Source organism: Atractosteus spatula, chromosome 5 (assembly GCF_055471065.1).
Source record: "Atractosteus spatula isolate fAtrSpa1 chromosome 5, fAtrSpa1.hap1, whole genome shotgun sequence".
In the NCBI taxonomy this organism is placed as follows: domain Eukaryota; kingdom Metazoa; phylum Chordata; class Actinopteri; order Semionotiformes; family Lepisosteidae; genus Atractosteus; species Atractosteus spatula.
This window is the reverse complement of record NC_142710.1, coordinates 55,806,850-56,311,977: the sequence shown is the minus strand read 5'-3', so window position 1 is coordinate 56,311,977 and position 505,128 is coordinate 55,806,850. Positions and strand designations below refer to the sequence as shown.

General features: G+C 39.1%; 20 protein-coding genes across 41 annotated transcripts; 16 read left to right on the top strand and 4 right to left on the bottom strand.

Moving 5' to 3' along the window:
• The first annotated feature begins 362 nt into the window (after nt 1-362).
• Nucleotides 363-6,732, top strand: rpp14 (ribonuclease P/MRP 14 subunit). The gene is made up of 6 exons (XM_088917861.1): nt 363-421; nt 987-1,089; nt 1,991-2,075; nt 2,620-2,696; nt 2,955-3,033; nt 5,320-6,732. The coding sequence occupies exons 2-6, from the start codon at nt 995-997 to the stop codon at nt 5,374-5,376; spliced, it is 393 nt and encodes a 130-aa protein (XP_088773987.1). The 5' UTR covers nt 363-421; nt 987-994; the 3' UTR covers nt 5,377-6,732.
• LOC148835310 (hydroxyacyl-thioester dehydratase type 2, mitochondrial-like) lies at nt 5,416-6,732 on the top strand. Its single transcript, XM_088917860.1, has one exon. The coding sequence runs from the start codon at nt 5,416-5,418 to the stop codon at nt 5,953-5,955; it is 540 nt and encodes a 179-aa protein (XP_088773986.1). The 3' UTR covers nt 5,956-6,732.
• A 781-nt stretch (nt 6,733-7,513) lies between these two features.
• pxk (PX domain containing serine/threonine kinase) lies at nt 7,514-31,690 on the top strand. Of its 4 annotated transcripts, none has more exons than XM_088917324.1 (19): nt 7,595-7,816; nt 10,328-10,378; nt 11,137-11,184; nt 11,543-11,729; nt 12,213-12,290; nt 12,940-13,013; nt 13,372-13,446; nt 16,111-16,215; nt 17,173-17,274; nt 19,068-19,229; nt 20,194-20,311; nt 20,854-20,932; nt 21,655-21,703; nt 21,949-22,026; nt 22,211-22,297; nt 22,608-22,677; nt 24,610-24,669; nt 26,141-26,168; nt 28,663-31,690. In XM_088917324.1, the coding sequence occupies exons 1-18, from the start codon at nt 7,715-7,717 to the stop codon at nt 26,155-26,157; spliced, it is 1,542 nt and encodes a 513-aa protein (XP_088773450.1). In that variant the 5' UTR covers nt 7,595-7,714; the 3' UTR covers nt 26,158-26,168; nt 28,663-31,690. The 4 variants fall into 4 exon arrangements, with proteins under 4 accessions (XP_088773446.1, XP_088773450.1, XP_088773448.1 ...); XM_088917322.1 differs by having other exon boundaries at nt 26,138-26,168; nt 28,663-28,690; XM_088917320.1 differs by lacking the exon at nt 26,141-26,168 and having other exon boundaries at nt 7,514-7,816.
• A 1,593-nt stretch (nt 31,691-33,283) lies between these two features.
• Nucleotides 33,284-38,233, top strand: pdhb (pyruvate dehydrogenase E1 subunit beta). The gene is made up of 10 exons (XM_088915371.1): nt 33,284-33,354; nt 33,449-33,508; nt 34,548-34,655; nt 34,756-34,818; nt 34,906-34,941; nt 35,271-35,556; nt 35,948-36,058; nt 36,431-36,522; nt 36,965-37,106; nt 37,759-38,233. Exons 1-10 carry the CDS (start codon nt 33,319-33,321, stop codon nt 37,902-37,904), a joined length of 1,080 nt encoding a protein of 359 aa, XP_088771497.1. The 5' UTR covers nt 33,284-33,318; the 3' UTR covers nt 37,905-38,233.
• A 1,239-nt stretch (nt 38,234-39,472) lies between these two features.
• Nucleotides 39,473-49,154, top strand: LOC148835307 (BTB/POZ domain-containing protein KCTD6). Of its 2 annotated transcripts, none has more exons than XM_088917345.1 (3): nt 39,473-40,032; nt 40,701-40,823; nt 46,943-49,154. In XM_088917345.1, the coding sequence occupies exons 2-3, from the start codon at nt 40,797-40,799 to the stop codon at nt 47,627-47,629; spliced, it is 714 nt and encodes a 237-aa protein (XP_088773471.1). In that variant the 5' UTR covers nt 39,473-40,032; nt 40,701-40,796; the 3' UTR covers nt 47,630-49,154. The 2 variants fall into 2 exon arrangements, with proteins under 2 accessions (XP_088773471.1, XP_088773472.1); XM_088917346.1 differs by having other exon boundaries at nt 39,991-40,089.
• Nucleotides 49,155-50,983: 1,829 nt separating this feature from the next.
• ccdc71 (coiled-coil domain containing 71) lies at nt 50,984-61,815 on the top strand. Of its 4 annotated transcripts, none has more exons than XM_088917603.1 (3): nt 50,994-51,221; nt 55,381-55,475; nt 56,867-61,815. In XM_088917603.1, the coding sequence occupies exon 3, from the start codon at nt 56,926-56,928 to the stop codon at nt 58,078-58,080; it is 1,155 nt and encodes a 384-aa protein (XP_088773729.1). In that variant the 5' UTR covers nt 50,994-51,221; nt 55,381-55,475; nt 56,867-56,925; the 3' UTR covers nt 58,081-61,815. The 4 variants fall into 4 exon arrangements, with proteins under 4 accessions (XP_088773726.1, XP_088773729.1, XP_088773728.1 ...); XM_088917602.1 differs by having other exon boundaries at nt 50,994-51,232; XM_088917600.1 differs by lacking the exon at nt 55,381-55,475 and having other exon boundaries at nt 50,984-51,221.
• A 31,149-nt stretch (nt 61,816-92,964) lies between these two features.
• LOC148835305 (phosphatidylinositol 4,5-bisphosphate 3-kinase catalytic subunit gamma isoform) lies at nt 92,965-117,360 on the top strand. Its single transcript, XM_088916608.1, has 11 exons — nt 92,965-93,016; nt 94,180-96,147; nt 100,876-100,941; nt 102,999-103,224; nt 103,357-103,451; nt 104,468-104,614; nt 105,335-105,425; nt 106,842-106,972; nt 110,136-110,247; nt 113,859-114,016; nt 116,208-117,360. Exons 2-11 carry the CDS (start codon nt 94,219-94,221, stop codon nt 116,469-116,471), a joined length of 3,219 nt encoding a protein of 1,072 aa, XP_088772734.1. The 5' UTR covers nt 92,965-93,016; nt 94,180-94,218; the 3' UTR covers nt 116,472-117,360.
• A 5,740-nt stretch (nt 117,361-123,100) lies between these two features.
• On the top strand, nt 123,101-130,939 carry LOC148835304 (uncharacterized). 3 transcript variants are annotated; one of them, XM_088917740.1, is made up of 6 exons: nt 123,101-123,152; nt 124,481-124,592; nt 127,459-127,636; nt 128,654-128,751; nt 129,679-129,764; nt 130,448-130,939. In XM_088917740.1, the coding sequence occupies exons 3-6, from the start codon at nt 127,488-127,490 to the stop codon at nt 130,769-130,771; spliced, it is 657 nt and encodes a 218-aa protein (XP_088773866.1). In that variant the 5' UTR covers nt 123,101-123,152; nt 124,481-124,592; nt 127,459-127,487; the 3' UTR covers nt 130,772-130,939. The 3 variants fall into 3 exon arrangements, with proteins under 3 accessions (XP_088773866.1, XP_088773868.1, XP_088773869.1); XM_088917742.1 differs by lacking the exon at nt 123,101-123,152 and having other exon boundaries at nt 124,434-124,592; XM_088917743.1 differs by lacking the exons at nt 123,101-123,152; nt 124,481-124,592 and having other exon boundaries at nt 127,307-127,636.
• Nucleotides 130,940-136,475: 5,536 nt separating this feature from the next.
• Nucleotides 136,476-204,305, top strand: lamb2l (laminin, beta 2-like). 3 transcript variants are annotated; one of them, XM_088916769.1, is made up of 35 exons: nt 136,476-136,780; nt 152,990-153,061; nt 164,708-164,877; nt 169,346-169,481; nt 169,925-169,998; nt 170,846-171,034; nt 171,126-171,189; nt 172,249-172,451; nt 172,634-172,754; nt 173,472-173,660; nt 174,290-174,469; nt 175,457-175,569; nt 175,949-176,028; nt 176,458-176,614; nt 181,512-181,652; nt 182,923-183,084; nt 183,691-183,812; nt 185,580-185,700; nt 186,576-186,768; nt 188,767-188,910; nt 189,079-189,310; nt 189,637-189,800; nt 190,535-190,762; nt 191,148-191,362; nt 192,152-192,248; nt 192,719-193,091; nt 193,765-193,949; nt 194,276-194,523; nt 195,269-195,475; nt 195,954-196,098; nt 196,279-196,477; nt 197,069-197,210; nt 197,747-197,923; nt 199,097-199,262; nt 200,713-204,305. In XM_088916769.1, exons 2-35 carry the CDS (start codon nt 152,998-153,000, stop codon nt 200,850-200,852), a joined length of 5,541 nt encoding a protein of 1,846 aa, XP_088772895.1. In that variant the 5' UTR covers nt 136,476-136,780; nt 152,990-152,997; the 3' UTR covers nt 200,853-204,305. The 3 variants fall into 3 exon arrangements, with proteins under 3 accessions (XP_088772895.1, XP_088772894.1, XP_088772896.1); XM_088916768.1 differs by lacking the exon at nt 136,476-136,780 and adding an exon at nt 137,110-137,174; XM_088916770.1 differs by lacking the exons at nt 136,476-136,780; nt 197,747-197,923; nt 199,097-199,262; nt 200,713-204,305 and adding an exon at nt 137,110-137,174 and having other exon boundaries at nt 197,064-197,165.
• Nucleotides 204,306-206,610: 2,305 nt separating this feature from the next.
• On the top strand, nt 206,611-256,529 carry lamb2 (laminin, beta 2 (laminin S)). 2 transcript variants are annotated; one of them, XM_088916847.1, is made up of 35 exons: nt 206,611-206,751; nt 207,015-207,098; nt 221,336-221,505; nt 222,153-222,288; nt 225,779-225,852; nt 226,240-226,428; nt 226,636-226,699; nt 229,561-229,763; nt 230,482-230,602; nt 231,559-231,747; nt 232,789-232,968; nt 234,275-234,387; nt 235,542-235,621; nt 236,752-236,887; nt 237,449-237,607; nt 237,972-238,099; nt 239,818-239,938; nt 240,373-240,565; nt 241,007-241,150; nt 241,692-241,923; nt 242,502-242,665; nt 244,301-244,333; nt 246,348-246,572; nt 247,219-247,436; nt 248,080-248,176; nt 248,753-249,125; nt 249,660-249,844; nt 250,104-250,345; nt 250,469-250,672; nt 251,364-251,508; nt 251,718-251,925; nt 252,511-252,652; nt 253,364-253,540; nt 255,680-255,839; nt 256,062-256,529. In XM_088916847.1, the coding sequence occupies exons 2-35, from the start codon at nt 207,068-207,070 to the stop codon at nt 256,196-256,198; spliced, it is 5,373 nt and encodes a 1,790-aa protein (XP_088772973.1). In that variant the 5' UTR covers nt 206,611-206,751; nt 207,015-207,067; the 3' UTR covers nt 256,199-256,529. The 2 variants fall into 2 exon arrangements, with proteins under 2 accessions (XP_088772973.1, XP_088772974.1); XM_088916848.1 differs by lacking the exon at nt 244,301-244,333.
• Nucleotides 256,530-259,131: 2,602 nt separating this feature from the next.
• Nucleotides 259,132-265,715, bottom strand: trappc6b (trafficking protein particle complex subunit 6B). Its single transcript, XM_088916805.1, has 6 exons — nt 265,231-265,715; nt 264,630-264,697; nt 263,065-263,182; nt 262,802-262,885; nt 261,532-261,625; nt 259,132-260,696 (listed from the first exon to the last, which is right to left on the bottom strand). Exons 1-6 carry the CDS (start codon nt 265,309-265,311, stop codon nt 260,665-260,667), a joined length of 477 nt encoding a protein of 158 aa, XP_088772931.1. The 5' UTR covers nt 265,312-265,715; the 3' UTR covers nt 259,132-260,664.
• Nucleotides 265,716-266,670: 955 nt separating this feature from the next.
• On the top strand, nt 266,671-303,472 carry usp19 (ubiquitin specific peptidase 19). Of its 8 annotated transcripts, none has more exons than XM_088916384.1 (26): nt 266,671-266,996; nt 270,671-270,948; nt 275,696-275,824; nt 276,239-276,375; nt 276,846-277,325; nt 278,138-278,498; nt 278,870-279,026; nt 280,188-280,259; nt 280,794-280,909; nt 281,813-282,021; nt 283,343-283,532; nt 283,744-283,877; nt 284,690-284,848; nt 285,237-285,347; nt 285,947-286,057; nt 286,431-286,532; nt 286,827-286,967; nt 287,137-287,255; nt 287,820-287,963; nt 289,009-289,331; nt 292,687-292,797; nt 292,892-293,108; nt 294,037-294,189; nt 295,064-295,227; nt 295,710-295,879; nt 302,155-303,472. In XM_088916384.1, the coding sequence occupies exons 2-26, from the start codon at nt 270,807-270,809 to the stop codon at nt 302,293-302,295; spliced, it is 4,293 nt and encodes a 1,430-aa protein (XP_088772510.1). In that variant the 5' UTR covers nt 266,671-266,996; nt 270,671-270,806; the 3' UTR covers nt 302,296-303,472. The 8 variants fall into 8 exon arrangements, with proteins under 8 accessions (XP_088772510.1, XP_088772509.1, XP_088772508.1 ...); XM_088916383.1 differs by having other exon boundaries at nt 281,813-282,033; XM_088916382.1 differs by having other exon boundaries at nt 281,807-282,033.
• Nucleotides 303,473-304,802: 1,330 nt separating this feature from the next.
• On the top strand, nt 304,803-314,018 carry LOC148835299 (uncharacterized). Its single transcript, XM_088917788.1, has 5 exons — nt 304,803-305,756; nt 306,725-307,113; nt 311,410-311,570; nt 312,096-312,228; nt 313,186-314,018. Exons 1-5 carry the CDS (start codon nt 305,498-305,500, stop codon nt 313,360-313,362), a joined length of 1,119 nt encoding a protein of 372 aa, XP_088773914.1. The 5' UTR covers nt 304,803-305,497; the 3' UTR covers nt 313,363-314,018.
• Nucleotides 314,019-331,274: 17,256 nt separating this feature from the next.
• On the top strand, nt 331,275-408,199 carry klhdc8b (kelch domain containing 8B). Its single transcript, XM_088917115.1, has 5 exons — nt 331,275-331,659; nt 372,253-372,417; nt 381,570-381,794; nt 400,468-400,569; nt 408,003-408,199. The coding sequence occupies exons 1-5, from the start codon at nt 331,284-331,286 to the stop codon at nt 408,197-408,199; spliced, it is 1,065 nt and encodes a 354-aa protein (XP_088773241.1). The 5' UTR covers nt 331,275-331,283.
• A 10,293-nt stretch (nt 408,200-418,492) lies between these two features.
• LOC148835297 (ciliary microtubule inner protein 7-like) lies at nt 418,493-426,459 on the bottom strand. The gene is made up of 4 exons (XM_088917595.1): nt 426,418-426,459; nt 422,279-422,392; nt 420,008-420,085; nt 418,493-418,937 (listed from the first exon to the last, which is right to left on the bottom strand). Exons 1-4 carry the CDS (start codon nt 426,442-426,444, stop codon nt 418,506-418,508), a joined length of 651 nt encoding a protein of 216 aa, XP_088773721.1. The 5' UTR covers nt 426,445-426,459; the 3' UTR covers nt 418,493-418,505.
• Nucleotides 426,460-429,006: 2,547 nt separating this feature from the next.
• Nucleotides 429,007-435,478, top strand: iho1 (interactor of HORMAD1 1). Its single transcript, XM_088915586.1, has 7 exons — nt 429,007-429,062; nt 429,287-429,458; nt 430,039-430,202; nt 430,514-430,562; nt 430,749-430,836; nt 431,714-431,808; nt 434,207-435,478. The coding sequence occupies exons 1-7, from the start codon at nt 429,007-429,009 to the stop codon at nt 435,476-435,478; spliced, it is 1,896 nt and encodes a 631-aa protein (XP_088771712.1).
• A 4,309-nt stretch (nt 435,479-439,787) lies between these two features.
• LOC148835295 (NUAK family SNF1-like kinase 1) lies at nt 439,788-466,330 on the bottom strand. Of its 2 annotated transcripts, XM_088916534.1 has the most exons (8): nt 466,144-466,330; nt 465,213-465,554; nt 456,814-456,934; nt 455,577-455,728; nt 446,731-446,796; nt 444,223-444,342; nt 442,310-442,442; nt 439,788-441,649 (listed from the first exon to the last, which is right to left on the bottom strand). In XM_088916534.1, exons 2-8 carry the CDS (start codon nt 465,474-465,476, stop codon nt 440,592-440,594), a joined length of 1,914 nt encoding a protein of 637 aa, XP_088772660.1. In that variant the 5' UTR covers nt 465,477-465,554; nt 466,144-466,330; the 3' UTR covers nt 439,788-440,591. The 2 variants fall into 2 exon arrangements, with proteins under 2 accessions (XP_088772660.1, XP_088772661.1); XM_088916535.1 differs by lacking the exons at nt 455,577-455,728; nt 456,814-456,934; nt 465,213-465,554; nt 466,144-466,330 and adding an exon at nt 454,483-454,770.
• Nucleotides 466,331-472,744: 6,414 nt separating this feature from the next.
• On the top strand, nt 472,745-476,698 carry LOC148835294 (serum amyloid P-component-like). The gene is made up of 2 exons (XM_088917150.1): nt 472,745-472,834; nt 474,606-476,698. The coding sequence occupies exons 1-2, from the start codon at nt 472,777-472,779 to the stop codon at nt 475,262-475,264; spliced, it is 717 nt and encodes a 238-aa protein (XP_088773276.1). The 5' UTR covers nt 472,745-472,776; the 3' UTR covers nt 475,265-476,698.
• A 7,433-nt stretch (nt 476,699-484,131) lies between these two features.
• Nucleotides 484,132-486,033, top strand: LOC148835293 (serum amyloid P-component-like). The gene is made up of 2 exons (XM_088917463.1): nt 484,132-484,223; nt 484,922-486,033. The coding sequence occupies exons 1-2, from the start codon at nt 484,169-484,171 to the stop codon at nt 485,578-485,580; spliced, it is 714 nt and encodes a 237-aa protein (XP_088773589.1). The 5' UTR covers nt 484,132-484,168; the 3' UTR covers nt 485,581-486,033.
• Nucleotides 486,034-486,194: 161 nt separating this feature from the next.
• Nucleotides 486,195-500,863, bottom strand: kbtbd12 (kelch repeat and BTB (POZ) domain containing 12). 2 transcript variants are annotated; one of them, XM_088917796.1, is made up of 6 exons: nt 500,778-500,863; nt 499,083-500,228; nt 498,131-498,401; nt 496,668-496,818; nt 491,038-491,235; nt 486,195-490,242 (listed from the first exon to the last, which is right to left on the bottom strand). In XM_088917796.1, the coding sequence occupies exons 2-6, from the start codon at nt 500,135-500,137 to the stop codon at nt 490,073-490,075; spliced, it is 1,845 nt and encodes a 614-aa protein (XP_088773922.1). In that variant the 5' UTR covers nt 500,138-500,228; nt 500,778-500,863; the 3' UTR covers nt 486,195-490,072. The 2 variants fall into 2 exon arrangements, with proteins under 2 accessions (XP_088773922.1, XP_088773923.1); XM_088917797.1 differs by lacking the exon at nt 500,778-500,863 and adding an exon at nt 500,663-500,672.
• Nucleotides 500,864-505,128: the final 4,265 nt, after the last annotated feature.

Genomic DNA, 505,128 nt, shown 5'->3' with positions numbered 1-505,128 from the left:
GTGCAACAAAAAAGTCTTCTGAAAGAAAGTAATTGTTTTTTTTAATGTTGTAGAAACTGTACTTTTAAGAATAAATATTAAGGTGGAGTAAAGCCGTGTACGAAATTTGGGAGCAGAATTATTGTCTAAATTACCAATCCTTCACAAGTGACCAAACAATTTAGCCGAAATAACGAATCGTAATGCTTTTCCGTGTATTCGATTCCGTGATGCAGAAAGTAAAAATAAATAAATAAAATTACTACTGGAGACGTGGACTAAGATTTGATTTATATTAGGACTTCATATGGACCTTTTGAGGACATTAGGTACAGAACTGTATAAGAGCACAGAGCTTGGTCGGACTGCAAAGGTTGTGGAACAGGAAGTACGACTTGAAACGTGGTTACAGTAGGGAGTTCAATCTGAGTTAAGGTGTCAGGTAATGTGAAGAATTTTTAATCAAACCAACACCAGTCTCTGACCTGTTGGGTACCACAAATCTGTTTACTTTGCTCTGTATCATTAGGAGTCTTTTTCTTAGCTTTTGCCTTGCAACACTGAATCAAAAGCGAATGCTGTCTTGTCTTCTCAGAGAAAACCTGGCAGATATTATTATTTTTATTAATAGAATGATATATTTGCGAAATACTGACAGCATTTCTTTTAGTCTTTTTTCCTATAACATTCGCGAAATTGTGAATTAAGGGTGCAAAAATAAAGTAGCTTTTAGAAACTACTTTCTCGCTACAGAATATAACGGGGTTGACAATTTAAATTTACATCGTTAGGAAACAACTGTGTGAGTTGATCATACCACACATTGTTGCTGTATTGTAATTTTATTTTTGTTATTGCATGGTTACAAAGCTTCTCACTAAAACCCAAAGCAATACGTTATGTTGCTCCTGTAAAGTTAACAAACACAGTGGAATTTTCAGGGCCGTGCAATCTGTGCAGAACATTACTTTCTGCTGTGTGATTAAGGGATTTTTCTCTGTGTTAAGGAAATAGCATGAGACGCTCTGGGAAACAGGAGGAAGAACCTGCAAGTTATGAAAGGCTTGTTTTGAAGAATGCATCAGTGTACCATTATCTGAGGATCTCCCTGTGGGTGTGACGGCATGTTTTTTTTTTTCCACGAGCATTTCTTGGTGTCTCCTACAAGTTGTTTGATCACGCATGAAAGCTCGCCTGGCACCTCATTAAATGTACTGCAGTTAATCTGATAATAGCAACGAGTGTTGTTTCCAGGCTGTTTCAATGTCTTTGATATTTAAAAAAAAATTACGCCATAGCTAGGTTTTACACTAAAATGTGTTCTGGAAATCATTGTTCAACTCTGACCAGTATTGCTCAACTGATGTACGGTGTTGTTGTTTTATTTTAAACCTGAAGATTATTTTTCGAACATCCTACACATCAATATGAACGTGTTCATATTTATTATAAAGCATATATAAATATCTTGGGAGACTTGGTGGATCAGTGATTAGTATTGGTGTCTTGCATCACTGGGGCCATGAGTTTAATTCCAGACCTGGGGTGCTATCTGCATGGAGTTTGTATGTTCTCCCTGTGTTTGTGTGGGTTTTGGCTGGGTGCTTTGGTTTCTTCCCAAGTCCATAGGAGGATTAACTGGTAGGTTATTTGACTTCTGGTAATGTTGGCCCTGGTCTGAGTGTATGCATTTGTCTCTGCCCTGCAATGGACTGGCGTCTGGCCCAGGGTGTATCCTGCCTCACTCTCGTTGCTTGCTGGGATAGGCTCCAGCTCCCCCGTGACCCTGAATTGGATCAAGTGGTTAGAAAACAAATTCCTATAAATGCATTTTTTTTAAATCATCCCTCTTTTTTTTAAAATCAAGCTCTCATGAGAATTCAGCTGTGATTTTGCCGGTGTGAGAAATGCATTACAAAAATGTCTAAGCGACTTTTCTTCAGATGCAGACAGGGCAGAATTTTGTTTTTTCCTTCTCTGTTGGTGGTGAACTCTGGTCTTGTTTTTACAGAGTATTCCAAGACAGTGACAAAAGACTCGGTGAGGCCCAGTTCAAGCAGCTGATCATTTCAGCGCTCAGAGACCTGTATGGAGAGGTATGTAAATGCAAATATTAGTTTGATGTACCAGATATACAGAGCTAGACTCCATCTTGATATACAGACCTAGTTTGGAAATATTTAAATGGACATTTACCCAAATTAACACATTTATTTTGTTAATAATTTGTAATAATTTGTTAACTTTGTTGACAGATGTATCTACAGAATAATACAGTACAGTTCATACAGCCTTTAGGCCATATTTGAGAAGAAACGCATATCTTCTGTTCTATAAGAAATAATAGATGAATGTGGTGTCTTTGCTACTATCAGTCCTTGTGTGTTTTGTACTTGATTTTCAAGCAGCATTTTGCATGGGAACATAACCATAAATACCAGAAAGTAGGTGCTTCAGAAAGGAAAGGGGGGAATGCAAATATCTGTTGCACAGTTATGTTTATCGGCGTTTCATTCAGGGAAGTGTATTGTGAAATAAAGAGAACAGTGTTAGCTTTGCTTGATATGTTTAACGCGTAGTGCAGTTTTGTTTTAATGGGCAACTCCAGAAATAGACACAAATAACAGAGATTTTTTGTAGATTGGAGCCGCCTTTCCTTTCGATGTTCTAAAATTTGAGGAGAACACGCTGAAAGCGATAATACGAGTGTTGAGCAGGTAAAGTAATATTGCTTGACTGTAAAAATGAAAAATGTGGAAGCAAGCATAGTAAAAATAGTCAATGAGTGAAATGTCCAATAGTTCAAAACAATTAGAAGTGTTTTCAACATTTTTATATATTATTGTTTGGTTATACAAATTTATATGTATGATTTATGATTTATTTTGTTAAAATGTATTTTAAAATGTACAGGATCGTTTGGTGTTTGTCCACAGCCCTTCCTCTGAGTCACTATGCAAATATTTTTCTTCCAGTGGCCTTGTGAAACTGTGGAGTGCTCTGACATTACTAGGATCCTATCAAGATGAACCATGCGCCTTTAGGATTACTCAGGTGAGTTAATTCGTTGATATAGCCAGTTTGTTTTTGAATGTACATTATTGCCCATCTTTTAAAGTTACACCATCTAAATGCTCAGTGTTTTGCAAAGTTCTTTTTTTGTGATTTTGTGAATCTTCAATGGACTATTTTGGAAAAAAAAACCAAAGGGAATGAGTATTTTGTCTGCTTTCCAGTATTCATATTTAAATTATTTTAACTTTATTTTCTTACAAACTGTAAGCACACTATGTTGACAGATTTATCTACGTAATAGCCTCAGTACAGTTCATACAGCTTATTTGCCTTTTGTGTGTCTTACAGTCTGATTGTACATTAAATACATAATACATTACATACATTAAATACATGAGACAGAAGATTGTCTTAAGCAGTAGTAACCTAAAGTAGATCAGTGTACAAAACAATACAGTATATATAAATTCAGTAAGGTGTCTTCATTTGTAGACTTAATGTGTCAGCACACATGGGAATTATATACATTAAAAACATATTTCATTTAGGCCTAATTTACACCACCGAAATTCTGTCTTGTTCTTCAAAGACTGCAGAGCAAAAAATGAACAACAGATGGCAGCAATAGATTTGTAGTATTGCCTTGTGACGAATGACTCAACAGAAAAATACACAAAGGGCTGTGTATGTAATAAGATATACAGTTGTGAGAAAAGGTTTGTGAACCTTTTGGAATTAACTGGATTTCTGCATGAATGGCTCCTAAAATGTGATCTGATCTTCATCTAAGTCATAGTAATAAATAAAGACAGTCTTGTTTAACAAACAACCAGCACTGCCATATAAAAAATCACACAATTTTGGTTATCTCCTCTTCACAGTAGAATTCTGTTGAAGTGCAATATGGCCCGATCAGAAGAGGTTTCAGAGGACCTCAGAAGAAGAGCTGTTGAAGCTCATAAGACTGGAAAGGGTTACAAAAGGATTTCTAAAGACTCGGGCATCCATCAGTCCACAGTCAGGCAGATATTCTACAAATGGAAGAAATTCAGCACAGTTGCTACTCTCCCTAGGAGTGGGCGTCCTACAAAGATCAGTGCAAGGGTACGCCGTACAATCCTCAGACAGATGACAAAGAACCCTAGGGTGACAGCTTAGGATCTGCAGGCATCTCTTGCACTTGATAACGTCCGTGTTCATGAGTCTACCATAAGAAAAACACTGAACAAGAAACTGCTCTCCAAAAAAAAATGTTGCTGCCCTTCTCAGTTTACTAAAGACCACCTGTATGTTACACAGCACTACTGGAACAATGTTCTGTGGACAAATGAGACAGAAGTTGAACTTTTTGGTAAATGTACACAGCGTTATGTTTGGAGAAAACAAAACACTGCGTACCAACACGAAAACCTCATCCAAACTGCGAAGCATGGTGGAGGGAGAATCATGGTGTGGGGCTGCTTTGCTGCCTCAGGACCTGGATGGCTTGCAATCATTGAGGGACCAATGAATTCCAAGTTGTTTCAGGAAATTCTACAGCAGAATGTCAGGGGTTCTCTGATCTAAAACTCAAAAGAAGTTGGGTCATGCAACATGACAATGACCCAAAACACAGGGAGTAAATCAACAACAGAACAAATTCCATATTTTAGAATGGCCAAGTCAGAGTCCTGACCTCAATCCCATTGAAATGCTGTGACATGATCTGAAGCAGGCCATTCAATCAAGACATCCCAAAAATATACATGAACTGAAACAGTTTCGTATAAAGGAATGGGCCAAAATACCTCCTAACCGCTGTGCAGGTCTGATCAGCAGCTACAGAAAGAGTTTGGTTGAGGTTATTGACAATAAAGGAGGTTCCACTTGTTACTAAATTTAAGGGTTCACATACTTTTTGCATCAATGACCTTGATTGTTTAAAGCATTTGTTCAATAAAGATATAGCAATGTAATGTGTGTGTTGTTTGTTAAATAAGACCGTCTTTATTTATAATTATGACATGGATCAAGATCACATCACATCTGCATTCATGCAGAAATCCATATAATTCATATAACTATACTGTATAACACACTTTTTCTCACAACTGTACACTTGAATATTTTACTTTAGAGTTGCTTTTGTCGCAGACAAAATCAAATCAGCACATGCTACTTATTTCATCCTCTTAAAGTTAGCTACCAATTATTGTGCGTATTCATATCTTCATATAATTCGTATTCATATTCATACAGACAAAATATTTGCAAGAAATTTGAATGTTATTAATCCATTTCTGGATTCTCCAGAAAAAGCGTTAACCTTGAATCTCAATTTTGCAGGTGTCACCACTCCTGTTAGCTTTGTCTGGAAACAGCAGAGATTTCGAACTGGACTGAAGTGCTCTTGCCGCTTGAGATAAACGGGAATACGTCAAAATGGCATTCGTTTGGAGGGGAAGCATCTTGTCCAGACACTTTAAGCACATCCCCCTTGCTGTCGGCCCCACTGTGACCATGGGGACGAAGGATCCTCGGCAGACTTCTGTCCATCCCAGATTGATCCATGTTGGATCACGAGCCACACTTACAAAGGCATTCACTGCTAGGGATGTGGCTCTGTTTGCCGAGTTAACAGGAGATGTCAACCCCCTCCACCTGGATGTTGACTTCGCTAAAAACACTCCTTTTCAAAGGCCGGTTGTCCATGGCGTTCTGATTAATGGGCTTATATCAGCAGTTTTGGGGACTAAGATGCCTGGCAGTGGGTGCATATTCCTTTCTCAGGAAATTCGCTTTCCCGCGCCTTTGTACATCGGAGAAGAGGTTTTAGCGGAGGCCGAGGTGAAAAGGCTCAAGAAGTCCTTTGCCTGGATTTCCGTTTCCTGCTCGGTAAAAGACAAAGTGGTCATGGAAGGGGAAGTCCTGGTCAGGGTGCCAGAGGTCGCAATTCAGAGCCCACAGTCGGATAATAAGTAACCGAGGACAGAATGTTTTATTGTTCTGTGCTGAAAGAAAGGTTAGCTGTCTGCGTGAACGTGTACAGTCCATAAGCTGGCAGTGCTTACATAAAAGAAAAACATGTTTTGGGAGGCTTTGGTTGAGTCACTGCCTCTTTTGAGTTCTGCCATTGCTGGGAGCTAAATATGGAATCCATTTTTTAAAATAAGTAGTTATGATGATAAGGTTGTTTTACTTTTTAGAAAGAGGAAAATACAATTCCTTAAAAATGACTAGCTTAAAGTGCCCTTTAATTGGTGGATATAAATAAGACTTCCCTGAACATTTTGTAATTGATATTTTTTTGGTGATTTCTCTCAACATTAACTGTTACTGGAGGTTTCTGATCTCACAAAGAATAAACTGGCAAACAGGATTCCTTGAGTTTGTGGGACTGGAGAATAAGAGGATTGCTCTCCATGACTGCAGTTAGGCAGGTTAAGCTACCTTGCTCAAATGTTACATACCTTGTGGTTTCCACCTGCTGCACTGCTGAAACACCTTTATTGGCACAATTCTAACAGAAGCTCTTGGTTTTTCCCCTCTCACTCTTAATGCTAGGAATCTTGTATAAGACTGGGATGTGAGTAAATATCCTGCCAGCACCTGAATGAAAAGCATCTCTGTCCCAAAATGTCCTAGGAAGTACAGTATTTCAGGCATGTATTCCTCAGCTGACCGCATTTTTTAAAAAGACCATCAAAAACGTTTGCTCATTTCTATCCCATGTATATGAAAATAAACTCTTTAACATGGCTTTGTGGATGTGAGTTATTCTGAAGTGTGTATAAGTAAGAAATACCACAGCGAAGCAGATAATTCCTTGTATTTGTATAGAGCTTTTCGTCCTAAAGCGTTTACGACGAAGGCGGGGACCCAGTTTATCCTGGGTCATGTGCAGCACCTCCATTGCAGAGAAGATCAGGACTAGAAGTGAGAAATTGCATCCCTTATCTCTTGAATTGTATTGGAGGGGAACCTGGGGGGGAGACAGATCTACTGGTAGCTGAACACCGTGGTTTGTCTGTTTTGACTCAAGCTAAACTTATTTTTGGCCTTACAGGTGTATGAAAAAAGCTGTCTCAGTACAGTTAAGAAGCATATTAGTGTTATTTTTCCCAGTTCTGTGATCACTAGTGACTGCTGTCTTGTTTTGATCATGTGTGAAGTGATAAACCTGACTGGTGTAAACCACATACTGACATGGCTTAGTTTTTATTTAGTAATGTCCACCCAGTTGTTGAAATCATTGACGTGATTTTCCAGAATTAGGAAATAGCTGAAGCCATGACAATAGCGTACAGTATCTGTAAATGAATAAGTGTAGCGGTACATTATTATCTTATACATCTGTATAAATTACATTCCACTCTTAAACGATATTTCATTGCATTTGCAATTACTACTACATCATTAAGTCACGAAAGCAAAGCCGCAGGCCAGGGCGCAAAAAAAAGTGTATCCCCGTCGTGTTCAGTGATTTCTCACGTAATTGCTTCTTTCGAAACCTACGGAAAGATATTTTGCTACCGGCTGGTTACAGGAACTCATGATGACGGGCACTAGGACAGCAGCAGAGAAGCCCACCTCTCACACAGTGACAAGCAGTTGAACTGTCTAGAGCCGAGCAGAGCCCTACTCCTGACAGTCAGCAGGCAGCTCTTCCTGTAATAATATCCTCGCTTGTACACTTCTGACCCGCTGCTGGAGTTCCCTTCTTGCTCCCTGGACGCTGGGAATGGCGTTCATGGAGAAACCGTCCGCGGGTAAGATCCTGCTGGACGACACCGTGCCGCTGACAGCCGTGATCGAGGCGAGTCAGAGCTTGCAGTCCCACACGGTAAGCGAGCGAAGCGGCGGAAACGGAGAGCGGAGTTCGGGGATACGGAGCCCAGGCCGCCGAGGGCTGGGGCGGTTCTTTAAATTGTTTAACGTACCACCCTCGGTGTCGCGTTTTGTATATGCTGTTAATGAACTTGACAGCACGACTGGCAGAAAACTAACAGTTCAGACAATTACACTTTTAAGCATTCAACAGTGCAGAGTTCCGTAATCTGGATTTAGGGGTGAAGTACAGTAACGTGATGCGCATTTCAAAGTATCAATAATTTCTTAACTCCAGCAAGTCATTCAAACGAATTCTGGTTATATTATCAGATAATTTAGTTGCTTCAGTCATCACTTACTATTCTAGATTATGTACCTTCACTGGAAACTATTTTTAAATTTGCTTTGATGGGTTTATTTTGCCAGATTTATTTGCTGTATCTTTTAATTTTAGGTTTAGTATTCGTACCTAGCTTCGACGTAACATTAGTATAAACCACGCATACTGGAACGATTCCAGTTCCCTACTGGGAATCGCTAGTTATCACTTTTTGGTTAAATATTTATCATCTTAAGATGCAGAAACTATATCATACTGATTCAGAATTAAACTGCTAAGAGGAACTGCGGGCTCATTCTGGTGTCTGCCTGGCCGTTGACTGTTTTTCTTGCTTTCTTGGAGTTTTTACATCTGTGCTGTTCTTTCCGGTACAATTCTCAAAAGCAAAGTGAAATCCTTTGCAGTCTAGAAAGAGTTTTATTATGCTATTCTTTCAACGCTGATTTGGAAAAACAGGGAAATCGGGAAAATGGGCCTCTTAGTACTCTGCTAACCTGAACAGTCAAACCTGTTTCTGATGTCAACTGCAAACACCAGTTCTGTACAGAGAAGGAATTTCTGTTGTTATAAAGACTTGAATCGGGATTTACTGGATCTGTTAGGTTTGCACTTGGCAGTAAAGCTTCTTCCTCCTTAAAAATGACTGTAGTTTCACAAATGTTGAGTGATTCAAATCTAGGTCTTTTAGGGTTTTTTTTTTGTCAGTTTTGTCCTGAAATGCATGTTAACATTCATCCCCATACTCTCCTGGAAAGGCAGGGTTGTTGTTAAGTTGTGAGACAAGGAGATCAGAATACTCATTTACAGTTAATGGTGTGAAACATTAACATCTAGTGCTACAGTAATAAGTCTGCTTCAGGCTGATTAAATGATCAGTGCTTTGGGTCGCTGAAACGCAAGTTTGATTTGCACTAGCTCTGATTCATACAGTGATGAATTTTAACCTGGGCTACCATTTGTCAGAAAAATTGATTCTGGTCAGAAAAACTGTGTTTTCTCATTTATTTTGCATTTAAGTCCATTTAGTACATTTAAGTTGTTTTATATGAATGCACATCTCTTTCAAATAACACAGGTGCACAGATGCACAACAGTAAAATTATGGTGCACTCAGTGTTGATTAAACTTTTACGAGCGAGACTAGGAAGACTGGGTTTTGGCTGTGACAACATGATGAACTGTGTTTGAATCAACGTTACAGTGAGGTCCCAGATGTGTTAGACATGGAAAAAACAGAAGTATTGTGTGTAAAATGTCTTTATCATTGCATGTGATTCCCAGGGAGGTGGGTTGATTGACAACTGAAATGGACAAAATCGTGTTAATACTGTCCCTTCACCTTGGCTGGTCATCATCTGTTATTTTGTTTATAAAGCTAAAACGTTATATAGAAAAAGTGCTGCTTTTTTCAAATGGGTGCTTTTGGGGGTACAGAATTTGTTCAGAGGGCTGACTCATTCTTTAGAGTGCATTAACTGAGGTTATAGTTATCTTTTGAGTCAGTAGTGCCCATATTTAACTCTAAAAATGGTCTTAACCTGTGTTTTGTAACATCTGAAATATATGTAAAGCACTCGAAAAGCAAGAATAGTGTAAGATTATTTTTGGAAATGACATGCTATAAAACATCAAGCTATGAATCCTCTTAAAGTTTGGAAAACGTGCTTTTAAGTTGTGTGAGCCTGTACAGTGTTACAGAAGGTTAACAGATCATAGAACTAAAATGATCTCAGGACACTTTAATTTTCCTGCCTTGTTGGGAACTTCCTTTGACACAAGCTTTGTGGCATATGGAGTTCCCAAGACCTCAGCAGAACCTAATCATGTGTCAAATGCTTTTTGTAATGTTTGTTTGCAGGCAACATTGTAAAATGTATTGTATAAGGCAGAAGCAAGCTGATAACACATGTGAAGGCCACTACTTCCTGTAGTTTTGTGACCGAAGAGAAGCAGACATCAGCATGATTCTTGTCACCACATTTTTTATGATCCGAGGTTACGGAGCGCTGGGGTAGCATTTGTAGATACACTGCGTTTCACTAAATGAAACAGTCTAAAGAAGCTTATTTCCACAAATTTGCCTCTTCCCTTTCTAATGCCCGCTTCCTAAAAGCATCACAGAAATTAAGACGTCAGACAGTTGCAGGTCTGATGCTGAGCTTCACCTTTCTTTTTCTTTTCAAGGAGTATATTATTCGTGTACAGAGAGGTGTGTCCACAGAAAACAGCTGGCAGGTAAGCAGAAATGGACTTGGTTAGCATAAGGTGCAGGGAGAAAAGGAGCAGATCCAGCCACTGGCTTGAAGGCCGAAGGATTTGTTTGTTGAATCTTCTAATACTGTGCAGCCAGCTACATTTTACAAGTAAAAACATCCAAAACAAAGATCTTGTACTATTATTTTTATTTGATCCTGGAATACAGTTGCTACGGGTAGATTTGTTTTTTTTAATAACAATATAAAGATATCCTTACTCTTTTATAGTGCTTTTCTGGACAGTGAAGTTGTATTTCCTCATAAATACCCAACAGTATGACCTTAATTCAATTACACAAGAGCCCTCTGCATTTTAGCATATCTTGACCCTCTGAAGTTCCAACAATGAACACATATCAAAGTTCAGTCAGACATAAAAAGACTTTAGTAAGCCCTCCTGAGTCTACTAGATTTAGAATCCCTAAGATTTTACTTTTCGAAATTCCTTTTAATGGTCATAGCCATGATACACTGTCACCCTGTTTATTTCTTTCCATTAGGTCAGCTTACAGATAGTAAATTGCTTTTCTGTGAAAGGCTGTCTGGCTTTGTTTACTGCAAACCCATGGTAGCGCCTTGTGCAATTTTACTGTAATTGGATTTCAAAGGATTACCTTTGTTAAGGGAAAGAATGTCCTTTTTCTATTATTGACAAAGAATAATGCAAAAAAGAAATGTTCTCTTTTTGTAACAGGCTTTTTTTGTCCACAGTACTAAAATGTTTGTGTACTTTCTTAGGTCATAAGAAGATACAGTGATTTTGACATGCTGAACAATAGCTTATTGGTGAGAACTTTTTCAGTTGTATTGTTTTTCACAGTAATTGCTTGGGTTGAATTGTACATCATATAATGTACTGTTGGTGCTATATAATGCTGCTAGAGCAGAATAATACAGGAATGTTTTGTGTTCTTCAAAACCGGAAAGAGATTTTAGATTTATTTTGAGAAAATCTATTTTATTTCTTCTTAATGTTCTTAATTGTTCTCTTGCGGGGACCAGTGAGTGGTCGTATTATTTTGGATAGGTAATATGCCCTAAAGCCTTGGCAAACACATTGCCGCTGTGAGACCTACTGTATGTGAGGTGTCTGCCCCACATTCTTTCTGAATTTTCTCTCACCCTGTTCCCCTTTTGTATACAGATCTCTGGCCTCAGTCTGCCTCTTCCTCCCAAAAAGCTGATCGGGAACATGGACCGAGAGTTCATTGCAGAGAGACAAAAGGGTCTCCAAACCTACTTGAACTTTATAACAACACATCACATCCTGTCCAGCTGCGAGCTGGTCAAGAAGTTTCTGGACACCAGCAATTACTCAGCAAACTACACAGGTGGGCAGAAATACACGTTGCTTGAGGATGAGTGGATGAGTCAATACCCTGCTTATTTTGGCCCAAGAGTGTATTGGTATGCCATGTGTACAGATGCATGTTGGAGTTGGTGTAAAGAGAAGGTGGAGAAGCCAGCAATTCCCAAATCATGTTAATGGCGTACAATCCAAACCTTTTTATTTTAGTACAGTAAATGCGTGGGCTCCACATGTATTTGTATATTGTATATAAGTGTATACATGTGCTAGCAGTTTTTTTGCCATTTTATTTATTCTCCCTTTTATTTAACCATTACTTTCAGGCTGTTCTACTTATAATGGAAAGAAAAATTAATTTGGAGGCCTCTTTGTAATTATTCTGTTGACCACATCTGTCCTATTGGAAAGTTCAGAGTGGTTTTGGTTTGGTGTTCTATAAACGTTTGTCAGTTTCCACTGTGCATAATACCAGAGATACTAATCCTTATTTTTCCCCTGTTTACAGAAATTGCCCTACAGCAGGTTTCCATGTTCTTCAGATCTGACCCTAAGTGGGAGGTGGTAGAACCTTTAAAAGACATAGGTGAGATAGTTTGCAACACTCCTAGATTCCCCCTTTAGTGTTTTATTGTTAATTGTGCTCTTCACTTAAATTATGTTTTGCATAATGCATTTGTGTCTATTTTGGAGGCATATAACAAAAGTAACTGCTGTTTTTTTTACTGTTAGAGAGACCAGATTATTATTATCGGCTGTCGAGTATGACATTATCTTCCTTATCTCTGTGCTGTTGAATTTTAAGTGGGTTGTTTTCCATTGTAACACAACCGTTTTCTTGCCTCATTAAGGTATTTTAAAACATTCTTTTTATGCCTAGACCTCTTCTTTAAGAAAATATGATGAACAACCTTAAAGCAGGATTCAGTGAAGGGAGGCAAATTGTGAAGGAATGAGTGTGGCACACAATCTAGTTTGGGAAAGGAGAAGCAGTTCTTTAGTAAATATTGAGTCTGGAGAGACGAATCATAAGGCTGTTGTAACAGGAATGCCATTGACAAGTGCACAGAACTATATTCGCCATAATTATCAGTCTTATGGCGTGTCAGTTCGGCATGTAGGAAGACATCTTCCCATTCTTATTCTGCTTTCGTTACTCAAAAAGGCTTTTATACTTTTAATTACTGTGTGATTGCATTGTTGTGGGTTGTTAACTCTTGTTCTGTTTTATGAAGGATGGAGGATACGGAAGAGGTATTTCCTAATTAAAAACAAAGATCAGCCCAAGGAACGTCAAGTCCTTAATTGGGTGAGTGACGTGTTTCATACTATATATTCTCTGCAGCTCGCTCTACATTTACAGTGTACATAAGAGAGCTCAGTCGCCAGATGTATAGAGACTGTGTAGTACAAGATTGCCTAGAATTCCTGATTTCAGCTATTGATCTTAGATCAAAGACAGAATTTTAAATAAACAAAATACAAGGTCTTTTTCTTGGGAAGGGGGCCAGTTTTGCTTTTTTCAGTGTTGTATATACTTGACTGGAGATTATATGAAACCTTCAGGTAACAGCACATAACATTCGATAGTCGTTAATTATGGCCTTTCATCTCAAGTGAGGATTAGGAGTTTAAGATAACAGGTTTTGCTGGTCCTTTTCTTGCAGGCTGACCTGGGTCCTGACAAATTTCTGTCTGACAAAGACCTTCAGTCCACAATGAAGCTTCTGCCCACTGTGTCAGTAAGTACAGTACCCCGCATTTGTTAACTATTAAGAAAACGAATACATCTTTACATTCTTGACTCTTTGATTAAACAATTTGCAATGCAGTGATAATGCTATTCTCTCTTAGTAGTTTACGAGTGAGTAGGTTAATAAGACCTGAACAGAATCATAATTCACTGTCATAAATTGCAAATAACCCCGTTTTGTCAGGTGCTCTGTCTTAAAAAAAGTTGCTCTATAGTTTATATTCATTGGCTTCCCAGACCAAATAAAGTCTTTCAAGACTTGTCATGAGACATCGTATTAACTGGGATCATTAAGATTGATTTTAAACTGCATATGAAAGATGACTTTGAAACAGGGAATAATAATAATAACAACAATAATAATAATTCCTTATAATTGTATACAGTAGAACGTTTCTGGACACTCCACTCAAAGTACTTTACAGTTAACGGGGACTCCCCTCCACCACCAGCAATGTGCAGCCCCCACCTGCACTAGTATGCACAAAACACATCAGCTGTCAGTCAAGAGGAGAACAGAGTGATGAAGCCAATTCATTGATGGTTATCATTAGGAGGCCACGACAGGTAAAAGCCAGAGGGAAGTTTAGCCAGGGCATCGGTTACTCTTTTCAAGAAACGCCTTGGGATTTTTAATGATCAAGGAGAGTCAGGTCCTCGTATTTGAGGTATGAAAGATGGCACCTTTTTTACATAATAGTGTCCCCATCACTTAACTGGGGCATTAGGACCCACACAGACTGCAGGGTGAGCACTCCTTACTGGTCTTACTGACACATATTCCAGCTGCAGCCTTAGCTTTCCTAAGAGGTCTGCCATCCTGGTACTGGCCTGCTGAGCTCCAAGTTGTGAGTTGTAGGGTGATATAGCTGCTGACTCCGGAAGTATCCTGTGCCTGTGGAGCAGCATAAAGTTTTGTTTTGCCAGATGGACTTTTCGTTTTAGGCAGCGGTCTTAACTGGAAACAGTCGGAAGCTTAATGTGCTGTGGATTCAAAAGAAAACACTCTGGGCAGCTGAGAAAAGAGACAGTCCTGAAACACAACATTCTAGGGAGAAGCACAAGGGAGAAAACTCATTGAATTGATTCTGACATAACTTTGAAACACTTTCTCTCTGCTTTCAGAATAACCTGATAGATATCACGCTTTAGTTTCCTGCAGGGATATAATCCATTGCTAAGGCATGGATGCCTATCTCATGTTCTGCAAATCCCTCAGAAAAGAAGTGCATTACAGTGTTAACCTTGTGCTGTTGAGGCTTTTGTGTGCTATCCCTCCGGGTTATTGATGGCTTATCATTTAGATTCGCATTTGATGCTGACCTTGAAACAGAACTTTGAAGCAGACAACACTTAAAAAAATCTGTCGCAAATTCATTATAGATGTTTACTGCATTAGTCTGAAAACTGGCGTGTTTTCCTGGTCTCTGATTCACAAAGCCCTGCATTTTTTCAATTTCTCATCTTAGAAAAACTGCTTTAGGGTTAAAAAAAACCAGGAGTGTCTAAGCTGTAGTCCTGTGAATGTCCCATGACTTCACTTGATTATGTTTGTGATTTAGCTTAATATTGTGGATGACATAAACACATGCTGCATACACTATACAGTATGAAGAAAGATTGCATTTTCAGTTGCTGTCCCAGAGAATATGTGATCGAGTAGACTTTTATCTTGTAGAAATAAACTCATTTTAATATATAGATGCTCTGAAATTAAAATCACCACCAAAATATTACAAGCACACTAATACCTTTGATTCAGTACAATAAATGAAAACTTACCTTGGTGTATGAAAGTAAGTTTAAGAGTGGAAATAAAAGTGCTAACTGTCCTGCAAGACCTAATATAGACTGGAAGCAAAATAACAGAAAGTACAGTCTACTGAGGTTCTGAGCTTCGTTCTGGGAACTGGAAGATGACCAGAGTCCAAATGGCTTAAACTTGTCGGCTTTCAAAGTTAAGGTTCACAAGGTTCGGGTAAAAGGTGAAGCCAGGGTTCCTAGCCTGAGAACCTGGACTGATGCCAACATCATCAGCAATCAAACTGATATTGACGCTGTTGTAGAGTTGATAATTAGAAGGTAATGATTAGTATCACTTCAGTCTTGTCAGAATACATATATAAAAATATGAGGGTGCATCCTTTAACAAAATCTAAGCCATGTTACAGGACAGATAGTGCTAGATTAACATTTATGTAGATATTAGTTTCTATTTGTATGCTGATAACACACAACTTTTTTTCATACCTACGAAGAATCTGACCCCATGGTTACCAACAAACCAAAATGAATGGTATTAAGAACAAAGCTCTGCAAGATGTCAGATGTGACACATTTTTGCAAAGAGGAGCACGTTGTTTTCCTCTATGTAGGGGAGTTTTATTAAAACATATTAGTAGGTTAAACACCACTGAAGAAATCCTTGAACTCCTTCTTTGTTGAAATGTTCTGTGTGCTGTAATGTGAAGTGCCTAAGATTCCCTGTCATACAATAATGTGGTTGGAAGTCATACTGCAGAGCCCGCTTGCTTCTTGCAAAGATGGACAGAAGGATGTCTCAAAATTGGATCTCTTGATTTCCGCAGCGCCCGTGGCAATTGGGATACAAGCTAGCACCTAGCAAAATGTTTTATTGATTTTTCTTTTCCAGCATCCCTTCATTTGCCCTGTTACCTTTGCTACAGCGAGCGAGTCCTCGGCACTGGTGATCAGGATGTTCGGCGAGAAAGGCACGCTGAGAGATCACATATGTAAGGTATGCTGCTTCATGCCTCTCTCAGCAGGCTTCAGAGCTTCCCACCAGCTTGCCCTGCTTTTCACACTAATGCATTTTCTCATCTTGCATTTGTCGTTTGTCAGTGGCAAAATTGCGTCGTAAAACTTTCTTTTGTCAAGATGATTATTATTTTTTATTGTTTTCATTCAATTCCCTGGTATGTAAAGGTGCTTGATGACATTTTTGGAATTACATTGAGTCCGGTGTAGGTACCAGAACCTGGGATTCATTTAATTCTTTGAAATATCGACTCTATGAAATGTTTCCCCTTGTTAGCCTCAAACACTTTTTTCATTAAGAATTTTTGACTGAGTTCCATGAGAGTTTACATTTCTTATATTATTGCAGAGCCAATGCTATATAATAATATATGTGACGTATCATACTAAGTACTCGTCATTTCATAAAAAAGCAATTATGAATTGAGAGAAACAAAAACACTCATTTTTGGTGCACCTCTAATTCACTAGTGCTTTGAGTCATAACAGAGAATCTAGAAGAACTGATTTTATATGACAAGGTGTGAGAATAGGAGATTTCATTCCATGAACAAAATGCATACATTTTATTGGTCTTTATTTGTGAATTTTCATAGAGTATGGTCAACCTGCTTCCTTCATTCTTATTTCTTGCTTCTTTTTTATTTTCATGACTTCTGCCACCCTTCCTTCCATTTCGAAATGCACCCTGATGTGATTTGGCTGAGCATCACACTTGTTTACAGCAGTGCCAGAAGCAGCCAGTGCTGAGATAAATTGCCATCTAATCCAATCCTTGTCTGTTATTAAATGTAGAAGAATATCCAGAATGCTTAGTAAATCCGTGCAGCTGATACACTGGAATCATAAAATGAAAGATTGTTTTAGATTGGTTAGTGTTTAGTATGCAATTTAAAAGCAAGTCTTCAGTGATTCTGTCTGTTGTCTTTCTTTAAAGGCGAAACCAAAAGAGCCTTTCTTGAAGAAGTACTGTAATCCCAAGAAAATCCAGGGCCTGGAACTCCAGCAAATTAGGACATTTGGGAGACAGATACTAGAGGTACAGTATAAATATGTCCGCTTGCATTTAATTATTGTCCTTCAGTTTATTGCATGGTTTTGCCCTTGAGAAAAATACTTTCTGATGTTCTGACTAAGACATAGTATTCGATGCAACCAAAACAAAGTTTATTTTCAAAACAAGTTTGTAATTGTATATACGTCTGTTATCATGCAGTACATCAGTCAAGGTTAATACTGAAAAAATGGGTACATAGAATTCTTCTGGTTAAACCCATGATCTGTGCTGTTCTAAGATTGACTTATGGTTTTGATGTGTCAATTAGATCTGGATTTCAAGAGCATAGGAAGATCTTGTGAGTTATGGGGAACAAGCTTATTAGTGTGACTGGACATGATCACATCTGAAAGAATTACACATCAGCATTGAGTTATTTAAGGATGAACTATTAAATCTCTATAGTCTGGTAGTATTTTCCCAGTTATACTTAAAATAATCAATGGATACCACATTTCACCTTTCACTTACGATGGGATCTACTGTGTACTCACAGCTTGGAGAATTATGAATGTAAAATCAATTCATAAAAAAAACAGACACAAGATTGAACCACGAAACTTCTGTATAGTCCAGACCATCGGGTCTTATTTCTGTTACCAGGAAAGTTTAGAAACAATAGTTAGGGCAAAATAAGAATACAGTACTTATAAAACAGAGGCATGCAGGGGAAAGCCAAAATGGCTTTGGAAAAGGAAGTTAAGTATAAAAGATAGCTAACTATTTTTTGATTACGGTCTATTAAAGGTTAATTCTCAAAATTAAAAGCCATAAGAGCGTCATCATAGAGCATCATCTTAAGGGTCGTAACCTGTATGGAGGTAATGTAAGCTGTGGATCTCTGAGTCTGTGGTTTACATTCTGACCTAGTTTGCCGACTAGTTAAATCTACAGGTGATAAACAATAGGGGTGTGGAAAACAGAAATATCAGAATTAATTTTGAATTCACTGAATTTATTTTGTTACCGAGATTTATGAACTAGTCTGAGAAATTGGAACTGCACTTCCCCTTTAATTAAGGGACATTATGCTTAAATTTGCCCTGTCTAGCATTACAGAAATTGTGAGGCAATTCCAGGTACGTAAGTGTCTGAGTATGTAATATCCTAAGGGGTCTAAACAGGGCCAACCAAGGTGAGTATTTCCAGATCAGCAGCAAAATGAGGACTCCGGGTCACAAAAAAACTAAAAGATTTCATTTACTAGGGAAATCGGAGACAGTTCTTTACATAAAAAGTTGGAGATATCTGGAATACGCTTTCCACCTAGGTGATTAATGCCCAAGCTCTAGGCTCCTTCAGGAAGTGACTAGACAACACTTTAGATTCACTTAGCTACTAAACTGCCAAAATAAACAAAAGGACCTCCTCTTGTTGGCAGCCTTTCTTCGTATGTTCTTGTTTTTTTAATAACAGCCTCCAGCCTGTCTTTTAGAGTCATTAAGAACGTGGCCAGAGCAAACCGTCTTCATGTTGTAGGCAGAGGGGGAATGCCCTTTTCACAGTTCCGATGACGACTGACTTGCACACATGCACGTGACCTCTGTGCTCATTACAGAATGCGTTCCTAAAGGCCTCTGGCGTTCGTGTGGGGTGGTGTGTGCTTGTCAGAGGTGCTTTTCATCGTTGCCCATTATTTTCAGTGCTCTCAAAGTAGAAGTACAGTGAATATAAAGTGTGCCTCACACCCCTATCTCCTGTTTTCTAGCTAAAAAAATGTAACTGTTTTATGTTGTTCCTTACATTCATCTTTCTTATTTTTTTTCTGCTTGTAGGTCCTTAAATTTCTTCATGACAAGGGATTTCCATACGGTCACCTCCACGCATCTAATATCTTGTTAGATGGAGACACCTGCAAGTTGCTAGACATAGAAAATACTTTGCTTGGACTTCCTTCTTACTACAGACCTTATGCAACGCAGTTCAGGAAAATCAATGTAAGGACAGAAAAGTACTTTTTGTGCTCTTGCTCTATTGCTCTATGCTCCATTTTTTGTGTATCTTATTAGAATCCTATCCTGTGCCCTTTTGTTATAGAAGACTTTTTTTTCATACATGAAGATGTGAAGTTTTATCTCCACATTATTGTGGAGGTGTAGTGACTTATACACATTATCTTGCAAAGTCTTCTCCAAACAAGCTGAATAGATGTGTGGAAATGAAAACGACGTGTGTTGAAAGCAAAGTTTTTTTTTATTTAAAGTATTTTTTTATTGAACAGTTCTCGGTCGAGCTGCAGAATTTGTAATAAGAAAATAACAGGTGCAGATGTTTTTCTATATTGCATTACACATATCGGCTAAGCTGTGCCTTGCTCAAGAAAATGATTTAAATTAAAGAGGAGTGTAGGAGGTGCAAGGTCTGAGTCAACAGAGAGTTTCATCATAGCTATAACAGTTGAAAACGGAGGCTAAAGAAATTTTAGCAGTACCATGCACAGAGTAACGACAATACTGCACCTCTTACAAGGTATCTATTGCTATTAGTTGCTACCCTTTGAATGAGAAGTTAATTTGAGGTTCTGACTGCTTGGTCATTAAAAATCAGTAGTTCGAAAGAGGTAGGGGTATGATCCCCAATGTCTTGGCTAAATTCCACACAATCTGGCCTTGCTTAAATCTCCTATTTATTTCAATTGCTGTATTCTCACTACTCACTTAACCATCTGATCTGCTGTGTAGTGGGGCCGCAGGTGCAGAGCAGTTGTTTGTCGTTTATCCAGGTGGTCGCTGCACTGCACTGGTGAATAAAGCGAGCCTCTTCCTATGTCTACAGTATTTTCAGATGTTTTGGGATGAAAATTGCTACACACGTGCAAAAAAAGTGTTATATTAGCCATTTTTATTGAGTTTGTTCCTTGAATGTTGAATGTTTGAATGTGCCGTTTTTAATATTTTTTAGACAACGGAAGACATTGACGTTTACTCTTTTGGGCACTTGCTGTATGAAATGACCTATGGGAGACCTCCAGATGCTGTTCCAGTAGACTGTTTTCCACCTGCTCCCTCCACGTCCATAGGTCAGTCCAGAAAAGGCCTTACTGTTATATAGCCTGCTTTGCCAACACACAATTCACAGGTATTTCCTTTCCAGCAGTTAGGGAACCTGAACTGGATTAATCACTTCTGCAGTCATGTGTGCTTTGTATATTCTTCTATATCTTTGGTAAAGAAATCAGTTGTGTGGAAATATAATGGAAGTAGGTAAATGTCAAACCAGATTTAAACAGGATAGTAAAGCATCATTGAAAACACATGGCCTCTCTGTGTATTAGTGTCCCTCCAGTGAGTGGATAAGTACATCTAAACAAGGAGCTTTACTGTGTGAGTCCTGTTTATCTTCAAGCTGTCAAAAACAGCACAAAAATGGCATGCAAGTTCTTCTATCCCAAACTCTTATGTAGCGTAGCATAATAAACAAAACACAATTTGCAAAGGCAGTATATGGAAATTTCGGTAATACAGCCATGTCTCAGATGTATTCATTTCTGTGCTGCCCCTTTGGGTGATGTTAATGTCTGTAACTCCCATCTGTGAAATTGAATTTCCGGTTGTCTTACAGTGTCTGTGTTGCAATCCATCCTCTCCACCGAAGCCTGCAAAGCTGGAATGCCAGCTGTTTCCCAGCTCTTGCAAAATCCGTAAGTTAGCCTGAGGTATTTCTTAGAAATTAGGATGTGACTGTAAGGTCACTAGTTCTGTTTAAGTCCTAGCTTGATCCATGGACCATCTACAGCAGTGGTTCCCAGCTCTTTTCCTAGAGCACTGCAATCTTAAGTTTTCAGTCCAGCACGACTCTTAACCTGCTTGAATTATTGGCGTAATTGGAGAAGTTGATCAGATTTTCATAGAGACCTAGAAAACCTGCAGAAAAGTGTTCCTCCGAGACTGGAGAGGGAATCCCTGATCTCCAAACTTGAGTACTCACAGCCTGACTTTGTTCTAGAGGTTAATTTGTATGTGCAATAGCTAGGGAGCTGCATAAATTACTTTTTCTATATATCAAAGGACTAAGTGACTAATGACTAGGGGAAAGTATCAAATAGAATTTTACTGTTTGATCTATAGTGTAGAAAATCTTTTTCTAATGAAATCTAGAGACAAATTGCAACATGTACAGTATGCTGCTTAAATATTTATGGCAGGTAAATCTATAAAGTTCCAAGAAAAAAGGGTTATATACTGTTATACATTTAAGCTCCAAACATGGGTGTGACAGTGTTACAGGTATTTCCTCAATAAAAAGCCTAAAGAATTGTTTATCATGTGCATTATATAGATTGACCCTTTTTTATCCTTGTTTTTGGATATACTGTATATACATTCTGTAATACCACAGAACGTTTTTTTTTTCTTTTTCTAGGCTTTTTAGTGATGTTCTGTTATTCAACTCGGAGAAACCCCAATTCAAGGTGAGAAGGAATTGCTTTTATCTGAATGAGCCGCATGGTATCAAAAACAAAATTCACATAATGTGCAGGACATTTACTCCTGCATCTTTAATACCTATGTATATATAACCTGTTATAGAATGTGCAATGCCTTTTTCTTACAAACAGTCCACAGGATCTTATAATGACCAACTAGTATTGAAACTTTGTTAACATCCCACTGTATTCAACTGCATCATATAATTCTTTTGTCAATGAAATTGCAGATTTCAACTAAATTAAAGGATGCCTTGAAGAGTGCTAAAGAAAACCTGGAAAGAAGACTGCAGGAAGAACAAAAAATGGTGAGCTCAGTCCCCCCCACCCTGTTAGCTGTGGGGGATTTGAAACCAGAGCCTCAGGAGTATGTTTTTGTAATTTTGTTAAATATGTCCGAGGCTCATGGCAGCATGAGCGTATCTTGTTGCCAGAAAGTTGTGACAGAGCATATTCAGCAATCACATTAGCATGTTTCATTTTCTCTCTCAGATTCACCAGCACAGGAGACTAACCAGGGCGCAGTCTCATCATGGCTCAGAAGAGGAGAAGAAGAAAAGAAAGATTTTGGCAAGAAAGGCAAGAAAGTTTTAGTTAACTGGATAACACAGTAGTAACGATCCAATGGCAAAATCATCTTTTGTTTTTATAAAGCTGTCCTTTTTTGGACCCCAGCTGTCAACCTTTAGAAGTTTAGCTGCTTGTGCCTTTAAACAGGTCCAGGATTTGAAAAAGCAAGACTGGAACTGGTTTCGTTTTTGTTTTGTTAGTGATTGGCACGAGATCATTTGACATGCTTGTACGTCTAATCCTTCCGTTTCTGACTGTTTTGAAAGAATTTATTAGAGGTCAAAGAAAAAAACAGCATGTCCTGTTTCTTCTTTGACAGAAATCTCGACAGTCGGCATATGAAAATGAGGAAGATCTCTCTATGAAATGTAACAACTCAAACAATTCTGGTACGTAATGATCGATTCTTTAAAGTTGCAAAGTTTGAAACCATTGTTATAAGGAGTATTTTTTATAAATGAACATGATTATTAAAGGTGAATGTTAATATATCAGACAGCTTTGTTGTTAATTTTAATGTCTGCGTATGATGAAAACTGTGAAGCACAGTTGTCCCATTGTGTATACACACCTATGCGACACCCTTCAAAGTTATGTCCATCGATTAAAAACTTGTTCTGTGTTCATGTGGAGAATATAAGCAAGTTGGTAAACAAGAAAAGGCCATTGGGCTAATATGTTTAATTTGATAATAGCTTATACTATAGCTTGATACCACACTCTCATACTGTACAACCATTTCTTGAAACAAATGATGGTGTCAGTTTTACTGTAGAATCTTAAGCAATGGAGTGAACTTGATCTTGAAGAATTTGAATGCTGTAATCGGGTCCCCAGTACAGTTCTCTTGCTGTTGAAGACTACAATGATGCAGTTATTTTGGCCTGCCTTTTAGCCTGGAGATGTATCCGATTGCTGGACTGAGCATGATAATCAAACCTGTACATTGTATTCAGTTTGGGGTCTTACTTGTGCATTGTACATTTTTAATATAACATTCTCCCATTTAAATTTTTAATACACTTTTTAATTATATATTCTAACTATTTTATTACTACACCATATTATCTAGAAGGCTTAAGTGATCTGTCAGCTTTGCCACCTGAGTGCCTCTCGCTCTGTATCGTATATTTGTTCTGCATTATTTATTATTTATTGTTACATGTGATGTTTTTTCTAACTGTACTGTATGCAACACCATGTACTTGGCATTTAATGGACGAATCTGCTCAGGGTTGAATCCTATTGAAATAATTTGGAATTTCCTTAAAATTTTAAACAGACTAGAGCCTATTCAAAATCTGAATATGTATTTTTGTTTTGCCTGTATTGGTTGTAGCATATTATAATTTAAGTAAATTAGGATTAGGACCACATTCAACTAAGGAGGAAGAGGCTCCCCCTGATGGTGTTATGCCACAGTGGAGATCTCTATATACTTACTGTAATTAAATATAAGCAACCTACCATAAAGAAAATAAGTTCACTGCAGTTGAAAAAAATCCAAGCTTAAGTTGAATTTTGTTAACATCAAAGATGTGTTCTACATCTTGGAACAAAGGACAAAATTTCATCCATCCTCTCATAATCATCATCATAGCCATCCTCATTCGTACAGTATGTTGACAAGTATAAACCTGTAAAGTGTTATTTCATTTAGGTTGATTCTGAAAACCTGTGCTGTGCTTGATATATTTTTTCAAAATATTTCTTCCAGATTTTAATTTAATTTGTCATTAAACTGACAAGTATGTTTCATTACAGTTTAAACTTCTGGCAGCAATTGCAATTGGTTACAGAATGCTAAAGTGTTATATATGCAATATATGCAAAATATACAATAAATAAATCAAGGGTGTCCTGCTGTGATCACGACAGGTTTACAGATCTCTAATGAGTTTTAACCTTGTGATAAGGTGTGTGTTTGGGTTTTTTTTTTCCAGCTGAGCCCTCAGTTGCACCTTTAAACTCTTAACTTAATAATAATAATAATAAGAAGAAGAATTTGAACTGTCTGTTCCCGGCTCTTATACATGTTTGTTTGTCATTGAAATAAAATGCCTGAAAGAAAATGCAGATATTCCAGTGAAGACACTTCTTAGATAAAGGCTTCAGTGTTCTAATGAGGGCAGGATGGAATGAAAACCCAGGACCAGGATTGGGAACTGCTGGTTTAAGCAGAGATGCCATTCAGCGATGAACTGCGAAGTTTACATGAAAGAAATGAAACGGTGTATGCATCAAGAACGAAATCTTAGAAGAACTCTGCATTTTGTTTGGCCCAGCAGCTGTGTGAACTTGTGTCTCATTCTTCTGTGCAGGCTCAGGAGCCAGCTCTCCCCTGACATCTCCCTCCTCTCCCACTCCACCGCCCACAGCAGGTAATACCCAGGCTGTCCTGCTTCAAACACTTGGACTCACACTCTCAGTTCATCTGTTAGAATTGCACTACCAGGTCATTGTGTGTACAGTATCTCGAGGCTTAATTCAGGAAGTGCATTGTACAGTACGTGTTTTCCTTTTTTAATTCCAGTGTTTTTGACCATCTGTTGCTTGTGTGATGTTAACAATGACCTTAATTTGCCGATTCATAACCGAACAAAGTTTCTTTTAATAGCCACAGTTAGATTATAGTATAAAAGTAATTTTACTTGAATAGTATGTCTTTAGTTACATCAGGACTAACTTTTAAATTGTGAACTAGTCAGGACATGTGTAAGTAGCATTGAGTTGTTGGTTAAACAAAGTTTGATAGAATAAAGGGATCATTTGTTTAGATATCATTTTACATGCAGGGGCTACAATATCTGCAGAACAGTTTCTAATTCATATTTTCACAGGATGTACATTGTGACACTGTTGCTGTTAGGTGCAATAAAACAGCTATCAAATACAGTGTGTGAAAATCAAACCACAAAACAAAGCCTAGGCTCCTCTTTGAGCTCCTAACCCAACTTCTTCTATTCCTTCACCATACACAGCGGGCAGCTAAGTCTCTATCAGAGATGTCTGCCAGAACTCAGGGTTCCACCTAGGATCCATCCATCAACTTTCGGCCAGTAGCTTCTTAGTCGCTTCTTCCTCTGCTTCCTGGTTTTTAAATCACCTGACCAATTATCTTCTCCCCAATGGTCAGGTGTCTCGTTGTTAGCAGCTCATTCTTTACAGCATACTGGGGAATGTGCTTTAGACAAAGATCTCCATCTTGTCTGAACCTACCAAACCCTTATAATGTGGATAACTACTGTAATATGTAGTGCTACTGTATATGCAGTATATATGTCTTTGCATGAAGGGCATCAAACTTGTGAGCTAACTGAAAGGCTTATTTAAACTCAAACCATATCATACAGAATACAGATACAGCTCTAAAGATTTAATCCAGGTTTCCATCCATTTATAGCTATTTATAATATTTTGTATATAAAATAAACCATTTTTAGTTTAACAACTCAGAATTACACCACTGCAGGTCCTAATAAGTCCGCCTGTGTGAAATTCTTTTCATTGTGGGCATTCTTTTTTAAAATGCCTCAAATATGTATTTTGCTAACATGTATATACAGTACAGTATACTAACAATTATTTAAAAAATAAAAGCCCCGTGATTCCTAAAATACTCTTTCAAAATTCAAGGTTTCGAATCCCATTGAATTCCCTTAATAATGGGCAACCATAACCATAAAACCATAAAATGTGCATCTTTTCCCTTTGACACCTCTATCAAACTTTGATTTCACCGCAGAACTAATCTAATAGTCAACTTTGTTGTGTGTTCTGATTCTGTTCAAGCTGTAATGAACAATAACGTTTTCTTGCCTCTCTTTTCCTCCTGTGCTGTCTTCAAAGTAGAGCATGCTCCATTTTGAACATGTGTGGGGTAAAGTAATTTCATACTGATTCCTTTGCATTTTAAAGCTGCAATATCCCTGACTCAGTTGCCTGTATAATGGATTGGCCCAATTTCTTGCCTCAATCTGTTTTGAGCTCCTGTCTTTAAAAAGAGAAATGAAAACATAAAACCATGTAAACATTGATCTATATTCAAGTTAGAATTCTTGTTTCTAGATATTCATTACTGAATGATATGCACACTTCAGTTTCTTTACTAATTGCTGTTCTTGACAGAGATTTGGAGATTTATGTTCTTAAAAGGAAGCATAGGGAAGTAACTGCATGGCATTTTTTAAAGCTTTACAAAATAATTTTAAGTTGGAATATCTTTTTTAGCAGGTAAAACCATGGTAAAATATATGTACATGTAAGAGTTTAAGCAGTCCCTTATTCGCAATTTTTTTTGGAGTCCTGGGACATTTGGATGTGTAGCAGCAGATTGTAGAGACAGGCACATTTCCATTGGAAGTATTACAATATATGCAGTTGTCTCAATTCAGTAGGTCTTATACTGTAGCTCGCCCTAATTCTCCTGTTTCTAAAGATCAGGAAAATTAGAAAATTATTGATCAATTAAGAGAATAATGTGCTCAATTAAGGAACTCTGGTTCCTGGGAACTGTTCATTTATTTTCTAAATTATTTTAAATGACTTGACAAATCACCCCTTTAGGTGATCACAATTAAATTGTTCCAAGACTTTATAAATTGATGATTTCACGGTGGCCTGTAAAAGCTGCTGGTGTGTTACTCTCCAGGAGCATGGTTAGGAAATCCAGTTGGGATGGAAGGAAACACTTGTTCATTCTGATATTTCAGAGCCTGGGTCAATATCCCTTTTCATCCCATTGACGGATTATTTTAAATGAGGAATTTATGAATGAATCAAAAAACTGTAGTATTGTAAACATGATCCTCTTGTACATTTCCCTTTCTCCATTTAAAAAGCAGGAGCCAGTTACAGTCGTACCTTCAGAAGAAACTCTAGTGTATTTGGCCTTAAGATATGACATTTAAACAGAATTTAATACTTGTGGTCAGAAGGGATTATGCGCCTTTAAAACGTGTCGCAATCAGCAAGGTGATCAACTTAAGACACACATTTGTCATGCTGGAATGCATTATAAATCCAGTTTTAATTCAGTTCAATTCAATTCAACTTTATTGTCATTAAACTTACACAGGTGCATAGTATAATGAAAAGTGTTTCTCATTAGTCACTCAGGTGCAGTATATAAATAGGACAGAAGATAAGACAATAGACAGTTACACAATAGCAATAACAGTAACCTGTAATAACATAACATAAATAACATGTAATCAAGTAATCAAAACTGTGCAATTACTGCAATATTTGGAAATACCCAATTGAAGACATACACAAGAAGGATATAACATCTCACAAGTGCCTTAATGGTGTGTTCTGAGGTTTGTGATCACATTGTGTTGTCTGTGACACCTGAATGGTTTTTGTTCAGGGGGGTTTGCAAAAAGGAAAGATTTTCCCTTTACCATATTATTAGCTTTTAGCTTTATTTAAATTTGGTACTATTGTCTTATGTACTAGAATTGAGAAACCAAGGTTTGTTTGCCATTTATCCTTGTTGATTTGTCCAGGAAAAGGCAGTAACAGCAGATTATGCTCCTAATAGTATATTAAGAATTTAAGAGAGTTCCCAGGCTTTTGATTTTAGAAATACGCGAAACAGCTTGGTGTAGGTGTGCGTTTTTATACAATCTAATCTTTTCCTGTTTAATTTCTTAGTAATAGTTGGCTGCTGGATTGCAATCTACAGCTGTTTCTGCTGAAATTTCTGTTTCAGTGAAACCCCTGTTAGGCGTATTTCAGTGTACAGTCATCCACCCAGGCACTGCCCGCAGATTGAGCAAAGCTTTGCAACTTTTGTGAAATTGCTTTCAAGGAACAGTTAACAGTAGTTTTACATTAAAGTATGTTTATTTATATGAGTATTATTCACTAATAAGTAAGCAATAAGGTCTGGGAATATGAAACAGGATGAAGGGAAGTGACTTGGATTTAGCACTTCCATCCATGAGATTCTTCAAGAAGAAAGCAACAAGGATAAATGGCTCTATCATTCCTCAATATTCACTCATTCCCATTTTGATTTGTAAAAGCATGAAAAAGCACACCTGTTTTTGCTAACCCCCTAAAATGATATTATACTGTGTTTCTTATTCAATACTCGTTGATTGACTTGCATTTTTTTATTTCATCACTATTAATAAAAACAATTCATAAAAAAGGAATAAAAACTTATGTCGAGATCAGGTTTATTAAAAAAGGTACCTCATCTCTATTTTTCAATGACCCTGACGCAGTCTCCACCTCTGAGTGACAGTGCCCTTTTCAGACCTGAACGAAAAGTAAATCATTCCGTAACACGGGTTTTTAAATCAAGCCTCTACCTCTCTCCCGTATGTTCTGCATTGTAATGCTTGCTTCTCCGATTTAAACAGGAGTGCCGCCAGCACCCCCTCCCCCTCCTCCTCGTCAAATGAATGAGCCAGGCCCGTGCCAGTCACCCCTCTTGCCTGTGAGTGACCCAGGCCGGGGGGCCCTGCTGGGTTCCATTCAGAACTTCGCCAAAGGAAGACTGAGGAAAGCCGAAATCAACGACCGCAGTAACCCCCTCATCTGACAGGCTTACACACTGCCCATGTGGTTCTCACTCTGCTGTTTGCGTTTCTCTCTTCTGGTAATTGTTGTTCTGTTGACCAACCACTTTTTCCTAGTTTTTTTTTGTAAAGAGTGTAATTACAAAACGTTACTTTTGATCAACTTGAATACACTTGTGCCACCGGGGGAAGTTAGGTTACTCTTGGTGAGAAGTTAAGGAACACTAGCCCATTGACTGTACTTTACTGTGTGGTTTAGCTGGAGCGCTTTGTGTATGTGCAGCTTCCAGCGAGAGTGCTTGAGAATGTGGCCATTTGGGAGTACTTGAAGCAGTGGATGTCTATACAAGCTCTCAGCTAAGGTATAGCTGCAAATTAAAGAGGGTGAAACTGAAGTCTCTGTGCTCATAGTCACATTGAATTTTATTAACCCCTGTTCCATTTTTTCCTCATCATTGAATTTCTAAGAAAGCTGATGTCCTTAGTACACATATGTTTTATATTAGACATCCCGTACCACCTCTGAAGGCACTGAGCCCCCTTTTCTTTGCCCTGACAGTGATTTATGCTAAAGGAGAATGGCTTGTTTTTCATTGTTACATTTCATTCTTATCACAAAGGAAAGAAGGCTGCATATTGTAAAGGGTTCCTGGGTTTTACCAGAGCCGTGTCAGGCTGAGTGCCAGTTTTTATTGCCACCATGAGAAAAAATAGTGTACCTGTTTCTGGATTTAATTCTGGCTTCTCTTGGTGAAGTGTGATAAATGCATCTTTAAAGATCTCAGCTCAAAGATAGGTCAGAGAAAGAAAGGCCTACTGGGATGATCCGGCACATATATGTTTAATTGGAGTTATTTTCAGCACTTCTGTGTTTTATCGATGTAACCTGGTCACTTCAATGTATACACATTCAGATAAGCAAAACCCTATTTTGTGCTAAAATAATTTTAAATACATGAACACAGCATGTCCTCTTTAAAATGCAAATTAATTAAAAAAACAACACAAACAGGCCTTGTCAACACCTTAGTGAAAAATGAATTTAAACTGCTGTTGTTCATCCCTTATTTTCACTGCTGTGCCAAGGGGCTTTTAAAACCAGCACTTTAAAATATAGGAAATGAAGGGTCCCAGAGGAGTAGAGTTTGAACTGAACTAGCACAATCCCATACTCTTCTGTCTCCTTACAGACAATTGAGTACCAGTAGAATCCAATCTTTCACACCACCTTTTCAAATATATTATACACTGCTGACAGACACTCGCATGTCAAAAGCAGTCTGCTGCTTCTTAGATCAAGATAGTTTTTTTTTATTTATTGCAACCTGGTTTTGTTAAATTATTGAATGGTTGCATATACATGTTGCATATTCCGTGTTTTAATTCATACGATACAAGGCAAAAATGCTTTGTTTACCAATTAAAAATGTTTTGTTTTTCCCATGGGAAGTTCATTTTTTAGAAAATTGGAAGGTGTCTTGATATCTGCCCCATTGTGATTATAGTAATCATATTGGAAAAACTGTGCAACAAGAACATCATTCATTTTAGATTCAGTTATAGCATGTTTCACAAAATGTATGTCCAATACAAAAATGGAAAAGCTTAATACTGGGAATTTTCACCAACTTAGCTCTTCTTGATTTTAATTTCAGCATGTTGTTCAGCTACTTCCACCATTATTGCTTTTCCTGACTGTTTTACTTGAATAAATACGAAAGCATCTGTGATTGGTTTTGACAGATTTACAGGTGTTATTTTCTGATTTGATTGATGTTCCGTGTGTTGAAAGAAAATAAACGAACAAATTCAAAATCTTATTAAGAGTCTCGCCGTGTAGAGGCAATTAGGGGCAGGTAACCAAACTCCAAATGACCCGTCTAATCTACGTCTGACAATTTGGCATTGTGCATCATGCAAGCATCATGCAGAAGACTGACATTTATATCACCAATAGATGTACTTTGCTAAAAATGGACATTTACAGTTTTGAGGTTGCTCTATTCAATGACTGTACTCTACAATTCATGAATCTAACCATTTGGTCCATGCATTTTAAGACAGATCTTATTGTACTTTATGTCTGAAAAGCAGAGATCATCATTGCTTCAAGTACGTGTACTGTGTGAGTGCAGAGCTACAGTATCTAGTTGCAGGCCAGTATACACATGCTCTGTTTTGGTGTATTGAGGTAATAAAATTTAGAGCTCTGTAGTAATGTGTTTACGATTTAATTTGCGGACTACTTTCATGCTAGGCTTGTGTTGTGCATCTGTAAGCATGACTCCCTAGTGTTTTGTATTTGCAAGAGAGTAAGTGAATGATTCAGTTTTTACACAAAAAGTAAAGCCTTAGACTTATAAAGAGATGCCCACAAGTGTTAGTTCTGGGATTTCCATTCATTGGCATCATTGGGAAGCCTTAAAAAATGCATGTTAGTCTTGATATTTTTCTGACCTACTGTATAAGCAACTTTTTTAATTGATTTTTTTATATTTTGCTTTGGAGTTGTGCACATGGCAAAACAAGCCATTCTCTTACAGCATACATTCGGACTGTGGTTCAATTAAGAGTTTACCTTCTAACTTTTCTTGGGTAAATGTAACAAAAAGTGCATAAAAATGCCATTTTTGCAAACCTTTTTGTGATGTATTTTTGTCACAAGTGCTTAAGATATTTTTCTTCCTTAGAATTAAACATTTTATCTATAATTATATAGAGATTATCATTGTGATGTATATATGTAAAAATCTTTCATGTACCTGTGAAAAACAAATCTGTCAGACTATTTTATTAAAATAATGGATGAACCTTCTTTGCCTTGTTTTTTGCATAAGCCTCATAACACACACTAGAGAAAAAAAAGAAACTGAAAAAGAGAATTAATCAAGAAGAGGTTCATGAATGCCAAATTTCTTCACTGTCACAGTAATTATATGAAACATCTTAAGTATAATTAGTGTAAATACAGTACCTCGCATGATTTGGACATAAGAACTACTCTTAATATGAAATGAAGTTGAACTCTTTACTTCATTTTGGAAAACAGCTGTTTTCCAAAGTGAAATTCTGCTGTTAACAATTATATTTATTTATAGCAAAAGATACACTAAAAATAATTCCTTACATGTATATAGCACTTTTCGGGACACTCCACTCGAAGCGCATTACGGGTAATGGGGACTCCCCTCCACCACCACCCACCTGGATGATGCAACAGCAGTCAGTGCGCCAGAACACTCACCACACACCAGCTCTCAGTGGGGAGGAGAACAGAGTGATGAAGCCAATTCATAGATGGGGATTATTAGGAGGCCGTGATTGGTAAAGGCCAATGGTAAATTTGGCCAGGATGCCAGCGTAACACCCCTATTCTTTTTTAAAAATGCCCTGGGATTTTTAATGACCACAGTCAGGACCTCAGTTTTACATTTTATCCGAAAGATGGTACCTTTTTACTTTATAGTGTCCACTGGGACAGACTGCACGGTGAGCACCCCCTACTGGCCCCACTAGTATAACCTCTTCCAACAGCAACCTTAGCTTTCCCAGGAGGTCTCCCATCCAGATACTGGCCAGGCTCACACCTGTTTAGTTTCAGTGGGTTGCCAGTTGTGAGTTGTAGGGTGATATAGCTGCTGGCCAAATGTGGTGCAATGTTTGTTTGTTGTTTCAGGATTAAGACAAGTTCACCCATTATTCAATACTATATTAATCCACTTTCAGTTCTGACAGTTCTGTGACCCACTTCCCACAAGGCAACCTATAAATGTAGTAACCTGTTTTACTACAATCAGGAGCATCACAGAGGCTGGCCTTGGAACTATTGTGTCTTGAAATTGTAAGTGGTGTTGGTTACATGCAGTGTCATATACTTCACTGCAAAATATCAGCTGAAACCAAAAACTGCATAAATTCTGTGGCCAATGAAATTTCAAGCAGGTGGATGAATTAGGCAATAATTAATACAATTAAACTGATTAAAGTCTGGGTTAATTAAGAGATAAGATAAGAAGACTTTATTGATCCCGTAGGGAAATTGATGATTACCTTGAATATAAAAAAGACTACTATTTTTTCAAACATTTGCGCAACATTTCATGGACACATGTTGGTAGCCTATTTGAATAATGCCACAAAATTGTAATTGCACACTGTGCAAATACGGTGTATTTTAAACATAGATATAGAGTAATATTACAGATTAAAGTAATAATATGCATAGATCAATTGTTGTCTCAAACAACTCAGGGAGAAGAAATGTATTGCTCCCAAAACCGAACCAGCCAGCCTTAATCAAAACGGTGGCTCACATTGTCCTTGGAATGAATTCAATCTTTTGCTGTCACAAATTGACACTTCCGCTTCCTTTACCGAAAGAAGGGCAGTGATTGGTTCTCTGATTTTCCTCTCTTCCAATTGACGCCAGTATCGCGCTCTGTTATTGGTTTAAAAGAGGGATCCAGGGCACTGCTGAAGTTAGAGGACAGGTTCAAGATGGCGTTGTTTAGGAGCTTGGTTCAGTCTGGCAGGGTAAGGGCTTCTCTAAGGTTTTGTTATTGTTATTTGGTTATTTGAGTCGTTGCTTCAACTTGCGGTGTGTTTTTGTTTTCTCTGCCCTCAATAGAGTGTAGTCTCTGTGACACTGAGGAGGGAGTTTCACAGGACGTCGCCGGCTTCTTTGCAGGTACTTTTCTCCTTTATCCGAAGCCGCAGGACTGACGGGAGAAGGTTAATTCGCACAGTATATTCTATGCTTCCCACTTCTGGTTGAAGCTAAGCTAACCTACATTTTGTAATGCAGGTCTACGCCTTTTGCCAGGTTTTCTTGTGCGCTGTCACGGATAACTTTGACTTTGAGGGACCTCTGAATTTGTGGGTGGTGCCTTTGTTGTGAGTAGGCGATAGGCTGCTTCAGTACGAGGAATCTTGAAACGCCTAATGTAATAGTACGTAAGCCGGTAATTGAGGAATTCGAATGCCAGACGAGTATCAACTATGTATTGTACCATAAATAGCGTCTTCAATATGCAGTGTTATTTGCGTTTAACATGCTTAATTCAAGCCTTCTGATGCCACTCGCTGTTTTGAGCAGGTGAGTGCTAGCTTAGGTGCTTGTAAAACCTGTGGGGGTTTCATTAGATTTTTCCTAAAGCTTAAGTAGGGTATGAGGCTTTACTAAATACCCTTTTTGTTGGCCTAAGGTTTTGTGATTTCCCCAGTTAAGCAATGTCCAATTATGGAACTGGTTGACCTGGTTTTCATTTAATATTTGAGCTTTGCCTTCTCTAGATGTCAATCTTGAGGCAACTGTAATATTGGCTTTACAAATTAATATCTCCCCCCCCCCCCCCCCCTTGATTCTAGTGTCTCTTGCAGTGTTGGGCATCTAGCAAATGCCTATTGCTGTTAAATGAAACATGTGCATGTGCTTTGAATGCCCCTTCCCTGCAAGGCAGGCTTGAGGTGCCTTCAGGAGGATATGGATGTGTGCATGAAGATCTGCCACCAACTGGGCCAAATGGCCTCCTTGTTTGTAGGCAGAAATACTTGGCATGGTTCTTTGCTTACTTTCTGGCAAGTGACTATCTTAATTTGGCAAATTTCTTTGCTTTCTAACTTGTAAGTAGAACCTTAACTTGAGTTTGAAGTCTTTTAAGTTAAACTGGTATCTGGGAGACTTTCCTCTTGCATCATCTCAACCTAAGTAACCCTTCACCTTCAAGGTGACCGTTCGTGATGCTTTGAACCAAGCAATGGATGAAGAGCTGGAGAGGGATGAACGTGTGTTTCTGCTGGGTGAGGAAGTAGCACAGTATGATGGTGCTTATAAGGTAGGCTAACATCCAAAACCAGTTTGTGGAAATAAATTTTGTAAAGGACTTGTGCCACATGGGTGTTGGACTTAATTGCCATTGTTACTGATTTTTATAGGTTAGCAGAGGACTGTGGAAGAAATATGGGGACAAACGTATAATTGACACTCCCATTACTGAGGTGAGCATTCTTTACTTAAATGCTGATGGGGATTTTCTTAACCAGTTGCTGTTCATTATGATAATGTGGCATGTTACTGTCTTCTAGATGGGTTTTGCTGGCATTGCAGTTGGTGCTGCTATGGTGAGTTGACTTCTTTTCATTAGAAGTCCATATGATTTAAGCATTACTGTCATGTCTCTCCAACCCCCCCTCATGCCTTGCTAGCCATGAACCCCTTGTCAACTTCCATTTTCTCAGTGAAGAACAAATGGTGTCCTTAATGTTGCGTTCTGTAAAACATCTGCATCCATCTGTACCTCTACAAACTGGATGTTGGCCATAGACCTGTTTCTGATTTACTATTGCTAACCACATGTCTAAGACCAGCTTTGGCTGTCTGACCTCAGTGTTGAGGAAATGTGACAACTGTCAAATGTTGACATGATGCAAACTTATTGATTTCTTTCCAGGCTGGCTTGAGGCCTATTTGTGAGTTCATGACCTTCAACTTCTCAATGCAAGCCATTGATCAAGTGATAAACTCAGCTGCCAAAACCTACTACATGTCTTCTGGTATGCAGCCTGTCTCCATTGTGTTCCGTGGGCCTAATGGAGCTGCTGCTGGGGTGGCAGCCCAGCATTCCCAGTGTTTTGCAGCTTGGTATGGGCACTGCCCTGGTCTGAAGGTGCTCAGCCCTTGGAATGCTGAGGATGCCAAGGGTCTACTGAAATCGGCTATTCGAGATGATAATCCAGGTACTATAGCCCTAGGGCATTAATGTTTTGTCCTCTTTACTCCCTTATTGGGCAGACTTTTTTAGAATTTTAATACTATGTTGACATGCTGTAAAAAAAAAAGGTTGGGTTTATACCCTTTAGAATTTGATATTAAGGTAATTTTTAGACTTATTTCCAAATGAAACCATGTTAAAGTTGGCTAAGGAAATCTAAATCTCATTATGGTCATCTGGAGGGGTGGTTTATACCCCCTCCCCCAAACTGAATACAATGAGGGAAGGAATAGTCAATTTTAAAAGTGGCCCACAGAAAAATCAAAGTACTGATCTTTACAACACCCAAAGGTCTGCTTGCCTCAAGCACATGGATGTGGAATCTAAAATTGACTTGTGCCTTTCCTCTCCATCAGTGGTGTTCTTGGAAAATGAGATGATGTATAGTGTACCATTTGAGATGTCTGAAGAAGCCCAGTCCAAGGACTTCCTCATACCCATTGGAAAGGCTAAAATAGAAAGACAAGGTGGGTGCAAATGAAAATGCTAATTCTTGCTCTATAGGGAGATATAAAATCTCTCTCCAGGTGGAGGGATAATCTAGTAGTTGGAGAACATTCAACTTTTTAATACAAATTGAACTGTAATATGGGTTAAAACCTGGTTAGCAGAAGCTCCAGGGTTTGAGTTGGAGGCTCTCAATCCTGGTGTTGGAGGACTATGGTCTCTAGACTTTTCTAGGTTTCTTTTAAAGTCCTTGAGTGAAGCTGAGAAGTAAGCTCTAAAACTGGTCTAATTGCATGTTCTAAAGTTTAATAGAACTGGCAGTCCTGTGTTCCTTCCCCAGGGTTTGAAGATTGTTTGGTAGACTGAATTTATTTATGGTTTTTATTCCTCAGGATCTAACATTACACTAGTTTCGCACTCTCGGTATGTGGGTCATTGTTTGGAAGCTGCAGCTGTTTTGGCGAAAGAAGGCATTGAGTGTGAGGTAAGCCTTCCATGCTTTGACTACATGAAAGCCAGTAAGGACTGTATGCAGTTAAGACTAGACTTGATGGTGTTCTACAAACATCTCCTGCCATTTCAAGGTTTCCTCTGTGAAATGTGGAACTCAACTTAGTGGTGGATTTAAAGATCTACTTAATTCCAAATTTCATGTTGCACTCTAAAGCCTAGGGAAGATGTGGCCATTGCTGAGCACTAGTCCTCAGCTGTAATATGCTCATGGAGTTCAAGATGGTCTTGGTGTCTGCCTCTTGTAAGGCATGGTGGTGCTTTGACCAGTGGGTATGAAAAGAGCAGATGTACAGGTGTTGTGGCAAAGCGTCTCCAGCCCCCTCCCTGCCCCAAAAAAGGAACTTGGTGGGGAGCAATTACTGAAGCTACATGTTAAGAGAACAGTAAGTGAGCTACTGTAATGGTCTCTCCAGGTCATTAACCTTCGCAGCATTAGACCTCTGGATATGGAAGCTGTTGAAAACAGTGTGAAGAAGACCAGCCATCTAGTGACTGTAGAGGGGGGATGGCCACAGTTTGGAGTGGGAGCTGAAGTTTGTGCCAGGATCATGGAAGGTAACTTGCCCATTCATTCCTGCAATGCAAAACATGGTGTGGCTGTTTAATTTCTCTATAGGGATCCTAAAAGTAGCATGTGAGATTTGATGACTCTAAATGTGGGGCTACATGTCCTAAGTAAACCCAGAACTGCAGTTTCAATTTCTGTAAACTTGATCCACCCTTATCCTAGAAGGGAGTCACTTGGCAAGCATTAGCATGGTGTAGATTGCAAGTTGCAAACAATACTTGGGTATGGCCATTATGTGCCAGATGCACACTCCAGCTAAAGGCAAGTTGAGACTCTCTCCCCTGGCTAATGTCTGAAACAACAAGTTGCCAAATTGCTTTTTGGAAGCATGAATGAATCTTGTGCAATATTGCCATCCTAAAGATGTTGCCACCTTAGATCCAGTAGTGATCAAATTTAATTCCAAAATGGGTATGCTGCTTTTAGTGGATGGATGGCTTGGTGAGGGGAAAGGCCCTCAGTTGAGGGGTTTTGAAGCCGGAGAGTTGGTACCATGGGAATTATGCTTCAAGCAGATTTGTAGTTTTACTTGGGCTTTGAAGATGAGTCCAGCATTGTGTAGCTATGTTAACTTTAACTTAATCAAAGTTGCCAGGTGCAGAATTCTGTATAATTGAATATGCTTTTTTTTTCCTTCAGGTCCAGCCTTCAACTACTTGGATGCTCCTGCCAGCCGAGTAACAGGGGTAGACATCCCCATGCCCTATGCCAAGATCTTGGAGGACCACAGTGTACCTCAGATAAAGGACATAATATTTGCAGTAAAAAAGACCCTGAATGTCTAAGTACGGTGACAGACTTCATCTTTGCATTGTTTTGGTGACACTAGCACTTAGTACATCTTGTTCTTCTGTTTGACTTTCAGAAAGAACATTTTGTAATATGCAGAAAGGACTGTTTTAAACAGTCCTGATATGTCCTTTTGTATGGATTCAATCTGTACTCTTGCTTCTGTGCCATTTTGGGTTCAAAACCTGAAGTCTTCAGTGTTTTCTTGCACCATATCTATTTTTTTTCCTTAAACTATTTAAGCGCACGGGTTAAAGGTGTGGTGCTGGCAAACGAAAGTCTTGAACAATATGGGGAAAAATCAAATTAAAAGGTGTTAATGCTCCACATGGTTTCCTTTTGTTTTATTAAGTGGGTCCAGTGGTACCTGAGAACAAGGCCTAGAATATCAATGTTTGTTCTGAAAATGCTTCAAGGTGTGCCTTGGGGAGGGGGGAAGGTTCTTTCAACAAGCTATTTCACCCCTATTGTGAAGGTTTAACTACAAAGGCAAGTGTTGCAATTTCTAGCCAGAACTCTACAAAGCATAATGGTAAAATGTGGTAGTGCAATAGAAACATGTGCCTTTTTTTTGGGGGGGGGTGCAATTTTCATTTTGGGTCCAAGTTCCTGGAAGGTATTGGCTTTGCACAAGTGAGGCAAAGGTGTTTTAGCCTGCAGCATGTGTACATGTTCAAGCAGGCACTAGTGTGTGTGACTTAACCTGGATTTTAAAAGTAATCCAGGTTCTATAGACTTCTTGTAATTAGTGAAATACTAGGAGATAAACAACTTGTAAAGGATGTTGGCTGGGTTAGCCTCAGTACTTGTGGCTCTAAAAAGTGTGAATGGGTACTTCATGGCAATATTTCATTCTCATACCATAATGGTGCAAGATTTTCAACAAAATATATGCCCCTAATAAACACTTCACTGATCCTGGCACTAATTCTTATCCTTGTGGCAGGTGTAATAGTAATCCTTCTGCAATGGTTTGAGAGACTTCTAAAGGTTTAAATGAATTGCATTCACAGGTGACTGTCAATTCTATTTAGCTTAATGTACTTACATGTTCAAGCACAAAAGTGCTTGTTACTTTCACTTTAAAGCCTTATATTGTGTCCAAACTACAAGTGCTCTATTGGAGTCCTTTTTTTAATAAAGCACCCAAGTACTCTATGCATGTGTTGTACAAGGTGTAGTGAGGCCAACTATATGCTATTGTATTGCCTTGTCAGAAAAAGGCAGCATTGGGGGGAAAACGTCATGAAATGCCCAATGAGTGTTAAAGTTGCAAGTATATTTTAAGCTGATCTTGGAAAAGGTGGCAGGAAGACAAGTAGACTGAAATGACACCTGAGAAATAGTGGTCCTACCTTGACTGTCATTAAAAGTGGATCTTTGGCCCCGAGAGGGAAAGGATTGAATAAAGGTTGTTGTGAACCATTTCAGTTTTTAATAAGATGGCAAGTGGAAATTTTTTTCACCACGACCAGTAGCTTAAATCATAATGGGGAGATACAACATCCTACCTTCCCAAAGTAAATTCCTCTGACGTTTTCCCAGTAATGTTAACGTTTGCTTAGCTGCTGTGCTGATGAGCTCATTCTGCCTCCTACACAATTTAAGATGAAAGCAGGGACAGATTAAATGGTATGGAGACAAGCTACGTTACGAATTCAACGCTTTTTTTCACAAATCATGCTAATGAAAAATAGTACTTTTGTTAATGCATAGGAAATAAAAAGCGAAATTTGTTTACTCCTTTTTTTTGTTAAACACGTTTAGCCTCCAACGCTCCTACTTAAATGTGCATTTTCATCAGAACTTCTCTGTAGCCTAGGAAGTGGAAGAGTATTCGTGGTGACGTGCTGCACAAAACAGACACCACGTTTCCGGTTCCTTCCGTACCTTATATATTGCTTGGCGAACTAGAGAACGCCAATCGCCAAAAAAGCGTTTGGAATGTGCTTGGATTTTCTTTTTTTTTATGAGTAAGACTTCTTGAGCTCCCTCTGGAAGCAGAAGAATACCTGATAAAAGACGGAGAGAAAGTAACTGGTCGTCCCTCTTCTGTTGCTGCAGTGGAACAGGCGGAGTTACACTGCTTCATTCAGGCTTGCAAGTCCAACTTCACGGAGATCGGTATGAAGTGTCGTTTTCCTTATTTTGGGAGGACAAATATAACGGGTTAACAAACGGGTAAGGGTGGAAACGCAGCTCTGCGTTAACGTTTCGCCTGTTTAATTGACAGAGTGAGATGAAAAGACCTGTGCGATTCCCTTGCTTAATGGCTTAATGATTTGCTTTGCAGCTGTCCCTGCGGAGGTTACGTTACATCGGCATTTTCAGTTTTCAAAAGTAGTCTGCAGAGCAAAACCAAATCAATGAAGTATTCACTATTACATTGCATTATGCGATTAAACGATTATTTTAATATGTCCGGATCCGAGTATCTTTTATTGTCCATGTCGTGTCACATCCAGTATAGACTTCGAATACCCTTAGCTGTATTTGTGATTTCAGACAACTTTCACCATGTCCGCGCTTAATAATTATTCATGCAATATTCCAGTTTACTTTTGCATGGCAGGGCGATAGATTCCTAACCCATTCTCCCATTTTAATGTCTTATAGTATTTGCGCGTTTGCCTACACATTGCAGGTAATGTCTGTTAACAGGATAAAAGAACAGACGATCGTCTGTATGTGAATCATCCATTCCATTTAACCTATGCATGAATAATCGAGAGGGATAAAAATTCCAGTAAGAATCGACTTTAGTCGAGTAATTACGTTTTTCGCTGGTGCAGGCGAACAGCACAAGGACGGAGGCATTAGGCGGGGGAAACCAAAAATATTCAGCCCGACATCTCCGTCCCTGGGGAAGGAGCCAAGCGTTAGAGCAGATGGATAATGGAGACTGGGGGTACATGGTGAGTGACTGATTAATTCTGAATGTTCCTCGGTTATGGTTAAGTGTGAGAATTATATTAAAGTCCACCGTGGCTAGAACTGGAGTCAATCCTGATTTCTATAGTGTAAACAGAGGGCACGTTCCCTGGATGGATACAGGTTAGCTTCCCAGAAGAGTATGTTGTGCAAGGGTGCAAGTACCTGCAACGGGACTTTGAATGCGAGCTCCATGTTGCCTGCCCTTAAGGACAAAGGAGAAGTTATACCACATAGTATGGTTCCATCGGAGGCTCACTAGCATTCAATGTTTGCCATTTCTGGTGTCCTCTGTGTTACTTTTTCAGAAAAGAAATCTTTTTGAAGCAGAGAAAACCAAGTCCAACGCAGCTGTATTTCTTTAAAAAAGAAGGCTGCAATTGAAGAGTGACATGATGGAGATATAATGAAGCTTTCAATTATTGCACAGCAACAGATTGGTCTGATTGGGCTTGGATTGATTTCTGAATTGAAAAGAATTTGCCCTTTAAGCACCGAATTTTTAAAAACATATTTTGAGCACTGACCAGGCTCAACTGTTTGGACTTTGGTGCTGCTCTTTCTTCTCCGTTCTGCTTTGAGTTTTCAGGGCCGGTGAACGGGTTTTAAAACAGCAGATCAGAGAGTCTAGTCGGCGCCTTTGATGTATGCAAATCTGTTACTTATCAGACCTTAAAGCTAATAAAGCTCTTCATTACAGTATGCCTCAGGGCTTACCCGTAGCCTCATGGCCAGAAAGGCTAAAACAATCCTTTGTAATCTATTGACCTGTAACGCGACAAAGCGAAGGAAAGCAGTGTTGTGAAAGTAAATGATCCAGTGTTTTGCAGCACAGATGCCTACTTTGGGAATTTAAGTCCTATTGTATTGAATTTCCCCGTGATTATTAATGTCATTCCGTCTGTTATACAATTGTATTTGGATTCATGACTATTCCGTATGGTGAAGTCCTTGCTTTACCATCTTAGTGTCTGGATATTCAAGTACTCATGCTTGAGTTACATTTTTAGCAAAGGAATCATGCACACTTTTTATTGTGACAGTTTGTATGACAATTCGCCCTTTTGGTCAGTTGGTAATACTTGATTATATTTCTAAGTAACATTTTAGACTGATTATGTATTAATTATTATTTATGGGTGTGATGTATCACCCAAACTGCTTCAACAAACTCACCTGCAAAATTGTAAGGGTATCCAATGTTCATATGCAGCAATGCTAAATAATAGATGGTTAAAAACGTATGCCATGTAAATTTATTACAATTAATTTCTCGTTTCTCCACCTGGCTTCTAATACATAATTGCCTCTATGGGTCATCTGGGTGAGTTTTACACTGAACAGGTGGATGGAGGTATAATATACTTTACATGTTTTTCATTAGTATTATATATAGACATAGCGAAATGGTAGAAACATATTATACCTGAGAAGTTTTGGTTTAGAGCCTATGCAATAAATCTACGATCCCTCCTTGCATCTGTGAGAGGGTTTGAATTGTTGTGCAGTCATCCCTGATGAACAACTGGATGTGAGGACTATCAAATGACACCAGTAACTATTTTGTTAACCGGGAAAAATATTGGTAGCAAACGCATATTGCCAATTTTAAAAAGGTACTTCCAAGGCTTCTCACAGTCTATGCTTAAATTTGTGTTTTAGAAAGGAGCTATTTTGATCAACTAAACTGAAAGTTTGCTGTATAGTTTTGAGGCTTTATGAAGCTATGAAAGAAAAGAAGATAAATAGTCCTGGTCTTCCACTGGTGTTTTCGCTGATCTTAGTGGTGCTGGTGTTATGGGTTATCGCTGCGTTCTTTTCTTGCGGTCATCACAGCAGACTAACCCAAACCTTATAAAACAATCTCGCTGAAGGCACGGCAGGGCTTTGGTCCAGAATCATGCTGCCATAGCATGTCCATTCCTTTGAGAAATCTTTCAATGTATACTCGCATGTGGACAAATAAATAGAGTGAATTCTGGCTCACAAACAGTTTTGTACTTGAATATCTCTGCTGGCGTATGCTGGTATTTTTTGTTATGAACACATTAAACGTGCTTCAGCGTTAATTATTCCATGTGGGCGTTTTAATCTTTCTACTCATTTACAGTGTGTTAAATCATCAATTGAGTGTTACCATGTCTTTCTCTTCCATAATATATTACTTTGAAATTGTAGTGATTTTTTTGAGTAGACATGGAAAAAAATAGCAATTCCTGATGTTTCAAATACTTCTAAAATTAATAGTGTCTCTAATGTTTAGTTAATCTACAGTGTAGTCCAGATTGATTGAAAGAAACTTAATTCTTCTGCACAGCAATGTTGTATGCTCTGAGTAATTTCCAGAGTTGTGTGAGGGAATAAAATAGACTTCTGCTGTACTCATTGAGTTTGGATGTTCAGCCCTCTGGTGTTCTGGCACTTGTGCATACAACAGTGCTCATTCTCCAGATGTAGCTGTAGGGTCTGCGCATGATTGCAGCTGTGTAACTTGAGCGGCTGCCTTGTTCTGATGTGGCTTTAACAAAAAAAAAGGGCTTTCCCAAAAAACATTGCTGTTTATATTTAGAAACCCAGATTAAGAGCAGTAAATTGCTACTTTATAATATGTAACGCTGTATGTCAATGATGCGCTGTGGAGTATATTTGAAAAGCTAAATACAGGGCTCGGCTGAAAATATGCAAGTCGTGGGAGAGCCAGACAGTCTGTGGGGATGCCAGTTGGTCCAGGTGGGTGTGAAGACACAGAGCTCTCTTTTGTAGAAAATTAGACACTACTTGGGCAAGACAGCCTCAGATCAAAACCATAAATAGCTGACACCTATGACCTTTCTTGCACTGAAATCAGCATGAGGAGGTAACCATGGTGGCACCGTGGTTAGCACTGCTGTATCACAGCGCTGGGGTCTTGCGTTCAATTCCTGGGGTGCTAACTGCGCGAAGTTTGTAGGTTTTTCCCGTGTTCTTGTGGTTTTCCACCCTCAATCCAAAAACCCAACCCGGTAGGTCGATTCTGGCAGAACTGGCCCTGGTGCGAGTTTGTCTGTGCCCTGCGATGCACTTGCATCCCGTCCAAGGTGTGCCCTGCCCTGCGCCCGCTGCTTGCTGGGATAGGCTCCGGCTGCCCCGCCACCTTGTGTTGGGGGGGAAAAAGGGGTCAGAAAATGGAAGGATGGAGGTAATGTAAGTAGCAGACCGCTCAACGGAAGTATGGAGACACTCTGTGTCTGGAGTACTGCCTGTGGCCACTTTGAAGGGAATGGCAAGACTGACAGCAACAGACATAGCAACGGGGACAATCTGAAGGGTCAAACGTAAGGGGTCACCCAGGAGGGAAGAGCCAGAATGGCAGCACATAAAACCGCTTTAGGACCGCTTTTTCAAATGCGCTGAGGTCTGACAGTGCTGTAGGCTTTGCTCAGCTCAGTCTAGGAGGTCATTGTTGGGCATTATAACCAAATGCAGACCAACACCTGAAGAAAAGGGTAAAAGTCTTAGCAGCAGTGTTCTAACAGTTTTTACGCACTGGAGTGTCCCGTGAGCTCAAATGTCAATGCTGTATTTGGGGGTAAATGTGTTATGCGAATGTCTGTCTTGCAGCCTGTTATTATTTCATTTACAGTGGCATAACAGCATTTCCACTTCCTCATCACAGTGTACAGAGGAGCTAGCTATTTGAATTCAGTAATTGTTTCCAGTAAATGATTCAGTAATTAAATGCAGTCGTTTTTGCCCAGATCCTACATTTGTTTTGTATTCTGCTTGTAGAAGGTCATATTTTATACAATGCCACAGAATACCATATTTAGAGAATAATTACTGAAACAAGGGTTAATCATTGGCAAAACTAAATAGGAAATAAGATGTTATGTAAGATTGGTTGTCTGTAATTGGTAGTTTTCCTTCTACCATGTGGATATTGCATGTAGTTTGAGAGACAAGATTATATTTTTATGAAAATCCTAGAGGAATTGTGGACCTTGTAAGTGTTTAACCTGTTTGTTACTGTCATTTGCAGGGTTAACACAATTTTTATTTATAAACCTCTCTGAAGTTGAGGCAAAAATAAATCATTGATAAATAACTAATAGTAAACGATAACGGTAACATGACAATTTTAAAGTCTTATTTCTGAGCACACCAGTTCAAATCTGTTATCAGTTAATTCTTTAAAGTGGAATGATAGAAAACTAATTAAATAACAACAGGATATCACATTTTGTTATTTACCTACTCTAGGGCATATTTTCGTTCACAGCTGGGGATGTGATAATGTATACATTACAGAGACTTTAAAACAGGCAAAGCATGCATTTGTCATGTATCCAGAGTTTATTATTGTTGTTGTCTGATATAATTTAGGAATTTTTGGAAAGTTAAATCAATAAAGCCTTCTTCATTCAGAAAAATATGTTCTTTATACACAGCCCTGAAATCCTCCTACTTCATTAATACAAGGGCCAAGTGTGTTTTAGTGGGTTTGACAGTTTATAAATGCTTAAAATGTACTGTATTTAATTCAGCTCAAATTTCCAAGTTCCTCCTTCTGTTCTCTGGACACTGAACCATTTTCTGTGTTGACTGGCATTGCTCAATGATTCGTCTCACTGAGCCGAAGGACTTGGGGAATCAAATGAATGATTCATCCAGGGACTTGTTGTTAGTGGGATTCACTGAAACGATTCGTTCAAAAAGAAGGAATCGATCATAAAACTGCCTGGCTCTGTTTTCCAGCATGATCTGTGGATAATTGAAGCTGTTACTTAATTACACACAAATATTCTGGTTTGCATCCTCTAAAATTTACACTATATTTAAAGGGTTCTTTGGCTTCTGTTTGACTTGCAGTTCTCAATGAAAGTCTCTCCCTCCTGATTGATTTCCTCACCTTATTGGGCAGTTGTTACACAGGTTTTAGGCATTGTCTTTTCATTGCATTCTTCAGTCTTGATAATGGCTTGCTCACACATCAGGATTGCTGTAAGCTCTAACGTTTTAGCCTCTTCAGTAGGCCACAGGTATCCAAAGTATGTGTATATTTCCTGACTGCTAGAAAAGGCTTTGTTTTCCTTTGGTTAATACTGTGCTAATGATAGCAATCAAAACATTTTCATATAAACATCCCATTATTAAAAAACTGTATTTGCTTATTATTTAAGATTGCATTTTTTTGCAATATTTTGCCTTTTTGTTTCAGATGTTTGATTTAGTTTAATGATATTTTATAAATTAGCAAAAATCTCAGGGCTCTGCGTAAAGGCAGTGAGCTGATTTGATCCATGTGGCTGTCTCACCAGGTAAATGATAATAGATGTTCAGAATGATAATGGTATCTTCACCACTGGCTGTTTGGGTTCACAAATGGTGTAGTGGAATACATTATATGGAATGTAAAATATGTATCGGGCTGATAACCCTCCTATTCTTCTGCACCAGACAGAAAATTCCTGATTGCTTTGAATATTTGTGCCAGGAAAGAAAAGGCTTGCACAAGTTCTACGAATAAGTGACAGAACTTCTCAGTGTTTTCTGTATTTGGGCACCCCAGTTGAATGAGTTTGTAGTGATGGGGGAATAAACACGACCACATTGAGCATGTTTAAGTAACAGAGCACTTACAGCACTTTTCTCACAAGTACAAATATGTCTTTGGTTGTATAGACACTGGCTTAAGCACTTAATCAACCTACTGAAAATTATATAACTGAAGAAAATTTGCTTTAAATTTATGTTTACACCGTATTATTTATTTTACTGTGTTTGATCACAAACAAAAGCCCTGTTCCTTCGTTAATGGCAACTCAGGATGTGAATCCCAGAATATGACACTGGTTTTGCCCATGTAGACACAGAACAAAGGTTACTCTTAACACCGTGTACTTAACGCCTTATGACCTCTTTGTTGAGCTCTTGCTGGTTTCCCCCGATGGCCCTTTCATGACTGTATTTTTGTTTTCTGTTCAGACACTTGTCATTCCCTTGCAATGGCAGACCATGAAGAGTTCTACCTTGGGAAGCCCCTGACAGGTGTAAGGTGTATTGTATTGTAAACAGGGCCAGTGTTTTAGCCTGCTGCAGCTCACTGCCTTACCTCTTTCTGCAGATGACCGATCCAATCACTCTGAATGTGGGTGGCCACCTCTACACCACCTCCCTCTCCACCCTCAGCCGCTACCCTGACTCCATGCTGGGGGCTATGTTCAGTGGTGACTTCCCCTCCACCCGGGATTCGCAGGGAAACTACTTCATAGACAGGGACGGGCCCCTCTTCAGGTACGTGCTTAACTTCCTGCGCACGTCGGAGCTGACTCTGCCTGTGGACTTCAAGGAGATTGATCTGCTGCGCAAGGAGGCCGACTTCTATCAGATCGAGCCCTTGATCCAGTGCCTGAATGACCCCAAGCCCCTTTACCCCCTGGACACGTTTGAGCAGGTGGTGGAGCTGTCCAGCACGCGCAAGCTCTCCAAGTATTCCAACCCTGTGGCCGTCATCATCACTCAGCTCACCATCACCACTAAGGTGCACTCCTTGTTGGAGGGCATCTCCAATAACTTCACCAAGTGGAACAAACACATGATGGACACCCGGGACTGCCAGGTGTCTTTCACCTTTGGACCATGCGACTACCATCAGGAGGTCTCCCTGAGGGTGCACCTGATGGAGTACATCACAAAGCAGGGCTTCACAATCAGGAACACAAGAGTGCACCACATGAGTGAGCGTGCCAATGAAAACACTGTGGAGCATCACTGGACTTTTTGCAGACTGGCACGAAAGATTGAAGACTGATGTGCTGTTATTGCTGCCATTGTGTTATTGTCATTATGAACTTGCAACGCTAAGCATATCTTTGGCCTGTAAAAGCCTGGGATTCATTAATAATCTTAAAAGAACCTTGTTTAAAAAAACACAAGTGTAACTCTTAGATTTACTTAAAGCATGTTTTAAAAATTGTTTTATAATAAACAATAATGGAACACAGTAATGAAATGGAGATTTTTTTTTAAACCATAATGTTTTGTATTTCATTGAGAGTGCTGGCCGATTACATATTGCTAATCGGTCCGTTCTCAACATGTTATTGGATTTATCTGCTTAGCAAACGCCCTCTGTTGCTAGCGTTACTCTGCGTTGGTTGACAGCAAGAAGCTGTACTGAAACCCTTTCTGCTTTGTGTGATAGAAGGCTGTTGTGCACCTCTGGGAGTTCCAGTGTCCACCAGGACTAGGTGCCCATTTAGTTCCTCTGCTGTGTATAGTCTTCTAGTGTAGCATGGCTGTTGATCATCCTCCAGGAATGTGCTGCACTCCAGCATTGGAAGCTCTTCACTACACAAAACATTGGGGAGTTCTTGCACAAACTACCAAACCCTCTTGTCCAAGCCGATACCATGGCTTTTGTCATGAAATCTCTGTATGAGATCCATGGATCAACTAGCTACAATTGACCAAATGAGCTAGATCACCTGAATGGCCTGACACTTGGTTGCAAATTTTCTTAAGTGACATTCCTTAAACCCTTAGGCACTTGGGATTCATTCATTCATTCTATACAAATGCAAGGAACCAATGACAGTGATGAGTGTGGTACAGATTGTATTGTATTCTTTGTATCTGATAAGACTGCTGTTGTGCAAATTGTAGACATGCTTTCTCAAGCTAGATTCATATACACACCTTAATCCGAGCAATAAATATCAGTGCTGCTGTCGCTATTTTAATATTATTCCTCCACATGTACGTGTGCACATTCCTGTAGCCAATGACTACAGTGGATAGACTGCTTTTGTTTATTTTTTTTCTTGACAGCTGTAGCTTTTATCTCAGGAGCGTGTTTCTACATCTTCGTTTTACAGCTTTGTTAATTTTGTGGGGGAATCAAAATGCTTAACCTTTAAGATGTTCATGTGACTAGAAAACAGTAGTGTTATGATTTCAAAATTTTAAAAGGGTCTTAAAAACCCACCACAGTATAGAGACTTGAATGTATGAATCATGCAAGTCAGGGAAATCAAAAAATGTTCTGCCATCTTCAATGCTGCTTAAACATTCAGGATCTCTCCAAAAGCGAAACATGAATAAAAACAATGTTTTTTTGGTGTTTTTCTGCCAAGAATCCCAGTAGCCAATGGCGTGTTGCTTTAGCCAGCCACTTTCTATGCTTGTTTTGACATTGATTGATTAATTAATTACACTAAATTTCTGTATAATGTGGTATATGTGTCTAAATTTTATTGCATATCTTAAATACCTGGTAGTTATGATGATAGTGTTAGTGATTGTAATATTGACAATAATAAAGTATACTATGGAAAGATGGAGTGTGTGCTTCCTGCTGGTTTAAATATCTCTTTCTGGGAGTATAATACTAATATAATAATTAAAGTGTGTTTATATGATTATCCATCCATTCATGTTCTAACTGATTTATCCATACAGGATCATGGGAGAGCCAGAGCTCATCCTGGTAAATGACTGGAAGGCATGATAGACCCTGGATGGGATATGCAGGGCATATAAGATTATCTAGAATAACTCAATTCTTTTTTCTATTATTTCTTTTGTTCAGTAGTGCTGATGTGTAGTATTCTAGTATCACATATTCCTGTGAATCGAGGACACTTGAGACACTTGAGACAGTGATGGCAGCTGCAAAAATGAACAGAGATGTATAGGGGCAGCTACTGTACGACCTTGAAGAAAAGCTTTTATCATGGAGTGATGACTTCATGAATGTCTTGGAGTTCACCAGGTCTGATGTATCGCTAGGAATAAGAGGCACCCTATGGAGGTCTTGGATATTGATGAAATGTAATCCAGACCCGTAGGTCACAAATCCAAAATCTTCAAGTGAAAACCACACAGTTGGCTACCCTAGGTGTGGAGTACTAAGAAAAGCAACACTTGCATTGGTTTTGTAGCTTCTGTTGCAGAAATGTACAATCTTGAGCATACTTTTGTGTTTGTGCTTAAGTTTTCAACCTGGGTTGATCACTGCCTCCCAAGTCAAGATCTTAGAGCCCTGCGACCTTTCAGGGTTGTGTTCAACTCAGGGTGAAAATGACAATGTCGGTTAATCAAAAAGCATCATTGACATTTATCATGAAACACTGGCTAAATTACGTATTACTCTTATTAAGGGACACTGTACTTTTTTTCTGACCCAGAAAATCAGGGGTAGGTAGCAGCAGCCAGACATACAATTGTTAAGTGCAATAATGATGCCTGACTCCGCTGGTGATTTTAGGGGTAAATTTCCCCTCCCCCACCCCACAGATTGCAAAACAGAAGGGGTTTGAAACAGAGAGGAGGACTGTTTGCCTATTTTCCTCTTTTGATATGCAATACTGTAATTAGTCAATTAATCTAGTTCTTGAATGATACCGGATAAAAATAAAAAAAACACCCGTTTTGCTGGGCATGGATTTTTTTAAAAAACATTACTTTTTTAAAAAGAAATATCTCTGATTTCCTGTCCAGAAGCAATATTTTGAATGCAGTTCTGAAAACACTGTATATGTGGTGCCAAGACGGACACACAGATATGATAGCATGCACCGTGCTGCTGACGTGATTCACAGTGAAAGACTATTACTAGCTAGAAACACTGGGAAATCAGCTAAGCCTCGACAATCAAGAATAACAGAAAATATATTAAATTGCATCAATTTTCTGAAAATTCCGGATACTGCCCCCGCTTCACTTACAGTAATTAATATGCCCCTCCTCATTCTATTGTGATGTAAAACCCCACCCTGTCAGGCTCCTCCCCCATTCCCATCCCCCCTCCGTCAATCAGCGTTTATCCCCGCCCAGGTATTCATCTGTACCCTCCCTTCTTGTGTTTTACATCCAATAAGATGCTTTAACCACGCCCATCCCGCAGATCCCTCCCACGTTCAACCCACTTATGGTGTAACCACGCCTCCGCCCCGCCCCTCTGTGATGCCTAAAATGTAGCTGAATTAGCACTCCCCGCCTCTTTCACATGCGAAGCCACCTCCCATGGGACGGCTCTTGCTTCCTTTTTTAGACACTGAACCCGTTTCCTGGGTGGTCCTACTGTTTGTACCCACCTACTTCGAATAATTCCCGCCCCTCTTTTCTGCCTGTTATCTTTATCTGCAACTCCCCCTACTGTGAGGTGGCAGCCATCTTAACTCGGTCTGGCTCTCTTCAGGGAGATACGAGCTAGCACTTGAGACGCCGATAGGTGCTAATAAAAAGTGAGACCGAGAGAGGTGCCGAGTCGCATTCTCTTGTTTCTTTGTTTTGTGAGACGCAGACAGTTTCTCAACAAGGAAGAACTTGACTTTCGCTTCTGCGTTTCAACACTAGTTCTGTACTACGGAGCTTGAAGACCTATCCCTCCACCATTGAAGGTAATACCCGGGTGAGAAAGAAATAGATTTTTTTAAATAATAATTTTCTTTGCACTAGGCGTAATGTATTGTGGCTTGTGATGTATGCGTTTCTTTTTTTTTCCGGATCTTTGTTGGTATTTTTATTTCATCACGAAGAAATCGGGGCCAGCTGGTCAGTGTAACAATAACTGAGAGTAGACGGGAGAATTGGTTTTGTCAGAGAATTTAAAGAGGTATTACTAGCCGTGACGAATGACATCTCTTGAACAAAGGGTGTAAAAATGAAGTTTTCCCCTTTTTCTATGATGAGGATGCATTCTTAGGAGTTGTTGCCTGGCTGGTAGTGCATATTGGCTAATGACGTGAAGTTCAATTCATGCTGAGCTTGTGCCTGTCTTCTAGTTTCATTTGAGCTGTGAGCTGAAGGTAACTTTTGGAGACGTCCGTGCTGAGCTATAAGTGCCCTACGAAATGCATCTGGACCAGCAAAACAACATAACTTTACTGCTGAAGTGTCTCATGTCGCCGTGATTCGTGTAGCTCACCATTTAGGCATTTATAGAAAGTCGCGGAGCGTTTTGTCAAAAAAAAAAACAGAAGTTGAGCACAGTGTTTTTGAGTTCTTTGCATCGTGTTTTTAAATAATAGGCGTTAAACTAAGTAGTGCCTTCCTCCCACGAGCACTGCAACTGAGGATACGCGTCGTAAACGCAAAAAACCGAACTTGGTCATGTGTGTTTGAGAGGTCTGTGCAGTGCACCTTTCTAATTTGGAGGTGAAAACTCCCCGAGAAGCCTATGTGAAGTGCCTGCTTGTTTTACGATTTACATGAATCGTGTTATTTGGGGTTCGCGAAAAACAGCAGAGAGGTTTTGACAAGTAGTATCCGGTTCGAAGTGGCTGGTCCACATTTTTTGTTTAAACGAACATGTAAATGTGGCTTCCAATGGCTTTGTGCTCGGCTTTTTGTACATCAAAGAGTAACGGCGGTTTTCATGTGTTTTCTAATTGTGAGGAATGACTTAGTTGTTTGAATACTGTATCTTGAAAATCGTGGCTCTGATGAATTCGACATTTAAAGGATTCCCAAATTGTGTAGATGTTAATCCAGGACGTATACCTTGAACGCCATTAACTTGGTAACATTCGCTGTTTTATTTTATGACGGCATGTCCGATTGGCGATCTACGTTCATTTAATTTTAACTCGAGTTCTACCTGTAAGAGAAGACGCCAAGGGTACTGTGGACTACCACGCCGTGACGCTTGCGAGAGAGCACAGATAGTATCGTCCTTAAATAAGGAGACATGAGCGACCTCTACTGGTGTGAAGTGGCGGTGCATTGGTTTTGCACCAATCTGCGCTGCTTCCTCTACGTGCCTGTTCTGCTCGCCCCGCCCCTTTACGCGTCTAGGTAAATCTGCACAACCCCGGTCTCCTGCTCCGCCGCATTTTGAACCATATTTCGATTTTGCTGGTTCTGAGATGGGAGAGCCTACAGCAGCAAATGAAGTGAGAAGTCCTGAATTTCAGGTAGTCAAGAAAAACCTAGGGCCCCCATTCATAGTGATGTATTCCTCAACACTAATGAAATGAAGTCCAGCACCGTAAAACAAAAGGATGCTTGTTTTATACATGACCCACATCTGTGTTTTCAGAAGAAGCTAGGTTTTCCAGTCTCTCTACATCCCTATCCTCAACTATGGCCAGCAGCTTTGGGTAGAGACTGGAAGAAGGAGACTGTGGGTAAAAGTGGCAGGAAAGAGGTATTTCTCTGTAGGGCTGCTGGGATTACTCTCCGTGACGGGGTTAGGAGCTCGGCAGTCTGGGAGGATTTTGGAGTCAAGTTGCTGCTCCCCCGTAGCTCGGGCATCTGATAAGCACGCCCCCGCCTTCACCCCCGGTATCTCCCACTGGGACACCCCTCTGGGAAGAGATCCCAGGACACGCTGGAGGAATTATATCAGCTGGCCTGGGAACTCCTGGCAATCCCCTTGGAGTTGCTGGAGACTGTTGCTGGGGAAAGGGAGGTCTGATCTGCTCAGCCTGTTGCCGGTGTGACCCTCACCAGGAAACGGATGGACTGACTTGCATAGGAGTGTAGAAAATAGCCTTGACGCTTGAAAATGCAACAAGAAGCAGCAGTCCACTGCTCTGCACAAGCTTCTGGTGTAGATAGCACCACTGACCACAAGGAGCATGTATCCGAAAAGGCAGGCAGATGGTAGATGCTCGTAAAAAAAACAAGAACAATTCTAGTGTAGATCATAGTCTTATGAGCTTCAAAGCTAGCACTAGAGTGAAACAATGACTGGGGAGCAAAATGTGACTTTAACAACAGAGCCTTATACCGCTTTAAAGATGTAGGATATTCCTTCTTAAAGTATACATTTTAAGTCAGTTAAAATAGCTTAAAGTGTGTTTAAAGGAGCTCAGTGATTTATTCACTTGAGATATCTTTTACACAGAAGTGATACCATACTTCTCACATTTTGATCTGAGGCAATGTTGAATCCATTGTTCTTAAATGAGTGAAGTGAGGCGGTTGTTGTAACAGAAAGAATAAGGTTCTGGATCCTGAGATGAAGTTAAAACAGATGAGTTTATTGCAAGCAAGGAACAATAAAGCCAAAGTCTTGTTTCCCGCAAGAAACAATAAAAACCGAAATATTGTTCAAAGTGCTGGTACGAACTAGGTTTATATATCCTTTCATTTCCGCTTTTGACGTCACTGTTATTATGGTAAAGGGGGGAGGTCACGTGTTTGGCCAGTTTACAGTTTTGTGGCCAAATGGTCAGGGATTAAGTCCCCAGGGGGTTTCCTAGCTCTCCTAGTTCACATCTGGAATCCTTATCAGTTCTCCCTTTCCTGCCATAAACTCCTGTTACTTAGAAGTCTAATCTTCATGCAGAAAGGACTTAAAATTAACCCCGTCTTCACATCTTACTTCACGGTTATGGTACTGATAAGCTCCCACTAGCTGCTGAGGAAAAGAAAAACCTTGTCCCACAGAAAGTAGTCTGGTGTCACCTGTTGTCCTGCGTCTTGCTGTGACAGGCGGGCCCTCGTCTGAAAGCAATGGGCTACCACATTTAGTGCAAGAGCACAGCACATTTGTGACTGTCATTAAAAGCTCTGGCTTAGTGATGGTGACCCAAATATACAAATGGGCATTAAAAATGCAATATGCATGCAATTATGTGTTGCGTTCTACATTCCTTGCCACTGATCCTTGAGAACACCAGTGGCCTTGGAATCTTGTGCAACCTTCGGACATCATTCCAAATTCCAAAACCTCTGATCATCAATAAAGCAGTGTGATGCAGACATGCTTTTGATATCTTAAGTCCCTTTTCCTGCCATCAGCAAGTTGACTGATTCTAGAATTCTGACAAAGAGGGGATGTGACCTTAGTGGCCTCTGGTAAGAGGTAGTTGTGTGCCTGTGTTCTGTACTTTATTATGGGTGGGGTTCTAGAAGGTTCTTGACTTAAATTGCTTTAAATGCATACAAAAAAAAATCCCCGTTAGAATTGTCAGTTGTGCGTTTTGGCTAGAAACCCTGCTTGGGCAGTCGGGGTCAGTCAGCTAGTATTGAAACCCAACCTCAAAGCTTCACGGTTAAGTTCAGTTTTAGCATAACGCAGACCTTGTAGAGAGTTGGTTGTAGGGAACTGTGGTTTTGGCTTACATTCAAAGAGGTTCTGTGACTAGGGAATTTTCTAAGGCACTGAAAAAAGTGCATAAAATGCCTTGATACAGAACAACTGAATAAAAGAGTGATGAAGCCCATCTAAACAGTATATATGTTAATCATTCATGTCTTTCTCAAGGGTGTGTGTTTTGTAAATGGAAGTAACAGGCCCATAGCTAGCATTGACTGCAAAGTCTGACAAAATCCCCCTTGTCCACTTGTTGGATTGGAAACAAATCAGGCTGATGAGCTGGCCATAGGAGGAGTGAAATTCTGTTGCCGATGCAGAACTTTTGTACTGGAGCACGACCCAAGCCATGAAGTTGAACGAACTATGACTGGGTTAGGAGCATTGCCCCTGTGTTTTGTTCCTGCCATACTACCTGTCTCCTTTGAATGCATATTCTGCTGTCCAAGAGCATTACGGAATTGCCTCCAAAATGCATCCTTCTCCAATTGTTACTCTGTTCTTTTCCATCACAGCACTGTTACATTAAAACCGGATCCATCCGAATTTGTAGATGAGACTGTAAATGCTGTCTGCACCACTGGAGTTGTCACCCTGATGCTGAAGAATTGTATGTATTGATGGTCTGTGGGGACAAATGCAGTGTTCTGGAACTTTCTGATGGCTATTTGTGGAGGGATTCTTTGCTTTTCAGTCAATAAGTTTTAATTTACGTGACTGATTGGGAATTTAGAGCAAAAGAGCATGTGTGGAAAGACTGATAAATGAAAGATGAAGTTAGTCATGGATATGCAGTTTTATTTTAGCCTCACGTTAAGAAATTGGAAGTTGTGGTTGGCTGTCTCCCAGTGCTGCAGAAAATCACAGATGGATGTTGTGCAAAGTTGATACACATTTGATTTCAAGCACTCAGAATTTTCACCTGCCATCCAGATGGGCTTTGTGTAAAAGATTGGAGCCATCATGGACTTATAACTGCCAATACCAAGGGGGCAAGCTTTGTTTTCTGCTTAGGCAAATTTTGGATAAGCCCATTCTTTGCAGCTAGGCTGATTTTAAAAATGAAACCTGCAAAAAACATCCACACCGTATCCCCTTATTTTTCATCTTAATTTTTAAATTTAATTAGTTCAATTAAACAATTTATTTGATAATGTTTGGTACTGGACTTGCTTTTTAGTGACTATCATTTTATTTGTGGTTCTTGATCTTTGTCTGGCTTTAGTGTTCCATATGCTTTAACACAGAACAAGGTTGGTTTGAAACTTAACCATTCATTAATGCATCATTAAACCTTTTACAGTGTTGCAAACAAGAAGCCGTTATTTACCCTGTTCTGCTCGTCAGCAGCTCACTAGTTCAATAATCTGAACTTTTTTTGTTTGCCGCACGCCTACTATGCACTGTCAACAGATTAAAGAATTTTTTTTATCTAAAATGTCAAAGAACTGAATCTTGGGGGATTTAAGGAATTACAATTTGTGATGTTTATTCCTGATTTATGGGGAAATTCAAAACCTGTCTTTTCCAGACTGAATCTGATTAAAAAAACTGATAACAGAAGTCTGGCAAATGTATGTTGTCTAACAGCCCATGTTAAACCTAAACTTAAAACCAGTTTCTGGTTTACAAATATCAATCTTTAAGGCTTCCATTGGTACAAAAGCTTCCATCAAGCATTGTTAAAGATTAGAAAAAGAGACTGGGGAGCCTTGTATGGATCCCTGTGGTACTCCTGTTTTTCTGTTTACTAGTTTTCTTTTCCTAATCCACTGTTATTTATGGATTCTTAAAGCTTTTAATTCATGAGTCAATGTACTTGGTTCTTCATCTGTCACTTCGAGCTGTCGCTATACTTCTGTGATTACTTTACCCATTGGTTAGGACATCCCACTTTGAAATTTTGAAACCAACAAATTTTGATACTCAGAAACATTCTTGAAATAATAAAACCATCATGTGAGTGAGTCTTAATATTTTTAATCTTTTTTTTTTTTTCAGGGCTGATCTCAACAATTGACTTTTGAGGATTTTATGTAGCTCGGCCATTGGCTTATGCCATGAATAGTAAAGACGATATTGTGGAGAAGAAGGCGGTTCATTCTTGGTCCAGAATTACATCGGCTGGACAGACAGCTCTCTTGGAAGCCTTAAGAGTATTCAGTCCTATGTCCAAGGACCTTCTGGATACTGAGACGCAGCTTGTATCTTTCCTTCAGGGACTCAAAGACGAGGGTCATAAGGCCACTGTTCTGAAGAGCAAAGACGTTTATGGTTACGAGTCGTGCACAGCAGAAACACCCTCAGTGGAAAAGATGTCAAAGCCTTTAGATACTACTGGTAAGGTTACAAAAGTATTAAAACCTGTAAAGAAAAGAGCCAGAAAAACTGTTGCCAAGAAAAAAGAAATCAATTATGCTTTGTTGAGTGCTGCAGCTAAGTTAGTATTAAAGAATCAACCCAAGATCCTGTTGACTAACCTTTCACAAGAGTCTCTGAAGCGAACAGTTGCAGTGCTTTCCAAACCATCGGCTTCCACCGTTCACGTGGTTAATTCTACAAAGATGCAGCCGTGCCTGAAATTGACCAAACTAACGGCACCCTCAGGGAGCCCTACAGCAAGGCTACAGATCCATTCGGAATTGGGGTCGCTGGGGATTTCTGTGCCCAATTCTAACTGGGCGCCAAAGCCAACAGGGACATCGGCGCAACCTTTGGAAAACTCTGGTAAAACATCAAAGGGACCACAGACTGACAAAATGCGAGTAAGTTCCTGCCCAGTGAAAATGGCGGTGGCCCTAGTGGGTGATTCTACAACAGTCACATGTCAAAATGACAGGGTGTTGAAAGAAAGTAATAGCTACAAAATGGTTCCCGTCAGGATTGGCAAAACAAACGCACCAAGTGACAAACGAGGATGGAGTGATAAAGATTCTGTCAGGGTGCTGAACTGTCAACCAGATGTGGAGGTGAGGAAAAGAAAAAGACTAGAGGAACCAGAAGACCCGACTGCGAAGACAAGACCTAGGAATGGGTCGTGGGTGGGGAATGGTCAGGATGAGTCTGGGCTAAACGAGAACAATCTCAGGTTCAAGGTGATCAAAGTTGATGACTCGATTACAGACGAAGAAGTGAGACGAAAAGCCCAAAAGATCTTACAAGTTAATCTTTCTCCTGTGATCGAAATACGACCGCTTATAGCTCAACCTTTTTAAAACACAGTGGCGTTTTCATAGAACCTCTCTGCATGATACCTAGAACTGCTTTGTTATTCTTAAGGTATCAGTGAGCCCTTGTTTTATGGATCTGTGTGGCATTTGTTTTTTTAATTCCTCGAAAATTAAAGCTCTTTATCCTTTAGTGTCAGCAATTGAAATATCAAAAAAAAAAATTGGGGAAATTCCTGGGCATATGCATCTTGTCCAAAAAAAAAAAGCAAGTTTGTTTGTTACTCCTCCTGTAAAACTTGAACATGAAAGTTGTGTATTTCTTGAGCTTGTCTTTGTATAATTCATTGGTCATGAACAGTCTGCCATTGTATGGTGAGGTAGATCACCCAGCAAGGAAAAGGGGAAAACAAACCTAAATTAAAAGGGCAGGGTATGTGCCGCTTGCAGCTGGTGATCTCTTGGAGTGCCAGTAAAAAGCCTATGGTGAAGGATGATGTTGATGACGCTGGCTGGAAGTTCAGTTGGTATTTTCCATTGTAATATAGTGTGAATGTAGAGCATCACACATGAAGTATGTAAACCAACAGTTCCGTATGTCTTTCACTTTTTTCTGAATTGTGAAAATGACGATTTGGGACTATTTACACCTTTGGCACCTCTTGAGTGCTGTGCATAATCTAAAGGTTCAGTAACTGGGGCAGGCTGCCCTGGTCTCGGAGGGCCTAGTTTGTCTGGATTTCATTCCATCTCGGACCTTAGTGACTTAATTGAACCAGTGAAGAGAAGAAGTTAGCTGCGTTTTGGGGGTCTTGATCAAAATGGTGCCTTTTAAAACCTGCAGGAACCTGGCTTCCGAGAGCCAGGGTTGCTAAACCCTGCTGAAATATATTCCACATGCCCAATAATATTAATGATTGAGGGAACTCGATGGCGGAGTGGGCAGCCAGCAAATGAGTGAATAGATGTAATATTTTAGTAACACTAGCGGGTTCTTCCACTTGTTTCTGGGTGAGCTCCCCAGCCATACGATGGTATGCCTTTGAGGAGGGCTTTATGTGAGAGGGGTCGCACACTCCACTGAGCTCAATTGCTTACTGTGGACCTTGCATCCCCAAATGTGAAATTTCATGATAAGCGATGACGAGAGTATCCCATTGAGCCTAACCTTCTTGCCTCTGGGCAATGGGAGGAAATCGGAGTGTCCCATAAAAACCCACAAACCCAGGAACATGCAAACTCCAAAAACATGAAATTGAGATGTTTGAACCAAAGACTTTTTTTTTTTTGTCGACACAAAAATGAAAGAAGCTTTCACTTGATTTCCAGTGTTACTATTTTTTAAATGGGAACAAAAAAATTGAAAGGGATACTGTAATTATAATTTTTTGGGGGCAGAACACCTCTTCTGGATAGGCTACAATGTGGATATCATTGCTAAAGATGCATACTCCCATTCGATGGCACACAATCATCTAATAAACGATGAAAGCTCTGTTTGACAAATGCCCAGTGCTTTTGGACCACGGATGTTCTAGGGATCAGCAAAGGGATGAATAAACTTGGATGCAGTGAGGTCCTCTGTAAAAACCCACATGGTTTTTCACAACCCTTCAAATATGGTGCAATTTTAAACTGAAATGTACAGTTATTTTGTTTTTTGTAAAATATTGCACTGTGATATTTTGGTATACATTTTTTATTTGATTATTTTTTAACTTCCATTGTAAAGGAACAAAAAATGCTTAATAGATAAGCCATGCCATCTTTTTACTATGCAGTATCCATAGGAAATGTTTTTTTTTCTATTACTAGGAGGCATAAAATCTGGTATTTTTTTAATGGGGTGAACTTTCTAACTTTATTATTTTGATTTTAACGTACCTTTTAAGGTGCCATATTTCAAGTACCATATTTGGTAGAGATGTATGGCAATATGTTTAGCTGTATTCACATTTCAAAGTTGTTTTTTTTCCTTGATTTTTCTTTGACAATGTAAGGAGTATTATAAGGATCACTTGATTTTGAAAGTTATGGCTTATTCTGGAGTTTTTTTTCTTCCTATTTTAAGTGATCCCTTCTTCAAAGTCTGAGGGTCTTAAGTTTAATGTCTTTATTTCAAACTTTTCCCAGTTTTCTTAGTCTGCTGAATGTAAGCGCCTTTTGATACAGAACACAAAGATTGCCCTTCTGTTTGTTTAAGGCAAAGTGGAATTGCTCTGCTTCTCGTCTAGAATGACAAATTGTCTGACGTTATCGTGCACCAGAAATGGATGCTTGCCTTTTATTGCCAAAGTGAAACAAGTGAGTTGTGTCTTCTTGCTGAAGGGACCTTTTGCCCCGATAGAAGAGGTTACATTTATTTGGCTTTCCACAAACGGATATTGCAGCAATTAGCCTTTTGTGGAAAAGCTTTGAGAGAGACGTGCTGTGAAATATAGCCAGAGTGTCCAAAGTAGCTTAGAAACCGATGCAAAACTTTTCTTCCCTCTACTTTCCAAATAACCCTCAGCAAAGCCACAGTTAACTTCGAGTAGTAGAAACAGAACTGCAGTTGAAATCTGCATTGCGTTTTAAAGATGGTTTTATGGTCTTTTCATTTCTGGTACACTACCTATGGTTTTGTTTATAAAGGCTGAGCTGTTTTTGTGAACACATTCTGTTTCTCCTCTTTAACATGTATATACAACTGATATTCAACAAAGCTGAACCTGTACCAAGACTGTAGGCACAAAAACATCCTCAGAGTTGCCCCGGTGATTCTCGCACTCTTAATTTCGAGGCTGTACAACACCGATTCGTGTCCAGTTCAGGCCTGACTGCAGTGGTTTCCCAATAAGTCGGAGGATTCGGTGGCAACAGGGATATCTTTCATTGGTCAGATTGGTGATGCATATCTGAGTTGTGCTGCAATCAGTCTCATCTCTGCTTTCCAAGGCTGCACGAGCATGCTCTAAGTTTAAGGATAAATCCAGCTGCCTGTGGTTATTGTTTTACAGGAGCAGTTGTGTTGCAGTGTCCATTCCTTTTTTTTTGCTCACCTGGAAGTATACAGGTTATACAGGAAGTATATAGGTTATTTTGCCATGATGCATTGTCATTGTTATAATTTGGACTGTACTAGATTAACATCTTTTTTTTTTTCCCCCAGCATAAATTGCTTGACATCATTTTGGGTTTGAAAATCCACACAGGGTTGCCAAGCTGTTCTGATTTTGTAACGGCTTTAATCAGATGAAAACTGCAAACCTGTGTTGCGGGAATGTCAGTTGATTAAATGGAAATTTGTCACTTCCACAGCACTTGGTGCAAAGTTATCTTTAACGCTCTTCTAATGTTCCTGCGTTCAATTATTGAACTGCGTGCAATATCGGAAATGTCTTTTAGTTTGTATTTATTCATCTAAAGCTAAATTGCAAGAACCACGAATAGATCTTTCAAAAGAAACTCTGCTGTTTTGCACTTTTTTTTTTAGATTCTGCATTTTATCGGAACACATTTTTCCTTGGTTCAAACGGACTATTTTTTTAAATAAAACATTAACAGTTAGTGGTTAAGAAGACTAATTTCATATAAAATATAATCTCTCACGATTGAAAGGATGGCTTTGCTATATAGGAAAATTCCTCTTAATCGTTTGACGAAGACTATTTTTCTTGTTCTTAACTCCAGTGATTCTCTGTGAATAATGTTAGATTTTGTTGAAAAGGATGTACTGTCAGTGTTGAATATTTGGTATTACTGTTCAGAAATTGTGAAAATAAAAATTTGTTTAAAAAACTATCCAGTTTGTTTTGAATGGTTACTGCATAACATGTTTTGTCACTTCTTTGATGTACCAAGGTATTGAGTATGTGATGTAAGCTTAAGGGACTTTGGGGGAAATCCCCAGTTTCCATTCCTGTTTCAGCGTATGCTTGTTCTCGGAAATCGACAAGGAAGTCTACTGCTTCTGAGGAAATAAAGCAGCAGTCCAAGGTTCAAAAGGTGAAGCCAGGTGCAAGCAGCGAGGTGTATGCAGCCAGCAAGGTAAACGGGCAGCCAAATGCACAAATGGAAGGACATGGTAAAGAAAGGCGAAGTAAAAAAAACCCCGGATCATTACAGTGCAAAGGCGCACAAAAGGAACATCAATGATGGGGTTTAGGTAAACGAGTAAAGTTTATCGACTAGGCCGCAAGCGGAGAGCATCTAGGAGACGTAGTCAGGGCGAAGCAAGAGCCAGGAATCGGGATTAGCTGCTGTAACTGGCTACAGGTGGAACAGGCTTCCTGTCTGTGTATCCTTGGCAACTGGTACTGACTGACAGGTGAGTAGAGGCATGGCCGGCTGCCACGGTAACACTAGCTTAATCCACAGCACTCTAGCTGGGGTGAGCACGACGGAAATAAGTTGGGTGTTGAATAGCAGTTTGCGTGGATAATGTTAAAGGGGAACTGCAGTCCCGATCTCTCGGACTAGCTGTTAAATATCGGTCACAAAATTGATGTTCTAGAAAAATTCATGGAAAAATATGGTGTTCTTAAAGGTTTCTGTAGCTCTGGTTTTACGATTTATCCTGGGGAAAAATAGAAACACAGCAGGCCACATTTGTTAGTAGCATTTCCCGTCGGTGGACTGCTCCTATGATGCCGTGGTACCAATGATATAGTTTTTAATCTTTCCTCTGGACGCATAAAGGCACAATTGCCAGTAAACTTTAATGGAGGCTGGGGAGCGGGGGTTGATTGCAATACGACACAAGTCTCTGCACTTGTTACATTTCAGAGCTACAGTGTACCCCTATTCAGAATGCAAAGATGCTGCTGTGGAACAAAACCATGGTGAGGGGTTACCCTGGCCTTCCAGAATCTGTAATTGAGACCCATCTTTGTTTTCGAATTGTCATCCTATATCAATGTTGGGTCCTTCTTGAGTGGTGCATGTGCTGGAGAATGTTGTTGCGTCCAGGTTCGATAATACTGCGGGCTCGAGCTGCAGTGGAGGAGTGTGTCAATCTTTGGCTCGAGAATAATTGCTTGCACGGGGCGCATGAACAAAAGAAGGCGCGTGGGGCGGTGAGCCATTGTTCCGCCATTTGCCTTTTTCCTGACAAATGCCAAAATGGATGAAACAAAGCATGGACTTTTCAGATGTTTTATCAACCTGAGTGCAAGTTTACAGCAATTCATGTCTTCATTAATTTCTTTATCTTGTGTCTCATATCTGAGGATGGGCATTTCCTAGTGGGACCTTGTTCAGTAAAGGCATGACCTGATGTGCTGTTCTCTGGTCTGTTAATGAAGGAGCCACCTCACAGTGCTGTTTCTAATCTATTTTTGTCTTTTACACTGAATTGTGATCTACCTTTGCTGTGGCTTAATGACTAATGACTTAAAGATTTATCAGAAATCGGTTTAGTCCAAGCTACAAATTAGCTTAGACAATTGCTGAGCCATCCTGCCTGCATCAAAGGTAAGAAATGCTTCATTGTCTTAGGTTAAAGAATGTGGTACTGTGAGCTGAAGTTCAGTATTCAGAAGTGTTCCAAAAAAATGTTAAATCCTTCTATAGTTCTTAATTATCTTTAAGTGTAGATTTAGGAGAAATGTTGAATTCTGAACGATGAATCTAAAGATTCTTGGAGTCCCTGAGTTGTATTATGATTGTTGGTTGTATTTTCACTTTTTTTAGATCATACTTCTTTCTAAAGCAACTTACATTTTGTACGGCAAGCCATTTATTTGAACAACCTCTGTGAAGCACCTTGCTCAAGGACACAACTGCAGCACTCACCTGGGATTTCAACTCCCAATTTTCCAGTTCAGTCCAGAGCCCTAACCGCTATTCCCCAATGTGCTTTGCTCATATATATCAAATATGCCAAAAGCAAGGTAATAATTCTGAGGGAAAAATGTTTATCTGGCTTCTCACCTCTCAGTGGGTTTCCCGGAACATTCAGATGCAAAGACGCTGGTATACTCTTGATGCGCAGGTCAGAATGTCCTCCAACAGTCAAAGGAAAAAAGAAACATCTCAAAGGTCATGAAAGGATCTCAACAATCTTTGAAGACTGACAAACAAGAAGATAAACATCTTCAAAACCTGTCAGTGAAATATAGGTAGCAACTCAAACCCTCTTGACAGATCAAACAGTGAGAAGATGATTAAATGGTGTGAAACAAGAAGAAAGCCTTGGTTGCCTGGAGACTAATCGCAAAGAGAGGTCAAAAGAGCATAAAGTGAAATGTTGGGCAAAGCTACTTTAATGAAACGGTACTTTGACAAAAACAGTAATTGGTTTAGTAAATCCCATGTATGGGAAATACTGGTATATAATCACCCACTCATGATTTCTAAGGCAGTTATATCACTGTCTTTTATACTGCTCAGTCTTGACTTTGTGCTGAGGACCTGAGAGACACTTCTAATGCGTTCTCCAGCTGTCAGTTTTCAGAGAGTGGTATGACATCATTTTTGTGTGAGAATGGACTGGATCATAATGCCTGCACAAGCCTGGATGACATTTTCAGCCTTTCTACAGATGAAGTCTGTAGTCCCTGTGGAGTTCGGTTTCACAAACAGGGTTAGTAAGGAATGATTGGGCCAGGAACCCCATTACAGTAAATCTTACTGGATGTTTATAAACAAAAATGTGACCTCACAGATCCTACAGGCCTCCAAAACTGACTGAAAAAATAAAAAAATATTAAAAAATGAAAACATTTTTCAACTAATTGTGTTTGTTTTGTTCCTTGTAGCTTATTTATCTGAGAAAGACTTTTAGCTATTATTTTAAGATTTCCAGGGAACTGGCTTTAACAACATGGCTTGGCAGTTTCCAAGACTTGAAACTTCACCTTCAGGCAGATTGTGGACTTTGTTCCACAAGGAGTTATAGCACTTATTCAAGCTGACAGATGTTCTAGAAAAGCATGTAGTCAGTCTTATTTTTTTTACTAAACACTCTTCTTTAGTTTTTATCCCAGAATGTTACCTAGGGATGACATTTATACTTTACAAATAAAGATTGTCACTGCCAGACCAAAACTATTGTATTGAAACATGCACCAGAGGTCACAAATTTGAACTGAGGAAGTGCATGTTAAATCTCTGAACAAAAGGCACTTTCTTTACACTAGGTCTGGTGCAAAGGCAGAATTAGCTATGCATCCATGCTGTTGAAGGCAAAGCCTAACCTTGCTTTCTTTAAAGTAATGGAGGTCAAGATCCTCAGATGAATCGTCTTCTTACTATCCAAGAGCTAGAGTGACAGAATGGCATCCTGTCTGTTTTAAGCCATTCTTGTGTTTATTTCAGTGTTTGTTGCGTTTGAAATATGGTGGTGGGCAGATACTGTACTTGATTAGAGGTAACATATCTATTACTGAGAAGGACGGATTAAGGAATGTATACATAAGAACAATTGCAAATCCGATTAACTCATCTCACCCGTTTGGTAACCTGTTGATAATTGATCCGAGGATTTCCTACAGACATTCCTTGAAAGAATCCACGGTATTAGCTTCAACAACATGGCTGGGTAGCTCGTTCCTTTGGTAAAAAAGTGCTTCCCTTTTTTGAGTTTTAAATTCACATTTTCCATGTTGTCAATGCACTAATTCCACTTTGTTGACCTCTGTAACTCAGATTGCACATACGTTTGTAATATACCTGGTGATTGCAATACTGTTCTAGGACTACCTAGGACTGTTTCATACTTAGATTGCAATACAGCATGCCACAAGATGCTGGATTGTATTGCATGTACAGTATTAGGTATGGGGAAACTCCCATACATTGCAAGTTAGAATCATGGGAAATTGAATGGTTTAATGCTTGTGGATGAAATACAATTCTTTCGTTTTATCCTGATTGTACATTGAAATGGCATACGTTTTTTAAATTCTAATTACTGTAGTAATGCCAAGGCAGTTACAGACTTGGATTGTTATGTGAACTCAGCAATTTCCAGAAATTCCAGTCATTGGGCCTATGGTCATATTTGTTTGTAGCATTTTTTCCTTCTTAGAAACCTTAAAATGATGTTTAATCTCATTAGAATGTTTTTTCTTTCACATTTGGCTTCTTTTACATGACTTTGATGCCATTGGTGTAGAACAGGTTAAGGTATTTAACATGCCAAAGACAGCACATGTGTAGTTTCATTTGAGTGCATTACATTAATATTCTGGTGGTGTTTCCATCCTAAAAATATAATTTCTGGGCATAGATACTATTGGTGTTGGCACAGCAAATGAGGTTTGAAAGCCCATGAAAAGAAAGGGACACTTTGTGTGTGCAATCTGTTTTTACAAGCCATAATTACGTCCTGATGAATGTGGATCATTTGCATTGATTTAGCCAGTTTTAAAAACTGTAACATTTTATTCCTAAAAACTAAAAACTAACTAGAGTACAGTAGTGCTGTACTCTACTGTACATGTAATACACAAAGACAAAAAATGCATTAGACCTACTCTAGACCATCGAGTAATTTATAAGCAAGCAGGAAATTCCTGACACTCTTAGTTTCACAATATCCCATTGCAACTTTACAGATGACAGGAGTTAAGTGCAGAAGTACCATAGAGTAGTTTTAGTTAGCACAAAAGCTGCAAACTTTTGGATATACTGAAGCCTATTGAGTACCTTAGTAGATACCCCTGTAAGTTAGGCATTACGATAATCTAATTGATGATGTGAAAACACGTATTAATATTCCAGCATCAGACACAGATCAAGCATCTTAACTGAGCAATGTTATACAGATACCCTCGTGACATTGTTAAAAATCACCTTCACTGTGTCACAGTTAACTCCACGGTTATGGCCAGCAGCCACATCACCCTGCAACTCACAACTGGCAACCCACTGAAGCACTAAGCAGGTGTGAGCCTGGTCAGTACCTGGATGGGAGACCTCCTGGGAAAAACTAAGATTGCTGCTGGAAGAGGTGTTAGTGGGGCCAGCAGGGGGCGCTCACCCTGCGGTCCATGTGGGTCCTAATGCCCCAGTATAGTGATGGGGACACTATACTGTAAACAGGCGCTGTTCTTCGGATGAGACGTAAAACCGAGGTCCTGACTCTCTGTGGTCATTAAAAATCCCAGGGCATTTCTCGAAAAGAGTAGGGGTGTAACCCCGGCATCCTGGCCGAATTTCCAATTGCCCTTTACCAAGCATGGCCTCCTAATAATCCCCATCTATGAATTGGCTTCATTACTCTGCTCTCCTCCCCACTGATAGCTGATGTGTGGTGAGCGTTCTGGCGCACTATGGCTGCCGTCGCATCATCCAGGTGGATGCTGCACATTGGTGGTGGTGGAGGGGAGTCCCCCTTACCTGTAAAGTGCTTTGAGTGGAGTGTCCAGAAAAGCGCTATATAAGTGTAAGCAATTCTTCTTCTTATTATTATTATCACCTCCAAGGTTTCTAGCTTCCATCCCCAATTTTAGCACCTTCACCAAATACAACTTACCAGTTCTGCAAAAGACATGTTGGGGGTCTATGAGCATAACTGGAGTCATATCGCAGTTAAAATAAAGAAGTTGTTGTTTCTATATCTAATTATTAGGCACCTGTAAAGTACATAAATTGCAATGATATTATCTGAATGGTCTACAAGTCAGTGTCATTAGCACAGCTGATAAACCTAAATCCATGATGTTAAATAATTTGACCAAGAGGTAGCAATGGACCTCTTTGTCAAATTATTTGACTAAAGGTGAAGATCCTAACCCTGAGCCTTGTGGAACACCATAAATAGAACAACATCAGTTTTAAAACACCTAAGATTTATGAATTGGCTCTTATCAGTTGAATAGGCGCCAAACCAACCAAGGCCAATACAACGTATCTCTAGATAATTCTTGATTTGCTCCAGTATGCTGCTGTGATTGACATTATGAAAAGTTGCATTTTAGGCAGGAAGGAGGAGAATATTGAGTGCGCCAGGGTTAGAGGCCATCAGCAATTCATTAACTGCCTTAACAAGGCCTGTTTCAGTATTATGTCTAAAACCTGATTAAAAATGTGGAAGGAAGCAGGATGAGATTGTAATTGAGCTGCCACTGCCTCTTGCAGATTTCTTACATGCAATGTCAAACTGGAAATAAGATGGTAGCTGTGTTTTTAGCGCAGGTGTGAGAGCAGCAGCCTTTTAAGCTATACCATAAGTATGAGCATTCTGGGACACGTTGATGAGGTTAGTAACAAGTGAGCGCTATCTGGCAGGTGTGTCTGATGAAGTGATATGTAGCTGATTTACCATTATCGTAGTACGCTTTATGCTCTTTGCCTATTGGAAACACAGCCAGAATCTCAACCAAGGTGTCTTTGACCATATTCAATTACTTCCGTGCATTTCAAATCCATGAATCCAAAATGCCTTTGTGCCATTTTCTGGGGTTATTTTGTAAAACATATGAGGAAAAAAAGCAATGGATGACACAACAATAACACTGTGATTCCTTCAGTGATCCAACTAACTCCTTGAGTAATTTGTGGACATTTAACCGAGTGGCAGTCAACGGACTTCAGACTGCTTCTAGCTGCAAACAATTCACTTCCTGCCCACTGGACTTGCAAGACAGCCAGTAAAGCCTGCTGAGTCTTATTAGATTCTTTCTATGCAGCAACTGTCTACACTAGTGGCTTCGAAATGTCTTTCTTGGCTGATTATCAACAGTCTTAGAGCAGCGGGATCCTTTCCGAGACAGCAGGAGGTGCTGTCTCCCTCAACCACCACGTGCGCAAGCATTTCTCTACGGATAGGGAGTGAAGCCACTTTTTCTTTGCTCTTGGGCTATCAGCCCTAAACATCATACCGATGTAACCACCAATTAAATATTACATCTCTGCAGTACAAACTCTCTTAAAATCCTCAAACCAGGGAGATCTCTAACAGATCTCTCGGTTCTTCCTCCAACTGTTGAACAATATACCTCATAAAAATAAATCTCCAAACGTTACTGGTTTTCTGACAGTGTTTTTAAGGCTTGGCATTTTGACGTTAGAGGCAGTCACAACCACGCTACCAAGTCCTAGTACTCTGCAGTATGTGATCATACTACTCTCTCGTTGGAACTGTAAAGACGTGGCCCTGAGCTGGAAACTGATGCATCTTTATGGCAGGCTGACGAATCCACTTTCTTGGTCCCGGTGAAGGCAAGAAGAGAGGAGAGAGCTGGGGACGCGTTGGAAAACAGAAGAAGCAGGGGAAGGGCTGTGCAGCTGGGCTGAATGAGAGGGGGGAGGCACGGTTCAGCAGGACTGGGAAGCTGTGCTGTCGCGCAGAGCTGCAGTACAGAGATGCTGCACATTCCCGCAGGTCTGACTGGCTATTAAGGAGTCATGGTAGAAATGGGGCAAACGGGGATCCGGCTGCCTGCACGATTCTGTCTTTAAACTGTGATCATGCAGTCAAATCGTATCGGGCAGATTTCAACTCGTTCTGATGTGCTGGTTAATGCAAACAACATTTTCTTATATCGGAAGGAAGCTCAAAGACAGAGCACCCGACCAATGGCAAAGCAGGGTTTAAGTAACCTGAAGCTGACGTGACAATTGCCGGTTAAAGTGGGAGCAGGTAGCAAGGATGGCCGACCCGTTTGAGTTCTCATGGCACCAGGAGGTGTTTGACTCTGCTTGTGAATGTGGCTGGTTGCTGTGGAGACTGGAGGGCTGCAAGCTCTGGCTCGCTCAGGCATAATCTGTCTTTCTTCCATTTTGGGAAGAACACACGTGTGCATCCCTTCTACACTTTATTAAAATGGGAAAAAAACACTAACCCACTTTCAACACACACCCCTCCTATAGCTTAACTGCCACCTACGAAGATATTTTTATTCAGTACCTGCTGAGCTGCTCTGCATGTGCCAAAAAGCAAATGTTGTTTTAAGCTAATGTTTCAAATATATAGTTTAAAAAATGACTTGCTGTCTTATAGCTGGCTCATAACAGTATCGACAATGGAGGAGATTACTCTGGGGAAAAAAATTACCTTCAGACAAAATAATAAAGACAACTGTAATTTTTCTAACAATTGGCTTGAGCGATGTTTGTTTTTGGACTAAACAGTGAAGCAAAGGACATGAATAATTAAAATGAATGGTCTGCCCAGAATACTGTATGTCCTTCAATTGCTATTGGGATCTTTGAGCAGATCTCAAAAATGTTCATGAGGCAGTAAGAAATGTGGGTTACAGCTACCAATACAAATGAGTGGATAGGCAGTTTTTAATATTATATTTTTATTTGTGCTATGCATTCAAAATTTATTAGAGAATGTTTTGCACATGGTATTGATCGTATCTACGTAGACATAGAATTCTTTTGCAGTTCACAACAAGGAAGGATCAATGAAAAGTTACACTAAGAGGAAGAAAATGATTTACAGAGAATACAAAAGGGACCAAGATGATGGAAAATGGAGAGAACACAGCTTTAAACACAGGTTAAGAAACGTATCAGATGAGCCATAAGAGAGAAAGAAGTATACTGTTGTTGTGGGATTCAAAAACTAAATCCAAGGACTTTTTCAATATTTCACAAGCAAAGGATTAAGAAGGGAAGATTTAAAACTTAGGGATACAAATGATTCTATTATTGAGGTCTGTCAGGGACATGCAAATATTTTTAATTAGATGTTTGCCTTTTAGATAACTTTACACAGGTGTTTACAAAGGAAGAAACAGTTTGTAAAAAGACAAAAGCATTTGTCTCTATCACTTTCCAGGATATCAGAAAATTAAGAGAAATTCAGATAAACAAATTTCCAAACATGGAAAAGACAACAACAACAATTATTATTATTATTATTGTTGTTGTTGTTGTTGTTAAAGCAAAGGGGAACACATTGCATCTCCTGTTTTTGGAAGATTAATTTAGGAATACACATACGTGATGTCAAATAACTCATTATTGTAATTATTAACTATTTAACTTTTGACAAAAATACAAATTATGATACACCCATAGAAAGAAGCATCATTTTTTACTTTTTTTGTATTAATTTGCATATGAGCAACAATAATTTAAGTCCAGTATTAATATCATTGTGTTTTGGGTGATACATTTCTCATAGACTTTAATTCTACATACTGTAGCTGTCCCCATAGACAGTAAAGTGTTTCTCTTATGTGGCAGCCTGTTGACAGAAGAGATTTCAAAGTTTCGGAATTTTCTAATTCTGAGTTTGTTTCTTGGTGGTGTTTCAAGCCTCAACAACAACAGCACCTTGCAGCTTTTGGCAAAAGAGCAAATTTGATCATTTTCTGGCACACGTACAGTGCTAAGCATCCTTATACAGTCCTTATACAGACAGTGCATTTACTGTACTTCACTGTTGCGATGTCACTTATCACAGATAAGTAATGGGAGGTTGGAGTGTGTTGTAGCAGTATTAATTTCAAGGTTAACACAGTCGATTCACTGCATTAGAAGTAGTTTAAAGCTCATACAACTTCATCAAAGCACAACCCATCAAATTACAAAGATTCTTTTGTTGGCATTCCAACAGTACAGTACAATTTTGAGAAATGCTTTTTTCATTGCACATTATATTTAACTGCAAAAAAGGGGGAATTTAGGCTAGGTCTGACAGGTGCCAGCTACAAGCTTTGGGATAAAAGTGGTACAAAGTCAGTGCAATACTTGGGATACTAACTGATGTCAATGCATTCCCATGAGTCAACGTGATAAAATGTGGTAAACCAATGAAATCATAGGAAAATCCATGTTCAGACCATACTAAAACCATGGAAATAGCATGAAAATCCTATGGGAAATTTACCTTGGTAGATTGTCATAAACGGTTACCAATTTAATATACAATTTTTTTCTGGCATTTAGAAATGCTGCAAACTACTGTAAGAAAGCAGACACCATGGTACAAACAATTTTAATTACAGTATTGTCTGATCTTAAGCCCCGGAGTTGAGCTCTGAGTGAGGCTGGCTGAGACTAATTATCAGCACTGATTGTTGGGAACGTCCCTCTGAGAAAACCCCAGTACAAAGGATTACGGTAGGTTGTATCCTACAGCCTACAGAATACAGGAACCATGCATTTGAAAAGAAATGTTTTAAATTTCTCAAAAACATAGCCAAACAAAATAGCACCTTTGCAGTCAGTTAGGTGAAGACAGGGCAGTAGCTCTCACAGAGTGTGTGATCTTTGTGTCTTTTTTCCGTATAATATAATATTAGAGGGATACAATAGCAATATTACCATCCCTCTATAATTAATTTTTCTGAATGGCAGCATGTATCATTTCAAATAGAAGGGAACATAATTTGAACAAGAAAGTCAAATAAAATGCAGTAAGACTTCCATCAATTGACCCTGCTTTAACTCAGGCAGGGATATACAGTAGGGATCTCCACTATTTCTGCCTCTGCAGGAGAAAGACAAGGTAAATGAAGAGACTGGAGAAGACTCTCCACTTTCCCTGATCATAATGAATGTCTGAACTAAATAATTAAGACTAGAAGAAGCAAAATGTGGAGTTTATCGGTGTGGGATCTGAGCGCAGTATCTCACTTGCTGATCTAAATACAGTATCTGGAAAGTGCTGATTGCAGTGGAGTCTCAGGACTGAAAGGCTTTGTCAGTTACCATTTGAATTATAATTCTATCTAGATCTACTTAAGAAAATCACTACGATGTCTAAACACCAAATTTAATTCTTTTCCTTTTAGGTTAACTTCCAATGTAGTAATATTATAACAATTGAGTTGTTGTGCATGTTCTGAAAATGACAACTTGGTGGTCAGTTATTTTGATGCAGGATGCAGGAATTTTCTTTAATAAAGCCTGGAATTGCATCCCATATAATGCAAGGCTAAAAAAAAAATCAATTCCTCTTGAACCAAAATTCTGTCGTTTTGTAGTAGCATAGTGTTCAAAACCACTGGGGAACCCTTGAAAGGTATTAGTACAAATCTACAGAAATTGGCAAGGAGTTCAGATGGTGATATGGATTGTACTCATGCTCCAACCTGGAAAGTTTGTCAAAATGTTCAAACACCATTGTACCATTTGTAAGTCCTGTCTGATATATATTGGACTCTCTCAGGCTTAAAACTGAAGGGATGCATACTACAATTGACTTAATCCTTTTCTTTATACTGTTCTCCTCTTCCTCTTTACATGTCAGTATGAGAATAGGAATGAGAAAACAACAGGAATAAATAATTAAAAAAATTAAGTAAAGCATTGCTTTAAACAAAACAGGTGGTTGACATATAGGTTTATTTCAGTCCAGACAGATTTCTTATATTTCAGGTGAACGTTGTGCCTAAACAAATATAGTACTTGTTATGACAAAAATTGGTAACAGGTCTTAATATCTAACAATAGAAAGAGACCGAATTCCCGCCTGAAAAAGTCCAGAAACTCCTGTGAAGGTTCATCTTTGCCAGAGGGTAGTTGTTTGCCTGTTTTTTTCAACAGATTTCTTCTTCAGCCTCTTGGGTGTTTGCTGCCAGTCATTCAACCATGTTTTTGTCAGATAATTCTTCTCTATTCTGTTGCAGACTAGGAATGTCACTTTTAACACTTTGCTTGCATGTTGTGTTTTATGCCATAAATAAAAGGTTGCAATTACAATCTGTGATAATTTACCAATGATTCAATCAGTTAGTCTAATTTTGATTTTTATCATTTCTAATCTCAGTTCCGTATATATATTGTAGAAAATGCTTTTATAATATTTCTCCTTATGTCATGAGTCCACATGCCTCCCCTTTGGATAATGAATATCAATGTTTGTACTAAAATTTTCAGTTTAAGAGATACCTGAAAATCCAGTTTGAAACAAGCTGTTACGCATGTTTTTCCCGGTAGGAAATGTTTTTATTCAGCATTTTTCACGTCTCCTGGCCTGTGGAAGCCATTGTAAACGTGTTGTCATCATGCAACCTGAAAACCTGAATAGTTTCACGAAAAGCAGACATTTCTCTAGAAATGAAAAAAAAATACATTAGCTTTTTCATGCTTTATTTGCACTCGTTTTGGTCAAATAAAGAGCAAAGCATAGCACAAAATTCTATAGTTGTATAAAATCTTTATTTTGTGAATGGGAGGCAACAATGGTCAATAATACTGCCTCCATACTCCTTGGGAGAAGAAAGAAACATCTTCCTCTCTGTTTCCACATCTGCCTTTGTGCAGAGAAAAGGTCCCAAAGAGTCTAAAGTACAGTACGTAAAGCAATTGAGCGTCACTGGCAGAAGAGCAGATGTTGCCCACTGTTTATGTGTTCTGTGAGAGCTTAGTTGATGTTTCTGTCGATCAGTGGCTCCTCCCTCCAGAGAACAGCTGCAGAAGCAATGCAAAGTCGGCCAGCAGCTTTGACAGCACCTGCCGTGCAAGCTGTCCCTATTGTGTGCCCCTGAGGAACCCGGCAAAGGCTTTATCGTGGTCTTCTACCCAGTCATTGTGAACCCATTTTGAAGTGACATGGCCTGAGTAACACACCTACTCTCTTTGTTAAGCTCCAAGGGATTTATAATGACAATGGAGAGTCAGGACCTTGGCTTTACGAAGGGCGGTGGCAACACAGTATGGTGTTGCCATTGATGTACTGGGGCATTAGGACCCACTCAGACTGCAGGGTGAGCGCCCCCTACTGGTCCCACTAACACCTCTTCCAGCAGCAGCCTTAGCTTTCCCAGGTACTGACCAGGCTCACTCCTGCTGAGCTGCAGTGGTTTGCCAGTTGCAGGGTGATATACTGTAGCTGCTGGTAGCTCTTTTATGGTTCTTAAATACAGTATGTTGATATGACTTGACATTTGGAAGACTGATGGAGTGAACTGTAAATCCAGCCCCAAGAGCCATTGTGTATTATTTTGAGATCTGATTTTACAGAACTTGATAGTCATTGTTCAGTCAGATTAACATTTTTATTAATTCATTATCCCCTTGGTCGTCTAATTGATCATAATTTTTATTCAACAAAGACTGGGCATAACTGGCTTACCAGAACTTCTCTATTGCTAATTATAGTTATACAATAAAATAACAAGAAATCAAATTAAGAGTCTTTTAGAACTTGTTTTTTAAGCCAAAGGGGAGGATGTTTTGTAGCACTTAGTGTTCGTACTTCATAATTTGAGTGCTGATTCACCACTTGCAAGCTCGGAAATGCATAATGTATGGGCAGGAAAAGGAGTGGTAGTAGGGCACTGTTTACGTAATGCTTTGATGAATAATTTGTACTTCAGACATCCAGGTATTGGCAATGTTTTCCAATTTTTCGTCATGTAAGTGTGCTTAATATTTCCCAACATGTTTAAGAAAAAGAGGTACTGTATATACAGGCAACAAAACAAAATTAAGGCAGTGATTTAAAGGAGAATTAATATGCAAACTATTTACCCTGTCTTCTCCAAGAAGGGACTAGATGGGATACTCAGATCAATTAGCTCCTAAAACCCAATTGAACTAGATGGGCCTAATAATCTCTTATTTGGATACATTCTTCTGTTCATATGGTGTGTATAAATCAAGACCATTTAAATATACAGTAAGTGATATACTGTACTGCCAACCATGTAAAACAAACCCCCATAAGTCATTTTAATGAGTTATTTAGGTTTAGCATTAAATGCAACTCTAATTCACAATGTAATTCTCCTTCTCTCTCTGGTGAAATTGTTATATTCTCATTTCACCCCATGTGAGAGATGGGAATGATTTAGCCTACTGCCTGAAGCATTATACTACCCTAGATACACTGCAGACCTCCATGTTTTGGAATCTTTACCTTTCTGGTTGTGAGCTAAAAACAGAAAATAAAGCCAACTGTCTTTTCAATGTGAGCAGTGATCGCTCAGGATGGGCTTTTCTCCTGCTTTCCTCTTATTGTTGGCGACTAAGCTGGTCTAAGCTCCCCTATTATTTTTCCGGTTACAAAAGGAGTCACCTGTTATTTTTTAAAAAAAAGATAGCAATGGATAACACACCCATGGGCTCCTCTGCTGGTTGTCACAGAACTGAGCTACCAACACAGAAAGCTTTTCTTTTGCAGAACAGACACTATGCCATCTGGACTTCAATGCAGTAAGTTCTAGTGAGCACCATTCAAGCTCCATCAGAAATTACACTTCAACCCCTATCTGCCTGTCTGGTGGGATTGCAATTGAAGGCCAAGATGAGTGGGTTCTGTTCATACCTTTAAAATTCACAGATTTGACAGGTGGTATGTTCCCACAGACCTGGATTATATTCTGGAATTATAGTGCTGCATAGAGTGGAAATTGTATGAGAAATGTGGATTTCTTACAGGATTCCTTTGTCAGCATTTACTGGTGCGTCATTTTTATTGAGTTTGTATTCTTGCTAACTTTAATAATGTTCACAAAAATGTTCACATGACATGATGCAGGGTGTTTTTCGTGCTTAGATTTTTTACCTCTTATTTATGCTTGCCTTATCTTCTTTGGTCTTTTGACACCTGATCTCTGGCTTATTCTGTCTATCAAATTACTAGGTATGGGTGATAGGGCCTTATCCTGTTATGCTCCTAATTATGGAATACCCTCCCTATTGAATTCACGATGGCTGAGTCCTTGTCTGGACCTGAAAACCTATTTGTCTGTGTTTACATTGTTTTAAATTGTATTTTCCCTCATTTTTTATGCTTCCTGCACATCGCTTTAAGATATTTTGAAGATAAAAGTTGATTTACAAAATAAACCATATGATTAAGAAAGTGAAAGAAAGAATAAAAGGGGGATTCCTGGGACTCAGCAAAATTCACGGAAAAGGTTCAGCCAAAAATGGAAAAAAAAGGTATTAGGAAAGGGCTGGAATCATCTGGCTGTCAAGATAAGAAAGGAAGGCATGCGTAGCAATATGAAATTTATCATTGGAGACTAAGGGTATCTAATGGTCTTCAGTTTGAAATAGTGCAGTATATCTCTGACACAGGGTGGGACAGCCTATCTCCACTTTAACAAGAAGAGACGGTTGGGTCATTAATCATGCAAGTCTAGTCAAACGCATCCCCCAGGTACAGTACACTCTAAAAGACTGCAACAAGGGGTGTGAGATCTGTGGCACAGAGGCATTGTTTTTTTAAAGACATGAGGCACTTTGTTTCCCTCTTGAGTTTTAATTTCTTTTCACCAGGCTTGACGTTCAACAGGTTAAATCACCTCATCACCTACGCCCAATAAACTCTTAACTAGAGAATTAATTTAGTGTCGTTTAAAGCCGTTTGAGTGTGTCACTGTCAGCCTGAGTGATCAATTAATCAAAAAGAGACCAAAAACACGTAATCAATAAATGTAAAATCCATGCACTTATTTTTCAAACACATACAGTACTTGGAAGAGTGATAAGTTTCTTTTGAGGTTCAGTACAAGACAGTTTATGATTAACTGCAGTATTTTGAATCACTACCCACATCTCCATTACTGCTGCCTATTTAATATCTGTTTGCTTCCCTACATCATACCAATAGGTTTTAATTTTTTATGTGACAGAGACTGAATTTATAGTTTTAATTAAAATATAATTTCTATAAAATGAGGATCAATCTACTGGAGTTGGAGTTGGCTCTTCTTAATAGACTTGATTTTAAAGGGTGCCATAAAACAGAATGTTTTTATTGAAGACGGTTTTGATTTTGTTTTTATCTGAAGCCAAATCAAGCTTTTTTTTTAATTTAAGTGTGAAACCCAAAACATGTATCTTGTTTTTCAAGACTTACCAAGACGCATCAGTGGGGGAAGCCTTAAAGAGAATATGCAATTAAAATTTAATGAGGGAAATGCATGAAGACCTGTTGAATAAAACAAGCAAAGCAGTCCCACTGGAGTTCTGAATCTCAATAGGCTTAATCCAGCACAGACCTATGTCTGGAGCAGCTCTTCCTCAAACAGCAAATATGTTACATTGAATTTACAAAGAATAGTGAATAACTCATTTTTTATTTATTTGGTGAGTGGACACAATAGGATATCAGAAAACAATTATTCCATTGAACATTTTATTTTTGTGCTAAAAGCATTATTTTTTGGGTAGCTTCTTAATTAAACTACAATGCCAGGAGATCTTTCTCCCACATGTACTCTTTTCTTGGGCATACTTCCTCTGGGATTGTGCAGAAGTAGGTTAGACTCCCAGGTTGGCAGTATTTATAGTTTTCTTCACCCCTTGAGAAAACTGCTGGAAAGGTCAGCCCTCATCCTCAAACACTAACTCGGATTTGTCATTAAAATATTTTTCATGCAAACAAATGATTTCTCTATAACAAGTAAAGGGGAGAAAATTTGGAAAAATATGTAGAATAAGCAGTCTGGGAAATGGCATAGACTGAAACTACTCTTGTACCGTAACTCTTGAAAGTGTTGCAAATTTACATCTTTTCTGAAGAAAAAATGACAATTAAGATATGCTGAGGTATAGGGATGTTTCCCAAGAAAGAATTTAGTTGTGTTAATGTGAGGCCAGTGAACCAACCCAATATCTAAAAGGAATACTATTGTGGAACTTTTGCATTTATATTGTGAGTGTTTTCTCCTTAGAACTTCAGAAGTTGATCATGAATAATAATGACAGGCCTAGTGTACAGTAACAGAGTGCACAATTAAAATGGTAATAATGTATCTGTTTCTTGTATTTAAGAATAGATCTACCATGTTTCAGTTTGTGTGGCAATCAATGTTTATAACACACTGAATAAATAAGGAGCAAGCTGGTTTACAAATGCATTATAATCATTAGAATGCTAACTAAATTGTGATTGATTTGTCTGCTTTGGAGATAATTGATTTGGCTGTGTAAATACTTGTTCTCTCAAAGTCATACAAATACCTTTAGCTATTATCTCTGCAATTGATTGACTCATTCCATAATCTTCTAATTTTTTGAACAACACAGTTCAGACAATACAATCTATATAGTTTTTGCCATGTTGTGTTCTAAGTGTCATCTTGAAAATGCATTTCATTTCAGATATAAGAGCCTCTGAAATGAATATTGCACACATTAGACCCTTGCATGTATCCTTCCCCACACGCCACTAAGAACATGGAATAATTAGTGGAGACTGCACCAATTAAGCATATACACAATCAACAGTAAGACAAGGCACTGGATTTATTTGTGGGATTGCCTCTAGAAAATGAGTTACAATGTGAGCCAATGTATAATTCAAACCATTAGATTAACTATCCCATGAAGAGATCTTTGCAGTCACTAGAAAGAAAAAGACCTTTCTCTTCTCACCATTCAACAAAAGGAGACTTTTGCAGCTCCGAAAAAAAGCCAGAGGTCCAAAGCTGTCTTCTTCAAAAAAGGGAGTTGAACCATCAGTACCAGTGAAAGGGTGGTGGATGTCAGGTGTTTAGGTTGGCAGGCAGTGTGGCATACCTGAGGATTGCCAAAAGAGACACACGAAATGTGGCCATAAGGTAAAATAGTGTATATTACTTTGAAAGAACAGCATGTCTTGGAGTTCTACCTACATCCTTCTGATACATTGCAATACAGAGGCTCTGCTCTCTTCCTAGAAAGCAGAGGTTGACAGTTAACTGCAAGCTTCCCCTTATCTTTGATCAATTGGTGAGGTGAGTTCAGACAAGAACTGCAGCCTTGCACCTACAGCCCTCTTACAGCTGTTTAAACAGTAATAAGATTTTACTGAAGTCCACCCTAGTTCTGCATGATGTGAAAATCATGCTCATGTTTCTTTACATGGATGTCTCCTGTAGGTTAGTGTTGCAAATATCTGTTCTCGGTTGCTGAGAATATTCATGGAGCACCACATAAAGTAAAAAGTACTGAGAATATTTTGATCTGCTGTGCTGTAGGATTTTCTATGTTAGTAGGATTTTCTGTGTGTGTAAGGTTTGCACTGTATGAAGGGTGTTCTTGTGTGAAGGACATGCTGTATAGTCACCTGCTGTTGTCACAAAACCATCTGACAGACCGAACAAGCATACTGTTGTCTCACATACAGTATATGGTCTGTAGAGAGCAGCAAAAGGTTAACTCTAAATATATTGATCCTAGGATACCAGGCTCTCCAATACCTTTGGGGCTCTTGGAGGAGATGTATGAAAGGTGCATGTGAACAACAGGAAGTAGATGAGATAGGGAGGGAATCACTGTCAGTCTGATCTCCAGGAGGTCTCTTTTTGACATAATAGAACTCTTTTTAAATCTTCACTAAACTGCACTGTGACTTGTTGTACTGTGGAACCCATTTATTGACATGAACAAATCAGGCAGACCGTCAGGCAATCAGGCACGTCTGAAAGAAATTACAAGTATGGTTCTAAACTTGACTGAAGCCATAACACATACGCAGCAGGCAATGTTAAACCTCCATGTAGCTTCTCCTGTTCATGCTCCCATGATAGCTCCCCCACAGTTTTGTCTGATTTACCCTATTACTGTACATCACCTTCAAGAGTGGTACCTTACACTCATTCTCTAACACAATTCGGGCCACCATAAATTAAAGCAATCCCAAAACCTTCAGCAAATGAGTGCCCATATCAACACCTCTTGGTCTGCTCCAAAGGCTGAGAAATCTGGACTCAGATCTTTAGCTGGTGGTTACCTGTCATAAATCCATTGTCAGAGCTGGAGTGATCTATTCATGAGAAAAATGCCATAAGGGAATGCCTGATATACTAGATGACTTCATGACCAATTACCACCCATGATGATTAGAAGATTCTAAGTCACTGCACAGCTGTTTTTGCAATGCTATTCAAAACCTGACATTGTGTCTGTGAACTAATGACGTCACTGTGACCTCTGCTGACTGAACTGCAATGTTAACATTCTTAACTGAAGGAACAAGTAATAGGTTTATTCCATGCTAAAAGGAGAAGGAAGAATACGTTTCGGCTGTGGAGCCTTCTTCGGATGTTACCTGTTCCTTTGCGGCCTACACATGCTGCGTCCCACCTGAACTACTTCATTCTTAACTGAAATTATCTTCTGCACTCAGAGACGGCACCTAAAACAAAATTCTGTCCATGACTGCCTGTGCATCAGGTGAAGTTTTGTGACAAGCCCCCAACTGTAATTTTGTCTGATCACCAAAATTTGTTGACACTGATCAATGAATGAATATCCACTGTGGCAGCTTTAAAATACAAGAGAGTGGATTTACAGGAGCCAGTGGACAAGTGTCACTTGTGACTAGCTCCTGATTCTGTGTGTACACTCCGGTGGAAGCCAAATTCAACGCACTAGTGAGCACAAAGCCTGTCCCTCTTCCTGTGCCAAAAGAACACCCTCTGGCATTGAGCCAATGGATGAAGATTGGACAAGCTCCAGCACAGATCCAGCTGTTTTACAAACCTTGTCAGGACTGCATCTGGCCCAGTGTTCTCAATTCTGATAAGTATACATTCAATGCTCATATTTTAATTCTTGAGAATTATACTACTGTTCCAAACAAGTATATGTCTGATAAGGATTGATGCAGGAAAATAACTAATTATTAATCTGTCTTTCAATCTTTTGTGAATTGCTGTTTTTTATGAGACTAATCATTATGAGGTTGACTACACTAAGCCTTACATATTTTAACCTTGTGCTATTACTGTCATATAATCCTTGAGTGATTGATCGTCCATTTTTATGTATTATGACAGATTTATTCATATAAATATACTCTTGCATTTGTTTATTTGAGACATTTTATTACTATATAAATAAAATTGTATGTTTTATTGTTGGTAAATTCCTATTTGTTCCGATTTCTGGTAGTCATAAGGTACTCTCTGTATTTACTGTCCTATCTGCTAACTCTTTGGAGTAAATTAGATACCACACAACGAGTGTATCTGCCATGTTTGAACATAATTCAGTGTCTTCTTTCCTGACTAGTGGTTTATTGTTCATGAATGGCTCTAGATCATGGGGAATGGTCTGTTTACATAAGAGCTGCCTCATGTGAATAAACCAAAGCAGTTACTGTACAGTTTGTGGTGTTCAGATGAGGGAAGTTTGTGATGAAAAGTCATGAAAGGGCAGTTTGTCTTTCTGCCCTGTACAGGTGGGGTATAATTAAAGTGTTCCTTGAACATCATGAAGCCTGGCAGTGCTGTGAGGCTTTCTTGATTTTTTTTACATTACTGGATTAATTTTATTCAAATCTTGCTGCAATGCATGTGTTGCTAGGGAAACTGATCACGTCTGCAGCAGCTGGATAAACAAAAACAAATGCAAAATTAAGAAAACCTAATGAAGTAATGCTGCAGTAAGGCAGATGTTTACAGCAACTGAAGTTTCATTTTTGAGAAAACTGAGATTCAGGGAAACATTGAAATTTTCTCAAGGTTTAGAAAAAATATTTAGATGTTTTTGTGACCCAATATCGTTGATGGAGTCAGTTCTTCAGATGCGTGTTAATTTTTTTTTAGCTCTTTTCTGATCTACTGCTTAATTTGGTTAAGATGGTTTCAGAAAGCTTTCATTTTCTGCTGTACCATTGAATCATTAAGAAATTCCCTGCAGAATTGTGGCACATATGCCACATATAGAAATGGCTGTGAACGCTTATATCGATAATTATAAAATTAGAAAGTATTTGAATGGCCTATAGCGTAAAAAGAAGTCTGGTGTTAAGCCACTATGACCTTTTTATTTTCAGCTAAGCATTGCAGATAATTCAGTTGGTTTAACAAGATGAGATAAATCTAAAATGCCTTTTGTAATTTGTGATTTTCAGTTTGAGCTATCCAGATTTTACACCTCATTTAAGGATGCATGTTATTTGTACTGCTGTCAAAGTCCTTTCAAAAACCAAAGGCTTGTCTTCATCAGTTCTAAAAGACTGTTATTTTACAGAAAACCAGTGCACACTGATGTTAAGTACAAATTAATACTTCAAGAAATTCTAAGCTTGTTAGATGTTTTTATTATTTATTGCAGTTTCTTTTTAATCCCTTCATTTGAAAAAAAAAACAGGCGTTAATGGACCTTTCAAAATAAAAGGCTGTTTGAATTATCTCCATTTTCATTAGAAAACCAAAAGTGATTCGACTGTGAAGCAGTTGAATAGATTTCGTGTTCACAGCTAGTCTGAAACAGTGGTGAATGGGTCAATGTATTTGCAGTTCCCATGGAGACCCTGAAAGCTGAAAAAAATGAATTCGATACCTACTCATACTGCAGTGCTTGGGTACAATAAGTGTAACCAAGTGTAATAATAAGGGTTTGACCTCAAGAATGAAAAAATTAGGGTTTGAAAAATTAAATTGTCTGCTTTACATTTTTGATCCACACTATTTCAATCATTTTAATGCAATTGATTTTAGGCAACCAAGATCTTTAGGTTTCACCTACAAAGCAAACAATAGAAACATTACATTTGCTTAAGGTGTATGTTGTTAATGACAGCCATGTAACACAATTCAGCTATGACATACAATTGGAATAATTGGGGTTTTTAAAGCCTTCTTGTTGAAATGGATTGGCATAAATATACAGTATAGGATCTCTCCTTAGTCATTGAGATGAACAATTATGTACAAAAGACAATAAGGTGTTGTGGCTGTTAGCACAGCTGCTGCACAGCTCCAACCGCACGACAATCTTCCAGTTTCCCCAGTTTTCTTCACTACTGGGTGCTTCATAATCATCCCATTCATATTTATAAGCATTATTCCAAAAGACGTGACAGGTACATGTGGATGGTCATAATAACACAGTAATAACACGTCAAATGAGAGGTCATAGCAAGTGTAAAATCCTAAGTAATAGGGGTTAGGTTAGGGTCATTACAATAATAGTTATATTAATATAACAAAGGTTTTATGCCAGCTACACAAAACCATATTCAAATAATGTGTTATTTGGCAAACGAAGGCTTTAAGAATTTTAATCGGAAATATTTAAATAAGCACATCATTGGGCCCCTACTGACAAGGAATATCCATGGGCCTGATGCATAAATAATCCTACAGGTATATATAAAAATATATTAAATATACAGAACATAATTTTCTAAGCACTTTATGCTGTACAAAATTGTGGGGGAGCCGGAGTACATAGCAGTTAACCTAGCAGTATGTCTGTGGACAGGGAATTAACCAAAGAATATGGGAGAAACCCACATAAACACAGGGAGACCATACAAACTCCAAGCAGATAGTAGCATAGGTCCAGAACAGGACCCAGGACACCAGAGCTTTGACATACTGTACAGCAGCAATGCTAACCATTGCGCAAATGTGCTACCCCTGCTTTCAAACACATACAGTATACAGTATATATTTATTTATTATTTTCTTTAAAATAATTGTTTACACAAATACAGTGAATTATGGGTAAATGTTTAGACTGCAGACCTTCTGTAATAGGTAAGTGCAGATGTTTCCTTTTTAAAACAAACCAGTTCACCTAAAACTGCAATATATTTGCATACTGTGAGATGGCACCTCATTATAAACTAGCCTAGACCAGGGATTGACAACTTTGACATTTCCAGCCCATGCTGTGCCAAGACCTTGATATTCCCAATATATTAATATTGTGAGTAATCTTTAATTGCTTAATTAATCAACAGTAGGTACAGGCAATCATTATAATAATTAAGAATTAGCTTGTAGACACATCCTATAATGCAACACTTGCCTGTGACAGAGATTTGAGTTCTTCTCCTGCCAGTTCTGATATTTTAGGATAAGCAGAATGAACATCCTTACCCACATCTCCCATTGAGGTCAGCACCCCTGTCTTCCAAAAGTTTTCAATAATAATGTGCAGTATAATGAACTGTTATGAAGTATTTATGGGGTTTTGGCTGGCCTGGTGTCCAATTCTCTGAATCTTTTGCCAACCTCTTTTTGGAGTTGCTATCCAGAAAACCAAAGTTTTATTTTTATGTATTTTTTTCTTTTTAATCAAAATTCATATAGGCAATCTTCTACCATTTTATGTGACTAGGGGCTTCCAGGCCCCTTCTTCAGTTCACTAGAGATGCTTGTTCTCATTTAGTCCCCAGTGAAAAGGTGTTTTTAAAGCATATCATTTTGGACTGTCAAGAGATGTTGTGTTGACCATGGTGACATTGGCTTGTATGTAACTAGGCTCTCTTTAAACCTTTGAAGGACAGTTTGGACAGCACATTGTGTGTTTTTCATTTGCTTTGTAAATGCAGCTCAGTAAGTCCCATGAGAGGAGAGAAGCTCTCTATGAGCTCTCTCCCCTTCAGGCAATTTCATACAGCTGAACAATATACCTTTATTGGAAAAATAAATGTGTAACACCATTTGCTGCTGCTGCAGAAGAGAAGCAAGCCTTGAAATTACAGCTATTCAAAAGGTGGCACATTTATATTATGCTCAGAGGGACCTAGCATTAATTAGAACAGATGGATCACATGGATCATTCAATTCTGAATCTTATTTTAATTTGCAACACAGTTTCTCTAACAACGCTTCCATTGATACTCCACAGCAAACAAAATGACATTGGATGTCTCATCACTTAGACTGAGCCTGTATGAAATGCTACATAATCAGAGCTTTTTTGCAGTAGTCTAACACTGTACTATAACAACTGTGTTAAACGGTTTTAATCACACAAGGCTTCTGCTGACAAACCATGAACTTCCAGGTGTAATTCTCTCAGTAAATGTTGTCTGTGCACGGAATCCATATGTTCCTGGGTTTTCATCAAAAGATGGATGAGACCTTAGATAATTGTGTAATCAACATATCATACTCTGCCTTTACCTTTTATTTGTATAATGCCAAATGGACAAAGGGTTTCCTTGAGAAAAATTATCTGATGGAAACCCAGAAGAGCAGGGGGCCATTTCATATGGCTTGAACATGTCTGGAGTAACATTAACACACTTGAAAACTCTAAATTTGTTTGGCTCTATAAAAAGATGTATCAGTATGGCTTTTCTTAGTCTATGATATTCTGATGCATTCAGTGAGGTCTGTTAGTGTGGTGTAATGTGGATTACTCATTAAATGAGTTAGAATAATAGTAATTGTACTTTGTCACTGGAGTATATACATAGAAACATGTCTGTATTTATCAAAAGAGTGTGGGCTCTGTTTAGGATGATCCCAAACTGGGATGTGTTAAAATCCCACAATCAAAACACAAGCCCACCAAGTGTTTAACTGTGGTGTCTCCTTCAGTTTCGGCTTTGGCTGGAATGGGCCTCATTCAGCACATTTGCAGTCTAATCTATCACAGTTTGTCATCCTGGAATGAATTGCATGACTATTCATTTTGAGAGACAGTCTTTCATTTGCTTGGCTCTGAGAGACAGTCCTCACCTCACCACACCTCTTTAAATTGGTCCCTTGTTACTGCTTCTTTTGTCTTTTTCCTTCTGGTATTGAAATTATTTTGCTGTTTTGTCCTTTTCCTTTCATTTCTCTTCTTAGTATTACTATGCTATACAGTTTAAGGCTGCACTGCTTTTAACTGTGAGAAAATATGTCACAGTGAGCTCTTGAAAATGTCTGTTTTATATTTTGAGAAGTTGACAGCTTAGGGTCTGGTTTCTAAATCAGGATGCTCTGCTCTTTTTCAGCTGGTAACACAAAACGATATAAACAAAGATGGATTGTGAAAAGCAAAAGAGCTTCCTGAAGAAGCATTGTACTTAAACATGATCACAAAATGAATGTGACTAAACTTATTCAAATACCTGGTAAAAAAAGTCATAAGAGAATATTCAGATAGTTTCTAAAAAACATGATGTCATAATATGTTTCCCCACTTCACAATTCACTATGCATTCACCCTACATTATTAAAGAGTACAGACCTCCATGTGGTTTTGACATAAAACATGATCCTACCATTGCTGTCCTCTGTGAGACATGTATTCCTGAAATGTCATGTTCAGCATGCAGTACAGTAATTATAGGCTGTGTGCTTTTTTAATGAGATCTCTGTAAGCTGGATGTGTTACATAGTCAACACTCTGTAGTGGTGCTTTCCAGTATAATACTCTGGAAGCATTTTAGCCCACAAAATCATCTGAAGGAACATTTTTTTGATAGTCATTAATACGTTTTGTCAGAATTTGGGGGAGGCTGAGAGCAAATATTTTTCTAAATGCCACAAATGTGCTTGGGTACTTATATCCATTTTTTATGTCCAATCAGTCTGTACAATTGTGCACAAATGTGCTTCTGTACTTCGATTCATTTTTTATGTCCAGTCAGTCTGTGCAAGTTTCACACTGCTTCTAAAGACATTGTGTAGAGCACAAGCTCAAAAAATGCTTTGGCAAGAAACACAATTTAGCTTTACGCTGTTGCTGTCAGGTGATCAGAACCTACACAAGGGACAAAGGGTGTGTTTGTCAGCTAGCTACTGTGGAGAGCTGGAAGAAAAGCCAGTCAACGGAGCCCTTCGAAGTGTTAGCAGTGGTGGTTTTCCCCTAAGGCCAGTGATCTAAAAATAATTTATTTAATGTATGTATCTGTGCTTCAGTTAATCCGCAACTGATATTATACACATTTAAACACATAATGGAATGGAAGATTGGGGAGGAATGGGAAATCATGGTGCGTTCTTCAATAAATGCCCTGCCATGGCAATCTGGCTTGTTGTATTGGCTTCCCACTCATTTAGAAGCATATGAAGGACTCTTTAAAAAACCCTGATCATCTTCTCATTCTCCAAAACACTTATGTGGACATTTGTTCTGTAATTTAACGCATGACTAAATATGCATTTATGAAAGATCCATATATTGATTGTAATTGTATTTTTGTTAATTTGCTGTTTGCCTTCAGCTAAATACAATAATCAGCCTACTGAGTGATCAGTGTCGACAAAGTGTGAAATGATTTCCTTTTCATGCAAACGTCAATGTGCATTTCATGTGTCTTTGATCAATTTCAATAATTCATCGATGAAAGATGTAAGTTAAAAATCCTGAATTGAGATGCATTGGTGAGCTGTCAGAAGCCATCTTAATGTTTTATATCGAATATATCATATATCATGCCTAAGCACGCAGGAACTCGTGGCCCTCAGTTTCCTTGGAAACTGGGCACCTTCCCACAAGGGACCGTATACCAGCTGGAGCAATTCACTTGGTCCGATTATTTGAGCCCCCCTCATCCAATTAATGGTTGCTTCACTAATCAATCATCATTATATAAACCCTGTTATGCCACTGGTACAGTGCTCTGTCATTGAGCTGCTTTTGGGATTACAGCAGTGAACTCTCAGTAATGATCTGCATTTTCAGAAGTTTCTTTATGCCTTAATCTGGCTGAAGACTTTCAAATCAGTCCCGAACCTGACTCGCCTGAGTACATCAGCCCACTGCTCAACACCACACCAGTGGCTCCAACTCTTCAGCCAATTTTCCTCAAGGCAGTGCAGTCTCCCAGTCCATTCCTGTCTTGACGACTGCGCTTGCCATCAACTCTGATCTGTTCACAACTGCTCTTTCTCTTCACCACAGCAGTCCTTCCTTGGTCATCTTCTGTGGTCTCCAAACACCACCTCTTTGCAAATCTCCACCAGCCTCCGGAGATCACGGAGCTCTTGCATTTTTGCATCACAACAGAATATGGACCAAAAGGTTAATTCCACTCTGAAAAGTAGGAAAAAGAAATGCAACATTTCAGCTAAGGATCCTTCTGTGTGAGCCAAAACATTGTGTTTCAACAACTGTCAGCCAATTTAGTTGTCATGTTGCTACAATATTAGCACACAACGTCCTCTTCTGTTTCTGTGTTGACCTAGACATGTAGCTTCAGACTCTTCTTGTTGGGAGACATCTTCAACAGGGATCTAATGAATTTGTCTCATTTCCACTACAGGATTCAGCACTATAGGCTGAAAAAATGAAAACAGGGACTTTGTCGATGGAGAAACCTTGGGATGAGTCTTTCTGATCTGTCAATGATACTGTTCTCATTACCTAGTAATAGAAAAGTCCTGCGCAAAACTCCAGAAGAAAAATCTGGTAAGGCATCTGATCAGAACAAAGATCACAATTTGCATTGGAAGTACCATTATTGAATTTTTATTTCTTAAATAATCTTAGTCATAATTAAAATATTTGACTGCATTTTAACAGTAAGTAAAAAATGGTCATAATAGCATAAAGAATTTCTTGCACTTGTTGTCATGGGAGCCGGTTCCGACTCCCATGAAATGCGTTGTTTAAAGACCCTATGCGAGATGGTATAATCCGGAAGTGACTGGAGGGGGACATCAGGGAAGACACAGCAGGATCAGGTCGGGTAGAAACACTGGGGGTGGTGACGGCAGTGATCTGGTGCATGGGGGGAGCGCAGGCGAACAAGTCCAAAGGAAGTCCAATAGGGAAAATCAGGGCACAGTCCAAGGTCCAGGTGCCGGGAGATCCATCCAAGACGAACTCTGGAAAAGGAACTAGGAACCCGGATAATTAAAAGCTTGAAGGGACAAGGCGCTCCGAGCCCCAGACTCAGTAGGTCAGGATGCCGTGGTGAAGCCTATGCCCTTGTGTCAAAAGGAACAGAATTGTTCTTTTATTGCAATGTAAAACCAGTTGTTGTCCTCCTAGATCTGGGCTGCCCAGCTCCTTACTTATTTCAAAAGCAGGAATCAACAACCCCAGCTGTCACACCGAGTGGGAATGGGCAGGTCAACAATGGACCGATCGAATTGGCTTTACCTCAGGAGGTGCCAGACCAAGTTTCTGGGCGATTCATTGTCATTTGGCTACAGTTTGAGCTTTCATTTCCTGAAGCAGTGTGATCATTTGTGTCTTAGCATTTCAAAGCTCCTCTTCCGGCCAAAAGAGCTCCTAGGATCAACTTAGTCTTTTACATTATCACATGTAGAGGACCTTCAGTAAATCACTGAAGGTTACAAATACTGTATATCACACTAACCAATGTGCTAGAATGAAACCAAGAAGAACCAACACTTTTAAGAACTGAAGGATAATTGTTTTTTGTAAGCTTTTGGTTTTGCCCAAGAACATGGGACAGATGGTTAGTTACATTCAGGAGTTAATCCAATGGCCTCTAGGCTGTAGGTCTTCTTTGCAATCTGGGCTGATGCTTTTAGGGGTTAAAGCCAAGAGGGTCCCTTCTCATTTTTGTTTTTTTTTTGCACAATATATCCCGCATTGGCTCATGTTGTCTGTGTGTCTGCCAGCTTCTCTCCTCAGACTCAGATCCTTGCCTGTGCATTGAATTTTGCCATCTGGATCCCCGCATGTTCCTTTTACTTGAAAGCTCTGGGGAAAGCAATCTGTGAATGTAGGTGTGCACAGAGCTGAAATAAGGGTCAGAGAAATAATCCATCCATGATGGAATACCTTGGAAAAAAAATAGAAAAAACTGCATGGTGAAAATAAGTTAGTTTCAACGTGATTTTTTTGTTATTGTTTTTGTTTTATTTCTTCTGTGTGCATACCGCCTAAAATCTAAGGATGGAAAGGCAAATCTATTCTTCTTGGAAGAATACCAACAAAAGCAAACTAAACATAACACTGTACTCCATATGGATATGTTGTTCCGTTTTTCTGATGGGTTTGTTTACATTTGTTTTACAAGTGAATCATTTTTTTCTGCAGCAGCACAAAAATCCCACCAGTGAACCAAAAATAGTTATACCGTAAGTCAAAGCCAGTGCATTTATTATATATGCAGAAAGAAAAAAAATCAAAATTAAAAGCCTCTTTAGAAGTGTAAATAAATTGATTTATTGATGTTCTGTTTTAGAATGATTTGGTTTCTCAGTTATCTTTGAATTTAAAAAAAAATCACTGGATTCTTCATTATTAGCTGAGTCATCACTTTGTTCACAGCTTGATCATATAAATGAGAGGAAAAATACACAAATATACTTTTTTCTACTTTTCTACTTTCTACTTCTTTTCAGGTATAGTATTTACAGTATTTGGTACCTAATCCACTTATTTTGCTTCATTTTTCATGTATGAAAATAACCTGAAGGATTCTAGGATTCTAAAGCACATTTTCTTTCAATTCTTTACAAAGAAGTATATGTTCTCTTCAGAATGTTTAATGTGCTGTCTCACTATTCTCATTTTTAAAAATCTTCCCGAGTTACAAACGACAGGAAATGGGAACATTAGCAGTATTTGACACAAACAATTTTGAACTGTTAAAAACCTGAGGAAGAACAACTGAAAAGCAATCACTTGTTCTACAGTTAGAAATTCAGAGATTGGGTTGGGTAGAAAGTGTTACATACATAACACGCGTGAAATGAAAAATGACAAGAAAAAATATTTTTTTTATTGTACATTGAGGACATTGTGCTCACCCTTTGCTTCCATTAGTTTGCCAATCATTTTTGCATTTTGAAGGCAGTTACCAGCATCCTTTGTGAGATGACTTTCCTGTTCCTCATTGAGATCGGTATTTAAGTTTGGTTTCCTCTTTTCAACAGCAGCTTTTAAAGCAAACCACAACATATTGGTATGATTCAACTGTACTGTGGGGACTGAGATGGCCTGGCCAACCGCAATCTTACCCTTTTTCCCAAAACTTTTTGTAGACTGTGCAGAACGCTTATGGTTCCTGCTACAGTAGATCCTGCTGGATACAATCACCTAATAAGCCCTGCAACTCTGGGCAATGTGACTACACAGTTTCTAGATACTGTATTCTGCATTACTCACTGATCCTCCTGCAATTCAACAGTTACTAGTGACAGAAGAAAGGTAGAAACAGTACCCATTTCACAAATTATACAATATTTGCAAAAGAAGTGGACAAAACATTTGACAACAAATAGCAAAAGTATTTTCTAGTTTTCTAGAAAATTCCTCACTAATGGTTTTAGTAGGAATAAGACTGAGATAAGATAAGATAAATCCAGCTGCGACAGCTCAGCCCAGATTTTACAAAACAACTACTAACTGCTACATTATGACGGCCATGTTAAATCTCTTAAGCGCCACCCCCGGCTCCTCTTGATGGACAAGTAAGCCTCCATTTAGATCAGAGGTGAATCAGGGTCTGTAACTCAGCACAAAATGGTGGAATAGTTTTGGGGGCATGGAACAAGGACATAACACAGGCTTTACAGGTTTTGCGTCTTCATTTTCACCTATTGATAGTCATCTCATTAAGTTCTCTTTGAATTGTTCCCTTGAATTTCTAGCCAATATTCTTTCTGTTATTGTGTGCAATGGTCTGCTGTAATCTGAGGATTTTGCTGGGCTGCTAAAACAGTTCTTTCACGTTATGTGGCCTTTCCTGGTCTCCCACACTTGGAATTAGTTGAAGTAGATTCTGTTATGTTGTGTTTGTTGATAACTGACAACGCAACACTCTTTGGTTGTACCAAATTATTTAACTATTTTTCTGCCACGTTCTCCATTGTTAAATTGTATTGCTGATGATTTGAGATATTTGCTTTACTTTTTAGATCTCACAGTTTATTTTCATCGATTATTTATTGCACAACAACTATTAAATTTACTTTAAACATAGTTGTCAATAATTAACATTTAGTTTAATACAGGATGTTTGTTTTTTATTCTTTTGTTTAAAGCTGCATCTCTACTTTAATTCGTAGGATAGGGTAATTGCAATTACAGTTAAGTGTAGAGATTACTTCCTTTGTGGTTTTTCCTCTGCCTAAATACATTTGTCTGCAAATACACAGTACCTGTGTATTGGATGCTATTTCTGAATGGCCCTGAACCAACAAAAGTGTGAAGTCCTAAAAATCTTGTATTCTATGACCTTATAACACTGTGCTACAAAAAAGGATTGTTGCAGCTTTTGTATTTGAAGCAATATTCTGTGTAGCTCTCAAGCCCTCACATAGTATATTGTACCATGGAATTGACATTAACCTTTATGCAATATAAAATAAAGGAAGTAGGGAGTTATTTTTCTTCTGTTGAACTAGTCTTTCAGGTAATAATTTACTAGGGAATGAGGAAGTTAAAAAAACTCCATGTGAGTGGCAAACGGGAATGGATCAGCTGACTGGTACTGTACTTCCACTCAGTTGAGCCACAGAAAAGGCATTAGGAAACTACATTTTGCAAGGTAAGCCTGTTGCCTGAAAAATTAGGATCACACAAAAAAATAACCAAAAATTTCATACAGTTTAATTTCTATAAATTAACGAATGTATTATTTTTGCAATGTAATAAGGCATTTACTTAGAATAATTAAGAATTAAGATTTGTTATTTTTTTTTAATCATTCTTTAATGATTATAGAAGAATTACAGTATAACAATATCTATCAATTATGGATCTTATACTATGTGAATTAAATTCTTCAATGGAAGATACTGTGCAATATTAAGTGTGGTTGTGTTACAAAAATATTTTTTGGACTAAAATACTGTATGGAGCTTTATTACAATATGATTAATGTGTTTAGTCCTGATGACTGAAGTCCAAATATAGATAAGCACTTTTAGATAACTGTGAATTGCTTAATGGTGATGATCCTATACTGTATGTATATATTTGTTTAGTAAATTACAATAGAACACTTTTACAAAATCCTTTCGCTATCAACTACACTTTCGAGCATTTATCGAGTTACCTTCAGAGTTTGGGGCCTCAATACCTAAAAACTGGAATAACAGAAGAAATGCTTCCATAAAATGCAACTTAATGTAATTGGTTTTGTATTTCAATCATCTGAAATTGTGTATTTGTTCCGTAGTACATTGAGAAAATCTGGTCAATAAGGTCTAATTCACAAAGAACAGGGAACATTCTACAATAGAGTGCAGAAATAGCTTCCCTTTTATTGAATTATTCTAATAGGCTCTTAGAAGCTGTTCATGTGGGAAATAGTTCATATCATTTTTAATTATCTATGCATGAAAGAATCAAGCTCCATGCACACAGGACGTTGCATACAATATCTTTCATGTAGCAGTTCATGAGTCTACTTCAAACGGGCACAAAAGGATCTTTCATTTGGAAAATTTTTGAAACCAACTTTTCCCCGATACAACTAAAAAAAAAAATTCAAAACAGACCCTGTCTGTTTATGTTTGTTTAAGATATTTACATATGGTATTTTCATTTCTTATCACGGAACATAAATCTTTTTTAAATTCTCTAAAAAAAGGTTGTAAAAATATTTGTTTTTCTTCACGATTCCCTTTAGCTCTAAACAATTCAGAGAGGCAGAAAACAAAGTGTATAAGGAACTCAGATAATGTTTGGGGTCTTCCGCTCTTCCAGGAACGGTTTCCAGGGCTGACCTTTCATCCAGACGTCGAAATGCAGCGAACACTGGATCTTGCAGATGAAAATGATTCTGCTTTTGAGGCAGTCTCCCCACAAGCCTCTGACCCAGATAACATCCTGACTTTTGCCTGTGTTTTGCCAACAAAGAGAGGAATTAATGTCTCCAATGAGGTTCTCATTGTGCAACTGCCAGCTCAAGAGAATGTGCGCCAACTCCGACTTCGCATCTGCGTTCAGGCACAGGAGAAAGGGCATCACCCAGACATCTGCCATGTCCTCGACCCCGAGTGCTACCAACTCCTTTACACAAGAGGACCAGACTGGTGTGAAATTTACGATGACTATCAGATCCTGAGGACCTTAGAGGCGGTCAGATACTGGCACCAACAAGGTATAAAAATGGGTAAAATTTTTGTGAAACCCACTTCTGAAGGTAAAGAGCAAGGCAAAACCTTCCACAGTAACCTTGCCTACTTGATCGGACATGACCTCAACAAGACTGTTGTTGATCGCTTGGATGAGTTGAGTTTTGCCCGAAGGAAATTTGCATCTCCTCGCAAGATAGAACTCCGTAACCGTAACCCCAGGGAATATGTCACTGAGCCTTGGACTGCTTCAGTTCCTCTCCCAAAAGACCAGCAGACCATGCTTAACAGTAGGATACCCATTACTTTCCATTACAATGAAGTGAGCTTGAGTGTGAAGGCAGACCTAAAGGAACGGCCTTCTGCTCTGATTGAAATGTTTATGCAGAAGATGTCTGACAGAGGTTCGGCTATGGAATATGCAGCCTCTGACTTGACGCTTAAGGTTTGCGGGAGAGAAGAATTCTTAACAGGAGAGTGGGCACTGTCTGATTTTCTCTGGGTTCGGCAGTGCCTTAAAACTAAAGAGGGAATTCATCTGTCTGTGCTCCCAGTGCTTTCATTCCAAGAGGATGAGGTTAGAATAGAGGACTGGCCATTAGTGGACAGCTTCACTGGACTTTTCAATAGTCACAGGGATCTCACTCTGGCCAACAAAGAAGTTGATGACATCCTGATGATCTCCCTCTGGGATTGCAATAGGAATTTCAGAGTAAAGTTGCTTGGATTTGACATCCCTCAGTTTCCTGGCAAAGCTCCTCAGTACGTTTACGTCGAAGCTTTCATCCTTCATGGGAAGAACGTGGTGTCATCAGTCCGGTCTGTGCCCAAGGCTTTTGAGGATGAAGTTCTTTGGAATGTGTGGCTGGAGTTTGATATGCTGCTTAAAAACCTGCCACGAGGTTCAAAACTGGGCTTCAGCATCAATGGAATTTATATTGATGGCAATTCGACGAAGGAAAACAAGTCACCCCCACCCGGAGGAAAGTTGTCAGACTACCCAAAGGGCAAGGAAAAGGCTTTGTACTTTGTGAACCTCTTGCTAATTGACCACAGGTGTCTCCTCAGACAAGGGCAACACACTCTCCACATGTGGCCGTTTCCTGAACAAGAAGAGGAAATGTTTACCTTTGAAGCTGACAAGCTTTCTTCCACAACCAATCCAGATCTGGTTAACTCCATGGCTATCACCATCATATTAGACAAATACAGTTTCCCTGTTGTCCTACCACATAGTCGGGACTCACCTCCTTCTTCCTCGTCATCAGTATCATCCTCTCTGACAAAAGATGATGTTTCTTCAAAACCTTCAGCTGTGTCACACAAAGGCATTCTCCAGCGGTTTAGGGAGGAAAGTTCTCAGTATGGGTCCCATCTGCTGCAGTTCCTGAGTACCATTAACTGGTGTGATCCTGACACAGTACGGGACATCCACTGGCTTCTGCACAATTGGGACCCACATGATCTGGATATTTCCGTTGCTCTGGAACTGCTCAGCATTAAATATGCTGATGAGGAGGTCAGGCAAATGGCGATCAAGAAATTGGAGAGACTGACAAACAATGAGCTCCTGAGATACCTGCTCCAGCTCGTACAGGTTAATGCTTTTCCTTTGTATTTGACTTATTTTACAATTATGACAGGTCTCTTCAACAGCCAATCCTGACTTGGCTGACTTCATTATTGTAAAGGCTCAAAGCCAGCGTGTAAAGAACCCAAGATTTTATGTGTATGTATATTCACTGCTGAGGAAAATGCTTCTGTTCTTTTCACACAATGCTTAATCCTTCCTTGTGCAGAAAGAGAAAAATTCTGTTCTGGTGGCCTAATATTGAACCCTTTAGACATTATTTTAAGATGACATTTATTCTTGATAGATCTGTATTTTGTAGTATGAAATTAGTATCCTTTTATCTGTACGAATTTTAGAGGAGTATATTATTTCACTGATGAGGAGTTCCTGACGATTGGATTGATTAATATGATCGGTTAGATAATACAACACTACATATTGGCGGCTCACATATGTTTTGTTAACCAAACAGGTCTGCATCTAATGCTATAGGTTTCACGATCATGTAAGGATCAGTGTATTCTACAGTTATGTTGGAAGACATAAATCGAGGGTTCTTGAAAATATTAAAAGCACATTAACTATGAACTGTGCTGTCTTGTAGGATGTGCCATCCTTTGTTTGAGATGTTAAGCTGAGGTCTTGACTTCTGTGTCTTGAAAGATCTCATGGCACTTTATGAAAGGTAGTGCTAGACCCTATTCTCAGTAAACCACTTTACGGTAAACCAAGCTGGATATTTCTTTACTGTCATAAAGAAAGGAGGACAGACAAAGTTAACAGGTTAACCTCATCTCTCATTCCTTTCCTAAGAACAGCAACAGGCTTTGATGTTTTGATGAGGCTCTTGAAGATGAATTAAATTTTCATACAAAAACATGCATTTATGATTGGTCAGTAGCAGTTTTTTTAATCATATAAGGTATAAACAAGGTCAAAAAGTTGGCAGTTAGGGGCAATTAACCAAGACCCTACAGCTAAGACCCTATTCCCTTTCATGTTGTTAAATCACATGTATTGTAGGATACATGAGTTACACCTCCACTTAAGAGACCTTGAAGAAACCTTGATGAGCCGGGAGTGTACAAAACAGTAAAATAGTTTTTGAGGACCTAATTGTTAAATCCTAACAGTCATAGGTTCCTTCAGTAGGGATGTGATCCTTAATGTCTTGTATGAATTTCACTCTTGGCTTGCACAATACAGCCTACTTAAAGTTCCTTCTTAATTCAGTTAGTAAAGCAGTTTCGTCTCTCCACAACCTGTAGTGGAGCTGCTTGTGTGTAATAGTTACCACATGTCACTTGTGGGGTGGGGGTTGGCTGCATTTCTGTGGTGGGTGCTTTCACCCTTAGGGATGAAAAGGGTGTAGTGGGGAAGATAACTCTCAAGACACAGGAATTTGGAAACTCTTCAACTTTATGCACTGCAGCTGCTGTAGAGACATCTCACACACCCCCTGCCCAAGCTTCACTTGGAGTGATAACTATTCAGTAAACTACCTCCGAACATAAACTTATTAAAATGTGTTGGAGCCACCACAACACGATAGCTTACATACAGTACTCTACTTGTTTACTTGTTTCTGCTAAAGCTATATTTCTTGAGGTACAGTAAATAAGGCAATGAGGTCCATGTCTGGTAATTTTACATCTCCTCAGATCTGATCTCTGACCTTTTCTGGATAATGTTTTGACTCCCAGGAATGCTTGGTTCTGCTATCTGTCTGCGTTTCACATCCCCCTATATTGTTTCTCTTGTAAATCATACATTTGTATTCAAGGGCTATCCAAATGTACAGAAATATTTATTGTTAAATGTCAGTGCCAGTGGAGTTTTCTCCACAACTTGTAGGGTTCTTAAGAAAAAAGTTCATGTTGTTTTACATAAAATTTCTGTGGTTCGATTTCATCACGTTTGCTTTTGTGATTAACATGCATGACAAAGTTTTCAATTCTTGAATATCCCATGGCAACAAACCTGTTCTTTATTGGTTTCATCATAAACTTTTGAAAGATTATTGCGATTTTTATATTCATCTATTATAGAAGCCAATTTTTTCAGCTTGACAGACATTACATTATTTCCTTTCTGCTGGTAACACTCTGACAGTGCCGAATACGAATGTCTGGCAGAGATGTTGAGCTCTTCACTACAGTTTCAGCCCTCAATCAGAAAATCTTCACTGCAGAAATCACAAATACCTTTAGGGAGCTTCTTATCTCTGGTGTCAAAAGAGTATCATAGAATTTTGCCTTGAACAGAATAGAGCAATATTAACAAAAGCATAAACGTGCATTAAGAGAATGTGACTATGGAAATAATTCAGAGAGTTTTATTTTATTGGTTATTCATATTTTCTTTTTATAAAAAATGTCTTGCAGTATTTTTAGATGCATATCTTAAAAAAAAATAACAAAACATTAAAAGGTTTTTTATGACACTCATCTGATTTTTATAAACACTGAATATTTGTTTTGTTAATTTTCTGGTACATTCAGCATACGGTAGGACGCTCTAAAGTGTTTTTGTGCATTTTTACTTATGTACTATGTAACCAAAGCTAAGACATAAATATAACGTATCTAATTCTGAAGTAAAGTAACAAAGGACTCAGCTATTTGTATTTTGATTCAAACAAGTCTTCCTAATAGTATATTATAATAATTCTTTATAGTAGTAATTATGATGGTGATGGTTGTCCATCATGTCCGATGATGACAGCTGTACTTTGTGCAGCTCATCTGTTTTGGAAGATGAGCTGCATGAAGAAACCTGTGCAGGAGAGCGTTTTGAAGTGAGAAAGCAGTTGCACTGGGGCAGTTCCACTCTCTCGACCTCATCCGGGTACTGACCAGGCTCACACCTGCTTAGCTGCAGTGGGTTGACAGAAGTGAGCTGCAGGGTGATATGGCTGCTGGCCAGTATTAATTATAATCCCATTATAACTGGAGGTTTTACACCATGTGGTAAGCACTTAAACAATTAAGACTATCATAACGTTGTCCTGAGGGGCGGCACAGTGACACAGTGATTAGCATTGCTGCCTCGCAGTGCTCGGGCCCTGGGTCCAGTTCTGGACCTGGGGTGCTATCTGCATGGAGTTTGTATGTTCTCCCACAGTCAGAAGACATGTGTGAAAAGGTATTGGCCCTAGCTGTGAGTGAGTGTTGTCCTGTGATAGACTGGTGTTCTGTTGCTTGTGGGGATAGGCTCTGGCTCCCCTGTGACCCTGAATTGAAAGAACTGGTCAGGCGATGGTTGGATGGGTGGATAATATTGTTCTGCTCTGGTTTTATTGCTTTAATTCCTGGCTCTGAGAGAACCCTTTTGTTTTCAAGAAGAATTTGTGATTAGAGGTCTATGGGTTCTTGAGAAAACAAAAGTTCATATTGTTTTGCATATTATTTCTGTGGTTTTATTTCATCAAGAGCAGGGCATCCCAAGAGCCCAGTGTCTTTTGGTTTTTGTTCCAGCTAAGTTCTTCATTATTGAATTGAACCCCAGATCCAACAAATACTTCATGAATATAACTTATGAATTGTTTTCAACCCTGCAACTGTACAAAGTTCTAATTTTACCTTAACTGATTCATAAGCGACTTCCAAATGGCAAATTTTGTGGAGCACAGATCAAATGAAGAAGTGCAGTACATCACACTAGGCAGCGATGCAGAGTAATGATTTAGGGTTCTGTAAAGAAAGGTCATGGGCTTGAAACTGGGGTGGGATGCTGCTGTGGTCAATTTGAGCAAGAAACGTCACTCAAATTGCTCCAGCAAATGCCCTGCTGTATAGATTGGTATTCTCCAGGTCATCATTATTAATGGGAACTTAATGGGACTAAATTGTCATATTTATTTAGATAAAGAATTAAAAAAATAAAGTAGTTCAATGAAGAGGTCTATTAAGCAAAACAAGGGGCAATAAAACCTGGAAGTGAGGACCAAAATAAATAAGGTATTATTTCAGCTTGATGGCAAAAGATTTGTAGCTTTGGGAGGCAAATCTATACTGTATGTACTGTATGTCAAACTTGCCTCACACTGTTCCATCGAATCAGGAGCTAATAAAGAACAAAATGTGCCATATTGCTCATCTATATTTTTCATCAAGTTGCATTCTTGTTCTATTTCAATTGATTCAGCAAAAAAATGTGACAAAATGCACCTTAGATGAAGGTTTTACAAAGTGCTTTAATATTTTTGAGATATTACATTTTTCTAGTTCTTTTTCCAGTGCGTAAGATCACTTTTCAACGAATAGGCTGCTTGAAGTTTCTTAGAATTTTTTTTATCTTTACCACAGCTTTTCAACAGAAGCAACGGGATTGATAAGTTAATAATGCTTTAATCAACACCTTTGTCCTTAGCGGATAAATGACAATTTCAGAGGAATATTCAGAGCTTGTATGGAGCAAATAACAGTAAGAATCTATTTATAAGTCTTATTTCTTACTTATAAATATACTGTTTTTTTAGAGTAGTTTATTGTTGCTTGGTCTGTATTCATAGCTGAAGCTGTAAGAAATATCCAAACCTGAGACTTTTCCACAGACTTCAGTTGCAGGACTGTTTTTCCATTTTTAATTAAGTGGGCTAAATTGAATCAAATTAAGTGTGTGGTAATTTGTGTTATATGGTTTCATTTTAAAATTTTCCTCCAAAGAAATGGAAATGAAAAAGGCAGCAGCTGCCACTCCTGCTGTCTCCTAGAGATGTAGAAGTCATAACACTGTCTTTCTCCTTTTCAGACATTGAAGGTGGAACCATACCATGACAGCTTTCTGGCCAGGTTCCTCATCCAAAGAGCATTAAGAGTAAGTTCAGTCTTGCATGTGTATGTTACTCAGAGTAATCATGTGATCTGGTGTGTGTTTGTTTTCAATCTGTGTTTGTGTTAGGGAGACACAAATACAGTACAAGCATATTCTTGTCTGCAGTGCTTAGTATATAAGATAGTGTGGCATCCCAGCTACAGCCAGGACCTAATTATAAGGTCATGAAATGATCATTCCCAGTGATGCTGACTGACTACTTGACCAGCACGACAACACAGATTTCTGTGCTCGCCATGCAGTCAATCAGTAAGTAGCTGCATCATAGGCTACACAGGTATTCATAGGCTGCAGAGGAACAAGTAAAGGTTTATTCCATGTTGAAAAGAGAAGAAAAGAAACACAATGTTTCGGCTGTGGAGCCTTCTTAGGGTGTTCTTCACAGCCGAAACTTTGTTTCTTTTCTTCTCTTTTCAGCATGCAGTCAATCAGCCTATCATGGGAAATCCATTTTCCACTGTAAAATGCCACACTGTTATTTTGTTCAAAATAGCTATGAAAGTGAACTGAGTGAGAAGAGTCCACTTTGCCTTTCACTTGGCCATGTCAGATGTTGGGCAAATTGTGTTGTACTTCACTTCCCTTTTCTCCCCTACTTGGTTATTTTGTTCCTTTTTTGTAATTTTCTTTATTTGACTTCTGGAGCCATTGAGAGGGGCCGCTGAGATGGACTGTGCTGTTGTTTTTCACAGAAGTGTTTTTTTTTTCATTTCAGCTTTTATATATCTATAGCGACATTTGGTCTTTTCATGGCTGTTTTTGACTTCTAAATGTCTCTGTTCATCTCTTGTGCGTCATGTGGCTTCCACTCTTGCAGGTTTGCAATTTTTGCTACCTTTCTTTTGTGGTCTGTCACCAGCTGCTGTGGCTGCTGCTAAAGTTGGTCTCTTTGTCTACTTTTCTGCTGTGCTTTTGCTGCTTCTAAGTTGAGGTCCTTGCTGCTGGACTGTTTCAGCGTGCTGTGTACTAAGATGTGCCGCTCTGGGGCTCTATTTCTGATCGAGAATATGGCTTTTGCTCAGATGTATATCAGAATTTGGGGGGACGGGATCTGGATATGGGGTTGTCTATAGTAATCTACTTACAATTGTAAGTACTATTCAGTCACATTGTTTTGCAATGGGCAATGCTTGATACATGCATTAGAGACACTTATACTGTACACTCCTGATGTGCTTAGAAACTCCTCCAGCTTTTACCATACACAGTGCTATTGAATTTCTTACAAATTAATCTGTATTTTGTAGCTACCTCAATGTATGTTGGTGCCTGCTTGGTGAAATGTAGCCCGTGTCACAAATTGTTCTTATGAAACAGCAGTCTTACTTCAAGCACATAAGTCATTGTTCTAGAGGCAATACAAGTGTAGTAGGGTGAAATGTATTTCTGCACGAATGAAGCTGGCCACCAGTTTTTGATTTATTGTTAAAATGCAGCCTCTGTAGCCAACTTCTGTTAATTTGAAAATTGTTCAGTCTCTTATGTCTAAAATTCATAACATGATGAGGTGACATTTTCCCTCTAAACCAAAACTACCCCAATACTGCCACTGAATGTTAATAATACAAAGGCACAAATGATTAATCGGCTCAAGGTCAAACTATGTAACTGATCTACTTCAAAATGATCAAGTATCTTTCTGGAAACTTGCTAATTGATTTTAACTGATATAGAAACCTTATTAACACACTGTTACATTACAGGGATTTCACTTGATATTTTATGGTTTTCAAATTGGTAATGAATTTCTGTATTCTTTACTATGAATACCTGCATCTTCTCAATAACTTTCCTCTAGTATTGTATTGCAATGCCACTTATTTGGAATGCCTCAAAACTGCTTGTTTTTGTTTTTAAATGAGAAGGAATTGTGTGACAGGCTATTATACACCCACAATATAGATTGCAGAAGTGCAGTTTCTAAAAGCCTGGAAGCCAAAGGGACCTATACTACTCAGAAACATTGGCATGTTTGTTAACTCATGTATCTATAACTAAGAATATATTAAAATATATTTGTTCTGTCTGTCTTTTAAAAGAGCAAGAGAGTTGGACACTACTTCTTCTGGTACATGCGCAGTGAAGTGACCGGTTCCCTCTATTTCCGTGACCGATTTGCCGTGATTCTCGAGGCCTACCTGATGGGGTGCGGCCAGGCCATGCTGGATGGGTTCCTCAAGCAGGTGCAGATGGTGGACTGCCTTCGCAAAGTGGCAACCGATATCAAGAAGGTCTTTTCAGAAAAGAGTGACCTCCCCCCCACCGGTAGGTCAATGCTAAGGATTTTAAAAAAGAGCACCAAATATGCTTTTCTTTCCATGTTGTTCCGCTTGGAAATGTTTGGAGTTTGCAACATTAGTTTGATGTTTCTCTCTTGATTTTTGCATTTCTCGTCAGCTGCATTAAAATTGCAAGACATGCTGAGAAGCCACGTTCTACCCCAGAACTTCCAGGTCCCTTATGACCCTCGCATTATAGCAGGACAGATTGTGGTATGTTGTTTTGTTTAGATATTATTGTTCTTATTAGTCCACGTCACGGTATATAAATGATGGTTATGCAGATTTCTTCTGGGGTCTTTACTAAGTTTTCAAGAGACAACTAGTAAAGACACTCAGCCCTGAGCAGGTATACATGCTACGATCCAGGTGTCACAGCTAGGGCTACAGTATGTTGTAAGCCAACTTTTCCCAGGATTTTCCCGAATTGTGTTGCACAGTCAGCTGAGTCGAGAACGGAACTGGGAAGGTAGGGTGCTGCTGGTGAAGGCTGGGACTCCTCCAACGAGATATAGCTGGAGAAATATAAGGAATATCTGATTAGTGCTGAACATTCAGCTCAGGACTGTGGTGCCTCGGACATGTTAAATGATGAGTGGCTTGAAGATTGGTGTGTGGGAGGAGGTCTTCTGAAAGTTAAACATGCTTGAATAGTTGAAAGTTTTGAGGTGAAACTATTAGAGAAGACTAAAAAAGACTTCCACTAAGGATTAGTTTGGTTACACCCCACCGAACAATTTATCATCTCTGCACAATAGTCCAGCAATAGATTTTAAGGTATTTTGCCCATCATCTTGTTGCAACTGTGCTAGAGTTACTGTATATGTAGGGTAATGTGCTAAATTGGATCTGTTTCCAGTACTCGCTTTTTTGCTTCTACCTAAGTCATCTAGTTTTTTGGAATAGAACTATTCAAATGTCCAGTTCAAAAACAATTTGTAATGTCCTTGGGCTACTTTAAGCCTTGGCATTTCTTTCATTATATGTTAAAAACACTAGCAAGGAATGTTTTGCCAAAGATATCTTAGGATAGCCATAAAAAATGTAAGAGAACCCCAGCTGATGAACTCATACAGCTTAAAAGGTTGTCCATTTTTTGGTGTACTTCTATCCACTCCTCTCATGGCTGTGAAAGAAATTGTTTTGTTTTTGAGCCAGAGTTTAGTTCAATTGTTTGACCCCGCTCAAGACAGCATCTCACTGTAGCTGTGCTCTTGTTGGAGATACAGCTGGAGAAATGTAAGGTAATGGCCTCCAAGAAGAAGCCCCTGTGGCTGGAGTTCAGTTGCTGGACATCAGAGGAGTCACCCAACCAGACTGTCGGCATCATCTTCAAGCATGGCGACGACCTGCGACAGGACATGCTTGTCATTCAGGTGGGAGAGGCTGCAGGGCTCATGAGCAATCATTTTAATGGGCAAAATCATGATATAGGGGGCAGAATACAATGTTGCCAAGCCAACAGGTCTACATCTGACTAGCATTAATCCTGTGAACTCAAACTCATCATTTTGCTTTTCTAGCAAGGTTTAATACAAGAGCACTTTCATCTCTGATTTCTACTGTATGCACAGATTGCCTATTTTGTCCTATTTATTTGATGCTGATGATCTTGAATAAATAATCTCTCTTTTGAGAGTGCCAGAACATTTTTGTTGCTATGTTAATTTAAAAATAATTCAAGAATTAAACTGACAAAGTTCAAAGTTAGTCCATGGGCAAATATAACCTATTAGAAGCAATTTGCAGTATTCAGGTACAAACAGTACATCCTGGGGACCACTGTGGCTGTGTGTTCCATAATCACAGACTAATTACAATGCAGAGAATAGCCATCTTAAATAGATAGTGTCACAGCAGATTGGATATATTATACTTCTGATGTTTTAACCACTCTCAAACTTCAGCATACTGACGAGGAAATGTATTGCACTGTTATGCAGAATTCAGGTTATGCGTAACTAAATTTGAAATCAAATAAGTTTGGTCATAATGAATGCGTTTCAGTCTTTTTTCAGTTGTAACATGATTTTTTCACAAGTTTTCAGACGCTTTCCGTTATGTCAGTTTTGTGGTAACTCTGTTGCATTTTACAGACCCTGCTAATCATGGACTCTATCTGGCAAGAGAAATCCCTGGATCTGAATCTGGTCCCATATGGATGCATATCCACCGGATACAATATAGGTAATCAATGGATTTTTTTTAGGTGTGCTTTCTCAGCTTCTGTAGCTGCATATTAAAATTCATTGTGCTGCTCTCTGGTTAAGCACTTGCCTTCCAGCTATCTTCCAGTGTTGCTTGATGTAACATGTTTGAAAGATCCCCAAGGTATTAAGTCTCTCTCCCTGGTACCCCATAAAAGACAACATTATAGCATTATTTCTGAAATTCTACAGATCTTGCATTCATCTACCAGATCTTGTGCCTGGTGTTGGTAGTGGATTTCGCAGAGGACCTTCTCCTGTACATCTAACCCATAGACTCCAATGACATTTAAGAGCTCAAGCATAGTCTGCAAATGGAAGAGGACTTTGTATCCTTCACACCTTGCAGTATAAGTGCTTCAGACAGCCTTCCTGACTTGTAGGATAAAGCTGGATTAGAATTTATTTGTGTTAGACAAGCATGAGCTTTGGAAAAGAATACAGTAGGTGTCCCAGATATACAATAATTATGGCAAATGTTCTAAAAGACATTATTTTACTCAGGTGCTCACAAAGGAAGGAGTTAATAACATGCCACAGGTTAACAGACAATCCTATTTTTTTTTCCAATTGATCTCAGCTTAACACAGACTGAAGTTACAAAAGGGTTGGGAGAACCTGGTACCAATAAGTATTTTCTCACTTATACTGAAATTAAAGACTTTATTCATGGATAACTAGGATATTTCCATTAACTCTTACAGCAAGGGCTATGCCTACGGATTTGAAAAGTGCACATGTAATACCCACCAAGGAATAGGGTGAAACTGAGACAGGCAATTAAAGACCAATCAATCTTAGCTCAATTACATGTCATATTCTGAGAAATAAAAACAATAAAAAGCCAAATTAGTAGAGCATAAAATGAAAACTACAGAGGTCTGAGTAGGTAGCTGTGTTAGCATGTGTAGGAACAGGTAAAGGTTTATTCCATGCTGAAAGAAAAAAGCAAAGAGACACGACATTTTGGCTGGGGATCCTTGGAGGGTGGGCTGAGTATATTTCACACAGAGGGCATTTGTTCCCAGCATACAGTACCTAGGACAGGTTATGGGACTATAAAGATAAAGAATCAAATGAGCATCACGAACTGAAAGCACACAGATGGAAGGAGGTGATTCTGATATTGAATTCCTCGTCTCTCAAACTTTTCTAGGGCATCTCTTAACTTGACTTTAATTTTTATTTACTGCCTATGCCGGTTACCCCCTTTCCAGCAGGTATGGATTGACACACGGGCCAAACATGACTCTGTTGGCAGATCCTAAGCATTATTCCTCATGACTGGTATCGAATTTACTGTACACAGCAAACGTACAGGAAATCTGTAACAGATGTGAAAACCACGGTTTTTGCAGCGGTTCACATTTCTGCTGCTGTTCTGTTTTCTGGGCAGGCATGATTGAGATAGTGAGAGACGCCACCACGATCGCAACGATTCAGAGGAATAAAGGTGGCACGACTGGCGCCTTCAAAAACGATGCCCTGTTGGAGTGGCTCAAAGCAAAGTGTGAACGAGAGGAAACCGTAAGCTTGTTACTTTATTTATGAAGGCCAAAAAACAGACTTGGGTCTCCCGATTGCCACTTCTTTGTTGGAAATATAACATTTCCAGCATGTATATTTATACAGTGTACAGTATATACTGTACATCAAATTCTGTCGTGTGTGTGTATCAGAATCAACACCCAAGGAACAAACAGTTGGCATTGAGTCAGAAAGGCGTCGTGAATGTTGACTGAGACAGATGGTTATATTGAAGGCCCTACAACTTTAATGTTTTTTTAAGATTGGTGAATTAAGATAATAATGCTCTTTTCATCATATTCAACAGAAATCATGGACTAAATTAAAAAGTAGTATACATTCTCATCCTACATAACTCCAGTCTGCTTTGTGGTCCTACCATGGACTTTTCTTCCTCATGCATTAATTCAACATGCTATCACTAAAGATGAAGAAGGAAAGAAAAGGATTAAAAACACCCAATCAGCTCTAGAATCTAGCTCAACTGAGCTTAATTAGTCAATGCATGTGTCCACACTCTGTACTGTTCACGGTTATTTTTCTGCTGTTAGCATAAGTATAGTTGATTTCTTTCCTAACTGTAAAATAAATGCAATTCGTAGTGTGGAACATGAAAATATACAATATGGCACAAATACAATTTACGCAGAGCTGCTGTATTTTAATTCCAGAGTTTTTCAGACTTTTTAAATGTTATAATCATGAAATAGAACCTGTAGAAGCAGGATGATGTCAGTTATTTACATGAGGGGAAAGGGAGGTTAAAATAAAAACAGTTTTATTAGATATGATCCAGTGTGAAAGTAATATCAGTCAATCGGGGTTGGAGGAGAGCGAGTGTAGACTGGTAGACTGAAGGGCGATATTGCTTAAAACTTAGCATATAGTTTGTTTAATTCAATGTTTTGTGAGTTTATAAATCGTTATGAAGAGTTCATGTTGACTCACTTTTTTTTAATTAGACAATAAGGGGATGCTATAGAAGAGACAAATGTTTGAATATCTTGGAGTGTGGAATTTAAAACCAAGGAAGTAATTTAAAAACTGTACAAGCCAGCTGGAACATTGTGTACACACACACAAGAAAGATATTGTTGCCCTAGAGGCAGCGCGAGGAAGAACAGCCAGTCCAATTTCTTTTCTGAAGGGAATGTCATCCTTAATAATATAATAATAATAATTGCTTACACTCCCCTCAAAGCGCTTTACAGGTAATGGGGACTCCCCTCCACCACCACCACCAATGTGCAGCATCCACCTGGATGATGCGACGGCAGCCATAGTGCACCAGAACGCTCACCACACATCAGCTATCAGTGAAGAGAAGAGCAGAGTAATGTAGCCAATTCATAGAGGGGGATTATTAGGAGGCCATGATTGGTAAGGGCCAATGGGAAGTTTGGCCAGGACGCCGGGGTTACACCCCTACTCTTTTCAAGAAACACCCTGGGATTTTTAATGACCACAGAGAGTCAGGCCCTCGGTTTTACGTCTTATCCAAAGGACGGCACCTGTTTTTACAGTATAGTGTCCCCGTCACCCCCTGCTGGCCCCACTAGCACCACTAGCACCACTTCCAGCAGCAACCTTTAGTTTTTCCCAGGAGGTCTCCCATCCAGGTACTGACCAGGCTCACACCTGCTTAGCTTCAGTAGGTTGCCAGTTGTGGGTTGCAGGGTGATATGGCTGCTGGATATCCTTGTCGAACTAAGACTAAGAGAACTGAAATTTTTAGCCTAGGGCAGAGAAGATTATGTGTAGAGATGATCCAGATACCTAAAGTTCTGAAAGGCATTTATCAAGTCAATTTGGAGGACTTAGAGACACTTTATGCAGAGTATTGTGTGAGCCTCAGCTCCCACATCATCTTGAAGCTGATTTGGTGGGATCCTTTGAAAAAAATATAGATGGTATTCTTAAATTCTCTTGCACATGACCACAATGGGCTGAGTGACCTCCTTTCATTTGTAACACTTCTTCTATTCTATTACTAATGTCTAGTATCAACCTGCATACAGTATATCTATGTTTATAAGTACTTAATGTTCACACTCTAATTCATTGCGATTGCAACTCCTAAGTAAACCTGGAAAGCTGTTTATTCTAAAGTGTATATACCGTATATATATCGGAGGTCAAAATTAACCAAGTCATACAGAAGAGATTTAATAATAGTGAAACAGCTATTCGTGGCTTAAAAACATTCAGTCTACTGTAGTGTTGTGACTGGACAAAGAGCTAATTAGTAATCCTACACAGAATTCCATATCTGCTGTATGTAGTCTCGTGTATGATTTCAACACAAAAAGTTAAATCTTCTCTTCTTAAATGTGTTGCTGTAGATTAAAATGTGTTTTTCTCTACTAATTATGAAATGTTTGGTGGCAGCAGTAGGGAAAAACGGTTTAGGAGTCATAGTGGATTGATCATTCTCAGCATGCAGAGATAATGAATGGTGAAGCTATTTTGAAAAAGGTGGACACAAACTGTGGAATGGCAGTGCAGAAAGATTTTGAATGATTGAATATCTTTGCCAAATCTCAAGAGGAATACTTTCTTCACTTTTTATTATTAAAATGATGCTGACGGTCTTGAGAAATAGATAGGTTTATTCCAGGAATAATGAGAGCAGCAAAACCTAAATCTGTTTACCCTTAGCACACAGCATGAGCAATGAGGCTACTAAGATTATTCAGAGTTTGTATTTAAAAGATTTAAATAAAATAAACTCCAACAGTTTCTTCAGACTTCCTGACACAAGCATGAGTGTCTTACTGTACATGTGTTAGTGTCAATATTGTGCAGTGAAGGCAGTCATGTCTGTGGTATAGTTTCATATTTCTCATTAATAATCATTGATTATCTTTGGGTGAGTATCCTTCTCATGGACAAAAAGGAGACTATCAGAGCATAAATCATAATTTATGGAAGAGTTTGTGTGTTAATGGAAGAGTGCATTAGATAATTAAAGCAGCCATGCTGAAGTGTGAAAGCCAATCATATTAGTGCAACAACGTTTTTTGGGGTGGATTTTCTTGGTAAAAGCCGTATGTTTGTAAAAAGGCCCAGTCTTGTTTTATTAAGAAATCACCAACATTGTACAGCTTGAGATGCTATTTTTCTCATCCACGTTTCTCATTTCTTTTTGCCATTTGTGCTCCAGCTCTATCAAGCCATGGAGAGGTTTGTCACTTCCTGTGCTGGGTACTGCGTGGCTACCTATGTACTGGGAATTGGTGATCGCCATAACGACAACATCATGATTACAGAACAAGGTAGGGACAGGCTGTGGCATTTTCATTGGGATATAATTATTTGCAATTATACATGATAAAGTTCACATTGTTTTATAAATGTGTTATTTGATTTGATTTTTTACCTGCTTCATGTATTTAAGCTTGACTCTCATTTTCTTGCTGCTTAGATTATTACTGGAAGTTCCTACCATATTAGAATGAGCAAGTTTGTCATTGGGCCAATATGTATGTGATACCAGGTAGAGAATGGAGGACACAAAAACACAGTAGTGTCTGATAATGTGACCTTGTGCAGGGAATGATACCAATGATTTTGTAGAAGACTGATATTTACACAAGAAACACTGTGAAATTCCATTATTTAGCTGAGATCATTTAAAGAACTAAACTAGTCCTAACCATGACTGTACACCTTACTGCACAGTTATACTACAGTAAAACACACAAACACATACTGTACAGTAAAACATAGGAGTTGCTGCTTTTCCCAACATTGAAATCACAAAACATTCAATTTAAGTGTTGTCTATGGAAGAAAAGTTTCCTCATTGTAATGATTATTAAGCAACACTGATAAACTTTCATTTCATTCTATTTATTTGTATGTCCATTCAGATTTTTTATTGCTGGCAGACAGCATTGCAAATAATCTTCTAGGCAGAAACAAAATCAGCATCTCATCTGAGAAACACTTTTCAGTGAGTAATGCAAATGAAATGTGAGAAGCAGTTTTGAAGATTTTTAAAAACATTTTAAAAGCTTATTTGTTTGCTGACAAGAAAAACTGAAATAATAATAGCACTACTATTATAAGAAAGAGCATTGCTGGCATGATGGGAAAAAATACTTAATGTGTTATCTCATTATTATGAGATAGTAAACTATCTTGTAATTACGAGATACTGTAGTAGATTATCCATTAGTTTGTGATGATCACGTGATAGCACAATTGTCATACATTACCTATATTGTCATGAGTTGACTTTCTGTTTTAAGCAGTGGAATCAATTGTATAAGGATAGGTTTAAAGGATACTTTTAAATGTCTTGTTTAAGGGTGTGAGCGTCCTCATGGTTATAATGATTGTGTTCACATTATATACAAATTACAACATTTCATTATGACTAAACCCCAGTCGAAAGTAAGTCCATGCACATTCTGTAGCCCTGGACATTGTCATAAACGCTAAACCTAAAGTTCCAACTGAGCTGCTGGTAGCTCAGGTGCTGTTATTGCACAATGTAATACAGGTTGTCCATACACTCAGATTATCATTCGTATCTTTACGAGACAATTTCCAATCTCATAATTATGAGATACCACATGAAATATTTGTTTCACTGATAGCAACAGTGCGCTTCCATACTATCACATTAATAGGTAATAGCACTAGGTTCTCTAATGTTTTGAAGTCCAGTAGCTCCAGGACATACTCTAAATCTTAAAGGCAAACTGAGAAAGAGATTAGGAGGGCTAGCTATTGTAAAATAATTCCAAATGCTTTTGCTTTTATCAATGTCTGTTGAAAGGACAAAAGATGACTACGGTATCTAGAAATGTGCAATCGAAAGACCTCCTGATAGTTAAAAAGGCATTAGACTTTACTCAGTTGCTATTGTATGACAGGTTCAATACAAAGAGGTAGCTGTACTTAATCAGATTTACAAAAAAACCTAATGAAAATAGCTATCAACACATTACTTGTTTGGTGATTCAAGACCATCTCAAAGTTTTCTCCAAATGGAAAAAGAAACCCAGAGTTTTTCTTTTTCATTCACATGCCACCAAAAGATACATCCTGACCTCAAGCATACTGGAAGGTAATAGAGAAATACACTGGTCAAATTATTTGGAAGTCTTGGTTAAATACTGTTACAAAGCGTCTTTCAGGACCCTATGCAGACAGCAAAATCCGGAAGGGGAGGAGGGCTGGTTGACGAACAGGGGGGTGTGACACCAGGTGCTCGGGGGGGGGGGGGGGGGGCGTGGTCCAGGCAAACAGTCCAAGGGGAGTCCGAAGAGAAATGCAGTGCAGGCTAAAGTCCAGAGCCAGGTGATCCAATCCAAGACAGACATGCCAAAGTTAAAAACCGAAGCGGGATCCGACGAAGGGTCGGGGAGATAAAAGGGGTAACGGGACCAGGGGCTCCAAGTCCCGGACTCAGCTGGTTTGGGATGCCGATAGGAGGCCTATGCCCTCGAGCCGCGGACGTAGGGCGACTCGGTGGTAGGCGGGCCTCCAGGATTCCGTGTTCCAATGTAGAGCCCGGATCAGAGTGAGCATTTGGCTTTTGTAGGGAGGCTGGAACAGGGAGCAGGTGCACAAAATCAACTAAAATGTGAAAGAGCCGGAGCACCCCTAAAGGGGAGGGATTACAATCATGACAAATACATTTCCTCTCTGAGTAGCTGGCTTGCAGAGGATGGCCAGTGAGCTCGTGTAATGAAATGATAAATGCTGATGCAGTTAAAGACATGCTTTGTCAAGGCTTTTAGTGGTCTTTCCTTTGCGTGATATTGGTGTTGTATTTAACTTATACTCAGAAAGATGTGGCACGGGAAGGACTGGAGATTTCCTAACCAAGCATAACTAGTGAATTTAATCCAAGCATATTTTAAAAATTTTAATCCATCTCTTGAAAAAACAATTGACTTAATTGCTTTGAAGACATCTCTTTTTTTCCGTAATAAGCCTCATGTGCACCACTTATAAAAATTGTTATTTTTAACTCTTCCGCTTCTATCTTTTCTCACTTGTGAAGATAATTTTTTTCAGTGCCCTAAAGTTGTAAAAAGCTTGAAAGACCAAAAAGGGGTCTGATTTGTTCAGCTTTTGAGAACTGAAAAAAATCTAAAAGCTGCATGTTCATTGTTCTATGAACAAAAAGAGTTGGTTGCCAAATTATTTTCAAAAGACAGATATAACACCCCTCAGGGGTTAATGAATTGATAGAAGAGAACAGAGCCATCTTGTGGTTCTCTTGTGGAAATAGAACCAGACTTTTGCAGAAAATAATGCTCAAGCCAGACACTGATTTCAGCTGACCTGTTGAAGAGGGAAACAAAGATTGTTGTGAGAGTAAGAGCATTCCTTACTTGTGTAATGACAGTCACTATTGATATGATGTTTGCATTAATGCAAAGAGTGAACAGTGTTAAAGCATTTTTTTATATGAATCGTAACACCAATCATATATGAAAATATACAAGAAACTCATTCGAATGCATGTTAGAAGCTTTATTCTTAAAGTTTTAATTAGTGTTGTCACTTTACATTTCTCTTGATCATTGTCTTATGTTACAATCTGCCTTAATTCACCTTTTTCCTAATCCAAATTTTCTGCCTGCCTTTACCAATGTTTATCATACCTGAAATGCTTGTTGGAGTCTTTAACATGGATTGAGCACTGAATGAGCACCGATTGGGCTTGAATTAGATCTAATGAAAATTAAGAGCTTGTTGAAATGGTAGGATCCTGAATTAAGGTTATTTCCTGTGTACCTGATCAGTGAATGGTGGATGAAGGACATTTCATTCCTTTAATTAAAAAAATGCATCTTGAAAATTATAACTATAACTAAGAGTGCAGTGATTGACACCGATGACTGCACCTTTTTTCCTTTGCAAGGGAACCTGTTTCACATTGATTTTGGGCACATCCTGGGGAATACCAAACGATTCCTGGGTGTGAACAGGGAGAGAGTGCCCTTCGTCCTTACGCCAGACTTCCTGTATGTCATGGGCAGAGTCAACAAGAAGTCCAGCCTCTACTTCATGCGATTCAGGGTGAGGAGCCAATCAGGCTGCTGGTTTCATCTTCATATACTGTATGATAATACTGTAAAACTGTGTGTCTCAGTTAAAATCTGGGTCAAGATGAAAATGAAATGTCATTGATTAACCCCGAAATGGGCTTTTTTCACCTAGAGTTGGCAACACCATCTAGTCCAATGGTGTCCTTTTGATTACATGTGTATTGTACATCACCTAGTTTTTAATCATGGCTTATTAGTTTTAAGTTACATCAAGAATTGGGAATCTAGTGTATGAGACAGGAGTGTCAAGTTAAATACAACAGCACTTCTAACGTAAAATGTGGTAAAAAGGAAGAAAAATGCTTTGTAGTGTTTCATAGCCGTTCAGGGACGCCAAATATGTAATCATAGTGGCTCTCTGAAGGCACCAGTTCTGTAGGGTTTGGGCATTTACTGAGACAATTATTAATTGTAGCAGTAAATCACAAAATTGATTCTTTTGATGGCTTTAGAATCCAACCATGCGATATAACTCAAACAACGCACACACACAGGTACTAATACACGAGGATACATTTATTAATACATAGAATATGCATATAAACCTAACAGATCTTATCGAGAGGGTTATCAGAATACAAAAGGTATATATTCAATCAGTTACGAAGAGTTACACATATCAAGAGGACATACGTTCAGTATATCATTCATTTAGACCGTTTCATAAATGAACTTGGTTATAACTTCTACATTAGATACTTGAAACAAGTACATAACTCTTAGGAATTAAATTGATATCAACTGGTTTGGATAACAATTGAATTCTCGAGCTGTAATGCATTGAAGTTGAATACTCATCCAATCTCTGGGGATTCAGATCTCCTGCGGGCACAAAGAAACAGTTGCAGGCTGTTGCTGTCCAATCCGCGCTCTCTGGCTCGGTGCCAGGTTGTGCTGTGCGGCTTGCGACGGTGCGCTGCTGATGCTCACTGACCGGCTAGTTAGTGTTGGCTTTAACTAGCAAAGTTTGTGCACAGGAGAAAAGATGACTGTGGGTCCCAGCAAGTTAGGAAGAGGACCGGGTCGTTCCTGATGAAGAGCTAGTTCTGAATAGTGATTCAGCTTTCCACAGTTCCGACCTGTTCACGAGGCCTGCTGCTGGTTACTCTCTGGCAACCTCCACTCTAGACTCTTAGAACAAAGGAAAGTTCTGGCACTCGGACACACTGGCCGTTCCGTGGTTGTCCGGGCTGAGTCTCGGGATGGTCAGGAGGCGCGCTGCGAGAATGTCCTGCCCTTGGGAGCCTTCTGCTCCTGGGCCGTCCTGCCCTGGAATTCTCCTTTTGAATTCCCTTTAGAACAGTCCACAGAATCCTCTCCAGAATCTTACTGAATCTTGCGAATCTGAATCTCCAGGCCTGTGTTGCCTGTTTTTACCTGGAGGAACTTCAGCTCGTTGATTGGCTGAAAGTTCCATGGGCATCAGAGTCCCACGTGGGTTACTCAGCCCTACCAGTCCCTGATTGGTTGATCAAGGTGAGATATGAGTCACTTAGTCCTGACACTTAGTAATGCAGTCCAGATGTCCATCCGGCACTCCCTAGACTGATAGGCGCCAGTGGATGACCATTGATCATGATAGCCAGACTTAGCTAAGTGCATCCCCCTTTGGGAGCTGTCCTAGGAAACCTTAAATCACCCTGCACTAATGGTCTCTCTGTGACTGCTCCACAGAGATGAACAGAGAAATGGGGCCTCATTTGGGAAGCTCAGAAACACTTAATTCTGCCTTATTATTAAGCCTCGCCGCTACAGCTTCAAAATTGCAAAAAGGTTTGTTGTCAGGCATGCACAATGTAGCTTATTCCACTGGGACTTGGTACAACTGTTAAATATCCTGAAATGCAATAACCTAGTCAATCCAGAGAACTTCATCCAGAGACATCCAGAGACAGGGAACTCAAAATTAAGAGCTAAGAAAAAAAGGAAATTAAATATACTATTCAAGACTGAAAACTGGAGACAGAGCTTTACACAAAGAATCTTGGAAAGCTTCTTAAAAGCATTGTTCAAACCTGGAATAATTTCAAGAAACTATTCAATGTAGCTTGAGGACTCAGGAATCACTAGCAACCATATGAAGGAGATGGGCCAAGCGGTCTCCTCTGGTTTTGTAACCATCTCATTTTGTTCTGTTCTCGGCTTGACTGTTTCTCCTGCAGGACACGTGTATCCGGGCATACCTGGAGCTTCGTTCGCACTCCAATCTGCTGGTCACTCTCTTCTCTCTCATGACTGTTACGGGCATTCCTGAGCTCTGCTGCTCAGAAGACATCCGCTACCTGACGGAAGCTCTGCAGGTGGGCAGGAATGAGGAGTCAGCACGAGACCACTTCCTCCAGCAGATCAATATCTGCGAGCAGCTGGGCTGGACTGTGCAGGCCAACTGGTGGATCCACTTGCTGGTCGGCATCAAACAGGCCTGAAGAGTAGATTTCAGAGCAGCCTGGGGAAAATGCATTCCCACACAGACTCACAATGGGCTTCTGTCAGACTTATTGGCCATGCAGCAAAGTTCTCTGCTTGGCAGTACAGCTGCTAAGTCATGACACTCAAATCATTCCACTTTAAGACTGCAATCTTGAAAACCAGTGACTCTTTGAAATCCACTTTTTAAGACTGAGAAATGCAGATGCAGACTCTACAAATTGTCTGTATGCTGTAGTGCCATTTTTGACCCTGAAGAATCACTGTACAATATGTACCTTGTGACAGAAAATGTGGGCTGTTCCCAAAGCAGGAATGTAAAGCTTAATGAAGAACATTTGAAGAAGAGGAAGCCAATATACAGTACTGGTTGTCAGATCGATGTTTTAAAATACATTTTTTTTTCATAAAAGCTTCAGTGTTTTGAAAACATGTGGCACTACCCATTGCTTTAACTTTTTACTTTTCTTTTCTAAAAATGGAGCAAGAGAATAGAGAATGGAGCAAAAAGATAAGTCAATATGCTTGGTCATTAGCCATGGTGAGTCAGTTGGTTTACAGTAAATGTTCTGTCTCACACGGTAACAAGCATACACTTCTTAGGACCCCCCACTGACCCCCCATTAAATACTTTTGTCGCTTTTGGATTTTTAAAGAAGATGCCATTTGGTTTGTGAACAAAGTGTTTTGCCTTGAGAGGATCTCCTTATCAATCTCACGATGCCTGTTTCTCAGAAGATACTGTTTTTGAGTAGATATTATCTCTGATTTGCTCCCCATCAATGTAGTAAATCCTGCATACATATATTCCTACAGTGTACAGTATTTGTGTGGATGCCCCATTCTACTCAATTAAAACTCACCTTTGGGGTGAAAATAAACCAGAAACCATTTTTGGATTTCAGTTTACTGTAACGCATATTTTATGGTTATTCTCTCACTGTTCTTTAGGAATTATTATATTTCTAAGTGTAATCTCAGATTTTATACCTGCACTGAAAATAATACAGTACATGCACACACATTCCTGTTCTGTCTGCGAATGAATGGCTTTGCTGCAGAGAGACTCCTCCCTATGGTTGTAAGGCCTTGTGTTTGGTGAAAATCGCTTCCCCCATTAGCCCAGTTGGTGCTTTCCATTTTCTATATTGGGTACTGTGGCATGTCCCACTTTTTATTCATGGAGGGGGAGGAGGTTAAAGGCTGCTTCTTGTAATGCCTGGTCAGTCAGACATTATAAAGATATTGCCTGGGGTCACAAGGCCCCCACTCTGACGTCAAGAGATAAGAGAAACGTATTGCCCCCCCAAAAACAGCAGTACTGTTTACTTTCTAGCAAGTAAGGGTAAATATTTTTTTCAAACGTAAAATACTTTACGAAACAGGTATTTGCAAAAAAAAGAAAAAGAAACTAAATTTATGTCAATACAGACAGCAGATGTGTGTTGCAGATACTGAAACAAGATCTGTAAATTTAATAACATGGGTAAATCTAGAATTTTCCGTTTTATTTAGTTGAGATGAGTTATCAAATATTTTTTTTTCTTGGGAACAGCACCACCTACTGGTCTGCAGACACTGCTTACAGCACCAACCTGATTTTCTGTAAGGTTTTCTCATATCACGTTATTGCTGAAGTGGAACTGATTCATTTGTTTTTGACCACTAAAAGGTCAGGAAAGACCTCATGTATTGTATTTGCATTCTCTTCTATGCTAAGGAATCTGGTCCTTCTTCCCTGTCATAAGGGCAGGAGCTCCTAAGAGGAGTTTACAGTCTACAGGGGACAAATATACATTTTGTATCGTCCAGAAGATGAGTGTACTGTGATTCCAGTAAATATTTGCGCCCCTGGTGTTCGCAGCTACTGTATATTTTACCAATTGAACATTGTTTTTCTCCTCAACTAAAGAAAAGAAAAATTAGCAAGAGGCAGTGTTGTGTGACAGGGATGTGTGCTGGTTTTTGTACCCACTAGGAAAGCAGTTTGTTAAGCAGAAGTTAATGAAGCAGGCGGATGGACTGTAGAGGGGGGTCTGTCTGAGAACTGCTTAGTGTAAGTATTGGACAATTAGGGGGTGATAGATAGGTGGAGTTACGGCCAGTGTGTGAGGGGTAGGAGAGCGCTGAGGGGTGAAAGAATTGTACTCTCCAGCTCCCAAACAGTGCGAGTACGGTCTGAGTGAGCTGCCGAAGGAAATTTGTCAGATACCAGAATACCCACTTGGACTGGAATAGCGTTGTCCTGCCCATGTGTTTCATTTCATTGTAATCGGAGCCTAATACACAGAACAAAGCCTTGTGGTTTCACCCCCTGTTTAAAGGTAAGTGGATGACTGAGCGGCTGTAAATGAACTAACTGCCTAGTGATGCCAGCCTGAGAAAGATGGGTTTGCCAGTTGCAGTGTGTCTTTCAGTCACTGTCTCTGTGCATCTCAAAGAAAGAACATCATGAAATAAAAAAAATAAATAAACGCCTTTTGTTATTTACGGTACCTAAGGGCGTAGCCTGTCTTTCTGAGCCTCATGCCTGTTTTGTCAGGTCCTTGGTCCCAAAACGGGAAAATGTGTTACAGTACATTTGCAGTTTTGCTCTTGTTGTAGAAGTTACTATACTTTTTTTTTCTTTTTGATGTAGCTATGTACAGTAGGTGTGTTGATTCTGGTAGGGTGTACCTGAGTCATGCAGTTCATCACTATGCTTTGTTCAGGATCTGTCTGTGATCAGAAACCAGACAAGACAACCTTATTACAGAAACAATGTTGTAAATTTGCCTAACTGCCTGATCCATATAATAAGGTGACGGTCTTGTCCTGTGCTAGAATCCCTCACTAACCAGACATTATTAGATATGCAGTTGCTCTGAATTGCACTGAATTGTAGTGATTGATAACCTCATTTGACTGACTGTGATTCGTCAGCCTTGTGCTTGCTCTGTTGTGAAGGTTGCTTTTTTTTTTACAGACAAGTTTTTCAGAGATGATCATGGATAGTTGTGATTTTGTGTAGTTGTATTTTGTTGATTTCTAAGAATGACGACAAAAGGAATAAGGAAAACTGGATATATTGTATTATTTCAATGAAGGATTTTAAAACCATTTCATTTGGTATGGACCATCCAGGTGTCTGTCGTTTGAAAGCTATCTGATAAATATCAAACAATTACCAGAAAGAACCACAAAGTTTTGCAAATAATGATTGACACTTTATCATGACATATTACTCTGTCATAGCTTTGAGGAGAACTTTTCTTATAAATACTCGCAGGAGAAGTGCAAGTCAATCCATTATAAGTGTTGTACTACTTCAGTAATTTATCCAAAATAAACAATGTTACAGGTAATGTCTAGATATGGATAACTGTTTTTTTTCCCATGTTTTATAGCAGTGCTTCCCAATATCTTATAACATGTCATAAGATATTTTTTGTTTTTTTTTGTTTCTTGCACTGTATTATGACAGAGTAACATTTCTGTTGGGTGGCTATCTAGCCTGTATAGTTAAAGGGAACCCCACCTTCTGCACAAATGTTTACAGTCAGCCTAATTGGCTTTCATTTCAATAAACATTCAGGATGGGAGTGCTATCTCTGTATCTTACAGCAGCTGGACTGCCTGTGTCAAAGATACTGTAGGTGGACAATAGGATGGCCAGCTGTGATGTTCTTTACCTTTATCGTTGGGCAGCTCACATTGTGGGTGTCCTTCTCACAAAACCAAGGCCTGAGAAAAATGGAAACCAGGAATTCTCCATGACCACGAACATAGATGTTGCAAATGGCTGTTTCATTGTGGAGGGACTCTCACTGTAGAGACACAAATCAATGGTTACCTGGCCCCATTTAGGTGACCAGTTTTTAAGTGTTTAAGTTTAATGTGAATTTCCAGAAGTTAAGTATTCAAATCTCTACAACGATCACTAATGATTTTATTTGCTGTATGTACCCTATCCTGGTTACTTGCTGTTGTAATAGTCCTCAAGGCCTGTCAATATCATCTGTTTTGTGGAAAGACTGTTAACACGCCTAGATCATTTAAAATCCGGTGTGGCCAGCCTTTGAAAGTGGTGTACTATTTTCTTCTGAATATCCACTTCTCTCTGATTGATTTTGCATTGCTGTCTTCACCGTGAATTTCTTGGTGAAGCCTAAGTTAATTCAAAAAATTTTGATTTTGCTCACAGATTTTGTAGGGGCATAAATGCTTTGTTGATCTTTAAAGCTTTCTTTATGTTTGCAGAAGAACTCCACTTCCCAGAAAGCACTGAGATTCCACAAAAACATGTGACAATTATAGTATTTTGAGCCACCTATCAGGTGGCTGATATGTCGACCACACTCTTAGGAAGTACCTGAAAGAAGGCACTGGTTTCCCTTTTCAGAAGGTAAAATGTGGAAATTGTTAGCTAGGGTTAAAAAAGTATGTATGTTTTCTGTACAGGAACTGAGACCATGAAAAACAATGATAGTGTATACAAAGGTTTATTTATATCCTTCACTGGAATTTTTAATTCGTTCTGTTCCTTAAATAATACACAGCAATAATTATACAGTACTAACAGACAGTGCAGTACGATATTTTGGGGAGACAGGAATTAATTTGTGTTTTTCAAATAAATGGATATCTATGCTGGCAGGCTTTTCAAAGATGTCAATTTCAAATCATATTCTCAATAGTCTGCAACAGCACCTGTGCATAATACAGGGTAATGTAATAGTTTTGATCTAGGTAAACCGGAATAAGGGCTCAAGCACTGGCCTACAGCTGTGCTGTGAAGTAATTTGCATTGCAGGCACCGAAGCTGAGATGGAAACTGCTGTGCAGAGGAAAACACGGTGGAAAATACAGCATTGCAGCTGTACACTGAGGCACAACACTCAGGTCAAACCTTCGGCCCTTAATCCATGTGTGTGGGTGTAAATTGAAACTGACTCTGTTTGTCCTCATTTTGATAAATCTGGGTTTACATGTGCTGCTTTTTTGCAGTTGTGGAAATGTGTGTTGTTCGAACAGGGTGTGGTCCGTCTTTTCTTTGTTTTCGGGGATCTCAGTCTTGGCCTTTTTCTCAAATCTGCTCTGTGGCTTCATTAATACTTAATGTTTTGCTGGCAGACATCTTCCTCTGCATTCGATTCTATTGTTTTGGTTTTCAGTCCTAGATCCTGATTTTCCTAACTTAATCTGAGCTGCAGTGCCCAGTCAGGCTGTTTGCCGAACCTATCCAAACTGATTATAGAGCCACAGAAAATCCATTTCTCTCTGAAGTTGAATTGGGCCTGGAATTTTATAGAACCCTCTTATTATTCCATAAATGGTCTTTCTAATATACATATTTTACATCAATGCCATTTATTAAAAGTCAGTAGGACACTTGTCCCTGATTTTTAAATATATTGCCCACTTGCAGAAATGTCACTGTTTTCATTCTTTTTCATCACATTAGATAAAACCAGGTTAGAGCAAAGTCTGAACAAAAAAATAGATGATAAAACAAAATTTATAGTAGAGATGAAAAAGACTACCTTGTTTTTTATAATGAAGTCCACATACGGGAAATATGAACTGAACTATAAGATAGCATAAGGTAGCCTTAAGCTGAATTGCTCATCAAGTCTGATTTCTTGCAAATTCTTTGTACTCTGTTTCCTTTCTGTCCTGTTATAAATGAAATATATTTAACTTTTGGAAAGAATGAAGTTCAGGCTTACATCCTTCAACAATCCAGAAGTGTGGAGTGAGTTTCCCCTCTCGAGAGCTGCCTAGTTGCCCCTCTAAGGCATTGTTCCCTCATTTGCCAGAGATTCTGTGCCACGCTGCAGCACGGAGATTTCTTTTCAGGGCAAACCGCCTGTGGCTAAACTGTTATGACAGGCATTTCTGACCTCCCAGAAAATGAGGAGAAGTTAAGGACAGCGGAAGAATGGGGACACCCTGCAGGAGACTCTCAGAGGCAGCCTTCGACATCCAGAGAGATGCAGCCACAACTCCCTGGAGGTAAAGGTGGGAGTTTATAGACTCACTGTTGTTGCCATGCTGCACTGAGACTCCACCAAAACTCCGAACTAAGAGCAGAACTAATGTTGAATGAAAACATCAGAGCCTTTTTAATGTGTGGTAGACGGGAGATCCCTTTGAGATCATACCTGTACTGTACTTTTGTATGCTATAAGGCATGATTCCTAAATAATTTGCATTTGTACTATTTCTGCAAAAGCCTTTTTGTGTAGGGGATGAGCTTAACATTTTTTTGCTATGAGAATGATTTTTGATTTATCTGTTTTTTTTTCCATTTGCTCCTGTACACCCCTGCTGTGAAGAAGCGTAGTTCATGAATATTGACTTTCTTATATGTCAGAGTGACGTTAGGAGCGAACACATTCAAGCATTCTTGTACATGCAGGTGGTTTTACAGTCCCTAATTTAAGTTAAGAAAAGAGCACGTTCTGATATTGAATGCAAAGTTTTGATTGCAAATTGTACATCTAATGTTTTTAAGGGTCACGGTGAAAGAAACTCATTGCAGCCCATGACCTCAGACCTTTCTCAGGATGACTGATTTCCTTTGGTGTTCAGAGTCTGCTGGAGTTTCTAGCACCATTTGAAATCGGTTATTTTGAAAGGTGTTATGTCACTTAAGTAATCTTGCAGCCAACTTAGAGAGTGCCTTCAGATAGCCTCAGGTAAGTAGAGAAAAGCTGTCAGTAACTTTGAAAATCCTACAAAACAGGTGTCGGCAGCCTACTGCACGCATTCCATTATTGGCATGCAAAGAGACTTTTAACAGCTCGTGCAATAGAAGTCTTATAAACCACAATGAAGTTTAGTTAAGAAATTCTAAAAACTATGCTCCTCTGTTCTGTTACTCTCTATAACATGCTACCCAGTTGGCACAGAAAAAAAAACCCAATTCACTTGGTTTATATACTGATTTATTTTGATCTTGGCCAGTCAGTTCTTTTCACAGGAAAGCTCGCAATCCTTGCTGCTCATAAAATGTTTCACACTTACGTGTAAAGTCAAATATTTTGGACAAAATGATGGGTGCCGAGAAAGCCAAGATAGCGTTTTGAGAGAGAGGAATGTGGCATGCATAACTTAAAGACCGTGCTGTCATTGTCTGTCACACATTAAGAATCCAGTGTCATTTTCAGATAAAACATGACAAACACTTCAAGGATGAGGCAGAAAAAGATTAGTCTATCTAACCATAGCAAAGTACAGAAAACAAAGCAGTGTCTTTACTACTTTCTGTGTGAGTAAAAATCAAGCCACAGAACCAAATTACAAAATCACACAATGTGTTGAGAAATATGGGAACCCATTGACAAATGGGGAATATATACAATAAAAGAAGCTTTTCTTAGTTGTCTTGATGCACAGGCAGTTTCAAATTCTACTTCAAGAGATGGACAGTGTGTGCAAGGACATTCCACTTCACAGCAAGGTTTGTTGGCTAAGCCATGTGATAGTTGCGGCTTGCTTTGTAGGTCTTTCCTGAAAAAAAGGACAAAACTACCTGAAATACGAAATTAAAAGCATGTTGTAAATCTAGTGTTTCTATCTGACATCACTATGCAAATGAATGAACTCAACCTCGGTCTAAAGGGTGCAGATCAAACTGTTATGAGTCTTTGGTAATGTCATTTTTTGCAAAACCTTTTTCCTTGTGAGATTGACACCCCAACTTTCCACTATTTCCAACAATAGTGCAGAGTTTCAAAACATTGCACAATCCATGATGCTGAGTTTGGAGTGTACACGCAGGATTTCCAACGTTTTGGCTGTAGTGCTCAGACTAATGGAACTCAAAGTTCCAGGATCTGCAAAACACACTTGAGGCTACTGAAAGCAATCACTGTGTCTCTATCATGACCTGTTAGAAATCTCAGCCAGTGAAATTTGTCTGTTTGAAGAAAATGACATTGTCCTTGCTCTCAGTATTTGGATCAACATACCTCTGTGCACAGGTATTTTCACAGATGAAGTCAGTTCTTTGTCTTTCTCCTAGCCGGTTAACAACTGAACAGTCAGAGACTTGCATGCTGCTTTAAATGTCAAGCTACGAGCCTGAGACTTTAGAACTCAGCAAGGAAAAGCAAGAGCAAGGATCACTGTAAAGGGTAAGACTTACATTATTAATCAAAATGTGAGTATGGCTAAAAAAGTATCAATGGCACACAAATCTGTGAAAACAAATGCATGAGCTAACTCTTGGCACACCCACTGATAGCTGATGTGTGATGAGTGTTCTGGGTGTAAGTATGAGCGAGTGAGATGATGCTGCTGTCACATCCCCATTACCTGTAAAGAGCTTTGACTGTCCACTATATAAGTGTAAGGAATTGTTCTTAATTAATTACTGCTGAAAAACGCTCTATTCAGGCATGTCAACGAAAGACCAACCGTACTGCTCCGGTGATCAGGCAGACACATGGTGCAGCTGGTCGCAAGGTCCTCCTGCAGGCTAGACCTCGGGCAGAATTCTGTCTTTACGTATGGGCTCACTCTCGAACTCAGTGCTTACCGAAGTTTAGACAACAAGTGTAGCAGGCACGTGGTTCTATTGTCAGTCAGCCAAGGTGGCTCAGTGGAGAGAGGAGCACAGTTAGAGGTGATGCACTGCTTTTTAACTCTAGAAAAATATGGTTGGTGATTGGTCAAGAAGTTACCTGGTGGAGTGGGTTCCCATATCCTACAGGTTCCTGATTGGTTAGTCATCTTGTTGGATGACTGACCACGGACTGAGACTTTTAGGACTATGTCCAGATGTGCCTATGTCAATCTGCCAGACATCCATCTTATAGGAATATTGAGACTAGATATGGACTGTCTTGGGAAAGATCCCTATCCAAAAGATAAGCCCATCTCCCTCACGTGCTCACAAGCAAAGTGTGGCTCAGACCACAAAGAGAGGCCTCTCTCACTACATTCCTGTGACAGGCAACAGGCTGTTTGGTCCAGACACACAGAAATTGTTAGAAATACTTCATATCACTTAATTCTAAGTGTAATAACAGGCCTTGTCCCTACACTATTTTGAAACTTATATTTGGGTACAAAAGTAGCTAATTAAGTCATTTTCGTATTTCAGCATGATTACACATGGCATGTGTAAGTAGGATTTTTTTATAATAAAATCAGGCCACCCAAGTAGAGAGCAAGTTTATTTTACCTTTCGCTTCATAAACCTGAGAAATGTAAATATCATTCTAAAACCTCACAGCAAGTCAATGCAATGTTCCTACCTTTTTAAGTGTTTTGAACTCCGCCTGCTACGCAGAGTTAATGATTATAGACTCTCCCCAAGTCAGTTTGGGATTAAAGGGATGAGTTTTGAGCCCACACTCAGCATGTCAATCATTAAACATGCAATTGGACCATCCCATTCCTCTCCCTGTCTACAAAGACATATCCTCCCTTGGACAGCAGTGTTCACTGCTCAGCGGAGGATTCCTGTCTTTTTTAGCCCAGCAACCCTTTCTCGTAAATTCCTCAGCCTGCCACCACCAGAGCCATACCAGGGCCAAGCCGCAGGGGGATCCACACTCCATGTGGAAAATGGCACAGGAACATACAGTAGTACCTAGGTGAAAATCTCCCTCTAATTTATTGAAGCCTTTGTGGGAAAACCAAGGGTTAAGTGCTGACAAGTCAAGCTTGTCTGGAATCTGAAGTGGGAGGAAAGTGATTTCAAATAGTCTTAAAAGCTTTACTGATGAGAAGGGTTCCATGTTTCTGGCTTCTCATCTGCATTACTTACAAAGGATTATTGCCAGGTAGGATTAAAATAAATGCTCACTTTGGTAACACAATAGAGTTTGAAAATGTTACTAAAACATTTGATATAACATGCAATATATTAAAAGAGCAATAATACAGCGTTAATAGCCTGGTCACAATAGTTACAAACTGTCAAGAAATTCATAGCAACTTTATCAAAAATCATTTGTTGTCTTCAAGCTTAAAGGCTTCGTTAATGGATATTTGAATGGTAGTCGATTGTTACGCATTTATGAAGTGTCATTAGCAGTACAATGCCTAAAAGAGCTTCATCGTTTCAGCTTCAAAAGATGTAATAATGTAAAGTGTAGTGAAATGGTCATTTCAATTTGAATAAAGATGTTAATTTTTGGGATTCATTTGAACACTCCCTCGAAACGGTAAATGCCACTCCGTTTTCATTTAGTGTTATTGTTACACACACTGTTTAGCTCATGTCTTAGAACAGATGCAGATTTTAATTTAGCACTGCCATTAAGAAAACAGTAGTGCTGCTCCAACAGTTGCAACAGTAACAGCCCATTAGAAACAACTGAAGCACTGCCTCACACCATAGTGTGGTCTGTTTATGAGGTTTTGCTTCATTTGTGTGGCTTGTGTCATTTACACCAGTCTATTATTAGATGAATGGCAAAAGCAACACTAATAACATTTTCAGAGACTTTCCCAGCACAGTTTAATCTTCATAGTAGTCTAAGAAGCTTTAATTTCAAGCATTGTGTTAGTCCTGTATATACAGTTTATAAAAGTGTAGAAAAAGTTTCTTAGGCTATTTTTTTGCTGCTTTTAGATTTATGTTGTATATTTTGGACTTCTGAACATCTTTTGGATTATGCTGGGTTCTTTAGCACTAACACAGGTTCAAATTTAGTGATGTTCAGAAAATGTAACAGAAAACCAAGTCCAACATTTTCTAATCTTATGGTTTAGTTGTTAAGAAATTCCCTGGGGGCCACTTTTATTTGTGTTTTAAATTCATGCATTATAGCCCAGAGTAGTTCTGGAGAGCAGCCAAAACATTTGTGCAATGTAATTACTATTTTAGTGGCAGAATTTCACAAATCATAATAATAAGTTGCTAGATGTTCAATCCATCAATTTAGCAGTTTTCTGGTTTCAGCCACAAGGTGCACAGTGCAGTTCATATGATTTAGGGGTGCACTTGTTGACAGAAGTACTGTACATGCCCTGTGTTATTTCTGCCAGATTGTTTTAAAGTTTAGCTGCTGTGAGCCATGGAGAGCCAGCCTCAGGGAGTCTCAGCCAGACTCTGGCTCCAAGACAGTGAAATCTGTGGGAGTGAACGAGAAGTACAGAGCCAGAGGTCTGACAGCCTGCCAGCTGAGCCTGCTGTGGAGCAAGGCTTTGAAAGATGCTTATACAGGTAAAACAGAGCTTGCTTTAAAAGGCATCCTGTGGGATCCTGTGTCATTGAGGAATATTATGAGCTACTAAGCCTTTTGTTCATGTGTGTTGTACTCAGGATGTGTTATTAAAATGTCTCAAAATGAGTTATCCTGGCTTAAGTAGAAGCTGAAGCTTTCTACTAGCATATTTTGGCTATATTGACTTAGATCATTATGTTGGTTATCTATGTACACAGTTGTGCTCCTTATGCACACATGCATAAAGATGTTGATATCTCCCTTGTTTGTTCAATGTATCTTGGTTATTACACATATTATTAGATCGGTTGCTTCACTATAGAGCAAAGAAGTCCAGTCCATGTGTTGGAAGGCTGGTGTGTCTCTGGGTTTTTACTCCAACACTTCCCAAGCTAAACCCACTAGTCACTGGCTTATCTGAACAACTTTATCAGAGTCTTCCAGCTCCTCAGGTGTTTCTTCTTCACATTGACCTAAAAAGCCTACAGAGATGCAGGCCCTCCTGGACCACAACTGGACACCCTCGGTATAAGGCTAATAACATTTTCCAAGTCACTCCTGGCTAGACAGCTCATATCTGGTTACCGGGAACTATGGTGAAAGTGAATGACTTCTGAAGATATGAAAAAATAACAGCAGCAATGCAATAAAGGCTCAGTTCATCAGTTCATTTCGGCTAATCTTCTGGTCTAGGCAGAATCAAAGGTGGACAGCCCCTAGAGGGCACGTACTGTAGGTTACGATTTTTCAAATATTTTTTTTGTTTCACAAAAAAGCTACAAAACAGAATCAGGGATGATTTACACAAGATTGGCAATTCATTTTTTTAGATCACTGATTTGACCAGTCAATCAAATTATACATTATTTTCCAAATGCAGTCAGATTGTGTATTACAGCCTACATCCTACACGAACGGGTGTATTTTTCAGACAAGAGAGCCTAGTGTTGCGCGGTTGCTCACAGTCCAGACGTTTTGTTTAACTGTCTGTCGCTCTTTCTGATTCCTCTCTGCAGGCTGTTTGGACGAGCAACGGCTGAATACTTTCTGAGGCCCTCCCCTCTGGAGATGGTGCCCAGCCCCAGGGTTCTTAGAGTTCTGAAGCAGATGGGAGGTAGTGTGTTTTTTTAAAACTCTGCTCCTAGGGACCCACACACCTGCCATCCTTTATTCCAGCCAAGCTTTCTACTTAATCGAATCCTTAATTAACAAGCTTGGTTAGAACTTTGCAAGTGGTTTTGTACTCAAAGGTTGGTGATCTTCAGTTAAAAGCCAAACTCCAACATGTTTTCAAATTGAAAACAAGTAATGGCTTCAGATCAGTCTTGTGTGAGGTCATTTAAGGGTTCAGTTGTGTAAATAAGAACTCAGGTGGAACAGAACCCAGTGCATGTCAGGGATGAATATCTCTGATCTGTCTTTCTGGTTCGTTTACCTGTCTGATACTGGTCAAGTTGTTTTTGAGCAGTTGTGTATTTTCTTATTATTATTGTGCAACAACCCCATATTTCTTGAGACTGACACTAGAAGTACACTGTTTAAATAGTGTATGCAGAGTTACAAGAGGACTTTATGCTACTGAATAGTATCCATCACCAGTTAAACATTAACGAGCATGAAGAGAAATGAAAGTATTTAAGCTGCTCACTTATTTGTCATAGCAACTGGTCACTGGGGCAACAGCTCGGGCTACTTGGTTCTTTCTACAGTTGACTTCACAAGAAAACGAGAGACGCTGTCCTTTTTCCATTCAATTTGTGGCGTTTGTCAATATTAAACTAAATATTGATTCTTCTTGATTGATTTGGGATTGACCTGTAAAGCACAATACAATTAAACGGATTTTGAGATTTGAGAAGGGAAGATGTTCAGAGTAATTAAAAAGTTTCAAATGAAAAAAATAAGCTTAATTATTGTAGCCCTGAAATTCTTATTCTTAAATTAAATTTGGCACTTTGAGAGGCAATCTGTGTGCATTGAAACAGCAATTGCCTTTCCTGCAGTATACTGTAGTCATGAGCAACACAATGTTCTTTTTCAGATCAGGTGAGTGGAGAAGCACTGTGGAGAGCTCTCAGAGAGCAGTCTAATCTGCAGTTGATGAAAATGGAGCCTCTGTCTTTTCAGGTAACTAAAAAACTAATGAAAAGTACATCTTTATTTTTACCCTTGTACTAAGGGCATTGAGCTGGGGTCTTATCTGATCCAACACGGTTAAGATAAACAGGAAACAGGCTGGGTGATGCATTGTTTCACTGTTAGGCTCACTGTTCATCATACAGTTTATGAGCTTAAATTTACACCTTTTATTTACAAAGCTCTTTCTAATAATTTCATAACTCCCCTAACCTATGTAGTCCAGTCAAAGAACAATAAACCATATGGGAGCAAATTTAAAAAAAAACGTATTAAGTATGCAATCAGTGGATCGTTTTCCAGCTGTTTCAAAATGGTAGGCAAGAAGAAGCACTTCAGGTGTCAGGAAATCTATTGAAAAGCATTTAAAGCAGTACTGTAAATCAAGCATCAAGCCTATGAAAGATAACTAGAAGTAATAATTGCAGATCTTGTGATTTATTACTTGTTGCTTTGTGTCAGGATTTACAACAGTTAGCTATTGGATGTCTTCTTGTCACTTGTGGCAAACCCCAGGGGAAAATGGGCTGATAAATGAAACCAGGGATCACAAGTCTACATTTGTGAGCCGGTGAACTTGACAAGAGATGATAGTGCTTATGCTATTAGTGAACTTGACAAGAGATGATAGTGCTTCTGCTATGAGTGGTGCTGGAGTTTGCTGTTCTGTACAGACACCCTCGGCCGAGAGTCTGAGTGGCAACCACGCCTTGAGGAGGCGCCTGCAGAAGTCGCGTCTGGTCAGCCTGATGTTCCGCTCCTGCCAGCTCAGCCAGGACCGCACCAGCCTCCTCCTTTCCAGCAACCCCCTCCCTGACCTCAGTGACCCCTATGGCAAGGAGGGGCCCCGCAGATACCTCTGGGAGGAGGTTTCTCCACCAGAGCAAGAGCGAGAGGTACAGAGCACGCCAAGAACCGGGTTTGTCCAGGCAAGTGAAACGTACAACCCCAGAAAAATGCCCCTTGGCTCTGTTTGGAGGCGCATCAGCCCCTCATAGAGAAAATCAACAAATGGTCTCTGCAGTACTGCTTCGTCCAATGTGAATAACTGAATGGATTATTTTCTTTTTTAAACCTCATTTTGTACCTTAAATTCGTGTTTCACTGCAAACTCACTCTGAGAAATAGTCAATGGAGATCAAGAGAGATAGTCTGAGAAACAGACAATAAAGCATTTTGCCATCATCTTTGAGTCTACGCCTTTCAATGCAATAAAGACCACAGAAAAATAAGTGACTTGATATCAATATGTATTTCCTGAATGCATGTATATATAAGAATATCAGACAATTATTCATTTTTATTACAAAACCAGAATGCGTTTAATTTTTGTATTGTTATCATTTCATGTTGACCTTATTTTAGACCTTTTTTGTTTGGGTGTACAAACAGAATTTCCAGGACAAGGTACTTTCAATTGTATTTTCTTATCTTTGTGCTTTCTTACATGTTTCTCATTAATTGTGGAAGTTTCTGCTTTGAGTATGTGATTCTTTTTGTGGTCGTTTCTTGGTTGTCACTTTGATGTCGGATTGATGTTGGATCTTTCCTGTGTGTCTTTCCTCTCTCACTACATCTGAGGAGTCTATCTGTGGCTTATTATTAGGAAGCAAATGATTTTCTTATTGAAGTGACGCCCATGACCATTGTCATCTCACTCATTTCAATGAAAAAAGACATTGGTTTCCTACAGAGGAGAAACTGTTTTTAAACATATCACAGAATGGCTTACTCATTTAATGTAACAGCACGTTTCTTGCACTAGAGGGCAATATATCTTAACTGTTTGATTTGGATTTTCTTGTGAACTATTCATGTTCTTTTCTAAATCACAGAAATTTGAAGAAAAAAGCAAGTACTCTTCCTTATTGTATATAGGATTTTGACATAATTTTGCACAGTTGCAGTTTTATGCACTACTTATCCTTTAAATAACTCGTTATATACATAATCAACTTTCCACTTGTGCCAGCAGACTAGTTTTTCTAAAATATTCTGTAATTAAGGACAATTAACAATTATCCACAGGTGCTGTACAATTATCTGCATTCTGCACCTGCGGAGGGTTCTGAAACTGTTCTTTTATGTATTATTAATTTATAGTCTGATGAATATCCCATGCATGTTTTATTGACAGATTAAAGAAATGAATGAATTCCTTTCATAAAAAAGAAGACCAGTAGTTGTATTCACGTGAGAACGTACGGTTAGTAGTTTCTGAGTGATCCATACTTTTTCAAGCCAGTTCTTGAAAGAAGCCAAGATGTCTGCTTCAGCAATTTGAATGGGTTGTAGGAATGTTCCATGCTTCTACCACACTTCCTGTAAAGAAGTGCCTCCGGATGTCAGTATTAAAAACAGTTCCCCGTAGTTTCTGCTTGTGTCTCTGAGTTAGTTTTTCACTGATTCTGAACAAGCCCATTTGGTTGAGAACTTTGAATACTTCAATCAAGTCCCTGAGAGTCTTCTCTGTTCAAGACTAAAATGATTTTCAGTGTAGGACATCCCCTTAAACCTGGGAATGTATCAGGTAGCTTTTCTCTAGACTGGCTCCAGAGCAGCAATATCTTTTTTGTAACATGGTGATCAAAACGATTACAATTATTCCAAATCAGGTCTTACTAGTACAGTGTACAATTTTTACATAAATTACATAAAATATCATTACTTAAACTCAATATTTTAATTATACAGTACATCCTAATCTTCCATTCACCTTTTTAGAACTTTCTCTCCTCCTGTAGATTTGAACATCTAAATTACGTTAACGTACAGTATAAACGTTTTTATAAGCAGCTTCATTAATCTGTGTTTTCCATCTTACATTTATATTTTATTTCTGCTACCTACTATACATGTAACACTCCGCACTTGTCTGCAATAAATGTCATCTACAAGGCATTTATCTAGTCTTGCGCTATTGTCTAAATCATTTCTTCTACAGTGATTGCTGGTCCTCCTTCCTGTCTAGTGTTAACCATAAATGTGTAAATCACAATAAGAAAGTTTTTCTTAAGTGAGTATAATTAGAATGGGCTTTTTCTAATACAGCTTCAGGTGCTAAAAATGTCTGTCTGCCCGGAACCTAAAATATGTAAAGTCTGCATTCCTTTTTCCATTGACCTGTGGCCCTCTGCGTTATTCATGAGCCACTACATTGTCAGTGCTCAGTTCTCACGCTAATCTGCTCTGGTGCGTGGTCTTCACTTGAATTTAACTCCAGCAGAGTAAATGCCTACACAATTCGTATATGAAGCTCTGTGAGGGACAGTTTAAAAGTTTCAATAGTTTTTCAGTTTCCGTCTCAAAACCTTTCAACAGCAATTGAACAGGCTACACCATTAAAACCCAAGCTTTCCCGTATTCACACATTTATCATTTTTTTTGCATAAACTCCTTAGTGTACTTTAAAAAATAAAGGAAAAAAAATGTATCTGAACATATAACAATTTTCTGTATATAACCGAGTTTACAATGAATTACTGGTCATTACAAATCAACTTCTGTTAGCAGAAGTCTCACCCACAAACAATTCTCCAAACTCATGGATCTATGGCAGGAAGAGCTTTCATGTCAATGACTCTCAACTACTTTGTAAAAGCAAGACAGCTGTCTTTCTTTACTTCCAAATGAGGAAACAACTAAAAGTGGTCAGATAGGGCCACAGACTGTCAGTTCCATTTTTATGCTGTACAATCAGCTTTTTCCTCCTTCAATACCTAAAATCAGTTTTATCCAGCATCCTAGGCTGTTTTTTGTAAATGTGTAATTTGGTACAAATCCTGCCATGCACAAGGAATCAAGTTCCTTTTTTTGTTGTTGTTTAATATGTTAGATTCTTGGCTTGTGTATTGTGTTTTTTTTTTTCTGATAGGAGCTTTTATCTTGAGTGGCTGTATCTTTAACAAGTAGTCGACAAAACTATTACAAAATGTTAAAAATGAGGTAAGATCACAGGTTGAGCCTTTTTTTGCCTTCTCTTTCTGTGGGAATATCCCAAGCTTTGTCTCGGCTACCTTCCCTCCACTCAGTTCCATTCAGTCTTCTAATCACCATGTTTCTGTCAATAAATCGCTCTGCAGGTGTTGTTGGTTTCCCTGGTCTTGTCACGAAAGCTTGTGACTCATTGTGTTTGTGTGGCTCTACAATTGTACATGTGAACTTCTTCTTGAGGAGCTATTTTGGATGAGTTTCTCTGCTTTAGATGTACAGTCCATCTATCGCTGGTTACAAAGTGTGCACTGCTCACTGGAATGACAGTGATGCAGACCTTTGTCTTTTTCCATAACACCGTTTTTGTGTGTGCCCTGCGATGGACTGGCATCCCATACATATTGTTTCCTTGAGCTCACTGTCTGCTGGATTAGGCAGACAATGTCTAACATTGGCCTAAACTATCCTTGCAAATATATGGAGAGATAGATGAAATGAATGGTAATTGTGTCCTTTATAGAAAAGTGCCTTTTCAATACAGGACTGTAGACATACATGTAGATCCTGAGCAAGCAGTTGCTATTAATTATGGGAATAATAATTATGGGATAAGGTAAGGCTAAACAGCTGTCCATGACTGTTAGCCTGGATGTTGAACTGTATACATGAGAAGGAATTAGAAGAAAAGTTAAAGAGGTCTGCACAGCAGTATTGTGAAAGGGTGAATGCAAATTCATATTCTTTACTATACTTTAACTCATATTATAAAGTATATATAGCTACATCTCAATAGTTTTGGGTATAGGGAAGTTAGACTGGAGGCTGGGAGGAGAGAGTACCCTTCTGCTGTCCTTTCCTTTAGCTTTGCAGCCTCGAAGCAAGGTGTTTTTCACCAATCAAGGCAGCATTCTATCAACCGGCAACTTGTAATTGGATTCCAGCTGGATCATGTGCTGTAAGTTCATATCGCCCTCTACCAATTGCTGGAGCCAAATATCTCCACCAAGAGTGATTTTATCTTTGAGATCAGAACAAGGGAAATAGAACAGGGAACATAATGGCTTTATAATTAGTATAATTCCATCTATATCTGTGGTTTATCTCAAAATGCAAAATATTTTGTGTTAAAAACAATCTGGTCACGTAATAGGAAGCTGTATATGGTGTGAGTGGTTTGCCATCAGGATGGTCAGGCTGTTTTGCTGTGTTCACCTGTTCCTGTTGCAGAAGCTCATCAGTTTTAAAATAAATGAAAACATACGCATGTCAGGGCAGCACAGTAGCTGTGTGGGTGGAGTTTGCATGTTTTCTCTTGCATTTTTTTCTCCAAATGCTCCAGTTTCTTCTCAAAGACAGTCCAGGTTGTTTCATTGGTGGTTCGTGTTTTTTTTTTGATTGGCAGTTCTTAATCGGCCCTTTGCTCAGGGGAGAATGGTACCACAAAGTGTTTTCCATTTGGGTCACACTCTGACAAAGACACAGCTCTCCAGTCACCCACACAGCAATCCTCTGCTGTTGGCCCAAAACAGTTCATGTCATGATGGCTCTTATCAGCACTTTCCCATAAATTAAAATCTGTAATGTAAAGCCTTGCAGAAGATCTGTATTGCACCTACTGCAGCTATGCGACCTTGTTCCTACCATTGGAAAGATTTTACATTGGAGAAATGAGGGCTCTAGTTCTTGGTTTTCAACCACATACAGTAAATCTCTTATTACTCTAAAAGGTAGAAACTCTGTTGTAGCTCAGCGTCAAAAAGAAATACCCATTAAAATTGTCAGGTAATCCCGTTGTTAAAACATGCCTGTTGAGTTTATAGTTATTTATGACTGGAACATTGTGAATAGAAATAATATGCAAACATTTTGATTTTGTTTTTAAAAATATCTTCTTAACACTGGAAGAACTTGAAATATTTCTTCTTAACACTGGAAGAAATTGAAATATTCTATCAGGTACAATATTAAGATTACTGAGAAATGCTAGCTTTTTGATTTTGATTATTAATGTATTCAGAATAAAATAATAATTCCTTACATTTATATAGAGCTTTTCTGGACACCCCACTCAATGCATTTTACAGCACAGGTAATGAGGACTCCTCTCCACCACCAATGCGTAGCCCCCACCTGGATGATGTGACAGCAGCCAAAGTGCACCAGTACGCTCTCACCACACACCAGCTATCAGTGGGGAGGAGAACAGAGTAATGAAACCAGTTCATAGGTGGGGATTTTTAGGATGCCATGATTGGTAAAGTCAGTGGGGAAATTTGGTCAGGACACTAGGGTAATACAGTATCCCTACTCTTTTTGTGAAACACTCTGGATGTTTGATGACCACAGAGAATCAGGACCTCGGTTTTACATCTCATCCAAAGGGTGGTGCCTTTTTTTTACAGTATATTGTTTCCATCACTTTACTGGTGAGTTAGGTCCATCACAGATTGCAGGGTGAGCACCCCCTACTGGTCTCACACCTTTTTCCCAGGAGGTTTCCCATCAATGTACTAGCCAGGCTCACATTTACTTAGCTTCAGTGGGTTTCCAGTTGTGAGTTGCAGGGTGATATACTGTACAGTAGCTGCTCATATAAACCATATACATCATTTTTCAACCAAATCATACAGTTTCCACACACATAATTCAGCACAACTGTAAGATAAGAAAAAGTAACCACACCTAATGCATTCCTGTAGCAGAAACTAAAGGTATGAAATGGACTGTGAAAAGGTTTTATTATGACTCATAGAAGAGGAGTGGCTCATTAATGTTTAAGAATGGAGAGACTGGTAAGGAAAAGAGACTTTGAACTCCACGGTTAAGTAACGTGTGCTTTCACTTCTACAGTGTGTCGATGAATTTCCGAGCTTTAAAACACAGCATGATTTACATTCAGATATTTTAGTCGATCTGAGCCAGTTCTTGGCATAACTGATGCCTACAGTGGTAGAGTTCCAGCGACGAGGCTCCACCCTCGCGAATAGCTGCTGCAGTGTCGAGGGAAACTTGACCGAGTCCAGACAGGTGAACGAGCCCAGCTGACTAATCGTGTTGCGGGAAACCGTCAACAGGTGAGGTTTCTGCTTGCGGTTGTTAAGCTTTCTCTTTCTGCAGTGACGCATTTGCCTTATAATGTGCATATCGTAGACCCTACTAGCAATTTGCAACATAAGAAACTCGTTTACTGGACAAAAAAAAGTTTTAGTAAACTTGCATCTGTGAGTGTTGCGTCCACCTCTACGTAATTTCGAGGGAAGGATAGGTAATGGCTTTTTGCAACATATTTTCCATGGCTGAGTGGAATTGCCTTGCTTGCGCAGAATGTGCATACACGAATAACTTAAAGTAGAATGTAGAATTTGGCAAAAGTGCATTATTAATTGGGATGGTTGGTTTTCAATATGGAATGTACGGTCCAAACAACGAAATATGCAAAAACAAAACCTGCAGGGAAGACGTTTCGACGTAAGATGTTTTATTATTAATAACACTATTAATAAAATTAACATCGCAAGCTTTATTGCTGAACACCTGACCGCCTACAGTATCTAATAACTAACTCGTACAGACAATTTAATGTTATCAAAACTATTCATGAAGTTGACAAGCCATCATATTTACGGAGACAATAAACGAATGATCGTACAGTATGTGAAAGAGGTACAGTAAGTAAAATTAGGGTTTATCACAGAGCAGACTCATCGGGTCAGATCATTCTCAAGATCATTAACGTTAACGAATACATGAATTCAACCCCTGGATGGAACTGTAATTAATCACAGAAAGATCATCTTTTTATTCTTGGTAATAACAGAGTTCTTATTTCCTGTGATATGGCTCAGTTTGAAGAATAGTTCTTCCAAACGGAGGTTGTTTAAAACGTGGAGATCGATTTTCTTAGGTTAAGTCTCTCTGTGTATTCATTCATCATGCTTTAGTTTACTGTTTTGAAATATTAATTATCCCCTGGTACCTCCGTTCTATGTACTGTATATTGATTTTTTTGTGATAGCGCAGATTGGTGAACTACAGCAATCTGAATGTACAATCACCGTACAAAAGCCTGTGTCCATTTACTTTCAGCCTGCTTTCAATTTTCTAAAACGTGGTTATGTACGGTATCTTTGCTTTCTGACTTTTATGCTTTTACATCATACGAACGAAACACGTAAATTAAACAAGGGCAAAACATGTTGGTGCTAGAAGTGGTTCTGGTATTTTTTAAGAGGTTTTGGACAGACCTGATGTTTTACACTGCTGTAAAAGGTGCATCACCTGTGAGAGGTACATGGGCAAAAATACTGAGAATCTCCAGATTCCAGTGACTTTTACTCAGATTTTATGCTTCATTTAGTTTAAAAATAAATTACAAGTTTGTTTTTGTCATAAACACACAGGGCTGTATGCTTTTGCAATTACTAGTACCAGAAGGTTCAGTCCTTCATACTCTGTTCACCTCACCAAAGGTAAGGGGGATGATCAATAATTTAATTAAAGCATATGGCAGTTATTGGGTGTCTCACGACCTAATTTAGTCATTTTAAGTTGTAACTTAGTAATTTTTTGTGATCAATAACACATTAATACACGTTAAAATGTTTTATACCCACTTAATTTAGTATTGCCTGTGTCTTATTTACATCCTGGCCAACAGCGATAAGTCCTGTACTACACAAGGAGAATCAGAGTGGACAGACAGGATCCACAGAGCTGCCCACACATTGCGACATTCATCCTTTGACATGCTGCAAGAACTTCTAGGAGCTGTTGTCTTACAGAGAGTTTGGAGCACCTTCTCTACTCTAGTAATCACACTCCCAAGGAAAGCTGCCTCATGACGTGATCCAGGCACCAGCTCAGAAATGTTTTTGAAACTTGATTCTGCATCGCCCCATGTTTACAAAGTTAACAGGCATGGATGTAAAATTCCCAGCGCTCCTGATATCACACTATACTGTACTTTATTTCTCAGTAAAGTAACTTTCTAACCACTGAGTTTGGTTTGATATCCCATATGTGAGAGTGAAACTGTTCCTTTCCAGACGCTTATTTCAGTGTTCTCAAGTCAATCAGCTGTAGCTGGCACTGTGGCTTGGAAAGATTAGCACTTCTTAAACCCTTCTCTTGAGCTACCAGGTACAGTCAGTGACTTGTGTCTACATGCAGTGATCTGGGGTGTATTTATCTAAAGTGAGATTTCGTGTGTGTGTGTTTTTGTCAGTGCCACGGGACCTTCCAAGCTATTCCCTGACTTTTTCTTGTACTGTATGAATTTGGCCTTGATTAACCCTAGACAGATATTAATACTTTTCAAAGCATCCTTTAAGACAGTCGTTATTATTTTATAAATTAGGGGGATATTGGATTTTCCTTAAGGACTTCCTTTTGCAGTTACACTACACTACTACACTGTTACACATTCACTCTACTAAAGTTATTGTTACCAATAAAGTATAACAATTATGCAGATAATTAAAAACTTAGATCAACTATGTAAATTGGAAAGTGATTGGAACAAAAATCAGAAAACATCAGACCTCCAGAAACTGTTTGAGACTCCTGGTCTATAATTTTACTTAGGGATTTTATTTTTATCTGTGACTGCAGTCTCTCTGGTTTTCAAGCCTTGTCAGCATTTGTTTCTTTTTAATATTTGTGTGTGGGGGGGGGGTGCAGTTTGAAATGGATTAAAATTTGACTGGTGTTATATTTTTTACAGGAATCCAAAAAAATCTTTTGAATACAGAAAAACCTTAGGCAAGATTGCTAGGAATAGCTGTTCAAATAAGGACAATGATAGATTTTAAGTTGATCATAACTGGAATATGTTCTGTGGTCAGAGAGTTTCCTGAAATAATTTCTTCAGAGTGATGTGTACAGTACAAAATGGAAATGATGAAGAGATATCAATCTACCACCACCTCCACAGATAATTGAATTACAAGTTTTAGCAGCTGCAGGAATCTTGACTCACTTCTTTAATCATCAGATCCTTGAGGCATAATATTCCTTTAGGAGTTCGTCTTGCTGCCAAAAAAACAACCACAGTGATGCTGAATAAAATTGGGATGTTTTTTCTGTGTCAGTCCATAGCACAGAGAGGACTGATTTCCATGTATCAGTTTTATATGCATACTGTATATGCATACACACCAGTGATCTGATAAATGCTGAACAATTGTATGATCACAGCACATCTGTTCAGATTTTTTACCGATGTGACAATCCTTTTTATAAAATGAGTTATAATCCACATTTGTTCAGCTTTAAACAATTACAAAATAATGATTTTCCCTCGTGGAACTTAAAACCTCGTAATATAATGAGACCTTTTAATGATCAAATTGATCCCTGTCTCTCTTTGGAAATTTTAGGTATTTACACAGTTTATTGTGCTTTCAGATATTATTAGAAATCAGAAAAACAGAAGGTTAAACAATGCTATACTCTCCCAATGTGTTTTAAAACTATTGAAGCTAGTGCAGCTAGTTTGTGGGTTGAACATTTTGCCTGTGGAAAATATACAAGCCTGAACATCAGTATGTAGCCTGAGATCCATTGTCAGAGCCAAGCTAGACTGAATGAGTGATTGAACTTAAGATGGAAAAGTGGGACTTCTGCTTTCCTTCAGCAGTCTTGTGAATGTGAGTTTGAAGTATTTCTCAGGTGGAACACATCCAGGACTTACCTGCATTGTCTTGCTAGCATTCTTTGATATTTGAGACCCTTAAGGTCTAATCACAGTGATTTAGAAATTCATGTCCTTGATTATTAAGCAAGCCAGGCAAGTTTTTCTTCACTGAGGTTTCTCAAAATGCACTATCCATTTACCCTTTTTTTTACTCCAAAAATGTGGTGCAGGCGTCTGTGGCTATATCCCTTTAACTGCTGTAGCTTTTCTTTCAGTTGTACAGTATAAGCAATTTATTGCATTTCAGTTCTACATGTATGTACGCAATAGTAGTTTTTTCTCCTTACCTTAATAACTAAACATCAGATTAAAAAAGCTGACACACTGGAATACAGAAGGCAGTGCCATCTCAATCAGGGGTTGTTGTTTTTTTTTAGACCCTGTCTGAAGCAGTAATTTCTGTTAAAACCCCCTGACAGAAATGAAACAGTAATCACAATATTTATTAAGTTTGGAATGCTAAAATGGGATATAGAATTGCAGGTAAAAAGATATGATGAAAATGTTGACAGATAAGAAACCAAACACTACTTAAGTGTTGTTGCGCACTTTATACATTTTACATTGTACATTTGTTTCTGAGCAATGCCTTGTCAGAATCTGAGGTCACTCGGAGGCCTCAAGATTCTTGATTGAAAACTGTTGACCCAGAGAAAGACCATGGCCATGGTTTAAATGAGACCATGTTTAAACAGCTGATGTCTTCAATTGTTTTCTTTTCTAAAACATAAAATTCAGTTTCATGTTTCAGTTTTAGGATTTTAATTGGTGTTTTGATGCCCTTAATTGTGTTTTGCTGCACCGCTATTTAAAAAACCGTCAAACAATGAGTCACTCCTTCAAAAGAAGTCATAATAACTCTGAAAGGAAATTTGTCTGATTACACGTTAGACGTTTTAACCATTTGTTTTTCAGCTTAACTAATTACAGGAAATTCTTTAAGTTTGGCGGTCATGTTTGGCTTCACAAAGATATATACATGTAGTTTTAATTGTATTGACTCTCTGTCAGAGGTCAATTGCATTGGAGTCTTGCCAATTGAAAGATGTTGTCAACCACCTTTTTGTTTTTATAAAAACTGATTATTAAATTCCTTTCAAACTTACCTAAGAAGGACTGGATTGTAATATTTCTGTGTTGCATGTCTGTAGAAATGAGGAACCTGAAATGTCCCCAAACTGAACTCAAACAAGTTCATAATTTTGTTATTTCAAAATGGTTTGCAACAGAAACTAACCACACCAGCCACACTTTTCTTTATCATACATGCTTTGGATCTTCCTCTGATCAAGTTGGTGATTTTGGAAAAGTAATAAAATACTGACAGTCAATAACAATAACAAGAAGAGCTCGCTTTTGATTTATTCACGAAGACTTATTGAAATACATTAATAACATTTAGAATTCCTTCTACTAACTACCGTGGTATGCAAATTTAATACGTTATCAGCCAGGTTGCAAAGCAGGAAGCCTGGAGCAGCAGTTAACTGCAGTGAGCAAGATCAGTTTGCTTTGGTGGTATGTTCTTAGCAGTTCTTATCTACAGAGGTATGGTAATTCAACTCCCACCTTCTTGCAATCCATGGGATTTCAGAACGGTGTCTTAAAGCCAGTCTGCTTTGCTTTATTTGCGGTTCTTTCTCATGATTAATTGAATGTTTATGCTAATGAAAAAGAAGGGACTTGAGACATCTCCTCGGAACCCACCTTTATTTCTGCACAGCTATGAGAACTGTGTTCTGGGGTACTGTCGTAATTGCCTGAAGTACTGTACAATAGGTAGCTCCCACATACAATGTTCTCTCCTGATAAGCTGCTTATTACGTTCATCTTGAGAGCTGAAGAACAGCATTGGTATTTGGCCTTTGAGGAAAGAAGAAGGATTAATTTCTTATGAGACTGCCGACTGTAGATCGGGTTGCTGGAGAATCAAGAGAAAAACGACAGATCTTTTTTTACGATTTGCGATCATTGTGTGCTTTTGTCATTGTTAAGATTAAATGTGAAAGGAAAGCAAGGAAGACTAAATACAACATGCATATCTCAACATATTTCTTATTTGCTTCTAGTCACTTATTTTTGAGACCAAGAAATGCAACAACTACATTTCCTTTCTTATTTGCTGGTACAAGACTTTTTATGTCAGAGGCTTTTGCTAGTCGGGAAGATTGAGGCCATGCATAAAGAAAATGCAACATGCCAGAGAGATTTGTGCCACAGGGGGTACATGGTGTACAGTGCTAAGGTTACAGTCTGCTACTTTACTCCTTCACACCCTGCAGCAGAGAAGCATTTTTTCCCCTTTTCAGAACTATCGGGTGTGGCTGGTTAAAGTTTAATTCCTTATCGGCCTGACTTTACCTTCATCAGAGCAGGAGCTCTAATCATTGCAGGATCTACTCACTGAGGCAGAATCTGATATAAAGTTTTATGGCAGCCTTAGAGGTATGACAGTACCAAAAGAAAATGTATGCACAGGAGGAAAAGCAAGCGCTCATTGGTGTCGGATTACTCGTTCCCCTGCTGTAGATTTTGAATGAATCTGAGGTGTCGTACACTTTGTCAAGTGCATGTTGAGTTCAGTCTCAATCAGTAACATGCTTAGGCTGTAGTAAAAAGTCATTATCACTGCTGCTATGAGTGCCTGGCTGGAGCCAGAGGAGTTTAATTCAAATGCATCTGCAATTGTTCTTGTAATGTTTCCAGATCAAGTCCTTATTACCAGAGGAAACAAATAGTAAATTTTCTAAAGTTCTGTCTTTCTTACACATAGCCTTTGTCTTGGAATGATTGCATGAAGAAAAGAGAGTTTTGCAATTATGAGTACAGTGGTCATGTTCATGGGGGATCTAAGCCAATCAGCTCATCTTCATTGACCGGTGTAACAAATGCAAGAGACAAGTCCTGGACAGCAGTGTCAGAAATGTCTCTGGAATGTGCTCTGAGATTCTGCTGGTGAAGAAAACAAATTCACTAGTAATAAACAACATGCTCTCAATGTGCTTACCATAACTTAGTCCCATCTGGGTTTTGTAGAAAAAATGTAGAAAAAGTTATCTGTAGAATATGAAATCGTAGTCTTTTCCAAATGGTTGGTATTCCTAAAATTAACATTTTAGTGAGGTGTTGCAACCAAGGGTATTTAACTTGTTTAAATCTTGGCTGATATAATTACGTAAATCCCCAAACACGACAGAAATGCACAAACACTGCCTCCCAGATAGTGAAGACTGTTCTGTCATAAAGAAGCTCTGTCATGTTCTTATTCCCAAAAAGAAAATCTATCCTTTTTAATATGTTGAAGGGGTTTGGCTACATGGATATCATGACTAATGCTTCTCCTTATACAGCTTTCCAATGGTATCATAATACCATGACCACCATTTTAAAACCAGCTGCAGCGTCTCACTGAGTAATTCACGCAGCAAACATGTCTGTGTTTTGATAAGGTACCCATTGGTTATTTGGCCAGTAAATGTCCATTTTTTAACTCTCTCTGGACCTCAATTTTTAAGTCATGTTTGGCCCTTTCCACCTCTGAATCCACTGAATCCAAGTAAAGTGGTAACACTGCTGTAAATGCAAATTTTACAGTACATCCACACTTTTTTTGTTCTTGATCCCTTTTGAAATGTTTTTCCTCCTGAGTCATGACCCCGCATGGCTGTCCTCAGCACACATTCAGAATGCTACTGTACCTTTCTCTTTAATCTCTGATAAGCCCCAGCTTTTTTTTTACAAAAGGCTGCAGTGTTTGCACTCAACATGTCTATTGCTAAACATTGTTTTTCATTGAGCTTTCAGGGTATAGCCCCAGACATGCTGCTATGTTTAATTACGTACATTGCTTGTTTTATTTGTTAGTACTTGAGTTGGTGCCCTATTGTACCTATTAATCTTCATTTCCGTATTGCTTATGAAACACAATGCATCCTTTGAAATGCAGTTGTTGGGTGTACTTATGTGCAAATATTTTTGGTCTTTATTATAGTTCACTTGCACTGTCCAATACAATTCTTTTTGGTACTTTTCATGCATGCTTTGATGTATGAATAAGTATGCAAGCAAGGGATGTTATTTTGTTTGTTGTGCTTGAGAAAGGATGTTGGGAATCTACATGATTTAAAAATAATGTTTTTGTGTTCTTCCTTTGAAGGCAAAGTAAACTTTCAGGTAGTGCTGTAATTACCTAAAGCACCTTCAGAAAACAGAACTTGAATCTAGATGGTAATTACAATACCTTTCAGCTTTTTGTTATATGCATTTGTATCACTACTTGATAGCTCTTGAGTGAGGAAGGAGAGTGTTACATGAGTTGTATGTGGGCGTATTTTAACATGAACAAGAGGACAGGAAAAATTAACTTCCAACTGTCAGTGGAGGAGTTGCCACTCATGAGGGGCTGGGCTTTCAGATTTCACAAGGTATAAACAGTCACTTTTTAGACCTGAGTGATTATTGAATATTCAACGGGGAAAAAAAATGCATTGCTGTATTACGATACTTTGTGTTCTTTTTATGAAAATGTTTCATTCGTAAAACCATGAATGCAGAAGAAAAAAAGCTCTCCAACTGATACTAGGATTATCTGTGCATTACCAGAAAGCTTTTGTAAAGACATTTTAGATGCAGTTAATTCAGGTCTTATCTCATCTTGCAGGGTGTTCCGAGGAAAGAAGAGTTTACGTGCCTTTTTGCACTGCCAATTGAATATTAGAGATGTGTAGAATAAGAATGATTCACAATTCTGACTTTGAGAAGTATGACAGCTTTTTGGGGGTGAATGAAGCTATCCCAGCCCGAAGAGATCTTTGCACTGTAGAAAAAGGTTCTTGCTGTGACATGATGGCCACAGAGATCTTAAGCTGTTCCCATGAGATGTTAAGTCATGCCCACAAGAATAGGAAATTGATCTTACTGTGCCATGGAGAACCTTGAGATCATAAGATGTTCCCGAGTCAAATCCTTTTCATTTCGACTGTCTGAATGTTAGAAGAAAGATGAACTGTTCCTCGTTTCCGAGCAGTGAATGAGTAGAACCAGCTGTCCATGTGGCTTTCAGAAGCTCCTACGTTGCTCCCTCTGTTAATGCCACCTCTCAGCCTTGTTCCTTAGATCAGGGGTAGAGTGAATGTCTAATGGTCTGGAACACTGAGATGATGACAGTATGGATGTGAGCAAACAGAAGAGCAGCGAGAGCAACGATTCTGTGCAGCCAGTGCAGTGGTGTGGGTATACAAGTGGGTGTAAAGGTGTCAGACTCCATTATTTTTTGAGGGCCATCTAATTTGTTTTCTAGCTCAGGTCTCGCTGAAGTAGTTTTAATGGCCTTATTGAATTAATTTTGTATTTTCCTCCTGGCTCAAAATAGTATGTGCTTGTCGGGACTCACCAGCATTCTTTATGTTTTCAACCATCAAAAGCTTGCAGGGTCATCAAAGGAGCTTGCTCCTCATGCAGAATCAGCACTTTGATCCAGATGTTGCTTGTTCAAACCTGAGTCATGTCCCCTGCCAGTTGTGATGGATATTCTTCAAGTGCAGATTTGACAATGTGCCATCATGGTCAGTGTTACAACAATTCCTGAGTCTTCTTGGAGACATCATTACGCCTTCCATTAAATCTCTTGTAAGGCGTTGCAGCACTTGCATCATGTGGAAACATGAATGGATGAGGGGGTGGGTTAGAGGAACAGTCATCTCACTCTTGCTGTACAGTACAGAAATTGCTGCTGTCAGTCGAAAAGGAAGAGAAGAAAAACACTGTAAAGACAAAAATAAAAAATTTGATTAACAATCAAATTAAGAAAATTATTGTATTAAATGGTCTTTGTGAACTACTAGAAGCTGGCCCTCCTGCATTGAAGATATTTTCCCATTGTATTTTTACTTTCTCCTTCTCTGTGTTCATTGCATCAGTTGAATGACAGACAAATCATTTCTAAAAATAATTTCAGATTGTTTCAGAATCTTGATACAAAACCTACAAATAACTCTGTTTTTCTCTGACCCCAAATCTCATTAGTGATAATTAATAAATAATTCAGTATTAATGATAATATTTAGTTATTTCATTCTCAATAACTACTTTATAAGATTCAAATCCTGGGTAGGCCTCTGAACTGACTATTCATGTCCCTTGGTCATAATAAAGCCAGCAGGTTCTCCTTTTGTGCATTACTGTTCTCCAATACTTTCTGTGTTCTTCAAGAAAGTGTTTGTCTTGTATAGACCTGGATCCTAAAGTAAAAACCTCTTAGAATGACATGCTGTGATTTCTTGTACATTATATACTGTAAGGTCAGCATAATAAGCCAGTGCTGCTGAAAAAGGCTGTTGACATACTGGAATGTGTATGGTGTTGTCATGTTATATGTTCCTACTGTATGTTAGTTTTTTCTTGCTTGTCATCCATTGAATCTCAGGTGAAAAACATTGCTTCTCAGAACCCGGAGCATTCATTGTTATATTCAGTGAGCTTATGCTTCTCTTAAACTAGGCCAGAAGATTTCTTTCCAGAAACCTGGATGAATAAATTCTCAGTTATGTACTCTAAGGCTTTGTAAGCCTCTATCCTGGTATACCAAGAGAAAGATGCCCCCTCGCTCTGTATGCCCTGAATACGGCTTGATTTAGACAAAGGCAGGACTCTTGCGTGCCTTTGGAGAAATGCATATTGGGCTTGTACCAACCAAACGCAGGCATGTGTTTATTTGTCAGAGTTTTAATCTTTCTTTACCATTGACATACATATTTTTCTGTCCCAAAGAAATAGAATCAGAATAAAAAGTAAACAAAAATAGATTTCTCTTTTAATAGTCTAGAGGCATGCAATGTAAGGTTACTCAAATGGACTTACCTGTATTAGGTCTGGAAATGGGACAACAAATACAATTACTCAATGACAAGGCACAGATACTGCAAACCTGTCTCAACATATGTCTGAAATAGTGCTAAATAAAAAATGTCTTACTTAGAAAATACTATTTAATAGAACTTCCAAATATACTTCTTATTTCACCTGCCATATTCTGCAGGGTGGTGTCTAGCTGTGCTGAAACACAGAAATACAGTTCTAAAATATACAGCATTGTGATAGCTCTGCTGTTTTTTTTTCTTCTACTATTTGCAGTTTTAAATTCATCATTAGTCTGAGGGGCTTTGTTATCTTTTGATAAGTAGTTACAAAGTTATAGACAGACATAGAGCTTGTGTTATACAGTACAGTACACTGCCCAAACCACGACTACTGGGACTCGAATTATACATGACCATGTTCTGTTTATGGCATCTTTTCTTCATTGAGTCCATTAATACAATACCTAACTGGACGCTGCTTACCCTTGTCACTTTGTGCTCCAGCTTACTAAGAGTGGTTTCATACAATGGCTTAATTATGAGGAATTCAGGCTATTCTTGCTGAGGTTTTTTGCAATGGGACCACATGCTGTTGGTAACTGCTTCATCTATTACTGACAACAAAGAAGACCAGTTTCTGGTAAAAATAAATGCTAAAAAGACAAGAACTGGGTTTAGTCTTTTGCCATTCCCTGCCATTCAACACAACAGCAGGACCTGGATGTCCTGGGATCAACAGCTTATTGTTATAATTTGCTTCTGTGCTACTTTCATTATTCCAAGGTCATTCCTTTAATAAAGGATCCTTATTACGTTGTAAGTCATGCAGTCATGCAGTCATGCAACCAGCTCTAAAAGTCCAAAAAAAATCTTTAAAAGGTTGTTTTGGATCCATTTTTGATGAAGAAAGAACAAAATACAAACAATTTAAACATTATGCTTCAAAGCAGCATGCTTGTGTTTGAATTCTTGATTTTCATATATCTTTTTTACTTAAAAGAAGATGGTGTAAGGATTGGCCCCAGCTTAAAATATTAGAATGTTAGTGCTTTTTGCCACTGCTTTAATTTTTTTTCCCTCTAGAAAGCAGAAGGGAGGGAATGTGCCTGTCCAATGTCGTGAAACCTAATAAGTGCTCTTCAGCCTGTTGGGAGGTATTGAGGTATTAAAATTGAGGTGGTGTGTATATGAGTGGGCTCGGGGGAGGGTTCAAGCAGTTTCAGTCAGTAGCACCCACAATAGGGTGAAATGGAGTAAAAGAAACTCGTCGTTCCAAAACAAGAATTAATGGAATTGGTGCTGCTTTGTTGCATAGTCTTTCAATTGTGTGTAATAATGGTGGGAAATATTTTGAATAATTCTGAGGCCTTTAAAGGTAGTTCAATTAAACCAAAAATGAGAAGTGTGTACAGCATTGTGTGGCTTACAGTGTAATGAAACACAAATTTAGTTTTCCTTTTAAACTTGATAGGCTTGAATCTTAAAGTCTGTTCAAAAATGTAATTTTTTTTAAAATGTACTTTATGTCGCAGCTTACTAAAGCTTCCTGAGGGAAGCCGCTTGTCCCTTCCATTTTGCCGACTTCAGTGCGACAGGATTTGTATTCTTTTTTTTTCCCCCTTGTGGCCCTTTTATTCTTCTTTTATCTCAATTCAGCCGGAAGGAGGTGCTGACAGGGGGTGAAGCTGAAAGTGCGTTTGGGTTTTTTTTTCTGGAACAGTAGTCCAAAAGTTTGAAAACTTCAGGGATTAGGGATCTCCCAGCTAGGAGCATACAGCGCTCATTTCCTCACTCCCGCTCCAAACGCAGAAGTCTCTGCTGAAACTCTCTGTTGAGATGCGCAGCCCAAAGAATAGGCCACTACATTCCGTCTGCCTAGAAACCATTTTTCCTTTCATACAGTGCTTTCAGTGTGACAGGCCCATTTGAATAAGAATTGCCGTCCATTCACCCCATTACTCCATTTAAAAGAAAAAATATCTGGGCCAAGCTGATTGGTTCATGTTATTCGGTTTGTTTTTACACTGCAATGGCCAGTTTGCTTACCCGTTTTTTTTTTTTCTTTTACACACACATTAGCAGTGAGACTCGCTCAGAAAAATTCTGTATGAGCTCGGCACAAACTGGACTCTCTCGACAGCTAGCACTGTGAGTAAGCCAGCGTGACATTTTTCTTTCTCTTTGCTTCTGATTGTGAGCTAATCTTGACATTTTCCCTTGTTATCTTATTCATGCAGTCATTTAACATTGTTTTCAAGTTTGGTTATCACAAGTGTACGTGTAGTTAAGTTGCACTTTTTGTTGTTATTATGTTTATTTTCTTTTACTAGTTTCTTCAAGTTTATTATTTCAGCAAATTTTTTTTGCATCCTTTCTTATTCCTTTGCATTACCTCAGGAGTTTTGCACTTAAGTTGTAGAATGACTCCAACTAGATCTGAATTATTTTTGAGAGTTATGCTCCCGGAAGCTAGTGGCCGTTATTTGTAGAAAACATGCTATATGCAATTACTGTTCTCACTCTGTAGAGGTACAGTATTTTATGATGATGCTTGAAGTATTTTTTTTTCTCATTGAAGCGGAAACACAAAATTTGCTCTCTCCTGTTTTGTAATTTCTTTTGTTTTTGTCTCCAATATGAAAATGTTCATCAAGGAAAAAAAGTATTGCTGCTTCTTTCAAGAAACAGCTGGATGAAACTACAAGCATATTTGATAGCTCCCATATAACTGTAATTGAAAGGCAAAAATTGCTACATTAGGACATGAACTTCAAATTGCATTGATGCGTAGCTGGCATGGCAATGAAATTTTTTGTTTTTTCACTGGGAAGAAAAAGAGCCCATGTCTCAATGGTCAGGTCCTAGTATTCTATTGGTGTTTGGTGAAAGCAGCCTGAACTACTACACTGAACTACTACTGAAATCATTTTTGCCATATGTTTTTTATACTCCAGGTCAAATGTTGAACATCAGTACACGTATTTACATCATTGACATGCTGCAAAAGAAGGCAACTCAGGAGCTTAGGAGTGCTTTAATTTTCTTGTGTCTTTGTTTTTTCTCTAACAGATGTCATTATTTTATAACTTTCATGAGTACAGATGACAATATGAGTTTAAAATTAAATACATATATAGTAACTGAAAAAAAATACAATCATGTTTTGGTAACATTTTATTTGAATGTGATCAACATTCATAATGGATTCACATCTGCAGTATATTTATTTAAAAACCACTTCAGGTTCTTAAATATTTGTGAAAACCCTAACAGAAACCCTTGCCTTAGCAAAAGTTATGATCTCTGCTGTAACAAATCTTATACATTGTTACAAACACTTTTACAGGTATTGTTGTACAGTATATGGCCCCAATGAAAGATGCTGGCTACATAAAACTTTATTCCAGATAAAGCTTGACACAGTGTTTATAATAGTGTCTGGTAAGTGAAGTAGGTTAGTTAGTTCATACATTATCTGGAAAGGAAAATCAAAAAGTAACAATCTCGCGTTAAAACCTGTAAGAGCTTTAAGATGTACTCTTTCATATTGTCATGGCATTGTTCAGGGCTGACTGAAATTGTTATGTGAAGCAAAGAAAAACAATTGATTAGTTTATTTTTTAAATTAAAGACTCACCCAGTCTGTTTGAAAACATTGCTGTTATCAATCAATGATTTAAACAGGCGGGCAGTGTGGATTTTCTAAGCTGTCTGCTTTATTTTTCATCACTTTGAATTTGTGGTGCTGATAAACTTTGCAGGAAAAGCTTGTTTCATTGCTTCTTAATAAAGTAAATGGATGACTCAGGCACAGGACTTAGACATCCCAAATACTGTCTTTAAATGGGACTTGTTTCACACTGGTATGGAAAACCTACAGTATGGGGTCTCCTTGTTTGTGTAGATTCTGTACATAGAAACCCTTCCATTCACTGCCCACATCCAGTAACAAATAGATGATCTGAGACCACCAGGTGAAGCAGCAATTTATTCCTTGGGCATTCGGTTGTCTTCTGGACTGATTGATGCATTTAAATGTTTTACTGTTAAATGCATTGGAAACAAATATCCCAAGCCTTTAATGTCACTGCTCGACAGGAGTAGCATTACAAAAGGGGCTGTATAGAGAGAAAAAATGATAGATCTTGCATGTCAAAAGATGAACATTCCTGAGGGCCATGTGCTTGTGTCTCAGAAAGCATACAGCGGCTGCACTTTATCTGTTGCAGAAATGCTGTTTTTACTTGGAGTGACCAGGAATCATCTGATTTGTTTGTCCTTTGGCTCTGAAAAAAAGATTTTGGTTAAATTTCGATCTCAATTTTCTGTGTGTACTAACATATAGAAGTATTGAATGTTTCTTGATCCTTATTCTGTGTCGAAATTCTGTGAATGCAAGTACAGAAGATGTACATCCATTTCTCCATGGACCTTTCAGTCTTGATTGCATTGGTGCCAGCTTGTGCTGAAATGTTTTGGGTTAGTTTCAACTGACAGCTACTGTACATTGGGACCGCAATTTTGTCTGTGGTAATCCAAGTTGGATTTGTGGGAGAAAATCTTAAAAAAACTAGCAGACTCATCAATTGTACCACCTTGTTCTAATGAAAGCAGTGCTGTGGATGTGTGCCCGGGCTAGCAGTAGACGAAAAAGTCACAGGTTGACTCAAGTGTCACTGAACTACTGATTCTTGGATAGGAGCCAGTTGAGACTGTCTTCGGAGTCTGACCAAGATCTGCTTGGATTGGAATCTGAGCAAGGGAATGTCTGTCTTCCCCTCTGTGATTACCCAAGGCACTGGTGATATATAAGTGCACCTTGAGGTGTTTGTATCCAGGACTGTGGGTCTGCATTTGTACTCTTTACTACTGGGGGTAGAGGTTACAGGACAAGGTGTGGTACAGTTGTGCAAAGTTCTGATGAAGTTTCTTTCACATGGAAAATTAAAGGAGTAGTGCATTTATTTAATCCCTTTCTTGTTGCATATTCTCTAGTACTGTAAACAGTATTTGCTTTGTTTTTTTATTGCGTTTGTCTCTGGTTTGAATTTTATTTGCCTTGCCTCTGTCATTGATCTGCAAAGAAAACAGTCTTAATCTAAACTGAATAAAAGTCAGAATGGAAAAAATGTGTTTGGCCCGCGTCTATTGGAGACTGTTACACTAAATGGGTACCAACCACAGGATAGTCTTATAAAAAATATAATATTTGTTTTGTGAAACAGTATCCCCTTTCCTCCTCAGTCACACAATGATCAGTCTCCAGGCCCTCAAAACATACTGTACCTTAAATGCTTTTTCATTCTTTTCAATCTTTAGTTATTTTTCTTGAGTTAACGTAAGATCACCCTAGGTCAGAGTATTCGTTTTTGCTTATGCAAATGTATCAGATGGTAAATATGAAGAAACAAATGTCGGTAAAAATATCTAATGTACACCGTAAAAAGTCACATTATTAAAATATCTATAGTATTATAACTTGAATGATAAGGACATTGGTAATCGGCAGTTCTAATTCCAGTGTGTTGTGTGATGGTCGGCTGAGTGGTAATTGATACATGCTTTCACTTCAAGCACGACTGCACTTCTGTGTGATTAGGCAGTTTTAAGTATCGATCATTGATATGTCACTCAACATGTATATTTAGTTTCTTTTTATCACCACCACCACCACCGCTGCTGCTGCTAACTCCATTTGCAATGTTTCTGATGCACTCTGTACTTTCTTACAGATTCTACAATGGGGACAGGGCACATCCCATCAGTGTACAAGATGACTTACCTGTCTGGCATTTTCATTCTATGTAAGTCTGTTTACAGGCCTATATGCTCTGCCTCACTGTATATCCTAGTCCTGTGTATGGGGACATCAATCATGCTTTCTAAAACTCACTAAATGGAGTTTATAACAAAGTTCAGGAGGGGTGACAACAACCAAGCTCAATCAGACTCGGCTGTCAGTAATTAGCAATCGCTCTTGACAATCCATTCCTCTCCCAAACGCTATAAATACCTACGAGATCCCTATCTCTCTCTCTTGCATGGCTCTTGCATCCCACCTCCACCCCATCTCTACTCCTGCAGCTGCCCCTTGGTCACCCTGCATGGGGGTCCTGGCCTCCTTGTCCTATGGCACAATCTCGCTCCATGACACTTTCATCTTAGGTGTTGTCATTCCTAGTGAATTCACGAAATGACTTGTACAGAGCTTGCACTCTATTTTCAAGGCTAAATGGATTTTAAGCTTTAATGTGGTAGGCTATGCTGCAGAGATAAAAAAGATTAATCTTTCAAAGACACTAGTCTTGCAGTGTTTTTTATTGTAAGGAGCTATTTGTAACTCCATTGTGTTCTCAATAAGATGTGCATAGTATAAAAGCTTCATCTGCTACCACATACTTTCACTTTATCTTTCTCAGTTTATTTAAGTGTAATAATGTTTGAATATGGGGAGAGGTTTCATTAATAAAATACCCAATAAAAGACATTTAACCAGACATTCATTACTCCACATACTACTACCTAATAAACTTATTTTAGTAAACAATAATTATTACTCTTAAATACTGGGTCAATAATTTAATCTCAGCTTCAGGGTCAAAGTATGGTAGAATATAAAACATCTATGACTGCGTGACAAGAAAACTACATTATACTGTATGCTTATGTTACTTTATGTTATTTGTAAATGCCAATCCCTGAATAAAGGAAATTGAAGAACATTATCATGGTTTTCCGATCTTGACAAATCTGTCAACTTAGTGTCAGTACTATTAGTAAATTAACATTAAGATGTAACCTAGCCTGATTCTGGAAGAATATGTATGTGGTGTTCAGACTGATTATTTTGTTGTTCTTAGAAAATATATTATTGATCAAAAATATTTAAATAAAATAATAAAACCAGAAACAAGATTAGAAACAGAAAACGTACAAGAGAGTGGTCTTTGTTTTCTCATTAGTATTACAATTGCTTTGAATACTTCACTTACTACTGGTATCTAGTCCAGTGATTTAAAAAAAAACTCATTACTTTTTTTCCCATGGTTCATTGCTCTTTTTAATTTAATTTAAAAATGTTTTTGATAAATAGAGATTTTAAATGGCATAAAATTGTTAACAGTGTGGCAGTGATTGCAATCTGACAAGTGCTGCAAATTATTACAATTATTAATCAAGTCTATTTGTCTCGCAGGCAGAGTGATGTCAGGTACGGGCATGTGCTACAAGAAGTTTAGTTAAATTTACGAAGCTGTTGCCATGGCGTTCTCTTTTGTTATAAAATTTTATGCTTAATTCATTCTTTTTTTTAACACTTAGTAGAACATTCAATGGTCTGCTTTGAATATCATAGATAAGAATAGAATCTGTTTCCGAGTATACTCCGCAAAATGTCTAGCAGACAAAGAAAGCAAAGAAATGTTATTTTAGCTTGATTTAATGCCATCAGGGCTCAAAATGGATAATACTGTAGACTTCACTTCCATGTAGGCAAAATATATCCCCATTTGGTAAAGATAAATGGGGATATCTTTTAAAATATGAGTTGTAGCAAAACAAAAAGAAAAAGGTAAACAGTAAAATCTATTTAAGTTGCTGTTCAAAATATGAAAACAGAACAGCAGTTAATCGTTTTTTTTTTACTTTAAAACCTGTGCTTTAAAAAAGGAATCTTACTCTTATATTTCTGTTTTCAGAGTGTTGCAGCTTTATCATGATCCAAAATAACATGATATTCTTTAAGGTAAAGGTATTAATAATATACAAGGGACCACTGTTCCTTCTAAGCAGCTCCAAGTTAGAGCTCTGGCTTCAAACACACACAGGGGAGTGTGTTTGAGTGTGAGAGAACAGGTGTTTTGTCTGCTCAAGTGCTCATTAGCAATGTACAGCTGGGCTTTTTGCTAGTGGAAAAGTTAATTAGAGCAATGGCAATGGAAGATGGGAAAAACTGTGGGCAGGAGAATGTTGTCAGAAAGTCGGTCAGGGTCTCCTGCGTAATAGGACAGAGCCTGCAGCTTCTGTGCAATCAAACCTCTCGGTTCCTAGTCAATTAGTTATTACTCTGTGCTTCAAAATGCTAACTTCTTGTTGGGTGAGAGGCCACAGAAATCCCTTAGGCACATACCAGATACCATGTGAGTGTGCACTGGACTTAGGAGACTAACTGAATCCTGCCAAATGTTTTGAAGCAGACTCCATCTCAGCAAGGAGATCCCTACAGTTCTTTCTATAGTATTCCTATATTAATCCAGGAGTTCATTTGAAATCAATCAATTGATATTCTCCTGTAATTTTCATTAAGGTATGTGGTCTATACACTGTTTTTAAATGTGCTTCAGCATCAAGGGCTTTTAATTTACAACTAAGTTCTTTACTAATTTCTCCATTTGGCTTTTGTGAGGTTAACATAACTAGTTAGATGCCCGTCTGAATTGTGAGTATTTATGATAGTTTTACTCAGGTGCAATTTTTAAAAAAAATTGAAGCAAACTATAATCTGTTATTGTAGTACATGTTACTTTTTCATCTACTCATATGCAGCTAAACAGGTCCTTAAGGTCATGAAAAGTGTTGTGGCTCATGTTTTTTTACAGCCAGGTCTTATATAACCATTTAAAATAGATATAGAAGTAATTATTTGTCCTGAAAGTATCACAAAACAAATTTCATTCACAAAACCAAAAATAACATCACCATACGTGGCTTTAGGTTAAGAGGGATTTCACTTAATTCTCTTCATATTAATGGCCAGTCTGTTCATCAATGGCTTTTTTATCTTGTTTTGTCACTGAAAACACTGGCGAGGAGAAAAGATTCAAATCACTGGTGACCACAGCACCAATGTGTAGCACCCACCTGAATCCTGTGATGGCAGCCAAAGTGCACCAGGATCAGCTATCAGTGGGAAGGAGAACAGTGTAATGACACCAATTCAGAGATGGAGATTATTAGGAAGCCATGATTGGAAAAGGCAAGGGGGGAATTTGGCCAGGACAATGGGTTGTGGCTTTACTCTTTTCAAGAAGCACCATGGGATTTTTAATGACCATGGAGAGGCAGGATCTCAATTTAACTTCTCATCTGAAGACTGCATGTTTTTTTACAGTATAGTGTCCTCATCCCTACAGTATATTGGGGCATTAGGACCCACATAGATCACAGGGTGAGCGCTCCCTACTGGTCCCTACTCTTTCAGCAACAACCTTAGATTTCCCAGGAGGTCTCAATCCAGGTACTGGCCAGGCTCACACCTGCTTAGCGTCAGTGGGTTACTGGTTGTGAGTTGCAGGGTGATGTAGTTGCTGTGAACAGCACAAATATACTTGTAGTGAATTGCTTTTACAGTACCCTTGAGTAGTTAGTTTCAATTTGTAACAAAATTAACTAAACTGCTTCATTCCTGAATTAAGTATGAAAACATTCGTGAAAGATGTGGAGAAAGAAAACTTTGGGCTCTTTAACTCATTCACTACACCTTTTTAACCGAATCCGAATGGGCATCTCTGTGTTCCTTTAAATTGTGTCTTACAGGACATTTATAATGACCTACAGCATTGTTGTTCATTCAATTCATGAATTACTTTATGTCACTGGGCTGCCTAGAACAGCTGGAGCTTTTGCCTTGTAACTGAAGTCTGTATCTGAGTTTGCAGTTTATTCTTTGTCCAATATTGTTGTTTTGTTGTTAAAGCATTTTTAATTCAGACAATGCTACAGAGTGAAAAATCCAAATAATTGATATGTATGACAGAAGATACAGTCAAACCCCACAAAACCAATTGAGGAAGAAGTCTGCAATGATATTTTTGCCTTAAACCAGTTTGGTTTTGAGGGACAACTGGCCTGTCAAGGTGGATGCAGAAACATTGTAGAGCACCAGGAGCTGTATTTATTGCTGTATTGGTGATGAAGTATGGGTTTGGTGGATGGGTGGGATTATCTCTGGGAAATAGTGATCGAGAGACCTGTATTCATAGAACCACATATTGTTTGGGACTTCAGCTTGTCCTGCTGAACATGCTCACTATAAATGATAAAAGGTAACTCCAGTTACAATTTACTGTACATTTTGGGATTCACTTTTGAGCAAGCAATGTTTAGAGTCAGGAATTAAATTGCATATTGTGCAATTCAGCTGAACCTCGAAACACATGAATTAAAGAAATGCCATAATAAAACAAATAGTACAATTAACTGTGGAATAAATGTGATGTTTGTGACTTACAGCAGCTGACCAAAAACCCCATTAGCTCTTCTGTATGGTGCTTTTGAAAACCGTGTGTTAGGGTTGCTGTTGTGCTTTAACAGTCTCAAAAGCAGCTGTGGTTTCAGGCCTCTGACCAGTTTTCTATAATGCCAGTACCATATGGTACAGGGTACCAACTTCCCATTGTGTACCAAGGTAATTGAAGACTTTTTAATATGAGGCAATTTGTTCCCCTGACACCGAATGGTGAGAGAATTGAATTTATGGCAGGCCGAGCAGAGGTCAGTGTAAACTACTTGAAAACAACTATGAACTAACAAGACTCACTAGACCTTTTGGCTAATGTGATTTTCTTTCAGCATCTGAAAGGAGCAAGATAACTCCATTGTCTTCTTTGGTTTTGTTATTCATAAATAACCTTGCAATGTGTTATAAGATTGTAGATTTTGTATGCATTTATTGTCAGCTGCAGTTAATTGCAGGTCCTCTGGTACAATTTAATTCCTACTTAATACTATTTAGTTACTGCTGTGCACTTGAAGAAGGCTCCACAGCCGAAACGTTGTGTTTTCTTTCTTCTCTTCTCAGCATGGAATAAACCTTTACTTGTCCCTAAATTCTTAGTGTTGACTATTCAGTGCTTCATCTTTCTTATTTTAAACACACAGCTGCTCCTTCCACCTGAGTAGAGTTTCCCTGGATTCCAGTATTAATCCCATTAAATCTGATTAGCGGATCCTGTGATTTGGGCTGCAGCAGTGTTGGTTAGTCCTGAGGATGTATGTGCTGCAGCCACCACCCAGGACTTGGCACAGCACATTATTAACATTATTTCTCCTGCTCATGGAATCAATTTTCCATTCCAGTTAAAGAGTTGTTAGACTGTGAGACCAAAATGGGGACAAGCAGGTTTGCAAGTGAGAGAGGGAACAATAGTACAGAATCATTGTAATTTTATAGTACCTTTTGTGCTTTCTAGACACGCATATTAAAATCCCTTTGTATGTTTTCAAAACAAAGTAGAGGACTTTGCAGCATGTGCACAGCCATGGTACAAATGTTCTGCACTGTGCAAGTGAGGGCCAGTCCCAATTGCTAAAGCAGACATTCCACAGCGGGAGACACATTGCAGGAAGGGTAAAAGTGTTTCTTAAATTATCATGTTTGACATCAGGTGTTTTTTTTGAACGAATAGTATTTACAGCATTCTTTTCATTCTTGTAAACTGAAACTTAGGTGTTGTTTTTTTTCGTTGCCTGGGTTTCTTCTGTTGTCTTGATGTGCGCTGTGCAGTTTTAAGGCTTTTAAATACAGTATACTGTATGTAAAACACTGGGGTTCATATTTAAGGCTGCCATCCCTTTGAAAGTTTCTTTTAATTTTCCCACATTTAAAGAGGCTGGTGCCCTAAACTGTTTCAGCAAAGTTTAACATCCCCCTTCTGGATTTAGAAAAGACGCAAATGATTAAGAGTTTTACACTCAACCAGCTGGACGGGGAACAATAGTTTGAACTGCAAACACAAAGTCTTTGTTGTTCCTCTAAACAGAAACAACAGAGTGATTTGTATACCACTGCACTGCAACAGACACAAGTCATCGCGACCCCAGTGCTTGATTCTCCCACTTGAACAAAAAAAATGGAACACGTGACAAAGTCACTTCTTTCTACTGCCATCACGTATTTGCTTTTTAATCTAGAAACTGTTAATATTCAATTAAAAAAACTTTACTCATCCCCAAAAGAGGCAATTTATCATTATTCATTCTTCCATATATTATCAATAATATGTAATAATGTGGATCTTGATGAGCTGGATTCCAACTGAACGAACAATTCATATTATTTTTTTATTTTTTTGATTGAAAGATTTATATTTAAATGTTTATAAAAAGAACAATTCTTTGGCCTGGAAAGTGCGGTGTGTTTTTCCAGAGGGTAAACTGTTTTGAATTATTGTTACGGCTCTTTATGTGTATATCCTGACATTTCATGCATTAGAAAATCAATTCCCTTGTCCTGCCCCATCAGTTATATCTTGACTGCTCCCAGCAAGCCCAACTGTCATTTCTTACGGCTCTCCACTGATTCATCACAGCCCTGCAGACACCTGGGCAGAGGTCAGCGCTGCACAGGAAGCTGATAATCATCCAGTCAACCCCAGTGCCCTCATTCCCAGTGCCCGCTGGGCTTGTGTGCAAGATATAGCCTGGATCAGAGCCCACAGGTTTCATCTTGTGTCTTAGACCAAAGTTTTTACCATAAATAGAGCTTTATCTGTGACTGCCCAATTCCAATGCATTTGTGTCATAGTGTAGGATTGCAAAATTGGTACACAAAACATTTGTGCCGGTTAACTGGAGTTAACTACATCTGGGGAAATTTCTGCATTTTTCTTTTTAATTTAGAAAACCTTCAAACAATGAAAGAGCATTCCATCAGGACAGGCCGGCATACCTTTCCTCTCTGCGCCAGTCAGAACATGAAGGGAATATACAGAGTGAGGTGGTTATTTAACACTATGCAGAACACCGAACCAAGGATGGGAAAGCTCAAGGGCCTTGGTGTGTCTTATCAGGAAGGAGAGACAAGGGTCCATATGCACTGTTTTCCAAATAGCTTTAAAAGCTTCTGCTGAATGCTAAAATTAACCATTTCGTGCACCATAACCTGTATGCAGAGCAGTAACAACTGGTATGTACAGTACATTCCTTTGCCAATGCCCATATAAAGTAGCTATATTAAGTGAAAATATATTTATAACATTCACACATGCCTCAAATGTTTCAGCTATAAACTATAACTAGTTTTCAATAATTCATGTATGGAAGAGATAAGTAATACTGGGCTAGACGTACTTACTGCTCTAGTGTGATATTAACTACATAATAGCAGTACAGTAGATACATTTCTCTAAGGTTTCTTTGCTTTTGAGTTTGAATTTTGTTTAAGAATTGGAATGCCATAGGTTAATCACATTCTGGCTTTTGTGTCTGAAAACTCATGTTTATTCAGGGAGGGCTTTTGTACACCTTACATTCCAAGGGTCATGATTTATGAAAACATTACAGTATATGAGTAACTCAGTGTGAACATCCACCTACGTTGTAATATAATGCTTGGATTCCTTTGTTTAATGTATGAATTTGACTGCTCTGTTACAAAAGCAGAAGATTCCTGGCATGTTCCTTTTTCCACTCCTTCTTTAGTTTAGGAAGACAAACTTTTGTTTTTGAGTTCACATCTCTGTTGCAATATAGTATTTTTGTCACTGCTCGCTGTGCCAGTTTCTGCTGTGTACTTGACACATCAGTGTCTGAGGTGGTGGTGTACATCCCTTAAATAAGATTTGACCAGCGCTTTAAGGATGTTACTCATTTCATTTCATAAGTCTCTTCATGCTGGACTGCTGTGTTTAAAGTCAAACACAATCCATAAGGCCCTAATTGGACTAAGAGATAAGACAAAGATAAGACGTCTCAAGTCCCTGGTGAGCACTTCACTGGTAATTGACTCCTTTGTGTCAAAGGCCCATGTCTTAATTTAGATTTAGGCATTGGTAGAGACCCAGTTGAGTGACATACAGTAGCCCCACTATGCAGCATATTTGCTAGAGAACTGAGAAATTATTACACTACTTGAAACAAGGAAGAACAGATCAATGTGTAAGGACCCTCTGTGGTGAAAAATGTCATATACTGTACAGTGCCCTGCAAAACGTTTCAGCCTCTTCCAGTGATGTCCCATTTTGTTGAATTCCAAATCATTTAGACATATATTTCAAAGTTAATATTTTTCATAAAAATTTAAATGTTCCAGCTGAGCACAAAAAATTAAATGTATTGATTGCGTATGTATTCACTCCCTGCCTGCATTTTGTGGGAATCCTAACCCTAACCCTAGCTACGGATTTGGCATAGGTTAGGGTTAAGACTTTCTTCAAAGACTTTCCATAATCTTCCACTGATCTGAGTGGAAAATATACTTTGCTAAATCAAGATATTAGTCAGAAGCCACCTCACCGAACCAAACGGAATGTACAATATCACTAATGGTAAAAGTCCATTTTTGAGAAGTACTCTGTTATGGGAAATTTCATGTTGAATGGTGTTTTCAATGAGCATGGTTTCAGGCTTAACTAGGCTAAGAGTTAGGAATACTCAGTCAGTATTGGCTTCATTTGTGCATTCATACAGTTATACTGTAGGTTTAAGTCTTATTGGATAAGTTTCTATGAGGCTTGCTCACTAGGATGATGCATTTACCATCTGCAAACTTGCTCAAGAACCTGTATGTCAGGTTGGTTAGGGATTGTTGAAAGGCAGCAATTTTCAAGTCTTTCCACAGATTTCCTTTATGTCCTATCAGATTTAAAGACAGGACTTTTAGTGGGATTGGTGAGAAGCAGCCACATAACATATTGCTGTCACTGCCATGCTGTACAGTGTTGATGGTGCTGACTGGCGATACACTATGCTGAGTTTGCATCAGATTAACACTCTGCATTGAGACCAAAAGCTCCAATTTAGTCTCATCCAACCACAAAATCTTTTTACCATTTGCGGTATCAATGAAATGCTTTTTTGCTGTTTTTTTTTTCAGTAGTGGTGTGCTTCTTGCCACTCTGCCAAACAGGCCAGCTTTGTGGAGAGACCGAGATATTGCTGACAAAGTCACTTTCTTCCATCTCAGCTATTGAACTCTATAGTTCTTTCAAATTGGCATCCCTAACCAGTGTTCTTGCCTGGCTGCTCAGCTTGGGGGGGGGGGGGTTAGGGGGGGGTTAATAATTAAGCAGAACAAGAGCCATGAAATCTTGCTGCCCTCTTTCTGTACTGGAACCCCAGAGAGTATGCTATCATGGGAAGGAAGTCACCAGGTGTTTCCATGTGAGGTGAGCCTTGTGACTGAGAAATGGTAGTCATGTTCGTGGTGTCTTTGTGATTGTGGAGACAAAGGTCAAAAGCCATAGAAAAAGTAAATGTTAAATGGCATTGTTCTCTGAACTGCAGTCAGGGTACCCTGCAGTGCTGGGTAAGGTGTCCCACTTTTGACTGTTTTCTGTGATCAATTTGCGTGTTGTCATTTTTTGCATATGTTTTCTTGTCCTTGACCTTAATGGGCTTTAATGACTCATCCATTGATCAAGATAGAGCTGCACCAGTGCTTATTGGCACTCCAGCCTCCTATACTACCTCTTCTGTTTATGGGATATTTTTCTTTCTGGATATCATATTGCCATCTACAGTAGATTATCCCTGCTGCCTGTCATTCCTGGTGATTTCACTCTTAACCTTAAGCTCCTAGTCCTTTTCTTCTTTGGCTGAAATGGATGAGATGGGTACAGGGATCCATTAGTGATCTCACTTCCACTTTTTGCAGCATAATGTCCCTTTCATTTCCTCTGATCTAAACCTTCTGGAAAGAGAGATATTACAGACCACCATTTGATTAATCTATTGGCAGTGAACTCCAACAGCACACCTCTTTTGATATTTTGTGATTATGTTCATTTTTGTAGCTTTTTTATAGTACTTTTACAGTAGGCCGTTTCATACAGTATTTCAAAGTGAATTCTTAAGCATTTACAGCTGTCTGTCTATGGTTTGCGTATAAGCATTTTTTCATAAGGGGATAGTAAATGATTAATTAATAATAAATCATTTCCTTATGGGCAGCTATTAGTGTTACTGAATTTAGAAAAAGCTACCCGGAATAAAAGTTCTTGCTAAGTTAAGCTACAAAATTTTTATTATTTTTTTAATTTCGGATGGTACAAGCTGGGAGTTCAAGCAGTCCTGTTTTTGTAAAGGAAAGGATGTTTAACTTTAATCATCTGTGTTTTTGTGCTCTGTTGTTCATGCTCATCAATGAACAACAAACTGATCTTGATCTGTCATCGCAGTGTTATTTTTGTCTAATGCTAGCTCTGTCAGCTGCATTTCATTCAGAATTTCCCTGGACATATGAAAAACAGGAAAGTAGGAAGTTCATTTTTTAATTACCAGACAACAATTCTTTTATTGTCAGTGACACTGTAAGTAATCACAAACTGAAGTTAATTAGTTAACTTGTGGTTATTCAAACTGTTGCACAGCCTTATTTTAAGAGCAGGTTTTAAGCTGAACGTCAACTCAGTCTTCGATATTTAGCAGAAGTTTCTTTATTTTCAAAGCAAAGTGTTGAAAGTCAGCATCCTGTCCAGGCCCCTAAATTCCCTCTGGCAATGAATCTTAAAAGGCATTGCCAGGAAATAAAATCTGTGCTCTTGATTCTTAGTGGTATTAAAGTGTAGCTCAGTAGAAATGAATGGGATGATGAGTACTCACTGGACACACGCTACAGATCAAAACTTTGAAAGCTGCAAATGTTTTAGAGGGGAACTGAGTATGATAACAATATTGCTCATTCTTTGTCACTCAGACTTACTCATATCCTGGCGCCATAGTGAAAATAACAGTCTCTCCATTAATAATGCTATTAAAGCTGTAATTGAAAAGCTGTAGAACTAGGAAGGATATTTGTCGGATGCTTCCATTTGGTGTTTCTGCAGATGAAGGTCATGACTGTATATACAGTACAGTAGTAACTCAGGTGACTGATGTGAAGAGTTTAAAGTGGGACCATATACTCCAGTTCTTTATGTTATTTGGAACTTCCAAAATTCTGATTTGTAATGTACAGTATCTCATTGAAATAAAGGCTGCATGACACCTGCATGCTTCAGACCAAATTCATTTTGTATCATATATAATGAACCAGAATTATAGACATTAACAGTTATTTCAAGCAACTCGCAGACAATAACCTCCTTAAATTTATTTTGTACAATACAGTACTGTAAAGGAAACTGCCATTTTCAAAGAGCAGTACTTGTAAGTTTTTGGTTTACAAATGCTAATGACTACAAATTCAAAATTCAGAGGTTTAGAAAACAACTTTTATTATAAGACCTTGTTAGAATGTCCTGTCACAAAAGAGAGCTTCAGATTTTTAGTGTCTATGCTTGGCTGTGCCACAGTTCAAAATTCTAAACCTACAAGACACCAAGAATGATGTGTTAATTCTGTTCCTGGGAACCCTGTATATATGTAAAATAAATATTGAATGTTTTCACTGAAAAATAAGCTTGTGAAATGGAAATAGAGACTTACAAGTGAGTGAATTAGTACCTATTTTGTTTTTTAAGGAAGCCTATCGCCATATGTGAACAACCTTTGACCTCTTCTTTCTTTTGCAGTTCTCAGTGTCGTGGCTCAGGAACTGCCATCTGTGCCTCATGGCTGTACAGAGGGAAGCTGTTACCCAGCAACCGGTAACCTGCTCATTGGCCGAGCTAGAGACCTGACAACAACCTCCACCTGTGGCCTGCAGAGCCCAGAGCACTACTGCATCGTCAGCCACCTGCAGGTTAGAGCATCGCTGTTGTTCAGAGCCTGGGGTACACACAGCACCTGTGCCTATGACTGATAGGAGGCATCAGAAGGAAGTTCAGACAAAATGGCAAAAATCCAAAAGATCTGATGGAAGGGTGAAATTCTGTTCGTCTTTTCTCTATGTGCTCCCTAAAACTCTTCTCATCCTCATCAGCAAGGAACAACACTAGGTTTTCGGTCTTTCAAAGGGTTGGCTTTCAATGTCAATAATTAGTTGCAGCCTGCTTCAGGTTACTGGAGATAAATTTGTTTTTATTTTATCTTGGATTTCTCACGGTTTGGAGGTTTGGATGATATGCACTGTATTATCATTACAGTTTTTCTTTCAGAAAGGCAGCCATACTGTGCACCTGACACCCTAGACAACACAAATTAGGGGGGGGGGAATGCTTCTGAAGCAGAGAGCTGTAAAGCTCCTATCTCTGAGAACTATGTAGGTACTGTATGTTTCATCAGAACAGCTTGTGGCTGATAACTTAGTCCAAGTTACTGTGACCGAATGGAATACAGCTTTGGACCACAGACTAATAATACTGAAAGCTACCATAAAAGTTGAATTAAGGCATCATCAACAACAAGAGGACTGGGTTTAACATTATTGTAGAATCTACCACAGCTAAAATGATGATGATGATGGATTCCTACAAGGGCACAAAAGGAGATGTCAAGTTATCGGTTCCCTTTTCTGTGTTTCACTATAGCCTCATATAGCATCGACTGTAGTTACTGTACTGTAGTTGTTTCATTCAGATCTCTGGGATATGTACTGTAGGTCATTGTCTTTCTGTTAGTAGTTCAGGTGGGTAGCTGCGTCAGCATGCGTAGGCTGCAAAGGAACAAGTAATAGGTTTATTCCATGCTGAAAAAAAGAAGAAAGAGAACACAACGTTTCGGCCGTGGAGCCTTCTTCAGGTGTGAGGGTCTTTCTGTGTCTGACATGAAATGGTCCATGCAATTGTGCATTTCTAGTTTAACCTTAAGAATTTCTCATGATTGCCATTGCAGTTTGCTGTAATGTTTTGTGCCTCCTCAGAGCAAACAGCAAAGACTTTAATATAAAGAGCTGCATTCATTGCTCTAAGAGTTTCCTTTCTTTTGCCACATAGGAGGGGCTGTAAAATATTGCATTGAGAAAACCTGAATCTGAAGCGTCCATTTCTGTGTGTTTTAGTCCTATACGTGACATTACCAGGTGCTGTCCTTGCTGTTTGCTTTTCTTCCTCAGTATGTTCAGGCTCTGTAGATGCTTGATATCCGTCACCCCCACAAGTGACTGAGGATTGTGTGCTAAAACTTTAAATCAATTTAAATCAATGCTTCTTTCACAGTGGTCCTGCCTTCCAGCTCCTCATAATATATAGGAAAAAAGACATTTTTATTTTTAATCTCTTGGATATTTTATCTTTCATTCTTAAGTGTAAAAAAATTTGACTTTTCGAACAGTTCAGGTGTGAATTGTCTTTCTGTGTCTGACATGAAATGGTCCATGCAATTGTGCATTTCTAGTTTAACCTTAAGAATTTCTCATGATTGCCATTGCAGTTTGCTGTAATGTTTTGTGCCTCCTCAGAGCAAACAGCAAAGACTTTAATATAAAGAGCTGCATTCATTGCTCTAAGAGTTTCCTTTCTTTTGCCACATAGGAGGGGCTGTAAAATATTGCATTGAGAAAACCTGAATCTGAAGCGTCCATTTCTGTGTGTTTTAGTCCTATACGTGACATTACCAGGTGCTGTCCTTGCTGTTTGCTTTTCTTCCTCAGTATGTTCAGGCTCTGTAGATGCTTGATATCCGTCACCCCCACAAGTGACTGAGGATTGTGTGCTAAAACTTTAAATCAATTTAAATCAATGCTTCTTTCACAGTGGTCCTGCCTTCCAGCTCCTCATAATATATAGGAAAAAAGACATTTTTATTTTTAATCTCTTGGATATTTTATCTTTCATTCTTAAGTGTAAAAAAATTTGACTTTTCGAACAGTTCAGAACAAAACCCTACCAAGATGCTTTCTTTGTTTTTGTTCCACCAACCAAGTTTGTTCAATGAAAGGGACATACTGTACGCATTGAACACCCAACGTGGAGCTCTTTTGTATTTATATGAATGTATGCTTGTTTTACTTTAAAAGAGCAGAAAATCACTGTTCTGGCCACCTAAAAAGCTAAGAGAGAGAGGTAGACAGCAGTACTAGTTTGCTGTAATGCTGTTTGGCTTTTGGCTCTATTAGAATTTTGCTTCTGAAGGAAGTGGGATTTTCTTTCTCTATCCTGGCATCTCATCTGCAGCCTTCAAAAGGATAGTGCATCTTGCAATTAGTCAAATGTAGGGTAAATTGCTCTATACACCTGTGTTGTTCATGTATGATAGCAGATTTTTTATATTGGAACAACAGATGGTTGTAAGTCAAGGCTAACCAACCTTTCAAAACCTTTTTATGTTTCTGATAGAGGAGAATCTTTCGTTTTTTAGACAAGCTTTAATCCTCTTTTTTGTTTCCTCAGTAGATTCACTACAATGCTCCATTTGACTGGTTTTCGAGGTTGTTATGGTTTGCAATGTTTTCCACAGTTTTTGTCCTGCCCTGCTTCTAAAGTTACTCCAAGTAACCTACTAAATCGCTTTATGCAGCTACACTTTAGTAATCTTTTTGTTGACTGCTTCAGTTCAAATAATACAAAGAGGGGTCTTTCTTAGTTTTGTCAAATTCTTAACCCAGTTTATGGGCTGGAACTAAATCTGTAATCACTACTGATCTAAAGTGGTAACTTTGAGGAATTTGTAATAAAGCTTGGTGCTGTATTGTGAACTGAGATTATAATCTTGTTATTTGTGGACTGGTAAAGGATGTAGGCTTTAATTTCACATACTGTATCTTAGAGTACCAGTGATTAATTAGAGCTACAAGCAAACAATATAAACGTAATAAATTATTATCGTATCCCTTAAAAGAACATGTGCTTTAACTCACTCATACTGTGCTGCTTTATTTGTACAGGATTTATTATTTTCAATTTTAGATACATTTTGTGAAAGAAGATTGGAAGAAACTGTTATATATGTGTTAGAAATACTCTCTCGAGAAGTGAGCTTGCATTCTGAAATGATGGCAGTCTATTGAGGTAGTCTATCGAGAGAAACACTCTCTCGAGAAGTGAGCTTGCATTCTGAAATGATGGCAGTCTATTGAGGTAGAGCAGTAAGAGAGGACGTGAGAGGCTTTTGAAGCAGAGCACAACATTTAAACTTCAAATCTCTGTTGATTTCTGCCTTGAACTCTTTGAACTGGGTTGCTATGGGAGACGTCTTTCACATGACAGCAAAGTTTCTCAAATGCTTGGCATTTTTTTCTGTTCCGACCTCCTGTGATTATCCCAGTAATCTGTAGGGCTGAGCTCCCTCTGGCTGGCACAGGCTATGTGTCCAAGTTAACTCTTGACCTCTTAGACTGCATCCTAGATTTTCTTCAAAATGCAAGCTATTAGATTGTTCTTCTTCCTTCATTGATGCAGCAATCTGGACAGATAAAGTCTAAAATAAACTCCTTGATCACTTTCCTGAAAGGTGCATTAGGTAGGTTCTTGGCAGACTCCTATCTCCACAAAGATATCTGTCATTTCCATGTAGTTTTCATCGATTCTACAACAGATGAAGGACATAAGAGCCGTCAGAGTTACAATTACCCCACCATCACCACTACCACAATCCACAGGGAAACAGGAATGTTGATGATGGGTATCCTCAAACTGTTTCCCTTTTTCAATTTTTTCTACTAAAGCTGCACTTAAAATTGAAAGCAATACAATGATTAAGATCATACCAAGATCAGTTCTGATATCACCCGATACTGTAGGTTCTGGGATCAGAAGGTAAAGTCCTGCATTTATAGCTTCCACAAACTCTTATTTGTTGACTACAATGTGTTTTCCATAGCCTTTTTGGAGTTTTCCAAAACCTTGTGCAATTCCATTTACATGCTGAATTAACTCCAGTTCGTGCCCAGTCTAATTTGTTCAGGATACACAGAAATAAAACTACAACATTTAAGAAATGCTTATTCTAGACTCATGGTTTGATTCCACAATGTTAATCTCTGTTGTTAAAGTTGATTTAGGAATGACCTAATTTAATAACTTCTCTTTTATTTTTATATCATGTCTCTTTATTCTTAAACTACATACACCCAATTCTTATATTTAGGTGTCCGTGTTTAAATGGAAAGTAATGCTGTAATCACTGGACCAGCTTTAATTGTTTTTAATCTCTGCCAAGGATCCGTGATGCTTCAAAGACATGGATTTATAGACAAAACTCACTTAATTCAATGAAATCTCTATTTGATCATAACAAAAGTATATGGTGAGGTGAGTCAAGACAGTAGGCAGTTCCGCCTAGTTTGACTTCAGAATTCTGTATCAACTGATGCGGATTTCACCTTCATTTAGGAATCAGACAAGTGTTTCCTGTGTGACTCCCAAAGGCCATACGACCCCATCTGGCACAGGAATAGCCATCGTGTGAGCAACGTCATCTACCTACAGGACCAGAATGGGGATCTCACCTGGTGGCAGTCAGCAAATGGTGAGTGCTTAAACTGTTTCTAAGGAATGACCCCCTAATCAGCAGTGTCAAAATACAATATAGCGGAGATACTGAGGCTGAGGTCTCTGATGTTATTTGTGTCTCTATGCAATGCTTCAGCAGCAGTTGATTGTAATGTAATAGCAGTGCTTATGTACCTATTGAAAGTTATCAGCTCGTGACTCAAATGAAAAATGAGGATCAATGTGCAGAAGACGTTGAACATGCTAGAATGTTTGGTAAAGCTTTATGTTAAATGCTTTTAGATACTGAATTTCCTGGGAGTAATTTTTTTTCTATACAAATTTACAGCAGGTTTTTAAAATATCGAAATTACATGTGGAATGTGAATACCATAGCCATTTCGATTTAAGTAAGCCATCAAAATGGATTTTCCTTTTGTAATCAGAGTAACTGAAGATTTAACTTGTCCTGTCTTCCAGGAGAAGAGAATGTCAGCATCCGATTGAACTTGGAAGCAGAGTTTCACTTCACGCACCTCATAATGAAGTTTAAGGTACGGATTGTGAAAACCCTTACTTGAGGAGAAAGCTGATTGTTGTAGCTCTGGGCAAGTGAATGGGATATACAGGAGCAGACGTCTGTTACCTTATCTGCAGGGGCCTCGTTAAGGAAGCAAGTCACACTGTGAATTTTGCTAATCTTTCTTCTTGGATATTAACTCCTTACACTTATATAGCGGTTTTCTGGACATTCAACTCAAAGAGCTTTACAGGTAATGGGGACTCCCCTCCACCACCATCAATGTGTAGCCCCCACCTGGATGATGTGACGGCAGTCATAGTGTGCCAGTCCTCTAACAACACATCAATTATCAGTGGGGAGGAGAACAAAGTGATGAGCCAATTTATAGATGGGGATTATTATGAGGTCATGATTGGTAAAGGCCAATGGGAAATTTGGCCAGGATGCCGGGGTAGCACCCCTACACTTTAGAAACACCATAGGAGTTTTACTGACCACAGAGAGTCAGGACCCCAGTTTTACGTCACATCTGAAGCGCCTTTTTAGATTTTTTTAAGATTATAGTGTCCCTGTAACTATACTGGGACATTAGGACCCACACAGACAGCAGGGTGAGCACCCCCTACTGCCCCCTGTAATACCTCTTTCAGCAGCAGCCTTAGTTTTCCCCAGGAGTCTCCCATCCAGGTACTGACCAGGCTCACACCTGCTGAGCTTCAGTGGGCTGCTCGTTGTGAGTTGCACGGTGACATGGCTGCTGACTTGTAACGTCTTGTGTAGAAGTATTGAAGAGATTATAAAGCTATTATGCAGAAACATTTAAATAAACCATTATTGAAAGGGCTTGTGAATAATTCCCGTTGTTTGATGCTCTCCAGACATTCCGCCCAGCGGCCATGCTGATTGAGCGGTCGGCGGATTTCGGGCGCACGTGGAAACCGTACCGCTTCTTCTCCTACAACTGCACCAAAATGTTCCCCCGTGTCCCAGCGAGACCCCTGCAGCTCATCGATGATGTCATCTGCGAGGAGCGCTACTCTGATATCGAGCCCTCCACGCTGGGGGAGGTGAGAGAGCGCCTCCGGAGTCCCGCTCCCTCCCTGTGGCCATGAGACGCACACGGTGCTTTCTAAAGTCTTTCTCTCTCTCCCACCACAGGTCATTTATAAAGTGCTCGACCCTGCCATTGACGTCAAAGACCCCTACAGCCTGGAGATTCAAGGTAAGGGAAACCCCTAATACAGATCTTAGCTGAACCCGTCTATCCATCCAACTTCTAACTGCTTTATCTAGAACCGGGGTCACAGGAGGAGCTGGAGCCTATCCCGGCAAACATTGGATGCACGGCAGGATACACCTTGGACAGGACACTAGTTCATCACAGGGCACACACACAGGCACAAATGCTCGCAGACTCACGCCAGAGCCAGTTTTTCCAGAAGCCAATTAACGTACCAGCATGTTCTTGGGCATGTCTTTGGACTGTGGGTGGAAGCCTAAGTACCCAGAAGAAATGGAGGAAGTTCATACGAATTCCACGCAGACAGTACTTCAGGAATTGAGGTAGAGCTACAAGGAAGCAATGCTAAAGACTGAACCACCATTCCGCCTTGAACAAATATACACGATAACTTAATAGTTATGTTCATTGTACTGCCAAGATATTTTACATTGTGAAGGAACTTATTTGTCTTATTTGAGCTTAATTTATAGATTTGCTGAATAGTGGAATTAGCAATGTGTGAGCCAGGCAAGTAATGGTCATAGGGCTTTGTGAATAATGCGCTCAAAATGATCACAGAATAGGTAGATAAATATGCTTACAATTTTGCAATGTATGGGTCATGTGCAAGACTTGCAATCCAATTCAGGGGACTGATCTAGTTAGATCTTCTGCAAGTATCCTGCCTGTATCTATAACATCTTTTGTTAAGAAATCTTTTGGAGACACATAACCCAGACGTAAACATCAAGAACAAGTCTTAACATGAAACCATAAATGTCTGCAGAGAATTAATTCTGTGGATGAATGGCTTATTTCCTAAACTCTCCAGCACAGCTGAGCTGCAGCTGGAGTCAGAAGACTGATGGAAAATACCAGTTAACTCAATTAGAACTTCATACTCTGTGCCATGTCGACAGAGAAACACGCAGTTCTGAGTTGGTGGGTGGTACAATACATATTGAGCACACCTCCGTTGATAGGTATGTTGGAGGTAAAATTGTCTAATACTGTATTAGCCCCAGTTTGCAGTGCCCTCCCACCCTTCTGCCTTTTCAGAGCTCCTTCGGATAACCAACCTGCGGATCAACTTCACCAAACTGCACACACTGGGGGACAACCTCCTGGACAGGCGCACGGAGGTGCTGCAGAAGTATTACTATGCACTCTATGAGCTGGTGGTGCGTGGCAGCTGCTTCTGCTATGGCCATGCCTCGGAGTGTGCCCCCATCGCTGGGATCACTGCCACGGTGCCAGGAATGGTGGGTAAACATTCCTTTGGCCCATCTCTCAGTATTTTAAAGTGGCACACAAAGTGAAAAGACCTATATGTAGCTTAACAGGGGGGGTTCTGTTGAAGTGAAGAAGAATGAACAATGACATTGGAGGTGTGACGTGATGTTTCCTTAAACAGCCAGCTAAGCCACTTTCGGTGTTTTTGCAGATTCATGGCAGATGTGTCTGCAAGCACAACACCGAGGGTTTAAACTGCGAGCGGTGTAAAGACTTCTACAACGATCTTCCCTGGAGTCCGGCTGAGGCAGACAACCCGCACACCTGCAGAGGTGAGGCGCAGGGAAGAGTGCCCACGAGGCCTGGAGATTCGCAAGTGTTCCCTGATGTCAGCAGATGATTGCCCATCAGGGAACAGGGCCGCGGGGGAGACAGAGCCTATCCCGGCAGGCAGTGGGCACAAGGCAGGATCCACTCTGAAAATAAAAAAAATAAGTTACTCATATTATTGTGGTTTTTATGAGAATGTATATGTTTGCAAGGATGACTTCAATTACCAAATAAATAAAATTCAGTAAATTAAGGCTGATACAGTTTAGCTTTAGCATTCAGATGTGATTACACCTGCAAGATTTTTTTATATTCGTGAAGATTTATCTTACTAAATGTTAGCTGAGTTTTCAAATAATGACGTAAAAATGAATTCCACAGAACTATCGCAGAGTAGATATAGTATCAGGGTACATTAAAAAAATACCTCAATTAATCCACCCTTTAGGTTATCCCTTAAATGTTCTTACGGCTGTGGCACAAAGCTGCATACAGCAGCACCCTTAACACAATACAGTACCCTTAGTAAGGGAAGTAGTTTCTTTACTTCATACGTCATACTTTAAGTGAAGGAAGAGCACAATAATGCAGACATGAAAATGTACATCATTGGATAGCCCTGCGTATCAGCCTGTGTATTCCTGTTGTACTCTAGAAACAAAGATTCCTGATTATGTTAGCCTTCCTCTAAATTTTAATCTTTGTTGTTCTGTTCCCAGAATGCAACTGCAATGGTCACTCCAGCCGTTGTCACTTTGACATGGCGGTGTACCAGGCCACAGGGAATGTGAGCGGAGGCGTTTGTGACGACTGCCTCCACAACACCATGGGCCGCAACTGTGAGATGTGCAAACCCTTCTACTACCAGGACCCCCTGAGAGACATCAGAGACCCAGCTGTCTGCATACGTGAGTGCTGGCCCTTGTGAAAACAGCAAGTGTACTGTTTTCTGAACTGAACAACGCACCACTAATCTACATAAAATAAAATAACTGGCAGGGGAGCCCGGTTTTCAAAAGGTAAACTTAGCTTCTCAGGTAAAGGAGTCGTTTTTTGCTGCTTTTCTGGATAATAATAATTGCTTACACTTATATAGCGCTTTTCTGGATACTCCACTCAAGGTGCTTTACAGGTAATGGGGACTGCCCTCCACCACCACCAATGTGCAGCCCCACCTGGGTGATGCAACGGCAGCCATAGTGCGCCAGAACGCTCACCACACACCAGCTCTCAATGGGGAGGAGAACAGAATGATGAAGCCAGTTCATAGATGGGGATTATTAGGAGGTCGTGATTGGTAAAGGCCAATGGGAAATTTGGCCAGGATGCCAGGGTAAATTAAAATTTGCTCAGTGTTAGCCCTCCCCTACCTTTTTAGACACTCTACATGCAGCCACACAAGGTATTTTTTTTGACCAGAGACAAATAGCAGCTTTCTGGGTCACAGATCTTTCATCTGGGGGCACTAAGCTGTGTCCACTTTGTAATCAGCCGTCACTGACTTGTGTGTTGCTTGACGACTCTCTCCCCTCGGCAGCGTGTGACTGTGACCCCGTGGGCTCCCTGGACGGCGGGGTGTGTGACAGCCTCACGGACCTGGACATCGGGATGATTGCTGGCCAGTGCCGCTGCAAGCAGAACGTCAAGGGCACCCGCTGCGACTGCTGCAAGGAGGGCTTCTACGGGCTCAGCCAGAATGACCCCCTGGGGTGCCAGCGTGAGTGAGGGACAGGGCCCTGAGACAAGCCTGTTTGAGACTGAGCTCATTAGCGAAGGAACACACGCTGCTGGATTTAAAAAAAACAAACAAACCACTAAAGAAATGAAAATAATATTGTGATAACATGCAATTATTCCTAGGCAAAGTGAGCACGATATTAAAGGGGAACTGCAGTCCCAATTTCTCAGACTGGTAATTAATTAGTTACAGAAAAAGTTAATAACTTTGTGAAAGTACTGTAAGTCATGTTGTTGCAAACTCGCATTTCATTTCCAACAAATTGTGATGAGATGCTGCCCTTCCTGCTCACTAGTCACTGTAATGCCTAATGTGATGCATGTGCGAATAAGTGCAGGTTGTGCAGCTGATGCAGTTGTGCTGCAGAAATGTTACAAGGTGATCTGCATGCAGAACAAGTAGTCAGCAGTTGTTCGCAAAACTGTCTCGAAAAATCAAGAGCAATATTGCTATTGGATTAATAGAGATGTATTCGAACGCCTGCTTCTTTACAATGTAATACGGTTGCTTCACATCACCGGAAGTTTTTTTGCCTTGTTCTGAACCGAGAGTATGGCATTGCACATACCTGGAAATTTAGTCATTTTGTGATATAAATTGGAGGTTTTACAAGTAACTGTGTACTGTGTTTTACTTTTATTGTGGTTTGAAATGCTCTCATTAATGCTGATTCTTTCTAACCGTGAACTATAAAAATAGCTTTGCACTTCCCTTTTAAGTGGTTTTTGTTTTTGATAATGGCAGACCAAAATGGCTAGAAAGCATCCTTGTTGTTTCATAAGAACTCTAAGTTGCATCAAGTTTCTGAATTGTTTTCAGGTAATGCTGTCATAGTTAATAACTACAACAAATTGAAAGTGTAAACCCTCCAGCATCCCACTCGATTTGTGGACTTGAGTATAAAACTGTAACACTCCTGTACAGAAGTTCTGAAGGTAATTTTGTGTGCTTCATATATATTCCAAGCATGCAACTGTGACCCTCGTGGAATTATAATGGGAGGAGCACCGTGTGACCAGATCAGTGGTGACTGTTCATGTAAGCGGTATGTCACAGGCCGCTACTGCAACCAGTGTCTGGTAAGCTCTATATGCAGTTATATACAGTACTTGATAAGTTTCAGGTTAATGGGAACCAGCTGTGTTTTCCTTCACATTATGTTGACATGGATTGACAATAAGCCCAGGGTATGCCAACTCAGTGATTCTGAATCTGATTCAGTCCAGCGGGACAGGCCTCTGTGTCCACACAGATTTCATATGTCCACTAAAAAGGACAATTATAGGTATAGTCATATACTGTAGGTACAGTCAGGATACAAGCATCTAAAAGAGTGCTCTATACACTCCAGGAACTGATTTTATCCTTTTGCTTGTAGAGTCTGGCTTCAGAGTGAGTTATGTACAGATTGAGATGTAGAGGTACAGAACAGTCATCATCTGCTTTGTAATCTTTTAGCCAGAATACTGGGGCCTCAGTAACGACATTGCAGGCTGCAGGGCTTGTGACTGTGATTTTGGAGGAGCCTACAATAACAGGTACTGTATGTCACATGTAATTAATGACCAGACAAAGCTGAGCAAATATACTGTAGCAGTGCTTTGTGTATAACGTAGCATTGTTAGAAAACAATATCCTGTGATAAAAGTCAATTTGACATGATGATTATAACTACTGATGATTGAATCTGGCTTCTCAGATGAAACCTACAAAAAACACCGTAGGTTAATAAAGCTTTGAAAATAATAATCTCTTAAAAGGAGGTTTGTAAGATAACATCATTAAAATAACAGAAACTGAAGCTCAACAGATGCTTCGTAGAAGTCGTTTTCCTGAGTTTGAACAGCTGAGAGTACAGTGTAGCAGTCACTGGACCTCCTCTTGACCCTGTTGGGAAAAGATAAGCTAACTGTGTTGTCCTTGACGAACATCTAACTGTTCACCTTTCCTGTGTGTTCGGACATTAGGTGCCTGATGGAGAACGGACAGTGTGACTGTCGCCCACACATCATTGGCCGACAGTGTGCGGATGTCCAGCCAGGCTATTTCTGCGCCCCTCTGGATTTTTATACCTACGAAGCAGAGGACGCTGTTCCACACTCTCCTGATGATTCCAAGCTTCCTGTAAGTACCCTGAGACACCGTCCTTCTGTTCTGTACTGCGTATGTATTTTCTTACAATGGAGAAGAGGCTCTGCACTGTGCTTTTTGTGTCTGTTTGAAATTATAGTCTGGTGCTCTTGGGGATTACTGTTGAGTTTCAGTGTGCCAGATAAAATGAAAGTAGCGCTGCTGTAAGATAAGGGTTAATGAAGTGATGAGAGCCGAGAAATATGATATTTGAGCAGGTTGTGTCTGCATGAGTGAATAGTATCCGGTGCATCGGCAGCGATTGGTGCTCTGTGTGGGCCTGTGCCCATATCCTTATGCATTCCACCATGATATACACAAACACGGCCAGCTCCGTTCATACAGATCCATTCACATATATTGCAATCCTATCACTGGTGGGATCAAGCAAACCACTGCATAATCCAGGCCGCAACAATGCTCACATTTGTCTTTCGAATGTCGGTGTTATGTGTACAAGCCTAAACAAAAAAGTATTTGCCGATATGACATTTCTCATTGATAAAGGAGGCCTTCAAACACGGAGCTGCAGGTATTAACAGCCTGAGAGATCAGTGCAGTTTCCAGTTGAAGTCTTACAATTCTTTTTGAGGCCTGAGTTAAGGGGAACAACAGCAAACCTTTTACCTGAACATACCTGAAATTCAAAATGCGTTCAGTGGCTTTAGGTTACTGATTTGAAGTTAGTGAATGTGTCAGAAAATAAATTAAAACAGTTACATAACATCATAAAATTCATTTGAAACTAAACATTGCTGTGTGATATTTTCCGTAAAGATGGTTTATTTAATTTTGATAGACGTAATACAAGAAACCATTGGTTTAGTGGACTAATTGGGGAGAAGAGATGTCCATTTTTGCCAGATGTCCATTAAATCACCAATTATGTTTTTTTCATTTTTGGTCAGCCCCAAAACACACTAATATATGAGAAATATATACTGTATCCATACTTTATACCTGTATGCTTTCTGCCTTTTACAAGAACATAACTATGGTATATATTAATACATAACTGGACTGTACTGTTTATATACTGTACTGTAAATACACTGTTTTGTCTACTGTATTATTTTACAGTATAGTTACCCTCGTTTTATTGGACTAAAATGATATAATTACCAATGAGATATTTTTCGAGCACAAAAACCACACTCATGAGAAAGCAATTATATATACTGTATAAGTTCAGAAAGGTAGCTGCCTCAGCATGTGCAAGCTACAAAAAAACAAGTAAAGGTTTATTCCATGCTGAAAAAGAAGAAAAGAAACACATTTCAGCTGTGGAGCCTTCCGTAGGTGACCTGACAGCTGAAATGTTGTGTTTCGTTTCTTTCCTTTTCGTATTTACTGTACACTGTATATATTTACTGTATGCTTAATGAATATGTTTATACAAATAATATACTGTTGTGTATTACACTGCATTATAAAACAATGCACTGTTTGTCGGCATGATACAATTGGTATAATATGTTTCAGTTTCTTACGGAGCGGTTGTGTCTCTTCAGTGGGTGCACTCAAAGCTTCACCATAGGTGAATAAAAATTCACTCTACCGTGACATTCACAAAAACCCTAAATCCATCACTACCTTTGAAATTCAGTGGGCAGCACGGTGGTGCAGTGGGGACCTGGGTTCACCTCTGGACCTGGGGTGCTGTCTGTGTTGAGTTTGTATTTTCTCTCCATGTTTGCACGGGTTTTGTCACGTATAGTTCTTTCCGGACCCTATGCGGACGACACAATCCGGGTTTAAGTGAGAAAACACAGGGGAAAAAGTCATGCAGGAGACAGGAATGAAGACGGGGGCGTGTCCTTGGTGCGCTGGTGTACGGGGAAGGTGTGGCCGAGGCAAACAATCCAAAGAATAAGTCCATAGGCGAATCCAAGAAACGGGCAAAAGTCCATGGCCAGGTGATCCATCCAAGACACAGGATTAAAAACAGGAACCGTGTCGGAACCGGCGAAGGGAACAGGACAGCCTTAGAAACTTAAAAACATAACAGAGCAAGGCGCAACCAGGTCCCGGGCTCGCACAATATGGAAACCAGATGCAGAGCCTCGACTGAAGTGAGCGCCTGGCTTTTAATGGTGAACTGAAAGGGGGTTGGAATAAGGAAAAGGTGCGGGAATGAGGCAGAACGAGAAACGGCTGGAGCGCCCGGTAGATTAATTGGCTTCTGGGAAAATTGGTCTTGGTGTGAGTGTGCACGTTTGTGTCTGTGGGTGCCCTGGGATGGACTGGTGTCCCAGGCTGTACCCCGCCTTGTTCCTGTTGCTTGCCAGGTTAGGCACTACCTCCTCCTGACCCAGTATTGTACAACCAACTGTACCTACCACTTTAGAAAAGCTTCACTGAGTGGTGTGTCGTGACCCATTACCGTGTTTTCTTGCACAAACAACCTTTCGGTTGTGGCTTCTCCATCATATTTCAGTTTAAACTGCAGCAACCTATCCATCACCTTGAAAAAACCTGAAACTGCTTGCTTTTTGGCCCCACAAGCACCAGCCATGGACACTCCAGACTGTAGTTTATCGATTAATTCTAATTTTTTCAATCACACTCAGAGTTACTTTTTCTCCCACCAAAGTTTGAGGCCATGCTTGTTCACTTCTTTACACTTTTACAGCACGACATCATAACATACAATACTTGTCATGGTACAGTAAATCCATATGGATGCAAGATGATAAATCACACACATAAGCAGAGAGGCAACAAGTAGTAGTCCTTCTGCCAACAAAACCCACCTTTACCAGATATTATCTGTTAAATCTAAAGTCCATTAAAGCAAGGTTTTACTGTACCTTGAAATTATGTCATGTTTCTTATGAAGGTGTATTTTTATATTCTATTTTGTCAATGTATAAAACTGACAGATTTTGGGGAGTATTTGTTTGAATTTATGCTCTTAGTATAATGGAGTTACTGTATTTAAAAATATTTAAAATGTGTCCAGTGATAAATGCTCGATTCCCTTTATAAGACTATCTCATTCCTTTTTATGTTGTATATGTAGTGTTAAATTGCAGACAGTAAATGATAGATAATTGATATTATCATTATAATCCTAGAATGCTACATTGCAACCATTTATAAAAGAGTAGCTTTAGGAATATTTTCAGATTACGAATGGAAATAAAAATAAAGGTTTGTCTTTTTTTCTGACAGGAGTTTTTTAGTGTATGAACTGAAATAACACATTAGACGTAATACAAAGCAAACTTTACTTTCTTAAAAACACAAAGGAGTTATTATATAAGCGGTCCTCTGTCAGCCCTGGTAAATCAAGGCCACAGGGCAGAATGCCTGGAGGTGTTAGTTGGCACATTGTCTGAGGCCCAAAATGCTTACATAGCAGATACAGCACTAACCATACAATCATGACATAATGCTTAGTTTGAAGTGACCCAGAAAAAGATCTAAGAAATACGTAAAGGCTAAACTGTCAAAGAGAATTAATAGAGGCCTCCATACTGCAGTGTTAACTGCATGTCCCAGCTGCTTTGGCAGCACTTTTTAGTATGCATGATGCTGCCTCCAGTCTGTGGCAGTAGTATCACTCAACTACATCACTATACCTACAATATATACTGTACAGATATACTGTATATACAGTAACTATAAAAAGGTCTATATCATTTTATATACAGTATATAGTAATATACAGTACATCACTATACTTTAGGCACCTGAATCACATATTATAGCCCTGTTTTACACTTTTTCAAACCACCTGATCGTTTATAAGGTAGTTTTTAAGATGATTTTGGTAAGTAGTTTGTCCCAGTACTCTCTTTATGGTCCAGTCTTGGGTCTAAAGCTTTCAGGTTTTAGTACCCTCACAGAGATTTCAATACCTTCAAGTTTTCTTTTTACACAGTATTCTTGCAAATGTCACATGACTGCTTTAACTCTGATCGGAGCAAAGGTATACTGAATAGATCCAAGACCACTGTGGGCACATTCTCTTTAATGCATGCCAGTTAAAGTTCACAAGCCTTGGCCTGTTGACAATGAGCAAGAATGCCCTCCTTGTCCAAGTTCTTTTTCAGTGACCTGCCCCTTCTGCAGTTCCTCTCTGCATCAGAACACAGAGCTGGGCAGGGGTGTCGCCACAACAGGACATCTATTAGCAGCTAGTGAAGCATCATATTGCTTGGTCTCCTCCCTCTCTCCACTAGAAATCTATTTTCTTGAGCAAGGTGATCCACACAGGTTCCACAATTGCATTGCTTGACCTGAAAGTCCAATTCGAATCACAGAGGAGAATGACAGCAGTGTCAAGTGTTTGGAAACTCAGGTGGTAATCCAAGCTGCTCACAGTTATCTGCTGTATTAGAGAGTTAGATACAGTAGGCTCGTAAGAGGGAGAGAACACAAACCATTGCTCATCTGTAACGATTGGAAACAAACAAGCAAAGAATAAAATACTAAAAATGCGAGGTGAATACAGGGGGTAATAGTTTGGTAAATGTGTATTCAGCCCATACTGGAGGTCTTAACTCTGTCTTGTTAGTGAAAGAACCCCTGTTGCCATGCTGCTGTCTCTCTCTTTCTTTGTCATTGTTCCCCTCCACCAGTTAAGACCCTTGCTGAGTCCTTTTAATGAAGCAGTATTAACGAGAGAGAACAACACTCCTTCCTCTCAGAATCAATATAATGATGAACCATCATCAATTGACCTTGTTTAAGGGCTTTCGGTCAGTTTTTTAGCATTGGGTTTCGAGGTATGGAGGGATCTGCTTTTAGTAGCTATAGTGAATAAGCTAATATGATATTAGCATTTGAAAAAAAGCACAGAAGATGAAAAGAACAGCCTGCTTTTAAAAGCGCACACTTACACTGTGATCTTCAGTAAGTGTCTTCGTGTTGCCTCTCTCTCTAGGGAAAGCCCAGACCAAAAGCTGAGACTGACTGTGTGGAGCACTTGAACAACCAACTCAGGAGGCACCGCCGCCATCGGAGAATTGCCAACGCCCAGCAGCAGAGGGCAGCACTGAGGAGGATCCGGCAGTTGCAGCAAACGGTAACTTGAGAAAACTGCGGCAGGTTGATCCGCTCTCTGTACTGTAGTGTCAGAACTAAAGCAGTTGCAAAGCATGGTTACCTGACCCTCATAGAAAAAAAATTCCCCTGAACTGAGGCATCAGCCACTTTTTTGTCTCATTGGTTATGTCATATCAGACGTGAACTGCAAAATTTGGACAGGTCAGTTCATACATGAAGTAAAAAAAATACTTTTTGTCTTTATTTGTGGGAGCACCAACAGTTAAAGGATGCATTTCCCATTTTATTTTTATATAAGTGTTTGGTTTTGGCAATGTATAAGATACAATCTTCCCTAACAGAATGAATGACTATACACAGTCAGCCAGCTCAGAAGCCATTGGCTAATTAATTAATGTTAATCACAAATCTTTCTTAGCCTCTGGGCTGACAACAAGAACATCAACACAAATAAGCCATAATAGGGAGGACTGGAGTAGTTATCTAATCATGAGGCCTAAAACTAAATTCCTAAGCATCCATGGTAAACTTGGTAAGCACATACAGTAGGTCTCTGCTGATATAAGACTTGCGCAGAATTTGTAGAGCTTTTTCTTTTAAAAGCATGACTGTATGGATTTGCTCCATACAGGGGCAAATCACACTCCTGAATTTAGTTGGGATTTTTGTATTTAAACTGGTATTATCAAATTCTGCTGCATTTAAAACAGTCAGGATAGCTTTCCCAACAGATGAAATAAATCTGTAATACAGTATATGATAGGATCAGAGAAGTATGTTTTCCTTTTTTAGTTTTGCGGTTTAACCACAGCACATGTATTACTGATGAAAAGAGCAATTTGTTTGGGGGGTGATAGCAGCACTTCTTATTTTAAATTGATTGACAGTGTATCACTTCGTTGCTGACAAAAAGGTAGTAGTGATGTACCTTCAGAAGTAGAATTTAGTACTTAGAAGTATCTCAGAAAGTGTTTTCCATCAATGATTAATGGTTCATTTGGTTTTCTATCATAATTTGCAATGTAAATACATTCCACAGCTCATCTCTCACAGTGTGAAATAACCCAGCAGACAAAGCAGAGTGTAAATAGCAGGATGTCCACTTAACTTCATTCCAGATGATAGTTTCCACTGTTGTCAAGAAAATGCCCATAGTAACGTCAAAACTAAGAATACAGGGGAAGATTTTTTTCGAGGTTGGCCCTCTGGATAGGCTTCTAGGTTGAAGCCAAAACTCAGTTAAATGAGGAGGTATTTGGATGCTTTAGCACATTTTTTGTCACCGCCAGCCCGATGTGAAGATTGTGCACAGGGAAAGATCTCCCGGTCACATGGTCACGTGGACAGGCCCCGGCTTTGCGAGGGTAAAGGATGGAGCAGGCCTAGTGTTCCAAATCAGCAACATCCCTTTCGCGATGGAGTATGACATCATGATACGATATGAGCCAGAAGTAAGTGTAAATTCAAAGTGTAATTTAAAGATGGTGTTTAAAGAAGGCACTCCAGTATCCTCTCATATGCTCAATAAATGAGAGCTGAATGGGCAAAGCTTTAGCAGAATGTGTGATAGCTTAGTCTTTTTTTACAAACAGTAACTACAAAGAAGTCACTCTTTTGCATCATGCATTGTTGGTACTGAATCTTTCTGTATTTACCATATAATGTTGGTATTGTCAGCTCTTTATTGCTTTATTGTTTTGTAATGAACTTGGTTACTAAAGTAAGGATCTGTCTCACAAAGCTATTATTAATGTGCAAACTGAACTAGTGTGAAATGGCACAGTTTGGAGAATATTCCCTTCAAGGATGTCCTTCCTTGGCCTGTGACCATACAGTACATGTCAAATTTAGAGCTTCACACCTTTACCAACCTTACATTATTTGTATGGGGGTATGATAGTTCTTGAACTGCTCTGGTTGGATGGTTCAACACAAAAGAATGTACCTTTATTTGTTACAAATTTATAGAAAGATGAAATAACTTGGCATTAAGTGTGTGTTTCCAGTACATCAGTGTTTTAAGTTTTTCTCCATTTCTCCATTTCCCTTTCTTCCAGTCAACAGAAGATTGGGAAGCCATAGTAAGCATCTCATCTGTCTTGTTACCCACAAGTTCCCGCTGTGGAAATGTGCTTTCTTCTGAACAAATGTATCATGTGACACTCCCTCATCAAACAAGGTACTGAATGTATTCAGGGCATTTGCAGAACAAAGTGATAGCCTCTGTTGTAACATGTAGTACTACTTTAGAGGGCAAGGGCAACTGAAACAAGCCATGGGAGAAATAAATGAAAACCACATCTCAGAAATGTACTTTTTCTCTCTAAAATCATTGGTTTTGTGTTAATAGACCATAAAACGCCTGCAGTAGATGCATTTCTTCATTCAAGAGTTTATTTGCTAGACACAGAGAATGAATCAAATCTACGCCATTAGTTGTCCTATTATTATGTGCTCTGTTGAAGGTTAACACGACGTCCTGGAACATTTACTGCGTTGGAATACCTTAGTGTTTCTGTGTAAATCACAAGTAACAGTAGAAATGAAAACTGCTCTTTTGTGGGAAAATGAAAACGAACTCCAGATAAATTCTGAGCGGACTATTTTTTTGATAGCCATGTTCAAAGTGGTCAGCATAAGATTGAGATGTCTCATAACAGACCAGGACGAGGACCGTTGAATATGAATCCTGCTGTAGTATTGCATCAACCTCTGTAGTCCCTTGTCCTGGCACCAGACCTCTGGGATGGATGTTGAAGTGCATCAAGGTTCTAACTCTGGGCTAGACGCCCCCCACTCCCCTACTGTGTGGGATAATCTTGAACACTGTCTGCCTTTTTATCGAGGGGTAATTGTCTGTGAGCTGCACTCTGGTGCCAAGATTAAACCTAGACATGTCAACATTGGTGATAGGGGCTTCATTCCAACATAAACATATCTAGCAAAGTATTAGAGCCTTGAGCTGATACACTAGGGTTTGGATTTCAATCAACTTATTTCCCTCAGACTAATCAGGTGCCTAGAAAATGGAAAGAAGCATACTAAAAGGAAAAAAAAGAATGATACGGGCATTCTTTTCTAGCATTAAAAATTCTAATAAGAACTTGAAATCTCTTTCAGATCTGGTGCCTTGTTTGCGTTGCTACATTCTAAATGATGATTGAAGAAGAGCAATTAGAAAATGATTTATTATAAGGGAAGGCATATTAAAGGAAGTAAAAAAAAAATCTTAGATTTCATTTAAGGGTGGGGATAGGGATAGGGTGGGCCTGGGTTAAGAGTCTGTCACAAAAAATAAAGGCTGGCAGGGTCTGTGTGTACTTGTGTAGTCGGTGTGCTTCAATTGTCGCACATTGTCCGCGAGCGCCTGAGCGAGTGTGAGCTTTGTGAAGCTTGTGTCATTGAAAAGGCAGGGCGGATCCCAGAGTCTCTCCCAGGGAGAGAATGGAAACTCCTGTCCTTTTTTTTTTTGCCTGACTTCAACCCACTAGTCCCTGAATTAGGGGCTTTAGCAGTCCCACAGCCACACTGTCTTTTGTGGCAGGGGGGATTGAGAGCGTTGTCAAATCTGATCTTGTCAAAGTAAAACTGAAACACCCAGAATGCCCACTACTGGGATAGCAGGCTATACGACAGGACTAAGTGTATGCTCTAAAAAACCTGCAGCAATGGGATGGAAAAATAAACCATGAAAATCCACACTGTGTAGACCTTAATTAATTCTTCCCATAATTGCCAACAAGAAGCTCTTGGTTCCTGTATGATCGTTATCATTTATTCTTTTGAACCGATGTGTCCCTTCACCAAAACGTAAATTTGAAATATCGACTGCAACCACAATAATCTGATCCTGTTACTGCTTCTGTCCTTGCAGTGAATCACACCGAATGATAGATCCCAAAAAGAGTTCTAAATGTTTGCCCAGTAAAAGTTCCATTTTTTACAGATACGTCAAGATGCCCAGACCGTTTTGCTTCGAGTCAAACAACCGCTATGTTGTAGCAATCCGCTTCCAGCGTCACAGAGCCTCCCAGAGACATCTGACAGCTTTCATACTGGTGGACTCTGTAAGTCAACAGTTCCCACTTTAGAAATAACGATGGTGTAGTTGGTTTTATTTATTAGCATTGATTTTAGTGTGTATGTGTCATACCGTGTCAGTGAACCCTGCATGTGTCCTTGGTCGTATTTGCACTTTCTGAAAGTCTCTTGCTGGATAAGTACATAGGCCTGTTTGAGATGATAGAAGGGCGTCATACCCATTTTGTTCACTTAATTGTTTGAGGACACCAGTGTGGATATTAAACAGCATTATATGCACCTGGATTGTAGCTGGAATACTGCCTTAAAGTTTAATGTATCACTTCTGTAAATTAGTGGATGTTCTTTTATAAAAAATCCAAGTAACCCAAGTTGCCTCTGACATTCCTTCATGATGGAATGTTGCTGCATTTACATTTCCCTAAATATTCTTGTTAGCCTAATAAATACGGAGAAATGTAGGTTGGGTACTTTAAATATGGCTCAAAATTAACTTAATAAAGAATTCGCAGGACAAAATGATTTAAGAGGGAAACAGTGCCCTCTGCCGGTTATGTTTAGGAAAACAACTTGAAAACTCATTTTAGTGCGGCTAGGCTTCTTAAAAAAGCATAAAAAATTATGCTTTAATTCCGTCACCTAAATGGCCAAAATTGTTTTTAATTATTATATAGCATATTTCATTATTATCATAGTACTTTTTATTCCATTTCATAGGTGATCAATTTCATTACATTGCCTCATAGCTTCCCATACAGTAGACACCTTGTGATTGTGCCCGAAGATAGAATCATATAGAATTAGCTTATTAGATGTTATCAGGTCAAGCACTAATGGAAGAAACCCCCAAAAGCAAAGTCATGCTGAGTGGCTTATTTCATTCTTCTGCTCTTTTCACCAGTTGGTTCTGATTCCAAAGTATACTGAGCTGCCGGGTTTTAATGGGAACGACCCAGTGTCAGTTCACCACAGGGAGGAGATGGAGCACTACATGTGCCTGGACTCCTTCATGATGGTGCCCAAGCCCATGCTGGCGGAAATGTGCACCAAACTCCTCTGCAGCATCTCGGCCATCCTGCATGATGGGGCATTACGTGAGTACAGAGTGCGGTCTCCTCCACCAGGAGACTGGGTATCTGTAATGACCGCTGTGATGATGGCTGGAGTGAAGCCGTAAGCCGGGTGTCGTGCATTGGATCCAAGAGCAGGTGGGGGAAACCTGGGAGAACAGGCAAGCAAAAGGCCACTGTAGCAAACAGGCAAAACACAATCTAGATTTATGGTTGTAGCAATTCAATTCAAGCTTTATTGTCCCCTAGGGGAAATTTGTTTTATGACACAGTCAAACACAACACAATGACAAATAAACATCATCAAAAGGGAAGAGAATACAGTAGTGTTACAGGTGATAAGAAACAAGAGACAAGGTGGTTACTTTGCATTGTTTAAGAGTGTGATTGCAGTGGGAATGAAAGATTTCCTGAGTCTGTTGGTTTTACACCTGTGGGCACAGAGGCGTCTCCCAGATGGAAGAAGTGTGAATTCACAATGGAGGAGGTGTGACACACACTCCCTGATGCTTTTGGCTTTCTTAGTCACCCTCTTTTTGTAAAGGATACTTAAATTGATTTGATTATTCCCAATTATTTTGCCACTTATAGTCACTAATTTACCCACCCAGCCTATTACAATTACCAGTAGTTGTTATGTAATCGCCAGCAGCCATATCACCCTGCAACTCACAACTGGCAGCCCACTGAAGCTAAGCAGGCCCTTCAGATGAGATGTAAAACCGAGGTCCTGACACTCTGTGGTCATTAAAAATCCCAGGGCGTTTCTCGAAAAGAGTAGGGGTGTAACCCGGGCTTCCTGGCCAAATTTCCCATTGGCCCTTACCAGTCATGGCCTCCTAATAATCCCCATCTATGAATTGGATTCATTACTCTGCTCTCCTCCCCACTGATAGCTGATGTGTGGTGAGCGTTCTGGCGCACTATGGCTGCAGACGCATCATCCACGTGGTGGAGGGGAGTCCCCATTACCTGTAAGCGCTTTGAGTGGAGTGTCCAGAAAAGTGCTATATAAGTGTAAGCATTTATTATAATTATTATTATTATTATGTTGCCAAACCAGCAAGTGAAGCAGTATGTTAAGACACTTTCAATGAATGATTTGTAGAAAGGTGCAAGAATAGTTTTATCTGCCTTAAAGTAGCTGAGTTTCCTAAGAAAGAAGAGTCTCTGTTGGCCTTTTTTATAGATAGTGTCACAACAATTGTCCCATTTTAGGTTTTTGTCAATGACCAGTCCCAAGTACTTATAGTCATCGACAATTTCAACAGGCTGACCATCAATTATAGCGGGTTGAGGGGGTGTGGTATTTTTCCTAAAATCAATAACCGGTTCCTTTGTTTTTGAAACATTTACTGTAACTTTAGGGAGAACTCGTTGCACAAGTTAGTAGTAGCAGGCAGGGTTGAGAGTCAGGTGACCTGAAATAAAAACATTAAAGGTAAATCCAAAAGGCCGGGTTAAGGCAAGCAAGCAAGGTTTATGTCTGAGGGAATTGCAGTTCAGAAGTACAAGGGAATATCTGGAAGATGGAGTCAAAACAAAGCAGGGTCAATAATCCAAGCACAGCACAAAAGAGGGAACAAGGAATCTAGAGAGCTGCAGAACCCGAGAGGCTCAGAGTAAACACTATCACAGAGCCCAGACCACTGTCAGCTCAAGCCTTGAGTCGCTTGCTCCACCTGAGATGGGGGAGGTCATAATTGACCACAAGAAAAACAGATTTCTCATGTGTAACCACGGCAACAGGCACTGACTGACAGGTGAGTAGAGACATGGCCTGCTGCCACGGTAACAATAGCTTAACCCACAGAGCTCCAGTGGAGCCAGGGTACCAGTACCATTTATCCCGTAAATGCAACAAACCGAAAACAAAAAGTTATTATCTAGAAAGTAATAATACAGTAATAATAACAAAAAGAAACTTTATTTCATACAGCACCTTTAAAAGTAACAACGCAAAGCGCTTTACAGTTAAACGAAAAAAGCTTTATTAAAATAACCTTTTTTTTTGCCTTGCAGCCTGTCAGTGTGACCCCCAGGGCTCCCTCAGCACGGTGTGTGAAAAGGTCGGAGGGCAGTGCCACTGCAAGCCCAATGTGATTGGCCTGCACTGTGACCGATGTGCTCCAGGGACATTTGGTTTTGGCCCTTATGGCTGCATAGGTGAGTGCTGCCCGAAATCTAGTATTTGTGAAACTATGTTCAAACAGCAACTGCTGAAAGACTTGGATTCAGAAGTTTGTCGTGAGATCTGATAGAGGCGATGGAACGGATGAATTATTTGAAGTTACTATTTATCCGGGTCTCTTCTGAAATGCTGTCTCTCTCCAGCCTGTGACTGCCATTCTCATGGGTCGGTCAGCAGCCTGTGTGACCCTCTCTCGGGCCAGTGTCGGTGTCATCACGGAGCCACGGGAAGGCAGTGTGCCAACTGCCACCCCGGGCACTGGGGTTTCCCTAACTGCCGGCCTTGCCAGTGCAACGGGCACTCGGAGAGCTGTGACCCGTCCACGGGAGCCTGCATCAGCTGCAGGGACTACACTGCTGGCGAGCAGTGCGAGGGGTACGTGGAACAAGACGCTGGTGGGAGAGGTGGACAATACAAGCGGGTGTGAGGCGCTCTTGCTCTCCTGACTATCACTAAGCCAATCTTAAAGGGGGTTAAAAGATAAAGAGTTTCTTGGTGTCATCTGTCCACAATAAACTAGTTTTTGTTTGTTTTTTAAAAATAATGTGAAGCCCTGGCATTTTACTGGATTGTTTTCTGAGGCAGTTTTGTGTGCTCTGCAGCTCTGCATTGTAAGGTAAAGCCTCAGAAGGCCTAGATGAACAGTGATGATCCATCTCCTGCAGGAGGAGCCCTCTCTTAACTCAATCTGTGCTCTCCAGGTGTATGAAAGGCTTCTATGGAAACCCTGTTCTGGGCTCTGGGGATCACTGCCGGCCGTGTCCCTGTCCAGGAAACCCAGGGAGTGCTCACTCGAACGGGGAATCCTGTTACGCTGACCCTTCGTCCAACCAAGTCATCTGCAATTGCAAACAAGGATACGCAGGTGAGGATGCAGGGAATATGAGGCCGCTCCCAGAGCATGGACGGAAATTACAGAAAAAGGGGAAGTTATAACAGGTGGCGAGGTGGATAGCTCTGCTGTCTCACAGCTTTTGGGTCCTGGGCTGGGGTGCAGCTTCTGTATGGAGTTAGCATGTCCCCTCCTTGTCCAAGAGGGGTTTCTCAGAGTGCTATTGTTTTCTCCTGTAGCATCCCTCCCTCCCACAAAGATATGCTTTCCAGGTTAATTATCATCTCTGAGCGGACACCCTGGCATCCTGTCCAGACTACAGCCCTGCCTCATGCTGGGTGAGGCTGTGGCTCAGTGCAGCTCCTTAAAAGTAAACTGGTTATTGATATAAATTGAAAATGAATGGAAGGGAGCTTATGAGCTCAAGGTGGAAGAAACAACAATTGTGTGCACAGTAGGGAAAATACCTTCTCATCAGGACTGAAGTGTAGCGTCAATAAGAATGAGTAGCATTCAATAAGAGCACTACGTTCTTCCCACATGGGCCTGTGTCGTGAAGAACATTTAACCACCCAATTTGCAAATGAAAAAATGCCTATTATTTGGTTCGTGAATCTCAATATACAAACTGGATTGATTTAAACTGGATTGATGGTTCATTTTCCCTGCCCACTCATCAAAAAAGCCGCTGCTCATGTTTTGCTGATCTGATCTGAAACCTAAACTCGAAAACCTCCCCCAGGCTGAATCTGTTTTCTCTTCCGCAGGCCCCCGCTGTGACCGATGCGCCTCTGGGTATTTTGGGAACCCAGAGAGAGCTGGTGGAGAGTGTCGGCCTTGCCAGTGCAATGGCAACATCGACACTCTGGACCCGGGCTCGTGTGACCCCCGGACGGGCCAGTGTCTGAAGTGTCTCTACAACACAGATGGACCGACCTGCGGGGAGTGTAGGCCCGGTTACTATGGCAACGCCCTGATACCTCAGAACTGCAGGCGTAAGTTGCAGCTTTTTTTCCCCTTGTTTTCTCCCCTCCTCCCCCCCATCTATTTAATTTTAAAATCTCTAGTCACAGGTGGAAAGATGTTGATGTTGTGGTCTTCGCACAATTTACAGTGGGCATTTTTCTTTAACACTGTTCTAGACCGTAGCAAGGGGGCATTTTCTGTCATGTCTGATGATATTTGTACCTGTGCCTCGTCTTCCTCATGCTTTTTAGAAGTGGAAGCATTTGCCTATGTCTCATCAAGGATCACTTGGGGATCTAGATTGCTTTGTTTCTTTTTACCGGGCTATTCCTTTTGTATACTGGTATTGTAGTCTTGTCTGTATTTCCTCATGGATGCATGTGAAACAATGTTAATGTCCCATCTGCCTTCTAGGCTGCACATGTGCTGCTGTGGGCACCCTGCAGTCTCAATGCCAAGGAGACCTGTGCTACTGTGACAAGAAGACAGGGGCGTGCCCCTGCCGGCCCAGCGTCATTGGGCAGAACTGCGATCAGTGTGCCCCCCAGCACTGGAATTTGGGCAGGGACCTTGGCTGTGAGCCCTGTGCCTGCCACCTCCAACACTCCCTGCGTGCTGACTGCAATATGGTAAAGCAACAGGGGATCACTGTCTCTACAGGCTTACTGCCTCAACGATGGGGAAGCTTTCAAAGCTTTCCAAAAATGTTCATGATTTCTACAGTTTGCGGTAAAAAAATTCAAATCTAACAACAGACAGAGCCCACAGGTGTCCCAGCACAATCCTGGCTTATGCTGGTGACCTTCATTCAGAAAGAAAGTAATACGCAGTATTAAGTAAAAAGTGTAGTATTTGTTTAGAACTTATGGAGAGCCTTCTAATGAAAACCTCAGTAATTCAAAGGATACTCGATTTCCCAGATTTACCACTGAAGATTTTTTAAAAAATGACTTACATAATTCTAATGTCCAGTCTTTTCACATGAAAGACAATGATCTTACTAGCTAAGAAGTGTAAACTACTTGTGGAATGAATTAGGGAGTTATGTACATTTTTAAGCCCCTTCGTTCACAAACAGCACAGGAAAATCATAGGAATTAGAAAAAAGAAGGTCCTTAAGCAGGGAAGTCTAGAGAATTTTTGTAATATTTCTGATTATTTTATTTCACGATTGTGCTGCCTTCCATGTTCCATTACCACTGCCTTTTAACTTTAAGCTCCACATTCTCTATTACAAATGTCACCTTTGTTGGTAAAGAGCTGCGCTACAATTTTTTGTCAGTGTTACAGAAAAGGTACTGCTTAGTTAAATACTGTGTATGTTACCCATACAAAATTTAATATAGTTCCCATTTCTGCTATAACGAGATCTATTTTCTTTGTTTTTTGTGTTTCTTGGAATTCCAACCATTCTCCAGTTTTCCGGACAATGTCACTGCCGGCCTGGGTTTGGAGGACGAGTGTGTTCTGAGTGCCAGGAGGATTACTGGGGAGACCCCACCACAGAGTGCAAAGGTACCCCTGGATGCAGCTGCTAACCCATTCATATTCAACAGATACTATCACCGATGGGGATTTTGTTATCATACTGACCTTAACTGTATATCACAAATGCAGAATCGCACAGAGAAACAAAACGCAGTTTAAAAGCATGCCGTGCACTGTTCCTGGTGACATTCAGGTGGAACACTTCCGTATTGAGTGAAGGAGTTCGAAGCCGGGAGTGCTCTTTCACTGCAGGTTGTTTGCTTATCTCCAGTTGCACCAGGAAAGATCCAGTCCGTCTGAAAACATGATCTTAATCATTTCCAGGTCCGATAACTCCAGTGGCCAGTCACTGCTGCAGTAATGACATTTCCCTTTAGTTTTTCCCCTTATAGATGTTCCTTAAGCTCTAGGCTGTTGCACCTGAAGCAGAGTTTGCAATCAAGGAAACTGACCTATCTCTGTCAGTTCTTAGTACAGTTCTTCTCCTCTGTGCCCAGAGTGCAGCTGCGACCCCTTCGGCGCCGAGATCTCCCAGTGCGACCGACAGACAGGGCGCTGCCAGTGTAGGGAGGGGGCGACGGGTCCGCGCTGTGACCAGTGCTCCCGCGGCTTCACTGGGAACTTCCCCAAGTGTGTGCGCTGCCACCCCTGCTTCGACCAGTGGGACGGGGTGGTGTCCCGCATGTGGGCGGAGCTGGAGCGCGTTCGGGAGCAGGTGAAGAAGATCCAGACCACCGGGATCACCTCCAGCCTCAATGACGCCCGCATTCGGGACCTGGAGAAGAAGCTGGAAAACATTCAGAGCCTTATTGATGACAGGGCTGCTGAGAAGATCTACCCCCTGGTCAAGCAGTATGCTGATGACTTGAGGTAAGGCCAGTGCCACCTGGCTTAAGCAGCCTCTGTGGTCTCATCTCTTTGATGTGTGGGCATCGAGAAAGACAGTTGCAAGGGGGAGAGGGAATGATTCTGCATCTCTTCTCTTCTTGTCTTCCTTATTATGTATCATCTCAATATTTTAACACCTTGTGGATTGAACATGGAGTTACTGGAGTTCATGTCCACCCATCCATTTTTGAACCCCTTCTTTTTATAAATAGAAGTTAACTAATTTGAAATGTGAAATTCTGCAATAATTTTGAAAAAAGGTCTGTTTTTGATGTAAAAGTTGATATGTAGTTTCTTGAGTTCTGATACATGGATCTTACAATGATGAAAAATTATTGTATCTTATGGCTGTACAGTATTTATTTCATGATTCTTCTTCTAAAATCAATGGGCTTCCTCTCACATCAAATGCCAACAGTTAAGAAATACTAACTCTATATTAGACCTAATGCTTGTGTATACTAAAAACTTGACAAATGTTAAGAAATAAATCAATTCAGAGTAGAGTAGAGAGAGTATGTCTGGTTGATTTTGCTACCTAAAAATATTATTTTTCATTTTAGTATTGGTTTATTTGCCTGATTCTTTATGAAAAACTCTCAGGTTCTGTAGGTTCTGACTGAAGCTTCACTTGTTTCCCTCTGTCCTTTGCTAGGGCAGCGATAGACAACACAGATGTGAGGTTGATGGGCATTTTTGGAGACCTGAACAGCACCATGCAGAAAGACAGGAAGCAGCTCCAGAGCCTGGATCTCCTGGAGACAGATCTCAGGGATCTCAACAGCACAGTGGCCAAGCTCCGACACAGACTGGAGAGCCTTATCACTGCTGGGATCACTGGTAACTCTCTGATATATGTCTAAGAGCCTGCCCATATGACTAGACTTATCACGGCCTACTCTACCTTCGAATTTTGCTGTTCTGCCTCCAATCTACACAACAAAGCAAGCTACGCTCTTTCCACTTCTTAAAACAACAGAAGCAAAATTGGTGACTTCCATTCTGGTTCCTTTATCTTTTCATCTAGTTCTAACCATTTGCTGTCATCTGAAATGAAAGTGATGTTTCATCTTTATTCTTGGAGTAAAGCTTTTTGCTTTTCCTAACATCTTTAGTCTATGTTTCTCTCTGATAGCTCTAATTTTATTATTTTACTTGCTTCCCAGAGCAATTTGAGGAGGTCCGTAAGTACTACAAGGAGTCTCTGGGTGCAGAGAAAAGATGCAATGGCTCAGTTTCTGGCCCTGGCAGTCCTGTGGGACAGTCACAGGAAACAAGACGACAGGCTGAGGACCTCATGAAGAAACAAGCAGACAAATTCCAGCGCACAATGGCAGCCCATAAAAAATCCCTGAAAGAGCTGCAGGACAAAAGCAAAGACATGAACAAGAAGGTCCATCAACTTAGCCGAAAGGTACTGTATGTTAACACACCATTACTGTGTTAGAAGAAGTATCAGGGGCCCTTCGTTAATAATAAACATCTAAGGACTCCTGCTTGTTTCTTGTAAATATGTAGAATCTATTGGTAAATAAAATCAAATTACTACCAACAGTATGTCATGGACTGAGTCCCCAATTTTGCTATTAAGAGCCTATTCTTGGCCCCAAGATTAATCCTATAGTCCCCAAGACAGTAATGAAGGATACTGTAGGCTGATGTGTCAGTAAGGAAGGGGCAGGTGAGCTCTGAGCAATATGCCCATGAATTCACCACAAACATCGACAAGTGTCTGTGCTGTAACCCCTGCATCAACCAGTGGGGTTAACAGTGGCATGAGCAGGACCCGGTGTAGGACTGCATGAATATGATTCTTCTGATCTGAGACCTTACAGCTTCAATCTTTCCATCATCTAAAATTTGGAGTAGAAGCTGGATAATTTCAGAAGCCTGTCGATGACCAGGGCACTTAGAGAGTTACCCACTGGTCACCCAGTATACATATACAGTAGGTCCCACAGGCTACACTGTCCAAGGGTAATAAAATAATTCTAGTAGAGTGTTCAATTGCAGAAGCAAAGTATAATCAAAATGTACCAAACATTTCATCATATACAAACCCATGCTTCTTGATGATAACATCCATATCATGTTTTCAGATGTGGTGTAGAAATCAAGAAAAAACAATAAGCTAGTTCTTTTAAACTTTCCTCTTACAGGTCTGTGGAAGCACCAGTGGGCAAGAGAGCTGCACAGACAGCATGTGTGGGGGTGCCGGTTGCCGTGACGAGCAGGGTCAGCTGAAGTGCGGTGGGGTTACCTGTAATGGAACTGTGGGCACTTCTGTGAGAACTCTGAAGCTGGTCAATGACATCGCTGCCAACATGTCCACTGCCAGCGATGAGCTTCAGAACGTCGCAAAGAAGGTCTGTTTCCCCTGTTCTGTTTACACACGACGGCCTCTGCAGCATTAATATTGGGCGTACGAAAATCATTTTGGAAACGCTTCTTGAAAAGACTTTTAACCTTCTTGAAAAGCCCTCTGCTTTTCCTAGCCACAATTTCAAAAGGGTTAAGAACAGAAAGCATTTCAGTATTATTGTTACTTCAGCAATCTAAAGATAAATGTGTTCATATGCTTTGGTTGGTCATAAATTAGTTTAACACATGAAGTTTTTCGAAAGACAGAGTAAGCTGCAAATGCATAGCCACCTGTTCTTTCACAAGAACATACTGATCCCAAAATGACATATTGTCCTACAGAAACTCCACATTGGTGGGTACGACAGAAGTCCTGTTGAATCTGATCTCATCACCATGCAGGGTACATACTGTACCTGCAAACTTCATGCTCTTTTTTTTTTGGAGTGAACAGGAACTAAACTGTAGTGCTGATTTCTACAGCTGCAGGACATTGAGATGCTGATGCAGGAAGTAAAAACCCAGGCAAAGGGGGCATTGGAAAAAGCTCGGAAAAATAAGGAGGACTTTGTGAACTCCAATAAGAAGCTTAAAGAATTCATCCAGAAGATCAGAGATTTCCTGACTGGTTAGTGCACCTTCTTGTTTTACATCTACAGTATATGTGAGTGTCGCAGTGTGTTTCAGTGCATTTTTTGAGAATCATTTGTCTGTACTGAGCTGACGTATCAACAGAGAATGAGGAGTATCGAAGCTTGTGCAGGTGCTGCTCAGTGGATTCCTCACATGTCCTTCCTTGGTGCTTCAGAGGAAGGAGCTGATCCAGGGAGCATTGAGCTGGTGGCCCAGCAGGTGCTGGCCATCTCGCTGCCCGTCAATGGAGCCAACATTGCCCGGGAGATCAAGGACAGCATCGCCAACCTGACCAACGTGGAGAGAGTCTTCAACACCACCTCCCAGCAGCTTCGAATCGTGGAGGAGCTCCTGCAAAATGCTCGTGATGCAAAGTAAGAGTACGATCCAGTAGCTACCTTGCTTGTTTGCAGTTTCTTCTCTAATGGGGGTTTGAAAAACACTAGCTCCTTCCATCATTAAAGCAGCAGATTCTTCCTTAAGGTTTTATGGGTGAAAGAATGTGTTTTATTCATCTTGGTTATATGTTTCATGCAAGCTTTTGTTGCTATTAAATGGGAATTGTCATTGAAGAAACTGCAAATGTGAGCATTCAAAAAAGTGGGTTAAATGTGCGTACCCAAACTTTTCCTTAAATATTTTTAATTTGGCGTTGAGTGCCAACCTTTCCTTTTTTAAAAAATCCATTTTGCTGCGCAAACTCACTTTATAAGTTATATGCAGTCAATAGGTCCGTAATGCTAGATTCAAGTGGAATTTTTAAATTATTCAGTGGACTTTACGTGGGTCACTTTGTAAGAAAGATGTCATGCTGTTGGTACTGTCATACTGTTAGACAGGAAGCGGACAGCTCTACACCCACATGTTCCACTCATAACTTGCCAGTTTTCCTTTAAACGCTGGAGTGTCTCCACTCATTCAGAATAAAAATTCCAAGTAGATGTCCTCTTGCTTTCTGAGCACAGGACCCGGGCAGAAGGAGTGAAGGGGCTTGTCAATGAGACGAAGATGACATTAGACGATGCCAAGACAGCAGCAGAGTCAGCAGAGAAAGCTCTCAGAAAGGCCCAGAAGAACATCAACAGTGTACAAAATGCCACAGACTTGGTAAAACATCTGTGTTTTCTCACTAAACTCACTAAAGTGCCACAATTGATTTTAAGTTTTACTACTGGCTTTTGTACAAATTCTACCACTAAAGCAGAAAAAAAATGTGTTTAGCTTCCTTTGAAGCATTATGAAAAATAAGGCAATAAATATGAGATATCTAACACTTATTGCTAGATTATTTATAACAGCCTGCATCTCAAAAACCCCTTTATACCAGGAATCTAATCTCCATTCCCCCATTAGCCTCAGGACTCAGGACTGTTTGGATTGCACCTGAATAGGATTCTCATGGTAGATAATGTCCTTACCTTGAACTTCATAGCCAGCAGCTACTGTATTAGCTTGGTAATGTATTTCATTTGGTAGCTTACCCAACAACAGAAATATTTTCACATCCAAAATTGTGGTGTTATATTCTAAATTCCTTCAAGGCACAGACAAGAAAGGGACATACTCAATATATCTGATTGTCTTTGTACAATAGTTGACAACGCTTGCTCCATTTTCACCACCTTTCTGTCGCACTTTCACAGGTGAAGAATAAGCTCCAAGGCATTGACAGCAACCACATGGATGCCATGACACGACTGCAAGACCTGTCGAAGCAGGTGGAGGCTCTGCAGGAGAAGACAGGGCAGAACCGAGAGCTGGCCCAGAAAGCGAAAGCTCAGTCAGAAAATGCCACACAGACTGCGGAGGGGCTGGACGAGGTGGGTCTGCCAGGACGTTGCTTGCTGTGCAAGCTTCATGACACAGCATGAGCTTTAGCTGGGCAGCACATACCCCAGCATGCCAGTGATGGATTTCAAGGGTTCATATAGTACATCAGCCTTACTGTATTTGATATTTGTTTTCATTTTACAGTACATCACCCTTGTGTGTCTTTTATTTCATTTTCTAGTAGTTCTCACACAATACTTCAGATAGGAACAGTACAGTATGTGGCATTTACCCGTGCTGTTCAGTTGTTTATAATGGTGATTAATTGGACAAATCCCTCTTCCTGAAAAGCACTCTCCCTCGATTACTGAAGGTGCCAAGGCCTTGAGGTCCATTGATGAAGTAGTGCACACTAGAAGCTGTGCTACACTGGTGCGTGGCTGCAGCTGTTTCCCTCAGATTAATCCTTGTACTGTACATGTCAAAATTCATACAGTACTGCACAACAAATAAAAAGTAAAAGATGATATAAATATTGTATTAACATGTCCTTTCCAGTCCTCACTGAAAATATTCTTGCATGAAATCCTCATGGCATCTTTATGCAGCAGAATACCTATTAGCCAGCATTAATTTTCAAATTTAATCCTGTTAACAACATTTCCTCGTTTAATTTTGGTAACAACAGCTTGTATACAGTAGATGCCCTTGAAAAATGCCCATTCATTGTTTTTTTTTCAGATTTGACATTTTCTGTTGTGTGAACACATTGTTAGACAATGGTTAGAGCTAACAAATGTTGAGAAATGTAGAAAAGCCTGTGTATAAAGATGAAACAGCAGTTCTTTGCATCATAAAACTGTTTTCACTAACAAACCCAGATGCCAAATGACAGAATGGCAAGACATTAAACCCTTAGTCCATTATGGGTAGATTTGATTAGCCTGTGGTCTGCTTAGGTTAGCTTGAGCCATTAGCTATCTCTGAGAGTGTTTGTTTTACTTTGGACACAAGCTCATCTGAATGCAGTCCATCAGCACAGGGGGAAATAGAACAGGTGACTGGAGGTAAAAAATTGAGAACTGAAGTTATCCTGGGTCAGAGTGGGGCTGCATTTGGGCATCCGGTTTAAGAAAGACTGAAATCTCCAAACCGATGTGTAAAGGGTGAAAATGATTTCTGAATATGAAGTGACATTAATGTTGTGGTATCGTATCTAACAGGAGATGGAAAATGTGGAGCAGAAATTTAAAGAGCTTCAGAAAAAAGTGGATGGTATGAACGGAGGAAGTGGAGCCATTGATGATATCGACAAGAAACTGAAAGATATCAAGAAAGATGCTGAGGACCTCCTCAATAAAGCCAACAATGGCATGACCGCACTAGATGGTATGTGGACATAATTTTCAGTTCTTAAGAGGGTCAGGTTTTCAAAAATTCAAACTATTGCAGAGAGATGTACAGTAAATACCCAGTTTAAAGAAGTGTCTACACCTTATGGTCATGAGAAGAATTGTGTAGTCTCTTTTACTTAGGCCAGTCGTTGTTCTGTTTGATGTTTCTTTCTGTCTCTTCAGGTATTTCATTCAAGCAGATAATATCTAGGGAAAGTGACAGACGTGTATTAAAAGCTTCAGTTGCCTCTGATGCTTCAGTTTTATTTTGCTGCCGAATACAGAAAAACAAACTCAGAAGCTAAGAAAGTCTGGGTCTGGTCAGTAGTAGATGGGAGAGCACTAAGGACAACTATGTTGTTGCTGTACATGATAGGTGTCATAGGTGACACTCTTCCCTGAAGAGCAGAATGTTGAAGCCAATGGTGACCACTTTGGTGACCAGGGACGACACGAATGTCAGATAACAACCCATTTCTCATTCTGACCTATTGATCTCTTTTTGCTAAAATGTTTAGGACCCATCTTGTCATCATGTTTCTGATTAGCTTGAAGTTCTCTGTGAGTTTCTGTGCAAGCAGCAAAGGTTGTATTGTTAAGCTTGAAGTTCTCTTTGAGTTTCTGTGCAAGTAGCAAAGGTTATATTGTTACAATAATGTACTGTAAAATGTACTGTCTTTTGGATTCAATATTAAACCATGATCCTGTCAAATCAGTCATCAAAGACCCCAAGGTACCGCCTGTAAAAAAAGAGGTATCACCTCTGGTGTCTAGGCTAACATTCACTCTGGGCTTGAACCATTCTAGCCTACCTGAAATTCCTCCTTAATTCAGTTGGTGAAACACCATCTTACTTTAACACTGTGCTGTATGGTGGGACCGCTGATGTACAATGGCCTTCATGCTTCACCCAAATAGGTGGATGAAGTGGATCCCTCTTGTATGTAAAGCCATTTGGGATCCTTTGAGATCAAAAATGTTATGTCCATTATATGAAGTATATTATTAGAAAAAAAAGATCCTGTTTTTAAATGTGCTTAGTGTTTAAATTAACATAACCCCCATCTTGTATATCATGACTTAATGAACTACTTCCTTTTTTGAAGAACATTTCTGCCAGGTAGACTTCAGCATTAAAGCCAGTTATCAGTTATCTGCATACGTTAAGAAAGACAGGTGGATTGAAACACTGGTAGCAGTAAGAAATGTAGACCTGGCAGGTAGCTGTGTAAAAGTTTTGAAAAGTATTGATGATAAAAGGGCCAATGGCCTTAAGGGTCCTATTTTGCAGGCACTTTCACGTGATGCCTTTGCATTCGGGCGGGTTGACACTATGGAGAACGGATGACAGTCTCTCGTATTTCTCTGGTGTGATGTTTCCATGTTTTTAGAACGAGTCACTCTTGGACTTTCACTCAGTGCAGGATTTCTCTTGTTCCACCTAGATCTCGAAAAGAGGTTTCGGAGCAATGAGAAGAGGATGCAGGAGCAAAGGGATGAACTGGCTGATCTGGAGCGGAATGTCACCAACATCAGAGACATTATACGTGAACACGTGACACAGTACAACACCTGCATTTTATAAGTGATCTTCAAATCCGACACTTATTTAGATTTACTGACACTTCTTGAGGTCTTATTTAGACCTCAGCCTCTGATTCTTGTTTAAAGAGCAGCTCCAGAGCTCAAAGGCAAGGCTACTGAGAGGCCTTTTTTTCCCATGTTACTTTTGATTTTCTAGATGTGAAGAAATGTACCTTGAGTATGTATTAAATATGTTCAAAACTGCACGCAAACAAACTACAAATTTGGCCTTTGAAACCAGATTGAATCTCCAGTGAGTTGATTGGGTTTTTTTTGTTAACGAAAGGAACCATCAACACAGTGTCCTCCCTAGATGTGACCTTTAGGATGAAGAAGTAATCTAACCTGCTTCCCCTGATGCCCAGAAAACTGCAGACACGGGCAATGTTGTGGAGATTTGCAAGACAAAATGTATCTTTGTAGCCCTATAACTGTATAAATGTGACACTTATGTTTAAAGAACTAACATAAAAGGGATTTTTATTGTTTTTTGATCACTTATTGACAGTATGATATTGAGTGTAGAATTCCTTTTTATGCTTAAAATGACCATTATTGAGTAGAACATTGTATTAAAGAATATCTCTAAAAAACAAGGATGGAAAAACTTGACAGACAAACAAATCGTGTTCTGCTCAAAAATGTAACAATTGATGAGAGTGATTGTTTGCTAGAGTTAATTTAGACTAAAAGAGTGCTAAAAATCCAAGACTCCCACAGTCAGCACTTATGGCCATAATGAATAATATTTATCGGTTAAAAATAATGGGCTCTGTATTCAAAACACTCAGGGACAGATATACCAATGTATTGAGCCTTTTTTACAAGCCATAAGCCTTTTACAAATGAGTGAAATGTACTGAACAAAAACAATTTTAAGAAACCTTGTGTGAAGATGTTTGGTCTTTGCAGCTAAACCATTAATGACTCATTGATTCTGGATAGTCCCGTTAGAAGTATCAAAAATGTGATTTGTGCAAGTGAGGTTTGTCAAATGAGTAGGTGAGGTGTATTAAAGCTACTGGCAGTTAAAAAAATAATTCAGGTGTTTGTTAAGAACTTTGGAAAGTACTTCTTATCACCATCAGCAAATCTTTAACAACAATGTGGTAAAAAACACTCTTCCCAAAACTTGACCGCTATAATTGTAGAAAGATAACATCATCATCAATGTGAATAATAGGATGAGAATTGAAAGTGTATGTCATATCATACACTTACCATATCCTTTTGTAGTTATACAAAGCCCAGATAAGGAACAGGAGTTGAATGTTCTAAAATACAGCCTGGAGCCTCTAACCCAGAGAAGCTGGGCCATGTTTCTCTCAGTGGCCTGTAGTAGTAGATGTGGAAGTCTGGCACATTCCACTCTGTGTTTCCCTGTGCCTCATCTGCAGCCTCATCTACGATGATGAAGGTGTATATTTCCAGTTTTCCTTTACACAGTTTTCCCTGATTAGTGAGTGCAATGGATGGCACACATGTGCTACTACTCCTCTAGATAATTCTAAGCACATATATAGAATGACCTGCTAGCATGTACTGTAATTTAAAGATAACAATTACAAATGTCATTCATCTTGAGTTACTCCATGACTTATTTATTCCTAAGAATAAGAATAGCTGCATTTCTAACCAGCTGATGGGAGAGACAGAATAGTATGGAATCTCTAGCTACTCTTTAATAAAATTGATTTTTTTCCTTCCTTCCTCATCACTCGTGCCAGTATATGGCTGTGGTGAGACAGACTGGGAGATTGCTCCCTGAACAGTCTTGTTTGTACTCCACACTATAACTACTACTCAAACCCAGACAGGAGCAGAGTAGTAGGCTATGCATGTCAGACCATCCTGGTTACCCACAGGTACCATGATTTATTTGGAGAGCTGGTGCAAAACTCATGCGATGCTTTGTTTGCTAATATGTTGCAACAGATCGGTATATTGAGGCTCTTCTCATTAATAAATGTACTGTAAGTATAGAGGATGTCATGTTTAGTTTTTGAATTGTCATGGCACAAACACAGACTGCACTATGTTTGGTCTGCAAATGGCCCTTAAGTGCTTAGATATTTGAAGCAATACAGTTTTAGCTGCCTAAGTGTTTTGAATATAAGAACTCACTGACTTTATAAAGCTTTGAATAACATATTTTTTCGAGATTTCAAACAAATTGGGACTACATTGGTTGGTTCTGTAACTAATAATCTGTTGATGTAAATGACGTGTGAGATGTGAGAGACTCAGATCTTTCCTGTTTTTGATTCTTTGTTTTGATGCTTATCTAATGCTTAACTACCTATGTACTTGAGATAAAATGCATAAAACTAGCCCATTTGTTGCCTGCTGAAAATATGGTAGGTTTGCTATTAAATATTACTTTTGTGTTCTTCACTGCACTTTTTAAGAAACGAGCATTTTTGAAAATAAAAAAACAAAATCTTTGCTTTCTGCCAGATTTTCAGCATCGTAATGCTGTAATTTTGTACTAGATACTTTTTTAAATGTTTTTTTATTCCAAACAGGTAAATATATTTTAAAATCATTAGAAGATACCTACAGTATAAAGTAGATCAGGGGTCTTAAAGTATGTTTCTATAATTTGAAAATATCCTTGGTCAGTATTTTCAGGCATTTTCTCTATTAAAGTCCATTAACCCCTTACCCATGATAGAAACAATAAATAAGTATCTGCGCCTATTTTAAATGTGCAAATTCCTTCTCACATTACATTATTGCAGTCCTTAATAAACCCAATGGTTTGCACAAAGTGTCTTTCTGCCTTTGGTAAAGTGCAGAAATATATGTCATTTGATGGAATAAGCTCAGGTGTAATAATCATGATACCTTGACAATTATGATACAGAATACTGTATATAATTTAAAAGTTAAATAGATATCTGATAACTAAATATATAGTGTCCTTTAAAACAGCAATTGTATAGTTAGGAGTGAGAGGACGAATTTTGAAGTGCTATATACCATGCCCAAGCCTGTTTAAAATATGTCACAAATTTGGCTTCAGAAATGTATTGCAAAGACCGGAATATAACACCACACTTTTCTGATTGTACTGTTATCTATACCTTTGCTTTTTCCTTTGTCCAAAAGCCTGTGAGTTCATGTTACAAAGCTGCTATTAAGTGATATGGTAGAGGATAGACTGATACTTAGTTCTAAAGAAGAGAGTTTCTCAGTGGTCATTTTGGGGCACTTGATTAGTTTCTGGTGCCAACTTACCCGGTAGAAAATTGGGTACTGCTTTAGCTGTTGAGGACTCTTGAGAAGAGATTGTAGAGCTGTATGAGTGAGATGGAAATGCCTCCAATACAAAGAAAAAGAATCTCAGTTTTGTATATTCTCATATATGTCTGTCTATTACATTTGTGCATGAATCCTCAGTTCTTGTCATTGACAGAGAAACGTATAAACAATAAACATGCATTTGATACAAGGTTTTATTGTTTGGGTTTTCTGCATCATGAAAGATTTTTCTTCTTGGCATTTGTCAAAGTGGTGTGTGCGTTACTGCAGCTGCCTCCCAGCTGCTAGATTTGATTCCAGACAAGGGTACCTTCTGTGTGGAGTTTGCATGGTCCCTCTTAGTTTGCATGCATTTTCTGTAGGTGCTCCAGTTTTCTCCCAAATTTCTAAATTGTTTGTGAGCCCAGCAATTGCCTGCGGCCTAATCTAAGGTGTACTGCAGGATTACAAGTCAAAGATCAAGGTTTAGAGATGAAAAACAAGAAAACTTGTGTGTGCCAGCAGTACAAGACCTGCAAGTTTCATTAATCTAGAAATAACCTTTAGTGGTCTGCTATTGGTGCTGTTTCTTGTTTAGTCCACCAGAGTGCATCAGATACTCTAGCTGTTCAATCAAGAATCAGCAAATTCTCAGTGATGTGTTGAATATAATTCTTTGAAGATTTTTTTAAAAATCAGCTGGTGTAATTTATGGGTTACAGTTCATTCTTCAATTAATTACAGTTAATAACTTCAATTTATTACTTGTGTGTTAATTTTTATGTTAATGTCATATAATTTAGACAATTCAGAGTTGATGGACACTGAGCTGTTTTAATTGTTTGGAAATAACATTGTCAAGTTCTTATAGAACTAGTTTTTTTTTCGTTCTAAGTACAACAGAGCTAAACCGTTCCTAAATAAGTTTTTTGGGATTCTCTATTTCTTTGTAAAAGCAAACCACAGCTTGATTGAGAAACGGATCAGAAGCAAAAGATTGTTTTTAATTTGTGTCTCCAGATAACTTGGTCATGAAATATTATTAAGGTGCATGCCATGTTTCGATTGCTTTCCAGGATAGGATCAGGCTCCCCTGGGATCCTATGCTGGATGAAGTGGTAAGAAAATGGGTGGATTCCTGTGGGCATTGGTTTACTGTAAATGATTATGAATATTGTACAGTACATATTTTACAGTAACAGCTTCTTAAATGCCAGAGGGTGACTGGGGACATGACCAGTTCTGCAATTACACTATTTTGCTGCTGATTAAGTTTGCGTCATACACAAATCCCCCAGGTGAACTAGTGATCCTGTGTGTTTTAGTATTCTGATTTTTTTGATCAACATTTCCGACATCACTAAACGAAGCTGTGCTTTTATAAGACTCAAATCAATGTGATAGAATGTGTGTACACAGTCACTGGCCAAAAAAGAATAGCCAGAAAACCAAAAAAAAAATTAACACCCAGGAACAGCTTTCTTAGCTGTTGAACGCCGATGTTTTTTCTTGGATTTCTGACGGATGTCAACTTGCTAAACCGCTGTCATTGAAAGGTTTCACCATCTCTTTTGCGTGCTATTCCTGATCCACACTATGCAAGCATTGGAAATGCTAATAGTTATTTTAAACCAATTAGAGATTTTCAAAATCAATGTGTGCTGCCTGTGTGCGATATGGGTGGCACAAATAATAGCCTATCGTGTAATACTTACAGTACATACTGATGGGGGAAAGACAGAACGAAGAAAATGTATATTTAACCTATCAGAACTGGATACCTTCAAGCTATTTTTAAGAACATAAACTACGTATGTTTTTGACAGAATAGTTCAATAGGCTGTGTATGGCTGACCCAAATACTGTTTTCTCCCTCTTTAGGCGCTGTACCTGTTACTGGGCAGGAGGTGGGGAACAGCTTATTCATTATGACGATGAAAAGGGAAGGGAGGCGCATTGGTGTTGGAAATGCGGGAGTTCGGAACCCGACAGGAAAGGTAGTTCCGAAATACTGACGTGGAGCTTTTGTAAGCAGACAGAAAACTGAAGACCTAGGGCTCCGTGAAATTGCCTCCCACCCACCTCTGACACATACTGTACAGTACAAACCTGGAATCACATCTATACAAGCATAATATACACATTAAACTGTATGAGAACAAGTTAAATAATCAAAAGTGAAGATTCCCGGATTATCATCACAATGCATCTTGGTTAAACTTCCAATAGAATTTTCCCCAATTCTATTTTCAGAATTTTCAGATTTTCTACAGTCCCTCCCAACATACAGTACGTAATCTGTTTGGTCCCAAAATATATCAATGAGAAAGTAAAACTAACATGTAATGTACTATATAACTGCTTTAATTCATTGCCTGCTTTCCCACTTGCTAGATTTGTACCTTTGAACGAGTGCTGCGCTATTACCCGCAGAACTCTAGGAGCAAATAGTGCAGTTCAGCGTGTGACAGGGAGCACACAAGATCAGTCTCTTTTTAGCGAGGTTCATTCCTGAACAACGCCGCTCCGCTGCACAGTTTCCATGTTGCAAGTTTTGGCTCAGAAGTTTTGTCAAAGAGTTTGACTCACTTCAAGTAACACAGCAATCTGCTTCACTTCAGTACAGATGAAAGTTTGTGAGTTATCACGGCCCCCGGGTAAGTAAAGAAAAGTAACAGTTTTGTACATTACTCTGAATACTAAGCAACGCAGTTATTGCTTTACGGAACAAATTGTGTCTTCTCCCTCTCTAGCTTCCGTAGTCATTTTCCTTTACTTTTTTTTCCCAGTTGTAATACAGAATATTAAATTGCATACTATTTCAATCGAGGGCATAATCTAGAGGTTGAGTACGAATAACAATGAACAATGATGAGCTGTTCTCGCTCTTTCATAATTGATTTGCAACTTTCAATTTCAGGTTGAACAGAGAAAACAAAAGAACGGTTCTGATAACGCATCGCGGAGGTCAGAATGATGAAGCAGATGCTGTTACTTTTGTGTGGTAAGTGATACAATCATCAGAAAAATAAATACTATGCAGTTACAGAATCTTTTTAGATGTTATGCGCCAATTATATATGAGTTCGTTTTTTTACATATTTCCTTGCTTATCGAGAGCAGTCTCTTGATCATGGTATTGTTTTATGCGCATGATGGAAAAAAGTTTTCATCTTGTTGAGCTGCGTGCTTTGATAGTAAGCGCTTGTTCCCACGGCATGCAAGACCTTTTTATATTAGGCTTTGCATACTGTAAGAACGTTAAAGCAGTATTGCTATACGACACCTTTAAAATCTTGCTTTTAGGTCTTGGTAATTTAACGCGGAACAGATCCATTTTCTCTGGTGTCTCAAGTACAACAGTCGCAGCGTTGAAACAGTTGGCACTATGTTAACTTTCACTGTTTCTTAGTTCGCTGTCATATCATCCGCCGTGAGAAACTTGGATTCAATTTATTTTTCAACGGTTTACTCTGACAAATTTTCAGAACTGCCTAATCACAGAGTAATAGGCCATGCAGCAAAACCCTTATCTTACTTAAACAATGGAAGAGTGAATCGCACAGATCTTCTGAAAGCCAGGTGCTTTCTTCGCATGCTGTTTTGTCATAAAATATTTTCAACTGACAGGATTTCCAACAGTGAATTACAATAACAAGTGAGTTTATGGACTAATTCAGGTTATGGTTGTTCTTATAACATTAGGAGAAACAACACTTTTAAAAGGCTTTACTAAATTTGTAAAGACAGGGATCATGAAGAAAGAAGTCAGTCTGCATTAAAAGCCATTTAAACAATTACCCCACAGTTTTTGGTAGAAAAAGACTTTCCTATCCAGACGTCCAGTCTTTTTTATTGCATTAAGTCAGCCTTGTCCCATCTTTGTGTCTTTAAAAGACTGACTGGGATCCAGTTTTCAGAATCCTTGCCTCGTTGTGGAATCTTTTAACCAAGGCTGCCAGATAGCCACCTGTGTGGAAGAATGTGAGCCGTTTTTCAACAAATGCCAGCTCTCTCCCACATAAAAAAAACACTGTTTTTACAAGAACATCAAATGGATACTAGAGTGTGTTACTTCTCCTCAGAGGACAAAAGGAAGTGCTTTAAATAATAATGAAAAGTTTCTGAAAGGCTGCTTACTTCATACTATTCTGATAGCTGGGCTGAACTATTTTTTTCCTTAGTTATTATTAATTTGGCAGTTCACCAGCATGGTCCGTTTTCACTGTCTAGTAAGGGGGGGCGATTGTTGTTTGAACTCCAGAGGGTTTAGAGTTGGCTAGTTCCAGACAGTGCTTTAGTGCTCATTGCCCGTTTACAAGAGCTTGGCTTTACCACAAATAGCATCCCCAGTGTGTTTTATTTTAGTGTTGTCAGTCGTCTGGCAAGAACCTCCTGCTACTTGATATTTTCTGTAGTCCATAAAGCCTTCTTCAGGCATAAAGGACTTCAGTTTAAAGCAGCGGAAAGTGTTGTTGGAGGTTGACACATTGTTTGACAATTGGCCTCGTTATTCTAAATGTCCTGGCCTACCCCGAAGGTCAGAGGTGAGGAATGCAGGTGTAGAGCACTAAAGCTGAGAAATAACTGAGGTGTGAAAGCCGTGCCAGGTTTTTATTTCAATTGTGCTATACACCAACAGCTACAAATACAATGCCACAAATAAAACCCTCAAGAAGCACTTTCTCTAAAGGCACAAACATGTGAAGACATTAAAGACACTCTTGTATAGGATTTGGTTCATATATGCCTGTGGAATTTACGAACTCCCTTCCCTGGAGATGTCTCTCGTGTCAGATTAACAGTGCAGATGGATCTGGAACAGACTAAGGGTTGTTTATGGTGTGTAGGTCCTTTTGTGGCGATGTAGCTGGAAGGACATTAAAAGATTCAGCAATGTAGTGCAACAACGCTGAGCACAACTGAACAGCAAAGCCTTTTGAAAATCGGTAGCACAGGTATGTCTAGAGTAAAGCTGTGGAAAACGAAGAATGTCGTCCACTTTTGTTGCCAAAGTTCAAGATTTCCCATGCTCCCATCTGGAGCTCCCTGTTTTGCTCCTAGTGCACAATAATTTAGGAAAAATCCAAACATGCGGACAGGTCCCTCTGGAAATGTAGAAATAGTGTCCTTTGTGGTTTCCTGAGGGTTTCCAATGTGCATAAATTGTGAACAGGCTTTATGTGACAGACAACAGACAACACTGGGAAGGCTGTGGATTATTGTTGGGAACGTGCTTTTCATTAAGATGTCACTCAGTGCTACTTTTCCTTCTTCTTGCCCCCTCCTTGAGGCCCGTTTTACTCTGTTCCTTCTGAGCCACACTTATCACTCGTGGAGCAGCAGTGCAGGCTAATTCGAAGCAGGCGTACACTGTCGGTATTGAAGGCCATGTGTAGCACTCTCAAAAAGTTTTTTTTTTTACTGCAGCTCTGCTTACTAGCAGTGCTTTTCAGAATTTATTTTTGGCACCTGTAGTAAAGCTGTAGGATTTTTCCATGCTTTACCGCTGAGTGTTTAGAGGATGATTGCAGTATTATTTTAAGAATACAGCACGAAACTGCGGAGGTAATAGAACCCAGTTTCTGTTTCTGTTATTTCATACCCTTTATTTAAACTGAGTTCCTTGCATGCCTCGCGTTGCCTGAGTGATAGGGCTCCGCTGAATGTGCTGTTCCCGAATGGGTTTTCATTGCAGGGAACATTTATTTGCCTAACCAATGGTGTTCTTTAGCAATTTTCCCTTGTGGGGCAATAAAGGCAAAGCAAAAGCGAAAACAAAAACGGCGATAAAATTTTTAAAAGAGAAATCAGTTGAAGGTTTTATTTTTAGATTAAAAGAGAGAAAAATAGCCCTGCAAAAAATAGTCCCTCAGCAGGACTGGAGATGACAAACTACATGTACTTATACGCAGTTGCTGCCGTTACGAGGAATCTGGGAGGCACTGATTTTCATTAATCTCTTCCGGGATTTCGAACAAACACATGTGATTTTGCTTGGCTTGTAAGATGATTTGATGAAAGATGAAAGAGAAGAGGTTGTCTTTTAAAGGCTTTACTATTTCATCCTGGAATTAGGATCCTTTGTGTCCTGTTTTTGGCATCCTTTTTTTTGGTGTTGCGTTGTTCTTAATTCAGTGGTTCAGTTTTGGCATGTGATCTTCGGGTGGCTGGAAGTGGTAACCACCAACCAGTTGCCCACAAACCGCAGAATGCTCTTGGGGCTGGTGAGACATCTGCCAGTCAAAAACAATGGGATATTCCTGCAGGCTACGACAGCAGTCATCTTATGGTGTGGTTGTAAGGTTCCGGAACTGGGGTTACTAGGACAGGCACCCAGAGCCCTGAAACAGAGAAGAGTGAGCACATTTGTTGATGTGCAGGGAGCTGCTGTTACGAACTGCCCTTAAGGCTTGAATTTCTTTGTCTGGAAAGGAGAAGAAAAAGAGCTCAAAGACGAGACTGCTAACAGACAGATATTTCATCCTTGCGGTATTTTTAATGCTTCGGGTCTTTAAGTGTCAGAGAAAGTAGTAGATACGTGTTAGCTCTCTTTGTAAATGATACACCATTTCTGTTAGAGAGCACTGCTGTGTGAAATGATTTAACAAATATTCTGTCAAAATAATCTGTAAGGCATGTTAATGGGCTCTGTTGGCGTTCTACAAATGTGTAGCCCATTGTAATAAAATACATCTTTTAGTTCAAGCACCTTGTCTTTCTTGCAGTCGGTGGCTGTCAGTGTTTTTTAACCATATCTGGATATTTTGCTGTTTGGTTCAACACATTACCTATGATTGTAAGGTTTCATGATCAGTGATAACCCAAATGCTGCATTTTGAACTAAACCCTATATAAAGGACAGTATAATATTTTGACTTTCAGTTATAGCCTTCTTGTCAACCTGAAAAACTACAGTAACGTTTTGACAGCCAAGGGAAATCATGACAGCGGAACAACAGGTGTTATATTGCCCAGACATTAGTTTTTAGAGTATGTGTCTGTTGAAAGAATCTTTGCACTTTTCAGGAGTCCAATGGTGTTTCCCAGTGCGAAACTAACAGTATTGACAAGAAACTCGATGGAGGTCTTCCAACACATTTAGTCTCCCACGTGTTTATGTATTTTTTTACTTTTGTCTTCTCTGGTCCATCCTGAGCATAAAAAGTTGTAATGTTGTAAAACCAATCACCTATTGTTGTATTCAGCTGAATTTATTGTATGTCATTAATGGATTTTATAACAGAAGTTCAGGAGGTGGGTTAAATTTGAATCTCACCTACAGTATGTCTGCTTTTCTATGTGCATACTGTATGTCTATCTCACTTTCCGAACTTAACTTTGTGCGTTTCTCTTGCACTCTATCTACACCCATGTAGCAGCTCCCTGGCTCATTCCTTATGGTAGTGAGGTGGGTTTGGTCAGGCAGCTGTTTTTCAGCTCGTCGAGCTACACCAAATAGCCTCTATATATTCATACCTCTATCCCAATCATTAGGATCTGACGAGACTATTACATTCTTGGAAGGGCTGTGCTTTTATGGTGGAGTCATTATGTTCCAGATTTGCTGTGTTTTGTACATTAAGCACAAACAGAATAATAAGATGAATGAAAGAAAAAGGTCAAATTTGATTTGCTATCAATTAATACTGTATACTGTATGAGTAATGACTGTAGTGTCAGATGAAATGTTAATTTTGTATGACAGTGCTCTCTTTACAGATTCAGAAAACTTGTTTTGATTCTATTACTTTCAAATTTTTTATTTTCTTCTGCATTGTTTGGTCTTAAATAATCCATTTATTTCACAAAACCATCCATGAAGAATTAAATTATGTCCTGGGTTACAATAGGATAATATAACCCTTATTTAGAACAATGCATTCACTGACAGCTTGTGGTCCAGAAAGCTTTATTGCTTGGTTTGGGCTCATTCAATATGTTCACAAATGTGTCAACAAACTATACTGCCATACTCCCATGTGTGAGGCAGTGTTTTCCACATTGTCTGTGCACGTCAATTATGTCTTTGTTTATATTTCACTGGGCTTAAGAGGGGGTCCGTGGACTTCAAAGAGAGTTTTAAGACACTTCACCGCAGTTACAACAAACCCCACATGCAGTGTCAGGGCTTCATGGATATGTGCATCAGTAAGTCTGATTTGTGGCAAATTAATATTTCATTGAAGATGTAGGCTTCTTCAGTTTTAGGACTAACAGGAACACCGAAACAGTAAAAGTTACAGAAATTAGCTAGTACAGTACATAAACTAGGTAATAATTCAAATAAAGTCATTCATGAACTTGCTATCCGATAAGTTTGTGTGCCCTATAAGAGATGCAAAGGCTTGAGGCAAGGGTGACATTAAAATAATATTTCCTGGAATAGACCAATAAGTGTTTATTGTTGGTATTTGCAGTAAATGAGCATTGTAGGCCTATAGGTTTTACTGGTATCTTCATATTCAGCAGGAGTCATGCTGGTGTAGTCAAAGAAGGAAAAGAGTTGTGATTGTGTGATAATCTAGTTAAAAACCCACTCTCTCCTCACAGTGATTTGACGAATAGATTTTCCAGGAAGGAATGAAGTTAGAAATACAGATGTGGTGCACTACACTTAACACAATGCAATCGCTAGACGACATTAAAATCTTAAAATAGATTAGTTAGTGAGAGGTACCCCAGTCACATTTGCTCTGCACTATTCTACAGTGTAAATGGTACTTGTGTTTTTACACAGGTGGGTAATGGGTTTCCTGCTACGTCCTGTAAAACTCCTTAGTGACTTGCTACTCCACGAAAAGAAAGAGGTTCCATCTTTGATTTTATGAGGTCATGGGATTTTCTCCATAAATCCTGGAATCCCAGAGGGACGAAGAGGGAGACCAATATGTTCCCATTTTCCTCAACGTCTCATTCCACAGCAAATTTATGAGTGACATCAGCTTACAGACCTTGCTGAAAGAGCCTGCATTTCTTTGGTGCGAGTGGCTTTTAGAAAATACAGATAGGCTGTTTGTTTCTAATGAGAACATCTTCCTTGGAGTATTGTTCATGAAACCATGTGGAATGACTGGTATCCGCCATCGTTGTGAAAATTGGGATGATTTTATTTGGTTTAGAAGGCTGCTTTTTACGTTATTCCTGCAGGCTGTTTTGACCACAAATATGGACATTTGATTAGGTTCAAAGCATGTCTTTGTTGCAGAAACTAAATACAGATGTATGTTTTCCTTTTGATTTCATGTTAGTTTGATTGCCAAAGTTTTGGCATATTGTTTGTGAATACATGCAACATTTTGTTAATGTCTATAGAGGAATATCTAGAAAAGGCAGTCAATGCACTATGTGTTTCCAAGTATTTTTTTGTGGAATCATTAATGTTCTTGCAATCGTCTGCCAGGCTCATGACCAATACTTTCCCATGTCTGATGAAGCACAGAGTATCAGTACCAGTGTTCAGAGTGCATTGCACTTTGCTCCCACAGCAGTTATTCCCTGAAACCTCACAATTCTTATTGAAATTCAATAAATCGTGGTGCTGGGAAGAGGAGTAGGAGAGGGGTAAGAGCTGAGGTGGACGTGGTGGAATAAACTGACATGACTAAACACATGTAAAAACAAAGTAAAAATCAAATCTTTTTTTCCCTCTGGGTATGATATCATTTTCTTTTATTGGAGATGTCTACTGAATTTTTCAAGGCTTTCTACCCACTATATTCTAATTCATCAAATACTTGAAAATGCAGCCGTGAAAGACTGATACATGATTTATTTCCCCAGTTATCATCAGTGTAGTCTAATCCCTTAACTTGTACAAGGGAAATATTGCTAAGCTATTGGAAGTAGAAGCTTGGCAATGAGTGTGACTTATCTCTGTCCCAGTTTTTATTTCCTTTGCTTATGGAAAAAAAACGCTAAGCCAACATTTGACTCTTGTCAGGTTGATTGCCAACAAAAACACTGTCTTTAAAAAGAATTAGAATCACCAATTATCTTCGTTGTACTGTTCCGGTCCAATGTGGAATAGCCATTTGTGTGTTTTTCACATCTGGGTCTCCAGCTACGAGCCCAGCTCCCACACTCAAGGGTGAATGAGGAAATGTCGGCAGATTGTTCCGATCTGCCCACCTTCACCTCCCTCCCACTTTGAACTCATCACCAGCCAACTAATCCAACCCTGCCCTTGGGGAATCCCAGTGGACTAGTGGCACAATCCAGATTGTAACCCATGTCCATCGATCTCAGCCTGCATTTGGCTGAGGGCCTTTACCAGTTCAGCTACGCAGGAGGCCCCTGAATATAATCAATGCTGATGTCAAACCGATCCCTCTGGGCAATGTGAATTTTCTAATTTTACTGAAGTTAGTCATTTGTGCTCAGCATCTGTGAAGCACAATTCAAAGTTTCTTGGACTACAAGTGGGTTACATATATCCCAGGAGGTCCCTACAGAAGCCAATAGCGCTCATTTCCCAGCACACAGACTCTTTCTGCTGGCTTGTAAAAAAAACTTAGATATGAATAATACTTAAGCGTTTCTTTCCAAATGTATGGGCACCAAGGTCTGAGTAAAAATTGATTTAAAAGTCTCTCAGAAGGTGCCCATTAAACAAAGGAGGCAGAAACGATGCAAACAGGGCAGTAAAGAGTTGCTCTTTTTATCCGAGGTGACGTCCCTGGCTATTTAGGAAGTAAGTGACAGCTAACCAGCTCTCTTCTACAGATTCCCAGCTGGTCTTGAATTTGTCATCCACTTGTCACACTTGTCTGTAAATAACTGGTCTGCAGAAGAACCTTTTTTGGGGGAATGTGAAAACCCAAAGATGTGCAGCATAAAAATGTAACTAACTGGAAGAACATTGGAGAAGTTAAACTCTGTTCATTGATTTTAGTTTTGTAAAGTTTTTCTTAAAATGACACTTGTCATATAGCTGTGCAACATTCAAATGCAGATTATTGGGTCCAGACGTTTTCAAGGGACTAGATTTAAAAGAATGGTAAGAAACGCATTTTGTTGGAAGAAGGCCTGGTCTGTGTTGTTACACAGCAGAGACAGCTGCTCTGCCTTCAGAGTACAGTTGATACAACTCATGCTTCCTTAAATCCCATTCTGTTGATTATGGCCAGGCTGCTTTCTCAGCTTTAATAACCGCACATACCAGAGGGTGAGCCCTCCACAAAGACTGACTCTTTATCATATTTGCAGTGCAAATTCTCACACTGACAGGGAGATTAGCTGGAATATTTGGGAAGACTAGTAGGTTAGGGGAGGGCTCAGTACAGTAATTCGGTTTTGCCCAGTTCCATTTGAAAACTTGTGCTGAGACATTGAAATTTGTTTAAAATCAGATTCACCTCTTGTCTTCTGGACATTCAGATCTGTTCACCAGAGCATTTAATGATGTCTGCCGCAGTCTTTTGATAATAAAATAATAAAATGCAGTTTCCCTGTGGCTGACGAAAAAATTCAGGAAAACAATGTTACTCTGGAATTTTATCGCATACCCAGATATTTAGTTGAGATAACGTATGGGTTGAGGATATATACCTTCTCCAAATCCTCATCCTTCTCATTATATTCAACACTTTTATTGCCAAAGTGGTTAAGAACAGATGGTATGTTGGCCAGTGCTATTACTTTGCCAAGTGAGCGCGGTTTGAAGGTGTTTCTCAGCTGAGCAGAGAGCTGCATACCTCAGCATTTGCCCATTTATGGGTAAAAAGAATACTAACAATTGACTGACTCTGCTTTCTCTTGCTGAACTGTTATACAGGACAAGAAGGAAGAACCATTTGACTGGCTGTTGTACGATATACTGTAGGAGGAATAAAATGAAAAGCAGCTGTTCATGTATCAGTGGACGTGAAGCACTGCGATCTTTTTAGTTCAGTTATTTTGCTTGAAGTGTTACAATATACTATATATCATGAGCTGTAAAATGTGTGACTTGTTTTTTTTTATGTTCAGAGCGGTCTGTCTTCATTTGCAGCCTACAGGCACCTGACACATCCAAGTCTGGCTGCATGGTTCTAGGTTATTTGTGCTTTGTGTGTTATAATGGGACATAGTGAAAATTAATCCAGCAAAAACAGACTTTGGAATAATCATCCCAATGGAGTTAGTAAAGAAATAGAAAGGGGTTTTAAATCGGTGTTAAATTATTAAGCTGTCAAAGCTGCACACCTACAACAGTGAATGAGTAAAGTCCTACTCAGCAGGATGTTTAACAAGCTGGAGTTGAAAAAGCTGGAAAATAAGAATACTGTTGCAACACTCACATTTATTTAAAAAATCTGATAAACAGTTTTTTTTTCATGGACACATTCACTATGATGTGTGTGTGCTATGGGGGGAGGGTATTTGTTTTTTTATTTCTCTTTATCAGCTAGTTAAAAGAACAATGTCTTTGGAAAGGAACTTGATAAGAGTAGCTGTAGGTTTAGAATTGGTGTGCCATCTCTAAAGAAGAAGAGAAACCGGATATACAGTAACAACACAGCACACTGTGCAGGCCCAAATTGCAGCCTTGATTGGCTAAGTAGCAGCTATAATAATAGATATCATGTTGCATCGTGTTTCATTTTTGTCTCAAAGAAAGTGTTCCAAAGACCTGGTGTGCCTAAAGCGGAGCCTAATCTTAAGGAAGGAAGAGATTTACATGCCTTCTGCACAACTCAGGCCATTTAACTTACTTTATTTTTTTAGTACGTATTGTACAGAGAAGCCACAGCAATTAGTAATAATCGTTGAACAAGATTCCTGATTGCACTGTCATTATAGTAATTTGGACTGAACCGAAAATGTCAAGGAAGTATGTTCTAAACAGGAGGGAAACCAAGATAATATTATGGCAGAACTGATAGTTTATCTGTGTATGAGAACTAACATTCACATACTGTATTAGATTGTATGTACTGTATCCGTATGAGCAATCAAAAGACCATTAGAACTGACTGGCAAGTCTTTTGTGAATCTATCTTAAAACAATTTCACTGCACTGTAATTTATTGGGTGAAACTGCCCTGAAGAGTCATGCTCCTCTGAGACGTGTAATCACGGACAATTGAGCTGTGATTGATGTAGTGTAGAGTTGTTGTATTTTTTGTTTCCTTTAAATTGACTTTCTGAAACCCATAAAAGTTGGTCTGCTTAATTATTCTCATTTAATCCTTAGTAACGAGAGGAAAATTAACGGAGAACAAAGCTGGTAAATGTTTCTTAGAAGATCTTCTATTGTTTCGGGATAAGTGCCTTTTCCTTTGTTCTTTTTACTCAGTGGAATGCCAGAGGAAGTCTTCATTGTTGATTTTCCTTTCTTTATTTGATCTTTTGACTAGCAGAACCGAAAAGGAAGAAAAGGGCTGTCTATCTTGATAGCTAAGAAAAGAAGGCAAGTGAAGACAGGTTTTTTATTTGCTTTCAGACTCGACTGGCAGGTCAGGGTACAGACACAGGTACCAGGTCAGCAACACAAAGAGCATTATATGTCTTCTGTTTTGTTTTCTGTGAAAGCGGACCACAGTCTGCGTAAGAGTGCAAGGCACATCAAATACAATATGCTCAAATGTGAAATAAGCAGAGGATTTGAGCTGAAAGCCTAATATGCTCTTAAATGTAAGACTGGTTATACTGTGAGCTTTCCCTTTGGAGAACTCATGGAAAGGTTTCAGAAATTCTCTCAGGAGTCCTTTCTTCTATTGAGCTATCCTGCTTGCTTCCGATTGTCCAGATTGAACATCCTTTTACTTTAGATAGGGTAAAGATCTGGGAAAAGATTGGGTGAAGATCTGCATTGGTCAGTTTTTCATAGAATGTGGCAACTTCACAATAGAAAGCAAAAGATCGTTATGCTCAGGGTTTCTTGTTAAGTCACCTGGCTGAACGTTTCTTTCTTTCGTGCAGAATGAGTTTGCTACTGAAGGAGATCGGATTCCAGTCCAGACTTTGCCCTTCACCAGTTGCCTCTCAGGCTCTGGTGGAGGCTCAGAATTAGTCTGAGGGCCACAGGGGTGAGGGAGGTGGGCGTGTTCTGGGTTGGGTGGGTTATGACTTGGCTGTGCACCAGCAGCTTTTCATTTGTCAGTGACGGTGGTTTGTCAGTGCCGGTGGTTTGTTCTCCCTCTGGTTGGTGTCTGTGCTGTGCCCTTTGAATTCCAGAATACTCGTGATAAAGAAAGCAAATCTGGGAGGATGTGCAGTGGTCAGCTGAGTTGCATATAAAAGGAGGAATGCATTTTCTACATTTTCAGATAAATGTTGGACAATTCAGCGAATTCTGTGTGAAAGGGGTCACAGGCAGGACTTTAGATTTTAGCAACTCAAAAGGCTCAATATAAAAATTCTGGAGAGCAAGACTTTTATGGCTGTTTCTATAATATAGCTAGCATATTGGTTGTTTTTTATCCATCCATCTGTGTTCTAACCACTTCTGACAATTCAGGGTTGCATGAGACACCAGTCCATTACAGGGCAGACAGGCCAAAAAACACTGACAGGCACACACTCATACCAGGGCCAATTTTCCCTGAAGTCAATAACCTACTACTATATCTTTGGACAGTGGGAAAACCTATGCAAACACAAGGAGAATGCACAAACTCCACACAGATAGCAACTTAAGTCTGGAATTAAACCCAGGGCCCCAGTGCCATGAGACAGTGCAAATCACTGCCCCCCCTTTCTTTTTTATTATTCTGTTTAATGCAGATCTTATTTGGCATTAAGTTGTTTCATGCAACATATGGCTTCGTGCCTCAATGTCTTTCCTGCAGTAGGAGAATAAGAATTTGTACTGGACATTCCTTCAATACACTCTGTGAGATCCCTTCATCACATGCTGCTGAGTCCTCAGAGCCTTGCAGTAGACCTACTCTAGTCCTGACTGAATGAGCAACACTCTCTTGCTGACATCTCTGCCAACATGCAAGTTCCAGGCTGCTCCCAGAAATCATTGCTGCTCTGAAACCTGCAGGAAACCCCGGAGGACTAATGGCCATCCAAGTCTGCGTTCGGCCAATCCTGTGCCGTTGTTTGAAGAATCCTCTTCAGGGTTGGCCTGAAGAACACCTTCGCTGGCTGAATCACTTAGGAACCAGAACAGCTAGACCTTTTTTGTTCCTCTTTCCTATTTCAGACTTGTTCCAGCAGGTTCAACGTTAGGAGCACCTGTTACTGTCAGGAACTATGTTAACAAGATATCTCCCTTACCATCCCCTGCCTTCTAACCCTGCTAGACTGCTACACGCCCCAGACCCTTTAAAGAAATGTATTTCAGGATGTAGACTGGAATGCTTAACATCCGCCTAGCACCATAAAAGTTTATTTTAAAACACTCAGGCTGCGGCATTGCTAATCTCTCTAAGGCAGTAAGCTGCTGAGAAAATAAGGATCTGCCGTCTCTTGTCAACTGTAAGGGCAACTTCTGTATTGTATTTTTCTGCAAACCACAATGGTGTGTTTGTCAGAAACCTTCAGTGTTGAATGCCTGTATTCTGTAGAGTTTGCAATAGTATGCTGAGCATCAAAGGAAACTTATCATATGTTTTGAGAAAAATAAACGAGATTGATTAAATATTTTCGGTGTCATTTTATTCAACGATTCATAACTGATTTCATGGTCACTCAAGATATTTTCTAATATTTAATATTTTAATATAAATATTAGGCTTTGTTCCTGTTCTGTGATGAAGCTTTCTGCAGTTGTTAGAGCTCAGGGATGGTTAATTCAACTCTGCCAGTAATAAAGCAAGAATTTTAGCCTTTTTACTTGAGAGTGTCTCTTTCAGTATCATTTGCTTTGAATTTTAATGTTTTTTTTAGTGTTGAATGTGGTCTTCCTATGTCTACAGATCTGATCTCAGATTCAATTTAATTGAACTGGGACCATAATTAAGGGCTTTTTCAAGAGGAACTGATGGGAATGGATGTTTATCATTTACTTAAGTATATAAGTTTAAACCATTAATTATATTAAAACCATTAATTATAATTACACTGTGAACTTATTTATGGTAAATCCTGATATAGCTGTGACTGCACTTGTGTGCTTTTTGTTTTTTTCTCTTCTTTTCCTGAATTTCATTTTTCATTTCTTTCCTCTTCATCTCATTGTTATTCTTGAAAAAATGTAAAAAGTTATGTTTCTATCGTGGCTACCTTGTAATATTTAAGAAACATAATTGAGAAAAAAGTCTTAAATGTTAGTATCATCTTAAGGCACTCCACCTCTCTGCATTGCAAAGAATTGGGGAGGAATGGCTCGGTCTCTGACCCTGTTACTGGCCAGTTGTGGGTTTGAATCCAAGTTGAGGAACTGCTGTTGTGCCCTTGAGCAAAGTGCTTCATTTTCCAATCAACACGCCAAACTGTATAAACAGATACTCTCAGAGTCAACATTGTAAATATTTTTTTTCTCATTTGATTTATCTAATGAAATAAAGATTTGCTATTTGTTTAGTACCTCAACTCCCAGTGTTTCTGAGCAGGAAAGATGGTTATCAGTTGCAAAAAGAGAGAAGTGAGCATGATTTATAGAACATTATGGAAACAAGGTCAGAGTTCATCATTTCCCCTCAATAGGGCACATAACCATTATCTGCCTAACTGAAAGCTGCTTTTTTTTTGTTTGTGAATGATTTCTGTACTGTTAAAGCTAATTTGTAGAATTTGTTTCATTTGTGGCTGGTTATGAATTTGAGTTGCACAGTTGCATCGAAACAACCCCATTGGTTTGCAATAGGAATCCAGTATAGAAAGAATGAGTATGTTCTGCTACCCTTTACATTACACCTTATTACTGTATGTTGTTATAGTTTTCTAAAATGTGTTTTTTTAACCATTGAACTTGTCTGTCTGAAAGTTCATTCAAACATTCAAACAAGTTTATTAACAATTTTTAAATTATACTATATAATATATATATTTAATATACTATATTATACTATATATTATAAAAAACTGTAGCATTATTCTCTTTATTAAGGGACAACAATCTTTGTATATCTAAAGTAGTTAGCACACCTACTTTAGCATTTCTCCCACACAGTCCTCTGCCTGCAATTTTCAAACCACCTAATTTATCTCCATGATTTGAAACTACAAGGTTACAGTATCTGGCTTGTGATTTACTTAGCAGTTTCACATAATCCTGAAATACAGTCATTTCCTATTTCATGTTAGGCACAACAATCCAGTCTGTCTTCCGGGACAGTGGAGGTAATGGTTCTTTTTTTGTTTCAGCCCTGGCCAGCTGTCTTGCCCAGGAGCCTGACCTGGCCCATGGCTGCAGCCATGGCAGCTGTTACCCAGCTACTGGGGACCTGCTGGTGGGCAGGGAGAAGAATCTCAAGGCCTCGTCCACCTGTGGCCTGCGGAGGAAAGAGCCCTACTGCATTGTCAGCCACCTACAGGCAGGTTCACTGGGCCTCACGTCACCTAGGCAACAGCTCTAGTTAAACATCACAGTAGAAGTTACCCTGGAGAACTGAGACTTCCACTTGCTGTTCTGACATATATTCATGAAAGTTACCACAAAGTATCTACGTAATTACAGTATTTTGATTTCCAATATTTTGTTTAATCTTCTTTTTCATTTTGCCTGGAAATTTACACAAGTTTATTGACTGTAAGATTGGATAGTAAAGCTTATGGGACTACTGGCCTTTTATACTAAACATAATTATGCAATTTTTATGAAAAAAATTCCTCGATCCATTGATGCAGTCACTGCTTAATCCTGTGTTCATTCACATCTCACAATAACTGTGAAATTAGGGGGACTAAAACACTGATAATTTAATTTACGTTGAGAGGAATCCTAAACATCAGCTTTATACTCGCAATGAGAAGTGCATGTTCCTTCACAAGACATTTGGAAGGGGCCTGTTACAATCATGAGCAAAAATACTACTATATACTGTATGTACTATATATAGTATGAACTATAATTTGCAAAAACAGATTTGTATATCTAGAAGTTAAAAGCAAACTAGCAGAAGATACTGCATTGGCAAAGGTTTTACCTATAGATTGTCATGTTGTTGTCTTGTGTCTTCAGGATGAGAAGAAGTGTTTCCATTGTGACTCAAGGCGACCCTATGACCCCGTATACAACACTATCAGTCACCGCATTGAGAATGTCATCACCACCTTCAAGCCACATCGCAAGAAGTCCTGGTGGCAGTCTGAGAATGGTCAGCAATTTTGGTTTGTGCGGCTTTTCACACCTGTTGCCAATGAAATGCTTGAGGATTTCTCACATTAAAAAGCCTCGTGTCTAAGCTTTCAGGGGCTGAGTTAGAATTCCCTTCGAGTCTGACGTTTTTACATTTACTGCCTCATTATTCGTGTGTATTTCCACTGACATTGTTATGAGTATGTCAACAGTAATACAGTAAATCTCTTTCCCAGATTTGATTCAATGTTGTACATAATCTAAAAAAACAGCAAAATATCTTACTTATAGTAGACAGAAAATAGATAATAATCTAAAAGAGTAAAATTGAATAAAAACATTAATAAAAATACTCTATTCTTTCAAAGGCACAGTTCTAAACCATGTTTAAAAAACGTTTCAGTGTATTGTTTAATCGTTACAGTTAATTCATATTTAGTTGATTTCAAGAGATTTTCGAGGGATTTTCGGTACATTGACAAATAAATAGAAAGCACAGTGAAGTTAGGAAACTGGAGTGGCTCAACCAATAAAGGTGTTTTGTGATTATGCGTTTGACCCTGGGCTGTATCATTAACCAACTGTGATTCCCCAAGCATTGGCACACAGTTGGCTGAACACTACCAAAGGTAGGGTGGGAATAGTCAGTCAATGTCCCCTTGGCTCTTAGGAACACAGTGACCACTGGTGGCCTCCTGGGCATTTGCATGCATGTAGTGCTGCTGGTGAGGGATGTTATTCTTGTCCCATCAAATCTGCACCCCCAGTACAGTGTGGTGGTACCTGTGATGTATCAAAATATGGTGGTAGTTTTTTAGTGGTAGAAGTTAGTCGGAAGAATCGTTCCATACTTCCTAGTTCTCTTCTGTGCACAGTGGTGAGGACTATTACTGTAAGCATGAAAAAAACACACAAATTGCATGGATATAAAAGAAATAATTGGTGATTCTAAATAAAAAACTGATGAGACAGGGGATGAGAGGATTTTCTTTTGGAGCTGGAGAGCTCAGTAAGTTTGGAGCCTGTCTGGCCCCTGACAGCTCTTCACTGCTGTTCTTGAGCTGCGAACTACAACAGCCCACTATTAAAAGCCCTTGGATTCACTTCAAAGGCACTGTCCCTGGTATCGAACAGAAATGCACCATGTCGTCAATTACTCATGCTGCTGAGCTAACACAGATGTTATTAATTACAGACTAGGCTTCATTTCAGCATTAAGCACAACCTTAAAAAGGGCGTCTTTGAATTGCACTGAACACGAATGCAGTGACAGCATTGCAGGTATACAAGGTTTCTAACAGATATCTCGTCCAAAAGACGCCCATAGAGAAATATTCCGATGTCTCACTGTGGCATATTTATTTGGGTACTTCCCCTTTCCATGTACAGTACTTTGTTTAACATCATTCATGTTCAGATTAGAAAAAAATACAAAACTGTGACATTAAAGCAAAAAGATTTGCTTGCTTTTTTGTTGCTCATGACGGTGCATTTTTTCTCGAAATCCATCCATTTCTTATTTGAAATCTACTTGTCCTGGATAAAAGCAGCAACTCAGCGTCATTCTTAAAAGTATACAAGGTGATTCTGTGAGAATGTGGTAGAATACAAGTTTATCCAGGCACATGGAATAACGCCAGTTGATCAAAGGCGATTGGTAGAGCACCAGTCTATCACAGGGAACCAGGTAGAGCACCAGTTTATCACAGGGAACATGGTAGAACACCAGTTTATCACAGGGCACATGGAAGAACGCCAGTTGATCAAAGGCGATTGGTAGAGCACCAGTCTATCTTACGGCACCAGGTAGAGCACCAGTTTATCACAGGGAACATGGTAAAACACCAGTTTATCACAGGGCACATGGTAGAACACCAGTTTATCACAGGGCATGTGGTAGAACACCAGTTGATCAAAGGGCACCAGGTAGAACACCAGTCTATCAAAGGGCACCGTATAGAACACCAGTTCATTACATGGCACAAAGCTGAACACCAGTCTATTGCACATAAGATCACAGAGGGAAGGATAATTTAGACATATTGATTCCCCCCCCTGTATATTTAATACAATGTAATATGGTTTTCATTGTCAGTTTTAATGGTACTCCTCATGAATCCCACATTCAAACAGGGACTAAAGATGTACAGTAATATCCATGCTAAAGCCCCTCACATTGCGATGAACTGTACTGAACATTATAAAGGTCAGTGCACTGGAAATAGCCACTTTTATTGACTGTTTGATTTAAGTGGTTTCCAAAACGATCTGCTGGTCAGTTACAGAAAAGGCTTTCAGAGCTTGTGACCTCAAGGGTCTTGTTCCGAATGCCACCGCGCCGTGCCCTTGTGGGCAGCTGCCGCGGTGGGGTTTGTTTGCAGAAGCTTCTGCCGCTCTGTCAATGCGGCCTTGTCCTTGTGAGATTCCGCCGTTTCCCTGGCCTCTCCGGGCTGGAGGCACGCTGCCGGGACGAGGTGCCAAGAATGGCAGGGCTGCCCCGAGAGATCAATCCGATCATTGTCTCTCTGTCGGGGAGCTTCGGAACGTAATGACTGTGCTTTTAGGAACATGGGGACTTATAAAGGAGCAACCAGTGGAAAAATAGCGCCATTCATGGGCCTGACTTCCAAAAAAAAGCCAACATTTCCTTCCTGTTTTCTGGTCCCGCATGAGCACATGTTAACCACGGTTCATGGCTCATTATAAAAGCTATAGATTTTTGTAAATGCTGTTTAAAATTTATTCCCTGTCTTTTGAATAATACCAGTGATGCTAAAACGTATAATCCAACAAATTTGTGGGTGAACTAGCAGTCATCCCTACAGTTCCTACTTTGACTAATGTGACCACAGATTGAGAAATTTAGTGATTACAGTATATTCAGTGCAGTCTCTCCTGTCCTCAGATGATGGGTGGCAAGATCTTATCAGATGAATTACATTCCCGTTTGAAGATGCCTTCCAGGCAAATCTTAATAGACAGACATTTCATTTTTTAAAGTATTTACTTAAGATGGATCATAACTCTTAACTGTTCCCATAGCCGGCAGCATAGTTATTAAACGACATTTCAACATGAACACGACATACTGTAGAATCATGCTGTAAATTGTAATGAGCACAGTAAGTGCATGTTCTCTGGAACTCATAAATTCATTCTGTCTACAGCTTTGGACAGTGGGATGAGGAGAAGCTCACTCAAATATACTACAGTATAGAACAGTGCAGAATATTCATGATTGTCTATGCAAACATTTAGCTGTGGATGGATGCTATCAGTAGCTCATGTGCCCAGTGGATGAAATATGTGATAGTCATGGTGTGGGAGTAGGAAAGTTAAGCCAAGTAATCTTTGATGTCAGAATATGATCTTTATTTTATGAAAGAAATGATAACAGTCCTTAGAGCAAAAGGGATAACCAGATGGCTTCCCCATTGTGATTCAGTTAATAATGCTAATTAAAACTTTAAAAGCAGGCTGGCATTCTCATGTCTGGTTTGTGGTTTTAGGTAAGTCTGAAGTCAGTGTCCAGCTGGACCTGGAGGCTGAATTCCACTTCACTCACCTCATCATGACCTTTAAGGTGAGTCTTTGCTCCAGTCACCCTGAGTCTTGTTCCTGCACCTCGTTCTGGAGAATTTAAATCTGCCAATGCAGAGATCTGCCTATCTGTCCTGACACCATTTCCCAGAAAGAGGAAAAGATGCTGCTATTGCTCGGTTATTTCATTGTTGAGGAGTGGTAAACTGTTGCTGTGATGAAGGATACATTATCAAATCAGCTTCTCTCACTGTTTCGTTTCAATGACCATACATGAATAAAATGCTATACACGACACCTAGAGGTCTACTTATACTATGTGTCATGGTGCTGTACAATAATATATATTTTTATAGCAAAGACAGTACTGGAAAACAGCAACAGTTGAAGCAGAAATATTGTGAATCCTGGCCATTCTTTTTTTCGACAGACGTTTCGCCCTGCGGCCATGCTGATCGAACGCTCAGCTGATTTTGGGCGCACCTGGCAGGTGTACCGCTACTTTGCCTATGACTGTGCCAGCGTCTTCCCTGGCATCTCCCAGGGTCCCCAGCGCAAGGTGGATGACGTGATCTGCGAGTCAAGGTACTCAGACATCGAACCTTCTACTGAGGGAGAGGTGAGCAGCACAAATACAGATAGGTGTCTGAAAATTAAATATGGCCTTTTGACAGACTTAAGTCGGCAGTAAGGATGTGGAGAGCTCTGCTGAACTGCACGCCCTGGTCTCATCTTAAAACTTTATTGTTTCTGCATGGAAGCACTGACTAGTACGTTTTCACTGCTCTCCCTTCTAATGAGAAAATCTGTTCTCTTTTTCTTCAAGGTGATTTACAGGGTTTTAGATCCATCCATCCCGATAAAAGACCCCTACAGCCCTAACATTCAGAGTAAGTACAGTCTGAAACAGTGGGGGGGGGGGTGTTGGTTTGCATTGCATCATTGAGAGAAACAAACACAGATCTTAATGGGTATTCTGTGGTCAGAAGGACTCTTTATCTTCTTTAATAAAGTTGCCATCTATGTTTTAACTTAACACAAAACTGAATCATTGTTTAAGCGTTGAAACATTACACTTTTTTTAGAAAATGGAACTCACATTTAGCTGCAATAGCTGCAAACACATTTTACCTAGAAAAATTGAAAAACGAGAGCTGAATTTCAGTATCCTGTGCAGGTTAAAACTGAGTTTGCAGTACAAGCGGGAGTAAGATTTCATTTCATATGCTACAGCAGAGTTTGATGGTTGGATAAAATAAATGGAATCTGCTTGCTTAGTGTACATTGGTGGCTGCAGAACATTAAAAAAAATGTTTTATTGAAGAAAGGCAGTAATTGAGTTTCCAGCTGTACCATTCAAGCCAGGAGAATTGTAGAGATATGTGGAGATTACATTTAGGATGGATTTCTTTTTATTTACACTACCTCCATTTCTTGTTACATGGATTTTTAATGAATTATGGTCTGACATATAGTACAGTTCCAAATATGTAGTTTTTCTGTGTGATTTTGTTGACATTTTTGCAGACATCTTTACCCAGAGTCACATACAGCATGTACTGTACAATAATCATATTATAATTTATATGATGAACCATCACATTTTCCATAGGCAACTGTAACCTAGTTAAACTCAGTTACATAGTTGCTGAGATAGAGCCCTATATTAATATTTTGTTATATCATTAGCTATTGAAGTAAGTCATTTATTACAAGGCACAGAATGAATAACACAGCTGGTGAACAGCAAGATCAAATGCAGCTCTGATGATGAATTGTGGGAGTCAGTGTAGACAGGGTGTACCACTCTCAGGTGCAATATGAAAAGATGAGTTTTAAGGTGGCAAAGGATAATGAACAGATCCATTGTTAGGTTTCACCCTTCTGCTTCTATCAATAACCTTTGCCTGATAACTTTAGTTCTGCTATGGCTGTATGTAAGTACAGTAGCTTTGTTCCACTGTCTCTATTCCTGTCTTATTGTTTTAGCAAGATTTAAGTGAAACTTCCTTATGTGAAGGAAATGAATTGTATTTCCTTTACTCGCGGCCGTGTGGAAACAGTCTAGCCTATGAGAAAGGATATGGGAAGATAAGAAAAGGCGTGTCAATATATTTAATGTTATTGTTTTATTGTTTTTTTATACTTTCTTTATGGCCTGCCCACACAAGGAGTAAATACTCTCATTTTCCACTGTCTTTTTCAGACAGAACTGTGGGTCTCATTTTTAAGGCATTGACTGTGGGGGAATCATAACACGGATAATAACCAATGGGTTTTAGTGTGACAAAACATAAAAGCTAGCTTGATGACCAAATCATTCATTTTAAATTTCCTTGTTCTGTGTGACTGGCTGCTTGAAGGCATCACTTAATATTATATCTATTTTCCAAGCCCTAGATATCCTGGGATATACACTTGTTTTCTGTCTTGTCAAGGTCCTGAAATCGATCTCATAAAATGACAAACGTTGCTCTGATTAATTTGTAATGATAGTGATGTTTGAAGAGTCTTCAATATTCTGTAATATTTTTCATCCGAAGTTTGTCATCTTATTTATTTTTAAATTTTTGTATTATTTGAGTGCACTGGAGTTTTTATCGTTCAAAATTGTGTTCTCTCCTTTTATACAATATACTGCATACACTGTACTGTATACAATGCATACTACTTGCTTTTTATATATACACAGATTTAAATGCCTGTGTTTGTATGTAACAGCTTTTTATTTCAGGTTGTTATATTCAGGTTGTCAAAGCTCATATTTCAGAGAAAGTATCTATTTTTTCATAATTATCTTGATATTACAATTCATATAACTTTTCTGAATAATATATGGAAAATAGATAGACTGTGACAGAACTACTGTAGGCTCTGGTATTTAGATTACGTCCATATTTAAAGTCTTAACAAACAAACAGTAGCCAAGCCACTCTGTTTATGTTTCTTCCCTCGTGATGCTCACATCTGTTTTGTTCTGCCTGGCTCTGCTACCTTCCCCATGTATAGTTAAACTTTGGGCCTGTTATGTTTGGGTGGCTGCCAGTTCCTTCTGCCTGCGGTCTCATTTTGGGTGCTTCCCTCAAGCAGGAAACTCAGTGATTGAGCTGGTAGTGCATGTCTTGTGAACAGAAGTGTGGTTTAGCAGAGGTCAAGGAGATATCTGAACCTTCTCTTCCATAATGCTTGCAGAAGTATCATGGAAATTGTTTTATGTCTTTCTTGGACCACAGCACATTTTGGAAAATACAGATATTATGCATCGTTAGGAAAGAGCTCCTTTTAGGGGGTTAAACCAGTGTGCTATACCGTGCTCAATTGCAAAGCATTTAAGCATGGTTGTCCTTCTGTAGATTCCAAATTTTCTCCCTTTAAATCATACTATGGGGCTCTTTTAATAACCTGTGGTTCATCTGTGTTGTGTTACGTTTAGCGGGTATCTCCGGATTTGACGATAAGGCAATGGGGACAGTTCAAATTTGATACATTAAATGGGGATAACTAAGATATTTGAAACACTTGACCAAGTTTAGAAATGAACATTTTGGCATCATGCATCATGCAAAGGGGGAAACATTTCATGAGCTGGTAGGCACCTTGCAATGAGCTCAGTTTTCTCATCTCCCAGCCGTGTGGGTTCCGGGTGTCACCCCTGTGGAAATGGGCTGCCCGACTGCTTCTCTTCCATGCGAGGAGGGCGGCATGGCACCTTCTCGGGTCTAATCTCCTTTTTCCCGTCCGCTCCCTCCAGACCAGCTGAAGATCACCAACCTGCGCGTGAACTTCACCAAGCTGCACACTCTGGGGGACAACCTGCTGGACTCGCGCGTGGAGATCAAGGAGAAGTATTACTACGCCATTTATGAGCTGGTGGTCCGGGGCAACTGCTTCTGCTACGGCCACGCCTCTGAGTGTGCCCCCATCGATGGCATCAGGGATGACATCGAGGGCATGGTGAGGGCAGTGTGGCGCTCTGCATGTGAAGGCCCTGTGCTGTGCACATAGATTAATCCAGATCCAAATGACACATCACAGACAACAAGGTCTAGCAGTCTGAGCCCATTCAGATTTTATAAGCTGCACGCTCTGTTGTTAACCAGTACCAGGTGTTGGGTATTTGAAGTTTAGTGTTTTGGAGTAAATGTGCATAAAATCACATTGGGAGTTCATGTTAAAGCAAAACCCTGCAGGTTTTAGGTTGTAAAAGCTCTAGTATAGGAAACTGCTGTGCAGTTAGAGTCTTGCTTTCTTTCCCTCTAAATTATATATGAACTGAAAATGAGTATTATTGTGGAATCCTGTGGGTTTTGTGGAGAGCACTTGTTGAAGGTGTCCCTGTGATTCTGTTCACTGAATCACAGGAACACCTTCTGTTCCCTGTGATTCTGTTCACTGGAAGGGGGCGGGTCTGACATTGACTTACAGAAATTGTCCAGAAAACTCTAGTACTGGTGTTGACATGAGATACATACAGTATATGCTGCATGGGAACATCTGATTTTCAATATAGGAATGGCATAAGAACCAGGTTACTCTTCTGCAATCTGGATTGTTAGAATAAAACAAAATAAACAGCAAAATAATAAGAGCTGGTGATAATAAAGCCAAGGAAGGCAATTCGGAAATGTTTGGGGGGGAACCGCAATCGATTCTTGTGGAATGTGTTTCCAAGGTACATGGCAGGTGTGTCTGCAAGCACAACACGAAGGGCCTGAACTGCGAGCAGTGTGAAGACTTCTACAACGACCGGCCCTGGAGGCCTGCTGAGGGCCGGAACACCAACGCCTGTGAGAGTGAGTCTGGACTGCCACCGTGACGTTTCACCTTTATGCTTCCCTTTAAGAAAACAGCACCGTAGAAGTCCGAGGTGTCACACCCCCCTTTCGGGGTCGAAATTTGAAAGTTCCTGTAGTACTTTCTTGAACATTTCTTCTCCATTATCCAAAAGGGCCCTGGATGTGCCTAGCCTGGCAGGCAGTATTTTATTAATATTGATGAATAAGGCCTTTGTTTCCAGGCTTGTGTCCAGGGTCCAACACGGATGAGAAGTCAAGCAGCTCCCAGGCTAATCCAACAACAGCTAAAGCATCAGGAAGTTCAACATCTCTAGCGGAAACTGTATCTCGAGTGAATGTTGCTTTACTCGGATGGGATTTTCCGAAGCTGACAAAACTTAGAAAATTTTGCTAGAAATATGTCAGTTTGCCCTCTTTCCAATAACATTTTTCTATATTCCTAAACAGATCTCTTCAGAAATAAAACATGATCCTCAGAATAAGACTAGTCACTGAAACGCGGACACATTTTAATTTTTTTAGTAGTAGTTAGGAGAATTAAAGAAAAGCTATTTGTCCTTTTGTTTTAATATAAGATAAGATATTAATGCAACACCCCATCCAGTTTGTACTTTCTGATTTTCCATCCTTTATAGAATATACAGTATGAATGGATCTGTAAGAATACATACTAAAGGCTGATCCCAGTGATTACAAGAGATGCTAATAATCCTGTTTCTCAGTGTCTAGTCTCAACAACATTCCTAAGACATTGAGCCTGAACCGAGTAATGTTGTCATCAGCGTTTTCTAGTAGTTGGTTTCACGGACATCTTTTTATGTGAAAATTATAATGTTGAGGTCTTTGAAAGTAATCTTCCGGTGTTCTGTATTTGTAAAGCAGTTCAAAACATCAAAGGTGAAGTGTGGCCACAAGCCAGGCAGGTCTAAGCATGTGCTCTTGTCGCTTTTTAGAATGCAACTGCAACGGTCACTCCAGCCGTTGTCACTTTGACATGGCGGTGTACCAGGCCACAGGGAATGTGAGCGGAGGTGTTTGTGACGACTGCCTCCACAACACCATGGGCCGCAACTGTGAGATGTGCAAACCCTTCTACTACCAGGACCCCTCCCGGGACATCAGAGACCCTGGCGTGTGTGTGGGTAAGTGAAGAAGATGAGCCTTCCTTGGGTTAGTGTCCTTACACAAACTCCCCTACTCTGTCTAGTTCTATAAGCCTTAAAGGGGAACTGCAGTCCCAATTTCTCAGACTGGTTATTTAAAAAAATTCATTGACGTTATAGAAAAAATATACAAATTTCGAATTAAGCACAAAATCGGGATGTTTGTGAAAGAACCGCCATGCTGCCACAAACTTATATTCGAGCTCTCGCGAATTACGACACATTGTGGCCCTTCCTGCTCACTAGTTTCTGTAATGACTAATGTAATGCGATGTACGAGCGAATAAATACAGGCTGTGCAGCAGACGGTTCATTGCAGAAATGTTCCAACGTGATCTGCATGCAGAGTTAACACGTAAGTAGTATTTGTCGGCAAAACCACCTCGAAATCGAAAGCAATATTTCTAGCGGATTAAAAGAGATGTATTCACAAGCCTGCTTGTTTACCATGTCATAGGGCCGCACACATCATCCGAAGTGTTGTTGCCTCGTTTTGAATCGCAGAACATGGTACTGCTCGTACCTGGACATTTTGTCTATTATGTTGTGTAAATTAGAGGTTTTACAAGTTACTGTATAAATTTTACTTTAATTGCAGTTTGAAATGCACTCATCTGTGCTGTTTCTTTCTAACCCAAAAATATGAAAATAGCGTTGCAGTTTCCCTTTAATATAGAGAAAAGCTGGAAATCTTGGAAATCTCCAGTATGTCTTGCTTTGCAAAATCTTCCTAGCTGAGTTTCTACTAACTACTACGTCTTGCAAATGACATTCTCCAGTTCAAAAAAGTACAAGGAATGCCTTGTTTTTGTTGGTACCACGAAGACATTTCATTGCCAGCAACTACTGCTGCACGCTGTATTGCTGTGCATTTGATTAATAAACTTTGATTGGTTGATTGGTTGGTTGCACTTGACATTAATTTGTTTTGCACCATCAGTGCAAGAAAACAATTGGTGCCACGCCAGCGTCTCTCCCTGGTGAGCGCCAGTGTGTCATGGAAGCTCTTCCCGTCCACAGCCTGCGACTGTGACCCAGATGGCTCTCTGAATGGGGGGATCTGTGACGGGCATGACGACTCAGCCCTGGGCATGATCGCTGGCCAGTGCCGCTGCAAGGACCACGTGGAGGGGCCGCGCTGCGACAAGTGCAAGCCGGGCTTCTTCGGACTGAGCGCCGACAACGCGCAGGGCTGCCAGCGTGAGTAAGGGACAGTGCAGGGGAACGGGCAGAGCTGCTGTAGCGATTCAGGGGTTTGGAGCAGTAATACCTTATGGCTACTTGGAATCAATCAATCAGGACAAAGAGCAATGTACAGCACACACACGCATTCAGAGACTATAGTATAGAATTTTATTAATACAATAATCAAGCATGCCAAATAAACCAATACAAGAGAATATATGAATTCATCAGTCAGGATACTTGCATAAGGATGATAAGTCAATCCTGTTTATCAGAGTCCAGTCTCAGCAACATTCCTAAGGAGTTGCCTCGGAGGAGATGAGCAGTTGCGGGACTTTATTCTCACCTCAAGGCCAGAGAAAGATTATTATTACAATCTTTCCAAACACTTACTGTAATTCTAAGGCTTGCCGCAAACCTTGCTGCTATTCCAAGGCCAAATTATTATTTATTTGCTAAGTGGACCCGGACGTCTCACACAGATACTGATCAGTGCAGTAATTGTACAGTAGGGGAATTTAATATGCACAAAAAATAAAATCGAAATAACAAACGCAGTCAATTACCATATCAAAGTCAAAAGAAGGTCTCGATGTGACTTGATCACGAATGATTAAAAACACAGTACTTGACATTGACAGGTTCTTTTTCATAATGCCAGGCTGACATCGCCTTCACATCACCGAAATAAACACTTACCTCTTGGTAGAAAATGTAAAAGGTCACATACTGTTTATTGCCTGCAAGAAGTCCTGAATTCCCATCCTTGCTGTTTTATGTGGTTCTGTACATAATGGGTTGTTTTATCAGAAATGGAGCACTGTAGACATTTTATACATAAGCATGATTTTCTCAGCACAGTCTTTTCTCGTATTATAACTAAAATATAGACAGCTGTGTACAGTATGTGTAGGACATGTGGTGCTTAATTAAACCAGGCAAAAACAAATGTGTGCTGATCTTGGTTTTATTTCTCAAAGCTTGGTATTCTTACTTACTCGTTCTGTTAACAGAAACTAATGATCACATCTGTGTGAATTTAGATGGAAGTCAATTTTAATATCAGTCAAGGAGCCCTTCTTTATTGTTCATTTTCTAGTGTTGAGCTCCTATGGAAAAAAAAATGAGTGAGAAACTTGAAAAGACAGGTGATCCAAACATTAAGTAGCTTTTATTTTTCTGCGAATTTACTAACATCTGTAATATGAGTGCTGTAAGTCTATGTTTAGTAGCATAGAGTGGATGTGTGCTTCGGGTCACCTGTTTGGGCTGTTTGAGTGTAATCTCAACCTTAGAGTGCTTCTCCATGTCTGACCCCCAGCCTGTCAGTGTGACCCCCGGGGCACCGTGTCTGAAGGAGCTCAGTGTGACCCCGTCAGCGGAGACTGCTACTGCAAACGCCTGGTCACCGGCCACAACTGCAACCAGTGTCTGGTAGGAGCTCCAGCTGCCTCTATGCCAGTTTTGAATACCTACTGTACTCTTACAATGGTAATGTGGGGCACAGGTGTTTGCTATGACCTGTTCATCCTGCACACCTGCCGAGGTTACAGTGGGGCTTTGGAGTGTTACAATGAGGCTGTCCAAGCATAAGTTTCTCCTCTCATTTATCTCATAATTTCTTCAATTTGCTCTTATTTGATGAACTTCACTGCCATTTTATGACTGATGATGTGAATCATCTGATTCACACTGCATATTTTAGGGTGAGAAACTGGAAAAGTGGTCGAGGTTTTCAGAAGGCTGTTCAAAGAAAATGCGACGACTGGCCAAGAATCACATTTCACACCTTATCTTCATCTTTTGTTCAGACAAAGTGGAATTTTGGACACATCCAAAGTGCCAGTCCACCTGAAAACAACAATACTTTTGTTCAATCTGAAAAACAAAATACCTGTACAGTCCTCTTTGAGTTTAAAATTGGGTTTAAAGCTTAAAACATGGAAGATCCTTGGTAATTTTATAGGTAGTTTTTATTCAAAGAAAATTCTTCATTTGAAAAATCGGCTTCTCTAAATCCCTTCTGCAAATCCCTCATTTCCTATCTGGGCCAGTAACACTATCCAGGGAAGTTCATTCCATACTGGGGACTTAATCTAATTTTAGTTCAAGGCTTTAGTCCTGTGTCTCTGGAGTCAGCTTACAGGCTAATTGTAATTAGAGTTACTAATACATACTGTAACTAAATTGAATTCAATCTGGCTAACTAAACAAACCCCCTTTTACTTAATGGGCTTCTGAAGTATTATGTACAAGCCTCATACAAAGCCACACTGTTTATCAGAGCATTTGAGAGCCCCACCTGTACAATCTCGTATTCTGCTTGAACTCACCTCTGTTGTCACATGCTCAATTAGTTTACAGTAGGTTGATAGTAGTTTGATTGTATGGCCTTATACTGTAATTTTTAACTTAAACCATGCTTAATTTTGTTATTAAACACTCAATGTCGTAAATCCAATTTCTCTTTGTGAACTAAGAGCCAGTGTTTTTTTACATAGGTATTATTGGATTTGGAAAACAAGAATGGTTGAAGTGACAAAGTAGAATGTGGTTGCTGTTCCTAAACTGTTTGCTCCTTTCTCTAGCCTGAGCACTGGGCGCTGAGTCATGACCTTCATGGCTGCCGAGCATGTGACTGCGATGTGGGTGGAGCCACTGACAACCAGTGAGTGATCCCGCTAAATAGAGTTCCCTGCTTGTGCTAAACTGAAACGCCCACTAAACAGAGAGACCCCGTTAATGAAAGGCTCCCAATAAACAGAGGAACCCCTTTAAGAACAGACTGTCTCTAATCAGAGAGATTCCTATTGATTAGAGGTTCCCTGTAAACAGATAGACCCCATTAAAGAGAGACACCCACTAACACAGAGATATGCCCATTAATGAAAGACTCCCAATAAACAGAGTTAAACAGAGAGTCCTATTAGACACCCCCCACCCCTACTAAACAGAGGCTGGCTTTCACTGCACACTAATTTATCATCTAGATAAATCATGCAGATATGTGAAGGAGCCCTGCTGAAGTAATGTGAAACTTGAGCAGTATGTTTAAATTTGAAAAAGGAATGAGAAAATGTAATGTGAACTGGAGTGCAGTTTCTATATAAAAAAGGCGTACAGCACAGCACAGAAATACATTTAAAAAGCAATGTTTGAATATGGTAAAAAACGGGATTTGTGCAGGATTTTGTGATTTACTCATATTAGCTTTGCTATTTTTACCAGGTTAAGCCTTGAAAAGTAAAGAGATCCTATACATTATATTATTAATATGTCACATACTGTGAATATGGCCTGTGTTAAGTGTGGTTTCATTCAGAGAAGCTATGTACAGTATCTGCAGGCAATTTGATCTAAAACAATCCTCATTTCTTTCCACAGTAAATTGAACATAAATGAATCTGCACTGGGCAGCATGTGCCCCATGCAGCCCTGTAGTCAGGTCCTGGGGTGCTATCTGTGTGGAGTTTTTATCTTCCCCTTGTGTTTGCGTGGATTTCCTCTGAGTGCTCTGCTTTCCTCCAGCAGTCCAAAAACCTGTTTGTGTCTGTATGTCTGCCCTGCAGTGGACTGACGTCCCTTCCAGGGTGTATCCTGCCTTGCACCCGTTGTTGGCTGGGATAGACTCCAGCTCCTCTGCAACCCTGTACTTGCTAAAGTGGTTATAAAATTAGCGATTGGATGGGTGAATCTGCACCTTGTGTAGAAGCGAGGGTACTTCTTCATGACTTCCTGGATGACTTCAGCATTACGATTGGCTGAAAGTCTGAAGGCGACCCCTTGGTCTCTCCTCAGCTGCTCCATGGAGACTGGGCAGTGCCGCTGTCGCAGTCACATGACGGGTCGCCAGTGTTCCCAGGTGGAGTCGGGGTTCTACTTCATGGCTCTGGACCACTTCATCTATGAGGCTGAGGTTTCACACATAGGCCAGGTAAAGCCACTTTTGTCAGGGAGAAGCTTCAAACAGAGGCCCCAAGAACGTTTTGTGGTCTACAGTGTGTTACTTTGGAGAGGAACTCCCATTGACTTGCTTAACTGAAACCTTAACTCTTTTCAGAGCTAAAAAAAATGTTTTTCTGACTTCTGTATTTTCTAATAACCACTGGGAAAGACAAAAGATTGTCTTAAAATTTGGACTTTGACGTGAACTTGGTGATAATTCCAAAATTTGTTAGAATGAGAATCAGATTTTCTTTTCATTGGACGTAAATAATAATTGTACCAGAAAACAATGCCTTTGTAGCTGAGAGTCTCCTCTTTTTTCACGTTTCGCATATACTGAAGAGTAATATAATTTTGCAAGATAACAAGAACTAGAAATGAATGTGAGTCTGCCTTCGTAACACGTCAGACACTTCCAAGGATATCTTGGATGTAACGTTTGCCAAACCTCTGTTACTGTCGTAAGTGTCAGCAAGGATGGCAACTCAGAGGAGCAGTGCAGCGTGTGCATGCTGCAGCTCCAGTGTGCCTGAGTCTGCTGTTTGAACAGGGTTGCTCAGTGGTGGAGAGGGAGCTCCAGCCTGGCCGCCCCCCATCCTGGACTGGTACTGGTTTCGTCAAGGTTCCTGAGGGCAGCACCCTGGAATTCTACATCAGCAACATTCCCTTCTCCATGGAGTACGATATGCTCATCCGGTATGAGCCCCAGGTACGGGTGACTTTTTCTCTCAGGTCTGCCTCAGGCTAATGACTTACAGAATATTACTGCCAGGAGGCTGCACTTGACTTTGAGGCAGGTAGGTAGGCAGAATTGCAGCTATCTTGTCCGCAGTGATGCCAGTGAAATCTCTCTAGACTGGATAGCCCTTATCTGCTTTCGCCATTTGCAAATCTTATGATAAAGAAAGAACACTTCCCCCTACGTTGCTCCAGAAACCAAACAGGAACAAACTGTCTTTCCGTTTCTTAAGGAAAAGGTACGCAAGCTTTTATTTCCAACCCCCTGACCTCTGGACAGGGTGCTGAAGCAGGTGTTGGCGGAGAAGATGATTCTGTAATCGTGTGCGTTTCAGCTGCCGAAGGAGTGGAAGGAGGTGCGAGTGACGCTGGTGAGGCCAGGGCCCATCCCCACCAGCAGCCCCTGTGGGAACACCATCCCCGCGGACGACCTGCTATCCGTCTCCCTCCCCTCTGCATCCAGGTCAGGTGCAGCGCCTTCTCATGATTACAGTCATTGCCTTCATACAGTATATTGACTGTGGCCATGTTTCTCTGAAACTGCCATAAAGAGACATATTTTTTCGGCTTTCTTTTTTGTCACCAGTTTTTTGTATTGATTAACATTTTTCAAGTAGAGAAATAGAACATACTAACACAGCAACAAAGAATTTTCCTCCAACCGCTACTCCTCCCCTCCGCCCCTACCACAATCACAAGCTTTCAGCCTTCCCATCCCATCCCACAAAGGAATGCTAAAAAGACTAAATCAATAAGTGAAAAGTGATATAATAAATATAACAGTGCCCCTGTGTCATCAACTGCTGCCTCCCAAGATTGTAACCTTTCCTGGTGCCATGGATGCAAGAAGTAGATGGTTCAATAATGACCACACAGGAAAGGCCAGGGCCCAACCAAAAGCACCAGGGAAGAGGTGGAGCACAAGCATTACTTTTGTTGTAGCCAGCTACTCTTTTTTTATAGCATCAGTAGGCTAAATGATAACCGATCATTCAATAACAGAACAGGGGAAAACAGAGAACATTCTTTTGAAGAATCGCAGATAGAATTGCAAGGACCTCTTTCCAAAACACAGTTCATACCATAAACATACACTTAGAGGAGTCAGTGATATGCATGAAAGGAACCCCTTCTGGGTTGTGAGGCTTTTTGAACAATTTTAAAATGGATCAACCAGATGAACTGATGGTCAAGGTTTTTAGAAGCCAAATGACTCCAATGGTATCCAGAAAATGCTTCTTTTTTTCACCAACAAAGTCCTTTTTCCAAATATCACTGATCTTTTCAGTGTACTTATAACAGATTGCTAATCTTGTCCTTCCATGTAAGGCAGTAATTTTTAATCATTGGGCTGCAACCTACCAGTGCTCCATGATTTGGAGCTTATAGTACTTATTGAGTGAGACCACCATTATTATTACACAGAAGTATAATCGTAAATGTGATTCTATATATGGGATACAAAACAGAAAATGCAGCATGAATTGAAATCAAACACTATTTTAGTCCCTTAGTGATCTGTGCTAACAAAAATGCTCAACTGGGTTTCAAAGAATATTGCTCATGACTCCTTTTAGCATGTTTGCAGAAGCACGTCTTTACGGTTAGTGTCACTGAATTTTGGAGAACAGAAGTACATTTTTGCTTTTTAGTGATACTTTTCCACAATAACAACAGCAGCTAAGGGTTTCCATGGAGTTTACCTCACCATCAGAGCAGGCAGGCAGGTTTTTGTTGCCTTTCATTCCCACATAACTGTATGAGTCAGGGTTTTCAGTTGTGCCTGTTACAAAAAAAGTAAAAAAAAACAGTAAGGATAAGATGCCACTTTAAATGGTACTCTCCATGCCAGCCTTTCTCAAATTCTCCCCCAGCGTGGTCTGATTATTTCCCAGAAGCAAGCCAAAGTATCTTACTGAGGATAAGCAGTTTATGTGTGATTATTACTGCTGGCAGCTTTGTACTACTGTACGTTCGATTCCAAATAGAGCCACAGCTTGCTCATTCTCAGGTTTTTGCTGTTTATGTTTGATGTGGACCCTGATACTTCAGTGGACCTTGAGGAGTGAAGGAATGAGAAGGTCTCAGGTGAGGTTTATGAGCTACAAGACAGGTTTGTCATGTTACTAGCCGGCACACGTTACATGCATCTCACAGATTGTGGTGGTTGGTCTGTGACAGGTATGTGGTGCTGCCCCAGCCTATCTGTCTGGAGAGAGGAGTGAGTTACACTCTCCGCCTGGAGTTCAGCCGCTACCTCACCAGGGAGAAGGTCCCCAACGCCAGCATCCTCATTGACTCGGTGAGCCTCCAGCGCAGAGAGACACAGATCCCTGCCCTCTTCCCTGGAGCGGTTCATGCTGCTTTGATACACCTACACACCTTATCAGCTCCACACACACCTGACGACAGCTATTCAAACACAAACACCTGAGGAAAGCTCACCTGCCAAATGTTGCATTTTGTACTATTTCTCTTTATTCCTGACAGTGGAATTAACCTCAGAACAAATAATTGTTCCTGTTCTGATGTAGACTTCATCTCAATATCTTCAAAACCAACTGGCCATTTATTATAAACAACATTCCACTCTCTCGTGTACTTTTCACTGACCTGCTCTATCATAATCGTTGCAGTGTTGGTGTTTAAAAAGTTCAAGTTCCACCGCGCAGGATGGAAGTCCGATGTGCTCTGTTTCACTCTTTGCCTTCGGCCCTCGGCCCCGTCTCTCTACAGATAGTCCTGCTCCCTCGTTACTCCTCCCTGGAGATGTTCATCGCCGGCGACCCTGCAGCCATTAGCCGCAAGGAGAGCTTCGAGCGCTACCACTGCCACGACGCGTCAAAGGCCGTGGTCAGGCCACAGCTGAGTGACGTCTGCGCCAAGCTCCTCAACAGCATGTCTGCCATCATCCATGATGGAGCTCTGCGTGAGTGCCCTGGCCGTGTGTGTGTGTGTGTGTGTGTGTGTGTGTGTGTGTGTGTGTGTGTGTGTGTGTGTGTGTGTGCGTGTGTGTGCGCTTTGTGTCCATTAGTAGATTTTATGTTCTTTTTTAGATATCGAACCCTAAAGCATTCTGTGATTGATTAAGAATTTTTGGACAGAAAATACAAATCCTTTAGTGGCCTTCTAATAGTGGCTGCCACAGCTTCAGCATCTTGTGGGAAAAAAAATATAAGTTACCATCAGTACTTTCTTTGTTTTCGTAGTATTGTTGTAATATCCTATTTGTCTGTACTGAATGTAGTCTAGTAGTAGTAGTGTTTTGTCCTGAGCGGTTTTCTCTATTATGTCCTCGCATTGTCTCGACGCCTGACGTGCTGTCTCTGTTTGCCCCCTCCTTCCTGTCTCCCTCCCTCCACCTCTCCAGCATGCCAGTGTGACCCCCAGGGCTCTGTGAGTTCGGAGTGCGACCCGCGAGGAGGGCAGTGCCGATGCAAGCCCAACGTCACAGGCCGCCGATGTGACCAGTGTGCCCCAGGGACCTATGGATTCGGGCCAGCGGGCTGCAAGCGTGAGTGCCAGTGCAGAGCAGATAACTTGCATGCTCCTTAGCAGATCTCTAAAGGTAAACGGGGTCTTGAGTCATTGACTGGGAGAAGAGTTGTATTATTGTAGATAAGGCCTTATAAGCACTATACAGTACAAATTGGATAATTCTGACATTCTGAGGGTTCTGAAGTACTAATAGGGGACAATTAACTATAATTGTGCTTACTTTCTTTCTAATGTTTTTAACTTAAAAGAGCAGCTTTTTTAAATTCATTTTTTTTACCAACATTCCTTAAGCCGTGTACAGTAGTTCAGGTTTTTTCCAGACTTGCCGGGGCAGTCTCCCAGAAGACTTGCTTTCTTTAATGTTTTTGACTTAAAAATGCAGCTTTTTATTTTTTATGCCTTTTTTTATACAAAATTCCTGAAGTAAGCCCCGTAGTTGAGGTGCTGCCGGACCTGCTGGGGCAGTCTCCCGGAAGGCCGCCCCGCTCGGTCGGGCACGCGCCCCGGTTTCTCGCGCCGCATCACACCGCGGGCCGCCGCCTCCCTTTCCCCCGCAGCATGCGAGTGCAGCCAGGAGGGCTCCCGGAGCCGTTTCTGCGAGCAGTACAGCGGGCAGTGCCAGTGCCGCCCGGGAGCCTTCGGCCCCCGCTGCGACCGCTGCCAGCCCGGGTACTGGGGCTTCCCCAACTGCCGGCAGTGCCAGTGTAACGGGCACGCGGAGGACTGCGAGCAGCGGACTGGCAGGTGCTTGGCCTGCCGAGACAACACCTCCGGGGACAAGTGTGAGAGGTGAGGCCTGTGGGAGAACTCGCCCAAATGTACGTGTGCCTTTCCAGTTTTCACCAAACCTTTTTACATTACACACCATCTGTGGCAAACAGCACAGAATTGTAATTAATAATTACAATACTATGTTGTCATAAGGTCTTTTACTACTACTACTGCACTTTTCCTATATATAAAGTGACTTGGGATGACTAATGAAACATCAAATACAAACAATGCTAAAACCATGACATTCCATAAGCATACCCTTTTTTCACACAAGATACTTACTGTAAGTCATACTGTTGATTTTTTTGCACCAACAGACTTTTTTTTGTGGAGTCATTTGTCTGTTTTTACAATGACAACATAATAAGATGTACCCTTTTTCTGACAGAATAAGCCGTGTGGCGTATTCTTACATGTTTTTTGCATCTGTTCCACAAGAAAAAAACATACGTGGAGACTAAAAACATTCTGTGTAGAGCCACTGTGGAGCGGACCAAGCATACAGAAGTGACAGCTGGCAGTATTTGAACGTATTTTTCCGTTGCTGGGACTCAAAGGGCAGTATCGAGCTATAAAGTGGTCATTTTCCACAGATGTATTAATGGTTACTATGGGAACCCCTTGCTGGGCTCTGGAGGGCAGTGCCGCCCATGCCCCTGCCCTGATGGGCCCACCAGTGGGCGGCACTTTGCCGCTTCCTGTTACCAGGACAACCGCAACAGACAGGTGGTCTGCAATTGCAACCAGGGATACACAGGTCAGTGAAACCTTCGCCGTCTGTACCGGTAAGATCTGTCTTCCTAAGGCTATTATTACATTGTGCCAACAGAAGACAAAACAATCTCTTTGAAATACATTGTTTGTAGCAGACGTATCTGTTTCCTGATTTAAACAGCATCTAGCTCAAGGTCAGTGGTTCAGAAGTTTCCATTATTGAATTCGACTAGGTTTTGAACCAGTGGTTGTTCCTGTTATAATGCCAGAGTACTTTTCTCAGATACTTTTCAGATAGCCTGAATCTTTAGTTTGTGTTTGCCCTGTAGAAATACTTAAGGTATGGTAAGTTGTGTGTATACAATGTATACAATTAAAAGTGAGTGAAACTACTGTACATTTCTGCATTTTGAAAGTTTTTAAAAATCACTGGAGTTTCCTTTTTTTGTAACAGCCCAACCTGCATACAATATACAGTAGAGCCAAAACATGGTGTAACAAGAGCTGCTTGATAACGATATTCAGTTTATAATAATTGTGTCTTCAGTAATGCATTGTTGGTCATTGATCACCTGTAATGCATCTGTAGTAGCATTCACAAATTGGACACTGCCCAGGACCTGTCTCAGAACCAGTCATTTATTCTTTCATACAGGACCTTTTGAAAGCTGTAGACACTGGGCTGGAAACTGAAACCTATAAGTTCTGAATTGTAAATGAATGAAAGATAGCTATGAAATATACCAAATAAATTGTCATGTGTTGTTCTCCAGCTTTCCTTTGTATTGTTTTTGGAAAACAAATATCAGGAATACCAAATTGTTTGAAATGTTTTGAGCACAGAGCCATTTCTTTGTAAGTGACTTTGAACCATTTGGGTTTGTTAAAAAAGCTTAGAGAGCAGTGCTCGCACACTCTATTGCTGACAAGACTAGGCTCACTTTTCCCAGCCAAGAAATAATACAATAATAATATCATGCAGTGTACTTGTATGATAGATAAGTCCTATTTGTAACTGTCCTGCATTTTCTGTATACTCCAGCTTTGGCCCAGCAGAGAGTGTGGACAGTTTGGTTATGTGCAGTAAGTTGCTAAGGTTTATTCCATTGTGTAATAGCAGCATGAGAGAAAAAATACAAAAGAGCTGTTAAGCTAGCCCAAGGAATTAAACACAATGGCACAGTGTATTGATTTTAATTCTGATATAAAAAGCAAATACACTGAAGAAACGTTATTTGACTTGTGGTTTTCTGTTGACTGTAGTGTAATTTGTTATAGTTAACAACCTCATGTGTCAAACATTCCCCCATGTCTACAGAGGTTTGACAAAGTACTGAAGTGGTGCATACAAGGTGTTTTGAAAAGCAGAATAGAACCACACATGAATTTAAAAGTTGTGCAGTGATCTCGTTTTTAGAATGCGTCTTTCAGGAAGCAATTCAACTTTCTTGACATTTTGTCGAGTCGTCTCTATTTTGTCTCTGAAGGCATACCTTGGTTGTAGAGTGTGTTTAAAGAAAAATCCAAATTCTATTCATGTGTCAATGTATTTGATTGTGTGTGTGTTTGCTTGGTGAAGTCTACACAAATATAAACCAGCAGGTAAGGTGCACAGGGGAGACAGTGAGATGTCTGACTGAATAATAACTGTTGTTGTTTCCCCCTCCGCACATCACAGGGATGGTTAAGCGTTCAGAGGGGATCTTAATGCGTGAGTAATGGTGACGCCCCCCCACAACCCCCCCGCATGGCTTCAGTTCCTTGCGGTGCTGTGCCACCCCCCCCCACACACATATCCCAGCACAGACAGTGCTTTTAACGTTGGCTTTCCTGGGCTGGCCCACTGTAGGATAGGCAATCACCTGTTGCATATTAATAACAGCTGAGAAAAGCACCAGTGACTGGGAAAGAGCAATCAAACAGAACAATGACTGTGTGGGGGGGGGCGTGTTATCACTGAGGTTTCTAAAACAAAAGCCTAGTCATAAAGCAGTCTGTGTTCTTGAAAAAACACACACACAATTTTGGCAAATCTCTCCTTGTTCTGTGGTTTGTCATCAGAAGTGTTCAGATTTCAGAGTCACCGCAAAACTATTTCAATCACAACCTTGTTTTTTTCTTAGTACTTTTGTTCCTCCAGTATGGATTTAGGTCCAGCCAGAGCCTTCTGCTGCTTTCGCTTTTGCAGATGTGATGTGCTTGCTGTTTTGTAAAAGGATCGAGCAGTTTACACCAGCAGTATTGGGTTTCCCGCTTTTTAGCAGGCAGGACATTTCGAAAACCAGTTGTCTGGCAGCAGGATTACATGTTTAAACTCAGATCATCTGGTTTCTTTTTCACCTCAGATGTCTTTCTTGCTTTTAATATTCTGCATTTCTCATGTTTTTTGCAACTCAGTTTCCCAAACAGCTAAAATATTAATTTTGGTGTCTGTAGCTCACCCCATCCTATCTCACAGACTTAATTAAGATCTTTAGAAGAGAGGTACCCACTAAGGTATCATCAGTAACAGAGGTGACTGTCCAGGTCGTTTCTAAGTAAAGTCACAAAAAGGATATGTCACACACAGTCTCAATGAGACTAATGAAGGTTAGCATTTTAAGAAAGTGTTCATAAAATGAGACAGCATAATGAAATTATTAAAGCTCCTCAGACATTTTCATCCTGCTTTTAAACTGTTCTGCATTTTGTGTAGCCTCTGTTTCATTCATTGAAACAAACACCACTTTTGGCCTGGCAGAGTTTGTGGAGAGTTTGATTATGTGTAGCAAGCTGCTAAGTCAGCTATATTCCATTGTGTAATAGCATCATGAGAGAAAATACACAAAAGAGCTGTTAAGCTAGCCCAAGGATTTGAACCCTGTTTTTACCTGCTTTCTCTTTCAGAGCTCAATACAGAATGTGTTCCCTAAATAGCTGGACTGTAGTTGAATCTACATGTGCCACAAAACACAGTTATTTCAGAAATCTGTCAATTTTTTGTGACCGGTTAAATTCCTCTATTGGCTGAGCCTCTGTAGCACAGTTCAGACACATCAGTCGAAGAACAAAAAGCCATCTGTTTTGTCACCAGATTAGAAAGCAACTCTTAAAGCCAACTGACTGTCATCAGACAGCCTCTGCAGAATTTTATGAAGAATTATTTTTTGGAATGCTGTTCTCTGTGGGAAAGCATGTACTGTAATTTCAGAGTGCCTGCTCAAGAACAGAGTGTAAACACTGAGTAGTGCCTCCTGAGATGTAGGTGGTTTTATTCAAGATTTTAACAAATAGGAGGTTCTTTTGTTTTTGTGTCCTTAATTGTTTAGCTTTTTGTTAACCATTTTTAAAAACGGTTCGCTTTTATTCATTTTACATTCATTTGGTTAATAGTTGTTACTGTCTGCCTGTAGGAGACCCATTATGCCATAAACATATTAAGATATGTTTTGATACATTCTAAAAACAAAAAAAACTCAACGTGATTTCATTAATTTTTTTATTTTCTGTTGCATTTGTGAGTTTTAATGTTTACCCACTAATCCCAAACCTACATATTGTTAGGCCTCATTTTCTGGCCTAGTGGGTAGCATGCCTCTGATCTTCTCTGCCACTCGCAGAGGAGAGAATTATTAAAAGATCAGGTAAAGTATGCATACCCAGGATATGCTTGCCACATTTTCGCCTACATTGACTCACTGATGAGGCTTGTTTTTCTCTTTCACTCCATCTCTGAAATCTGCCAGGCTCCCGTTGCGATGAGTGCGCCCCTGGTTACTACGGCAACCCCATGCAGCCCGGGGGACGCTGCCAGCCATGCCAGTGTCACAACAACATCGACATCACCGACCCCGACTCCTGCGACCGCCGCACGGGGGAGTGCAAGAAATGCCTTTACAACACAGAGGGCCCCAACTGCGAGGTCTGCCGGCCGGGTTATTATGGCGACGCCACACGACGCAACTGCAGGAGTGCGTAAGAAAATGCCAGAGTGACTCCAGTAGAGATCCGGGGAGAGGTTTACCTCAGAGATACTTCAATATCCCGATGCCATTCTGCACAGTTACTATTTAAGGATTTTTATTTGTGGTCTTGAGAATATGCACCTCACTTTTAGAGTAAGAGCTATTTATTTCAATCACATACTGTACATGATAGGTGGAAGTCATGACTGAAGTTTTGAAACTGAAGATGTTAATATGCTTAAGCAGGCATTAGGTGTAAATTTTCAGATCTTTAGGTTTCCCCCTTTCTAATCAGACAGAACAGTACATTTAGAAGAACAAAAATTGTTTGGTAGCAGGATTACATTTTTAAGCTCAAATCATCCACTTCTTTTTCAACTCCATTGTCTTTCTTGCTTTTAATATTCTGCACTTTTCATGTTTGTTTTGCAACCCACTTTCTTAAACAGCTAAAATATCCATTCACAAGACAGCTTGCAAGATAGACCTCTGTCAAGAAAACTAAGATTTGAGATAATTCACCTCTCAATAGTCATATCCGAAAGCTATTTCTTAAAGCATACTCCTTCGTTGTTTGCAATGTGTTGTTCGTGGATTACTGTGCTATCAGCTTCATGGCCCTCAGTAGAAAGAGCTTTGCTGTTCTTTTCAGAATGCACCTGCAACTTTTTGGGCACAGACCGGAGCCAGTGTTCCTCTCGGGACGAATGTACGTGTGACCGCAGGACGGGACAGTGCCAGTGCCTACCCAATGTCATTGGGCAGTCTTGTGACCACTGCGCTGTCAATTGCTGGAACCTGGCCAGTGGGACAGGCTGTGAGACCTGCAACTGTGACCCCAACAATGCCATCACCCCCACCTGCAATGAGGTTTGTTGACCCAGTGCCTGCACAAGCTCTGCAGATCTTCAAAAGGAGTATCTTGAGTTTTTTTTTATTTTGACTTTCTTCACATTGCTATGAAGCCTTCTACAGAATCTTAATACGTAGTATGAAAAGGCAGAGACCTCTGGCAAATGCAAAGGACTTCATTTACAAGATATTTGTGAGCTCAGTTTAAGACTTCCCTTTTTGAAAAAAAAGGATAACAGTATTTCAATTGAAGTCTTTATCTTGTACCTTGTCTCAGAAGCACCCTCTATGGGTTACATAAGGTCTTTCACTGTTGTACAAGCACAATGTTTTTTTTTTTCTCCTCAGAGACACTCCTTAGTTTTAGTTCTGTGTGTTATAAAATTCATCAGATATTTGCTAAATTAAAATATTTCCTCTTTAAATGTTAAGCAATGATATAAGTTGAAGAAAATAGCCCCCACTGAAATGTTGATATTTTATTGCTGGTTTGTTACTTCTATGGGCCATAATGCTACTGTACTTCTCTAGATCTCAAAAGACGTTTCACTGTTAAAAAATATGTCTTTCAGAATTCTTGTGCTATAAGAGTTATAAGCGTCATGTGCTCCTTTTGCTAAGCTGTGTGTCAGAGATTGATTTTCGGGTCCTGTGTTTGCAGTTCACAGGCAAGTGTCAGTGTCGCCCAGGCTTCGGAGGCAAGACTTGCCAGGACTGTCAGGAGAACTACTGGGGTGATCCCAAAGTGCAGTGCAGAGGTCAGTCCCCCTTAGTTGGCTGTTTCTCCCACTCTCCCTGAGTTTCCCTTTCAATGGCTGTGCTAACCAAAGAACAGGGTTTCATTCCAGCATCGATAACTACCAAGAAAATAACTAAATGAAAGACCTCTTCAATCATCTAACACAAGAAACGAATTTCTTTTTTTCCTATGAATCCACAATTTTTCCAATGAATCCAACTCAGACTTGAGTGGCCTTTAAAAGCATAATTGCAAGTTATTCCTGTGACACTGACAGTTTGTAAATTCAGTCATAACAAGAGCTAATAACTGGGACTGGCTTTGAGAAACCTTAAAGTGAAGGTATTTGCTTGGCTTTTACTGCTCCATCAGCCTGGAATGAATGCACTGACATCTCTATTTTGCAGTGAAATGAAATAAAAACACACCGCTACATTTGTGTTCACCTAAAGATCATATCGGATTTCTGTGTCCACATCCCAGAAGCGCACACGTACAATGAAACACCAAATCATCCCAAAGTGCTGAGTAACACTCAATACAAAAGGCACCAGGTCTTCATACTGGAGACTGTGACCCCTTGTCCTCTTTGCAGCCTGTGACTGTGACCCAAGGGGCATCGAGACGTCTCAGTGTAATCGGGTGACGGGGCACTGCGTCTGCCAGCAGGGCGTGTCCGGGGTGCGCTGCGACCAGTGTGCCCGCGGCTTCTCGGGGCAGTTCCCCGACTGCCTGCCCTGCCACCAGTGCTTTGGCGACTGGGACAGGGTGGTGCAGGACCTGGCCGCCCGCACGCGGGCCCTCACCGAGCGCGCCCGTGTGATCCAGCACACGGGCCTGACGGGAGCCTACGAGAAGAACTTCCGGGAGCTGGAGGAGAAGCTGGCGCAGGCGCAGGCCATCGTGAATGCCCACAATGCCACCGCCGAGGCCATCGCTAACCTCATGGCTCTCATCAAGGGTCTCAGGTGGGCACCGCCAGACACACACAGACAAGTCAAGGCTGCAGTCTGAGCAACTCAATGGGAGAAAAAGCTCCTTCTCAAGGATTCACTTCTGGACAAGACCTGTGTTTTTGCCCAGCCATCTATGCTGTTGATTTCATGATTGGATGATATAACAGATTGGAACATTTGGCCTGTCAGGTCCAACAGTAATTTGGCTTTCTCTGTGTAAAACTGTGATTCCGTTTATAACTCACGCCCCAAAGGTTTTACGGCATCTACCATTTACCTTTTCAACAAATATTGTTAACCTGGCTTAACAATAAAGGGCAGTTTATCTGTAAGACTGGCAAAGCCATTTTGGCACAACCTTGACAAATCCGTGCCTGGATTGTCATTTTATTCTGCTCCTTCTCTCTCAAAAGGAAAATTGTGGTGTAAAAAGCACGGAGTCTTCCCATGGGACACTCTCCTTACCGGGTCCGGCGGCTGTCTGTTGTGATCTGTTGTGTCTGTGAATGGCCACCCAGTAGGGCCTGTTCTTCCATCTGTTTTCAGAGCCAAGATCGGCGAGACCACCGATACCCTGAACCAGCTGGAGGGGGAACTGACCAGTGTCCAGGACAGCAACTTTGCGGCCAGCAATCAGCTGAGTGCCCTGGAGAGGGAGGCTCGGGAGCTCAACCTTTCGGCCGGGGAGCTGGGCCGCCAGCTGGACGTGCTGAAGAACTCCAACTTCCTGGGTAAGGCAGGGGCCGGAAGGGTTATTTTCTTCATCTTGCACTAATTCACATTTGTTTCACTATTCTTTCCTGTGTTGCTTTACTACACTTGCACTCTAGTTTACCACTCTTGACTGTGATAATACTGAAATTGATTAAAGTATATATTAATGTGTTGGTATGGGTCTGTATTCACCAGTATATTTCGTATTTTGTACCACCCGCTTAAAAATAATGGAACTATACTGTAAGTGCTGTGATCTTCCATGCATGTCCCCAGGTGCCTACGACAGCATCCGCGGCTCCTTTGATAAATCCCGGGAAGCCGAACGCCGTGCCAACCGATCCACTACCGCTGTCCCCAGCACCGTCAGCCAGTCCGCAGATACCCGCCGTAAGACCGAGCAGCTGATGACCGAGAAGAGGGACGACTTCAACCGCAAGAATGCTGCGAACAAACGTGCCCTGGTCGACTTGAAAGCCAAGACACAGACGCTGGACATGAAAAAAATAAATGAGAAGGTCAGGCTGGGGGGACTCCCCTGAATAGCAAGAAAGGGGTCAGCGCAGAGTTTATCGGGAAGCTCATCAGAATCATTTCACTGACTCTAATGCCCCCCTGCCTCTCTCGCCCTCTTCCCCCAGGTGTGTGGAGCCCCAGGGGATGCCCCGTGTGGAGAAAGCCCATGTGGTGGGGCGGGTTGCCGAGACGACGAAGGAAAAAGGCACTGTGGTGGCCTGAACTGCAACGGTGCCGTGGCAACAGCCGATAATGCCCTGGAGAGGGCCAAGCATGCTGAGAAGGAGCTGAGCAAGGCCATGGGCGAGGTGGAGGAGCTCTTCAAGAAGGTCAGTCTCCCGGCACTGGAGTAACGCCAATAAAGGTTTACTGTAGTATCAACAGGCAGAAACGGTGACTTTTAATAAACTGCGGTAAAATGTTGATAAAATATACTGCATACAAAAAAATAAGTAAAGTATATAGAAGGGAAAAATGGTTAAAATTCAATTTACCTTGATAGTTCACAACTGTGAACTTCCATAAGGCAACTGAAGGACATTTCACATCAGCTGGATCCTCTGAATCCACTTCCTACATTATTAGTTCAGTAAATCCTCAAAAGCCCCACTGTATACACCTATTAAAAGAGGTGCCGATAACCTGAAGTCTACTTAGTTTAAGAAATGATGTATTAAATTGATTACAATTCCTATATTTCCCAGGCCTATATGAAGTTAAAGTAATGTTTCCCAAGCTGGTCCTAGAGAAATAGTATATATATAATTTTTTTTTTACTCCCATCTGAGTATATAAATCCATAGGGCTTATTGATCACTTAATTGATCTGCTTTCTTGTTTAGACATTTCTTTGGTCAGTCCCAAATGTCATGAATAACGCCTGAAGACTGGAGCTGGCAGCCACAAGTATATACTGTTTTGGCGTCTGTGATTTCAACTCAGCGAGACAATTGGATTGAGAATCGCACAGATTTAACTGTCCAACATTACAAATCCTTCTGTTTGTCATTGTCATCTCAGGTGGCAGACGTGAAGACAAAAGCAGAAGAGGCGAAGGTGAGGGCACAGGCTGCCCTTGACAAGGCCAACGACACCAAGACCAAGGTGGAGCGTTCCAACAAGGACCTCCGCGACCTCATCAAGCAGATCCGGGACTTCCTCATGCGTGAGTGGGTGCCGGCTAGAGCTTGTTCGCCGAGCCACTTAGAAATCCCATCCCGAGACTTTCATCCTTGTGATTTCACAGAGGAACACAAACAGGCTGTTCCGGTTCATGCGGGTGTTTGTGTCTGGGTCATCTCCTGTGGGCCAACTTGAAGTTCCTGCTTGTCCCATGTGGTCTGGTGAAATCTCTTTTGCTTTGCTGCCACGCAGAGGAAGGCGCGGATCCGGACAGCATTGAGGTGGTGGCTAGCAAGGTGCTGGAGCTCTCTATCCCTGCCTCACCTGAGCAGATTCGCTACCTGGCAGAGGAGATCAAGGACCGGGTCAACAGCCTGTCCAACGTCGATGCCATCCTGGAGCAGACCAAAGACGATGTGCGTAAGGCAGAGCAGCTCTTGCAGGATGCCAGGAGGGCTAGGTGAGACCCCAGGGCTGGAGAGAATGAAGGGGGACTGTGATGGGAGTGTACTTTCTCACTGTAGAGGTGGGGCAGGGGCGTGTGAGAACTACTGTATGAAAAAGTGTTCTAGAAATGGAGAAAGAAAGGCTTGTATCCGTTATTGTAAAGAGGGTTTGTGTGTTCGAGTGCAGTATAAAGAGTGTTTAAGTGTATGTCAGTGCACAGAACACAGAACCTAATTCATTCAGTGTTTACTTGTGCATGGATGTTACAATCCTTTCTTTCAACATAAGCAAGTTAAAATGAAATATTTTCATATGCATCCTTCATGAAGCCAACTTATTTTGGGCCATATAAATGTACATTTTTAATTTTCCTCTCTGTTCCAAAAACACCTGTACACAGAAGGTCTCAGTGTGGTCTTTAGAAATGCAGCCCACAATCTTTGTATCACTTAAGCAGGGATAGCTGCAAGCGCAGACTGGTTCCTCTGGTAAATGCAGAATAATGTACAACAGTGTGATCTGCCTTTATGGCACTTCACAGCCAGTTATTTGGATTGCAAAACTACAGCAGTGGTTGTGTCCTCTTTATTGCTCTCAGGAATCGAGCAGAGACTGTGAAAAACACAGCTGAGACGGTGAAGAAGGCCTTGGATGATGCCAGCCGGGCACAGGCAGAAGCAGAGAAGGCAATACAGCGTGCCAAGACTGACCTCGGCCAAACTGAGACCCGCCTGGCAGAAGTAAGAAACTTGGAAAAATCCATCGACACAAAGAGATTCTTTACTGTGAACCAGAACAGGGTGGTGATCGTTGTGGGAAATTCTTCAACATAGGAAACAGTCTTGTGCAGATTCAGGTTTTACGGAGCTCTTTATACACATTAATGCTGTGTTAGGTGTGCCCTGCTGAACAGACAAAGGTAAGGTTTTCCCTTTCATACAGTATACCCTCATAGTCCAGGACAGGTTGGTTTGTTTCAGGCTCTGCTTTATGTCCTGTTTGTTGAAGTTGATCACTCTTTCTCTTGACAACCTCGTTAGGAGGTTCAATTACTGTTGCTTTACAACATCAGTTTTTACCGAACTTCAGCACACCTTGAAGCAGTTTGGTGACCAACATAGAGCTGCATAGCTAACACACAGGCATACACTCCACAATACAGTTACACACTAACTCTGTAATCTTGAATATGTGTTGATATACAGTATTTGTCCCACTTCATAGATGGGACACAATATAGGGACAAGCACTTAAAACCTTATTTTAACCCCCATCAGTATGTGTTAAATTGCAGTGTACTGTTTTCCTATCGATGGCTGGTGGTATTTATTAACTGTACTACAGTACATCCTGTCAAGGTTAAGCTTTGTGTTATGCAGGAGTCACATTGAAAGTGTTGATGCTTATCCACTTGTAAAATGTAGCCCATCAAAGCCCACTGTACTTTGCAGATCCAGTCTGAGACTGCTCTCAGCGAGACTAACCTCAAGGATGCCATGGACCGGCTGGGCACCCTAGGCAGGCAGATTGATGCTCTGAAGACCAAGCGTGCCAACAACAGCTTGGTGGCATCCCGGGCCGAGGAGACGGCTACCATGGCAAGGGACAAAGCCAACGAGGCCAAGCAGGTGTGTTTCCTGGAAGGAGGTGTGCTTATTGCTTCAGATCAGTAACTGCATCCTTCAAACCTAACCCTACCTTGTGGCCTGTTAATGGTGCTGTACTTTTGAGGCTGTGATTGTTTATTATATACTGTAGAAATGCATGAGTAGCATGAAAATGAATGAATGAATTTGCTGATCTTTGCTGCTCGTTTGGGCCTCAAAGTCCTCACAGATGATAAAATCTCCAAAAATGTTTACTCCTAACATATACATTATACTGGCTACAAAAAATATTCACCCCGCCTTTGGCATTCTTCACATTTTATTTTCTTACATCATAGAATCAAAATGGATTTATTTGGAAATTCCTACCACTGATCAGCACAAATACTCTGAAATGTCAAATAAATATACTCTAAAGCTCTAAAGCTAATTCCTAAAGAAATTAAAACGTAAAAATGCCAAAGAAGGTGAATACTTTTAATAGCCACTGTATGTGTAAAAATGATACTCCACTGTAAACTCTTGGAGAGGCCTTGAATCAATACTTTAGTGCAGTGGTTCTCAAACTGTGGTACGCGTACCGGGAGTGGTACGCGGAGTGCCGCTAGGTGGTACGCCAAATGACCCTGGAACTGTGTCGTGTGCGCTGAAAAATCGGGACGGGTTTTCATATTTTTTATTTTAATACGTGTCGAATACACAGCCTACGTACTACGATACAGTGCGTGCTAATACTTCAGTGGACACAAGAGATACTCTGTAATTCTATACCACTCTATAGGAATGCGTGCTACGGACACAAGTGACCAATTGTATTTAAAAAAGCTACTGTATCTCCAGCAAATAGGGAGGAAGGAGAATGTGCGTGATTTTGGAACAATGCCAACGTTGTAAACACAGGAATGCATAGAAATACGTGCTACGAACGCTGGTAAGCTTGTGAGCACAGGAAAGCGTGATAGATAACAGAACAATATTTAAGAACTGTTCTAAGTTAATTTGAGAAAAATTAAGTGTTTCGCTCCCATGCGCATGAAATTAAAACTTTAAATAAATACGGAAATAAAAACGGAAACGTGGAAAAATGCAAGCTTGCGGATTGCTAAAGCAGGTAAGCCCCACACTATTTGTGAAGAACTTTGTTTACCGTTGGCAAAAGAGCTGATACGTATAATGTGTGGAGAAAAAGCTTCTAAACAGCTCGACCTGCTGCCCCCCCGAAAGACACAGTCATTCATAGAATTATTGAAATGAAGGATGATATCAAAAGTATGCTGATAGAGCGCGTTAAGATGAGCAGATGTTTTTCACTGCAATTAGATGAGTCTGTAGTCGATTTGGCCAATTTGCTCGTTTACGTTAGATACGGGTTTGAGGGTATGTCCCATGATGACTTTCTGTTCTGTAAGCCGCTACCCACAGGAACTACAGGAGAGCACATATTTCAGCTTCTGGTGAATTTATCGAAGAGAATGGCATCGACTGGATAAAATGTGTTGGAGTTTGTACAGACGGTGCTAGAGTGATGACAAGCCGACATAACGGTGTAGTTGCACCAGAAATGAATGGATGCATTGCAACATCCACCGTGAGACCTTTGCCGTCAAGAAAATGCCTGACGATTTAAAATGTTAGACTCTGTTGTGAATTGTATCAAGGCTCGAAAAAGTAATTCACATCTGCTTTGCTCGACTAAACAGTCTCACCCCTCTCACTGAAATGGTGCATTTTTATTAGTTGTTGTTACTGTTTTTTTCTGTAAAACACTTTGAGAAGCCACCTTTAAAGGCACTATATCAAATAAAATTTATTATTATAATAATATTTATTATATGTATGTGTGAGTGTGTGTGCACGCGCGCTCATGTTGGTCATTGAGAATTTCTGGGGTTCCTATGAGATGATGACTTGTAGGTGGTACAGGATGCTTTGGTTGGATCAGGGGTGATACTTGGTCCAAAAAGTTTGAGAACCACTGCTTTAGTGTTTGCGTACAACTGCAAATGCAAGTTTCTTCACTACAAGACCAGACGATTATTCCATTGTTTTGTTGGCTGAGTTCAGGTGCAGTGTTATTCAGGACCAGTTTCCTCTTCAAGGCCAGCTGAGCTGGCCTCAGGCCATGTCTTTTGCTCACTCTCTGCACTTGGTGCTTTGCAGATTTTAGACGGTGAGTTAAATGATAAGTACAAGACAGTGCAGGACCTGGTGAACATGAAGGGGAAGACTGTCCAGGATGCCAAGAAGAGGGCAGAGATGCTTCGGGATGAGGCCAAACAGCTGCTGAAGGATGCCCAAGACAAACTCCGCAGGCTGGGTGGTAAGAGAGTCAATCATTATGTGTTCTTCATTCACGGCCTCTCAGAAAGGAATGTCCTGAATGAGTCTTTGGGCTGTGTTCACAAAGCACCGACCCACATGGCTCCCCTCCATTAGATTATGTTTTTTTTTCAATAAATCAGGAGGTGGGCCAACAGGCAGTGCTTGAATGCTGAATTTATATGCGGCTCGTTTATTTCCACCTCCTGTGTTTTGCTTGCAGAGCTGGAACAAAATTACGAGAATAATCAGAAAACCCTGGAGAGCAAAGCCAAACAGCTGGATGGCCTGGAGGAGAAGATGAGGTCCATTCTTGATGCCATCAACCAGCAGATTCAGATTTACAACACCTGTCAGTAACGCCCAGGCACTGACTGACTGCGGGTCCTGGTGTCTCCATAGCGGGACTACAGACACTGGCGACTAACACTGCTGTACCTGTAAACCCCCTAGTGGTCACAAATAGCATCTGCTGTAAGCTAATTGACACAGAATTGCCTTCATTCACTCATTTACAGTATTTCATATATACTTTCAGTCAAAAGAGGTTATAATATCCAGTTTGACTCCTACAAAAAGTTTCTGTTGATATGATTTATAAGACAGTCATCCTAGTTAATGTTCAAAAAGTAATTTTATTGTCTGTACAAAAACAATTCACATTGAAAATTAAAAAAATACGTTAAAATTGTATCCTCATTTAATTCAACTCATTCAATGTTTGTGGTGCACAACAATTTAACTCAAGAGTATGTGTTCTGACAGAGACACACTGTCTGAGTGAGTTTGTATTAGTTTAATACGATACCCTGATAAGGCAATTTAGTAGTTCAGTCAATCCCTAATCAAGATGGTGGAGAGGTGTGATTTGAATGGAGAGGTTTTTTGGGGTAAGTTGCTTGGTTGAGGAGAACAAGTACCTGTCTGTAATTACGGGGCTGTTGGAACACCCCCTTTACTGAAGAATGAGCCTGGGAGCTGCTCTGAGGGTGAGGATGTGGTGGAGGAACGGAAGTGAAAACAAAACAGGAGTGCTATTTATATGTCGGTGGGCGGAAGTGGGAGACAGGAGACATTAGCGAAAACCCTACAGTATCTTTCAATAGGAAGCTTTAAAAGGTTTCTTTCACACTCTAAACACAGATCAAGAACTTGGTGTTTGCTGGCAAAGAAGACTGTTTTTTATCAGTTTCTGTTCAGTTACAAGTTTTTGTGGTGTCTCTACAACCCTTTTTATTTCTTAAAGTTTGTGTAGATATGAAGAAGATCATGTGAAGACGTTTTATAACTATATGGTAACTATGAATCCCTACACATCAATCAGCTTCATCACTTTACTTTCACTTTCATTGTATCTACACTGATAGCTGATGTGTGGTGAGAGTACTGGCACACTTTGGCTGCAGTTGCATCGTCCAGGTGGGGCTACACATTAGTGGTGGTGGAGGGGAGTCCCCATTACCTGTAAAGTCCTTTGATTTGTCATTATTATTACTAAGAATCAGATAACAAACTTGTGTGAATTTCGCTGTAATTTCTAACTTTGAATCAACTAAAGGGATGCATGGGTTATAAATATCTGACAATAGAGTCGTGTTTTCTTGTCCATCTGAAATGAAGTTATGGTCATATCATATTTTACAATTGCTGGCAACTTGTGTCCTTGGGTGGTGTTTACAGGTGACAATTAATAAAGTGTAAAGTTTACTGTACCTGCTTCCTTAAATCGTATTCCTTTTGCCTTGTTGTAAATTTGGCTTTAGAAGACTTACACTGCGTTATTTTGTCCAAGATGTAAACTTGAATTACATTTCTCAATTAAAAGAAAATACAAACAGTATTCATTTTCTGTGAATGCTCTTAGACTAACTCAAAAGCCAGCTTATTTTATTCTAAATTTATAGAACCATGACTTTCATATTCTTAAATAAATGCAAGGGAATGATGCTACATTTCCATCCATGTATCATAAGTGAATACGGTTTGGGAGGCTAGAATTGAAAAGGATCAGCTTTTAGTCCATATTTGTTATTCATGTTATTGTAAGCCTATATTTCTCTATTTTCAAAATTAGTGAATTAGTAGCTCCCATTACAAAAGAGCCCATATAACCCCATTAAAGTAAATGTGCATCTGTTGTACAAAAAAAAACTATACATAAAAATATAAAGTGTTATACATTTTGTGATTCATATCAAAAATATTTTTTAAGCTTTAAACTATTAATGATGACCCCTAACAAGCACTGGAGCACTTGGTACATCTAGTTAGTGGTTGCTTTAAGTAAATAAAAGGAGGATGTTTTCTTACCAAATGAATGGTACTTGTTAACAATCATGGCTGCTGTTGGTGTTGTCTCAGGATTTGGTGTGCTGAAAAAACACCATTATTGTCATTGTCTTTTACAGAAGATGTGGGAAATGTGTCATAAACTCCCATGTTTCTGAAAACAAAAAGACTGGGTCTCACTTGCAAAAATGGTATTTCCCTTAATGCTACAAAGTTGCTGTCAAGCAGCTATGTTCTTTTCACACTGCCATTGACTGGACAGTGGTGAAAACTGGTGGTCAAGAAGTATTTATAAAATAACACATAAGGCAGAGCTGAAAAGGCAATTTAAACAATCTTGAATTCTCAAATGTAATTTTACTGGCAGAAATTTTATTTCAGTTTATCATTATTTGTATAGCCACATTAGGTATCTTGCTTAACATTTGCAGGCAACAATGACCCATCACCAAAATAAATACAGTGTATAGCCTATATGGCATGTGAATTTGTTATTGTTTTTTAACTTTACTGAGACACAGCAAGATGAAGTGGTCATTAAAAATGAGATTAGGATTAGTAAGCAACAAAAAACAAGATTTTTCCTTGCTCTAGTAAATGTTCTTTTTTTATAAAATAAAAGCTTTGATCTGGAGTGTCTGTGATTTACGTATTTTCATTCTAGATTGAACACACAGACAAGACCAGGCTCTGGGACACATCCTGTATGACTGTTTTATGCATGCTTATAGGTTTTATTTTAAATTTAAAAATATAGTTTTACGTTTCCATATCTATTGAAAGATGCTGGTTTGCATGTGCCGATATAACAGTACTTGAGTTTTTGTAATGTTGTTTGTTGTCTTACTGAGACCTTGTTCCTCCTGTATCATTCCATCACATTAGATTCAAATGAAGAACAAATTATTAATTAATCTAGCAGGGAATCCAGCTATTGAAAAATATATAATTTGGCTCTATTTTTATGCTAGCATCACAAGAATAAGACCGTATTTAAGGTCACATTTAAGGTATTAACAATAATTTTATTTTATAAAGCACCATTAAAAGAAACATACATGGAAAACAGATCACAAATGCATAATTAAAATGAAGTAAAAATACATAGGAAAATAAACCTTAGAAAACTAAATTTTATACAATAAGTGTAAATAATGACCCGTGCAGTGAAAAAAATAGAGCTCTTCCCACAGGACTATGGGGAAAACCGTTACACTTATAACACTGTGGCCCTCTGGCCAGTGCTGGGCAATAATAAGTCAGCAGTAGTGCTGCCCTTTCAGCTGGGGCTGGAGAAAAATAATAAGTAGGAGAAAACTTTCAGACAAGGGACAGATTTGGACTGTGCTGGCGTGGCAATCTGGGCAATCTGACAGGGATCCCCCTAAGATTCAGCTCCTCGTCAACACCATCTTTTTTCCTACTCGGTGCTCTTTTGATACTGTCTGGGACAGGATGCGCAGCTGATAGCTGATGTCCGGTCAACCAGCCAGTGATTTCCATGCCGCCATCTTGGCCAGGGGGAAGATTTGAAAAAGACAAATCTAGACTGCAGGAAAAGCCACAACTTGTGAGCACATCCCTAACAAAAACCCTATTTCCCCATACTGTTTTGTCTTATAAATACAAAAGATTAGACAGAATGAAACCAAACCATTCAAAGCTTTAAAATCAATAAAATAACTTTTAAATCAAGATTAACAGGAAGCCAGTGGAGAGATTCCAAAACAGAAGTAAGATGAGCATTAAAATAAAATCTAGGCAGGATTAAGGCAGCTGAGATATTAGATGGTTAACTTTAAGTGAGGGATCACTGCAATCAGTAAATTAGTTAATTGCTGTGCTGGCCTTGATTTTACAGCTGTGGTGCATTTGAAGTCCATTTCCTTTACAAATATATATCTATATATAAAGTTGCATCTTGATGACAGGGTCTAAATAAATTTGAATCTTTATATTTATATCACTCAAGTCAATTTCGATCATTCAATCCCTGTGCCATTCAGATACAGTATATGACATACACATGAGTAAAATCAGTTTGACTATAGTCCAGATTACACATGGCGAAAATAAACAGAACTCTAAAAACTGCTGAAATTAAGCAGACCTAATTTATTTTCCACTAGGATAGGGCAAGTTGAATATGATCACTTTATCATTCACCGTGTACATTCCTTATATTTTGATTTCATCTGTTGGATTTTAGTTTTCAGTGACTCCTCTTTATGAGAAAACAGTTTTTGAGCTCACTTACAACACAAATTACCTGAACTTCACAAGGGTGCATGCCTGAATGTTAATTTCTACTTACAATAAGCACGAGAACTTTGTTAATATAGTACTGTGGTCCTTTATTAAGAGTTGTGAATAATAATTTAAACACAGATGCTTTTCAAGGCAATTAAAGTCAGTTAAAGTCATTGTAAAAAGTAAAATAGATATTACACAAAGGTCCTGAATGCCACTATACTGTGTTTGCGTGCAGGAATACTTCATACATTTAAAAAGGCATTAAACTCAACACGAGGATCCTTCTAGATCTTCTGTATCATAACTTGAAATTTGCCTAGGAAGGAAGCAAAGGAAAGCATTAAAACCTTATTCTTGTGTCCTTAAATATAACAGTATATTTTGTGGACATTTGAAAAAAAGAAATGAGCTATATTCATGTTCATGCATAATCCTTCACTTTGCAAATAAGCATTTTTTATCCTTATTGATTTTCAAGGGATCCGTTAGGCTTTTACCTACCTAATACAAAGCTCAAGAATACTGATATAGTTTACAATTTGACACAAATAATTTTAGGAACAAGTAAAAGGTTTATTCCATGCTGAAAAGAGAAGAAAAGAGCCTTCTCCGAGTGTCAAACAAGGAGACACAGCTGAAGAAGGTTCCACAGCTGAAACGTTGTGTTTCCTTTCTTCTCTTTTCAGCATGGAATAAACCTTTTACTTGTTCCTTTGCAGCCTACGCATCCCAACACAACTACCTATTTGAATTACATAAATAATCTTATTTACATTCCCTTGAATTCACTGGTCTATCAAGGTGACTCTGTCCTGCAGTTTCTGCTCTGCTATACTAGAAGAGGAACTGCTTGAAAATAATCTGGTTTCATGACGTTTCATATTACAGTTTCATTTCCACTGAGCAGCTTCTATGTACTGGATATAGACCTGAAATACAAATGGCTTCCATTTTCTACTCCAGTGTGTTTTTCCAAACAGATAATATGATTTGACCAGAATTAAACCACATCTTACAAATGGAAAACTACTTCATTTCTTCCAGGCAGTTTCTCTTAAAGTGGAAGATGACAGATAATGTCCCCGGGTGAGACCAGTACCGAGATATAAAACAGTCTATTAATGAATTGTGTAGAAAGCAAGTGAACTCACATGCAGGCATCACAGAGACTTCTGCCGTGACAATGCTTTTAACACCCAGATTTGACAGTCCTCCTCTCACCAGACCACAGGTGAATGCCAAATACTGAAAAACAACACAGTGTACACTCCTTTTAGGCCTATCGCCTTGAACAGAATAACCCTAATACCTTCCAGTCTCACCTTGCCTCAATCTGTGCAGATAATGAGAAAGTACTGTGCATTAATTAAAAACACAGAGGCTAACTGTATATCATGTTCTGACCTGTTAGATGTGTAGTGGGTTCAATGCCAATGGACAAACTTGGGACCAGATTTTGAAAACCACACCTAATTATGTTAGAGAGATACGCTTCTGTGCAAAAGTCTTTATCTTAGACACCATCAGGGATTACAACATATACCTGTACATAGTACGTACAATTTCCTCAAAGCACCCACTGATATTTTCTACTAATAAAACAGGTTTGCCAGTATTAATACAGCTTAAGAGTGAGAATCCAAAAAGCAATCTTTTTAAATTATGTTGACCAGAATTTTCAAACACCTAATCATAGCTACTCAGGGTAAACAATACATGAATATGAAGTGCTGTTGTAGTTAATCCATCATCTTTAACAATCACATCTAATGGACTCACTGTCAGGTGTTCCTAATCATTAACATCACTTGTTCCTCTACACATCCACAAAGATGAAAGGATGCTTTTTGTTTGTTTTTTGTGTACTTAAAATGAAATGGCTGAAATTTCAACTGATCTGTGTTCACACAGCAGAGAAAAAGGAAACTGAACAATGCAGAAGGCTGAAGGCTGGAATTTCAGTAGAATACGATTTTGGATGCCATGCCTTTTCTTTTTTAAGGATGCCAAAAATGTATCTACAGTGTAATATATATTATCTGCACTCATTTACTCACATGATGCCAGCATTATAGATGGCTTTCCATTGTACCTATACACTCTCTATTTCTATGGAAAACAGCAAATACAAACCCTCATCCTATTTATACCACTAAGTGTAGTGCGTGTGTTTTAGTAATTTCAGGAATTACATTTATCTTATTTTTTAAGTTCTCATTTGAAATTTAAGCTACAACTGATCATATTCTAAGATTGTACTGTGTGATCTTCTATGGAATCATCTGATCTTAAAAATACCTCTCTTTGGCACTGACTTGAATAATCCCAGCTGAAAAACAGCAAACTCAACGACATCTAGGACCCTATTAATGAATATAGTTTGTTCTTTTTTAATTTTGGAAGTATATAGCATTGTCTTACCTTGGGTGCATGCTCTAAATACTGTTTTCCTGCAGAGATCTGTGTCAGCAACCGGAACTTGTTATCCTGTAGCACATAAATTCCCTGCAAAGGTCAATGTGAATTTATTATTAATAATTTATTGACTTAGCAAACACCCTTGTCTGAGATGGCATATTGTTTTACAAAGCTTTGCATTATTTTTTTTGCACTTATTCAGTCAAATTATAATTAAATGTGTAGAGCATAGGATAGTAAAAATAAAGTACAGACAAAAAGATCACCTGATGGTTTGTTCTTAAGTTATCGATTTGCTTTTTGAAAACACAGGTCCAGAAATCTTTACAAATGAACTTCATGACATCCAGTTCATCTTTGAACCGTGCAGTGTCTTTGGTGAACCTGGCAGGAGACAATACAGTAATTTAGTCTTTTATTGATTTTCACTCCCATTACAAGTGGAAAAATCATTCAGAAATACTACTGGTGTTATACAATAACATCATAAACGTTGGTAAACTGGTATTTTATGAATGATTTCCCCCCTAATGAAAGGTAATAAGAACAATACTTTACAGTTCCCTTTCAAACAGTATCCACCAACGTACAAGATTCATAATAATAAAAGGGCATTGTCCTTGGCTAAAGTTAATTACTTGACAGTTTTTCTCCCTGGGAATCTAAGAACACAAGAATGGTTACAGACAAGAGGCCCATATAGCTCTTTCAATTACTAGTAGCTAATTGACTGAAGGATCTCAACTAGCTTTTGTTTTTAATAAAAACCAAGGCTTCGACAACATGGGAATCTCTTCCTGTCCTTCACCCAGAACACTTTGTAATTTAAACCTTGTTGGCAGAAATATTAAAATTACTTTCAGCATCTGGCAAATTGCATGTGTTTCCTTGCCCCTGCTGAGGGTAAGAAAAAGGTATATTGACACAGATACAGTATATGACATTCATCATGGACTGCCAATATAATTATTATTTTGAGGTTTTACTTAACGTGACATACAGTAAGAGTAGGGAGCTGCGTCAGCATGCGTAGGCTGCAAAGGAACAACTAAAGGTTCATTCCATGCTGAAAGGTAAAGAAAGTTTCTTTACCATTACCTTTCTTCTCTGGATGAGACATAAAACTTAGGTCCTGACTCTCCATGGTCATTTAAAATCCCATGGCGTTTCTCAAGAAGAGTAGGGGTGTTAACCCCTGGCGTCCTAGCCAAATTTCCCCCTGGCCTTTACCAATCATGGTCTCCTAATTATCCCCATCTATGAATTGGCTTCATCACTCTGTTCTCCTCCCCACTGATAGCTGGTGTGTGGTGAGCATACTGGCGCACTATGGCTGCTGTCGCTTCATCCAGATGGGGGCTACACATTGGTTGTGGTGGGGGGAGTCCCCATTACCTATAAAGCGCTTTATGTGCAGTGTCCAGAAAAGCGCTATTAAAATGTAAGGAATTAATCTACCTTACATCATGAAATGAAGCTTTACCTGTTCAGTGACATACTGTACAGTATTGTCCATGCTAATGATACAACCGTGAGCAGATCTGTTTCCTATACACCTGTCTCTATCACTATTTTAAGCGTAGAATGAAGTCTTCTGATATTTTCTTGTGAATATGTTTTTCATATCTCATCATTAAGTGGATCTTAAAACTTTTTTTTCAGATTTGTACATTTCAGTACAAATCTGAAAAAAACGTTAGTCAGAACAGGACCCAGTAGCTTGGTAGCTAAGACAGGCTTTTCCAAGGTCCAAATAAATTCCAAATGACACGCTCATAAAGTGAATCAGAGATAATAATAAATAATGATTTAAAAATGTTTTTTAATATACCTTTCTATTAATCCTTGGCCCACTCTAAAGCCCATGTTTTCCAGTCTTGTTATGCATCTCCCATTCTCCTGGAAATAACCAAAAAAAAAAAAACAACAGTAAAACTGATCACATTAAAACTTAACCTGGCTGAGGTATAGAGGCGCACAGAAATGTTAATAAGCACGTTACCACTAATACATAGTTTCTAATCTCCTCTTTGTTGTAGGTTTTTCGTAAACTGAGGCAGGGTAACCCAGTCATCTGACATAACAAGCAGACTTTACATATGGTGCTATACGCTGTACCTTACAGGACGATACCTTCTTCACTGCACTAATTCATTTGAATTAACTGATAGTGCGTACATACATCACTGTCTCCCACTGCCGTCTTTTCAGAGCAACATCCACCAGGTGTCTGAAGCTGTAAGCGTGAACCTCTTTAACAGCCGGTGTGTAAAATGGCAACAACTGGCACTGGAGTATTCACAGAATGTCACTTTTAAATGACTAATTACTTTTTTAAAAAAGTGATTTTGCATCATTTGAAACGGGTCAGAGTTAATGTCGCCACACGATACTGTATGTTCATGATAAAACACGCTGGATGCAATACTTACCATCTCCCCATGCTCAGCCGACTTGTAAACATACTGTATGAGCTCATTGTGGAGGAACTGAAACAGAACTTCATCCGCCATTCTGGCTCAACCCCTGTCCAGCAAATAGCCCTTGCGAATGTATATTTATTTACACCACCCAATAATTTGCTACAATGTATTTTTTTAAATAAAAAAAGAGACGAGAAGACTACTTCAACCCACAACGCCGCCCTGCTAGCAGAACTGAAAACCGCTGTGCACCGGCGCAGCGTGTATCTTACTGTACAATGATAAATATACCTGCGTTCAGTCGTACACACATTCACAATTAAAAACGGGTCGCGCTGTATTTAAAGTGTACTAAAACATCTATTCGTCGAGTAAAAAGAACACCTGTTTACATGTTTTAAATAAATCAAATGTAAGACGGTACTAGACCATTTTAAATATTCCTCTACTCAAGCATTTTACGGGGTCCTTATTCATACAATATGGTCGCCTTCAGAATTGCCTGTATATACACACACTTAGTCACTTGCATTAGAAGTCACTATACGTCCATACTATACCGATAAGACAAAGCAGCAAACAGAGAAATGGACAATGACACTACACTGTTTCCTGACCATATAATACATCTGAATATGTCAAAATATTATACTTATTTCTTTTTCTGCAAATATAACACTGCAGTAACAGTATAATACAATAGCTTTGGATAATTGAAACATTGAGGTTTTAAAAAAGGAAAAAGGAAAACAATTTACATATGATTTCAAAAACCCTTTCAGCAGATTTGTAATGATACAGTAGGTGTTAGGAGATATTGTTTTTAAAACTGGCATGAGCGCTACTAACTTGAGAGACTCGTGAATTTGAGGAGGTGAATCCAGTATCATAGCAATGAGATTTAAATTATTCACACATTTACCATGTTGTGATGGGATCAAAGTATTGTTTATCCTGAGAGGTTGCGTATACAATGATAAAACTAGTCTATTCTACATTTTCGTCCGAGTAACATTTTTGTGTTTCTGTGTATTTATCATCATATAACCTCCTGTGTATAAATATTGTATGTATTTTTTCCAATATGTGTTTTTCCCCCCTTTTTTTCTTTCCAATATGTGTGACTGCTGTTATAACAGGTGGGTAGCTGCGTCAGCATGCGTAGGCTGCAAAGGAACAAGTAATAGGTTTATTCCATGCTGAAAAAAAGAAGAAAGAGAACACAACGTTTCGGCCGTGGAGCCTTCTTCAGGTGTGAGGCTCCACGGCCGAAACGTTGTGTTCTCTTTCTTCTTTTTTTCAGCATGGAATAAACCTATTACTTGTTCCTTTGCTGTTATTACTGTTGACAAAATCAGATGCACCCCTGTCATGTGACGAGAGTCGATGTTCGACTCCTTGTGGCTTCAGGAAGTAGTTGTGTTGAGGGTTTCGGTTTCAGCTGTTTTTGTTCCTAAACAAAGTGCGAGTCACTGCGCTGAGGCCGGCGAGAGAAAGAGTTGGAGAAGAGAGTTTTCAGCCGCGACAGAAAGCGTCCCCCTTCCAGATTCACTATCGAAATATTCAATAAGGTGACACGGGATGGGCCCGGGCTAGAAAATTCTAGATACCGCCGGTGTGCTGAGCTCCAGTTTCGGACAGGGACGGACAGCGGCCCGCTGCCCGCTGCCTAATTGCGGAGCCTCGGGCTGGAGTGTCTTGTCTCGCCGGCTACCGGTCGCAGGAGGAATCAGGAAAAAAAAACACATGAGCAATACCGTCTGCCCCTAAACTCTGTGAGTATAAACCGCTTTATTTATGCTTTGCATTGACATGGATTATGCGTTAGTTGGGAGAAATGATTATCGATGTCTTGTTAAATCGTGAGGTTGGACAGCTCTCTCCCATGGTAACATTAATCACTGTGATAGATGCTGCGCTGCTCGGATGTCTGTCATTAAGTTGGCGATTCGCTACCTCGACGGCTTTGAACACGGTGGAATGCCTCCTTTGGGCTGGATTGATTTCTTACCGTTGAAACTTCAACGCTCCAGAAGAGGCTCCGTTTGGAAAACGTGGTTTTGTTATGCAACCACTGTCACTGCAATGCAAACAATGAGAGAACGGGTTCAATACGGTTTGGCAGTTCCGTAATCCCGAAGACTTCACAGGCTGGCAAGAGTAATCGGGTTTTCATTTATTTGCCCTTGTTTGCGAACAATTCTATGCAAACTACGAAATCAGAAGGGAAAAGGATAAAGCAGTATGAAAGTGGTATTTTGATTCTGTGATTTATTTTTTGGTTGATTATGCACCTGACACTTGGATGTTACAGTAAGCCACCCGATCTGTGCTGAAGCTCCTTTTCGTTGGGAAGGCTTTACGAAAAAGAACAGAACAATGTAGAAAAATGAAAGGATACTAGGCCTCTCTTTGCTTTGCGCACACAATGAAGCCTGGGTCCCCCCTGTCTTGTCAGATTACCGCAAAGCCGGTTTGTATAGATCTCATTCGAAGATTAAAACAATAGTCTTGATAACCATGCTCTTCGTTATTTGTATGTCCTGCCTTAGAAGAGCTGCAGGTGAAAATGTACTGGCCCTTTGGATTTACATCTCGTCGTTTGAATTAAAGAGTTCTGTGTTTTCAGGAGCTGACACTGTCGTTTCTGGCTTCTTAACCTGTCCATCGGGAGAGAAGTCTTGTAATCACGTGGGATTTTTCAGTGAAATATAATTCTGGTTAAATGCAGCATACAGTATCTCATTTACTCTCATTCCCACATTACCCTGTGATTAGGGTAAAAGTTCAACAGCTGCAGTGGTGTAAATATCACATCATACATTTAAGAAATGAAATGATAAGGGATCTTTGATTGCAGGATATTACTTGCAGGTAACAAAAATATAAAATCTTAATATAAGATGGAAGACTTGTGTGGAATGTTGACACATTATCTAGACTGCATGGAAACAAAAATAATGTAAGAATTGTTTTTAAAAGTATATAAATTAAATCTTGAGATATATTTAAATTGTACAATGCGTGAGTAAAGCCCCATTTTTAGGATAGTGTATCGTTTTTTGTTCCCATGTTAAAAAATATTGCTTCTGCAGGATCAGTCCAGGTAAGAGCGATCAGATTAAATCCATTCATTGTCCTACAGAGACAAGCCAGAAGAATTGAATCTTTTTAGACTGTGTCCACTAATTCAGAATTCTCAAGCCCTTTGACAGAGTCAACCCGTTGGACTTCTGCAGAGCCTCCAGTGAAACATAAACAAGAGAATATAAGTGGGAACTATGGGGAAGTGCATTTAAAATTGGGAACAGGAGGCGTGGGTGGTCAGGTGTCTGGAACAAGCTACCCAGCCACGTTGTCAAAGCTGACATCTTGGCTTTTTTCAGTAATCAGTTGGATGAAAACTGAAAACGGTGCATTAAGTACCTTCTCTTGTTCGTACCCTGTCTTATGTTCTTATGTTTGTACCTAAGGTTATTTCAGGTAAGCAAGTCTTATCTTGGTATTCAAAACCATCCCTTAAGTTAAAGTATAATGTCATTGGCTTAGGACATTCTGAATTACTGTAAATGACTGTCAGTTTTCTTTAATAAAAAATGAATTTGCAAATTCTTTTTTTTAAATATTTTTTAAATGGCTAAGTAAAGATGCCTTTTAATGTAAACACCTGAGTGTTAGGCTCATCAATTAATGTTCAGAATATTAGACGAGACACTCTATGTTGACTCCATAATTGCAAGTTTTCTGTCCCTGTTGTGAACTACAGAACAACCGTAGTTTGCGTGTGACACAAAGTTTGTGTTTTACAGTATCAAGCTACATGATTTGTTAACATAGCAGAATCTCCCATGTATTATTCAAATTATCCAAAACTGCAGTAACAAAAGTTCTTTGCAGTATTTCGTTTAAAAATGTATTGAAACAGCAGGCACATTAACTGAGCTTGTTGGATTCTGACATATTGTTATTGCCTGTGATGAATTGGCTCTAAGGCTTCAGTCATGAACATTTCCTGTGTTTCAGTTCTGGAAAAATAAATCTGCTATAAGATGTTGTAAATTCAGTTCCTTAGCATGAACATATTACAGCTGAAGATGTATACCTTAACATTGTACTAAACAATTATTGAGTTAAATTCTCTATTTTGGTGAATCTGTTTTTGTTTACATTTTAAGCAATTGCTTTTTCTATTTGCAATAATGAACTGGTGTTCTTTAAATGTCATTAATCTTGTTTGAGATCCCTGTGAATACTATACAAATTTAAAATAAAAGTAACATTTGGGTTTTTTCTTTATAGTTATAATGTGTATATTTAATAAGTGTACTTCAATAAAGTAATAAGGATAATGTTAAAAAAGTAAAGAACCATAATCTAATCTCCACTGTAGTCAAATCTAATTAATTTAGGAATGATCACCACACTATTGTTTAAATAGCATCATTCACTGCTTTGTTTTTTCTCCTAAGCCATAATAGCTTGTAGGCTGTAAGTGGTCTTTTCCATAACTAGCTCCTGCTTATTAAATGAAAGATGTGTGCAATTTGTAGTAGCATGGTAGACTAGCATTGCACTGAAAGTCTCTGAGCAGGTCATTTTCTAGCGCCTGAGAATGATCTTGGTTCATTAATGTTTTTTAGGATGATGTTAAATATTTCAGATTACCCAAAGGAGGGAGCTGATTCTTTGGAAGTGGTTTGGTGGAAGATGTTTTTATAATTGTGTTAGGGTATGGCAGGGTACAGATTATTGTTAATCTTGCTTCAACCAATGACTATTTTGTGACAATAAAATGGGTAATGCACTACAAAATGAGCCTGCTAGTTACTAATCACATCTGACTAAAGTTTTATTTCAGATTTCATTAGCATGTGTCTTAGTCTGATGATAAGAATGAGTGGTGTATTTTGTAGAACATGTTCCTTGAGCAGGAATCTGTACTTTGTACAAAAATTGCTTAAAACCTGATTATATCCTAGGACTGTCTCTTGGTCAGTCCAAAGATATAAGGTATGCTACAGTAAGTCAATAAGTCAAAACGTGTTTTATTTTGCCCTGATTTTTGTTGGTACCGTAAAGGCTGATGAAAACAGGTAGAAACGTACTGCATCTTGTTCGGGCACATTGAATAACAGATTCAAAAAGAGATTTGAAAACTGCAGAATTTTATACACCTGCAGTACCCAATTGCTTTGTGTAACAATTTGAGCAAACGCCATTCTTCAGATTCTGCTGAAAATGTATGATATTTTTCTTAAGAATGCAGTACTGCTCTTTTGTATAGATTGAATTTTTTAGATTTCCTTTTTGAAGTGATAAAAAGTTATTTTATTTTAAAAAACAGTACTTTCAGGAACTTTTTACAGACTGAAGATTTCTTGTCAAGGTTTATAGGAAAGCTGGAGCTTTGATCAGTCTTTTTTCATTTTCTCATTCCCTTCTCCTTCAGGCCCTTTGTTTTGTTTGGGAGAGTTCTGCCATCTAAAGTCGCCAAAATAGCTGGGCCAGGTAGAAAGCGCCATACCCCTGAACCAGACTCCGCCAGTGAAGCCAGTGGGCAGTCCGCGATCAGCAAGTGGCTCAAGATGGCCAGCACCACTGAGGCCGCTGGCTGCCGGAGACCGTCTCGTGGGCCAGACGACAGCACCAGCAAGAAGAAGCAGAAGGACAAGGCCAACCAGGAGAGCAAAGAGGCTAAGCGGGCCAGCAGCTTAGAAACAAAAAAAGGTACTGTTCTCTGAGCAGCTGGCTCTCCTGCTCAGTGCCTTAGAGCAGCTGCCTTTTCTTTGTCTCATTCACTGTCTGACATTGTTTGTTTTTTTTGTCTTGGTGTTTCCAATAGCTGTGCACAGTAAATGCAAACTTACTTGATGAAGGAAAAGAAGTGTCAGGAAAATTAAGAATCTGCAGCAGCTCCAAGTAGCGCTGCTCAGCTCCGCTGATGCCCAGCCCGAGCCAGGGCTCCTGTGTGTCACTTGAAATACGGGATTTTGCTGCTCAGTGTCATGCTGTCCTTGTAGGGTTTGGACATGTTTGCAATGCTGCTGCAGGCCTCCTGCCACAGTCAGTCAGTGGCACAGCTGTTGCACAGCTGATGCAGCTTGGACTTCCGTGAGCTATTTCCAACCTGTGGGTCTCATCTTGTATTTGCTAAAAGTCACCGTCTGACTTTATCAGTGCATCAGTCGAAGTCCCAAAGATCTATCTGTCCGAACCCAATGTCAATAATAATGCCCAATTATTCTTGTGTACCCTAAATGTGATACACAGCTTCCTGAAAGAAAGAAATATGCATTTTTTACCCATTTGCCTGTAGTTCAATAGTCTTGAATTTAAACAATTATATAATGTATTTAATTACTTGAATATCCTTGTAAGAGTAATGGGCATCATTTTATCAAGTATTGTTTTTAGGTCTGCAGGTTATGTTTAAAATAATTTCCAATTATGCAGTTAACTCTTTTGCTGAGGAAAATAAGAAATTTCTCCTTATTAATAAATATTATTTGGCATATAGTGGGGGAAAAAATTAAATTCTTTGTAGTGCTAGTAAAAAGTATGTATTCGGTTTAATAAGAAACTTAAAATGGACTTCTCTTTAGATGTCACATGATAGGGTTCTATAAACTGTATTTTAGAATCCCTTTTCTCTTTCTCAATTGTTAGAGCTGTCATGCTCTCAAGAGTCACTTGATGAAACAAATTTTGATGGTAAGTTGCTACGTGTTGTGGTTTCTGTACTGCAATGGGTCCTGTATTAACAGATTATAATCTTGCTGTGTGTGGTTCTTGTGGTAGATCTGAGCTACAGAGAGGCTGTTATTATTAACAAAGCTTGAAGAGTAATAAAATATGAAGCTGAGATCACACAAGTCTATAATTTGCCTTTATGAATTGTGCCTTAGACGCAAGCAATTTCTTTTGATGGGAAAGAATGATTACACACAGAACTGTTTGATCAGAATGCTTTGGAACTGCATTTGCTTCTGTTTGTTGTTCAAGCTGGAAAATGCTTGTGGCTTTAATGATGTGTGAAATCCTGAGGCATTCTGACTTTTTACTTTCTGAAAAGACACATTGAAAACTCAATAGTAATATTATAAGAAACACAGATTAACCCAGAGGGTGGATGATCTAAAACAGGTAATTGTTTTACACCACATGAGTCCATGATGACCATATATTCAGGGTCTCTCTTACATTACATAAAATATAATTGAGGTGGGTAGCTGCGTCAGCATGCGTAGGCGGCAAAGGAACAAGTAATAGGTTTATTCCATGCTGAAAAAAAGAAGAAAGAGAACACAACGTTTCGGCCGTGGAGAAGGCTCCACGGCCGAAACGTTGTGTTCTCTTTCTTCTTTTTTTCAGCATGGAATAAACCTATTACTTGTTCCTTAAAATATAATTGGCTTTGTAAATGTATTCATAATTTTCATGTAGGAGAGTGCTGTACAACAGTCAGCTGGCTAAATATGGGTGGGCAGGTTTAATGTGTCTTTTTAGTGTAAAAGTCTAACTGACACTTTTCTTTAACAAAGGTGTGGATAATATCCATGTTATGCAAAATACAAGAAGCAACATGAGTGTAATTTAAGAGTATAGAATCCCTTTGTTTAAGGAGCACTGTAATGTCATTATTATTATGGTATTTAGTGATGGATAAATGGAGCAGATGTGCTGCTAACCCAGAAAAGATCTAAACAGTGGAAAGCCTCTAAAAACAAAGCCATGTTGTTGCTTGGAGATGAAGTAGTGTATCAGCACGCACCGAGTCTCCAGAGGTCTGCTGTGTATGTCAGTCCTCCTCCAGATGAGGAGATATTTGCGTGTGTTAGAAGTGGAGTTAGGAGAAACTGTGGCAAGTTCAGGCTTTGAGAGGTGTGAAATGCTGGCCAATGCTGATTTGCTTGAGCTCCAGAACCTTATTATTTTGACTGGGATAGCAGGAAATTTAATTTTGATCTCCGATAGATGTTATCTAAGGTCATCCTTTGTGAGATGGACTGAAGGTGTTATGGGGAACACTTATAATACTGAATAATCTATTATTAATGTAATGTACAAAAACACCTTTAGTCTTGCGAGAGTGGAAGTGTGAATATAAATTATGCATGCAGGAACAATATGAGGCTGTTTGGCCTTATGAAGTCATACGACTGTCCTGTGCTCACATGTCCCGAAAGGATGAAATACCTCTGGGTCAAATGACTGACCGGAGTGTCACTTGAGTGTGTCCAAATGCCATGATCTTCTCTCCTTTTTTCCATGTGCTGAACTTCAGAAATGTTAGCCTGTGTACAATCATGCTAAGAAAGCTGCTTTGTCAAGGCCGGAGAGCTTTCTAGGATTTGCACTAGGGCTTTACTAATTTTTTTGTACCCCTCTTGATTTTCTCAATCCAAAAACGATTATGTGAATTTTGAAACTTTCTTATATCGTGGTCCACAGCTGCCACATGTATGCCACATGCCACATGATATTTCCTACAGTTCTAATGTGCTGTGCTGTACTGTACCATGCATCTGAAATTAAATAATTGTATGTCTGTCCTTACTTATTTCATTATGGGTGTGAATGGCAGTGGCACGATACATTATAGTGCTGGAGCCAAGGGTTATGTGTTGCTTTTGATCATTAAATGCAGACTGTATGGGAGGCTGTGTAGGAAAGGTGGAAGGACATTTTTTCTGGTTGTGCAGTGCCGTCTTTCTACAGAGCGTCCCAACACACAACACACTCTGATTGCAGTATGTGATTCCTGTTGATAGCAGTTGAAATGAGACTGAAGTACTAATTGTAGCTTGCGTTGCCAGCAATCCTCAGGCCAAGTGCGGTATGACAGAAGATAAAATATTTTTTTTAAGAATTATTCCAAGTGTTTGACTTAATGGAATACTTTTAAGGTTTTTTTTTAATTTTATGTTGCATTTTATGTTTATACATATGTATAAGACTGTAGCTTCTAATGATTTTGGTAGCCCCTTAATTAATGTAATTTTCAATTCAAGAGTTCTGACTAGAGGTCTGCACGGGCATGAAATTGAAGCCCGAACCCGGCCCGGATGGTACTGCTAAATTTGAAACCCGAACCCGAAAGCGGTCACTCTCTTTTCGTTCTCACTGACGCAGTTTTACAATGCTGTGCTCGGCTGCTATCCGCTTGAATTGATAGAAGTGTCGTACGCTGAGAAAAGCTGGTATTTTATAAATCTGTAATAGTTCTGAAGTGGGGAACGGCTGATAACCGTAATAGACCTACTAAAAAACCTAGCGCTATGCAAAGTGAATATGCGCGCAGGCATTACTGGTTTTAGCTACATTCCGCGCTGTTGAGGTCGTAATGTTTCCATAACGAAGCCGTTCCCGACTCTTTCGGCATTTTGAGCAGTTCTCCCTTATTGAGTTTTCGTTTTATGTCATCCATTGCGAACAGTTAGCTAGGTAGGCTCTGTTACACACATACGAGAGAGCGCGCCAAATGAGTTACGAATTTCTTCTAATAAAAATAAATTAAAAACCTGAAATAATAATAATTTATTCCCTAATTCATTTTCACTTATTAGAAAACAAACACGAACCCGGCCCGAAACCCGATACTTTGTTGGGCCCCGTCGGGGTCGGGTAGCAGACCTCTAGTTCTGACTACTTATCAGAATTTGATTTGGTTCAGACAGAGAATGTAAAAGCTTATAAAGTTTTAATATTTACTTTAATATTTTTACATTAAAAATTCTTCATTTATTTTAAGACCTGCTGTTTTAATTGGTGGACTTTTTAGGTGGTCTCTTGAATAGTAACAGAAAAAAAAAATCACTGTTTAGTTTAACTTACCTAATAAGGCCCACTGTATAGCTGAAACACTGCAGGAGAAAGTATGCACCATCGAAATCAAGTGACTACTGAATGATATAACCCCTAATATGGTATTTAGGAATGACACTGGAATGTTTTAATAATTGCTTTGCCAGTTGTCTTACAATCGCTATAATTCTCAGATATTTTTGGGATCAAGTCAGTGACTTAGTTAAATGTGCTGTCTTTGCACTTTTGCACTGGTTTCCTTCATGTGTAGATTTCTTCACATAATGTTAAAATATAATTGTTAACTGTATAGAATAAAATTTGTCAAACTGGAAATTGCTAAAAATAAACTTAACATGAAGGAAGTTTAAACTGGCATTTTGTAACTGGTTTCTTTTATTTACAATCTCAGTTTAAATAATTATTTTTCTTGGAATACTTTTTACCATATGGACTGCTCTTTGCTTGCTTTCCTTAATATGGTTAGATGTGGTATTGAAATCAAAAAGGTCTGGCTATGAATTCCTATTTTTCTGCTTCAGATGTACAATATTTTCAAATATGTGTCTAATCTTTGAGCATATTATGTAACTGCAAGCTTTTGTTAATAAAAAACTCAGCTACAACTTCTTTGGTCTTTAAATCACTGGTTTCTTTGTCTGCTTCCTAGATGTGTTCTATGACTGGAAGCAGAATGCCAATGAGGTCATTGTGAAGCTGAAGCCAGGAGAGGGAGTTATGAAGGTGGAGGATGTGGATGCAGGGTTCTCTGATACAGCCTGTCAGGTCAAGTTCCCAGGTAACTTTTTTTTTAACTGTAATGAGCAGCTTCAGGGGAGCAAGAAACCAGAACTCGCTGTTTAACCAACCTTTACCCTTTACCTGTGATTTGTAAAGCTATATCTACATAGGTATGGAGAAGAGGTAGGCTTAACAAAATGTCAGATTATTTCAAAAGGGAGTAATCAAATTATTCACCTTTTGTCTTCCCTGTAAATAGAAAGAGATAAGGTCTCATTTTTATATATTCCTCAAAGCCAATAGTCGTCATAGATATAGAGTGGTTGAGTATGGAATAGGTTTAAACATATGTGTGTTTTCGTAAAACAAAAGTGACACAATGTTCAGGAAGAAGAGATCTGAGTGAGGACCTTTTTTGAACTATGAGGTACTGTGTACGTGCAGGTTTGTGAGACTGCATGTTTGTGTTTAGATGGACGCCTGTGGAGCTGTCATCTCCATGCTGAGATTGAGAGTTCATGTAGCAAGGTGCAGTACAAGGAGAAGGGCAGCTTCCTGCAGCTAGTCATGCAGAAGAAGATCCCTTTCAATGCCTGGCCGTCTCTGATGGTAAGAGAATACATGCCTTCCTTTAGTGGGTATTAATAGTTATTAATGCTTGATTATTAATAAGTCCATTATAATACATTATTAATGGTTATTAATCATCATTAGAGTTGCCAGGAATTAAGAAGGCAAGCTTTTATTATTGTTTCAACAGGAGATACTAAGCATGTTTTCTGTTGAGGAGCATTGCCAAATATTTATTGTGCCAGAAAAATTAGTCTGCATTTGCATTATGTTAAAAGTTTGTTAAATGTGATATGAAACTAAACAATGAAATCCTGTATATTTTCATAAAGTATTTAATATTCAAAGCCTACATCCCGTGATTTGTTTGGATTAAACAGAATTAAAACATGTATCCCATATCCCATATTAGTTAACACGTCTAAATGAAATTTACTGCAGTGCTCCAGACTATGTATTTATTCTAGAGGATAAATTCATTTAAGTCTACTCTTCTTTTTAATTTTAAGCGGAACAAAAAGAATAAAGATCCAGTTCAGATCCAGACGGAGAGTGGTAAACAGCTTCCCCCAAAGTTAGAGAAACTGGATGCAGAAATGGGAAAGGCTCCTGTGGAGTCAATGGAACAGAAACGTGCAAAAGTAGAGCGGGGATTGAAACGTACAATTAAGACAAAACCTTCCGAAAAGAGTGATCTGGGGGCAAAGATTCCAGAGGCAGCAAAGCCCACCGAGAAAACGGAGCCACCAGTTGAACCCAGTGCTAAGCGGACATTCTGCACTGTAAAAACTGCTAAAGATCCAGGGCTTAGTTCTGGAAGGGACTCCCCTGCCAAGGGATCTGAAAAATCCCAAACTGAGAACAGCTCAGAAGCTGCGTGTTCCCTTAGCTGCAATGGCAGGAGCAAGCACAAAAGGAGTGACCGGGGACCTCCGGCAGCTCTGCTGCAGGAGAGGAGGGCAGACAGCCAGCACATGGGGAAGTCTCAGGTGAGCTTGTGACAAAATCAGCACACATACAGACACACAGAGTTTAAAAGCTCAGTTCTTCTTATTGAATAAAGCAAATTGGCAATCTTCATCAAGACATCTAGTTTAATTATACATCATAAGTGTATCTGTGAGCAGAAGTCTTAGTTTTCACTTTCCCTGTCACTATTCTGCTCTGAAAAATACTTTAGTTGAGTGACGACAACAAATCATACTGTAGATTTGTTTTATTGCTGCACTTTTTTATTTAATTTCTGAATTAGCCTTTTTATTTTTCCCTGCTTCTATCCCAGTGTAAAGATCTAGATTTATCTTAGTACACAGACACAAAACAAACATCCACACTTACTCTTTCAGATATTTATTGTCAAGCCACTTGTGACAGACTCTTAATGCTAACAAAAGGGCAAGTGTGGCACCCACTGCCTTTGGCCTCTCTTCCTGACACCTTGGAGTTACACATGTTTGTTAGCTGGGGATCTCCAAGCCAAATTCTGGTGGCTCTCTTGCGTAGCCACTAGGGACTTGGTGTGCGGTATAACAACTGTTTGATCCACCAACCTTTGCTTCCTGGTGCAGTGGAGCATTTTATGTGATTTACAACAGTTGGACACCTTTTGTATTATGATGTATGAATACAGGAGATGATTTTTAGTCAGCAAGGTAAGGCAAAACTTTCATAGATCTTTGCTTTCTTTGATCTGAGAATTTCTATCAGATTGGAGACTGTCAGCCTCATATGAGTACTGTCTGTATAAAGTTGAGGTGGTGCTCCTGCATTACAGGTGTAACGTTAGTTTCTTGTGTTGAAGGCGGTGGTGCTAGAAGAAAGGAGAGGCCAGTCTGTGGTTACTGAAATCGGCTTGGACGTTCTGGGGCCTCCTTCAGGTGGAACTCTAAATCCTCCCACAGTACCCTGCTCCAGTGGGGACAGTGAGAAGTCGGATTCCTTGGACGGGACTGTTGAGCCAGCAGTGCAAGTGCACAGAGAAACGGCCATGATCCCCGAGGTGGAGAAAACGGTTCCTGAGTTAGGAATGGTTGGGCTTGGTCATGTGGGCGCTGGGGAGCCTGCCTCAATCGCCTTGACTGAGGAGGCAGGTGCTTCTGGAACGAGCACAGAGGAAAAGAGAGACAGGTGCAAAGAGGAGACCTTGGAAAACCAGGCAGAAGGTAATTCATATTCTCTTTATTATAAGACCATACTGTATTTTAATCCGTTTAATCCATTGTTGTGTTGTGTTTTCGTTTTATGGGATAATATTGCGATACAATACAAGTAATACAATGCTTCTTATAAGAAAGTCCAAGCAGTAAAATGTATTGGAAAACCATAGTGTGAGAAGGCCTACAATATTACTTCTTTACTGGATTGGAATTCCATGGCGCTTCCAGCTAGTTGTAAAATTAAGCATCAGTCTCAGGTGGTCTGCATTGTAAATCTCTGGGAACAATAGCTAGGAACCTTTATGTTTGTTCCTTTACAGATTTGAGTGGTGGTTAATTGAATTTATTTTAATTTAACCTCTTATTTTACACTCTAGTCTTGGAGCCCATGGTGAATCTGACGTTTGTGAAGAATGACTCGTATGAGAAAGGGAATGACTTCATGGTAGTTAATGTCTACCTGAAAGGGATCCATAGGGAAACAGTGAAGGTACTTTTCCGGGAGCAGGATTTCACTCTCATCTTCCAGACAAGGTGATCACTGACCTGTTTTTTTATGACTTGAGACACGTTTTTCAGACATCATTTTGTCACAAAGACTCAATGAAGGCATTTTACAAAATAATCTCTGAAATACCTTACACGAGAGTATTTCAACCTCTTCTTCCAAGAACTGTTGTATTCAGATTGTATGTCTGTCATATCTTCCAACTGAATATATATATTACACCTTAAGATCACTTGCCATAAAACTTATTTGAATTTCCTGTAAGCTTCTTGCATGCAGTAGTTCAATACATGGTCCTTGGTTCTGAAGGAATACTACCTGCAGGTTTGATTACAGCTAAGCTCTCAATCTTCAAAGTTAATAGATGCCTTAATTGACCAGCTTGACTTTTAGACTTTTATTTAACTTCTTCCTTCTTTCTTTGGCCAGTGCGGGATGTTAAATACCCTGGTTTAAGAGTACTGTTTACTGTTAAATTCAGCATATAGAAAGTTATTCTGCCCCACCTCTGCCTTTTATGCCTTTGTTATGCTGTCTTTATTTCTGACTAAACAGCTCTTGGTAGTTGATCAATTTATGATGAACAGACACAGGTGGGAATGAAAAGTGTATCAGACTCTCCCCACAATGAGTTTTTTTTTCTTTTGTAGAAATCCAATTTGATTTCAGACCGCATACTTCAATGAGGGCAGATTTGAAACTTGGTACAGGTTGATATCTGTTACAAATCACTTTTGATCTTTTAAAATCTAAAAGCATATTTACAAATAAGCCCAAGATAGAAAACTGAAATAAACTAGCATGTGATTTAGAACTCATCTGCAGCAAAAACCATCAGACAGTGTTTCTCAAGGACCAGGGTTGGAAGCCGCTTTTTTAAGACAGTGAACATTTTCCTTGATAGCTTAAGGGTAAGCACTACTACTCTCACTTTTTAATGAAAAAGAAATGAATTCGCTTGAACTTAATCACTGGCTACTTTGTACAGGTACACTATATTTAGGACCTTTTTACTTCCTCTTTCAGTGAGTGGGTCCAAAGTAGTGTTCTGATAAAATTTATATTATATGTTGGGGATTTTAATGTTACTTTTCAAATTATTGGCATATTCAGTGCTCTTTTAAAATACAGAACAATAGGAAATATTGGTTTTCATGTACTAACTGCTGTGTTTTTTTCTTCTCAAGTGACCCAAGTTTTTTGCGGCTACAGCCGGGCTGTGGACCAAACACTGTCTTTAAGTGGCAGGTGAAACTCAGGTGAGGTGACTTGACATTATTTACTGCTCTTGTTCCATAAGATCTGTGTATCCCAGTGCTTTATATGGCTGCATATTGAGAGTGTTCTTTTTGTTTCTGCTATACTGAAGTATATTGCATTTTGACAATGTATTATTTTTTAATATAGTGCTTAAACAATCATCATATATCATTCCTCTGCTCAGTTTAACAGAGATGCTGAAAAAATACAACATGTAATGAATAGAAGGTAGGTTAGTAGGTATAGATTTCCCTCTTAGATAAATCACATATTGAAGTTTTTATTTGGAGACATTCATAATTCACCTTCCTTCTTCCAGGTGCACAGTGTCTTCAGAATGAGGGTAGAATTTCTTTAATTGTTGAATTGTTAATTCTTTATTCTGTAAAGGGAAACAGTAGACTCTAGCCACATATGCATTAATCCCAGTTAGGAACACTAATAGAACACATTGCTTTTCTTTATGGTTGCTTTCATTTTAAAGCTGTGTACCCTTTTGTGTGCAAAAGCATAGATATTCTCTGTTTCTGCAGGAATCTTATCCACCCCGACCAGTGCACTTATGCTTTCACCCCATCCCGGATTGACATTACCCTGAAGAAGAGACACAGTCAACGCTGGGGAGGCCTGGAGGCACCTGCAACACAAGGTCTGCATCTTGGCCTATACATGGTCTGGAGCCTGTTCCCTTTCCTCTGCCTATTTTCTCCTTACTGGCTGATTTGTTTCATGTTTTTTTGTCATTCACATTTCCTGTCATGGGATTTCCTATTCGCTCTGAAGGGGCTAATGACACACCAAACTGTAGAGTTCACTAATGTATTGTTTCCAGTAGCCTATTTTGGAATAGACACAATACAATACATTAGTGAACTGCTTGGACTCAGCTGGACTACCTGAGATTGAGGCATTTCCACTGGGGCTGAGCTATACCTTGATTAATCCCAAACAGGCTAAAGGCAGTACAGTTTTATATGTTGTGCTTGGTGAGTTTCACCAGGTTAATTCATTGTCTTTTGGAGTGCCTTACAGCAAATGCAACCAAACTCAAAACTGGAAATAAATGTTTGATATTGGGAGTGGGAGAAAATAATGGCACTTTGTCTGATGGACAAAGGGAAAGTACATATAATTCAGAGCCTCTAAGAGGTGTTTTATACACCCTGAATGTACCTAACATGTTTCTGAATTTGTTTTTCTTTGATACAATTTGATCCCAATTAATTTTGGGACTGGGTGACTGAATAAATAAATAATTCTTTAGTTAATTCTAAATTACTTAATGTACTTCTTAACTATTAATAATAAATAATTAGCATAAGTAACTAAAATGATTTTCTTCAAATTTTAGATTTAATTAAAAGGGTTGATTATGCACATCAGGAAATGGGTTCTCAGGACTTGCCCCTTGGCCTATTCATTTCCTCTTCTATACAGTATATCACCTTTTCATTGTAAACACCACTTTGGAGAAAGCTTTTGGTGTGTTTCTTGTCGGAGGAGAAAATATGCTGCTAAACACAAGCTTCATTGTGCTTTTTTTAAGGTGCAGTGGGTGGTGCCAAGGTTGCTGTGCCCACTGGGCCTGCCTCACTTGATAAGAGCCAGCCAGGGAGTAGCCAGCACGCGTTGCCAAGCAAAGAAGAGCCCAGGACTGCAGAGAAGGATAAAGCCCGTGCAGAGGACAGTGCCTTGGATGCTGTAGGAGCCCGAACTGTACCTGAACATGTTCCCATCAAGCAAGAGCCCCTGGTTACTTCAGTAAGTGGAGTGGTATGTTCTGGTATATTACCTGGAAAAGTGATATAAAAATGAGTATTGAAAAGTATCTGGTCTTGAAAATTGACTTGTTAGAAGGGGGTGCCAAACTTTCTATAAGGTGATCAAGAGCGCCTGGCCTTTGGGAAGAATGTGGGTGCTGACTTTCTGGAATCACAGACGAATGCTCATGAATGTGTTTTTGATTCAGGATGCAGTTCGCTTCAAAATGCCTCTTCGTCCATTTTATTCTGTCACTCCCGTAGTTCTTGTCACAGCATGAAAGCGAACATTGAGTAATCAACTCATGGTGTGCATTCCCTGAGTTACGACCAGACTGGTTTCCATGGCAGCCAAATAGCTCATCTTAAAAATAATCACCAGCGATTCTGTGTGCCAGTGCTTTGTTTTGATATAATCATTGAAAAAAGACTGCAGATTCCATTGTTGCTTGGATTTTAGAAGTGAAGGCAAGAAACCAAATGTACTACATATAGCTAAGATGTATTGCATACACTTATATAAATCCTACTGGCCACTCTAGAAATTCTCCTTCAGTTACCCGTAGGAACAGAAAGGCAGGCTGCTGCAATCAACTGCAGATATTTTAGCCAATTTATTAAGTGTAACATATGTCCTTAGAAAGATAACTAATCTAATAAAATAAGGCTTGAGTTTAAGCCTTACGGCTTTGCCCATTTTGATTTTTAATTACACAATACAGCACTATTACTATCAGTTATAATGGTGGAGAGCCTTAAAAATATTGATAGATTAAATAAGTAGGGGTTAATAACACGCTTGTGAGAGCTGTTATATCTGAAGAAGTCTCCATAGCCAAAACATCTGTTTTTGACATTTTTACATAACCTCTTCTTGTTTCTGTACAGTATGGCAATATTTAATCAATATTATTTTCTTTACAAGAATGGTTTAAAGGTGCTGTTTTTTTTCTGGTAAGCTTATCACTGAAAAAGACTCTCCAGGATCAGAACAGTTTTCTATTCAGTGCTGGCAATATTAGTTAACTCTGGGTCTTTACTCTTGATTCTTTAGTCTTGATTGCATTATTCTAAAGAAGATGTCATGACTTTGTTTTATGGTTTATACCTTTTGTGTTGCTCTTCCAAACCATCCTTAAGCCCACCCAAAGGTTAGGATCTGGCTACACCACTACTTGTAGCTCCTCAAAGTTGGCTAGTAACATTGTTGCACTAGCGTGCTGCAGTTTGCTTTAGTAGAAATGGCAAGTAGTGAAAAAGTTCAGCTTAGAGTGGACTGGTACACTGTTTCTGAAGACTGGCTCTTTTTTTTTTCCTCACAGCCCAAACCAACCTGCATGGTGCCACCAATGACTCATGCGTCTGCTGGCAGTGAGCACACCGCTGAGGAAGAGGAGAAGAAGGTTTGTCTGCCTGGTTTCACAGGACTGGTCAACCTGGGCAACACCTGCTTCATGAACAGTGTCATCCAGTCCCTCTCCAACACCCGAGAGCTCCGGGACTACTTTCATGGTGAGTGAGATTGCCAATACCGAGTCAAGGAATGGTCTTCTTGGTTTACGTGGAGCACTTGTTCCATGTTTTGGTATAAATATAGTATATCAGATATAGCAAACCAGAAAAGTGGTTTTTCATAGTCATTTTTACTGGGAATGTCTGAGGGTGTCTTCACATTCCTGTTCTTACGGTAAGTAAATGCTTCTTTATTTGTGCTATTTCACAGATCGAGCTTTTGAGACAGAAATAAACTGCAGCAACCCCCTAGGGACTGGAGGACGTCTCGCAATAGGGTTTGCGGTGCTACTGCGAGCATTATGGAAAGGGACCCACCATGCGTTCCAGCCCTCCAAACTCAAGGTGCCTCCGAACAGGAAGGAAACGAATAAACTGACACATTTCATCTCTGTTTTTTTAAAATATTTTAGTGGTTAACAACAGGGAAAATAAGTTTGATGAGCTCCCACATGCAGTATTAACATAGCTGTGTAGTAGGCATATGTTTCATTAAGAAACCTACACCCCTCATCAATTTAAAGGTCAACTGTCTTGAACACGCTAAAATAAAATTAAAAGGCCTTGTTTAAAACTACTGTTAAATGTCCTTATTAAAAAAAAAGGTCCAAACTTCACTGTATAATATAGCCATGTTTTTTTTCATTTCTACATGGTTGTACAGTATGTATTCAGTTGTGCGCAAATTGACAGGCCAGTTCAAAATGATGTTTTTATCTTCAGGCTCCTGCTGTGCTTGTTTAGAATGAAAGGATTAATATGTTTTTATTCTTTAAAATCATAAGCATTTTTAAGTACTGATAAGCAATAAGCCTCCAACAGGTTACAACAAGAGATTGTTTTTAATTTTTTTCAGGCCAGTGTCGTCTTCTGTTTTTTATTCTGTCTTCTTATTCTATCTTTCTGAAAATTAACATACATGAGGTATTAAGTTTTCCAGTTTGTTGCAGGAGTGTTGTGGTCCCTTAGTCTAAGAGGTTCACCTTTGTTTGAAAGAGCAGGCTGTGTGTGGATGAAGCAAAATATTGGGGTTACCTTAATAATCTGAAATGACACTTGCTGAAAGTAGTATTTTGGGAATCTTGGAAAATGTTTATTATTAGTGGCAGCTTGATATGAATACCTCTCCCATTTCTTTGTTAATTTGCTTCCTGTAGGCGATTGTGGCAAGCAAGGCCAGCCAGTTTACAGGATACGCACAGCATGATGCGCAGGAGTTCATGGCATTCTTATTGGATGGCCTCCATGAAGACCTGAACAGGATCCAGAACAAACCCTACACTGAGACTGTGGATTCAGATGGGAGGCAGGATGAGGTGAGAAATCAAATGACTGAAGACTCACAAACTATATGACTTGCTCTTTTTATGCATTTTCAGAGGATAGATATGGGTGCAAAATATGGGTGTTAAATAACAAATCCTCACTTAAGGAAGAACCTTTTAAAACAGACTGGCCAAATTGCACGCTCAGTGATGGTCTTTGAAGCAGCTCACCCTTCAGTGGACTGTGAACAAGCTGTTCCCCTGTGTTTGTATGTTCTGTTCCTTGGCATCACCTGATTCTTCTGAACACGTTCACTGGGCGTTTTGATTGATGCACAGGCAGGGAATGGTCAGACAAAATAATGAACTTGCGCCTCCAGTGCCTCCAGCATTATGGTTTGTCCTGTTGAGTCAGCTCCGTGTTTACTGTTGGTGACAGGTTGTGGCAGAGGAGGCTTGGCAGCGACACAAGATGAGGAATGATTCCTTCATTGTGGACCTGTTCCAGGGACAGTACAAATCCAAACTGGTCTGCCCTGTCTGCTCAAAGGTGAGCCTAGTGTAGTCCTTTTGAAATGTGTTCCAAGATTGGTAAACCCCAATGACGTTTTAAAGAAGTCTTGTAATCAGTTTTTGTTGTTTTTAATCATCCCTTTTCAATTTTTAAATGAATTGGAATTTAGTAAAATTTAAGTGTATCATAAAGTGTTCACAGATGTAAAAAGACTTTCAATGAAAGAATATTTATTAAAAAAAAATATGTTGTGTAGAACTTCTTTATTGAAAGTCTTTTTACATCTGTTAATAACAACTTTTCCAGCTGAGTAAATGAAATACTTCTGGACTCGGTAGGAAAACTAAGTTACAATTAAGGTCCCGGCTTTAAACAGAAATGGTATGGGCTGGTTTGTTCAGTTGCACTTGCATGAACATATTGACATAATTCATTTATTGGAGCACAAACATTGCAAAAATTATTGATCCAAAATTTTAAAAAATGTATGTATTACAAAATCATAGAAAATATCCATATAATCGTTTACCTGCACTATAAACACAATTAAATCTAGAGTAAGTTTAAAATTTTACTTTACTCTGTATTATATGTCTTATGCGGTATCGGTTCATCAGTATTTCTTTTTCTCCCAGGTTTCTATAACTTTTGACCCCTTCCTGTACCTGCCAGTTCCATTGCCTCAAAAACAGAAGGTCCTCACTGTCTTTTATTTTGGGAAGGAACCTCATAAAAAGCCTGTTAAGGTAAAGCCAGTGAAAGCAAAACAGTTTTTTGTTTTGGGATTTTTTGCTTTGTAAACAATTACTGTACCGTTGTTGCCTGTTTACATCATGTCCCCAGTGTGCTTAAATCATTAAGATTTTTCACTAGTTTTGAGCAATTGGATTGAAGCTTGGACAGAGTTAATGCTGTGTGTATTATTTCTAATGTGACTTGTTTTCTTTTATATTTTCACATCTGTTTTTCTAGGAAAGCTGGGACATTAGCTTATTATCGTCATGACCGTTTTTCCTATGCCTATGAGCTGTACTGCCTGTGGGTGCCAGTGTGATGCTTTCAGATAATGATTGAGTCTTTCTCTCTTTCTCTGGGTCTTTCTCTGTTTGTGTGTGTCAGTTTCTTGTGAGTGTTAGTAAGGAGAATTCCAGCACAGCCGAAGTTCTGGAGTCCATTTCCAGAAGTGTGCGCGTCAAACCTGAGAACCTGCGGCTGGCTGAGGTATGATCACTACTGCATGAGTTTCAGTTTGCAGTTACTATACAACTAATTCCTGTATCAATGATTCATCTTCATCTTATATACCTTTGTAATGGTGTATGTGCCTGGTCCTTTAAATCTGTCATTGTTTGCAGTCTTTCAGCATTAAAGGCACATGCTGAAATAATCTGTCTTCAAAAGGAATGGAGAGAAGTCCACTGTAGTGCCTAGTAATCTATATGTACTTTATAAATAAGGTACTAAATTGATATACATCTTCTTGTTCTTACAGTAAAGGCTTCTTCTCTGTTGCAGGTCATCAAGAGCCGATTTCACAGAATCTTCCTGCCCTCGCACTCTCTAGATGCTGTGTCCCCTTCAGACACACTCTTTTGCTTTGAGGTGCTGTCTAAGGAGCTGGCTAAGGAGAAAGTGCTTGTTTTGCAGGTCCAGCAGGTACGTAGCGCTGTCAGAACTGCTGAATTCAATCTGACAAGGGTCCGATTTAAACATTGATGCCTGAATCGTCACTTACATTGTGCTATATATAAGGGTTTTGTTTTAGATTGTGCTCTAACATGGAACTGTGGTCAGTGCTCTTCTCCTGTCTGTCTTGACTTTGTAGAGACCGCTTGTCCCCAGTATCCCTATCGCTAAATGTGCTGCCTGCCAGAAGCCTCCCCAGTCTCAGGAAGAGAAGGTGAAGCGCTGCACTCGCTGCTACCGGGTGGGGTACTGCAACCAGTAAGTGACTAAGATGAGCTGCTGTGAGGAGGCTGGTGAAATATAGCGTACCGTTTTCAACTGCTGAGAGGATTATTTGCTGACTAGAACAGGTAGTGCTTCTGTCTACATAAAAACAAGAAATAAAAATTGAAGGCTCACACCACACCAAAACGGTGAAGGAGAGGTTTACAGATTGAAACAGTGGAAAGTGACAAATGACAGGTGTGCCCCCTTTTCTGTATATTTGGTTGACAATCTAGAGTAAGTACATACCTTAACTGCCTTTTGCATTGTAAGTCTATTTAACTGCAGAAGCTTAAACGAATTACTTGCTCCCAGCTGAGCAAAACCCAATATTCTCCTGAATGATATGCAGGGTGATTTTATTAGGTATCACACAAAGTCGTGGCATTAAAATTGACATTTGCAGAATCAGGTAAGTTATAAAAAATGTATATTCAACATCAGGTAGCAGGTGACTTCTTAGGGTGTGAAGAAATGAAAGTGCTGCAGATGAATTCAATTTGAAGGGAGGGGGTAGGTGACAAATATTTTTGAAGCTTTTTTTACTTCCTCCAACAGAATTTGTCAGAAGAATCACTGGCCTGATCACAAAACTCAGTGCCGGCCCAACATGGAGAACATCGGCTACCCCTTCTTGATCAGTGTCCCAGAATCCCGGCTCACGTTTAGCCGGCTAACGCAGCTGCTAGAGGGATACTCCAGGTAATGCTGGGCAGGATGGCCAGCACTCAGGGCTTGAGATAAGCAGAGGTTAGGATGGAGTGTGATGTGCTCTTAGCTAACAACACTGTCCACTGAGTGGAATGAGTGTATTTAAAATGAGTAATGGCTCTATTATAATCAGAGCCAATGTCCTTTAGTATTTTAAACTGGTATTGAATGTTAAACTGTACAAAGTAGTACCTAACATTTTGGGTGGTATGCATTTTTCTTTTAATGAAAATGCTTTGTGGAATTCATAGCAAGATGATACAAAATTTGGTTGGTTTATGTTTATGGCAGTAATATGTTAAAAATGTTGGCCCTGTATGTAAATTAATAGATGCAATTGTCAGGCTGCACAAAAGTGCATAGAAAGATACTGCTTTGCAAAACATCTTTGTGAAAAAAAATGCTAACATAACAGTCTTTTAAAACAAACAAATAGTGTTTTCGATACCTGCAGCTTTCACGTACAAATGCAGGCAGGATTTGCATCTCTGATTTTTACAATTAAAATTCATAATGAGAGTGAATATTGAGGTAAATTCAATAAGGTTATATAGCTGGCTGTCCTATTAAGATAGATTAAAAACCGCAATCTTGCTAGATCTTGCAATCAGATGCCTCACACTTAGTGCATGTAACCAAAATAATTTGGTCGAAGCATCCAGTTAGCCTTTTATACACTGCATATGGTCAAATATTGTCTATTATAGCTGTATCACCCAACTGTTTTATCCATTCATTTATGCAGTTTACGTCAATGTTTAAATTGTAAAAATGATACCATATACAGCTGAAGATGAGTTACTGTGTAATAATCATGATAATATCCTGTTTCTAATCCCCCCAGCGGAATGATCAGAAAACTGTTAACCTTGAAGATTGCTCTTTGTTGTACAGAAATCAGAAAAACTTACAGTATAGCTCAGTTGGTTGTAATGAAAAGCCTTTCTAACGTTTGCTGTAATACATCATACATATCTTATAACATTATAGACATCCGGTTCAAACACCCCAAAAAAACGTGCTTCTTATCCTCTAGGTACTCTGTCAGCGTGTTCCAGCCCCCCTTCCAGACAGGCAGAATGTCCCCAGAGGTCAGCCAGTGCCGAGCAGATTTGCCTACTGAGACGCTTGACAGCAGCTGTCACGAAAGTTTCCTAGCTCAAGAGGCAGAAAAAGAGGGGCCCAGCCTGTCCTCTGAGTCCCACACCAACTCCGAGCAGGCCCCGGGGAACTCCGTTGAGGAGCCAGACTCGATGACCTCTTTGACCACTGACTCGGGTTTCTCAGAGCCCGTACCTGAAACCCAGGATTCTGTCTTGGAGAAGGAGACTTCCTGCGAGAAGACTGTGAAACCTGAGGGTGAGAGGGAAATCTCCATTTGTTTGTTAAACAAGCACAACCTTTGTGTTCAAGTTCTGTATTTTTGTAATTATTCATATGAAAGTAACAATGATTAGCACTAGCATTTACCCAAGTGGTAATATGGTCTTAAAAAATCACATTACGTTTGTATGGCAACCTTCATTAATAGTTTAAGATTCCCTGCGCAGCTTGCAGTAAAAACATTTTTAAAGATATTTTAAATACATCTCATTATGTGCATTACCATTCCCTGTGCACAAAGGTAATTATCCAATGTTATTAACTGTTCTGTTTTGTTAGCACTAATGAGCTAGAGCCTTGAGATGAATGTTTATTAGTTATCATGCTAAGTTACACTCTTTTCAATTCCCAAAGTAGGAAGACAATGATACTATGATTATAGAGAAGTGCTAAAATATATTTCTGAAGAATTTGATTGCAGTGTAACAAGGATAAAATGAGTAGATCTTCATTTTAGTTTGGAACAGTTGGGTTTCCATGAAAAACTTACAAAAACGGAGTGGATATTAATCAAATAAGGTTCCTCTAATATTAAAAAGAAATTTGTTTATAAACCTGAAGTTATAGTATAAAAATATAAATGCCTAAAAGGCACGTCTGACCTCTTTCTCAATGAAGAAAAAAATGAAAGAAGCACATAACAACACTGCAGATGTGACAGCTCTAATTGTTTCAGAAAGTTACTGCCACTAGCAACATGTACTATTAAAAGAAGGAGAAAAGGGATATTTTGTTGCCAATTTTGGAAGGAGGAAATAAAATGCATGTACAGTGCCTTGCGAAAGTATTCGGCCCCCTTGAACTTTTCAACCTTTTGCCACATTTCAGGCTTCAAACATAAAGATATAAATTTTTTATTTTATGTGAAGAATCACCAACAAGTGGGACACAATTGTGAAGTGGAACGAAATCTATTGGATTTTTGAAACTTTTTTAACTAATAAAAAAATGAAAAGTGGGGCGTGCAAAATTATTCGGCCCCTTTACTTTCAGTGCAGCAAACTCACTCCAGAAGTTCAGCGAGGATCTCTGAATGATCCAGTGTTGTCCTAAATGACTGATGGTGATAAATAGAATCCACCTGTGTGTAATCAAGTCTCTGTATAAATGCACCTGCTCTGTGATAGTCTCAAGGTTCTGTTGAAAGCGCAGAGAGCATCATGAAGACCAAGGAACACACCAGGCAGGTCCGTAATACTGTTGTGGAGAAGTTTAAAGCCGGATTTGGATACAAAAAGATTTCCCAAGCTTCAAACATCCCAAGGAGCACTGTGCAAGCGATCATCTTGAAATGGAAGGAGTATCAGACCACTGAAAATCTACCAAGACCTGGCCGTCCCTCTAAACTTTCAGCTCAGACAAGGAGAAGACTGATCAGAGATGCAGCCAAGAGGCCCATGATCACTCTGGATGAACTGCAGAGAACTACAGCTGAGGTGGGAGAGTCTGTCCATAGGACAACAATCAGTCTTACACTGCACAAATCTGGCCTTTATGGAAGAGTGGCAAGAAGAAAGCCATTTCTCAAAGATATCCATAAAAAGTCTCGTCTAAAGTTTGCCACAAGCCACCTGGGAGACACCCCAAACATGTGGAAGAAGGTGCTCTGGTCAGATGAAACCAAAATCGAACTTTTTGGCCACAATGCAAAACGATATGTTTGGCGTAAAAGCAACACAGCTCATCACCCTCAACACACCATCCCCACTGTCAAACATGGTGGTGGCAGCATCATGGTTTGGGCCTGCTTTTCTTCAGCAGGGACAGGGAAGATGGTTAAAATTGAGGGGAAGATGGATGCAGCCAAATACAGGACCATTCTGGATGAAAACCTGTTGGAGTCTGCAAAAGACCTGAAACTGGGACGGAGATTTATCTTCCAACAAGACAATGATCCCAAACATACAGGAAAATCTACAAAGGAATGGTTCACAAATAAACGTATCCAGGTGTTTGAATGGCCAAGTCAAAGTCCAGACCTGAATCCAATCGAGAATCTGTGGAAAGAGCTGAAAACTGCTGTTCACAAACGCTCTCCATCCAACCTCACTGAGCTCGAGCTGTTTTGCAAGGAAGAATGGGCAAGAATTTCAGTCTCTCGATGTGCAAAACTGATAGAGACATACCCCAAGTGACTTGCAGCTGTAATCGCAGCAAAAGGTGGCTCTACAAAGTATTAACGCAAGGGGGCCGAATAATTTTGCACGCCCCACTTTTCATTTTTTTATTAGTTAAAAAAGTTTCAAAAATCCAATAGATTTCGTTCCACTTCACAATTGTGTCCCACTTGTTGGTGATTCTTCACATAAAATAAAAAATTTATATCTTTATGTTTGAAGCCTGAAATGTGGCAAAAGGTTGAAAAGTTCAAGGGGGCCGAATACTTTCGCAAGGCACTGTATATACTTAAAAGACAGTTTCACATAATCACAAATATCAAGAGTTATCTAACATTAGGGGAGCCATGGAATTGTGTAATAAAACAGATATTAATAGGTCATTAAATATTTTAATCTACATTATTGTTGTTGATTATAAAAATAAAAGTCTTCTTAAAAAATGTAACCCCATTATAGAATCCCATGTTTAAACCTATAAATATTAATGTGAAAACAAGAACATCTGAAGTTTGAGAGATGCATCATGAACATTTAAGAAAATCTGAATGCCTCAAAATGTATTTCATTATAAATAATGGACATTGTTTCATTCTTGTGATTCTTGTGACTTTGCAAAGATGACAATCTAAAACGAGTGTAAAAGCAGCTAGCTTTAGCACAGTATCTGCATAAACCTTAGCACCATAGGATAAAAAGAAATACTACCATATTTGTTTTACATCGCTGGTGGCATGTGGTCACTCCTCCTGCCTGTTGCCATTTGTTTGCCCACAGTGTCTGCTTATATGACTTCCTGTACAAGGACGACTTGTTATTCCAGATTTCTGAAATTTCTTGTTTCATTGCCATACAGCTCAGCCTGCTGCAAAGTGTTTGCCATTTTGCCACCACCCTGCTCATGATAAGACACCTGTTAACTATAAAAGTATGCATTTTTTTTTGCTGTAAAGGGTAAAAGTACCCTTTTGCTTTACTGCTACTTGTCCTATGTGTAGATTTTTTTATCACTTATGTACGGTCCTATGTTGTCATTTTGACCAGTTGGTGCCCAAACGAGAGCAACTAATTTTATTGTTTCAGTACACAAAGGTTTAATACAATAATTACTGCAAGTTAGCAAAGATGGTGTTTTCTTGAATGGGTTTTCATGTTACTTTTTGTGATTCTTAAAAGAGTTGTGTAGATTTTCATTGTATTGTCTAACTTTACAGCTGCAGTGACGGGCTACCAGCAACCTTCAGAGTCGCAAACCCACTCTGCATCTCAGTTCTACATCTCCCTCATCGATTCTGCGAACAAGGAGCAGAGGCTGGAGGACAAAGGTAAGGCGCCCTGTTGTGCCCTGAACGTGGGCTCTGTTCGCTTTCCAGAATGAGTGAAAAGCAGGGCAACTAACCTGAGGATGCTGTCCTGCAGGAGATGCGGTGCTGGAGATTACCGAGGACTGCTCCCTGGTCCTGGTGTGGAAGAACAATGAGCGGCAGAAGGAGTATGTCCTGATCAAGTCCAAGGAGCTAGAGTTTGTGGAGGACCCAGGCTCAGCTAGTGAGGCAGCCAGGGCCGGGCATTTCACCCTGGAGCAGTGCCTCAACCTCTTCACGAAACCGGAGGTGCTGGCGCCCGAAGAGGCCTGGTATGACACCTATTTCTTTGTGGTACAGTAGATGAATAAACAGACAGCATGATTTTTTGTTACTGTTATACCAAAATAGTGCTGTAGTATCTCTTATGGTAAACAGTGTGGTTATAATTTTCTGAATTAAGACATGCATTTTTGATTTTCGAGATTGTTCTTTTAAGCAGGAACAAAAACTTTTGTTAAACTTTTAAACAATTGTTCATTGTAGAACCTCTTAACAAATGCATATTTCTATAGTTAATTCCATGCTTAAAAGTAGAGGAAAGAAGGTAAGATTTTGGCTGTCGGCTGTTCTTCAGGTGTGTAGTTCCACAGGCTAAATGTTATGTTCTTTCTACTTTTCAGTGTGGAGTTAAATTATTATTGTTACTTTGTAATTCTTGCAGTGACTAAAGCTCTCCTCCTCAGAATTGTTTTGTGACTGGAACTGGGAACTTGTAGGAGTCTTCTTTAATGATCATATCTTCTGTGTAGTTATACTGCATAGTTTTAATTGGTTCCATTTGGAAGGGACCTAGGGCAGCATAATGGCAACATAGTTAGCTCTGCTCCCTGAAATATTTTCGGTCCTGGATTTGATTCTGCACTGGGGCACCTTCCAAATGGGGTTTGCTTGTTCTTCCAGGGTCTGTATGAATTTACTTTGTGTCCTGCAGTGTCTTACCACCTTTCAAAACATGCAGGCAAGGTTAATTGGTAGTTCTATGTTGTCCGTGTGTGTGTACAGGGTCTTGTCAGGCCTTGCTGTGTTGTTGTGACCTTCACCATGAACAAGCAGCTTCCTGATAATGAACGGATGGATGGAAGGAGTTTGAAGATGCTTTACAAAATATGTTAGACAAGACTGATATCGTTATGCATCATCACCTGGTATTTAACTGGATGTGCTTTACCGGACTTGCCCCTGGCTCTCTCCCCCCAGGTATTGTCCCAAATGCAAGCAGCACAGAGAGGCGTCCAAGCAGCTGATGCTGTGGCGCCTGCCGAACGTGCTCATCATCCAGCTCAAGCGCTTCTCATTCCGCAGCTTCATCTGGAGAGACAAGATCAATGACATGGTGGACTTTCCTGTCAGGTGGGCTGTCTTTCTTAGCAAAATAGTTAGTGAATTTAATTCATTCATTTAGTGACATAAGAATAATAAATGCATAAATAAATTAAAATGACAGAACAAATGGAACAAATGAGATGTATAGCTGCGTCATGCTCTGTCCATGCCTAATGTGGAGAAACTAGTTCACACATCTGTCTTCTCCTGAACTGATTACCCAACTTGTTGGGGTTTAGGCAACTACACAGCATCTGGAATTTTAATCATGATCATTCCCAGTTTGAGCCTCATGTAACCCCTGTTCCTGAACTACCGCACTGGCTTCCAGTTGACATTAACATAAATGGCTGGTCTCACCTTTACTTTGCCAGTGTACTGACCGGTTTTATCCTTGTTCAGCCACAGTTTTCAAGGTTTAATGCTGGTCTCCTCTTTGTCTTCCTTGTATCTCTATGCACCAAAGCTTACAAATATTATTAGGGATCCTGAATCTACTTTTCTGTTTCCAATTTTTATGTATATTACTTTATCACTTTTAGTTGGCCTCATGAAGCTGCTTTATAAAATAAAGATGATTACAGTGTTCATACTGTTATATTACATTTGCAGTAAGTGGTTCTCCTGTTCAGTACTGAGTAGGAAAACTTATTCCATTTTCTTCCTCTTTTTCATGAGTTTAACTTTTCTTGGTCTCGGTTATCAAAAAAGAAATATCCTTTTTCTCAGCTCCTGGGCATTCATCTTAGTCTTCAGTCACCAAGCCATATCTGGTACAGCCACAGTATTCGGTCTTTCACAGGTTTAATAACCTGCAGTGGTCAGAAGGTCATTTAAGAATTCCTGACAAGGAATTAAACTAAGTGATACTAAGTTGCTTTGCGGTAATTCATTCCTGCAGGAGCCTCGACCTCAGTAAATTCTGTATTGGGCAGAAGGATGACAGTCAGCCTCCCATTTATGATTTGTATGCTGTGATTAATCACTATGGGGGCATGATTGGAGGACATTACACTGCGTATGCCCGGCTGCCCAATGACAAGAACAGTCAGCGCAGTGATGTGGGTAAGTATTGGCGGTGGCAGGAATGAATGAAATAGTGTTCATGTCATCGAAAGTCTCAGACGTGAAACATCTGTTCTATATTACATTATTTTACTTTCAAATTCATTCTTTTTAGTGCATTTTATCAGCATGCATTGTACAATGTATATTTCTGCTCACCTACAAGAATTAGGCATTTGTTCAAAATCAGTTGTTTTTCTGTTGTCTTTTGGAATTCACACAAACATGGCTGATCTTGGAAGCCCCATATCTGGGGATTAAACAGCAGTAAAAAAACAAAGGAATATGGTTGGAGTCTTCCAACTTTTTAAAATTTTGGACAACAGCAGGTTACTTAAAAAAAGGCATTAATGCACCTAAATCCAGCTAAATGTTTGTGTAGCCTGAAAACAATTAACATTTAGTGCTACTAAACACTGTTTTTTTTAAAGGGTGATGATGTAGTTTTGAGCATCCCCACTCACCGGTTTTTCCCATCTCAGGCTGGCGTCTGTTTGACGACAGCACCGTGACCACTGTGGAGGAGAGTCAAGTGGTGACCCGCTATGCCTACGTGCTGTTTTACCGAAGACGAAACTCCCCCGTGGAGAGACCCACTCGGCTGCCCAGCCCCCAGGAATCCCCAGCAACTGCGGGAGCCTCAGCCAGCCAGGTGAGTAAAATTCCACGTCTGCCTCTCATTCCAAATCAGGCTTCTGAACCACTGGCTGGGCCCAGGCCACCTGTCTCTGGGGCAATGTCAAATGTGATCGCACGGGCAGCAACAACTGGAACAAAGAGTGTCCCTCCTGGGTGTGTGGTGCCAGTCCCCTCTAAAACAACAGCTGCAATGCAAAGAAATATTTTGTATTGCAAAGATACTACAGTTATTCAGCGTATTAAAGTCTTGTAGTGAAGGTTGAGAATAATGGAGACTGTTGGGAAAATAAGTTTTCCTCTTTCACTTATTTTACTCCAAAGCCCATTAAGCACAATGCAAGAAATCAGCCAAAGTTTGTTCTGTCTGTATATTTTACCATTTTAAATGTTTTTGTAAAACTGACAGCATGGATCTTGCATTACACGCATGGTTTCATTGGTTTAGTGCATTTAATTGGTCCCAGGAGTTTCTGAGGTCTCCCCATCCACAAATCTTAGGTTTATCTTGTTAATCCAACCCAAAAGTGCTTTCTGTTTAAAAACAAGTTGATTAAAATCTGTCAGCATTTTATTTCGTGGCTATGATGGTCAGAAATTTTTACAGTAAATATTCATTTTAATTTTGTTCACTAAAAACAGTTATATTTGATCTTCTGTAGACTTGGTCTTGAGCAGAGTCAGGTTTTAGCTGGTATTTATAATTAGATGCATTATACATTAGTGTACTGTGGTCTGTGGCTGTTTAGAAGAGTTTGGCAGAAAATGTTAAAAAAAAAACCTAGAAGTATTGCTTTTGCACAACAGAACATTGTCATGTTGTTTTGTGTTTTTGACAAGCACATCTGTGTTAACAACTGAAACTCATCTTCTAAAAGTTGTTCTAAGAAATAGTTTATTTAAATTCAGAAAATGTTAAATATTTTGCACAGTTAACCTACAACTGACAAGCTAATTTGTGTTTAGAGAGAGCGCTGTCTTTGTTGAATGTCTTTTATTATTTGCTGTTTTTATTAAGTGGAAGGTCTATAGTCTGCAAAAGGGGAACTATTATAATATTCACTGCAAATGTATCTATTCTTGTATCATGGGGAAGCTTGTATGGAAATTCTTATAACTAGAATAAAAGTTAGATTTGTAACAAGAAAAGTAGTGATGCAGTCCTTCTAGTGAAGCAGATGAATGTAACCTTTCACTGCGGCTTGCACTTGTGCTTCTTATTGGAAGGCCTCAGACTTCAGAGAGAAGAAACTTGAGAGTAGTTTTAGCTGGTGCAAAATTCACTCAGGCCTACTGTCTGCATTCTTGTTTTTAAAATCATGTTTTCTGTTTCTTGGGTGTGTCTGTTTCCTCTCATGTCCTGTTAACTACAGAACTACAATGGATTTAATTATTTTCTCAATATGGGTGAAAGATTTAACCTAACACTCAATTCTGCTGTAACACAGCACTTTGGTCCTGCGTTTTAACTGTGGACTGGGAAACGTTTGTGTGTGGTTTGCATTGTCTTCCTGTGCTCATGTGGTTTTCACAAGGTGCTCTGGTTTTCTTCCATCGTTCAAAGGCATGGTGTCTAGGGTAATTGGTGTCTCTAACCTGTCTGTTTCTGTGGATCAGCCCTGTAATGTACTAGTCCAGTCCTAGTCCAGGGTGCTGTCCTGTCTATTGGTAAGCACCCAGTTGCCTAGATATTTGCAAGCACTAAGTGGCTTTCTGATAACGGATGGGATAAGAGTTCATCTGCGCATTCCATTACATTGTGAAAATGATCAGCAAATGTACATGAACAGAAAAGGGTGGATGGGGAGGAATATAGTTTCATAAGCACACCTTCCAGAACCTGACGCGGGTTTCCAAAAATCGCAGGCATCTCTAATATGGCATGAGCTGGAGGAGGAAGAGGAAGGGCAAGAAGACTCCATTGCATCTTCAGGTGGAAGGCTGCGAGGAAGAGTGGAGGCCAGGAGGGGCTGGGGGGAGCTGGACGAGCTCTCCGATTACTCAGATGAAAACTTTGTCAAATATTTTGTGCTGGGCACCCTGGCAGCAGTGCTGGCCTTAGTGCTGAATGTGGTTTATCCACTCATCTCTAAGAGTCATTGGAGCTAGACAAAGTAAAGCAGAAGAAGTCAGTAGAGTCAACCAAGAGCCTGGGCAAACTAACCTTTTCCATCTAGGTCATGTTCAGTGCTCTGTATTGAACATGCATAGAAAATCAGGTGCTGATCTTTCATGAAAAGCCATATTTAAACTTTTTTTGTGTTTTTAGAAAGAGGTTTTATGAAAGTATGTTTTTGAACTCTGAAAGACTGACAGTCTGGGGATGGTAGGTTTGAATTCACGCTTTGGTACATACTGCCATTGAGGTACAGACACCAAGTGGCAAGGCATGACTTCAAGGTATGTGCATTGGCAGGATCTGGGGATGACAAGAACTACTTGGCCTCTCAAATAATTATAGTACCTAGGTGTCTTCCATGCGAGCTGTTTTTCTGTCCTCCACTCCAGACACTTAAATCTCAGGTGTGTCTGTTCACGTTTCACAATATGAAATGCAGCAGCTAGCATAATCACAAATGCCTCTGATTCACCAAAGACTGTGGCCTGAGGGAAAAAAATATATGTGGGTCTAATTTCCATAAAGAACATTATCTGGAATAGCAATGAAATGAGTCTGTATTTTCAAGCATAAATGGTAGGCTTTCTTAAATTAATTGAGAACTTCAATTATTTTAGGGCTTTTAATTGTTTTTAGTTTTGTAGTTGGATTTCCTAGAGACTATACAGTACGTCCATTTTGATTTGTTTAGTTTTATTTAATTTAATAACTGATTTCCAAGGGACCATAAATAACAGTTAATTGCAATAATGACAGTTGTAAAACTATAATCACAGTTTTCATCGTATTATGACGATCATTTTAGATGACTTTGTTGTTGTGATGCCATTTCACAGTAAAGTCTGCCAGAGAGAGGCATTTAACTCAGGTGTATCTTTTGTACAAGGAGTGTTTTGTATATACTGTATAGTTCCATATGTCCTTATGAGTTAGGGTGGATAAAAGTTAATAGTGATGTACAATATGGTGATTAGCACCTCTGTAAACCCAGAGTGGAATGTCCCTGAAGAGTTCCTTTATCCTATCTCCTTTCACAAACCTCAGACTGAACTCACAGGACAGGAACACTCAGTCCTGTTCAGGGTTTTCATCAAGCCTTAAATACTGTTAAAACAGCTTTAAATGTTTGAGAAATTGAGAGTTGATATCTCTCCATATACTTTTCCTGGGTAGAACTATACTACTGAGATAACTAAACTGAGATAAAGGGACCCTTGTAATTTAACACCTGCCCAGTTGTGGCTGCTTTTCAATAAGATATTTTACATGTATTTTCTTAGGGTGATGTGCTTGAAAGGGAATGTAACTGAGAGCTGTTTAAAGGGTTCCAAGACAGCTCTTTAGTGAGTATTGTAAAAGTGCCTGAATATGAAGTATGCATTGTTTTGTCTGTGACTAGAAGAGTGCACCATCCTGTATCTACTGTACTGTGCCTTTTGTGATGGTAAATAGCACATATGTATAGTATAAGGAACAAGTAGAGGTTAATTCCACTCTGAAAAGAAAAAAATAATAACAAACAACGATTTCTAACTTCACAGTTTGCATGTTGGCACACCTTTGCACTCTAACCAATTTATACATATATATAGTTATATTTATATAATATATATATATATGTGCATGAACTCTGAAGTTCATTTGGCTTTTAGCATATTAAAAAACCTGTCATTATGTGTAAAGAATATTTATCAAACACTACTTAAAGAGATGGTCCTGTCAGAGAAATAATTTTACATTGTTTTAGTATGTGTTTACAATTTATATCTGGGTCTTTTTAGTAAAACTATATACAAATATATATAAAAGGGCAGCAAAGTTATTTAAATGGTGTATATACTGTACATTTAATGTTTTTGTGAAACTTCTAATGTGGGGTGTTGTAGGGTTTTTATGAGACCTAAAATACTATATATGTGCCCTGTGCATGTTCAAAGAAAATCGCTGCATACTGTCGTGAGGAACACAAGCATGTGGAAAGAGAACTATGATAATATTGTAAAGTTTCAGAAAGATTACTTCACTCTGACTAGATTATATGAAAGTGATGAGGGGAGCACAGTTGATTTCTTTTTGTAATTTAAGGTAGCACATTGTTTTTCCATTTCTGTATAAGAAATAGTTAAGAAGATGAATTTGCATCCTTCTCATGTCTAGGATATACTGTATGGTGGGTATATCATTAGGATATATGCTCAAACCCTTAGTAAACATCTAATGTACGTATTCCAGTGTCTTTCTCGGAGGCCCTAGATCATACAATTGATTTTAAAAACAAAATAGTTAGAATCACTGTAACAGAATTTTAACTGTGGTAGTTGCTTGGTTTCTTCAAAAAGGGAGATTCTTTCTGTTTCTCACTGGGTTGGTGCTGAGGTACATGTACTGTATATGTTATAGGTGCTGGCCAGTCCTATGTCCTTGGTAAAAGTGCATCAAGATAAATGAGACCAAAGTTTACAGAGCTTCTATTTTCTCTTAGGGGCAACTAATCTTCCAAAAACTTGAATAGTGCAAAAGACAGGCAGTTGACAAATAAAATTAATATGTTGTGTGTAATGTCTGGTTTACATCACATAGTAACAAAGTATTCAAATGAATCTCAGGTATAGTCATAGTGATTATGACTTCTGCTTTGAATTAGTGCACTTCACTTTTATTCACTGTCAATGAAAACTGTCAACTAATTAAATGAAATTGAGGGATGTCATATTTTAAAATTATTCCTTAAGTAGTCTTCATCTATTAAAGACTTCACTCCTGATGTATTTTGTAACATACACTATATTTTTCTCATTCTAAAGTGGACATTTTTTGACAGGAACATGAAGGATGGTACCTAGTATATTTAAATGTTTTAACATTGTGCCTGCAGTTGAATGAACTCTAGATAAAAAAAACTTTATTAAATATAATTTTTAATAGACTGTTTAACCCACATAGTCTGTTGTTTATTAAACTGAAATCAGGTTAACACTAAAGATATATTTTAATGAAATGTACAATGTAATTACATTTAAAATTTTAAATATAAATATGTACACCTAAACATGGGATGTGTTCTGTGCTTTGTGCTTTTAAAAGGGAAAAGCTGGTGAAAAGACTGAAATAATATGTAAACCATCCCACCGATATGTTGTTTTTCCATACAGTCTGACTGCTGCTCTAGGAATTCAGTTATTTGTACTGTCTTATTTAAAATAAAATTTGAACTATGCAGTTGTCTAAATGTTTCTTATTGCATATATGTTAGCAGTATCTTTTGAAAACTGTGGATATGGAGGTGATCCCAAATGTGTTTGTTGATTAACTCATGTCTACATCAATAAGATGTGCTAACAAGCACCGTGAAGCTTTATATCTTCTTGTATACTTTGTGTACGGCCTCAGGCATAAGGACACATGCAATTAACATCACCTTTTGAAATGTGTATGGTCCACGTGCAATAGACAGTGCCTGCTCTAGATTTTAAACAGGACCATCGTTTTGTAGTTGCCCATGATTACAGTTTCTCTTCAAGTTTTTTTCATAATTACTTCTGTAATCCTGTGTATAAATAGAAAAAAAACTGACTGTTCACGTGTTTTTTTGTCTGCCTTACTACTTGTGAACAGTTTTAATTCAGATTATTCGGAGTGCTATTTTGCACCAGAGCACCCAAACTGTTCATCTCTATGTACATCATTCCAGCCCAGGGAAGTATGTAATCTTCTGTTCTTAAAGAGAAAGAATCTAACGTTTTCATAGGCCACTTTGAAACATGAGCCGTCAAATAGCTATGAGTAAAGGTCATGTTTAGGCATCAAGTAAATCGCTTCAATTGAGTAATTTGATTTGTCTTGAGTGAAAAACTGCAGCCTCTTTCCCTTAATGACTACAGGTAGACCCTCCTGAATTAGCAGGATTTGCAGAAAAGCCTTAGAAACCTACCACCTGAGGAGATAAACCATGTACAAAATCTGCCATTCTGGTAACACTGCTTTTCTTATGTTTGTCAGAAATGCTTATCTTAGGTTATTGTGAATATTTTTCCCTCTAGTATTGTAATAATATTTTTAGTTGAATTTCATATTAGGTTAAACTAGTAAATGCGAGATCTCAAAAACAAAGGTGTGACCCAGCCAGTAAAATCTGAGAACGCATTATCTTATAACATTGATTTATTTTACAGGCTTCTAGCCAGGCACTATTCGAGACAGACCTGGATACTGAAGGACCCCCGCAGTTGACCCCAGAAGTGGCCTCAGATCTGTTCCCCCACCCTGGAGACTGCACCTCCCCGTCTTACAGCAACATTAAAGATGTGGATTAGACCTATCATCTCCTCCCTGGACTCTATCTGTGATTATCCAGCCACAGTACTAGGATTAAAACCTCATTGCTTACTAATTGAGTTGAAGGAACAGCATTGGGTACCTACTGTTCCTAAAAAAAGGTGATGAGAAAGCATGTGCACACTGGTAGACTGACACATGTACAGTACACCCCTTTTTTCTGCCATTGAATCCTGCCAGACAACTATACAGTGGCACAAAGATAAGACTTGTATCCCAGTAATATTCTCTTGATTGCACCATGGACCTGCTCTGGGCACCAAATGGAAACGAATTGAAAAAAAAAAATGTTTACAGCATGTGTAGTTGACACTTGGCTTCTTCTGGTGCGTTTTTCAAGTGTACTGGAACCTTCACTCTTCCCTCTTCCCCTTACATGTGTATGCCAGTTCTCTGAGAGCTGTGCCAGTTCACTATGAACACAGTTAAAAAAAAAACTTGGGAGTGGTATTTTTGTTGCAGTGTCTTTTAAAATGTTCTCTGTGTAACAGGCGATGTACAGGTTCAGTAAGTAAAGGTGCTGAATAGTACAAACCAAATTAGAAGCTGGGGCAGTATGGTTGTTGATAACGTTTCTGCTAGGCGAGAAAGAAGTGATCATTGTAAGAAGTTGTATGTTCTTCCTTGGCAAGATGTGGCTGATGGAGATGTAATTTCACAGTTTTCTCCTTTTTAAAACTCCCTTAAAGCATAGCCCAGAGTTGGAGATATTTTGAACCAGGCTTTGACTTTTATTGTTTCCCATGTCCAGGCACTGATGTTCACTTTGTAAAGCTCTTGGGCCAATCCCTGTGGATTCTCTTTTACTGAGCACTTTTATGACTTTGAAAACACACGCATGTTAACACACAGTAGCCCAGTTGTGGAATTTATCACAGTTTTTTTTTTCCCAGTTAAAGATTTCTATTGCTATGTTCTTTCAGTTGTGAGTGGATAGTCTTGGTATTTTGTTTATTCTCGTTTTCTTGTATTGTAACTGCATATACAAGTGGGAGGTGGGGTTGGGGATTATACGAATGCTGCTGTGAATAAAAGTATAAATCGTTAATATAAATAAATTCTTTTTGAGTCGCCGGGGAAAAAAAGAATATGTTTGTATACACAACAAACTCTGATTTAAAAGTAACTTTAAATAAAGTTTCCTGGCAGACAGGGGCTTTGGAATCTATTGTGTTTTATTCTGAGGAGGTACAAGGGTTGTCTTATTTTAAAAACTAGTGGTTTTGACTACTGCAAGTTGTTCTCAGTAAAATTTCAAACACCCTTATAATAATTTGTACAGACGTAAACCCTTTTATTACTCCTTGCTTTTTAAAATGTGTTTTCTGGTAAGGCAGTAAACATGTTATTGCCAAGATAATGTATTGGCTTCAACAATTATACTCCCAAGAAGCTCCTAATACAACCTTAAGATAATCTAATTTTCCTTCACACCAAATTTGTTGTTTGGAGAAAAAAGTACAGCTTGCTAATATTAATTTTTGCCTAGCAAGAGACTGGTTTATGCCATAATGATATATTTTGGTTTTCATTTTTTCTTGTTATGCTTTGGTATGTCAACCCCAAATCTTTGTGTAGGATCTAATTTATGCCAGATAATTTCCTTTGTGTGACAATTTGGCAAAACTAATAGCCAGCTTAAAAAAGCTCTTAATAAATGATCTATTGCATTAAAATGGAAAGATTACAATTGTCCTCAAAAAACAGTTACAAATGTGCCATCCAGAATTTACCAGTATTCTGAAACCTCTTTTTTTAATCCTAACCTTATTCACTTTGAGCTTCTATTTTTCTTCTGAATTATCATTTGGCCTTTTCATTCATAACTCATGAATGATGAGTTAAAAATGAGACGCAAAGCATTATAAAAAATAGATTCAGAATATTAAGAGATTGTTTTCCAGTGATATCGGAGGCACCCGTGACAAACCATGCAAGTGTGAAATAATTTTAGTGTCATTTCAAATGAGAGCGATGTATTTGTTTGATCCTTTAAAATGCAAATTAGACAATCATAAAAGCTATTCTATGGCGCACAGCTCTTCTATCTTCTATTATTTTTAAGATGTGACACTCTTCTTTGTTTTTCAAATTTAATATGTACATTGTATCACTCCACCCACAACACAATTTTTTTACATGGTTTGGAGAGATTTTAAAGATGAAAAGGGTGTTTCAGAATAAAATATCTGATACTTTTAATCATTATTATATGACTAGTTAGTCTCATTATTTACCTGTAATGTCCTTCGGGGCCAATGAGTTTGTTTTTTTTTGGTGCGGCTCTTTTTTTTTGCTGCACACTCTTCACTCACAATCCGCGCACATCAGAGTCCTTTCACGCTTTCGGTGCACATGCGGAGACTCTACTCGTCCAGAGAGGGCGCTAAATTGTACAAGAAACAGTTGCAGTAGTCGTTCGTACCCTCTTTCTCTGCGTCGTTTTCATATTGTTCTAGAAACAAGGAAGTTATTTTATTGTTTCAAACGAGGAAGTAACGTGAGTCATTTAGCAAAAACCGGTATACAGTCTGATAGTGTACGTGAGATAACTTCAAAATTTCATCACCTTATGGTTACTGTGATCCAAACCGCTGGTTCTTGGCTGGAAATAAGGTTTTTGTCTGCGAGAACATATTTCATTTTTGCACTTTCAAGTCCTCTGGATTTCTAATTTTACAAATGTAATCCTTACGCATCTCTCTTGTGTCTGAGCAGAAGACGGTCGGTTTTCCAAAGAAGCCGTCTTAAAAGCCTCTTTCGCTGCCTTCAGTGGACGGAGTGATGTTACGTGTATCGGTGGGCGAAATGTTAATAGTACGAAACGATTTTTTTTTCTTAGGTGATCTACAGTCACTAAAACTTCTATTAAGTGCTAAGTGACAATAGTATGCGTAAAATGTGCGTTGGTATATTTATGACGCTCCTGTAGTTGCACTTTTCTGAGACTTGTAAAGTACAAACGCACTGGCATTTACATGCACTGCATTAGTTTTATATAATTTAAATATACAGTAGGTTGTACGACTCGAATCCGAGTGTATTTATGCATTATTTATAAAGTATTTTTATTCGAGATTTTCACAAGTGGGTCTGATGATTTTATTTGGTTGACTCTTGAACTGGACTGGATACATTGGCACACTGAAGAACGTAAATGTCAAGGGAAGAGACTTGAGAATGCAAAATTTGGATATGTCGAGTGGGGCAGCTCTTAGCAGTGGTTTGCGTAACGGCTCGGACGCTGGTGACGCAGAAGAAGAGGGCTTCTCTCTCTCCGTTCCGCGGACAGTGACAGAGCGGCCCCAGAGAAAACTCATACTTCACCTGGACCTCAACAACACCATCCTCGTCTCTGATGCTGTGACGAAGCAGGGGACTGTAGCAGCTTTGGACTACTTCCTTTCTACGGTCACCTGGGGGAAATTGAGTAAACAAGGTAATAACTGTGCATTGATGTCCATGCACTCCACCTTTAAAAGAGCGAGGTCACTCAAAAAGAGCAGCCTGTTACAGCAGTCAGAATTGTATCCCATGTAAAATGTATGTATAAAGAAATGAATGCCAACATCAGTTATCTGAATACTCCATCTCTAGCGTGAATGTCACAGCTGAAGTAGGTAGACTGAAGACTGTGTTCAATTAGCTCAAATCCCATGATCACTGAATGCACCTGTTTGGCACTGTGGAGAACATGAGGGTGCAGGTGCCAGTTCAAGCTTCCTGAGAATCCTCATCTGTAAACCAGGAAAGAACCATTACACCAGGAAGATCTTCCCTGGGACACATAGCAGGAATCAGTCTTGCTGTGCTAGTGTAGTCCTGTGTAGTGTCAACTCAATATCTTTTTTTAACCTCCAGCTATTGAAGTCGAGACTATATTCTTAATGAGGAAGCACACATAGATTTCATTTCAGTGATACTATCTTGTTAAAGATTGTATAATGCCGTGGACCATAAAATGTGTCAATGAGGAGACTGGGCAGTTTTTTGTGATCGGAGATCCAGATTGGATGGCACTGCTTGTCTAATTACCAGAAAACGCAGAGGAGTTTCAAAGTCTCCTGGCTGTTCAGAGATGTTCTGTCGGTTAGATAGGTCCTCGTTTTAGGCTTTTAGACTTATTTTAAATTGCTTGCCCCTGGGTGTGAGAGAAGAGAGGGGCCTAGCGTGAGTGTCAGGGAGGGCAGTAGCATCTTTAATTCGCAGAGGGTGACAGAAGGAATGGAACGGGTGGAACAGTATTTACACCAGACTCTCATTTCCCCCCTTCACTTTCGTTTGAATCTGCCTGCTTTTAAATAATTTCTTGTGAAGATAGGCCTTGAGTGAATGAGCTACTGAACTAAGCAGCTGCCTAGGTCAGGCCCATGCATCTGGTGTTGATCTTTCTTGGTTTTTTTATAGGCAAATGGGAGTGGGTGAGTGAGGCGCCCTCCCTCCTTCCTCCATGTGAGGGCGCTGTGAGCTACTACTCCCAGTTCGGTCGGGTGCCTGACTTCACGGGCACAGGCCAGGGCCGGCGTTTTCGAGGTGTGCTGGAGGAGCACCTGTCCCTGCTGCAGTGGCCTGGGGAGGAGGACAGGGAGCTGTCTGTGCGGGGCGAGAACGGCCGGCTGTACCACTGGATCCTGCCCTCCTTCTTCCAGCTGCTGCAGGACCTGGCGTCCCTGGGGAGGGACTTCGCCATCGTGTTCCGCACCTTCGGGACCGACCTGCCCCGCGTCCTGCACGCCGTGTGCAAAGCTCTGACAGGGGGTGCCCATCCGCTCTTCCCTGGCCTTCCCCTGCTTTCGGTCAGTTCCAGGTCCAGTTGTGAGATAACGTTTGCGAACCCTTTGGAATTGTCCGTATGGGAGACCTCCTGGGAAAGCTAAGGCTGCTGCTGTAAGAGGTGTTAGTGGAGCCAGCAGGGGGCGCTCACCCTGCAGTCTGTGTGGGTCATAATGCCCCAGTATAGTGACGGGGACACTATACTGTAAAAAGGCGCCGTCCTTCAGTTGAGATGTAAAACCGAGGTCCTGACTCTCTGTGGTCGTTAAAAATCCCAAGGCGTTTCTCGAAAAGAGTAGAGGTGTAACCCCGGCGTCCTGGCCAAATTTCCCATTGGCCCTTTCAAAAGCCTTCTTTAGAACTGTGGAAATAGTAGAGGTGCACTGTGGAAAACTGTGGAAAAAACAGATAACCCATGTAGATATGACTTAGTCAACAAAGCTTAACAGAGCACTGTACTGTATAATTACATGGTATGACAGGTGGCCCTTAATCTGGTAGTCAGTATTCAGTATTGCATTCAGATGTGCTGCGTTGCTTGCATGTAGTTAATGTTCCATCGATAATGGCCTGTTTTTTTCCAAGGAAGCATGACTGTCTACTATTAATAATTCATCTCCTTTTTCATTTGGTGCTTTCAAAAGCCTTCGTTAAAACTGTGGAAATATTAGAGGAGTGCTGTGTGAAAGCAGTGGAAAAATTAGAGGTGTGGGGAATCAATCAATTAGACCTAATGAAAGAAAAGGTGAAATTCCTAGCAGGCCTCTAAGATTCTGTGGTGACTTCTTCACCTTACAAGCTGATACTGTAGGCCCGATACTTATCTGATACTGATACTTACCAATCATGGCCTCCTAATAATCCCCATCTTTGAATTAGCTTCATTACTCTCTTCTCCTCCCCACTGATAGCTGATGTACAGTATGGTGAGTGGACTGGCGCACTATGGCTGCTGTTGCAATGTAAGCAATAAGTGTAAGTGTAAGCAATTATTATTATTTCTGCATTCATTTCTCCTGAGTTGTGTGCTGACCTTCATCTAAGCCATAACAATAGATGACCACAATCTGATTTAACCAATTACACACAAACAATTGTCCTGTTACACACAAACAACTGTTAACATTGTTTAAACGTTCACTGTCTCTGCTGGAAAAAGTATGTGAACCTTTAGTTATATAATAACTTCAACAAAATGTTTCCTGTAGCCACTGATCAGTCCTGCACATCGGTTTGGAGATAGTCTGACCCATTGCTCTTTACAGAACTGTTTCAATTCACTGTTACTTTTGGGATGTCTTTCATCAACAGCTTGCTATTATCTATTGTTATGACTTAGATGAAGATCAGATCTCACTTCAGGAGCAGTAAATGCAGGAATACAGATGATTCGCCAAGGGTTTTCAAACTTTTTGTATCCGTTAAAAAAGTCCATTTTGTTTGACAGCTCAATCCATAATCACATTAAGCTGTTAAATAGTGCAACTTCTGTTTCATCTGGACTGCTCTCAAGGAAGATTATCAAAGGCATCTTACTCAGTACTTAAAAAGAATTTTGCATGACTGATCTGGTGGCCTGTCTCCGATGTCTTTAGGTATTTTAATTCTATTTTTTCTTTTTTTCTAATAGGAATGTTTTTCTACCTTGTTGCTCTGAGTTACTGGTTTATATTGGGAACCTACTGGGATTGAAAACAGTGTTTATAACTGGTCTCCTGGAACACTGAATTGTTCTATTTGACAGATTACACCCCCGTTGAAGCTGTTCAGATACAGACTATTTTCTATATAATAATAATAATAATAATAATTATTGCTTATACTTATATAGCGCTTTTCTGGACACTCCACTCAAAGCGCTTTACAGGTATTGGGGATCCCCTCCACCACCACCAATGTGCAGCCCCACCTGGATGATGGAGGAGGAGGAGAGCAGAGTAATGAAGTCAATTCATAGATTGGGATTATAAGGGGGCCATGATTGGTAAGGGCCAATGGGAAATTTGGCCAGGACGCCGGGGTTACACCCCTACTCTTTTCGAGTAAAGATTTCTCTTTTTAAAAATGGGATTTTTAATGACCACAGAGAGTCAGGATCTCGGTTTTACGTCTCATCCAAAGGACGGCACCTGTTTACAGTGTAGTGTCCCCATCATCATTAGGACCTGCATGGACCACAGGTGTGAGCACCCCCTGCTGGCCCCACTAACACCTCTTCCAGCAGCAACCTTAGTTTTTCCCAGGAGGTCTCCTGTCCAGGTACTGACCCAGCTTACACCTGCTTAGGTTCAGTGGGTTGCCAGTTGTGAGTTGCAGGGTGATATGGCTGCTGGCTATAATATGATAACACTGTGCGGTTGGATTATTTGTTGCTGACCAACAAGCAGTGCTTTAACCACATGTGTGTAGATAGTAGATACCTTGCATTTTTTTTCCATTTTATTTGTCTGTTTTAGACTTCAATCCACAGCTCTCTAATGTAATACTTCAAAGAACGACTTTGAAAAGGCTTTCTTATGTAATACTAACAAAGCTCTTCATTAACTGAACTGCGACATGCTGTAAAGGCAGGTGTCTGTCAACATAATTGTCCTTTTGTTACCAGTATTATTAAAAATTAATTTCATTTTAGTTTTAAAAGCTATCAATGTGCTTTAGGCAAGTGTTCTGTTTGGAAAAGGTAGGAAGCCAGTTTTTGAGAAGGTAAGAGCTAATCCAACTGAAGGCAGGACCTGAAATGCCAAATAAATGCTCCAGTCAATCAAGAAGAATGTTATGTTTCTCAGTATCGAAAACAACAGCGGTCTAGTTGACAAGTCTGTTTTCGGTGCTCTTAAGAGTCTTACACCTGACTGAAGACATTCTGTATCAGGCATTTAGCAGCTGCTGTTTGTGTCAGCTTGGAGGTATGTTGATCTTGGCAAGGAGAACACTTGCTGCAGGCAGTTATGGTGTGACTCCAGTCAGCCTTGCAGTTCTCAAGGAGGGGACATACAGTATTCCTGTAAGGTCAAACAGCACAAACAGATTAACTTACTGGAGCAAAAGACATCGATTTTTCAGGAGGAACTGTGAAGCCACAACAGAATCAAGTAGGATTATGACAAAAATGACCTTTTAAGACAGCCTCCTCTGAAGGACTTTTCATGGACGATCAATGGAAAATAGGGACAAACGTGCTCTACTGACATTTCTCTTTTGAAGGCTTTATCAAAGGCTATGTTCTTACCCTTAAGGATTATATTTCAAAGATACCAGTGTTTGGGCCCTGTTGTGTATCTAAACAAAGACATTGAAAATGAGTGTTCGTTTCTAATGCATGACACTTGTATTTAATCTCAGATGGACTGCAGATAAACCAAGCCATGTCTGGAATGCAAGGCTTCCTTTTAGAGGAGCTCGTCATTTGAAATATGGGGTGTGGGCAGCTTAGATTGCAATGATTAAAATATGATCAGTGGCAGGGGTGTTCAATTCTGGTCATTAAATTCCACTGTCCAGCACGTTTTATTTGTCTGTTTACTGTATATCACAACATACTTATACACAAGGGAAAGTTGTTCAACTTGTCCAGTTAAGCAAATAGTGAGTTCAGTTCGTTAATTAAAGGCTCAGGTGGACAGAAAACTAGAAACTTTCTAATTTTCCCAGGATTGGTGTTGTGCCTTCCTAATCTGCAGGTATTTCACAGAGCAAGAGCTGAGGGAACAATAGCTGAAAAATCTTTAAATATATGGGTACCTAAGTTCAGAAAGGACACTTGATTATACTGGGACTGAATAAAATTGCTATAATAAAATGCAGGTAATGCTTTGTAAGGCATTTGACCTTACAGTGTTTATTTTAACAATTTCTATCTTTCACTCTTCATTCCAACAGAAATTCCTTTTTGGTTTTTGGCCACTTGTGTGTTGTATGTAGGACCTCAGGACAGGATACTGTCTTACATTTAGATTTTACTCATTATCTTTCCCGTAACTTTACAGATTCCTTGTTCTTGACGATCACTCTTATTGATCTCATGCTTTTTAGGATCTATAAGATAATACTTTTCTTATCGTATCACGTTTTTGTGCTTGTAAGAGGCATGCATTTGCCCTGTCTAGTACCCTGAACCGACTCGGAAGTGATATATAGATAAAAGAATAGACAAGGATGCTCCTGCAGGACGCCGGACCTTACAGGCCCGGTGAATGGGCTGGCCATGGCCTGCGTTGTGAACCACTGACTCCTTCTGTGTCAGCATCCCTTCGGATATTTCCCTTGACAAGGTACGTCCTCCGGCATCCTCCTTCCAAAGCTCTCCGCTGGTTTTGCAGCTGCCCCTGAACGAGACCCCCGGGCGGATCCGCTGCAGTAAGAAGGATGTGGTCCTGAGCCGGGGCGTGGAGCGGGTTTCGGCCCGGGACGGCGAGAGGAGCCTGCATCATTACTTCAGCTCGCTCCAGGGCCTGGGCGGGTTCCAGGACCACTTTGACTGGTGAGGGAGTGACCTTTCGGTTCATGAAATCAGACCATCTGCATCCGGTAAAAATGATGCAGATCATGGTGATTAGGAATGACAGATGAACAGTCGCAGGAGGGCCGGCACCGACTTGCAGCTGGAGAGCTACAGGGGATTCGTTCAGTTCAGTCTCACACAGTCCTTCTATATTACGATTTAATGCAGTCGAGAGCTATCAGGCTATTAACTGTCTTTCTGGCTAGCGGGTGGAGGAAGCTATTAGAGTTCCTGGAGCATGGAACAAATCTGAAAAAAAAGTACCGTCTTTAAATTCTCACTGGGCCATTATTTTAATTGCCTTTCCCATGGTTCTCGACACAGTATGGCAATCGGCTTAGTTTTTTTTTTTTAACACAGCACAAGCTCAGAAAGAAATGTTTTCTGCACTTATGTATAGTTCAATCGCGGTTTGTTTCGTATAATTGAGAGATGGAAGGACTGGATAATTGCTTGCTTTTTCCTTTGATATTCCCGTGTTTATTACCAGACGTCTCTTTGCAGGTGGGCTCGCAACACGTACTCCATACATGGGGGGAAACCACTGTGGATTGATCCCTTTGATCCCCAAGTGCAGCACATCTTCATAGATGACAACATTCGCCTGAACGACAGCGACACCATTGTCCATCCAAAGGTGCGCTTTGAGCCCTGGAGTGTGTGTGTGTGCACTTCTTTGGGTCTTAAGAAAAAAAACTTTGGAGTTCTTTGTAATGTCCTCAAATTATTAAGTGTTCTATAACAAAGTGACTCATTTGTTTGTTTTTATGAGGATACAGATGTTTCCTTGACCCAATGTCAGCGAAAAGAAAGAGATTTATGATTTATTTATACACTATTAGGAAGTGACATTTTGAAGCTGCCTTGGAACTTTAGCTTTGTTGTGTGATGTGTGTGTGGTGAATACTTTGACTTGAACTAAAGAGGGGTTGTGATTACTTCGGTTCTATGGTGATACACAAAAATATTTGCGTTTTGTCCAGTACGTCAGAACATAAGAATGCTTTGCAAACAGGGAGGAGGTTATTTCACCCATCAATCTTGTCTGATTATTAGTCGCTAAGTGATCCGAGGATCTCATCCAGCTGTCTCTTGGAGGTAGCCAGCGTATCAGCCTTGACAGCCCAGTACACTTTTAACATACAGATGTACGCAGATGGACCTCATCTTCTCAATTTTCAATGCACTTCCCTGCTGTTTCTATCCTGTGTCCTCTGGCTCATATTTGCCCTGATTCTGGAGGCCCATAGGGTTGACTTTGTCAGTGCCTTGGATGGGACGGTGCCTGGGTGGCAGACAAAGGCTGGAGCAATGAATTGCTACAGATGTGATTCAGGTGGCGCCACTGTTTGGCAGGGTGGGACGGACAGGGTAGTTCCACACTGGCTGTGCAGCACCGTATGAAAACAATGAGAGCAGTACTAGTGGGGAAAGTGTGGTACTACACCTCACCTGTCAGGCCAGCCCTTTTAATGTAGTGCTCCAGGCATCTCATTACCTGTATATTCCCACACGAACTCCTAACTCCCCTTTATGTAGCATAACTCCTCGAAGAACAGAGCCTGGAAAGGGCTAACTCTGGTTTGTTTTGCAGGTTTTTTTGGAGCCCGCAGGCTTGCAGACTCGCACAGCCTCAACCTCTGAGCTCTATGATATCAGCCTGGTTCAGACCGACCTTCTCGGGGCCATTTCTGATCTCGGCTACTTCACCCGTTGCGTTCAGATCTGCGAAGAGAACTACGAGAAGAACCTCGAACAGGCACCACGCTAGAGTCTCCATGCACTGCCGCCATGCACAGACACAGATCGCCACACTTCCTCTTGCTGCAACATGATTGACATACATCTGGAAGAATTAACCATACCAGCACCACTGACAAAGTTTTCCACCTTTTGCTTTAAATCCCCAAAAGTGTTAGTAAGAAAATTCTTCACCATCATCTAAAGACAGTGAAAGTTTAAGCCTTTCTTGTTGGATACTTTTGCAAGATCGACCACTAATTACTAAGTCTTACTTGAATTTGGCCAACATCCATGCATCGAAAGCTGTGAGAACTCCTGACAACTGCTTGGTGCTGTCTAATCTTTAGAATTACAGTCTCTTTATAGAAGCCTGATTAAAATGCAGAAGGTGCACATTTACTGCTTTTCTGAAATGCAAATTTGTAAGTCTAGCTGAGATTTGTGGAGTGACATAATACACACAACGGGTCTTATCTAAGGAAGTGCAGTGGAGTGTTTTTCTACTATTATATAGCATAGACAGTTACAAGAGTGTGCTGGAAGTGCTGATGGCAGAGCTAGTCTGTGAGGCAAAGATAATAAATTGCATTAGGGTCATTGTATAACAGTTGTGAATTCCCGATTGCCTGCAGAAATTTAAGCGAATAAAAATGATAGCAGCTTGTGAGCAGCTACTATTGTATGACATCTGATTTTTGTACACACATATTTATTCAATATATTGGTCAGTGTTTTGGTTTTCTGTGCATAAAACTAGGTAATGGACTACATCCTAGACTATCCACTGTGGGAGACCAGGGGCTTTTGATGGCTAACAGGGTTATTGCACAACAATCGTGCTTACTCAATGCCGTATGGTATCAAATGACTTCATTCATTTCCACTTCAGAGAAGTTTGCAAAAAGCACTAATCACGTATATCAAGAGTATTTGGCCAGGAAAAATTCTCAACGATGCTTTTTTGTCAATTTTCCTTTTAAAGATTCCTTTGTAACACAACACTTCTTCAAGAATAATATCTCTAGGGGCATTTCTGATGATTTATTCCCCCTTGAGCAGTGTTTATTAAAATTACCTAATACTGAATATCCAGTATTAGGTCATTTTAATACTTTGCATTTTGCATTATATGTAATATTGTAATATTTGTAATATTACTACTGTTGTTGACCAGAATTCCAACGTTTGCGGTTGCAGAAAGGACACAAAATGTCCGTTATTTAGCTTTATAGATCTTCAATGCTCAGTCACTATTATCATTTACCTATTGGTTTGGCTTAATCACTCAGATTCTGAGTGATTTAGAAAAAAAGCTTTTAGAATGTTCAACTTTAACGTATAGGGGATAAACAGATGTTTTGCAGTCTCATTTCAGTGACTCAGCCATTTGAGTGAAATTCTGAAGCAAATTTTCTTCAATATTGCTATAGTTTTGACAGATCCTTTTCAAAACTGTAGTTTTCTTCTATGAATACTGTATTCATATAGGAAAAAAAACTGTTGGTGATAAAAATATTTTGTATTGGACATACCTGGCATGTTTGCTTTTTTTTTATAATGCTCTGTGTCACGATTGAATCTCTGACTCTGTGGTTGATCCTAGATTCAGCTTGGCACTGCTGAAGTCTGCTCAAGTCTGTCTTGGTTAATATTTTAGTACCAAAGTAACAGCATGTTAAAGCTGCAGTAATCCACACTCTTTTTCCCTGAGGGTGGTAACTCTGTAAATGTGTTGTGTATTTGGTCCACAGATATAATTTACCATACCAATGTTTTTTTATGTTTCTGTTCTGTTCTTTTTGATGTGGAATCCTAGTATCAAAGCCATCTTATTAACAAGGATGCCCTAGGACAGGAACATGCCTCACAGATAACCCATGTAGATATGACTTAGTCAACAAAGCTTAACAGAGCACTGTACTGTATAATTACATGGTATGACAGGTGGCCCTTAATCTGGTAGTCAGTATTCAGTATTGCATTCAGATGTGCTGCGTTGCTTGCATGTAGTTAATGTTCCATCGATAATGGCCTGTTTTTTTCCAAGGAAGCATGACTGTCTACTATTAATAATTCATCTCCTTTTTCATTTGGTGCTTTCAAAAGCCTTCGTTAAAACTGTGGAAATATTAGAGGAGTGCTGTGTGAAAGCAGTGGAAAAATTAGAGGTGTGGGGAATCAATCAATTAAACCTAATGAAAGCAAAAGGTGAAATTCCTAGCAGGCCTCTAAGATTCTGTGACGACTCCTTCACCTTACCAGCCGATACTGAAAGCTATTTCCCGGGATGAAGCTAATGGCTTCATTCCACAGGATTCCACAAGAGGGCAGTAATGTAATTAGTCTACAGTGTGATCGAAAGATTCACCATTAATTTCCATTGATTCCTTCCTACAGGTAACACATGCTGTTTGCCAAAGAACATGTTCTCATTTAATGACTTGTCCCTGGTTTCTGAACAGATGTTCTGTTCTGTTCTAGAAAAGGTACAGGAGTAGGTGTGGGCCAGTGTTTTTTTGTACTGTAGAACTGCAAATTAGAAAACTCACACTGAGTTTATGATTTTGTAGTTTTTAGAAAATGAAAGACAGATTGCCTAGCATTGTTTAGGTTCTCACAGTTCAGTGATGGTCCTTATTAATTAATGTTCTGCTTAGTTCACATGTATATGACTATACAGATTATCTTCATAGTCTGTCAGTGTACAGTAATTCAAAATGAAAAACAAAACTGTAGACATATTTCAACCTTTTGCAGAATATGGGATTTTTCTCAAATATTCCTGGTACAGAGTAGAAGATATTTATGCATATTTGTGTAGCTGGATGCTTCTCTCCGCTATGTTGTAATGTAGAAAGATGTCTGTGAGTTTTTGGTGTATCGCAAGTGAGAATGTGTACTTCCTCTAATCCTCTACAATAAGGAGGATTATCATCTGCATGGTTGTATTTGCTGCTGATAATTCTGTTTTGTTTATGGAAATTGTTACACACACACAAGCTGCAGGAACGACTTTTTTTTACTAGTGTGAAGCAGGTGGCAGAGAACACATTGTGCTTTGGTAAAAGTATAGAACTGTGTTAATCTTGGCTGTGTCAGAAAGAAGCACTTATTTTGCAATTCTATAACACTAGGAAGATTAACCTCTTAACGTGTTGCTTTAAAAGGACATTTAACTACTTAATTAAAATATGTGGCTTAGTAAACGGTGGAGTTAAAAATCAGTTTCTTAATAGTAGTAGAACTGGTGATGTTTTTGTGTCATCTTTAAGCAATTTATTAATTAATTGATCCTATTTGCCGGACTTTTGGTAAGGTCTTTGGCAAAACCTTACTACAGGATCTAATTCACTAACACTGACTGGATTGTGAACATGCCCTTGTGATGATTTTTTTATAGAAATCTGGCTACGTTCACTTTGCGTTTTCTCATGATTAAATGCATTATTACGTGTCTCGATATTAGCACTGGCACAGAAATATAAATTATTTCCTTGAAGGGTTTCACATGGGCTTGCTGCATTCATCCGTTTCACCTTCATGTTGGTTGAATGTTCTTAAAACGACCGTGAGCCATGAATCACGGAGACTTAAACGTGACCCACATGTGGCCAAGCTGATGAAGTAAGCGGATCTGCTCTAACAGGGGGTGGCAACGTCACATTATTGTGATTTTAGTAAAGACTAAGAGGAACAAATGGTGAAAGGATTCAGCTGGCGTGATTTAGAAAGGAGTAGGAGTGCAGTTCTGCCTTTGATGTCCACCCAATAAGTATGGAGACTGCAGGTGTACAATAGCTGCTGACGCTGTAAGAATGCAGTAAGAGATTAAACTGAGAATAAAATGTTTTTAGCGCACTTTCCAATGAAGGAATTTCAGGTCAAGGCCGATCAGAAAATTCTTAAGGTTCTAGTGCTTCTTTAAATTTAAAATAGGCAACAAAGTTTTAAGTAATGTTCATATGGATATTAAGTGATTACTGTACCTTTTTCATTGTATGCAATTTATAGTTCAGTATTTTGGGGGTTTTGTGTTGTTTGTAGTAGGATGTGACTTCTGCACTGTAATTTGTACAGGTTTTTTTTTCGATTATTAAGTAGAACGTCCCATGCGACCTCAAGCGGTTTTTTTTATCCTGATGCACATAATATTCCTGTTCTCCAGCCCGAGGTCTTCCTTGCGGACATTCATGGCTTCTCCACTAATTGAAGTCTTTTTAATCTCCCATCAGAAGCTTTGGATCCTTGAGCGTCCCGCGTCGAGGTCTTTGAAGTGCTTTTGGTATCTAACAGCAATGCTAACTGCATAAATCAAAGAGAAGCGGGATCTCCCGTCTTCTAAGGTCAGCAATACAGTCTCCAGTGTGATCTGAGTTGTTAAATGTTTATTTCCTTTCAGAATTCCGGAAATCACCCAAGACTAATTATGAGAAAAGTTTTTCCCTCCCTCTCATTATAAAGTCAATTTAAATGTAACGTACTGTACTGTGGTGGATAATGCTAATTATTATTTATCCTGCCCCTCTTGTAATATCTCGGTAAAAAGGAGAATATATTGCACATCACTACAGACCGCATTAAGAAAACTAAAAAGGGTTAAACGATTTGGGTCAGGAACAAATGTCTTGCTATCAATTAAACAGGGCTCAACAGATCTTTAAACACTCAGAGCATTTGCATTAACGACGTGGGATGTTATTTTATTTCTGTTAACTCCCAGTGCCGCTGAGAGGTAGGTACAGAGGTGGGGCATGCGGGGAAAAGAGAAATAACACCGAGAATTTGTTAGAATTACTGGCAACGGCAGGAGAAAGATGGAGAGCGCACACCGCCCAGGAGCGATTTAAAAACCGAAGGAGGGGAGAGATCAATGGTAAACCAATGAAAGCTTTCAAACCCGTGGGTCCCTGCATAGGCAGCTGAGCAGAGGAAGAAGAATTAACAGAAACTCGCACTCTACGAGGAGAAGTGTTTCGCGAAAGGAGTTAATTATGCCTGAAGACTTCGCAAGATCTTGAGAGAATTTCACTTTTATTTTCGAGGATACAAACCGAAGAAAGAAGAAGCAAGGAAGGTATTAGTAAACACTTGCTTTGCAACTTCCATATCTTTAAGTTGCTTAATGCTTTTATTGGACTTTAAAGTTTGCTGTTAGAGAGGCAATGTAGCGTGCAGGTAAGATTGCGTTTCGAGAACACCTGGCTATGCTGTCATTTAAACTCTCCAGGAGGTAAAACCTTAACACACAACACAAATACGGCAGCTCGCCTTTTTAAGACACAAGACATGCATTTCTTTTATTTTGCATGTACAACTAGATAGCGTCATTTCGGTACGTAAATAAACCATCTTCATCTCTGCTAATATTCATCACAATTTCGTATTCTATCGACACCGAGGCACTTACCGTTTAATTGAATTACTATTAGAATGCCAACTCCAGAAACAGTCTTGTATATCATCGAATATCACTCCATGATTATCCCTCAACTCGCTTATTGGGTATACCGAGTATTATCTATAGGTTGTGTATATACTGTACAGTAGTTGTTTGTTCCAGTGAGAAGAACGCGCTGCTGTAAATCGCGCGACTTGACTGTATATCGATGTTCACTGCCCTATCTTTACATATTTATTATTAATTTTTGTTTCATTCTTAAAAGATACGCAGGCTTGTTTACCGGGATGTCGTATTTTTTAATCGGATGCAAGCGAGATCCTGCGTCTGTGGAAAGGCTGCATGCCCCTTACCAGTAATCCGCTTAAAGATCAGCGGTTTTTGAGCAAATTTGCCTCCCCTATAACTGCACTACTTTTGACCCGAGAGGTGCCTTCCTTGTATGTGTGCGCTGTAGCCGAAGGTTCTTGTGGACTGACCTCCCCTAATAGCCGGTCATTATCGGTGATCTTGGAGCGTAATCATGTTGAGCATTTCCGTATTAAGCTACCTGTATCAGTGAGTTTCGGTGGTGAAATTTGATCATGTAAAATAAAGTTTCCAGTCTTCACTTTGTTTCTTCACTGTTAGTTTTCCATCAGTTTTTCTCCATCGCATTAACAAACAGATACAAATCTATAATGATTAATCCTAGTTCCTATTCTTCTGAACAGAGCTGATAACACTTTAAATAGGAATGATAAATAATAATTTGCCTTGCCATTTAACATCATGTTGTGTAAATTCAGCATTGGAAAACTTCACTGTGGTACAACGTGGTAAAAGCAGACTAACGTACTGTGGCACAATGAAAATGTCAAGCAGACAGAACGTAGGGGAAATTAATATCAGAAATGGAAAACCACCGCAGAGCAGTGATCTCAATATTTATAAACACGCTGTGGAAACATTGAAAGTTTATCCTGATAAACTTTCTTAGGGATCATGTCTATGTGTGTGGAAGATTTTTCAAATACCTTAGCCAGTTTAGCATCACATCAAGTTTTATTAGAATGCTTAAAAAGATAAAAATGCTGAGAAGTGAACTTTTATACCTGTTTGTTCAGACAGTGGTGTGCACTTTGAGATGATGATGTTATCTTAAAGGTTTTCTTTATTTAAACTACAAATTTGAAGAAATGAGGGCTTTCCAGTTAATTGGTAGGTGGAACTGATGAATGTAATGAATTTCCATTGAGCTGCTGTGAGGCTTGAGCAATGAGTAAAACAGATGAGCTGCTGTACATAATGATGCATAAATGCTTTCTTCGAGCTGCTCTTCAAAGGCTTCTTATTCAGGAAATTGCTTGAGAGAGACTCAGCACAAAGCCCATCTTTACTGATGGATGTGCTTGAAAGTAGACTTTCAGTCAAGGGTTAGCAAAGCATCTCATAATTCAATTGTTTTTGTTATCTTGAGTCTTCTGAAGCAGATCCATTAGCTTGTTCTGTGCAATCATATTAGGCTTGTTTCCGACCAGAATGCTCTTACGTCTTTGGCTCTGACCTACATTTCCACTGTTTTTTACCTTTTACCCTGAATGTGTACATGGATGTGTCCATCTGTGCAGTATTCCCATGGTGCTCTGAGCACTTTGTGCTCACTTCAGTGAGAACTGACTGAGTGAAGTTCTGCAGGTTAAAAATTAATCTGCTAATAAAACCTCATAACCACATGTGGTACACATATGGTAAGAGTGCATTATCTACAAACAATGCCTTACTCGCTGTTGGCCATCAGCATTTGTGCAATCACCTGTAATGGAAACTGCCACATTACAGTTCTTCCAGTGGTTTGTGACATAGTGTTCAGAATCGACTCCTTTTTGAATTATGCTGTTTTATAGTCCTGAAGAAACTAGGGTAAAAACTGTAGTTTTTCTGTAATCGGCAAAATATTTCTTGTATAATACTGTATATAAATGGGATTTGTACATGCGTGAACTAAATTGCTGTTTGGTATTATGCATAGTTTTGCTGACTCTTAATACACTCTGGCTTCACTTTACTGTAGCTGCATATACGAGAAACTCATTTGTACAGTTTTTTCAGTCTTGGCTAAGAACGAGATTCAGACAACATTTTGCTTTTTCCCTTTCTTTTTTAGTCTCTTTCTTAAACGTTGGCCAGTGATGGCAAGATGTCAGGTACCAATTTAAAACACTGCAGTTTTCACAGTTTACAGTCGGGTTTTACGTGATGATAAATATTGTGGAAATTTCAGAATAATACCAAGAGATGTTAGCATTCTGGTATAATGGATTCCTAGTCTGTAAAGGTTAAAAATGTACCCTTTAAAATTACTTTATGTAAAATCATGACAAGAATACATTACAATACACTTCACACAAAGACGTGTACAGTAAGACATAAAATAAAATATGACAGTACAATGTATGTCACATTGAAACTTGCCAAAATATACTGTGGCATCAGTATATTTTCATTATCATACATTTGATATTTCACGATTCAGACCTTTCTGTAATGTGTTGAAAGGGCAGAGATGATTGCTTGTTGCTTGGAATAGTCACTGATCGTCATGTCTTAACCAGTCCCTGAGGTCAAGTTTTGTTTGGGGCCTATCCACAGTCTCCTCTCCACACATTAACTGACAATCAGGTGCAACAGGAGTTATTTCTGCTCACCTAAGTAACATTCTAAAACAGAATCTTCCTTCAGAAGTAGCCTGAGCTGGGCTTTCCTTTGCAGGTGAGCGGTGAGCTGTTTGATTTCAATATAATATTGTGTATACGGCAAAATACACAAATGGTGAGATAAAGAAGGAGGAACAAAACTCAAGCAGGAATCCAGCACAATAGGAAAGGTGGATCAGAGCCTTTAGAGGCTGACAGAAAATACTGTCGATGAAAGGAACTGAAACTCTTTGCTGGGGAAGAAGGATGTGTGGTGAACCTCTTCAAAAATCCAGTTTCACACTGAAATTAAGATTTTCCTCAGTGCAGCTCTGTGCCACATGGGATTATCAGAATATAATTTGGTGTCCAGAAAGCAATGAAGGCTAGTGAATATCTTTCACAGCCATTGAGAATAATTTCCTGATTAACCTATCCTTACCGCAATGTAGCGAGCCACACACTCTAAAGGATTGTGTGCCTGGAGATAACTGCCATTTGCTTATGTGAAAGAGAATATGGCTGGACTAATTATGGTTCCAGTTTTAATTTCTGTCCTGAAATTTAATTCCAGTTCAAGACTTTGCCATTTTTAACACAGGCCTCTTAAATCCACTTGATTGTTCATGCAGACTAATTCTTCCTCCGTTTTAGATCTTTGTGGTTTGAGTTGTGTCTTTGCTTGAACATTTTGTTTTCGTTAATCAGAGTATCATTTGAAAACTTTTTCCAACAAATCAAATGGCTTATCATGACCTTTTCGCCATGGATTCAATTTAAATTCTTCACCTTCAAATGTAATTGCAATTTGTATCTGTGAATGTGACATTCCTGTTGACAGCTCTTTCTGAAGATACGATCCATTTCTGTAGCTGCTCTTCAATTGAAGTGATGAATTGTTCCATATCCAACTCCCTTAACCCGTGCTGGGCTCTCAATTGTCAATTGCTATCTAATTGTTCTCAATTATGAAGAATAATTGCCTGTTCATACAGTAGGTTGCTGTTGAATTCCTATCCATAAAATTCTGTTGCAAAGTTAATGAGTATGATGGAAGTTAAAACTGAATTGTGTTTTCTGAAGTCATAATATGAGACATGAAAATCCCACAAAATAATTTTCAGACTTTTATGTGAAGTTTATCCGTTTCATTTAGCTCTGCATTGTATTTTCCTACTTGTGTTTTTTAGAGCAATTTCCAATTTTGTCAGTACGAAGGGGAGAGGGAACTGTTCTCAATAACCATTGAAGTCAGGGTAGAAGCTGCAAATATTTATACAAGCTTTGTAGCAGCCCTGACATACAAATGTACAATGCACTGTGGAGCCAAAGCACTGGGGAAATGAAGTGCAGGCATTCTGTTAAACAAGCCTGCATTCCTGAATGAAATGACCTAGTGTTGAAAGTGTAATGGACCGTGTTCATTAAAAGGCATTATTGCCAGGTGTTGCTGTTACCCAGTGAAGAGACACCAGTGTTGATGTGTTTACTTTAAGCCTCCCAGCCTGTTCATGACACCCTGCAGTGTGGGAATAGTGTACTGTTGGGACAGTAACAGAGAGGTGTCAATTCACGTTCGTCCTCTGCCTCTACTGGAGTGGACAAAATCTTCCTGCAGGTGACAGACTTGGGCTGCCTCCTCTATGGCCTCAGCTTTATACTAGTTTTGGTGAAGCCCTGTGTCATTCAAGTCTAGCTAGATTCCTGGACTTGGTCCTGGAGGAACTCTGTTTTGATCCCAGCTGTGTTCTTAATCACAGGCTAATTGATTGTAGTTTTCAGTTTGGGGCACATTTGTAAATTTGCTTTCGGGTCTTAAAGGGTCAAGGGATTTGTAATTGGGATCAAGCCTGTACAGTACCAATTTCTGAGTTTCAGAACTGCCTTCATTCAGGAGTATGGACTGATATGTATTCAACAGGACTTCTGCAGAAAGGTGAAACACTCATTGCGTGTCTTATACAGTGTTATTCCCAGATGAGTTTGTTCATGATTAATTGACCAACGTGTAAGGACTGTTTAGTCAGGAAGCAGGATGAGGAGGGACTGCTTAAAGTTTTGTGTGCTGAAGTTGGAAACAGCACCCTTGCAGTAGGGAATTCTTGACACTCAGGACTGGCAGAAGAAATAAGTTTGATTAAAGTCTAAGTAAGCATGCAGCTCAGCTGCAATGGAAACAACAGACAGTGTTCTCCCAGGACCAGTGTTGGGAACCCCTAAAGTATTACTTTCCTCAGTATAAATGTAGTTTTCATCTGAACCAACACATGCATTACATACACCCTCAGAAATATGAAACAGGCAATGCACATATACTGTAGCTTCCTAACACTCTCAATACAAACACTGGATTTAATACACCAATGACCTGCAAGTCTCACATTTAAAGTACTGACAAGGCTTATCACAGTTTAAATTTGATGACCAGCATCTTCTCATCTCCTGAGTGCAATGATAAGTTTCACCTCATTTCTTATGATGTGTCTTTGCAGGATAATAAATATTTCCAAACACTGGAACATAAAAAAGGCTGCTCCTTGAAAACTGCCATTCTGATTGCACATGTAGCTCTGCTTTAATGTAATGGAAGGCAAATGGATGCCGTGGAAAGCTTTTATCAAAAATTGCAGGTCTCTTTTAACAGTTTTAGGCCTTAAATCAAGCTTATCTGAATGTGTATGTAGTTACTTTGGGAGGATATTAGTGCCATAAATGCCTGGTTCTTCAGTTTTCCTATTTTCTTCTTCAGCTGCATCATTAAAAGGCTACAAGATCAGGCTAGCATGAGACAGATAACTCTTGGCGAGCATCCAGGAGGAATTCCATTAGAGGATCTCTGGAGGATGGGGAGACATAGTTTTAGCTCGACAGGTGTGACTGTGCAAGTTGAACTCCTGGGACTTAGAAGGAACTTGCAGTGCTCTGAGCTAAAACATGACAGTCCTTGGCTTTGCCAAAAGCCTTCTTTCCTGATGATATTTTAACCACTTAAGGAATGTGGTTCTGTATGTACTCCTCTCTAAGGGAGATGGAGTCTGTATGGGAAGTGTGGTGTTCTGTATATCAGAGCGAATGCATGAGCTGAGTGCAAACATCTGACTTCTGCAAGATGTCAGACCAGAAAGGTACAGTACCACAAAACTGTCTCTGTTCACAACCTTTTCTCCTCTAAGTTAACAATCCACATTCCAGCTCAAACACACATGAGCAAAACCCTTTGGTAATTCATAATATATATGAACAGACTGTAAGTAGCACAAATGCATGCCTGAATCTCACAGGACATGAGTTTAGTACACGATCTCAAGTCTAGTTCTGTGCTGCTGGAATTGGATGTTAGGGCCACACTAATTGATCTGTGATTGTTTGCGATTATTGAGAAACTTCCTTTCAACAACCATACAGAAACAGCGGTAACTATATCACTAAGCTTTCTGAGCAAACACTGACCATCTTGGGAATGTGCACAAAATTATCAAAACTAAGGGATTTCATGCTTTCCTTTTCATCACATGCAGCGGTGAATTTATACCTCTCATGTACAAGATCGGTGATGTCTGTCTGCAGGCTTGCAGCCCATTCCTGGTATATAGACTGTGTATGAGGCTGGCCTGAAAAGCTGTTTCCTTGGGATGCTTCTAAACAGTCTGTCAAGGATATCTCAAACATGCTCAATTGATTGCACTTCTAGTGATGAGCCCAGCTGTAACAAGGATTGTGGTTGGCTGTAGTCCCACAGAACTGCTGATCTCATCTGCACAATGTATAAGCACTGTTGCCTTACGTGAAGCGAAGGCACAGCACCATGTAGTGTAAATCAAATTCCTGGTTTGCCAGATCTCTACATGATATATGATTCTAAAGCAAACGGGCACCCTTTTCAAACTTGTCTCAGTAGTTGTCAGGTAAGATATATTATAAAACGTTTACATGATTCCTGCTAAAAAGCAACACGTGGTTTGAAAATAAAAGCGGAAGCCGAAGTATAAATAACGATGTACTGTTTTTAAACAAAGTAGCAACAAGACCTTTTAAGCTCTCTTTTTCTGACGTAAACGCAAATCAAAAAGTAAGGACCGCTGATTGTTAACCATCCACTTTGAAATGATAATCCATCCATCTTCTAACTGCTTTTTTAATGCCGGAGCCTATTCCAACAAGCAAGCAGCAGGCACAAGGCAGGATACGCCTTGGATGGGAAGCCAGTCCATCACAGGGCACACTGGAACACATGCTCCCATCAGGGCCGATTTTCCCAGAAGCCAATCAAACTACCAGTATATTTTTGGACTGTGGGAGGAAACTGGAACACTCACAGGAAACCCAGAACCCCAACACTGCAAAGCAGCAATGCTAAACACTGTGCCACCCTTGTTATTGTTAATAATAATAATGATAATAATAATAATGATACTCTCATTACTATTCCTAAAACATATTAAAAAGGGCCCATATTATCCAACCTTAACATACAGCACCCACCTGGGTGAGATATGTTTTTGAACAAATATTTCAGAGACATAAAACAGAAAATAAAAAGAATTTTCCTTCAAAATACCTCTAAGGAGCCTAGCTTCCTGCTGTTATCTCATTTAAGACAACAAATGCATTTTTTTTACTAATAATTCCATCGAATGAAACTATCTTCTTTTCCACTTCATCGCTCCCCATACCTTGATTGCTTTTAATCCAGGACTCCTCTGTAGATCTTTGAAAGTGTTTTGCATGAGGAGTATTTAAAAAAATGACCAGCTTTCCTTCTTCACTACAGTCAAAGTCTGTAAAGTCATTTTTGTGGGTTGTTTGGGGGTTAAAGCTAGAATGACAGAAAAGGACCATCGTTTTTCTATTTTCCGTAAAGACCAAATAATACTTGCTCTGTTTCTCTGCAGCGTTGCACAGGGGGTATTTTGCCTTGCTTGCTCAGCAAGTTTTGGAAGTAAAGCACTGAAAAATGCAAACTGTTCTTGCCAAGATTGAAACAGCGCATGAGCAGCATGCAGCAGTTATATATCCTGTTTTTTGCTGGGTGGCTTTCAGCTTCATTTTGCACCAGACAGGCTTTTTTGTAGGACACCCAAGCTTCTAACAGTCACCTAATTCCAAGGTTTAGGATTTTCCTTTTTTTTCCAGTAGGAACACCAGTAACCAGTTTTGGGGTACTGTAGCAAACCAGTACATTTCAAAACTGGTTGTTAGATTGATTGTAATGGAGATCAGACAATACATCACCAGCATAATCCACTGCTCTAGAAGCGCAAAACCTGAAATAGGCTATTAATGTTCCTTATTTATCATTTTATTTATGTGATGCTCTCTTAATGCATAATTCATATGACATTCCATCGTATTCTTTCTTCTGAGGTCATTATTCACTGGAAATCCTCCATGGATGTATTATGACTCCTTAAGACATACAGTTTAAGTTTTTAAGTCTCAGCACAGAGAGTCCAATTTAGAGTAAACTTGAATTAAAATGAACATCTGGGTTAAGCACCTGTTTCCTTAATCTGTTTTCAGCAAAATTTGTACATTGTGTTTTGCTCAAAGGCGAACACAATATGTGAATATTTGACTTGTTTTTTTGCTCATATCAATACTATGTACAGGATATACTGAATGTGATTTCTGTAGGTTTGCAGATTGAACTGTATGCAGTTACAAAAAATGTTCAGTCACCTTTTTCTTTCCTGGCACAGAATTTCTCTTCTTAAGAGTCTATTATAAATAAGTCTTACTGAATTAGCTGTATATTTTCTGAATGCCGAAAAAGTGTTATGGATTTTCTGAAACCCTTCATTTATCTGCAAATCTAGTCTAGAAATGTAATTGTAGAGCCGTACAGAACCTGCATTATTGAATTCTTTTAAAAATGTATTTGTGTTTTTCACTTAATACTTAACTAATTTGAAACTGGTAACAATGTTTTTTTATATATCGCGGCTCACAGTGCTGCACAACAAGAACGGGCAGCACATTGTTGCTCCTGGATGAATTCTGGAAATTAGTGGCTTTAGAATTTCATATTGAATGACACTTTATAATTAGCTAATGTAGTCTTATTGATAAATAAGTCTTTGGATGAGTGCTTTTTTGGCCTTTGTAGATGAGGGACAGGATGGTGTTTGAAGAGAGGAGTGGGGGTTAGGATAAAACAAGCATCAGTGACTAAGACCAGTGAGTAAACATGTCTGTGGGATAATTGATTTCATTGTTATTCACTTTAAGCAGTGCTCTGGAATATCAATGTACAGCTTTAGCATGGGTAATTGTCTCATTCCTGTAATAAGAAAAGTGGTGATAGTTAAAAGAACAATTTAAACATTTAAACTCACAGCAGTGTTTCAATACAGTTGTCATGGGGCTCCACAGATAGCCTAGGATTCTTACTTTGTTTGGAGTATCTCAATCTTTGATTATGATTACATTTTATTGTCTCCTCATTGTAGAATCATTTTCAAATTCAGCTGGTCCCCAGAAAAACAGGTTTAATTTAGCAGGTGTGCTCCTGGAGCTGGAAATCACTCAACAATCAACAAATCACTGATGTCCAGATTTGGTGAGGTTCCTGCTCTGCAGTTTTCTGTTCTGACTAGATTATATTGAAATTTTCATTTTAATTCACGTCAAACTTGTTTTCACCATTTTTAGTCTTTATTAGTATGTGTTGGAAGTAAAACTGTGATGCAGATTGGTGAAAAGGCCTGTGCAAAGACCTCTGAAGGTTCATCTGTTCATACAGCTTTAAGATATATTTTCACAATTTTGTTTCTGCTAGAATTGCTGATGAGGATGCACTCATAGCAGTGCAGCATGACCTGGAACAATAAAGAAAGATGGTGAAACAGCAGGACAATGCATTTGATATAAACTAGTCCTTAATGTTATGAATAATATAATGAGCCTAGCGGAAGTCAACAAGCAGTAATTTGTTTCCCTGCTGGCTACAACCATAATAAACGGAGACTGGAGTTATGAAAAGCCATCTTGACATAAGTCAAACTACATTACCTGTAAACACAGAATCTCTTCCAATGTTGGAAGGAGGCTCCAGGGAAACTCCACCTGTACTGATGCATAGTGGGTGAGATTATTGGAATGAGCTGCGTGAGAGAGATTAGAATTTAAGGCAGGTGTTCTTGATATCCTTAAATTACCTTATATTTTAAAGTTCCCTGTTGTAAATGAATATTATGTGGAATGCCACTGAGGGCTCTTTTAATGCACATACCAAGTCAGGATTCTGATTATTTTTCAAGATATTTCCGAAGATATAGTATCTGCATTTGTCTTACACTGTGCCTCATGATTTAAATTCAGCCCTCTTCAAAGGAGAACTGTGTCTCCTTTTGAAGAGATTTGCAAGCCAAGCAGATTTTGCCAACAGAGTTTGAGTGAACTTTATTTTTTCTTCTTGCTTATAACATAGTAGCTCAGTGGTGCAACACTTCTGAGTTCAGTTTCTCTGTCAGATGCATCTGACAGATCAGGGTTTTCATTTTTTGTGTCTTAATTCCAGAGCAGCACTCTGTCTTATAGTATTGAATGCTTTAGAGGCAAACAAGTGGTTTTGCTTCAAAGATTAACTGTGGCAGGCATAGCAAAATGGTTTCTTTTGATTTTGCGATTAGTTACAGAACCTCCCCACTTCTGTGATTCAGTGAATATCTGTTGCCTACCTGTATAAAATATGGTCAGATGTCCTGATGCTTCAGATGTGCCAGCCATTTTTAAGAAAAAACACTGCACTTCCTCATGCTATGAATGTAACCATTTGTATTTCACTTTTTTTTTCAGAAACCCAAGCAGTGAAGACAGCCTGAAAATGCCTGTCAAAAATGAGACATGAGAAACCCCTCTTCCAATCACTGTGCTACATGGATTCTGTCGTACGCTGTGGAACCAAACCGCAGGAAACCTTCAAGAAAGTCAGGCAGAACCCAGCAAACTTAAATACAGTGCTAGTCAAAGTCCCAGCTCCTTGATCTCTCCAGTTTTCTTCTGGCTGAAGATTGAAGACTGGGGATCTGGAAACAGCCTTGGGCAAGAGGGATTTCTCTGTGTGTAGGGCATTGCTTTCTGTTCACCTCTCTGTGCCCCAGAGTCATCATTCCTTGTGTTTTGGATCCAGCCATGTCCAGCACACTCCCGGAGTGCCTCTCTGTGGTCTACTACAGGGCCAGGCCTGCTGTGTTTTTGGGACCCATCACGACCCTCTGCTAAGGCAGGAATCCTCAGAATCCAATTACAGTCACATTTTGATCTTGGATTTCACCTGCTGTTTGTTGTTCAGCTTGTGGGTAAAGCTGACATGGATGATAAACCTTGATCCAGCCTGCACTGCCACAAAAAAAACACCGTCACAGTTTGACGCAGGGATAAAATCCTGCAAAGTTTACTGATCATAGTTTTTCCTAATCATTGCTTTTGAAGGTTTATTAGAGCTAATGCCCCCCAAAATATTCCATTACTATGACCCTAACGTTGTCTCTTTGTAGTACGTAATACTCTGATGCTCCACTGCGGACAAAAAGTGCCTCAGGTCTTTCTTGCCAGCCCCCTGCTGCAAAAATGCGTATGAAACGGATTGCTCAATTAAAATAACTTCCTTTTGGAGTGGTATGAGGAATCTACCTGAACTGAACAGACTGATACTCTGAAGGGAATCTGCAGTGTGGATGTAATATCTCTGAGGTCCTGTCTGTTTTCAAAAGGATTTCTCTTTGCTAACATGGTGACACTTAATAACTCATTCCTTGCCTTAAAGTGTCTATGGAGTGTTAGTTTTCAGCCTCTTCACTGCCATTTTCCCATAGCTATGCGGTGTTCTACTTAGAGGCTCAAAGAGCATACTGACAGGGTTAAGCCATATTGATTATAACCATGGAAGTCCAGTGTTCTAGCAAGTCACATGCAGGTTAATTGCCCTACAAAAGATAACATTGCTTTTGTAAATGTCTGGAAATGTCACTGATTCTGGAATTTAATTTTCTGTTTCAGAGAGTTTGCATCATAGCATCCCTTACCACTGGGACTTTTCCTTTTGGAAAGGTTATTTTGCCAGAGAAGCACTGGCTTTGACTTTGAGTACTGTTTGTCAGCAAAGGAATTGACAATGATCTAATTTAGTATGAATACAAGGCTCCTATCATTTTGCTGGAGTGAGAAGCTTTTAAAAACCCATGTTATTTGTTTTTCCAGCGGAGATTTGTGAATTTTTTTTTCAGAATTTAATTTTGATCAACTACCGTGGGGGACGCAAGGTATGTTTATAATTTGGTCTGACGTTGGCTGGTCTGCATGTCTTTACTTTTTCAAGATCACAGCTAATCCTGCTTCCTTCCAGTGGCTACTTTGATCGTCACTTGGCCTTTCATTTCCAAGTTCAAATCAGATCGTAATCCTCATTAAACCAGCAGGCTTGTAAATAAACAGACTGAGAATGTACGAAACGCAAGCACTGCAGGACTTACATGGCTACTCTTTTTCCTCGTAGTATCCCACGGAATCGGTTCAGCGCATTGCTTTTCATATTTCTTTTTAACTGAAAATACATGGCAGACTGGGGGAGCTGCCAGCAAATTAATGAGCAGAAACCTGCATGAGGTTGCATTCTTGTGTCTTGGTTCTCCTTCGGGAAGAAAAAAAGAAAGGAATGCACACCTGTCACAGAGGCTGAAAAACAATTTCCCAAGCAGTAGTGGAAGAGGTAATGCAGCAGATTGGTTTGAGCGCAAGTTTTCTGCAAACTGAGCGCAGGACGCCAAGCCACATTTGTTTTTTTTACCCCCTCCCCCATTCTCTGCTTTCCTTGATGATCCCATGACAAAATATGGGCTGTAGCCATCATTCCCAGGAGCGCTGCTGGTGCCAGAGATGGCTGTGAGCAGTGTCAAATCCCTGTACTGGGAAGTGTTCCCACCGATGCCCACCCGCCGGGTCTACTGCACGCCTGTGTACCACGAGGGGCAGCTATACGTGGTGGGGGGCTGCAGCGAGACAGGGCTGCCTCTGGACACAGTGGAGGTGCTGGATGTGGCGTCTCAGACGTGGGCTCCCCTGCCAGCCCTGCCCACCGCCCGGGCAGGGGCCACCGCCGTCTCCCTGGGCAAGAGGCTGCTGGTGATCGGGGGCATGGACGCTGAGCAGAGCCCCCTGTCCTCGGTGGAGGCCTACAATGTCGACGAGGGCAAGTGGGAGAAGAAGGCAAATCTTGGCCAGCCGTCCATGGGCATCACGTCGGTGGAGAAAGGTAAGAAATCCAGAGGGGACGGGTTCATTTTTTCATCTGCACGTCCCAGCGTCCCACACCAGATTTAAGGGGTTAATCTGTGGAACATGTTACAGTATTGCTTTGCTTGCAACCGCAAAAATGAAGAAATCAATAGGTTCTCAAGTGCTGTCTGGCTGAGGGGTGCTCAGGGAATAACACTATAGACTCCTGAACAAAAACTAGCTGAGGAGTGCAGGACTTCTGCAGTTTATTGAAAGAATGTTGAAGATCGTTTTGCGAGAACTGTTTTTTGCTGAACTTTGCTGTTGTGTTTGAGTTCCTTAGCACGCTTTCAACTAAATTGATTTCGTGATTCAGATCAAAACCCATCTGCTAATTGTGGGAATTGATTTTGCTCTGTGTTAATCGGTCGTTTTGGAATTGTGATGGCGGAGAGAAAGAAACTGCTTGATGCTTTAGAAAGGTCATTGTCACAAAGCAACCCCGTTTTTCTGATGTTTTGTTTTTTTACGATTCCATTTTTATTTGTTTGTCAGTTTAGCACAAGGGAGTCACAGCAGACTGTTTTGTCTCGTTAGGCAAGCCCTGCGTGCGTTTTCAAAGCAAGGGGACATCGGCAATCTCTTTCAAAAGTGCGAGTGCTCCTGTTGAAATGATTTTGTTAAAAGTGGAGATGGCGACAATTTTCAGTCATAACAATGCAAGGATGACAAAAAAACTGTTATATTGATCTTCCCTCACCTGCCGAATGGCATTTTTTTTTTTCATAAGTGAATTGAACGTGTACAGTATATAAGGTGTTTTCGTTCAGTAAGTAACAACACAGTGAGGAAGTCCTCGGTTTATTTTTAAATCAGCTTTATTTTACTTCTTGTCAAATACTCTTATGTCTACCCTCTATGCATTGTCATCCTGTTGCACTCACATTACCTTAAAGGGAAAGACAGGATCTCAGATAAACATAGCACAATGATTAACCAGATTCCTTTCAAGGTTCAGAAAGCATTATATTTAGCCAAGTAGGTTGGATTGTTATATTATAATTGAAGATATACAGTATAGCAGATTAGCTTAATAAGGACTGCATTTCATAGCTGTAGCTTATGTAGAAACTACCTATATTTCTATAAAGCTGCACTTATAGAATGCTACTTAGAATAATTTTTTTAAACTTGGGATTTCAGTGGTATACAGTATGTATATATATATTGTTTCTGAAGTGCACTATTAATATTTTTGGCTTTTATCAGATTTCTGTTGTATAGGGAACTAGTGAAAAAAAACAGCATTGCAGCATAGTATCTATGGCACCTGGTACTGTAAAATGTCAAGTTGTAAATTATTCATAATTTCCATAAGCAAGTACTTCTTTTCTGTGTGTCTACTTTACTTCATCTACTACAGTTTTAGGTCATACTACATTTTCTTTTTTTGTAGACGTTTTGATTTAAAATTGAATAAAGAGGAGGCTGCTTGTATTTAACAAATGTTCAGGTATATTGTTGTAGTTTTATAAGAATATGGTTCTCAGGCATCCTTGCAAACAGTAGGAACAAAACTAAGAGGAGAGATTTGTTGCAAGACTAAAGCTCATAATTAATTGAGCATAATGAAAAGACAAGAATTAACTTCTGCCTAAATATTCCCCCAGAAACCTTGTGTTTCTGCAGAGTCATTTGGCCAGCTCACTGTACAAGTGTCTGTTTAGCTCACGTGGAATGGTGGATGGGTGGAGAAAGCCATCAGAAGATTTCTGATAAAAGTGTGTGCAGGCCACTATGAAAGACGCAGATGGTAACATTAATACCTGAGGGTGTTTGGCAGCATCAAGTGTTTTGTACAGATATAAAGCAACACAAACTGTCAGGGGTAAAGGGAAATCTGAAGAAACCAGCCACGAATTGAGTTCGTGGTCAAAGGGGAAAAGGATTGCAAATGCATATCTGTACATCTTTACAAGTTTTCAGGGAGAAAAAGCAGTGTGAAATCTTGTTTTAAAAATGTAGAAGGCTTTTTTACAATCGATGAATATAAACCAAGTGCATGCAGGTAATTTGTTGTCAAAGCCCTTTGTTAAATAAATATAGCATGGGCAGTAAGACATCATTTTAATCACCTATTTCTTTTGATCTTGGAAAGTAATAAAAAATTGTTAGGCAATGTTATTACCATCATCTGATGTGCTTGATTTAGGTGGCAGGCTGCTGCACAGACCTTTTAAAAAAAACATTCATAATGAACAGCACGGTGTTTAAACCTTTGATGCAGAATTTGTTCCCGGGACCGTTTAATTGATGTTAGAAATGCAAATCTTAGGCTGACCTATTTCAGTTTTATTAAAATGCTATGATTCAGCTGGAATTGGCCCTTGGTGACTGGATTTAAAAAAAAAAAATCTGCTGAAACTAATGAGGTTAGTGTGTGATGTACGGAAGTCATGGTGCTGCGGAGAACAGTATGAAGTAAGAGGATGGAATCCTTATTCTGCTTAAGGCTTACCGTATCCCTTCAGGAACCTTCTGACATTTAACAGCATGGTTTAATATTCATGTTCTGTTCTTCATGTCACAGGACTTCACTAACTCTGCCCAGGCTCTGAGTCCCTGGAGAATCTAGTTGCTCATACCACTCCAGACCTCCACTCCCTTCACCAGTTCCTACTGCTGCTCACACCCAGTTTGGGATTTTAGAAGTTTTGTTATTGGTAGTAGAGAAAGTGAGCTCATTGGCGAGATACCCTTATAAAGTAACAAGTAATTAAAGTTTTACAACACCCACATGAACAACAATATTGGGCGGCATAGTGGGTAGCATTGCCTCCTTACAGTGCTGTGGACCTGGGGCGCTATCTGTGTGGGGGTTATATGTTCACACGGGTTTCCTCTAGGTGCATCAGTTTCCACCTACATTCTGGTACTTAGTTATCCACTGGGTTGGCGTCTCGAACCGAAGCCGGACCATTGCCTCACCAACTAGCCTCCACCAGCGCATCCTGTCTCTCCAGGCATCTACAATTTCCGCCTTGTCTGCATCTTCTTTCACTGAGTCAAGCCATCTTGTTCTAGGTTTTTCGCTTGGCCTCTTTCCCTCAATATTCTCTCCTGTTACCTCTTTTATTAGGTCTTGATCTCTTCTCATTATATGGCCATACCACCGTAGTCTTCTTTACCACTTAGGGTAGAACTAATTGCTTCTCCCCAGCAAAACTCTTCCTCCTGGAAACTCTTTCTTTGGATGTTTTCAGGCAAGGCATACAGCAGTTTAAGCAAAACCAACAAATTTAACATTTAACAAGACATTCTTTCAGGCATATAAAAGCAGGGCACAAACTATACAGTAGTTAGCTAAATTAGCCTTCTCGATAATTCATTATATTGAGATGTTCTTTATTTGAGGAATGGAAGTATCTGTTTTAAACTGACACTGCTGGCATTTCTTACAATATGACATAAACTGCACAGTATGTGCATGTAAACATTAACCTTGTCAATGGGCATCTTGGGTATTCTGCATTGAGAGTTTTTAAAAATGTAATAAATGCTGTTGTTTCCCATACACATTTGCTGCAACATAAAAGGAACACAGTGATGTTTCCCTAGTTTTTAACAGAAATACCCTTACCTCAGCAGATAAGAAGAATGTGAACATCGTTGATGTTGCTACAGGCCATTTCCAATCTGATTCCAATATACATTATTTTATTTCTGTGAACCGGTATAAATTGCTCTGTATTATGATGAACTCAAAACGTTTTTTTCTCTACAGCTACACAAATACACTAGCTTATCCTCAAAACTATTCTGTTGCAGCAGCAACAAAGGTTATGTCTGTCATAACATTCAGATGACATTGTACGTCTCGGCTGAAACTGTTTATAGAATGAAAAAATAAAACTGAATTGAAATTTTAAATGTTTTTGGCATAGGTCCTCATCATGTCTAAGTCTGTACACACATTCCAAACAGCACATTGCCAGTCAGAATGCTGCCCTTGAGCTCTTGAATAGATTATACAGATGCAGGCCAGCACGTTCCCTCAAATAGACACCCGTATTCCACCTGATTGAGAGAGCATTTCTGTTGCCTGGCAACAGGTGTGTGGGGAATGACCCAGAAGCACAACAAAGACATTTTTAGCGTGGCGGAGGCTGAAATAGTTTGCACTTCTCTTGACTCCTTTCATTGTCAGCCAGAGGCTAAAATAACATTTCAGCCAGGGAGGAGAAAATACTTAGATTTTGCTTAGTCCAAATGAGTCCCCCTCATCTAATCCATAATTTTCTGATCACAGATAAATGGGAATACATTAATTTAGGTTGTGTTTTTTTTTATTTGCTGCTCCTTCACAGTAATATGTGGAATAATTCCCTGTGTCACTGTTGCAAAACTATAAATGTTAAAAATTAAAGGAGCCTCTTCAGCCATTTTTAACCTATGCATTTCGTCATGATACTTCTTGAGGAAATTCAGGAAGTCAGTCTCATAAATATGGCTGAGCATTGAGCTTGTCCCAGATGCCTATGACTCCGTAAACAAGCCGCGTAAATATTCCCATCTCTGTTTTCCATTTGTATCCTCAAGCCATCAGGCTTATATACTATAGGTCTTGAAGTTTTGTTTTTTGTAAGACTGTACCCTTTCCGAAACTGAGATAGTCAGATAAAGGCTTTTCATCTTTTGGTGTTTGTTTGCTTGAATCTCAACTAGAAACTGGAATATTCCCTTTGATATTCTACATACAGTATTGGTAAAGTTCCCAGAATCTGGTTACAGTGTATAGCCCTTACACTGTGGTTCACTAAAAGTGTTAATTAAAAGAAATCAGAATTCTCAGTTTAATGTTGTGGAGATTTGCCACATTATTGCAAACCTTGTCTTTCTTTTCTTAAAATTCAGTTTTCTTTCCTTAGTCTTAGTGTGGAAAAAGACAGGCTATTAAATTATAAATGCTTCACACACATAGCTAAAGAAATTACTTTAATGGAAGGTAGCTGGTACCTAATGTGACTCTCCACAACTCTTCTCTTCCAGCATGTAGAGTATTTAAAATTTAGATTTTTTTTCCCCAAGAGAACATCTATTATTGCCTGATATCTACAGTAAGTGTGGTAAAATATCACCTGATGTCTGTGATAATTAGGGTGACAATTACTCTAGTCTACCTTGTGAATTGAATATGGATCAAAACTGCTAGTCAGTAAGATGGAGAGAATTCTGGTTCTGGCTCAAAATCAAGTCTTTTTTTCTGTTTTTCTTCTGAAGGACTTACCACAGGGACTGAAATTGCTATAAATTCTGCATCTTTTAAAAAATATACTGTATATACAATGCCAGATTTCACATAAACCTTTCTTGGCTTCTGTTGGAAGTTTCCTAGATATTAATCTGTAGTAGAATGAATAACCTGGGGAAAACACACTCGCTTGAAGAAAAGGGCTAGAAGAATTATGCTGTTGTTGTTTTCACAGCTTTATCATCTGAGATTAGCAATAACTCACTGGCTCTGCAGTTGTACTCTTTATCTCACTCAATGGGGAATTTCATATTTCTTACACCCTGAGTCTTTCAGATGAGGCTTGTACCTGAATGGACAGGTAAAACAGCTGTCCATATTTGTTGTGGTTGCTTTTTTCTTGCATTTATTTCTAGCATAGTGCAGGATCGCTAGTTTAGAAAAAGGGCCAGGAATCTTGGATTTCCAGAGGAATAAACGATTGATTCTTGCAGAAGGGCCTCTGATGACAGTGCATTTAAAGGATAAACTCTGTACCAGCTTCAATGAACAATGAGACAGAAGTCGCCTTGTGGGATAATATGCAGTTAAGCTTTTAATGGTGCTATGGATATGAATAATGCTAATGTTCTTTCTCTAAGGCAGAGTTGCAGTGGCATCCTCACAGTGGACTACTAGGGCCTTAAACAAACAGCTTTAAGGGATGGTTAAGACACTTGATATACCTGCTAGGAGAGTGGTGTATGCAATTTCTTTTCACAGTTACAAGAGGTATCCTAATTGAAGAAGCTGTGACACTTAGGCACAAAGTTACCTCTGGTGTGGAATAAGGCTACATGAAGGGTGCTACACAGCTTCTAAATTAGGAATTTTTTAACCCCGTTACTCAAGGAAGAACGGCATAGTGGTGGAGTGGTTAGCACTACTGCCTCGTAGTGCTGGGGTCCTTGGTTCAATTTGGTGCTGTCTGCATGAAGGTTGTACAGTATGTTCTCCTTGTGTTTGTGTGGGTGTTCCATTTCCCTCCCACAGTCCAAAGACATACAGTACTAGGTGGTTCATTGGCTTCATTGGTTCATTGGTGTGTGTGTGCGTGCGCGCCTGTGTGTGCCATGAGATGGACTGGCATCCCATCCAGGGTGTATCCTGCCCTGTGCCCGTTGCTTTCCAAGATAGGCTCCAGCTCTGTCTCTGATGAAGCAGTTAGAAAATAGATGGTTGGATGGATTAATAAGGAATGTCTTTATCCTTAATTATAGCTGTAGCAGTACAGGTGCTGAGCTATTTATTTTTATTGGCATTATTCAACCATGCAGCAAGTTACTGTATGAATAGACTAAAGCCGACTACAAAGAAGGGACTAAAAAATCTTATAACCCAAATTGTGTGTCCTGTAAGGACAACGTCTTCCATAATAATTATCCCTTAGCGTATTGCGGACTGTAAATGTTCTCCAACAAACAAAATTATTCATAGTGAGGAGGGTTGTAGCCAATCCTGGAAGCAGATGGGACTACACACAAACACACACACACATGCTAGCACAGGGACAATGTCAGGATGCCAGCTGTCTTACCCAGCATGTCTTTGGAAGGTGGGAAGCAGTGAAAACCCAACAACAACAACAACAGACAGAAAGTACCCCACTCTGGAATCAAACCCAGGACCATTAACCACTGCGTCCCCGTGCCAATGCAATGCAAATAACCTCCACCCTGAAACCAGTTGAAAGACCACAAGGGGAATGGTAGGGGTCCTTTGTGATGGCAGACACTTTTTATCTAAGCTTTTCTTGCGTTTTCTTTCCAGGCATGGAACTGTTCATGCTGTGGTCTTAATAAATGTAGTGTCTGTAAACTGCAGCCTCAGCAGCTCCCTAGATGAATGCCAATTCACAGCATGCCTGAAAGCATGGATGCGTTAAAGCACTGCACCACCCTGACTAGTACAGTTTGATGTTGGCTGCTGTGATGTAGCTCTTCGGCCCTTCATCTCTGGTGTGGGGAGCTGTTATTGTGTTGGAGCCGAAAACAGGCATGTTTTATTCAAAGATGTTTGCTGTCTCAATACCACCACCACTGCTGTTTGTTAGTTTTTCCTCAAGTCTTTGAATCTTATAGGTTCCTGAGCTGCATTATGGCATTGATAGATCTAAAAATGTCTCTTATTACCAAGAAGTTAATATAGTGTGTCACTGAGCACTTCATGCAACAGTGCAGGATAATGTCAGCTTGTAATTGGCACATACTTAGTTCATTAAGTCTTGTTGCAGAATGTGAATGTTTAATGCTTAGAGGTGGCACAGTGTTTGGGTTAATACTGAAATAATATTCTCACTTGTTACAAAGTGTTTTTATTTTACCATAGAAAAGCATACCTTTCTGTGTTTTTTCGAGGGTTCAAGTGACTTACATTTCCAGAGCTATCAGACAAAATTATGACTTAATTTCATTTGCATTATTTTTGACACATTAAATAAATGACTGGAGTATATAGACAAAATGCATACTAACAACAAATTTAATTAATCTGTCCTTCAGCAGTTCACACTATATCAACATGACAGGGCTGTGCTTTTTTCAGACTAACAGATTTGAGCTGTCATTTTACTCTCCAATGAACAGTTTTTTTACCTTCTCGTATGTGATTAGACTGAAAAATCTAGTTGTAAGCTACTGTCAGTACTAGGACATCTGAAACATTCATGGAGTGTGCTTTAGATCTGAAGGAAATATCAAAGCTTTACAATTGTGCGTTTAATTACAGTTAAAATAAGTAAAGGGCATTAGTCACACATTCTGAACTATTATTTTAAATAAGTGTGAAAGAGTAGCTCTTGTTTCACACTTATTAAAAAAAATATAACAATGAAGATAGCACAATAAAGCTGGAAATGAGCCTTGGGAACTTGGTTTCGCATGATGGCTGTGAATTGATTGCAGTTTTTCCACTAAGCTGGTCACTGTGAAATGTGTACCTGCTCCTGTCAGGTGTTTTTTTGCCAGAAGAAACGTTCATCATGCCAGTTTTAACCAGCAACCCAGTGCAGTCAGTGCATTGCACACATCTACCCTAGCGTAGGCGGTGCGTGACAGGCTTCTATTGACCTTGTATATTGGCCATGACTCCCACAAGAACAGATTACCTGAAGTCATAAACTAGACCTTGTGGCAGACATCTTCTACAAATATTACCAACTAAAAATATATGCACTTAAAAAAAAAATTCTCCGAGAGAACTATTAAACTAAAACTGTTTTGAAAGCTTTTTAATTACCTTACTTATGTCTTATCAAAAAGAAAGAAACCTTTCTTAATTATCCTTTAATTCTCGTATAATAGCATGATTCTCCCTTTATCGAATGTTATAAATTCAACCTGTAAAGCAGTACGTAAGAATATCAGATACTCTGCCTTTCCTTGGCTGTGTATGATTTTGCAAATACATTGGCAGTACAGTACAAATGATGATATGCATCTATGAAATATGCATCTAATCGTATTTTTATTTTCAATTTTTGTATTTGTGTGCAGCAATATGGTCTTTGTTATGCAATAGGAAAAGAAGAGTATGACTGCCTTTTATTAATTAGTTTAAAGCAATTAAAATCCCAAGTGTCCAGTACCTAAGGGCATTGAGGAAATGGAAGCAGTTAGGTCTGGAGTTGTGTCCCATCTGTGTGTCTGTTTGTCTAAAGGGCTGGAACCCGCTGGAAGGTAGCAAAGGAAGCTGAAGTGATGTCTGGGAAGGGTTATGTCAAGGATGTCGGAAAGGACGAACCGTGGAGAGGCAGGAGAGCGATTAAGACCCTATGCGTAGCGGCGAGACGGGGGTTAGCCCAGGATCAGCTGTTCAGGAAATGCCGTATAGAAACCTATGCCCTCAGGTAGCGGACGTGGGGCGACCTGGTGCTAGGCGGGTTTCAGGACATCCGAACGTCAATGCTGAGCGAGTAGCAGAGCAGAAGCAAGAAATAAATAGGCTACACAACAAGACACACCAGAAAGACAAGAATAATCACAGGGAACTAGGAACAGGAGGAAAGTAGAGCGTCCTCTAGGTGTACTGGGCGTGACAGGTTCAGACTGACTCAACAGGCAAACAAACTGACTGACCTGCTGTGGCAATCTTGGATACTTCCTACTGGGCAGCTATAGTAATGAAATGGGAAAGGGTGCAAGAGAGTGTACTGGAGGTTTATTCAAGAAAAATGTAGAAGAGTTATATTTTGTGAATGTCCATGTTGTAGAAAGCAAAGCGTTAGAAAGAAAAAAAAAAGAAGCATTACCAAAAATGTTATTTCATTAACAGTACAGCATTGTCATTGTTATTTTGCTTTGCTGCTGGTTTGTTTTTTCATTTTTTTATCTTAATATGTCCCCTTATGTAACCAAAATTCTTGTTGAGATTAAGCGATTGAAGGAATCATGGTTGTGTTGACCAATTACATTTGCACACATACACTATTCTGTTTCTGGTTAAAATTAAAATTGTTCACAATCAATCACAATCACAATCTTAAAATTGTACTGTGATACTGAAGGCTATGTTTAATATGTTTTCTCAAGCATACACATTTGACTTGGGAACCAAAATAGTTTTTGAGCAGTGTCCAAAATAAGGACTGAGTGGTACAGTATATGTACTGGCAGATTCACATGGGGCACCATCCTTCATAACAGTGCAGCTCTCTTTAGATATTGTAGCCGAGGCTATGATTTCATTTAGAGCATCGTGTCTGACCTTGAGCTGAGTGACTCCAATCACACTCCACCTCAGAGAGTGGATACACTATGCATGCAACTGTGATCCCAGGGCTTGATCGTGCAGAGTCTGTGCCAAGAATGGGCTACAATCACACAGACCAGGTGATCTTTGCACGATGTGTAAATGTGTTACTACTTTTGCATAAGTGACAAGAAACGTTAGCCCCTCTGTTTTAACAGTCCCATGAATTATTTTCTTCCATATCAAAGATGACTGCTGCAGTTATAGGAGATTATCTGCTGAAGATTAGTCTCTAAATGATTGTGACAGAGATGTCAGAACTTCCTGCAGAACTTGAAATCTCAGGTTCTGTCTCTCTTGGGAGCAAATCAGCACTAGTGCAGAATGGTGGAATCTTTTGCTTTAACCCCCCCCCCCCCCCCCCCCAGTCAAAATCAGACGTATTTTTGTAGCTTTTTTGGTATTTCCGTGCTGAGGCAAACTTACTTAGCCTCTTTGTATGTACAGTATCTGTGTAGTTGCAGTGCTCAGAATGATTTATGGCAAAAGTGATGACAATGTTATTTTCGGTTGTATTTACTGGGCCACTATTGATTTTTCCTCTCCTCTCATGATGACAAATTGCTTGTTGTTGCCAATGGGGACTGGAGCTTTATCAACACTGTTAGGGGTAATCAGAGGATTCTGGGAAGGGTAAAAGGCACGTCGTCCATTAAGCAATCATTGTTCTGTCAGTGGGCACCTGAGTGTGACACATAACTTTCCGTTTTAGGAGTCTTAAGGCGGCAATCAGACATGAAGTGAGCAGTTTGTTTTTAATCTCTGCATTGTGTTAGCAGCTTCTGGAGTATTTATGTTGCAGTGCTTAGGCTGGAGCTAATATATTTGTTTTTGTAGACTAAATGAAAATAGTTGGGATTCTGCAGAGATCTTTAGTGGGATTGTTTGCTTTTGTAAAGTGTTTACTCTTTTGGTACCACATTGTCATTTTCTGTCTCTATTCAATGTATTTCTGTTTGCATTCATAGTCAATTGGTTCTACAAGATATGTGCTTGTAGCTGAATACTGTACTTTGTGATCTGTACTCTCTGTACTATAGGTCTATAACAGTATCATAGAATGATACACAAGACCACACAAAATCAAAACGGAAAACAGCCAATCTCAAACCCCAAGCCTAGTACTTGATGGCAGCTTTGCACTGGGTGGATAGAGTTTGGAAGTTGCCAACTGGTGGGTGGTAAAAGTTTCGATTTAATCTCTGCCTTAGCTGGCCTCAAGCACTCCATTAGTCTGGCATGGTTAAGGGGACTGTTTACTGCCTTGGACTTTTTCTATCAAAATCACAGATGAGCAGGGTATCTCACCCATGCCGAGTTCATGGTTTTATGCTGGATATTAAAAAAATGCATCTAAGGATGTGAAAGCATATACTATAGAATTCACTACCCCTCTTTCCCACTGTTCAATCAGAGCCCTTTATCCTACAGTACTTTCAATATCTACAGTATGGCTAGGCATTCTGTATTCTGGCTCTGATCCAGCCATAAAATTATACTAGAGAGTAAAAGGACGTCGATTTAACATTAACACCATGGCTGTTAAAATTATGCCTCTTCTGGCACATTAGAGATGACTGATACCTTTGATTTGAGGATGTGGCTTCTAATACATTAGCAGCTCACTTGAGGAATGGGAATATTTGAGAGGTATGCTTGAGATGCAGTTAAACTGAGTTGGCACTGTTCTAATAGTTATATGCATGTCTCTTCTTTGCTTGTCTTTAAAAGCTTTTCCATTTAAAGAGAAGAAAATAACACATCCTTGATCTCATATCCGAGAAAAGGGGACGCAACTAAAACTGAGTCAACCTGACAGAGAAATTACTGAGGCAAAGCACCAACCAACACATGAATCAGAGACGACCAAATGCGATTCTGGAAGGTTGGACTTCTGCACCATTCAGGGCACATACAGGTGATTAAGCAGAGGGAGCATATTCACACAACAGAAAAGAGACTGCTATAGCTATTTTGGATAATGTCACCTTTTTTGTGGGTCTCCTTTACATGATTTCATCAGGTGTATAATGTAGTTACTGACTGATTAAGGTTTGTCACCAAATGCATAAAACATTTGTATTGAGAGTACTGATGGTTGTTTGTGGTACTTTAACAAAGTATACATATTGTTGTACCTAGCACGAATTTAGCAGAGAGCAAATCTCCCATTAAAACCTTCATTTACATTATACCCCTTGAATTAGCCGGGCTAGCTGTCTTTAATGTGGTTGTATTGCTGCTGGACATATAATGTCAAGTCTCAAGAGAATCATGCTTCATTGCCTTCATATGTTCATGATCAAAATGGAACCATTTTTTTGTTCAATATTTAGGAAAATGGACATTTCATTTTTGTTTCCAATGAACTACGTCCTACTTAAATCATGATTTGAGCAGTAAAAATCCTAAAAGTCAATCTCAAGGTCAACCTAATGGGCTTTGAATAATCAGAAAAGAATATTAAAACAAATTTGAGGTTGCAAGTGGTAACTTAAAACTGACAATAGGAGGGACAAAATGGCCTCCTCTTATCTGTAACCTTTCTTATGTTCTTAATCTTTGCACAACAACATTAGTGTCATCTTTATAGCAGAGCTACTCGAGATCGGAAGGATTATTTCTGTTCTCATGGAATGGGCCATTTTGGATAGCGTAATCTAATTATCAGAAGGTCTTTGAGATGTGGGAAGAAACTTGGAGAACGTGCAAGCTTCACCCCAGAATCTACTCCGAAGCTCAAAAGCTGTGAAGCAGTATCACTAAACTTCACGATACCACCCTTAAATAGCAAATTAAACAAGAGAGATATTAATAATGCATATTGGAGGTTTTGCACACTCTGGTATGGATGGGAATTGTATGAATAACTTTCAGAAGTTCCTCCTCTCCATTGTTCTCAGTGAATAGACCGAGGGTGTTTCTTTTGTCCAGTTTTGTTTTGAGAGGACCAAATTTCTATTAGCAATTCTGCAATGTTTTCGGGCAATTGCCTTATAGCCTTTGCTACTTACTGAACTGTTTTGGCAGGGATGTAGAAAGAAATCTTTTCTCTACAGTATATTTGCTTTGCCAAAGATTTTATGGAGCACATGCACAATTTATTTCATGGTTCAAGTCATTCTTCTTTATAGTGAACTATTGCTCGTACACCAATTGCTCAAGCTACAAATGGATGCAATCCTTCTTTTGTGATTTTACACACTGAAAAACAGCTTCCGTAAACTATTTAATTTACACTTCTTAGAGTGTTGTTACAGGGAACCAAGATCTAACAAGAACCTTTTAACATGTTACTATGGCAATGGCTGTCTGTGTCTATGGGAAATTGTTGCTACTGGCAGGTAATTAACCCTTTCAAATGTTCTTCATCTTATTAATGACTTTTCTGGATGTTGCCTGCCACTTTCATGATGAGGAAAAGTCCAAGGGTAACAGCAAGCAAGTCTTTGGGGTTGATGGAAATTCCAGAATTAATAAACGCAAGATTTCCGGTGGATCCACTGACTCGTTTGCAAACAAAATGTTTTGAAGAATAAAGAGAACACTATGGGTATTCCTCCACTCTGTTCCTGTGCGAGTGTCTTTCAGTTTTTTTTCCTATTTGTTCTTGGAATTGCATGATTCTCCAATTAAGTTATTTAATTTAATTGGTTCCTTCTTAACTTTTTTAGAACTTAAGCTGTTGATTGCTTGAAGAAAGAAAAAACTCTGTTGTTGCAGTGTTGCACCATATGCTGCTGGGACAGTTAATTACAGGCTAATGGAATCCTTTGAAGCATACAGTCTACATTTAAGTGCGCCTGGTGGACTGGTGCTTAAAGTAGAAGTTAAAATGATCTGCACTTTCCTTATTTAATTGCTACCTTGCAGTAGTTCCACTTAGATGAATTTTACAAGATTCTCTGTTATTGTTTCCATGACTCTTCCATTTACAGAGGTGACATGCTGTTGGTATTATTGCTGTAATCCCATGAAAACAAAATTATGAGTTTTGTTGATGAATTATGAATCTGTCATTTTACATATCCCATATCCTCCATGTATTGCGTGCTTCAGTTTTGAAGAACTTGCAAATGCAGTGCAATTCAGCTTTTCACATCCATCTGAACATGTGGACAGCAGCGTAAGTTAGTGGGTAAGGCTTTGGATTCATAACTGGAAGGCTGTCACTTCAAATTATAGTTTGAGCAATGCTGTTAGAACCCTTGAGCAAAGTGCTTCTCTCAGATTGCTGTAAAAAATAGCCTGGCTGTAAAAATGGAAACAAATATAAGTTTCTTTGGGTAAAAGCACCAGCCAAATAAAGTATTAATAACTTGTCTTGAAAAATACATGGAAAATGGATTTTCACAGCCACAGCTGACATTGTGCCACCTCTTGACAATGGAAGGCATACTCTGTTGGAGTTTGGAAGTTACATTTAACAGCTCAGGTTCTCTATGCTACACAAGCACATTTCCGTGATATGATACATCATAAATATTTGATGTATGACAAATATGCAAAAAGAATTAAGACCCTGAGATATATGTACAGTACTGATGTCTTAAATAGGTTTATGGCTGGACAGTCCTTGGACATTTAAGATCTTTAGCCAACATACTGTAACACCAATCAGATCTCTGTTTAACATTCAGATTAGAAAATATGTTTTTGAAGGTACGTTTGCTGTAATGTACTGTATATAATATGGTCCGTAATATTAGAAATCAAGTCCTCTACGTAATGCAGAACACATCTCAGACAAGAACTAAAATCTAAGAAAAATGTAAATTATTGTATGAGCTGCTCTTCAAGAATATTGCGGAGAATTGTTTTATATCCGAATCATGTTCTTCACCCCATTCAAAATCAGCCACATATATTCTTCAAATGAGCACACTTTATCATTCAGGCATTACTTTTTTTATCTGGTTCCCTTGCAGGTGATCTGTCACTGCAAATTTCATGCTTATCATCCTAGTTATTCTGCAGCACATATATTCTAAAATGCCATTTGCCATTAAACATTAATAATATATATTTTTTTAAATGATCAGATTATTCTTGTATAAATACTTTATTAATGCAAATCGATAATGCTCTGGTCTGCTTTACTAAACAATGTCATTTAAAATGACCAAAAACGTTTAGCATAGTTAAAGCTTTTTGTACAGAAACATTAATTTTGGAAGAACATGTTGTGTTACAATATATTTATGCTGTCAACAGTGTATTACCATTAGTTACATTTAAAAATATGAGAAAACAGTACTTACTCCATTAGGCACAGTGCTATGTTTATTTTTTTATTATTTTATTTTCTAACTTTTGAAGGCCATAAATTCTATCTATATGAATTTAATAGATATTCACTCATGATGTCAGGCTATTTGCACAATTTGGCCAAATATCTTGCAAGTATTCAAATATCCTTTAATTTAATCTTGAAGGCCCTTGTTCTGGGATAGCAGATTTACAGATTCACATTGATATTGATAATGACTCACTTTATCTCAACTAAGCAACATTGATCTGAATAATATGTCCATTGTTTATTTGTTTTCATATACCTGTACGTATTATAGCAGATACAAAAAACATTAAAGATTTTACATTTTCAAAGCCAGCACCATTTATTATGCAAAGCAAGCCCCCAAATCCTTTGAAAACTGGGGAAAACAAAAACCTTTGGAAAAATCAAAATAGTAAATTAACTTTAAAGATTTTTTCATTTCTAAAACAAACAAGGAGTTTGTCATTTAAAATAAATAAGCTTTAGGGAGAATACTTATTTTTGCAAATAAACAGCTTTCAGTCATTACTTACATTCACATCTTTCAGTCATTACTAATACTCAGACACTGATATGTTCCACAGATGCAGTTGCTATTTATAATTATAGTATGAAAAAACAGAGTATGTCAACCAGACTGGAGCTCCCAGTGGAATAAGCAGATTATCTAGGGCGAAAAATGATTTATTCTGTTCCCATTTTTTCTGTCTGTTGTGGCTCATTTCCAAGGTTTTAAGTACTTGTACAGCTATTTTAAAGAATTTACAGAGTGCAGCTTTAAGGTAGGTCTGTCTGTATGGAAAAATGTCCCTGTAAATGTTTTTTCATCTGGTAAAGACCGGCTGTGGGGAATTAGGAGTTTAGAGAGAAAGTGAAACAATCTCAATCTTGAATCAACCTAATCTGAGTTAGGTTTCTTTTCAATTCCCATTTCTTAGGCATGTCTCTCTCGATAGACTATTATAATTATAGTTGGCTGACCTCAGTTCCTCATGTATCCTTTTCCTCTGTCTTTCGAATCCACATTCAGATGGTGCTGAATCACAGGAAATGTGCATTCCCTACTGCTTTGGATGAACAAAACCCAAATTCTTTATGTCTCTTTGGAATCATGCAGGGATAATTTTTATAGAAAGCGATTGTAGGCTTTGACAGGACATTAGGTCAGGCCTAATATTAAAGTACATGTGAGTTTCAGAAGGGTGAGAAACCTAATAAGGGCAACACCTGTATGTTCCTCTTGTATAGAGAAAGATTTGTCTTAATATATAAATGATGGAAACAGAACAACACTAAGTAGTAATCCCGTTTCAACCGATGGAATTTCCTAGTTTATATTCTTGGGAACAAAACCGGTCATTTCTGTATTCAGGTTGTTTTCAGAGTCATCCAACCGTTACACTTCCCCGGGCCAAATCAAAATGTGGTATTAGTGTGCTGTTATCTGACAGACTAACACCCATGACTCTGGCTGCACTGCCTTTACTCAGAATCAATTTACAGCAGGCTTGTAGCACACTGACACTCATCTAGTGCAAGTCATTGATCCACAGAAGGACCAGAATAAGCTCACAAGCATGTCTGAAGTGAAAACATGTTATCTTTTATAACTGATTCAGACAAGAGAATGAAGATGTCTGCCTTACCCATATGATAAGTTGCCATGGTAAATTTACCACAGGAGTTACAGTATGAGCTTTTACCATCGGTTACCATTTTAGTCATCGCAGACTATCCACAGTCGAAGCACATTGCAAACAAGACCAAATGTTCAGTAAAACGTACTTTGAAGTCTCCATTCCATTTCGGCAATCCCTATTAATAATTTTTTGTTATAACTGTTATCTATTTCAGAATCGTGTTCTGAAATAGGAATAATATGAAATCGTATTTATTAGTCAGTGTTTTTTAAGGGAAATGGCAACGCTAATTTTTTATTTTGGCATTTCAAACCACAATGATGGCGAAATATCTACGGCACAACCTGTACATTCGCTTGCACATCACATTACATAAGTCATTACAGTGACTAGTGAGCAGGAAGGGCTGCTTCATAACGCAATTTATGCTAACTCACACTCTCACCCCTGGCAAGACCAGGGGTTTGCAACAGCATGGCAACTTACAGTACTTTCATAAAGTTCACAATTTGAAATGTGTAATTTTTTTTCAATACAGTCAATGAATTTATTTCGTTATAGAGATTTAAATAACCAGTCTGAGAAATTGTGACTGCAGGTCCTCTTTAATGAAAAGGAATACTGGAAACTTAAAATTAGATTTCTGTTATGGTATTGTAACTTATTCTGTGTTAATTTGTATTTTCATTTTTTTTAGATTGCATTTTCTTTACATTTTACATCTTGTTTTAATTGCTGTCATAAATAAGGCACTTTTGTGCTTATAATTGTGGGTGGGGGCCCAAAATTACACTCCCACTGCTCAGACAGCAAACAGGCGATTTTGGTCCACGAATATGGGTAATGTGTTCATTGATACTTATGTGTGAATAGGCAAAAGCTTGAATGCAGAACTTGTGAAAATCAAGGTTTTACTGTTGATGCTAAATTTATTGCAGAAAAGTGTCATGAGGGTAGTTTCTTCTCCCTCCTCTCTTTCTTTCGAGTGGGATCTAAAGTAATATCTTGCCTGTGCAAAATAATATAGATGTAAACTATATATATATACAATATACTGTATGCATAGGAGATGATCTCTTTATAGGGGTGATACAGTGATGCAGTGGTTAGCATTTCTGCCTCACAGTGCTTGGGGTTCAATTTCTGGGCTGCTACTGTATCTGCATGACGTTTGTATGTTCAGCCCATGTTACTGTAAGTTCTCTGGTTTCCTCCACTGTCCACTGGTAGGTTAACTGGCTTCTGGTCCTAGTCTGAATGTGTACATATTGTATCCATGTCATATGTGTGCCCTGTGATGGACTAGTGTCTTGTCCAGGCAGCTGCATCCTGCCTTGTGCTCATTGCTTGCAGGAATAGACTCCTGTATTGGATAAAGCAGTTAGAAAGAGCACGGGTGGATTATTTTAGAAAGAAAATCTTCATCTTTTCTACAAAGTCTGTATAAAGAGCTGTATCGGTATTTTCTATAATACTAGATGAGGGAACTATTTAAACTGAGGGGTGGTTTTTTGCCACCTAATACAACTGATAAGATAGAACCTGTGAATGTTGTAAGTGCGTTTGGTTTGCTTGTGAACTGTTATATCAAGATTGTTAGGTTATGGGGCTGTCCAGTAAATGAGTTCTTGTGTGGGTATAATTTTCAGACATCCTTACTGTATATGGTTTAAAACAGAAAGGGCTTTGTAATTGGAGCCCCATTTATTTCTGACTATTTAGTGTTTTCTATTTAGACTCTTCTTTTTTTCCACAAAGCACTGTCATCTCACAATCTTGAGTTGTTGAAGAATGTACATATTTAATGCAGTGCCTGTACACATTGTTGTTTTGCAATGCCAAAAATTTGAAATACTCAGGAAAACCTGATGTCTTAGTAGCCTAAATTGCTTTTCTAATATGGAAATGAAATACAGAAGTTAGGGAGTATTTAGAATTATGCAGAAGAAGCTTGGATGAAGTTAAACCTTTGAACACACTCATTGAGTTACCTGTCAACTGCAATCTCATTTCAGAGTTATGCTTGAATGGTGACGCAAGGTTTTAGTGGTAAAATGTACTGTGGCACACTATAGCTTCTATTAATAGATTCTGCCACATACTGTGATTGTCTACAGGACTTCCGAATCGAAAAGCAGTGCCAGCTGTGATTGACGATAGCAGCGCAGCAGAGACTCCAACAATGGGCCTGTGAGATATTGACTTCAGTAAGATGCGGGAGCCTGCTGTGTATTTCAGCCGGCATTGAAACTGCTTCTGGCTTTGCTGGATTGCATTAGTAAGCATGTATCTAATGCTCTTTCCCAGGGTCCTCTATTTATTTTTGCTCCTGGATCATTTAGTTAATGCATGTGATGAATGAAAGAAGCTTAGGCTGTCCTCAGGGGAATTTCTTGTGTTCCTTGCTTCCAGAAGACAAACACTAGCAAACCTAAAAAGCAATGTTCATGTGTATTAGTGTTCATACTTGATGGAGTCTGCTAGCAGGATCTGAATGTTACTCGGACACCTCAGGCTCGAATCTCTTGGTTTCTACAATACTGAAGGTGTGAAAGTTTGTATTTCTGTCTCTGCATCTGTTCCTTACATACTGTACCAAAAAACAAAAAAATATTGAATTATTTTTTTTCATTTTAGATCTCATCTTGTACTTTAGAAGTGTGGACTACTGTAGTTCCCCTGTGTCACCCTCATTTGTTTAAACCCATTGCTTTCTTTTCATTTTAGTGTAAAATACTGTGGCTACTGTACTGTATGCGTCTCCATCTGAAGAGTGGGTCATTTGCAGTTGTCACTTTCTCAAGTGTAGATGCAGATCCTGACAGACTGAGATCACTTTCAGACTGACAAAGAGGAGATATTTCAAGCCATGAATCTTAGAGACAATTCCGCAGTCACTTCTAGCTGTAACAATACTATACCATGGACATACTACTTATAAAAGACAGGTGAAATAAACATCTTCACCATATCAATTGGTTTAGTTTTCAAATTGTTCTGCACAAGCATAAGATACCCATCTGGTCAATATCTCCTACCCAAACTGATCACAACAGGGCCAGGAGTGAAAACGATTAGATTGATATTGGGGGCCAGATGTCCCTCTAATTTTCAGGAACAGTTTTAAGTGTGGTATTTTATCAGCTTTTCTTGGCTCTAATCATTAAATACATTTTTTTTAGTGAAAGGGAGAGATATCCATGGATCTATTTTTTCATCCCACACAATTTGTGAAGTGCCAATAATTCAGCAAATAACCAAGACTGAAAATAAATAGCTTTTTAAGGTTAATTTGTTTTTCCATTAATGGTGACAGAGATTTTTAAACAACTTTCCCCCTACCCACTCCCAATCCCTTTCCCCTCAAACTATCATAAATCCTCAACAAAACGGAGTACTGTACTAGAGAAGTCAATAGATTGCTCTGCTTATCTTCAGCATGACAAGGGAGTGTTTGTCACTCCAGGAAGCTGCTGAACTTGCCTGTGAGTAGATGCTCACAGATGGTATAGGAGAAACAGGCTTCTTCTTCACACACAGGGATTCTTTCTCATTCTGGGACAAGTATAATCTACAAAATAACCATAGCTACTGTACACTGCCATTCCCCTTACTGTTGTAGACATCAGAAGTAGCAGCCATTGCCAAAGGTAAATGATCACACATTTTTCAGTCATGTACAGTTGTTTGCACAACTAATGCTTGCTTTTCGAATGCTTTGGAATTCCTTCATTAGTTCATTCTTTCTTCAACTAATTCATTCAATAAGTTATTTAATGAATGTAGCGCTTATTAGCACCAAATTAATATAGGTATCAATGAGCTATGCATTTGAAAGCGCTCAGAGTTTGCAGTTTGAATCACTTTTGACGTTGTGTTAAATCTGAATTCAAAATTCTGGAATAACTGTGTAAAAACCTTTTTTTTGAAAAATGAATTTGTGATGAAATAACCACATTTCTTAAATGATGTTATTTTCCGAAAGAGGCTTGATTTATTAAAAAATACATTTTTAATAAAATAAATAAAGCGCTGTTTGTCAGTGGTTTATAAATCATCAGAGAAATGTTTGTTTGATTCTGTTAACGTTTTGCTGATTGAAATGGACCTTTTCACTTTAAAATAATGGCACCCTACTGTATATCAAAAGGGTTTAAACTCCTGTTGAAGGCATGGTGTTAACAAGGGTTAAGAGGCAATTCTGCTGATATATTAAGGAGCCACTGTTTGTACCTGGATCAGTGCACAATATGCAGAACAGACACTAAAGAGCTTTTGAAATTTCACCAATGTGGGCATGAACACAGAGAGCTCCTCTGCTGTGCAAATTTGTTCAGTCTTAATAGACACTTGGCGTGCTAAAAATCAAATACTCATCCATTTTCAACAGTGGCAAAAGTAGTTTTGTTTACAAAACCTTCTAAATTCCCTTTATCCCCAAACCATGATGTGTGCTTATCTCTTAACCATTTGGCAGCAGGGGGCTTAGGTGGCCCAATATTAGTGGGATAAACAAAAATGTCTTAAACTGACTACACAGGTGAAACGTGAATCTTTCAACCTCTGAGAGCCAGCTCTACTTTATCCTGCAATTTTGAAGCTGCCAAGCAGGATCTTGGTATGTTTACTCTGCAGAGGTTGTTTTGAAGTTGTCACTGTGGGAAGTGCCTGAGAGTCATCCCAGAGGGAGACACTGACACATGGCTTGTCAATGTTTGAAGTTTCTCCTCATCTTCTGCATTTTCCAAATGAGCTCAACTGATTTATTTCTTTAGGAGAGGGAGTATTTCCTTCACAAATTGTGGAAAGCATGTTCACGTCTTGTCCGACAGTCTCCTGAAAGAAAGACATTGTGATTTATTTTGTTGGAGAATATTCCTTTAAGCAGACATAAAGAGGTTCAGGTAAGGACGCCTCCATACAGGGAAACTCTGGGGGGTGGTTTCTCCTTGCTGTGCACCTTTCTGTAACAGTGGAAACAGACGCATTATTTATGTCTTCTGACCTCATTAGACAGTGTTTCCAGTTGTTGATAGACCCCAGCTCCCTCTAAGCCAGCACTCTTGCATTTGGGAGCAGGGCAGGTGTGGGTCTTGTGGGGAGGAGGAGAAGGAGGGAATTGGAGGTGAGATAGAATCGTAACCGGCACACAACATATGGTGGCTTATGTGTTCTTCCTTCAGCACATCCTCCTGAGGCCCCATTCAGAATTCCCTGCTTTCTTCCTTCCTGCTGCTCAGTCCTAATTATCGTGTTATTTCATCTGGAAGGACGCGTCACTTTCCAGCCCCTGCTCGAGCACGACTTTCTCCTTCATAACCTGGTGTTGTCCAGTTGTTGTATTCCAAGAGACCCAACATGTCAGATGTATTGGGAGGAGGGAGTTGTGTGTCTGGACTGAGCATTTCTCTTGTGATAATAAAGTAGAAAAATAAACAGAGAAGCAAAGGAAACAGAGCACCTCCTGCAGTGACCATAATATTATAAACAAATTCTGTATCAGTTTGCTTTCATTTGTCTGTCAATCTTTTACGCAAATTGCACCCCTGGGAGATGTTGAGATTTTGATTCTTGGCAGAACAAGCGTCTTTGTTTTGCTGATACTGTCCATAATGTAAATCTGTGCTGTATTCAATTCGCTTTGCCTACAGCTCTGTGCGGTTTGATAAAGCTATCAAAGAAGTATTGAACAAGTGCATGCATAAAGATTGTAGTTTTTTTTCTTAGTAGAGCATATGTTAATCAAGTTTTGGATGAGACAAATAGATACTAAATTATTGCAGAACAAAGCAGTCAAGCAAAGCTTTATTATATTCTTTTTTTGTATTTACAGAGCTTTAAAAGTGTTTCATCTTATTGGACCTGTCATAAATTTAAAGTTCATTTTTAACTGTTACTGCGATCCTTCATGGACAAGTCTATCTAATGCTTTTGTTGCCATTTGATACATATAAAACTACATACATGTAAGATGTCCTAATTTATTGAATTTCTTTTCTCATCTTCTTTGGCTACATTGACAAACTGTCTCTGTACTTTTAGTTTTTAAGCTTGCTTGTCAAATCTTGTCAGTCAGTTTTTACAGGTGTGTTAGATGTTGTTTCACTTTTGAATCCCTGAATTTTCCCTGAATCTCTTGCTTCCAATTCACCTTTTAATAAAAGTTTAAGGGGTGAAAGCTCCACTGTAGAGTCTTAATTTGAATATTTTAAAAATGTTCCACATTTCCCCTGCCAATGTTTTGGTCACTTAAGAAAGTTGATTGAATACAATACTAATTTATAGTGTGTCATTTGTCTGAATGTGAACTGAGAGATTTGTTGTTCTGACCTTTGGCACATTCAGAATAGGCTAAAAATTCAATGTGCACCACTCTCATAAAATAGTTTTTTTTATTGTTTCTTTTTCAGTTTTTGTACTAACAGCAAGCCAGAATATATGCTATTCCTGCTTTTTACTCATCCACAGTGTATTCAAAACTGATAATACTGTATGGAAACTGGGAGACCGGCTCAGTTAATGAACCTGAAGCCTGTTAAATTGGCTGCACAGCAGGTACTGTGGATTCTAATGTAATGCACTGTAATGAGGGATAAATGCTTATGTTACTAAAGGAATAGACTGGAATCGTATTGCAGCCCCAGAAGACTTTAATGAAAGACTATCATTGATGTTTTCTTTATAATGATCACATGTTGCATATTTGCATTGCAGAAAAAAAGGGATAATATCATCATGTTTTATGGCTGAATGTTTTAAACTTGAACTGATTGTTTTTCATGTGTATTTAGTTTTGAATTAGTAAATACAATGGTTCAACTGATTATATACTGTGAAGAAGCAATAAATTACTCAGAACACTGACGTTAGCACAAATCACAAAGCATATGGTACAGTATGTACAGTACACACTTACAGTACTTGCCAATATTGCTAAGAAAGAATAAGCAAAGGAATAATATAGGACAGTTTTTGTGAGTGCTTTCCAATCAGTAATTACAACATATGCATGTTTTCTTTCTTTCTGAGTTGAGCAAGTCTTAAATTGGTTTTTAAAAACATTTGTTTTTTAAACACCAAGGTATTTCAGGGAGACGTAAACCAGATTGCATCGTATCAGTTATTTTAATACATTCTGATTGTCCGTGATCCCTTTTAATATACTATAATGTATTGCTTTGCCTCAGATAACCTTTTCTGTAATTGAAATATCCCTCTCGAGCATGGCATGAAGATGGGGATTATAAGAGACAGAAATAAGGATGGTCACAGAAATATGAGCATTGACCTCATTTAAATGAAGTAATCAGAGTTTATCATCAAGGGATGCCAAATCGCTTGCTTTCTTCATCTGGAGCTGGGGTCATTAAATATCCCATTAATGAGCTGTAATTACTTGAGCAAAATTTGTTAAGGCAGCATACATTGTGTAAGCATGTTGAACATAAGAATTCTTCTCTGTTGGCCAAGTGTGTGTCAATACTATGTAATGAATCATCCCTGTACTTGGCTTTAGAAGTGACATTCTTCATTCTCAGATCAATATCATAACTTAAACGCTGGCTATCTCCTTTCCTTTCTCTGCACAGTGTCAGAGTAATGCATGAGCAGCAGTAAGAGCCCATGGTTAAAATTCAGTGCGAGAGAAGAACATAATATTTGTATTGTAACCAGACTTTAAAATCTTCTTAGTGTTTGGCCTCCATTTAAAGAAATGCCTTAACACACTGAGTTGAATGTTTTGCTTATGAAAGCTCATAGGTCTTAAACTGTGATACTAATGGAAGGCATCTTATTGTGGGGAGGTCATCAGCTAACAATGAATTGGAATGCTAAATTGCATACACAGGTTAAATTGTAGTTCATTATGTGTAGCTGTTACTGATGAGTCAAGAGCTACATTTAATATTTTGCCTCCTCTGAATGTTTTAATCAGGATGCATTATAAATGTGACTGCAGGGAAGTTCTAAATATTAAAATGTTATCCTCACATGACTTTAAAGTCTGGGTTCTTTAGTGTCGTCTTGGACTAATCAGTCCCTCTACAGTGCACTCTTTTAAATTAATAGCAATAACTGTGAATCATAATGTCCTTTGTTGCCAGTATCGCCATACTTTTTAACAATGGAAATGTTGACTGAAATGTTTTTTAAAAAAAATTAAATATATATAGCTATAGCAATCCCAAGTCTTCAGCTTTGTATATAGATGCCAAAAAAATTGCCTAGCCTCAAATTTATTTTATGCTCTGCTGCTTTTTCTGTGGGTTGACACTAACAAAAACTGAAGTGCAGTCACAATATTCTGCCACACGTGAGATACAGCATGAGGCAAAAATTCCGTTTTCAAGCTTCTAGTGGCTACAGAGTCTATGGCCCATCCTAAAACATGTATTTACCAGGTAACCATATCAAACAAATGTTATTTGATTGCTTTTTTTAAAAAATGTTTTCCAATAAACAGTATACATAATTACAGAGCTAGTACAGTTACATTGATTTCATAATTGTGATCCACTTTATTACACCATTTTTCACCAAAGAGCAGCCTGCGCCACAGGCTGTGAAAGAAACAATTTTAACAAGGATAACGTCATTAGGGAGGGTCGAGACGTTAAAAAGTATTTTGATATTAGTCCTTGAAGTCTTCCATCTGGCTATGCCAGCTAAGTGATGTACACTCCGTGGCCAATTATTTAGGTACATGTACCTGCAGTAATAGCGAGTTGGTCCACCATTTGTCCACAGAACAGCCTGAATTCGTCTGGCCATGGACTCAACAAAGGTGTTGAAAGTTTGGCACAGGGATGCGGGCCGACGTCAACTCCAGTGTGTCCAATAGTTGTTGCAAATGAGCTGGTGGTGGCTCTCTATTCCGAATAGCTCGTTCTATCTCATCCCACAGATGCTTGATTAGATTGAGATCTGCTGACTGCGGAGGCAACAGCATTAAGCTGTCATGTTCCTGGAGCCATTCCAGGACTTTCCTCGCCTTGTGGCAGGTAGCATTATCCTGCTGAAAAAGCCCATTTGCTGATGGGTGCACTTCTGCCATGAAGGGATGCACCTGATCGGTGGTGATTCCCCTGGCATTTAAACATTACTCTACTCATATCAAGGCACCCAATATGTGGCACAAGAACAAATCCCACACCATTACACCCCCACCACTAGCCTGCATTGTTGGCACTGGTAGAATGGATCCATGGCCTCATGTGGTTTTCGGCATAGTCTGGTCCTCCCATCAGTAGGAAACAGCAGGAACCAGGATTCGTGAGGCCAGGCAATGTTTTTCCAATCCTGCAGTGTCCAGGGTTCGTCTTCCTTACCCGCTGCAACCCCACCTTCTTGTTTTTTGCTGACAGGAGTGGAACTCCGTTGGGTTTTCGGCTGCCTTACCCCATCCGTGACAAGGTATGAGGAGTTGTGCCTTATGAAATGTTTCCTTCAGCACCACTGTTGTCCTCGGCTCTTGCGTTATTTGGGTGGTGGCCCTTTCTTGAATCACCCAAGACAGTATCGTGCATGAAAACTCCAGCATGGGTGCCGTTCCTGATACACTCATGCTGGCATGTCTGGTGCTCGGTACCATGCTGTGCTCCATGTCACTTAAATCTTTTGTCTTGCCCATTCTCCCTCTGAATTACACTTACATACAGTATGATCTGTACCTCCCTAACTGTGTTAAATAGTATTGTCTGCGCATACAGTATGATGCTGTCACTGATTGAGAGATCAATTACATGGGAAGGGCAGGTATACCTAATAAAGTGGCCACTCAGTGTATCTGGTTATGTACAGTTGTTGCATACAGTATGCACATTCTCTATATCTGATTTCAAAAGGAAACAAACATTCAGTGCCCTTAAAATATTCAGTACACAAAAACGGAGAACAGGAGGCACTTTTTTACCCAAAGTGTTGTGGGCAAACAGAATTTGAATTTGAAATTAGTAGCTAATTTCTAAATAAATTAGCTACTGACCAGCAAACAGGCTGGGCTGAATGACCTCCTCTTGATTAAATCACGGGAAATTAGACTTTCATGAAGCATTTGCCTCGATAAATTGGTACATTCTTCTTTTTCATTCTCATTTTCTTTGCTTCACAGTTTGGGAGGGCATTTGTGGTGGTGGTCCTGTAGGTGGGGGAGTGGAGGGTTAGAAAATCTTTGTAAATACCGCAGCAAAAAGAAAAAATAATTTCTCTGTTTTCACTGAAGTGGAACGGCAATAAATATAGGTTCCCTGTCACTGTAGGGGAAGGATATCTGTTTATACCTGTGCTTAGATTCCTTTAACCACAAAGAAACATAGGAAACTAGGAATCACAGGATAGGCAGAGAAAGTATTATTATTGACCATCACTTAATTTTAACTCTCTGTGCATTCTATTCTTTATTGCACTGTAAAGATATATTTTTAAGAGATCTGTTCCTAAAATTCCGTTTTATGTGTTTGGTAGTAGAAAATAGCCAACCTGCAGCTCCTTTAGCAAATCACCCGCAATGGCTACATGGACATACAGTTTTAATTGTATTCATCATACTGCACTACTTGGACATAATATATTGCTTATACTATGGACACATATCAGCTCTATTCATATTGAGTATTGTCTGAGTTTATTTTATTCAATTTCTATTGTACTATTATGTATTATTATGTAACCTTCTTTTGTAACTTTAATTTTGTGATTTTTACCCTCCCAGTGAGCTTGTAGAAAAGACATTTCATTGCCAGCAACTACTGCTGCATGCTGTATTGTTGTGCATTTGATAAATAATCTTTGATTTGATTTGATTTGATTTGAAGAGCGGCATCATTTCGTGTAAGAGTGTTTGTACAATTCTCCTTCCAGTTCTAATTTTTCTTTGTTCTTTCCTTGGCAAATTTCTGTCTTCCAGGTTCCACAAAGCTTAGGGATATGAAAGACAGTAAATTGGCTCACTTCTCTAAGTCTGGCTAGTGCTTCATTCAGTTGAAAGCTTCTACTGAATGCATTCTGCCTTGAAGAGGATGCCTTAAAAGGTGCACAGATAAAGCTTGCTATTCGTTTTGCATTCCAATAAGGAAGCACCGACAGCTCTTAACCAAAAGCAGAAGCCGCATTTTAACCTTCTGTAATAATTGGTTTCTATGAGAATCAAAAGAGTCCTCTGAATAGTGACACTTTAATCATAAGAGCCATCTTCACCTGCAGCAGGTAATAAAGATTCTTTTAAATCCAGCATTACAAGGACTGCTTCTTGCAAGTGGATATAGAATCCTAGGTGAAAATGAGGAATCTGTCTCCCAGTATATATCAAACACTTACTGGCACAGCGAGTGGACATCTGCATTTTAAAGATTTTTTTTATTGATTTATCTTTTGTCTTTTTTGTGAAATATATTCCTATTCATATGTAAAGATGGCAGAAAAAGAGTTCCATCATCGTCATAGGTCCCTGGCCGCAGCAAAATCAAATATGTGATGTGGAAAAGATATACAACACCCAGTTCCACAGGATTTAATCGAATGTTTTAAACACAGATAACAAAATCATAGAAAAGATTGACAATGTATGTTCATACTGTGGAATGGGCCACGCTGTCATTATGAAAATATTAAGAAAGATACCAGTTCTGACCTCTCTGAGCATTAACAAAATCATGGCAGCATTGGTCTATAGATCTGATCAGTTTCTGGTCAGACTCGCTTGTTCTGATATACTTCTCATATGGCTTGGTCGCCTACGGTCATCTCCTGTGTATAGCATTGACAGGCTGGTCCCTCAAATGTTTTTTTTGGACTCGGGATAAGAGAAAGGTCTTGCCTTTGTTTTCTTGAAGTCGTACCTTTGTAATTCTTGCTCTGTGTGGCTGTGCATTGACTCGTCTGGATTGGCTTGAAGGAAGTGCAAAGCTGTTGGGTCATGAGAACCAAAGGTGTTCTTATGTTAAAGGATTTCCACCACACTTCCACTGCCCCTCCAGCTGGCTTTAACAAGGTTACAGTCAGAAAAATGCTCTATATGATGTCTACACATGTTGTCTGTTGTCAGGTTTGTCAAGAACAAGGTGGCATTCATCAGTGATTTAAACAGCTGTTTTTTGGCCCTCAGGTGGCGGTGGGGTTGTCTCTTATATATCTGCTGAAAATGATCTGCAAGCCTTCTATCACACAGTTTTGTTTTTAAGCAGAAGCCGAGCTCCAGTCATCCGGCTGATGCACAAGTTAGGTCTTTCTGGAATTTGCTGCAGTCACTGCAGCTTGAAAACAATAACACACAAGGATCAGAGAGTTGTTAAGACACTGGATTCTAACTTGATGCCTTCCAGAGTAGAGCCAGTCCTTTGCTGAGCCAGTTTTCTTGTTTCTCTAAACAAGCCAGCTGATGGTTGAAGCACTAAACCTCATTCACCGGGCATCTTCTCTCCTAGACATTAATTCCTATAGCAACCTGGGCATTTTTGTCTCTTTTGCTGATGGTGTTTTCAAATTGCTATTTATACAGATCCCAAAATGACATGATCGTCAAGGAACGGCACTACTCAATCAACACATCTGTCAGCTTGCAGCTTAAAATATATATGCCTAATCAGCTATCAATGCAAAACTTTGTTGGAGTTTTCTGTGTATCAATATATAAAGTACTAGAGTAGATTGATAAAATCCTTGATACATTAAGAGAAAGAAGGAAAATAATATTCCAAAGCTTACTAGATAACCAGTTCAAAAGATTCCTAAAATTCCTTGGAGAAAATGTTTAAAGCTATGGGAAGTACAGAAACCATTGGAAATGAAAGAGTACAACAGGAGTCCAGAAAGGAAAATACAGCCTGTTCTGAATTCTCCTTTCCACTGGACATCCTTCTACATTATCTTCAGGGCTGAAAACTTATCTGAGGTTTAAAACATGGTTTATGATTCTACTTAACCTAAAAGAGAAGCCTTTGATGAAGGTGGGAAGAGTTATTTTGCACAATACTGATCAAGCATTAACTGCCAGTTGGTTAGAAAGTGTTTCAGTTACTGTGTTACTTTTCCTGGAAGCCTTCCTTTTCCCTAGATGGTCTCTATAACAAAGCTACCATCCCTCTTGGTTGGTGATTTTGTTTCCTTATGAAGCTGCATTCTCCATGGATTTTAAGGTTGTGTTGTTCTTAGTGTTTATTTCTCTTGGCTCTTATGTTAGTAGTATCTGTGCCAAGTGTGGCTGGTGAGAATGTAAAAACACTCTTTTGACTGGTTGCAGCACTGAGTGAGAACTGGGTGAAGTCGCAGTCTGTTAGACTGCTACAACAGTGTACGGTTCATCAGGCCCAGCTACTGCAAATATTAGATTGCTATTTGCTAAATAAACACCCTTACTACAGATATATACTGAGAGGCTTTAGCATCTGTTGCATTTTTCACACCTGTGCTATATTGAAGATAAGCCATCTCCAGGAGCTCCGTTTTGTGTGAAACTCCAGATTTCTCACACATACATTTTCAATATTCTTTTTTTAGTAAGGATTAAATCACACAAAAGAACAGTTCCCATGTCGATAAATATTGTGGAGACCAGAACTGGTCAGTTTCTCAAGAGATCATCAGGACACTTTCTGTGGAAACTTTTTTTACTTGTTGTGTTTACGTGACCAAAATCATGCTGTTTTTATTTAAAGTCATGTAAGATCAAAGTAGTGTGAAGTGACTCGTGATCTTCTCAGGAAAAGTAACACTTAACCTAAACAGTAGTAAGCTGCCCCAGGGAGCAGACGAAAGTGTTTCTGATGTCTCCTATCTTTGTGTATCTATTGCTGTTATACCCTTATTATTAGGTTATTGAAAATTTTAACCCATTGTATTCACCTCAATCTGCTTGAAAATAGATAATACCTTTTCTTGTAAACTCTAATGCACTTTAATTTTTGTGTCAAATGTGTTTGAGTCTCATTTGAAGACTTCACAGCCTGATATGAACAAAACATTCTGAAGCAATCACTTCAAGTCTTCAGAGTTTTTTGGTTTCATAGCAAAAAAGTACAACTGTGACTATATATGCCAAGCTCTTCTAATTTTTCACTTCCCTGTGCTTTCTTTGATTTTCAGCCAGTCTGCTAGTCTGCTCAGCTTCTGATCTCGCGCAAAAGCCTTTCTATGATACACTATCCAGCACAGAGTCTGCCCAGAACAGACATCACATTAGATTTGTGGCATTGCTTGTCTGACACAGTGCGAGACATAAACCTTCCACAATTGCTTAGAGACTTCAAGGTGATAAATATTAATCTTTTTCTCTCTAGATAAAATAGTATAATACCTTGTCTTCTGTTCCCTTCATACTGACACTACTTCCTTCACATTAGGAATCTCTCCACCAGATTAAAATGCAGTGTTAAATGTATATACCATGTATATAATATATTATAATTATAATATTTTTCTGTGATGACTTACAGTTAAAATGCATTCAAATGCATTCAAGTGCATAAATAAAATTAATTAAAAAGGAAACAAGAAAATTGTAGAAAATGCAAACTTGCAATATATTAGTGCAAAGAAAACATACAGGAATAGCTATCTACAGGTGCCTAGAGGTGGATTATTATAATGCAATCCTAGAGGATGGAAGTTCCAGCACTAGTATCAGCTATAGAACTCCACCTTAAGTGATTGATGGCAACCTCCATTGATCAAGACCTGGGACCAATGTTCCCTCTAAGCTGTGCGCGTGTGCGCGCACACACAGGTTATGAAATAGGACATAGGAAACTGAACTGCGCACAAAAAATTAAATTCCCCCTCCCAAAATATGATGATAATAAAACAAACACGGTCGTCAATTGAAAAATGCTAAATTGACCACGAGACTGGCTGCGAGAGGCCCAACTTGGCTGTGTCCATTATTACAGCTACTCGATCATTGATATCTATGCTCTCATAGTCTCGTACCTCACTGCTCATGATCACTCGACACTCAGTCTCTATGAAATCGCTGTCCCGGTCTTTTGGATCTCTATGCTTCTATGAGAATGACTATATTAACAAAAAATAATTTCAGGTTTACAATTTTACACACACTTAATTTAGTGTGCACACGTTTTTGTCACTGGGGAAAAAAATTTGCACAACTTGACATTTTTGCTCACACAGACCATTAAAAATTAGAGGAAACTTTGCCTGGGACCTCACCTGGAGCCCCTTCCTACATTCTGATGTGACATAATTCTAGCAGGATAATACATCTTTGTACTAATTGCGTAACAACAGCTTTCTTAAAAGGAAATAATGTGTCAGTCATGTCATTGATGCCCTACTCAAAGGGATTTAGCCTCAAAGAACATTTCTAGGGTGAGCTGGAATATGTGGTATCTAGTACTCAGAAATCAGTGAGCAGACACATGCTTGTCTAGGCTCTGTAAGAGAAATAGGACAGAATCCTACAAGACAACATGTGCCGTTTCGTTCTGATTACTATGTATCAGATGTAGTGCTTGTATAGAGTGGCCACACACTCTAATAGCCTCTAACTACCCCTGTTGTTTAATCCTGTTTATTATAAATCGCTTATTACCATTAACAATAAATAATAAATACAAAGTCATTAAAACTGCTACTGGAGACAGGCATTTTTCTAATACAGATGGAAATATTAATAACTTTAACTATAGTTTGGACGCTCAGCTTAAATGAAAAAGAAAAGCTGTGCGATAATACAAGCATTTTCAATAACCTCTTACCAAGAAGGTAATTATATAATCCCTTTTTTTCCTACAGGGAATTGTTGTTCTTTCGGTATGCTTCGTCTTTTAAGATTATCTCTCTTAACTTGAAATGCAGAAAATGTTAGATTTACTGACACTCAGAAAACTATTTGGAGTGTGACTGCAGGCTAAAGTTTTCATATTCAATATTTATCTATGCTTTAGCTAAACACAACAGTTCTAAGACTGTGTAGTTAGAGCACCATAGTGGCAGATATGTTTCTTTTCTATCAAAAAGGGATGATTGATTTCACTTTATGTGCTACTGTAGAATAATCAAACATTCAGAATGAATGTTTTTTTTACGTTCAGGAACCTTCTGTGGATGCAATAATCATTGATGGATTAGACTGCATTATGCAGAAACCGACAGACAAGTTAGAAAAGGTCAATTGAAAATTAAGCTTTGTAATTATGGTTCATTCATTAATTGCCTGCACTCGTTGCAGGAACACTCTACCGGTAACCATTTCAAAAACAACTGGTACCTGATAGGCATTTATATTTGATTTTTCTATTTGTGCATAGCCCTGCCTTATTAAACTTTTGCACTGCTAAAAGTAGTGGGAACCGCGGGTTTATGAATTGAGCAGTAACTTTTAGTTGAATCAGTTTATCATGTTTGTTATTTAAGCCTTTTTTTCCATTTCTTTTGCTTGTTGGTACTTTTTTTTTACAAACACTTTGGTGTCAATTTATTAAGTTTGGAGTATTCTCTCATTATTGAACTTGTTTTAGTTTCCCTCTTGGGTCCACTTGTTGGTTGACTGTGTGTTTTCACCTGTTTTACACAGTCGTGGCTGAATGAGTGCTACTGTAGCTGTTACTTCCACTCTGTCGGAAACATCGCTCAGGGCTTAAATAGGTCAGGGCTTGTGAGCGTGACTGATTACATTGCATGGGCAGGTGTCTGAGGCCTCACAATGTTAGAACCTACAATAGGGTGGCAGACTGATGTACTGGTGAGGCTCTTTTTAACTCCAGTGCCTTCTGGAATGATTTACTGTAACTGCTATGTTATATTGGTAGAATAACAAATTAAATTGAGCCTATGGAGTGAGTAAATGTTTTTGCTTTCCCTTTGGGGTAGCATGTATTACTGTACATATTTTTTGTTTTGTGTTTTTCTTTTAGCTTTTTCTATATACTGGTTGAGATGGGATTTTCTCACTGAGCACAGGATTGCACCTTGTTAAGTTAAAGATGCATCATGGACCAGTCGTGTGGAGAAGGGATGGATTGTGGGTGTGGATGTTATTGGTTGCCATTGGTTGATCTGAGCTGGAGGGACTCATTATTGCTTGGATCCAGGCATGCAATGAGCCTGGTATGGATTTGGACCCAGTGTTTAAGAAGGATTTTAAATTTCCAGAGGTTTACAAACAGGGTACCCTGAGAATAATCAAAATATTATTTTAAGTTTTTAAAAGAACTTGCCTTATGTCCTAAAGGTTTAGTTTTGCATGATTTTATATGACACCTTTAAAAGTGGCTTTATGTACTTTACAGTAAGAAAAAAAGCACACAATGGGAGGAGATGGCAGAATCCCGCAATTACAATAAAGGTTTGGAATACCAACAGACCAACAGACTCAGGAAATCTTTCATTCCCACTGCATTCTTAAGCAATGCAGTAACCTTGTCTCTTGTTTCTTTTCTCCTGTAACACTACTGTATTCTCTTCCCTTTTGATGATGTTTATTTGTCATTGTGTTGTGTTTGACTGTGCCGTAAAACAAATTTCCCCTAGGGGACAATAAAGCTTGAATTGAATTGAATACAATTCAATTCAAGCTTTAAGGAAAGTAAGGAAAGCAAAGGGACAGACATGGAACGTATTAAATAAAAGCTGAAGGAGAAGGGTTTTGAGTCTTAATTTGAAAGTGCTCAAGGAAGGAGTCTCACAGGCCTAAATGCCAGCTCAATCCATTACTTCTGTGATCTCCCCCCCTGTACAGCTCTCCTCTTCACCCTCTCCTAACAACCTACAGCCTAGGCACAGAAACCCTCTTCCTCCTGCCTGTCCTTATAACCCTCTTAAATAGCCTAGAGACGCGACCAATTTCTCGCAGAGCCCATCCTGTCAGCTCCTTTCCCTCATGTGGAATTTCACTCCCTCCGAATGCCAGTTGCTCAATCAGAGCAGGCGTGCCTCATTCCACTGTTTTTTTTCACATGGAGCCACTTCTCACTACCTCACACAGTTCTCTGAGATAAAGCGCAAGTCGTTTAGTTAGTTATCTCCAGGTGTTTTCAACCTTTCTCTAAAGTTTCAGTTCACCGAGAATACCAGAATCATTTGTCTCCCATTAATAATAATTGCAGTACAGCATATATATTAACTTTGCTAATGCTATATAATTGGCAGCACAGTACCGTAGTGGTTACGTACACCTTCATTCCTTATAGATCTACTGTAGTACTGGGTTTGATGTTAGGGTTGCCCTCTGTGTGGTGACACACACCACCCCCACACCACCACTCTGCCTTGAGTTATCTATAGGCGTTCTGGTCTCCTAGCGCTTTCCAAAGACAGGGGCAGGGTATTTATCATTTCTACATTATGCATGCCTTGCGTTCTGCTGGCAGTGTGTATTCCCAGTGCTTCCAGGAGAGCCTCCGGATTACCAGAAACCTTGCCAGGAATAAGAGTCTTTCTGATAACAGAGGAACGGTTAGATAAGTAATGTTTTGGACTGGAGATAATTCTCTCAAGAATTTAATTGATTCCTCGGGAGATGAGTGATTCTGCGGGAAACTCTGTGCTCATCAAATCCCCCAAGGAGTGCACCATTCTGCTGCTAATGTATGTCACTATTTCATAACCTACAGTATGTGCTTTAGACCTGGTATTTCTAAAATGCAATTAAGGCTTTAAGAAGTTTTTACATTGAAACATTTTAGTGTTTAAGCATCAGCAGTGTATTTTGTCCTTTGCATTCTTTATACTGTACCTCAACTCTGTGAATAACAGCACCTTATTTACCTTTAATTTCACAGGTTCTGATTTCTTTGTTTAAATCATAGGTTTATTTGAATTTATTGCAGTCCTTTATTATTGGTTCCTCCAACCAATTCATTTCAACTTTTTTTTGAGCTGAAGAGATTAAATTCTTTTAACCTTTATGAATGGCCCTGCCATTCAGTGCTAATATTAAATCTCGTCATGCTTTTTTGAGCTCCCTCCTGAGCAGCAGGGTCTTTTTTTTGGTAGTGTGGTGAACAATACAGGATAGGGGGATCACACAATTTTTATCATCAAAGGCATAGCCTGCCTTGATTATCAATATCAATCCCTCTCTAAAATGGGCAAAAGAAATTGTGCTGCTTTTTCCAATGATACCCAAATAATTAGTGTAAATTAAAGGTATTTCCTGAAAATGAGTTTCTGCCATGCCAGTGTGGTTCTGAAGGTGTCCAGCAGCAGGCGAATATTTAATGAGTGCGTGTTGTGCGTGGGTAGGAAGGGCTCAAAGCTGGAGTTGTTTCTTTCATTTTCATTGGGTGCATTTAAGTTGCCATGGCATCTCCTAGGAAACGGGCAGAGATCAGACCCTAATTAGAACAGAGTTTTCTCATTTAAAACTGGAACTTTGGAAAGTTCAGGCATCCCCAGGAGAACAGCCCAGCAGGAGCAGGTCTTGAGAGGATGTGTCACCTGCGCTTACCGATGAGTCAGACACTCCCCAACACAACCCTCATTTCTGCTGCAGGTGCGTTTGTTCAGAGGAAATAGGCAATTTAAAGCAACAGGGAGCCCAAACCCCTTAACAGAATTTTGCATCATGGGTTTCATCTGGAGAACCATTTTCTATGCCTGAATTTGGGGTGTTCTTCTCCAGTAGGCTGAGATTCACTTCATTCATTTGAGTGCTGTCACTAAATTTACATCAGATAAATGGTTGATACAGGTAAATCAGTTACTCAGGACTAGGCTAGGTAAATATGGTACTTAATCCCAATTGCAGTGAACCAAATACTTGCAGAGTAATAAAGTGATCATGAATAACAACAGATTGAAGCTGAAGGCCTCTTCACCCAGATCCATGAAGCCACTTATTTCAATCCTAGTAAGAGTTGCAGCAACCTGGTGCCTATCTAGGAAGCAAAGGCAGCAAAGTGGGACCATACTTTTGAAAGAGGCACTGGTCCATTGCAGATCACACAGATACCCATGGGCAGAAACTCCAGATAAGATATTTGGTGTCTTTGCTGGGTGGAAATTGGGAGCTCCTGGAGCAAACCCATATAAAAAAGGGTAAACACCACATACTGTAGAAAGTGATCTCAGGGAGGAAACAAAACTCATGACCTAAGAGCTGCTCCCTAGGTGCTTTAGACTAAGTAGGAAAGTAGAAATTTACAAGAAGTGGTTTAAAATTTACAAGAAGCCATGAAATATAATCTCATAAAACTATTGACAATGTGCCTACATTGTCACTGCAGGGTCTCTATTAAGTGGCAGTGAGTTTGCCTTGAAACATCACATTAATTGGCTAATCCACAGTTTTTTAGAGCTTGTCTCACTGTACTTACCTACATCACAATTTGATATTCTGAATGTTAACCTAGAGTATCTTAATATTCTGTATGCTTGCAGGGTACACTCTGGTATAATAAGATCCAGATTTACTCTTAATTGCTATAAGAAAAATATTGCAGAGAGAAGACAAATTATGCCAATTTTGAAGACTACTATCCAGTAGTTCAAATTGCTCTCATTTTTGTTTTATTGTGGGACTATAGTGTTGTTTTGTAAGCTACTTTTGAGCATGATCATTCCACCATTGAATTATCATAAATGAGCAACTGTAATGTGTAGGCAGGAGATCCTATGAACAGTTTGAGCAATTACATGCATATTTTCTCTTCATCCTCATTCCTCCAAGCACCTATTAAGAATAGGCCGTTGATTTGGAATAAGTATTTGCTTATTATGGCTTTAGAGAGAATAGTGACACATCTGATGTTAGCTTATTTTCCAGAGATTCTAGTACATTGGAAAAACAAACTGTACATCATACAGTATTTGTTTATTTGTTATACTGTATAGGCCACTATTGAAGAAGGGATATTACAGTATAACACAGTGGCTGTTGGCTTTGCATTGTCATAGAGTTCATTGTCCATTTTGAACTTTTCTACACAGTTTTAAATTTTATATAGTGCATCATTGCATTTCACAAAAGCACGTGCTTTCAAAGAGAGCTACAAAGCCATTTTTTATCACTTTCCGCCAACCTTATATGAGCACAATGAATAGCAAAAGACTTGTGAACAATGATCATTTAAGCCAGGAGGTGCTCCTGTGGCAAATAAACCAGAAGACCCCTCTCTCTCCAGGATCAGGCAGCGGTCTCATTATCCTAAAGCCTAGCAAAATGAAAAAGCAGGAGTTGAAATCCTGGAAAAAGTAAATAAGACCAATGTATTTTTGGAAAAGGATTGAAATGGAAGGTGAGACAATGAGCACATATTTAGCATTGGTGTGGATTGCCCGGAGACTTGTTTCTGAATCATTTGAAAAGGGTTACAGTATATTTTACAGTTTGCAATTTTCTCATGGCTGTTACAGCAACCTGCCAGCTCAGATTCCCCAAGTCTGAACGATGGCTCTCTGACAGCCGTTAAGTAGCTGCCTAATAAACTGCAGTTACAACATTGGCTTACAGTAGCAGAAGTGGCAGAGACGGATGGCCCATGTTAAGGTGTCGACGAGCAACAAAAGGAGCTATACAGCAGCGCAGTAGGTCCGTGACTTGTTTTCTGCAGATACAACAGAGAGAAACCAAGACACTGAGCCTTTCGTTTCCCACAATGTAAACCTCTCTGTATTGGCAACATTTCTGTAACCTTACAAATGACTCAGTGAAGGATAATTTAGTGTCCTGAGTGACATTTGTGACCTCTTCCTTTAGCAACTTGTTTCTAAGTGGTGGCATAAATAAACTGAAAAGGCCATAAAATACCAGATGGAGATTCAGCATTCATGGCAATTCAGTTTGCATCTTTGGATTTATTTGGGAAGGTGTAAAATCCTTAGAATAACAATATATCAATCTGACCTAGGTTTTGTATTCAGAAAGTGCTTGTGTTAGGGTAGAAATGGCTAGGGCACTTAAAGGATTAGGTTTTAAGTTATATATAAGACATTTTTTAAGATTGTTTGTTTAGATTTAAGCTCTGTCTTTATCCTGTCTTTAACCCTTACTCCCCTTTGACCTTCCTCCTGCCCATAACCCAAACCAAATGTTTATACAAATGATATTGACATGCAGTAAACCCGTTGGCTTTGGTGTGCCATAACTCAGCATCTAACCTGTGCTTCATTCACTCACCAGCTTTAACTGGTAACTCCTCTGTCACTAGGCCTCATACTGGAGTCCCAACAACAACCCACACCAACATTTCAGACTATTACCCACCAGCCCCACGCCTATAATTCTGTTTAGCTCTTAATAAATAAGTCTCTTTTTTATTGAACCTAAAGGATCCAGTACTTTTCTGTGTAAATGTGAACTATTATAGAATTTCAATATTAGCTTTGATTGCTCTTACGCAAAAACCTGCAATTAAATAATGTCATTGACTTGAGTCTGAGCAAGTCTAATTTAATTTGTTTTTTCTTGTTTGTCGTTGGAGGGTTTTTGGCTCACATTTGCATGGTGCTGAATTAATGCCATTATAGAACTAACTTTCTTGACTGTAATTAAGCAGTAATCCTTTTGTTTTTCTATTAAACTGTTTTTGCCTTACTTACATTGGCAGATGAATGGGACTAAACATTAAAGTGCTTTCTGGTTGCACATTCTTTTTTTCTTTTGAGTTTGTATCCTCAACCCTTCAGTTATTCACCTAGTTCACTCTTAGATTGTGTTCAAAGAAAGGTAAAATGCACTGCTTCCAGAGAGATAGTCTGTGCAATATTAAATCCATATTGAAAGCTTATGTCTGAGTTTGAGGCTGGTTTTTCTACAAGTGTACATGGGAAACAGGCCGATCTCTGCAGGGAGGAAGAATTAAAATAAACCCTGAAGATGGACATAGAAAGGTCACTCAATTTCCCATTTCAGAAATTTCCATATATTGTCTCGAAGATTTATTGGTATTCTTAGGAGTAAAAACCTGCTAAGCATTTAATAAAGGGAAACCATAAAGTGGCAGTGAAATCTTGTCACGCTCCAAGCTTAACAGAAATATTTTTGTCAATCCTCAAAACAATTTGGTGCTAGAATTGTTTTTCCAAATCTAAGTAGTCTTGTTTCCATAAATTAGTTGAAAATATCATTCACCTCCTATTGCTTCAGTCGGTGTACTGTATGGCAAAAACCAAGGTTTATTTGGAACATGATAGTGATTTACTCCTGCTGTGGCATTACGCGGGGGCGTGCCCAGTGTGGAGGCGGAGCCCTGGTAGATGGGCAACGCCTCGTCTTTGTAGTCCCAGCTGTCCCGAAGGAGATTGCAATCGCGTAAGGTTTTCTTTTTCCGTTTTTGCCTGTCCCATCACGCACTTTCACCAGGGCAGGCACGCACACACGCACACACACTTTTTATCTTCTTGCCTTATGCACCCTGCTCACCAGACTGGACTCCGCTAAATAGGGTAAGCCCAACCTGGAGGTAGCGAGGCAAGAGGTATACTTTCTTTTTGCCTTTTTGTTGCATTTTTCACTCTTTTGGATTGTTTTTGGTCCCTGCTAACCCCACACCGGTGCTTCTGTCCCCTCGCCCGGGGTATTGACTTTTTACCAGAGCTCGCTGCAGCACTTCCCACTCCACACTGTCACACTGCGAATGAGGGCATAAGGACTTGGTAGAGTTTTGAAATCCTGGGCACATCATGTTTATCCCCTGGGATTCAGGGATGATCGCCGAGGTTGGTCAGGCCTAGGCGTGCTCCCTGTGGACTAACACTGGGTGTGTTTCTGTTTTCCAGAGGGGAAGGTGTATGCCCTGGGAGGGATGGGCTCGGACACCTCCCCCCAAGCTCTGGTACGAGTCTACGACATTGCCAAGGACCAGTGGCAGCCTCTGCCTTCCATGCCAACACCAAGATATGGTGCCTCGTCATTCCTGCGGGGGAACAAGATCTATGTGCTGGGTAGGTCCTGGAATGAGACAATTTTGTTGTTTTGTTGAAATAAAACAGCTTATTTCTTTTAAAGCTAATATAGATAAAAAAGTGTTTAATGCCAACCTGTTTTTGGCTCAGTTCTTAGAATGAATGAAAGTTAGTAGATCACAGTTCACACGTAACGTGAAAGAATCAATGCAGTGCTCATTTTTAGTTTTATACTGTTAGTTTTAGTTTTAGACCTATTGTATGCAGAGTGGCTGCAGGATTCAAATATCAAACTCTAAAAAATGGAGTTCCTTCCAACTCCAGTCTGTATTTGCAGATTTTCATTTGCAATCACCATGAGAAAAAAGAATATTGCAGTATGTATTCATAGTTCTAAAGAAAGCTTCTGCTTATATTGTATATCAGAAATCCAGTTGTCTGTATCTCGCATATTCCTTCAGCAATATTCTAGTTGTACAAAATTTGTAAATGAGCATAATTTTCCTTACTTCACTTTTTTCATTGGTAATGCCCCCAGAGCAATCTGCCTATTGTTAAAAATAATTGTTATACAGTACAGTCTCACTCTGAGCAGGCTAGGAAAGTACACAGAAAGTTTTATTAGGATCTCACTACATCTCAAGTCAGCACAGACTGTGACAAAATCAAGAAACTCTTGAAACCGAAGTAACTGCCTCAGTTTTAACTCCTGAATAGAGTGAGCTTTGAGATGCTTCTGTAGCATTGCCGGAGTTAAAAAAGAGCTGCTCAATCTCTGCCGAAGCAGAAATATTCTGGCTTGGAAGAAGGCTTCAAAGCCGAAACGTTGTGTTTTCTCTCTTTTCTTTTCAGCATATTTACAAATACTGTATATTACTACAAAGGAGTAATGTAGATGCACATTAGTTACTGGTCCTACATTTGCTGTAAATAATATCAATGTAATAGTGTATTAGAGTAACTGAAGACTGAATGCTGAGAGTCTTGTCTAAAATGATCAGGCCTGAGAGCATCGGGAGCAGAGCAGTGCCGAGTTCTGTCGGCTCCATCGCCAGAGGTGAGTCTGGAGGAAGAACAGGCTGTGGGAGTGAGAGCGCGGAGGGCATCACAGCTAATCTAAGACAAGAGCAGGAGAGGAGGTAAAGGGAGAGAGACGTGACTGAAGGCAGGCAGGAGCAGAGAGGCTGAGACGGCCCTAGGTGAGAACAAGGGCTTCGAATTAGACGTGTGCAGCAAAAGGAAGACAGCGGACAGACTTCAGTAATGGATTGTCGTGCAGTCAGCGAGGAAGAAAACATGACTGGTTAAGCAGACATAATCTTAATGAGCTGGAGTGGGCAGAGAGCTTTGACAGGGCGGGGGGCCAAGAGAATTACAATTGTCTAAGCAGGAAGCTGCCAGGGAGAGTGTCAGGGCCAGGACTTGAAGCTGTGTGCTATAGTTGGTCCTTTCGGTGACACATTAAACTGAGCTTCTGAGTACAGGGTCATTAAAGATCCCTTAGCGTTGTTCATAAGAGCAGGGCTGATAACCTTGGTGATCTGGCTAAATTCCGGGCATCCACAATCTGGCCTTACTTGACATTCATCTTCATTTCAATTTCTGAAGCAATTTCACATTTCTCCAAAGTCCGATCTGTTGCTTAGCAGGGCTGCTGGTATACTGTATATTGCCTTCCAGGAATTACCCAGATAGAGAGGGGGGGGGGTTGCATTTCAGTGGTAGAAGAAGTGCTCTGTGAAGTGCTCTGAGATGCCATATGTGAAGTGCTCTGAGATGAGATGTGCTGTGATATATAAGTGTAAATAAGTATTTTTTATTGCCATTTTGTAATGAAGACACGTATTCCATGTGTTATGTTTTTATATACTTAAAATGCAGAGTTCAGACACAGAAAACCTTCCCAAGACGTTTGTTGAAATATTTACCACTTCCTTTTTTCAGCATATACAGTACTTAAGATAATTAGGATCATTTCACAACAATTATGCACGTCCGCATAATTTTGCTGAATTCAATTAAATTTGTGCAATATGGTGCTATTGGTTTCACCCTACTATATATTAGTATATTCCACTATAGTGTACTGTATATATACAATATACAACTGTGTATATGAGTTGTACTGTATATACAAACTATAGTTGTGCATCTGTTTAGTAGTAAATTGAGAAGACAGTGCAATTCTCCAGAAGGAGTGACAAAGGCACTTCTTTCCTCTGCATTAACTGGAGTTTTCCTGCATTAGTGACAGATGTTAGGAATTGAACACATTCCTTCAGAGACTATTGCCCTGAATGTTACCAAACCTGCGGTGCATTGTACAGTAGCAGTAGAATTGGATTACCAGGACATGAAGAATGAATATGCAGAGCAATAGCAATAATTTAATTTATGGATATATTCTGATGCAGCTGGTACCACAGTGTCCGGAAGGCTGAATTGCATTGTTGTGGATAATTGCATGAAACTGCCTCACTTCTTAACTGATTTTCATTTCCAATCCAGCTGTATTTTTAAGACAGAAAGATGATAGTGAAATAATGCAGGAGCCAGTAGGCACATATCCACAGCAATATATCGTATATCAAAAAACACTTTTTACTCCCAGTATTGGTGAAGGCCATTAAAACTGCTTGATCTGAGCTGGTATCCAACAGTGATTTTAATAATAACTAGGAGAGTGTGAGGTATTATTTTTTCTCCTACCAGGTTTGTAACCATTTTAATTTCATGCTGTGTCTTTAGTATGTGTGGAATGGTTAATGTCATAGACAAGTATGCTAACCTACAGTGGCCCAGAAGTGCAAAACACAAAAACAAAACTGATAGCACAGGCAAACAAAAAAATAACCCAGCACAAACAAAACAATGACACAACATAAACAAAAATGAGAACACACACAAAAAAAGACTGCACAAGAAATAAGTGCGCTACTAAAAATGTGTTCAAAATGGAAATAGGTTCTGACAACTGTTGGAAGGTGAGAGGGGAAACTTAATATACCCGGAAATGTTGTGTACTGCTGCAGTAGCTTGTTATTTTATGCAAAGTGAAGGTCTCCTCCAAGTTGGTTTTGGTTTGCCTCATTGTAGAAATCTTAAGTTTTGTGAAAAATTTGTCCATTAATGAAAGATCACCAGGAATTTCAAAATGATGTACAGGTTCATAAAATTTCTTCAAACTGGTCATTTATTTTTTGAAAAATCACTTGCTACACTTTAACCTGTGTAATGAAGCATGGGTATTTTGCCAGTCAGGAGTTGACCAGTCAGAGGTTTACCGACTTTGTCTCCATTATCTTGACAGACAATAAATAAAAAATAATAAAGCTATATTGCCATGTACAGTAAGGTGAAAACACACCCTTGCAGTCCTGGAGGAGAGGATTGAATTATATGACTGTGTGAGAGATAGCGTTTGAATGTAGGAGAATTCATCTTTGTCTAGGAGGGATACTGTATGCATCTGAAGCAAGAGTGGCTATGAGCAGCTGTGATCAGTTTGTGACAGGGGCAGAGCTGATCTTGTCGCATAGACATTCTTTGTATAGAGCTTGGGAGGGTGAATTTTGTGAACAGCTGTCTAGTTGTAGAATATAGTTGTTCATTCTGTTATTGGACAGCATAAGAGATAGTCTGTCCCCACTTTTTGTGGCTTTCGAAGTCTTCTGCAGAACAGACACTGGGTGGTATTTGTATTAGGATTAAAAAACGGGGTGTATTGAATTGTGAACATTTTAATTTGAAAAGTACCGGTGAATTGACATGCCAGCCAGGATGAGATGCTACAGGGTCCAAAAATGCTAATTCCAGACTTGGAGATGTGCATGATTTGAAATTGTGATACTCTGGTAAGAACAGGCGTTACCCAAGGGAAGGAGCTTATCTAAAAAATCAATACTGGAGAATGTGTGATGAATATGAAAAAATCCTCCTAGGCCTCATTGTTGAAGAATCACTAGGAGTTGGAAAGAGATTAATCAGTATGAAAGTACTGTAGTTCAAAGTGGGATTCAGGTTACAGTCTTCCTTCTGTATCAGAAGGTGAGAGTTCTGTTAGAGAAGATCGTAACAGCATAGCAGCCATGTCACCCTCCAACTCAAATCTGACAACCCACTGAAGCTCAGCAGGTGTGAGCCTGGTCAGTACCTGGATGGAGACCTCCTGGGAAAAAACTTAGGTTGCTGCTCGAAGAGGTATTAGTGGGGCCAGCAGGGAGTGCTCACCCTGCGGTCTGTGTGAGCCCCTAATACCCCAGTATAGTGACAGGGACACTATACTGTAAACAGGCGCCGTCCTCCGGATGAGACATAAAACTGAAGTCCTGACTCTCTGTGGTCATTTAAAATCCCAGGGAGTTTCTCGAAAAGAGCAGGGGTGTAACCCCGGATTCCTGGCCAAATTTCCCATTGGCCCTTACCAATCACAGTCTCCTAATAATCTCCATCTATGAATTGGCTTCATCACTCTATTCTCCTTCCCACTAATACCTGATGTGTGGTGAGTGATCCGGCACACTATGGCAGCCGTCGCATCATCCAGGTTGGGCTGCACATTGGTGGTGGTGAAGAGGAGTCCCCATTACCTGTATAGCGCTTTGAGTGTAGTGTCCAGAAAAATTCTATATAAGTGTAAGCAATTGTTAATTATTATTATAAGTAATAAAGGAATGAAGAAATGTTCATCATCCCAGGTATGGGGTAAATATTATCCAATGGAGGAAGGCCATTATTTGAGGCTGCCATCATTTTAACTGCAACAAAAGATAAGGGTTAGTGTATTGAGATGGTGGCCCCTCTTATCTCTCTGTGCAGTTTATAGTGATAGAGCTTCATTGTCCATTTTGCAGTACCTGTTTGTCAAAAGACAACACTGTGCATGGTACTCAGGAAAATGTTGAGTTCATTAGCTATCACAGCAAGTTTCATGGATCTGTCTCTGCTAATCCTCTCTTCAATGCATGATGCATGAAAGAGATATTTTGACACTCGGTTTGCTGTAAGACATTTAGCTTATACAATATGTATTATTAATGTTTAATAAACATAACTGACTATACCTCCAGTATATTATTTTTATTCTTCACTTATATTTCCATTTAGCTTTCTTACTCAAATAAATATATCTTTTCCATTCTTATTTTCTTATTTTTATTATTTTCATTTCGTGTAATTCACTTTGGATTGTTTCTTCTTATCAAGTTACTGATTGTTGTTTACAGGCATTTACAGGTAGCTGTGTCCATGAGAGTGTTAAATAGTTTTGTCTTTTTCTAATAATTTAGTCTACCATGTTCCAATCGAATTGTTTGAGTGGTCGACGCCTAATATGTGTTTATCACTTAATTTGATGAGAAGCACATATACAGTAATGTCCCTAATGCATCATAGCATTGCTGTCAGAGACTGACTGACTGATTGATTGGTGGACTTTGTTCAGATCAGTTGGGGTTTGATAAACCCACCTGTGCCAACAGCAAGAAAGGGACAACATCTGGAGAGCCCTGACCGTGAAACTTACAGGCTACTCCATGAACCCCTTTTCTGCTCTGTTGGGGAAAAATAATATCTTCTCCTGCAGGCAAACAGGCACCAAATGTCATTAAGCATTTGCTGTGTAGTATTCATTTCCGATAATTCTACAGTAATTAAACTTGTACTTATTCTGGCTTGGTCCTCTGACCCCTCTTTTGAACCTAGAGAACAGAAATTGACCTTTGATCTTAAAAAGATCAAAGAGTTCATTTTAATTTTGCCCCAATAATTCCTTTTACAGACTGATCTCAATGACGTTGCTCCTACTGTATGTCTGTGACTTGGTTTCCACAGACTTCCCATGATCCCGGAATGATTTCCATCTGGTTTTGTGCAGACATTGAACCCTACTGTGCACCTTTGTGCTCAACAATGCTTTCTCAGGGCAAGCCATATTTAAACTAATACTTAGCATCACCACAGGTGGCATGCTCATGTGGGTTATAACAAAGACGGTGGTGTTCAGTGTTCTACCTATTGAAACCAGTTGCCATAATTTCATACTGACTGCGTGTGTGTTAATTCAGTGAAATGCCCTCATATCTGGCTTATGCTGTTTTTGTTTTTAGCAGTAAAAAAGGAAAGCAGCAAAATTTACAGTTGATGAGTGCCTGTGTACATCTCTTTCATCTTGGATAATTTCTCAGTACTCTGCACAAACAGAAAGCAATCTTATCCAGCTGCCTGTGCTGAAATGAGCGTTGTAGTGATTTCAGCTGAAGAACAGTAAAACAATTTGTTTGGCAATACTTTGACTTTAAAAAAAGCTTTTGCTTTAAATGCCTTGAAAAACACCCTGGGGATGTTTGTTACCAATTATGTATCTGGTTGGAGGTGCTTTCTCGGGGAAATGATTGCATTGTGAAATTATGACCTGATATAACAGTCAAGCATCCTTTTATTTTGTGCTTTAACCGAAGGGAGAGATGGCTCTAAAAATAAAATGGACAATGATAAAGGCGAAGATATTATTTTCATGCTTCATAATCTTGCTCTGTAAAATCCAGAAGAAAAGACATCTACTAGAAAGGCTCTTTTTTTTTTGCTTTTCAATATTTTTGTTAGTGAATAGTTTTATCTAACAGAGCATCATCAGTCAAAACAACAAAAAATGTAGTTTTAGCCTGGAATATTGGAATGACTCCTTTGTGGCTTTAAAGATAATTTGCTTCAAAATGCTGTAACTTAATCTGTATATTACCTTGCTTTGCTGTACTGTGCTTGACAAAATCATAAAATACAAGGACTATCATAATACTAGAGTTGTCTTGGGACTCTGTGATGATAGTTTTGGATTGCTAGTTTTTCCACAGATGTAGCTTTAAACAAAGGCATAATTATATGGAGGTTTTATTTTAATCCCCTTAAGTACTGTATGCTATTTGTTGTTGTACAATGTAAATGAGAGAGGGGCTATTTTAATTATCTGCTTGATATATTAGTTTGACCCTAAGTATATTAAAAATGCAAAAATATTGTTTTTATTGTTCAAAATGCTTGTACGTGTGAGGAATATTTCCTCATAAAGACCTACAATCTTTGATGTGCCAGTTTATTTTAAGTAAAATATTAAAATCATGAATATAAAACGTGTAAACTGTGTAAACTCGGGATCTTTGTAAAGATCCAGATCTCTTATCAAGTGCCTTATTTGTGATACCCTATTGTCCTCAAACCGTTAGAGTCTAGTAAACTGTACATAATTTATGAAGCTTGCAAGCAATTTTTTATTCCTTGTTTTGTAGCTTTCGTTTGTTTGTTTTTTTCATCTCCTCCTGGAAAACAAGTGGTACTAACCCTGGCAGAGGATCAAAATCGTAAGGTAGTAAATGTGGCCTCCAGCATTCCTTTTTCTGGCAGAATTAGTGGATTTGAAGGCATGCTATAAATGTGACATTTTTTTTCACACTGCCTGACTCCGTGCAGCATGTTTGCTGGAACTATTTCATCATCCTTATTTGGGAAATGAGGAATTGAGGGCCCACTGTTTGCAGATGGTAGGCGGATGTGGTGTGAGAAGTGTGGATAGCTAAAATGTTGCTTAATTAAGCCTGGCATTTTATTAATGGGGTGTGGGGTATTTACATAGGGTTCAGCAAAGCCTGGGAGTATCTAACTAAAGCTGCAATTTTCAAGCACAATTCTTTCCTGGGTAGGGATTCGCATTCTTCTTAAATAAGGTCTTTGATTCTTTGTGATAATATCAAAAACTGCAGTAGTGTGCAGTTTTCTGTACAATTCATAACGTACCAGTAAATTTACCACTTGCCAGGTAAATTTAATGTTGTGTGCTTAAGAACATTTGAACTGTTACAAACAGAGGCCCATCCAGCCTGCTTTGTAACATCCACATAGGAATCTAAATTACACTTTTCAATTGATGATGATGATGCTTGTGGAGTATTGTAGAGTTTGGAGAGAGGTATTCTTTCAAAAGCAGAAAGTGATATATCCGTCTAATGTGATTTGTAAACCAGATACACAGGGTACAGTTTCAGCAGTTCTGTGTATTAAACTTTATTTAATTAATCTTTGGATTGGAGAGTTGAAATGTTGTTGAATAAATGCTTTTATTTCTTAATATAAACTTTGCGCAGTGTTCGAGGGCTTTTGTGGAGTGCTTGGATGCAGTTCCAAAACAGGCTATCCACTGTCACTCAAGACATGTCGAGCTACATGGAGATAACACTGGGCAAGACTGTGTTTTGGCCATGGAAGAAGATTATGCTGAGTGTCACTGGCATTAAAAATGTTGTTTATATTGAGGAGCAAAATAGTGCTTTATAGTCAAGAAGACCTTTTTTGTTGCAATGGTTTTTACAGAAACCGATTTCTGTGGCTGATTCAGTATGATATAACTAGCTGTTGCAGTTACATAAGACATACTGTAAGAACAAAGCAAAGTTAAGAAATGAGAGGAAGCCATTTCATGTTTTGCCAATCCAAGGAACTCATACCATCTTCAGGACCCTTTAAATATTCTTTGAAACTGCTGAATTCAATTCATTTTATTTTGTCAATCATTGCATTGCATCAAGTTTTTTTTTATATTGTTTTCACATTATGAATTACTTGTATAAGAACGTAAACCAGAAAATGTGTATGCGCGGAGATTACACTGGCTTTCATGTCATAATATCTGTGCTCTTAACACATTATAGTATGGCATCAGTTACCATTGAATATGAGCAGTGATATTTCCCTCACACTGAGTTTAAATTCTATATTCTTTCATGCAGTAAGATGGTTGTCATGTCGGATGAGTGTTTGCAGTCTCTCATTCTGTGTTACAGTAGAGGGAAGCAAATAATTACAGTGATAGGATTAAGTGTGTGAGTATGATATGAAGATGCAAGACTGAGATGGGGGCTTATGTTTTGGTCTGTGTTCTGCGTGGGCTAAATAACACGAAGATGGCTTTCACATGCCATTCATAATGTCTACGAATCCTTTGGTATGTGCAATAATTATTTTTTTATTTGAGATGCTGTGCTATTACATTGAAAATAAAACGGATTGTGTACTGTATGTACTGTAAGCCATTATTGTTTCCTTTCTTATTTTACACATTATCAAGCAGCAGAAGAACTGGGGTTCTTGCAACGTATTTCAATCACTTCGCCTGTTCTCTGTCTCTCTCTCTCTGCCAATAGGTGGAAGACAAGGTAAACTTCCTATTACGGCGTTTGAGGCCTTTGACCTGGAAGTGAAAAGCTGGACCCGGTTTCCTAGTATCCCGAGTAGGAGAGCCTTTGCCAGCTGTGCTATGACTGACAAATGTTTCTTCAGCCTTGGGGGGCTTCAGCAGCCTGGACCCCACAACTTCTACTCTCGACCCCACTTTGTCAGTGCAGTGGAAGTGTATGACACAGAACTGGGTGAGTCCAGGCTTTGCTAGTCGATTAATGCCAATGCAACAAGTTCAAATACTATTGTAACGTCAACTGCTACCACTGCTGCTAATAAAAGGCTGCGATAATTGAAGGTATGAATAGAACTGGTAAATTATCAGTGGAAGATTATTGCATTTTGCTTGTCAATCTGAAGATGAAATGGAGCAGTTCTAACTTCTTATTTAGATACACAGCTCTTGGCTTTGCTTTTGAGAATCTGAGGTGGTGCTCAAGATTTGATATGTTTTAAGATTACAGCATTATTACTGTGACATTAAATTGGGATATTTTGGTCCCCTATCCCTTAAATAGGCTAATACCATGCCAGACTCGTTAATGAGGGGAACGATCCTTCTTTAGTCAGGTAAAAAGGCATGTTCATGCATTAATAACTTTTGGTAAAAAGAAAACTGGTTTTGTAACCCCTTATGTAATAGTTTTCCAGCATGTTTTCAGCTATCTATACCGATATTGTGTTTGTAGTTTCATATCACAGCTTTTTACTCTACAGTTTCAGTAGTTCTTATTGTGGTAATGCAATGTCCCAGTCCCTTGGACATGGGGTCACGATGCAAGCAGCTTTAAAACTAGCAATGAAAAGAGTTTATGAATCCTGCATGGTAGTCAGACTTCAGAATATTAAGCCTGAGGCAAGTGTTATTTTCCAATCATGGATGGAGTCACTGCAGCATTGGTTGAGATTGCAATAATAGTTTCAAACTTGAGTTAGTCACAATTAAGCGCCTCAGGTAACTGCATCAACCCCATTTGATCGCATTACTGCCTCAGAAGAATTGAAAAGCAGGGATGCAGAACCTCTTCCTATCCCTGTGTTGTCAGTCTAGCACTGGTGGTATATTACTGTCCTAATTGTACTACCACAGGCACAGTATGTTTCACATTGATGTGCTAAGTTTCATTTTCTCTTGATAACTGCACCCCTGTTATCTACGGCATATTCTTTTATGCATCAGTGTGTTGGGGAAATAACTTACAGAAGAGAGACTTTGTCCAATTTAGCAGGTTTATTAAGAGGGAGGGCTCCATTGTTGGGACACACCTGGAATCTGTGAAGCAAATAATACAAAGTTGATCCTGAGGAAGGCCACACTTACAGTGGGGAATGTGTGGCATCCTGTCCACGCAGGGATTTTTTATCAAAAAAGCCTCTTCAGTGTCACTTTTTAACTCCCAAATGCACCACAGAGAGGATTAGGAGATCTTTTTAACCCATGGCTCTCCATGCACTGAATAGCTACAAATAGATTTTTTTTATCTTGGATGTTTACTATTTTGGCTGTTCTTGTTTTAAGAGTAATTGTAGTGTATTGTATGGTTTGATTAGTTGTGGCGATGTACTGTGTTGTATGTCTGTTTTTGCAGTAATTGTTATGTCTGTGTAGTGTTTTTTTATGGTTATTTACTGCATGTCTATGAGCTGTGCTGGCAACTTAATTTCCCCCTTGAGGATTAATAAAGTATATTGTATTATACTGTTGCTATTACTGCCAAATCAATTATCTTTTGGCTATATTATGGATTTGTGCTAGAGATAATAAGTATTTATTCATATATTTATTGCTGTATAGAACTGCATTGTTTTTGAAAAGCATCTCTGAAACATCCCCATTGCTCAAGTGTATTTTTAATTCATTTATAGTGATAGCAAGTAACACATATTATTTCCCACCATTGTGTTTTCCACCATTTGGAAAAATCTTTGCCTTTCAATTACCTTTCACAATGAGAGATGGGGCTGGTGCACAGGAAAAAAAAAGATTTACAGAGGATGGGTAAGAACCAGGTTTGTTGTGCAGTAAAAAAGAAATATGCTAAGCATGAAAACCACCTTTTCCATAGACTCACCTTGGGGGTATTCAAAAGGTAAAATTCAGCCAGCCTCTTGTCTGATTAATGAAAGTAACTGTGGAAGCAATGATACGTCTTGCAAAAGGGACTGATGTGCAGTTATGCTGTTGACCCTTTTTAAGCCTCTTGGCTTTCAGACTGCTCTGAAATATGTATTAATTCTGCACCTGGTTTCACGGTCATTACCTGCTCTTGCACTTTATCTGTAAAATTACCTTAGTTCACAGTGAGTGGTCACAGAACATCCCCAACAGCACTGATGGGTATTGAAGGTGCTCAAGACCTTAACCCCCAGCCTTTACTCTAATTCACATCTGCTGTAATTTTTTAACTTTCTACATTTACAATGCATTCTTGTCAAAAACCTGAAATGAACACCATGTACAATCCCTTGTACTTGCGTGAAATCTAAAATAAGTATTTCTTCCTGTGACAGTTTATATTCAGTATTCACTAAAGTAAAAATCTTTGTTCTCCATCACATGCAGGGTGTGAAGAAACACGGTACTCATTAGGTTGCATTTTTAATGCAATTTGGAGATTAAATCACCTTTACTTCTGTCAGCTATGAAATAATCTGTTGTGTATTTATTAAAATCTACATTTTTGTAATGCTTCTTTCAACTGCTGATCTGCGAGTTAGGTAATAGTATTCTTCTAGCTTTTAGCAGCCAGATGACTTCACAACCACCCGACAATAGCAATACATTAACATAAGTGGATGGAGCCACGGCTTTCTGCACATGGGAGTGCTGTCTGAACTGCTTTATTAACAAGACAGGAAGATACATTGAATAGCACAGAAGGATTGTTTCACTTCTAATAGTGTTTCTGAGCCAATCCTTCCCCGTTTTGACATGAAAGGGCATGTTCTGCACTTACTGTATGTCCTACACTGCTATCATGTTTCCTGATTGCTGGTCCATTAAGAAACATGCAGCCAGAATGGGAACAACAGAATTTGAAATAGACACAGCTCCTCCTGATCGACAAAGTCCTAGAAACACACCTACTGTAGTTCATAACTGGAGCTGCTGCCATTCATCTGGCTAATGATTGGAAACCTGCGGCAATGGCCTGTTGTACCTGCAATTTTCAGGATGAAGGAGTGTCTTTGCACTTGCACGTGAGCCATTTGTAAGCCAGGAAAGATGTTGTCTTGGACGACCTGACATTGGGACTTGACCCAGGTACTGTATGTGCTGTGCTCTGCTGTTTCACCTGCTGCTAGGTACCCCTGAGGATGCTTGTCTTTTCGATGCACATGCCTCAGTTATGGCTACAACTAGCTCAGGGAGATCTCCTCATTTCAAACGCTGACATACACAGCTTTTAAGCTTTACTTGAAAAATGCAACTACGGCATGAAAGCACTCTACCATGACTTGTTTTTATACGGAACAGGGAATATACACGGTCCCATGGTGGACACAGTTTAATCCTATTTCTTTGAGTTACATCCCTTGAGAGCTAAATGTCCCATACTGCTGTCCTGAGAAAGCACAGAGTAATTTGTGGTTTATAATCTAAATAAACATCCCAAGCATCATCACCGGTTGTTTGAAGAAAAATAGGTCACTGCTTAATGGCTTTGCCAGTGAAGAAAGTCAGTAGGGAGCATTAGGTAATGAGTGTACTGTATATCTTTATTACGCTATACTGCTGTTGCTGGCATTGAACTGTAGAGTGCCAAAGGAATTAGAATGCAAAGGAGAAACTAATCCTTAACAAAAGTTCATTGTATTCACCTGGTCAAATTCTAACAAGCCTTGAAAATGATTGTTGCTTCCCTGAGGAGTAAATTTTAGTTGAACTGAAGTGGAACTAACAATTTAATGCAAAGTTAAATTGCACGTAGGCTCCACACTAGCCAAGTAATGTTTATCTTGTATTTTGTGTGGAACCTAGAGGTTAAAACCACCCCCACAGGACAGCAAACTGTCAAATGAAGATCTGGAAAAGCGTTTTGGAGTTGAGCCCAAGATTTTGCAATCAAAGTTTCTCTTTTTCTATCTGCATCCTGGGTGTAAATATCTCACTCTTGTCTTCACATTCGTTGTTGATTATTGTACTACTTACTGTATTACTGTACACTTAGCTGATGTGTGGTGAGCGTTCTGGTGCACTATGGCTGCCGTTGCATCATCCAGGTGGATGCTGCACATTGGTAGTGGTGGAGGGGAGTCCCCATTACCTGTAAAGCGCTTTGAGTGGAGTGTCCAGAAAAGCGCTATATACCTGTAAGTGTAAGTAATTATTATTATTAATACTAAGTTCCATGCTGCCTCATTAGCTTGTGTGTCTGAGGTACTGTAGGGATGGTGATGATGCAAATATTTTAGAGCAGTAAAGGATCTGTTAGAGACTGTAAATGAACCCTGTGAACTGCAGAGGAATGTGTCCAGCAGGAATGTTGAGTTTATTTGAGCACAAATAAAAAGAAAGAGGTATAGAAAAGCATAATGTTTTCCTCCTTGCTAAGGTAGGCTTTTGTGTGCTTCAGCTTTAATTGTGTCTGACCGGAATACTAACAAAAGTGAATGGGTCACCACTTACTGTAAAAAGTCAAAAAATTTTTTGCATGTGACAGATTGTGTTGCTAAGATCAATCATATATTTGATAGAAGTTTTGTAGGAGTCTTATTCAGGAAAGCAATGCACTTCCACTTGGCAATACTTTGGATGCAGTTCTGTCACCGGAACAAGGTCATAAACAGATAAAAAAAAAGCTTTTAAGTCATAAATAACACAAGCTGTACCATAACATTAAGGCAATCTTGAATATGTCAATAGTAACCCTATCTGTGAATGGGACTGTACTTGAATTTCAAACTCTAAAATGAAGAATGTTTGGGTGATATTTGATCCAAGCTTGATGTGTGACCCACTTGTGCAACATATTGTAAAAACATAATTCTTCCATCTCAGAAAATTCACTAGACTACAATGCTTTGTTATCGCTAACTGTTGCTTTAAAGATGGTCAACATTTTCGTCTTCTCTCAAATTGATTACTGTAAGATTGATAACTGTAATTTACTCAGAAATTCAGTTTCATTCACCTTCACAAAGCATTCTTTGTCCACAGTATGTGGTCTTCGCTAGTGGACAATAAAATCTGAGCTCTTTTGAGTGATGGACAGCTTTATTGTATACAGGACAATCTAAATTCACTTGCCTTACATTATTTAAGTGAACTGGCAAAATACCTAAATTCCTGTCTGTTATGTACTCTCAATTCCAGTTACACTAATTGGCTTGCTCACTGCAAGAATTGTTAACTTGAGTTTTAAGTAGTTTTAAGTATAAATCAATGCCTTGAAATGATATTACAGTAAGAGAGCCTTGCCAGCATCTGTAATATTGTAGAGTGCTGAGATCTGGCTTAGTATTTGCAATATGAACCTGCACATTTTGCTTCTCCTCTCTGCCCTTTCCTGCCTTGGCAGACCCTGTAGTCGCTGGAACAGAAGTGCCTTGAAGGCTTTAGTGGAGCATCTGAAAATACCTCACATTTACTACGTGGTAGCAAGAGGCTTATCATCAGAAGTTGAAATGAGTACTGACCTTTATCTCCCTATTCCCTCACCACTCCTCGGTGTCTTAGGTCTATGGATGCTTTCTGCATAGAGAGTATGAATTGCTGATATTGTCCAGTTTGCTGTATACTTTCTGCTGTATAAATTGTGCACTGTATTGTTCTGGGATTTGTATTTTAACATCAAATTAAAGAGGAATTAAGCAAAATGTATACTTCCCAGAACATTCAGTACTTTGAGGATTTTGGCCATTGTTATAAAATGTTAATAAGAAACAAAAAGAGCTCATTCTCTTGTGATCTTCCATTTTAATTAAAAGAGGCTGTTAATTGCTAAATGCTTTTCTTTTATTTCTTCTTATCTTCTTAACCTAATTCTCATGAACATTTTAAACCTTGTAAATTTGGATTTTTAAAGCTGAATGTGAATCTGTGTTGACATTGCCCACATAAACACTTACATTAAGTAGAATTTTGATCAGAGCTAACACACAATAAGTGGGAAGCTCGTAGCCTGTTTTCCAAAGGAAAAAGAAAAGTAGGTGTAAGACCAGATCAGGGAAGAGCTAGCTGTTCATAACTTTGTTGCCTTCTTCTCCATGTATTGCATGGGTTAGACTTGAAGAAAGAATTCTCTTGGTCAGGCACAGAGTTAGTCATTATCCAGCACAAGATGTTGCCTTTGCCACTCTGCCCTTGAGATACTGTCTGCCTTCAGGCTCAGACAGCAGTTCAGTATCTACAGTATCTGTATTTCCACCTACAGTACTTCTACAGTGCTGTACATTAGTTAAATAAACACCATACTGAAGCCTATTGTCTCATCATGCTGCAGTTTGTCTCGGCTCCTATGGTGTTAACTACAGAGTTGACTGAGAGAACAGAGACCGAGAGGAGACTGGCTCACTGCAAGAGTTGCCTCCAGCAATGCTTGTAACAAAATCATACATCTGGAGCTTAAGGGTACAACAACAGGGTCTGCGTTGGAGTGCTGCTGTCAGGAGTCCTGAACCCTAACCACTGATTTACACCAACAGCCACTGGCCCATAGCTTAAATATGAAATGCTAAATTGAAATCAGGGAGAACTTATTCTTTAATTGGTTATCTGTTTTTTTTAATTCTTCTTTCTCATTTGATAGTGTACCTCACAGGTTCAGGATGATATACCCATACATGCGTGCAAAAAAAGACAAAGGCTTACAGATATTGAATTTAGCTCAAATCAATCTAAGGCAGAAGATTGGAACGTGTTTGGTGAAGAAGTGTGCAGTGCCTGTTGTAAAATCCAGTCAAATCCACCATGTATAACAGGAGCAGAGTCAAAGTCTAAGAGGGAAATGAGAGTCTAAGCCCTTCATAGAAGGTGTGGATTAAAAACCCTCGGTACATGAACTGATCACAAGCATAGCCTAAAACTGTAAAGTGTCACCAGTAATATACCAAAACAACTTTATCACTGCTAAAACCATTGACAGTACTATGCATCTTCTAATCAACCACTACAAGAAAGCAAGATATCTTTACCTTCTGTAGGTGGGCATCTGATACAGGATTTTATATAGGACTGTATATGTTATTATACTAGAAGAGCAGTAGAATCATTTTTTCTTAGAAACCCAAATAAAGACACCCTTGGCTTTTTTCATCTTTCTTTAGAAACGAGAAACTTTATTCACAAGGAGATAAAAAAAGGGATGCTATTTCAGCACTAACCAAGACAACATCTTACATTGCTGGAATGACAAAGACCCCTTTCCACAAAAGCAGTGCATTTTGCTTGTTAATATCTGTATGATGACAACGTAGCTGCAGTCTGTTCCCCACACACGTGTTTCTTAGACTTCATACCAATTTCTGTGTTGTTGTTTGAGTAGTAGAAGAGAAAAGGCTTGATCTTCACAATGCATCTCCTGTCTCACAAGGGACTCTGCGCCTGATTGGCTTGTTAAAGTACCTGGTGCCACTCTGAGAATATGTGATTGCGCTGAGATTGTTAGACTGACAACAAATGAAGTGTTTTAAAAGGGCCACCTGGGCCTTTGATCTGGGCCAGTGGATTAAAGTATTTGAAGGAGAAAGGAGGAGAAAAAAAAACTCCTGGTAATCCATGAAGTCCTAATGCAGGGGAATAAGTGGCTCACAAAAGCCAGTGGGGTCAAAAAGAGCGTGCAGTTGAATATGGGATGTTTTTACTTTGGATTTCAAATGGACTATGAAGTTACGATTCCTCTCATCCAGACATAAAATAAACATGCAGCAACTTCTGAAAAATAGTGTTCTTTTTTATTTTTAAAAAATAGTACTGGAACCCTGCGAAGTATAAAATAAGGATCTTTGCTTTTCACTGCGCATCACAGATGCTGAGGGCTTTGCTTCATCAGTCCTTCAAGCACAGCTTGTACATGACTCCACATCACTATTTCCAGAGCCTATTTGCTAGAGCTCATATTTCATCCCTGCAATTTTCCAATTGATATGTTTATTTGGTTGGTGAAGGTGTTTTTTAGAACAACATTCTGTTGATTATTATTTTTCACAGAAACTGTACAGTATATGATGTACACAATTCATATCAATATTATACACTTATCAAAAATCATATTTGTTCATATATTCTGTCTATGAACATGCAAAAAAGAGTTTTATGTGTATTTTCTTTATGGATGTGTGTTATTTCTTTTAGAGGAGGACAGTTCCTTGAAAGAGTGAATCCTGGCTTGCCTAGATATCCTGTTCGTCTTTGGTGGGTTGCAATTCTATATGGAGCAGTCAGATCAGAGGGAGGATCAGAGATGTTTGGTAACGTCAGACAAGGATTGGAATTCAGCAGTTCTTTTCAATTACCAGCTGCAAGAAACTATTAAACCAAAGAAATATTAAAACTACTGTAACAGATTTGCATATAGTTTCTTTAAGTGTTAATCTGAATAAACCTACAGTCCAGTACACTGTTGTGTCAAAGTGATCCATTTCTATTATGAAATTTGTATGGTGAATCACATCCAGTATTTCTTTACACTTCAGCATCACTCACTCAAGAGGTTGGTGTGGTTATGTAAGAGTTGTAAATGGATTGCTTTTGCCTCAGTCTTTCATGTTGCGTGTATGTCTATTGCCTCCAGGTGAATGTGCAGTCGGTTTTCACACAGTATGCAATTAAACAGAAGAATAGTGTTATTTTATTTTTTTAGCAGTAGGGCAGAGGTTGGGCCTGTTTAGAGTGGTATTGATTTAAAGCGCTCTTCAAGGTGAACCGGCAGTCCTTTGACCAACACGGAGATGAGAGCAAAAAAAATAAATAAATTGATTGAACAGAATAACACCAGGGTCTCCTGTGTAAATCTTTTTTTTTCTTACGCTGCTGCCAGAATATGCGGAAATGCTTTAAAGAAAATGAATAAATATGTAGAAGGAGATTATGAGTTGCTTTACTTACTCTGCTTGAAATTATTAGTCGTTACCAAGACAAAAATATTGAAACGTACAAGCGCATACAGAAGGTTATGAACAGCCTCAACACGAAAATCAGGATAATTCTGCTCTGAGGCTGAACATTGTAATAATGGCACAGAATATGAAATAAATAAAAACGGTAACTATGCCTGACTTGTGACTTAAACTGAGTTTTCTGAAAAAAAGTTGATATTTTTTTTATTGTAATAGAACATGTTTTTTTATCATTTTAATAATTTAGTATGGCAGATGCAGTTTCTCATAATATTGATCTGCTTTTATTTATATTTCTGGATGGTAAAAATGTTTTAAAAGGAACACTTATTGCTTTAGAAATACCCTGTTTACCTACTGTATATGGCATTGTTACTCTAATAAGTACTGTATGAGCCTTTAAGTATTCATGCCATTTTCTTTCAAAATACTGTGTGGTCCTTAATTAAAACTTAGCTTTTTTTTCTAGCTAGACCAATTAATCAATCTATGTTCATAGTCTTGTTGTTTGACAAATACCCTGTTTACCTATGTGACGTTGTTACTTTAATAAGCCAGGTTGACATGTTTAAAATGCCAATTCAACATACTTGAGTGTAATTAAGTGACTAATTATAGTAATTTGTCATTTGTGTATGAATGAAAGATGATATTTCTTGGCACTGTGCTGTAAACATGATTCAGTTGTCTCAAGAAAGAAAGTGCCACCTATTACTGCTGCGTGATTTATATTCAGGAAGAGGACAATATCAGCACTAAAACTTTCTGAATATCCTGCTAGGAAATTTATTGCTTTGAAGAAAAAAAAAGATAAATCTGTAAGAAACAGTATCTTCAGTATCTTGAAACAGATAAGAATGTTAGGAAAGCAATAAAGTAGACAAATTAAATTTAAAAACAAATATCTGCAATGTAAAGCTGAAATCCCATATACATTTGTGTTAAACCTGTCAAATCTCAAGAAAATGCAGAGCAATGCAATAAATCTGATCACTCCTTCTGCTCTGTTTAAGAGTATAAAAGCCTCTTGCTTGTTTAACATTATCCTTTTTCATGAAGACGCAGGCATGTGTTCAGTGTTGTGATGATGTCTTTTGGGATTGTGGACAGTGTCTCAGTTTCATCTTGTTTCTGAGATGCTGGTATATGCTCCTGAAGAGTATTCTGCCATAAGAAAAATGCAACAAGCCTTTGAAGGACGTAACATTTCTGTTTGGAACTGAGTAATACTCAGTAACCCTCACAAATCCATGAAAACAATACTGACAATTTCTTGGACTTTCATGATCTTTTGGCTGAAGTCCCGTTCACATTCAAGGTATAGGGGAGTGGTCTGCCACCGTTCTAAACTGCTAGCTACATCACACAAAAGCACCAACTTCAGTTTTGACTGGGAAACTTCCTTTCATCTAGAGACACCTTCTGCTTGACACTTGATACCCAAGCCACTAAACACATTAGGCACAGATAGCATCCTTGAATTTCATCACTGAGTGTACCTACAGTACAGTAGTTATTTTCTGGCTTATTTCATGCATGCAAGCTACTGAATATGCAAGCACATCTTCTTGATTAACTTTAAGAACATGATTTGCACTCTGTCTTGTGATCTGAATTCTAGATCAAATTGCTGTGTGAACACTTTAATTTTGCATGGTAGAAAAGCTAGGGAACTGGTGGACTAGAATCAAATATAGTTGGGGTCTGATTTGTCAGAGGTCCAAGTGTGCGTTCATTTAGGAATCCAGAGTGCTCATGAACTTCAGGAGCATGAATATTATCAAAGTCTGCTGCTTATCTTGCTCGTTTTGTCTTACCCACAGTTTTTTTTTCTCTTGGCAGCGAACGTACTGCAGAACTACTGTAAATAAACCATGATGGGTGAAGGGTCTTTGACAGACTATGCTTTTGTGATCTGAATTCCAAGTTGATAAAATGGTTCTCTGGGTAAATGTAAATGCAAAATGTAAAAAAAAAACCGTTCAGGAACCCTCTTGTACTTATCTTGCAACACGTACAGCATAAATAATAAGTAAATAAATCAATACAATCATGGTAGGCTTCTGAGCATTTTAATCAGAACCATAAAAGGTTTAGATTAATGTATTGCCTTCTCTAATCAGTCCTTGAATGCATTCTGACGCACATGCTCATTTGCATTTTAAAATGTGACATCTGTGTATCCATTCATCAATACTTGATCAACATTTTTTTGGGGGGTGGAAAATGAATATCATATTGTTTAGGAGGTCATTAGTGTCTTTTCCCATCAACAGCAGTACCTACAGTACAAGGTAATTCTGTATTTTTTAATGATTTTGAAGTGCTTGTGTCTATAGGGAGTGGAAGCATCTTAGTGTGAAAAGGGAACCAGAAGTGACTCATTGGCAGTCTGGAGCAGATTATTTTTTTTTATTTTCTTATTAAATTACCTGTTAACAATTTATCTTGGCACACTTTAATCATTTTTGCTCGGGAGGCAAATCCACATTTGAAAAAGTCTCTTTGATTGTTGTGGAAGGGCAGGCTTTGGTAAATACCTACAGTAGCTTAGTACTGTAGTAAAATGGAAATAAAACGAACTAGGGGACTTAATTAGATTCTTCTGAAGAGCATTTCAGATGTCATGACAACATTTTGTTCCTCTCTTTTTTTATCACAACACATTTGCAAATTATGTAATGTACCGTAGCTCTGTTAATCTCCAAAGAAGAATGATCAGACATTTGAATACAATCTATGATAGACCATCTTTTAACGAGTTTTCATTTAGGAAAGACTGACTTTGTCAAAGAAGTAAGCACTCAAAAGAAACTTAATCACTTGTTCTTATAGAGCATCAAAATGATGAATAAAAACTGCTGATTTGCTAACAAAATGCAAATAAAAGCAAGCTGGATGCTTTTTATGAGCTAAGCATTTAAACGAATGAATGTATTAGAAAAGCATCTCTGATCCCTGCCTGCTGATGTAGCTTGGGCATTTAACATTCGGTAGCAGTTCTGAAAGCTGCCAGGTTCAATTTGGAAAAAGAGGGAGCAAGTTTTCACAACCTGACGCTCGTGCTTAGTTTCGCTTTGCTGTCATCCCAATGGCATTCCATGCCTGTGCATAGCGGATACAGGATGATCTCTGGGGTAATTTAATTCACGTTGCGAATTTCTGGATACACGGCGTATTTTCTTTTGTGATTGACCCAGAATAATTCACTGTTGACAGATGCATTCAAATTAATATTATTTTTCAGAATTCAAGCTGCAGGGAAAGGCTGTGATGGTAAAAAGTTGTTTTTTTGTAATAGGAATATGAAACTTACTTTGCTTCTCTTTATGACACCTTTAATTCCTTTTCTGTTTGTGCATCTTATGAGGCCCGTGTTTAGTGTTTAAAACTCAGTCGCTGACATTGCCCTAACCTTTGTAATTAAAAGGCATGTGACATGTTAAAGCACTGGTATCTCTATTTTATCTCTAATTTACTTAGGTTTCAGATTTGACCAAATAATCTGGTTGTTCAAGCTTTTGCACATTATCTGAAGGAATTCTACAGAGGCAGAATGGCCGTATTTCTTCAAGGTTAGTGGCACCATTCTCATAGAAAAGAACCTGAAAAGGTTGTTCATTCTTTTTTCCTCTTTGCAATTATCCCCATCTTTTGAAGAAATCGTGATATAGTAAGAGACGATGTGAACATCTGATTGAAATACAATGTGTTGTGCTTTTAGAAGCCTACTACTTTCCCTTTAACTCTTGGAATGTACAGTTCAACTGTCTTTTTTAATTTGGATAAGACTGACACATTCTAATGGCTTTTTACTACCACGCTTGTATTCCTGGATCAGATTCAATGTCAGAGCCTGTGGCTCTGGCTGACTAGGCAAATAACCGGGGACTGGAAAAAAAGGAAGTTTTGATATGAGTAACTAGAGGTAACAAAGACGACATATCAGTTAGAAAATACAATGAAAGTACGGGTATACACACTGGAGATTTTTGGGCTGTGTGCTTCTTAGCTCTTGCTTCAAAAAAAGTAGGCTGCCTTCAAGATGGCATTTTCCTATGTGGAAAGGGTTGCTCTGAATCAGATGCTCCTAAAAAGTAGTGAGTAAGTAAAAAACACAAAGTGAGCTCACTGTTACAGTGAGGTAGCAAGCTGTGTGAACTGACACTACTAAGACAGAAGTGCTCATTCTTGACAAGCAAGTGCATGTCTTGTTAAAAACATGATTCTCCAATATAATTTAGGCAAAAGTGCCACACACTGGACCCGGAGTGTTATCTACGAGGAGTTTGTATGTTCCTCTGGGTGTTCTGGTTTCCACCCACAGTTCAACAACATGCTGGTAGGGTAATTGGCTTCTGGTAAAATTGGCACTCAGGTGAACGTGTGGGAATGTGTGTCTGTACGTTTGCCCTGTGATGAACTGCCGTGTTGTCGTGTCCCCGTTGCTTCCTGGATTAGACTCCGGCTCCCCTGCGATCCTGTACTGGATGAAGTGGTTAGAAAATAAGGGATAGATAAGTCTAAAAATGACTGAGGAGAAAGGCCTTCATATCAGCAGCATGGGCTTAGGCGTTAGGCCTGTTTTTGGTTGTTTAAGCTTTCTAGTGTTATTGTGGGGCGTTTGTTGTGCATTTAAACACATTGCGACATATTATGTGTATGTAGCAATTAAAGCAATCATTCACATGTCAAAGGGCAATGGTGGGAAAGGTGTGTAACTTCTCATTTTTTTTTGTTTCAGAAACAGCAGGATAAACCTCTGATATTAGAGAGGTGGTTGATTCTGGTTCTGTTAAAAATATGGAGAGGACAGCTCATGCTGTGTTGTTAATATTACTTTGCCAGCTCATCAGTCTTCTCTACTTTGTAGCTGATTCAATAATACACATCACAAAGAGCATGGTGCATTACCTAGAAGAAAAAAGTGTTACTGTACAAATCATACTGAAACTAAGTATTTTATGATATTTGAATCAATTACTTTTTCTTCAGAATACAAGGGCAACACAATGTCCGTTCATTATCTCCAAGGTCAAGGCAATTTCAATGTCTTTTTTAATTTTTTATTTGCCATAGTCATTCTAAGGAGTTCTTTCCTTTTTCTTTTTATTTACATTTCTGATTTTTAGATAATTTGCAACTTGTTCATTCTTCCAGTTTACAAAAGAAAGGTTTCTTTCGTAAAAATGTTGGCGATTCTGAATCACTCTGGCTGTCTCAGCTTTACCCTGGTAGAATGACTACTTTAAATAGGTCACAGAGTTCATCTACCTTTTTTAACTGAACTCATATCTTACAGTATTTTCTTCAGCCTGTATAGTTTTTTGAATTATCTGTTATTACAGGACAGTGCGTATTCAGTTGTTTTGTCCTGTCTGACAATATGACAGTTAATTGTGCAGATGGCAAAATGCAATTCACACCTAAAGGATTGTCAATAATCGCTTTCAGAGGATAAAACTGGCGAGAAATTGAGATGATTATTTCGCACAGGCCACAAGCACAGTCTTCTTTTACGTGATTTTCAGAATGTTTTTTTGAATGACAAATTAGCCTGAAAACTCACAACAAGAGCAGAAAACCACTCTCAATAGTATCAAGAATTTTTTCAAAACATTAAACAGCGGTAGAATTCAGTATCAAACATGAGAAAACAGTAAAATATTGCCTCTTTAGGGTCCCTTGCAAACTGCTGTTTCCACTCTGAAGTCAAATTGCATGCCTGTTGTCTTTTATAGCTCATTGCTGTTACAAGGGTATAAGTATATACTGTACCCTGTCTCCCCAGCTCATTTAAGGCCATTTTATTCTTTTTGTAATACCTGTCAGGATAGAGGAAGGAGGTTTTGCGGATAAAGCTTGCTTTTCAATCTCACAAATGGTAAGTGGGTAGATACTGTATGGTTACAGGATGGTAGAATAGTAAAATGGATGGTAGAATACTAAAATGGTACAATCAATAACTCTGTAGTTATAACATCCGTCATTCCATCTGTTTTCTAACCAGGTTAACCTATTCAATTCCAGGCCAGCAACAGGCGCAAGGCAGGATACACCCTGGACAAGACACGTGTCCATGGCAGGGCAGACAGACAAGCACACACTCACTCCAGATCCACTTTTCCCATACTACAGTTACCTTATGAGTTTGTCTTTTGACTGTAGGAGAAAACCGGCACACCCAGAGGGGAACCCACAGATACACATAGAGAAAATACAAACTCCAAGCAGATAGCAGCCCAGGAACTGGCACTAGGGCCCCAACATTGAGATGTACAATAGCAATGCTAACCAGCGGGCCACCATGCTGCCCTGCAGTCTAACAATGAATACAAAATACAAAGTGCTTTATACAGGGACCGCACTGGATTCCAAAGAGTTTATCTTGTCAAAATGCAATTTGTTTCCACTTACTTCTTGAAGATGAAGAACACCATGGGACTCCTCTTTTTTTCCGAAACTCCCTCTTGTCCCATTTTCAGCTCTTCACCAGTAAGCAATGTTTCATTCACAATGCTTAATTAATTATTCAAGCACACAAATTAGCTACACAAGTACTGCAGCTGAAAGTGTTCTTGTAAATTATTCTTTGGTTGGGTAACATTTACTCACAAGCCTGTTTGAATGGAAATTTATCTCTTCTGTGAAGAAGCCCTTCTGTTCACAAAAAATAAAAAGCCAGTTTGTTAGAAGTTCTCTGGACGCAGATATAAAGAATTCTAGCTCCATAAGAATTCAATGTAAAGGTGCAATAAGGCTTGCTTGAACCTTATTATATCTTTATGTAATGAAGATTATCTGCTCTGGGGACATCATTTCCCCCTAGAAACCTAGCTAGTTATTAAAGTTGACAATCTGTTACTTTCGCTGACTTTCATCAAGATAACAGGGTATTGAGTTCAACCTCCTTTAATAAATACGATTGTAGTTTCTTTAAACTTTCTGAGGCTTTGTGAAACTAGATGTGTCCATTTAAGGCATTTATTTTTAACATATTATTAATGTGTTTTAATATTGTGAGTTAGAAATAATGTAATTATTTTTACAGTTATGTCATCAATACTGTCAGTACTCCTTAGTTACAGTTCATTCTAATTCATGTTAAAAAGATTAGATTTTAAATGCACTTCATCAAAAGTATGAGTACATAGAGTATGAATGTGGCTGTAGAGATCATTGAGTGCATTCCTGTTGCTGCACCTGACCTGTGATGATGATTACAAAGGCACATGATCCTGATTGATCTGTCTTATACCAGCATTGTCATAAACTGCATTCCTTGCAGAATAGCACCCAAGGTGTTTCTGTGACTTTGGAAGTGCTTTTGCAAGGAAATTCCAGCTTAAAGCATACCTAGTGCTAGGTAACTCACCATAATTTCTTACACTTATATGTTTTTCTGGGCACTCCACTCAAAGCGCTTTACAGGTAATGGGGACTCTCCTCCACCACCAATGTGCAGCCCCACCTGGATGATGCAACAACAGCCGAAGTGCACCAAAACGCTCACCACACATCAGCTATCGGTGGGGAGGAAATTTGTCCAGGATTGGGGTAACACCCCTACTCTTTTCAATAAACGCCCTGGGATTTTTAATGACCACAGATAGTCAGGACTACAGTTTTTACGTCTCATCTGAAGTACAGTACCTTTTTACAATATAGTGAGGGTCCCTGTCACTATACAGAAGCATTATGACCCACGCGAGGTGAGCGCCGCCTAGTGGCCCCTCTAACACCTTAGAGCAACCTTAGCTTTCCCAGGAGGTCTCCCATCTAGGTACTGACCAGGCTCACACCTGCTCAGCTTCAGTGGGTTGCCAGTTGTGAGTTGCAGGGTGAAATAGCTGCTCTTGCTCCCAGCTACATGCAGGGTCGATCCCCAACCCTCTATCACACCCCATCCCCTGTCCAAAGTCTCCCCCCAGTGGCCAGACCCTCTCGGGCATGCCAGACACCCTTTGCTTTTGTTATTCAGCCACTTCTTCTGTTCATTCACATCCATCAGTAAGTACCTATTCACTGCGAGTTCGTATAGCACCTCCTTGTCAGGCTGGCCAAAGCTGACCTCCATAACCAATAGATTTTGGGTTACTGCTTCATATTCTCATCAAATCCTAGACGTTGCACCATCAAACCTAACATGTTCCTCTAAAGCATACCTCCAAACCAACCTGATCAACCAAGAGCTCCAGCACCATGAGCTCTGTCAAAGAAGGACTGCTGCAGTGGTGTTTTGGGGTTACTTTTATCTCTTTTGGGGTCCTCCCAGCCTTAAGTTTTCATTCTTGTTGAAGTTTCCTTAGCCAGGCAAGTTACGCAAAGCAAATTTTAATTATGTTGTCCCCAAATTCATCAACTCTTTGTATTAATTGGAGCTTGACTTAACTGTTGAAATATAGCATGTCAATTTGTTTGTTAATTTAGGAGTGCTATTAAAACCAAACTTTAAATCCTGAAAAATCTGATTTTCTCAAGCACTCCACAAAGGTTTCAGTCTCCACCCTAGATATTATCTTTTTTTTACTGCAATCATATTCCACTCTAATGACGCTGGAATCAGTCTGGCATGTTTTTCTACTCCAACGTCATGTGCCTTTTAGCTATTTCTGTCTGTGTGGCTCTCACTGTAGCAATGACTTCCACCAGCAGAAACAAAAACAACAACAAAAAAATCCTAAGGTCTCATCAGGTGTCGGGCGACGTTGCCTGCAGTTTGTGTGCTCTGTGAGATTGAGCACTAGCTGGCCTCTTCCTCATCAGGGAGATGTGTGAGTCAGAGTGGCTGTTTCCATGGAGAGGAGATAACGCGTTCACTACCTGCTCTATATAGAACTCATAGGAGCAAAGCCACACTTTTTTCAGAAGTCAGACAATCCCAAATTTAGAAGTATAATTTGGTTTTGTCAGACAGTGATCCAGACTAAGTGCTTGGATTTCTTCTGATTATATTTTGGGATTCATAATGCGTTCATCCGGATTCTTCAGTCTTCATTTCAATATGGAAAGTGATTGATTTTTAGAGGATTTTAATCATCAAACAGATACTGCTTTAGAGGCACAGGAAATGAAGATGGGATTCATTGTCTTATACAAAGCTTTTTGCAGAATAGGGTAGAATGATGGTTAAGACACTGGATTCATAACCAACACAAATCCCAGGTGGTGCTCTGCTGGTGTATGAGTAAAGTATGTCTCTCAAATTACTTCAGTAGTCCAGCCAGCTGTCTAAATGAGTTCAAACACGCTGTAAAAAATCCAAATCCATTAATTAATCCATTAATTAATAATATGATCAATAAAGAAGCATTCTGCTCTCCACATAAATGTGCCATCCATCAAAATTTTCTCAGCAAAAAGCACCTGAGAGTGTAAAGGGGATATCTGGGGAACTCTTTAACACTTTATGGCCTGTTGGCATTTGAAAGTCCTGTCAGCAAAAAAGTCTATGAGCTCTGAATCTGAGCTTTAAAAATGAGGGAGGGAATATTAACAGTGAACAGTGACATCAGACTGTAGAATTGAGGTGAGTTACTGTAATTTCCAAAGAGCCAGAAGTGAACAATGGTTTACAGTATATGAGTACTTCTTTCTTTTAAACAAAAACAAATATTCACAATGTTCATTTACATCCTTACTCGGTTACAGAGGAGCTGAGGCAAAAAAAAAAACCCCGATAATCTCTCATTTTAAGAGAAACCAAATCTGGAAGTGTGCCTGTATTATTCCCATCTGTCGTTCATTATGTAGGCTATGTCAGTGCTTCTTAATACAGTAGATGGTTTTTGTGTATCTTTGCAGGAATTTGGAATAAACCCACACGAGCGTCTCGTATGAGGGAAAAACGAGCTGACTTTGTGGCTGGTTACCTTGGAGGAAGAGTCGTCGCAGCAGGAGGCCTAGGTGAGTGTCTCCTAGCAACTGGGGCCTACAGACCTTAGCACAGTTTGGTAGCATTAAAGTGTTTAAGATTAAATCCAGACAGAGGCCCAAAATCATCCAACGTCCCCCAAAAATCAATACATACTTGAGCATTCACACTCTTTATGCAAGTGTTTTTTAAGTATGGTTTGGTAAATCTTATATAAATTATAGATGATCACACCTCTTATTGGTAGAGTTTTCTACTATCAAGTAAGCCACAGTAGACCAGTATTATATTTTCTTTTGTCAGTATTTGAAGACAGGCAGGATTGGAATAGGAAACTTTCATTTAGTCAACATGGTAGCTCTGCTTGGTTTATGCTGCAGGCCTGTCATACAGTACTGATTTTTTTAAAACAGCCTTCCACAGTATTTCCTGTGAAGATCCAATGCTATTCATGAGGACTGTGTCATTAATTTTCCAAATGTCTCAAAATTAAAACTACATATGATACATTAGCACAGCTTCACCACCCGTAAAGCTACTGTATAATTGAAGCAAGTCACCACACATCTTAAGAGGAAGTACTGTAGCAGCCTATAAAGAGGAAGAGAATAATGATATTATCTTGAATGTTTGTGCAATCATGAAAAAGAACTGAGCAAATTCTTTATTCAAAACCATATGTATTCAGTGGAACAATCCTTCATCTTTATTTTTTCCTTTAGTTTAAATTGCAAATTATGTTTTCTAGAATAAAATAATCTATGCTTTTAAAAGCATTTGTCATAGCTGTTTTTCTTATGATGTGACGGTTAATGTCAGATTCCATTCTGCTCAAAATGCAAAAAAACTTTGAATACTGTAGCTGCTAGCTCTTAATGAAATATCGCTTCATACAAACTGAATATATTTGCTCTTAAATTCAAATGGAATCATTCTGAAACCATTTCACTTCATTGGTCTTTAGACTATCTTGTCTTAATGGTAACATTTTGTAACAAAGACTGTGTTAGAGCTAATTGATTGCCTTGAATGTAATAAGGATGCATTATAAAGAGTATAGGTTATTTAAATGCTTTGCCATTCATTAGGAGAATAATTTGAGTATTGTAGTTATTTAGTATTGCCACAATCTGATTTATTCTCCTTCATATTTGGAATTCAAGTGCTGAAGAAAGAGACTTACGAAGGTCATCCATGTAAGATGCCTAAGGAAACTAAAAATGAAAATTACAAAAGAGTGTGAAAAATAATATTTAGACTGATCTGCTCAAGCTTATTGTATATGCTTCACCCTTCCTTTTTATTTCTCCAAAATGTGATTAGCTTCAAACCCCTGGTGAAAGACTTTTTTCCAATAAATGCCTCTTATTATTCATAGTCTTACGTGCGTGAAGGCTGGTGAAAGGATTCCTTTTCACAGTGTCAGAGATTGTTGCTTTATTAAAAGCCTCTGTCTCATGGGTGACATTTTTTCTATGCATTGTGTGATAGAGCCAGCCATTTGAAATGTTCAAATGGGAATATAGAAAAACGTAGTGCCCAAAGCAGGTATCAAATTCCTGCAGAGGCATCTGCTCTCAGACCTTTTTTAAAAATAAATAAATCAAATAAATACGCGTGAGATTCAATTCTCTGCAGCTTCCTAAATCATTCTGGAATTCATTAACTCTGCTATTAGGTTTATTAAAATCATGTTCCGAATTACTGAACCAGCTCTCTCCTCATTTAGTCATTTATCAGTCCAGCTGCTCTGTGGATTAGACAGCTGCTTTCTTTATTTCATTTCCTTTCTCTGGTTGTGGGGTGTTAGTATTCATTAAATTGTCTTTATTTACCATAGCTTTGGAATAAATGGACCTTAGGGGAATCCCAGTGCTATTTACTTTTGTAGCCTGGGAAGAAAAAAGAATAAAATTAAATTTGAATTTTTTTTTCCCAGACTCTTTATCCAGCGCTGCGGTTGTGTTATCCAAAGTTATCGTCATAAAGAAGGGTGGCATGGCGACACAGTGGTACCCTGACTTCAGTAGGGCTCTGGGTTCAATTCCTGGGGTGCTGTCTGCATGGAGTTTGTATGTGTTTGTGTGGGTTTCCTCCCACAGTCCTGAGGTATACTGGTAGGTGTGTGTGTTTTCCCTGCAATGGAAAGTTGTCCTGTTCAGGGTGAATCCTGTCTTACTACTTGCCAGGATAGGTTCCATCTCCCTTATGGCCATGTTTTTTGGGATAAAGCAGTTAGAAAATGTAAGGACTGTCATGTAGAACCGGACATGAAAAAGCTATAAGTGTTCACCTTCCACATGTACTGTACTGTACGTTCTGAATGATAACCATACTTTTCAACAGATTCCTTCCCCTGTGACTTCAGCCCTTTGACTAAATGTTCCCCATTTTCTTCATTGTGACAGTGAAGTGAGTTTCTCCTAGACATCAGAATATTCTATTAAAATTACCAGTCCTTAAATGTACAAATATGTTTATTTATTGTATACAGTATGTTTTGAGGAAAACTCTGGAGGAACACAAATGTGCATCTGCATTATTTTAATTTGAGGGGGAGGACTGTACTGTGATTGATGATATTTTCTTCATTGTGACAGTGAAGTGAGTTTCTCCTAGACATCAGAATATTCTATTAAAATTACCAGTCCTTAAATGTACAAATATGTTTATTTATTGTATACAGTATGTTTTGAGGAAAACTCTGGAGGAACACAAATGTGCATCTGCATTATTTTAATTTGAGGGGGAGGACTGTACTGTGATTGATGATATTTGGATGTACAAGAGGAAAACAATTCTCACACAGTACATCTAAACCCCTTTACAGTCAGGGAACTTGAAATCAATAAAGCCCCTTTTTGCGTTTGCTTAGAAATACACTCACTAGCTGAAACATTAGGAACCACACACTAAGTGAATGGACTTTCGTAGCCAGAGGCAGGCAGTGTGTGGCTGGCTTAAGGAGCCTGAGACAGATTGCTTTCCCTTTCCTGGCAGGAATAATCCCCAGACTTTTATCCTGCGGAAAACTGGTGGCACAAGTGGCACGTGTAATTCAATCCCACACACCTTTGCACTCAACACAACAGAAGGCGATCTACCCAAAACAAGGGGACAGGATTGGCCTGCAAATATTTCTAAAACCTGTGGAATACAGTACATACCAGATCCTGGAGCAGCGTGTTGTTTGGTGGGTGGTCCTAATCTTTTCTCCAGTGGTGCTATTTTTGTATCACTCGTCTGATGGGAAAATGCTTTTCCTGTATAGTCCAATAGCGTGCAACATGGAATGAAAAAAAACAAACCCATACCAATGGTTTGTAATATTTAGCCATTAGGAAACACACAACGTAGAATAAATAAGCCTCTGCTTAAACAGCAGTGCTCAAGAGTGGATGCCTCGTTCCAGATAATTTCTACTGTAATCTGCAGTTTAAATTTTATCTCCATGGAAACCAGCCCGAGTTCGCAAAAGTAATGAGTGATTAATTCTGACAAAAGCTGAACAACCAGAGGTAAACTTCTGCTCGCGCCAGCACTCTCTGTCATCGTGACCTTCTTTCGGACAGCACACCGTCTGGCACACTGACTGTTTGTTTCTGCCTTTAGCTGTTTACTCAGTTTTGAAGCAGAATTAAGACACTGTCATTGATTTTGGAGTTACCTGTAGCTGGGTACTTTCCTTAATGGAATAAAAAAACAGAGGAACTCCATTAGGTCTGGGCAGATCTGAAAAGACAAAAGGCATCCTAAAAGACAAAATCATGGGGAATCTTTGCCGATGTCAGGCATTGGCTCTGACAAAACTGTTGTTGATTTTATATTCTAGTTTGTACGTTAAAATTATTTTAATATGAGATAAATAGAATTAATAACAGAAGCTCAGGAGGAGGAGTAGATCCTAAAATTGAACAGTTCTTCTCACCTACTGTATGTTAAACTCCACACCCACACCCTCATAGCAGCTCCCTGGCTCAATCCTCACCATAGTGGGGGGGGGGGGGGTTAACCTTATGGCTTGGCTGCCAGCTGGGAATGTGGGAACGCTTACATGCGCGAGTGCGATTCGTGACAGTGACTGTGTGTGACATGTTAATGTCTGTCTGTGTCCTGTGATGGACTGGCGCTCTGTCCTGTCCAGAGTGTACCCCACCTTGCACCTGTTGCTTGCCAGGAATGGCTGCAGCCCCGCTGCAACCCTGATTTGGAAGAAGTCCTTGAAAAAACGTATGGATGGATAAGTATAATTAAGCATGCATCATCAAAAATTATTTAAAAAATCATTGTTACCTACAGGTACGTTCTGTGTTGCAGTTAATGTTATCAATATCCTGATAAGTAACACAGCTCTCAAAACATCTTCTGGAAACTAGAGTTTGACATTTCAATACAATGTCAGGGTATACAGTATGACTAATATCCGTCCCTGTCTAATTAATGTGTTTTGCGAAAAGCGAGGCTGTGTGAAGTCTTTCCTTCACTCATGCTACCAATAATAACAGGCCTCCACAGAGCAACGCTGCCATGGCAATGATGACACTTTTGGTGCTATTTTTGTTTTTTCTTTTGTGTTCTGCTGCAACTGTAGACTGTGGTGGGATTCCCTGACTCCCTGAGCACTTTCCTGTCATGTCCTTCAGTGAGAACCACTGATTATCTAGTGTGTATTCTGTGCCAGAATGTGTGAGAGAAAAGCCCTTTGGATGGTATTCACTAGTCTAAGGCACTGAGCCCGTCTTTGAATCAGGTGAAGGAAGATTTCTTTACATGTAGGGTTGTGGGCGTATGAAACAAGCAACCCAGTCATGTTGTTAAAGCGGATACCCTGTTTTTAGAAACGTTTGAATTAGAGCCTTGAATCAATTAGCTGTTAACTACCAAACAGGCTAGATGGGTTATATGGCTTCCTCTCATTTGTAAACTTCCTCGCTAGCAAATGCCTTTTGGAAATTATAACAGACTTACTTTGTCTCTGACAGCTTCCATAGTTAACAGTATATTAATCCTTGGCTTGATGTCGCATTTTAGATTTAAAATGTTGTTCCTTGGCAGAATAAATAATGTATTTTCAGCTTTTTTGTGGTTATATATTTGGCGGTTTGGAGAAACTGGTGTGTAACTCCCTACAGTGGGCAGGTGTCATATCCAGGGAGTATCATACCCTGTTCTTTGTGTGGTCAGACTTTGGCTCACTGTTGTTCTGTATTGCACTAAACTTTTGAAAATATAGATGAAAGCAAGCTTCAATGCTAAGGCCATGTTATATGCATGAAACATTCAAAACATGAAGAATATTTTTTTATACATTTCTCCACAAAAATGCAATCAATTTGTTTCAAAACAAGTCGTAGAGTGCAAATCCAGCATCGTGCAGACATAAAAGCATACTCATTTTCAGTTAATTAAGAATTACCATGATACTGGTTATAACAAAGCAAAATGAATGAAACATGCTCCCATTTCAAGTTGAAAACAATTCAGTACTTCAATCTGGTTGCCATTAAAAATTCCCATCTCTGACTCCAGATCTCTATATTCAGATCAACATCAAGAAGGAGATACTATTCCATTTATTCTAAAAATAGAATGTTAATAACCTAGAAACTGACCTCTATTTACAATTGATTGAATACTTATTTCTCAATAGTCGACTGTTCTCGTATAAATACAGTATGTTTTAATAATGCATATATGAGTATTAGTAGCTTATACATTTATGAAGTGACATTTGAAGTTTCTAGTGTCATATGCTACGAATTTGCCAGTAAGAAAAAAGTCTTCCTTTTTAGTAGTATAAGACAGCAATTGGTTGTATCTCCCAATTTATATCAGCAATCAATCTACAAGGCAGTCAGCCTGCTGTAACCTCCAACTGACCAGGAACCTGGCTGTGCAATTTGGTCAGATCTCTTGATTTAGAAGTTGTCTTATTATTAATATAAGAAGGTTCTGTTATGACAGTTAATCTCAAATTATAGCCATTATAAATGCAGCTGAGATGATTTATTGGAAATTCTGCCATTTTTATCACAGAACCAATTGGTGTTCTTCTGGTATATTCTCTGTAAACTCGGATAAGTTTGACAGGTTTACTAGGCTTAATTGAGCACAGATTAGAACTATATTGGGTTTATCGTGGCATTTAAAATATCAGTCCTGCAATAAAATCCCATACTGTACCTTGTAGAACAGCATTAAAGACAGTAAGGAAATAGCCACCGACACTGTAACAATCCTGATGTAGTATATCTAACACATAATTTCTTAGGAAACCATAGCTTGTGCAGGTGTCTTAGAGCTAGGCTTAAAAATCACCACCCGGCTCAACAGGAGAGTTCCATCTTTCTTGTCAGGAACTTGAGTGTACTATTTATCTCTTCTGCCATTAAGAGCTATTATTGTCTTGAATGATAAAAAAACTGAACAGTCAGTGACAGTCTCTGAAAACATGCAACCAAAAAATTGTTGTCAAAGCAAAGAATGGAAAAAGAGTGCATGTGTTTCTGTTCATCCAGTGAGTGAAACGGAATGGCTTGCTTTGGAGACGGCATGTTGCTGGTGATAATTAATAAAAGATTAATCATGTATCAGATCTTCCTGTTCCTCCCTGAATATGTGCAGATTTGAATCTGCTCTCTTTTCACACTGCCAGAACATCTTGGTCCTTTTACAGTACATGTGAGACTATTACTGAAACAATTACACCACAATAAAACCTTGCATTTGTTCCAAAATGGTAAAAAATTCAGCAAACAAATATTTTTTTATTTATTGATGCTTTTTCTATGTAAAAATGGGGTAAGACATAGCAAATTCCCATTGTTAACTGCAATTTAGGCTGCCTAGTGTGGGATTTGTATGCCAAGATGTAGTTCTATAATAGGAAAGGCACTGTTATGCCTATTAACAGAAAGGATCAACAATGTCTAAGGTGCAGAAGCACTGAATTTAAAATCTGATTATGAAAAGTGCTCCAATCCCCCTATGTATATTAAATGTTTTGTTTTCCTCTTATAAACTCGCAAGCCTTCAATGTAATGATGTCTGTAAATTAGCAGCTTTGTAACTGACAACCCATGTGAAACAGAACAGACACAAGCCCATCCCCCTCTGGAGTATTGACTTGGGTACATGGTGACACCTGCAGCAGTCACACAGACACCTGTGAGGAAAGATGGAGGAGACAACTGGGAAGTTCACTAGTTTTGTCTTCCTCTTTATTCTGTAGTTGTCTGGATTGTTGTCTGCATTTCCTTCAGCTTACAATGCTGCAAAGTTAGCTGTATGTATGCTTTACTTTGACTTACAGAAGAGTGGAAAGGATGATGGGGCTCGGTGGTTGGGTTTGTGGGGAGGGGACCTCCCATTACAAGAAAACGGGCCATCTAAACTGGGTTCTGCTGTTCTACGTGGATGTGCGGCCCTTTTTTCCCCCGCTGACGGTGTGCCTCTGTCTCCGTAGGCAATCAGCCCTCGCCCCTGGCCTCCGTGGAGAGCTTCAACCCGGTGAAGAAGCGCTGGGAGTACCTGGCCCCCCTGCCCAACCCTCGCTGCTCCTGCGCGGGCCTGCAGACACCTCACATGCTCTTCCTCATCGGAGGGGTGGCCCAGGGCCCGAGCAACGCTGTGGAAGCGCTCTGCCTGCGCGAGAGCGTCTGAGGGAGGGACAGGCCGCGCACCATGCCAGTTCGCAGCTCGGCCACAGCTGGAAGAGCAGCCTGGCTTTCCGGCTTGTGACCTTTTCTATCTTCCAAAGTCTGATAGCTAGTCAAAAACAGACATTTCCTAGCTCTTATTCAAGGGGAAATGTCAAGAGAATCCACTAGAGTCTGTTCTTCTGGAGTCAAGAGCTTTTTATGTACTCGAGGAATATGAAAGTGAAAGAGATCTGAATTGTGCCGCATGTTATCAATTTCCAATCAGGGTGTTCGTTCAAAAGGAGCTTAGGGCCATACCGCAGTATCTGCCTGTAGCAGCCGCAAATTGGAAAACATTTTTTAAAGCCAATGCATGGGGTTTCTTCTTCTATTACATGAAAGTTAATTTGCATCTCAATTTTATTTAATTTACTAATATGATTGATTCAGTTTGGGTAACAGTTAGAAAATGTATATTTTCCATAATGCAGAAACAAAACTATATATTTAGGGAATTTAGCGCTATTGACGGGCATTTAAGACATTTAATTTAGAAGTGGTAATGGCAATGTCTTAAATCTGAAATTCTGTTCAAACTACAGTATAGACATTTTAATCCATGAGATGCTTTTTTAAAGAAGGACTACAGGGAGGTTTTTTCTTCAGCAAATGATTTTGTTTCCCACACAATGACAAAAACCCTTGTGATTCTGCAAAAGTCACAGTGGAAATTAAATTGCATAAGGCATGATTTTGGTGCATGGTATCTAGTGCACTCTGAAAACACAGGTATGAAAACTCTCTCTATTTTCTCTGTACATCTTCAACATACAGTACAGTACCTTTTCGAAATCTCCACTTTAAGTGAACAGAAATTACATCAGCTGATGAGTTTAACTCGTTTTCTTGTACAGAAGGAAATTAGTTTTGTTCTTTTTCAGGACTGGATGCAGCCAGCTTTGAATGATGCCAGATTATTTGTCTATATTTTGTAAGACTCTGGCTTTTTTCAAAACATGACAGATCCTTTTTCGAAGCAGGCATATTAGAAAATGCGATTAAGGAAAGTGAATGGGACATGAGTACCTCTGGCTGCTTTGTGTCATCAGACAGGCTGATCTTTTTCAAATATCAAAGAGTTGTGGAATAAGTGGTGGACACATTTACCACTTAATCGTCTTGACCACATTTGGTCAAGTTATACAGCGGAAGAACCCTCACAAAGTCATTGTGGAATTCTCCCTGTTAGTACACTGGATTGTTTGTCTCTCCCAACAACCATCCTTCAGAAATGACCTGAAAATTCTCAAGGCTATGGAAGTCCATCCTAACGAAATGGACACCTCTTGAAATATAAGACAAAAAATACTGTTTATTATCTTCTGATTACTCTGGAAACACCCCAGCCTTTTTGTTGTCATAAATATATTTTCAGTAGTTGGGATGGATGCATACAACAGACCCGTAAAGTTACAGAAAGAAACAATCCTACAAACAGCCTTGCTGTCTAACATTTGGATGAATTGTAGCTCACATAATCATTGAACTGAATCCAGGCTTTTGGTGTTGGCTGCTGGAGCATGATATGATCTGAGCTCCTGAAGGAATCCACAGCATACTGTACACCAACAGTATAACAGGTAAAAGGATCAAAACAAAGACTCTTATTTCCAGTTCAGCTGCACAGTTAGCAGAAATGGCAAACTAGTTTTATCTTTGTGCTGCACAAGCAATTCTGGCAATTTTAGAAATAAAAATGCTTCCCATTTATGTGGAAAAAACATTTTTTTCCCAAGCTTTCCATTTATTCAATTACCTGGGTTATCTCAAATATGCTCACCTACTGTATTAACTAGACACAAATTTAAAAATGGATGTGAAGTCCAGTCTAGATTGAAAATCAGTCCAAAAGCCATTTTGAATGAATGTTGTCATTGAAGTAGAACAAAAACGTGTATCTGAAGTGGTTTTGTGTGAACTGATTTTCAGCCGTTTCAACAAAGCTGAATGAGAGGTGTTCAGTAGTGTGGGATAGAGGTTTTAACAGTTTACAGTAGCTTTTGTGTCACTGTAGTTGCTTTCTTGAATCTGCATTTTTGGTATAATGTTGAGAAAACCTCTGTCCTTACTTGGGATAGGCCATGCTGACACAGTCAAAGACAATCAACAACCTGGAATAAATTACAAATAAAAACATCAATCATTCTGCTGGTGATCAAAAACTATAAATATCTTTGCAATCGTTTTAGTTCTGTTTTTTAACGAAAATGATATCTATTATATCTAATAGATATCTAACTTCATTTTATAGGGAACAATTTAATTGGCCATTTTTCAGTCAGCTTGTTTTCTGGAGAAGACCTCATCACCCCCAATCGACAGGAATTTGCTCCTCAGTCTGTATAACTGAATTGTTTTACAGCTATGCTAGCAGAAAATGAGTCAGTGATTGCTCAATGACCAATCACCATTTCAGTGTGCCAACATCTACGTTTCCTCACAAAAACTTATAGGTTCTGTTTTCCCTTGTTTTTTTAGTTGGAAGATCTACACGATGCTTTAGAGATCCCAATTCTTCAAAACTGACACTGTTTCATGATTGGGTTTAGCAGAATAGAGTGATAGTACACAGAGAGCCCTGCAGGGAAAAGGATGTCACAACAATGATGTACTGTAGCTTGCTGTTGACACCAATTTCCTAAGATACAGTAAGTGCACAGAAACACATAGACACACAGGGATCGGCTATGTCCATCAGCTATCACTTCCAATTTAAGTGCTATATTTCTTTTGCTACACACGAGTTGACTAATAATTAAAACTATTGCTACCTGCCTGTTCCTATATTTTATAAATATGAGAACACCAGCTATTAGTCTGCTCGTGACAACCTGAATGGCCATAACTGTACCAATCATGATCTAAGCATGCTGCAAAAGCTGAGAGACACACAGCAGACTGATTTGTTTTAAGGCAAGCTCAAAATGTGTAATGAGCTAGCATGTAGAATAAAAAAAGAAAAACGTCTGTGGGTGTATGGTGTAGTATTGAGCATCTTGCAAAGCTCCTAGAAATGAAGCCAGAAGTTATTAAAGAAATGAGGTGATGTGGTTTATCTTGAGACTCAGAGTTGCCAAAGGCTTTGAGGTGAGTATGAAGGTGATGCGAAGCTGTTTAAAGGCACTTTAATTAAAAATAAGTCCTATACTCCTTTTTTGGACCGGTGGCCAGTGGTAATTGAAAATATTGTGGTATTAACTTTTTTCACATCTGAGAGACCTTTTGGTGCACAATATTCTGGTGCCTGTTTCTTTTGGATATTAAAAGTCTTAGTATTCATAGTTATAAGTTCAAAAAACAAACTGTTCATCTTGTCTGTAATCATGGTGTAACTGCTGGATTTAATGTGTGGAAATTAAGTGGTAAGTTCAAAATATAAAGTGAGAGTTTTGGGAAAACGAATGAAAGCTTACATTTTCCCTGTATTCAGGACTCCTGAGCAGAAATAGCATCAGAACAAGTCCTTTATTCACTTAAACTAGGTGATAAAGGCGATACAGAGCTATCCAGACACATCTTCTTAAATGACAGGCACTTCAGTAACTTGAACAAATGTACTGGTTATGAATTTATACTAGTTGAAATATTATTCAGTGGCTGTTCACAGTGAAGTACAGTATTCTACAGGAAGTATCCACATTTGGGTAGGGCACTGTCTTAACAATCAGGTCAAATGATGAGGTCCTGGCAAAGTTAAATATACTGTACCTTGAGAACAGCCTAATTGGATTAAGATACTGTCTAAATGGCGATGAGTGGGTTTCAAAAACCATAAAGCATAGTGTGTTTTAAAAATTTTCTTCCTTCAACAGAGGTTCTTTTTCACATATTACACACTCACTGGTTCCTCAACAGGACTCTGTTTTCAAAATGTTATCATTTGCATATTGGAATATGGTTTACGTATGCTCATTTTGCAGAATGCAGTTTCCAGTGAGCATGTGCATAGTCTTTTTAAGTGTAATTCTGTACTGTGCAGAACAGGGGAGAGAGAATCGATTTTCTCACTTGCATTTCACAATCCTGTGTGTGAGTAAGAAATAAATTGGTGATAAAATAACGCCTGCTGAGGCCTGTGCTGTGGCGTTATAGAAAAGAGGGAGGCAAAATGAAACGGATCATTGTTTGTTTTATAACTAATGTTTCTGTTCAATGCAAATCTGGTTTCTTGAGTTCTGAGGTAGTACAGAGTAGCTTAGACTGATTGGAATCGTTCTGTTCCTTTCATATGGGAATCAAGTAGATTCCTCTACTCTTGGTTAGCACAAGAGTGATATTGTTGGCTCTGTTAAGTTTCTGCACAGGAAGCACAGTATAGAAATATTGAATGAAACCCAATGGAGAACCTAAACCGTTTACAAAGTATTAAAGTGTTCGACTCTACATGTAAAAATCACTGTGGACAAACAAATCGCTGTTGTGAGATTTTTCAGTGAGGTGTGTTCAATATGTACAGTATCGAGTGACTCTAATAGGTTCTGTCAAGCGTAGTGTACCAGTACTTAGCTGATCCATTAGTTTTCCTTGTGCTCTTAATCTGACCTTTGCCAAATTGGAAAGACAGGCAGTAGGTTTAACAAGTGGATTTGTTCTTTTGGTGGTTGAGCGATTCCTAATCAACTGGTGAAAACACATGGAGAAATCAAGTTATTCCCACATAATACTAATCGGCAAGATATCACAATAACTTTTAATGTGCCTGCTCTTTTTGTGCCCTTGTCTCTCAGCAGCCCGAGGTTACAACCCACCAGTCAGGCTATCACCTGTAAACTGTCTGAAAGGGTTTGGTTATGGACTCCATATCTTTACTGTAAACGTCTTCTCTTTATTACCCTTTTTAGTAGTGTCCACCAAAAAACTCCACTAAAAGTGGTTGGAAAGCCCTGGGGTGCCCATTGTATTATTTCAAGGTAGAAATAGGTCTTTCTGACAACATGAAATACAATGAAACCACTTTAACTACAGCACTTTTACTTAGGCATCTGTCTTAAGTGATTATACACTCCCTGCCTGTTTTCTGAGATTTGTTTGTACAGTAAGGGTCAAGTGTATTGGAGCACCATAGGTATGTCTCTGGGCTCAGAAGTGGTGGGTAGTGGGTTCAAGTCCCTGCTGCCAACCTGCTGTTGTACTTTGATTGAAGTACTTTACCAGCACAGCTTTGGGTAATCCCAGTGACGGACTGGCATTCAGTCCACGGCAGGATTTTCTTTTGTCTACTTACTGTAACACCACAGAAACCACAATGAGCTCTGACTTGCTGTTCTCCCATGGCTTGCAAATGGAAATGATCTGTTAAGAGTAATAGTAAAATTAAAAAGTGAGTATATGCATTTCCTTTGTCTGCCAATGCATATTATTACTTGTGATGTTAGTTTTATTATTTTTCTAAACACTATTCTGTAATAATATTTACCAGAAGTACATTAGAAATGTATATACCGTCGGTTGTTTATAATGCCTTTTGACAGATTCCCAGACTAAAGTGTTGCCTCAATGTCATGGGACTTCTTTAGCAGTTGCACATGGATGGTATAGACAGGGCTTGCCTCTGAGGAATCGCCTAGGAAGTGAAGACAAACAAAACGTCTGTGGTAGTTGTTAGCTTTTTTTCTTTACTAACAACTAGCTTTTTACTTCTCACCTGAAATAACAGGAAACCTGTAGTTGCCATCTGCTCAGTGAAAGGAGAATTAAGAGGCACTCTGAATAATCAGAATATTTTTCTGTCTTTCTGGACTGCATAGAGTGGGGTCACTCTTTTGTGTTCTATACCACAGGGCAGGTTGTTAAATAGAGGGCAGGCACAGAACAGGTCTCTTGCGTGTTACTGGGTGGTCATTAACTCGTGGGCTTTGACAGAATGCTTTAAGCTCTTCAATTATGAGTAAGTATAATCCCTTGAGGTAGGTATACCTAAAGGTATTTCACCTTTCACACTTTCCTCTCAGTATTGAAAATGCATAGTAAAGATACACTAGAACAACTCAGGAAAACCTGCTAAAGGCTGTAATTGAAACATGATTCTTATTCTTTATAACATTTCAAGGAGTTTGGTGGTTATAGTAAAGTCAGAACCTAATCGCATAAATATTGTACTCCTTTTACATTTCGTTTTCATCATTGATATCCTCACAGCTATTCTCTCTGCCTTTGTATTTTAAAATCTGTCGCAGTTTCTCCAAGTGGCTTGTGTTAAATGGGTCTTGTCATTGTTTCTGTAAAGAAGGCTTACGTGGTATTGATCTATATTCTCATTACGGAAAGGAGTATTCAGTGAAAATTCCTGACAGTTTCTGAATCTTGTAAATATTTGATGTGACAGGTCACTGCGCACACACATTCTGAATTTGCAGGGCTGAAAATATTTGAGTAATACAACTGGACATCATAGTTTACACTTTTTTTTTCCTTTGCTGTTCAATAAGAACAGAAGAATGGTTACAAATGCGAGCAGACCGTTTGACCCGTCTAGCCTGTTTTATAGTAGAATATTAATCCAAAAATCTCATCCAGCTGTTTCTTGAAGGAGGTCTGGGTATCAACTTCTACAGCCAGGCTGAGTACCTTGTTCCATACTCCCATAACCCTTTGGGTAAATACTAAGAGCTTCCTGTTCTGAGTTTTAAATGCTCTTTTCTGTAGTTTTTACTCGTGTCCCCTGGAATCCTTACATAAAACTGCATCAAAAAGAGGGTGAGGTAGTACTGATTGGCACATGTCATGGCCGATATTCCTTCTTGTTTGTATTCACACATGCTAAACGGGGGTGATGAGATCATGTGGCAAAACACGCCAGGAACACAATGCCAGAGAAGCATCAATCAATTTCGTTTGGGTAAAACAAGCAGAGCACCTTCAAGAACCACATTATCATTCTGAACTTCTCCAGAATGGGACATTGACCTGGGTGGATCAATACCACGTGAGTCCTCTCTTGGTGATCAAGTCTCCCAGATTAGATCCTGATGTGTAATGAACTTTCTCTACTTTCCTGATCTTTCACTGATGGTAGCTACAGACTGTGAGGAGCAGTACTGTGACACTGACATGTGAATTCATTGTGAATTCTTTGTATTAGAAGGTGTGTATGTTACACAGAGTGAAGCTGACTTGGTAGTTCAGTGCCTATATTTGTGAGGTAGTGCCTCTACTACAAATTCTATAATAAAAGACTTTATTTGATGTCTGATCAGCGTGTTGGCTCCTTTTCTATTTATTCTTTTACTGCTTGGATACAACAAAGAGGTGTGGCTTGTCACTTATGATGTATTAAATTCAATACACCAGTAAGGGTGTACATTACTAGTCTGTCAGACTATTGAAAATGGCATTTATTCAAGAGAAGTGAGGTGCCTTAGTAAAACTCACACATTGCAAGAACTGCAATTACCATAATAAAACATTACAGTGCGCATTATGTTGAATGATGATCGACATGAAATCTCAAGATTTATTTTTTGTGTAGGTCTTGAAGTTTCCTCAGCTTTTTTTCTACAGCCCCCAAATGTATAAATGTTTTATGTAAATCTAAATGACACATTTTGAGAAACTTTGCTGCATTCATAGCCATACAACAGTGTTTGTAAATCCTAAACAAAATGGTTTAGGATTGTGAAAGGGGAAAACTGGATACGGAGGACAGGAACAGGATGTTTTTTTTATTGTTCTGTAGTCTTGTACTGTTAGAATTCTTTGAAATGTAAAACGCGAGGTACAGTAGCACAACATGAGATGTATTTTTACAACTCGGCAGTCACTGTTTGTATAGTAAAATAAAAAATGAAAACATTTATTTAAGGTGGTAAATTGGCACAGTGCTTATCTACCTCACAGTGCTGGGACTCTGGGTCCAATTCCTGGGTGCTATCTGTTTGGAGTTTGTACGTTCTCCCTGTGTTCATGTGTGTTTCCTCCTAGTGCTCCGGTTTCCTCTCACAGTCTGAAGACATGTTGCTAAGGTGATTGTCTTTCCACAAAAACTGGCTCAACTGTAAGTACGGTATGTCCGTGTTTGTGTCTGTGTGTGTGACCTGCGATGGATTGGTGTCCCCTCCAGGGTGTATCCTGTCAAGTGCCCATTTCTTGCAGGGATAGGGTCCGGCTCCCCCGGGACCCTATATTGGATAAAGCAGTTAAAGAATGAGATTGTAACTGGAACCAACCCTGATGCTATGGGTCAGAATGGGTCTGGAAAGAGAATCTTGTGGCAGGGATTCTCAGTCTCCTTCACTTATCTACCACTCCTGTACTGTAAGTTGATTACATTATTACATTCAAATAACACTTTGAAATGAATTGGTCATAAATCTTCTTATTATGTCCCATATGTTAGCATGTAAATATTAAGGATTTCTGGGTTTTGTCATTCTGGCTCTGGCAGTAACATTGAAACAGCTGGAATTATTTTTGTTGTTGGACTTTATTTAATCGATGCCTTTCTAATACCACCGTGTTACACATTGGAGAATTTCTGGTTAGGAAGGTTTCTATCTCACCCTGCTTTGTCACCAGCACTAAAAATGAGGTCATCTTCAATCATTTAGCTACTTTGCCTTAATAATACGCAAATAAATGACTCACAATAGTGCTTTAACATACTAGTGGTTGTGTAAACAAGCACTTCTCCTGTTAGCAAAGGCTACAGAGCATTTTATAGCCCTAGGGAATCTCCCTATTTTGTATTCATTACCAATTCTAGGAATAAATTCCACATAATCACAGGTAGATGTTTGATAGGTTCAAGGGAAATGTGCCCTATGCTGCATGAATTACTAATAAAATCCAGGGTGGTTATTGGCAGGATGTAGGCCAATAACACAGACTGCTTATTAACAGTGTAGTGAAATGCAGAAATCCATTGACAAGGTCATCATTAGGTAGGTAATTAGACAGGCACAAGCTTTTGCAATTCTGGTTTTGTTTCCTCTTTTCAACAGTTTTCCTTCAAGAACCAAAAAATTGACAGGGAAGATGTCATTATTTCTTTAGTTGCCATGATTTGTGAAGGTATTACAGTAGTTGACGTTTAAATTTAAAAACTTTAAATAGGAACCTTGTTATTTGACATGGAAAGATGTACTGAAAGGTTATAATAGAACACAATTGTTTTCTCAGCATTTCCTACAAGACTAACTTGTTAGATTTTTAAATAGTCCTAATCTTTATGCTAATGAGCAGTTTAAGGGAAAAGCAGAACTTATTTATCGAGCGCAGTTTGTCATTCACTGTTAAAGGTCAGTCCCCAAGCAGCCTGGAGGACGGGCAATATAAGACCTTCTGTTGCTTACCATACTGTAAAAAGAACCTTATTCAAAATAATTCAAGACAGGCTAGGAATTAATTTCCTAAAAATCATTTTATTACCCTTCTTTATTCATTTACAAACTGAAATCTGAAAATATTTTACAAAAATAAATGTGGTATTTCTTAGATCTTAGATGAGACGAAAACCTATTTTTCATATTCTCAACTTGCACATATGGCACTGGACTGGAAAGCCAAAGTTGGAACAGCTGTGAAGAGTGACCCCACTGCAAAAGTCCCTTAAAGATGGCCTATCGAGGATTACTGAGGCTGGCAGAAAACATGGGAGAAGCTTCCAGAGCCACACTTAATATTCTTACATATTCTTCACAAACAGGAGCCCAGCGCCATTCATAAGCACCGAAACACCATGCACAACGATTTTTAGTACAAAGTAAATAGCAAAGACACATTTCAAGGATATACGGTAGATGCTAACAGCGGGGGCACAAAGCAGATCATGGTTTAATAGCTTGATTATAGGTTTTCAAAACAAATATTGTTGTGGCTTAGTGCTGCTGTATGTAGGAAGTCTCCTGGTTTTGCTGTAATAATTTGAGACATGATTTAATCCACGTTTTACTACCAATGATTTCTTTTTTGCTAAACCAGATGCAGCATTTAGTTTTTTCTGTCCACACAACAACAGGAACAGAAGAAAACACTGCAACCTGTCCACCCTACCTTGCATTAAACATTGGACACCTCACTATAACTCTCTTTAAATGATGGAAATAAGCTAAATAATTTTTTTCTCAGTCACCGCACTGCCACAGTTGATCTGAGCATTGTTTCAACACCATTAGAAGAGAAGGTAAGTGACACCGTCACACAACTAATAAAGGCAGGAGGGGGAGGAATTGGCGATTCTTGAAACACTGATCTGATAAAAGCCCACAAGACAAATTTGAAAATAGATATCATATTTGGTAGAAAGCAATTATTTTTTTCTCTTTTTTTTTTTACTGTGTTACATGCCACTTAAGGCAGTCAGAAACCGAGAGGGGGGCCAGGGAAGTGCGAGGTCTCCTGGGCTGGCTGGTTTTCGGCTCCAGCCTCCCGTTCATGTACGCGAAGGTGACCTCCTTCTCCAGCGGCCGCGTGACCACTCGGCCCGTCATCATGTCCGTGAGGACACTGGGATTGGGCTGACAGTGGCTGTAGGTGTGGCGGTAGGTGGTGGTGTAGGTCTCGGGGGCAGGCAGCAGTCTGTGGGGCAGCAGGAAATGGGAGTGGGTGGTGGGCGGCTGGGCGTGCCAATACGAGGCGCGGTACGTGCTATGGGCCGGGCCTGCTTTCGCCAGCTCTTCCTTCAACGGAGCCCAGGCGATCAAGTCTGGTTTGAAGTTGGCTCCTTCCGCGATGGCAGTTTTCACTCTCCGCGTTCCCAGACCCTTTGGAGAACAACAGCCTGACTGGAAATAACCACTTAGGTACAAACGTCTATTGCTTAATTGCTGCGATTGCCTGAGCATAAAACCTGGTAACTGATTTTTAAGTCCCTTTGCCTTTTAATAGTTCTAATGCAGACATGCTGCTGTACACTATCAATTCAATTCAATTCAGTTTTACAGTATTTGTATAGCGGACATTGGACATTGTCACAAAGCAGCTTTACAGATTTCCAGGCCTGAAAACACCACAGTTTTCAGAGAACACAACTTAATTGGTATTAATTTTTTTTTATTTTAGCATGTTCCTTTAGATCCATACTATTTTAATTCACTGTGATTTCAATGTATCATTCTGCTGCTGAGACAACTATTTCATTTTATGTCCCAATAATGGGACTGAGAGGCCTGTGATCTTTTTTAGTTTTTCATCTTCAGGAGCCTGTCCTTGCAATTCATACAAGCAGAAGATTAAATAATGTAGTGACTGCAAGCAGCTTAACCAGGGTAAGGTTTTATGACTATGGTAAAATGGGATGAGAAACCATCTTGTTGTAACTAAGATTTTTACTTTTTCTTTTTCATTATGTCTCCATGACAATAAAAGGGAAGAAAACATTCAAACATTCATTGAAGACCAGTTTCAAACCCACTTCCAATAAAAACAAGTAGTTTTAACTTTTAACAAGTGGTGGTAAACATCTGTCAGGATCATTGACTATATTATCTATTTACTTACTAAATATTTTGGTATTTGTTTGATCTCTGGTACTTGTAATGCATGTTAAGGATATACAGTAAGCACATAAGAAAGGTCAATCGGCCAATTTAATTTGCATGGCTACTAGCAGGTAACTAATCTGTGGAACTTGTCCAGATAAGGTATCATTTTCGACTACATGACTGAACTCCAGGCTCAGTCTTAATGTACTTCCATATAGTTTCCAGTTGGGTTGTTTGGCTCTCATTGCATTGTTAGTCCTTTGTTAATTGTTAAGATTTGTTGCATGTTAACCATTAGAAAGAGAGAACCTGTCATGTTTTAATATCCTAGTCTAGTAATGGGAACTTACACTTTCAAAGTAAACCGCGTTGCCCTGGAACACGTGCCGGTTATCGTGTTTGGAGAAACTGTGTTTTCTTGGATTTTCCTTTAAAACAGAAATGTCTGTTAATAAAGAATCATTCCCTGCTTACCCTGTCTAATCCCATGCCCTCTACCGTGTAGTATAGAGAGCAGACCAGCACTGATGATTCAGTTTATGAATTGGATCATTTTTTCCCCTAAAGAAACAAATCGGTGTCTTTTTGATTAAGTCTTTTATCTTTCCATATTTCACAATTTATTCACAGTGCATCGAGCTAAGCTCCTGAAAGGAATTTTTAGTGATTTGTCATAATACAAGTACAAGATGAAAGACGATTTGCTTAATTGATTGTATGCCAGTGATTTAATCAATTTCTTACATACAGTAGTACTATAAGTACAATTTCCAACAGAAGCTTTATATATTTATTCCAAAACAGCACTCAAGGTGAACAGGCAACAGCAATTCAATGTTTTGTAAATTTTGTTTGATCCAAAATGTCAAATCGTTGCTTCCCCTGCTCAGCATTGGCAACAAGTCTAATTAATTTTGCTTTACTGAATGATTGTCAACAATATTTGTTTTTCAGGTCTATAGCAATCCTTTTCTGAAAGTATATTTTCATTGCATGTGATCCAGAAACAATTTTGATAACTGTTTCAGCTCTAGCTAACGTGTCCATGTCAACCAATATAATCTCACTGCGAAAAAAAGATAACGAGCTGGTCCAATTTTATCATTAAAAAGGATTGTTTTTATCATTTAAACTGTATTTTAGTGTTTGGTTTTATTAGAAGTGCTACTAATGGTCAATGTCTTATGTTTTACTTTAAGAAATACTCCATTATGTCAGCGTAACATCCCAAAGTACAGTATAAACCAAAGAGTTTTCCCCCAAAAAATATGGAACATAAACTACAAAAAGAGGCACGAGCCCATTTTGGTGAAATTAGAGTGAAGAATACCGAAACCATTTAGTGCACACTTGCCCCTTTTTGAGAATTTAAAAATAGTGTAGCTGGGCAATGCTAAGTCCCATTGCTGATTAAAATAGAGTATGTTACACAGCGCTGCTGATGTCCAATCAACTAATCAAGCAACTGCAGCTTTCTTCAAGGGGAAATGAAAAGTGTCGTTACAACACAAATCTGTCCAGGGGAGCAATCATGTCAGTCTGAAGAGGGACTGAAGTACTCTTCAGCTGAAAGCATGATGACTAAATCCAACAGAGGTTTTATTCACAACAGAAAGGCCGTTGCATTTAACTCCTTTGAGCTCGGCTAGTGTAGCCACCCTTCGTTAGGTGGGCTTCCCTTTTCTGTATTCGCTGCAGACGTCCATGCATTTTTTTTCTGTCCCTGTCTATGTCTCATTATTTTCCAAGTGCACAACGTTGAGTGCTGCCCACCTCCAGATTTGTGTCCCAATTCTATTTCTCATTTAGAATTAGTTTACAAGGAAATGCGTGCCCGAAAATGTCAGGAAATTAAAATCTAATTCATAGGATGATCCTGGGCCAAAAGAAAGCAGGACAACTGAAATTAAGTCACGTACAACATTATAACCAAGCAGTCGTGCTCAGCCAAGAATAAAGTACATGCAAAGCCAGGCAATCCAAGTCTTCTGGTATACTGCTTTAGCTTTGAAGAGATTGCGACATTTATCTTGCCAGAATTAAAAGCATTATTGAACAAAACAATTTGCGGATGACAGATTTCTTTTTCATAACCCAAGATTGTGCATGTGCGCAGAAATAAAGCAGTCCAAATGCAGCACAATGCAATGTTTCCGTCATTGAGAGTCACAGATTTTATGACAGTGTTTCAAGTACATACGTGAGTAAAATCAAAATGTGTGACTCAAAGAAGACAACAGGATATGCATAACCTACAAAGTATGGGTGACGTATGGTGAGCGTCACTAAAAAAACTTCAGGACGGGGCTGCTGCTAGCTGGTGAACCTCCACAAGATGGGCTGAAGCTCTGACCTCCCCAGACTTGAATAAGAGAAAACACAAGGTAAGGCACCCTGCTGCTCCTTTACTTAACAGTTAGGGATCTGCTGCCGATACAGTTTAAGGTGAGAAACAGCTGTTTCAGATAATATCAGAAAGGTTGTCCATGTATGTTACAGCTGGGACAAGGAGTTGCAGAGATGTGACAGAAAGGGAAAGAGAAGCCAGCCAGAAACCAGGAGTGAAAACCTGGAATTTTGCAGCACGAGTGGAAGCGGTTCTGCCCCCACCTGGGACTCACCCTGAGCCTCTGTATGAGTCTCTCTGGGGGACAGGGTCTGGCCGCTAGACGGTACTCCTGCAGGAAGTCATTGCGGGATTTACTGCGGGTGTGTCCATGATACCCAGTGGGAAACTGAAAGGCAGAAAAGACATGACAGCACATCAGTTGCATTGACCTCTATGGCCGCATCCCTGCCATCCCAGCATACCTGTTAACCTTTTCTTCCATCACATGCTGTTGATCAGATCACAGCATCTGCGATGCATGTTCCTGATATGATAGACATACTAACAACAAGTAACAATGAAAACTGGCATCTGTCACTGCAGGTTCAGACATTTGGTGTCTGTGCTTGGCTGAGGAGACAGTGGAGCAAAGCTGCCATCTGTGGGATTATGCCTGAACTCTTCTAAAAAAGAGGCATGAGAAAGGATTATAAGCAAAAAATGGGATAGGTTTACCTTTTTGATGAAACCCACAGGCATCCACTAAAATAATGAGGTGATAATAACATATACAACGTGAGCAAACAGTAAAAGTCCCTGGTAACATCTCTGCTTATCCCTTAAGACAATTTTAACTTCAGAAACATCTGCCTTTCCAAGTGCGGACTACGATTTGGGCCATTATTGTGACAACTGGGGTAACAGTAATTAATGACTGCCAACGATTAACAGCAGGCTGTCCTCTCACAGATGTTAAATCCTAATCCTGGACCTTAGTGCTCTGTGCTGTCTCTTCAGCATCTTCAGGAGGCGATCTGTTTTAAAAGCCAGCATACAAGTGGCAAGAATCAAAGTTAAAACAACCTGCCTTTCCGTAAGTACTGTATGTCTGCAAAAATACCGCTAAAACCCACAGATTTATTTGATTTCTGCCTTCCTGGTCCCTGTTATGTCTCGGTGTTCGTCATGCTAAAAGTACCCTTATCGAGTTTGGGGTGTGTTATTGACATCTTTTTTTTTTAAACAAAATTAATTTAGCATGTTTACCATCACTTCCAGGCTACTGTCTATAAGTAAGCTCTGCTTCCTTCCTTTTTAGTCTGCTTTTTTAAAATTCTGAACACTCGCTCTTGACTCAGGTTTCATAGATTTAAAGCAAACATCAAAAAGGTGTATGTGAAAGAAGTATAATTCCCGGTTGGTTCTGTCAGTTCTATTCCCTTTATTCCATCCTTATTATCTGAAAAGTCTTGGTCAATAAGAACATCTCACCTAGTAAATGCCTTTACAAATTAGATTAAGAAGCAACCATTAACCATATGTCAATATCCCAATTTCCGGATGGAAAGTTGAATTGCCCTTTGCTGCATACCTTCCTGATCTGATTATAAAGTAATCTGCTTGTGGCCATGTCTAAACTAGACGTTCTGTATGCTGTACTTCAGCATACTGTATACTGTACCTACTACTAAGCCATTGGAACAATACAAGTATTGTGTGAATTTTGCATATTAACTATAACACTAGGGGCTAATGAATTAAGAATAATATCATCATTATTTTTGATTTTGAAAAAGAAAACCCACCAGATTTAAAAAAGTGCTCTTCTAGGCAGCCAGGTGTTCTTAGTAAGGGTCATGCTCAATCATCAAGCCTATCCTGGAAGATTAAAGTGCAAAAAACAGGACCACACTCTGGATGGGATGCCAGTCCATCATGGGGAACACACACACAGCCAATTATGCAGTCTCCAATTAAGAATCAATCGAGGCAGCATGACTTTGGAAAGTGGGAGGACATTGTAACATTCAGAGAAGCCTGCATGAGAACACGCAGGTTCCACACAGACAGACCCTCAAACCTTGGATCAATTGACCACTAACTATCAAACAGGTTAGATGGGCTGAGTGGCCTCGTCTCATTTGTAACATTTATATTCTTATGAACCTAAGAGCTGAGAGCTGACTAACAGCCATGGATCCATACCTCTCATACTGTACAGTATGTGATATACTGTGTCTAGTTACAGTATGTTTTTAACTGAGGTGCAAGAAAATAAAATATTGTTTTTAAAAGCATCATGTGGTGAATGCAGAAAAAGAACCTCTGCTTTAAAAAGCAATTAAGCATTGTGGAAACTACATTCAGTGAAACCAAATAAAAACACAGAGTAATTTATAAATTTTATTGTGATGCATTACTTTCATTATTCAGCACATTTTGCTGTATTATATAATTTAGAAAGTAGTGAAATACAATATGTATAATTATAACGACTACAGTACTGTATATATAGTCATGTTGAGTAACTATATGAATTAGCGAAACTAAAAGCTCCAAAGGGTTACTTATAAAAATTGGGCTCAAAAAAGTAAGCTACAACAGCTAAAAATAAAATGTGGCTTCTTGATGATGTCTACATGTTTGGTCAAGAACTGTTTTCTGGTTAGGATTTCTCCTGAGGAGGGGAAAAAAAAGCCAACTAAAAAAGAACTATAAGTGGAATAAGACAAGAAAATTCCTCATTTGCCCCTACAGGCAACCAGGAGCAAAGCTGATTTATTTTTAACTATAACCAAGAAAAACAGAAAATGAGACAGAAAATAAACACTCCCGCTATAATCTCAGAGGCTTGCTCTCTGCAACAGTACGCTGTTTGACATGATGTGGTAATCTACAATCTTTTTCATACTGAAAGGTATTACAGTAGTTTGAAGGAGATCAGGATTTCTAAGATATAGAAGAAGAAGATCACTTTACTGGCCATATACAATTTCTTGTATTGGGAATTTGTCTTTTCGTATACCCCAACTTGCTCTCCATGAGACACACAGACGGGGAGAGAAGCTTTGGGTCAGAGCGCAGGGTCAGCCATTTACATGGCGTCCCGGGAGCAGTGGGGGTTAAGGGCCTTGCTCAGGGGCCCAACGGAGTAGGATTCCTCTGCCAGCCACAGGATACGAACCGGCAACCTTCCAGCCACAGGTGCAGATCCTTAGCCACAGAGTCACTACACCGCCGCATAATACTATATCAGTACATTATCAGCATCAAGGGCTACCTTGTGTTCTGTTCATTACATCTTACTTTTCACAGTTAAATTGTGCCAAGACTAAGGCTAATGGATTTACTACACATGTTAACTGTTTCAGGATACTTCAGCCATCGCGGTCCTCTCGAACTCTACTGTGGTGTGCTTTTTCAATCTTAGGAATAATACAATATCTGCATCCTACTCTGTCAATGCCTGATCCAGACAGATTAGCTAATACTGGTGGCACTTTATCCCTGTTCGTGACTTTCTGCACTGGCTTCCATCTCACACTTCAATTGTACTTATGACTCAAGTGTTTCAATGGCTGGTCTCCCCTTTACAATCGCCACTCTACTGACCAGTAGTATCATTGCTCAGTCACAATATTCCATCTTTCCTGCTGGTCTCCTCTCTGGTCTTAAGACCAGACTGCCGACCCTTTGGATGATATCGCCTTCTGTTCCCATGCACCTAATGCTCGAAGTAGTGTAAAGCATTCTGACTTATTAGGGGTGTTCATTTGTAAAATTAATATTTTTCTCATCCTTTGTTTTTGTTTTCATGCGGAAAATGTCCTCATGAAAGTTTTTAAAAATATTTGTATTATCCATCCATCCATCCATTTTCAATAACCACTTACTCCAAAAAGTGGACGTTTTTCTGCTACTATCAAAATGATTGGCGAGATCAGCTTGGTCGAAGCCCTCCTTATATAGTACATTTACAGTATGCATGTTTTATAGAGACAGTAAATTGAAATTTCAAGAAGCCCTTTTCGTAGTTTCCTTTCACATTCGACATGATATTCCAGCTTTTTAACTTGTTTCAATACATGATTTTAGCGATCTAGCATTTAGCTAAGGTGTTGGCTATCCAAAGCGCCCAAGTAGTTACTCCGCGCTACACATGCAGTAGAACATACATAGAATTTATACTAGAGATTATATTCACGACACAATTTTCCCCACTAAAGCTGCATGAAATATATTAATAACGCTTCATGAAATCAGTTCATTTACCTATTTCATTTGAGACGTCTACGACGCGCAAACAACTGACGTCCTTTCGAATATGCATAACTATTATTGTATTGCCTCTTTATGTAACAAGAACCAAACCGAAAGTGGAGGATAATAAGGTAAAGTTACCAGGAAAAACAAAAACAATGAAAACGTTACCCAAGACCCAGCCAGATCTCTTGGCATCACTGCAGCGGTAGTTATTTTCAGAAATCTAAATTGTAAAATTGTCTTCAAATAAAAAGTTCAGTTCCTTTTCAATTAAATCAATTGTGACGTGCCCGGAAGACTCTCTGTTAGTGTTCACTGCGTTGCTTGGCAATCGATGCTGCAGGCGTGACTTAGGCATTGGGCAATGAAACATACAGTCAGACCGTGTTTGGGACTGCTGTTGTTTTTGGAGCTGAAGAACCTGGCTCTGTGCAGTTCGGTCATATACAGTAGTACTAGGTTAAGTAAAAATATGTATAAAAGGCCTTAAGATAATGGGTAAAGCACAAGGTGTTTCTTGAACTGATGTGTACCTGTTTATAAAAGCTGTAAGACAAGTGCAATTAAATGGTTATGCATACTGTATAAACCAGATTCTTTGGATAATGCACACAATTTGCAGCGTTTATACCATACCATAAAATTGTTTTCATGCCTTATGTACTATTTTCCAGATGCTCTTTTCTTTGCACGTTTTGTTGGCCAAACCTCAGGACACTAGAACACAGCGTCTCATCTGTTTCCAGGACAGACGCTCCGGTTATTGTTAGTGAGCTGCTGTGTGTTATCTTTACTGCGAACCGAAATAATAGAAATAGAATAATGAAATAGAATTTCACGTATTCGTATTCTATACAGTAGGTGCTACTCATGTGCTGTATTCAAAGGGAACTTTAAAACTAAGTAAGAACTGAAAACAATTGGATAGCGTGAATTAAACCTATTGTCAGCTCAGTTTATGATGTACTTTTCAAGATGAGCTGGAACAAAACCCAATTTGTGAGTTTTACTTGCTCGGTCTAACTCGAGTAAATACTGAAGTTGCGTTGGTAGCATGATACTCTGACATGTTAAACATTTATCTCCCGTCAAAGTTTCTGTCCCGATTAAGAGAAAAAAATTCAGGGGATGCGACAAAACTGATTTTATATGCCCAGGAGAAGCAAAATCTGAAGCCACTTAGAGAAACTCGATTTAAATCAAATTCCACGCTTCACGAGAACCATTATTTCTTTTAACTCTGTCGCAAAGTATGTTGAGATACTGTATGCGTCTGAGTAGCAATATGAATTGTTTTTTTTTTATTATTAAATCTCACTCTTCTCTTTCTTTTAATTTTTCCAGTAGGTTCTTTGCCCGGATTAGCAGTGCGGGCGACGGGCTCGCGCATTCGTATTTTTAACGGTATTTCTTACTTTCGCTCGAGAGGACGAGAGAACCGGGACGGTCCGACCTGAAATTAGCAACCATTTTCTGAGGTAAGACTCTTCTCCATTAAAGCCATTTAGTTATACTGTACTTGTGGGTGAAAAGTCACTTATTTTCGTTCATCGAACAATTATTGTATTATAAACTTTTCTAATTTATGAAAGTGCAGACGAGGTGAGAACCTTTCAGGCGGAACAGTGAACAATGCCGCAGTGACATTTATTCCCCCAAACTGCTGTTAAAAACAACTCTTGAAGTTAAAAGCACTTATGAAGTTTAGTTGCTGAAAACCAAGTAGAATGATTTTGGATTTCTGGATGTTTTATGCCCCGTTTCCTTTGGTTGCTTATGTTATCTGGCCATAGTGAGGGTGAGGACTGGGGATGAGTAGTCAGGAGTTGCAATTCAAAATTGTACAATGCCCATAATAATGTAAAACAAAGATAATATGTAGCAGCAAGTCCCGTCTGAACAGACTTCTGAATGCGTATTGCTATTGCCTAGACCAGGGGTTCCCAATTCTTGTCCTGACTCCTGAGGCCCACACATCTACTGGCTTTTGTTCCAGCCAAGCTCTGTTCTACCACTGAATTAGTGACATACTAATCATATTAGTAATAGAATTAATGGGAACTGTTAGGTTGTTTTCAGCTCTTAAATATGGTTTGATGTGACCTTTTTAAAGATTGCATTTTGTAAGTAAAATAAAATCCCAATAGCAAATATTCTCATCAGGCCACTAGTTAGTTCAACCAAGGTTTTGATGAGATATTTAAGCTGAGCTGGAATGAAACCCAACAGGTTTGTGGTTCTTTAGGACCAGGACTGGGAACACTCAATGCAAAGACTGAAAAACTAAAACTAGATTACATTAATAAGCATTCACATAAGGCACCTATTAGACAGACACATATTAAATAGACACTATTTACTAATATAAGGGTTCCTCTCAAGTGCCTTTAACTTAATCCATTTTATTAAGTATTGGTAAAAATGCATTTCTGACTGTGAGTACATTTACACTATCCCAGGAGGTGAGCACTATTTGCTCAGTTCAGGGTTTATGACTTTTCTTTTCTGTCCAGAAAAATAAAACCAACAAACATATCTCAGAACCGCTATATACTGTAGCTTCCTTGCTAAACACAGTTAGGCTACTGCCCTTGTCTCATTCCAAGTTACTGTAATTAACAGTCTGAATGAAAAATGCTGACCTTGTCAATGTCAAATAGAAGACATATAAAAAACTATATGGAAAATACTGTATGTAAAACACTGTTAGCATCTTTTTATTTGGCAGGAGATAAGAGGAATCAGAGCTCTACAGATATGAATGTCAATTTATTGAATGTTGAGGAGATATTCAGCATTCCTGGGGCAACAAGGTAAACATTTTTTACACTGAAAGGAGCGTTTGAATATGCGGTAAACTAAGAAGGATCAGAATTATCATTGATGCAAATGGGTGTTCCCTAATCAGATACTGTAAGTGTTGTTAGTACACCTAATCTCTACTTTAAAAGTATCTCCTGATAATTTTAAATATGCTTTGTAATTTATAATGATAAATTGAAATGAAAAAAAAAACCTTTTATATTAATGATCCTAGAAGAAACAAGTTCTCCTTTGGCAGGAGTGGCACCCACAGTGGTTACTCAAGAATGACAGATCCCATGTTCCCGGCTGGATGTCGGGTTCGACACAGTTATTCTCAGGATACTTACCAGGAGATGAGTCAGCCATCCATAACAGCCCTGGCCTTTCAGCATGGTTCTCAAGAAGTAAGTCAAATTGTCATATAGCATTGACATACTGTACTGTATATAGCCATAGCATTGCTACACTAGGTCCCCCCCTGGGTTCAGTTCTAGAACTGGTTTGATATCTACGTGGCATTTGTATGTTCTCCCCATGTTCCCATGAGTTTCCTCTGAGTGCTCCAGTGTCCTCCCACAGTCCACAGACATACAGTAGCAGTAGGATAATTGGCTTCTGGGAAAATTTGCCCTGGTGTGAATGTGTGCATGTTTGAGTCTGTGTCTGCCTCCCATCCAGGGTGTATCCTGCCTTGTGCCCATTGCTTGCCAGGATAGGCTACAGCTCCCCTGTGACCCTGAATTGGATGAAGCAGTTAGAAAATGAATGGATGGATGGTTCTTTTCATACCAGACAGCAGCATCTAAATGTACCTATTGTACAGGGCTCTTGATGTCAAAGGGCTCCTTTGACCCTTGAATTTTGAATTATGAGCTTTAGTTGTAATGCAAGATAAAAAAGTAGTAAGCTAACTGAAAGTCTCCTATATATTGAGTATGAATATTCCATATGTGTTTTTTAAAACTTCTTTCCCTTTCATTAAAGGTAAATAAGCCAAAAGGTTCAGCAAAATATCAGACAAGGCTCTATAATTTCGGAGTGGACAAATGGGAGAAACCTATAGAGTCTCAGCTTGGATGTGGGAAAGCCAAAGGAATCTTGGGACTATTTGAAGAAAGCAAGAAAAAAGCTAAAGAGAAAGATGAAAGGTACAGTATTTTTTCATAGCAGACATGTTGAGAGCATGATTCCGTTATAGTACATACATACGGTAAGTAGCTGTACAAAGATAAACTGATTGAAATATTTGTAACAGCTCATAATAACAGTTATACACATTTGCATTTGTATTTAATGATATAGATTTCTGCTGTTAATTAAAGTCACTATTTTATGCAGCCTCTTATCATTTTGCAAGGGAGCATAGGATTGTATTGGATATAACCACATATTCTGTTTATCCTGTATTTCATATGTATTTTAAAAGCTTATAAACATAATTATTCATTTTTTCTTCTAGTGAGTTGTTCAATAATAGATTTTCACAACTTGAGGAAAGCGTGGATCACGTAAGTTAATACATTAATATATACATTTATATTAAAATATACAATTGTTACAAATTCTGAAAGCCTCTTCCTTTCATACAGTATGCACTAAAAATGTATGTATTAACATGTTAGACAATGATGAATTACTCTCTTGGAAAAAAAAGTTGTGTAAGATTTAATTGTTTTTTCACATTTGTTTTGCAGATAAAAATATCTTTAAATAGAATTGAGTGCCAGGCAGATTCTAGAAAGACATTTATTGCTGAAGGTCTGGATGTTTGTTCAAAGCAATGTAAGTTGCATGGCTATTATTTAAGCTTTTATCTTACTTAGTCCTACCCTTTTTAGTAAATTACATATATTTATCAAGTAGCTTTCTTCAATACATGATTTGGCAAGCAATATTCATTATTTAAGTACTTATAAGGTATATTAAAAATCATATATAGTATTCTTTGGGATGATGTTTCTGTTCAAAGTAAATCTAGATCAGTGCCCGAGATAGTGATGGCATTTGAGCAGCAGCAGATGGTGCTCTTGCATTTGGTTTGCATAACAGAGTATGTAAGAAAATTATACTGTACAACAAAATATGCTGAGGGATATGCATACAGTATATGCAATCCATGAGCAAAACACACAGATGTGTCTATTTATAGGTCAGTGAGAACAGCTTACAGTATATCATTGAAATTTGCCTTTTGCTTTGCACAACCTTTGTTTCAGAAATAACTAAATTGATATAAATGTAAGAAGGCTCCCTGTGATTCTAAATAGCTTGAGAAGACAGGTACTCATGGTGTGAATTTGACATCTTACTCTGTGTTCGGTAGCATTATGTACAGTATCTTTGCATTGAAACGAAAAAAACAATTTGACTGCCTTTGTGTAGAAAAAAACGGTGGCCAGTTTAATTTTTTTGTTTATAGGGACAATTGAAAGCAATGAAGAGGAGTTTCAAAGTAAAAGTAATAGATATATATATTTAAAGATCACATGCTAGATATTTTATTTAAACTAAATATATATTTTTGTTTTTATGATAGAAAAAAACATTGATATTCACTAACTGCTACCTTAAATTATTTACTAACATACTAGATAGAGCCTTGAAACCAGATATTTAAATCTCTTGATATACAGTATTAACCATCTTAATTTGGTTGTAGTGGAGGACAAAGTGAGATCAATGTGTGATCCAGTACTAAGTGAGCTGAAATCTCAAAGTCAAGTACTGGCAGAGATGGAAAAAATGGAGACAGAAGTGAGTATAAATAAAGCATGTAAATATATTTCAGTTTCCAAAATTAAAGTTAAAAACACAGTCATAAAACTTATCTGCATCTGCACAAAATCTGAATATGCTATGGATTGCACAGGCTCCTAGTGAAATTTAGAGTTGCCTTAAGATGTCTTCTTATTAAGAAACCACATGATGGTCTTGATCCATGTTATCTTAAAGGCATATTGGATGAATATAGTCCAACTCCTTTTAATTTGAGAAATCTTGATTCAGGACTTCTACCTTTGTGAAAGACCAGGTTCCACACAAAGAGTGATAGAACCTTTTCTTGTGCAGCAGTACAGCTGTGGAGCTCATTTCTTAAACACATTAGAGACATCATAACTGTTCAGATTTTTATAAATACCTTAATGACCTACTGTATGTTTTCACTAAAGCTTATAATGCATAATTTATTATTACGCTATTTTTGGTAAGTCAGTTTGTTTTTCTTTTTATCTTTCCATCTGCTTTGATGTGGATTATGTGTGTAATATTATTCAGCACTTTGAGTTTCCTGAAAAGTCTTCATAAATAAATTGTCATTAACCATATTGCTTTTCCTCATGGCTGTGATAGTAATCAAAGTTACAAATGACATATTTTTAAAAGAGAGAACATGAGAGCACCAAAATGTAACAGAAAAAATAGCACCAGATTTATTCTTTCACGTCTGCAGTGCTCAGTGCATATACTGTACTATAAGTACTATATATACTGGGTGCATGTACTATATGTATATATGCAACATAAACACCTATAATGAAGTTTTGGTTATGGCAGTAATGCAATACACATACAAAGCAATCTTTATTGTCATGTTTTGTTTTTCAATTATTTACCTTAAAATGCAAAAAACACTTTTGCCATAATCATAGAACTGAAAAGTATGAAACAATGATAATACTGTCAATAGAAATGAAAAATGAAAATGAGCATTGCTTACATATAGAGCATGACTTAAAAATGGACTTCAAAGGTTCAGTATGTACACTTTCCATACGTACAGTACAATTTTGGTTGATACACTACAGCAAAGATATTGCTGCCTTGGCATCCATCCAGAGAAGAGCAATTAGGGGGCTTAAGGTAATGTCCTCCTGCACTAATAGGCTGAAGGAACTGAGCCTTTGTAGTCTTGAACAGAGAAGACTACAAAGGAACCTCATACAAGTATTCAAAATCATCAGAAGCATTGGTAAAGTCAACCTAGTAGATTTCTTCTGAATGAACAGTGAAATATGAATCAGATGGCGCAAGTGACAACAGGAGGCACTTCCTTATGGATGGGCTTTTGGTGTGTGTAACATGTTCTCCAGCTATATTGCTGAAACGTCTTGTAAGAAGTGGCTGGATGTGATCTTTGGATTATTATTTAAAATAATAAACAAGTACAGTAGATACAAAATGGATTAGATGGGCCTAATGGCCTCCTCTTGTTTGTTACATTTCTTATGTTCTTCAGAACATTCTGTAATTTCCCAGCAACTATCTCAGCCAGAGCACACTATACAGAAAAGGCCTAGGTCCCAGCTTTTAAGCACTATAAAGAGGATTTGTTTCTTCATGTGAAAGGATAAAGAGAAAGCTGATCAATCTGGTTTTAATCATTAGTTCTAGTTTTGGTTGAGCAGTAATCCTTACTTCATCAGCAAACCTTTTGTGAAGGGGACACTTCCTGGAATGCACTCAGTATGGCATAAGAAAAGCTATGAAGATAATGTTTGACATGTTGTGCTCAGAAAAGATGTTTTTGCCCAGAACTGGTTTTAATTTGACAGAATCTGAAAACATACTGTATTCTTCTACTGTTGTGAGGTCTGTGATGAGCTGAACCACACTTAATCAAAATTGAAAAACTGTTTTTAGTATTTTAGTACTGATGATTAGACTTTATTTATTAAGTTCTCTTCATCCAAGTTATTTTACTAAATATCTGGAAAACAATATTAAATTGACCTGAAAGTACAGTATGTACAAAATAGGGAAGCATAGTAGTGAGGTTTGTAATCACCCACAGAAGGGAACCCAAGATCATGCTGCCTCACAGCTGCATGATCCTACGTTTCCTTCTGATCCTCAGTCCCTTTCCATGCGTATATGCATGTTTTCTTTTGGTTCTTTGGGTTCTCTAGTTTCCTCCTACTTGTATTGATGTGCAGGTTAGGTTTTGTCTGCATTTTGTTCTGAATTGTACACCCTCCTTGAGCTGAGGGGCCTCATGCAGCTGGTTATGGGGTTGCATGAACAGATGCTTAAATGAACAACAAAATATTATGTTAAAAAGCAAGGGGAAATGATGAAAAATGGAACGTGAATCCGTGATGAGTATGAGTTAACTTAGGTAAAATTGTTTAAAACTTTTTTCTTTTTTTCCTAGATGAAATCTTGTATGTTAGCCCTGCAGGACAACTTAGAAAGAATGAAAATGGAGCATAGCAAAGATAATGGGAAAATAAGTGAAAAGCTGGATTTGTTAAACAGCAGCCTAAAGTTTGATGAACTTCTGTCTTTTCTCACCAACTTGGCGTCCTCTTATAGGCCTACATGTAATGTTAAAGATTGCACTGTTCAGACATCACCTCGTTTGTGTGAAAATTTTTGTCTTGTCAGTGAAGAAAAGACTTACTTTGAAAGCACACGGGTATGTAAAACCAACACACTACAGCCCAGCACTGCTCTCATGCCAGAGAAGTTGGGCAATGAGACATCAACATCTGAAAAGGAATCTGATGAACAATGTGCCAATGTCTCGGGAACAATAAACGAACATGCCCTTTTTTTTCTAGATGAGGATCGATCAATGAATACTTTAAAAAACAGAATAGATGAGAATCCTTCCTTGAGTTCATATTACATGCATTCTACTGGGGCACTTTCTGGGCTCGCTGAGCCAGACAATGGGTTACAAACAGATTTTATGAAAGAAAATGAACAACATGAAAGAAAAGGGCATGTCCAGTCCAGCCATAGTTCAGACACACAAAATGAAAATAACCTATATGGGTTAAATGGGTTGACACAGACCTCAATCACTTTCAAAGGTGAAGAAGTGGTCAACAGTCTTAGCAAGGAAAGCAATGCTAAAGACGTCCAAGATCCTAAAAAAGACTGGAAACGAAAAAAAGGCTTTAGGAAAGGATTTAAAAAATTCCCTTGCAGGAAAAAGCAAAAAGTTAAAATATCAGTGTTGTCACAAAGTAAAACAGAAAGTATGCTGCATCCTTGTGAGGACAGGCAAGGCTTTAGAAATGAAACCCAAATGCAAAGGGATCCCTTTGAGACTGAAGTTGAGAATGTAAGGATGTCAGCTGAAAAGCACCAATATCAAACAGCAAAACTCCAAAAAAAAAAGAATAAGATTATTCCGGTGTCTTATTCCTGCGAGAGTGTTGGAAAAACTAGCCAAGGAAGCTGTAGAATGGGGCCCACAAAAGTAGACCTAAATCTATGGGACTATTTTCAAGACAGCTCATGTACACAGCATATTACTGGATACGAAAAGAAAACACTTTCCTGGGTAAGTCCATTTAGCCCTTTAGTGCACAAAAATACCTTTCCTATTGTCAGTATTCCTAAAAAACAAGAAATGCAAGAAAGCAAAGTTGTTTCATATTTATGCGTTTTTGACTCCAGTGATGATTCTGATTAAAATGGATAAAAAAACATTAGAATACCAGCTGACAGTTGTTAAAAGGTATTTGAGAATGTAACAGTGACCTTCTGGCATATAAAAATCTGCCATTAAGTGCTGGATTTATAAATGATTGGTGCTATTTTTGTGTGGCTCAAGTGTATAAAGCAGGCCAAAGTCTGTTTATTTTTTTTTGCACTACAGCTAGTTTGGAACTTTTGGGCATCTTGTTTTAAAGCTGATTTCATGGCAAGAAAGGTGTGCAAGTGTTAATAGACCAGCCACAGTTTCTTAATAATAAGGTTTATTATTTGAAACCTTAGGGTTCAAATAATTAACTTGCAATGTATCTTATACATTTACAGTACCTACAAACGTTTACTTTGAAATGTGTAAAGGATTTTCCATTAATGTACTGTAAGTAGTTCTCTAGTCTTAAATCTAATGTACTGTATGCTTTCACACACAAGCTGGAATGTTTATATTTTCCTTTATATATTTTTTATATTTTTTTATTTGAGATTAAAGATGATGTTTAGGAAGTTATTTGTTTGAATGTAATGCTTGTGTTGCAATGAACTAATTAAATACTTGTTTACAAATCTACATCCTTTCTTGTCATTAAATTTTTATTCAGTAACATCATTTTCTTCTGATTTTTAAAGAATTTGCACACTGTTTTAAAGTGTATAAAAAGTGAACCAATTTGACAGGGAAAGATGGGAGTATAGAAAAACATTGTAATTTCACTGAAAAAAACTCTCTCAGCAACTTGGTATTCCTTGGTTCATTACTCAAAATGTAATTTAGTTCAGATGTAGAATGTGTCTATATGAATATGAGGTTTTGGTTTTGTACTTAGTATTCTGTACCCATTTTAATTAATATAAAACCATAGTGTTTGTCCATGGAGGATAGTAATGCATTTTGTCAATTGGATTTCCTCATGATAAAAAAATATGCTGTTAACCTTCAGTGAAGTGATTTCTGACTTATGATTCAAAAGAGGGAATGCAAGCCTATCCAGTCCAAAAAGTTCTGTTTTTTATCTTGTAAGGTACAGCTGTTGTTACTGACGTAGACAGAGGTTTGCTGTTTTGAGCAATGGAAAGAGTTTTTCATTAATACCCTTAAATATTTCTTCCTTATGTCTAAATATGACTCACCTGCTTTACTGTACAGTGATTAAATATATGATTAAATATAACAACATTTTGCAAGTTTAACCTTAAAGATGAATTATGTGAGGAAGTAGACATAATATATACTTCTTCAGATCACACAGTTTACACTAATTTGAAACAAGTTTGTAGTAGTTCCAGTAGTTTGAGTTGTTTTAATCTTGGAACTGGATGTTAATTCATTTTTTAAAAATAATTCCTTTAAATATTTTTGTTGGTGTTTATCACTTTATTTCAGAGGGAGGAAATAAAAGATGAGCTCTGCTTTCCCTTCTAAATTTTGCAAGTTAAGGCTTTTGTTTTCATTGGCTGGGAATGTTTTTGTAGTTTTTTCATGTTTTTATGATTGAGGAATTAGGATAATACACATACTGTAACAGCTTTCATATGAAAGTGATAATGTGTTTATTTTTAGACATTAGGACTATAACAATGTTTGTAAAAATTGAGTTATATGTGTGATTCCAGAATTATTTCAGTTTAAACATAAAATACCAAGGCTCTAAAAGAAAAAGAGAGAAGGTTATTCCTTACCCAATAATCCTGCTTATTCTAAAAAAAAGGGATAACGTTCCCTACAGTATATTCACATCCTAAAAGCTACCAATTTAAATGCGAAATTAATTGTGGTAACATTTATATTGGGGGATGAGTCATACTTCTCGTTATAGTTATTAGCTTTTGTATCTCAATTGCATAAATGCTCATGGTTTTTATGTGATTGTTAAGTCTAGAACTGCACATTTTTCAATTTTGCAAAGCAGTGGTGCTTTTTAATTACACAGTTGCTTTGGTGCATCGAAATCAACTTTTTTTTTAACTATAGACTTACATTTGTGTTTTGTGGGGCAAAATATTCTTCTTAGATTTTAATTGGAACATAAGTATATAAGAAAGGTTACAAAGGAGAGAAAAGGACATTCAGTCCATCTGGCTTGTTTGGTTGCCAGTAGCTAATTGATCTGAGGATCTTAGCCATTTCTTGAAAGAAGCCCGGGCATCAGATTTGACAACATGTGGCTGGGTAGTTTGTTCCAGACCACCTGATCTTTTGTGTTAGGAAAGTGCCAATTTAAAAAAAAATCATAATTTTCTTTTATATCATGAAAATATAGAAAACAATATACAATATAATATAATCATTCTCTCTCTGCAATGAACTGGCACCCTGTCCTCGATGTATCCCATTGTTAAAGGATAAAGTGCTTAGAAGATGGATGGTGTCTCTCGGCGATAAGGAACATCAAAGTTTTTTCAAGGCTATTGCCATGATAATTTGCAGATTTTTACAATGAATACTTTTAATTTTTAAAAAAAGGTGCTTCATTTATTGATTTAGCTATTAAAGATATTGGGGAACCGATAGTTAGTATTGCATCACAGTTCTGTTTCTGGCTTGTCTTAATAGATCGCATAGAGTAAACAGCAGTCATGCTCTTTATGTTTTTTTTTAAAGATGGAAAATCTGTCAGTGTATTTCTGAGAAATGAAACAATCTATTCTGGGAGTATTGCTTTTAAATATAGGTGTTCCATTGCCCATCCCTTGCTGTAGTAGTGTACATTGCTTTCATAACTTTTACAATACTAATTCTCAGGAAGTACAACTATTTTAAGGACCATTAATTTGACTGCTTAAAATATTGACATTTAAATCATTATAAATATCACTGCTGTACTAGTGGACAGCTCCTAAATCTGCCCATAGTATTTAAAATATTTCCCAAGCTGATGACGCATAGAGTCGGATGTTTTGTATCTTACTTCCGTAACCAAGGATGAATGTTTTGTGTGAGCTATAGTTATCGCTAGGTTGTGCAACTCATCATTTCAAATGATGCCCTCTTTTTAAACACAACAGTGCTATAGAAAACTGTTGCTTACCTCTTCCAGTGTTAAATAACAAAGTGTGATAATTTTCAAAAGACAATAATTCTATATTGATTTGTGTTTGTGATGACAACAAAGGGGTTACCTGCAGAGTTTTTTTTATTCAGCTAGGAATTGATACCTCTTCCACACAGTGTTGAACAAAGAATAATAGTACATATAACAAAAGTGTGGATAACAATACATATTTGAAAGGGTACTTTTTTATATAGCATCCTTAAGTTGCATATCTTTTCACTATTTGTGCAGTCTTTAATCATTGAAGTGTTAAGAGTGTCCTAAAGTAACGAGTTTTATTACTTTGAGATTTGAAATCTGATATGTTCATACTGTACTTATTACATCTTCCCCTCACATGCTATCAACTATTGTTATGAAAATGCTTTTTATGAATATCTTTTGTTCCTTGGGAAAATAAAATTCATTCAAGAACAGTCAAAGCACTGACAATTCCTCTCTGTACAATTTTTCTAGCTAATGTTTAAAGATGTGCATACTGAAACAAAAACAGTTATTTGGAGGGGTAGTTGTGTGTATATAATGTTTAAAGGTAAAGAGCACTATTACATTACTATTTAAATGCATAATATGTTTTTATAATTCTGCTTATTCTGATAATTGATGCTTCTGTAAATTCATAAAGCATAGTCTTTGAGCAATCTGATCATTGCTACAGTATGCTCCATTAAAGACAGCATGAACAGTAAGTTTCATAGTTTTCATAGTTTCATGTTTCATAGTATTAAGCATTTTCTCAGTCCGCAACGTAGTCAGTTTTGCTCGTCTTGTAGCTCATTTTGAAGATTCACTTTTTCATGATAGGCAATTTAAAATTTAAGCATTTGAAGTTTTGGTTGTGCAAAAAATATTTTTGATGTCTAAAAGGCTAAAAATATAAAAGGCCAAAAACAGACATTCACAATTTATAGCTAGTATCTTTGTTAGTGGAGCAGCTTGAACTTTATGGTAAACTTTTATTGTATCCTACAGAACCACATCGGTCCAACAGTATTTAGGAAGAAAAAGACTGAGGTTGAGATAAGTCTGTTTTGTGCTTCCTTTTTTAAGGTCTACTGCTTTGTTCATTAACCATGGTAAAGCCAGCTACAGTACATCCATCAATATTATATTTAATTTCATTTGTCATGATTTAATTATTCACCTTGATAATAAAAATGATAAAAATCATTACAATATAAATGATTATATAAGTATGGGAATATAATGTATAACAAAGGCATGTATGTTTAGACAATATAAAACAATTTTTCCTCTTTATTGTTAAGCATTTATTTACAATACCAAACACTCTAACACAAAAATTAAACATTTCTACATAACAAAACAGAAAATATATATGAGCAAAAATGTATAACTGCCTCTCCCACTCAAACACCATTCTTTTCTTCCAGTTGCCATACAAATATATATGTCAAATGTAATCTCAGATTTTTTGTTTGAAAGTCTCTTCATTTTAGTGATATTTGTACAGTATTTAACAATTCATATACAGTACAGTAAATGTTTGTATACTTTTAACATTGGTTTGTGGGGGATTGAAAAATGTGCACTGATGCAAACTGACTTGTGATGAGATTTTACAGTACAGTATAAATTTGTAAAGCCCATATGTGAAAGGTAAAGCATACTTGCACGCAATTCCTGCACTGTACAATTCATATCCCATGTAGATTCAAACTAAATGAGACACAGACTTTAATGTTGCACCTCACTTATTTTAAGAAAAAATACTAAATAGGGCCAAGTGCTATTGTAGAATAGTGTAATATTTCATAATCTCTTTAAAGCTTTAACAAAATGATCAAAACAAAGATTTTAAATCACAGATGTTGCACCAGTGAAGAGTAGGGTTGATTTTGTTTCAGTGTCCTTGATATTTTGTAGTACAGTATACTCAACTGACAACACCTGTGCATGTCAGAAATTGGAAATTGGAAATGAGTAAAGGGCTCTACTACAGTTTGCCTCACAGACCCTTCCCACCCTTTTTGCTTCAGTCCAGTCTGAACAACCTGGATCTGTCCAGGTTGGGGTCTAATGCTATAAATTGCTACTGATCACCTGGGCCTGATGACAGAGCCCCTTTCCCTCCTCCAGTGAAATCTCCTCCTCCTTGCCCTCCCCGTACTCGCCTCTACCCCGCGGGTTTTCCAGCTCTTCCTCGGAGCTGTAAACATCGTGATGCTCGCTCTGCGCGAAGAGGCGCCTTTTAGTTTGAGCGGCCAAATCCAGGAGGTCAAAGGAGTCGCTGGAGAGAAGGCTGTCATCGCTGATGACGCTGGGTGGCCGGCTGTGGGCTGGAGCCTGCTGATGCCCACTGCACCCAACGGAGAAGATCAAGGGCTGCATGTCCTCTGAGAACTGCAGGGTGGAGTAGTTGTCAGGCAGGTCTAAGCTGGTTGAAAACTTTCCATTCCTCTTGAGAATCCCCTTCTTCCGACGAGCCACCATCCCCCTTGTTTGGGGCTCTTCTTTCCCCATCTTTGCGTCACTCACCCCACAACCCTCTACAAAGTCCCCCCTCTCTGGGGAAGAGGAGTACCCTGACTCCCTCTGGTGCAGGTTTTTTAGGATACCCTTCTTTGGTATTTTGGAAGACGGCTGACAAGAATTAGGGAGGCTCTCGGGGCAGGCTGTATGCGATGCTGTTTGATGTCCATTTGTTTGGCTACTGGGTTGTGAAAGACCATCCCCAGTAGCACCTGAGAGAAAAGCTGAATCAAAGCTGCTCCTGGTTTTCAGGATGCCCTTTGGTTTCTTGTCCTCCACTGGAGTGAAAGTAGCGGGTTGAGAAATGTCGTTCTCCTTTTTGGATTTCTTTAGGCATCTGACCCCTTGAGCCCCAGCAGCAGTGGGTTTTAGAGGGAAGCTGAAAAAAATATTAAGCTCCGGCGATCCCTGGATAGTGCTGGCATTGGGCCTGTTCTGCCAGTCAATGTAGCGTGCCAATAAAGGAGAGTGGCAGTCTTGTGCAGAGGCGCAGTCGCACACCGACTCCTCAAACCCCCAATTTACCCACCAATGATTAGCAATGTCTTCTATGGTCGCTCGCTTCTCTACATTCACTGTCAGCATCCAATCAATAAGTCCACAGGCATCTGTGAATCACAACACAAAACAGTTTTATATTGAGGAAGCTGAATAAGGGTTATTTAGGCTGAAAATGCTCACAACACAGTGTACGGCAGAAAACATTACTGGCATTAACCACTGATACACGGGTTTACTAAATATTTCATTTTGTGTGTGTGCATCCATAATACTTAGACTATGAAAGTGAATTGAAGATCAGATCAAACTACAGTATGTGGGTCTGGATCAACTATATTATGGTTTCTCCTTTAAGTATTAATTATCTTAACACTAAAAGGAAGTCAAATCCGAAATGAGTGACGTGTAAACAAAGTTCAATCTGTTATACGCAATGCACTCTAATGAACCTAACTGGGCAATCCAGTCTTGAAAATGATCTTGCTATTCAATAAGAACTAATGAAAGAGAGACTGTACTTTGCAAACTAGTGAAAATGTAGTCACACTTGCTAGACTTAATTGAGTTTAGTCCACAGAACAAAGCAATCAAGAAAATATAAACTATAGAGCTCTCCTGGGCCAGTCATTTTGCTTTTCAATTTGAAAGTTAAATTGCATGAGAATAGAAGACCTGGATTGGATTTCTACACAGCTGTCACCCCAAGACAGCTGCAAGGCCTGCAGAAGAAGAGTAGCATGAGAAGTGAGGAGTTGTGGGAGGAGTACCTGAGGGACACTGTGGTTTCTTGTATTTAGCCTGGCTGATCTGCTCTGTCAGTGTCCTGTAGTTTTCACTGTCAAAAGGCATACTGCCATACAGCAAGGCATAAAGCAGTACACCCAGAGCCCAGCAGTCTACCTGAAATACACACCAGTTAGCATTCTGTTAAAACATGTTTACATCATGGGGAAAAAAGCTTTAAAGTTGCAAGAATGTATGGCGTTGCTATCTGTGGGCTGTGTAGGCAACTTTGTTTTTATTTAATTGATTAAGCCTCTGAAATAGGCTTGCACAGATTAATGATGTGTTGAATTGTGTACAATTAACACAAAAAAGTACAGTATTGCTACAAAAGATTGTCAATGCCACGTTTAGTTAAGAGGATGTCCCTTCGGGTATGTTGCCGTGAGCCAGTAGCTTCTAATTTGCGAACAGTTGTTTTGGATAATTAGCTAATTGACCTTTTTTTCTGGTAAATGCTAAAATAGGAGCTATACACAACTGGCCTACAGTGTAAAAGAGGCTCTCATAGCATTTGGTATTGAGGGTTTTATTATGACAGATGACATGATGAACTGATTTAAGTTATTTCACTTTTCGTGGTTGCAATGTGACCAACCTCTGTATGTCGTGTTGTACAGACTCCTCTTTGCTAGCCAATCTCTTACATTCCAGTCACCCACTTTGATCCCATATACTGTAGCATTGGGCATTTGTGCAACACTAATATCCTTCCCTGTGCATTTTCTTTAAACTGCGTTAAGGTCTTCACAGAATTTTTTTTCCCCCCTCACTCCAGGCAGAGAAAGCCAACATAATAATAAACTGCAGCAGATAAAAATGACCACAGCGCACATACCGTAAGATGCTATGTAAGATGTAATAAATGAAATTACAGGAAATGAAGATGAGATCAACTGCTATTTCTGCACAGAAATTCCTGGAATGTTGCAGCGATGGGCAAGGGAGTGGACCCTGGCAGCACATGCATTGTCTGAGAGTTAAGATCGAGCAATCCACTTATGCACACCTCTTGCCCTCCTCAGCTGATGTGCAGTCTCTCTTGCCAGTTTCAGAGCTCTTATCATAATAGTCAGACTCTGTAATAAGTCACAGTGTTGTTACAGACCCCACAGCCTGCTTGGTGTAGAGAAAATCTTTTTTTTAACTTACATGTATGCTATGGTTTATCAGACTGTGGTATTTTGCGGCCGGTCAACGTCGGTTTTTCAACAATGCTTCTCACTACAGAACCCACTATAAATGCAAAATCTAGAAATTCACTCCCTGCCAGTGTGATCAAGTGTTTGATCATTTTGCTCTGGATGTTGCTTGCATGATTAATCCACTACAGGGTCCAAAGGAATGACTGTTATACGGTATATTGGCTTTTGAGTGATAATGCGACACAAGTTTCTGAACTATCTGAATTGTATTAAATAAGTGTGATTGGGAAAGCCTGCATTACCTTGCATGTACATTTTTGTTGATTTGAATTAAAAAAATGTCCTTGTTTATTCATAATACCTTTCACAAACCAATGGTTAAGCTATTGTCTGTGTTTTTAGTTTTTATTTTTGTATTGTACTCCTTTTCATCTCAGTCACACTCCATGTATGTTTTGCCCCCACCTGAATATCTACTGTATATATACAGGATGTCACACAGTAATTAGTTGTGAAATTTCTAATAATATTATACATTATCTAATATTCTTCCTTAAATTAGTGGTGTACCACTATGCTATGCTCTTTTTTACAACTTTTGTATCATTCTATTTATAGAAAGAATGATGAAATGTCGAGCTAGTTTTGGATTCATCTTGAGGTGTCTACTGCATCCCAAGGATGGTCACTCCTGTAGTCCAAAGCCCATTAGCATCCACTGTGAGCAGTACTGTGATGAACTAGGGCCTCACCTCAGGGCCTTGGTAAGGACGTCCATTGACAATCTCTGGAGAGGCGTACAGAGGGCTCCCACAGTATGTCTGCAGCACCGTGTCTTTGTGGTAATGGTTCGACAGGCCAAAATCTGCCAGCTGGAGGCAACAAGAACAAGTTTTTTAGAAGCCTTTTCAACAAGGAAACTTATAGGCAATGAGAATAAGCAGCTCATTTATTATGTATTGTTCTTTTACTTTAGAGGTAAACAAAAACATTAAATGTGTATTTAATCTCTAACTGCATATTATTGTGCAATTATACACTATATAAACTATATATTATTGTGCATTGCCTACAATATTAAACACTTTCACCATGGTAACACACACAACATTATTGCCTACCAGCTTGGCAGAATTAGGGAATTGAAGGAGGTGTTTGATGTTACTACTGTTTCTCAAACTGAACTCTGTTCAGTCCTGGCCATCTGTGCAAACAATGATTTTGGTAAACCTGCAGTGAACCCTGGTCCTTATCACTAAAATAATTGACAATTTTCAGGCCCCATGCACAAATTCAGTAGGAAATGGTCATGGGAGTAAGTATTAATTTTCTGCTGACACAACCATTGTCTTTTACAAAATGTAAAAAAAATGGCATTGTATCTAGATGAGAGGAGGAAACAAGTACTGTTTACAGCTTTGTTTTGTTGTTAATGATGTACCTAATTTCCATTTCTATCTCTTTTTCCTAATGTGCCATTATCTCCAGCATGTACTGTTAATAAATAAAAGACACCTGTGTGTGACCAAGGTTAAAAAACATTAATGTCTGCAGGAAGAACAAACAGCAAGGACTGACAGTTAAATAATACCAGCATAAAACAAACAGCCTGAGAAGGCAATGGAATCATATACAAAGCAGATATTATGTACTGTAGTAAAACTTTTAAAGAAAAGCTTTTAACAAAGCTTAATAGCTGTTCACGTGATGCCATTAGCTATAATGGTCCTGATTTCTGAAAGAATTTGATAAACCTTTAAATTGTATTCTACATAGTAAAAGAAAGAAAAATAGAAAGGAGTAACTTCAAGTGTTAAATCTCAAATTTGAGAAGAAGAATTGTTGTTAATACAAGCTTGCTATCACACTAAAACAGTGCAGGGTAGTGAAGAGGCTTGACTTCATGTATATGTGAACTGTGCCATGTGGCAGGCTACTCCAAGCAGCCAGTGAGGTAAACCAGAGCATAGGAGAATACTCGAGCCTGGGGAGATTATTAAATTATCCCTGGCTCCAATAACTTTGGGCCAAGTGGCTGCATATTTGATGTCTACATAAAGTTCTTTCTTAAAAGGAGTACTTTTAGACTGATTTGTGACATCTCAAACAATTATCCACATGCCTCACATAGCCACAGTGGGTCTGGCCTCTGGATAACCGTGAAACAGCCTTCTTAGGATGATTATCACTAAAATGATCAAATACTTCCTGTAGTTTACCAGCCCCTTAACCCTAAACCCCACCCATCTCAGATACACGTATACACTCGTATACAGAGCCACTCAAATGTAAACGTTTCTTCTGTCTGAACTCATTAGTTTACATTCCATTTTCATAACTTCAAGCCAGAAAATGAATGTACTGAAAGAGGAAGCAATTGTGGCATATTTTTCAATGAAAAATGCCCATATAAAATATAATTACACCAGCAAATCTATAATTGTTCAGTACTTGCAGTGATTCATTTTGTACAGTACATTGTGGTGCAATGAAATATTTTTACTGTTAATGTCCAACAGTTTTTGGAAGCTTTTTGTGTGAATCACAGTCTTGCCAACTGAGATGTCATTGAAGTGCAATTTTGAACTGGATGTGTGTTGTTTATGGAGATATTTCACAATCTTTCCACAAATAAAAAATACTGCGATTGTCCACTTTTCTGTAAGGTAACATTTGTCTTAGAAGCAGTAGCTCCCAGTATTTTAATTCCTCTTGTTTTTTAGCAGTATGGTAAATGACGCCCTAGGTAAGGGTGTAAAGGTCATTTTAATATTTGCTATACTGTCAGTATAGAAAAACCTCTAAATCATTGGCGTCCTCTGCATTCCCTAGAGGTTCGCACACCTTCCATAAAAGGCAAGGAATGGGTTCTTTTTAAACAACTGGCATGATATTTTTAGAATTTTTCAGATGGTTTATTAGATTCTTCACACAGTTTTTGCTTAATTGAATCTGCCCTTTGACATTACCTTCACACATCTCCCGTGCAGTATGACTCTGTGTACCAAGAGAGAATGACTTAGTACTGTTGTTTAACATTTCAATTTTTTTGGAGGACAATGATCTCGTCATGATATGTGTCATTTACAGAAGATTAAATATTTAGACGTACAGTATGTCTTCTTCCATTCACAAAAGAGCACTATTTACAGTCAAAGCAAATCAAAAGTATAAACAACCAGAGCACAAATGTAACATCACTCCAATGTGTTTACAGTAGATAAGTAGTTTTAGCACCTAATTAGTTCAAGGGACTTTACCTTGACATTATAGTCTTGATCCAGAAGAATATTCTCCAGTTTGAGATCACGGTGGACGATACCTTTCTAAGGAGAGATAAGAGCCAAATTAGCAAACAAGCCGAATGTTTCAAAACAGGGGTTTGGGAACTGCTTAACAGCCTGGCATGGCCTACATCTCTGCAAAATGGATCTTTAAAATGTGATTTTCCTTCTTTTAAACATTATTTTACAATTATGTTTCCAACCAAAAAACATCAAATACACAAACGCACTTGCAAAGAAATGGAGTGCTGAAAAATGGAAAACCTTTTTCTGAAACCAGAATGCTGAAACCTACATTTTTAACCTAAAGAAGGCTTCTAATCATTCTGTTTGTACCAGAAAATGTAACCCAGACATACTTTTTCCAGAAGAATATTGTCTGGATATTATTGCAAGTAAGTACAGTATGGTTTAAGTCCTATCTCTGTCTTGAACCAGCCTGGTAAAATATTGTTTTTGGCTGCTTCAGGACCTGCAAACAATAGATGTCATGAAGCCTGAAACTGGCAGTGACTTTGCAATTGCCATTGAGCAGAAGTAGTTGAGAGCTCAGCAGCTGTAGGCCCAGTCACAAATCAAAGCACATTAGTCACTTGGATTCTATCAGAGGACACATTCAAAACGGAGCTAAAAGTGGAAATCCATAGGTAAGTATCAGTAACAGAGAGGGATAGGAACAATCTTCATTGGGAAAAGCCAGTTTGAGTATAATATGCGGTATGCCAGTTGTATATGAGCAAACTTAAGATACTGTAAATTATCTGAAATATTGGAGGACAAGCTTTTCCTCTTTGATCTATGAAGAACCCAAGTGTGAAATGTTTAATTTTCCCCAGCCTTAAAGCATTTGGAACAGTTGTGATCAAAAGGACAAATAATCTTCTTGTGTTCTCTGACTGCTTAAATCGAAGGCAATTTGTCAGAAAGGTACAGTATTGTTGAAAAGTAAAAGAAACGCACTTTATCTCATCAAAACATATACAAATAAATCTCTGTTATCTCTGTAACATCTCAGCATTAACCTAAACCATGCAGATTATTAAAGGTAAAGCTCACTATTGCACCTTTGTTATCCTAGAGGCCCAGATATACTACAATTGGTCAACTACAAATACAAATATTATATTAAACTGTGACTGTGGTTTTGAAGCATTGCCAAATGAATGACACATACAGTACAGTATACTACGGAAAATGTGTTTGAGTGCAATGTTACTTTTTGCTTTTTTAGTCTATGGGTCTGTCTTTGGGTCCATCCCCATATAACGACATAATTAAAAATAATCGATCTTGCAAGAACTGAGGTTATACACTCACCAGTCAACAGAAACAACTGCTTAATCTGATCTGTCACATTTAATTCAAATTCTCTTTCCAATCAGATGCAGAAATCAGTCGCCTGGGTTGAAATTCATTTTGGCAAATGTCATTGAAAAAAAGTACTAAATTAAATAACATGGAATTAGACCACTTTGAAAGTATCATGAATTTCACATCTCCTGAGCTGCTTGACTAATTAAAGATCTCATATTCCACCCTAAAGGCTTGAAAGCTTAAGTGCACATCTGGGCTGGGGATCCCCAGTGACAGCACTGGCTGAGTGCCTCTTGGGTTGGGGGGACATGCTGTACTGAATACTATATGTACTGTAATGCACCAACAACTCCAAAGTAGTACAAAGAGCTCAGCTGACGCCCACTTTAAGAAGCAGCTTGCCCTGATCTGGGCTTACTTACTTCAAATGTTTAAAGATTTTGGCTACACGTCCATCTAGACATCCATTTTCTAACCAATTCATCCAATCGAGGGTCGAGGGATAGTAGGAGCCTATCCTGGCAAGCAATGGGCTCAAGGTGGGATACACTCTGGGCAGGACGCCAGTCCATCACAGGGTGCACACACAGACACTGACACTCACACACACTCACACCAGAGCCAGTTTTTCCAGAAGCCAATTAACCTACCAGTATGTTTTTGGACTGTGGGAGGAAACCCACGTGAATATGGTAAGAACATACAGACTCCATACAGATTGCACAATTCAACCCAGGGCTGCAGAGGTGCGAGGTAGCAATGCTACCCACTGCGCAACAGTGCCATCCTTTGCTACACATAAAAATACCAGAATATAACAACAGCCTTATAATCCAAAACATTTATGTGAACTTTTTTTTATTTTCAACAATTTAACAAGTAAAAACAAGAGAACAATTAAAACCTATTCTTCTTTTTTTAAATGAATAACAAAGCTGCAATGCACTTTCAGAAAATGTGACCATGTTTTATTTTTTTTCCAGAGATGCATGGCAACTTCAATTTCAAGCTTATTTGAGAAAAACAGCTACAGGAAAACGTATTTCATTCAGTTTAAATTAAATTTTAAAAGGTGAGTGGTTTATTATTGGTATTTTGTGCACAGCAAATGTACAAACATTCAAAGTAAGAAACAGGAAGAGCTCTCTCTAGGATGTAGTGAAATCTGGAGCTGAAAATAAAGATGTATTTTCCAATTTTATGGAAAACGGAAATATAATGCAATTAAATTAGAAAAGCTGTTTTTGTGGTGGGATGGACATACTGTACAGTACCGGACTTCTAAGTGTAACCAATAAATCATGATTGTTGTTGTGTACTTGCAGTGTTTTCTTCCTACTACACTCATCTGTAGGCTACTGCAAGGTTAGTTTTGTTTTATTTACCAATCATCCCATTTACCAATGGGAATTGCTTCATTACAAGGCTTACATTTCTTCTCATCTGGAAATATGTGCAGCTGCACAGCCTGGTCTGACCCTCAGTGACACCATTCTCAGGGGGATATTTTTATTCCAAACTCCTGAAGATTCTGGAATGTGTATCCAAGAATGGGACGCTGTAATATTAATATTAAAAGCGTAATCTGAGACAAATTTGACTAACAACAGTCATTTGGCTTCTTCACTGCTCACAGTGGAAAACGTGCAGAAATGGACCAGTGTTTTACAGTTAAGAGTCAAGGGCAGTGCAGTTCTGAAAATGTGAGAACATTATACAGAAATCATCACTGCTAAAATTTATATAGAAACTAATCTTTTCAGGTTTTTTTTTAAATTGGCTTCCTGGTCTATCTTTCATTTTTAATGTTAATTTATATATAATTAACATAATATAAATTAATCAATTTTTATATTTGGATAAACATAATTCATCAGTAATCCCCGCATAAGCAAAACACTGCTAACAAAAGTGCTGAGCAAGTCTCCTTCAAATGATAAATTAGAGCTTCTATCCTGTTGCAGTTGGTACAGTACTGGTATGTACCATATCAGTTGGGCAATGTTACAGACCACTCTTAAAGAAAAAGAAACAGAGTGTGAAATTAGATTTGATATTTAAAATTCTAATACTGTAGCTTTAGCAGACTTGACTAGGTTACGGACTGGAAAGATTTACAGGTTTTTAAACAGATAAACTATATATATGGGATATACTGTATAGGATATATATCCTTTGCAGACTACACATGCTGACGCAGCTACCCACCTGAACTATACTGTATACTGTACATATAACTTTCTAAAGAAAAAGAAATGAAACCGTTGAAGCATTAGGGTGGATTTGCACATGGCAGTTAAAGGAAAATACTTTAGTTTAACCTAATGGGTAACATTATTTGCAATTGTGCTGAGAGAGCCGCAGAGGTTACTGCTATTTATTTTGCAGGTACCGTTCTTTGTGAACTTTGTGGGCACTCTTTCTGCTGAAGCTGCAATATTTTGGTGGACATTTAGAACTAGTTTGAACTGGACTGGAAGAATGCTGGACACGTAATTTTATACAGTATTATATACGAATGCATGCTACGAACCTAAGTAACCAATTGTGTTTAAAGAAGTTATCTCTGGCAAATAGGGAATTAGGAAGATATGAGCGATTTTGGAATGCTGCCAATCTGATAAGCACAGGGAAGCCATTAGAAATATATTTAAGGACTGTTCTAGTTTAATTACTTTTGAGAAAAAAACACAGAACATCTCTGTATTTCGCTCCCATGCACATGAAATTAAAACTTCTTTTAACTTCTGAGACGGACTCCTGACTGTCTTTTAAGGGGAAGTGGGAAAATGTTCTCCAACAATACATACTTTAATAATTATTTAAGGTATTTAAGGTAAATAATCTCTGTTTACAGTTTCAATGTCGAGGCCCAGTTGGGAAATTTACTAAACTACTTTTCTATTTCAACTTGAACTGCCAGAAGATTCTCACCGTACGTTGAGCAACAAAATAATTGAAATAATAATTCTCAAAATGTACTGTATATAGCATTTTTTAGACACCCCTAACTGAAGAACTGATTTGAGTGATGTGTGGATTAACATCTTATCATCTTAATAACAGTGTTTCCACCTTCTAGTCTGATCTGATCTGAGAAGCTCAGCAAGTTGGCTGGGTCTGGTCAGACCTCCAAGAAAAAGTCAGGTTGCTGTTGCACGTGGCTTTGATTGACCAATAGATGGTACTCCACCCTCTGGATCAGACTTTCCAAAGAAATGCCCCAGTAGGGTAATTAGTCCTGACTACAAGCTCCATAGCACTATTTGTAAAAGTAGGTGTGCTGGTTACATATGACTGTAGGCTGGCAAAATCTGACCCTAATTTCCCATTTAATTCAACCAATGAAGAAGTTTCTCTCATCAGCTGATCCTGTCGATTCCCCCCATAAGTGGGTTCACTGAATGAAGTCGATTCCCACCCGTTTACAGTAAGTTTCAGTGTGGTCAATAAATGCCAAGTGCAGAAAAACTCCCTTAGAATCTTAGACCTCTTTTCCAAAGCTGATATGATGGGCCCTCATAATATTTTCATAATTTAGTTACTTATACTGAGTTGACCATTTTTTCCCCAACAGTTATTTTGAGGTTTCCCTTACATGTTTTTTAAGCACCTGTTTCAAACAGATTTTTCTAGTAGAAGTTTGCATTGATGTTATTTGCATTGCACTGTCTTTCACCTACAATAGGAGATTTTAAGTTAGCTGTCTTCTGAGGACCCTGCTGGCTGTATAAAGAGCCAGATCCCAGCACGTCTGAGTTTGCACTGTATAGGAAAGGGACAACCAGAATTAAGGAGATGTTGTCTGGAGAAAAAGATCATGTGTGAGCAGTATATACTGGTGTATGCATGAGAATATCATTGTGCCTGCAAAGCATCATTCAAGAGAAATGTAAAAATGTAAACACATCGATTTTAGTAATCCAGGTCCTTATGTATAGTATGATTAGAACGATACCCCTTTAATCTTTTACAACATGTCATTTCTAGTATTCTGTACAAATATTTTCTTTTCACCTTTTTATTGTATTTGAAACAACTTTCAGTTACAATTAACATTTCTGCCGAGATAACTCAGCAGAATAAATAAAGCTGCTTTTTTTCCTTATTTCATAAAACCGGAGCACTAATGAGATGAATTGTATTGTACTAACAAATATGGAACTGTTTACACATGAGGTTTTGTCTGTAATAGTATTTGGCCAGACTACAAAAACCACCATCCTTTGATTCAATGATTCTGGGTATTGTGATTAGCTATCGCAGCCCTGAATGGGACAGATAGAGCCAAGCTGATGGTCAAAGGTCAGTATAGGAGGGTAGCTTGATTGCCGGTAGCTTTAATAATCCTGGGTGAATATAAATGGATCTGGCATTTTCCCATGAATAACCTTTAATTGAAAGGCACTCTTTTGCTGAGGAATTACAATGTGAACAAAAGCAGATCAGCACTGGCTTGGCTTTTGAGTTTCCTACAGAGAGAATTTGCAGCTATAACCTGGCACTTGTGATAGAGCCTTCAATGTCCATCCATGGTTCCTGTCTTGAATTCAGGTCTCACCTCTTTGGGTGCAGTACAAAAAAAATGTGCTGCACCCTTGCTGCCTTTGCAGCAGGCGAAAGACAGGACTGAAGGCATAGACATTTATCAAGGCATTAGCCAAATAAAAATGCGCATTAGCAAACGTGATCATACATTTTTCACGTTTTTGTTTTGTTTTTCACATGTACAATACAAATTGAGATTTTGTGATAGACATTGCCCACTTTCTAGTAGCTCCTGAATGTAATTTTAAGAGAAAACAGAAGAAGCAGTTTAACCACAAAAGAAATAATAAGTCACAGTGCCACCTTAGGGTCAGTTCTGGGTGGAAGCCTACCTACAAGCAATAAGATTTAAAGACCAAAAATAAGTTTCACAGTATGGCATATAAGGGATTTTCTTCTCTATCTAAAATTACACACCATTCAGATTAAGAGGGCTCTGAGATTTGTTGAGAAACACTGGCGACTGCTTGTTCTCAGAAAGGTTTTCTCCCAGCACAGATTATTTTTTTCTTTCAATTGCCTTTTGGCTTGAACTACTGTCAGGTGATGTCTGCTCCCTGAAAGGGATCTTTTCCTTTTGTCAAGTCTTCCATTCACTGTTGTGATATGACAGAGACGCCATAGGTCAGAGGTTTAGTTTACTACAGAACAATTAAAACAGAACATTTTCTGCATATAGATGGGGAAAACTCATGGATTCATGTTGACGTGCTTGGAAATGCCATTTTTCCATGACATCCCTCCCTCCACCCCACAGCTCCCTGCCTCATTCCGCATTAACAGGAGGAAGGATCTGACAGTCATATTAATGGAGTTTATAACAAAAGTTCGGGAGGGGTGACAACAACCAAGTTCAATCAGACGCAGCTGTCAGTAATTAGCAATCGCTCCTGACAATCCATTCTTCTCCCAAACACTATAAACACCTATGAGATCCCTATCTCTCTCTCTTGCATGTCTCTTGCATCCCACCTCCACCCCATCTCTACTCCTGCAGCTGCCCCTTGGTCACCCTGCATGGGGGTCCTGGCCTCCTTGTCCTATGGCCGGGAGGCCAGCCCTACGCCAAGCGGGTTAAGCCACAATTTCGCTCCATGATGCTTTCATCCTGGGTGTTTGTCATTCCTCGTGAATTACTGATGGGTTGTTGTGCTCCTCAGAAAGGCTTGTCACGCCGATAAAGCTCACTACCGAAATTACACTTCTTCTCTTTTTTAATTAGCGTTTAACAGAACTACTGAATTTAAAATACTGAAGAACAAGTGGATGAAGTCCACACATTTCATGGGTGCTGGAAAACAGATGTATTTGAAGGATAAGAGAAGGAAAAGCAGATTAGCTAACACATTAGAATCTAGAACCTCCTCCTGGGACGTTGATAAAAAAAAATTGGCATGTTTCTTGCACACAGTTTAACCAACATTTCTTTTTTCAAAACGTAGCTCTCCTTCAAACTGAGGATTAGTATTCCAAAGTTAAGAAGCTTAGAATGGGATTTTGTTTCCCCACATAAAACACACACGTTGTAGAAAGATTTCAGAAAACAAAAATAACATTTCAATATGTTAGAAATTAAATAACTACAGTATAAAATGTTAATATTTTAACTTTGCCCATATAGTTTAAGGCTTAGTTTATATCACTAATTCAACTGTGGTCACATTTTTAAAAATGTTGCAGGAACTTGCTCAAGCTCTTTTAGTTTTAAAATTTCAGCCACAAATTATAACAAAGAAAATAGGTGAATCTTTTAATACTTAATACTCATACTGAAACAGTGGCATTCCTACACATACATTTTTTAAAAGAAAAATTATGAAGGTGTATTTCTCGGCACTGTGAAGCATTAACCTAATATGAACTCACTTCTGCAGTGAAACTGTAATCCAATCCAGATGGAAGCTTTTCAATGATTTCAGTACAAAACTCCTTCTTAGCTGACAATTTGGTCCTCCATATTTTTTCTTTATATTTAAAAAGAATGGTCACAAAGCTAATTCCAAGAAAGAGAGAGATTATTTCTCCAAAAGATGTCACAAATACACTGTCACAAGCTACCAAAATACCATGCTCCCTCATTTGATGCTCCTCAAGATGAGGTCCTTTTGTAGACTGTAAAAAAACTGAAAAAGAACTGCTTTTCTGTACAGTCAAGAAATTCCATTAAGTTACTCTGGCAGAATCAATAAACAAATATTTTGGACCACGTACCATAATAGTTTCAATAGATGTGACTTTCCAATTGAAGCCTGAATAACAATATAACAGGTACAAGACCGTGGCTGAGTAGTAAAGTCTGTAGTTTGAAATCCGAGATTCTGGAGTGTTCTTTTTTAATCACAATCAGAACAAGGAGATACGAGCATCTTGCTGCTGGATGGCACTCTTTAAGATCCTTACCAGAGCTGAAATATTCTGTACAAACCTTATCATTTTCTTTTTTTTCCTTTCTTCGTCTCTTAAACTTATTAATAGAATCGTGTAGCCATCTCCTAATTTATCAGAAGGCATGTTTAATATTTTGCCCTGTAATCTGGGGAGAAATAATACATGGCAAAACATATAACAGTTCACAACAAGCAAAAGTAGTCTGTTCATCACACAGTTACAATTCCTATTGTTCGCAAATTTTTAACTCAACCTCAAGTTAGTGTCGTTTTGAGCTACTGTAGCACCCCCAAACAGGTGTTAAAAGTCATCTTAAAGCAGTGGCACACTGCTTAACTGCTGATTAAATGTGCTTTCTTTTAGCTGAGGATTCGTTTTTAAATGAGAGATCCAGGGTGTGGAAAGTGTTGCGAACAGATGGGGAAACGAGGTTCCCTTCCCAATGCCAGTGTATGGGATTTTTAAAAATATTCTTTTTCATCTGTCAATTAAACAATAAGCTTAACGAGCAAGTCCTCCCACAAACTCCTGGCCTTTTCTCCAGCTCAGAAGGGAGGCTTGTGGGAGCTCACCTTGTGACAGTAGTGCACAGCTGAGGTGACCTGCCTGAAGATGTGGCGAGCCTCTGTTTCAGGGAGTTTGCGCCGGTTGCTGACATAGTCGTACAGCTCACCCTGGCTGGCGTACTCCATCACAATCACAATCTTGTCCCTGTTTTCGAACACTGCAGAGGCACAGAAAACCACTGTCATCGCCCCCTCCCGCCTCCTGCAACACTTATGTTAGCAGAATACGGAAAAGAGTCTGAAAGAAGCAGCTTAGGCTATCTTTACTTTTCTATCTGTTCAATGCCCAAGGATGAGTCTTCTATAGCATTTTCTGCCACAAGGCCTGACTTGATAGTGTTTAGCATATAATTAATAGCAATCCACAAATGGAATGAAGACTGCACATAAAACTTCAAACGGGATGGAGCCTGTCATCTGTCTGAAAGGTGTAGCATTCTTTTGGAGAGATCATACTGTACTGTACATGTTTTATTTGAAACCTGTACCAGCTGTTTATCTTTGGGTAGACTCCTGGAGCAACTGACATTTTTTCCACAATATTTCTCTTTGATTTCTTTTTCTTATTGAAGTCCAAACTGAATTCTTATCTGAATATCACATACCTTCCAACACTAAATCAGAAACTCCTAGCAGCTTTTATCCTTTCAAATCTCCATGGACTGTGATCAGCTATGTGAAAATAATGATTGAGCCAGACACGGGTATAGTCAATGTTTCAGAAGACTCATCAGAGGTACTTTAAATTTCTACACAACTATTTCAAAGAAGAAGTTGCTACTTTAGCAGAACTCCCCATAGTGTGATGCAGCAATTAAAAAATTTAAAGGATTAAATATACATTAATAATCTGATGACCACTAAACAAAAAGCAAATTATGAATGCCTGATGATGAAATATATTTGATGTTCCAAAACATAGTTCTCTTTTTCTATTTATAAGATATTCAATTATTGTAACTTGATCTGAAATATTATTCTCCATATGTTCTTTATTATACAACATTTCATGAACATGAATGGCTAATTCCTTACTGAAAAGAAGAAAAAAGAAACCCTTTTCAGCTGTTGAGCCTTCCTCAGGTGAACATTTAGGCTCAACAGCCAAAATATAGTGTTTCTTTGGTATGTTTTTCAGCAAGAAGTTAACCTTTACCTGTTCCTTTGCAGAGATATCCTCAGGTCAGACATCATTCGTTCACTCAGGTCTTATAGAGAATGGCGTTCCCTAGCCTGCACTGACCTTCATAAATGCAGATGATGTTGGGATGTTTCAGGGAGGATATGATCTCGATCTCTCTCTGAATGTGCACGCGGTCCAGGTCATCAGTGATGCGCTCCTTCCGTATGGACTTAATGGCCACCTAGAATCAAACATCAGGAGCAATGAAACACGGACACTGTGCATTATCTATTTCTAACTTAGAACATAAGATTTTAACATTGCATACAATAACAGATGCAAGTAAAGAAATATCTCAACTTATGTTCTACACTTAACAAATGAAAATGCATTGAGAAATGACTTTCAGCACAGTTTGACTGAGACGAAAAACATGGTGTTATATATATATTGGTATAACAGATATGTTTTCTATCTAGGGGTTAGATTTTGTGCAGTTCATATTTTTATTTTGCCGCACTGCTAATCTTAAGTGATTGATGTTCACACTCTGAGTTTCTGTCCAGTAATATCAAGCAGCACTCTGGACAGGGTCTTGCTACCCTGGGCAATCACTGCCAAAGTGCTTCCATCTGCTCTGTTAAACATCCTGTTTTATTTTTATTAGAACGTTGATGGGCAATTCAGGCAATGCAAGCCATTATCACCTGATGTACAATAGTTTTAAAATTAACTACAGTACAATGATAACTTCTACTCTAAAAATAATTTTTGGAGCGTACAGTGTATGTAGGCTGCCCAAAATCTGAGTGTCCCACAGAAATACAACTGTAACTCAGTCAAGAACTGACATTCCTCCTTCTGTATATTACTGTGGGAGAGGGAGTATTTATACTCTGTACTGAAATGAACTCCTGAAACTCTGCCTGTTGGACATTTCGGTAACTATTTAAAATAGAACATCAACAGTGGTGATTTAATTCTGGGAACCTCCTTTGTTTAAGCAGGGCTTTTCAAATATCTTGAGTGGGAATTAGATAACATCAAACTCATCATAATGAGGGCAATATTTTTTCGTTGTACAAATGCGCTATGGAAAAAACAAGTACAACCTGACTCTCGCTTTTCTGGTTAAAATTCCAAGGCTCTCATTTAACAGTTATGAAGAGGATAATAGAAACTGCTGGTTATGGAACAACTGAGACAGAGGCTGAAAGCAGATCGATCCTATAATCTTCTAATGCTTTCCTGCCAAGTAAGGTGTAAAGAAGAGTATCAATGACTGGATCATCTGCCATTCCTGAAGAGAGACAGTCCAGTTTGCCCTATAAAAAGGAAAGAGTTTCAGAATTATGTACAATGAACAGTACCTATTGTTTTGGTTACTCTGTTAATCAGTACCAGAACTAAATATCCATTTAGAAAGAAATTAACTATAGCACTGGTTACATCTTTAGAGGACAGATTCACTTTCACTGCCCATTCTCTGGTCATCCCACACTAATGTCAAGGACAACCATCTTCAACTCCTTATTTGGCTTAAGAGCAAATGTCTCTGGCTCAAGGTCCTTTCCATTCTGTCAGTACTGTTAGAATTCATCGTGAACTCATTATTCACATATTAACAACAATTATTATCTTATAGATACACGTCATGCACATGCTACATCATGTCCTTAATTCTGAAATAGCTACACCACCTTTTATGGGACCAAGGGACCACCTTCATGCTCACTTGGCAAGTCCTATTTGTTTTTGATCACCATCACCCTCACACAGCCTGGAATGTAGCTACACTTTGTAGTTCATAATAAATGGAGAAAGGTAAAGCCAGTAAACCATGGAAAAATGGTATGTAATGTTATGTAAAAAGATGAACTGTTAAGATCAAGATTACATAGGTATTAAGAAAATAAAAAAACTGAGGCAGGTGATAAAAGAGGTCTAAAGGAGAGTTGACTTTTTTCAGATTGAAAATGCAGCTCCGGTGCTATAAGATGTGTGTATAGACAGAACCCCCTCGCCAGCTGAGGAATGCCAAGGCAGAGGGTGGCTGTCCTTCTGCCCGCGGAGACACTGAGCTCCATTCAGCCCACACTGGGAGAGCACACTGGTCATTGTTCTCCAAAGAGCTCCTTGACGTCATGCCTCAGCCATCTGTCCCTCAGAGTCTCAGCACCTGATATGAGACTGCAGAGTGACTGCACAGCCAGCCTCCAGACACATACACACACAGGCTAGTCCAGAAAGCCTGGTACCCGCTAATTCTAAATCAGACATATGACATGTGCCCATTCTGTACCCACATGCTACAGTAGCTCCCTCATGTAACTTTGCTTCTCTATCAAACCTTCCAGTGGCAGTAAATCAAGGGAAACAATGTGGTTTTGCTTGCAGTTTTAGCCACACAATATCTGCGGCTACTGTTTTTTGTTTCTGTCTAATCTGGTGCCACACATATGACATTTCTTAAAGATGCTTTAGTGTTTTTTTAGGTCACTGGGATCTCATTTTAATTTCATTTCTTGCTTGTGGCTCATCGTCTTACATGGTTTGTATGAGCCCATTGTTGTTTTAGAACCTGAGTGCACTCTACAAAGCAAAAGATTCACAGCTGCAGTAATCTAGGTTATTTTGAGGCACACATAACAGCAACCAATCCATTTGCGCAACCTGGTGATGTTGTTAGCAAATGTACAAGTAGTTACCTGGCTTTCCTAGTGTTCCCACTCACAACTCATAACCTTGCTGAGATCCGTGCAGTGTATCCTATGAGCCAGTTTGTAATGTTATGCTATCAGTAATTTATTTTTAGTATACATATCAGAAAATGTCCATGCCTGACACCGCACACAATGTAACTCAATGAGTTGAGGCATGTCGCAGAGCTGATACCACTATCAGAAAATGGGTGATAAGAACAGACGCCTGTTTCCTTTCACTTTCTCACTGATGTGGTTCCTATGGTTATTATCAATGTTCTGCAAGTTACAGGGGTTTGAGAGTCTAATTCAATTTGCAGCACATTTCCTGTGGGACAGGCAGAATCTTTTGCTATTTTAGTCTCTGAGAGTCTGGGTCTGAAAGTCTTAGGAATGGGGAATGGGGCAAACTGTACAACTGTACAAGGTTAGGCTGCAGAAAAGGGCTTGAGCTTTGCAGATTCAGTTTACCAGGGCAAAATCTGGGAGCTGGGCGAGATGATGTAAAAAATGGCAATGCCCATTTAGGAAGTCGTGGGCACAAACCAAGGCGTAGCCAAGCCAATGTCGAAGAGAATTAAGAAATACTGTGACAGCATTTGCGAATAAGGAAGGAGAACCATTCTGATAAAAGTTTAATGTAGTTCAAGTAGGTAGCTGCATCAGCATGCGTAGGCTGCAAAGGAACAAGTGAAGGTTTATTCCATGCTTGAAAAGAGAAGAAAGGAAACACATTTTGGCTGTGGAGCCTCCTTCGGATGTGAGGTTTAAAGTTTAAATGTCACTGAGGTAACTAATCTGTACAGTGTTTTATGGTCTTTGGCTGTCTAACATCAGTGTTACGTTTTTAGTTTCCTGTTGATGATAATGGTCTACGGTTGAATTCAAAGAATGAGCTCTTATACACTTTTCATTTCTTGGATGACACTAGGCTTCAGTAAAAAAAATTTACAATCACCCTGTGAGTTTACCCAGCAATCAAAACAGTATTCTTGAATTTGAAATTAGATTTTTTTTTTGCCTTTATCCACCATTTTAAAAAAAGAGAGCTCTACAATCATACAACCTGTGAAGAGATCCTTTGCTCTTGTCTTGTCGTCTGAGACAGTATTGATATCAGAAAGACAATGTCTCTGCCTAATCTCTGCAAGGGCCTGTGAGGGTGAGGACATAGAGAAAGGAAATGACCTGCTGGCTCCTCTCTCCAGGGTGCTCTTGCATCTGGATGTGTAAAGACAGCTAATTGAGGCTTTAGGACTAAAGTAAAAAAGGGTAAAAAAATAACAATTTCCCAACATTTTGCTAATGTGGGCTTCAATATGCATTTGTTCTTATTACAATAGCATGCAAAACCTAGTTAATTTTAATCATGAGCACATGTGGCAGAGCTTCAGAACCCTGCAATCAAAATATCTTTTAAATCATTGAGTGCCTAAGATCTGGACTTTTGCCCAGCTACTGTGCTCAAGCAATTAGACCTATAAAGCACTGGATATCTCACTAACTATTTCTCTGTCTTGACATACTGTAGGGCCCCTACAGTTAGTTAAATGTTAAAAACAATTTTCAAGGTGTTTGCTACAGTATAAACTGGGCACATTTCTTAAATAAGACCTTGGCTTTTCAGTTCATTTTCTGTGAAGAGGGTGAATGGTGTGTAAAGATAGGAGATGTGGCATCTTAACAGCCAAAGACAGGACAAATCTAATTGCTTTGAGGTACTTCCTGAATAGCTTGTCACTTCCTGACTCTTGAACAAACAGCCGCACTCAAGTCATTTCAGAGAACTGCTGCATCTTCTGTAACCTCAGAACAGAAGGAAAGAACACACCCCTCTGCAGAGATAAAGCTGTGCATGGCTGCAAACAATTGTTCGGCTTTTGTAATGTGGTTAAAAAACAAAATAAGACTTGGAGTATGCTTACTTCATATTTGAATGACTCTGACATTGTCTTCTGAATTGTCTGTATTTCATAAATATTTTATGACATTTGTATCCTATTGCAGAGAACTACTCTCGGGACAGAAAGATACATAACGTATCAATAAAAGATTAACTCCAGCATTTGAACCTCTAGAAATTCAACAGGTTGAATTGCTCTCTACCACACACTGTCAAATAGCATGATCTGAGATTTTACAACTAAGCCTCAGTCTATGTCTAAGGGATTGTATGTAGACTGTGCTCTATTAAAATCTCCAAGTGCTAGTTCTGATTTGTATTGACTGGGCCGGCACAGAGTGTACTGTCAGACTCCAGATTCAGACTGAAACAACTAAGATTTTCAGTGAGTGCCCAAATAAGTTAGTCAAGGAATATCCTTAAACTCATCATGCTAAAAAAGCTAGTCCCCTGCCCTATGAAGTTTGAACTCTTTTTGAAAGCACTGGGAACACCATGACACCATGTGTATTATGGTACATAACACATATGTACCATGTATGTATTGTATACTGTATACTCCTTATCTCTATGCATCACAAGCCTGTATTGAGTTTTTATGGAGTACCACTGTAACATTTTAGTCTTTCACAGTGCAGCCTCCCAATGCAGCTAAACTAAACCCAAAGAAAGACAGTCAGCAGAGACTCTTTCCCTTCAGAGATCAAGAGTTCCACTCTGAAGAGAAAGTTCTAGTTCAGCCAGTTTATAGCTATCTCCTGTGCTACCTATTAGTTGGTCCACAGATGACAGTTTTTTGTTTTAAAAGTCTGTAACATACATTAAACAGAAGTGCACTAGCAGACAACTTTCTAGTTTTACAGTTTTGTGAACGCTGCACAGCCTCAGCCTGTGTTTCTACAAGTGGCCAGACCAATATATTCTATCTTGAGACTGAACCCTCAGTCCTATTCTGAGGATCTGGGTCACAGCTTTCCCTCAGCCATGCTGTTTGCAGCCAATTAGACTGTTATAATCTTTAACCAACCCCCTGCTTCCCTTGAAAAAAAATATTTTTCATTGGTTTCCAAAAGTGTCTCACCCATGTGAAATAGCACTGTCAGAGATTGAAAAAAATGTAAATAGCCTGACTCTTGAAAATAGTTCCAAGAGTACAGTACAGTATTTCAGCCTTAAAGTATCAAAGCTAATGATTGTGAATGGGGTAATAAATATTTTCTGTCATACTGGGTTTAGGTAGAATCTTGAGGTGCTCTTATTAGTTTTCATTAGGATTTTATTGAAAGGGAATAAAATTACTTTATGTGTTTTATGTTCTGAAGAAGCTCTGAAAAAATAGTTTTGTAACAGAAGTTCCCACAGTGGGAACAGAAAGTGTGAATTTGCATGATGTGACTAGGAAAGATTTTTAAATTCACAGCAGGGAAGGACAAACAACTAAAAAAGGAATGTTCCATTCTGGGGTCAGTTGTTCAGGTGTCTCAAGACCTGTACTTCTCATTCTGTGTAATGAAAAAATATATTTGGACTTTTTGGAATTTTTCAAAAGCATTAGATTTCAGACAATATCATACCTTTGGATAAAGAGTGCTTTCTGTCTAATCCCTACTGGATGTTTGTAGAAGATTTCTTTCCTTCTGAGAGCTGCAATACCTTATTGCTCCCCTCAAGCCTTTCTGCTAGCCTCTCTCACCACTCACCAGGTTGGGAGTCCTGGCCTGTAGCCAGACTTTTCCAACAACAATCTGGAATTTCATCTCTCACAGGAGTTCCAGTCATAGCTTGCATTTAGTTTCCAAAAATAAAGTGAGTTTTGTTTGCAAAAATTCTAGGTATGCTCCAATTTTGTCTTAATGTTTAGGAATCTGTAGCTAGTTGTAATGCTGGCACCAGGACGTCAGGAGCTAATCACATTGTCACAACACTTTCACCTAACTCGCACCCCTTCTCAACAAAAAGAATTTGTGAAATAGTTCTTAAATGCATGCTTTGCTGCTCTGTGGTTAATAATCAATCTTTTTCATTTTCTCAATATCACCTTGTAGGAGAACTGGAGAACACCAAAACATATGTGTGCCTACAGTAGGTAATATATTAATTATCGCGAACAAGTAAAAATAAACAGAAATACATGCCTTTTATATTTTTTTCCCAATGAAGGGGAATACAGGAAATAGTCTTATTTCAGATAATTCCAGCATAAGCTGATTAGAGTTTTGCCCTAATAATAGGATTGGATTAAGAGAGTGGAATTTAATTCAACAGAATTATGTATCAGAACGGAACAGATATACTGATAACTGGAATTAACTGACCTGATTTGCCAAAACTCCCAAATAACCGATGTTTTATAAAAGGCACCAGCACTTCAACGTAGAAATTTGGAAATAGAGCCATTGACTTAACACCAGTCTGTTTTGAGACAGTAGAAACCACTGTGGTCTTTATTACAGTGTACTGCCCGAGCAGCAGTAAGGTCATTCAGTCCTGCTAGATTCCTTCTGTGATAACCTGTCTGAGCACCTAGTACTGCTGCTTTGGAGCAGGAGAATCCTGGAACACCTAAGGGCTTGTATAAGCCTCTCAGCTCTCCCTTGTGAGTTTTGATCTTATTCGCAAGAGAGACACTTCAACACTAGGTGCAGAACAAGTGGAAATTAATGAGATCCAGTGGAATAATTCACAGATGCCAGTCAATGAAGAAAACACCCCACCTTGAGACAGAGTGAGGGGTAAGAGACAGTATGTTCCCATGGTGCAGATAATATATTAAAGCCCGTTTCAAAAACAATCCTGTCATCTCAGACTCCTGTACAGTGATGTCCGACTTCCTATCTGTAAGTGAAATTCATGTTAGGATACAAAACATCTAGATTTTTAGGAGGTACTGTAACAGAAGGTTTTTTTTTCTCAACTGGGATGGGCAAACTCTGACCAGAGACCAACATCAAGTCCACTCAAACTTAAATGCACAGCCAGAAACACTCAACTGCACTCAACTGATATCTGATTTGTTCTAGAACAGCAATTACTGCTTATGTAATACGGATGACAATACGTATTACAAACCTTAATCCTATTTATCGAGTGGAACATACTGTAAGTGGCCACTTGTGAGCAATTGCATCCAGCTGCATCTAGCATCTCAGCAGGCTGAGTCATTTTGATTAGATGTGCATGACTTGTCAGAGAATCATGACATGAATTTCAGTTCTGTGATTTCTTGTTCAGTACCCAGATTGGTAATACTTTGAATGCAAAATGGTCATTGCAGAAAATGAGAGAGTTGCCAAGGAAAAAGGAAAAGACAAAGAGTTGTTCTTTGCTCTCTCAAAGGAATAGAAAAACAGGCATTCGATTCTAAAAGGAAAGGAGTATACAGTATTTCATGCACTAGTCAGGCCAGGCATCCTTTTGTAGAAACAGCCCTATGAGCACAGCACTGAAGTTGGAAAAAGGTGTATTTGCAGGCAAAGACAATATACAGCACAATTCCTTGGCAGAGCTCTCTGTCTCAATAGCCTAATTACAGATCCTCGATTTCTGCCAAATCCACTTCTTTTACACAGAGTATTAATTACTAATGGATACTGGTCTATTAATAATTCAGTTTCCTGCTCTTCAAGGCAAAAGCCTGTCCAGCTTCAACAAATAATGCCACATGAGCAGGCTAATCTTTTTAGCAGTGGGGCTTCAAACACTGTAAACGTTAATAATGTGTATCCACAGTATGGTCTCCTAGTACTTGAAAAAGCAGTTTTGTAAAGGCAATTACAAAACATTGAGCTTACAATTTTGTATAACAATTGAGTATTGCACTCGTCTCGATTGTAAATTTTCTAAACGTTGTATTGTTTAACGGCAGGATCTTTGTCGGGAGTAGATACAGTGTTAATGCATGAAAAATCACTTACGGTTTTCCCAGTTCCCCTCTCCACTGCTCTCTTCACTTTTCCATAGGTGCCCTTCCCCAGCGTCTCCAGGACTTCGTACCTGGGTTTCAGGTTGTGTTTGTGCTGATGCTTCCTCACCCCTGCCGGGGCGCGCAGGGGTTCGGACGGGCGCAGGTGCCTGTCCAGAGCTGAACCTCCGGCAGGCGAGGTGATGCCCTGGAGGCTCCCCAGTTCCATCTCTCCGCTAACGCTCATACCGCTGTCACCGGCTTCCCTCCTGCCCATTCTCAAGCTGCCCGCATCCCCGACGAGCTCAGAGTCACCCGGCGTACTGTATACAGACGGGTCTAGCAGTGTTCCCCACTAAAAGAAAAAGACGCAGACAATTGAGGCAACAGAAAACCCTTTGCATAAAAATGATGTCACGCACTTAAAGCAAGCACTGCGTATTATAAAAAAAATATGCATTGAGACAAACAGCCTTAAAGACATGAGTAATGTGGATATTTGTTCCCAGTGTCAATGAAGTTCCCAGTATGACGGTAATGCTTGAGCACTTTCCGAGCTGGCTGAGCTTTATAACTTGTTTCATAAAGGTTGATCGAGGGTTGATGTGGCAATTCGGTTAACAAAGTCGGTTATGGCTGGTGATAAGGTGGTTGTGGCTTTAGACCAGAATAACGTGAAAATAGTGGTGTTGTTGTGATTGACATCTTCACTTCCAAAAGTACTTTCGCCTCCACGTGCTGCAGCATTGCGCTCTGTTCTCAATCTGACCTCAACCACGGTACGTACTGTATGGTTCAGATCCTCGCAAACTAAATTTAAAGAAACGACTGACCTGTCGTTTACCCTCGTGCACAGAATTAACCTAAATCTCCGCAGCAATTAGACGAAAAACGGAAACTGCAAATGTATTAAGTGCAAATGAAGAAATCTTGATAAAAATTACCTTGGCGACTGGTTTCTTCCAAACCTTCAAGGTATCAAATGAACCGTCTTTGCGGCCGGTGCCCCCAAACAAATTCAGTTTGTTGCTTGCTTTACTCAGTGCCAGTTACGGCTTGCTGTGTGAAATGCATCCTTCAGCTGATGTTTCGGTGATACTGTAGATGACTGCACTGCTTGATACACAGCAGACCGGAGAACAGTCCGCTAGGATCAAGCAAATGGGTGGAGCTGCAGAGCCCAGCTGTCACAGAAACTCCGAACTGTCGCGAAAAAAAAGGAAACATTCCACTGAGGTTTTTGTTGACCCCCCACGGGAGTCACCCTGGACACTAGGAAAGAATTCTGCCAACTTCAGAAGCACGTTCGCAAATTTGCCCACTCCCGTTCAGCGTTAAGAATGTCTAATATGTTGTACTCCTTAAGCTTCAGCCTAATAACTAAGAACAACACGCCGAACTCAAAAGTCTTTCACCAATCATATACTGTAGTTTAAAAAGTAAATGCATCGAAGAATTTCTAGAATTCCACTATATAACGCAGTTTTATTCACAAATCCATACATTAAACATGTTGTGATATACAGTAACTGAAGAATTATCCGGAAAGGATGCGATTTTCCCGATTACAATATAGCAAAGTACTTCTTTCACACTTTTGCTTTGCCACTTTGTGCCAGATTTAGATGAATTATCATATGAATCGAGTTGAAAGAATTAAATTACAGATGTATATTAAATATCACAGCAGAGACATCAATTTTAAACTTTCACATTTTTAAGAGAATAACAACGAATGTAAAAAAAAGAAATGAAGAATGTAGTTAAGGAAAAAATAAAGAAGAGTGAAAGAAGAAAGAAGAAAAAGGACAGAAAAAAGCAAAATAAAAACAAAAACAGGTACAGGTAGATTTATGACTAATTTAGTCAAATTATAATTTCTAAGTCCTTATATTTACTTTTTAATGTTATTAAAATGTTTCTAAAAATAGTTTTGTCACATTTTGACATTAATTTGTCCAGTTTTAGTATTTGAGTATGTATTTCTGTGGAAGGTAATACAGTAATACAGTGTCTGCAGGTATGAGACCTGTGTTTTTTCCACAATAGAAACCCACCTTTGCCTGCCCACTATATTCTTCCTCCAGCCCTGTATCTGTTTCCAAAATGCTTTCAATATTATAAATCTGAGACCACAGGCAGTGTTTGCTCACACATTAGGGAAGAATTTCCTTCTGTCTCAAGTGTGGGTGAGGTTGCAGCGAGATGTTTTTGAGGAGATGTACAGAACATTGTGTTGCTGTGGCGTCAAGCCGTTTGCCTCCCAGGGTATTTCGTCTGCTCGTCCAGAATGTACCGTTCACACAGGCATGTACACCACTGCTTTCCAAAACTGAGTCCCAAAGCACAGCTGATCCTGTTAGTTCTAGGATGCCTGATGACATCTTCAATGAATAAAACCCAGAATTTGCGCCTTAAAAAACATTGTGTAATTAAAGATTACATTAATATGTGGTTAAAAATATATTCCTTTACTATTTATTCCTTTAAATAGGTACATATCAATGCACTTAAGGTAAATAGGCTGACCTTGCACTGTGATTTGTTGTTTCACACATAAGTCTTACCTCACACACCGGAGTTTCCTTTGACTGGCATTTCTAACATTGCAGAGGCCTTTTTGCACTTTGTAGGGGACATCACCGCTTAAAATTGCACTTTGTGAATGCTTTCAACCAACACATCGCATAGATCCACAGATCCAGAGTTTTTAAACCACAGTTTATTTAAGCATCATTTCACTGCTGCCTCTCAGTGTTGAGGCTCTGGGTTCAATTCCGGACCTGAGGTGTTATCTGTGTGGAGTTCTCCCTGTGTTTGCACAGGGAGAACCCCTGTTGAGCAGGGAGAACCCTCCCTGCTCCCGTGCATCCCGGTATCCCGGTAAATCAGTTAGAAATGATTATTTAATTTTTTTTAAATCAGTTAGATTCATTTTTTTTTAAAAAGCCTTACACTCTGGACACTCCACTTAAAGCACTTTACAGGTAATGGTGTCTCCCCTCCATCACCACCAATGTGTAGCCCCCACCTGGATGATGCAACAGCAGCCAGAGTGTGTCAGTCTGCTCACCACACACCAGCTCTCAGTGGGGAGAACAGAGTAATGAAGCCAATTCATAGATGGGGATTATTAGGAGGTCATGATTGGTAAAGGCCAATGGGAAATTTGGCCAGGACACCAGGGTAACACCCCTAATCTTTTTGAGAAGCACCCTGGGATATTTAATGACCACAGAGAGTCAGAACCTCAATTTTACATCTCATTGTCCCCGTCACTATACTGGGGCATTAGGAACCATACAGACCACAGGGTGAGCGTGCCCTACTGGCCCCTCTAATACCTCTTCCAGCAGCAACCTTAATTTTCCCCAGGAGGTCTCCCATCCAGGTACTGACCAGGCTCACACTTGCTGAGCTTCAGTGGGCTGCCATTTGTGAACTGCAGGGTGATGTTACCAGGTACCTTGGTTTTGTAGTTATTAATAAGGGATTTCCAACCTTTTGTCGCACCCTCACAGCAAGTCATAAACATCCTAGATGTTGTTTTCTGTGAATCAACCTAGTAACATTTCAGATGAGAAAATTAATTTTCTACTTTTATCTTCTATAGCCACAGTATGGAGCAGGCACACTTTTGTCATGTTGTTGCAACACTCCACACTCCAATATTGGCCAAGAGGATTGACACTGAGACCATGAGAACAGATTCCAGTTTGGGCTTGCATCAGTTTCTGAAAACATTGCCAATATACCGAAGTTACGAACCATTAGAATTCCGGCAAATGTGTTGAATTCTCTTGCACTGCCAAGATTTTATGCAATTCTTCAGGGTGAGGCTAAAAATACCACATGTTCATATAACAGCAGGAAAATGATTAGAGGAGACTGGGCTCTCTGTTTTTTTAGTTGGTTCTAATATCTAGAAAGCAGTTTATTTTCCAAGAAGACTACATTTCAAACTGAAATCATGTTTGGGGAGCATTTCACTTTGTACTGCCTATTTGGCCATGTAATTTGTGGTTGCTGTAGCACTGTTGGTCTTGTTCTCTTAACCTTTTTTTAAGTGCGCGTGTGTTAGTCTGACTGCATACCTGCCTGTCATCCAGACCAAGTAGTCTTTTAATGTGCTGTCTGGACATTGAGTAAAAGTGACCAGTGTTGTCACTGGTATTTAAAAGGAGTCTGGTCCAGATAAGACTAGTAACAAACAGCAATAAATGTGTTTCTTGGTTGGCATCATTCCTTTAACTAACTGTTAAATACCTGTAAGTGCTTAAACATTAATAATGGGAAACTAAATCTGTGAAATTAAAGTGAATAAATTAGCAAAACCATTAGTATCTACAGTACATACATGTACGTGTACACTACAGTATACTGTATATGATAATTTGGTACTTCTCAGTAGTATGCTCTGTCATGATACTTGAATGCTGTGTAACATTTTCTTTTTACTGTAAACTGTAATGAATCTGGACAAAATGGATTGCATGGATTGTCACTCATATAGTTGGCTATCACCTACTGTGAGTCTTTATGATAGCCACAATATCATATTTATAGACCTGGAAAGACATTTTGGAGAATGACTTGCCATTGATTGAACTGAAGCACACAAAGCACACTCAAGCACACACAATTAGCTACTATACCAACGACCACATGAACTAGTTGAGCTGAATGGTCACTTTTTTTTCTAACTGTTTAAGTTCTGGCATGATTACACTTAAAGACACTATTGAATAAAATGCATTTGAATATGGTGTACTACCCCAATATTCCCAGTATTATGCAGTGCAATCCCCTGAATATTTTATAGAATGTATAGGAATTCAGAAGCTATTCAAAATATTACTTTCCACTTGCACGCAAATGCAATATTTCTTGCCGTCCTCTGTCAATCTTAATTTTATAAATAGCTTAGAACCCCAACCGTCTGAGAGTTAGTGACGGGCATTAAACCTGACAATAGTTTTCTTTGTATCTCTACAGCAGGGGTGGACTCTCTACACTTTATACAACTTTATTGCCCATCCAAAAAGGGTGGAAGTTTGTCTTCAACAATCATCATAAAAAATAAAAAAACAAACAGCAGTCAAAATACATGTTTAAAACAAACATTAGTCATATTCTATGTTTTTTTAAAACTAAATCTCAAGGGTCTCTTAATTAACGAGCTACGGTAGGCAACACTGCACTCCTCTCTGTGCACAACAATAGTGCAACAATACACATATTGAGCTCTGCCCACATTACACTATCATTGCACTAATCTGATAGCTTTATTAAGGAAACAATCACTCAGCTGCTTTTAATTTACCAATTCTACAGGGAACTAGGGGTGTCTTGAATACATTCTTCTTGGCCATAGGCATTCTACAATGCTTCTCTGGAGCAAGCGGTTGAAAATGGGACTGAACAGGGTGGGAGGGGTCATCAAAGACATCAGCTCTTTAAGCTGTGCCTGCGGTCGACCAATTCATTTACCAGTACTGCAAATTCTGGCCTGTTTCTGCTTACTCTTAATACTCAGACTACCATACCACACCCCGATACCGAAGGCAAGCATGCTTTCCACTAACATTCTATAAACTCCCTCTAAAACATTTTGACTCATCCCAAACTGTTTCCACTTCCTGATCACAAATAATACGCTGTCTTCTTATTTGCTTCTTTGCCTATTTGCCTGACCCTCTCCATCTTAGGTAATGTATTATCAAAACAATTATTGAGCTATTTTAAAATAGATTATGTTATGCTAGTCAGTGTTTGAATCAAAAATTTGAAAAACAAATTGAAAGACAAGTATGGATGTGATTTGGAGTCATAAAGCAAGGAGATTACGAATTTGCATGTAAAGCTCTACCATTCATTTGTTTCAGTTTCAGTTACTTGGATGTTGTATCAGAAAGCTACAAAATCAATTAGGTCAATATAGGAAAGAACCCTCCAGCAGTGGATTCATGCACCACCAGACTCCACATGGCTGAACTCTGCCAACCTGTTTCTCTTGAAAACCTCTTAGGTAGGAAGATCCTCCACAGCCAAAAAGGACACATTAATACTAAATGTAATGGAAACTAAGTTGTAAAACTATCATCCACCTCATTATAGATGATCATGCTTAGTGGACAATCCTGACCTAGCCCCAGAAAAAAACAGATTCCTACTTTACTACTTGACAACTAGAACAGGTTTATATACTGTAGACTTTCTGACCTATTTGAGAGAGGAATGTTTAAATTATCTTCTGCAAATATCTCCAGATCTGACATTACGTCTACCAAGAATGGTGGACTTGGGTTTTCCAACAATTCACACACGCTGGAAAAAATCCTCCTAAAGAAATGAAGCCACAGAAATTTCTATCCAGTTTTTTACACTTTCTTGTCTGTGCATGTGGTAGTCTCCCTGAAGTCTGCACAGACAACTTGAGGCTAAGAGCTGAGGTGCTGCATAGATAGTTATGCTTGGAAAACTATTCTTTCATCTTTGATCTTCGTCTGTAATCAGTACAGAGAAATACAGTACAACCTGTTGAACAAAACATGTACTCTACAGTATATTATCCACAGACCTACAGTAAACACAGCACAGTTTAGGCACACCACCTAACTGTGCTAAGTGTAAAACCCAGGTCGGAACACATTTCCATTGTTTATGGGAATGTACTGTACATACTGTGTATTCAGAGATTCTGGCAGAAGGTAAACACAAAAGTATCTTTGATCTCTAGAGTGAATCCACAAAAAATACATTTGAATTAAAAATAATTTCTTATGTCTCAGCCCCCTCTGGTGGAATTATTTCTTCTTTATAAAGATTAGTAGAATCTGTAATGTTACCTTTAAACTAACCTGGTATTGGTTTATCAGTTCTGGTTCTTTAAAACAGATTTCCTTTAGTATTCCTGAAATGCTTATTGTCATGCCAATCTTTAAACACAACCTACCACAGATTCTCTTACAACGTGGTTATTTGTGGTACCTCACCCAATGCTTATGGGTTTAGCTAATGTACAATGAAGCATGTTCTTACTAAAACTCAGAGGATAATTCTGAGTTTAAAATATAGAAAGCAAATAAACTCCAAGGGTCTAGGGGCCCAGATACAGTAATCAAATTGTTTACTCCCAAATGAAAGTCAATTTTATCTAACCTATCCTGAGAGCTTGAAACAAAAAACTAATTTGTATAAAACTGAACAAAGCATAAAGTTACATTTTGAGAGAACTCCTTCAAAATATCTGATGGTTGGGTATGATATCTCCAAGATTGAAAGCGCTCTTTTTGAAATGTCTGAGAGAAGACAACTGTGCATGTAAGATACAGAAGTGGTTACACCTGGGCCTGATAATTTTTATAATGTACACGGTTTTGGAAAGGTGACTGATGAAGTGAATGATAAACTAGGTTAAGCTAAAATATTGACAACTGATTATGCAATTCTTCCCAGCACTGTACTAAAGTCCATCGGTGTATATCAGTGTATAAATACTGCAGTAAAAACCTTAGATTCACACACAGCACGGTCAGAGGGTGAATCCTTTTCATTCCTACTAGGACAGAGCAGTGATGGAGAAGCTGTTGTTTCTGTTAGCTGTGCTGGCCTGTGGGTCAGGCGAACCTCAAGGTAAGACTTAAAGACTAGTCCTGTTCCAAACTGCAGATATATTAGGTCGGACTACAGCAAAAGTCACATTTAATTCTTCGATTAAAAAAAAAACAGGATTTAAAAAGCATGGTACATTCACCCCAGCATGACACTCTATAATAACTTCAAGAGAAACAAAAAATGTTCCTTACAGGATTAATAAAGTATTATCTATCTATCTAAAATAACTGTGATTTGATTACAGTGTTGAATTATGTCTGCATACAGTGGTTCTGTTTTCTGTGCTTAGTTTTATAAGAATAAACATTTTGGATTAGCTGCAGAACTTAATTCAACTTAACAAAATTGAAGTCTGCCACTTGTTTTGCCATTAGCTTTTCAAAAACAATCGCTTTTGAGCACTGTTCTATTTAATTCTTTGCAGAGGACAATGAAAGCATTCATTTCACCTACTGTACATGTCACACAGAGCCTATTATACCCATACTATTCTTCCTGGAGGATACTGAACAGCAAATTACATGCAGACTAATAAATGTTTTGCGGTTCACAGCAATACTAATTTTATAAAACGTATTACATTTGTTTTTTACCGTATTTACAAAATCACAATTGCACAGTTTCTACCAAAAGAAAAGCCCTTTGTATGAAGTTAGCATTATTAGTCCACCATAGCATCAATCACCATGCAATTAGGACTGATACAGTATCTTGTTCCAGAATAAAAAACACCTAATGATTTTCAGATGTCTAACCATGATGTCAGCCAAACAAGGACACTGATGCCTGGAGATCAAGGGAGCTAGCTCTATAGCCAGGGTCCAGTTGACCTGCTCCACCCAATCTATTACTCAGAGGGTAGAGTGGTGTGGTTTGAGTTTGAGACCCCTCTCAATCTGAGTTACCTGAAAAAGTCATATTCCAGAGGGACCTCAATCTAGTGAGTTCCTAAAATCCTATCATCATCGTGTCATGTTTCAGTTGCCGGTTACTATCCTGTAGGAAAAGCACACAGACCAGGCAGGACGCTGTACTTACTGACTATCTTACTTCATTGTCCCAGTTGGGAAATTTTGCTTTGCAGGCTGGTAAAACATACTGTATAACACAATATATACCCAAAGAAGGCTCCACAGCCGATACATTGTGTTTCTTTTCTTCTCTTTTCGGCACAGGCTAAACCTTTGCTTGTAGCTACACAATACATAATACATTTCCATCCATCCATTTTCTAACTATGTCTTACAACTCTGGATTGCAGGGGAGCTGGAGTCCAGCCCAGCAAGCAAGCAAGCAAGCAACAGGTGTAAGGCAGGGTACACCTGGAACAGGACACCTGTCCATCACATAGCAGACACACAGACACAACCACAGACATGCACAACATAATACATTTAAAACAACAAGGACCCCTTAACCAATAAGAAACATATGTGCATGAGATGAGAAAAACAAGTTAGAAAAAAACTAATAAAAAATTAGATCATCAGTACGTGAGATACAGAAATGTTGAACAACGAAAGAAAATATATAATCAGTTGCCCATCTTAAGCAGGTTAATAGCAGTGGGAATTAGAGATAGCTTAAACCTTAATCTGGGGAGACACCAGGTACTAAATTTTCAAGGACAGCAATAATGTCACAGACTTGTTTAGTTTACCAGTGATTCTTAATAAAATGTTTTTGTTCCTTCCACATGATCATTTCAAGCATTCAGATGTTGAGGTTTGTGTAGTATCATGCTGGCAGATTGAGTGGTGATTTTTGGGCTCTGTGCCTTTCTGTGCAGATCTGACGGGGAAGATGTTCACCTTTCCAGGGGAGTCCAACGTGAATTACGTGAAGCTTATTCCTATGAAATGGGAGTCTTTCTCTGATGTCACGGTCTGCCTTGACTACGCCACTGACTTGCAGCGCGGTTATTCTCTCTTCTCCGTGAACACACCAGGCCAAGAGAATGCTCTCCTTTTTTATAAAATCCGACCTGGGCAATATCGAATGCATGTCAACGGCAAACAGGATGATTTGTATGACGTGCCGGAGGAGACAGAGTTTCCACGTTGGACTCATGTTTGCGTAACCTGGGAGTCCAGCAGCGGGTTGTTTCAGCTGTGGGTCAATGGGAAGGGAAGCATAAGGAAAGGGATAAACAGATCAGGCCTGATCCAGAAAGAACCATTTATTGTGCTGGGTCAAGAGCAGGACAGCTATGGAGGCACATTCGACAAACAGCAGTCGTTTGTTGGCCAGATATCCAATGTCCACATGTGGAATCAAGTCCTGTCTCCTTGTGAAATACAGAATGTTCATTTAGGCAAAGTGTCTGATCCAGGGAATATCTTGAGCTGGAAGTCAATGAGCTTTGAGATCAAAGGGTATGTGATACTGGAGGAAATGATAGGCAATGACAAGTGTCGCACTTCATCCTTGGACCCAACAAGATGGTAAAAAAAGAATATTTTTGGTTTAAATCTTCATTTGTTTCTATACAGTAGATTATAATGTGTGCTATTTGCTTAAAGGTGCAATTAGACAAGAAGCCCGCTCCTTTCCAACCAATGTTTTCTGAAAAATATGTAAAAATCTATGTAAAAAGAAAAAGAAAATCCTTCATATGACAAATTCTGTATTTCTGTCCTTAAGAGTCATCCCATATTAACTGTTCTAAATTCTAAGAATCTAGTTTAAAAGCAAAAGGAGAATTTGAATTTTAAAGCACAGCATTAGTGTCTACTTGAATTTTGAATTCAAGTGATCTTATTTTGTCCATCATCTGAAATGTTAATCATATTTAAACACCACAAGTGTATGGTTCTGGCATTTGCTTTTCTTAAGAAAATCTGAGGGTCAGTTGTGGAAATTCTGGTTTTGGTAACAAAGAATGACCCGTAAATGAACAACATATACAGTACAACTGTTCCTGACCAAATGTTCAGCACAGAACACTATATTTTGGACATAAAGTCATTTTATTACTACTGTACATGTCATTTCTACTTGCATAAAAGCATAATGAATAATGACTGATAGTGTTTAAAGAACCATCTTGGGTATTCTGGACTCAAACAAAACTTGTACCGTACAATATGTTTTGTCTCCAGTGGGTGGCAGGTTTTTCTTTCAAGAAAAATGTTGTTAAAAAATGTGAGGTCCTCCATTGCATTCAAAGATTTCAAGAAGAGTCAGCCTCAATCTTCTTAATTGTGAAAATATTCACCAATGGTGAATGTTACATTTAGTTAAGCATACATAATTCTGCAACACAAACTTCTGTAATTTTTACAATGATGTTGATAAACTGACTGAGGAAAACTTTTTGTTTTTTTAACTATGAGACACGGTTAAAAATCCCAGGGTGTTTCTCGAAAAGAGTAGGGGTGTAACCCCGGCGTCCTGGCCAAATTTCTCATGCCTCCTAATAACCCCCCTCTATGAATTTGCTACATTACTTTGTTCTCCTCCCCCCTCCGACGGCAGGCGGAGCGACGCGCCGGTTGGAGTATTTCTCGGTCGCATTTAATGGCAACGTCAGCTCAAAGATTTGGTTCAAACCACCAAATGGAGACGGGCGTGCCGACAAGCGGACCCTGTTGATGCGGGATTAACGCTAGGATGAGAGAGAACTATGAGACACGGTTAACCGTTTTATCTGTAAATGCTGGATTAACAATAGTTTTATTCCAGTGTTTGAGGCGCCATTTGCCTGTATTGAGGTGTAAACTAATTAACACCTCATTATTCTATATACATCTTGGTTCTATATAACCATTTTTTCTATAAAATTTGTCTTGGTTCTATACTCTCTTTTGTGATCATGGATTTTAATCTGATGATGAATGTCACTACTTTTAAAAATAAAAATAAAAGGAAACTCTGGGTTTACTGAAGTACAGTATGCAATCACTACTCATTTACTGATAGCAGAAATGGCCTTTCTTTCTAAGCTCTTTCTTGGTTCATTATAAATGTACATTATAAAAGGCGATCATACATCCTATTTACAGTATGTGTGTGAATCACCGGTTTTTCACTCTGTCTTGGTGCTCTAACTGTTAGCCGCTTTTCGTAGTGCCATCTGATGTGGTACTAGCAAAATTAATTTTGTTGATGATGTCTGTGACAAAAGTGTTCGTCAACTAACTGATCTTCATTTTAGCTAATGATGAAGAGAAACACTCACCATAATAGTCCACAACGACGATGATCAAGACTAAATGGCTTTGCGCTTTTTTTTGTTTGAGTAAACAGAGACGAGACTAAATTGTTTGACTAGAATTCAAATGGTAAATAAGATTCACCATTCACTCATTTGCCTTTTGTCCTTTAGCTGCCCACAATAAGTTAATAAATTATGCTAGTGTTCTGCATCCCACCCCCTTACCTTCCCCCCCAGAGTTCACTATTCAAATAACCCTTAAGGCTCATCTTTTCATTCTATAAAAACAGGGACAGATCCCCTTTTCTGCAGGCACCTGTTCTTCTCTGTCTTAGGCCTTAGCCCTCTTCCCCAGTGACTAGCATGCCTACCGTAAAATAAAGGGCAATAAACCTTATTCCCCAAAGGCACTTACACAGAAACTTACAAATGTCTTGCCACATTATTATCTTTGAACCTATTAGTGAGATGTTATGCTCTAAGAGTAAGCTAGCTTGCTATGGAGAACCTGTCATTAAAACAATGAAATGGATTAGATCGCTAAATCTTTTGTAGTACTAGGCTCTGAGATTCTACCGTGCGTTCAGCTAGAAGAAAAAGAAAAAGCTCAGGAGTTTGGTAGTACTTCACGTACAATGAGCAAACCAAGAAAATGTCCTCTAAAATATTACCTGAACGAAAAGAAACAATGCGACTACATTATGAGTAAAAAGAATCCAACACATTTGAAGCACCCTCTGAGGCAACACCACCCAGACATCTCTGCACTGATAAGGCAGGAGTCATGTAATTAAATAGAAAACCAGGCAAGAGTAAGGCATATTTTACTATTTGCATATTGGGAATTACTAGGTTATTCTTGGCTAGTACTTACCAAATACAAATTAAGTTAATTCTGTAAAATGTGAAAATTCATCATACATGTCAACTTCTTAATGGTGCTCTGTCATGAAATCAATTCCATTTTTAATCTTATTTTGAAATGTCAGTGTGTATTTTTTGTGCACTGAAATTCTATTTTCTAGGTAACTCATATAGTAATTACTTTTAGTTATTTCATGTATTGGCAAGGTCCTCTGCGGGCTAAATTAACAATGACAGCACTTTGAGTACTTTTAAAAGCCTTTTAAAAATGCACAGAATTTCAGTTAATTAACTCTGCCAAAATGGACGTCATTATTAAGAAAGTCTCATACAATGTCTCTGTGTGAGATTACCCGTATTGCACGATTTATTGCATTTTGCCTTTGACCTCTAAAGGGATTAATATACTTTACATTGTGCAACAAATATTTGTGCTTTGTGATACAGTAAATTAGAACTTTTGCTTATTGTATCATACATTTTTGTTTTTCTCTGCTCACTGTCAAATTTTCAGAATATTTTCTTAGGTCTTCCACAGATCAGTGTCTTATATCAACTGAGTAGAGAGACCCTAATCTGTAGAAGACCAAAGAGAACAGCCCAGTATTCCAACCACATTTATGTCTGCTGCAACCCAGTGTGGACCCTTGAAGAGTTAAATAAATGTTTGAATTTCAAAATATGTTTAATGATTTATGTCAGTGTTTTAAATGTAAATTTGTTCATGGTTCTTTTATCTTCTTAAAGTAACAGTTCAAGTTTCTAATCTGCTGTACACATTTCTTGTTTTACTTGGTAATATGAATTTAAATGCTATTCAAATTCTAATTCTAAAGTAAAAAAGGACTTAATTGCCTAATTTCCTAATATTTCCATAATTTACCAAGGATTAAAAATCTATTGAACTAAAACTTTTATTCATTTTATTTGACCAAATTAAACTGCATGACTAAAATGCAGTTCAGATCTATTTGACTGAAAGTAAGAGTGATTTTAGTCAATTAAACTGAATTGTGACTGAATTGTGATGAAAATGTGACTAAAATCTGACTGTATTTAATAGGCATTTTAATTGACTTAACTATGATTAAATCAAACACTGATGACTAATGCTGGACTAGAAAATAGGCTGAAATCAATGGCTAATTTAAAAAGAGGTAAAACCAACTGTAGGTAGCAGAGTTGTTTTGAGTCATTAATTGCATCCTCTTCAGATGGTTTACGGTATGTAAAATTAGCCACTTTCAAGTTCCTGAATGAAAAATTACAATTTAGGTCACATAAAACATGGTGTAAAATCCCTTTGCAACTTTTATTTTGTTTTCTATTAAATATTTTACTTCAGATAAAATTTATTGAACGTGTGCAGCCAAGGGCTGTAACACAGGAAAAAAAAACATACAATCCCCCCTCTGACACATTAGTTACTGGAAATATTTTAGAAATTCACAGAAGTACGAAAGGATTTCTCTGCTCTCAGATGTTTTAACCCATTTGAGGCATTTCAGTTTTTTTATGTTACCTACAATCATTTTGCAAGATGTTTTGAGCACGTGACCATATGCTGCCAGCTGCACTCTTCCAGTGTTTTATACTCGGCTTCACAAGTTTAGAGTTAAGACAAGTGTGAAACAGCTGGTCTTTAATCTAAAGTAAGCGCTTTGAGTGGAGTGTCCAGAAAAGTGGTATATAAGTGTAAGCAATTATTATTATTATTATTATTATTATTATTATTATTATTATTATTACCCTTGGAGAGATCATTGTGAACAGATGTAGCTGAACGTCAGAGTGCATTTGTTCTGCTGGTTCGCTGCTGTGATTCACATCTAATGAGAAACATTGCAGGGTGGTGCCTGTTGCTTTCTTTCATCAGGAATCCTGGAAGAACCTTTGGTCCCTGGTGAGGTGTTGCGCAATGAACAAAAGGATGATGCAGCAAACAGATCTCTAAAGGGTGCTTAAGTCAAGAAATGTCAAATTGAATGTTTACACACTCTCCAACAGCTTTGAAAAATCATCTGTAACAGTTTTAAGGTTCTCTGTTGCAGGATGCTGGCCATCACTATGACTGAAATGTTATTGTTATTGCTTATTGCCAAAAAGGTCACATTTTGAGAGAACTCCTTAAAAATATCTGATGTTTGGGTACGATATATCCAAGACTGCAAGCGCACTTTTTGAAATGTCTGAGAGAAGACATCCTGAAACTCAACTGTGTACATACAGTAAGATACAGAAGTGCTTACACCTGGGCCTGATCATTTTTATAATGTACACAGTTTTAGAAAGATCTGTAAAGGGTGCTCAAATCAATAAATGTAAAATTGAATGTTTACACACTCTCCAACAGCTTTGAAAAATCACCTGTAACAGTTTAAAAGTTCTCTGTTGCAGGATGCTAGCCATCACTATGGCTGAAATTTTATTGTTATTGCTTATTGCCATTATTTCACTGGTGTACCCAGTGAAAGGCTTTGTGTCTCTCTATCCAAACCCATAGGAGTTTAACATTTTAAAATATTAATATCTCCGTTTACTTTTTTATTTTTGTATAACATGATCCCCTTTTTTCCCCACATCAATTATTTCACATTCAGCATGTTACATTTTTTGCCAAATGTAAAGAAATCACGAAGGTAAAGCATTCATATAACAGACTGTGAAGCTGCGTGACGTTGAAGTCACTGGAAATAGGCATATGCAGTTTAAGAAGAGAGAAAACACAACGTTTTTCTTCACAGCCAAAACGTTGTGTTTTCTCTCTTCTCTTTTCAGCATGGAATAAACAACTATGACTTGTTCCTTTGCAGACTGCGCATGCTGACGCAGCTAATCACCTGAACTTCATTCAGTACCGTATAGTTTAAAACGAGGATACTGTATACGCGCAAAAACAAGCCTTACTCACCCGATTCCAGTCGGCAAGCCGCCAGCAAACAGGACGCACGGAGGACGAAAAGGTCACCATCAGCACACAATTCGTTAATGGGCATGCATAAAATGGAAGCAGCACACGTGTGTGTACCTTCAGTACTTTAGGTCGTCAACGCTGTACGCGCTAGTAAGATTTACTGTAAATATACAGGTTTACGCAGTATATTGTCTGTATGTAAGTGTACTGTCTGGCTCTCTTCCTCCATGTTGTTGCTAGTCTACTTCTACGTTAATGCTAGTTTCCACAGTCAAGGGCCAGTCTATCAACTTGCAGTCTAGTAGTATTGTCATTTGTTTAACTGAACGGGCTGAGCTCAAGTTTTTAAAAACAAGAGTAGGTGGGTGTGAATGGTTGAGAGCTTAAATCGGAGGGAGAACAATTGTGTTGTGTTATTAAAGCTATAGAGTGTTCGATTCTGAATTCCAATATTCATATTAGAAGACAATTTGGTAACTTGTACTAGTTTTTGTTCACTGTTTGCCCTTCGCCTCACCGTTGTGTGTTGTAAATATTCGTTTTTTTTTAATTATGCGCGCTGTAATAAAAGCCTCACGTTTTTTATTGCCGTTCTCCAGAGATCAGTCTCCAGCTGTTTTTTTACGCACCGCCACCATCTTACACTTTGACCCCAGCTATGATTTCACAACCACTATACATGATCTGAAACTTGGAGAAAACTGGTGTGTTTGCTCGGTGTTGTACATCAGCCTAGGAGATCCCTCGAGTTAGCGCCTCAGCAACAGGGTGTAGACATTTTCAAAACCAAAAGCTCAAGCTCCAAGTTTGCAATTTAAAGTTTTCCAGAGCAGAATGACCTAATGTACAGCGTGAGACCTGGGAGTACAGCTATGGCTTCACTCACACAGGCGTCCCCCAGTTGGGAGCAGTGTACTGTACAGTATATTCACAGAGGAGAGGGTGAGCCACACACTCCATAATGCTCTTGGGCTCCTTAAGAGCCATGTGTTTGTACAGGGCAGTTAAAAAACACAGAGGCTTTCTTGGCCCCAGCAATGTCCTGCAAGACTTCTCCAAAATACCATCATGCTAGGATCCCACCTACACTCGAGAGGGAAATTCATCCAACTGTCTGAACAAACACTGTCTGTGGGGTCCAATTTATAAAATTTCAAATTTTGAAAATGGATTCAGGAGTGCAGAGAGAACAGTAAAAAAAGGAGATATTATTCCAGCAACAGCCCTCCAGACTGAATATCAAGATGCAGTTCTATGGTTCTGTAGGTCTACATTTGTCTTATAGTTAGTGTACCATGTTTTCTTTAATGTTTTACTCTAACCATTCAGAATTATTTCTTTAACTGTTGTTATGCCAGGCCTTTAGGTGGAAAAAAGGGGCACAGTGAAGTAATTATTCACAAAATCTGATCAACACTGAAGATTACAGAGATTATTACAGGAGTGAATGATAATGTGGTAATGGGGAAACAGAAAGGAGAACAGCAGGTAGCTGAGATGCACAGGAGAAGCAGTCGGGTCTGGGATGGAGACAGGAGGGGATGATAGGTAGTTAGCAAGTGATGGCATCTGCAAATTGGAACCAGAAGGCTGTGAATGGAGGAAAAAAACCTAAACCATGACCAACCACACACTCTCATTAATGACTCAATGTCAGAGCCCTGAAGGCTAGTTCCTCAGGGCTTAAATAGTGTGCGAGGTTCCAGCCTGATCTCATTAGCAATGGCCCTGATGAGCTCCTTCCATGTGTGGAATGCGCTGTGGTGATTGAGGCTGCTGATGCAGGAGCCCTGGAGCTCATCAGGGCGTCACATCTTGTAAAACAACAACAAAGTGTTTCTATTTTCAGTTGTAATTTATTAACTTCCACACAACTGTTTAGCGACAATTGTGTTTACTTTGAGTTTTAAGCTAAACATAAACTTTGGTAGCATTCTTTTACTGATTCCACTCTTCACTGGCTTTCCACAGCTACATTAGTGTTTGAAAGCAGCAGTAAAACACCTTTGGAAGTTCTAATTTTGCTGTTACAAATATTTACTGTTAGTCACAAAACTATCATGATAAATAAGAAATGCGAATCACTTGGTTCTACAGATGTTTTAAAAATCATGCCCCACATCCTTCAGTCTGAGGCTGACGTTTATGTTGTAAGGCATGTTGTCAGGACAGCCCACAATAAAAGTAAAACTCAAAGATACAAAGCAACCATCAGAGGTTAAATACACTTTCAGGTGGGGGTAGCTGACTGAGTATTCCCCCACCTCCACTATCAATTTCTATCTTAACTGGTTAATGAGTTCCGCAGTGCAGTAAATGATTATCATCTGACCATCCCATGTACCCTCCCAGCTTACATCCTATAATACTCCTCCCTAGTCTTCTTCACCTTCATCACTGGATGAAATAAGTAAGGTTTCCATAGCAACCCCTGGACACTTGTGCCTTAGTGTCCCCTTCTTGAACCTGCAGGGGTAGTACATTCCCCCCTACCAGTCCATACCAACGTTTATTAGTATGTATTACCTACGTACCAACTCTTATCAGGTTGTAGTACCACCATCCACTAGTCCTCTCCATCAAGGTTGTGTTACTGTATATCTCCCTTGATAGTCTAATAAACATATTTTAGATATGCTAGGCAGCTGGTTCAGCAGTATCAGTATACAGTACATGAATATATGGCTTTTCATAGAGCTTTAACCAGAGGCACAAGCTGGGGTGATTCAAAATTATTAATACTAATACTAAAGTGTAGTTACATATATATTAGTATTAATAAAGTAATCAATATTGATTATACGAGAATCAAAAGTTAAACTAATACCTGTAATTATTAATGGTGATTTCAGTATAAATAATTATAATATAAAATGAAATTAAATTATTCCGTCCCTTCAATGTCTTCATTGTCACAATGCCTCATACCCTAAATATGATGCGATGAATTGATCAATGAAAGAAGTCCAAGAAACAATTCAAGTCAAGCAAACATTATTTCATGCCAGGAGACCAATGTGGATTTGCTGCAAATAAGTTTGAAAGGATCTCTTGCAGGTGATTTTGCAAATTTCTAAATCAAGACTTCTAAAATCTAAAAATGAGGCTTTTGAATATTCAAACCTTTCAATAAAATCTTTTAAAATTGTGTTGACATTATATTGCAAAAAAAAAACGGTTTAACTTTTTTGTTACTAGAAACAATAGGTGAAGATAGGATATATCTTAAAGCAGTATACAGTACTGTTTTTTTGTGAAAAAAAGGACTGAAACCTGAGATTTGGTATGGAAGACTTTGGAGAGCAGCCAATGTCTGTCAGCGTACGTGTATATAACTGCTGTAACAAAACCCTTCACATTCACAGACTGCACAGTAAACTAGAAACCCTTTTCATTCCTACAAAAGCAGAGATCCTTGATGGAGAAGGTAGTGTTCCTGTTGGCCTTGCTGGCCTGCGGATCAGGAGAACAAGGTAAGATTTATTGAACCATCCCGGTCTGAGATGAAGATAGATTGCTGCAAATGGGTGAGGAAGCATGAAGCAGTTTTTCGAAAAGTAAAACGGTAAGAATTATTTTTTGTCAGAAAACAATTATCTTCTCATCATTAAATAGGAAGATACTACAGATGGATGAGTTAGAGAGCTGAGTCTTTTAATAATGCATTTGGGTTTTGGGTATCTGCAACAGAATGACAATTAATAGAATACTTCTCACATGTATTCTGTTAAAGTGCTAAAACGTTTAAGTTCTTTGAATTGTTTTGAATTTGCATTTAGGATTATAATGTTTGGATTCTTCATTAACAAGAATTTACTTTATATAAAATTGTTATAAATATTTGTGAAAATATTTGTTTTACAACAAGTCTTTGCTTGTCTCCAGGATTTTCCCGTATTTGGCAGTATTTAAACGTGAAGGGTTTGAGTTTTTATTTTACTTGGAAGCGTGAAGATGTACTGTAATTCTGTGTCAGGATGTCACTTTGTCTCATCATATCTCGCAGTGCAAAGCTTTCAGCAAAGATGGGTTGAAATGAATCACTCTAAAATTTCTAATAGCGTTTACCGTACTGCTACAAAGTTCTTAGTCTTTTTTTAGATTGCCTGTTTGTATTGCCTTGTTTGCAGATTCATTGGCCATTGTTACCCTTCTTGCCTTTTCTGTCCAGATCTTTCGGGGAAAATCCTGGTCTTTCCTGAAGAATCCAAAGCCAACTACGTAAAGCTGGTTCCTAAGAAAGAAGCACCCCTTCGTGCCCTGACAGCCTGCTTTCACTATGCCTCTGATATACAACGCGGTTATTCTCTTTTCTCCTTAGCCACAGAAGAGCAAGATAATGCTTTCCTCATCTTTAAAATTAAATCGGGTGAATATGAAGTGGTGACAAACTCCAAGTCCGTCTTTTTTTATGGTGTGCCAGAGCAGAATGACCTGCAGCGCTGGACACACCTGTGTGTGACCTGGGAGACGGATAGCGGCTTGGTTCAGCTGTGGGTTAACGGGAAGGAGAGCATAAAGAAAGGGGGATCAAGATCAAGTCCCATCAGTGGGAAACCATTTATTGTGCTGGGTCAAGAACAGGGCAGCTACGGAGGCTCGTTTGACAAAAGTCAGTGTTTAGTTGGTCAGATGTCCAATGTCCACATGTGGGATCGTGTCCTGTCTCCTTGTGAAATACAGGATGTTCATTTAGGCACAGGGTTTGATCCAGGGAATATCTTGAGCTGGAAGTCAATGAGTTTTGAGATTACTGGGTACGTGATACTGGATGGCATGACTGACAAGAACAAGTGTCACACCTCATCCTTGGACCCAACAAAAGTTTAAAAAGGGGTTCAATGAAAATGGTCTTAATATGTATCTGAATTTAGTCTTACCGCTCTTTAATGTAACCTTCTGTTGTATGTTGAAGGGTTAAAAATTGTTTCTCTGTAAAGCACGTTCAGAAAAACACCAGCTGCAACATTAAAGTATTGGCTGCTAATAAGACCAGGGGCCTGCAGACACAAAGAGTGCTTGTTTTAAGAATCCCAAAGAATTGTTTTTGTGTAGGAGGCAAATTGTAACTACCTGCTTTTAGAAAACACTGATATAGTTCAATTATGTAGACATCTTCCGATTAAAGTAGAAGTTTGCTTAACCAATAGAAATAAATTTTAAAAATATTGTTTCTTTTTGAGACTTAAGCTCTTTGTATTCCTTATCAAGTAAATTTATAAAAGTTCAGCTGTAACTTTTCTTGTTAGAACCATCGTCCTAAATGCAGGAAGGGTGCTTCTCTTTGGCCAAATATACAATAAACTCCTCTTCTGCTTGACAAAAGGTCTCCAGCGGATTTTTTTACTCTACATACAGTATACAGTTTTTAATTTTTTAATTAACTTTTGCTTCACATGAGATAGCTCCAATATAAGAATAAGGTTATGGAATAGACAATGTTCCACAGTTCAGTTCAGTTTATTTGTTATATGCACAAGTGCAATGAAATGCTTATTTGCACGTGTGCTCCGATACACAGACATTAAGGAATCACCAAAACATAAACACAGAACAGCAGCAGCAAAAACAACAGCAAGTTAAATGACATGCAACTTTAAAAAGGCAGGTCAGCCAAGCAGTGTGAGAAGAGAAAAAAACACATCAGTGTGAGTAGTAATGTAGGTGTAGTAATCGAGATGAGTTTACTCGGTGGTAGGGGTAGAGTTCATTAATCTGACAGCTTGCAGGAAGAAACTGTTTGAATGCTTGGTTTATTTCGTGTATGGCATAGCTCAAAAATTAACACTTTACTTTAGAAATGTATTTCAGAAATAGCTTTCTTTCCAAAAATAGTATTTTTTGTTATTTGCTTTGTGGAAGGGAACAAACAGTTTTGGTCCGCTTGAGACAATGCTACCATTATAATGACATTTTCCGTAGTAAAGACAGTTTTGTGTGGAGCATTATTTCACATGACAAATCTCAACCATAATGATTTTGTTCCGTAAAAACAAATCCAGAAATAATTGAGCAGCATGGTGTCATAAGCATGGTGTCGTTATTTACTTTAAAATTGAATTGTCCAATTTTCCCTCTGGTACAGTATAAATGTCACCCTTCTGCATGAGATCCCCCAAAAATGTATGGCTGTTTCTATGCACACTCCATTTTGGGCCTAGTGTTTTGTCAACATTGTGTTCTGTGTCATTTTTCGGATGGCAGTGTTGTTTTCTTTTCACCTAAACAATTCCTTTAGATACGGCTTCTTCAGTTTTCACAGATAATGAACAACACGTGTGTGTCTGCCTTCTTTTACTTATGAGTTCCTTGGAAGGAGTTATTTTGTCTGTTTTGGGAGAAGCACTGCCGTAACAGTATTGTCTATTGTGGAGTTCTAGGTAATCTGGACACCCTAAAATAGAAGAAATATTATACTCTTTCCACCCATCTTCTAACTGCTCCATCCAATTCAGGGTTATGGAGAAACCGGAGTCTATCCTGGCAAGCACTGGGAGCAAAGCAGGCTACTCACAGCCACAAGCACAAACACACCCACACCAGGGACCTTTCTCCCAGAAGCCAATAACCCTACCAGTATGTCTTCAGACTGTGGGAAGAAACTGGAGAAGCCGGAGGAAACCAACACAGACACGAAGAGAACAATACAATAAAAGATCCACACAAATAGGACCCCTGGTCCACAATTGAAGTATTCCTCAGTATTGTGAGGAAGCAATGCCAACCACTGAGCCACTGTGCTGAACCAATTGTCATCCTTTTGTTTTCTCAATTGGGCGAAACAATGAAAGAAACTCCTTTACCTGCAGAGAGTTATTCAAATGATACAAACTGATGTTAAAACACCACATTTTACATTGCCTTATGGCAGCTGGTCCTATGAATCTCCGACTTGAACGTTAGGTGGTTAGTTTGTAGCGTCAATGTAAAATGCCTTCTTTTTGTTAAACCAAAAGTGTTTTGTCGGAAAACAAGTGCTAGTACTGAGTTTCTCCAGATGGTGGCAGGTATGCGCAAGGCAAAGAGGTGTTACTGTAAAACCAAAAATGCACAACAGAAAACACATGATCTGGAAATCATTGAAAAGAAAAAAATGGTCTCAAAGCAGTATTAATTACAGTCATAGCCATCCATTTTCTAGCAGCTCTGTCCAGTCTGGATCTTATCCCTGCAAGCAATAGGCACAAGGCAGAATACACCCTGGAACTGTCGGCAGTCCATAATAGGGCACACAATCCCACCAGGACCAATTTTCAGGCAGCTAATTAACCTGTACCAGTATGTCTTTGGACTGTGGGAGGAAACTGGAGCACCCAGAGGATACTCAGAAACAATGAGGAGATTGTACAACCTCCTCACACAGAAACTCCACCCCCCCCCAGAATTGAACCCACAGCCCCAGCTCTGAGGCAGCAATGTTAACCACAGTGCTGCCAAGTATTAATTAATATTTTTATGGAAAACCACTGTGAAATAATCGGACCATTATTTAAAAAAAAAGGTCTTCTGAGAGCAAGTGAAGTGGGGAACTGAGGAATAGTTAGAGATCTTGTCTAGTCCTGTGTCACAATCTCTGACAAAGAAGGTATTATGCAGAATACTGTGACCAATTTGTACTCACATAGGTACTGTTCATTGCTTTGCATCTGGATTTTACATTAAGAAAAGTGAGGTTCACAACTAGCTTTGAAGTTTTGTACTGGAGTACCATATCAAAGAAACAATGCTTATATTTAACAAGTTAACCTGAATAAAAACTCTCTTAGGATTTGCACAAAACACCTTACATTATCACATTAATTTTCTCCTGACGTGTTTCTTGGGTTTAAGTGTCCTGCACAAATATAATTAACATATTGTTAATTGGCCAAGATAAGGAAAGAAGTCTTAATATTTAATGCTTAAGATATTCAATACTTCAGGTGTTTCATGCATTAAGGACCATGTGGAGTGGAATCTCCAATATATGAGCTTTCTACAATACTTGTAATAGAATTATACAACGGGATGAGTAATCCAATTACTGTATACTTCAGCGATAATTGGTATCATTTTGTAAAACCAACATACTGCTGGTACATTTCCTCCAAAGCAAAATATAGAAAAAAGAACCTAAGCATTTTTTCTGTGAGTAACTACACAGCACATCTAAAATTGTCAGAGATGCCAGTCCATGCCTGGTCAGACACACAAACACTCACACCAGGGCCAATTTCCCAGAAGCCAATTAACTTACAGTACCAGTATGTGTTTGGACTGTGGGAAGAAATTGGAGCACCTGGATAAACCAATCCAAACATGGGGAGAACATACAAACTCCACACAGTTAGCACCGTGGTTCATATCTTCACCCAAGAGCCCCAGGTCTGTGAGGCAAGAGAACATACATCTTACATCTCATTTCCCTGAATGCTAGAGCTCTTATAACATTAATAGCCGTGAGATCTCCGTATTCTGGAATCTCAGTTTGGTGGATAGGCAGTGCTCCAGTCCTTTTGCAGATGAAATGACACAAAGCACAATTTAGAGCAATTTTCAAGTATGCTGAGATGTTTCTGACTTTTTTTCATAGCAAGGTTGAATTCAAGATTGGCGGATGTGGACATTTCTTCATGTGTTTCCTAATCATGCATGGTAAATAAAAGTTAACCGACTTTTTGTGGCAGTGAAATTTTTGCGGAAGAAAATGTTTGTCCTTCCCATGAAAAAAATGCAGCTTCAGTGTCTGGGAATTTAAATATGTAATGAGACCAGGGAGAGGAAAAATCTGTGACTGTCATATGTTTGAATTGTGGTCTGGGATAGAGGTTTAAATCACCAGGAAAACATAAAAAATGTTAAATATTCCTCTGTTTAAGCACTTTGTAGCATTTCACACAGTTCAAGCATTATTTACTGCACCTATGCTAACAGAAAATATTGAAGCTGCAGTAAAGGTTTTGATTTGCAGAGTTTCCATTCATTAGCAGCTATTACAGAACCCATTAACTTAATTTACCTTGCTTTAAAAAGCTATCACACTTCATTCATGCCACCTCTTCCCAATTAGCACAATATTGCATCATAACCCGAATCGCTAACAGCAGGACTCCGAGGACACGGCTTGGCTCTGTTCTCAATCTCTTGTAAAAACAGCACGGTGTTTTAATGTGAAATCTATGATACGGCCACAGAATTCAAGCCAGCGAATTAGGAGCGATCAAAAACGGCAAGCTAATTTCCCCTGTTCGCTTTTCAGAACGCACTATGGACATAAATCCAGCCTGTCCTGCATTGTCTGCCTCTGTCCGTCTTCTTTGACCCCTGTGAGTGGGGAGATCCCTTACTGCTCCAACAGGTCAGTAGGAGGTGGAATGAGGTCCCGGGGGTTCAGTTTGGCTACCAGACACACGTCATAGCTGTCGTGCATGAGGACGCCATGGGCCACCACGTTCCACTGGTTGTCCCAGGGATCCAGCTCCAGGATGTCCTTGGTGATGACCTCATGGCGATCTGTCAGAACACACAGCCCCGTGTTATCGACAACGTACCAGCACACATGCCGGCAAGCCAAGGCAGGGCATAGCCCATCCTGCTCAACACACGGTCTTAAAAAAGAATGTTCCAAACGCAAAATGTTTCTTGCACTTTCTTTGCTATGCAGATGTGACTGAAGCCAGCGTGATCTGACATGCTACTTGGGCCTTTTGGTGCTCAGGGATGAAAAATGGGGCTGAAGTTTTCCCCCGATCCTGTGCATTTTACCCACACTGTCAATATAAAAGAAGCTCTGGAAAAGTTGATTAGTGTGTCTTGTATTTTACACGGCCATTTCTCTAGTTTGTAGTTTTATCTTTGTGTGGTTCGGATGTCTCTTACCTAAACAACAGTATTTTTTAGATAAGAGACAACTGACAAATTGCAAACACACAAATGACAAAACATACTGTTCCTGTTTTACGGAAAAAAGAATCATTACTCTTACACTTCACACCACTTCTTTGTTTAAGTCATATGCCAGCCAGAAGAAAGCCATTCAGTGTATTACAAATAATCCACAGTTAAGATACATCTTAGACTGCCTCGTGCAGTGCCTCTTAGAGTACAAGCATATCTTCATTTGGAGAAAGGAGTCCATTCTTGCAATGTGGTTGAAGCTCATTTTCAGAACTTGTGAAACAAACATGCCTGACCGGAAGAAGACTTTGGGAGCAAGAGACATGAATAGACACAGGCAGGTCTTTGCGCTGTGTTTTATTCAGTCATGTGAGAGAGGATGCTGGCGCGAGGAGGCCGAAAATGGCTTACCTGCCCCATTGTAGGCTCCGCACACATACAGCTTGCCTTCTACCACGCCAGCATTGGTGGCATTGGTTCGCAGGGAGAGGAGGGGGGAGGGCAGCGGGGGGCCTTCTCTCCAGAAGTCCCCATCGGGGTTGTAAATCTCCACGTTGTCAAGGCAACGCCGAGCCTGGCCGTGATCCGCCCCAAGACACCCAATACCGCCTAAAATAAGAGGCAACACCAACACCAACTGAGCTGCAGCCAGGTGAGGGGCTCCTGTTGCTGAGTGGGAGGGTACTGACCCAAGGACACTGGTCTGACACCGGCAGCTGGCGAATACAAGCTAATACTTGTTTCTAACTGCTGGGTAACAACTCAGGTCCTTTTTTTTCTACTTATATATAGCTTTCAACTGATTCCAATCCAAAGCAGGCTCTTCATTAATTTTTTTAGAAAAGCAGGCCTCAGCTGTCACAAAAAACAATTGCCCTCGAGTCCCTATAGCTCCAAATGGTCTTCTGGCAATGATTATATTCCATTGCTTTTTTATACTTCTTTCTTAATGAGAATTGCTTGACAAGGACCTTCTGAAGGACACATTTGTCAGCAGCGCATGTTAAAGTTAAACGTTTATTAAAAATGTTAACGGAACATCTGTGACTCTTTCTTCACTGTAATGTAGCTTCATATTCTATTTTGTATATGATATGCCTGTGTTATTTATGATTTTTCCTTCTGTTCTTATAACTTTCCGTCTTTCCGTTGTACTGCATCACTGTTATTTCAAGCGCAACACAAGAAATTCCTAACAACCCAAAGCGCTGTTTTGACTTCGATATTATACTGTATACTGTATATAAAGGTATGCTCCAGCCTGCAATGACCTTGATTTCCACTAGGAGAGCTCTCACATTTGCAAGCCAAAGAAAAGGGACTTTGGAGTAACATCAGCCAGCTGTTGAGGAGGCCGATAAGATGAAAGGCAAGGCTTTGCTGGACCATATCTTGAGACTGGATAACATTTCAGTGAATTTCATGTACTTCATAGCCCTCAGACTACTTTGCTTATTATTTATTTTGTCAATAATCTCAACAATAAGCAGAAGGCACCCTAAATATGCACGACGTAGGTAATCTAGCTGACAAAACGCAGTCTTGGACTTTATATCGCCTATTTTCTGTGTTGGATTGTGGAGGGCTTTACTAACACAACACCATTTTACTGATTTTACAGTTTTATTGGCAAATCTTTGGTGTTTTCATAATATACCGGACCTCAGATAAATTAATAAATAGCATTTAAGGTTTTTCTAAAATATTAATTAATAGCAGCATGTTTTCATACATCTTTAAAGCAAATGCCAAGAGGAGAAACTAACATAGAGCATACTTGGAATCATTTCACAATTGTTCCTTCAGCACTATAATTCCCAGTCTTTTTCAGTCACCCTTTCCAACTGTAGCAGGAGCTACTGTAATTTCAACATATTTTTTTCATTTTATCTTCATTTATTTTACTAGGAGTTTTCCTTCCCAGCTCGGAAGAATGAACAGTTTTTCAAAATCATTATGCAAGTGACCTACTTCCCAGATTATTATGTAAATTACAGATTATTATGTAAAAAACTATTTTGCACTCATACCGTGGAATCGATTTTAATACCATTGTCATCTCAATGTGGCACCTACAATAATTCTTTGGAATTGTTGCCTTCTTGTGTGTTTGTTTCTCATCTTTAAATGTTTTATATTTTTAAGAAGCAAATCTGAACAAACTGTTTTTATTACACATAAAGAGGACTTGCTTCTAAAACATTTATGCTGACTAATATATACTGACATGCAGATTTGTAAACAAAGAAAATAATCTGATCAACAGGAGTAACATTTACATATCTCCTTCCAATATAAGGAACTCAAGGCTTCTCACCTTAAAAATCTATTGTTGAATAATATAGTTGTATACCTACAGTATATGTCAATAGTAAAAATGTACATTGATCTATAGAGAAAAGTTCAGTTTTTTTTTATTGTTCCTTTAAAAACATAAACACTTTAAGGTTGGTCTTTTTACGGTTTACCAAATACAACTGATTCAAAACGAGATTTGCCCCCTTAAATCTCTTTGAAACATTCTGTCAGTGCTGTGGTATTTGGATTTTTCCTAAAATTGTTCTAAAAAAAATGTTATGAGATCAGTACTCGAGTTATGACAGCGTCAAATCAAAAACTGCTTAGCAAACAGAATTGTCTTTTTTTCCTTCAATGCATTCTGTTGGCTTAGCACTGACCTTGGTGAGTAGAATACAAAACAGATGTTTACCCTGGATTTTCAAAACAGAACCTTGTAATAACTGGCTACTAATTAAATTGAACACTTTAGAAAGTATGAAGTTATTCTTTCATAGTTATTTTTATATTATTCAAAAATCTATATTTCATTGAGTGCTTTTCTGCTACGGTTGTTATAGTTATAATTACACACAAACAATACAGTATAACTTGTTTTGTAAGCATATTTCTTCTCTAAATCTTTCAATTCATTATATATGGGGAGGCATTAAAAATGCAATAAATATGATTACAGTAGATCTGATACTCATTTATTGCCTTTTTCGTGCTTCTCGGTTAAGTGCTAAAATAGACTGGCACTGCACTGCTGATTGAGGGATGCTCTTTCTTGGCAGGCGTGTTTATGTTTAGCTATTTGATCGTTAAGACAGGATTTCAGCATAAACTCACTTCCTAAGAAACATTCTTCTTTTCAGTAGAGAATAATGTTGATTTGATTAATCTAATTAGTTAGATTATTCTTTCACTCTAATGCAAACAGTTCTTTTCAGTCGTCTGTCAAGTCTGTACACTGGAAATGAACTTCTTTCCTTTTGGCTTATACATTTGACCCAATTGCTGTACACTTGAAGCAGGGACAGAACGTTGTGTTCATGTGGGAGTTCTTTCAGTACTAGGGTGGCCAGTCGTAACCAAGTTGTCCCCAGCTAGTACCCCTGTAGTCTGTTTTATTCCAAGATTGTCTGAATTGGTCCAGTATTTTCCCTACACAATAATCCCTTTTACAGCCTGACCCTATCAAACTATTTGCATTCCTGGGAAAATCCTTAGCTTAGAAAAAGAAAAAAAAAACAGGACAAACAATCTAGTTATTTATTCAAAGTATTTCAAACTCTACGCCAGCTGAACCCTTCTTGGAGCACCTGCTCTTTTAATTATGTATCTTAATTAGTTTCACAGTCGTTTTTGGGTATAATGTGCCTGTAAGACCTTCATTTTCAGGCTGTACTGTAGTTTAATTTCAGTACCTCAAACACTAGGTCCTCTGTTTCCTGCACAAAACCCGAGACAAAAAAAATGTCTGCTACCATGGACTGTATGCAGGAAACCGTTTCTGCATGTCACAATTCAGCTAATCAGTTCTAAAGAAAGAAGTGAACAAACTGTTGTAGAGATCAAATAAAATAAAATGTCTTTGATACCAGGAATACATAATACTGGTGGGTTCTGGCCTCTTTTAAGAATTTACATAGCAATCACTCAAACCTTTACCCTGTACCATACAAGACTAAATAATAACTGCTACAATGCCTCAATCCAAAACCTTTCATTTAATTCTGTCAAGCCATATTTAGCAGACATATATTTTTTGTTTTATGGTTGTTTTGTAAATAAATAAAAAAAACAAATAAGGCAATAATGGATTCACATTCACATGGGGGAAGAGGATATTTGGAGTTTTAAGTTCTTGTTATGAGGGCTTCACCAAAGCAAACGAAATCTGAAATGGAGCATCTGGAGGGGTTTTTTTTAGAGAAAGGGGATTTCTGAAAATCAGGTCATGAAGTAAATATGAGAATTCTAACTAAAGTTTATACTTTGATACTGTGCCAGATTGGAAATGTGTAAAGCAGATATCGAAGGGCATATACAGTTGTGAGAAAAAGTTTGAAATCATCTATTTTCTTGCATTAATTGCTCCTGAAGTGTGATCTGATCTTCACTGTCTGTCATAATAATAGATAAACACAATCTAATCAAATTACACACAAACAATTGTACTTTTTCATGTCTATATTGATCACATTGTTTGAACATTCACTGTCTATATTAGACAAACTATGCACACCTAAAATAATTACCTCTATTAAGGTGATAACTGGAATCAGGAGTTCCAATCAACGAGTTTGATGAGGTGTTTGAGGTGCCTGCCCTACAAAAATCCCACAAAGGTTGGTTACCAACCTGCTGTTCACAACACAGATCTGTTGAAGTAAAACATGCCCTGATCAAAAGACGTTTCAAAGGACCTAAGAAAAGGAGTTATTGATGGCTCATAAGTCTGGAAAGGCTTACAAAAGCATTTTTAAAGACTTAGGTAGATAGTGCCAGGCAGATGGAAAATGGAAGAAATTTTGTATCATTGCTATTTTCCCTAGGAGTGGTCGTCCAACAAAAATCACTGCAACAGTAAGACGTACAATGCTCAAGGAGGTGACAAAGAACCCCACACTAACAGCTAAGGATCTGCAGGTACTGTATGTCTTGTGCTGGCTAATGTTCATGAGTCTGCAACAAGAGGAACAAGAGTGGTGAGCGTGGGAGGATACCACAGAGGAAACCATTGTTCTCCAAAAAAACACACTGCCGCTGTCTCAAGATTCCAATGACCACTTGGATGTTCCACAATGTTACTGGCACAATGTTAGGCAATGTTATATTTGGAGGAAACAAAACACTGCATACCAATACAAAAACCTCATCCCAAACATGAAGCAAGGTGGTTTGGGGCTGCTTTACTGCCTCAGGGCCCAAACGGCTTGCAATCATTGAGGGACCAATGAACTCCAAATTGTATCAGCAAATTCTACAGGTGAATGTCAAGGTATCTGTCTGGGATCTGAAGCTCAGTAGAAGCTGAGTCATACAGCATGACAATGATCGTAATCGCAGGAGTAAATCTAATGATTGAAGGGCTTAAATAAAGGACATTTTGCATTTTGGAACGGCCAAGTCAAAGTCCTGACCTTAACTCAAATGAGATGCTGTGGCATGACCTGTAGCAAGCTGTTCACGCAAGACATCCAAAAAATATCAATGAACTGAAACAGTTCTGTAAACAGAACCAATATAGAGCAATGATCAGCAGCTACAGGAAACATTTGGTTGAGGTCGCTGCTGCTAGAGGAGGTTCCATACTGCACTTTTTCCAAAATGAACAAATGTTTGTGTGTTATTTGTTTAATCAGATTGTGTTAATCTATTATTACGACTTAGATCAAAGATCATACTTTAGGAGCATTTAATGGAGGGATATACTGTAGATGAGTCCAAAGGGTTCACACAACTTTTTCTCACAACTATATACATACAGTATATTTATATACAGTATATATACAGTATATATATCACTGTTTTTAAAATCGTACAGTATACATTCACAATCTGGCAGTACAAAGACATGGGACCTGGAAAATGACATAAGGCAAGCTTTGTCACAAAAACAGATTGACAAGATGTTAATGGACAATTTAAGCTTTGAGCCAACACATGTTTAAAAATCACAGTGGCCACTATGCGCAAAGCTTTCAAAATCAGTACGAGCTTTATTTCAAGGTGGGCTTGGAAGTTTTCTCGCTCACCCAGGACGTAGATTTCCCCGTTGACCGCGGCTGTGCTGCAGCGGTACTTGGAGTACGTCATGGAGGCCCGCTCCGTCCATTTGTCCTTGACGGGGTCGAACTCAAACACGCGATGGCTCAGTCGGTCTGGCTCATCATCTGGACGATCTCTCTGCAGAGAACGACAGGTTGCTAAAGAATTGGCATTTATAAATTGACTTCATTACTCTGGTCTCCCCCTCACTGATAGCTGGTGTGTGGGAAGCGTACTGGTGCACTTTGGCTGCCGTCACATCACCTAGGTGGGGCTCTACACTGGTGGTGGTGGAGGGGAGTCCCCATTACCTGTAAAGCGCTTTGAGTGGAGTGTCGAGAAAAGTGCTATATAAGTGTAAGGAATTATTATTGTTATTATTATTATTATTATTATTATTACTAAGTGGGACACAAAGAACATAATCTAAAGCCATAAATGAGTTGCTTGATGCAGACAACATTTAATATGATCAGTTTACACTGTCCTAAAATTGACACACCTCTCTCGCTGCCCAGTCTTGCTGTGACTGGTCTCTGTCTCGTACAGTATTTTTACTGTAAGAATCCAGGCATTTATTAACAATGACAAAATGTACTAGAAGTACAGTATCTGACCAAAGAGTATTATTGTTTTTTTTGCTTCAGCATATCCCCCAGACAACAAGAAACTCAGTTCCTTGGGTGTTTTTGAGGTATATCATGTTTCTTTCTCGACTCTTATGTAACAGTCTTTGTTTGCTTGTATCTCAACCTGGGAAAAGAAGAAACTTTGCAGAGCCTAGCATAAACACAAATGAGAAAGCCCTCCAGTACAGCTTCCTTGTTTAGATTTGCTGCCTCCACAAGGAAACTGCTTCAAGACTCCCTTTTAAATTCAAGGATTTTTTTTGGCTGTAAGATTCTGCACTGTGCATAATTAAGCACTTCCTTAGAAACTGTTTTGAGCAATGCTGTTTACATGGCCCTGACATCTGAACATCAGAATGGCTATGGGAGGAGGCCATTATGCTCCGAGTTCTCAACTGGTTCTATTTTTGTCGCATGAACTGTACGGTTCACACTATGAACAAACCCTAACCCCTGGTCATACTGGAAACGTCTCCCAGTTGCTAATCAAGTCTAGAGTGGCTGTCTTTGGGAAGTGCATGGATACTGGAGTATCTGATACAGTCCCACCTCCACAAACATACAGAGGCCACAAAACCTCCACATGGGCCATCTGTCAAAAGCCAAAACAGACTTCAGAACCCGGGAACAGTGAGGCTGCAGTGATACAGGTCATGCTGACATGCTGCCCATTAAACTGTGTTATAGTCACAATGTTAGGAAACGAGCCCTAAGCTGCCTGGATTCTACTACAGTGAGGAACCAGACAAAACTACCAAAAGCGAAATGCTCAGCACAAACTGGGCACATGCAAGCATAGAGTGAGTTTATTCATACTGTACCTGCGGAGTCCACCCTCCCAGTACGTACAGCTTGTTTTTGAGGGTGACAGCAGCATGACACGCCAGTGGAATGGGCAGTGGAGGAGAGCTTCTCCACTGGGTGCCCTCCATGGAGAATTTCTGCACACAGTTTGTGACCACGTACTGGTTCTTCAGCTTCATCTGACCCCCCAGGAGATATAAATTAGTCTCCAGTGTGCCCAAGGCATACATCTCCCGATACTCTGCAGAGCACAGCTTCTCCCAGCAGCCTCGTGATTTAATGAGATACCTGTGTCATGGATACAGGCAGACAAAAAGCAATCAAGTTTGAAAGTGTAACATTTAGAGAAGGATTCTCTAGATCAGTTGTTTGCAGTCTATCAATTTACAATTTGGATGTTATATGTGTTATATATTACAATTAAACTATTTTCCTTTCTGAATCGCAGAGTGGGAGTTAAAGCAATTAAAAATGCATTCATTTCAAATTGGCCCCAATAACACATCTTAATCCATAGTAGCTCTCTGGCTGGTTTCCCAGTTGTACTGTTAAAGCTAGATGATAAGATTCTTGAATGAACAAGATTCTAAGAATCAGGGAAGCAGGACAATCAGACATAAAGACCTTTACTGTATATTTTTAATTCCTGGATAAAGCTACACAGTACAAATATCAAAGGAGAACAACAAATCACCTCATATTTTAAGTTCATTCCTCAAGAGTTTGACAAGATTTCAGTCAGACCAGTGGTCTTGCAATATATTTAGGAAGCATTAACCATTTTTTTTTTATCTGAGATGTGTCTTTAAAGAACAACAATACAGTAACATTACTGTACTATTACTTTGTCAAGAAATATGTGACATCCTGTTCTTGTCAGGCTTTTTTCTATCAATCACTCACACATTCTTAATCACACAAAGTCAACCGGTTGCAGGAAACAGCCGTGCAGCTGAGGAATTTACAGACCTGCAGATTTCCACATTCCTGCTCTTCTGCCTCGATAGTCTGAGAGCCCCCGCCTCTCCGGCCACCACAATGTCATTGTTCTCCATTACCACTCCCGCGCAGACAGAGCCTAGTGCTTCCCCGTACCGGGGGGAATTCATGAAGTAGGTTCTCTTGGTGGTGGGAGCATAACAGAAACTGAAATCGGCGTAACTCCCATGCCTGGATTTAATTCCCAGCCCGTTGTTCCCAATGCAGAGCAAGAGGTCTGTTGTTTCCATTCCGTAACGCAGGTGGAGAGACCGAGGCAGCCCGGCCTTCTGCGCGAACTCTAGAGCTTCGGTGATCATGCTGTAGCACTGCGAGTTGCAAAGGAGGGCTGTGTTTCTCTTCAGGGCCTCTCGGAGGAAGTCGGGGCTCACCAGGACCAGCCTCACTTGCTTCAAGAGCTCCAGGGCATGCTCCGCACGCGGGTTTCTGTCATAGTTGACCCAGCGGAGAACCACATCGAGGACGCTCTCCTCCCGGGAAACGTTCAGGTCGTCGGAGCCTATCAGGGCCAGCAGCTGGTGGGAGTCCACCTCCAAGATCTCCTCGTGTAAGCAGACCTCGGCGAAGTGCTGGTACAAGTACTTCTTTGCCTTCTCTGCCAGATCCTCGGCCCCGAGGAGCTTGGCATAGTGGTACACGCCCACACAATTGGAGGCGTCCATGTGGTCCACCATGTATTTTTGGCAGCTTTTGAAGACATCCTCCATTTGGAGTAAAAAAGCCGCGGTGGACACAGACTGGACATTAGCATTGGAGAGCAGCAGCTCCGAGCTGTACATGTAACTCAAGATGATAGACAGGCTGTCTGGTGTGGCATCCTGAAGAATCACCTCCCTCTTACTGCACTCCTGCAACCCGCAGGTGAACATGACCTTGAAATAGGGGCTGAATGCAGAGAGAACGAGGCGATGGCATGGGAAACTCACCCCTTCTGCCACCAAAACCACGTCAGTCAGTTCGTCCATCTCCTTCATCTTGTTGATGTGGCCCAGCAGTGCGAGACTGTGTTTAGCCCTGCAATCCATCACAGTATACAAGGGACAAGGGCTTAATTTGTAAGGAGCCGCACTTACGAAGAAAATGCACCTCACAAGGACAGGTTTCACTACCTGGAAGCTAGACAAAGAAAAAACAGCATGTGTCAATTCAAATGAAAAGTTGTACATTTATAATTTTCTAGAGACAGCAACCACAACATCAGCTAGTCCGCAGCTTCCTCTCAGTGATTTAAAAACTGATGCTAGGAGCTGAACTTTTTGCATGTAATACTTTCAATGGAAATTAACATATCAAACTGTTCTCAGACCTGATCTCAGCAATGCTACTACGTAATCAAACTGTACAAAACGAAATTGATTTTTTGAAAATTAATTCCTTTTCAGGGCTCTGGCATAATCGATTTTAACCCGACATTTCAACTTTCCCGATTAAAAATGGCTTAGCCTTTTCTGTTTTATTTTTCTTTTACAGAACGGGAAAAGCACAGGAATCAAAATCAAACAGACCGATATAAACGAGATGTAATGTTTAAAAAAACACGGTGCCCTTACTTAAGATGGCCCCGTTTTCCAAGGTGAGCTTTTTAACGCACTGTTTATAAAGAACCACTACATGAGCCGAAACATGCACGCGTTGCTGTCTATAATTAGCAGTACTGTACCGTACCCAAAATGTTCAAAGGGATTTTTTGTTTTTAGACGCAGAAGCTAACCCGAAGCGAACATTTCCCCCCTGGCAAATTATAACACACTGACTTACTCGAGAAAGCATTAGGACTATTACTGTTTTCACACTAGCAAGATAGCTGAACTTGGCCAAGTAACCACGCTCACTTGCCTGCAGTGAAGTTTAAAATAGATTACATCTACAACACATGACAAACAACTAGTGGGCCAACAACACCACCAACTACTGTATGTCCGACGTCGATCGTTGTTATTTAACAAATGCGATTTTAAAATTCATTTCTAAAAATATGTATTTCCACAGATGTTTTTAACGTTGAAAAACAAGATATCGCGTTTCTGTGCGTTTTTGGCAGCTCAAAACTTCACACCATAGAATGGGTAAAATCGCACTCTTTGCTAGTATTTGATTGACTCTTACAATTGTATTTTTATACAATTGTTGTGATGGTGATGAGGTTCATGTTGTTAATGATGCTTTTTTATTTTTAATTAACAGCATCTGTAGCCGAAGTAAGGAACCAACTGTATTAATCAGCTTTTGTGTTGTTACTAAGTGATATGCGGGTATTTTGCTCAGCTTTAATTAAAATAAACACTGAATTATACATTACTTCTTCACCTTCAATCCAATTCGGTTGACAGAAGCGGTAGCATATTTTTCTCGCTTGCCTTGCCCTCGATTTCCATATTTCTAAAGAGAAAATTAAAATGTCTATTTACCGACAAAATTAATTTCCACAAATTGCCTTACACTGTAAGCTTTCCTGGTGTTGTACTAGTTTGTACTTTCCAATATCGAGTGAATTTAAAATGTTTAATGCTGTGTCCGGATCAGCTCGGGGCAAGATAGTCTTTCCACTGCGAATGGTTATTGTACTGTATAATGGAGTTCCAGTTATCGAAACCGGTGGGCATTTAACAAAGTAGTTAAAATTGTTTAAATGAATACAGGTATAAAGTAAGATGTGATCTTGCTAGTATACAGCGGTAAAAAAGGAGAAAAACTATTTTTACCACGTCCCACAAGATTTAAAGAAAAATGAAAAAACAGAACACACATTTATAATGTTGTCAAGATAATGTGAGGCAAGATAAATCCATCCAGGATCCTAATTAACTGAGAATTTTCGCTAGTAACTGCAATTAACGTGTCTCAGGTAATAATAACTGATGCTCTTCAAAGGGCTATTTTCCATTAACACTAAGCACAAGATTTTTGTTTACACATCAGGAAATGGTACAGACTTAATTGGCTCCATTTGAAAGAGCAGTCATTAATTCAGTGCTGAGCTCCAGCAGGTTTTCATTAACATGCTCCATTTTCTTTAGCCAGCACTTAACAAAACAGTATTTTAAAAGAAAAGTTCATTGACAGGGCTGACATAATATATTTATATTAACATCCATAATGCAAAATCAAATGTTATTTGATCTGTTTTTGAAGCTGGACTGGAAGCTGAGACTGGATAGTCACTCTACTTATTACTGTACTTGTTTTTTAAGACACTGTTAGCTTACAACAATGCACATTTCCGATGTGTGCGGTACTTTTTCATTTTAAAAATGCAGACATTTCTTTTTTCCTGCTGTGTAATTCCCAGGGAGTGGAAAGTATAACCAAGCAAAAAACGTATGTCTTTGATGGACCCTACAGTTTGTTGAAAATCAATGAGCTGAGAGGCGGCTGCATTGTTAGTTACTGTAACACAACATCCCTTTTTAAGCCTGCCACTTCCTCAGGATATAATTAAAAACAGCTCAGCACAGGAATGATACTGTGGTCACAGTCTAACCACAGGGAAAAAAAAACTTTTTCACAGCCCTGCCCTCCTTGGGGGTGCATTCTAGGAGACTGCTGGCTCAGGACTGATGGAGGATAAGGTTGATATAACTAATCATTTCCCTTAAAAATGAGCTTTGTCATAACATTGAGCACACTGCATAGTCCAGTAGAGCACTATGGGCAAGTCAGTGCTATGCTGTACCTACATTATGGATGGACTTTGTGATTGTCCATTATTGTATAATGATTAAACTGAATAGTGTGAAGACCTGTAACAATAATTGATAATAATTCCTTCCTTTTTAAAAATCCCTTTCACCCCACAACACTTTAGGCACTGGAGGGGAATTACTTATCCATCACTGAAGTTTAACACCAAACTGACAGCAGTTATACTCCAGCAGCCACAATACACAGCAGATTAGGTGGAGATTTGAAGTTTTACTTCACCACCACCATAATTATTATTATTATTGTTGTTGTTATTTTGTTTATTATTGGGGTAATTATTATTATTATCTCACCACACATCAGCTACAGTATCAATGTGGAGGAGAACAGAGCGAGGATCACCTCTGTTTTACATCTCATCCAACGGTCAGCACCTTTTTTACAGTGTGTCCCCATCACTTTACTGGGGCTTTAGGACTCACACAGACCGCAGGGTGAGCGCCCCCATACTGGTCCCACTAACATATCGTCCAGCAGCAAATAGTAGAATGAAGAGGAGACATTAGGGAGACCAGAGTGTGGAAGCCAGGGGTGAAATTGAGCCATGGCATCAAGATTAACACCCCCTACCCTATGCACAGTGCTGTGGGATCTTTAATGGCAGAGTGAGAAATATCATTTATTTATTTTAACTACTCACTTAAAGGATGTCAGATCTTGCATCGATGATTCCTGATGGTGTTCCCAGAGGAGCACAATGACTCTGGCTCTTGGCTGAGTTCTTCCAGTCTTTAATCCCTAGCTAATTAATTTCAGTTTGCTATTTCTGTCATATTTGACGACTTCGTTTCTGCTCTTAATAGGTCAAATGGGATTTGTAATTGGTATCAACCCTGTAGAAATTTCTGAGTTTCAGAACTAGCCTCATTTGCCTGCAATGTAAATAATGTGACCTCTGCAGGAGGGAAAAAAAATAAAAGAAGTTTATTTCTGCCACCAGTGTCTGTTCATAATCATTTGATCAACTACTATAAAGTTATAATTCAGAAATAATTCCAAACAGGTTGAGGAGAGGTTGTGTAAAGATGTGCTGAAGTTACTAAAAATAATGCCCTTGAAGTTGGGTATTTTTGATACTCAGGACTGACCAAAGAAACAAGTTAAATAACTGTCTAGAAACCATGCAGGTCAATTAAATCATCAAATAGTTTTGGAGAGTGAGAGCGCAGATGGAAAGTCCCCACACAGTGTTTCTGTAGGACCAGGGGTTGGAAACCACTGTCCTAAAGCACAAAGCAACATACTGGGACATTAGTTTGAAATTCATGTCCATGTTATAGCCAGCAGCCATATCACCGTGCAACTCACAACCAGCAACCCACTGAAACATAGCAGGTGTGAGCCTGGCCAGTACCTGGATGGGAAACACATCCTGGGAAAACTAGGTTGCTGCTGGAAGAGGTGATAGTATAACCAGTAGGGGGCACTCATCAAGAGGTCTGTGTGGGTCCCAATGCCCCAGTATAGTGACGGGGACACTATGCTGCAAAAATTGTGCTGCCCTTTGGAAGAATTGTAAAACCGAGGTCCTGACTCTCTGTGGTCATTACAAATTCCAGGGTGTTTCTCGAAAAAAGTAGGGGTGTATCCCCAGTATTCAGGCCAAATTCCCCCCTGGACCAATTACGGCCTCCAAATAATCCCCATCTGTGTATTGGCTTCATCACTCTGTCCTCCTCCACACTGATAGCTGATGTGTGGTGAGCGGACTGGTGGTGCGCTCCAGGCGGGGTGGGATTGGCTGTCCATCGTTACAGACAGAGGAGCAGAGAGTTAGGAGGACAGAAGGACAGGTGGAGGGGGTCCCCATTACCTCTTTAATTGAAGTGTCCAGAAAGTTCTGTAAAGTGTAAGGATTATTTCTGTTCATATTTGTCACATGCACAAGAGCAATGAGATATTATAATAAAAATGCTTATAAGAAATGCTTACTTATACTATTGTTTATGTCCAGAGGAGTAAGCACTGATCCACATACTGCACTGGCTGCAGTCCAGCTTTGCTTCACTTTATCGGATCTGACAAGATCGCACTTAAAGGTATCAACTCAGAGGTGAACCTTTTCCTATCCTTTCCTGCCTAGAATGTTCAATCAGAATTCAGAAAGAGTGTAAGATGTCTTATTCAGCTGCACGTCTGGGATGTGAAGCTAAAGGGAGGAGATGGGAAGAGAATTCCAGAGGCGAATACAACCTGATCAGGGTTTCTACAGTAGGTGAAAGATTGGCGGCGGAGATCACTGTTAGGTATCTGTTTATTGCTTCGAGACTTCCTTATATTGCACAACGCTTTACGAAAAAGACTACCTTTTGTA

Excerpts from the sequence above, each read along its gene's own strand:
- rpp14 (XM_088917861.1), top strand. The coding sequence starts at position 995 with ATGAGACGCTCTGGGAAACAGGAGGAAGAACCTGCAAGTTATGAAAGG. Across the intron at positions 2,076-2,619 it reads TCAGAGACCTGTATGGAGAG|ATTGGAGCCGCCTTTCCTTT; the intron begins GTATGTAAATGC and ends GATTTTTTGTAG. Across the intron at positions 2,697-2,954 it reads ATAATACGAGTGTTGAGCAG|TGGCCTTGTGAAACTGTGGA; the intron begins GTAAAGTAATAT and ends TTTTTCTTCCAG.
- LOC148835310 (XM_088917860.1), top strand. The coding sequence starts at position 5,416 with ATGGCATTCGTTTGGAGGGGAAGCATCTTGTCCAGACACTTTAAGCAC.
- pxk (XM_088917320.1), top strand. The coding sequence starts at position 7,715 with ATGGCGTTCATGGAGAAACCGTCCGCGGGTAAGATCCTGCTGGACGAC. Across the intron at positions 20,933-21,654 it reads TCCCAGCTCTTGCAAAATCC|GCTTTTTAGTGATGTTCTGT; the intron begins GTAAGTTAGCCT and ends TTCTTTTTCTAG. Across the intron at positions 22,027-22,210 it reads TGCAGGAAGAACAAAAAATG|ATTCACCAGCACAGGAGACT; the intron begins GTGAGCTCAGTC and ends TTTCTCTCTCAG.
- pdhb (XM_088915371.1), top strand. The coding sequence starts at position 33,319 with ATGGCGTTGTTTAGGAGCTTGGTTCAGTCTGGCAGG. Across the intron at positions 34,819-34,905 it reads TTGACACTCCCATTACTGAG|ATGGGTTTTGCTGGCATTGC; the intron begins GTGAGCATTCTT and ends ACTGTCTTCTAG. Across the intron at positions 36,059-36,430 it reads GGCTAAAATAGAAAGACAAG|GATCTAACATTACACTAGTT; the intron begins GTGGGTGCAAAT and ends TTTATTCCTCAG.
- LOC148835307 (XM_088917345.1), top strand. The coding sequence starts at position 40,797 with ATGGATAATGGAGACTGGGGGTACATG. Across the intron at positions 40,824-46,942 it reads ATGGAGACTGGGGGTACATG|ATGACCGATCCAATCACTCT; the intron begins GTGAGTGACTGA and ends CTCTTTCTGCAG.
- ccdc71 (XM_088917600.1), top strand. The coding sequence starts at position 56,926 with ATGAATAGTAAAGACGATATTGTGGAGAAGAAGGCGGTTCATTCTTGG.
- LOC148835305 (XM_088916608.1), top strand. The coding sequence starts at position 94,219 with ATGCAGCGAACACTGGATCTTGCAGATGAAAATGATTCTGCTTTTGAG. Across the intron at positions 103,452-104,467 it reads TTATAGCAGGACAGATTGTG|CTGGAGAAATGTAAGGTAAT; the intron begins GTATGTTGTTTT and ends TTGGAGATACAG. Across the intron at positions 104,615-105,334 it reads AGGACATGCTTGTCATTCAG|ACCCTGCTAATCATGGACTC; the intron begins GTGGGAGAGGCT and ends TGCATTTTACAG.
- LOC148835304 (XM_088917740.1), top strand. The coding sequence starts at position 127,488 with ATGGAGAGCCAGCCTCAGGGAGTCTCAGCCAGACTCTGGCTCCAAGAC. Across the intron at positions 127,637-128,653 it reads TTTGAAAGATGCTTATACAG|GCTGTTTGGACGAGCAACGG; the intron begins GTAAAACAGAGC and ends TCCTCTCTGCAG. Across the intron at positions 129,765-130,447 it reads TGGAGCCTCTGTCTTTTCAG|ACACCCTCGGCCGAGAGTCT; the intron begins GTAACTAAAAAA and ends TGTTCTGTACAG.
- lamb2l (XM_088916768.1), top strand. The coding sequence starts at position 137,111 with ATGGAATGTACGGTCCAAACAACGAAATATGCAAAAACAAAACCTGCA. Across the intron at positions 164,878-169,345 it reads GCATCGTCAGCCACCTGCAG|GAATCAGACAAGTGTTTCCT; the intron begins GTTAGAGCATCG and ends ACCTTCATTTAG. Across the intron at positions 185,701-186,575 it reads CTTTCATACTGGTGGACTCT|TTGGTTCTGATTCCAAAGTA; the intron begins GTAAGTCAACAG and ends TCTTTTCACCAG.
- lamb2 (XM_088916847.1), top strand. The coding sequence starts at position 207,068 with ATGATGAAGCAGATGCTGTTACTTTTGTGTG. Across the intron at positions 231,748-232,788 it reads AGACCCTGGCGTGTGTGTGG|CCTGCGACTGTGACCCAGAT; the intron begins GTAAGTGAAGAA and ends TCCCGTCCACAG. Across the intron at positions 252,653-253,363 it reads CTGAGACCCGCCTGGCAGAA|ATCCAGTCTGAGACTGCTCT; the intron begins GTAAGAAACTTG and ends TGTACTTTGCAG.
- trappc6b (XM_088916805.1), bottom strand. The coding sequence starts at position 265,311 with ATGGCGGATGAAGTTCTGTTTCAGTTCCTCCACAATGAGCTCATACAG. Across the intron at positions 263,183-264,629 it reads GGCCAAGGATTAATAGAAAG|GTTCACCAAAGACACTGCAC; the intron begins GTATATTAAAAA and ends GTCTCCTGCCAG. Across the intron at positions 260,697-261,531 it reads AGTCTCTGTGATGCCTGCAT|GCAAATTTCAAGTTATGATA; the intron begins GTGAGTTCACTT and ends CTTCCTTCCTAG.
- usp19 (XM_088916385.1), top strand. The coding sequence starts at position 270,807 with ATGGCCAGCACCACTGAGGCCGCTGGCTGCCGGAGACCGTCTCGTGGG. Across the intron at positions 270,949-271,887 it reads CAGCTTAGAAACAAAAAAAG|AGCTGTCATGCTCTCAAGAG; the intron begins GTACTGTTCTCT and ends CTCAATTGTTAG. Across the intron at positions 277,326-278,137 it reads AGCACATGGGGAAGTCTCAG|GCGGTGGTGCTAGAAGAAAG; the intron begins GTGAGCTTGTGA and ends CTTGTGTTGAAG.
- LOC148835299 (XM_088917788.1), top strand. The coding sequence starts at position 305,498 with ATGCAAAATTTGGATATGTCGAGTGGGGCAGCTCTTAGCAGTGGTTTG. Across the intron at positions 305,757-306,724 it reads GGGGAAATTGAGTAAACAAG|GCAAATGGGAGTGGGTGAGT; the intron begins GTAATAACTGTG and ends GTTTTTTTATAG. Across the intron at positions 312,229-313,185 it reads ACACCATTGTCCATCCAAAG|GTTTTTTTGGAGCCCGCAGG; the intron begins GTGCGCTTTGAG and ends TTTGTTTTGCAG.
- klhdc8b (XM_088917115.1), top strand. The coding sequence starts at position 331,284 with ATGGCTGTGAGCAGTGTCAAATCCCTGTACTGGGAAGTGTTCCCACCG. Across the intron at positions 331,660-372,252 it reads CATCACGTCGGTGGAGAAAG|AGGGGAAGGTGTATGCCCTG; the intron begins GTAAGAAATCCA and ends TCTGTTTTCCAG. Across the intron at positions 400,570-408,002 it reads CGTCGCAGCAGGAGGCCTAG|GCAATCAGCCCTCGCCCCTG; the intron begins GTGAGTGTCTCC and ends CTGTCTCCGTAG.
- LOC148835297 (XM_088917595.1), bottom strand. The coding sequence starts at position 426,444 with ATGCCAAGAGATCTGGCTGGGTCTTGG. Across the intron at positions 420,086-422,278 it reads GACTCATACAGAGGCTCAGG|GAAAATCCAAGAAAACACAG; the intron begins GTGAGTCCCAGG and ends TCTGTTTTAAAG. Across the intron at positions 418,938-420,007 it reads ACGCGGTTTACTTTGAAAGT|GGTCTGGGAACGCGGAGAGT; the intron begins GTAAGTTCCCAT and ends TGTTCTCCAAAG.
- iho1 (XM_088915586.1), top strand. The coding sequence starts at position 429,007 with ATGAATGTCAATTTATTGAATGTTGAGGAGATATTCAGCATTCCTGGG. Across the intron at positions 429,459-430,038 it reads TTCAGCATGGTTCTCAAGAA|GTAAATAAGCCAAAAGGTTC; the intron begins GTAAGTCAAATT and ends CTTTCATTAAAG. Across the intron at positions 430,203-430,513 it reads GCTAAAGAGAAAGATGAAAG|TGAGTTGTTCAATAATAGAT; the intron begins GTACAGTATTTT and ends TTTTTCTTCTAG.
- LOC148835295 (XM_088916534.1), bottom strand. The coding sequence starts at position 465,476 with ATGGGCAGGAGGGAAGCCGGTGACAGCGGTATGAGCGTTAGCGGAGAG. Across the intron at positions 456,935-465,212 it reads AGAGGGGAACTGGGAAAACC|GTGGCCATTAAGTCCATACG; the intron begins GTAAGTGATTTT and ends GTTTGATTCTAG. Across the intron at positions 455,729-456,813 it reads CATCATCTGCATTTATGAAG|TGTTCGAAAACAGGGACAAG; the intron begins GTCAGTGCAGGC and ends GTGCCTCTGCAG.
- LOC148835294 (XM_088917150.1), top strand. The coding sequence starts at position 472,777 with ATGGAGAAGCTGTTGTTTCTGTTAGCTGTGCTGGCCTGTGGGTCAGGC. Across the intron at positions 472,835-474,605 it reads TGGGTCAGGCGAACCTCAAG|ATCTGACGGGGAAGATGTTC; the intron begins GTAAGACTTAAA and ends CTTTCTGTGCAG.
- LOC148835293 (XM_088917463.1), top strand. The coding sequence starts at position 484,169 with ATGGAGAAGGTAGTGTTCCTGTTGGCCTTGCTGGCCTGCGGATCAGGA. Across the intron at positions 484,224-484,921 it reads CTGCGGATCAGGAGAACAAG|ATCTTTCGGGGAAAATCCTG; the intron begins GTAAGATTTATT and ends TTTTCTGTCCAG.
- kbtbd12 (XM_088917796.1), bottom strand. The coding sequence starts at position 500,137 with ATGGATTGCAGGGCTAAACACAGTCTCGCACTGCTGGGCCACATCAAC. Across the intron at positions 491,236-496,667 it reads CGGGGAAATCTACGTCCTGG|GCGGTATTGGGTGTCTTGGG; the intron begins GTGAGCGAGAAA and ends CTCTTATTTTAG. Across the intron at positions 490,243-491,037 it reads CGGAGCCTACAATGGGGCAG|ATCGCCATGAGGTCATCACC; the intron begins GTAAGCCATTTT and ends GTGTTCTGACAG.